Consider the following 467,340-nt stretch of genomic DNA (forward strand, 5'->3'; position numbering starts at 1 on the left):
AAAGAAAGAAAGAAAGAAAGAAAGAAAGAAAGAAAAAGAAAGATGGAAGGAAAGAAAGAGAAAGAAAGATGGAAAGAAAGAAAGTGATGGGGAGAAAAGAAAGAAAGAAAGAAAGATGGAATGAAAGAGGAAGAGAGGGGAAAAGGGAGAGGGGGATGGGGAAAGAAGAAAGAAAGAAGAAAGAAAGAAAGAAAGAAAGAAAGAAAGAAAGAAAGAAAGAAAGAAAGAAAGAAAGAAAGAAAGAAAGAAAGAAAGAAAGAAAGAAAGAAAAAGAAAAGATGGAATGAAAGAGGAAGAGAGGGGAAAAGAAGAGGGGGGTGGGGAAAGAAAGAAAGAAAGAAAGAAAGAAAGAAAGAAAGAAAGAAAGAAAGAAAGAAAGAAAGAAAGAAAGAAAGAAAGAAAGAAAGAAAGAATGGAATGAAAGAGGAAGAGAGGGGAAAAAGAAGAGGGGGGTGGGGAAAGAAAGAAAGAAAGAAAGAAAGAAAGAAAGAAAGAAAGAAAGAAAGAAAGAAAGAAAGAAAGAAAGAAGAAAGAAAGAAAGAAGAAAGAGAAAGAAAGAAAGAAAGAAGAAAGAAAGAAAAAGAAAGAAAGAAAGATGGAAAGAAAGAAAGAAAGTGATGGGGAGAAAGAAAGAAAGAAAGAAAGAAAAAGAAAGATGGAAGGAAAGAAAGAGAAAGAAAGATGGAAAGAAAGAAAGAAAGAAAGAAAGAAAGATGGAATGAAAGAGGAAGAGAGGGGAAAAGGGAGAGGGGGATGGGGAAAGAAAGAAGAAAGAAAGAAAGAAAGAAAGAAAGAAAGAAAGAAAGAAAGAAAGAAAGAAAGAAGAGGAGAAAGGGGAAAAGGGAGAGGGGATGGGAAAAGAAAGAAAGAAAGAAAGAAAGAAGAAAGAAAAGAAAGAAGAAAGAAAGAAAGAAAGAAAAGAAGAAAAGAAAAAAGAAAAGAAAGAAAGAAAGAAAGAAAGAAAGAAAGAAAGAAAGAAAGAAAGAAAGATGGAATGAAAGAGGAAGAGAGGGGAAAAGGGAGAGGGGGATGGAGAAAGAAAGAAAGAAAGAAAGAAAGAAAGAAAGAAAGAAAGAAAGAAAGAAAGAAAGAAAGAAAGAAAGAAAGAAAGAAAGAAAGAAAGAAAGAAAAAGATGGAAGGAAAGAAAGAGAAAGAAAGAAAGAAAGAAAGAAAGAAAGAAAGAAAGAAAGAAAGAAAGAAAGAAAGAAAGAAAGAAAGAAAGAAAGAAAGAAAGAAAGAAAGAAAGAAAGAAAGAAAGAAAGAAAGAAAGAAAAAGAAAGATGGAAGGAAAGAAAGAGAAAGAAAGATGGAAAGAAAGAAAGAAAGTGATGGGGAGAAAGAAAGAAAGAAAGAAAGAAAGAAAGAAAGAAAGAAAGAAAGAAAGAAAGAAAGAAAGAAAGAAAGAAAGAAAGAAAGAAAGAAAGAAAGAAAGAAAGAAAGAAAGAAAGAAAGAGAAAAGATGGAATGAAAGAGGAAGAGAGGGGAAAAAGGAGAGGGGGATGGGGAAAGAAAGAAAGAAAGAAAGAAAGAAAGAAAGAAAGAAAGAAAGTTGAGCGGCTCTCCCTCCCTGTCTGTGATCCAGAGATGTAGGTGAGCTCCGATCACACATCTCACTCGCAGCCTGTTATCTCTCCCTGTAGCAGGCGAGGGGACTCAGGATGGAGATATCTGCTGCTGAATGAGGCGGCTCTCTAATTAGGTAAACAATCCAGCTGTGTGAGGCCCCTATGACTGCGAGGCCTGAGGCCACCGCCTATTTCGCCTAATTAGAGAGCCGCCTCTGAATACTCCTGCCTGCTGTCCTGGCCTGCCGCTGGGGTTCCCCTCCTGCTCCCCTCTCTGTCTCTCCTCCTCCTCTTGTCAGTGTCACAGACAGTGTCTGTCAGTGTCACAGACAGTGTCTGTCAGTGTCACAGACGGAGGAGGAGGAGGAGGAGGAGGATGAGGTCGAATCCACAGTTACTTCTGCTGAATGCTGCCCACTGGGGAGGTAAAGGGGCATGCTTGAAAGTCCTGCCTACAATTGTGGTCAATAAGCTTAACATCAGCCTGTTCTGCAAAGGATTCTGGAGATAAGGCTGTTTTTCCCCATTGGGATATCCAGATATCTAGCCCATGGGATGCTGGTCCGTGCCTATTTACCTCTAGGTTCTGGTGAGTACAAACCCCTTGCGGGTGTGTGGAACACACGGCGGTGAAGTATCTGGTGAACAGTGCACCCATCAAAATACTGCCTGATATACCATCTATACTCATCAGAGACTCTTTATTTATTATTATCTATTATAGTCTAGTATTTTTTACACAAACCAATCTATCAGATATACTTTTGCTGCCTGACAGAAGCGCTGCTTTAATGTTTTTATTTTTGGATTTCATTGTGGAGTTACCCAACTCCCAAGGCCACACTGTTATCCTTATGGTGGTTGACCGGTTCTCAAAGATGTGTCATTGTATTCCACTTAAGAAGTTGCCCACTTCTAAGGAACTGGCTTCCATTTTTGCTCGGGAGATCTTTCGCTTACATGGGCTACCCAAGGTGATTGGATTGGATGGACAGGGGTAGTCAGTTTGTCTCCCGCTTCTAGGGAGCCTTTCGTGCACAGTTGGGAATTCAGCTTGCTTTCTCCTCTGCGTATCACCCGCAGTTTAATGGGGCTGCAGAACGAACCAATCAGTCCTTGGAGCAATTCTTACGTTGCTATATTACTGACCATAATCACAACTGGTCAGACCTATTACTGTGGCCAGAGTTTCCTCACAACAGTGCCTGAAATTCTGCTTCCCGATTGTCCCCGTTTATGGCGAATTATGGTTTCCAACCTTCCATGATGCCTGACTCATTTGTTCCACAGAGTATTCCTGCATTAGAGGAGCATGTCCGTGGTCTTCGTTCCACTTGGGCACAAGTTCAGGAGGCTTTGCAACATGCTAACGATAGGTACTGGCCACAGATGCCTGCCTGTACCTTCCTACCAGGTGGAGGACAGAGTCTGGCTGTCATCTTGCACCCTCTTCGTGTTCCTTCTTTGAAGTTCGCCTTGGTTTATTGGGCCGTATCCTTCGCAGGATTAACCCAGTGGTTTACGCCTTGGACCTTCCTCCTAGTATGCACATCTCAAATGTGTTTCATGTCTCCTTATTGAAACCTTTGGTCTGCAATCACTTTACCACCTCGGTGCCATGTCCTCACCCTATACAGGTTGAGAACCATGAGGAGTATGAAGTACAATCCATTCTTGACCCCCTTAGGTTCCGTGGGCGCATACAGTACCTGGCGCAATGGAAGAGGTATGGTCCGGAGGAACGCTCTTGGATCTCATCCTCGGACGGCATGTCCCTGTCCTCCTCCGTGATTTCCATAGACGCTTTCCCCTCAAGCCAGGTGGTCCTCCAAGGGGATGGGGTCGTTGAGGGGGGGGGGTACTGTCAGGGCTGGGCCCACCTCTTCCTTCTCTGGGCTGGCCACTCAGCTGTCGGCTAATTGCCAGCTCCCATCTCTCTCCACAGTTACCCAGCTGATAGCTCCTAAGGAGTACAGAGCTGCAGTTACCCTTAGCAACCGGGATCCCATATTTTTTGCAGAGGGTGCCGGAGTGTCAAGAAGTGTCCAGCGGGGAGATCAGCACTAGATGGGAAAATGGACTTGCTGCAGTGCGCTACCCAAAGCAGTGGGGAGACACGGGTTAAAACCCAGCTTGCAGCAAGGTCAAGGACTGAAAAGGACATATGGACTCTGTATGCACCTAAGGTAATCCAGGAGAGTACTGGGAGAGATGTACTAGGGGTGACCAAAGCAGTCTGTGTGCCATGTTCCCTAGTGACAGTAACAGGTGCTGCAGAGTTGTCCAGGAAAACCTCAGTGTTGCAGCGGTGGGTTTCCCAGGTCAGGTATGTAAGTGGGTAAGAGGCAACCCACAAAAGCTGATGATGTTGAAAAACTGAATTCTGAAAGTATCATATTTAAGCGTGATGTCAATAATGTGTTTACTCGCCATGGTAGTAATAAGATATCTCCCTTGGCAACCAGAAGCAGAGCCACAGGGTTGTCCATGGAAGTCGCACGGACTCTCCATGCGTTGGAGCCAGAGATTTTCCAGGACAGCACTGAATTTGCTCTGTGGGACCAGACTGGGTCTACACCATGCTGTGAGAGTGTGTGGGAGCAGTCCACTCACCTTATGTGTAACCCAGTTGGTAAAGGGTTATGTCAGCTGGCTAAAGCTGAAAGTACACAGCTGAGTGTGTTGTTAGCACCTTCAGGGCAAGCTGGCCAAAATTGTGTATTGCAGCCTGCCTTGATTGATGACGCATTATCTCAGATTAAAAGCATGTTGTCACCATGTGATGTATATAAAATGGACAAAGGTACTGTTTGTACTGCAGAATCCCAGGTGCCTCCTAGAGCAGGTGATGAGGTGCTGCAGAGCACTCATAATGGAAGCACAATGGATTGGGACAGGTTGGCCAAACAATTACTAGCCATGCTAGACAAGGCTATGTTAAGCAACAAGGGTGTAGACACAACAACTGCTATGTCAGACAAGGGGATCGCAGAACAGCTGGTGGTTGAGGGTGCATTGGTCCCTGCAAAGGTTACTTCGCTCCAGTCGGAAGGACCAGTTAAGGGCGCATGCATAGCAGATGTGTCTTTCACAGCCCAACAGCTGAATAGTGTTAAGGTGACAATGTAATAATGTTGATTTGCAGAGGCTCATTGTTATTGAGTTAGAGGGGATGAGTGTGAGACATACATCTGACAGCGCGCCGGGGGGAGCATCAGGCTGTGATGGGTACCTCCAATGAGGTGGAGGCCCCTTTAAATGTCTCAGCCTCTCAAGCTGCAGTGAATGAGCCCCTCCATGTCTCTGATAAGGGAATAGTCCCTAAAAAGGTGTTACAGATTGATGTAGAGTGCATTGAAATGACAAGTGTGATATTGGAAATAATGGAACTAGTAGAAGTGCATTCCCTGTGCACTTGGGTGTCACCACCACAGTCGGACAAGGTGGTACTGCGTAGTACCAATGGGTGGAGCCAGGTAGTACAAGCTGTGCTGGCTAACATTAATAACCAGTGGAACTAGTTGGTACAGTGCTTTTTAATACCGTGGCATGTGATCTCCCGGTTCCCTGTGAGGGTGCTTCCAGATACTGTTTGGTATGGAAGGTGCTCTGGAGAGCTGATAGAGACATTGGAGGTCTCTCGCCTGATGTGGTGACAGAGAACACTTCTATTAGTGCGGTCCGAGGTGCAGCTGAGAAGGGATTAGTAAATGGCACAGATACTGCCTCACCCACTAGACCTCATAAGAAGGAAGGGCCTGATATGGATGCTGCAGGAGTGGAGATTTTGCCTGTCATCTACAAGGAGGTACAAGTTGAGGTACCCGGAGACACCCTGAAATGCAATACTGATGGTATCAGAAATTGTGACCTTGGAAAGTGTAATCGATTGATTGTACTGGTGACTATGACTTTGAAATGTATAAACCAGTGTGGAATATGGCATTAACTAATGGGGTGTTACCAAGTTCATTTGGGAAAGACAAGTTAAAAATGTCAGAGGTCCCTTTGCATAACAGCCAGAGAGAAAGCATTTCTGCTGTTGTGTATGAGCATGGTATGAGCATGGACAGGCAAACAGCAGCAATCCAGAAAAATGTGAGCTTAGGAGGGCGGCACAGTGGTGTAGTGGGTAGCACTTTTGCCTAGCAGTAAAAAGGCTTGCTGGTTTGAATCCCAACCACAACACTACCTGCCTGGTGTTTGCATGTTCTCCCTGTGTCTGTTGCCTCTGGGTACTCCGGTTTCCTCCCACACTCCAAAGACATGCTGGTAGGTTAATTGGCTTCTTTCCAAAATTGGCCCTAGTATATGAATGTTAGTTGGGGACCTTGGATTGCGGGCCCCTTGAGGGCAGGGACCGATGTGAGTGTGTGATGTATGTGTGGAGCACTGCGTACATTGACAGCGCTATGTGGGTACCTTAAATAAATAATAATATAATAGATGAGCATCTTAATGAGACTCAATGTACAGGGATAGGGATAATTGTATACACGCACCCACATTCACTCATGTAACTATGTAACCCCAAGGATAGAGGGAGAAGGCTGAAGATACAAAAATGTTAAAGTGGATGTAAACCCAATGTCATCCTTTCTAAACTACTGCCTTTCTAAACTATCTATAAGGATTTACATGCCTCCTGCATGTATCTTTACTTGTCAAATGTCTCCCCTCTGTCTGTTATGAGACCCGAAAAACGGCATATTCTGTGGGTGGGTCTGTTGTCTGGAGCTGTGGGTGGAGTTGTGATGTCAGTAGACTCCCCGCCCACCTCTACACTCCCCTTGTCAATATGCAGTTCCCCTGTGTATTTCTTACACTGAACTTATTCTATGATCTCTAACATCCAGTGAAAAGACAGGAAATAACCACATGACTTCAGTATGCCTAATCATGCTGAGGTGTGGAACAGGCAATCCTTGCAGAGCTGCTGAAGAAAGGAGTGGGAGGGAATTAAAAAAATAATGCATGTCTTAGGCTAGTGCACGATATGTAAATCACCTGTCACTCACAGCAAGGGGGAGGATTTGACAAAGTTTTTCTCTGTTTGTCAAGATTTATCTCACTGAACAATAAAAGAGGATTGCTCAGAGCTGGATTAACTTTTTGTGGCAAGACTGGGCTCAAATGATAGGAAATCTTATACTCTACATTATGACATCAAAAGAAAAAAACATTTCGGGTTTACATCCACTTTAAGATTCAGGCTAGGACGTGCCTGGAAACACACCCGAAAAATAGATTGAGCCTTGTACCTGCAATGTTTGGTTAGTACCTGGATGGCAAGGATTTTTTTTTCTGTTTTGTTTATTTTTCCTTTTTAAATAAAACTGGCTGCAAGTCAGATTTTTAAGAAAACCTGCTATTAGGACTACCTTTTTTCCAGGGAAGGTGATCCCAGTTGAGCTAACCCCTGACATATGGTGGATTTGGCTGACATCTTCCTGAACAATTGGAAAAATGGAGGATTTGTTAAAAGCCCTGCTGCATGCCACTACAGCCCAGCAGGAAACCAATCACCAGCAGCAGGAAACCAACCGCCAAGTTACAGAGACCACTGCTGCCCAGCAGGAGGCAAATCGCCAGCTACAGGAAACCAAACACCAAGTCGCAGAGGCCACTGCAGCACAGCAAGAGATGAATCACCAGTTTGCGGAGGCCCTGGTGAAATTACAGAGGGGGTCCGCAGGTCCTTTGCCAATGGTACAGAAAATGGTGCGTGCCAGCTGCTACCTGCATAGGACGACACCTGCAGATGATCTGGAAACTTACCTCGCAACTTTTGAAAGAGTCGCTGTTCAAGAATGGAAAAAAGAGAAATGGGCGGGACTGCTAGCACCCTTTCCAACAGGATAACCCCAAAAGGCCTATTTGACCTGGAACCAGATGCTGCCCAGGACTATGAGATGCTGAAGGCTGAGATACTTGCACGCCTGGGCGTCACCATTGCAGTCCGGGCTCAGCGGGTGCCTCTTTGAGTAAGTGGGACAGCCATGGGGACCCTAAGACTGCAAACCAGCTGTTGGACCAGGTGGAAAGATATACTGCCGCTGAGGACTTGTTGAATCCATCTATGCCCCACCCCATGTCGCTAGGGGTAAAAAAATGCCTGGAGGATCTGGTAAGACAGGGTTCGAGGGCTCGGGGAAAAATTACAAGACTGTTGCTACAGATAATGAGACTAAGGGCTCAGGACCTGGAGACTTGCCAAATAGGTCAGGAAGGTATCTGAGGCTGTTTAGAGGATTAGTTAAAGAACACATAAAATGTTATTGCTGTCATGCGTTAGGTCATATTGATGCTAACTGTTCCCTAAATGATGAACCAATGCAATGTGATAATGCTTATTTGAAAAAACGCATGTCTCTTTTTGCACAGGTGGCATGTACTGCATCATGTCAGGGACACATGGAAAAACAAATGTGTATGATTTAAGTTGATGGAAAGCCAGTCACTGCTCTGCTAGATTCTGGTAGTGTTGTGACATTAGTCAAAGGTGATTTTGTAAATCCTGCAAAGTTACACCCTAGCACGATTGGGGTGATCTGTATACATGGTCACACACGTGACTACAAGACTGCTGTGGTTAACTTGGGGCACTGTGACACACATTCAGTGGGGAGTGGTACTCTCACTACTTCATGAAGCCCTAGTGGGGAGAGATTTGCCACACTTTTGGAGATTATGGGAAAACAAAAGGAGTCAGGAGGACAGAGCTCCCCCTGCTGAGGAAACACTGGAATTCACTCTGGACCATTCTGAATGCAAAATTGAAAGGGAAACTGTTGGTGTGTCCAATGGAGGGGTAGATCGTTTTTCCTTTTTCTGTAATGGCTAGGGAGCAGGAGGAGTTGGAATCCAGCTCCCAGCTTGAGGTTAATGAGCAATGATCTCTGACATGACCCTCGTGACAACTGAGGTACCCATAACTGAAGCCTTGTCAGTGGCCCAACATTAGGACGTTAAAGAGTTTGTGAGTAAGAATAGAGACTTTTTCTCGACCAGGGTTATACAGCATGACATAATTACCGAACCAGCTATGAAGAGAAACCAGGAGTATATAGCTGGCAATCCTTGCCTAAAAACCCCCTGTTCGGTTCGCATCCAGAACATCTGAACAGGCAAAACAATTTTTCGAACACGCGAATACCGTTAAAGTCTATAGGACACGAACATGAAAAATCAAAAGTGCTAATTTTAAAGGTTAATATGCAAGTCATAAAAAGTGTTTGGGGACCTGGGTCCTGCCCCAGGGGACATGTATCAATGCAAAAAAAAGTTTTAAAAATGGCCCTTTTTTCGGGAGCAGTGATTTTAATAATGCTTAAAGTGAAACAATAAAAGTGAAATATTCCTTTAAAAATGTTGTACCTGGGGGGTGTCTATAGTATGTCTGTTCGACTCAAACAGATAGCCCATCCCTACTTGTCACATCCCAAATAAAGAGAAACTTTAGAAATGAGGTGCCCCAGGGTTTTTTTGGGCAAGGAAGGCAAGCCAGAATGACAAGGTGTAATATCGTAAAAAAAAGTATAAATTTATTGAATATAAATATATTTTAAAATTGCACAAGTAAGTACACCTAAAAATAATGCATTTAAACATGGTCGAATAGAACAGCAACTGAATACTGGAACACACTAGCCTCAAAAATGGAGGTTACAGTGAATGTGTGGTCACAGATGATCCCAACATGTTTCGGAGATGGAGGGTGTAAGTAGTCAATTCCTTCTTCAGGGGTTTTTTTTACAGGCTGTTTGTTCTATTCAAAAAAGTGTACATAAAGAAAAACACATAAGTACATATAAGTGCTAGAGAAAATATAAATGTATATGGATACAGCAGGTAAACAGCAAGATATCTATTTATACTTTTTTACGATATTACTCCTTGTCATTGTGGCTTACCTTCCTTGCCCATAAAATCCCTGGGGCACCTCATTTCTATAATTACGGAACCAGGGGTCTGCGTAAATGTAAGGCCCTATAGAATACCCGAGGCTAGGCAAGAAGCAGTTGCAAACAAAATAAACAACATGTTAGAGTTGGACGTGATAGAGGAGTCCCACAGTGACTGGTCAAGTCCCATAGTGTTGGTCCCAAAGCCAGATGGAACTATAAGGTTTTGTTATGATTTCAGCGTGTCCAAATTCAATGCTTACCCAATGCCTCGGGTCAACAAGCTTGTTGACAGAAGTGAACATAACTACTTTGGATCTGACTAAAGGTTATTGGAAGATAAGACTTTTGGTTTGCAAGGATTTATTTTCTGTTTTGTTTGTTTAATTTTCTTCCACCTTTTTAAATAAAACTGGCTACAAGTCAGATTTTTAAGAAAACCTGCCCTTTGGACTACCTTTTTCCTAGGGAAGGTGATCCCCCTTGACCGCCGGCCATGCGCAATTGCGGGCACGAGAGCCAGAACAGGAACGTGTGTGTGTGTAAACACACAAATCCCAGTTCTGTGAGGAGAGGAGAGGAGAGATGGATCGTGAGTTCCTACTAGCTAGAAACAAAAATCTGTCATCTCCTATAGTCAGTCCCATCCCCCTACAGTTAGAACACACCTAGGGAACACAGTTAACCCCTTGATCGCACCCTAGTCTTAACCCCTTCCCTGCCAGTGACATTTACACACTAATCAGTGCATTTTTATAGCACTGATCGCTGTATAATTGTCAATGGTCCCAAAAATGTGTCAAAAGTGTCCGATCTGTCCGCCATAATGTTGCAGTCCCACTAAAAATCGCAGATTGCCGCCATTACTAGTAAAAAAAAATAATAAAAATGCCGTAAATCTTTCCCCTATTTTGTAAACGATATAACTTTTGCGTAAACAAGTCAATATACGCTTATTGCGATTTTTTTTTTTATAATACCAAATAACCGCAACATACAGGGATATACAATGTAATACTGATACATAATCACACAAAGGTTGGACTTGATGGACTTGTGTCTTTTTTCCTTGTCAAAAGAAGTTTATTGAGTATACAATGTTATAAAGATACATAAAGTAAGTTTACAAGGATCTATAAAGTAAGCTCATTGTTTTACAGTAGGGTTTATATAGGTAAATATCATGAAATTTCAAATATTAAACATTGGGTTCACGTAAACCTAAATTAAAGATATATATCATTTCCTTAGTTACTTTTGTAGGTATTTAAATGATTTATACCTACTATACATATTGTTTACAAATAGAGTGTATATAGGTCAAATAAATTCTGATAATGAGCTTTAATCGTAAGGTGGAGAAAAGGAAAGAGAAAGAAGAAAAAGGGTTGAAAGGTAGAGGTATGGTCCACAAGGTTGTCCTGCTCGTCAGTTTATTATTCTTTTTAGTTCTCTTTGAAGCCTTAGAATGGGTGTCTCTGTAAGTCATTTAATCTGTTACCATGGCAACAGGACAGAGTCATTGAAGTTTGACAGGAACTGTTGTTTTATCCAAGGACTTGTGTCTTTTTTCAACCTCACCTACTATGTATGTATATATGTAGAAAAATACATATAGGCCTAAACTGAGGAAAAAATTAGCTTTCTTTTGTTTATAGCGCAAAAAATAAAAAACGCAGAGATGATGACAGTGGGTGCAGCATTGCATGACCGTGCAATTGTCAGTTAAAGCAATGCAGTGCCGTATCGCAAAAAATGGCCTGGTCATTGAGCAGCTTAATCTTCCGGGGGTGAAGTGGTAAAGGTTTATTTAAAAAAAAATCATCTTATACTTACCTCCTCTTCTGGTGTCCACTGCCGATGCTCCTGGCTCCTACTATTCTCCGAGTGCCCCATAGCAATAAGACACACAGAACGGGACTCAGCCTTGCCCCCTCCCCCTTCTCATTGGTTCCCACTGCTGTCTCTCAGCCAATGTGAAGGCAGAGACCTAGGACAGCAGATGCTTCTTCAACCTTTAGAACCACTTTTATCTCCAATTTGTTTGTATAAAAAAGATGAGGTAGTGTTAAGTAAATAGATACTAAAAATGTTCAGCCTTTAACTGCATGCACATTAAAAATGGTACCCAAAATGATCAATCAGTGATTTTAAAATATCTTTACAGCTAATCAGATTAGAGCCAACCATAAATGAGGGACCTACAATCATTGCTTTTATTCCAACTCACACAGTGATACTGAACGTGCGTTTTGGCAATTGTTTACATACATGTGCGCATTTGTCTTTGTATGCGTGTGCATGTTGGGGGTGCGTTTATTTATTTATTTTACTATTTCAACCACTTTTTTTATACTTTCTTTTTTTTTTTTTCATTTAACTTTATTGCTATCAAAAGCATTGGGCAGGTTACAGGTACTCTTTAATGAGACATCGGGGTCTTTTAGACCCTCTAATGTCTCTCCTACCCTATACTCCAGACAAATAGAAAGACACTCATGCCTGCTACTGCAGATGTGAGCTTGAATTAACACCTTGAACTCTGGACAGACCAGGCACATCCCAATAGTTCAAGTAGTAAAATGGTTTATTTAACCCCTTCAGATCCGCGCTATAGCTGAATGACGGCTACAGCGTGGACCTACTTTGCCAGGAGGCCATCAATTTGCACACTTCCCGCGCGCCCCCTGCAGGGCACGCGCGGCCCATGCTGTGATCACTCAGTCAATGAGACTCGGGTGATCACAGATCAGAATAAGGGGTCGATCCCGATCCCTTGCCACGTGATCAGCTGTCAGCCAATGACAGCTGATCACGTGATATAAACAGAAGATCGGTAATCATTTTTTTTTCTCCTCACGCTGACAGCCACCTATCAGTGCTACCTATCAGTGCACTTCAGTACCACCTATCAATGCCCTTCAGTGCCGCCCATCAGTGCCACCCATTAGTGCCACCTCATCAGTGCCCATGAGTGCCACCTATTAGTGCCCATCAGTGCCGCCTTATCAGTGCCCATCAATGCAGTCTATCAGTGCCCATCAGTGCCGCCTCATCAGCGTAAATCAATGAAGGAGAAAAATTACCTGTTTGCAAAATTTACTAACAAAATATAAAATGTTTTTTTATTTTTTTTATATTTCAGTCTTTTTACATTTTTTTAACAAAAAAAAAAGAAAACCCAGGGGTGATTAAATACCACTAAAAGAAAGCTCTATTTGTGGAAAAAAATGATAAAAATGTCATTTGGGTACAGCGTTGTATGACCACACAATTGTCATTCAAAGAGTGACAGCGCTAAAAGCTGAAAATTGGTCTGGGCAGGAGGGGGGTTTAGGTTTTTGCCCAGTAAGCAAGTGGTTAAAAAGTGCAAGAGGTTTTGGGGTTCATTTGCACAAGGATACATGGGCTGTAATGCAGTTTAATACAGGAAAACATACAGTAGGTTATGCTGTAATTTCTTTGCTCTACCACGCATAGCAGTGCAGTAGGGTAAAATACACTACTGAAAGTAAATTGTGTTTTGTACAGAAAAATGTATGATTAAATATTATGTTAACAACTGTAAAGCATAAAGCTGCACTCCAGGTTAAAAAAAGCAAAACAAAAACCTTTTAATTTATTTGCTATGTAAAAAATAATTTATCTCCTAATGATTGGTATGATAAATGGTATGCTGTTGTATTAGGTAAAATGATTTCATTCATCCTGTACACTACTGTGAATTCTGAATTTTCAGCACTGAAACATACAATTCTAGCTCTAGTTCAGTGATGATAGTAGGTTGCACATTGTGTATCTCGTCCATTCACAAAATATTGTGTATTCTTTTTACAGACAAGGTGTTCTGTGAGTGGACAAGGGGAGATTGTGATGTCCATCTGCTTTTCCTCCACCCTCATCCATTCACAGAAAACATTGTTTCCTGTGAAAAAAATGATAAGATGTTTTGTGAATTGACAATGCAGAGAGCGTGAACTGTAGGAGTTTAACCTAATGCAGCAGCATCCACACATTGGGCATCCATTATCATTAGAGATAAATCATTTTTACATAGCAGATTTCTGATAATTTATTTTTCCTGGAGTTCATATTCAAGTGAAATTTTAATGGTTTATGGTCAATTTTAGTTTTTTATTTGAAAAGTCTATAAATTGTTATGTATATGTTTTGGGGAAAAAATATTTAATTTAATACTGTGTGCTTACATGGGTCTCAGTTTGGAAAGCATGCAAGAAAATACAGCTCTACCACTGTAATTGTTATTGCTTCTGCAGATTAAAATCCAAACCTGCCAAGAGAGAATTATTTCTCTTCTGTGACTTGTTACGCCATGTGAGGAGCGGATTTTCTGCACAGGCAATGGCACATTCAATTGCGGACTGTCAGTATTGCATTCCTCTGTACTATAAGGTTCCAGATTGCTAACCTGCCTGTCCTTCCTCAAGAAAACATAGAACTCTCTCCTTTGTATTCTGTATCTGAATGGAGTAGTGGAGGAGCAAAAAGGAAAGCCTGTTTATGCTCTAGGTCCCAGCATGGAACTTACACAAAGCTGGAAACTCTCTCCAAATCCAATGTGAAAATTCTGGGCTAAATTCCGGCACTGTAATGTGTGTGGAAGGGGAAGTAGTCACATGTTTCCCATTCCCTTAAGTGCCAGGCATGTTTCTTTGCCCTTAGCTGAATGGAGATGCCGGCCAATGAAAGTAAAATGAATACTTGCTGCTGAGGAGGGAGGAATTTAAGTAAACATGGGTTGTCCTGTATTGGGAAAATACAGATTCACTTTAAGATGCATAACTTCTTACTGATATTTGCTAATTCTTAAGGGCAGTAACCCAGAGCAACCATGCAGAAGTATATACTGTACTGTACTTTCATTGTAAAGAAGGAAGTCCGGAATTCGCTGCACTTCTTCCACCTTTATGGCATCTTCTTGTAAAATATTACAGACAGTGCGGGGTACAGTAAAAGTTAACTTGTTTGATGCTACAGTTAGTGCTTACTAAGCTAGCCATAAGGGGGTTATGAGTAACTGCTAAATGTATTGCAAAACAAGTTAACTTTTACTGTACCCGACCTGTCTGTAATATTTTACAAGAAGATGCAATAAAGGTGGAAGAAGTGCAGCGATTTCCAGACTTCCTTCTTTCCTGTGTATCTGCAGACGAGCTGTGCTAACATCTTCACCTTGGTACTGCAGTCGGTGGATCACTGATTGCTCACCTGGAGCGGCTTTACTAGTGCTTAACATACTTTTATGCCAGAGGTACTATATGTAGAGAATGACTGTCACATGTAGTCTATTAAGAAAGGACCGTTCATCTAGACTTGTGTTTGACAATGGTGACTGCAACCATGGAAGCATATATTAGATCATTATGCATATCAGTTTAATTATCAGTTTGTTATTTGCTTGAAGCAGCTGTCTGCTAAGTTTTAGACCCACTATCAGTATTTGAAATCATCAAAAGATCCACAAGAGGGTTATATGATCAGATGACCTTTGTAAAATATGTATTCAGATAGTGTGTATAAAAATACTATAAAACAGTGACCATGTGAGCCAGTCTGTGGCTGAAGTTCTAGTTGACTGGCCTATATTGCCAATATTTTATAGATCATCAGGTTGCTACTGGTGGGCAATAGTAATCTAAAATATAGAACATCATCTTAGTATTGCTGTAGTGTAAAACCATTTAAAAAAACAAATATTTATGATAAGATTACGTTCCCAATGGACACATTTGATGCTATTTTTTCTTTAGTTTTTGTACAGTATCTAAGCATTGATATTTCAAGTGGTCTTAAAGAGAATGTAAACCCAACATTTCATATTCCTGAAATGTGTCTGCTGTACCATGTACTTGTATAAAAAAAGTATCCTGTTCTCTTTGTATTGCTTCCTTTGTGTGAAATCCCTGGTGTCTCTGCTAATCCCTCTGTTTTTCTATTAAAAAACTGACCATACTAAGCAGGAGTCAGTTCTTTAGCTGTGCTGGGAACTCAGTGTGCTCTCCTCGAATCATCACTGGAAAAATTAGTGTGCTGTTGCTTCTCCTCCTCCAGCTCTTATGCAGCTGAGAACAAAGAGAATGTGATCACTAAGGCTACTTTCACACTGGGGCAGGCGGGCATCGGCGGTAAAGCGGCACAATTTTTAGCGCCACTTTACCGTCGTTTTAGTAGCGCAAGTCGGCCGCTAGCGGGGCGGTTTGGCGGCACTGCCCCATTGTTTTCAATGGGCAGGGGCATTTTAGGAGCGGTGTATAAACCGCTCCTACAGCGCCGCAAAGGTGCGGCGCGCAGGACTTTTTTTGGCATCCTGTCAGCGCACTGCTCCAGTGTAAAAGCCCTCGAGCTTTTACACTGGAGAGACAGGCGAGGCTCTTTACAGGCGCTATGCAGGTGCTATTTTTAGTGCTGTAGCGCCTGTAAAGTGCCTCAGTGTGAAAGTAGCCTTATAAAAAGGGAACAAAAAGGTATTTATACTGTTTTTTATATCTATACACAAATGTTTGCCTTTCATTTCTATTTTAAACTGAATGGGTTGTTTTACAAGGTGATTGTTTACAATCACTTGAAAGTGGTTGTAAACCTCAGGCATTAAAAGCAAACAAAGCACATCCCTCAGTAGTGTGTACTAGCCTGAAATCCCAAGCACCAAGTCTGGTTCTTCTCTTCTTTTTCTCTCTCTGCCTGAGTCACTGATAGAACCCTAAGCCAACACCTCAGCCTCCCAGGAGAAAACCCACCCTGCAACCTCCAGCACACAGCAGGTGACTCATAGACTCAGCTCTGTGTTTTTTTCTTTGAGCCTGTTAAAAGGGGGGGGGTTGTCCCTTCCTTCAATCAACTATCAGATTACACTGAGCTCTGTGCTCTAGTTCTGCAGTGTGTGTGTGAGATCCTGTGTGTGTGTGTTTTAGATGACTGTAGACAAGAAAGTACTGCAGATAAACAGGCACAACTTATATAGGGGGATTTGTTTGTATCCCCTTTGGCCAGTTACTTCTCTGGGTATACTGTATGTAACAACCACTTTAAACCCTCAGAGTACAATATTCATTGTGTTTCAACAAAGCATCATAGTAGTTTTCTACAGTTTAATAGTCCCATGTTTTTTTTTTTTATTGGCAATGTCTTTGCTTTATAGTATAATGCAGAATTTTGAAAACCTAATTTAAAAAAATATAACATGCATTGCTTAAAAAAAAACAAAAAACATTATAGCTCTACGCACACCATCAGTTTTATGTCAAGTATGCAGGCTATACGTTTGCCAGATTTGCTTTATCGTGTGGGACGAGGCAGGGTTGCCCCGTCTCCTCTTTTTGCTCTAGTTATAGAGCCACTAGTGACGCTGATTCGCTCTAACCTTGATGTTCGAAGCATCGAGGTGGCTGGTTATCACCACAAATTATGGCTCTTTGCAGGACCTGTGGGTGGCTGGTTTGATCTCTAGGATGTATGCCCATTTGACCTCACCTCTGACTTCAGCACCACCAGCCTATGCCTCTCGCTGGGCTGCTGACATTGATGTCCCCCTGGAGCCTGAGGATTGTACGGAGATCTGGCAATCCACTAAGTCATCCACGGTCAATATTTTAGCACAGGAAAGGAATTACAAAGTCTTAACTAGATGGTATCTTGTTACATAGTAGGTGAGGTTGAAAAAAGACACAAAGTCTATCAAGTCCAACCTATGTGTGTGATTATATGTCAGTATTACATTGTATATCCCTGTATGTTGCAGTCGTTCAGGTGCTTATCTAATAGTTTCTTGAAACTATCAATGCCCCCGCTGAGACCACCGCCTGTGGAAGGGAATTCCACATCCTTGTCGCTCTTACAGTAAAGAACCCTCTACGTAGTTTAAGGTTAAACCTCTTTTCTTGTAATTTTAATGAGTGGCCACAAGTCTTGTTAAACTCTCTTCTGCAAAAAAGTTGTATTCCTATTGTGGCGTCACCAGTACGGTATTTGAATATTGAAATCATATCCCCTCTCAAGCGTTTCTTCTCCAGAGAGAATAAGTTCAGTGCTCACAACCATTCCTCATAACTAATATCCTCCAGACCCTTTATTAGCTTTGTTGCCCTTCTTTGTACTCACTCCATTTCCAGTACATCCTTCCTGAGGACTGGTGCCCAGAACTGGACAGGGTACTCCAGGTGCAGCCAGACCAGAGTCTTGTAGAGCGGGAGAATTATCGTTTTATCTCTGGAGTTGATCCCCTTTTTAATGCATGCCAATATTCTGTTTGATTTGTTAGCAGCAGCTTGGCATTGCATGCCATTACTGAGCCTATCATCTACTAGGACCCCCAGGTCCTTTTCCATCCTAGATTCCCCCAGGGGTTCTCCCCCCAGTGTATAGATTGCATTCATATTTTTGCCACCCAAACGCAATATTTTACATTTTTCTACATTGAACCTCATTTGCCATGTAGTTGCCCACCCAATTAATTTGTTCAGATCTTTTTGCAAGGTTTCCACATCCTGCGGAGAAGTTATTGCCCTGCTTAGCTTAGTATCGTCTGCAAATACAGAGATTGAACTGTTTACCCCATCCCCCAGGTCGTTTATGAACAAATTAAATAGGATTGGTCCCAGTACAGAACCCTGGGGGACCCCACCCTCTGAACTCACCCTTGTAGCCAGTTATCAATCCATGTACTCACCCTATGGTCCATGCCAAGGGACCTTATTTTGTACAGTGAACGTTTATGGGGAACTGTGTCAAATGCTTTTGCAAAATCCAGATACACCACGTCTACGGGCCTTCCTTTATCTAGACGGCAACTCACCTTATCATAGAAGGTTAGTAGATTGGTTTGGCAAGAACGATTCTTCACGAATCCATGCTGATTACTGCTAATGATACCGTTCTCATTACTAAAATCTTGTATATAGTCCCTTATCATCCCCTCCAAGATTTTACATACTATTGATGTTAGGCTAACTGGTCTGTAATTCCCAGGGATGTATTGGGCCCTTTTTAAATATTGGGGCTACATTGGCTTTTCTCCAATCAGCTGGTACCATTCCAGTCAGTAGGCTGTCAGTAAAAATTAGGAACAATGGTCTGGCAATTACTTAACTGAGTTCCCTAAGTACCCTCGGGTGCAAGCCATCTGGTCCCGGTGATTTAATAATGTTAAGTTTCTCAAGTCTAATTTTAATTCTGTCCTCTGTTAACCATGGAGGTGCTTCCTGTGATGTGTCATGAGGATAAACACTGCAGTTTTGGTTACTGAAGCCCCCTGATTCCCTTGTGAAGACTGAGAAGAATACATTCAATACCTTCGCCATATCCCCATCCTTTGTAACCAGATGTCCTTCCTCATTCTTTATGGAGCCAATATGGTCTGTCCTCCCTTTTTTACTGTTTACATACTTAAAGAATTTCTTGGGATTCTTTTTGCTCTCCTCCGCTATGTGTCTTTCATGTTCTATCTTAGCCGTCCTTATTGCACCATTACATTTCTTGTTGCATTCTTTATAAAGTCTGAATGCTGATGATGATCCCTCAACCTTGTATTTTTTGAAGGCCTTCTTCTTTGCTTTTAATTGCATTTTTACATTGGGGTTAAGCCATCCAGGACTTTTGTTCGCTCTTTTAAATTTATTACCCAATGGGATGAATTGGCTAATGTTCTTATTTAATATGCTCTTAAAGCAAACCCATTTCTCCTCTGTGTTCTTTGTTCCTAAGATTTTATCCCAATTTATGCATTCTAGCAAGGTTCGTAGTTTAGTGAAGTTGGCTCTTTTAAAATTCAGTGTCTTTGTATTCCCCTTATGTTTCCTATTTGTGTGATTTATACTGAAGCCAATTGACCTGTGATCGCTGTTACCAAAATTTCCCCGTATTTCCACATCCGTGATCAGGTCTGTATTGTTGGTAATCAGTAGATCCAGTAATGCTTTATTTCTAGTTGGTGCGTCTATCATCTGACCCATAAAATTGTCCTACAAGACATTTAGGAACTGGCGAGCCTTGGATGAATGCGCGGTTCCCTCCGCCCATGTCTGGATAATTAAAATTCCCCATTATGATGACACTTCCCATCCTTGCTGCCAATCCAAATTGTGATAGGAGATCTGTCTCCCCTTCCTCCCTCAGGTTAGAGGGCCTATAGCATACTCCCAGTATTATTTTCCCCTTAGCGCCATCCCTTTGGAGCTCTACCCATAAGGATCCCACCTTCTCCCTAGCTCCCTTAGTGATGTCATCTCTCACATTCACTTGTACATTATTCTTGATATATAGGCATAACCCTCTCTATCCTTGCGATAAAGAGTATACCCTTGAATGTTTGCCAGCCAATTATGAGAGCTGTTGAACCAGGTCTCTGAAATTCCCACAAAATCCAAAACCACCTCGTACAACAGTATCTCTAGTTCACCCATCTTGTCCGCCAGGCTCCTGGCATTGGTGAACATGCCACATAGTTTAGACCGGTCGCATATTATCCTCTTATTGGGTGTTCCGAGATTGCAACTAGGACTTGCTACTATACTTACCTTGGGTTTATATGCTTTGGTCAACCTACCACTAATGCCCCCAATACTACCCTCTGGAATATGTTCCGCGCTGACTATCTCTACCTCTGGACCCTCCCCCACATCACCTAGTTTAAAAACCCCTCTAACTTTTTGGCCATCTTCATTCCCAGCTGATCTGCACCCTCCTCATTTAGGTGCAGTCCATCCCTTCTATAGTACCAGTTATCGACTGAGATGTCGGCCCAGTCCTCCAGGAACCCAAACCCCTCTTTACTACACCAGCTCTTCAGCCACTTGTTTACTTCCCTAATCTCCCTCTGCCTTTCTGGTGTGGCTCGATGTACCGGTAGTATTCCTGAGGCTACTACCTTGGAGGTCCTTTTCATCAATTTAGCTCCTAAGTCCCTAAAATCGTTCTTTAGGACACTCCATCTGCCTCTGAATTTGTCATTGGTGCCAACGTGCACCATGACAGCTGGGTCTTCCCCAGCCCCTCCCAGTAATCTGTCCACCAGATCCGTGATGTTCTGAACCCGAGTGCCCGGTAGACAACATACTGTTCAGCGCTTCAGGTCTTTGTTACAGATTGCCCTCTCTGTCCTTCTAAGAATTGAGTCCCCTACCACCAGAATCTGTCTTTCCTTTCCCTTCACTTCCCCCTCACTCTTACTGGAGGAGTTCTTCTCCTGGCAGCTAGGAGCGTCCCTCAGCTCCAGCAGTGCTGGTCCCTGACAATGTCACTCAATGGAGTGTACTTATTGGGATGCTCCAGCCCTGGATTGGCCTCCCTGGCACTTCCCCCTCTACCCTTCCTGACTGCCACCCATCTAATCTTTCCTAGTGCCTGCACCTCTTTGTCTCCACCCACCTCTGTGCTGGCCCCTGCTGACACCTGCCGTGTACGTTCCTGGCTCTCCTTTAGTATGCTGACAGTCGCTTCCCCAGATTCAGAACCTGGGCTTCCAGGGAAACAATGCGCTTACATTTTGCACACCAGTATTCACCCTCGATCGGATGATCAAGGAACGCATACATGCCGCAAGATTACAAAGAGTCGCCTCTCCACTCCCGCCAGGCATCGTACCTATTAAATTTAATGAGGATTGGGGTTTATACCCTTTCCAAATTACCCAACACTAATACTCAAGACAATACACAGGTACTCAACAAGACAATACACAGGTACTCGCAGACCTACGTGCACTCGCAGACCTACGTGCACTCGCAGACCAATCGCAGAACTATGTGCACTCGCAGAACTACGTGCATTTGCAGACCACTTGCAGACCTACGTGCACTCGCAGAACTACGTGCACTCGCAGACCACTCGCAGAACTACATGCACTTGCAGACCACTCGCAGAACTACATGCACTTGCAGAACTACGTGCACTCGCAGACCACTCGCAGAACTACATGCATTCGCAGACCACTCGCAGAACTACGTGCACTCGAAGAACTACGTGCCATTGCAGACCACTTGCAGAACTACGTGCACTCGCAGAACTATGTGCACTCGCAGACCACTCGCAGAACTACATGCACTTGCAGACCACTCGAAGAACTACATGCACTTGCAGAACTACGTGCACCCGCAGAACTACGTGCACTCGCAGACCACTCGCAGAACTACGTGCACTCATAGTATACAGTACACAAGTACTAACGATCCACACACACTACTCAGACAACACTCAGGTACTCACACTACACAGGTACTATGTCCCCTGTTATAACCTTCTGTATTAAACTCTGGTTTTAACTCACCACTTAGACCAGTTCCACTTGGACAGAGTTCCAGCAGACTCACAATGAGTTCTACACAAGGTTATATAGCCTCCATCACCTAACAGTTAAAGACTCCCCTTAATTAGTAGGCTGAAGGAAGCAAAGAAAAAAAAAGCTGTTTAAAAAGTGTCAGAAAAAGGTGTTAAAAAGCTACAAGGAAAAGCCCCAAAAAGAACCTAAAAATGCAACCCAGCAATCACCAGCAGTCAAAAAGCAAGACTTGTTCTATCTCCACTTAAGGTCCCCACTGTTTAGCTTCCAAATAGCAGTCTGGCCAGAATAGTTAAAATTGTGCCCTTTTACCCCCCCCCCCGAATTACTTTAGGGGCTGCTTTGAGGATGGCATGTGCATGCACATTTGGTGGACCTGTCCTGTAACCTCTTTGTTCTGGACTGAAGTAATTTATATGTTATCTGTATTGCTAGATTCTCCAATTCAACCTGACCCATTACTAAACAAACGTTCCCAAGACTTAATCTTTGTGCAATTCAAACTACATGTGCCTACGGTATCCAAGCAAACGATTGCTAGAGCCTGGGAAAAACTTACAATATACGTCCTTGAAATGAAAAATAGGATAACTCAATTCATGATACATAGCAAAACTAAAAAAAAGCTACTTTGCTGGACCCTGTATCAAAGAACCTCAAAATTTGGGGCATGGGCCATGGGTCGATAATTACATGCCATCCAGTTTTGATCAGTCGTTGCTAGAACCCTAATTGTTTTTTGTGGAGCTTCTGTATCTTTATCGGCTGTTGAAGCACCAGATATTGTCGGGCATGGGAGTTACTCTGAACATCCTCTCCTTCCCCTTTTCTAATCTCCTTCCTTTCTTCCCTTTATCTATTTTTTCTCTGAACTTTCACTTTTTGCCATGATTATTCTCTTGCTACAAGAACCATTCTCACCCACTCCAAATAGGGTATTTTGAAGCGCTCAGTGTATTTTACCTTCCCTGTATAACAGGGAACCTACAAGGCCTGCCATTACTGGCCGTCTCATGAAAATATTGATTGCCTGGCCATTTCACTGCATTTCACTTCACCTTCCGACTCCAATACATTCTGAGTCTGGGGAAGTATGCCAAATAGCAAAGTTAAAGAAAAATGAAGCCCTTATTTGAATACATATTTTGGGTCTTCAAATATACTGATGCTAGAGGATGAGCATGACAGACAAAAGTGTTTAGCAATAGACACAAAGGGGGGGCATGTCCAGGATGGCAGAGGGAGCAGACGGGTTTGTCTGAGCTCCCTGAGACCGGATCAATAATCCCTTTTTTACTGGGTGCAGACCCCATAATATTGACCCGCTCAGACCCCTACTGCCTGGGGGACAGGTCCGGATCACTGGGGCAGAGAATCAGCCGGCCGAAATCTAAAAAAAAGGACCGGAGCCGGCCGGCGTGGACTAGGCCGAAGCTGCGGTCTCGCCTAGAAGGCCCTGCCCGCGGCCGGCGCGGTGCCCGTTCAGGTGCCATAAATTACAGCTCCGGCGGGCTCTCCCTGTCCCTCCGCACTCCTGGTGCCCTCTTGGGGGTATGCAAAGGCGTAAAACCCAGCCTAGATCCAGGAAAAAGGCCACAAAACCAGACATCATAGACAAGGCCGCAGCCGGGGCCTCGCCTGGGACTCTTCCCCAGATGGAGCAATAGACACAAAGCCTTTCTGGAAAAGCGGGTCAATCTTTCCTTTAACCACTTGCCAACCAGCCTCCGTCGTTATACGGTGGCAGGTAGGCTCTCCTGCGCGAATCACTGTACCCGTACAGGGCGGCCGCTGGCGGGCGCTCACTCCCGCTGCACACTGCGGGAGCATGCCTGCGGGTCGGGTGGACTTGATGTTTGCCGGCGACCCACGATCGCCTAGTACAGAGGCAGAACAGGAATCTGCATCTTGATCGCCCCCCTAGTTTTAACCCCTTCTCTGTCAGTGTCATTTTTACATTGATCAGTGCATTTTTATAGCACCGATCAATGTAATATTGTAACTGGTCCCCAAAAAGTGTCATTTGGGGTCATATTTGTCCACCGCAATGTCGCAGATCGCTGCCATTACTAGTAAAAACAATAACAAAAATAAAAGTGCCTAAATCTATCCCATAGTTTGTAGATGCAATTACTTTTGCGCAAACCAATCAATATGCGCATATTGCGGTTGTTTTTTTCTACCAAAAATATGTAGAAGAATACATATCAGCCTAAACTGGTGAATAAATGTGTTTTTTTTTTTGGATATTATAGCAAAAAGTAAAAAAAAAAGCTTTTTCAAAATTGTTTGTTTGTTTATAGCGCAAAAAATAAAACGCCACAGAGATCAAATACCACCAAAAGAAAGCTCTATTTATGGGACAAATAGAACGGCAATTTTGTTTGGGTACAGCATCGCACGACCGCGCAATTGTCAGTTAAAGAGATGCAGTGCTGTATCGCAAAAAATGGCCTGTCGTTAAGGGGGCAAATTCTTCCGGGGCTGAAGTGGTTAAAGGGGAACTGTATCTGAGCACCACAACCTAAAATGCTAGTTAATTTGTTTTTAATTTTCATCACAAACTCAACCATCCATCCATGTCCCCATTTTTTTTCTTTTTTTTTTTAAATCGCTTTGAAAAAACTCTACCTAGCATTTCTAGCTGCAGCCATCTTGAGTAAGGTCAGATGATTCATGTAGTATTTACTTCCTGGAATTTTTTTTAAGCTCAGGCATTCAGGCAGGAGGGTGTGCTTACCTGAGAATATTCCTCCTCCAGATGAAAGAAAAAAAAAGTCCATGAGGATTCCTGGGATGTATGACATAATTTTGGCCTAGGCCAGGAAATAACTATAGAAATGTAAAAAAAAGTTCAAAACAAGTAAATATAATATACCTTCTGAACTTTTAAGTATTGCTAGCAGCATAAGGATTAAAATAGCTAATTGATTGAGAGAGTTTAGTTCAGTTTTAAGCTTTTCAAAGCCTTTAACTTATGTAGAAATGTTATTAACACAGTTCTATCCAGAATATGACTTTATGAAGTCCATTATGAAGTCAGAATGCAAACTGTTTACAAAAATATATTTTGTAAAATTACATTTTACTAAATTTCCAACAGTGTTCTAGCTATGTTAGTTCACTAAAGCAATCATTCTTTAGGCTTAGATTAGCTATTAAATAATTTAAGCTACTCTTGCTATTAGGTAATTTTTACTTTCCACAGTCTACAGTCAAAAGGTACTTCTGCCCTAGAAGCATATATTATGACAAATTTCCTTGTGCATAACTGGTGCAGCCCAAACAACAAATAAATACACACAGAACCATTGCTGCCGTGAAGCAAAAGGAGGAGTTTGTCTCATTTGGCAGCCTTTAGAGAAGAACAAGACAAAATTCTCCTCTCTCCATCTCCATACAAGTACATCCATGTGTTCTTTTTTACCCCTGTTTATTTAAGTAGCAATGGCTACATTACAGAAAAATAGGATTTGCCAGGCACATGGGCTGAGGGGGGCTTCAAACCTCAAATTTGGGCAGCAAAAGTTGTTCCTGGTACACCCCTACCAGAATCAGATTCATGGCTTATATAATAGAATAATAGAATTTTGGTCTTTAGGACCTTGAAGGCAAGTAATTGCCAGTAGTATGGAGAACTAGGTTGGCTCATTAAAACCTATTTATATTTTATTTTTTTGGGTAGAACACTTGTAGTTGAATCACCCACTGGCTTCTTGGGCTCTTTAACAAGCAAATCTAGATCCCAAGACCGCTCATGTGCCCTAACCAGGAGCTACTGCACAGAGATCTCCTACTTAAAATGGATCTTTACCCTCCAACACATGATCCCTCCTCACCCCTCCTCCAGTCCTCTGCAGGAATAGGGCTGTTTTTTTATTTGCCCTTTTTTAAAAACAAAATCTGTCCCTACCAACCCTTGTGAGTCAATCGCTTAGATGGATGACATGCTCTCACCTCCCTTTGCCTCCTGGGATATGCACGTCACATTTCCCAGGAGGCATAGACTTTCATTGGGGAAAGAAGAAGGGGACAGGCCTGTCAGCACGTCATCGGGAGGTGTTCCAGCAGCCTATTGATAACATCACAGGAAAACATGGTGCCGCTGGAACGATCGCTTCCAGAAGAGAAGAGGATCTCAGCTGGACAATGCTGGATCTGTTGAGTGGGTGAGTATCTCAACTTAGCAGAATTCACCACCAGGTAAGCAGGGGCTTAAAAAACAGGGGGGGTGGAGAGTAAAAATCTTCTTTAAGCAGCAAAAGAAGTAAAATAAACTGGATTATGATACTGGCCATTATCTACAAAAAAAAGATATGTGGGTGTCAATTTATTAATGATAGCTTTATGGTGGAGTACTCAACTGGTACAAACTGGTTCAAAATGAAAGGATACTGTAAGAAAATGACTGACTTTGACAGTGTATGAATGGTTTATGTGACACCATCTATAATCTGCATGTCTTAGTAGATAAGACCTTTACTGTATTATTATTAACTCTTAAATAAGGTTTTAGAAAATTATTGCAATTATAATTATGCTGACAGGCATGTAACACTTCAAGTCTACCCCTCAAAAACTCTTAACTATAAATCTTTTTTTTTTTTACAGTTTTACATTGCTCAGTCTGCAAGGGTGGGCCATACACAATGCATACATCAAAAACCTCTGGCTGAGTCTCCAGATCCATCTCTGTATTTTGTTACAATGTTGTTGGTGCCTGCTGGGAAAGGAAGACCAAGAGGCAGGGGTTTTGTCAGACTGGCCTTCTGAGCGAATAAGCCATCCTAACAAAGACTTATCTTCTGTTTTCCCTCTCCCAACAGGCATCTGCACGTTTTAGCAGGCTATAGATATGTGCAGGACATTGGATTACAGTTAAGAATTGTCATGTATTCCAACCCCATGTTGTTATTCTTTATTTCAACTAAACATACGTATAATTATTTCACTTGAAAATGTCATGGTATTTTACACATTTCAAATTTAATTTTTTTTTCTTTTAATGACTATTTAAGGTGGTTAAACGCAAGGTATATGTTCATGTTAAGGTAGGAAATTTTACCATTCATCAAAAGTAATGAACTTTGATAATAAGAGGAAGCCTTGATTTTCCTACGTATGTTTTATAGGAGATTATTCTATCCGGTAATATCCATGATCTGACTGGCTTTAGAAGATTCTAGCTTCAGAAAGTATGCAGTCATTATTAAAAATGAGTTTACTAAGTATTTGGTAAGTAACAATTGCAATACCAAAGAACACCTTTAGAAATTCATAATTTTTTTACAATCATATAATTTGAAAATAGTCAATAAAACTTAACATTTACATAACTGATCATCATCAATACTTCACTTTATACATACTGAATGGCCTGAATAAGGTGCCACAAAATGTCTGTCTTCTAGAATACAGTAATATATAGTATACCACAGCCACCAATATAGGTTAAAACATGTTTCTTAATATAAGCATTCAAGGATAAAAGTTCACTTTAAAAGTATTTTTGCATACTATTGACGCTTGTGAGGAAAAAAAATAGAACAAATAGATTGCCGTCGATTTACGCTTTTAGCATGATAACCTCTAAATATATTTTCTTGTTCTGATTTATAATTAATTGGTTAATTCTCAAGTCTTACTTTTGTACATATTATAGTTTTCACCCAGAAATGTAATCCATGTCATATAGATTCATAGTCCAAGAATTTAAAAATATTGCATTCTGTACAGTGGTAATATTTAAAAGTGCATTTTAACTCTGCATCCAATGTTATTTTCTTGCTTATATGTCTTTTAGGTCAATATGTCTTAGCAGCTGTTGCTACCTGCAGCCACAAGATTCAACAACCATGTCTTCATACTGCTTGTAGACCACATTATTGGCAGAGTCTATGTACAGAATACTGATTGGGCTCAGCCTTGTTGGAACACAGCAGGTAGGGGGAGTAGATTCTGGGTCCATCGAATTCATTAGTGTTTGAATTACTGCATGATTTGTAGGTTCTAGATGAGATCTCAATGGAAATTCACAAAGTCCTTCACAATGAAAAGCCTCATACTCCAAAGGTGCGATAATCCAGTCATCCCACCCCATGTCCTTGAAGTTGACATGAAGGGGTTTCTTGCTACATCTTGCTTTTGAATTTTTATTTGGCCTCTTTCTGGCTAAAAAAGGGGCCCTTCTTTTCCTTCTTTGGTTGAATAAATACTCATAGACAGTTTTATCATCCTGGCCAGACCTGGCTTTAATTTCATTGAAGAACAAGTCCCGTTTCTTTGTCCTACCAAAGACAAGAAATATTGCTTTCTCGTTGGTTGGACGACCAGTTCTGTTAAAACCTACAGTCTTTAAGTCAACAGGCTTGCCCTTTTCCAACACCTCTAGTTCAAAACACAGCTGAGCAGAGTTTTTGAAGTTTTTGAAAAGTTTCCAAATGTCAAAAACTTCCCACTTTGATGTATCACTATTACTAAGTGCCCGTGAGTCCAAAAGAGTAGCTGGCCTCTTATTTGCTGGGCAAATGTACAACTTTATCTGGGAAAACTTTCCAGAAAGCTGGAATTTGGCATCTGTGGGTTTCTTTCTTAGAATACGCAATTCTGCACCCAGCAAACCATCTTTTTCGAGCGCATTGATGTCAAAAATGTATTTTTGTCTTCTTGTCACCGCCAGACGCTCATCTTGAAAGAAAAAACAGTTAACAGTAATTATAGGTAGAAAATTCAGAATACTGTAAAAATACAATTTTGAAAAGGTGTTAAATTTGAAGTAGAACGTTAATGCAACAATATGACCAATTTACATGCGGTTTATAAAAATTAAGATGCATCCCTTTACAAAATAATATCTAGGCCTTATTTTATTGAATGATGCCTAAATTACTTGTAGTTCAAATACATGTCTGCTTTCCAGTAATTGCAGAAGAGTATATCCTATCAAATTTCATGGACTAAGTCATAGTTGGAACTTATAATACTGTTTATGAAAATACTTTTAATATTATTTCACCTAGCCTAGACTTCAAGGGATTGATTTACTAAAGCACATAGGATGTTCACATTGCAAGAGGATTTGCCCCAGAGCATGGTGTATCAGATGCAGCTATGCCGAGTTCCATCATCCAATAATGTGCAAGCAAAAAATGCTTGGGTGTTCTTTGAAAATCTAGACATCACCGCATTCACTAAGCACTGGGGCAAATTCCTTTGCAAATTTCAACTTCCCTTGTAACGTGGACAGCTTAGTTGCCTTTAGTAAATAGTCAAAAGTCATTGGAAAAAACAATGCACTAATAGTTTTTAATTCATCTAAGTAACTTGACTGGATATACACACACATACAATGGGTGCCTGCAGGTTTAAGGATGTTTAAAGACGTGAAGGAATGTGACATCAGCCAAAAAACAAGGAGGGTAAGACAGATAGCTAAGATGCCTAGCGCTGAATAGTACAATCGGGAGTCATTAAGGCAGCACAAAGACTAGTGCAATTCAAAAGACTAAACCACCCAAATTTAAGGAAAGCTTCTTCCTAAGAATTCCTTCCTATGAATTCTTATAGGCAAATAAACTGTAGAAAACATCAGTATTGTCTCTTGAGACAACCTGTGACTATACTTGCAATTACACAAGATAGTCAAACAGGTTTTCAATGCACTGCAATAGGGTGTTGTTTTTGACACCCCCATAATACCTTCATGCAACTGTGATGAAGTTGACGAGAGCATTGTGGAATCGCATGCTTGGAACCAATCTGTCTTTTTATTATTGTTTTTATTAAGTTCTGTGATTAAGCTATTTAGCAAATACAAACACATAAAACACATGCAAGCACGAAAAAAGGTTTACTGGGTTTTTCATTATGGAGACAAAGAACAATTCAAGCTATCCCGCAGCCTTTGATGGGCTGCTAAAACAGACATAGTGGATGCCTCATAAACTGGACAGAAGTTCAGTGCATCAAATAATGTTTCCCACTGTCCCAACTTTTTCTTAACTGGTAAGTCCCTTAAACACTGAAAAATGTGTAGGCAAATGTTATTGCGAGCACTTTAATATTTTGCTTAAAGTTTAATAATAATTTCCATCGACAGCCGGCTGTGTCACATGGTCTAGAAAATGAAATTCGTATCTTTATGCGTCCGCCCCATGGTACTAAGTACACTCATTAGCACATGGACAATTTGCCTTTATGGTCATCAGGTTCTGTTATTGGAACATCAATCTACTCTACACTCGAGGCACGGATCTTACGGAATCTGTTTGCTTGTTTTCACTGCTATGATTAAAGGCTTATATAATGGGGAAATTCACATGATTTACTGCCCTGCAGGATCCAAAGTTCTGGGCACTTTATTAGCTACAGGTGTTTATAATATACAATGCTTTGCTGAAAGTACCTCTGCTAGGCCTTTCAGCATACACGGCACAATAGCTTAGTACTTAAAAGGGCACCAAACTACATTTGAGATTTTTAATGGCTTGATTGATTTTACTGACAAATGTTTTATTTGTGTCATGTTGAAATCTGTGTGTTGCAAATATGGCGACTGACAATAAGATATAAATCTAAAATTACTAAGCAATTAAAAACTTCCTGTAGCATTTAAAACTAATCATTATGGTTTAAAAAGAACTTATTACCATTGTCAAAAACCCATATATATATAATTTCCTGCACATGCATGGAGATATAATAACTAATCTGATTTTTAAATAACTTTACTGCAACCTATTGCTTTATATTAGCTAACATTGAATGGCTTAAAGGGAGTTTGTATCAAAGGAAATCACCTTTTTAGGCTCTGATGGAAGAAGTCATTCTTGATTCATAAGCTGCACACTAGTTCAAGGGTAATGACCCAGTGTGAAGAGGTTTAGTTGTACTATGCTAGGCTTAGTATGCGACACAAAAGCCAGGGAGTGGCTACTTCCATCAGAGTGTAATCGCAACAGGTGTTTTTCTTTGTGACCTATTGCTAGTAAAAGTGACAGTCTGTGTAGTCTACTTTGAGAACTAGACAGGAAATGAGCGGTGTCTTATAAAATAGTGCCACCTCAAATATTAAAATACCGAATGAATTCACAGTCTGTTAAATACCCAAAACCACTACTTATCTGCAAAGAAGTCATATTAAAACCCTCATACATTAAACCAACATGTACTTTAGTTGCCTTCCTTCACGAGAAGCAAAAGCCATAATGTAGGTTGCAATTCAGAAACTTCTCTTCCATCTCTTAGAACAATGTTTTGTCTGTTTCTGAAATGATTTTTTGCTGCTAGGGTTGTTACATCAGAAGTGCAGACAAATTGTTTATTTTCATATGGGTGCAGAGAGGATTTCTGTCAAACTATACGGTCACATACAGTTCTCGGCTGAATAACCTTGCAGCTCTTAATTAGAAACAAATAAAATCAACCTATAGACTATATTACTTTGACGCTAGCAATTTTAAAGGTAATCTTTGTCATAGAGATGATGAATGTTTCCCTGCTTAAAAAAACAATGGATACTCCTTTCAAATTCTGCATAATATAACTGATGATCTCTGTATTCCCAGTTTGACAACAAAAAAGGATGCTTCTCAGTGGATGGATGGATGGATGGATGGATGGATGGATAGATAGATAGATAGATAGATAGATAGATAGATAGATAGATAGATAGATAGATAGATAGATAGATAGATAGATACACACAAACAAAAATGCTTAAAAAATTTACATCATGAAAGAGGTTAGAAAAGGCAACATTAACATTGGAATAATAAAAGAATTAGGAAAAAATGTATTAAACAAAACAAAAAAGTAGGAAAGATTTTTGAAAGATTTTTTACAAATCTAAAAAACTTTTTTTCAGAAAGCTTTATCAATTATTCACCTGCAGTATTCTAAAACAATTCTCTTTTTGTATGTTGCAAAGAAAGGAACCGGCCAACCAACCTAACCAAAAGCATTTCATAAGTACATTTGTTTGAATATACTAAACTGTTTAATAAAAAAGTAATATTTCAGTTTAAATTGGTTGCCACAAAAAACACCTCTACACTTTTTCATGAACTTTGATTTTGAGAAGACTGGTATGGTTTGCAACAAATATACTGTCTTTGGCAAACATTTTTAAAAGCACGCATTGGAGCCGATTTATCTTACCTTGACCTTTGTCTATAAAACTGGTGATAGTGTTAGCTAACCCTGCCTCAAGTTTCAGGCTTCCATTCACACCTTTCCTTTCAGCATCAGATAGAGCTCGGTACAGTGATAACATATACTCATGAGGAGTAATAAGGGGGTGCTTAAAAGTGTCTTTTTGTTCTTTCTCTGTAATTGGGTTTGTAGGTTTTTTAGGCTTGAATCCAGCAGAATCTGCATGGACATTGACAATTTTGGTAGAGGCCTTTCCACCAATTAGCAATGGCCTTGTATTCACTATTTTCTCCCCAGGCTGCTTATTCTCAGTGTTGCCATTATTTGTTTCAGGTGTGGGTCTTTTCAAAGTTTCCTTCTTTGCCTCATCATTTTTAGCTAGGAGAACCCTGGTTTGGGCAACTGTACTCTTGCTTCTAGCTTTTGCAGCACCTACTGCGTGGCCAACATTTCCTGACCTAGTTGTGTTGGCCTTCAATAAAGAAGTCTTCTCTTTCCCTCCTGCAATTGGAAGCTCTAGTTTAGGTCCTGGGTGAGTGTGTCCTTGTTCGGAAAGGCCCAACAACAAGGGGACAAGACTCAGGTAGTCCCAAGTCAGATACCAAAGTAGTAAATGGATAAATCTCAGTATTTTCATCTTCTGATTTTCCTTTGAACATCACCGAAGAAAGAAAAAGCAAAGGGTCCACCAAATTGGCATACGGCAACATGAAACAAATAAAAAACCAGTGCTAGCAGGAACAACTTTCTTAGTTTCTTCTTTAAATCTGTTTGCTTAATGTCGTTCTCCAGTCCCATAGTGAAAACTAACATGAATTCAGCTGTAATCTATGTTCTCCGCCGAGCAGCTGTGAAGAACGTGCTCCTGAAAGGTGAAGTTTACCTCCTGCTTTTCTGCTTGAAAACTGTCTGAATACTTGAAGGAGTCTTGTTTAAATCTGAGAGTTTTTTTTCCAAGGAGGAAGAATGGCGTAATGCTGCCTCTGTGTAAAACCCTTTTTTAAAGATTTGAATCCTTTCCAGTGAAAATATTTCACACACAGAGTCTTGCAGGTGCTCTGAAATCTTTTACAAACCTGAACTCAGGAATTGCAACCGGAATTCCAACCAAAACCAATTTAATTACTCTCTGATGTCATCCTGTCTAAACTAATTTAAGTGCGATATATTTCTTGAAGAAAAAAAAAATCTTTAACCTTTCCATTAACATGAGTCAAACTATGTGAAACCATTTCTGTAGGACCAAAACGTCAAATTATGTCATTTAAAGAGGCAAAGGGTCTGCATTAACCTTACATGAACCTAGGGGGAATTACAACATAAACATTACTAATCTTTTTTTGTGTTAATTAGAACATGTATAATACCACTACACTTAATAACTACTTAGTCTCTTAGATACATAGATAACAAGCAGTTATGTTATTACAATTAGTTTTCTTATTTTTTCTTATAACATTTTTTGGCCTGAGAGTTTAAACTATTAAAATAAAAAAAAAGTTAAATTAAATTACATGTTAATGTGGTAATGCCATAGCACTTTCAAAATACTTTATAAAATGTTCTATAAAATTAAGTTACGCAGCACTGAATAAATGAGAATTTAAGAGGAAAAAATGTCTCTGCTTCATATAAAATACAGCCATGCTTTTCCAGATGTTTTTCTTCCCAGAGGTTTTACTCCAGTGTGACATTAAGCAGCAGTGTCCCCTGCAGTCTGTGTGTAAAATATAAATTCTTATTATATTATAGTTATATTATAGTTTTATCTATCTATCTATTGATGGGGACAAGGACTTCTTCCTGACAACCCTGGATGGTGGTTGTGGGGGATCTGTGGTCAGGGGGCTTATCAGAATCTGGAAGACCCCTTTAAGAAGGGGGCCACCAGATCCCAGTCCCCCCATGTGAATGAGTAGGGGTAAATTGTACCCCTATTCATTCACCAAAAAAAAGGTATTAAAAATAAATAAAAACACTGGACAAGTTTTTGACAAGTCCTTTTTTTTTAAAAAATACTAAAAAAACCAATGTCCCCCCATTTTTTTTTAAAAACCTGTCTAGTGTTTTTTATATTTTTGACACTTTTTTTGGTGAAAGAGTAGGGATACAATGTACCCCATACTCATTCGCATAGGGAGAGGGGCTGGGACCTGGGGGCCCCCTTGTTAAAGGAGGCTTCCAGATTCCGATAACCCCCCTGCCCACAGACCCCCACAGCCATTGCCCAGGGTTGTCCGAAAGAGGCCCTTGCCCCCATCAATATGGAGACAAGGTGCTTTGGGGTGAGGGGGCTTCAAAGCACCCACCCCCCATGTTGAGGGCATGTGGTCTGGTATGGTTCAGGAGAGGGGGGCGCTCGCTCATCTAGTATAGATTTTGGGGGGGCCCCATGCCATTTTTTTTTTTTATTCTGGTGTGGCCACTCCCTTTTTTCTTTTTTTTTTATATTGCCAGCCTGCAATTGCAACTGAGTCAATTTAAATGTGATTTGACTATTTTTTTCTTCTTTAGAAATGTCATTTTTGCTGCAGCGTGTTCTGTACATGCTGCAGATGTGCTACTTTACAGGAAGACTAAGGGGACCCCCCAGGCACTATATTTAAAGGAATTTTGTATTTTTATTGTTTCACTTTAAGCATCATTAAAATCACTGCTCCTTTATCCACTTAAGGACTGAGCCTCTTTCTGAGATTTGTTGTTGCAAGTTTTTTTTTGCTAGAAAATTACTTAGAACCCCCAAACATTATACATTTTTTTCTAACACCCTAGAGAATAAAATGGCTGTGGTTGCCATACTTTCTGTCACACCGTATTTGCGCAGCGGTCTTACAAGCACACTTTTTTTGGATAAAATATACTTTTCTGAATTAAAAAATAAGGCAACAGTAAAGTTAGCCCATTTTTTTTATATTGTGAAAGATAATGTTACGCCGAGTAAATTGATACCCAACATGTCACGCTTAAAAATTGCGCCTGCTTGTGGAATTAAGACAAACTTTTACCCTTAAAAATCTTCATAGGCGACGTTTAAAAAATTCTACAGGTTGCATGTTTTGAGTTACAGAGGAGGTCTAGGGCTAGAATTATTGCTCTCGCTCTACCGATTGTGGAAATATCTCACATGTGTGGTTTGAACATCATTTTCATATGCAGGCGCTTCTGCACGTGGGCTAGGCGTTATTTATTTTACCTTTTATTTTTACACTGTTCTTTAAAAAAAATGTGTCACTTTTATTCCTATTACAAGGAATTTAAACATCTCTTGTAATAGAAAAAAAGCATGACAGGACCTCTTAAATATGAGATCTGTGGTCAAAAAGACCTCAGATCTCATATTTACACTGAAACGCAATTAAAAAACATTACAAAAATTGTCATTTGAAAAAAAAAAAAATGTCCCTTTAAGAGCTATGGGTGGAAGTGACATTTTGACGTCGCTTCCACCTTTCAATGGTATGGAGACAGGTGGGGGCAATCTTCCCCTCACTTATCTCCATACCCAGGAAGGACAAGCATCCGATTGCCTCCGCCTCTACCGCCAGCTTCGGTAAGCGGCGGGGGGCACCAGAGCGTGGCAGGAGGGGGGCCCCTCTCCCGCCTCCCATAAAAGTGATCTCGCGGAGAATCCGGACAGCTGGCCGAAGAAGAGGATACCAGGGTTATGGCAGCTAACTGCTGCCATAACAAAGATATCCCTCTTCAAAGTTAGGGCGTATATCGGTGTGCAGCGGTCCGGAAGTGGTTAAAAACAATCATTTTTAAATAAAATGTTTGCATTCAGACATGTCCCCCAGGGCAGTACCTGGGCCCCCATACCCTTTTTATGGCCAATAATTTGCATATAAGCCTTGGGTGACATTCAGGCTGGGTAGGCTGGGTAGAGGGGAAAGCATCAAGGAGTTCAGTCCTGGGCTGGAACATCACAATAAGTATGCTCTGTTGCGTGATGTTGGAGAAACCAGTCAAGAAGGGGCATTGCTGGAGCAGAGTGCCGCCCCTAGCTGCCAGGGGAAAAACTCCTCCAGTGTAAGGGTAAGGCTAATGCCGCATACACAGAATCGGAATTTAGGACCACAAATGTTCGATGTGAGCTTGTTGTCGGAAGTTCCAACCGTGTGTAGGCTCCATCGGACATTTCGTGTCGGAATTTCCGACACAGATGTTTGAGAGCTGGATCTCAAATTTTTCAACAACAAAATCCATTGTCGTAACTTCCGAGCGTCTATAGACAATTCCGACGCATGCTCTAAATCAAGTATGAGATGGAAGCGCTCGGTAATGGAGGTAGCTAGCGTTCGTAATGGAGGTAGCACAAATTTTTTAATCTTTTAACGCAGCGCATTCGCTTCTTCTTTATAATGCTAGAATAAATGAAGTTGTTTTGCTGCTGATATTGACACAGAGTTCTGACCAATGTATTTCTTTATTATTTCTCGTGATCTCCTGAATAATCTATTTATTTTTTCACCAGATCTCCAGGGTAATGTTTCTATTTTTTTTTTATAGTGATCTCCTTTTTTTTTTTTTTTTTATAAAGATCTCCTGATTTATTTTTTTAATGTTATTTTTATAAAGATCTCCAAAATATTTTTTGTCGTTTTGTGTATCAAGTTACCACAACACCATTATTATCTTATATTTTTTAACCTCAAGGAGATTAGTTGGTGTTGGTGTCCCTTGTTAATTTGACATTGTATTTTTGAAATGTACCTGCCTACTCAAACAAACTGTCCTTTTTGAACTAAAACACATAGCCAAGTATTTGTGAAAATAAAATAGACATTTATTAGGGGTCATAACAAAATAAAGAGGAAGGCAACGCTGGATAAACTGTTGAAATTGGCGAAGCCTTTGTACCCCAGGGCAGACATCAATTATTTGACAGGTAAAATTGGTAGCCTGAGGAGTCCATTTAATAGGGAGCACAATACGGTCCAGGACTCCAAGAGATCGGGAGCAGCAGCAGATGACATATATGTCCCGAGGCTGTGGTCTTACAACAGCCTGCGTCTTTTGCCAGACCAGACCAAACCCAGGCCATCACTCTCAACACTTCCCTGCACACTTCCTTCCAGACTGTGGCTGTGGTGTTGGAGTTGTGGCAGGAGGTGGAGGAGGAGTATGGTCCAACTTGCATACATGACTTTTTTTGTGAGTTCGCCCATCACCCCCTTATTTAGGCCTGATAGATGATTTCCTCACAAATGAGGCATTGGCCCACCTCCATTTCCTGCATTTTGCTGGCTGCCATGCAGGCATAGGCCTCTTGAAGATTGGGGGTGGTTCTGAGGGCCGCAGTAGCCTGCCGAATCAAATAAAGCAGTGACTCCTCCATGTTACTCCCCTTCCTGGACCTTTTTGTTGGAAGGCGGAGGGGAGGAACCTGCGATTCGGTCAGGCTACTGGGCATGGCCACCTCCTGGCTGCCACTTTCCACGGCCACTTCCTGGCTGCCATTTTCACCTGCCTCCTCCTGGCTGAGACTTTCCACGGCCTCCTCCTGGCTGAGACTTTCCTGTGTATGAAAATGGGACATAGTTTTAGTTTTTTGGTCATCAATCACACACAATTTTTAGCACATGACTGTTGGAAATTGAATGTTAACAAACAGAAAAGACTATCATTCTGACCCCAGCATTTTTCATTCTTGTCCCAATCATTTTTTGGCTACTACTGTCTATTGATATGTAAACCACTTTGTTAAATCAGAAATTAGTGCTCAATAATAACATCTAGTTAACATCATTCAATTTTGCTCAAGAAATATGTTGAACAATGCTATACCTGGCTCAAGCTGGGCTCCGCCACATCTTCCTGGGTGGAAGGCCCAGGTTGTACTTCTGAAGCCTGATCAGAGGTGGAAGGAAGAGTGGAAGGAAGGGTTGAGAGTGATGGCCTGATTTCAGTCTGGTCTGACAAAAACTGCAGTTTGTCGTAGTACCAGAGCCTGGGTACATAAACGTTATCTGCTGCTGCTCCTGATCTCATGGAATCCTGGACCTTCTTGCGCTCCCTATTATATGTGCTCCTCAGACCACCAATTTTGCACTTCAGATAGGGGATGGTTGCCGTGGGAATCACCGGCTTCATCAATTCCAACAGTTGATCCAGCGCTGCCTTCCTCTTTATTTTATTGATATAAAAAGGGTGTTTCACCTGCCACAGACAGCGCAGCTCCCTGTATTTATCAATGAAGCTAGGGAGGAAGTCATGATCATTGAATCTATCCATTTTTTCTGCAAGACACAACACAAGACAAACCCTAATGTCAGGCTTAAACTCTTCTAATCTTGCCCAATATAGGCCTTAATCTATAAGTAGTATAAGCCATTGATGCCCCAAGTTAAAATTGTACCTTCGTTAGCACGATCAGGGCTTACGCTACTCCGTCCTCCGCTCACAGATCGTACGTACGACGCACGCTCATTACCCTTAATATACACTGCGCATGCATGAAACTCCGCCCGCCCCTGACCTTCTTTATAGTATATTCCCTGCCCCTTCTCTTTCTGCGCAGTGGGAGAGACATGGCGGAGACAGAGCAGGTGCGTGCAGAGGAGAGCAGCAACGATGTGGAAAGCCCGGAGCCACAAACGTCCCATTCCAGGAGATTTAAGGCCTCAAATATGTCCTTTGTAGAGATGGTGGACATCTTGAAGAGGGCCAACTATGACGGGAAATATGGACCATACAGAAACCCAAATGTGAGAAAGGCCAAAATCATGACTAAAGTTGTGAAAAGTCTGCAGAAGAATTTTGGGGTAGGGTGATCCAAGGATCAACTGAGGAAACGATGGTCAGACCTCAAATTGAGGGAGCAGGATCAGTACAGAAGAATTAAGAGAGTGCTGCAAAAAAGTATTTTATCGTGTGTTCATATTATTATTAATTGCATGCTGCTCCATGTGCTTTTCTTTATACTATTGTACAGTTTAAAATGTCAAGTTTCAGGTTTGTGGGCACAGTAATCATTCGTAATAAACATCATTCGTTCGCCCACTAATACGATGTTTTTGGCAAATGCAGGTTAACTACATTTGTTCAGGCCTATTTGTATTAAAAGAAGTTTGTAACTAGAATGAAATGCAAACTTGATTCAGTGTAAGGAGAGGACACTCAGCAGCTGTTTACACATCTGGACGCAGGAGCACTAGTGTGGGACACTGGAACACCCTTTTTTAGGGTGTCCCACACAGGTGCTCCAGTGGATAACTAGAGGTTTCTACATGTGTGATACTTTACCAAAAAAGGTAAGTATTCCAGCTTTAACAAAGGGAAAAATGCATGTCTTCAGCTTGGAACTCTCCCAAAACAGACAATTGTACGACACTTCCAAGCAATCTTTCATATTCATATTTCTTGCCTCAAATACCTGTGTGCTAAGTATACCTTTTTTTAATTCACATAGGGGACAAAAGACTCGGGACATCTGAGGACACCAGGGACCCCCAACCTCCTAAAGAAGGGGAAGTCACCACACCACAACCTGAAGATGTGGAGGGAGGAGAGGTTCATGACGTGGTTGAAATAGTGACCACAACAGGTCAGTGTCTGAGACCACACCTTCAGGTATGACTGCATATTTATAATACATGGTGTGTTTTTTAATTTTTGGTGATGTGGATGTTGTGGAAGAAGAAACTCATTTCACCAGTGCAAGTGCACATGTCCTCATCGGGGAGATCATGGTGTGCAATCATGATTTTGAAAAGATAAAGGAAAACATCAATGATGTTCAACAAAAAATGAAGAACATCACTGATGTTTTACGCAGAATCTAAAACGCACAAAAATTGTACTGTTTTGTCGAGGACTTTTTTATTTTAAATCAAGTTTTAAAGTTTTTTAAAAGCCAAATTCTGAAGATGCACACAGTGTGTCAACATGTGCTATCTGCCATCACGGGATATCAATGTACGCGTTTTGGGGGTGCAACCCCTTCCTCGCAACTCAAGTAGGTGAGAGGAAGGGGTTGCACCCCTGAAATACGTCCCGATCCCCCATGATGGGAGCTAGCACATGTTGACATTAGGCATGGGATCAGGAGGGAAATACACACTCCCAATTTGTGTGTATCTTCAAAATTTGGCTTTTACAGGGGTAACATCACCCCATCTAATGAAGGCAAGATCAACACAGTTTGGACATACTAATGTCTGATATTGGCTTCACTTTTTCAAAGTTGAACTTTGTAAGTTCCGGAGTTGTGTATGTTATGGTTTTAAACATGCCTGTTTAACCAAAAAAAGGATATTTATAATGTCAGCCATTAAAATGTTTTACACCAAAGATGCTGGTTTGTTCAAAAACTCTTTTCTAACGCACATATGAATGTGCACAGAGTAAAATGTTTTCATACTCAACAATGTGTGGTTTCTTCTTTCAATGCTCAATACCAGCTTTTGGAGTAAGTTTGTGTTTACAGTGGCAATGGGGGTTATTTACTAAAGGCAAATCCACTGTGCACTACAAGTGCACTTGTAGTGCACAGTGGATTTGCCTTTAATAAATAACCCCCACAGTGCTCTGAAATTGGCCAATTGCCCAATCAGGCCATTTTAGGGAGTCCAAACAATTAATTCATGGTGCTGAAAAGGATGATTATTTGTATCATTAATGCATTACATACATTAACAACAAAAGCAACGTGTGTGCGTAGCAGACCCACAACATAATAGTTAGCTGAAGAAGAGATTGTCACCTCCTGTATCAAATACAGTTGCAATAAAAAGTATGTGAACCCTTTTGGAATTATATGGATTTCTGCACATATTGGTCGTAAAATGTGATCTGATCTTCATCTAAGTCACAACAATAGACAATCACAGTCTGCTTAAACTAATAACACACAAAGAATTAAATGTTACCATGTTTTTATTGAACACACCATGTAAACATTCACAGTGCAGGTTGTAAAAGTATGTAAACCCTTGGATTTAATAACTGGTTGAACTTCTTTTGGCAGCAATAACTTCAACCAAACGTTTCCTGTAGTTGCCGATCAGACGTGCACAACGGTTAGGAGTAATTCTTGACCATTCTTCTTTACAGAACTGTTTCAGTTCAGCAATATTCTTGGGATGTCTGGTGTGAATCGCTTTCTTGAGGTCATGCCACAGCATCTCAATCGGGTTGAGGTCAGGACTCTGACTGGGCCACTCCAGAAGGCGTATTTTCTTCTGTTTAAGCCATTCTGTTGTTGATTTACTTCTATGCTTTGGGTCGTTGTCCTGTTGCAACACCCATCTTCTGTTGAGCTTCAGCTGGTGGACAGATGGCCTTAAGTTCTCCTGCAAAATGTCTTGATAAACTTGGGAATTGTCAGAGAAGGGTCCTCTCCAGTCACATTCATCCTGTCCCTGGGCGCGTGCGCACTGGATTGGCGCTTCGGCGCGAATGCATGCACATGGCCCGATGGAGCGGCGTGCGCGCGTGCGCGATAGCACACGGATGCGCGCGGTGACTCATGCACACCCACCGTGACACTCTGGTGGGGCTATTTAAATCAGCTCCAGCACCCAGACTGGTTACTGGTTTGTCTTCAGCTCCTGTTGCTTCCTGCTTCCTGTTTCCTGTTGATGCTCACCTGATCTCCTGTTGTGACCCGGACTGCTCTTACCACGCTGCCTCTCTCCTGGATTGACCCCCAGCCTGATTAACGGACTTCCTCTGCTTGATACCAGTGTTTGACCCCCGGCATGATTAACGGACTTCCTCTGCTTGATACCAGTGTTTGACCCCCGGCCTTAGTGCCACCCATTCCCTGTTTCAACCCCTAGGGGACGGGGTGCGCGTAGTGGCAAGGGCGAACCGCTTTCGGCATCTCAGCCTCGGTAAGTACTTATCTGACAGTACAAACCAGCCAGATGTCTGAGGCCGACAGAGCGCGTTCCCCTTTAGAGATCCTGTGCCAGCAGGTCTCAGCCCTCACTGACGCAGTCCAGAAACTACAAGAGGGCTATACCCAAATTGACAGCCACCTTCAGCAACTATACAGTCTGCCTCTACCTGCAGCCACAGCTCCCGCACCTACTAGTGGGGCCTCCGCCCCTCAGCCCACTGCAAGCTCAATGGTAGTTATGGCGCTCCCTGAGCCCAGGGTCCCTACACCTGAGCGTTTCTCAGGGGATCGTAAAAAATACAGAGCCTTCAAGAATGCCTGCTCGCTCTATCTGGCCCTCCAGCCCAGGACTTTTTCTTCTGACACAGTAAAAGTGGGGTTTGTTATCTCTCTTCTAGCTGAGGAGCCATAAGCTTGGGCTCACAGTCTGATGGAACAAAGGAGCCCTGTCTTGAATTCTATTGATACCTTCTTTGAGAGCATGGCTCAACTTTATGACGATCCACAACGCACTGCTACCGCTGAAGCAACCCTGCATGACCTCTCCCAGGGAAAGAGGCCCATAGAGGATTACACAGTGGAATTCCGCAAGTGGGTAGCCGACACAGGTTGGAATGAGTCTGCTTTGAGGTACCAATACCGTCAAGGTCTGTCTGAGGTCTTTAAGGATGAACTGGCTAGGATAGAAACCCCAGCCTCTCTAGAGGAACTAATCCAATCAGCCACCAAGCTGGATAGGCGTTTACGTGAGCAACGCGCAGAACGTTTTCAAAGGGCCAAGACCTAGTTGGACCCCCTTCAGGCCAATGCCTATCCATACTCCACCTCCTACTGCTGCTACCTCCTCGGCTCCTGAAGCCGAGCCCATGCAACTCGGACTGGTCCGTGCTCCCCTGACTCCTGAAGAAAGGCAACGCAGACGCCAATCCAATCTGTGTCTGTACTGTGTCTGTACTGTGGAGGTTCCGGTCATTTCCTCCGTAGCTGTCCAGTGAGGCCTAGTAAGTCATACCCACAAGACACTGTGAATTACCGATCCATGGGTATACCCAAGACTTATGTTTCTCTCCTTATTTCTCTACAGCTACCGGAAGAGGAAACCCGTCTGCCAGCAATAATTGATTCCGGAGCTTGTAGCTGCTTCCTAGACATCTCGCTGGCCCAAAATCTAAATGTCCCTCTTCAGGCAGACTCAACCCTCCATGGTACACTTGGCTGATGGGTCTCTTCCCTGTTCTGGACCCATCACCCGAGAAACGAAGCCCATCCTTACCTCCACCGACTCAGGCCATCAAGAGTTTCTACCTTATCCATTCACCTATCTTTCCTGTAATCTTAGGCCTGCCCTGGCTCCAGGCGCATGAACCTCAAATTAACTGGAAGACCAAGGAAGTATCCTTCTCTCAATACTGCTCCCAGCACTGCTTCACCCCAGCTCCTGGTATTTGCTCAGCCATTTCACCCATGCCTGACAATCTCCAACACGTCCCTTCAGAATATCTTGAGTTCCGGGATGTATTTGACAAACAGAAGGCGGACTGCCTACCGCCTCACTGGCCCTACGATTGCCCCATTGACCTCCTTCCTGGCTCAGAAGTCCCCTTTGGCCGCATTTTTCCACTGTCAGAAACCGAACTGAAGGTCCTGAAAGATTATATTGATGAAAATTTAGAAAAACGCTTCATCCGTCCTTCCTCTTCGCCAGCTGGAGCTGGTATCTTTTTCGTAGAGAAGAAAGATGGGTCCTTAAGGTCGTGTGTGGATTACAGGCAACTAAATAACATAACGGTAAAGAACCGTTACCCACTACCACTCATTCCCGAATTGTTCCAACGATTTCGGTCGGCCCAGATCTTCTCTAAACTGGATCTTCGGGGTGCTTACAATCTCATCAGGATTCGGCCCGGGGATGAGTGGAAGACCGCCTTTAGGTCCAGGTTTGGTCATTATGAGTACCCGGTGATGCCTTTTGGGTTATGCAATTCCCCCGGCCACTTTCCAACATCAGTTAATGACATCTTCCGAGAATACCTTGACGATTTCTTAGTCGTCTACCTAGACGATATCCTCATCTTCTCTGCCACCATCGAGCTTCACCGAGTCCACGTTAAAAAAGTCCTTACCATACTCAGGAATCATAAATTATACCTCAAGGCCGAGAAATGCGAATTCGAGAAGACTGTGGTGCAGTTTCTGGGATTCATCATTTCCACCAATGGGGTCGCAATGGACCCACAAAAGGTCAAGGCAATTCAAGAGTGGCCGGCTCCATCAGATAAAAAAGGGGTACAGCGGTTCATTGGGTTTGCTAACTTCTATAGAAGGTTTATTAGTGGCTTTTCATCCATTGTGGCACCTATCACTCAACTTACCCGTCAACACGACAGTTTCCAATGGTCACAATGGTCACAAGCCTTTACCAAGATCAAAACCTTGTTTGTTTCTGCACAAATCTTACAACATCCTGATCCGGCTTTACCATTTGTGTTAGAAGTGGATGCTTCAGAAATTGCTACAGGAGCCATTCTTTCCCAGAGACATGGGCCCAAGGCCATTCTTCACCCTGTAGCTTTTGCATCCCGGAAACTGAGTCCACCAGAACTCAATTACGATGTAGGTGACAGGGAGCTGTTGGCAATCAAGTTTGCCTTAGAAGAGTGGAGGTATTTGTTGGAAGGGGCGTCTCATCCTGTTATAATCGTCACCGATCATAATAATCTAGAGTATCTCAGGACAGCAAAACGGCTGAGGCCCAGACAAGCCCGCTCGGCCCTCTTCTTCTCTAGATTTAACTTTCATATATCCTACAGACCGGGTTCTAAGAACGGAAAAGCGGATGCGCTCTCTCGGATGTTCTCTGAGACTCCTCAGATCACTGTGCCTAGTACCATCCTCTCTCTGCAAAACTTCCTTGGAGTCACCCAATCTGATCTAATGACTTCCATCAAATCCTCGTCTAGCCGCCTTTCCGCTCCTGAAACATATGCTTTTAGCTGCTCTGGGCCAAAGAGAACATTTTTGTTCCACAGGATGTAAGGCCTCTAGCCCTCAAAACATTCCATGATCACAGATTCGCAGGCCACTTTGGAACAAGGAAGACTATTGAACTGATCTCCCGTTCTTTTTGGTGGCCGGGGTGGAGACGGGATTGTAAAGACTATGTCTCTTCTTGTTTACCTTGCCAATGCAATAAGGGTCTAAACACCAAATCTTGGGGTCTACTCAAACCCTTGCCCATCCCGGAACGACCGTGGGCAGAAGTGTCAATGAACTTTATTGTGGACTTACCTGCTTCGGCCAGGTTTACCACCATCTTGGTCGTAGTTGATCGCCTCTTCAAGATGGCACATTTCCTACCCATGGTGGGCACCCCCTCTGCTTCTGATATAGCTAATATCTTCCTCAAGGAAATAATCAGACTCCATGGTGTGCCCAAGAGCATCGTCTCTGACAGGGGTGTTCAATTTACCTCCAAGTTTTGGAAGGAGCTCTGCAAGACCCTGGAAATTAAAATGTGCCTCTCCTCTGCGTACCATCCTCAGAGCAACGGCCAGACGGAGAGGACAAATCAAACCTTGGAGCAGTACCTCCGATGTTTTTGTTCTGGTTCACAGGATGATTGGGCGACTCTCCTACCATATGCGGAGTTCGCCTATAACAACTCTGTTCACTCCGCAACAAACCAAACACCCTTCCGGGCAAACTTTGGATTCCATCCTCCCTTCCTCCCTAACATCCTCCCTGAAATGTCTGTTCCTGCCGTACAACATCGGATAGGCTCTATTCAATCTAACATCCAAAGGATTCAAGACACTCTACGGAAAGCTCAGGTCAATTATAAGAAACAGTATGACCGAGGAAGGAAGGAAAATCCAATCTTCAAAGTGGGTGAGGAAGTTTGGTTGGCAACCACAAATCTCAGATTACCTCTGCCCTCACGGAAACTGGGGCCAAAGTTCATCGGGCCTTTTAAAATCAAGAGGATGGTCAACCCCGTGGCATTTGAGCTGGCACTACCAACATCTTATAGAATACACCCAGTTTTCCATGCATCCCTGCTTAAGCCTGTGGTGGCCAGCCCTTTCCCTGGGAGGAAGGAACTTCCTCCTCCACCTGTTGAAGTGGATGGGGAGAACGAATTTGAAGTGGAGTCTGTTTTGAGTTGCAGGAAGAGGGGCAGACAGCTCCAATATCTAATTTAGTGGAAGGGGTACCCTCCTGAAGACAATTCCTGGGAGCCTGCTAGGAATCTCCATGCCCCACGTTTAATCCAAGCTTTTCATCGGGAACATCCTGAATTGATGTCTAGTCTGGGCGTCCGGAGTCCGCCCCTTGGGGGGGGCACTGTCAGAGAAAGGTCTTCTCCAGTCACATTCATCCTGTCCCTGGGCGCGTGCTCACTGGATTGGTGCTTTGGCGCATGCGTGCGCGTGGCCCGATGGAGCGGCGAGCACGCGTGCGCGATAGCACACGGGTGCGCGCGGTGACTCATGCACGCCCACCGTGACACTCTGGCGGGGCTATTTAAATCAGCTCCAGCACCCAGACTGGTTGCTGGTTTCTGCAGCTCCTGTTGCTTCCTGCTTCCTGTTTCCTGTTGATGCTCACCTGATCTCCTGTTGTGACCCGGACTGCTCTTACCATGCTGCCTCTCTCCTGGATTGACCCCCGGCCTGATTAACGGACTTCCTCTGCTTGATACCAGTATTTGACCCCCGGCCTGATTAACGGACTTCCTCTGCTTGATACCAGTGTTTGACCCCTGGCCTGATTAACGGACTTTGTCTGCTTGATACCAGTGTTTGACCCCTGGCCTGTTCTAGGGACTTGTCTTGCTTATTGCCTGTGTTTGACCCTCTGCTTGCTTACAGTTTGTCTGCTCCACCCAGCAACGGGACTTCCACCGGTTCCTGGACTCCTGCATCCCCAGACCCGGCTCTGCAGTTTCCCACAAGGGACCCATACCTGCTGGTGGCCCGTGCTCCTTATTGTCACCCATTCCCTCTTTCATCTCCAGGGGACGGGGTGCGCGCAGTGGCAAGGGCGAACTGCTCTCGGCATCTCGGCCTCGGTAAGTACTTATCTGACAGGAATTCATTTTTCCTTCAATGATAGCAATCCGTCCAGGCCCTGATGCAGCAAAGCGGCCCCAAACCATGATGCCCCCACCACCATATTTCACAGTTAGGATGAGGTTTTGATGTTGGTGTGCTGTGCCTCTTTTTCTTCACACAGTGTTGTGTTTGGTTTCATCTATCCATAGAATATTTTGCCAGTACTGCTGTGGAACATCCAGGTGCTCTTGTGCAAACTGTAAACGTGCAGCAATTTTTTTTTTGGACAGCAGTGGCTTCCTCTGTGGTATCCTCCCATGAAATCCATTCTTGTTTAGTGTTTTATGTATCGTAGATTCGCTAACAGGGATGTTAGCATATGCCAGAGACTTTTGTAAGTCTTTAGCTGACACTCTAGGATTCTTCTTCACCTCATTGAGCAGTCTGCGCTGTGCTCTTGCAGTCATCTTTACAGGACGCCCACTCCTAGGGAGAGAAGCAGCCTTGCTGAACTTTCTCCATTTATAGACAATTTGTCTTACCGTGGACTGATGAACAGCAAGACTTTTGGAGATACTTATATAACCCTTTCCAGCTTTATGCAAGTCAACAATTCTTAATTGTAGGTCTTCGGAGAGCTCTTTTGTACGAGGCATCATTCACATCAGGCAATGCTTCTTGTGAAAAGCAAACCCAGAACTGGTGTGTGTTTTTTATAGGGCAGGGCAGCTGTAACCAACGCCTCCAATCTCATCTCATTGATTGTACTCCAGTTGGCTGACATCTCACTCCAATTAGCTCTTGGAGATCTCATTAGTCTAGGGGTTCACATACTGTTTCCACCTGCACTGCGAAGGTTTACATGGTGTGTTCAATAAAAACTTGGTAACATTTAATTCTTTGTGTGTTATCAGTTTAAGCAGCCTGTGATTGTCTATTGTTGTGACTTAGATGAAGATTAGATCACATTTTATGACCAATTTGTGCAGAAATCTATATCATTCCAAAAGGGTTCACATACTTTTTATTGCAACTGTAAATTACATTTGCACTATTGAAGAAAATGTCCAAGAAGAAAAGCCCATTGGAGAACCTATGAGACTGCTAAAAGAAACACAAGCAGTAAATCAAATTAAATATTAGTTCATTAAAAAAAAATTATTAAAAAAAAGTTTTATTGCTGGCATGTCAATGGTCCCCCTACCTGCAAAGTACTCCAAATATTTTTTTCTGACTTTGCAGGCGCTTTGGGGGGGCAAGCCAGGACGGCCAGCTTCAAGTGCCGTTAGGGTTGCTTGATCTGGAAATCCAGCCTCAGGCCCAACTGAGGCCACATAGTTTGTAGCATTTTTATGTAGGAAATTGTGCAAAATGCAGCAGGTAAGCACTATATGGTTGAGTTTATATTCCGCCATGTGTATGGGTGTTAGAAATAGGCAGAACCAGCTGGCTATTGTGCCGAAAGCATTCTCCTCCACTCTTCTGGCTCTGGCCAGCCGGTAGTTAAAAACCCTCTGGTCCGGGGTGAGGGTCCTCTTCGGGAATGGTTTCATCAGATGGTCTCCCAGACCAAAAGCTTCATCAGCGACAAACACAAACGGAAGACCAGCCAGGTTGTCTTCCACAGATGGCAAGCCCAAGCCACCGTTCTGGAGCTGTCTGTAAAACTCCATCTGGGTGATGACTCCACCATGCGACATCCGGCCATTCTTCCCCACGTCCACATACAGGAACTCTTATGTCACCGAGACCACTGCCAACATCACTATACTATTAAACCCCTTGTAATTATAGAAGTATGACCCCGAGTTGGGGGGTGGGACGATGTGGACATGTTTCCCATTGATTGCTCCTCCACAGTTCCTGTGGGGTTAAGGGAAACTGTGGAGTCAAATAAGAGAAAAAAAATTTGTACTTTTGCACATAAACTTTGCAAGCAGATTAGACACAAACATTCTTGGCCAACATCAGTACAACATTTATTTTAAGGAGTATTAAAGACAAAAGTATAAGGTCCACTTATCAGATTCCTCACACCCTCTGATGGGCCATTGTAAACATTTTATGGTGGGGGGGAGATGTTTTGGGCAGGTAACCCTCTCCACTTCATTGAGAGCTGAATGCATGAATAATGTATTTTACTTTGGCCAGGCCCTCCTTACTTACACTATTGGCAGCCCACTGGACAGGTAAGAAGTGTCATAATACAAAAATATGAATACACACTGTACAAATTGAAGCACAATTTTACATTCTGCAATTACCTATCAAGATAATAGGAGAACAAAACTTTAAACAGTACCATTTGAAAGTATTCAGGCAGGCCCTTGCACTACATGCTTTGGTGAATTCATCCATAAATATGAACACAAAAGAGGTAGGTATAGTGTGTATGGGTTTGGCAAGGTCAGCAGATAGAGGATTGGTATCGGTTGACTTAGCAGTTGGGGCAGGAGGGAGGGTTCCAAATGAGTTTGGGCCCTCCCAAAAAAAGCCTCTTGCACTATGCCTGAATTTAAGGACAAAAATAACATTTGGACACATTTTAGGGGGTGTTTATTATTATTATTCAGGATTTATATAGCGCCAACAGTTTACGCAGCACTTTACAATATAAAAGGGTGACAATACAGTTATAATACAATAAAATACAAGAGGATTAAGAGGGCCCTGCTCAGAAGAGCTTACAATCTAATAGTTTAGGGTAAAGCACTACAATGGAGCTGACAAAATACATTGTTAAGTGACTAGGCTAGGTGTGTATGGGCCCAGGATAGCATGCTGGGGAGGTTAGTGAAGGCAGATATGCATGAAGGACAAAAATGGAACTTTAAAAGCATCCAGCATGCATGAGGACAAAGGGGACATTCCCAGCATATTTCAATCATGGTAATAAGGGAATGATGAAATAAATACAACACATTAGCAAACACAAAATACACAGAATGTGATGTTAAAGGAGAAAACTTACCTTCATATAGTCCTTTTGCAGAACCTGAATGATGGCAGAACAGGTGTCTGGAATAATGATTCCCAGAGCCTGGGGGGAGTTGCCTGTCGAGAACTTGATGTCCTGCAGACTTCTCCCCGTCCCCAAGTACCGCAAGGTGGCGATGAGCCGTTGTTCCGGAGTGATGGCTTGCCGCATGCAGGTGTCCTGCTTCGTAATATAGGGGGATAGCAAAGCCAACAGACGGTGAAAAACGGGGTCCGTCATCTGGAGATAATTCCTGAAATCATCAGGATTATTCTCCTGGATCTCACGCAACAAAGGCATGTGCGAGAATTGGTCACACTGGAGCAACCAATTCTTCGTCCCTGAACTCCTCCTCGCCCTGTTCATGGACTGGGTTTGGGTCAATGTAAGAACCCCAACACCAAGCCCCTGCATAGCACAAACTCTATGAAGAGTACGTAACCGCAATATGGCTTCAAAACGGTCGGCTGGTCAGAACGAACTAACAGAACGCACTGAAAATTAGAAAGGCCTGAGAAGAGCGAGCTGAAAATCAGAAAGAACAGACAAGAATGCACTAAAAAACAGATATGAACTGACTACACACACTGAAAAACAGATATGAACCCACAAGCACAAACGGAGGAGCAGTAACGAACTGAAAAGCACGAGGCTGAAAAGCGCGAATCGTCTCTCACCAAACTTCTACTAACACGAGATTAGCAGAATGAGCTCAAAGGGTAGCGCACTGGCTATTGAACTTCCTTTTTATAGTGCCGTCGTACATGTTGTACGTCAGCGCAATCTTGCCGATCGGAATTCCCGACAACGTTTATGGGGCCGTGTGTATGCAAGACAAAAGTAAGATGATAGGTACTTGTGCGCACACCAATATATTAAATATTAAAAAGCCAACAATAAAAAAATATAAAATAACTTCAACAACGTCAAAAATAGAAGAAATAGCAGCCACAAATAATAGTGTTCACACACCTAGAGACAATTGCTAAAAAAGGGGGGTAAATCTGCGGCGCTAATTATAATATGTAAAACCTCCAAACCATACCAAGAGGTTACATAACCAGATCTCCAGGTATCGATAATGTCTAATGCTTGATCTTCCACTAATTTGTGCAATCAAAGGTCACAGAAAAGCCAGTATTGCATCAAAAAATGAAATAACTAAAACAAAAAACTAAAGAAATCACAAAATGGGAATACTTGGTCGCTGTTTATAAATAACCCATACAAATGTACATAAATTGAAGATCCACTGAAATAAATAGTAAAAATTATTTGAAAAAAATTATTGAAAAATTAGAACCACAGACTCCACAGTTAAACAGATCTTCGAACCACTACTCAAATAAATGAATCCAAATTAAAACATATCCTTGTAAACTATCCGAAATTATGATAATTAGTGCAACAATCAAGAAATAGATGAGTGATAGGTGCAAATTCACTGGTGAAACAATAAGTGTAATTTTTGCAGGATAAAAAATCACAATCTGATAATATCAAAACTATAAATAGATAAGACTAAAAGTGTCTAATGAAAAGGTAAACCATAAATAGCAACATATGTGATCTAACAGGGTGTACATGAATAATCCTGCAAAAAGCAATAAATTTAAATAGAGCAATCTCCAAAGCGTCCCATCCAAAAAGGAAACAAATCAATCAATAAAAGTAGCAAGTAAAAATACTGCAACAAATGTGATCACACAAAGTGTAGATGAATAAATAGTAATTAGAGAAGATAAATAAACAGTCTCAGAAAAGTCCCATAAAAAATAAGATCTCCATTGTGACAAATAATTGAAAAAACAAAGTTGTTCCAAAGATATTCAGTGATAGATGTAGTGTGTAATGGTAGCGGTTCCCCCAGCCTCTCACCTCCCGGCTGAACGATCACAGCCTATTTAGCATATGACAGATGCAATAGATAAATGTGACTAAAAGTGTCTAATGAAAAAGTAAACCATAAATAGCAACATAAGTGATCTAGCAGGGTGTACAAGAATAATCCTGCAAAAAGCAATAAATTTAAATAGAGCAGTCTCCAAAGCGTCCCATCCAAAAAGAAAACAAATCAATCAATAGAAGTAGCAGATAAAAGTATACTGCAACAAATGTGATCACACAAAGTGTAGATGTAGATGAATAGATAATAATTAGAGAAGATAGTGGAAAATAAATAAACAGTCTCAAAAAAGTCCCATAAAGGATAAGATCTCCATTGTGACAAATAATTGAAAAAACAAAGTAGTTCCAAAGATATTCAGTGATAGGTGTAGTGTGTAATGGTAGCGGTTCCCCCAGCCTCTCACCTCCCGGCTGAACGATCACAGCCTATTTAGCATATGACAGATGAAACAACGGCTTCCCAGTCTCCTTGTTGCCAGGGGTCTCCAGAATGCTGCTTTCAGGTTCAGCTCAAAGGAAAGGAAAGGGCTCCATAGTGTAGCAAGTAATTTCAATATTTATTTCATCAATATTTCACTTACATAAAGAACTGGATAACACAGAAAAAAACTCTCAGGCTGCTCTCAGCTCAACGATCCCGGCCGTGATCGGAGAGACAAGCTGCAGCCGAAAAAGATCCGCCTCTCTCTTCCCTGACGCGTTGCGTGACTGTCACGTCACTTTCTCAAAGGGTATGAGGGAAGGCGGACACGGATCATTCTTATGGGAGAGAGGTAACCATGACAACCCCTCTGCCACAAGCGTACCGGTGTAACATACGGCGCTCCTTGTGCACATTATAAATAAATTACATGTTATAACTACACAAAACTCTCATTCCTAAATAGGTTTCCATACATAAAAAGTTAGCTTACATAAATAATTAAAAATTATTAATTAAAAGATATTGGTGTATATATATAAATAAAGCATTAATATGAAAAAATAGTGAGGGGAGGAATGGAAAAACTCCCTCTAGTGGTCCATCATAAAATTGCAGATCAAAATGAGATAATAATAACAATGAGAAGATAAAACCGTCAAACTGATTAAAACTTCAAAATTAAAAATTATTGAATGTATAAGGGCCTGCAACACATAAAAGAATCTAGCTCTAAAATACCTCTAAAAAATCACGGACCTAGTTCAGCAATAAATACAGAAGGAATCATAATACATATTATTAAAATAAATGGCCAGAGAAAGGATAATTGTGGAACAACACTTCTAATAATTCGAGATGAAACAATTAAGATCAAATTCAACATTATGACCCAGAGGCGTTAAAGTACGGAGCTCATGTATCCAACGGGATTCTGCCTGACTCAATTTTATCACTTTGTTATCACCCCTCCAATGGGGTTTATATTTCTCAATTCCCCATACTTTAAGTGAGGAGGGGTCCCTATTATGATATTCATCGTAGTGTTTTGACAGGCTATGTTTCGGATAACCTTTCTTTATATTTTGGGTATGTTCTCTCAATCTCTTCCATAATTCTCTTTTTGTTCGTCCTACATATTGGATCTGACAGGGACATTCCAACAAATACACTACTCCCTCCGTTCGGCAAGATATAAATTCTTTGATTTGATATTCTTTATTAGTAACTGTTGATTTGAAGTTACATTTTTTCTTTTTTGCCTCATTTGTGTGTCTGCAGGTGTAGCAGGTCTTGCAGGGATAAAAGCCTTTCCCATCAAAGAAGGAAAATTTTCTCCGCGGGGGAGGGTCTAGTACATTTTTAGCAACCAAGTCCCTCAATGTGGGGGCTCTCCGATACGTGAATCTCGGTTTCTCTGGTAATAGAGTTCCCAGGTGCCTATCTGCTTTCACTATATCCCAATATTTTCTAAAGATTTTTTCTATTTGCTTATGTTGCAAACTATAATCCATCACTAATGGTACACAGTTCATAGGGTCAATTTTTTTACTAGAATCCTCTATGAGTTTACTTCTATCCATAACCTCTACATCTTTAATTTTCTCCTTTATAAAATCAGGGCTATATCCTTTTTGAATAAATCTTTGTCCAATAAATTCGGCTTGTTCAAGAAAAACCTCTTGTTTTGTACAGTTTCTTTTCAGCCTGGTGAACTGGCCTTTAGGTATATTGTTTAGCCAGGGAGCATGATGGCAACTATCTATTGGCAGATAGCTGTTTCTATCAACTTGTTTAAAAAACGTTTGGGTAATAAATCTTCCATCATCTTTTAAAATTTCCAGATCTAAAAATTGTAATTTCTCATCATTGATCTCCCATGATAAATTAATATTTTTATTATTTAAATTCAAGTTAAAACCAAAGTCCATCAAGCTTTCCTTATCACCAGCCCAAATTACGATAATATCATCAATAAATCTTTTAAATAAAAGGAGTTGCTGAGGTCTGTTCTTATATACGGCTTCTTCCTCCCATTCCGCCATGTAAAGATTAGCTACACTGGGTGCATATTTAGCACCCATTGCAATTCCACAGATTTGTTTAAAAAAATCATTTTCATGCCAAAAATAATTGTGATCCAAACTATATTTCAAACACTCCAATAAAAACTTTCTTTGCACCGCTTTTAAATCACTGAATTTCTAGAATAGGGGAATATATTGACTGGTTCCTACAACCATTAGTGAGAAAAACTGAGTCTTTTTTAAGAGATACTAAACATCTACTCCAGTTGCTGGATACTGTCACATTTGGGGACAGACCAGTCTATCTGGCAACAGCAGATGTAGCATCGCTTTATACCATAATCAATCACGAAGAAGCAATACAAGCAACAAAATGGGCCTTGAAGAAATTCAGTGATTTAAAAGCGGTGCAAAGAAAGTTTTTATTGGAGTGTTTGAAATATAGTTTGGATCACAATTATTTTTGGCATGAAAATGATTTTTTTAAACAAATCTGTGGAATTGCAATGGGTGCTAAATATGCACCCAGTGTAGCTAATCTTTACATGGCGGAATGGGAGGAAGAAGCCGTATATAAGAACAGACCTCAGCAACTCCTTTTATTTAAAAGATTTATTGATGATATTATCGTAATTTGGGCTGGTGATAAGGAAAGCTTGATGGACTTTGGTTTTAACTTGAATTTAAATAATAAAAATATTAATTTATCATGGGAGATCAATGATGAGAAATTACAATTTTTAGATCTGGAAATTTTAAAAGATGATGGAAGATTTATTACCCAAACGTTTTTTAAACAAGTTGATAGAAACAGCTATCTGCCAATAGATAGTTGCCATCATGCTCCCTGGCTAAACAATATACCTAAAGGCCAGTTCACCAGGCTGAAAAGAAACTGTACAAAACAAGAGGTTTTTCTTGAACAAGCCGAATTTATTGGACAAAGATTTATTCAAAAAGGATATAGCCCTGATTTTATAAAGGAGAAAATTAAAGATGTAGAGGTTATGGATAGAAGTAAACTCATAGAGGATTCTAGTAAAAAAATTGACCCTATGAACTGTGTACCATTAGTGATGGATTATAGTTTGCAACATAAGCAAATAGAAAAAATCTTTAGAAAATATTGGGATATAGTGAAAGCAGATAGGCACCTGGGAACTCTATTACCAGAGAAACCGAGATTCACGTATCGGAGAGCCCCCACATTGAGGGACTTGGTTGCTAAAAATGTACTAGACCCTCCCCTGCGGAGAAAATTTTCCTTCTTTGATGGGAAAGGCTTTTATCCCTGCAAGACCTGCTACACCTGCAGACACACAAATGAGGCAAAAAAGAAAAAATGTAACTTCAAATCAACAGTTACTAATAAAGAATATCAAATCAAAGAATTTATATCTTGCCGAACGGAGGGAGTAGTGTATTTGTTGGAATGTCCCTGTCAGATCCAATATGTAGGACGAACAAAAAGAGAATTATGGAAGAGATTGAGAGAACATACCCAAAATATAAAGAAAGGTTATCCGAAACATAGCCTGTCAAAACACTACGATGAATATCATAATAGGGACCCCTCCTCACTTAAAGTATGGGGAATTGAGAAATATAAACCCCATTGGAGGGGTGATAACAAAGTGATAAAATTGAGTCAGGCAGAATCCCGTTGGATACATGAGCTCCGTACTTTAACGCCTCTGGGTCATAATGTTGAATTTGATCTTAATTGTTTCATCTCGAATTATTAGAAGTGTTGTTCCACAATTATCCTTTCTCTGGCCATTTATTTTAATAATATGTATTATGATTCCTTCTGTATTTATTGCTGAACTAGGTCCGTGATTTTTTAGAGGTATTTTAGAGCTAGATTCTTTTATGTGTTGCAGGCCCTTATACATTCAATAATTTTTAATTTTGAAGTTTTAATCAGTTTGACGGTTTTATCTTCTCATTGTTATTATTATCTCATTTTGATCTGCAATTTTATGATGGACCACTAGAGGGAGTTTTTCCATTCCTCCCCTCACTATTTTTTCATATTAATGCTTTATTTATATATATACACCAATATCTTTTAATTAATAATTTTTAATTATTTATGTAAGCTAACTTTTTATGTATGGAAACCTATTTAGGAATGAGAGTTTTGTGTAGTTATAACATGTAATTTATTTATAATGTGCACAAGGAGCGCCGTATGTTACACCGGTACGCTTGTGGCAGAGGGGTTGTCATGGTTACCTCTCTCCCATAAGAATGATCCGTGTCCGCCTTCCCTCATACCCTTTGAGAAAGTGACGTGACAGTCACGCAACGCGTCAGGGAAGAGAGAGGCGGATCTTTTTCGGCTGCAGCTTGTCTCTCCGATCACGGCCGGGATCGTTGAGCTGAGAGCAGCCTGAGAGTTTTTTTCTGTGTTATCCAGTTCTTTATGTAAGTGAAATATTGATGAAATAAATATTGAAATTACTTGCTACACTATGGAGCCCTTTCCTTTCCTTTGAGCTGAACCTGAAAGCAGCATTCTGGAGACCCCTGGCAACAAGGAGACTGGGAAGCCGTTGTTTCATCTGTCATATGCTAAATAGGCTGTGATCGTTCAGCCGGGAGGTGAGAGGCTGGGGGAACCGCTACCATTACACACTACACCTATCACTGAATATCTTTGGAACTACTTTGTTTTTTCAATTATTTGTCACAATGGAGATCTTATCCTTTATGGGACTTTTTTGAGACTGTTTATTTATTTTCCACTATCTTCTCTAATTATTATCTATTCATCTACATCTACACTTTGTGTGATCACATTTGTTGCAGTATACTTTTATCTGCTACTTCTATTGATTGATTTGTTTTCTTTTTGGATGGGACGCTTTGGAGACTGCTCTATTTAAATTTATTGCTTTTTGCAGGATTATTCTTGTACACCCTGCTAGATCACTTATGTTGCTATTTATGGTTTACTTTTTCATTAGACACTTTTAGTCACATTTATCTATTGCATCTGTCATATGCTAAATAGGCTGTGATCGTTCAGCCGGGAGGTGAGAGGCTGGGGGAACCGCTACCATTACACACTACATCTATCACTGAATATCTTTGGAACAACTTTGTTTTTTCAATTATTTGTCACAATGGAGATCTTATTTTTTATGGGACTTTTCTGAGACTGTTTATTTATCTTCTCTAATTACTATTTATTCATCTACACTTTGTGTGATCACATTTGTTGCAGTATTTTTACTTGCTACTTTTATTGATTGATTTGTTTCCTTTTTGGATGGGACGCTTTGGAGATTGCTCTATTTAAATTTATTGCTTTTTGCAGGATTATTCATGTACACCCTGTTAGATCACATATGTTGCTATTTATGGTTTACCTTTTCATTAGACACTTTTAGTCTTATCTATTTATAGTTTTGATATTATCAGATTGTGATTTTTTATCCTGCAAAAATTACACTTATTGTTTCACCAGTGAATTTGCACCTATCACTCATCTATTTCTTGATTGTTGCACTAATTATCATAATTTCGGATAGTTTACAAGGATATGTTTTAATTTGGATTCATTTATTTGAGTAGTGGTTCGAAGATCTGTTTAACTGTGGAGTCTGTGGTTCTAATTTTTCAATAATTTTTTTCAAATAATTTTTACTATTTATTTCAGTGGATCTTCAATTTATGTACATTTGTATGGGTTATTTATAAACAGTGACCAAGTATTCCCATTTTGTGATTTCTTTAGTTTTTTGTTTTAGTTATTTCATTTTTTGATGCAATACTGGCTTTTCTGTGACCTTTGATTGCACAAATTAGTGGAAGATCAAGCATTAGACATTATCGATACCTGGAGATCTGGTTATGTAACCTCTTGGTATGGTTTGGAGGTTTTACATATTATAATTAGCGCCGCAGATTTACCCCCCTTTTTTAGCAATTGTATGCAAGACAAGTTTCAGCCAACATCCGTCGGAAAAAAATCCACGGTTTGGTTGGCAGAAATTCCGATCATCTGTACGCGGCATTAGGGTAAGGAAAGACAGATCCTGGTGGGTAGAGGATTCAATTCAGAGAGGGCTATCTGTCACAAAGACTGTAAGCGCCGAACTGTATGTTGTTTACTGGGTGCTCGGGTTCGGCACATTGCAGATCGAGTGGACAGATTACTGAGAGGGGCTGGGGAGGACCCAGCTGTCATGGTACATGTGGGTACCAATGACAAAGTTAGAGGAAGATGGAGAGTCCTAAAAAAATAATTTTAGGATTTAAATTGAAGAGTAGGCCCTCCAAGGTAGTATTCTCAAAAATAGGATTTTTATAACAGTTTACCTGTAAAATCCTTTTCTTGGAGTACATCACAGGACACGGAGCCTCAGTATTCACTGATGGGTTATATAGGCACCACTAAGTGATGGACACTGGCACACCCTAGACAGGAAGTTTAGCCCCCTATATAACCCCTACGAAATACGTGTGTAATACATATCCCCCAAAAAAGAGGGGCGGGAGCTCTGTGTCCTGTGATGTACTCCAAGAAAAGGATTTTACAGGTAACCTGTTATAAAAATCCTATTTTCTTTATCGTACATCACAGGACACAGAGCCTCAGTATTCACTGATAGGATGTCCCAGAGAAATGCCACCTGAGGGGAGGGGACTCAAACAAAGTAGAGAGCAATCAGACTTAAGGACCCTGTACTGCGGCCTGCAGTACACTGCGCCCAAAAGCAATATCCTCATGCCTTTTCACATCCACCTGATAGAATCTGGTGAATGTATGGACTGAAGACCAAGTTGCGGCCTTACAGATCTGAGCCATGGAGGCCTGGTGATGCACTGCCCAAGAAGCACTAACAGCCCTGGTTGAGTGCGCCTTGATTTGAAAAGGTGGAACTTTCCCTTTTAAACCATAAGCTTGAAAAATTATCTGCCAAATCCATTTAGCAATGGTGGATTTCGACGCTGCCTGCCCTATCTTAGGACCTTCAGGCAATACAAACAAAACTTCTGTTTTGCGAACCTGAGCGGTTGCTTCCAAATAGGCTTTGACCGCTCTCACTACATCCAGAGAATGTAGCGACTTTTCTTCCTTAGAACAGGGATCTGGGAAGAATGAAGGCAGAACAATGGTTTAGGTGAAAATTTGAAACCACCTTCGGAAGAAAACTAGGACGAGGACGTAAAACTACTCTATCCTTATGAACGATTAAATATAGCGATTAAATATAGCTCTTTACAAGAAAGAGCCGCCAATTCTGATACCCTTCTTGCAGAAGAAATGGCTACTAGAAAAACTATGTATTTATGTAAAACTATGTATGTATGTTTGTTCAATAAAATTTATATTTTTATATCAATCGTTGTGGTATTGCTCACCTTCAAACAGACACATCATCTCCCTTTAAAATGCCATTACTCTTTGGAGTGAGCTCTGTCTCCCTCTTTATATTTTCCTATTGATGGGTAAGGTCTTCTCGATCCTGGACCATTTCCCTTGGACAGTCGCCTCTTCAGCATGTTAACAGAGACGAGAAAGACAAGCATGGAAGGTACGTGCTCTTGACAGCCCCCCGGTGGCAACTTTAGGCAATGCAACATTACTTAAAGGTGAAAAGACCATAAGAAACTAGAAAAATTCCTTATGAATCTCCCTTACCTTATCCAGCTGCAGGGTTCTGTGGTAACAGACCCAATCTTCACCTCTCAAGGTGGGCTCCATTTTAAAAAACCTTCAAGGACTAGGGCCTCCTTTATAAAAGGGGGATCCTAGCTCTGGGCCTGTAAAAGCACCCCGCCAGGAATATGGCTGAAAAAAACACATACTGGATACAGCTTTCTAAAAATAGAAGCATTACAGACAGCATTACAGACAGAACCTTGTTTCTTCACACACGAGGCCCAGGTACCATTCAATTCGGCCTAGAAAAAGCACTTTGAATGGATCCGGTTGCCCCAGTAAGGAATATTACAGCGGAGCTCAGCACAGCATATCTTTACTCGTGACCAACACCTAAGACACTGGTGGAAAAACTGAGGTACTCCCAGTTAGGGAAGGGGTTATATAGGGGGCTAAACTTCTTGTCTAGGGTGTGCCAGTGTCCATCACCTAGCGGTGCCTCTATAATCCATCAGTGAATACTGAGGCTCTGTGTCCTGTGATGTACGATAAATAAATACTACCAGTACCTCGAGCCACACCAGAGTGGCAGCGGGAGATTAGGGATATAACAAGTGGCTGAGGAGCTGGTGTAGAAAGGAGGAGTTCAGGTTCCTGGAGAACTGGGCTGACTTCCCAGTCGGTTACTGGCTCTTTAGCAGGGACGGACTGCACCTAAATGGGGAGGATGCAGCTTGGCTGGGAAAGAAGATGGCCAAAAAGTTAGAAGGGCTTTTAAACTAGGTGTTGGGGGGAGGGTCCAGATGTAGAGCCAGCATGGAGCAAGGTTCAACAGCTAATATTCGGGGCATTAGCAGTAGGGTGACTACAATACCAATACCCAAAGGTAAGCAAGTTGGTAAAACCAAATTGCAGCCTCATAACAACTAACAAGGGAATAGTGTGCCACAGGACAAAATTACGAGGCTTGAATACCAATACTAGAAGTCTGGCTAATAATATGGGAGAACTGGAGCTGCTAACGTATGAGGAGGATTTCCAATTTGGGTGAATTTCAGAAACTTGATTTGACAGCTCACATGATTGGCTGGCAATCGTTCAGGGGTATTCCCTATCTTGTAGAGATAGGGAGAGTAGGAAATGGGAGGGTGCCTGTATAACAATAATGATGTGCAAGTGAACGAGAGGGATAATGTCACTAATGTAGCTTGGAAGGAGGTGGAATCCTTGTGGGTGGAGCTCCAAAGGGAGGAAAATAATGGGAAAGTGATAGTGGGCAAATGCTATGGGCTCCCTAATCTGAGGAAGGAGGGGGAGGCGGACCTCCTATAACCACTTGTAATGGTGGCAAGGCTGGGAAATGTTATTACGATGGGGGATTTTAATTATCCAGATATAGACTGGGCAGAAGGAACCACGCATTCGTCTAAGGCTCGCCATTTCCTAAATGTCTTGCAGGATATTTTCATGGGTCAGATGGTAAATGCACCAACAAGAGTAAGCGCAGTACCAGACCTACTTATTACAAACAATTTAGACCTGATCGCAGATGTGGAAATATGGGGCAACTTAGGAAACAGCGACCACAGGTCAATTTGTTTCAGTATAAATCACAGAAATAAGAAGAACAAGGGTAATGCAAGTGCACTGAATTTCAAAAGAGCCAACTTCCCTAAACTGCGCTCTTTGCTACATGATATTACTGTAAATGGGATAAATTCCTAGGAACAAAGAACACGAAGGAAAAATGGGCGTGCCTTAAGAGCATACTAAATAAATGTATTGGCCAGTGCATTCCAACGGGAAATACGTTTAAAAGAGCTAAAATGAATCCTGGGTTGCTAAACTCTAACATTAAAATGCATATGAAAGCAAAAGAAAAGGCCTTTAAAAAATACAAGGCTGAGGGGTCATTGTCAGCATTCCAACAATACACACAATGCAATAAGAAATGTAAGAGCACAATTAGGGCAGCTAAAATAGACCATGAAAGGCGCATAGGAAGTAGAAAGTAGGAGGGGAGTAAAAATAAAAAACAAGAAATTCTTTAAATATATAAACAGTAAGAACACAAGGCCAGAACATATTGGCCCCATAAAGGATGAGGAAGGGAATTTAGTTACAAAAGACAGTGAGAAGGAAAAGGTTTTAAATGCATTCTTCTCCTCAGTTTTCACAAAAGAAATATGTAATATTAGTAATACGTCACAGAATGCACCCCCATGGCTAACAGAAGACCAGCTGTCAGTTTACACACAACTGCCCTGCAATACCATCCCCCTAGAAGGAGGGGGCAGGTCCCCCTTCATTCTTTTTTAGAGGACTGGATTTGAGATAGGCAGGTGTAAAAAGACAGTTCATTTACACGCACCTGTCCATAGGGGTGAATGGAGGCTCCAATTAGGTCCACCTGAAGAACTGAGAGGCACACCTGATCGGATCCTTCGTGTGAAAGGGGCCTTAGACAGTAAATTTCAGAGCCAAGGAAAGCTATACCCATAGTTGCCAAGTGTCCTAGATCTGCCAGCACAGTCCCATTTTCTAGACATCTGTCCTGCAGCGGCTTTGTCCTGATGTACTGCATGTCCCAGAATCCAAGCCATGGAAATTGCTGTAGTACTGTAAATCCCTGGGCAATTTAACCACTTGCCGCTGTCGCATTTTGAATGACAATTGTGCGGTCATGCTACACTGTACCCAAATTCAATTTTTATCATTTTCTTTACACAAATAGAGCTTTCTTTTGGTGATAATTAATCACTGCTGGGTTTTTTATTTTTTACTGAAAAAAAAAAAAAAGGACCAAAAGTTTTGAAAAAGTTTGACTTAGTTTCTGTCAGTAAATTTAGTAACCAAGTAATTTTTCTCCTTCACTGAAGTGCGCTGATGAGGCAGCACTGATGGGCACTGATAGGCTGAACTGGTGGGCATTGATGAGGTGGCACTTATGGGCACTGATTAGGTGGCACTAATATGCCGCACTTATGGGCATTGATAGGTGGCACTGATGATCACTTATAGGCGGCACTGATGGGCACTGTTAGGTGGCACTGCTGGGCACTAATAGGTGGCGCTGATGGGCAGCACTGCTGGGCACTGATAGGAGGCACAGATAGGTGGTACTGATGGGCATTGATGGACAGCAGTGATGGGCAGCACTGATAGGTGGCACTGATATCCAGTACTGACTGGCATCATTAATAGGCACTGTTTGGTGGCACTTGTGGGAAGTGGTGGGCGCTGATTGCCGGCACTGGTGGGCACTAATTGCTGGCACTGGTGGGCAATGGTGGGCACTGATTGGTGACACTTTTGGCGCTATAATGTAATCAGAGCACTGATGATCAGTGCGCTGATTACATATTTTGTTGCCCCCTGTGAGGAGATGCTGCTGATCAGCTCTGCTCTCCTCACACTCTCTCAGTGTGAGGCGAGGAGCTCCGATTACCAGCATCTCAATGTTTATGAGTAGACACAGCCGATTATATGGTTAAAGAGCCACGGACATGGCTCTCTACAGAGATAGGGGTCGCGGCGTGGCCACATTGGACACGGACAAGTGAGTGGGTGGCAACTGGTTAAAGAATAATTCCAGGCATAGGCTATATCAGGGGTCCTCAAACTTTTTAAACAGGGGGCCATTTCACTATCCCTCAGACTGTTGGTCCTATAATGTATTCAGAGCACTGATGATCAGTGCCCTGATTACATGTTTTGTTGCCCCCTATGAGGAGATGCTGCTGATCGGCTCTGCTCTCCTCACACTCTCTCAGTGTGAGGCGAGGAGCACCGATTACCAGCATCTCAATGTTTACATGTGACTAGCTGTGAGTAGACACAGCCGATCATATGGTTAAAGAGCCACGGACGCGGCTCTTTACAGAGATAGGGGTCGTGGCGTGGCCGCACTGGACACGGACGCTTGAGTGGGTGGCAACTGGTTAAAGAATAATTCCAGGCATAGGCTATATTAGGGGTCCTCAAACTTTTTAATCAGGGGCCCATTTCACTATCTCTCAGACTGTTGGGGGGCTGGATCAATGCAGCCCAATCAGTGCCCATCAATGCACCCTCTCCAGTGCACATCAATGCATCCACACATGTGCACAGCAATGCAGCCTCCTCAGTGCGCATCAATGCAGCCTCACCCATGCACATCAATGCAGCCTCTCCAGGGCCCATCAATGCAGCTTCTCCAGGGCCCATCAATTCAGCCTTACCTGTGCACATCAATTCAGCCACACCTGTGCACATCAATGCAGCCACACCTGTGCACATCAATGCAGCCACACCTGTGCACATCAATGCAGCCACACCTGTGCACATCAATGCAGCCACACCTGTGCACATCAATGCAGCCACACCTGTGCACATCAATGCAGCCTCTCCAGTGCACATCAATGCAGCCTCAACTGTGCCCATAAATGCAGCCTCTCCAATGACCATCAATGCAGCCACTCCAGTGGACATCAATGCAGCCTCTCCAGTGACTATCAATGCAGCCACACCTGTGCACATCAGTGCATCCACACCTGTGCACAGCAATGCAGCCTCACCTGTGCACATCAATTCAGCCTCCGCAGTGCCCATCAATGCAGCCTCCCCAGTGCCCATCAATGCAGCCTCCCCAGTGCCCATCAATGCAGCCTCCCCAGTGCCCATCAATGCAGCCTCCCCAGTGCCCATCAATGCAGCCACACCTGTGCACATCAATGCAGCCACACCTGTGCACATCAATGCAGCCACACCTGTGCACATCAATGCAGCCTCTCCATTGCCCATTAAGGCAGCCACATCTGTGCACATCAATGCAGCCTCTCCAGTGCCCATCAATGCAGCCACAACTGTGCACATCAAAGCAGCAGAGGAGCCAAGATGGCGGCTGGCCACAAGGAGGGGGAAAACGTCAGCTAGATCCATGGGGCAGGCCAGCTGACCAGCCCCAGACAGCTTCGGGGACAGGATGAAGCTGATGGGTGTGACCCAGAGGGTGGATGCAGCTCAGAGAGCCCAGGTGATGGCAGCAGGCTATGAGTATGCAGCCAGCAGCAGCCGGATTAAGACTGTGGATGTTTGGACCAATGAAACTATGTATATACTATACCTGACTGATGCCCCTTAAGCTGCAGAGAAAGGAACTGGGGAATCTGTCCTCAATTTCTTGTCTCAAAAGTGAGGAATTTGAGGTCTTGCAAGCCCTCTCTATGTTCAGTGGCATGTTCTGGAACAGTAGTTTATGGGTAAGCAAAATAACACGTTGTTGAGGTGATGTTTGCGTGCAACGATGTTAACGGTCGGGACATCGCTGATGCGTGGACTAGCGAGTGGAGAAAGTGGCGTAACTGTAAGCAGACCAGAAGGGTATAGGAATTCCAGGAATATGAGACATTGGTTTGTCTTGAGTACGTAGTTTGCCGTCCAGAAAAAAAGTATAAGTATGGGAGGAGGCAGTAAGCTCTGTGCCTGACAGGAAGTAATTGGACATTCCAGGAGGGAATACTGGGTTTGAGCGCACAGTAGTAAGAGGGCCTTGTATGGAGGATATTCCATGTTTCTTGCATGTCTCTCAAACAGGAAAGGGTTGGACCTACAAGAGGATAGTTTTGGAGGATGGATGAAATATGTTGTACACAATACAACCAGAGTATAGAAGCAAGGGACAGGGTGGAAAAGGACACTTCAAGCCTCACCAAATCTTCTTTTTTTTATCTTTTTATTACGTTTTTATAAAAAGGTACACAAAACATAGTACAATATTACATTACAAGTAGAGCAAAAAGGATGGGACTATAGCGGTGCAATAATCAAACCAAAAAATTATTATGATAAAATCTTCAAAATTTATTAACATATTATCCTAAAAACTCATGTTAAAAAACATAAGCTTAAACACATAAATGTGGTCCGGTACTTTTTAGAGCGGCATAGAGTTGAATCCCAACATATTTCGCCCAATATATTGGGCTTCTGCAGGGGATGCTATCCGCTTGGGGTCTTAGCCTTCCTGTATTCCTGAAAAAACACTTATGCCACGTACACATGATCAGGATTTTGGTCGGAAAAAGGTATGATGACTTTTCCGACGGGATTCCGCTCAAGCTTGTCTTGCATACACACAGTCACACCAAATTCCGAACGTCAAGAACGCGGTGATGTACAACACGTACGACGGCACTAGAAAAAGGAAGTTCAATAGCCAGTGCACCACCCTTTGGGCTCCTTGTGCTAATCTCGTGTTTATCTCGTGTTAGTAGAAGTTTGGTGAGAGACGATTCGCGCTTTTCAGCTTTCGTGCTTTTCAGTCTGTTACTGCTCTTCAGTTTGTGCTTGTGGGTTTGTAACTGGTCTTCAGTGCGTGTAGTCAGTTCGTATCTGCTTTGCAGTGTGTTCTTGTCCGCTCGTTTCTGATTTTCAGCTCACTCTTCACAGGCCTTGCTGTTTTTCAGTGCGTTCTGTTAGTTTGTTCTGACCAGCCGAACGTTTTGAAGCCATGTTGTGGGTACGTGCTCATCGTAGAGTTCGTGCTATGCGGGTGCTTGGTGTTGGAGTTATTGCTTTGACCCAAGCCCAGTCCATGAACAGGGTGGGGAGGAGTTCATAGACCAAGAATTGGTTGCTCCAGATCCAGGAGAATAGTCCTGATGATTTCAGGAATTTTCTCCGGATGACGGACCCCGTTTTTCACCTTCTGTTGGCTTTGCTGTCCCCTTATATTACGAAGCAGGACACCTGCACGCGGCAAGCCATCACTCCGGAGCAGAGGCTCATCGCCACATTGCGATACTTGGCGGCGGGAAGAAGTCTGCAGGACCTCAAGTTCTCGACAGGCATCTCCCCCCAGGCTCTGGGGATCATTATTCCAGAGACCTGCCATCATTCAGGTCCTACAGAAGGACTATATTAGGGTAAGTTTTCTCATTTAACATCACATTCTATGTATTTAATGTATGCTATTTTATTGTATTTATTTCATCATTCCCTAATTACCATGATTGTAATATGCTGTGAATGTCTCCTTTGTCCTCATGCATGCTGGAAGCTTTAATGCTCCTTTTTGTCCTTCATGCATATTTGCCTTCACTAACCTCCCCAGCATGCTATCCTGGGCCCATACACACCTAGCCTAGTCACTTAACAATGTATTTTGTCAGCTCCATTGTAGTGCTTTACCCTAAACACCCCTAAAATGTGTCCAAATGTTATTGTTGTCCTTAAATTCATGCAGAGTGCCAGAGGCTTTTTTTTTAATCCCAAACTCATTTAGAACCCCCCCCCTAAAATTTTTACAATGGGCCATAAGAGGGGGTGAGGAATCTGATAAGTGGACCTTATATTTTTGTCTTTAAAAACTCGTTAAAATAAATGTTATACTGATGTTGGCTAAGAATGTTTGTGTCTAATCTGCTTGCAATGTTATGTGCAAAAGTACTATTTTTTTTTAATGTTTTGACTCCACAGTTTCCTTCAACCCCACAGGGATGGAAGACTGTGGCATTCCACTTTGCCGACCATTGGGACTTTCCCAACTGTGGAGGGGCAATTGATGGGAAGCACGTCTACATCGTCCCACCACCCCATTTGGGGTCATACTATTATAACTATAAGGGGTTTCATAGTATTGTGTTAATGGCGGTGGTGTCAGCGACATACGAGTTTCTCTATGTGGAGGTGGGGAAGAATGGCCGGATAGTGGAGTCTTTGCCCAGACGGAGTTCTACACATGTCTCCAGAGTGGTGGCTTGGGATTGCCACCTGTGGAAGAGAACGTTGAAGGACTCCCATTTGTTTTTATTGCTGATGAAGCATTTGTTCTGGGTGATCACCTGATAAGGCTATTCCCCCAGAGGACCCTCACCCCGGAGAAAAGGGTTTTTAATTACCGGCTGGCCTGAGCCAGAAGAGTTATGGAGAATACCTTTGGGATAATGTAATGGATGTGGGAATGTCTTGATGAAATGTCTATTCCAATATATATAAGCACATGCCTTTCTTTCTTTTATAATACTATGGAACCATCTGTTGAAATATCTTTTGGAACAAGGAGTGAAGGCAGATGGAAAGTGTGTAGGAGTAGGAGTACATTAACTTGACTCTTTGATATAGGATTTGTCTTAGCTTAGAGGCTACATTAAGTCCATTTACATTGTATGAACACAGTTTTAGTCGAGGGTGAGAACACCGTATGGGCCATGGTGGAACAAAAAGAAAAATAAAAAGTCCAAGAAAAATATAACCTGACATATATATCAGCTTCTGCTTATCAACCTTAAAACATATTCAGCAGATATTTGCAAAGCTTATCCCTCCCTTACTGTGGAACTGAACTGCAAGAGTTAATAGAAGAACAGTTAACAGAAGAATCGCATCTACTCCGAAAATACACTCAAAGTTAACACCAATGTTTCAGAAGAAGCAAGGACATAGCTATGACCAGTTGCTACTTCCTCATATGGACGACCCAGCTAAAGCGTGCTTTGTCACAATTAATATATATATCTTATGTTTGTTTTGTGGTTTGCATACGCCAGCCTTATCTGACGTATCTTAATCTTAACGAAATAGTATATAAGTCTCGAAAAGAGGAAATAATAAAAGAAAGTAATTTGACTCTGAACTAAGTGTCAGCGTGAGTTGCTTGAAGCGTGCACGCTTTATATTCAATAATTTGATCAGGGGCAGATATAAAAATACCAGACCTTGGTTCTGGTTCTGATCCAATACAATAATAGCCAGCCGGTTCCGCCTATTTCTAACGGCTATAAATATAGCGGAGAACAAACTTATCCACATCATGTTAGCATGCTGCATCTTGCACAACTTTTTAAAGCGAAATGCTACTAATTACGTAGCCTCAGTTTGGCCTGAGGCCGGACTTCATGAAACAACAATGACGGCCCTGGAAGCTGGCCATCCTGGCTTGCCCCCCCCAAAGCGCCCGTGAAGTGCGTAAAAAAATATGTTGATTATTTTACGGGTAGGGGGGCTATTGCTATGCCAGCAAATTTTTAAAGATTTTCAAAATAAAAAAAAAATGATATGATAAAATCTTGAATTTGATTTACTGCTTGTGTTTCTTTTATCTGTCTCCTAGGTTCTCCTAGTGCACCTGTAGTGCTAAGTGGTTTTTCCATTATTTAAATAACACCTATTGTCACTGTAAACACCAACTTAATACAAAAACTGGTATTGAGCATTGAAAGAAGAAGCCACACATTGTTGAGTATAAAATCTTTTACTCTGTGGACATTTACATGTGCATTGTACAACTTTTTTTGTAAAAAAATAACATCTTGGTTTTTACCTTGAAAATATTTTTTGGTACATAAACAGGCATGTTTCAAAACATAGCATACACAACTCAGGAACCTACAAAGTTCAACATTTGAAAACTGAAGGCAATATCAGACATTATAGTGTCAAAAATGTGTTGATATTGCCTTCATCAGATGGGGTGATGCCACCCCTGTAAAAGCCAAATTTAGAAGATGCACACAAATTGGGAGTCAAACTGGGGATTTCCCTCCTGATCCCATGCCTAATGTCAACATGTGCTATCTCCCATCATGGGCGATCAATTGACGTGTTTTGGGGTGAAACCCCTTCCTCTCACCTACTAGAGTTGCGAGGAAGGGGTTGCACCCACAAAACACATACATTGATATCCCCTGATGGCAGATAGCACATGTTTACACACTGTATGCATCTTCCAAATTTGGCTTTTAAAATGTATTAAAAGGTTATTTAAAGGTTATTTAAATGTTCTTTAAAAAAAAAAAAAGTTGTAATTTTTTTGGGATTTAGATTCTCCCTAGTACATCAATCATGTCCTTCATTCTTTGTTCAATCTCCGTGTTTTTTTCCTTTATGAGGTCTAAATCCTGACAAAACATTATGTCATGGACTAGCCTTTGTGCACTGTAAGTCGTGAAATGAGTAGATTGTTCTTCCACAACATGCACATCACCTAAAAGAAAAAATACACATCATGTATTATAAATATGCAGGCATACATCTATTAACTGAATCTGTGGTCTCAGACACTCACCTGTTGTGGTGACAATTTCCACCACCTCTCCTTCCTCCACATCCTGAGGTTGTGGTGTCCTCTGTTCCCCTTCTTCAGGAGGTGGGGGGGGTTCCTGGAGTCCTCAGACATCCCATGTCTTTTCTCCCCTATGAGAATAAAACAAAAGGTATACTTAGCACACAGATATTTGAGGCCAGAAATAGGAATATTAAACACTGCTTGGAAGTGTGGTACAATTGTCTGTTTGGGCAGAGTTCCAAATTGAAGACATTATTTATTCCCTAACAAAGCTGCAATACTTACCTTTTTTGAACAAGTTTCACACATGGAGACACCCCAAGTATCCACTGGAGTACCTGTGTGGGACACCCTAAAAAGTTTGTTCTTGTGTCCCACACTGGTGCTCCTGAGTCCAGATATGTAAACAGCTGCTGAGTGTCCTCTCCTTACATTACACTGAATCAAGTTTGCAATTCTTTCTAGTTTCAAACACATCTAGACAACAATGTTCTAAACTTCTTTTAATACAAATTAGCATGACCAAATGTAGTTAACCCTGTATCTGCCTAAAACATTGTATTTAGTTGGTGAACGAACAATGTTTCAGGGGGGGATCCAGAGTCTAGTCTCGGGAGGGGCACTGGCAGAAAAAAAGGTGTTGCTTACAGGGCCAGATTAAGAGCAACATGGGCCTGGTGCGAAGGATTTTGGTGGGCCTTTTTATGGAAATAAATAAAATGAAAACACAAAAATTTTTTGTTAAATTTAAATTAAAGAGAGAGAGGGGTGTGAGACAGTGGTTGAGAGGGGGGGGTGATAGCGAGATGGGGGGGTTGAAAGAGAGGGTATGAGAGGGAGGGGGAAAGAGAGAGAGAGGGGGTGAATAAGAGAGAGAGAGAGAGAGAGGGGGTGAGAGAGAGGGGACGAGAGAGAGGGGGTGAGAGGGAGGGTGAGAGCGAGGGGACGAGAGAGGGTGAAAGAGAGAGAGGGTGGTAGGGGGTGAGAGAGAGAACAGGGCGAAAGAGAGGGGATGAGAGAGAGAGGGGGTATGAGGGGTGAAAGAGAGAGGGGGGGTGGGAGTGAGTGGGTGAGTCTGTGGGAGGAACAGCATAGTACATAACACGGGGGGGGGGAATAGCACAGTACATTACATGGTTGGCACAACACATTACATGGTGGATACATGGATACAGCACATTTAATGGTGGGCAAAGCACAGTACATTACATGGTGGGCACAGCACATTGCACGGTTGGCACTGTCCAATACAGCACATTACAAGGTAGGCACAGTTCATTATATGGTGGGCACAGCACATGATATGGTTGGTACTACACAACACAGCACATTGCATGGTGGGCACAACACAGCACATGCACACGGTGGGCACAGGACTTTATGATGGGCACAGCACATGACATGGTGGGCACTGCACATTACAAGTGGGCACTGCAAATTATATGGTGGGCACAGCATATTATATGGTGGGTACTGCACATGGCATGTTGGGCACTTACATAGCACATGACAAGGTGGGCACTGCATGACACCACATGACATGGTGGGCACTGCACGACACAGCACATTACATTGTGAGCACAGCACATTAAATGGTGGACACTGCACATGACATGGTGAGCCCTGCACAGTACATTCCATTGTGGGTACTGCACGGCACATGCCATAGTGGACAATGTACAGCACATTACATGGTGAGTACAGCACATTAGATGGTAGGCACTGCATGGTGCAGCACATGACATGGTGGGTTCTGGCGTGCGTTGTGTACAGGAAGGTGGGTTCTGGCGTGCGTTATGTACAGGAAGGTGGGTTCTGGCGTGCGTTGTGTACAGGAAAGTGGGTTCTGGCGTGCTTTATGTACAGGAAGGTGGGTTCTGGCATGCGTTGTGTACAGGAAGGTGGGTTCTGGCGTGCGTTATGTACAGTAAGGTGGGTTCTGGCGTGCGTTGTGTACAGGAAGGTGGGTTCTGGCGTGCGTTGTGTACAGGAAGGTGGGTTCTGGCGTGCGTTGTGTACAGGAAGGTGGGTTCTGGCGTGCGTTGTGTACAGGAAGGTGGGTTCTGGCGTGCGTTATGTACAGGAAGGTGGGTTCTGGCGTGCGTTATGTACAGGAAGGTGGGTTCTGGCGTGCGTTATGTACAGGAAGGTGGGTTCTGGCGTGCGTTATGTACAGGAAGGTGGGTTCTGGCGTGCCTTATGTACAGGAAGGTGGGTTCTGGCGTGCGTTGTGTACAGGAAGGTGGGTTCTGGTGTGTCTTATGTACAGGAAGGTGGGTTCTGGCGTGCCTTATGTACAAGAAGGTGGGTTCTGGCGTGCCTTATGTACAGGAAGGTGGGTTCTGGCGTGCCTTATGTACAGGAAGGTGAGTTCTGGCGTGCCTTATGTACAGGAAGGTGGGTTCTGGCGTGCCTTATGTACAGGAAGGTGGGTTCTGGCGTGCGTTGTGTACAGGAAGGTGGGTTCTGGCGTGCGTTGTGTACAGGAAGGTGGGTTCTGGCGTGCGTTGTGTACAGGAAGGTGGGTTCTGGCGTGCGTTGTGTACAGGAAGGTGGGTTCTGGCGTGCGTTGTGTACAGGAAGGTGGGTTCTGGCGTGCGTTGTGTACAGGAAGGTGGGTTCTGGCGTGCGTTGTGTACAGGAAGGTGGGTTCTGGCATGCGTTGTGTACAGGAAGGTGGGTTCTGGCGTGCGTTGTGTACAGGAAGGTGGGTTCTGGTGTGCATTGTGTACAGGAAGGTGGGTTCTGGTGTATGTTGTGTACAGGAAGGTGGGTTCTGGTGTATGTTGTGTACAGGAAGGTGGGTTCTGGTGTATGTTATGTACAGGGTTCAAGAGAACACTAGGTACAGAGTCCATTCATCCATGTACATCCCAATACTGCACCTCTCCTCCACTGCTAATAACTTCTGCAATACACACACCTCTCCTCTCCCCTCATCTTCCCATCCCCCAAAGCTTCACCATCCTCCACATGATTACCTTTGTAAAAGAACTTTTCTGTAAACTCCTTTTCAGCTTCTGAATGGCCTGACCAGATAGGAGATAAGGATCGTGGTGCAGAGCAAGGAGGCTGTTGAAGGAGCCGTGGGAGAGCTGCTCTACCCTCACTTTCAATTAATGCAGAAACTGAAAGCTGAAAAAAACCTGCCTTGGTACCTTTTCCCCAGCCAGCAATGTACGAATGCCTCTTCCCATAGACACTGGTTGCTTGACAAAGGGGGCGGGTATTAGTAGTAGTCCCGCCCATACCCGACATCACAGCTCTCGTCTGACAGGTGAAGTCTCTAGTCCACGCTGCACAGTGGACATCCAGATGGCTCGCTCGTCCATCCCATTCCCTGGCTGTGCTGGATGTTATACCAGCAACAGAATGTGTATGCTCCCCTCTCCCTCTCTATAGCAGGCCCCGGAGGGGGGAAGGGGGGGCGGCCAGGCGGGCCCCTTGGGACGCTCGGGCCCCTTACAGGAGTACTGCCTGTAGCGGCCCTGCTGACGTCACTCGTGCTAGATGCCAGGCAGCCCTGGCATTAGCAACGAGTGCAGGGAAGAGGCTCCACCCCCCTCCTCCTCCTGGTATCCTGCTCAGCCGCAGTCAGTGCGAGTCTCTCTCGGTGCCGCTGATCGGTTGATGTGAGAGAGAAACTCGGTCAGAGGCAGCGCCGCAGCGGCACCTCTGACAAATCAATCAACATGTCAGTGGCAGTGCTACTATTTCGGGGGTGGCAATTGCCCTGTTGCCCCCCCCCTGGATCCGCCCCTGCAATGTTTACTGCGAACGATTACTGTGCCCACGAGCCTGAAAGTTGCCATTTTAAACTGTACAACAGTAAAGAAAAGCACATGGCGCAGCATGCAAGTAAAAATAATAGGAACAAACAACAACTACTTACTTTTTAAAAGCACTTTCTTAAACCTTCTGTACTGATACTGCTCCCTCAATTTTAGGTCTGACCATTGCTCCTTGGATCATCACACCCCAAATTTCCAGTGCAGACTTTTCACAACCTTAGTCATGATCTTGGCCTTTCTCACATTTGGGTTTAGCTATGGTCCATACTTCCCATCATAGTCGGCCCTCTTCAAGATGTCCATCATCTCCACCATCTCTACAAAGGCCATATTTGAGGCCTTAAATCTTCTCCTCTGGGATCGGGATGCTTCTGGCTCCAGGCTTTCCTCCTCGTTACTGCCATTTTCCTCCTCGTTACTGCTATTATCACGCACCTGCTGTGTCTCTGCCATGTTCCTCTCCCACTGCGACGAAAGAGATGGGGCGGGAAATATTTTAGAAAGAACATCAGGGGTGGGCGACGCGGGCGGAGTTTTACGCATGCGCAGTGTATATAAAGCTAACACGCATGTGTCGTACCTACGTTCTGTGTGCGTAGGAAGGAGGACTGGAAGCACTGAACGCTCTAACTCAGGTAACATTTTAATTTGGGATATGAGTGGCCTATACTGATTCGAGCTTGAGGCCTATATTGGGATAAGATTAGGAGAGTTTAGCCTGATATTAGTGTTTTTGTCTTGTATTTTGTCTTGCAGCAAATATGAAACAATTCAAAGACCCTGAATTCATGGGCCATTTCATTGACAAATACAGGGATATGCATAGTTTGTGGGAGGTTAAAAACCCCTTATATTGCAATAAACCAGCTAGGAAGGCATCGCTGGAGAAACTGCTGCAATTTGTGAAGATGCAGGTCCCCAACACAGACATTGAGTTTGTGGATAAGAAAATTGGTAGCTTGAGAAGCATATATAGGAAGGAGCTTAATAAGGTCCAGGCTTCCATGAGATCAGGAGCAGCAGCAGAGGATGTGTTTGTACCCAGTCTGTGGTATAACAAGAGGATGCAATTTCTGGAATACCAGATGGAAGTCAGGGAATCACTTTCTACACTTCCATCCACCCTTCCCTCAACCCTTCACTCAACCCCAGCTGAGGCTTCCGAGGACCAACCTGGGCGTTCCATCCTGGAAGAAGTGGAGGAGCCCAGCTGGAGCCAGGTATAGTATTTTTTAACATATTTATTGTCCGAAAATTATTGTTGTTAACCTCCCTGACGGTATGATTATTTCGGATTTTAGGTACTGAAAGCGGTACAATTATTTTGCATGGAAATTTGGCGTTTTATATTGTAGGCCTGTAATTCTTAACAATAACACACTTAAATCTGTCCAAACAAGAGTCTAGTAGATATCTCGGGTATGATGAAGTTTGAAACACAAAAACATAAATTATAATATAATAAATAAATATAAATAATTAAAAAAAATAATAATATAATAATAATAAAATAAATTTCCCCACGATTCACTATCGTTAATTTCTGCAAGTGTTCTAATTTACTATCGCTGTTTTCTAGCTGATCTACCCTGTTTCCACGAAAATAAGACCTAGCGTGATTGTCAGTGATGGCTGCAATATTAGCCCTACCCCCCAAGTAAGCCCTACCCTGTTTCGCTGAAAATAAGCCCTACCCTGATAATAAGACCTACAAGGACTTTAACTAGAGCTTATTTGGGGGGTAGTGCTTATATTGCAGCCATCACCGACAATCACGTTAGGTCTTATTTTTGGGGAAACAGGGTAAAGCCACTTTTGACATAAAGGGACACTTTTTGGTTGCTATGGACAATCTCCAGTTTCCAGGCAGAAAGAACAGTATATATCATATACTGTAAAACTGCATGCAGGGCATGGGCCAAAGCACTGGGGACAAAAGGGATGTGAAATAATTTCATACAGTACTGTAATCTGTAAGATTACAGTACTGTATGTGTTATGATTTTTACGTTTTTTTGAATTTGCCGCCAGGCTCCGCCCCGTGCGTCACGCCGCTCGCAGGGAACGGAGCCTGGCACAGAAAGGCTTCGGAGAAGACACAGCCCACGGACACTGCGGGGGACATGGCAGGATCCTGGGGACAAGGTAAGTAAAGCCGCACCAGGATCCTGCAATGTAATCCCGAGTGTGGTTACCGCTAATGGGACTGAAATTTAACTCCGAGTCGCACTCGGGATTACCGTCAGGGAGGCTACTAGATGCTATTATTGATAACAAATGAATGAGTTAACAATTAATTCTATAACTAGCATTATAAAGAACAAAAGAATGCGCTGCATTAAAAGATCCAATAATTTTCAGCGTGGCATGTGCTAGCTCCCTTATGAACGCTAGTTTTACCAGACCGAGCGCTTCCGTCTCATAAACATGGTCGCATTTTCCGACCAAAAGCTCTCATCGGAGTTTTGCTGGCTGCATTTCCGATCGCGTGTAAGGGGCATTAGAGCAATAGTCACAATTTTTATTCAATAGATGATGAAGTGCTAAATCCACTGCAAAGCCTGCAGGTGGTCACAGGTGGCAGACACGGACCAAGCTGCAACAGATCCTGTGGGCTGCATGTCCATGCAGGGGCAGGGCCACCAATAAAGGCCCAAAAAATAAATAACATGTTCACAAAACAAAACCCCAGTGAGGAATATGAGGACAATACAGGGATATTTAGGCTCAAACATCATGTAAGTAAATAATGAGTAACAAATCATTGTAACCCTAAATGGTGCACTGCGACAGCGCCCGAGACTCTAATGTGCATCATCCACCATTATTGGGGCCCTGGAGGTATCCTCCAACCAACAAGACCTAACTTTCTGGAATTTATGTGCACACCCCCATTAGTATAAGTTGCTCGATAAAGGGGTAAATGTGTATTAATTAACCTCATTCAGAAGGACAATGTGGGAGGGGAGGTTTGCTTCCAGCACATTTTTATTGCCTTACAGCCGTAAAACAACAGGAGACTAATAAGGGTCCTCTTGGCCACTGTCACAGTCAGCTGTTCCACTAATCCAAGCAGACAATAATGTGGTTCAAGAGGTATAGCCATCTGTGTCGTGTGACCAATCACCTCCAATATATCTTGCCAATATTGCACTATAGCCAGACAGGTCCAAAAAATGTGAAAGAAAATCACCAGATTAGTGCAGACAGTGCCAACATGTTAGAGAGAGTGAGGTAACCATCTTGTGGAGTTTGTGCAGGGTAAAAATAGGCTCTATATAAGATTTTAAATTGAAAGAGGAAATATGCACTATAAGTGCATTTGGGTCGCCCTTAAAGGATATTTGTACTGGCCAAAAGTAAGTATTTAATCTCAGAGATTGTTTTATATAAAAGTGCACTACAGTGCCATCTTTATTAAACATGTAGAAATTCAATATATAAAAGATAACAATAGAAAATACAAATATATAAAGTGCAAATACAAACACTGTACATCCAATTGCATACAGAAGATATGACACCCATGTGCCCACAGCCCGCAGCCTATATGTAGAGGATCAAGCGGATAAGGTGTATAGCACGTAACCCGACATGTTTCGGAAATAGGTATGTATTACTCCTTCATCAAGGGATTTACAATTGGGTGCTCAAGTCTATCTGTAAATTTCAAAAAACAAAAAAATAATAGTAAAAAATATCAATATCGTCATAAATTGTATGCGACTGCAATTTTGCGACATATGCGATTTTGTAATTATATAGGAAAAATAATACAAGAAAATCTGATAAGGACTAGTCGTACTTACATCAATTTGATTTATAAAAACAAACAGGAAATGACAGAGAACAGGAAGCAGGCTGGTTTTTGTAGTTCACAGAGAACAAGATGGGCGGCCAGGGATGCAATGCAAAGCGTTGCAGCACTTTCACAAGGGATGGCCGATAGAGATCTGTGTGTTTAAGAATTGGTGTCATAAATGTACAAGGCATATAATTAAACCAATAATATGCTGAAAAGGCCAAATAGTCATTCAGCTATAGTAGAAAATCATGTAAAGTAAGTATTCCAGTGTGTGAAACAAAGTATCTGTTCAAATTACCTTGTGGCTGTTTAGTAATCTCCTGAGACGCAGACCTCCAGGCAGCAGTTCAAGAAACTGACAGAAGCCCAAGGAGTGTCTGTGTCTCAAATAGGACAGCTGATTGGACATCAGCCAATCAGTGTCCACTCCACACAATCAGCTGCATAACAAGCAGCCATGTGTGGAGATCAGGCATCCCCCAGACGTCGAGGCGCGCGGTGTAGCCACGCCCCTAGGGGCGTGATGACGTCACGCGTCTCAACGTCACCGGCAGGTATGCGGTCCCGATGCGAGCAGAGCCCGTACAGGGAGCCGTACGAGAGCTCTTCCACATGCAAAAGGCCTGGGGGACACGCAGACAAGTGCTGCCCCACGGCCATGCATGTGTAGAGCTTACCCGCCGGGTGTCCGTGCGCACGCACACATTACACATCGAGGGAAACTGCGCCATCTTGTGGATGGATTGAAGAGTGAACAAAGAATGTACAGAAAGAAAACACAAAACCAGCCTGCTGTACATAGATGCATCAATGAAGGAACAAAAGAAAAAAAGGGGAGCATAATATGCAGTTAACCAGGGATTACATATAAACAATTGTAGAATAGCAATCAATTCCATGCAGTATTAGTGAAATAAACAGAATATTAAAGTGCTAATCAGTTTAAAACAAATAGTAATCCAGCAACATAGAGAGCCCAGATACATACAATATACAGACATATGGTAGTATAGCGGTGATTTTAAATCAGGGACAGTCTAAATGTATATGGACATAGTGTCCCATGACCGTACCTGTATCTTATCTGGAAATGTCTGGTATGCTGATGATTGATATATAATTAAAAAAAAAAAAAAAATATTGACATTAGATTAGAAGATGGAAGAGAACAGTAAGCTATATTAGGGAATCCCTACAGGTCCAGTTCGCAAACCCCTGATGTAAAACCGGGAAGAAACGGTTTGAAATTAAAGGCCCCGTTGAGGCCAGGTGGATGATTTGCCCGTAGATTATGTATCCATCTCAGTTCGCACTGGAGAAGACGCTAGTTGAAATCTCCTCCCCTCGGACTGAAGTGGATACGATCAAGGGCTAAAAAGTATATTTTGGGAATCGATAAGGGATGGGCCATTGCCATGTGACGACCAATCGGCAAGTCTGGATCGCGTTTGCGTATGGTGCCAAGATGTTCTATAGGTGACTGTTGGGGCACTGGGGACAAAGGGGGCCAGGGTTTGGTCCATTGTTAGTAGGTGCCAGTATTTATTCAAAATGCGCTTTATCTGCTTGTGTTGTGATGAGTATGTCGGGATAATTCTAGTTGTTTCATCTTTACTGGGTTGTTTTTGTGCATTAAGTAAGTCACGACGGGGTTGGTTAAGCGCTCGTTTATACGCTTTTTTTAAACAGGTGTTCGAGTATCCTCTTTCGAGGAGTCTCTTTTTTAAGATATTGGCTTCCATTTTGAATCCAGCATCATCGGAGCAATTGCGATGTGCTCTTAAATACTGGCTATATGGTATGGAGGCTAGAAGGGGCTTGGGATGGAAACTACTTGCGTGAAGCAAGGAATTGCCTGCTGTGGGCTTGCGGTATAGTTCACTCGAAAGATTGCCATCTGATGATCTTTTGATCAGTACATCCAGAAATGTAATTTCATTCGGACTATGGGTCATCGTGAATTTTAGATTGAAGTCGTTCTTGTTAATACAGTCGAGAAATTCATGTAGTAATTTGATTGGCCCATCCCATATCAGGAATATATCGTCTATGTATCGTCGCCATGTTAGGACATGGCACATATACACAGACAACGACTCCTGAACGAGCAGCATTAGACAACCTTGTTGCTTTGCTAGATGAGAACGAAACCAAAATCCCCTGACTCAGGAAAACACCCATGACCCTATTGGGAACATGGATGTCACATCCACTTTCCATACGCATGTATGTACATTGAAAAATAAATCTACTCTATATCCCTCGCCCAGTTCCAACCCTAACGCTGCAGCTTTTCTCAAATTGGTATCGACAGATATCAATAAGATGAAAAACTTTTCACATCCACATTCTAATCTCAGCCGTGATGAACAGTTGGCATTGGAGGCGTTGTCATGTAACCACGACGTTGTCATCAAACCCTCCGACAAGGGTGGCAACGTCGTGGTTATGGACAGTGCACATATTACAAAATCTCGACTGGTATCGTCCCATCTCCAAATCACTACTGGACAAATTCACTCATGATTTTTATACACTTGTTGACACTGCATTTCAATATAATGCAATATCAAAACAACTTTGTGAATTTATTAGGACTAGCCACCCCAAAGAGGCAACTTTTTATGCGCTACCGAAGCTGCATAAACAAAAGAAAAAACCACTGGGCAGACCGATCATCTCAGGCCATGGAAGTATAACAGAAAATCTCAGTCGTGTAGTTGATAACCATCTAAAGCCCCTAGTCACTTGCCTATCATCGTATGTACGTGATACAATTCATTTTTTGCAGATTATTCAGGATATACACATAGAAGAAGGCACCCAATTGGTAGCCATCGATGTGGAATCCTTGTATTGCACTATCCCTCATGCCAAAGGGCTAGTGGCTATACAACACATTCTGCAACAGTACAGTGACTCTGAACCCAAATATACTGAATTTATTATGACCTCTCTTGAATTTATACTCCATCACAACTTCTTTTGCTTTGATGGTTCCCACTACCTCCAGGTGCAGGGCGTGGCAATGGGGACATGTTGTGCCCCATCATACGCCAATCTGTACCTGGGGGAGTGGGAACATTCACTGCTCGTTCAGGAGTCGTTGTCTGTGTATATGTGCCATGTCCTAACATGGCGACGATACATAGACGATATATTCCTGATATGGGATGGGCCAATCGAATTACTACATGAATTTCTCGACTGTATTAACAAGAACGACTTCAATCTAAAATTCACGATGACCCATAGTCCGAATGAAATTACATTTCTGGATGTACTGATTAAAAGATCATCAGATGGCAATCTTTCGAGTGAACTATACCGCAAGCCCACAGCAGGCAATTCCTTGCTTCACGCAAGTAGTTTCCATCCCAAGCCCCTTCTAGCCTCCATACCATATAGCCAGTATTTAAGAGCACGTCGCAATTGCTCCGATGACGCTGGATTCAAAATGGAAGCCAATATCTTAAAAAAGAGACTCCTCGAAAGAGGATACTCGAACACCTGTTTAAAAAAAGCGTATAAACGAGCGCTTAACCAACCCCGTCATGACTTACTTAATGCACAAAAACAACCTAGTAAAGATGAAACAACTAGAATTATCACGACATACTCATCACAACACAAGCAGATAAAGCGCATTTTGAATAAATACTGGCACCTACTAACAATGGACCAAACCCTGGCCCCCTTTGTCCCCAGTGCCCCAACAGTCACCTATAGGAGGCCGCCATCCATAGGAGACAAAGTAGTCAATAGTGAGTATAAAGCCTGTAGAGGCGACCCGTGCAAAACATTGGGAACATATATGTGTGGGGGGTGCCATTATTGCCAATATATGGACAAACGAAAAAACATTATTCTGTCTAATGGCCAGCTGTTCACTCCCAAGCACTACGTTAACTGTAAAACCCCAGCAACAGTATATCTGCATACTTGCGAATGCGGGTGCTATTACGTTGGTAAGACCATAAATGAGTTCTGGAAACGCATTTACCAACATCTTGGCACCATACGCAAACGCGATCCAGACTTGCCGATTGGTCGTCACATGGCAATGGCCCATCCCTTATCGATTCCCAAAATATACTTTTTAGCCCTTGATCGTATCCACTTCAGTCCGAGGGGAGGAGATTTCAACTAGCGTCTTCTCCAGTGCGAACTGAGATGGATACATAATCTACGGGCAAATCATCCACCTGGCCTCAACGGGGCCTTTGATTTCAAACCGTTTCTTCCCGGTTTTACATCAGGGGTTTGCGAACTGGACCTGTAGGGATTCCCTAATATAGCTTACTGTTCTCTTCCATCTTCTAATCTAATATCAATATTTTTTTTTTTTTTTTTTTATTATATATCAATCATCAGCATACCAGACATTTCCAGATAAGATACAGGTACGGTCATGGGACACTATGTCCAAATACATTTAGACTGTCCCTGATTTAAAATCACCGCTATACTACCATATGTCTGTATATTGTATGTACCTGGGCTCTCTATGTTGCTGGATTACTATTTGTTTTAAACTGATTAGCACTTTAATATTCTGTTTATTTCACTAATACTGCATGGAATTGATTGCTATTCTACAATTGTTTATATGTAATCCCTGGTTAACTGCATATTATGCTCCCCTTTTTTTCTTTTGTTCCTTCATTGATGCATCTATGTACAGCAGGCTGGTTTTGTGTTTAATTTCTGTACATTCTTTGTTCACTCTTCAATCCATCCACAAGATGGCGCAGTTTCCCTCGATGTGTAATGTGTGCGTGCGCACGGACACCCGGCGGGTAAGCTCTACACATGCATGGCTGTGGGGCAGCACTTGTCTGCGTGTCCCCCAGGCCTTTTGCATGTGGATGAGCTCTCGTACGGCTCCCTGTGCGGGCTCCGCTCGCATCGGGACCGCATACCCGCCGGTGACGTTGAGACGCGTGACGTCATCACGCCCCTAGGGGCGTGGCTACGCCCCCCTCCTTGACGTCTGGGGGATGCCTGATCTCCACACATGGCTGCTTGTTATGCAGCTGATTGTGTGGAGTGGACACTGATTGGCTGATGTCCAATCAGCTGTCCTATTTGAGACACAGACACTCCTTGGGCTTCTGTCAGTTTCTTGAACTGCTGCCTGGAGGTCTGCGTCTCAGGAGATTACTAAACAGCCACAAGGTAATTTGAACAGATACTTTGTTTCACACACTGGAATACTTACTTTACATGGTTTTCTACTATAGCTGAATGACTATTTGGCCTTTTCAGCATATTATTGGTTTAATTATATGCCTTGTACATTTATGACACCAATTCTTAAACACACAGATCTCTATCGGCCATCCCTTGTGAAAGTGCTGCAACGCCTTGCATTGCATCCCTGGCCGCCCATCTTGTGCTTTGTGAACTACAAAAACCAGCCTGCTTCCAGTTCTGCTGTCAAAACCGCTGTTCTCTGTCATTTCCTGTTTGTTTTTATAAATCAAATTGATGTAAGTACGACTAGTCCTTATCAGATTTTCTTGTATTATTTTTCCTATATAATTACAAAATCGCATATGTCGCAAAATTGCAGTCGCATACAATTTATGACGATATAGATATTTTTTACTATTATTTTTTTGTTTTTTGAAATTTACAGATAGACTTGAGCACCCAATTGTAAATCCCTTGATGAAGGAGTAATACATACCTATTTCCGAAACATGTCGGGTTACGTGCTATACACCTTATCCGCTTGATCCTCTACATATAGGCTGTAGGCACATGGGTGTCATATCTTCTGTATGCAATTAGATGTACAGTGTTTGTATTTGCACTTTATATATTTGTATTTTCTATTGTTATCTTTTATATATTGAATTTCTACATGTTTAATAAAGATGGCACTGTAGTGCACTTTTATATAAAACAATCTCTGAGATTAAATACTTACTTTTGGCCAGTACAAATATCCTTTAAGGGCTACCCAAATGCACTTATAGTGCATATTTCCTCTTTCAGTAAAATTTCCTAGGATATTGGCCCCCCTTGTACACACTTTGCTCTCACTACTTTTTTATCTAAGATTTTAAATTGAATCATTTTGTCTCTAGCTGAAACTAAGTGAGAGAAGGGAAAGTCCCAAATCTCCACCCAATCATCATCATCCAGTCCAGGGATAGCCACGGTTAATTTCTGGTGCAGAGAGGATAGCTTAGGACTGGCAGCTACTATCAGGTAACCATACAACTCAGAGGTGGGCTTTTCCAGACCTGGTGCACGGAATTGCCTCCAAATCAGATTATGAAAGCAATATTTGGTGACCCAAAAATTGGCAACTGAAGGAGTATGAAACAAAGTACCTGAAGTAATAATGAGAGGGTAAATTGAATTTAGATCGTAGAGTATGAAAAGGGAGAAGGCCAGACTTCCCTGCAACATGCTCCAGTGTCTTTTTTGGCCCAGGCCTGGAGGGTCAGGGATAGTATTAAAGTGCAGAAGAGTGGGATTCTGCAATAGAGGGGCATGGGAACAGTAATGATTTGTACCAGTTTACCCTCAGGCCCATGAAGGTGAAGTAGGTATTCAGGACCTGGAGAGCACCCTGCAGGAAAGGACCAGCGTTGTTGAGGAACAGTAATAGATCATTGGTGTAAAGCACCAACCTCTCCTCCAGCCAGCCCACCTGCAGGCCACAAACCTCTGGGGAGACTCTGAGGACTTATGTTATGAGGTCCATCGCTAGAGCGAAGAGGGCTGGGCAGAGGGAGCAGCCCTGCCTGGTACTTCTTTGCAGCTGGAAGAGAGCAGAAACAAGACCATTCAGCCGGATGCTAGCCAGGGGGCCTGAGTACAGTGTTTGTGTCCACTCTATAAAGCGTAATGGAAAGCCCATCCTCCTCTTTACCTTCCACAAATATGTCTACTTCACCGTTTCAAAAGCTTTTGCAATATCTAATGTGGCAATAGGATATTGGAAAACAGTTGACAGATATTAATGTCCATTGACCTGTCAGGCATGAAACCGGTCTGATCAGAATCTACAAGGGACATAATAACTTTATTCAGCCTGGTGGTCAAAAATTTGGCAAGTATCTTCTAGTCACAACTGAGAAGAGCTATGGGTCTGTATGAGGCGCACAACTTGGGGTCCTTGGTGAGCTTAAAGTATTTGTAACACTTACATACACTGCCAGCCCCTCAGTTGCATGCATCGATAATGTACTGTATACGTTTTTGTTAACATTGATGCCTCTAAATACCTTTTGGCATGCATCTTCAGGCCGTTCATGTGACTCTTGGCCACTCTACACCTTCAATCCAGGGCTACAGCAGGAGAGGCTGAGATTTTTCTCTGACGTCAGCCTGGGAGATCAGGTGGCCGCTCAGCCCCTCCTGCTGTAGCACTAGATCGGATGTGTAGAGCGGCCGTGAGTCATGTGACCAGCCTGAAAATGCATGCAAAAAGATATTTAGAGGCATCGTTTTTAACAAAAATGTATACAGTACATTATACAAGTAAGGTGCTGGCAGTGAATTTTTTAAAAGTTAACTTTTCCACTAACAGCAGCAGGAGGAGGGGGCAGAGACAGCTCACACATAAGACACAGGAGTTGACAGGCAGGGAGGGGGAGAACAGAGGAGAGCTGCGGATGACAGAAGCACGTAAACCGACCACAGTGTCAGGGCTTAGCAGCCATGATAAACCATGGTCAGTTTACAGGGGGATGGCAGAAACTGGCAGGATCAGCCAGGTGTTTTACAGCTTCCAGAGGGGCAGGTTAGACAGCACAAGCACTGTGCTGTTTAATCCACTATAACGGAACAGGATCTCTATTTATTTTTTTTAGGGTTACAAACACTTTAAGTATTATATGAGCCTCCTTTATAGAGAGGGGTAGGGAGCCTGAAAGTAAGCAGGTTTTGTATAGGGCTGCCAACCTGGGAGCAAGCAGCTCTACATAAGATTTGTAAATTTCAATTGGAAAGCCATCTGGCCCTGAGGCTTTACCTGTGGGAAAATAGTTAATGGCAAGGGTGACCTCCTCTTGGGTAATGTCTGATACTAGAAAATTCCTTTCAGAGTCTGATAGCCAACCCAATGCCAGGGTATCCAATAGAGGAGCCATGAGGGAGGGGCCAAAATCAGATGACAAGGAGGATGTGTAAAGAGTAGTATAGTAGCGGGTAAACTCAGCCAAAATAGTTTTTCCAGAGGTTACTAGAACTCCATCCGCAGTTTGGATTTCAGGTATAACTGTAAGGGGTTTATCATTGTGGCCTAGCATCACTAACAATTTGCTGTTTTTGTCCCCAAATTCAAAGTATTCCTGTCTATGGGTTTGGATACCAAGCCTGGTAATTTCAGATATATGTAAGTGTAGTTCCTGGCAGGTGGAGGAAAGGTGATCAAAGTTTTCAGTGGTAGGGGAAGAAGTATATCGAGCAGCAGAATCCTCCAGCTTAGTCTGCAGTATGGAAGTGCAGTTTGCTCTGATTTAATGGCACCAATCACAGATATGTAATGACCCCTACTATTGGCCTTAAAAAGCATTCCAAATCACCTCCGGAGAAGCCGACTCCACATTGGTTCCCCAATACTCCAGTAAACTGGGGGGGGGGGGGAATACATTTTTGAGATACCTCATGATTAATCCATTTGGGCTGTAACCTCCAAAGGGCCTTATTACATGACCGCTGCACTCATAGCATCAGTTTCAGAGGACGAAGGTCAGATAATCTCAAGGGGAGGTAACAAACCTCTTGTACCTCACCTAGGAGAACAGGGTTAGCAAAAGCTAAGTCTATTCGAGAGGAGGTCTTAAACGTGGCAGAAAAGCATGAGCGTACCCCGTCCTAAAGGGTGGAGCCACTGCCACACCTCTGTAAGATTAGTGGCCTGTGCCCAAGTCAGAGTTAAAATTAGTAGTAGAAACCGGTCTGTCTAAAGATTGTGACAAAATGGCATTGAAATCGCCCCCATAAATAACAATTTTGCGGGGCAATGCGGAGTCAACTTCTCCAATAGTAGATATAAAGGGTTCATCTGACTAGGAGGTGGCAGATATACATTCACAATAACATATTTCTGGTTCCATAGAGACATTACTAGCATAACAAATTTCCCATTGGGTTCAGTAACAACTTCATCAATGGTACAAGGTACATTCCTACTGATCAGAATAGAAACCCTGCATAAATACAATGAATATGTTGCATGGAACACCTTCTGTATCCATGGCTTCTTCAAAGCCAGAGTTTTGCTGCCTATAAGGTGAGTCTCCTGTAGTAGGACTATGTGAGGGCTGTAGAATTTTAAATAGAGGAACAATAGAGAGTGCTTGTACTTAGAGTTGAGCCCTCTAACATTCCAGGATAAGATGATTAGAAAATCCTTAGTTGCAGCGGCCATAGTGTGACATTAGGGGAATCGCACCACATGTGGTGCTGGACAATAGGAAAGTAAAGTTGCAATGGATAGCAAAACCTGTTTGAGCCATTCTGTACATTGTATGAGCAGTATAAAACGTTAGAGACAAAAGAATCTTCACAATGTGTAAAAGTCCCTCATTCCTCATGAACAAAACTCCCTGCCCTTGCACCAAAAAATGAAAAAAACATATGTAAAACACCCGATCACCCAGAACAAATTGCGAACTCTGACTGTCCAGAGAGGAGTCCGCACAGGGGGAGCGTCTGTGGATGAAAGTCCCATGGGGAGCCCCCAAAATCACTGTGAACTTGCGAAGTAACAATACTAAAAGAGTGAGGTGATCCGCTCCAGGGAAATGTGGCAGGGTGTCAGGTGGAGTATAATGCCGCGTACACACGATCGGACATTCCGACATCAAAACCGTGAATTTATTTCCGACGGATGTTGGCTCAAACTTTTTTTGCATACACATGGTCGCAGAAATGTCAGAAATTCCGATCGCCAGGAACACGGTGACGTACAACACGTACAACGGCACTATAAAAAGGAAGTTCAATACCAAGTGCGCCACCCATTGGGCTCCTTCTGCTAATCTCGTGTTAGTAGAAGTTTGGTGAGAGAAGATTCACGCTTTTCAGCCTCGCGCTTTTCAGTTCGTTACTGTTCTTAAGTTTGTGCTTGTGGGTTCATATCTGTTTTTCAGTGCGTGTTGTCAGTTCGTATCTGTTTTTCAGTGCGTTCTTGTCCGCTCATTTCTGATTTTCAGCTTGCTCTTTTCAGGCCTTTCTGATTTTCAGTGCATTCTGTTAGTTCGTTCTGACCAGCCGACCATTTTCTAGTAATGTTGCAGGTACGTACTCATCATAGAGTTTGTGCTGTGCAGGGGCTTGGCGTTGGGGTTCTTACTTTGACGCAAGCCCAGTCCATGAACGGGGTAGGGACGAAGAATTGGTTGCTTCAGCGTGACCAATTCTCTCACATGCCTTTGTTGCGGGAGATCCAGGAGAATAATCCTGATGATTTCAGGAATGATCTCCGGCTGATGGACCCCGTTTTTCACCATCTGTTGGCTTTGCTGTCCCCCTATATTGTGAAGCAGGAAACCTGCATGCGGCAAGCCATCACTCCGGAACAAAGGCTAGTCGCCACCTTGCAGAAGTCTGCAGGACATCAAGTTCTCGACAGGCATCTCCCCCCAGGCTCTGGGGATTATTCCAGAGACCTGTTCTGCCATCATTCAGGTCCCGCAAAAGGACTATATTAAGGTAAGTTTTCTCCTTTAACATCACATTCTATGTATTTAATGTTTGCTAATGTATTGTATTTCTTTCATCATTCCCTAATTACCATGATTGTAATATGCTGTGAATGTCCCCTTTGTCCTCATGCATGCTGGAAGTTTTTAAAGTTCCTTTTTTGTCCTTCATGCATATTTGCCTTCACTAACCTCCCCAGCATGCTATCCTGGGCCCATACACACCTTGCTTAGTCACTGAACAATGTATTTTGTCAGCTCCATTGTAGTGCTTATTCTAAACACCCCCTAAAATGGGTACAAATGTTATTTTTGTAATTAAATTCATGCAGAGTGCAGGAGGCTTTTTTTTGGGGTCCCAAACTCATTTGGAACCCTCCCTCCCCCCAACCGCTAAGTCAATCAATACCAATCCTCTATCTGATGACTTTGCCAAACCCATACACACTATACCTACCTCTTTTGTGTTCATATTTATGGATGAATTCACCGAAGCCTGTAGTGCAAGGGCCTGCCTGAATACTTTCAAATGGTACTGTTTAAAGTTTTGTTCTCCTATTATCTTGATAGGTAATTGCAGAATGTAAAAATGTGCTTCAATTTGTACAGTGTGTATTTATATTTTTGTATTATGACACTTCTTACCTGCATTACCTGCATTCATCTCTCAGTGAAGTGGAGAGGGTTACCTGTCCAAAACATCTCCCCCCCTAAAATTTTTACAATGGGCCATCAGAGGGTGTGAAGAATCTGATAAGTGGACCTTATACTTTTGTCTTTAAATACTCCTTAAAATAAATGTTATACTGATGTTGTCCAAGAATGTTTGTTTTCAATCTGCTTGCAATGTTATGTGCAAAAGTACTAATTTTTTTTTTCTTGTTTGACTCCACAGTTTCCTTCAACCCCACAGGAATGGCAGACTTTGGCTTCCCAGTTTGCCCAGCAGTGGGACTTACTGCGGAGGGGCAATCAATGGGAAACACGTCCACATCAAACCCACCCCCCCACCCACTCGGGGTCATACTATTATAATACTATTATAATTACAAGGGGTTTAATAGTATTGTGATGTTGGTGGTGGTGTCGGCGACATACGAGTTTTTGTATGTGGACGTGGGAAAGAATGGCCGGATGTCGGAAGGTGGAGTCATCGCCCAGCCGGAGTTTTACAGATGGCTCCAGAATGGCAGCTTGGGCTTGCCACTTGCGGAAGACAACATGGCTGGTCTTTCCTTTGTTTTCGTCGCTGATGAAGCGTTTGGGCTAGGAGAACATCTGATGAAACCATTTCCCATGAAGACCCTCACCCCGGACCAGAGGGTTTTTAACTACTGGCTGGCCAGAGCCAGAAGAGTGGTGGAGAATGCTTTCGGCATAATGGCCAGCCGGTGCCGCCTATTTCTAACACCAATCCACATGGCGGAATATAAACTCAACCATATTGTGCTTGCTTGCTGCATTATGCACAATTATCTACAGAAAAATGCTACGAACTATGTGGCCTCAGTTGGGCCTGAGGCCGGATTTCCTGATCAATCAACCCTGACAGCACTTGAACCTGGCCGTCCTGGCTTGCCCCCCCCAAAGCGCCCGCAAAATCAGACAAAAATATCTGGAGTACTTTGCAGGTAGGGGGGCCATTGATATGCCAGCAAATCTGTGAAACCTTTTTAAAATACATTTTTATTTAAAAAAAAAAAAAAACTTATATTTCATTTGATTTACTGCTTGTGTTTCTTTTAGCTGTCTTCTAGGTTCTACAATGGGCTTTACTTTTTGGCCATTTTCTTTAATAGTGCAAACATAATTTATTTGATACATGAGGTGACAATCTCTTCATCAGCTAACCATGAATTACCGTATTTATCGGCGTATAACATGCACTTTTTTCCCCTTAAAATCAGGGGAAAATCGCGGTTGTGTGTTATACGCCGATCCCCCGCTGACTGCGAGCAGAGGAGCGAGCGCCGCCGACATACATACATAGCCGAGTGTGCTCGGCTAGCTCCGCTCACAGTCACGCCCAGTCCCTCCCTATGATGGATATAACACAGGGACTGGGCGTGACTGTGAGCGGAGCTAGCCGAACCTAGCCGAGTACATTCGGCTATATATGTATATCGGCGGCGCCCGGCTCCGCCCACAGGACTACGAGAGGAGCCCAAAGCATCCGAGAGCCGCAGAGATAAACAGGACCAGCTCTGTGTATCTCGGCGGCGCCATATTTAAAAACTGCAGTGACACTGACAAGTCTTCAGTGTCACTGGGCAAGGCTGCAAATGACAATACAAGGCTGCAGATGACACTACAAGGCTGCAAATGACACTAAAAGGCTGCAAATGACACTAAAAGGCTGCAGATGACACTACAAGGCTGCAGATGACACTACAAGGCTGCAGATGACACGACAAGGCTGCGGATGACTCGACAAGGCTGCGGATGACTCGACAAGGCTGCAAATTACATTACAAGGCTGCAGATGACACTGATAAGGCTGCATTGATGGGCATTTAAATGTAAGTTTTTTCCTTAACATTCCCTCCTAAACTTGGGGTGCGTGTTATATGCCGGAGCGTGTTATACGCCAATAAATACGGTAATTGTTTTGAGTCCCTAAAATGGCATGATTGGGGAAAATTTTAGAGCACCGTGGGGGTTATTTACTAAAGGCAAATCCACTTTGCTCTACAAGTGCACTGAAACTACACTGAAAGTGCACTTGTAGTGTAAAGTGGATTTGCCTTTAGTAAATAACCCCCATTGTCACTGTAAACTCCAACTTACTCCAAACACTGGTATTGAGCATTGAAAGAAGAAGTCACACATTGTTGAGTATAAAACATTTTACTCCAAGCACATTCACATGTGCGTTAGAAAAGGGTTTTTGAACAAACCAGCATCTTTGGTGTATAAAATTTTTATGTTTGTCATTAGAAATATCTTTTTTTGGTTAAACAGGCATGTTTAAAACCATAAAACATACACAACTCAGGGACTTACAAAGTTCAACTTTGATAAAGTGCAGGCCATATCAGACATTAGTATGTCAAAACTGTGTTGATCTTGCCTTCATCAGATGGGGTGATGTCACCCCTGTAAAAGCCAAATTTTGAAGATGCACACAAATCAAATTGGGAGGCAAAATGTGGATTTTCCTACTGATCCCATGCCTAATGTCAGCATGTGCTAGCTCCCATCATGGGGGATCAATGGATGTGTTTCGGGGGTGCAACCCCTTCCTCCCACCTACTTGAGTTGCGAGGAAGGGGTTGCACCCAAAAAACGCGTACATTGATATCCCATGATGGCAGATATTACATGTTGACACACAGTGCATCTTCAAAATTTGGCTTTTATGATGCTTTAAAACTTGCGTTAAAAGAAAAAATTCCAAAACGGTACAATTTTTGTGTGTTTTAGATTCTGCCTAAAACATCAATGATGTTCTTCATTTTTTGTTGAACATCATTGATGTTTTCCTTTATCTTCTCTAAATCACGATTGCACACCATGATCTCCCCAATGAGGACGTGTGCACTTGCGCTGGTGAAATGAGTTTCTTCTTCCACAACATCCACATCACCTAAAATAAAAAAAAACACACCATGTATTATAAATATGCAGGCCTACATCGATTACCTGAAGCTGTGGTCTCAGACACTGACCTGTTGTGGTCACTATTTCGCCCAAATCATGTACCTCGGAATCCACATCCTCAAGTTGTGGTGTGGTGATTTCCCCTTCTTTAGGAGGTTGGGGTCCCTGGTGTCCTTAGATGTCTGGGGTCCTTTCTCCCCTATGTAAATAAAAAAAAGGTATACTTAGCACACAGATATTTGAGGCAAGAAATAGAAATATGAAACATTGCTTGGAAGTGTCGTAAAATTGTCTGTTTTGGCAGAGTTCAAAGCTGAAGACATGAATTTTCCCTTTATTCAAGCTGGAATACTTACCTTTTTTGGTAAAGTTTCCCACATGGAGGCACCCCTAGTATCCACTGGAGCACCTGTGTGGGACACCCTAAAAAGTTTGTTCTGGTGTCCCACACTAGTGCTCCTACATCCAGATGTGTAAACAGCTGCTGAGTGTCCTCTCTTTACACCGAATCAAGTTTGCATTTCATTCTAGTCACAAACACATCTAGACAACAATGTTCTAAACTTATTTTAATACAAATAGTCATGAACAAATGTAGTTAACCTGCATCTGCCAAAAACATCGTATTCGTTCCTATTAATAGGAACACACGACAAAATACTTTTTTGCAGCACTCTCTTGATCCTTCTGTACTGATCGTGCTCCCTCAATTTGAGGTCTGACCATCATTTCCTCAGTTGATCCTTGGATCGTCGTACCACAAAATTCTTCTGCAGACTTTTCACAACTTTAGTCATGATTTTGGCCTTTCATACATTTGGGTTTCTGTACGGTCCATACTTCCCGTCATAGTCGGCCCTCTTCAAGATGCCCACCATCTCCACCATCTCAACAAAGGACATCTTTGAGGCCTTAAATCTTCTGGATCGGGACGTTTGTGGCTCCGGGCTTTCGTTGTTGCTGCTACTCTCATGCACTTGCTCTGTCTCCGCCATGTGCTCTCCCACTGTGCCGAAAGAGAAGGGGGCGGGGAATATACTAGAAAGAAGGTCGGGGCGGGTGGAGTTTCACGCATGCGCAGTGTATATAAAGCGTAACACGCGTGCGTCATGCGTACGATCTGTGAGCGGAGGAAGGAATAGCGGAAGCGCCGATCATGCTAATTAAGGTACAATTTTAACTTGGGGCATCAGTGGCCTATACTACTTATAGATTGAGGCCTATATTGGGCAAGATTAGGAGAGTTTAGCCTGACATTAGGGTTTGTCTTGTGTTGTGTCTTGCAGAGAAAATGGATAGATTTAATGATCATGACTTCCTCCCTAGCTTCATTGATAAATACAGGGAGCTGCGCTGTCTGTGGCAGGTGAAACACCCTTTTTATATCAATAAAATAAAGAGGAAGGCAGCGCTGGATCAACTGTTGGAATTGATGAAGCTGGTGATTCCCACGGCAACCATCCCCTATCTGAAGTGCAAAATTGGTGGTCTGAGGAGCACATATAATAGGGAGCGCAAGAAGGTCCAGGATTCCATGAGATCAGGAGCAGCAGCAGATAACGTTTATGTACCCAGGCTCTGGTACTACGACAAACTGCAGTTTTTGTCAGACCAGACTGAAATCAGGCCATCACTCTCAACCCTTCCTTCCACTCTTCCTTCCACTCTTCCTTCCACCTCTGATCAGGCTTCAGAAGTACAACCTGGGCCTTCCACCCAGGAAGATGTGGAGGAGCCCAGCTTGAGCCAGGTATAGCATTGTTCAACATATTTCTTGAGCAAAGTTGAATGATGTTAACTAGATGTTATTATTGAGCACTAATTTCTGATTTAACAAAGTGGTTTACATATCAATAGACAGTAGTAGCCAAAAAATGATTGGGACAAGAATGAAAAATGCTGGGGTCAGAATGATAGTCTTTTCTGTTTGTTAACATTCAATTTCCAACAGTCATGTGCTAAAAATTGTGTGTGATTGATGACCAAAAAACTAAAACTATGTCCCATTTTCATACACAGGAAAGTCTCAGCCAGGAGGAGGCCGTGGAAAGTCTCAGCCAGGAGGAGGCAGGTGAAAATGGCAGCCAGGAGGTGGCCGTGCCCAGTAGCCTGACCGAATCGCAGGTTCCTCCCCTCCGCCTTCCAACAAAAAGGTCCAGGAAGGGGAGTAACATGGAGGAGTCACTGCTTTATTTGATTCGGCAGGCTACTGCGGCCCTCAGAACCACCCCCAATCTTCAAGAGGCCTATTGGCCTTTCATACATTTGGGTTTCTGTACGGTCCATACTTCCCGTCATAGTCGGCCCTCTTCAAGATGCCCACTATCTCCACCATCTCAACAAAGGACATCTTTGAGGCCTTAAATCTTCTGGATCGGGACGTTTGTGGCTCCGGGCTTTCGTTGTTGCTGCTACTCTCATGCACTTGCTCTGTCTCCGCCATGTGCTCTCCCACTGTGCCGAAAGAGAAGGGGCCGGGGAATATACTAGAAAGAAGGTCGGGGCGGGTGGAGTTTCACGCATGCGCAGTGTATATAAAGCGTAACACGCGTGCGTCATACGTACGATCTGTGAGCGGGGGAAGGAATAGCGGAAGCGCCGATCATGCTAATGAAGGTACAATTTTAACTTGGGGCATCAGTGGCCTAAACTGCTTAGAGATTAAAACCTATATTGGGACAAGATTATGAGAGTTTAGCCTGCCATTTTGTTTTGTGGGGTTTGTTTTGTGTTGTGTCTTGCAGATAAAAGGGATAGATTCAACGATCACAACTTCCTCCCTAGCTTCATTGATAAATATAGAGAGCTGCCATGTCTGTGGCAGGGGAAACACCCATTTTATAATAATAATAAAATAAAGAGGAAAGCAGCGCTGGATCAATTGCTGGAATTGGTGAAGCCGGTGATTCCCACGGCAACCATCCCCTATTTAAAGTGCAAAATTGGTGACCTGAGGAGCACATATAATAGGGAGCGCAAGAAGGTCCAGGATTCCATGAGATCAGGAGCAGCAGCTCCTGGTACCATGACAGACTGCGTTTTTTGTCAGACTAGACTGAAATCAGGCCACCACTCTCAACCCTTCCTTTCATTCTTCCTTCCACTCTTCCTTCCACCTCAGCTGGAGGCTTCCGAAGTCCAACCTGGGCCTTCCACCCAGGAAGAAGTGGAGGAGCCCAGCTTGAGCATTGTTATAGCATTGTTCAACATATTTCTGGTCAAAAAATGAATGATGTTAACTAGATGCTAATATTGATCACTAATTTCTGATTTAACAAAGTGGTTTACATATCAATAGACAATAGTAGCCAAAAATGTTTGGGACAAGAATGAAAAATGCTGGGGTCGGAAGTATTATCTTTTCTATTTGTTAACATTCAATTTGCAAAAGTCATGAGCTCAAAATTGTGTGTGATTGATGACCAAAAAATTAAAACTATGTCCCATTTTCATACACAGGAAAGTCTCAGCCAGGAGGAGGCCGTGGAAAGTGGCAGCCAGGAGGTGGCGGGGGAAAGCAGCAGCCAGAAGGTGGCGGGGGAAAGCAGCAGCCAGAAGGTAGCCAGGGAAAGAGGCAGCCAGGAGGTGGCCATGCCCAGTAGCCTGACCGAATCGCAGGTTCCTCCCCTCCACCTTCCAACAAAAAGGCACAGGAAGGGGAGGAACGTGGAGGAGTCAGCTCTTTCTTTGATTCGGCAGGCTAAGGTGGCCCTCACAACCACCCCCAATCTTCAGGAGGCCTATGCCTGCATGGCGGCAACAAAATGCAGGAAATGGAGGTGGGCCAACGCCTCTTTTGTGAGGAAGTCATCTATCAGGCCCTAAATAAGAGGGTGATGGGCAAACTCACAAAAAAAAGTCACGTATGTGAGTTGGACCATACTCCTCCTCCTCCTCCTGCCACAACTCCAACACCACAGCCACAGTCTTGAAGGAAGCGTGCAAGGAAGTCTTGAGAGTGATGGCCTGGGTTCGGTCTGGTCTGGCAAAAGACGCAGGCTGTTGTAAGACTACAGTCTCAGGACATACATGTCATCTATTGCTGCTCCCGATCTCTCCGAGTCCTGGACCGGATTGTGCTCCCTATTAAATGGACTATTCAGGCTACATATTTTCCCTGTCAAATAATTGATGTCTGCCCTGGGATATAAAGGCTTCGCCAATTTCAACAGTTTATCCATTGTTGCCTTCCTCTTTATTTTGTTATGACCCCTAATAAATGTCTATTTTTTTCACAAATCCTTGGCTACGTGTTTTACTTCAAAAAGGACAGTTTGTTTGCGAGTAGGCAGGTACATTTCAAAAATACAATGTCAAATTAACAAGAGAACACCAACCAATCTCCTTGAGGTTAAAAAACATAAGATAATAATGGTGTTGTGGTAACTTGACACACAAAACGACAAAAAATATTATGGAGAAAAATCAGGAGATCTTGATTAACCACTTCGCTACCCGGCCATTGTCAAATTACGTCCACAGATGGGATCTCCCATCCTGGGTGGACGTCACATGACAGCATGGGCTTCCCGGCTGCCTAGGGGGCGCACGCGCCCGCCGCGTTGCTCGGGACCCGGTGCGTGTGCCCGGCGGCCGCGATGTCCGCCGGGCACCCGCGATTGCCCGTTAACCGGGCCGGACCGTGGATCTGTGTGTGTAAACACACAGATCCATGTCCTGTCAGTTGAGAGGAGACCGATCTGTGTTCCCAGTACAGCGGAACACTGATCGGTCTCCTCCCCTTGTACGTCCCCGCCCCCTACAGTTAGAATCATTCCCTAGGAAACATAAATAACCCCTTGTGTCCCCCTAGTGGTTAACACCTTCCCTGCCTGTCACATTTACTCAGTAATCAATGCAATTTTATAGCATTGATCGCTGTATAAATGGGAATGGTCCCAAAAATGTGTCAAAAGTGTCCAATGTGTCCGCCATAATGTCACAGTCACGAAAAAAAATCGCGATAGCCGCCATTACTAGTAAAAAATAAATAAATAAATAATTTTTTTTAAAAATGCCATAAATCTATCCTGTATTTTGTAGACGCTATAACTTTTGCGCAAACCAATCAATATACGCTTATTGCGATTTTTTTTTACCAAAAATATGTAGAAGAATACATATCGGCTGAAACTGAAGAAAAAATTAGTTTTTTTTAAAAAAATTGGGATATTTATTATAGCAAAAAGTAAAAAATATTGTGTTTTTTTCAAAATTGTCGCTCTTCTTTTGTTTATAGCGCAAAAAATAAAAACCGCAGAGGTGATCAAATACCACCAAAAGAAAGCTCTGTTTGTGGGGAAAAAAGGATGTCAATTTTTTTGGGGTACAACGTCACACGACCGCGCAATTGTCGTTTAAAGTGCGACAGCGCTGAAAACTAAAAATTGGCCTGGGAAGGAAGGGGGGTGAAAATGCCCTGTATTGAACCGGGTTAAAAAAAAAAAAAGAGATCACTATAAAAAGAAACATTATTCTGGAGATCTGGCAAAAAAAAAAATAAAGATTATTCAGGAAATCACGACAAATAATAAAGAAATCAGTTTGTCAGAACTCTGCTGAATATCAGCAGCAAAACAACTTCATTATTCTAGCATTATAAAGAAGAAGAGAATGAGCTGCATTAAAAGATTTAAAAATTTGCAGCGTGACGAATGTGCTATCTCCATTACGAACGCTAGTTTTACCAGACCGAGCGCTTGCGTCTTGTACTTGATTAAGAGCATGCGTGGAATTTGGTGCGTCGGAATTGTCTACACACGCTCGGAATTTTTCACAACAAATTTTCTTGTTGGAAAATTTAAGATCCAGCTCTCAAACATCTGTTGTCGGAAATTCCGACAGCAAAAGTCCGATGGAGCCTACACATGGTCGGAATTTCCGACAACAAGCTCACATCGAACATTTGTTTTCGGAAATCCCGATTGCCTGTACGCGGCATAAGGATGCAGTCTTTTCAAGGGGAAGCAACAGGGAACAACCAAGGAAGGATGGAAACAACCCTTTCCAAATCTTTAATGTGGGAGTGGACATTCCAATCAACAATTCAAGATAAGTGGCATGCCCAATAATAGTTGGTCAAGTCTGGCAGTCCAATAACCACCTTCTGCTTTGGTAGGGTTAGTTGGTTATAGCTGATCCGTGGGTGCTAGCATCGCCATAGGAAAGCTACACATAATTTTCATAGGACTTGAGGAATGTTTTTGGCTATTTGATTGGGATTGTCTGAAGGATATATAATAAGCGGGGTGAAATATTAATTTTAAGAATGGATGCACGTTCAAACCAAGAAAAGGTTGGTTTGTCCCATTTACGCAGTTCATCCGCTATAGATCTTAATATGGGCAGAAAGTTTCTAGAGGAGAGGTCTGAGAGAAGAGAAGGTAATTGAATGCCTAGGTAGGTTATAGTTTGCCATTTAAAAGGGAAAATTGGTCTTGCATTGGGTCACTGTAGGAGTTGGTAAGGTAATGTTGAGGGCGTAGTATTTGTCAAAGTTAACCACTTGCCACCCGCCCACTGTCGGGACAATGGCGGGACGGTGCGGCTCTCGTTCTGGGTGGACGTCATATGACAGCGCACCAGAATGGCCGGGGGCGCACAGCACGGCGATCATGGCTGCAATGTGTTGCTACTACACAGCGCAACCCCAATGTAAATGCGGCTCTTTAACCATGTGATCGGCTATGTCTATTCACAGCCAGTCACATGTAAATACGGAAGTGCTGGTAATTGGCTCTCCTCACCTCGCGCTGATAGAGTGTGTGGCGAGGAGTGCCGATCAGCAGCATCTCCTCACAAGGGAGAACAGGGCAGGTAATCAGGGCAGTGGGCACTGATCATCAGTGCCCTGATTACAGTAAAGAGCCAGAAGTGCCACCAACCAGTGCCCATGAGTGTCACCAATTAATGCCCACGAGTGCCCATCTGTAACACAAATCAATGCCCATTACTGGTGCCAGTCAGTGCTGCCTTTTAATGCCCACCAGTGCCTGCTCATCAGTGCTGCCCATCAATTCCGCCCATTAGTGCCGCCTATCAGTGCTCATCAAAGCGGTATAATAGTGCCTCCTCATCAGTGCCACCTTATCAGTGCACATCAGTGAAGGAGAATTACTTATTTACCAAATTTACTGACAAACTTATTAAATTATTTATTTATTTTCAGAATTTTCGGTCTTTCTTTTTTTTTGTAAAAAATAAAAAAAAAGCAGTGATTAAATACCACCAAACAAAGCTCAGTTTGTGTGAAGAAAATGATAAAAAATGTATTTGGGTATAGTGTTGCATGACCGCGCAATTGTCATTCAAAGTGCGACAGCTCTGAAAGCTGAAAAATGGCCTGGGCAGGAAGGGGGTGAAATTGCCCTATATTGAGGTTGTTAATCCTAAAATTAGATACATATTGGAAGAGTTCAAATTCTCTCAGAAGGTTTGGAAGTGTAGTGTGTGGGTCTGTTAGAAAAAACAGGATGTCGTCTGTGAATGCTGCTAATTTTGTATGAGCGGCCCGCTATTGTCAGGCCTTTAACATTACCATTGTCTCTGAGACAGTGGCAGAACTTTCAGGGTCGCAGCAGTCGCACTTGCCACTGGGACCTGTCATTCTGCTGCTATGGGGGGGGCCAAGATCCAGCATCTCCCCCTGCACCTCTGGCTGTCAGTTTGGGATGCAGTGGAGGGAGTGGGGAGCGGCGATCGGCAGCTCAATGGTGCCTGCGGGATCTCCCTAGGGGATAGTAGTTCTCCTACTGAGTGTATACAGCGGAGAGGGGAGGGGCCTTTGGCCCGAGCATGTATTAGTTTCACTATTCAGTGTACAAGGGAGTCACTATGCTTGTACAGTGTTGCTGATACATGCCCCGGGTGAGAGGCCCCTCCCCTCTGTATACACTCAGGAGGAGAACTACAAGCCCCAGGGGAGATCCCGCTGTCCACGAGCACCATAGAGCTGCCAATCGCCCCCTCCCACCTTCCCCCAGAGATGTGCTGGGGGTTGGAGGTGCACAGAAAACGGAGACCAGCCAGGTACAGGAAAACCTCTGGAAGGGGGGGTAGCTGTCTTGGGACCCTGGTGTAAGGGGGGCTCTGGAGACCCTGATGTAGGGGGGCTCTCTGGGAACCCTGATGTAGGGGGGCTCTCTGGGGACCCTAATGCAAGAGGGGCTCTCTTGGGACCCTGAAGCAAGGGGGGCTCTCTGGGGACCCTGATGCAAGGGGGGGCTCTCTGGGGACCCTGATGTAAGGGGGACTCTCTGGTGACCCTGATGTAAAGGGGAGGCTTTCTCTGGACCCTGATGTAAAGGGGGGCTCTCTGGGGACACTGATGTAAGGAAGAGGCTCTCTGGGGACCCTGATATAAGGTAGGGGCTTTCTGGGAACCCTGATGTAATGAGGGGGCTCTGGGGACCCTGGTGTAAGGTGGAGGATCTTTGGGGACCCTGATGTAAGTAGAGAGGCTCTTTGGGGACCCTGATGTAAGGGGAGCTCTCTGGGGACCCTGATGTAAAGGGAGGCTCTCCGGGGACCCTGATGTAAGGGGAGACTCTCTGGGAACTCTGATGCAATGAGGGGGGTTCTGAGGACCCTGATGTAAGTGGAGGATGTCTGGGGACCGTGATGTAAGGGTGGATTCGCACTCAGATATGCAACGATATATATATATATATATATATATATATATATATATACATACACACATATACATACAGTAGGGACGGAAAGTATTCAGACCCTCTTAAATTTTTCACTCTTTGTTATATTGCAGCCATTTGCTAAAATCATCTAAGTTCATTTTTTTCCTCATAAATGTACACACAGCACCCCATATTGACAGAAAAACACAGAATTGTTGACATTTTTTGCAGATTTCTTAAAAAATAAAAAATAAAATATCACATGGTCCTAAGTATTCAGACCCTTTGCTCAGTATTTAGTAGAAGCATCCTTTTGATTTAATACAGCCATGAGTCTTTTTGGGAAAGATGCAACAAGTTTTTCATACCTGGATTTGGGGATCCTCAGCCATTCCTCCTTGCAGATCCTCTCCAGTTCTATCAGGTTGGTAAACGTTGATGGACAGTCATTTTTAGGTCTCTCCAGAGATGCTCAATTGGGTTTAAGTCAGGACTCTGGCTGGGCCATTCAAGAACAGTCACGGAGTTGTTGTGAAGCCACTCTTTCGTTATTTTAGCTGTGTGCTTAGTGTCATTGTCTTGTTGGAAGGTAAACCTTTGGCCCAGTCTGAGGTCCTGAGCACTCTGGAGAAGGTTATCGTCCAGGATATCCCTGCACTTGGCCGCATTCATCTTTCCCTCGATTGCAACCAGTTGTCCTGTCCCTGCAGCTGAAAACCACCCCCACAGCATGATGCTGCCACCACCATGCTTCACTGTTGGGACTGTATTGGACAGGTGATGAGCAGTGCCTGGTTTTCTCCAAGTATACCGCTTAGAATTAAGGCCAAAAAGTTCTATCTTGGTCTCATCAGACCAGAGAATCTTATTTCTCACCATCTTGCAGTCCTTCAGGCATTTTTTAGCAAACTCCATGCAGATTTTCATGTGTCTTGCACTGAGGAGAGGCTTCCGTCGGTCGATGGTTGACTTTTTACAACTTACTCTCATCTCCCAACTGCATCTCTGGAGCTCAGCCACAGTAATCTTTGGGTTCTTCTTTACCTCTCTCATCAAGGCTCAGTTTGGCCAGACGGCCAGCTCTAGGAAGGGTTCTGGTCATCCCAAATGTCTTCCATTTAAGGATTATGGAGGCCACTGTGCTCTTAGGAACCTTAAGTGCAGCAGAATTTTTTTGTAACCTTGGCCAGATCTGTGCCATGCCACAATTCTGTCTCTGAGCTCTTCAGGCAGTTCCTTTGACCTCATGATTCTCATTTGCTCTGACATGCACTGTGAGCTGTAAGGTCTTATATAGACAGGTGTGTGGCTTTCCTAATCAAGTCCAATCAGTATAATCAAGCACAGCTGGACTCAAATGAAGGTGTAGAACCATCTCAAGGATGATCAGAAGAAATGGACAGCACCTGAGTTAAATATATGAGTGTCACAGCAAAGGGTCAGAATACTTAGGACCATGTGATATTTCAGTTTTTCTTTTTTAATAAATCTGCAAAAATGTCAACAATCCTGTGTTTTTCTGTCAATATGGGGTGCTGTGTCTACATTAATGAGGAAAAAAAATGAACTTAAATGATTTTAGCAAATGGCTGCAATATAACAAAGAGTGAAAAATTTAAGGCGGTCTGAATACTTTCCGTCCCCACTATACCTGTCCAAAAATGTCCAGGAATGGCAATGGCTGCCTGTAAAAAAAGATGGCCAGCTGAATGGTGCTAGGGTGGGCATGCGGTGATGTCACAGTGCCGTTTGGAGCCTTTCCCGAATTGTAACAGAAAGTAGGGGGACCAAGATCGCCGGAACTGAAGGAGAAGAGAATCAAAGCAAGAGGAATTTCTGACTGATCCTGCTCTCAGTGCCCCCACTGTCCTGCACCCGATCATTCTCATGGAAGAGGTCAATGCTATCTTCAGACTACAGCCAGGCTACACAGTCTGTGGGAGGTGGGGTCAATGATGTAAGGGGGGAGTGAATACACCAAGGTAAGAGGGGCAGTTCTTCTTTAATCACTTCCATACCGGGCCTATTCTGGCACTCCTCTCCTACATGTAAAAATCATTTTTTTTTGCTAGAAAATTACTCAGAACTCCCAAACATTATATACGTTTTTTTTTTAGCAGGCACCCTAGGGAATAAAATGGTGGTTGTTGCAACTTTTTATGTCACAAGGTATTTGCGCAACAATTTTTCAAACGCTTTTTTTTGGGAAAAAAAACAGTTTCATGAATTGAAAAATAACAAAACAGTAAAGTTAGCCAAATTTTTTTGTATAATGTGAAAGATGATGTTAGGCCAAGTAAATAGATACCTAACATGTCACACCTTAAAATTGCACACACTGGCACCAAACTTGGGTACTTAAAAATCTCTATAGGCGACACTTTACATTTTTTTACAGGTTACCAGTTTAGAGTTACAGAGGAGGTCTAGTGCTATAATTGTTACTCTTGCTCTAAAGCATGCGGCGATACCTCACATGTGTGATTTGAGCAGCGTTTACATATGCAGGCACGACTTAAGCGTGCGTTCGCTTTTGTGCGGGAGCACACGGGGACAGGTACGCTTTAAAAACTTTTTTATTTATTTTACTTACATTTTTTTATTTTTACACTTTCTCTTTAAATTTTTTTTATCACTTTTATTTCTATTACAAGGAATGTAAACATCCCTTGTAATAGGAATGGTGCGTGTCAGGTCCTCTATAAGACCCCACATCTCTCCTCCAGGCTGGAAAGACTGAGATAAAAAAAAAAAAAACAACAGATCTATTTCCTTTCAGCCGAGATCTGGGGTTTGTTTACTTTTACAGCTTGGACGTGACATCATAACGTCATGCCCAGGCCTCTGATTGTCATAGAGATGACTGGGGACCATCTGGGATCAATCTCTATGATCATCATACGGCGGCGGTGGATTCTTTCTCTGGGTCGCTGATCACACAGGTGAGCCCAAAGAAGCACCGGAGGGTGGCGGGACAGGAGGGGACGTCACCTCCCGCTGCCTGTAAGAATGATCAAGCGGCTGAACTGCACAGAATCTATGGCTGAAAAAAAAAAGATATCTGAATGATGCCTGCTGCTGCAGGCATCATTCAGATATCCCCACTCAAAGTCAATGACGTCATATGACATGATTGGGCTGGAAGTGGTTAAGGTAGGCTCAGTGGGGGAGCTTTACTAAAACGGGTGCACGCAGAATCTGGTGAAGCTATGCATAGTAAACAATCAGCTTCTAACTTCAGCTTGTTCAATTAACCACTTTCCACCTGCCATATAGCAATATGACATTGGCAAAGTGGTTTGGTTATCCTGATCGGACGTCATATGATGGATAACAAGCCGGCGCACCTGTGGGGCGCACAGCATGGTAATTGGAGGTGCTGTGTGTAAGTCTGACACACCGCAACTCCTATCGTGGTATGGAGCCTCTGACAGAGGCTTTTTACCACGTGATCAGCTGTGACCAATCACAGCTGATCATCATGTGAACCAGGAAGTGCCAGTAAATGGCTTTCCTCGATTCACGCTGACAGGGAGAGCCAATCAGTTACTCTCCCTGTTAGAGGGGGGGTCTGCCCTGATAATCAGTCCTTTTTTTGTAGATGAAAGCATATGCAATGGAAATGTTTAATTTTTTTTTTAAATATCCTTTGTCCTGAGGTTTGTGGTACAGTGATTAGGAATATTTTGAGTACAAGGACTGTTATATGTATGCAGTGTATATAGTGACTAGGCACAAGTTCGGTTTAAAAAAAACCTCAGAAGCAGTCCCATGAAGAGGGGGTGTATTGAATGAGGATCAAATGCTTGGCAGCGTGATACCCATCATCAGAAATAAAATGAAGGCTTACCAGAAAGCCAGCGACCCCCCTTATTCAGGGAGGTCACAAAGCGCTTTGTTGGATCTGTGATCCACAGAAAAGATGTCCTGACATCTCTCCCCAGTAGACTCAGAAGATACACACCAGGAACTTCACAGCTGATCAGGGTGTGGTGTTTTAGAAAAGCCACAGAGCCGGAGTATATAGAGCAGTGTTTCTCAACTCCAGTCCTCAAGGCGCCCCAACAGGTCATGTTTTCAGGCTCTCCATTATTTTGCACAAGTGATTTGATCAGTTTCACTGCCTTAGTAATCACCACAGCCATTTCATCTCAGGGAAATCCTGAAAACATGACCTCTTGAGGCGCCTTGAGAACTGGAGTTGAGATTTACTGATATAGAGACACAAAAAGACTCCACATAGTATAATATTGTCTCCTCTTTGCAGTTTATTAGCAGCAGTGCATATACACAGGATAGCAAAAGTTCAAGCTGAGAGCATGTCTCAATCCAAACACTTCCTTAAAACGTCCTTAAAATCCAGACAGCGATCGCATATGTGCAGTAACGTGTACATGTCCATCCCCTTGACGATCATTTAGTCACTAATGACATCATCAGGGGTATGTACACACGCCTCTACCTGCGCTATAAATGCTCCAATTGGCAGACAAGGGAGCACAGCCATTGGTCCAAAAATTTTGCTTAAGTACAATCATTAGTAGACAGGACTCAACCTGTCACAGGTGAAGTGAAAAAGATTGACCTATGCAGTCATTGGTGAAATGATGTGTCCATCATCCTGGATAAACAGATCCTTTGTAAACAGCAATAGAAGAGCACTGGAATACACTGCACCATCTTGTGGAGCAAAATATAACCTCACATGAATGAAATGAAATCAATTATTGCTGTCATTGGTGAAAAGATGTGTCCATCAATCAAGACGAACAGATCCTTTTATAAACAGCAATAGAAGAGGCACTAGGATAGACAGCGCCATCTTGTGGGTCAAAATCAAACCTCATATAAATAAAATTGAATCATTTATGTAGGCTCGCTTCTCTGTAATTCCGAATAAATTCTGACATTTCTCTCCTACATGTAAAAATCATAATTTTTTTGCTAGAAAATCAAATAGAACCACCAAACATTATATATGTTTTTTTAGCAGAGACCCTAGAGAATGCATTGGCGGTCATCTCAACTTTTTATCTCACACAGTATTTGCGCAGCAATTTTTCAAACGCTTTTTTTAGGCAAAAAAGCAGTTTCGTGCTTAAAAAAGAAAACAAAACAGTAAAGTTAGCCCAATTTTTTTACATAATGTGAAAGATGAAGTTACGCCGAGTAAATAGATACCTAACATGTCACGCTTCAAAATTGCACATGCTCGTGGAATGGTGCCAAACTTCGGTACTTAAAAATCCCCATATGTGACTCTTTAAAATTTTTTACTGGTTACATATTTTGAGTTACAGAGGAGGTCTAGGGCTAGAATTATCTCTCTCACTCTAACGTTTGCGGCAACACCTCACTTGTGTGGTTTGAACACCATTTTCATATGTGGGCGGGACTTATGTATGCATTCGCTTCTGCGTGCGAGCACACGGGGACAGGGGCACTTTAAACATTTTTTTATTGTTAATTTTACTTTACATTTTTTAGTTTGACACTTAAAAAAAAAAAAAATTGTCATCACTTTTATTCCTATTATCCCTTGTAATAGGAATATGGCATGATCAGTCATCTTTACAGTGAGATATGGGGTCAATAAGACCCCATATCTCACCTCTAGGCTTGGAAGCCTGAAATAAAAAAAAAATGATCTCAGCTTCCCAGCCGAGGCGGCACCGTTTGTTTGAATGCAGAGGCCGGGCGTGACATCATAACATAGCGCCTGGCCTCCGATGATCATAGAGACTCCAGTGACCATCTGGTCCGCTGGAAATTTCTATGGTAAACATTCGGCTGATCCGGCGGATCCGTTCTCCGACTCACCGATGGCAGTGGTGAGTCGGTAGAAGCACCGGAGGGAGGCGGAAGGGGGGGACGTCCCCTCTCGCCGCCCGTAAGAACGATCAAGCGGCTGGCCAGCTGCTATGATTGTTCTTATGGTGTAGGGAATCGCTGGCTGAAAAAGCCGATATCTGAATTATGCCTGTAGCTGCAGACATCATTCAGATATCCCCGCACAAAGCCCAGGACGTCATATGATGGCCAGCTGTCGGCAAGTGGTTAAACATATAAAAAGTATTCAAAAATTAAAAACAATGCATGTGAAACATACATAAAAATACATACATTTAATAACCTATAAAATTAGCATTTAATATGGGCACACGTACATGCGCAACATCTAAGTTCATGGAGATTTTGGACCCAAAATGGATAGAATAGAATAGTGATGATATTAAGAAAAAATTGAATAAAATAGAAATAAAAATAAATAAAATTGATTCATTCAAAAGGGAACGGGTTGTAATGTGTGGTGGAGGGGACATCTAGGTACAGGGACAACTATTATTAATAAAACAGTTGATGTCCCACTCCACATTCAAACCACGAGGCACACGAGAACCCAATTTATAAATCCAGTTGGTCTCAGCTCTGGAGATATTCCGCTTGCCATTGCTCCCACACCAGGGAGGAACATACTTCTCAAGGGCAACAAAAGTGGTACCCTTGGGATCCCGATTATGTTTCAAAGCATAATGCTTTGAAACATTATGCTTGTCAAAACCCTTTCTGATGTTGGCTATATGTTCCACCAACCTGACATGTGGCATACGAATAGTATGCCCTACATATTCTAAGCCACAAGGGCACCTAATAAGGTAAACAACACACTTGGTTGTACATTAAATGAAGGACTTAATAGAGTAAGAGACTCCTGTACCCACTAAAGTAAATTCAGTAATCTTCCTCCCTCGGTGTGTGTTGATTCTGCAAGCTTGACACTTCCCACAGAGATAGTAACCCTTCAGATCACCAAAAAAGGTGGGTCTGATAGGGGGATTAGGGACATTGATCTCTACCGTATTCCTTAGATTAGTTGCCCCTCTGAAAATTAACCTTGGACGATCCGATGCTAGAGGACCAAGGACACGGTCATTCTTAATGACTGGCCAATGTCTCTTGATAATACTCTTAATTGCCCAATGATGACTCGAATATGTGGTAAAAAAGGCTAGACCAAAATCATCCACATTCTCACCTCGATGGGGGTTGTCGCTTAACAGGTAAAACCAAACAGTAAAGTTACCCCAATTTTTTTCTATAATGTGAAAGATGATGTTACGCCGAGTAAATAGACACCAAACATGTCACACTTTATAATTGCACGCACTCGTGAAATGGCGACAAACTACGGTACCTAAGAATTTCCATAGGTGACGCTTTAAATTTTTTTTACAGTTACCAGGTTAGAGTTACAGAGGAAGTCTAGTGCTAGAATTATTGCTCTCGCTCTGACGATCACGGCGATACCTCACATGTGTGATTTGAACACCGTTTACATAAGCGGGCGCGACTTCCGTATGCGTTTTCTTTGCTGCCCGAGTTCCTGGGGACGGGGGTGCTTTAAAAAAAACATTTTTTTTCTTATTTATTTTTATATTTATAAATTGTGTTTAAAAAAATGTTTTTTGATGACTTATATTGCTGGCACAAGGAATGTAAACATCCCTTGTGACAGTAATAGGTGATGACAGGTACTCTTTATGGAGGAATCGGGGGTCTAAAAGACCCCCGATCCCTCCTTTGCACTTCAAAGTATTCAGATCGCTGAAAACGGCGATTCTGAATACTGTGTATTTTTTTTAAATCGGCGCCATTGGCAGCCGAGGAAACGGGAATTGACGTCATGACGTCTCTTCTGCGTTTACAATTAGAAGGCTGGAATGAAGCCACCCACAGCTTTGGTCACCGGGCCTCCCGATCCAACGGGAGGCCCGTTAAGAGCGGCGGGAGGGGGGACATCCCCTCCTGCTGCTCCAGTATAACAGCCAAGCGGCTTTTAGCCGGATCGGTTGTTATACCCGGAAAGCCAATCTCCCGCTGTAAAAAACGTTACCAGGATGATGCCTGCAGCTGCAGGCATCATCCCGGTATAACCCCACAAAGCCGAGTATGCACATCTGTGTACGCTCGGCGGGAAGGGGTTAAGGCCAAAAAGTTCTATCTTGGTCTCATCAGACCAGAGAATCTTATTTCTCACCATCTTGGAGTCCTTCAGGTGTTTTTTGGGTTCTTCTTTACCTCTCTCACCAAGGCTCTTCTCCCTCGATAGCTCAGTTTGGCAGGACGGAAAGCTCTAGGAAGGGTTCTGGTCGTCCCAAACGTCTTCCATTTAAGGATTAAGGAGGCCACTGTGCTCTTAGGAACCTTAAGTGCAGCAGAATTTTTTTTTGTAACCTTGGCCAGATCTGTGCCTTGCCACAATTCTGTCTGTGAGCTCTTCAGGCAGTTCCTTTGACCTCATGATTCCCATTTGCTCTGACATGCACTGTGAGCTGTAAGGTCTTATATAGACAGGTGTGTGGCTTTCCTAATCAAGTCCAATCAGCATAATCAAACACAGCTGGACTCAAATGAAGGTGTAGGACATCTCAAGGATGATCAGAAGAAATGGACAGCAACTGAGTTAAATATATGAGTGTCACAGCAAAGGGTCTGAATACTTAGGACTAAGGATGAGCTCTGGCGTATTCGCATGCTGAACGTGCCGAGCCCACCAGGAAGTCGGCACGGCACAGCGCTAATCACAATCAGTGAAACATTTCCCGATGTGTGGCTGCAGAGGTCGGGAAATGTCTCCCTACCTGTGACTAGCGTTGCGCCGTGCCGACTTCCTGGCGGGCTCGGCACGTTCAGCATGCGAACACACCGGAGCTCATCATTACTTAGGACCATGTGATAGTTCAGTTTTTCTTTTTTAATAAATCTGCAAAAATATCAACAATTCTGTGTTTTTCTGTCAATATGGGCTGCTGTGTGTACTGTACATTAATGAGGAAAAAAAATGATCTTATGGTCCCTTTCACACTGGGGCGGGAGGTACGTTGGTCGCTATTATTACCGTCATTTTAGCGCCGGTATTCGGACGCTATTGGGGCAGTTTTATCCCCCGCTAGTGGCCGAGAAAGGGTTAAAAACCACCGCAAAGTGCCTCTGCAGAGGCGCTTTGCTGGCGGTATTGCCACCCTGCCCTATTGATTTCAATGGGTAAGAGCGGTGAAAGAGCGGTGTATACACTGCTCCTTCACCGCTCCGAAGATGCTGCTAGCAGGACTTTTTTCCCGTCCTGCTAGTGCACTGCTCCAGTGTGAAAGGCTTTCACACTGACGACACAGCAGCGGCTGTTTCGGGTCTGTTTGCAGGCGCTATTTCTAGCGCAATAGTGCCTGCAAACCGCCCCAGCATGAAAGGGGTCTAAATGATTTTAGCAAATGGCTGCAATATAACAAAGAGTGAAAAATTTAAGGGGATCTGAATACTTTCCGTCCCCACTGTAAGTCCCTTATTAAGGGTTACAACCGTCTCCTTAGATAATTCTTTAGTGCTCAGATTTATTTTACCACTTTCACTTAGGTCCTCCTTCACCCCAAAGAGAACCCTTACCTGGTGGTTGTGGGGATATGCGGGCGAGGGGCTTATCTGAATCTGGAAGCCCCCTTTAACAAGGGGATCCCCAGATCCCGGCCTCCCCTAAGTGAATTGGTAAGGGGTACATTGTACCCCTACCATTTCACAAAATAAAGTGTCAAAAATAGTAAAAAAGACAGGAGACACTTAGGGACAAGTCCTTTATTAAAAGATAAAAAAATAAAAATGTCCTGCGATGTCCATTCATCTTCACACCGCCCGATGAGTGGAAAAAAGAAAATAAACGAATGCAACAGCTCCGCCTCTTCTTGGTGACAGCTCTTATAAAGCTGAGGGCGGGGCCAACCGGAGACGTAAACAGGTGACACTGTCCCCTCAATGCCTCGTGACGTCAGAATGGCCCCGCCCTCAGCTTTATAAGAGCTGTCACCAAGAAGAAGCATCACTCAGCGGGAGACTCCCATGGAGGCGGAGGTGTTGCTTTTTTTTTAGCTCGTCGTCGGCATGATAGAAGATGAATGGACATCGCGGGACATTTTTATTTTTTTATCTTTTAAAGCGGAGTTCCATCCAAAAATCGAACTTCCGCTTTAAGGGAAGGTGACCCCCTGACATTCCCTATTTTTTTTTTGTCTTTTGGGGGGAGCGGAAACCCTCTTTTTAGAGAGTTCCAGCTCCCACTTCCTCCTGGTGCACCCTCGGCCCCCGGAAGGAAGATCACCTCTCCCCACCCACTCTCGGCAATCATATGGGACACGTCATAGGTCCCTGATGATTGCCTGGCCAGTCACAGCACACAGCGTGGCTCGCGCATGGGCAGTGCGTTCCCGGCTGTGAAGCCACAGCCACCGGCCCACAGTGACACTTTTGATTCTTCATGTTAGTGTCCCAAAGACTTTAACGGTGTTCCGGCGGCTTTTGAATTTGCCACTAACACCGCATATTGTTCGGTGTTCGCCGAATGTCCGAACAACCAAAGTTCGGCCCAAACTTATGCTTGGGCCGAACCGTTCGCCCATCCCTACTTATAAGTAATCCCAATAACTAGGGGTGTATCAGATGTTGTTCACTCTGGTCTGTCTAAGGCCTCCCTTTTTAACCTCTTGGGTAACACTGCCCCCAATATCAGTGTTTTTCGTGATTTGGTTGTGAAAGATTTTGAAAATTTAAAAATAAGACCCATACAACCTCAACGTGATATCGTGATATCAGACTTTGTGCAATAGAAAGGATATAGTTGTCTGCCCAGCAGACAAGGGAGGTGCTATTGTGTTCTTGGACAAGGAAGCATACTCACAAGTAGGGATGAGTTTCGAGTTTAAGTCGAACTCATGTTCGACTCGAACATTGGCTGGTCGCCCGTTCGCCGAACAGCGAACAATTTGGGGTGTTCGCGGCAAATTCAAAAGCCGCGGAACACCCTGTAAAAGTCTATGGGAGAAGTCAAAAGCGCTAATTTTAAAGGCTTATTATTTATTGTCATAAAAAGTGTTTGGGGACCTGGGTCCTGCCCCAGGGGACAAGGATCAATGCAAAAAAAAGTTTTAAAAATGGCCGTTTTTTAGGGAGCAGTGATTTTAATAATGCTTAACCACTTGCTTACAGGGCACTTAAACCCCCCTCCTATCCAGACCAATTTTCAGCTTCCAGTGCTCTCACACTTTGAATAACAATTACTCAGTCATGCAACACTGTACCCAAATGATTTTTTGTCCTTTTTTTCATACAAATAGAGCTTTATTTTGGTGGTATTTGATCACCTCTGGGTTTTTTATTTTTTGCGCTATAAATGAAAAAAGAACGAAAATTTTGAAAAAAAAAAAACGAATTTTTCTTAATTTCTGTGATAAAATTTTGCAAATTAGTAATTTTTCTTCATAAATTTTGGCCACAATTTATACTGCTACATATCTTTGGTAAAAATAACCAAAAATTTGTGGAAATTATTTGGTCTGTGTGAAAGTTTTAGAGTCTACAAGCTATGGTGCAAATCATAAAAAAATTATCACATCTGATGTACTGGTGGCCTATCTCATTTCCTGAGACCCTAACAAGCCAGGAAAGTACAAATGCCCCCCAAATAACCCCTTTTTGGAAAGTAGACATTTCAATGTATTTAGTTAGAGGCATGGTGAGTTATTTTTTCCCACAATTCTTTGCAAAATTTAGATTTTTTTTTTCCCCACAAAATTGTCATTGTAATAGCTTATTTCTCTCACATGGCATGTGTATACCACAAATGACACCCCAAAATACATTCTGCTACTCCTCCTGAGTATTACGATACCACATGTGTGTGACTTTTTCACTGCCTGGCCACATACAGAGGCCCAACATGCATGGAGCACCATCAGGTGTTCTAGGAGCATAAATTACACATCATATTTCTCAACCACCTATTACACTTTTGAAGGCCCTGGAGCACCGGGAAAATGGAAACACCCACAAAATGACCCCATTTTGGAAAGCTTACACCCCAACGTATAATCTATGAGGCATAATAAGTCTTTTGAATGGTTTATTTTTTTCCAAAAGTTTTTGGAATATGTGGAAAAAAAATGAAAAAGCATTTTTTTTTTACACAAAGTTGTCCGTTTATAAGATGTTTCCAACACATAACATTTGGATAGCAAAAATGACACCCCAAAATACATTCTGCTACTCCTCCTGAGTATGGCGATACCACATGTGTGAGACTTCTACACAGCCTGGCCACATACAGAGATCCAACATGCAAGGAACACCGTCAGGTGTTCCAGGGACACATAGCATGCACATACCAAGAATTTCACCCCAAAATACATTATGCTGAGCAAAGCGTAAACAAAAGATTACCTGTGGTTGTAGTAACGCAGTTGTACACAGGAGGATAGCACTGGTCCAGGCAGCAGGCAGGGACTTGGTCAGCAGCGGCGAACACAATTGTCCAGGCAGCAGGCAGGGTTACTGTCCATATAAAGTTCAGGGTCAGTGCAGGCAGAGATATTGTCCGCAGTGCCAAAAATATTGGTCCTGGTAGTAGGCAGGTCCATGTGGTGTGGTCAGTGCAACAGGCAGAGGCATGACGGCAGTAAGTCCTACAGGCAGAAGTAGGGCCTCGTTCAGGACAGAATGGGGATAGGGGTAGAGGCTTCTCCCACCCAAATCTCTTTGAAGCCTCCGAGTCTCCAGACCCTAATCTATGATTGAGAAAGCAAAAAAAATTGTTTTCTTCATCCAGAAAAACAATTCTGGAGCCCCTCACATATGTGAGACCCCTGTGTTGAATCCCACTAGTCCAGTATCAGGGTACAAGATCAGTCCAAGAGGCAGGCAAATATCATGGTCAAACTGTCCAAGGTCAATTCCAGATCAGGCAGATGTATGTACAGAATCGTTAGGCAGAAGCATGGTCGAATAACAGTCTAGGCTCAGTTCCAGATCAGGCAGAGGTATGTACAGAATCGTTAGGCAGAAGCGTGGTCAAATAACAAGCCAGGGTCAGTTACAGAGGAGGCAGTGGCATAAGGGGTGTGAGGGTAAATTGCAGGAACGGAGGCTTACGTTTACCATACTTCACTAATAATTTAGTGAAGTATGGTAATGGCGAAAACATTCACCTACGCAGAGGCCTGGTTCAGAAGGACATTGTGCACAATAAAAAGATGTGTCTCTTCTGAATCCTGCTCTGGTACACACCTTACATTTTTTTTGCCGTCGTTGGCCTGTTGGTTTGGGAGGGATTTTATCGGGAAAGTGGCGTTCGGAGAGTCGACTTAGAACATCTGATCGGATATTTTCTGGTGGGCCGTTCGGGAATATAAGGGCAGTGAAAACTTTCTCCTGGTAGCCAAGGAAGCGTTTGGGGTTTTGGGTGGAGTTACGATAAATTACATATGAATTGTAGATGGCCAAATAAAAAAAAAAATAAATTGCGACTTTCTTATGCCAATGGTATGTCCGTCTTGTGGCAAGGTACGGTTCCAGCATGGTCATTCAAGTCGACTCCCCCATAAACAAATTATAATCATAGATGCATTTAGGTTTCTGTATGGGGCCATTTCTTCTGGGGATTTCCATGAAGGTATCATCGTGGATTGAAGACAACATGTACACATCTCTTTTGTCTCTCCACTTCACTGCCAAAATCTCGTTGTTTCGTAGACTTGCCGTTTCTCCTTTTCTCAATTTCTTATTGACCAGACTTTGAGGAAAGCCCCTCCGGTTCTTTTTTACGGTACCACATGCAGGCATCTTCTTCCGATGAAGGTTGTGGAACAGGGGCAGAGATGTGTAGAAGTTGTCTACATACAGGTGGTAGCCTTTCTCCAGTAGGGGGTATGTGAGGTCCCAAACAATTTTCCCGCTTGATCCCAAGTAGTCTGGGCAATTAGGGGGTTGCAGCTGGGTGTCCTTCCCTTCGTACACTTTGAAGGCATACATGTAACCTGTGACTCGGTCACATAATTTGTATACCTTCACCCCATAGCGTGCCCTTTTACTGGGAATATATTGTTTTATTTTAAGCCTGCCACTAAACTTAACAAGGGACTCATCCACACACGTTTTGGTAAGGGGTAAACAGCAGGGGGAATAGTGCAGAAAAATAATTTAAAAGTGGCCGAATTTTGAAAAGTCTGTCATAGTTTGGGTCATTTTGGGGAGGGCACTGGGTATTGTCATTGAATGAAGAAACCTCAATATCATGAGGTATCTGTTTCTGGGCATTACCTTGGAGAATACTGGCATGTGGTGGATGGGGTGGGTTGACCAATAGGACATCAAAGTGTTTTTTTTGTGAGTCCCATATTAAATGTGAGCCTTAAAAATACTTTCAACTCCTCCACCGTTAGGTCTCTCCACTCATAGGGATGGGCATAGTAGGACGTTGGATTATTCAAAATAAATTGCTGTGCATAAAGGTTGCACTGGGCCACAATATTTGACAGCATGTCCTCGGTAAAAATTAAATAAAAAAAAATGTATTCTGGAAAAATTCTCCGTGTCCACCTGGACTCCTGTCTGGGCAGTGAAAGGGGGAATGTTGGCTTCTCCTGAATTAGGAGGAAGCCACAAGGGGTTCTGCAGGGCATAGGGAAGGCTGGCATGGGTCCTTGGCCTTTCTTGCGGTGCTGGTGGATGGGACTGCCGTGCTGGTGGATGGCACTGCGGTGCTGGTAGATGCCACTGCCTCCTCACCAGAACGCCTTAGTTTGGCGGGCTGAATATCTTCCTCCTCTGAGTCACTCAGTGTTCCACTACTGAGGACTGGCTCATAATTTATGTCCGACTCAGAATCGGAGTCGGAAAGGGAATCCGAAAAAGAGAGCTCCCCGTTGCTCTCGTCGGCCTGGGACAGTATTTGGTACGCCTCCTCGGCGGAAAAGCTTCTTTTGGACATGGTTGCTAAGCCTGCACTGATTGGCACTGATGAGCACAGATGGGCACTGAGGTGGCACAGAGGGGCAATGATGAGGTGGAACAGATGTGCACTGATGAGGTGGAACAGATGTGCACTGATGAGGTGGCACTGGTGGGCACTGATGAGGCGGCACAGGTGGGCACTGATGAGGTGGCACAGGTGGGCACTGATGAGGTGGCACAGGTGGGCACTGATTGTGCAGATGGACACTGATCACCGCTGGGCAGACAGGTGGGCACCGATTGGCACAGGTGGGCACTGTACTGATGGTGCACTGTACTGATGGGCACTGTAGCCACTGTAGCCACTGTATAAACGTTATTGAAAACTCACAGATGGATGACAGTTTCTCTCTCTCCTCACACGCTGTCTCTGTGTGAGGAGAGAGAGCCGGCAATTAGAGATGATCTCAAATGTTTACATTTGAGATTATTGCTCATTGGCCATGGCGATCGCGCTGTAAATGGCCACTGTGATTGGCCATTTACAGCGATCTGTGATTGGCTGTGTCCAAGGGACACGGCCAACACAGAATTTCCCCGATGTGCGCTCGTGAGCACGCACGGGGAGCGAGGAAAGGGGAGGCCGTCATATGACGGCCTCCCGGGAATTGACATCCGCACTGTAGCCGTCATTCGGCTACGGACGGATGTCAGGTGGTTAAAGTGAAACAATAAAAGTGTAATATTCCTTTAAATTTCGTACCTGGGGAGTGTCTATAGTATGCCTGTAAAGGGGCGCATGTTTCCCCGTGTTTAGAACAGTCTGACAGCAAAATTACATTTCAAAGGAAAAAAAGTCATTTAAAACTACTTGCGGCTATTAATGAATTGCCGGTCCGACAATACACATAAAAGTTCATTGATAAAAACGGCATGGGAATTCCCCACAGGGGAACCCTGAACCAAAATTTAAAAAAAAATGATGTGGGGGGTCCCCCTAAATTACATACCAGGCCCTTCAGGTCTGGTATGGATATTAAGGGGAACCCCAGACAAAATTTTTTTTTTTAAATGGCGTGGGGTCCCCCTCAAAATCTATACCAGACCCTTATCCGAGCACGCAACCTGGCAGGCCGCAGGAAAAGAGGGGGGATGAGAGAGCGTCCCCCCTCCTGAACCGTACCAGGCCACATGCCGTCAACATTGGGAGGGTGCTTTGGGGTAGCCCCCAAAATACCTTGTCCCCATGTTGATGGGGACAAGGGCCTCATCCCCACAACCCTTGCCCGGTGGTTGTGGGGGTCTGCGGGCGGGGGGCTTATTGGAATCTGGAAGCCCCCTTTAACAAGGGGACCCCCAGATCCCAGCCCTCCCCCCTGTGTGAAATGGTGATAGAAGAGGAGAAGCGTTGTGGGGATGAGGTATTTTCAACATGGGGACAAGGTATTTTGGGGGCTACCCCAAAGCACCCTCCCAATGTTGAGGGCATGTGGCCTGGTACGGTTCAGGAGGGGGACCCCACGCCATTTAAAAAAAAAAATTGTCTGGGGTTCCCCTTAATATCCATACCAGACCTGAAGGGCCTGGTATGTAATTTAGGGGGACCCCCCACATCATTTTTTTTTTTTTAATTTTGGTTCGGGGTTCCCCTGTGGGGAATTCCCATGCCGTTTTTATCAATGAACTTTTCATTAATTCATTAATAGCCGCAAGTAGTTTTAAATGACTTTTTTTCCTTTGAAATGTCATTTTGCTGTCAGACTGTTCTAAACACGGGAAACATGCGCCCCTTTACAGGCATACTATAGACACCCCCAGGTACAAAATTTAAAGGAATATTACACTTTTATTGTTTCACTTTAAGCATTATTAAAATCACTGCTCCCGAAAAAACGTCAGTTTTTAAAACTTTTTTTTGCATTGATCCATGTCCCCTGGGGCAGGACCCAGGTCCCCAAACACTTTTTATGACAATAACTTGCATATAAGCCTTTAAAATTAGCACTTTTGATTATTCATGTTCGTGTCCCATAGACTTTAACGGTGTTCGCGTGTTCAAACAAATTTTTTGCCTGTTCGCAAGTTCTGGTGCGAACCGAACAGGGGGGTGTTTGGCTCATCCCTACTCACAAGACATGACGAGACTCCTATCCGATACCAATACGTACACCTCCCTACCTATGGACCCTAGGTTTAAATTTAAAAAAGAACTTAAATTACTTGTAGGAAAAGGATTCAATATGCAGATTTTAGCTAAAAATGGAGAAGATGCATTTGGTACCTTTGGCCCCTAGGTTACCAACGATCTATTAGTTGCCGAAAATCCATAAAACTTTGGTAAACCCTCCAGGACGACCCATCATCAGTGGTATTGACTTTATTACTTCTCGATTCGGCAAGTATATTGATCATTACTTGAAGCCCCCTCTTTTTTTAAAGACACTAAACATGTAATCAACCTCCTCAATACTGTAAAGTGGAAGCCAACATACTTGCTGGTGACTGCAGATGTTGCGTCTTTGTACACAGCAATCTCACACAAACTGGGGTATGAGGCAGTTCAATGTTTTCTTTCCCGCGTCTCAACTATTCCTGCAGCTAGTCACACAATTACTTTTGCCATGATGGTGCATATTATTTGCAAACTAAAGGAGTGGCCATGGGAGCGAAATTTGCTCCAAGCATGGCCAACCTTTTCATGTCTAAATGGGAAGAGGATACAGTTCTACATAATAGACGCTCAAAGCGAATTGCATTGAAACGATTTATTGACGACGTTGTTTATATGGGATGGTAATCTTCAATCAGTTGATTCTTTTTTGGCCTTTTTGAATAACAATAATAGGGGTATTGCTCTATAGAGATTTATTTCTTGAAAATCTCGATACAACAAAAAGAAATTGTTACCTCTATCTTTTTCAAGCGAAGCAACAGAAACTGATATAGTCTACTAGATTCCTGCCATCATCAATCATGGCTGACGGCAGTACCCAAAGGCTAGTTTTTGCCTTTTAAACACAATTGCACCAACTTAGATGATTATCTGAAGGAGGCATCTGTTCTGAAAACCAGGTTCTTGGCTAAAGGGTATGATGATAAGGTTTTAGACTCCCTTATATTGGAGGTTGGCAATAGGGATCGTTAGCAACTGTTAAGCGATAACCCCCATGGAGGTGAGTATGTGGATGATTTTGGTCTAGCCTTTTTTACCACATATTCGAGTCATCATTGGGCAATTAAGAGGATTATCAAGAGACACTGGCCAGTCATTAAAAATGACCATGTCCTTGGCACTCTAGCATCAGATCACCCAAGGGTCATTTTCAGAGGGGCAACTAACCTAAGGAATACGGTAGCGCCCAATGTCCCTAATCCCCCTATCAGACCCACTTTTTTGGTGATCTGAAGGGTTACTATATCTGTGGGAAGTGTCAAGCTTGCAGAATCAACACACACCGATGGAGGAAGATTACTGAATTTACTATGGTGGGTACAGGAGTCACTTACCCTATTAAGTCTTTCATTTCATGTACAACCAAGTGTGTTGTTTACCTTCTTAGGTGCCCTTGTGGCCTAGAATAGGTAGGGCATACTATTCATATGCTACATGTCAGGTTGGTGGAACATATAGCCAACATCAGAAAGGGTTTTGACAAGCACAATGTTTCAAAGCATTATGATTTGAAACATAATCAGGATCCCAAGGGCACCACTTTTGTTGCCCTTGAGAAGTATGTTCCTCACTGGCGTGGGAACAATGGCAAGCGGAAAATCTCCACAGCTGAGACCAATTGGATTTATAAATTGGGTTCTCATGTGCCTCGTGGTTTGAATGTGGAGTGGGACATCAACTGTTTTCTTAATAACAGTTGATGTCCCCTGCACCACACATTAAAACTTGTTCCCTTTTGAATGAATCAGTTTTATTTTTTTATTTCTATTTTATTCTATTTTTTTCTTAATATCATCACTATTCTATTCTATCCATTTTGGGTCCAATATCTTCATGAACTCAGATGTTGTGCATGTACGTGTGTTCATATTAAATGCTAATTTTATAGGTTATTAAATGTATGTATATTTATGTATGTTTCACATGCATTGTTTTTAATTTTTTAATACTTTTTATATGTTCAATTGGAATTACCGAGAAGCGAGCCTACATGATTCATTCAATTTTATTTATGTGAGATTTGATTTTGACCCACGAGATGGCGATGTCTATCCTAGTGCCTCTTCTATTACTGTTTATAAAAGGATCTGTTCTTCTTGATTGATGGACACATCTTTTCACCAATGACAGCAATAATTGATTTCATTTCATTCATGTGAGGTTATATTTTGCTCCACAAGATGGTGCAGTTTATTCCAGTGCCTCTTCTATTGCTGTCTACAAAGGATCTGTTTATCCAGGATGATGGACACATCATTTCACCAATGACTGCATAGGTCAATCTTTTTCACTTCACCTGTGACAGGTTGAGTCCTGTCTACTAATGATTGTACTTGAGCAAAATTTTTGGACCAATGGCTATGCTCCCTTGTCTGACAATTGGAGCATTTATAGCGCAGGTAGAGGTGTGTGTACATACCCCTGATGATGTAATTAGTCACTAAATGATTGTCAAGGGGATGGACATGTACACACGTTACTGCACATATGTGATTGTTGTCTGGATTTTAAGGAAGTTTTAAAGGAAGTGTTTGAATTGAGACATGCTCTCAGCTTGAACTTTTGCTATCCTGTGTATATGCACTGCTGCTAATAAACTGCAAAGAGGAGACAATGTTATACTATGTGGAGTCTTTTTGTCTCTCTATATCAGTGTATCTCAACTACAGTCCTCATGGCGCCTCAACAGGTCATGTTTTCAGGATTTCCCTGAGATGAAATGGCTGTGGTGATTACCAAGGCAGTGAAACTGATCAAATCACCTGTGCAAAATAATGGAGAGCCTGAAAACATGACCTGTTGGGGCGCCTTGAGGACTGGAGTTGAGAAACACTGCTCTATATACTCCGGCTCTGTGGCTTTTCTAAAACACCACGCCCTGATCAGCTGTGAAGTTCCTGGTATCTTCTGAGGCTACTGGGGAGAGACGTCAGGACATCTTTTCTGTTGATCACGGATCCAACAAAGCGCTTTGTGACCTCCCTGAATAAGGGGGGTCGCTGGCTTTCTGGTAAGCATTCATTTTATTTCTGGTGATGGGTATCACACTGCCAAGCATTTGACCTTCATTTTCAATACACCCCCTCTTCATCGGACTCCTTCTGATGAAAATCAGCTGCATATGAACTTTTCTTTTTGTTTGCACATTATTTGCACTTGTGATATTACATTGCACATATGTTATGATTTATTTCATTTCAAACTGCACTAATTATTGCACAATTGCACTTTATTATACCATTTTTGGATGTATGCACATCACATGGATTGCACTTTTTACCATAGCACTGCACTTTTATTTAAACAAAAAATGTCCGGAAGGCCACCAAGGAGAGGCAGAGCCACTAAAAGAGGGCAAGCAGCCTTTGTGTTTACAGTCAACAGTGCCGGTCGTGGACATGGTGTATCCTCTGCAGGTGGCTGTGACCTTTTTTTATGCCGTTATTGAGCCAGAACATGCAGAAGAGTTGGTGGAGTGGATAACAAAGCCATCCTCACCCTCCTTATCCTCTGTCACCCAGGCTCAAAGTTTGCATTCCAATGCAGCTGCCAAAGCGGCCTATTCCAACGGCTCCTTGTCCACAGTCACTCCTTCCCATAGCCCCACCATCATGCACGGAGGAGTTCCCAGAATTATTCGACCACAGTGTCGGTTATATGCTGCTGGAGGAAGCTCAGCGATTAGAAGGCTCTGGTGTTGGTTTCCAGGTTGAGGAAGCGAGTAACGTGAGCCTAAAGAGAGGGGGTGCCACAGAAGGACAAGAAACTGGCAGTCATGTTTCACAGCAGGGCCCGTTCCTGCACCCAACACGAGAATCTGTGAGGTGTTGTGGCATCACCAACACCTAAGGCCCAATTTCCTGCAGAGTATATAGGGCAGGCCATATAGTATATATAGTGCTGTTGAGAGTATATAGTGCCTGGGGGACACCCACGCCATTTTTAAAAAAAATTTTAGTGCGGGGTTCCCCCTAATATCCATACCAGACCTGAAGGGCCTAGTATGGATTTTGGGGGGGGACATCCACGCTATTTTTATTTTTTTTTGTATTTTTGGTATTTTTATCAATATTGCCGGGATCTGACAATACATTACAGCTGCGAGCAGTTTTAAATTACATTTTTTCCTTTATCATAGAAAAAACACATATGCGAGAGTCAAGGGAACTGCACACCCCAAAAAAAAACTGAAAACATGGAAAGATTCCCCACGGGGCTTTTTAGCAGCAAGAATAGGCAAATATCTATTGTAAAAAATGTATTATTTTATTTTGTGAAAAAGATTCAATTGTACAAAAGATTAAAAACCCTTTCATGACTAAGCCTATTTCTGACATTTGGTGTTTACAAGTTAAAATCCATATTTTTTGCTAGAAAATTACTTAGAACCCCCAAACATTATATATATTTTTTTAGCAGAGAATCCAGAGAATAAAATGGCAATTTTCAGTCCGTTCGCAGGTTCTAGTGCGAACCGATAGTCACTTAGCATAGGCAGTCTTCAAGGGATCCCACATCCATAGAAAAAAAATCAATCAGTTATATCAGCATCAGGTGCTTGATAGCTGCTGATCCAAGACTGATTCATTTTTATGAATGTGAGCCTATCAATGGAGTCTGTCAAGTGGACAGGCGCACTCTACGATCCCTTACAAACCATCCAGCAGCACTGAATGTGCGTTCAGAAAGAACGCTGGATGCAGGACAGGCCAGTAGCTCAATTGCATACTGAGCAACTTCTGGCCAGTAGTCCATCCTCAAGGCCCAGTAACCCAGTGGATGGTCTGTTGGAAAGGTCTCCAAGTCTACTCTTGCCCCTAGATATTCTTGCACCATGTAATGCAAATGCTGGCAATGGTTGCTTGAACCGATCAGACCTTGGCGCTGAGGACTGAAAAATTGTCTAAAAGCATCGGTCAGCCAGCCATCTTCTCCACCGCTCTTCCTCTGACTGAACGAAGCCTCAGCAACACGTTGTCCAGCACCAGGAAATTGTAACCTGCCAGGGTCTGGAAACGCATTGCACAAACCTTTCTTCAAGGCCTCCCGAAGATGTTTCATCCTCTGCTCCCTCTGCGAAGGCAGGATGAGTTCTGCAACCTTACCCTTGTAACGTGGATCAAGAGGGGTTGCCAGTCAGTAATGATCCCTCTCCTTGATACCACAAATCCTAGGGTCCTTTCGCAGGCTTCAGGGAGGCCATGGAGCGTAAGTTTGCAGAGGCATTTGATTCTAAATCTTCTGGGTCACTAAGGATCACATGATCATAACAACCTCCTCCCAGCCACGTACAACTCCTTGGGTTTCTGGGGACTGAAAACCATCCATTGAAGACTGCTGCTGAGTGTTATCCTCCACGTCCATGCTGACACAATCCTCCTCCTCTTTTTCTTCCTGTGTGTTTGGCGGGCCTGCAGGAATACTATGTAGATAAAGAGGGCCTTGAGAGGTAAGGAAGTCCTCCTCTTCCTCCCGCTGTTCTGTCTCAAGTGCCCTGTACATTATTCCATGAGGCGTGTGCTCCAACAGGAAGACAAGAGGGACAGTATCACTGATGCATGCATTGTCGCTGCTCACCATCCTTGTGGCCTCCTCAAATGGTGACAGGACAGTGCATGCATCATTGATCAGTAGCCACTGGCATGGTGAAAAAAAGCCAAGCTCCCCTGACCCTGTCCTGGTGCCATACTCACACAGGCACTCATTGATGGCCCTCTGCTGCGAGTGCAGCCACTGCAGCATTGCCAATGTTGAGTTACACCTGGTGGGCATGTCACAAATGAGGCAATTGGTAGGCAAGCCCACCTTTCCCATTGAACTTAAATTATTAGAATTAAACACATAACACCTTCCTGGTTAAATGTCCAAATAAATGGCCCCTTTATTAATTCAAAGGTTATCCACTTTATAAAATAACCTTTTTTATTTTCAATACTATATATATTATATATATATATATTATATATATATATTATATATATATATATATATATATATATATATATATATAACATATATAAACATATATAACACCAACCAATTAACTGGCTGCTACATCTGAGGTTCCTGAAAGAAGGTAATGAATGCTATCTTACCGGCTGACCACCACCACCACAGCATCCTGGCCCCTAGCCCAGCACAGGGACAAATAATTATCACCTTCTTGCACCATTCAGCTCGGTGACCGATAGCCCATATTTCCACATAGGGAAGGTACCCATACCGAGATAGGAACCAACCCGTACCCCACCATAGATTATAAATATATACATCCATAGATGTATATATACCAACCACCAATTACGACCTTCAGGAACCAGAGACCCCTGCCACCAGTACCTGAAACAACAAAACAGCATAACACAAAACACACATACCATATAACTGCCTAAAGGGAGGGTGGGAGGGAAACAACTGCTTGTGTGTTACCTCTTCTCCTGCACATGCCTGAATGACTGGCTCCGCCCCCCAGCCCCACTAATAGACACAGGACAAGCTGGCTAGCACCGCCCTGTGTCCCCCTTTATATTGCCATTTCCTGCGCCTGATTTCCTGGTGCATCTATCCCCCATTGTCCTCCAGTCATGTGGTCCCTACACTAAGGTTCCCTCTTTTCGGGACTTTCTTGACTGGTGTAAAGCTGATTTGCTAGCTGCCCTACTAACTAACCTTAGCCCACCTTTCCCATTGAACTTAAATTATTAGAATTAAACACATAACACCTTCTTGGTTAAATTGCCAAATAAATTGCCCCTTTATTAATTCCAAGGTTATCCACTTTATAAAATAACCTTTTTTTATTTTCAATATATATATATATATATATATATATATATATATATATATATATATATATATATATATATATATATATAACATACAGTCAGGTCCATAAATATTGGGACAATTCTAATCTTTTTGGCTCTATAAACCACCACAATGGATTTGAAATGAAACGAACAAGAAACGAACAAGATGTGCTTTAACTGCAGACTTTCAGCTTTAATATTAGTATTTACATCCAAATCAGGTGGACGGTGTTGGAATTACAACATTTTGTATATGTGCCTCCCACTTTTTAAGGGACCAAAAGTAATGGGACAATTGGCTGCTCAGCTGTTCCATGGCTAGGTGTGTGTTAGTCCCTCATTATTCCATTTACAGGAGCAGATAAAAGGTCCAGAGTTAATTTCAAGTGTGCTATTTGCATTTGGAATCTGTTGCTGTCAACTCTCAATATGAGATCCAAAGAGTTGTCACTATCAGTGAAGCAAGCCATCATTAGGCTGAAAAAACAAAACAAACCCATCAGAGAGATAGCAAAAACATTAGGTGTGGCCAAATCAACTGTTTGGAAAATCCTTAAACAGGAAGAAAGCACTGGTGAGTTCAGCAACACCAAAAGACCCAGAAGACCACAGAAAACAACTGTGGTGGATGACCGAAGAATTCTTTCCTTGGTGAAGAAAACACCCTTCACAACAGTTGGCCAGATCAAGAACACTCTCCAGGAAAGGGTGTATGTGTGTCAAAGTCAACAATCAAGAGAAGACTTCACCAGAGTGAATACAGAGGGTTCACCACAAGATGTAATCCATTGGTGAGCCTCAAAAACAGGAAGGCTAGATTCGAGTTTGCCAAACAACATCTAAAAAAGCCTTTACAGTTCTGGAACAACATCCTATGGACAGATGAGACCAAGATCAACTTGTACCAGAGTGATGGGAAGAGAATAGTATGGAGAAGGAAAGGAACTGCTCATGATCCAAAGCATACCACCTCATCAGTGAAGCTTGGTGGTGATAGTGTCATGGCGTGGGCATGTATGGCTGCCAATGGAACTGGTTCTCTTGTATTTATTGATGATGTGACTGCTGACAAAAGCATCAGGATTTATTCTGAAGTGTTTCGGGCAATATTATCTGCTCATATTCAGCAAAATGCTTCAGAACTCATTGGACGGCTCTTCACAGTGCAGATGGACAATGACCCGAAGCATACTGCGAAAGCAACCAAAGTTTTTTAAGGGAAAGAAGTGGAATGTTATGCAATGGCCAAGTCAATCATCTGACCTGAATCCGATTGAGCATGCATTTCACTTGCTGAAGACAAAAATGAAAGGGAAAATGCCCCAAGAACAAGCAGGAACTGAAGACAGTTGCAGTAGAGGCCTGGCAGAGCATCACCAGGGATGAAACCCAGCATATCTGACTGACTGTATATAACACCAACCAATTAACTGGCTGCTACATCTGAGGTTCCTAAAAGAAGGTAATGAATGCTATCTCACCGGCTGACCACCACCACCATAGCATCCTGGCCCCTAGCCGCAAGATCTGACCAGCACAGGGACAAATGATTATCACCTTCTTGCACCATTCAGCTCGGTGACCGATAGCCCATATTTCCAGATGGGGAAGGTATCCATACCGAGATAGGTCCCAACCCATACCACACCATATATTATATATATATACACATCCATATATGTATATATGTCAACCACCAATTCTGACCTTCAGGAACCAGAGACCTCTGCCACAGACGCCCACCAGTGACACCTTACGCGTGGGCGACCTACCACAGCCGTAAGGCCCGTTATGGCCCTACCTGGAGCCCCAGAAACCACATATCAATGCCCATTGTGGACAGATGTACCCCCTCACCCCTCAAATAAAGGCCCATGTCACCCTCCATTCGCAGTGGATAACCACCAGTTCCCCCATTACAGACTAGACATGTGCACACTGAAATATTTTGTTTCGGAATTTCGTTTTCTTCCGAAAAATAAATTTAATTCTTTTTTATTTATTTCGTTTTTCGTTAAAAATTGCATTCGTCCGAAAATCCAAATTAAGGTTGAATCTGTCATTGAAAGCTTATGGTGTCTGTCGAATGTTCAAAGAAGATTTGACAGAGCAGCTAAACTGTACGACGCCGTATAGTTTACCTGCTCCATCGAATCTTCTTAGAACTTTCAACAAACACCATTAGCCAAAGTACGTGTGTACTTAGTTCTAGCTATTTTACTGCTCCTCCACTTTGGTTACAATCAGCCAATAACATTCATCATCATCATTAATTTTTATTTATCTTTTCTCCCCTACATCGAATTTTTTCTCCCCTACGTCGAATCTTTTCTATGTCGAATAATCTTGGACTAATAGAGTTAAGGTTAGGCACATTGGACCACAGGTTTGATGGACACAGATTGTTATTGTCATCATCATGTCGAATCTCCTATCTATATCGAACTGTTGTAGCAACGAAAATAAAGCATTTGTTTATGTCGGATCTTTCATTTTTCAGATTCTGCACTATCATTATTGTTTGTTAAAACGATAACAAAAATACCTGAAATTCGGATGAAAATGCATTCGGATGAAAAAGAATGCACATGTCTATTACGGACCACAAACTTAGCCACTGCCTTGTTAGCCAGTATATCCTGGTCTTATTTTTTGCCCATCACAGACCGGGAGCCCTCAGGTCTGCCCTACCAATGATGTCTGACCATACTATCCCCGTGTCCAGGAAGGACGTACGAAGTCGGAGAAAAATTCCCACTTCACATCCCTAATGAGTTCTCCACAAGCCCTGAGGCAAAGGTCATAGCCCCCCACATACCACAAGAGTACATCCAGGGGCAACATCCTTTGGAGCGTATTGCCGAACTGTTTGCAGTACTCTGGGCCACCACATACCCGCTATACCTAACCACCGTACCATGGCCTATGTCCGGGGGGAACCCAACTGTCTCCTCTCTGGCCTCACCAATGCCCCTGTTGCCCCCCAGTGCACCTAAGAATGGCCCTGGATACACATCACACACACCGGGACTGGAAGACAGAAACACAGCAGGAACATAAACACAAAACCAATCACCACACACACTACCCACCATACACAGCACCAGAAACAGCCCACAGAACAAAAAAAAACACAGACACTGGAAGAACCGGAAGGGGCCCACCCCCCTGCCCACTCATCACAGCAGGTGAGGGCGAACCTACAGCCGAACTGATGCAATTCCCAACGCCCTGCAGTTATGATCATTAACCCAATCGTGATGCCTCAGTCGCCGCCCCAATTCTAAATGAATGGGATGAATAGACCTTCACAGAGAACCCCCCACCTTCAGGCATAGTTTGAACACTGCCACAAAATGATACCTGGCCAAAGGCCACCCATCTTCGTGAATAAACAGGGCCCCCCCACCAGGAGACCGTATCCCCAACCACTCCCAAGTACTGTGACCGGGCCGAAGGCCGGCCCAGAAGCCCTCCCCAATACAACCCTGACCCCTTTGACGAAAGGATCCGAACAGGAGCATAACTCACCTTATCCCGAGACGTCAAGGACATCCGAACCACCGCTACTGATTCGGAAGAGCTGACCAATTCACTCACTCTTACCGCCACCACAAAAGTCGCCTGAAACAGCTGAACTTCAAAAGGTATAAAACAAACCCGGGACAACATCCCCATAACACCTCCAACATTCCCAAGACACCGGACGTACTGGAATAAGGCCCGGAGAGCCCCTTCCTGTAATCCCTAAAAGCCTTACTATGAAAGCCTTGGTAACATTCTAAACCCACCAATTTAAACAAATTGCCAAAACAGCCATCTTGTAATTCCAGGACTCAACAGACACCCCTTCTTCACAGTTCCTCCCAAAAATTAAAGAAACGTATTGAGCCTATCGCCACAGCTGGCACAATCACCAATCTCACTCACCAGTAGGGATGAGCCGAACACCCCCCTGTTCGGTTCGCACCAAAACATGCGAACAGGAAAAAAGTTCGTTCGAACACGCGAACACCGTTAAAGTCTATGGGACACGAACATGAATAATCAAAAGTGCTAATTTTAAAGGCTTATATGCAAGTTATTGTCATAAAAAGTGTTTGGGGACCTGGGTCCTGCCCCAGGGGACATGGATCAATGCAAAAAAAAAGTTTTAAAAACGGCCGTTTTTTCAGGAGCAGTGATTTTTAATAAAGCTTAATGTCAAACAATAAAAGTGTAATATCCCTTTAAATTTCGTAGCTGGGGGGTGTCTATAGTATGCCTGTAAAGGGGCGCATGTTTCCTGTGTTTAGAACAGTCTGACAGCAAAATGACATTTGGAAGGAAAAAAGTCATTTAAAACTACTTGCGGCTATTGCATTGCCGGTCCGACAATACACATAGAAGTTCATTGATAAAAACGGCATGGGAATTCCCCACAGGGGAACCCCGAACCAAAATTAAAAAAAAAAAATGACGTGGGGGTCCCCCTAAATTCCATACCAGGCCCTTCAGGTCTGGTATGGATATTAAGGGGAACCCCAGCCAAAATTTAAAAAAAAAATGACATGGGGGTCCCCCTAAATTCCATACCAGACCCTTTAGGTCTGGTACAGATTTTAAGGGGAACCCCGCGCCAAAAAATAAAAAATAAAACGGCGTGGGGTCCCCCCAAAAATCCATACCAGACCCTTATCCGAGCACGCAACTTGGCAGGCCGCAGGAAAAGAGGGGGAGACGAGAGAGCGCCCCCCCTCCTGAACCGTACCAGGCCACATGCCCTCAACATTGGGAGGGTGCTTTGGGGTAGCCCCCCAAAACACCTTGTCCCCATGTTGATGAGGACAAGGGCCTCATCCCCACAACCCTGGCCGTGGTTGTGGGGGTCTGCGGGCGGGGGGGCTTATCGGAATCTGGAAGCCCCCTTTAACAAGGGGACCCCCAGATCCCGCCCCCCCCGTGTGAAATGGTAAGGGGGTACAGAAGTACCCTACCATTTCACTAAAAAACTGTCAAAAATGTTAAAAATGACAAGAGACAGTTTTTGGCAATTCCTTTATTTAAATGCTTCTTCTTTCTTCTATCTTCCTTCATCTTCTTCTTCTGGTTCTTCTGGCTCTTCTGGTTCTTCCTCCGGCGTTCTCGTCCAGCATCTCCTCCGCGGCGTCTTCTATCTTCTTCTCCTCGGGCCGCTCCGCACCCATGGCATGGGGGGAGGCTCCCGCTCTTCTCTTCATCTTCTTCTCTTCTTCATCATCTTCTTTTCTTCTCTTCTTCATTTTCTTCTCCGGGCCGCTCCGCATCCATGCTGGCATGGAGGGAGGCTCCCGCTGTGTGACGGCGTCTCCTCGTCTGACGGTTCTTAAATAATGAAGCACGGTGCCTTGACGGGACTTCCCTGTGACGTCACGGGGAATGCCACAGGGAAGTCCCGTCATGTCCCGTGCGTCAGAGGGGGGCGGTGTCACCGGGTGGCCCCGCCCCCCGTTATTTAGTAACCGTCAGACGAGGAGACGCCGTCACACAGCGGGAGCCTCCCTCCATGCCAGCATGGATGCGGAGCGGCCCGGAGAAGAAGATGAAGAAGAGAAGAAGAGAAGAAGAGAAGAAGTGAAGAAGATGAAGAAGTGAAGAAGATGAAGAAGAAAATGAAGAAGAGGAGAAGAAGAAAGAAGACGCCGCGGGGGAGATGCTGGACGAGAAAGCCGGAGGAAGAACCAGAAGAACCAGAAGAAGAAGAAGATGAAGGAAGATAGAAGAAAGAAGAGGCATTTAAATAAAGGAATTGTCAAAAATTGTCTCTTGTCATTTTTAACATTTTTGACAGTGTTTTAGTGAAATGGTAGGGGTACCCCTTATCATTTCAAACAGGGGGGGAGGCCGGGATCTGGGGGTCCCCTTATTAAAGAGGGATTCCAGATTTTGATAAGCCCCCCGCCCGCAAACCCCCACAACCACCGGCCAGGGTTGTGGGGATGAGGCCCTTGTCCTCATCAACATGGGGAAAAGGTGTTTTGGGGAGCTACCCCAAAGCACCCTTCCAATGTTGAGGGCATGTGGCCTGGTACGGTTCAGGAGGGGGGGCCGAATAAAGCTGAACAATTCTCCAGCACTTTTTTAATGCTCGCCATTAAGTTAAACGCCTGCATTCCCTTATCAAAAGTACGCGTAATAGGGCGATAGCACCGCTACTCCTTTTCCACCGCTTTGCTCACTGGCTTTACTGTATCCAAATTGCATTTCTCGAGCGGCAGCAGCGACAATATCTCCACGTAGTCACCTTCCAAATCTTCCCCCTCACCTCCTACTTTAAGTGAGCACAAAGGGGGGCCCTCGTAGCAAACGTCACATCGAGCTGCGTCTGCCAGATGAACCCCATCTGCCAACCCCCCCAAACCGGAAGCCCCGTCCATACTCACCTGGGAAACCCCAACCGGTGGAGAGGTGCTCACTCCGTACTTACCTGCGGAACCCCCAATGCCGGGGGCGCAGCAACCACCACAAAAATGTACTCTCACCTTGATTAGAACCTTAACCACTATAAGACAGGATTGCAGCAGCAGGGGCACAGGCGCGACGCCCTGCTCACCATATCCCTACCGCCTGCTAACAGAGATGACATTAATTGCTACAGCAACGCCAAGACCGGCGCCGCCACTGGCCCACCCCTAACCGAAATACCCAAGCGGACAGCGGGGGGGAGGATTCACAAACAACAAAGACCAGGAGAAGCAATAGACAAAGAAACAGAAGAGGACTTACCAGGCTGCCCAGGGGAAACCGACCGACCAGCCACCATTCCGGATCCCTGTCGAGGCTCTGCCAGGCCCGTCGCTGCACCAGGCACTTCTGCAGCCGAGGCCATTAGATCTACAACCGAGCGTTGGTCATCCTACCAAGCAGGGGATGCTGTGGAAGCTGAAAGGGGCCGGGTGCCCCGGGGGACGTCATCCACCGGAGCCTGGTGGTCAACGTGGCTCTCCACCGAACTCCGCCCGCATGGGGCCTTCTGCTTGCCAGCAGATGCTGCTCCATTACTGACGCCATCCCATCCTGGCCTCCACTTCTTCCTGGCCCTCGCCAGCTCCATACTGGCTACTGCGCCGCGCAGGGCTGAAGGCTCCGCACTCGCCGCCGACTCCTGCTCCGCTGCTGCACAAGGCTTTTTTGTATAACTCTCCTTTAGGGGGGAGTGGCAGGGGGTATACCTACATCCTTTTGCTAATAGGTGTCCCTCATTCCCATCTCAAAAAGGTATGCAAATATCCATATATCTAGGCAGTGAATCTACAGGCTCCTGTGGAGGCTTAGATGAATACAAATAATTTTTTTAACTGAATGCATTAAATTAGAACTATTTTCAGGTAGCTTTTACAGCTACAGTGCATGAAATGTTTACATACTATTGCAGAGTTTCACATACATTGGTTTCAGGATATGAGTGGTTTTGGTCGCTGGCCATAAAGCTTGCAGCTCTGCAATGACAGAGGAGAGGTGACAGTTATTGCATATATCTTTACTAACTGATGTCACTGTCAAGACGTCATGCTGACTCTAACATACAGCTTTGGGCACTTTGTAATCCCAGTGCAGAGGAGAAGTATTAACGGGAACCTATACTCATACCTCCCAACTTTTTGAGATAGGAACGAGGGACACCTATTAGCAAAAGTTTGTTGCCATAGAGCACGCCCCCTTAAAGGAGAATTATAGAAAGAAAAATGATTAGTTATGCCCACAAATGTTTTTTTTTTTACATTATTATTTCCTTACATTTGCTTTTAAAATTTACAAATGCAACAATTTAGAAACTGAACGAAAGATTTAGTACTGGGAAACACTTTTGATAGATAAGTAGTGCATTTTATATACAACTATATAGATCAGACCAAAATGAGGGACAAATGAGGAGGAAATAGGGACAGAGGGACTTTGTTCCAAATCAGGGACAGTCCCTCGAAATCAGGGACAGATGGGAGCTATGCCTATACCTTTACATTAAAAGTGATGCACGGGTAGGCTTTACTCTGGCCATGGCAAACATAATCTCTGTGCAGTCACTCCTGTCACTGTCAGTGTGCATGCTTTGTTGCATAAAACAGTTCCAGACAGCTATTTTGGCAAAACCCTGTACACTTGCCAGTAATGAACGTGATTTGAGAACACTTAGTAATGGCCAGAAAGTATATCAGATAAAAGCATGCACTAATGGAAGGAGTGCCAGAGCAAAGGATAAGAGTCCAAATTCGTAATATTAGTTCATACTAAAAAAAAAAAACGAATGATTGAAAACGTTGATTGCTCACTCATTTACAGCTGACCAATAACTCTCCTGATTGAGCAATTAGCTTCCCTACACAGATTCACACAGGAAAGCACTATTTTGAGTCCATGCAAGGTTTAACTGAAGCCCTAATGAAAGTAGTTTTTTCTGACCCCAAAATACATTGGATTTTCAGTATAAACTTTTGTTCTGGTGCTCCTTCCATTAGTGCAAGATTTTTTTTCTGTTAACCTGCTGTATACCCACTGTAGCCTTGTCTGTTGTGTGAAAGTCTAAACTGAGCCAGTGAGCTCTCCAAATGTCTTTGTCCCTTCACTATTTTGTATGAACTCATATCAAAGTCCCAGCACCTCGTGGATGATTTTTTCTTCAATAAGTATATCAGACACTGCAAGAGTAAATTGAAATTTAATAAATGTAAGCTATGTGATTAGTCTGCTAGCATATCATTAGCCAACAATGTTGCTTTAATCACAAAGCAAGAATTTAATTTATATTTAATGCATGTATCTCTTGTCATTGGCATTGGGGGTTTTTGTGCAAGCTTTTGGAGTCCCCTAATTTTAAGGGGTGTGATGGACAGACCCCCAGGCCTTTATTCTGACTCGCAAAAACCTAATGTGAATAAGTCACCAGGATCAGATGGCTTACATATGAGTCCTCAAATAACTTAGCCATGTTATAGCCAGATCATTATTCTTAATCTTTAGGAACGGCTTAGTGACTAGACTAGTACCAGCTCATTGGTGAAAAGCTATCGTGGTACCAATAATCAAAAAAAGGGATGATATATATCTGGAAACTACAGACCAGTCAGCCTAATATCAATAGTATGTAAACTATTGGAGGCATAAAAATGGTCATATCCAAGAATTTGCTGATGAAAATAGTATCATTAGTAGTAACCAGCATGGATTTACAGTATTATTATTATACATGATTTATAGTGCGCCAACAGTTTGCCTAGCGCTTTAAAACTTGAGAGTAGACAGTACAAATTAAGTACACTTTAATACAGTAGAAATCAGAGGGCCCCGCTCCTTAGAGCTTACAATCTAAGAGGGAAGGTCAAGAGATACAAGAGGTAATAATTATGGGGGATGTGCTGATGGAGAAAATACGTGTACAGTTGTTAATTGGGGGCCAGATAAGCTTCTCTGAAGAGATGAGTTTTCAGGGATTGTCTGAAAGTGGACAAAGTAGGAGAAAGTTGGACAGATTGGGGTAGAGCATTCCAGAGGATGGGACAGGCTCTGGAGAAGTCCTAAAAGCGAGCATGGGATGAGGTGACAAGGGAGTTTGAGAGCAGGAGGTCTTGGGAGGAGCGAAGAGAACGATTCGGTTGGTATTTTGAGACTAGGTTAGTGATGTAGCTGGGGGACATGTTGTGGATGGCTTTGCAAGTTATTGTTTGCATCTTGAATTTAATTAGTTGGTTAACTGGAAGCCAATGGAGGGATTGGCAGGGGGGTATAGCAGACGCTGAGTAGTTTGTAAGGTGGATGAGCCTTTATCTGAATTATCCGAAATAATGAATGCCGTATCCAAACGAATGGAACGTAATGAATTAATAATAATACATAGCAATAACAATAATAAAAAAATGTTACTATTATTATTTATTATTCATTTGTTCCGTTCCATCTGTTTAGATGCAGCATTTGTTATTTCGGATAATTCGTAACTTCGGATAAATTTGCATGTGTTACGTTCACTAACAGCCAAATTTGAAAGGAAATTACAATACCTATAATTTAATAAATTAGTTACTATTTCAGATTTAGGAATTTTAGGGTTTTTGGATTTTCAAATTTCTAATTTACAAATGTATGACTTTACAAATGTATGAATTTACAAATATACAAATTTTCTAATTGACGAATTTACGAATGTATGAATTTACGAATGTATGAATGTGCGAATGTACGAATTTCCGAATGTACGAATTTATAAATTTCCGAATATACGAATGTGTGGAATTGCGGTCATAACGAATGACCCGAAAATGAAAAAAAAAAAACAAATGAAACGAAAACTAATGAATTTTTTGGCAGTGCACATGTCTATCATTAAGCCTCCAGGACAAGGTCCTTGTAGCCACTATATTTAGATCTATATCTAAGTGAGCTGGTCCATGGTCAGCAAGCAAAATTGGATCTATCGAAGTTGCTCAAACTCTGTCCAGCTCTTTTTGTGGAAGAAAAAAATAATCGATTCTTGGGTATGATGAATGAACTGAAGAAAAAAAATATAGTCTCTGACATTGGGATGTTGTAAACGCCATACATCTACCAGTTGAAGAAGATTTAATTCTGCCTTTTAGTGGCTTTAAATAAGAGAATGATAGATGAGATACACCCCTTGAGACATCTAGGAGTGGATCATATGCAAAATTAAAATCCCCTCCTAAAATCAATACCCCATCCCTATGCTCCAAAATCAGAAGAACCAAAGACCTTAGGAAAAGCAACTGATTCGAGTTAGGAAAACATACATTAACCAAGGTTACCCAAATAGCGCCGATTACGCCCTTAACTATCAAAAATCTACCTTGCTCATCACTAATGTATGTACCTAGTAGGGATGGACCGAGCACCCCCCTGTTCGGTTCGCTTCCAGAACATACGACCAGGCAAAAAAATCGTGCGAATGCTGTTAAAGTCTATGGGACACGAATGTGAAAAATGAAAAGTGCTAATTTTAAAGGTTAATATGCAAGCTATTGTCATAAAAAGTGTTTGGGGACCCAGGTTCTGCCCCAGGAGCCATGTATCAATGCAAACAAAGTTTTAAAAATGTCAGTTTTTTCGGGAGCAGTGATTTTAATAATGCTTAAAGTGAAACAATAAAAGTGAAATATTCCTTTACATTTCGTACCTGGGGGGTGTCTCTAGTATGCCTGTAAAGTAGCGCATGTTTCCCGTGTTTATAACAGTCCGAGAGCAAAATGACATTTCTAAAGGACGAAAAAAGTCATTTAAAAGTATTAGTGCTAGGGCTGGCTATTAATGAATTGTCAGTCCCAACAATACACATAAAAGTCATTGAAAAAAAAAATGCGTGGGGGTCCCCCAAAATTCCATTACCAGGCCCTTCAGGTCTGGTATGGATAATAAGGGGAACTCCGCGCCAAAATTTTTTTAAAAATGGCATGGGGTTCCCCCAAAAATCCACACCAGACCTTTATCCGAGCATGCAACCTGGCAGGCCGCAGGAAAAGAGGGGGGAAGAGCGCCCCCCCTCCTGAACCATACCAGGCCACATGCCCTCAACATGGGGTGGATGTCCCCATGTTGATGGGGACAAGGGTCTCATCCCCACAACCCTTGCACGGTGGTTGTGGGGGTCTTATCGGAATCTGGAAGCCCCCTTTAACAAAGGGGACACCCAGATCCCGGCCCCCCCATGTGAATTGGTAAGGGGTACATTGTACCCCTACCATTTCACAAAAAGAAAGTGTCAGAATGTTAAAAATAAGTCCTTTATTAAAAATAAAAAAATAAAAAAAGAGATTCCATAGATGTAATCCAATAAATCCACGCTCCTACTCCAGCAATGTAATCCAATTCTCGATCTCCAGCGATGGATGATCTCCAGTGACTCCAGCAAGGAACAGGCACAGGATCCTGCCTTCACCGGAGGCACCCAGCCAATGACGCGGCGCCAGCTCTTATGTAGCTGAGGGCGGGGCCACCCATCACGTGACCCCATCTCCCTCTGACAAGAGGAAACGCCGGGGTTTGCCAGTGACATGTACAGGTGACCCCACCCCCCTCTGTGCAATGGGAATCCTGGACCCGGGTCCCCAAACACTTTTTATGACAATAACTTGCATATTAACCTTTAAAATTAGCACTTTAGATTTCTCCCATAGACTTTTAAAGGGTGTTCCGCGGCTTTTCGAATTTGCCGCGAACACCCCAAATTGCTCGCTGTTCGGCGAACGGCCAATGTTCGAGTCAAACTCATGTTCGATTCGAACAGATAGCCCATCCCTAGTACCTAGCGACCATGGAACAGACCTTGCTATAAGAATACTTACTCCCTTAGCTTTAGATATTGGGGATGGGCTATGATATACCACTGGGTAAGCTATTACTCAATTTAGGGATTTTCCCAGCCTGGAAGTGTGTTTCCTGGAGGAAAGCAATCTGACTTCGCATTTTGGTCAAGTCTCTCAGTAGTCTAGACCTTTTTTCGGGGACATTAAGGCCCTTCACATTAAGGGAGGTGAACCTGACCGGAGTGGGCAGTTGTGCCCCAAGCGGGAACGATTTCATGTTTCTTCCTAAAAAAAAAAAAAAAAAAAAAAAAATTAGGGGAGGGGGGAGCGGAGGGGATACAAAAAGGAAGCAGTATATGAGAAAAGGAAGAGAAGAGAAAAAAAAAAAAAAGAAAAAACCGAGCCAAAGCACTTCCTCCTCCGAGGGCATTAATGCTAAATAGTTACCTCTAGGCAGGGCTTTTTTTCAGGGGGAACTTGGTGGAACTCAGTTCCACCACCTCTGGCTCAGACCCTTTGGTCTTTGGTGCCTGCTCACCACATTCACTTGTAAATACAGAAGTCTGGTTTCTGTGTTTACAAGCGACAGCTCTGCACTCTGTATGTAATGCAATCCTGGTATTTAATGCCCCTTTAAGACCCTCCTACTATTTTCGTGAAATTTGACTGAACACACCCACTATATTTGATGTGATTTGGAGGGTGTGTGTAGGGGGAGGGGTTTTGTGGGGCTGTGGTTAAGTTCCAGCACCTATTGTTTGAGAAAAAAAGCCCTGCCTCTAGGCCTATTATAGAAAAACTGGGGGTCCAAAAAATTTCCAAAACTATCCATGGGGAGCTCAAACCAACATAATCCACATAAATATACTCTATAAAGTAATACCAACACAGTAACACAAACGAGGAAAAAAAAAAACAGTAAACCCAGACTTGCTCAGGTAGGGTCCAGCCAATTTGGAATTTGTATTGGATCACACCCTAAAAAACTAAATAGTTCTTGAAGCTGATCCTGTGTGTGAAGTAAAAAAGACCGATTGTCTTTTTTTAACCCTCAGATGGAATGGGTGTCCCCAGGAGTATGTAGCTCCCGAAGCTTTAATCTAAGAGTGGACGCATGCATCCTCTAATTCGTCGTGTATTCCTAGATAAATCCGAGAGGACCATTATCCATACTCCTGCATGTTCAAACTGGCCCAGCTGCCATGCTCGACGCATAATCTCATCCTTTATATTAAAAAAATCAATGCGACAAAGAACATCTTGTGGACCCGACCCCTGGTGACTCCTATACGAAGTGACTATGTGCTCTGTCTATTATAAGCTCAGCTGATGAGGGTTTGCCTAAGATTTTGTTACAAATAGACTGTATTGTTGGTCTCAGTTCTGTGTCGTCAACATTTTTGGGAATACCTCTAAAAATGGATATTGTTCCTCCGGCTATGGTTTTTCAGCTCGTCTACCTGTAAAAAAAATTGAGGTAAACTTTTGCTGAGCTGGTATTCGTTAATACCAGTTCATCCATGTGCATATTCACATTATCTACTGCAGATTCTAGGTTAGTAACCATGGTCTCCACAATATCCAACTGTTCCCGCACTTCAGAAATCTTTCTGTAAGGCCCCTTATAAGCGTAATGCCACTGCTTCCAGATCTCCTCGATTTGGTAATAATGCTAGATCTTGTTTGGTGGGGAGTGAAAGCAATATTGCACTCATCTCTGGATCTTCTGTCCATGGATGACGAATACTCAGTTGAGCTGAATTTAGAGGAGTGGATATTCCTGATTGTATATTGACTATACTCCTGGTCTCATCTAGAGATACTGAGGCAGGGGATTGAGCTGCAGTTGCTATGTGTTCGGGTGCCTCCATTATTGCTGGTGTGGTAGCAGAGGAGGCATTATAGCCAATAGGAGGGGTTGGTAGGATAAATGGCAAGTTCACCGGTCCTCCTGTTCTAACGAAGTTATCCGCCGGTACCAGAATCAGGGAGAAGTTATCTCCACTGTCACCGCTGATGGTTCCTGTTTCCGAGGCTACCATAAGTCCCTGGTTACCCTCTCCCCCTCTGAGCCCTCTGAGTCCTGCTGGACCTCTCTTGAACAGCTATATCTCTCCTGTTGTATACAAAAAAGGCTGCGCTGCCACTAGTAGGTGAGTGCAAAAGTAAATCACTTAGATAACTGCAGCTTGTGCACCCATATATAATGAATAAACAATGAAGAAAAAGTTAAAATTAAAATTAAAATAATAAAACTATCAACATGAATCTCATAAAATAAAACTAAAAAACTGAACATGAGAGGTCAGATTCAAAGCTGGATGGAGCAAGCAAAGTCCATAGAATAAAAAAGTTCATTGATGGGAAAGTCTTTCAAAGGAGGAATACACCAGTCATCCAAGCGATGTGTCCAAGCGATGTGAGACATGCAATATTGTCACCCTGAGGAGCGTGATGACAGGAAAGTTCCTCCACCTCAAAACCAACTGCCCCTTACCAGATCGAATGATCTCTTGTTAGGGAGATCGTGTGAGCGTGTGTCTCCCCCAGCCACAGGGTCTCTGCTGAGAGCGGATCTCAAAAGTGTCACCTCTCAAGGGGTCCTCTAGATGGTGCATAAACGCTCGTTCCCCATGGACTTTTTAAGTTCTCTAAGGGGTGATGGCGATAGAGTCCTGTTATCAGAGGGGTTTCCAGAAATGTTCTCATTTTCCTGGTGATGTTCCATATCAACCATGTCTGCAAGGGGGCATATAGATTTGGCATTCCGGGTATTTCGAGCTATTGCTGAGGAAAGGGTAACTTTTATTTTTGTTTTTCCAGAAGGAGCGGATGAGGAGGTAGAAATAGAGGTGGAGGTAGAAGGAACAGAGGACATATACAGATGAAGGCTATAATTTGGCCTAGACAGTTTGGGCTGTTTAGCTGTTGCTCCTGTAATTTGTTCTGCATGCTTCCTACCCCTATTCATGTCCTTGCAATGTCTTCAGTAAGGCAGAACTTGTTAAATGACTCCCCAAGAAAAAAATTTAAAAACTGACCAAAACTATGAGGTCAGTACTATGACCGGTATGCCCAGTTCTAAGGCCTGAATTGAGCTAGATTAGTCAGGGCTAGTCTAAGCTTAAGCAAAGCTGGGCCAGACTGGATCAAGCTAGGTTGAGCGGTTTAGGCTGAATTGAAATATCTTAACACTGGGGGTGCCAAAACAAAAACACAAAAAAGAAAAAAAAAAAAAGCACTGAAAAAAAAAAAAAAAAATGAGTAGGCTGAGATATAGAATATACTCAAATATTCATATCCCTATATACCTATATAATATATAAATAATATAACATTATAATATACCTATATACTTTTATACCCATAAACCAAAGCAAAAACATAAAATAGCAGTAACAAATGAGTAATGTCAAATAACTAATATCTAATTACTAAAGATTATAGCAATGGCTATGACTATATGGCTGTGACTATAAAAAAAAAAAATTGACAATTGTCCGCAATATCTATCACAATTTATAATTGTTTATAATTGTTCCACTGTGGTTGTAGCTGAAACTGTAGCAAAAAAAAAAAGAAAAACTATTAAAGCAAATTTTTTTGAAAAATTAGGAAAAAAAAAAAATCTGTCCTTGGTAGCGATAGTAATCTCTAAAGCCGGCCATACACGATGCGAATTTCAAACGAAGATCCTTATCGAAAGTAAAATCAACCGTTTTTCATATTGTTGGTGTGGTATGTGCGACACACGATTTTCGTAGGACAGCCCAAATTGACACATCCAACATGTTGGGTTTTTTCAGAAATAAGTCCAAATTTCGGATCGTTAATGGCAGAGTTGGACGATTTTACCTAAGAAACAGAACTGCGCATGATCCCCGGGGAGTTAAACCGGAAAGAAAACATACAGAAAAACACGAACGAATGTTCGACTACAAATATAAATGATATTAATACAGCAAAAACAATAGACCACAGCAAAGTCTAATGAGGTGCCAACAAGTCTGCAAGAAAAGTGAAATAAACACAAATACCTGTGTATGTATAATGGTCCTTTCACACCTCCTTTGACATGGCAGGAAAAAAGATAAAGAAAGCAGGGAATATTGACCTATTGCATATGCTATACACCACATTCACTAAAAAAAAAAATAAAAAAAAAATGCTTCATCCAGAAGGTGCCGACATGTCTCCGAGCAAAGTGTAATAAACACAAAAGTGTGTGTGCATGTGTAATGGACATTTCAAATCATGTACAACATCAAGTGTGGTGAATACAGGTGGTAGCACATCATTCACATAATGATTAAAATAAAGACACTCCACACTAAATTCTAATAAGCACAGATTTATTGTGCCAAACCCAAAACAAGAATGGGATTTCATGCCTGTACTCATATGTATTAACATGTAAAAGTATTTCCTTCATTAAAACATACACTTCTAAATACAAAAATATAACCTCCTCATAGAAAAAACTATGCATTTTGTACAGTAGTAGTGCAATTATGAAAAAGTGAACATTATCACAGTAGGGATGCAGTGTGCTAGTGTCTACAGGTGGACAACAATACCAGACAGCTGCATATAAAGTGTCCATATGTACAATATACAAGACTGCACAGGTGGACCAAAGCATAGCAGGTTTACAACTGCATTCAAATGGAAGGAATTCTTGTTAAGACATTATCACAATAAAGATGCAGTAAACACTCTGTACACATATCCATAAAACACCATAGGTTTACAAAAACTTTTAAAGTATAACAAGAGTCCATATGAACAATATGTATTTATCGTGCTAAACTGTACATATAGTCAAAACATTGCCTACAACTGCTGTGCAATGCTGAAATGTGTACATTTGTACCAGAAGGATACATTGAGCTAGGTTGTACAGATGGACAAGAACAGTGTAGGTTTTCAAGTCCTTTCCAGATAAGTGTCCATTTGTACAATCAGCTGTGTGCTAGATTGTACAGATGGACAACATGATTGCAGGTGTAAAATTACAAGTGAAGTTGGACAAGGGCCTACAATATGTCTCCTTTGCACTAGATGGTACAGATGGACAATAAGTATGTATAACAAAAGCAAAAACGAACCAGGGTATGCATGAAAAACAATCTAAACATATAAACAATTCAAAACGTAGATAATTGCTCAATTATCTCTGAAATTCTGTGTGGAAAAGAATTCAGGGTAGTGCGAACATTCTCAACGTCAGCTTTTAATGTCTTTAAATCTGCAATAATTTGGTTCGCTGATGTACTACTGTCAAATGAGCTGCATGAAGCAGATGATCGAACAGCTATAAAAAAAAAAGCCAAATGATTAACTAAAGGAAATAAAAAAAACTACACAACTAAAGTAGATTAAAAAAATAAAGTTAATTTACCTGAAGTGGACACATGGCTGCTCTCATCACTCCCTTCAACAGGCGTTAGTATGATTACAGTTGTGTCTGTTGCGATGTCAGACTGAGGACTTGTTTGCTCCAAATCCTGATGTGCTATTTCCACCTCTCCATGTTGCTTTTTTAGGCTTCCTATTAAATGCAAAATATATGCCTTTTAGGTGCAGGTAAAGCTGCAATACCATTTTTACATTTGCAAACATGAAACCTTTGTATACTTGTAAAGTCAAGCAAACTACTGCAATGTAGATTCCCAAGCAAAATGGGTGAAAGCAGAAAGGATGCACATGGCATACAGATGGCATATAACACTCAGAAATGATGGAATAAGCATACAAGAAGATCATAAATATATAGTACTTACTTTTGTGGATTATTTTGTTGATCTTTCTAAGCTGATTGTCTTGTCTTAATTTCAGGTCAGACCATCGCTTGACTATTGTATAACAGATGTATCCCATTTTTTCCCTAGATCCATCAACCTACAAAGAACTGCTACGAACCCCTTCACCTTTTCCCCAGAAAATGAGACCACACCAATCTGGATTAAATATTGGCCGTAGCAGCCAATTTCTTTATTAATAATAATAACCAATCAAATAAAATTAACATAACTGTATGAACACCTGAAATAAACCACCCCATCTGTTAAATCAAAAAAGCATCTGTTAAATACTCCCGTTGGTCTTTGCAGGACAAAACCCACCAATCTTGCCACTCGATCCACTCCAGCACTGTGGTACCTTAACTAAAATAGGCCTCCAGCTGACATGCTAGCTCAGAGACAACAAACCAATTGACCGCAGTGCACCCAATAACCAATTCCAGCTAAACCCCTGTTAGCTGGAATACCACCAACGGGCCTCATACTACCGATGGGTGCCGAACTCTTAATCCTTCACCCGCAAAAACCAACACCACGCCGCTCCCTCGACATCCACACACTGTAGACTGCAAACAAATTAATTCATCTTGACACCATACTCACCAAATTCAGGGAGGGAGGGTGGGAAGCTCGCTCCTCCTAACGAACTGAGCTGGGGAGGGATCTCTCCCTCTGCTCAGTTAACTCTGCTCCACCCCTTCCTTACCCCCCCAACCAATACCAGCACCTTTTACATAAAATCTGTTTACCCTGTCATGCCTGCCCTGCGCCTATTGCATTCTATTTCTTTTGCTCTGGGCTTCCTTTCTTAACTGGTCTTTTGTGCGTTCAATGCCATGGCGTTTGCGTAAAACACGTTGCACCTACTCTAATATTGCATCTTTGCGTATGTTCATGTTGCTGTATACTTGCTCACGACAATCATAATCCTTCTTTTGCAGTATATTCACCATGTTAACCATCTCCTCCAAAGTCATGTTGGTGGCTTTCTTCCTTCTCCTTCTGGTGACTGCACTTATTAGCTGACTTGCCTCCACCTCCATAATCTCCCATCTTTGCTCGATCTGTGGCCCTGCACCTGGAGAATCTGCCATGTGCTCTGTCATGATGTCTGCAATTGTGCACTGTATTAAAGAAGAGGCGTGGCTTGTACACGATACATCGCATGTGATTATACGAACGTCCGCGGGTTCATGACGTCACGTAGGAAGGAATATTCTGGGAGTATTCGTTCGGCAGAGGATAAGTCACACATAGATACCTGAGGTAAGTTTGATCTGGGGACTCTACGCTGAATATTTAAGGTGTCTGTGGATGTGTGTGATTTATGTAAGTACTTTTTATTGTATGATTGTAGCAGTCTTGTTATGGTATTCAGGCCTCGATGTTCTATATTACATTTACACACACACACACACTCATACATATATATATATATATATATATATATATATATATATATATATATATATATATATATATATATACACACCTTTTTAATTTATTTTATTTTTTAATTTAAAGGACAATGGCTTTGAAATTTACATCTCCTGATTTCCTACCGCAATTTATTGATAAATACAGAGAATTATCCTGCTTATGGGATGTTAAGTCAAGGGATTATTCCAATCGCTATAAGCGTGATGAAGCTGTAAAAGAACTAAAAGAACTATGTAAAGCGGTTTGTGTAGAACCCACAGAATATTATGTGAAGAACAAGATTGCTAACTTACGCACTGTTTTCAAGAAGGAGTACAAAAAAATACAAGCCTCCAAAAAAATCTGGTGCAGGAGCTCAGGACGTATATGTGCCACGTTTTTGGTACTTCAAAGACCTGATGTTTTTGGCTGATTCAGATGATCCCAGAGAGTCCCATTGTACTCTTCAAGCAAGTGGGGCATCAGACTCCAGTGCATTATCTGAAACATAGGATATGTCCCAAACACAGACACAGGTAGATGTATGTTGTATCATGTTATATACTTTATTTAAACTGCCAATAGAGTAGTGAATAATTAGTACACTACTATACTTTCTTGCATGAATATTGTTAAACTGTAAATCTAAAAAAACACAATATTAAAATCAGCATGCCATCTATATCCAGTAAAGCATTCTTGTTGCACTCATTGTGAAACAAGGGTCAATCCACTGCATTGTTTACAATGGCCATTTAATCTTGTCTTCTTTGTTCCCTTCTTCCACTGTCCCCAATCCATCTCCTGATAGAACAGAGGCTAGGGGACAAGGTGCACATGCTCTGTTTGATGTGTACTGCTATATAAATATTCATTTGTTTTTGGGGGGGATATTGAGTGCATGTGATCAGCACAGGGCTAATTAGCACTGTGGAGACAGAGGGTCAGTGGTCATGTAGCTTCATAGGACAGTCAAAGTAGAATGAGAACTCCTCCTCCAAGCTTTAACCTGACACCAATAGAAGTAACAAGACTGTTACGTACTGCTGATGGAAAAAAAGTATTTAACAGTATATATTTACTAGAACATTTTCATTGCAATTTATTTTGAATGCAGAGTCATGGGTTACCAAATTAACATGTTTTAGATATTACCAGCAATTACTATATAATGAACGATATTATATATAGCTATATACAGTCCTGCCATGCAACTGCCCCCTGCCTACAAAATAATCAGTATAATTTTGTCGATTTTAACGTGCATTGGCAGTTGTTAGTCTAGGCCTTGCAGGAGCTAAATTTTGCAAACCAGTACTGTCATTTCGCCAGTCACCTGGCACAATTGTCCCACTGGTAATGTCTTCCATATCAACTGCAGATGATGGCATGTATGACACTGTTGTACGTCGTAAGAAATTGTGTAGCATACAGCAGCACTCCACAATAATGTCCACTTTGTCCACTGCTACTTTCATAGCCGTGTGGAAGATTCTGAATCTGCTGGCCATAATACCAAACGCATTCTCAGCCACCCGTCTTGCCCTAGACAGGCGATAATTGAATATCTTCTGTTGAGCTGTTAAATTATGTAAGGGATAAGGTTTCAAAAGATGTTCATGCAAAGGCGTCATCCCCAATAAAGACGAAATTTAGTCCTTCCACAGTCTCACTTGAAGATGGAAGTTGCAAAACACCTCCTTTCAATCTGTTCAGAAATTCACTCCGCTGTATTACTCCTCCATCTGAGTTTCTTCCATTTCTACCTATGTCCAGGTATATGAATTCGTATTTTGCTTTGACGATCGCCATTAATATTATGCTAAAGAACCCTTTGTAATTGTAAAAGTAGGATCCTGAATTGGCTGGTGGGGTGATCCCTACATGTTTCCCATCAATTGCACCTCCACAATTAGGAAAATTCCACATATCCTGGAATTCTTTAGCAAGGTCTTTCCATTCCTGGGAATTTATGGGAAACTGTTGGTAAAAAAAACATAAGAATATTTAGCATTGATAGTAATTGATGAATAATTACTGTTTTAATTATTTTCTATAGGATACCCCAAGTCCAGTACAGCAGCCAGGACCATCAGGTCTGAGGACTCAGAGAGGGAAAAAAAAAGGAGGAATGTAGATTATGATACTTCCACTTTACTGAAGGATGCATCATCTATCATGAAACAAAAGGATGATGAATGTGATGCTGTGGGTTGCCTTGTTGCACACAAGTTACGCAGGATGTTCATGCAACAGCGAGACTTGTTTGAACCTCTGCTACATAAAATGAATGGCATTGGTCTGAAGGGACATCTTACAGCAAACACTGATATTATGGGGTATCAGGGATGTGCATCTCACCCACCTGTACCATCTGTCCCAAACTGGCAGATGAGTAATATGTCCCAACAACAAGGAAGCACAAGCTGGGCAATGCACCAAGAACAACATCAAGGTCCTTGGTTTCGTGACCCACAATATACTAATCTGTGACTATAACAATACATTTTCTTTACTGTTCTTTTTGAATTTGAAATGGTCATTGTTAAATAATACTATTGTTAAATAAAAAATATATTCTGTTTCACAACGTCTCTTTTTGGTAATGGTGTACTTCTGGATATAGATTTTCTTGGGATAAATAGCATTTTTGCCAATTTTAGACACATTGCTGAATTTTACATATTTCAACTCTATTTCATATGTAGTCATGTAATAGATATCAGACAGTTCACCATATTTGTTTTCCTTTAAATACTGTGGTTGGAGCACCTTTACTATGGCCTCACACGTCTCCGGTATAATACGACCTAATGATTGGGCAGAAATTCCGGTTGTAAACTTCAGGTCTTCAAAAGACCTGCCTGTAGCCAGGAAACGGAGGGTTGCCATGAGCCTCTCCTCTGTGCTGATAGCCTTCCTCATACAGGAGTCTTGTTTGGTGATATGTGGCCCCACATGCGATAACAGCATCTCGAATGACTCCTGTGTCATCCGTAAATAATTCTGATAATCCTCAGGATTATTTTCCCTCAGGTTTATCAATAGATTTACATGTGAGAATTTCTCATGCTGCAGGAGCCAGTTTTTGTCCACACTCTGCTCTTCCTTCTGTTTCTTCTTTTTTTCTCCTCCTCCAAGGCTATTATTGCAATTACCATGGCTGCCATGTAAGCTTTCTGTTGTACCTCTTGAACAGCATTTTCTCGGAACGAATGAACGTGCGCTGTGAGGAACGACTGCTCTTTTCGTAATTGGCGCGACCCGATTTTGTACAGTAGGGGTGTGGTTAAAAGGTTACAAAACATTACATCACTTCCTCTATTGGCATGAAAACATAGTGTTTTGATGTACAATTTTCGTACCTAATTGATGGTACACTCAAATGCTGTTGTGAGCGCCGCTTTCGTTTATCGCTCGACGGATCATTCAAAATTCACATCGTGTATGGCCTGCATAACAGTTCCACCGTGGCTATTTCAGCTTTCAGCTCAGTTATTACCGGTGAGAGGTTATTGTCTCTCTTATTCAAACTAATTAATCCATCCTCCATGTAGCCGCATATACCTTTATATACCTTTATACCCGCATACTAGGGAGGATGGAGGGTTAGGATGGAGGGTTAGCGCTGAAGAAGACACTCAAAAATAATCACAAAATCGCAGTTGCGCAATTTCACAGTCAGGATAGAGGGTTAGCGCTGAAGAAGACAATCAAAAATAATCACAAAATCGCACAGATTTTTTTCTGTCTCACTGGCAGAATGGAGGGTTTGCGCTGAAGAAGACACTCAAAAATAATCACAAAATCGCACAGTTGCGCAATTTCACAGTCTCACAGGCAGGATGGAGGGTTAGCGCTGAAGAAGACAATCAAAAATAATCACAAAATCGCACAGATTATTTTCTGTCTCACAGGCAGGATGGAGGGTTAGCCCTGAAGAAGACACTCAAATATAATCACAAAATCGCACAGATTTTTTTCTCTCACAGGCAGGATGGAGGGTTAGCGCTTAAGAAGACACTCAAAAATTATCACAAAATCGCACAGTTGCACAATTTCACTGTCTCACAGGCAGTATTTAAACAGTTTTAAACAGTTTCCTTTTTTCCCTTGGGACTTTTAAAAATTATAAGAAGCCTTGCCTTGCCTTGTCCCAATCCCGTTGCCGTTACTGTAATAGGCAGGGGCAACATCAGGTCCAGTCACCGGTGTGTTTCCCGTATGTGTGTGTACCCCGTGTGTCTTGGCGGCTCTCTTTGTGCTCTCCTACATGCCCCAGCGCGATCTAATGTGGTCCTTCAGCAGTCTCTCAGGGGCACATCTTCAACCCCCACATCTACTGTGACTTTTGGTTTCAGATATGAATGAATGAAATTGAAAGGGCCGGATACAGTGTGTAGGGGAGATCAGAGAGACCTCTGGTTAAGAGGAAAGAGGACAGTCAAAACCAACAAAGCAACGGTAAGACTAGTCTCGGATGGCAAATTTCAGAACAGCTGCTCAATCCGATATCCAATGCTCTCCACGCTCTGCATCTCTCCATACTCTATGGCCCATAGCCTGAGATACCACCAAAGATGCGGGTCAGCAGGTTCAATATGACCCTCAAGGCTCCTTAGCTTCTCTCTCTCTCTCTCTCTCTCTCTAGATCTCTCCACCTCTCCGTCCAGGCTCCGATCACAGCACGTTGCCGCTCAGTCTCCCAAGCTCTGGAGTTTTAGGCTGAAGCTAAAGTTTCTGCTCTCAGCAACTCCCAGGGATCCTCTGATATAATTGAGAGAGGGAGACAGGGAGACAGGGGGACCACCATAAGACTTACAAGATTAAGTCATGCTATATTGTGCAGTAACATGCACTGCTAGCCAGCCCAGATGGGAGCGCTGTCTGCCCAGTGCAATGAAGGTGCAGCAATTCCGAAGTGCCTGAAAAGCACCACAACACGAGAGTTTTTAACCCCTTCTTTTGGGTTATAAGTGCCACGTTAGCAGCCAAAAGGCAGTGATTAAACAGTGGTAAAGCGTCGCTAAAACGAGCAGCAATTTACCGCTGAAGCATGGGCAGCCCCAGTGTGAAAGGAGTCTTAATCTGCCAAATTTTATAACAATTTTTGGTCTTTATTTGTTTATATAAAAACCCAGTGGTAATGTAGCGGTACCCCCATGAGGGCTGCTGATTGACTCTATACCCCACTGGCTACCCCGACTCTACAGATCCTCTCTTACCTCTGACACCTTGGGTTCCATTCTGTGCAGTAACATATCCTCAAAACATATATTAAATACCTTCTCACTGAGGCTTCAACACACAGACCAAAATGCAGTATATAAACTTTACATTCAGAAACACAGTATAAAGTCTAGCATATACTCAATGGCTCCCCCTAGGTTGTAATTCAGAGTTCAACTTATGAGTGTAGCAGCAATGCTTAGGAAAAGAGGAAGATAGTGAAAATTCTTTGAACTCCAGATATCTTCAGCTAGCCTGATGTTTAAACTGCAGTATTTGTAATCCACAAAGACAAAGGAAAAGAAATGACTCTAGGGCAGAAGATATGCTGAAGATGGCTTAACTGAGGATATATCACCATCAGCCTAGATTCCTCTTTATATGTGAGTATAATAACAGTACTGACTTTACAGTGCAGGGGAACAGACAAAGCCCCAAAGTCCAGCTGTATGATGCCTGTGGAAAAGTAGATTCACCTCAGTGGAACTACAAGTCTTACCAGCAGTTTGTAGAAAGAACTCACTCAGCAATGCTGTAATCTCTACTGGACTGGGCAGGTCTCTCACCACAATAGACTCCAAAGGCTGTGAGGCTCCATCTGGAATCCCCTCCTGATGTCTCCGTCTGGTGAAGATGGCGCCGCCGCGCTGTGCTGCAACTCCGGATAGACTGAAGTACAGGGGCTTCCAGTTGCTCTGAAGCGCAGGCTGGTCCGGTTGCTAGAATAGCAGGGCTGTACTCCGAGATCCCTCAGAGGCGGGCAATCCGGCTCTCCGCTATATAGGCCGCAGTCTCTCACTCCTGGTCACACGCAGACCTCCTGCTGGCAGGTGTTGAATAACGTCCAGAGAAGCTGAAAATAGGCCGCGCCTGTCCTTTTATCACCGCTCCCAGCAGGCAGTTCTGCGCGCTTTGCATTGTCTGTCCTGTAGTTCAGGGCTGATCCAGCTAATACAGTCACTTCCTTCTCCAAACTACATCTCCCACAATACTTTGCTGCATTCCTTCTCAAGGAATAAGGAAAAATCCTAACAGAGCCCGGCAGCCACTAGAGGGAGCCAAACTCATTTGAAATTACAACAAACTGTTCAACTATAATAACTATAGTAGCAAACCCTTGGCTACAGTAAGTAAACACCACCAAAAGAAAGCTCCATTTGTGTGAAAAAAACAATTTCTTATGGGTACAGTGTTGCAGGACTGAGTAATTGCAAACCTACCAACTTTGTGAGATGGGAATGAAGGACACCTATTAGCAAAAGTATACAGGCAAAGGACACGCCCCCTGTCACACCCTCTTAAAGGAGAATTGTACAAAAGAAATTGCTTGGTTAAACCCACAGGTGCTTTTTTACCACTACTATTCCCGTTAAATTGGCTTGTGGAATTTACAAATGCAGCAATTTAGAAATTGGATGAAAGGTTTAGCACTGGGAAACACATTCTGAAAGATAAAGAGTGCATTTTATATACAACTATATAGATCAGACCAAAATGAGGGACAAATGAGGAGCTATGAGGGACAGAGGGACATTGCTCCAAATCAGGGACAGTTGGGAGCTGAAGTGCGGCAAAAACAAAACTTCCAAAACGTTGATGAACAACAAGTCTCAGAAAGTATTATCAGTATAATAATAGGAGAAAGCCCAGAGAGTTGATGGACAACAAGTCCCAGAAAGCCTTCACCAGTGATGATACAATCCACATTAGGTGACAGTCCCTCCACCTCCGGTCTTATTATCTATTCTCACCTCAGGGCATGGACTCCTGAACTAAAAGGTAGTCATGCAAGCAGATCCTAATATACCAAATGGGTTGAAGTGGATCACAGGTGCCAGACTATAAATGATAAAAGGGAAAAGATCTAAGTGCTCACTGTGTATTAATTAAAAATGTATTTATGTCCGAACACAGACTACTCACATTTCAAATGGTTGGTACAGGCATTAAGCAATCATGTATCAGTCTAATTTCGAAGGGCAGCAGCGGGTGATGTCATATGCAGCTCTCCCCCCGTACGCGTTACGTTCCTGTGAACTTCCTCAGCGGGGCGGGGCTACGGCGTCACCGATCAGTTACTTTATAATAGGCTGCTGTTATGGCAACAGCCAATGCCAAACACAACGGAGCAGGGCCACGACGTAAGCTGTCAGCCTAGTCCAAATGCGCCGCTGTTATGGCAACAGCCGACGCCAAGCAGAGCAACAAATACAGCTCTGCAACCAATAAAATCAGTCCATATAAAAACAATCCATATAAAAAAGCTTTTGGGACCTTAATCTTATCTAAGTTTAGATTATTATATGATCTCTACTCACTGTGTGTTTCTGCACAGTGAAGATAGAGATATATATATATATATATATAATCAAATAAAATCTAAATACAAATGGAACACTGCCCTCATGTGGGTGCTAAAACTATCACACCTATAGAATTGTATATTCAATATTAAATCACCTGATGCTATCCTCCGAAATCCATGACACTCAAGACATTACTAATAAAATCAATAATACAATACAAAATAAAAATATGCTAAAACTATACATTAGAAATTATACATAAAACCTTAAAAAATCAATATAAATATCATCAAAAATATTGTTATAAAATGAATTCAATATAATAAAGAAATATAATGAAAAAATTAAGAGGGGGAATTTATTTGTCAGAGATGAAGCAGTTAAGGTCAAAATCGACATTTAACCCTTCAGGTGTCAAAACCTTAGTCTCTAAAATCCAATAGAATTCTCTTTGATTAATATAGTGGATGTAAATTCCCCCCCTCCAATGTCGGTCCACCCTTTCAATCCCCCAGAATTTCAATCATCTGGGATTCCTATTATGGCAGTGCAGAAAATGTCTAGACACTATGGGTCCTAAGACCCCTCTTAATATTATTCACATGCTCCCCGATCTGAACACCAAGAGCACGTGAGGTGCGGCCTACCCACTGCATGTAGACCACACCAACAGTACCACACGTAATAAGATTCTTAATCATATAAGACTTCTTAGTAGAAAAGGAAGTGAACTCCTTTCCTTTTTAATAATTGAATTTACACTGTTTACACTCTTGACAGTGACCACAGGCATAAAAACCTTTTAGAAACGAAAAAATTCTATTCTCTTTGAAAATAGGAGTATCGATAACCCCTGGGGCTATAATATCCCTCAGTGTGGGAGCCCTTTTATATATAAATAAAGGGCGTGGGGGAAGAACAGCTCCCAGGACCTTATTCTTTCTTAATACCCCCCCCAATGTTTTCCCACTATTTTTTCAAACTGTTTGTGTTGGATATTATAATACAGTATAATTTTGAATTCATATTTAGCTTCCCTTTTTATATTGGAGTCAGAAATAAGGTCAGTCCTATTCAAAAAACCTACCCTTACTATTTCATTCTGAATACTACCCTTACTGTAACCTTTTTGTTGAAATCTATCCGCCAAAATATTAGATTGGGCAAAAAAATCACTACTAGAGGTACAGTTTCGTCTAAGACGAATGAACTGTCCCCTAGGAATGTTACAAAGCGAACTTTTGTGGTGGCAGCTATCCAACGGGATATAGCCGTTTCCAGGGCTTTTTTTCAGGGGGAACTTGGTGGAACTGAGTTCCACCACCTCTGGCTCAGACCCTTTGGTGCCTGCTCACCACATTCACTTGTAAATACAGAAGTCTGGTTTCTGTGTTTACAAGTGACAGCTCTGCACTCTGTATGTAATGCAAGCCTGGAATTGAATGCTCCTTTAAGACCCTCCTGTGACGAAAATGTAAGCATAGGATAGTTTTGCCTTAACAAGATGTGGTGTGATCTGTAGGAGTAGTGTAATTGTAGATGTAGTTTAATTCTGGGTTGTTAAAAATATAGTATTCAATGTCAGTCATGCACATATGTTCTTTCATTAGCATTTGAAAAGGACAGAGATAGTTTTTTCTAGGATCAAAGTGACACCTAGATGCCAATAAAAGTTTCCATTAGAGTGAACAGATTGCCACCATCCTGAGGCTTCAAAGAAAACTGCTAGTCATCTTGGCTACATTGATCTGCAGGGGGGCATTAATAAGGCCCCAGCCAGTCTGCAAGCTTTGATTAATATCAAGAGATCTAAGGAACCTATTTTATCTCTCATAAAAGCTAAAATATTAACGGCAGAGAGATGAAAAAAATTCCTTTTGATCATACACGTGATGGGTTACGTGTACATGTAACTCTGTATGTTTAGCAGGTGTGGAATCCTAGAGAACCACACAAAACCATTATATGGCGCCTGATTGCAGCAGGCAGGCAGTGATTAGTACTGTTGCGATCGGACTGATGCGCTGGTATCGGAAATCCTATCCATGACCCAGCAATCAGCGCCGTTCTGGGCCAATTTGACTCTGGTCATTTCAGAACACAAACGTTCTGTGGGCTGAGACAGGAACACCCCCCAGGGTTGATTGGCCTAGGGCTAGAGTCTAGCCCACATCCATATTTCAATAAATTGGGTAGCCTGAGATATGGACATTGTTCTTCCACAAAGCCAGTTCGAAACTGGGGAGTTCCCACTTGTTCCAGTATGCTTCTACAAGATAGACTTGGGTAAAGTTTATTTCTGTTTTTATCCCTTTTTATTTTCATAGCAAATTGCCAATTGTGTGTCTTTCTGCATTTTTGTATCTTTTTTGGTAAATCCTTTTTCTTTGTATATCTTATATGCACTGCCCACTTTCGGGATATTAATGATAAAATTAATAAGTGACTTCTGTGTACTAAGCTAGGACTCATATCTCTGGAGAGGTTGTTGTGTTTTAGTGCCTAAGTACTCAGTCTAAGTTACGTGCCAATCGGTATGCAATTGCACTGTGTGATGGAAGATTGCATGCAGATTGTAAGCTAATAGATCTGCCAGATGGAGATCTGTGTGTGTGGTGGCTCAGCAGACCAGTCTGCGGACAAACTGTTGGGTGGTGGCAGGCTATCGTTTATTGTGTGTCTGGTGTGTGGGTGTGGGGACAGTGGGAAGAGTGATTAACACCGGGGTTCAAGCTTGCAGGATAGCTGGAGGAACCCTAGAAGTGTATAGTAATTGCTAGACTGCTCCCCAACCCTTAGAGTGCACCAGATTGTATGTAAGATTTGTATCTGCCTGTGTGTGGTCAGCTAGCTGGATTGGAGTGGAGTCTCTCTTTAGTGGTGGCCAAAGGTAGTGCAGGCTGTGAAAGTACCACAGCCAGTCTTACATGTGCAGTATAAGTTCCCCCTTATTCCCTTAGTTCCTCATATCCCCCGGTCACGGAACGCACGACACGGTTAGCTAGTCGCCGTAGGCATGGTAATTCGTGACACCTCCTACTGTTTTCGTGAAATTTGACTGAACACACCCACTATTTGATGTGATTTGGAGGGTGTGTGTAGGGGAGGGGTTTTCTGGGGTCGTGGTTAAGTTCCAGCACCTATTGTTTGAGACAAAAAGCCCTGGCCGTTTCTATCAGAAGGCTTAAAGTGATTACGTGTCTTGAATGAATCCCCATCCTTGAAAATCTCCAAATCAATGAACATAATCTTCTGGGAATCTATGTTCCACGAAAGGGAGATATTAGTCCTATTCATATTGGTATTCAATCTAAGCATAAATGTCTCAAGACCGCACGTGTCTCCCTCCCATATCATGACGAGATTGTCAATATATCGTTTGTAGCATTTCAGTTGATGCGGGGATCTTTAAAAACACTTTCCTCCTCCCATAATGCCATAAATAAATTAGCAACGCTGGAGGCGAATTTCGCCCCCATTGCAACGCCCATAATTTGTAAATAAAAATCCCTACTGTACCAAAAAACGTTTTTCATCACTGGTGAAGGCTTTCTGGGACTTGTTGTCCATCAACTCTCTGGACTTTCTCCTATTTATATACTCATAATACTTTCTGAGACTTGTTGTTCATCAACGTTTTGGAAGTTTTGTTTGCGCTGCACTTTTTCCCTGTTATAATATATGTGAATATGACACAACTATTACTATACCAAGGTGTGCTGGTAAAGTCTTCATTTCTTAAAGTGGTTCGAAAGGTAGAAGGTTTTTTTACCCTAATGCATTCTATTTATATATAATTCTATATAAAATTCTATGCAGTAACCACTTCAGCTCTGGAAGATTTACCCCCCTTCATGACCAGGCTATTTTTTGCAATAGGGCACTGAGTTACTTTAACTGACAATTGCGCGGTCGTGCGATTCTGTACCCAAATAAAATTGTCCTTTTTTTTCCCCACAAATAGAGCTTTCTTTTGATGGTATTTGATCACCCCTGCGGTTTTTGTTTTTTTTTTAGCTATATAATAAAAAAAATGGACAATTTTGAAAAAAAATTAAAAGAAAAAACAATATTTTTTTAAATATTCTCATAAATTTAGGCCAATATGTATTTTGCTACATGTTTTTGATAAGAAAAAAACCCAATACGTGTATATTGATTGTTTTGCGCAAAAGTTATAGCGTCTACAAATTATGGTATATATTTATTTTTTTACTAGTAATGGCGACGATCAGCGACTTATAGCGGGACTGTGATATTGCGGCGGACAAATTGGACACCTAACTGAAACTTGACACTTTTTGGGGACCAGTGACACTAATACAGTGATCAGTGCTAAAAAATATGCACCGTCACTGTACTAATAACACTGGCAGGAAAGGGGTTAACATCAGGGGTGATCAAAGGGTTAAATGTGTTGCCTAGGAGTAATTACTAACTGTGGGCGAGGTGCTTGGCAGAAACACAGGATCAGCACCTCCCCCTCTCACAGAAGGGCGGTCTGCCTTGTTTACATAGGTAGACCGCTGTTCTGCCTTTTTCACCAACGATCGGTCGGGTCCCAACGGACATTGCATCCGCTGATTGGCTCCCGCTGTGTCCAATCACAGCGGGAGTGGGTCCCCAGCGGCACAAGTGTGCGCCCCAGACCCGGAAGTGTCAGTTCATGTGCTAGGTACGTGATCTGGCACAGAACGGCCACCCTGCCGCAGTATATCTACGGTGGGCAGTTGCTAACTGGTTAGGTAAAAAACCTTCTGGATGCAGCTCCCCCTTATACTTACCTGAGCTCCATCTCGATCCAATGATGTGCATGAGAGCAGTGGCTCTCCCGGGTGTCTCTCTCCTCATTGGCTCATACAGCAGTCACGGCTGTCAATCACAGCCAGTGATGATAGTTGCAAATTTTTATGTCACATTATATTTGCGCAACTGTTTATTATATGCAACTTTTCTGGGAAATATAATAAAATCAATTTTAGTGCAAACACACACACACACACACACACACACACACACACAATAGCCATTTTTTTTTTTGTAAAATATAATCACAGAAAATTCTTATCAGATACTTACCATCATTTTCCTTTTTGGGCCTAGCCTCACGTCAGCACACAAAGGGTTAACTCCTCCTCTGGAACCCACAGGACCACCTCTTCCTAGATCAATAAAAACAGTGCCTTCCCCAATGGGTTTGATAACCTAGTCTGCATCAGGCCACTAGGGAGAGAGTCGTTACATGAGCAGGGCCGTAGATTATTTTTTTTCCTGGGGGGCCTTGAGTACCCAGGGGACAATATTTAGCATGCTTGCCACACAGTAAGAAATTGTAGGTGTGGAAAAATTGTGCCAACAGAGAGGGGGGCTTAAAACTTGACACTACTCACTGTGTATACAATAGCATATATCACCGCCCTTGTATTTAAAAAATAATGCTTTAAAGTGGAAGTAAACCGCCCATCTCTGACATGTACCTATAGTAAGGCTTACCTATAGGTAGTGTAAATATCTCCTAAACATGCTCTGTTTAGGAGATATTTACATCTCTGCTGGGTTAGCCCGGCAGAGAAAAAATCTTATACAGTTTGTTAGGTCTTTGTTAGATCAGGTTAGAGCAACCATTGTTTGGGTTAGATCTCACACAGAAGAAGCAATGTTAACAGTTATTTGCTGGGGGGGGCTAACCCGTCATCAGCTCCCTCTTATCAAAAAATTGACCAAACAGTTAGCCATTTTGGAAGCTATTTGTTAGATCCAGTAAGATCAAGTGGTTTTAACCTTAGATCTCACATAATTAGTGATTAATGAGGGGCACATTTTCTGACCAAAATCATTCAGGCTAATAGATATTCGTTAGATCCGGTAAGATCAAGTGGTTTTAGTGTTAGATCTCACATCATTTCAGAGATATTCCACATAAGAATAGAGATATTAGGTGGTACATAAGGACAGGTTGGCCCCCCTTATCAAATTTTCTGGCCAAAAATCATTTAGGCTAATAGATATTTGTTAGATCCGGTAAGATCAAATGGATTTAACATTAGATCTCACATAATTTCAGAAATATTCCACATAAAAATAGAGATATTAGGTGGTATACATGCAATTCTCTGGCAATAACAACATTCAGGTTAGTAGATAATTGTTAGATGAAGTTATTATTGCATTAAACCTAGCATGCACATGGCAGAAATCAGTAATAATCGCAATGTAAGTAGGGATAAAAGCTTGTTGCAGTTTGATCAGTGAGATGTTTTATTTAATCTAAGATAAATACAGAACAGTTCGTTATTTTATATGAGAAGTTAGGCCCCTGTGACAGTAGTTTAAAATTAATAAATTTTGCCATCGCTGCTCTAAATTGTGGGCACAACTGGAACAGGCCCAGACTGACATTCCACTGCCAGGGGCCCTGTGGTGTTATGACCAACTACCGCCTGTGCTGAAGTCACACCCCATAATGGGTACGACACTCCGCATATGCTCCCAGGTCAGCACACAGAACAGACTTTCTTCCCCTGATTCCCCATTGCTCCCTATAATAGAAAACCCACGGTTCCTCCCTGGTCTGGAACCCCAGATGTTTCGGACCCTACGCCAAACAGGTAGGGTCCAGGCATCCCTCTTCCTAACGCGAGGCCAATGGCCTTCCACAGAAGTGCTAATGAGCCCTTCAAACTTTCCATTTGGACAGCGCTACAATTCAGTGGCGTAGCGTGGGTTGTCAGCACCCGGGGCAAGGCAAGTAATTTGCGCCCCCCCCCCCAACATGCGGACTTTTAGCTATCCCTGAGTCCCTTCAAATACAAGTACTACTGGCCTACCTGATTCCTATACTGACCACTACACTGAGAACTACACTGTCCACTACACTGACCACTATACTATACTGTCCACTATACTACATTGACCACTATACTGTCCACTACACTACACTACACTGCCCACTATACTAACCACTATACTACACTACACTGTCCACTATACTACACTATACTGACCACTGTACTACACTATACTACACTGTCCACTGACCACTATACTACACTACACTGTCCACTATACTACACTGTCCACTATACTGACCACTGTACTACACTATACTACACTGTCCACTGACCACTATACTACACTACACTGTCCACTATACTACACTATACTGACCACTGTACTACACTATACTACACTGTCCACTGACCACTATACTATACTACACTGACCACCATACTACACTACACTGACCACCATACTACACTACACTGACCACCACACTACACTACACTGACCACCACACTACACTACACTGACCACTATACTACACTACACTGACCACTATACTACACTACACTGACCACTATACTACACTACACTGACAACCATACTACACTGACCACTATACTACGCTATACTGACCACCATACTACACTACACTGACCACTATACTACGCTATACTGACCACCATACTACACTACACTGACCACTATACTACACTATACTGACCACCATACTACACTACACTGACCACTATACTACACTACACTGACCACTATACTACACTGTCCACTATACTACACTATACTGTCCACTATACTACACTGACCACTATACTACACTACACTGTCCACTATACTACACTATACCGTCCACTATACTACACTGACCACTATACTACACTACACTGACCTCCATACTAAACTACACTATACTAACCACTATACTATACTACACTAACCACTATACTACACTGTCTGTTATACTACACTGTCCACCATACTACACTGTCCACTATACTACATTACACTGACCACCATACTACACTATACTGACCACTATACTATACTGTCCACTACACTACACTGACCACCATACTACACTACACTACACTGACCACTATACTGACCACCATACTACACTAACCATCATACTACACTACACTGACCACTATACTATACTGACCACCATACTACACTACACTGACCACTATACTATACTGACCACTATACTACACTGACCACCATACTACACTACACTGACCACTATACTACACTGTCCACTACACTGACCTCCATACTAAACTACACTATACTAACCACTATACTGACCACTATACTACACTGTCTGTTTTACTACACTGTCCACCATACTACATTATACTGACCACTATACTACACTGTCCACTATACTACATTACACTGACCACCATACTACACTATACTGACCTCCATACTAAACTACACTATACTGACCACTATACTACACTGTCCACTATACTACATTACACTGACCACCATACTACACTATACTGACCTCCATACTAAACTACACTATACTGACCACTATACTACACTGTCCACTATACTGACCACCATACTACACTTCACTGACCACTATACTATACTGACCACTATACTACACTACACTGACCACTATACTGGCCACCATACTACACTACACTGTCCACTATACTACACTGTCCACTATACTGACCACCATACTACACTACACTGTCCACTACACTATACTGACCACTATACTGTCCACTACACTAAACACCATACTAACCACTATACTATACTGACCTCCATACTCAACTACACTATACTGACCACTATGCTAACCACTATACTACACTGTCCACTACACTACACTGACCTCCATACTAAACTACACTATACTATACTGACCACCATACTACACTGTCCACTATACTGACCACCATACTACACTACACTGACCACCATACTACACTGACCAGACCACTATACTACACTACACTGCCCCCCACACTGACCACTACACTAAACTGACCTCCATACTAAACTACACTATCCTGCCTACAGTCTCTCTCTCTCTCTCTCGCCCCCCCGGCCAGTAACAAGACTCTCACTCACCTTCTTATCCTGGCTGCATCGATCCGGAGGAGGAGGAGGAGGAGGAGGAGAGGACAGCGGTGGCTCACATTCCTCTCTCCCCTGCGCTCTGGCTGCAGCCATGTTCAGTGTCCGGCGCCCTGTGATTGGGCGTATGGGGGGTCATGTGCGGAGGCGGGACTTCAGGAGCGATCTAGGACAGGCCAGCCCTACGCCTCACATGACCCCCATACGCCCAATCACAGGGCGCCGGACACTTAACATGGCGGCCGGGCCGGGGACACAGGATCGAGAAATTAGGAGGAGGCAGCCAGTGACACATACTGGCGCCCCCCTTAATTTCGCGCCCGGGGCCACGGCACCCCCTGCACCCCCCACGCTACGCCACTGCTACAATTATGACACTTTCTCAATACTTTGCCTATTCTGCAGGGATTTATTCGTCCCCTGACGACCTTTGAAGCATACTGTTCCGAAGATTTTCAATGCTGAGGGACAGCCAGCTTCTGATCCAGTTTGGAGGGATGTATGTTCTCATTCTTCTTTACAGAAGAAAGCCTCTGAGACAGGAGAATTGTCACAGAGTGCATTTAAACCAAAACAGATCCATGATTATATATATCAAAATAGGCATGGTCTGCAGATATTCCTACGCCTAGAGTTCAAGCTCACATCACCTAATGCAAGAGATACAAGCGAAGAGTCCTTATCTAACTTAAGCTCTATAAATGAAGACTCTTCAGAGAGTTGTTTTGTGGAGTCACAGGGAAAGCAACCAACAGTCTTATGGCAGGTATCTATACCTTATCAGCAATATTTAGAAATTGAGCCCAATACAGTCATCTTTAATAGGGGTAGCTGCAGGAAGAGGCGGAGAATACTTTAAAAAAATGCATGGAGTACTAAAGTTGCAGATGTGTTTTATAAACAACATGGAATTCCTTGTGTGTTTTCTTTTAAGAGAAACAAAGTTCGTATCAGCGATGATCACACTAGAAAATGTATAACTGCAACTGCACAGTGTAAACAGTGCAAAGCAGGAGTTTATGTTTCTGCAGAAGAGGAGCCTGGTGTTGGACACCCGCTAATCCTTCATATTCACGCTCCTGACACAAGATCCATAGTCTATTTAAAGAAAAGTCAATTGAGAGGTGACAAAAGAAGGAAAGTCGGAGATGAGATGCTGAAAACACTATCCTGCAACTGGAGATGAGAAAAAATTAATAAGGAAATTACATTTGGGGAAAAAGAGCCACCCAACATACTGTCTTTAAGAGTTTGTAGAGATGCCAGACAGGAAGCAGTCCACAGGAAGCTTGGTACAGTACACCAAAGTTAAAAGATCCAATTTTGTCTCTTGCAGAAATGAAAAGTATACCAAAATATGCAGGTGACATTCACACTATCTCATATGATAATTTTTTGTGCATTATTGGTCAAAGGAGCAAATATACATTTACAAAAGGTGTTGCTCAAAACACTCTTTCTCAAAAATTGAAGTAGATGCCACTGGGAGTTTGGTTCAGAAACTAAAAAGAGCAAATGATTTGTCAGATCATATATTCTATCTATGAGATTATGATTAACTTTGAAAATACTCAATTAAGTGTTTCCCAAATGTTGAGTGAATGTCAGGATATGCCAACTATACTTTTCTGGTTAGAAAAATGGCACAAAGATGTACATAAATCACCCAAAGAATGGTGTCTGTGACTTCTCATTGGCCCTACTTGGTGCAATTTGCCGAGCCTTGAATGACTGCAGCCTTAACATCTACCTCAAAAAGTGTATATCACTCTTACGTGGCCTTACCACTGAAAAACTAGCATGCTATATTCAGATAGATATTGCCCATCTAATTAAAACAGTTTGCCTCTGGAAATGCTATCCAAAAAAGGCAAAACTGGTTAGGAAATGTTATATTCGGTGCGTTGGACTAATGATTAAGGGTCCTTTCACACGGGACAGATCTGTGATGTTCTGCCCCGTGAACATCCGCTTGCTCAGCGGGGATCACCCTGTTGATCCCCGCTGAGCCGGCGGATGACAGGGGGGTCCCTGCACACTGTGCAGGGACCCCCCTGTCAGATCTCCGCTCTCCCCTATGGGGGGATCGGATGAACACGGACCGTCTGTCCGTGTTCATCCGATTCCCTCTGCAGACGGATAGAAAAATTAAAGTTACGTACCAGTAACGTCTTTTCCTGTAGTCTTTCAGGACAGCCACAATAGAGAGAGATAGTCTCCTCCCCTTCCTCTGGAAACACTGCGCCAGCCCATAAATTCTCTCCTCCCCTGCCGGACCTCAGTTTTTTCAAGAGCACCTCCGGCCAGCTGGGGAGACACAAGAACACATTAATAACATACCATTCAATATCATTATCATATTGCGTTCTGGTCTTTAATAAGACCCCCCCAAGCTTAGGGTGGGTAACTAGGGCTGTCCTGAAAGACTACAGGAAAAGACGTTACCGGTACGTAACTTTAATTTTCCCTTTTCGTCATTCAGGACAGCCACAATAGAGAGGATAATCGAGCACTTACCAATTAGGGTGGGACTACAGCTTGCAGAACTTTTCGCCCAAAAGCCTGCTCACCTGCCGCCACCAAGTCCACTCTGTAATGTCTAACGAAAGTGGAGTAGCTGGACCATGTCGCTGCCTTGCATATTTGCTCTGGCGTTGCTCCAGCCTTCTCTGCCTGGGAAGTTGCCACTGCTCTGGTGGAGTGTGCCTTTATGCCTTTAGGGATCTCCTTCCCTGCTAAAGAATATGCCTGCCCAATAGCTAATCTAAGCCATCTGGCAATCGTGCGTCGGGACGCTCTGAGACCCTTCCTGGCCCCAGAAAACAAAATAAATAGAGAATCAGACTTCCTTATTGTTTTAGTCATCTCTAGGTATTGTAGGATGCACCTCCTTACATCTAGAAAATGAAATTTTAGTTCCCTTTCTCCTGAGGGATTGGGACAAAACGAGGGTAGAAGCTTCTATGAAAGCCTGACGCCACCTTAGGCAAAAAAGCTGGATCAGTCTTAAGGACTATCCTGTCTGGCAAAATAACACAAAAAGGAGGTCTAATTGATAATGCCTCAATTTCGCTGACTCTCCTGGCAGTTGTCACTGCTACTAAAAACTGTTTTTAAGGTAAGCTCCTTTAAGAAGCATTTGTCCAAAGGCTCAAAGGGAATTCCCGTAAGACTCTGTAACACTAGAGATAGGTCCCACCCGGGAAAGGGTGGACCTCGGGTAGGTCTCTGTCTTGACAGTGCCCTAAAGAATCTGACCACCCATGGATTGGTAGCTAGAGACTTCTCCAGATAAGCACTGAGTGCTGAAACCTGACTTTTAGGGTGCCTACAGATAAACCCTTGTCTGCTCCACACTGCAGAAACTCCAACACAGCTACAGGACTCTGCACCGAGAAGGAGCTTTCTATGCACCATTTGTTGAAAAGGAGCCAGACCTTTTTGTAAATCCTACGAGTCTCTTTTTTCCTACTGTTGAGGAGGGTGGAAATTAAGTTCTGTGAAAATCCCTTAGATTTTAATATACCATCCTCAGTAGCCAGGCCGCTAATTTCCACTGCTGCACCTGTGGGCAGAGGACTGGACCCTGCGAAAGAAGATCCTTTCGAGGTGGAAGGAATAGGGGCGGCTCCACTGCTAACTGACTGAGGATTGAAAACCATGCCCTTTTCGGCCAATGTGGAGCTACTAGAATGAGAGAGGTGCTCTCTAGTTGAAACTTCCTCAGAACCGCCGGTAAAAGCACCGGAGGAGGGAAGGCATAGCATGTCCTGAAATGCCAATTCTGAGTTAAAGCGTCCACCCCCAGTGCTCCTTCCCCTGCGTTTAGGGAGAAGAAACAGGGGGTTTTCGCGTTGTCTTTTGAAGCGAAAAGATCCACTTCCGGGGGTCCCCATTTCTCGGATATGAGATTGAAAACCTCCTGGTTGAGGGCCCAATCTCCTTCCCTTAGACTCCTCCGGCTGAGGAAATCTGCGATTACATTCCTCTCCCCTCTCAAAAAAACCGCTGTGAGTGAGAGAGTGTTGGACTCGGCCCAGCTTAGAATGTCCTTTGCTAGGGCCAGCAGACTTCCGCTCCTGGTGCCTCCCTGCTTGTTTATATAGGCCACGGTGGATGAGTTGTCCGACCGTACCTGTATATGGTGGCCCTGGAGTTCCTATTTGAAAAATCTGAGGGCTAGGCCCACTGCCCTCAGCTCTTTCCAGTTGGATGATCTTTTCAGTTCGTCGCCCTTCCACGCGCCCTGCGCTAGAAGGGATCCCAGATGTGCCCCCCAGCCTTTGCCACTTGCGTCCGTGGTTACGATCTGTGGGACTGGGATAAGCCACAGACGTCCCTGTGACAAGTTCACTTCCTTCCTCCACCACCAAAGAGATCTCTTTATTTGATGGGGAACCTGTACTAAGGTGTCTAGATCCCTCTGACTGTGGTCCCATACTCTTAGTACATATGACTGCAGGGGACGAAAATGTACTCCTGCCCACTGCACTGCTGGAAGAGTAGAAGTTAGAAGGCCTAGCGTTGACATTATGGACCTTTTGGACACCAGATGGTTGCACTGGAGGGAGAAAACTGCTCTGTCCAGCTTTAGAATTTTTTCCTTTGGAAGGAAAACTCTCAAAAGCGTAGTGTCCAGCAGGTACCCCAGGTACATAATGCGCTGTGAGGGAATGAGACTGGACTTTTCTAAGTTCAGCAGCCACCCCAAACCTGTTAGTACCCTCTTTGTTAGATCGAGGTCCTTGATCAACTGTTCTGGGGATACTGCAAATAGGAGCAGGTCGTCCAGATAGGCTATAACTGACACCCCCTGGAGTCGCAGGAAGGCCAACGCCTGTGCCAGTACCTTTGTGAATATGCGGGGCGAGGAGGATAGCCCGAAAGGCAGTGCTTGAAACTGTAGATGCAGTACTGTACCCTGCAGGTCTATTGCTAAACGGAGAAACTTTTGGGAGGTTTCTGCGATAGGGACGTGTAAATACGCGTCTCTGAGGCTCAGAGACACCATGAAACAGTTGTGTGGTAACAGGGCCCTGACCGTAAAAATTGACTCCATGCGGAATCTTTTGTAGCAAATTGACCTGTTTAAGGGTTTTAAATTCAGAATCAATCTGAATTTCCCTGAGGGTTTTTTCACCACAAATATGTGGGAATAAAACCCCTCTCCTTCCTGCCCCTTTGGTACTCTGTGAACTACGTTCTGAATCTCCAGTTCTTTCAGGGCGTCTGCCAAAGCTTCGGCCTTTGCTGTGCAGCTGGAAAGCTGCGTAACAAGGAACCTTTGCGGGGGGGGCCTTAAGAATTCCAAGAGATACCCCTTTCTTATGACCCCCAGGATGAATCGATTGGGGGAGATGGTCTCCCACTGTGGAAGGAAGGCCCCCAGTCTTCCTCCCACCATCCCTAGAGAGTCATTGATCTTTACGGGCTTTCTCAGGAGGGCGAAAAATCGCCCCTCCTCTGCCCTTGCCTCTTTGGCCCCAAGTTTTCTTTCCTTGTTTGGGAGATTCCTTGCCTTTTTTCAGACGAAACCCCTTCCTAGTCTGAGCTGGGGCTTTCCGCTTAAGCGGAAAGGACTTCTTTTTGTCCGCTGTACGGTCTAAGACCGTATCTAACCCAGGGCCAAAGCGTAGATCACACAATTTGCCGCACAATTTGACTTTAGAGGCGATGTCACCCGGCCAAGTTTTTAGCCAGAGCGCTCTCCTAGCCAAATTCGCCAGCGCCGCTGATCTGGCCGACACACGGACTGACTCTGCCGAGGCGTCTGCAATGTATGCGATTCCTCGCAGAATCGTGGGAAAAGAGGCTAGGATAGTTTCCTTGGCTGTGCCAGCTTCAATGTGCTCCTGAATCTGGAAAAGCCAATGTTCTAAATTGCGGGCTACCACCGTAACCGCCATTTCAGGCTTTAGGTTACCTACAGTTGAGTCCCACGTCTTTTTTAGAAGCGAGTCTATCCTCTTGTCCATGACATCCGACAAGGCCCCCATATCCTCGAATGCCAGGTCTGTGTGTCTAGAGACCTGAGAGAAGGCGGCGTCCAATTTTGGATTTTTATTCCAAATGGACGCTGGATCCTCTGAAAACGGGAACCTTCTTTTAAGGGAGCTAGAAAAAAAGGGTTTCCTCTCAGGATCCTGCCACTCCTTTTTAATTGTTTCCACCAGAACTTCATGTACTGGAAAAACTTTTCTTTTTTGATCTCCCAAGCCCTTATACATAAGGTCATGTAGAGATAGGGGTTTTTTTATCCTCGTGTATACCGAGGGTTGTATATATTGCCCCTAAGAGATCTTCCACCTCATCCAGGGACAATTTATACCTGGAGATTTTCCTGGACTCCCCGTCCTGGTCTTCCCCTTCTGATTCCTCATGGGAGTCAGACGTGCCACTATCTGGTTGCCTCAGCTCCACCCCGGAAGGGCCTGACATCTCCTCTGCCATAACTATATTAGTAGATCTGGCAGGTGCAGAGCCCTGAGCATGAGGCGGGGTTGTGTCCTGCTGAATGGGTTTAGAGAGAAGCTGAAACGTCTCAAAAAACGTTTTAAAAGATGAAAAGGTGGATGACAGCTCTTTCACAGAAGCTGCCAAACCAGACTGCTGCTCAGATTCCCTTTCCTTAACCAGGGAGTCTATGCACTCTTTACACAAAACCTTGATCCATGCTTCCCCTAAACTGTCTCTACAAGAGGCACACTTCCTTTTAGAGACATGAGTGGACTTTGTTTTTTCTTTAGATTTCTGAAATTACATACAAAAAAAACACATATTACATTCAGCATGTTAAGTGGAAACAACCCTAGGAGTGTACCAGATCCACCTTTAGGGAACCGAGCACACACCCCACCCCCTGACCACCCAGGGGGTCTGCCCCTCCTCTAAGTAAGGAACCATACATGAGGGGGAGCAATCCTTAGATAGAGAGGACCCCTCCCCAGGGAACTCTTACCTTTGGAAGGCTGGAGATAACGTCCGTATGAGTAGCAGCATCTGCCTCAGACATGACTGCAGGTGGTTGCCTGTGTAGAGTCTCACGCTGTCTACACGTGTAGCGACTCACTCCAGCCTGAGCCCGGCCCCCTATCAGCACCGCGACCCGGAACCGGAAGTCGCGGGTCAAAGGGAAAACGTCCCCCCCCCCCCCCCCCGCCGGAAATGACGTCACCCGTCGTCCGGCCCGCTGGTTCCAAATTTTGCGGCCTGTACAGAGTACAGGGAGAGCGGGCTGTCTCCATGCTGCGGCCCTGTGGACGCGATAGGGGTCCCCCGCGACCTGATACCACGCTCGGCAAGGAAGGGGTGGCTTCAGCTGCGGTATGTACCGCTACTTTTTATCCTGGAAGCCCCTGCTTCCCTAGGGATGTTTTTTTAGAAAAAAAGGCCACAATCTCCCTGACTGCACCCGGCCTGGTTCCTATGCACAGTGTCTCCCCACCGGAGGAAACACTAATAACTGAGGTCCGGCAGGGGAGGAGAGAATTTATGGGCTGGCGCAGTGTTTCCAGAGGAAGGGGAGGAGACTATCTCTCTCTATTGTGGCTGTCCTGAATGACGAAATGGGAAAATAGGATTTTCCTCTGTCTACAGAAGAATCGGACCATAGCGGGGACGGATGATATCGGGTGTCAGCGGATGTTCATCTGACACCCGCTATCCCATAGGGATGCATGTATGTCCGTATTTCATCCAAAAACGGATGGATGAAATACGGACATATTGTCCGCATGTGTGAAAGGGGCCTAACTGTGCATCATTTGACATTCTAAAACACCTTTTTCTCAGTACACTTATCCTTTCCATGTGAGAAACAACAGGTGAAATGGCAAAAGGCAAAGTCTCTAAATATGAAACATCAAAGTTATACCTTTGTCATTGCATTGAGACTGGAGATTTAGAAATTATCGATGCCTATGTTGCCAAACAAGATGATAATAAAGAACTCAATGACAAAGAGGAAATCAATTCTCAGCCACTATCAGAGTGGCTAAGTGGCATTGTCCAGGAAGCAGATGAAACAAGTAGACAACAGGGTGACCAACCAAACCCTTATCTGTACTGGCTTTTCTCAGAAACTACTGCATTTGATGAAGTATTTCCCCATCTGGACATCAGTCATGCAACCAGTGTTTAAATCCCGTAATAAAAAAACCTCTTCTGCATCAGTTGAGGGTGATTTTGGCCTTCTGAAGAATGCTATTCTTCAATACAATCAAAAACCACTTCGGGTTGACAAGTTTGTTGTATGCCATTTAACAGCTCTTTCTGGAAGTTTTAAAATAGCAGCTGCTGTACCCATTCCTAAAATAAGCGGTCCCAAAGCTGAATATACGGAAGATTTCATAAATGAGTTTGGACAAAACAAACCTTTGGAAGAAGAACATGAGATTCGTTTACAGTTACTCGTGTTGAAGAACACTAATCAATTTCTAAAAGAACCTACTTCAGAAACCACGCACATGGAGGAGGATGTTTTGGAGCTTATAGAAGAGAACAAGCACATGGAAGAGAATGTCCTAGAGCTTATAAGAGTGCTGGTAGGGAAAAAACAAAAAACCTCATGAAACTGAATGTAATTCTCAAAGAAAAAATTATGTTTCATCACAGATACCAAAGTGCAGGAATTCTGTTGCCCCATTGAATAAACCCTTTAAGAAAAGACAGAAATATTTAACACCATTTCCAAATATAAGGCAAATAAATGACAAACCTTACTCAAGAAAGCCATTAGGCATACTGAGGAATGGAAGTGTTTTGAACACCATTAAATTAAATAATGATATATATAAGCTAAATAACACTTGTCCATTTGATTCTCTGCTGCACGGGTTGTCTTCCATCTACATTGATTACGAGCAGGCCCGGACTGGCCATAGGGCACGCCGGGCATTTTCCCGGTGGGTCGGGGCCACCAGGCTGCATTTCTTAGGGAGATTGTGACATGCCGCAGGTGAATGGGTGGATCGCGTGGCCAGCTGCAGGTGGATGGGTGGATCGCGGGGCCGGCTGTGGGTGGGTGGGCGGATTGCGGGGCCGGTCGCAGGTGGATGGGCCGATTGCGGGGCCGGTCGCAGGTGGATGGGCCGATTGCGGGGCCGGTCGCAGGTGGATGGGCCGATTGCGGGGCCGGTCGCAGGTGGATGGGCCGATTGCGGGGCCGGTCGCAGGTGGATGGGCCGATTGCGGGGCCGGCCACGGGTGGATGGGCCGATTGTGGTGCCAGCCGCAGGTGGACGGGTAGGATGCAGAGCCTGTCGCGGGTGATGTGCTGCATATGCGGGAGGAGTGGAAGGATTCTCACCATTTCCCGCCCACCAAGTCACTCCATAGTAACCTAGGCCACTGCTGAAGCGAAGGTCCCGATTCATGCATGCGCCTCACAGCCTCCGGTCATCTGGCAACCAGGACACCAGAAGAGAAGGAGGGTCAGAGAGGCTGAGGCGTTCCACACCACCATCTTCTGTATATGCAGCTGCAGGATCTCAGACCCGCCTCCTGCACATAAAAGCTGGCTAGGTGCTGCCGCCGCTGGTGTACACCCACCTCTCTTCCCGCCCACTTTTTTTCCTGCTGGTGAAGGGATTTGGATCTGATGCTCCAGGGCCAGAGAGTGCTCCTTTGATAATGGTAATTATGCTATTTTTATCCTCTTATGTGACTGCAGTCTTCTAATCAGCCAGCTCATGGCCAGGCTTTTTTAATCAGTTTGCCCCTGCCGTATGGGCAGTGGCGTAGCGTGGGGGGGGGGCCAGACTGGTTATGGCCCCGGGCGCTGTCCAGAGTGTGCTGCCCTTGATGTCATGTCAGGAGCATGGTGGAGTTCACCGAGTGCAAGATAAGAATAGGCAAGTCCACGGATTAAGGGGTGCAAATTACCTGCCTTGCCCCAGACGCCGACAACCTACACTACGCCCCTGTTTCTGGGCACTCCTCTAATTTTAGTGTTGCATTACTGCTGTCATTTTATGCGCTTTTTCGGCCGCTAGCAGGGCGCTTTTATTCCCCGCTAGTGGCCGAATAAGGGGTTTAAAGCGCCTCTGCCAAAGGTCTTTGCTGGCGCTTTGGTAGCAGTGCCCATTGATTTCAATGGGCAGGGGTGGTGGAGGAGTGGTGTAAACACTGCTCCTGTATTGCCCGAAAGATAACAGAAACTTTGTAGATAGTAGGCAAAACCCTTTTCTTAATTTTGTTAAATATTTGTTGAAAATGGTCCTAATCAAAATGTGTACAGAGAGCTCAATTGTTACTGGAGGTTTACCCATGTGTCAAAATTCCTGGTGGAATTGTTAGCGTAAATGCAGAAGATTAAAGATTACATTGGTAATACTATTCAGTTGTACTTAAAAATGTTCCAAGTGCAGTCAAAATCTCAGTTTGTCAAAATGCAGCATGTGAAAATAATCATGAACGCTGTAGTATATTTTGGCGAATAAACACAAATAATCTGAAACATGGCTTTGCATATGCAATGCAAAGTTCATCTAAGATCATTAACAGACTTTCTTCACCCACCTGTGGCCAACGTACTACAATCATAAGTAGCCCTGGCCCACATCTAATAATTGAGCCACGTGTTGGTTACCTTTAACAAAAACAATTTCTGTCTGAATTTCCTGGTGAGAGAACAATATCTGACATACATTATGGACTAGGAACAGTTATAATGCATGTTCAAGAATGCCACGATGTGTCCTATAGTATGTGTGGGAGGAATATAATGATATGAACTATTCTGTAAAAACTGTTGATCCCAACAAAGTATGTGGACTATCAGAGGTCATTATATATGTTAAAATCTAGGCGATTCTGGCTACATAATACTGGTTATTGTTTCATAACCTAGTCCTAGAGACTTTCCTTAGGGAATAATACCAAAAAACATTCTGTATGCCTATGCCACTTTTGGTCGTTCATATTTCTCCTTCACCCCTGTACTCCCCCATCCTTACCCCATCCCCCCATTTCTCTTACCCCCTCCCCCTCATTCTTTGGAATCTACTCTGTAAGAGCCCCGCAATTACTACTATAGTTGAAAACAAAGTATTCTGTATTCAGTTGAATTGTAACTTTACCTGGTTTGTTAACTGCAGTTTTGTATGGATTTTGTACCTGCACAGTTGGTTATAAGATATGCTTTACCAAATTTTGCCTTTTCTATGATTCTCTACACAATGCAGATACTGACAATTGTTCTTATATATTGATATGTTGGTTCTTTCATGAAAAAAATCATTTTTCTTTTTTTTTTTTAATGTCCATTATGTGTTTTAAATGCTGCTATTAAATAAGTACTTACTGAAAACATCAAACATGAGTCTTGCTCTTTATCAAAACGTAAAAATAACACATAACTTCTTAATGGACTTTCTAAAACATAGAAAACCCAACAGAAGCATTAGATGGGGATGAAGGGAGCTAGGGGACACCCAGCTACAGGCCTATGCCTGCCAATAGGCCCTGCCTGCCTGGATCACCTCGGTATGCTCAATGGCACTCATCACTGGTACACATGAAATGTTCAGTATCTGCTCCGATATAGATATTAGCAGGGCTTTTTTTCTCAAACAATAGGTGCTGGCACTTAACCACGACCCCACAAAACCCCTCCCCCTACAAACACACTCCAAATCAAATCAAATAGTGGGTGTGGTCAGTCAAATTTTACAAACAGTAGGAGGGTCTTAAAGGAGCATTAAATACCAGGATTGCATTACACACAGAGTGCAGAGCTGTCACTTGTAAACACAGAAACCAGACTTCTGTGTTTACAAGTGATTGTGGTGAGCAGGCACCAAAGGGTCTGAGCCAGAGGTGGTGGAACTGAGTTCCACCAAGTTCCCCCTGAAAAAAAGCTCTGGATACTAGAACAGGTATCCGTGCATCCCTGCCAAATATTCCTGTAATTATGGATAATCAAATGTTAAAACCACTTGATCTCACCGGATCTAATGAATATCTATTAGCCTGAATGATTTTTGGCCAGAAAATTGCATGGGGGGGGCTAACCCGTCCTTATTTACCACCTAATATCTCTATTTTTATGTGGAATATCTCTGAAATGATGTGAGATCTAATGTTAAAACCACTTGATCTTACCGGATCTAACGAATATTTATTAGCCTGAATGATTTTTGGCCAGAAAATTTGATAAGGAGGGGGCCAGCCCCCCTCAATAATCAATTATTAAGTCTATAATTATGTGAGATCTAACATTAAAACCACTTGATCTTACCAAAACTAACAAATAGCTTCCAAAATAGCTGTTTGGTCAATTTTTTGATAAGGGGGGCTGATGACGGGTAATCCCCCCCCCCCCAGCAAATAACTATTAATATTGCTTCTTCTGTGTGAGATCTAATGCAAACAATGGTTGATCTAACCTGATCTAACAAAGATCAAACAAACTGCATAAGATTTTTTCAAAAATTGTGATATGGGGGGGCTAACCCGTAAGAGGTGATATTTACTGTACATGCAGCCGGTGACATTACTGGCACATGCGCTCTGAAGGAATGGCCAGGCCACCTGGGCCATTCCTTTAGAGCCCTGTGCCATGACCGGCAGCTCCTACATGCATGCACGGGAGTGACGTCATTGCGGCTCTGGCCAGTCACACAGATGAAGTCCGCAAACCTGTAATGAAGACGGGTGAAGATGGAAGCCCTGTCAGTGGTGACAGCTCGGCACTGGAAGGACTTCGTTTTAAGGCAAGTTTAACATAATGTGCTAGTATGCGATGCATACTAGCACAGTATGACTTTACCTGGCAGGGTACCTGCTGACTGACTTGTGCTGTGATGAATGACAGCAACAGAGATCAGGTGGGTGCTGCGCGTGCACGCCTTATACCCGGAAATGCTGTATCACATACATGTACATGATAGGGCACAGCAGAGCCACCCATCTGCAGTATATATACTGTGGGTGGGCCTTAAAGTGGTTGTATACCCTTTTTTGACATTTTTACCTAGAGGTAAGCCTATAATAATATCTTCTAAACCTGTACGGTTTATACGTATTATATTCACCCTGCATGCAGCCGCTGACATCAGCGGCGCGTGCACAGTGAAGGTCCGGTGAAGGTCCGGCATATCGTACCAGAACTGAGGACTCCTGCACGTATGCGCAGGCTGCACTGGTGAGGTGGCACTGATGGGGCTGCACTGAAAGGCGGTACTGATGGGCACTAATCAGGAGGCACTGGTGGGCACTGATTAACAGTACTGGTGGGTACTGATAGGTGGCACTGGAGGGCACTAAGAGGACAGATGTCCCTCTAACAGAAGCCGGTTAACGTCTTTCTTCTTTTATTCATGCTGACAGCGTGAAGGAAAAAAAGCCAGAAACCGGCTTCTCTTTACTTTCGTGATCAGCTGTCATTGGCTGACAGCTGATCATGTGGTAAAGGGCCTGCTGTGATTGGTCTTTTACCCTGCTCTGTGATCTGCCGAGTCTTGAGGACTCGGCGATCACAGAGCGTGGCACTCATGCGGCGCAAGAACAGAAGGATGTCCATGTACACCCGCGCTGTAGCCATCTTTCGGCTATAGTGCGGGCACAAAGTGGTTAAAATGCCCCCCCAACGACAAGTCTGAACAAGCCCTAACTTTATGACCACCAAATCAAGTTAAGGTTACATACTCAATGTAATATATTTTCATAATCAAATCATATAGTTATTCACAACATTTTGTTTTTGTGCGTGTGCTTCCTACAAGCTGTCTATGGAAATATCCTCTGCTTTAGAACTTTCTTAGAGGAAACAGCTTTGAGTTGAGGATATATAATAGGCTTCTGTCTCCATCTACTGGTAAAAATGGGAATTTCTCTAACTCCAATACTATACTGCAGAATCTGTGCTATTTGCTATGTCACAATTCACTAAAGGTTATCACATGCGTTATCACGGTCATGGTGACCAATTAACGCATGCGATAACGAAAAGGTAAATTCACTATTGCTCATATGCAGTATTTACCATATAGAAAGGCATTAAAGTCAATTAACAGAAGGAAAAAAAATAATAAATGCACACAGCAAATTTCATGATGTGTTCGCAGCAAATGTGAGCGCCCCATAATGCACTGCAAGACCACAGTGCATTGCTATATGATGATTGGCCAAAGCATACACCTGACCTGCATGCTTTGGCCAATCACAGCACACTCTTCAGCGAGAGCCATAATTGACCAAAGGCAGGGTGCCTTTGGCCAATCGTGGCTCAGGGGGACTAAGTCCATGCCCCACACTATATAAGGCTGCATACACAGTATAGTATAGTGTATAGTATAGTATAATGTGTTATAGTGGACAGAGATAGAGAGATTGAGCTAGATTAGGCAGGCAAGTTAGTTAGTTAGTGGCAGTGTATTCGATATATATATATATATATATACACACACACATACATACATACATACATACACACACACACACACACACAGTCAGTCTAGTATATATATATATATATATTATATATACTCTGCATTCAGCGTAGCCTATACATACAGTGTAAACTCTATATTCAGTCAGTACAGGCAGTGTATTTGATATATATATATATATATATATATATATATATATATATATATATATGTAAATTCGCCGTCCCCTCAAAATAACTCAACACACAGCCATTAATGTCTAAACTGCTGGCAACAAAAGTGAGTACATCCCTAAGTGAAAATGTCCAAATTGGGCCCAAACTGTCAATATTTTGTGTGGCCACCATTATTTTACAGCACTGCCTTAACCCTCTTGGACATGGAGTTCACCAGAGCTTCACAGGTTGCCACTGGAGTCCTCTTCAACTCCTCCATGATGACATCACTGAGCTGGGGAATGTTAGAGACCTTGCGCTCCTCCACCCTCCATTTGAGGATGCCCCACAGATGCTCAATAGGGTTTAGGTCTGGAGACATGCTTGGCCAGTCCATCACATTTACCCTTAGCTTCTTTAGCAAGGCGTTTAGTGGTCGTCTTGGAGGTGTGTTTGGGATCCTTATCGTGTTGGAATACTGCCCTGCAGCCCAGTTTCTGATGGGAAGGGATAATGCTCTGCTTCAGTATGTCACAGTACATGTTGGCATTCATGGTTCGCTCAATGAACTGTAGCTCCCCAGTGCTGGCAGCACTCATGCAGCCCCAGACCATGACACTCCCACCACCATGCTTGACTGTAGGCAAGACACCTTTGTCTTTCTATGCCTCACCTGTTTGCCGCCACACATGCTTGACACCATCTGAACCAAATAAGTTTATCTTGGTCTCATCAGAGCACAGGACATGGTTCCAGTAATCCATGTCCTTAGTCTGCTTGTCTTCAGCAAACTGCTTTGCAGGCTTCCTTGTGCATCATCTTTAGAAGAGGCTTCCTTCTGGGACGACAACCATGCAGACCAATTTGATGCAGTGTGCGGCATATAGTGTGAGCACTGACAGGCTGACCCCCCACCCCTTCAACCTCTGCAGCAATGCTGGCAGCACTTATACATCTATTTCCCAAAGAGAACCTCTGGATATGACGCTGAGCACCTGCACTCAACTTCTTTGGTTGTCCATGGACCTGTCCTGTTAAACTGCTGTATGGTCTTGGCCATTGTGTTGCAGCTCAGTTTCAGGGTCTTGGCAATCTTCTTATATCCTAGGTCATCTTTATGTAGAGCAACAATTCTTTTTTTCAGTCCTCAGAGAGTTCTTTGCCATGAGGTGCCATGTTGAACTTCCAGCGACCGATATGAGTGAGTGAGAGCGATAACACCAAACTTAACACACCTGCTCCCCATTCACACCTGAGACCTTGTAACACTAAAGAGTCACATGACCAGGGAGGGAAAATGGCTAATTGGGCCCAATTTGGACTTTTTCACTTAGAGGTGTACTCACTTTTGTTGCCAGCGGTTTAGACATTAATGGCTGTGTGTTGAGGTTTTTTAAGGGGGCAGCAAGTTTACACTGTTAAATAAGCTGTATACTCACTACTTTACATTATAGCAAAGTGTCATTTCTTCAGTGCTGTCATATAATATATAATAAAATATTTACAAAAATGTGAGGGGTGTACTTACTTTTGTGAGATATACACACATATATACACACTCTGCATTCAGCGTAACCTATATACACAGTGCATTCGGTGGTGTACAGTTTCTAATACAGTGCAGGCGGTTTACACAGTATATAATACAGTGTGTACAGTTTCAAATACAATTCAGGTGGTGTACACAGTATATAATACAGTGTAGTGCGGTGTTAAAAAAAAAAAAAAAAAAATACCCATGATGTCCGGAAGACACTCACAGGCCACTAAAAGAGGGCAAGCAGCCTCTGAAATAATATTTAACAGCAGGGACCGTTCCTGCACCCAACAAGAGTAAATGTGAGGGGTTACAGTGTTCTGGCACCACTAACACCTAAGGCCCAATGTTTCTGCCCCTGTTTAACAGGGGCATGTAATTACGATTTTTGAAATAATATTTAACAGCAGTGACTGTTTCGGCGCCCAACAAGACTAACTCTGAGGGGTTACCGTGTTCTGCCACCACCAACACCTAAGGCCCAATTTTTCAGCAGAGTATCTAGTGCAGTCCGTATAGTATATATACTGCAGTTCAGAGTACAGTATATAGTGTAGTATATATAATACAGTGCAGGGTATATAGTGCAGTGTACATTATATATTATAGTGTATTGAAGTGGTTAAGGGGAGTCCTATGACGGAATTAAGAAAAAAACGGCATGGGTTCCTCCCATCCATACCAGGCCCTTTGGGTCTAGTATGGAGTTTGGGGGGACCCCCACGCCATTTAAAAAAAAATTTGGCGTGGCGTTCACCTTAATATCCATACCAGACCCGAAAAGCCTGGTATGGACTGGGGGGGAACCCACACAGTTTTTTTCAATGATTTTTTTATGTATATTGCTGGGATCTGGCAATACATTACAGCCGTGAGCATTTTTAAATGACATTTTTTCCTTTAGAAATGTAATTTTGCTGTGGTGCTTCTCTAAACATGGGGAAAATGCGCTACTTTACAGGCCGACTAAGGGGACCCCCCAGGCACAATATTTAAAGGAATATTTCATTTTTATTGTTTCACTTTAAGCATTCTTAAAATCACTGCTCCTGAAAAAACTGCCATTTTAAAAACTTTTTTGCATTGATACATGTCCCCTGGGGCAGTATCCGCGTCCCCAAACACTTTTTATGGCAATAACTTGCATATAAGCCTTTAAAATTAGCACATTCGATGTTTGGCGCCAAGGGACCTTTAAACGAATTGCAGCTGCACTGGTGCAGCGCTGTTTTGCCTGCAGCTCTGTGACTTAGTAACCTGTGTTCTGTCTGCTGATCTTCTGTACCGACCCGGCTCTGATTGACCTCCCTGCTCTCTCCAATCCCGATTCCGGCTTGCCTGACCTTGTTCAAGACTCCTGTTTGATTATCCGCTGCCAACTTCTGCCTGTTATCTGACCCTGCTTTAGCCTGCCATATTTATCTGCCCGATTACCTGCTTTGACCCGGCCTGTCTGACCCCACTGCTGCCTGCTGCCTTGCTCTGTGTGTTTGCTGTGTCACCCGGCTTTTCTCATCCAGCTCCATTTGTCACTGTTCCTGCATCCACCAGCTCATCAAGTCGCAGACCTGCTACTGTCTCTGCTGTCTTCTGTAGTTCCAGCCATCCCTGGAGGATCACCACCCTGCTACGGTGCCAGCTGCTACAACTCCCACAGGCAGAGAGGTCTCCTCCTACCAGTCGGGCTCTACTACAAGGTACCTAACAGTACAAAACAGCCATGATTGAGCCTGCAGGGGAAACCTCTGCCATGAAGGATATTTGTACGCACCTTGCGGCACTCACACAAGCCATGAAATCTCTACAGGATGGCTATGTCAAGCTGGAAGAAGAGGTCCAGAATCTCACTGGTTCTGGTAATGTAGCCTCTACATCCTCTGCCACACCTGCACAGACTGTCTTCCCTCCTTCAGTTGTGATGCTCCCACCTGAGCCTAGAGTCCCAATTCCTGAAAGGTTCTCAGGGGACCGAACAAAATTCCGCAATGCCTCCCAGCTGTATTTCACCCTTCAACCCTAGAGGCTACAAAAGTAGGATTTGTGATCTCCCTGCTACAAGGAGAACCCCAGACCTGGGCCCACCAATTACTCCAGGGGAACTGTACTCAGACTCATTCTCGGTTATCTTTTTTCAAAGCTATGGCCCAACTTTATGAGGACCCTCAGCAGAGAGCCACGGCTCAGTCTCCTTTGTTTGCACTCCAGCAAGGCCGCAGAGCGGCCGAGGACTATGTCACAGACTTTAGGTGCTGGAGCGTAGACACCCAATGGAATGACGCAGCTCTGCGACACCAGTTCAGCATGGGTCTCTCTGAAGGACTGAAAGATGAGCTCGCTCATGTTGGCATACCCGATACCCTTGAAGCCTTGATCACCTTGGCTTTCCGGATTTGTTGGAAATTGGTTTGGATGAAATGTATTCTATCCTGTACTGCAGGGACTGAAGCTTCAAGAATAGAATCAAGAAGGAAGGAAGGGTGAAAACCGTAATTGGCCCAAAAAGGAGAATGGTTGGTGGCTGTATGTATGGAATTATTGTAAGCAAACTCTGCACATGGGAGAAGAGAAGCCAAGTTGTCTTGAGAGCAAGTGCAAAAACAGCGAAGGTATTGTTCCAAGGTTTGATTTGTCCTCTCCGTCTGGCCATTGCTTTGAGGATAGTATGCCGACGAAAGGCAGACTTCAATTCCTAAGGACTTGCAGAGATCTCTCCAGAACCTACTCCCCTATCTGATATAATGTTATCTGGTACCCCATGGAGCCTAACCACCGTTTTGATGAATATATTCACTGTGTCAATAGCAGATAAAGTGCCAACCATGGGCAGGAAATGTGCCATCTTTGAAAGGTGGTCTACTGCCACCAGAGCCGTCTTTAATATTGATTGGACCCTGGGCAAACATTTTCTTGGGCCCCCCATGCAATTTCACTCTCCACCTGCCTGCACACCATGGACTGCGGAGGTGAGGGGACCCATCGATAGACAGAAAACTCCTAGGAATCCTAGAGCTCCTGGGATCAGTGGCAGTGCTGGGGGGAGGGGAGGGTGTGATCAATGGCAATGCTGATTTTTTACCGTTTACCAATATAAAGAAGAGTTTCAAAACTGGCCACCAATGTAATAGGGGTATACACTGACCATTAATGTAATAGGAGCATTCACAGTAACCACCAATAAAAGGAGGGATTTACACTGACCACTAATGTAAGGGGGACATTCACACTGGCCACTAGTGTGAATGAAAGGATTGTACACTAAGCCCCAATGTAATAAAAAGATTTACACTGACCACCAATGAAACTGAGACATTTCACATTCACATTTGTGCGTGTTGGTGACGCATGCAAAATCGCTTTCCTGACACCACAGAAACGTGCTGCTCTTTAGCTGTGTAGCAGTGCAATTGTTAATGACACCCTGCCTCCTCTGCTCATCTTTGCACCCACCTTCCTTACCTCTATACATCCCCTCCTTGCTCACCTGTGCACTACAAACTGTAATTCCTTCTCTGCCTACCTCTGCACACTACCCCCCCCACCACCACCACCAATTTGCTTACCTTTGCAAAACAGGCTGATGTTAGGCTGAATGACCACAGTTGCAGGCAGGACTTTCAATCATGCCCCTTTATCTCCCCATTCGGCAGCATTTAGCAGAGGTGATGGTGGATGTGACCTCAGGGGGGCATGATATACATATGAATGCTGCTTGTATTTACATATGAATGCCCCTGGTCGGCGGCTATTTACATATGAATGCCTGTGCACAACAATAGGGCAGAGTTGAGCAGCATTATTAGCAGCACTTCACACTGAGATATCGGGACACAGCATGGGACTAAAACTTCAAGGGACAAGGGAATTTAAACCGGGATAGTTGGCAAGAATGAGGTAGCTGCTTTGGGCCCCACAATGACAGGGCCCAGGGCAGCTGCCCCTTTTGCCCTGCCTTAAGGACAGCCTTGACTACCACCAAAATGGTAGTTGGCCCTTCAGAAGGGGGCAAGTCAGTGATGAAATCCATAGAGATTTTCCTCCAGGGCTGTTCTGGAATGGGTAAAGGTCTTAATAGACCCCAGGATTTGGTGTTGGACCCCTTGTTGCATTGGCAAGTAATACATGAATTGAATAGCTCTTACAACCGTGTCTCCATCCTGGCCACCAAAAAGAGCGTTGTATTAGTTCAGCGGTCTTTTGTACTCCAAAATGTCCCGCACGTTTGTGATCGTGAATGGTCTTTAAGACTTGAAGTCTTACTTGCTGAGGAATAAATATTTTATTCTTAAACAGTAACCCATCCTGTTTCTTTAAGGAAGACACCTCTGGTTCCGTACACTGGCTGGACACTTATCTAATGGCAGTTTTTAGGTCAGGTTGAATAAGTAAAAAGTTTTGTGCAGATAGGATGGTACCGGATTCAGTTGCCTGGGGGGCATCTGGAATAATCCGGGAGAGTGCATCCACTTTTCCATTCTTGGAGCCTGGTTGGTATGAGATATGGAAGTTGAAGCTGGAGGAAAATAATGCTCATCGAGCTTGGGGTCTTAGATGTTTTTCTGTCCTGAGGTACTCCAGGTTTTTATGATCCGCGAGGATCATGATGGGTTGTGCAGCACCCTCCAGCAAGTACCTCCACTTTTCTAAAGCAAATTTAGCAGCTCTCGACCACCCACGTCATAATTTCTTTCTGGTGGACTCTTTTCTAATTTCTGATATGCAAAAGCTACAGGGTGGAGAAGGGCCTTATGACCTTGTCTTTGGGACAACGTTGCTCCCGTGGCTGTCTCTGAAGCATCCACGTCCAACACATAGGGCAAGGCTGGGTCTGGGTGCTGCACTACTGGAGCAGAAATGAACAGGCTCTTGAGTTTGTTGAAGGCTTTTTGTGCTTCTTGGGGCAACTGAAACCAACTTTTCCAGCGGGTCAGCGGGGTAATGGGTGAAATGATTGATGAGAACCCCTTCACAAATCTTCGATAGAAATTGGCAAGGCCCACAAATCGCTGGACTCCTTTTTTATCCAAGGGGGCTGGACATTCTAAGATTGCTTTTACTTTCTGTTGGTCCATTGGGGCTCCTGGAAATAATGAGTGCTAGGAACTGGATGACTGTTTTTTCAAAGTCACATTTTTCTGCTTTAACGTAAAGTCCATGCTCTCTGAGAATTGTAAGTACCTTTTTTACATGGGTTCAGTGAAGTTAACTGTGGCAGAAAAAATGAGGATGTCGTCCAGATAGACGATTATGAAGCTGTCAAGGTATTCTCGGAAAATATAATTTACTAGGTGTTGGAAGATGGCAGGGGCGTTGCATAACCTGAACGGCATCAAAAGCCGGGGTCAAACACAGGGAGCAGGCAGGGTAAGCAGAGTCCTTAAAGAAAGCCGAGGTCAAAATACTGGAGAGAGATCAGAGCAGGTCAGAGCACGATTAGTATATGAAAAATTACCATATGAAAAGTGATCCACTCTATGTGATAAAGAAAAAGGGGGGAAAAGGGGGGGAGAGGGGGGGGGGACGGGAGATGGATGTAAGGTAGGTGCTAATTAAAGTGACTTGTGCTCCATGTAACAATATAGTATCAAACACATATAATTAATCTTATTAAAATAAGCCGTGACTTGTGCTTAGTGCAGATTAGGTGATATTTAAACAATCCTTATAAATTTCTTAGCAAATTACAGACATATATGATTAGCTTATTAAAGTGACTTGTGCTCTCTGCAACATTGGTGATTTTAGACAGTCTTTATAAATTTCTTGATGTTTAAAATAGGCAGGTGTATCCAAAACGCATCTGCTACTTGTATTTCTGTAATTTGCTAAGAAATTTATAAGGATTGTTTAAATATCACCTAATCTGCACTAAGCACAAGTCACGGCTTATTTTAATAAGATTAATTATATGTGTTTGATGCTATATTGTTACATGGAGCACAAGTCACTTTAATTAGCATCTACCTTACATCCATCCCCCCCACCCCCTTTTTCCTTATCACATAGAGTGGATTACTTTTCATATGGTAATTTTTCATATACTAATAGTTCACGTGTACTACTGGTCTCAGGTAATTTATCACACTAGAAGATTCTTTTGTGGAGATTGCTTTTGTGGAGGCAGCAGTCCATTACACTATCCAAGCATTTTTTTCTATACATTTTTTCTATTCATCTACTCACCTATTTCTATTTAACCATTCCCGTTGCGTGGATTCACTATTACATTTTTGCAAACTACATACAAACGTTGAAAAATATTTTTTGATAAAAGCAAATTTGCAGATATAGAGAGGTAGGTACATATTGCACTATATCGCAACATTTTTTATGAAGCATTGTTCACTTCTTCAGGAGATAGTCAAATCCTGTATATCTGTGGAGAGACCATGTCATAAAAATCTTAATAAAAATTAGAAAACTATGAGAAAACTACATATAAACCCACATAACAACTAAATGTGGGTTTTGGAAAGCAATATCCACTCCCTATGGTAGATATAGTACACTTACACTTACAACATAAAGATCTAAAAGGATAACAAGATCCAGAGGGTTGTTCACAAACAGGGCAAAGACACAGAGGGACATCCAAGGAGGCCCTCTACCAATAGTTTCAGGTGTGTCAATGTTACTTGGGTCCAGGTACATGCAAGTATTGACTGGAGCAGGGCAAGAGGACGAAAACAATGCAGGAACTCCTTTGGGGTTGGTGCTACACATGTACTTCAGACCTCAGCTCAGCCCCAATCCATACAATTCAGACCTCAGGTCAGCCCCAATTCATATGTAGCAAGGTCCCAGGCCTCCTCTAGTTTAATAAGAACCTTTAGAGCCAAGAACTGCTGACACCCTTCCATACAGAGTGGGTTGTGAGGCATAGTCGGTGTAATGCAAGCTAGATTCATGGGCGCCAGACACTTCTTGAAAGCAAAGAGATTTTATTTCTCTTACTTTGGGAAAGAGGGTTAGGGCCAGGACACCCTTAAGCAGTTGCACTGTTAATTGGCAGACTCCGAGACTTCTACAAGAGGACAGCCATGCAGGGAAAGGCATCCAGCAAGATGCCACATCTGCATGTGTAGTAATACTGTCTCCTATGGCAACAGTCTTTAAAAGTTTCTAACACAAGGTGTAACAGTTCCATCACTTCCAGTACAATCACTTCTTGTAGTTCTTCAACCCACTGAGCTCCCAGTCTCTCTCACACTAGACTAGATGATTCACTGACACTGAATCCCTTGAGCTCTTCCAATCTTCACTTCAGTATCTTCCTCAAGCATCACCCCCGCTTCTCTGCTGGGTCCCTAGCTTGGCACTCCAGATACTTATCAAGTTTAACCCCACTGGCCTGCTTGGTACCTGCCCTGGCTTGACACGCAAGGCTGCTCTGCAAGCGTCCAATGGCTGGGTCCCTGGCTTGACACCTGCTGAAGTTTCCCGATTCTTCACCATCCTCGGTTGGTAAGAATTCTGCTCCGGTACTTGCTTCAGCTATTCACTGTGGTCTCTGGTAACAAGGTGGATGGTCCCTTAGTGGCGACAGCTTTCCCTCTACCTCCGACCAGGACAGGTTCTCCGGCCAGCAAAACCGTCACTTCTGGTTGGACTTCAAGCCACAATCCCAACCCTGCACTGCTCTCTTACTTCTGGATAGGCTCTCAGACAGCCTAGCAGCCAGATGTGCCCGGGATAGGCCCAAACTCTGGCCTAGCAGCCCAGGCAATACTACACATGTCCACCCAGGCAGCCGTCCAGGTGGCACAGGACACTGATCACCTGACTCCACCCAAATATATAAGTTCTCCCAGCAGGCCAAGTAATTCAAGAAAACCCCTGCCCATTGGCTGAGATACCCCATATACTCCCAAACTGTCCTTGCTTTGTCTTATCTAATTCCACCAGGTACCTAGTGACAGAAGAGAGAAGTGCAGCAATTCTAGACTGAGCCAAGGTAACTTCATATGACAGGTAAATTTAGGAGCAACCCTGCCTAAACATCAGTATGCTACACAAACAATTCAGACCTCAGGTCGGCCCCAATCCATACAATTCAGACCTCAGTTCAGTCTAGGGTTGCCACCTTTTCTTCAAGCCAAACCCGAACACTTTTGCGGCGCACGGCAATTTTTTTTGTAGTAGACGCTATAGGATTGTAAAATACCTTGGGTTTCCCAAAGAGAGTAGTAATGAGGTGTGCTACAATCAACAGGGCTGTGGCCAATTTGCATTAATAGTGGGGGGACTTAAAGGGGCATGGTTAAATAAAACAAAAGCATTAGTGCACCCATAAAATATGATTCAACTAATAAAAGAAATGTCAGTTAAAATATGAAAATAGCCTACCTTAAAAGTGGACACTTTCAGCCAGTAGAGCAGTGGACAGTGTCAGTAGGGCAATGGACGGTGTCAGTAGAGCAGTTAATGGTGTCAGTAGAGTAGTGGGCGGTGTCAGTAGAGCAGTGGATGGTGTCAGCAGAGCAGTTAATGGTGTCAGTAGAGTAGTGGGCGGTGTCAGTAGAGCAGAGGATGGTGTCAGTAGGGCATGGGATGGTATCAGTAGGGCAGTGGATGGTGTCAGTAGGGCGGTGGATGGTGTCAGTAGGGCAGTGGATGGTGTCAGTAGGGCGGTGGATGGTGTCAGTAGGGCAGTGGATGGTGTCAGTGGGGCAGAGGATGGTGTCAGTGGGGCAGAGGATGGTGTCAGCAGAGCAGAGGATGGTGTCAGTAGGGCAGTGGATGGTGTCAGTAGGGCAGTGGATGGTAGAGCAGTGGACGGTGTCAGTAGAGCAGTGGATGGTGACAGTAGGGCAGTGAACGGTGTCAGTAGGGCAGTGGATGGTGTCAGTAGGACAGGGGATGGGGGGATAGTGTCAGTAGAGCAGTGGACGGTGTCAGTAGAGCAGTGGACGGTGTCAGTAGAGCAGTGGACGGTGTCAGTAGAGCAGTGGACGGTGTCAGTAGAGCAGTGGACGGTGTCAGTAGAGCAGTGGATGGTGTCAGTAGAGCAGTGGACGGTGTCACGGTGAGAACTGTATATATGGATGGTGTATGGGGGGGTGGAGAACAGTATATATGGATGGTATATGGGGGGTGGAGAACTGTATATATGGAGGGTGTATGGGGGGAACTGTATATATGGGGGGAGGACTATATATTTGGATGGTGTATGGGGGGGCTGTATATATGGGGGACTGTATATATGGATGGTGTATGGGGGGAGAACTGTATATATGAGGGGGAGAACTGTATATATGGATGGTGTATGGGGGGACTATATATGGGGGACTCTATATATGGATGGTGTATGGGGGAACTGTATATGGGGGGAGGACTGTATATATCGATGGTGTATGAGGAGGAGAGAGAGAACTATGTGGATGGGGGGGTGGCAGAACTGTACAGTACCTGACCGCGAGATTGTGTTTCCAGCGCGATGCCATCGCGCTGGTTCTCGGCGACAGGGTACTGTGCATGTCGCGCTGGCTCGCTGATCGGGAAAGAAAAACTTTTTTTTCCTTTCGCGATGAGCGACAGGCATTGCTGACAGCTGTCTGGTATGAATCATAAGGGGGAACGCCGCAGCAAGTTTTAAATAAAAAAACCTGCGTGGGTTCCCCCCCAGGAGCATACCAGGCCCTTAGGTCTGGTATGGATTGTAAGGGGAACCCCCTAGGCCAAAAAATCGGCTTGGGGTCCCCCCAAAATCCATACCAGACCCTTATCCGAGCACGCAGCCCGGCCGGTCAGGAAAGAGGTTGGGGACGAGCGAGCACCCCCCCTCCTGAACCGTACCAGGCCGCATGCCCTCAACATGGGGGTAAGTGCTTTGGGGGAGGGGGGCACCGTGCGGGCCCCCCCAAAGCACCTTGTCCCCATGTTGATGAGGATAAGGGCCTCTTCCCGACAACCCTGGTTGTTGGTTGTCGGGGTCTGCGGGCGGGGGGCTTATCGGAATCCGGGAGCCCCCTTTAATAAGGGGGCCCCCAGATCCCGGCCCCCCACCCTATGTGAATGAGTATGGGGTACATGGTACCCCTACCCATTCACCTAGGGAAAAAGTGTCAATAAAAAAACACTACACAGGTTTTAAAAATAATTTATTAGGCAGCTCCGGGGGTCTTCTTTCGACTTCGGGGGTCTTCTTCCGACTACGGGGGTCTTCTTCCGTCTTCTCCCAGTGTTCAGCTTCTTCTCCCGGGCCCCTCCGCTATCTTCTACCGGCCCCCGCTAGCAAAAGAGCTGGAACAAGATAGCGGGGAGTCCGGCAGAAGATACCAGAGAAGAACCGGACAGAGGCAGCAGACCAGGCCCCCGCTAGCAAAAGAGCTGGAAAAAGATAGCGGAGGGGCCCGGGAGAACAAGCCGAACATCGGGAGAAGACGGAAGAAGACCCTGAAGTCGGAAGAAGACCCCCGGAGCTGCCTAATAAATTACTTTTAAAACCCGAGTAGTGTGTTTTTTTTATTGACACTTTTTTTCCTAGGTGAGTGGGTAGGGGTACCATGTACCCCATACTCATTAACATAGGGTGGGGGGCCGGGATCTGGGGGCCCCACTTATTAAAGGGGTCTCCTGGATTCCAATAAGTCCTCCGCCCGCAGACCCCAACAACCAATGGCCAGGGAATAAGCCCTTGTCCTCATCAACATGGGGACAAGGTGCTTTGGGGTGGGGGGCCCGCAGGGGTTCCCCCTTCTCCAAAGCACTTACCCCCCCATTTTGAGGGCATGCGGCCGGGCTGCGTGCTCAGATAAGGGTCTGGTATGGATTTTGGGGGGGACCCCCACGCCGATTTTTTGGCGTAGGGGGTTCCCCTTACAATCCATACCAGAACTAAGGGCCTGGTATGCTCCTGGGGGGGAACCCACGCTGGTTTTTTCATTTAAAATTTGGCGCGGCGTTCCCCCTCATGATTCATACCAGACAGCTGTCAGCACTGCCTGTCGCTCATCGCGAAAGGAAAAAAAAGTTTTCCTTTACCGATCAGCGAGCCATCTCGGCGCTGGCTCCCGCGAAGGGGCTCGCAGGTGTCAAATATCGCCGATAAAAGCGGCGAGATTGACACAATATCGCGGTCACCTACTGTATGTATAGTGTATGGTGGGGGGAGGGGGGGTGTATGTATGTATAGTGTATGGTGGGGGTGTGTGTATGTATGTATAGTGTATGGTGGGGGTGTGTGTATATGTATGTATAGTGTATGGGGGGAGAGGGTGTATGTATGTATAGTGTATGGGGGTGTGTGTATGTATGTATATTGTATGGGGGGTGATATGTATGTATAGTGTATGGGGGGAGGGGGTGTGTGTATGTATGTATAGTGTGTGGGGGAGGGGGGTGTATGTATGTATAGTGTATGGGGGAGGGGGGCTGTGCATGTATGTATAGTGTATGGGGGGAGGGGGGTGTATGTATAGTGTATGGGGGATGTATGTATAGTGTATGGGGGAGGGTGTGTGTGTATGTATGTATAGTGTATGGTGGGGGGAGGGATGTGTGTGTGTGTGTATGTATAGTGGGGGGAGGGGGTGTGTGTATGTATGTATAGTGTATGGGGGAGCTGGGGGGGTGTGTATGTATGTATGTATAGTGTATGGGGGAGAGGTGTGTGTTTATGTATAATGTATGGGGGAGGAGGGGTGTGTATGTATGTATAGTGTATGGGGGGAGGGGGTGTATGTATAGTGTATGGGGAGTATATGTATGTATAGTGTATGGTGGGAGGAGGGGTGTGTGTATGTATGTATAGTGTATGGGGGGTGTATGTATGTATAGTGTATGGTGGGGGAGGGGGTGTGTATGTATGTATATATGTAGTGTATGGTGGGGGGGGGGGGGGTGTGAATGTATGTATGTATGTATAGTGCATGGTGGGGGGAGGGTGTGTGTGTGTATGTATGTTTAGTGTATGGGGGGAGGGTATGTGTGTATGTATGTATAGTGTATGGGGGGTGTATGTATGTATAGTGTATGGTGGGGGAGGGGGTGAGTATGTATGTATATATGTATGTATAGTGTATGGTGGGGCAGGGGGTGTGTGTATGTATGTATAGTGTATTGTGGGGGGAGGGGTGTGTATGTATGTATAGTGTCTGATTTTTTTAACTGATTGACACAATTTTACATATTATACATACTCTACTTCTTTTACCTCATATGATCTGATTTTTTTTACCCCTTTTTGTGAGGATTTAATGGCATGCTTTCTATACTTGGGCTATTATAGGACTTTTATTCTAATATTAGAATTACCTCAAGTTATTTTAACTGTTTCAATTTTCCTTAGCTTTAATATATTTTGAGTTTAACCTGAATTCTACCACCTTGCATTATAGTATGTATTTTTACATGGCATTCCTGAAGAAATAGAGGATCTACAATCAACTATTACAACACTTTTTCAAGAACTTGTTCCATCCATCCAATTAGAAAGATTGGAAACATATGGAATACACAGAGTTTTAACTGCACGTAAAGAAGATGGGCCCCCTAGAGATACAATTATAAAAAAATACATTTTTTTCCCACAAAAGAACAAATAATGGCAGTTGCAAGAAACAGACTCTTTAATTTTCCAGGACCATAAATACCAAGTCTTACAAGACTTATCTCAACTAACTCTCTTTAAATGCAAAGAAATGAAAGCATATTTGCAAGTCCTTAAATATCACCAAATGATTTATCGCTGGGGATTTCCTTTCTTCCTTGGCTTTGCTTATAAAGGAACTTCATATACATGTAAATCAACAAATGATCTTCTTTCTACACTTAGAGATCTCCGCCTGTCAACATCTTCCACAACAACAGATGGTCCCAAACAATGAATAAATTCAACATCCCTCTCACAGACCCAAGATATTCAAGACTCTCAAGCACCTCAAATAACTCAAGCCCTACTTAGTCCTCATAAAAGGGGTCATTTTGCTTCACCACCTGAAGATGACATTGCAGACCCATATACCATATGGGTGATATTTAAGAATTCAGTCTTATTTCTTCCCCCCCTTTTTATTTTATTTATTTATTTTTGTTATTCATTTTTTTTTAAATTTTTTTTATTTATAATTTTTTTTAACTGTTTGACACAATTTTACATATACATATTCTACTTCTTTCACCTCACATGATCTGATTTTTTAATTTTTAATTTTAACTGTTTGACACAATTTTACATATTATACATATTCTACTTCTTTTACCCTCACATGATCTTATTTTTTTATAATTTATATAGAAAACATTTATTTTTCTTTATAATTTAATTTATAATTTTTTTTTGTTTGTTTCTGTATATCTTTTTTAACTGATTGACATAATATTACATATTATACATATTCTACTTCTTTTACCTTACATGATCTTATTTGATTTTTTGTTTTTTTATAATTTTTTTAAAAATGTTTTAATTAAAAAAAGTATCTTTTTTTATTTTTTTATAAAAAATAAAATATTCTTTATAAGTTATTTTTTTATATATAAACACGTATTTTTTATTTATATATTTTTTAACTGGATTGAAATTTTACATATTATACATATTCTAATTCTTTTACCTCACATAATCTGATTTTTATTTTATTTTTTTTATAATTTAAAAAAAATATTTAGAACTTTTATTTATTTTTTATAAAAAATATTTTTTTCTTTATAATGTCTTTTGTTTTATTTTTTTTATTTTTATATTTTTTATTTTTTCAACTGATTGAAAAAAATTTACATGTACATATTTTGCTTCTTTTACCTCACATGATCTGATTTTTTTAATATATTTCTTTATTAAAAAAATTTTATAATTTTTCTTCATTTTTTATAAAAATATTTTTTCTTTATAATTTCTTTTTTTATATATAAAATGTATTTATTTAATTTTTATGTTCTACTTCTCTTACCTCACATAATCTAATTGTTTATTTTTTATAATTTGTTTTATAATTTTAATAAATTTAATAATTTTACTTTTAATAAAAATATTTCAAAATTTTAATTATTTTTTTATAAAAAAAGTGTTTTCTTTATAATTTCTTTTTTTATAATTTTTTTTACATTTATCATTTTTTTAACTGATTGACATAATTTTACATATTATACATATTCTACTTCTTTTACCTCACATGATCTTATTTGTTTTTTGTTTTTTATAATTTTATTTTTTTTATTAAAAAAAATATCATTTTTATTTATTTATATTCTTTATAATTTATTTTTTAAATTTTTTTATAAAAAATATATTTTTATTTATATTTTTTTAACTGATTGACACAATTTTACATATACATATTCTACTTATTTTACCTCACATGATCTGAATTTTTAAATTTTTTAAATATATTTTTTGTATTAAAAAATGTATAATTTTTATTTATTTTTTATAAAACTAATTTTTTATTTATAATTTATTTTTTTATATATAACACTTATTTTTTTATTTATATTTTTTTAACTGATTGAAACAATTGTACATATTATATATATTCTAATTCTTTTATCTCATAATCCGATTTTTATTTTATTTTTTATAATTTTTATTTTATTTTTTTTATAAAAAAAATATTTATAACTTTTATTTATTTTTTATAAAAAATATTTTTTTCTTTATAATTTCTTTTTTAATTTTTTTTATTTATATATTTTTTTAACTGATTGAAAACATTTTACATGTACAAATTCTGCTTCTTTTACCTCACATGATCTGTTTTTTTTAAATATTTTCTTATAAAAAAATATTTATAACTTTTCTTCTTTTTTTTATAAAAATATTTTTTTCTTTATAATTTCTTTTTTTTATATAAAATGTCTTTTTTTATTTATAATTTTTTAACTGATTACAAATTTACATATTATACATGTTCTACTTCTCTTACCTCACATAATCAAAATTTTTATTTATTTTTTATAATTTTTTTTTATTATTTTAACAAATTTAATAATTTTACTTATAATAAAAAATATTTATAATTTTTAATTATTTTTTATAAAAAAATGTTTTCTTTATAATTTTTTTTTATTAATTTTTTTTAACTGATTGACACAATTTTACATATACATATTTTACTTTTATTACCTTACATGATCTGATTTTTTGTAATTTTTTGACGAAAAAATATTTATAATTTTTATTTATTTTTTATAAAAAAAAATTTTTATAATTTTTTAATAAAAAAAGTATATTTTTAAAAAAAATTATAATTTTTCTTTATTTTTTTTTAAATATTTTTTTCTTTATAATATCTTTTTTTTATAAAAAATTCTGTATATTTTTTTTAACTGATTGACACAGTTTTACATATACATATTTTACTTCTTTTACATCACATGATCTGATTTTTTTAATATTTTATATAAAACATTTATTTTTCTTTATAATTTAATTTATAATTTTTTTTAATAAAAATTTTATGTTCCTGTTATAACTTTTTTAACTGATTGACATAATTTTACATATTATACATATTCTACTTCTTTTACCTCACATGATCTTATTTGTTTTTGATAATTTTTTAATTTTTTTTATAAAAAAAATATAATTTTTATTTATTTTTTATAAAAAATAAAATACTTTTTATAATTTATTTTTTTTAATTTTTTTATATGAATTCATTTTTTATTTATATTTTTTTTAACTGATTGACACAATTTTACATATTATAAATATTCTACTTCTTTTACCTCGCATGATCAAATTTTTTAAATGTATTTATATTTTTTTATAAAAAAATATTTATTATTTATCTTTATTTTTTATAAAAATATTTTTTCTTTATATTTTCTTTTTTATTAATAATTTTTTTAACTGATTATTACATTTTTACATATTATACATATTCTACTTCTCTTACCTCACATAATCTAATTTTTATTTTATTTTTTATAATTTTGTTAATAATTTTAATAAATTTTATAATTTTACTAATGATAAAAAATATTTATAATTTTTATTTTTTTTATAAAAAAAAAATCTGTATAATTTTTTTTAACTAATTGACACAATTTTACATGTACATATTATACTTCTTTTACCTCACATGATCTGTTTTTTTTATAATTTTTTTTTACATTTTTTTTAATTTAAAAAAATTATATTTTTTATTTATTTTTTTTAAATATTTTTTTCTCCACAATTTCTTTTTTTTAGTTTTTAATTTATAATTTTTTATAATGTTTTTTTAACTGATTGACACAATTTTACATATACATATTCTACTTCTTTTACCTCACATGATCTGATTTTTGATTTTTTAATTTTGACTGATTTTGATTTTTTTATAGAAAACATTTATTTTTCTTTATAATTTAATTTATAATTTTAATTTTTTTTGTTTCTGTATATCTTTTTTAACTGATTGACATAATATTACATATTATACATATTCTACTTCTTTTACCTCACATGATCTTATTTGATTTTTGTTTTTTATAATTTTTTTTTTAATTATCATTTTTATTTATTTTTTATAAAAATAAAATATTCTTTAAAATTTCTTTTTTTTATTTTTTTATAAAAAATACATTTTTTATTTATAATTTTTTTAACAGATTAACACAATTTTACATATACATATTCTACTTCCTTCACCTCACATGATCTGATTTTTTAATTTTTTATTTTCACTGATTGACACAATTTTACATATTATACTTCTTTTACCCTCACATGATCTTATTTTTTTATATAATTTTTTTTATATAAAACATTTATTTTTCTTTATAATTTAATTTATAATTTTTTTATAACAACTTTTTTGTTTCTCTATATCTTTTTTAACTGATTGACATAATATTACATATTATACATATTCTACTTCTTTTACCTCACATGATCTTATTTGATTTTTGTTTTTTATAATTTTTTTTTATTTTTTGAATAATAAAATGTATCTTTTATTTTTTTATAAAAAATAAAATATTCTTTATAATTTATTTTTTTATTTTTTTTTATAAAAAATACATTTTTTATTTATAATTTTTTTAACTGAATGACACAATTTTACATATACATATTCTACTTCTTTTACCTCACATGATCTGATTTTTTATTATTTTTAACTGATTGACAACTATTTTACATATTATACATATTCTACTTCTTTTACCTCACATGATGTGATTTTTTAAAAAAATTTTATATATTTTTTATTAAAGAAATTTATAATTTTTATTTATTTTTTATAAAAATATTTTTTTTCTTTATAATTTCTTTTTTATATATAAAATTTATTTTTTTTATATTTTTTTAACTGATTGAAATAATTTTACATATTATACATATTCTAATTCTTTTACCTCACATAATCTGATTTTTTTTCATTAAAGAGTTTTATTAGAAGGTTAATGAAGCTTAACAAACAAAGCCATTTATCAATAGAAATCTGCAATACATGTTCAGTACATCCAATAAACAGTGTATACAGCGGCTACCATCCATATGAGGGTATTGAGCAGAATTTAAGTTATAACCGCCCACTCTTGTACCAGAGATGCAGACAAAGATCCTGAAGGTTAACCCCTTCCCGCCGACCGAACGCACATATGCGTCCTCGGCTTTCCGGGGTTATACCGGGATGATGCCCGCAGCTGCAGGCATCATCCCGGTACCGTTGTTTTTAGCGGGCGATCGGCTACCCGAATATAACAACCGATGCGGCTAAAAGCCGCTTGGCTGTTATACCGGAGGAGCGGGAGGGGACATCCCCCCCCTCCCGCCGCCTCCCGCCGCTGTTACCGGGCCTCCCGTGCGATCGGGAGGCCCGGTGTCCATTCGGGAATCTCCGGCGGCTGGGGGCGGACTGGAACGAAGCTGTGAGCGGCTTCGTTCCAGCCTTCTAATTGTAAACGCGGAAGCGACGTCATGACGTCACTTCCCGTTTACTCGGCTGCCAATGGCGCCGAATTTAAAAAAGTACACAGTATTCAGAATCGCCGTTTTCGGCGATCTGAATACTTTGAAGTGTAAAGGAGGGATGGGGGGTCTTTTAGACCCCCCATCCCTCCATAAAGAGTACCTGTCACCACATATTACTGTCACAAGGGATGTTTACATTGCTTGTGACAGCAATAAAAGTAAAAAAAAAAAAAAAATTTTTAAACACAATTTATAAGAGTACAAAAATAAATAAAATAAATAAATAAATAAATAAAAATTTTTAAAGCGCCCCCGTCCCCGCGAGCTCGCGCAGCGAAGAAAACACATACGGAAGTCGCGTCCGCATATGTAAACGGTGTTCAAACCACACATGTGAGGTATCGCCGCGATCGTCAGAGCGAGAGCAATAATTCTAGCCCTAGACCTCCTCTGTAGCTCAAACCTGGTAACCGTAAAAAAATTTTAAAGCGTCGCCTATGGAAATTCATAGGTACCGTAGTTCGTCGCCATTCCACGAGTGCGTGCAATTATAAAGGGTGACATGTTTGGTATATATTTACTCGGCGTAACATCATCTTTCACATTATACAAAAAAATTGGGGTAACTTTACTGTTTGGATTTTTTAAAATTCATGAAAGTGTCACTTTTCCAAAAATTTGCGTTTAAAACACCGCTGCACAAATACCGTGTGATAAAAAATATTGCAACAATCGCCATTTTATTCTTTAGACTCTCTTCTAAAAAAATATATATAATGTTTGGGGGTTCTAAGTAATTTTCTAGCAAAAAATACGGATTTTAACTTGTAAACACCAAATTTCAAAAATAGGCTTAGTCATGAAAGGGTTAAAACTTTCTGTTACTATTATTGTATAGAAATTTGGATCAGTTAAAACATTTCAAGTGGCATACCTAGCCAACTGTTAGCTTTGAATTTAGTGAAGATAACGTAATTTTGTTGTTCATCAGAACAGAGAATAGAAATAGTGAACAAAAGAAAAAGTGGAGAGTAAGGAGATAGGTAAAGAGAAAAAGGAGCTAAAAGAGTGGGGCCTTCCTGCAGAGGTGGCGTCCCCACCCTCCCGGTCTCCTGCGCGCATATTTGTCGTAAGGGGAACTACGAAGAATTCCCACACCCAAAGACATATTAAATATTCATTATTTGTTCATAAGCCGCGGAAAACTTGAAGATTAGCCATGGGGTCCATGTTTTGTGATATCTTTCTATGCTATCCGTGGATTGGGCTAGCAAGTCTTCCATACGACAGATCTCGGAGATTGTCTGAAGCCACTCCTTGACCAAAGGAGCCTGTGTGCTTTTCCACTGTAGTGGGATCAGTGCCTTAGCGGCATTCAAGAGGTGCTTCGTTAAAGATTTTTTATATCTCTTGTAAGGAAAGTTCGAGATGTACAGTAGGCAGCACGCTGCATCCAGATTAATATTGGTCTCCGTTATCTGTCGTATAATATCCCTTACTTTTGTCCAAAAGGTTTCAAGAATTGGGCACTGCCACCAAATATGTAAGAGAGTGCCTGACTCTCTATTACAGCGCCAGCATCTTTCTGAGGCCTCAGGGAACCATTTCTTGATTTTATGTGGAGTGGCGTACCAGTGAGTCAGGAGTTTATATGCTGTCTCCTGTGTTTTAGTGCTAAAGGAGCATTTATGTGCCAACGTACAAGCCGTCAGCCATTAGTTATCTGTTATATATCTCGCTGTAAGGCACTAGACCATTCTACTCTAAATCTATCATCCGTAGTTGATATAGGGTTTTGGAGCCAGGAGTAGACCACAGAGGTTGTCTTGTAAAAGTCATCTCCTCTGTGGCACACTGTCTCTAATTGAGTCATAGGTCTCTGGAAGTGAGGTAGTTTGGTCTTATCCGTAACGAAGCTATGTATTTGGAAGTATGACCACCTGGAGAGATGAGGAATACCAGCCTCTTCCTTCATCACTGAATAGTCTTTGATTTTGCCATTCCTAATGCAGTCTCCCGCAGTCAGTAATTTTGATATGTCTAGAGCTTGGAAGTTCTTGCCTGTCAGACCCGGAGCAAAATCTGGATTATTTTGGAGCGGAGTCAGTGGGCTCAACTGTGTCGTTAAATCATATTTTTTAACCACCGTCTGGAAGGCCTTCAAGGTAACCCCCGTCAGTGGGTGTTTCTGTATGGACTTGTGTAGTTTTCCCCAGGGAATCAATGGGGAGAACCTGAGTCCGCTCGAGGTCAGTGACTCCTCCAAATGGACCCAGTCTTTTGATTTTCCATGACAGTGCCAATCAATCACCCTGGTAAGGTGAGAAGCTAAAAAGTAGTTGTGGAAGTGGGGTAGGCCCATGCCCCCTCGTTCCTTGGGTCTGGCTAGTAAAGAAAATTTAACTCTAGGCCGTCTATGACCCCAAAGAAAGCGTGTGAGAATGGATTGTAATTGCTTGAAAAAATGTAGTGGGATCCCAACTGGCAATGATCTCAACAAATATAATAGTCACGGGAGGATGACCATTTTAAGGATAGCCGCCCTTCCGAACCAGGAGAAAAATTTAGAGTTCCAACTCTGTAAGTCCGAGGCAATGTCTCTTAGCATTGGTGGAACGTTCTTCTCAAAGGTTTTTGTCAGTCTCGAAGGTATCCATACCCCTAAATATTTGAGTTCACTTGTTACCCAACGGAACGTACAGTTCCCCTGTGTTTTAGCTAGCAGATCTTCTGATAGCGATATATTCATTGCCTCGGACTTAGAGTAGTTGATTTTGAGGTTCGATATGTAGCCATAGTGCGTGAATTCCGCCAGCAAATTTGGGATTGTGATATGTGGTTTAGTTAAAAAAAACAAAAGACCATCCGCGTAGGCGGCTGTCTTGTAGGTTTTGCTGGCCACTTCGAAGCCTGAGATGGATTCATTCTTATTAACTTTTCTAATAAACGGCTCTAGTGAGAGGATAAACAACGGCGACAAGGGACAGCCTTGTCTAGTCCCATTTGAGATTTTAACCTTGTCCGATAATATGCCATTGACCTTTATCCTAGCACAAGGGTTCTGGTAGAGGGCTGTAATCCAAGTCATCATGTGCGTTCCCAGTCCTACATGGCGACATACCTCTAGCATGTAGTCCCAGGAGACCCGATCGAAGGCCTTCTCCGCGTCCGTGGACAGGAGAAGGCCCTCGATGCCCTGTGAATGTGCCGCATGTGTCAAAAGTAATGCCTTTATAATGTTGTCCCTTGCCTCTCTTCCCAGCATGAAGCCTACCTGATCCTGTCCAATTAGGGATGCAAGGAGCGGTTTTAGTCTATTGGCCAGTATCTTAGTTAGTATTTTGAGGTCTAAATTCAGTAACAAAATAGGCCGATAACTTGGGCACTCTGCGGGGTCTTTCCCAGCTTTATGTATTACCGTTATGTGAGCTGTCAAAAAGTCAGTGGGTACCTGTCTGGGTGAGGAGAGGGAATTTAGGGCTCTTGCCAATGGGTTAGACAAGATGTCACTAAAGGTCTTATAGTAGACGGATGTGTAGCCATCCGGCCCCGGGCTCTTTCCAGGTTTAAGTCCCTTAATGGCTCCCTGTATTTCAGTCAGTGTTATTTGTTCTTCCAAAGGAGTCGTCTCTGCGGTCTCTAATCGTGGCAAACCACTCTCAATCAGGTAGTCTTGTATGGCCTGTATTCTATCGGTCAGTATCGCATGGGGTCTGTTTTGTCTTGGTAGGTTGTAAAGTTTTGAGTAGTAGCTATGAAACTGAGACGCTATTGCTTCTGAAGTTACCTCCATGGTTCCCTCCGGTGACCTAATTCCCGCTATCACATTGGTAGCGTATGCCTCTCTCAAGGCTCTAGCCAGAAACCGGCCGGTCTTGTCCCCCGACTCATAGTATATCCTTTTTTTAAAAAATAGGGATCTCTGCATTTTGGTGTGTAATAATTCTTGTAACTTTTCCTGGCTTCTAACAGTTGTGTAGCTGTCTGTATAGCTAAAGATTGTTTGTGTAAGGATTCTAGGGAGTGTATTCTATTAGTTAAGTCTCTCAGTTCTTTTTCCTGTTGTTTCTTGCGTTGTGCCCCAAACCTAATTAGTTCCCCCCTAATCGTGCATTTATGTGCCTCCCAAATCATCATCGGATCCATATCCGGTGTGTTGTTATGGGTAAAAAAGTCAGATATAGCTTCACGTATGCGGGGGAGTAAGTCAGGGTCTGTTAGCAAAGAGGAGTTCAATCTCCAAGTGTTTGCCTTGGGCGGAATGTGCATTAGGTCAACTTCCAGGGAGATAGGCGCACGGTCAGAAATCGTCTGGATGCCAATGTGGGCCTCCTTCACCATCTGCAGGTCCCTCTGGGATATGAATATGTGGTCAATGCGGGAGTATCGATCATGAGGGATCGAGTGAAACGTAAAGTCTCGAGTGTTTGGGTGGAGGAATCTCCATGTGTCTACCAATTGTAGAGAGTTTAGGTGTTTTTTGATTGTTTTGAGAGCCCTGTACCTTATGCAAGACTTTCCAGTGGAAGAGTCTATAATTGGGTTTAATGGGACATTAAAGTCTCCTCCCATGATCAATGTTCCCTCTGCAAAGCCCTTTAGTTCATGTGTGATCTTCTGGCAGAAGGTGACCTGGGACACATTTGGGAAGTACACATTGGCCAGCGTCACAGTCTTGTTTGCATATGTACCTTTAATGAAAATGTATCGGTCCTCTGGGTCTGTCAGTCGGTCAGTAAGGATAAAGGGATTGTCTTTTCTAAGTAGGATGGTCACCCCTTTAGTTTTTGCTAGGTCATTAGTTGCGTGGTATGCCCTATTAAAGTATGCATTGGTAAGTCTGGGAATTTGATTGGTGCGGAAATGGGTTTCCTGTAAAAAAAACAAACTGAGGCCTACCTTTCTTCAGCTCCCTGAGAAGTGAAACCCGTTTCTCCGGGATGTTCAAACCCTTAATATTATGGGAAATCACCATAGGCCCTTCTCCCAATGATGAGTACGCCATTATTGTGAAGTAAGTGTGAGGGCGGCTTGTCAGGCTTATTCTGCGGAGACAAATAAAAGTTATGCACTGTATACGCAACTGGTCAGGAGACCAAGGAGGTGGGGTACAAAAAGATCAGAAGTCTAGAAAAGGGTAGGGTATAGTAGAGAGAATTGAAAGAGGTGTATTCAAGAAAAAGAAGATAGTGAATCCTATTTCAATGGAGGAGTTTTTCAAGTAGATATACTTTAGATGTGAAACAACTTTTCTAAAGCAATTGGGTAGTACACCTGGGTCGGGAAATCTCCGACCCACGTGTACTTTGTGGGTTTGTGGGTGGTTCGCCACCAGGTTGGTGGAGTCACACCTAGTAGTATCGTGAAGAGGAGCAAGTCCTGATCACTAGACTATAGTAATCAATGTGGTCAATATATTAACTCAAAAAAAAGTGACTTGGATAATGTAACCACACAATTCGGAACTAAATGAAAAAGAACGACACAGCCTGTAAAAAATAGGCAAATAAAAAGTAAAGACATAAAAAAACTAATGCCTTGTAGGAGCAACCCTAAATTGACAAAGTAATAAACTCTTTGAGAACCGGTCCATCTTCCTTGGAGTCTGTATGAGGTATCTTGTTTCGGATCCCTCGCCATCTCCCACATCATTACCACATGGAAGTCCCTCGCTTGCTGAGGTCTAGATTAGCGGAACTCTGCTGTTGTCGGTGCTCTTGAGTCAAATCAGCATTTGAAAGCATCGTCCAGCCAGACGTTAGCAACTTGAGAGGGTTTTTTTGCCTCTGCAACAGCTCTGCGACTTATGTGAAGAAAGTCCTTCAGCTACCTTGATGTGGTTGAAATAGGTTTAAGTAAGAAGTAGTCTGTGGTCAACAGGCACCCAAACTGTGGTGTGGGATAGCGAAAGATAAAATACCTTCCTCCAGGGTTGTAATCCTACTGCGTCACTCCGCAACTTGAGAACCGTGAGGCATTTGTCTCCTATTAGGAGTCCCTGAATGTTGGCCGCCTCCACGTCCATGTTTCATTCGCTTAGAGAACTGCTTCTCCGGAGTGGAAGATGGTGTGGAGTGGGGACTTCTTGTGGGTGGTGGGAGAGCAAACTCCTGGTACCAGTCCGGCAATTCCACTCTGTCCAAGCCAAGACCTGCACAAAAGTCCGGTAAAACAGCTGGTGAGCGTAAAATATGTTGCTTTCCGGCCAGTTTCACAACTAATGCAAAAGGGAAGCGCCATGTGTAGCGCAGATCCAGTTCTCTAAGTTTGTCCAGCAGGGGTCGCAGGGCTCTGCGGTTTCGCAGGGTGACTTGGGAAAGGTCTTGGAACAGCATAATGTGTTCACCATTAAATACAATTTGGTCATTTCTGCGGGCCTTTCTCATTTCTTCTTTCAGTGGATAGCTCTGGAGGCAGCAAATAATGTCTCTGGGAGGAGCTGTATCTGGACCCCTTGCTCTAAGAGCTCTGTGTGCTCTCACAAATTCTATGTCCATATCTTCCTGTCTCTCTAAAAGAGAATTGAATACACGCTGTAGCGCCGGTATTATCTGGTCCGGGTCTACCGTCTCAGGGATCAACCTCACCCTTATGTTATTCCTCCTTCTGCGGTTATCAAGGTCCTCTAAATGCCTGTTCATTTCAATGAACTGTTCAGCATGAGAATCCACCACCTTTTCCAATCTATGTATGGCCTTAACCCTGCGCTTGCCTGCGGCCTCCACATGCTCATCTTATCAGACAATGAGAGAAGGTTGGATTTCAGATCTATGATGGCGGCAGAAAATGTGGACTTTATGTCTGCGGCAAATCCGGTCATGTCTGCATATGTGAGGGGCTTGTTGGAACGATTACGTCCCCTACCTGAGTCCTCCTGTGTGGATTAGGAGTCCTCACTGAAGTCCTCCTCATCGTTCGGCGCCCGCGCCATTTTGGGGCCTGTACCGCTGCCTCGTGGAGACGGCTGTGCCTTTAGAAGTTCTGCTATGCTTCTCGCAGCGGCGACAGCTACAGAGTTGTGGCGTGATCTGGAGTGCGGTGTCTGCTGAGTCAGCTTGCCCATCTCCCGGGTCTGTGCTCTCGGGTTGTCCGGCTTTAGGCTGTGTCGTTCCGGGAGCTCCTCTAGCACACGTCCATCTTGGTCGCTCACCAAGCCACGCCCCTCACACAATCTGATTTTTATTTTATTTTTTATCATTTTTATTTATTTTATTTATAAAGAAATATTTATAACTTTTATTTTTTATAAAAAAAAATTCTTTATAATTTCTTTTTTTATTATTTTTTATTATTTATATATTTTAACTGATTGAAACAATTTTACATGTACATATTCTGCTTCTTTTACCTCACATGATCTGATTTATTTTTTTTTAACTGATTGACACAATTTTACATATTATACATATGTATATTATTATAGTATAATATATTATACTTCTTTTACCTCACATGATCTGATTTTTTAATATTTTTTTTTTTAATGTGTAATGTTTCTTTATTTTTCATAAAAATATTTTTTTCTTTATAATTTCTTTTTTTTATAGAAAATTTATTTTTTTATTCATAATTTTTTTAACTGATTATACAATTTTACATATTATACATATATTACTTCTCTTACTTCACATAATCTAATTTTTATTTTATTTTTTACATTTTTTTTATAATTTTAATAAATTTAATCATTTTACTTATAATAAAAAATATTTATAATTTTTATTTATTTTTTATTTAAAAACATCTTTATAATTTCTTTTTTTAACAAAAAAATATTCTGTATATTTTTTTTAACTGACTGACACAATTTTACATATTATACATCTTTTACCTCACATGATCTGATTTTTTTTACCCCTTTCTGTGAGGATTTAACAGCATGCTTTCTATGCTTCTGCTATTATAGGACTTTTATTCTAATATTAGAATTACCTCAAGTTATTTTAACTGTTTCAATTTTCCTTAGCTTTAATATATTTTGAGTTTAACATTAATTCTACCACCTTCCATTATAGTATGCATTTTTACTTGCAATTCCTGAAGAAATAGAGGCTCTACAGTCAGTCAACTATTACAACACTTTTTCAAGAACTTGTTCCATCCATCCAATTAGATAGATTGGAAAGAGATGGAATACACAGAGTTTTAACTGCACGTAAAGAAGATGGGCCCCCTAGAGATATAATTATGAAAAAAATGCATTGTTTTCGCAAAAAAGAACAAATGATGGCAGCTGCAAGAAACAGACTCTTTAACTTTCCAGGGCATGGATACCAAGTCTTACAAGACTTATCTCAACTAACTCTTTAAATGCAAAGAAATGAAAGCACATTTGCAAGTCCTTAAATGTCACCAAATAAATTATCGCTGGGGATTTCCTTTCTCCCTTCGCTTTACTTATAAAGGAACTTCATATATATGTAAATCAACAAATGATCTTCTTTCTACACTTAGAGATCTCCGCCTGTCAACATCTTCCACAACAACAGATGGTCCCAAACAACAAATGAATTCAACATCCCTCTCATAGACCCAAGATATTCAAGACTCCCAAACACCTCAAATAACTCAAGCCCTACTTAGTCCTCATAAAAGGTGTCGCTTTGCTTCACCACCACCTTGAAGAGGACATTGCAGATCCATATACCATATAGGTGATATTTAAGAATTCAGTCTTATTTCTCCCCCTTTTTTATTTTATTTTTTATTCATTATTTTTTTTAATTTTTTTTGTTTATAATTTTTTTTAACTTATTGGCACAATTTTACATATACATATTCTACTTCTTTTACCTCACATGATCTGATTTTTTTTAACTGATTGACACAATTTTACATATTATACTTCTTTTACAAAACATGACCTGATTTTTTTTATTAAAAAAAGTATTGATAATTTATATTTATTTTTTATAAAAATATTTTTTACTTTATAATTTTTTTTTCATTTATAGTTTTTTTAATTGAATGACACAATTTTATATATTATACATGTTCTACTTCTCTTACCTCACATAATCTAATTTTTATTTTATTTTTTATAATTTTTTAAAAATTTTATTTATAAAAAATATAATTTTTATTTATTTTTATAAAAAATCATTTTTTCTTTATATTTTCTTTTTTTTATAATTATTTTTATTTATAATTTTTTTAACTGATTGACACAATTATACATATACATAATCTACTTCTTTTACCTCACATGATCTGATTTTGTTTATATATATTTTTTATTAAAACAATTATTTATAATTTTTATTTATTTTTCATAAAAATATTTTTTTCTTTATAATTTCATTTTTTTTATCTATAATGTGTTTTTTATTGATAATTTTTTTATCTGACCCAATTTTACATATTATACATATTCTACTTCTCTTACCTCACATAATCTAATTTTTATTTTATTTTTATATATTATTTTATAAATCTTCTACTTCTATTACCTCACATGATCTGATTTTTTGTAATTTTTTTTAACTGATTGACACAATTTTTACACAAATTATACACAATGTATACATAATTTACATATTATACATATTTTACTTTTAGCTCACATGATCTGATTTTTGTTATTTTTATAATTCTTTTTATATATTTTTTATAAAAAATGTATAACTATTCATTATTTTTTATAAAAAATTATTTTTTCTTTATAATTTCTTTTTTTTAATTTATATTTTTTTTAACTTATTGAAACTATTTTACATATACATATTCTACTTCTTTTACCTCACATGATCTGATTTTTTTATAATTTTGTTTATAAAAAAATTATATTTTTTATTTATATTTTATAAAAAATATTTTTTTCTTTATAATTTCTTTTTTTTTTTTAATTCTGTATAATTTTTTTAACTAATTGACACAATTTTACATATACACATTCTACTTCTTTTACCTCACATGATCTGATTTTGTTTTAACTGATTGACACAATTTTAAATAATGTACATATTCTACTTTTACCTCACATGATCTGATTTTTTTTTTTAACTGATTGACACAATTTTACATATTATACATATTCTACTTCTTTTACCTCACATGATCTGATTTTTTTATTTTTATAATTCTTTTAATATATTTTTTTTATAAAAAAGAAAAAATATTTATAACTTTAATTTTTTTATAAAAATATTTTTTTCTTTATTTCTTTTTTACTTTTATTATTTTTATTTTTTTAACTGGATTGACACAATACATATTCTACTTCTTTTACTTCACATGATCTGATTTATTTATTTTTTAACTGATTGACACAATTTTACATATTATACATATATTATACTATATTATACATATTCTACTTCTTTTACCTCACATGATCGGTTTTTATTTTATTTCTATTTTTTATAAAAAAATATTTATAATTTTTCTTTATTTTTTAAAAAAAATATTTTTTTCTTTATAATTTCTTTTATTTTTTATTTATATATTTTTTAACTGATTAACACAATTTTAAATATTATACATATTCTATTTATTTTACCTCACATGATCTGATTTTTTGTATTTTTTTTAGCTGATTGACACAATTTTTACATATTATAAATATTTTACTTTTACCTCACATGATCTAATTTTTGTTATTTTTATAATTATTTTTATATATTTTTTATAAAAAAATTATAACCTTTATTTATTTTTTATAAAAAAATATTTTTTCTTCATAATTTCTTTTTTTTTTACAATTTTTTTTAACTGATTGAAACAATTTTACATATACATATTCTACTTCTTTTACCTCACAATATCTGATTTTTTTATAATGTAGAATTTTTATTTTTTATAAAAAATATTTTTTTCTTTATATTTTCTTTTTTTTAATTCTGCAAATTTTTTTTTAACTAATTGACACAATTTTACATAGACACATTCTACTTCTTTTACCTCACATGATCTGATTTTGTTTTAACTGATTGACGCAATTTTAAATAATATACATATTCTAATTCTTTTACCCCACGTGATCTGATTTTTTAATTTCTATAATTCTTTTTATAGATTTTTTTATAAAAAGATAAAATATTTATAACTTTTATTTTTTATAAAAAATATTTTTTCTTTATTTCTTTTTTTTATTTTTTATTTAAAATTTATTTTTAACTGATTGACACAATTTTACATATTATACATATTCTATTCATTTTACCTCACATGATCTAGTTTTTTTATATTTTTTTATATGAAAAAAATCATAATTTTTATTTATTTTTTATAAAAATATTTTTTTCTTTATAATTTTTTTTTATAAAAAAATTCTGTATATTTTTTTTTAATGATTGACAAAATTTTACAAATACATATTCTACTTCTTTTACTTCACATGATTTGATTTTTTTTCATATTTTATTACATTTTTTATAAATAAAAATAATTCATAATTGTTATTTATTTTTTATAAAAAATAATTTTTCTTTATAATTTCTGTTTTTTTTAAATTTATTTATTTATTTTTTAACTGATTAACACAATTTTACATATACATATTCTGCTTCTTTTACCTCGCATGATCTAATTTTTTTTATTTATTAATTTTTTTAACTGATTGACACAATTTTACATATTATACATACTCTACTTCTTTTACCTCACATGATCTGTTTTTTTTTTTATAATTTTTTTTCTTTTATAAAAAAATTATAATTTTTATTTATTTTTTTATAAAAATATTTTTTTCTTTATATTTTATTTTTATTTATAATTTTTTTAACTGATTATCACAATTTTACATATTATACATATTCTACTTCTTTTACCTCACATGATCTGATTTATTTATTTTTATAATTCTTTTTATATAAAAATAAAAATTATTTATAACTTTTATTGCTTTTTTATAAAAAATAATTTTTTCTTTATTATTTATATGTATTTTAATTTTTTTTATTTATTATTTTTTAATTAATTGACACAATACATATACATATTCTACTTCTTTTACCTCACATTATCTGATTTATTCATTTTTTAACTGATTGACACAATTTTACATATTATACATGTATTATACTACATTATACATATTCTACTTCTTTTACCTCACATGATCTGATTTTTTTTATAAAGAAAAAATATTTATAATTTTTATTTATTTTTTTATAAAAAATATTTCTTTATAATTTTTTTTATTAAAAATATATTTTTTTTTATAAAAAAATATTTATCATTTTTCTTAATTTTTTTATAAAAATAATTTTTTCCTTATAATTTCTTATTTTTTATTTTTTTATTTATATTTTTTTAACTGATTGACACAATTTTACATACACATATTCTGCTTCTTTTACCTCGCATGATCTGATTTTTTAATTTTTTTTTTAACTGATTGACATAATTTTACATATACATATTCTGCTTCTTTCACCTCGCATGATCTGATTTTTTTAAACAATTTTAACTGATTGACACAATTTTACATATTATACATATTCTACTTCTTTTACCTCACATGATCTTATTTGTTTTTTTATAATTTTATATAAAAAATATCATTTTTATTTATTTTTATAAAAAATAAAATATTCTTTATAATTTATTTTTTTACATTTTTTTATAAAAAAAAAAATGTATTTATATTTTTTTTAACTGATTGACACAGTTTTACATATACATACTCTACTTCTTTTACCTCACATGATCTGATTTTTTTACCCCTTTCTGTGAGGATTTAATGACATGCTTTTTAATAATACTTTTTTAAATACTATAAATATTGTACGTCTCTTACCTCACATAATCTAATTTTTATTTTATTTTTTATATTTTTTAAATAATTTTAATAAATGTAATAATTTTATTTGTAAAAAAATTTATAAATTTTATTTATTTTTATAAAAATATTTTTTCTTTATAATTTCTTTTTTTATATAATTTTTATTTATATTTTTTTAACTGATTGACGAAATTTTACATATACATATTCTACTTCTATTACCTCACATGATCTGATTTTTTTTTATTTTTATAATTCTTTTTATTTTTTTTTTATAAAAAAATTATAACTTATTTATTTTTTATAAAAAGTTATTTTTTTCTTCATAATTTCTTTTTTTTCATTTACAATTTTTTTAACTGATTGAAACAATTTTACATATACCTATTCTACTTCTTTTACCTCACGTGATCTGATTTTTTAATTTTTTTAATTTTTTTATATATTTTTTTATAAAAAGAAAAAATATTTATAACTTTTATTGATTTTTTATAAAAAACATTTTTTCTTTATTTCTTTTTTTTTATTTTAAATTTTTTTAACTGATTGACACAATACATATACAATTTCTTTTACTTCACATGATCGGATTTATTAATTTTTTTAACTGATTGACACAATTTTACATATTATAGATGTACTATACTATAATATTATACATATTCTACTTCTTTTACCTCACATGATCTGATTTTTTTTATAAAGAAAAATTATTTATAATTTTTATTTATTTTTTTTTATAAAAAATATTTCTTTATAATTTTTTTTATAAAAAAATATTTATCATTTTTCTTATTTTTTTTATAATTTCTTTTTTTTTAATTTTTTTATTTATATTGTTTAACTGATTGACAATTTTACATATACATATTCTGCTTCTTTTACCTCGCATGATCTGATTTTTAAAAATAAAATTTTAACTGATTGACACAATTTTACATATTATACATATTCTACTTCTTTTACCTCGCATGATCTTATTTGTTTTTTATAATTTTTTTATTTAAAAAAATATCATTTTTATTTATTTTTATTAAAAATAAAATATTCTTTATAATTTATTTTTTTACATTTTTTATAAAAAAAAACATTTTTTATTTATAAATTTTTTTAACTGATTTTACTCATACATATTCTACTTCTTTTACCTCACATGATCCGATTTTTTTTAACTGATTGACACAATTTTACACATTATACATACTCTACTTCTTTTACTTCACATGATCTGATTTTTTTACCCCTTTCTGTGAGGATTTAATGGCATGCTTTCCATACTTGTGCTATTATAGGACTTTTATTCTAATATTAGAAATGCCTCAAGTTATTTTAACTGTTTCAATTTTCCTTAGTTTTAATATATTTTGAGTTCTGAATGCTACCACCTTGCATTATAGTATTCATTTTTACGTTCATAAAGAAATAGAGGATCTACAATCAACTATTACAACACTTTTTCAAGAACTTGTTTCATCCATCCTATTAGGAAGATTGGAAACAGTTTGAATACACAGAGCTTTAACTGATTGTAAAGAAGATGGACCCCCTAGAGATATAATTATAAAAAATGCATTGTTTTCGCAAAAAAGAACAAATAATGGCAGCTGCAAGAAACAAAGACTCTAATTTTCCAGGGCCATAAATGCCAAGTCTTACCAGACTTATCTCAACTAACTCTTTAAATGCAAAGAAATGAAAGCACATTTGCAAGTCCTTAAATATCACCAAATAAATTATCGCTGGGGATTTCCTTTCTCCCTTCGCTTCACTTATAAAGGAACTTCATATATATGTAAAATCAACAAATGATCTTCTTTCTACACTTAGAGATCTCCGCCTGTCAACATCTTCCACAAGCTAGCCTACTAGACTTCAGTAGCGCGTGTTTAAGTTTATAGAGCCTATTACAGTTGAATGGGTTAACTCAGAATGTATAGTAACATAATACGAAAGAGACCATATGAAGCTGGGTAACACATTCTCTTATGCCCTTAAAGTGATTGCACATCATGTGTCCAACCCAATAGAGGTTGGGCTGTAGGTCAAAAGGAGTCACAGAGAAGAAAATAAGAAAAAGATGTAAGAGGGAGAGGGCCAAGAGAGAAGAAGAGGGAATGGTGCAGAGGAGGAAAAAAGGGGTAGGAAGGTGGGGGAGAGGTCCCCGGGGTGGGGGGAGTGGAGGCATCTCAGAGTGAAAGCAGCGCAGAATCAAATCTAGAAGGGTGGACGTGGGACAACCAGGGTTGCCATGTCCGAAGGAATTTATCATGTGTATCTGATAGCACAGCTGTCAACTTTTCATTAATCATATCATTTACACGGTTTTTGACTGCTTCGAAGCTGAGAGCCGGAGTTTTCCAGGCTTTTGCTATGGTCAACTTAGTTGCAGTCAAAATATGTGATGCCAATTGGCGTTTCGGTCTTAGTAACTCCGTGATTGGTTTCCCTAGGAGGGCTTCATAGGGGACCCTCTTTATACTAGTATTGAAAAGGTTACGAAGAAGTGCATAGATTCTGATCCACAATCTGCATACCCTGGGACATTTCCACCAGATATGTGCCATTGTTCCTTCCTGGGCACACCCACGGAAGCATAAGGGGGAGTAGGATGGAATAAAGCTTGCAAGTCTAGCCGGAGTGTAATACCACCTATATAGTATTTTGTAAGCATTTTCTAGGAATAGTACATTCCTGGAGCATTTGGACAGAGTAGTAGTCATGACCTGCCAGTCCTCTGGGTCCAATCGTTTCCCCAATTCTGCCTCCCACTGGCATATTCTGCTTCTTTTACCTCACGTGATCAGATTTTTTAATTTATTATTTTTTTTAACTGATTGACACAATTTTACATATTATACATATTCTACTTCTTTTACCTCACATGAGCTGATTTTTCTTTTTTAAATTTTTAAAACATTTTTTTTTTTTTATAAAAAAAATTTATGTTTTATTTATTTTTTATAAAAAATAATTTTTTCTTTATAATATCTTTTTTTTAATTTATATTTTTTTAAACTGATTGACACAATTTTACATATTATTCATATTCTACTTCTTTTACCGCACATGATCTGATTTTTATTTTTATAAATCTTTTTATATTTTTTTTTTTCTAAAAATAAAAATATTTATAACTTTTATTTTTTATAAAAAATATTTTTTTCCTTATAATTACCAGTGTAACCACCACTGTACCAGCCAGTGTACTCACCAGTGTATCCACCACTGGTATCCGCCAGCAGTACCTGCCAGTGATACCCGCCAGCAGTACCCGCCAGTGATACCCGCCAGCAGTACCCGCCAGTGATACCCGCCAGCAGTACCCACCAGTGATATGCGCCAACAGTAGCCACCAGTGATACCTGCCAGCAGTACCCACCAGTACCTGCCAGTGATATCCGCCAGCAGTACCCACCAGAGAAACCTGCCAGTGAAAACCCCCAGCAGTACCTGCCAGTGATACCTGGCAGCAGTATTAACCAGTGATACCCTCCAGCAGTACCCACCAGAGATACCTGCCAGCAGTACCCACAAGAGATACCTGCCAGTGATAACTGCCAGCAGTGCCCGCCAGTGATACCTGACAGCAGTACCAACCAGTGATACTCTCCAGCAGTACCCACCAGAGATACCTGCCAGTGATAACCGCCAGCAGTACCCATCCATGATACCTGCCAGCAGTACCCACCAGTGATACCCACCAGCGGTACCCACCAGCGGTACCCCCACCAGTGATACCTGCCAGCAGTACCCACCAGTAATACCCGCCAGTGGTACCCACCAGTGATACCTGCCTGCAGTACCCACCAGCAGTACCTGCCAGCTATACTCACCCAGGGGGAATGCCAGCAACAGCCACCAGCCTTAACTGCCTGGGGGACAGCAGCAGCCTGCAGGAATCGTGAGGAGGAAGTGAAGATTAAGGTCAGTTTTTAATTAAAATTAAACCGCAATGGGCATATCTGTTCTCTACACTGGTACACTAGCTACACTGGGCTGCCTTCAAACTGATCCGCAGGTGCAGTGCAGTGCACCTGCGGGTTACCTGCATCGAGTCATAGACTTCTGTTACTGCCTGCGGTTTTGGTGTGCTTTCAGAAAGTGCACCATGCCTGCAGGATATAATAGATTTCTACGGCAAAGTGCAAGTAACCCGCAGGAAAGCCACAGGTGCACTGTGCTGCATCCACTGTGCCGGCAAACCACAGCACATCAGTGTGATAGCAGCCTTAGGTCCCTTTCACATGATCGGTCCGATCAGGTCCATCCAACTGTTTTTCAGGCAGAACCAGTCGGACCCTCCATTCCCCTCTATTGAGCAACAGATGTAAATGGACTTGTGCCTGTTTACACCCGCCTACCTCCACTGACAGCATCCTCTGCTCCACGACACCATCCACTACTCCACTGACACCGTCCTCTGCTCCACTGACACCGTCCTCTGCTCCACTGACACCGTCCTCTGCTCCACTGACACCGTCCACTGCTTTATTGACATCATCTTCTGCTCTACTGATACCGTCCACTGCTCAACTGACACCGTCCACTGCTTTATTGACACCATCCACTGCTCAACTGACACCGTCCACTGCTTTATTGACACCATCCACTGCTCCACTGACACCGTCTTCTGCTCTACTGACACCATCCACTGCTCTAGGCTAAGTTTATATTTTTACAGTGGCACCTTTGTAAGGTTTCCTTACTATTTTAGTTAGGGCCAAGCCTTGCTAGTAAATTTATTTTACAAAATAAATAAACCCCAGTGATATTTGATCTCTTTCATGTTGTTCAGGTAGATCGCCATCTCTTGCCTACCCCTGCCCTGTATTCAAGTTCTGTCATTTAACTCAATGATGGCAAGTGTATCCAAAACAACAAAGAAACAAAGTAATGGTGAAGTGTCTCGGAATTTCAGGAAAAAGTTTATAGATCTATACTTCTTTGTGGAAAATGATTCTAAGCTTCTCTGTCTAATATGCAAAGAAACGGTTGCAATTGTGAAGGAATATAATTTTAGAAGACATTATGAAACGAAGCATGCAAAGAATATTGAATCTCTTCAGGGCCAATTGCGAACAGACAAGATAAACTTACTGAAGAAGTCACTGAAATCACAACAGTCTGTATTTAAGAGAGTATCAGATGAAGGCGACAGTGTAGTAAAAGCAAGTTTTGTGATTGCTGAAATTATTGTGAAATTGTCTTTTTCGGACAGAGAATTTGCAAAAGAGTGTATTTTAGCAGTTGTGGAATGCGTGTGCCCTAAGAAGATTGATGCCTTCAAAAAATAAGCCTATCTAGGCAGACAGCCACACGAAGAGTAGAGGAATTAGCTGTAAATGTAGAAGAAACCTTGGTGAAGAAACTAAAGAGGTTCTTAGTTCTCAGCTAGCTTTTTTCTTTTGTGGAGTGAATGACAATTTAGAAGTGTTGGAAGAATTTTTAGCACTGTGTCCACTACGAGGGGAGTCGATATTTTCAATGCAACAAAAGCTATCCTCCAAAAATATCAGCTTAGTATCCAAGATCTTGTAGGCGTGGTGACAGATGGAGCCCCGAGTATGATTGGCAAGAATTCTGGATTTTGTGGCACTTTTAAGAGAAGAATCAAGTTCTCCAACTTTCATCTCTTATCACTGCATCATTCATCAAGAAAATCTGTGTGCTAAATTCCAAGGATTTGACAATATAATGAAAGTTGCCACTTCATCTGGGCAAGGGGTTTAAATCACCAGCAATTCCAACACTTTCTTGAAACTGAATACGATAAAGGTCCCAGCGATGTAAAAGTGCTGCAACGGGTTTTTGAATTGAACATACCATCCAAGAGTTCCTGACAGAAAAGGGCAAACCAGTAACTGAGTTTAACAATACCAAATGGATGGCTGACTTCACCTTTCTTACAGAAATCTCTTCATTTGAACAAACTTAACATAAAGCTTCAATCAAAAAATCAATTAGTTCACACTATGTTTAACCACATCAAGGCTTTTCTAATGAACTTGGAACTGTTCAAAAGTCAACTGGAGAGTCGAAATCTCACTCATTTTAAAACAATGGCACAACAACAGGTCGCAGAGTATGCACCTTTTTATGTTGTTGCAATAAGTCAGCTGCAGAATCAGTTCCAGGACAGATTTCAAGATTTTTATACGCAGGAGAAAAGCGTGATGCTGGTGATCAACCCCTTCTCTGCAGATGTGGCCGCTGCTCCGGAAGATCTTCAGATGGAACTAATTGAACTTCAGGCTAATGCCAAACTTAAAATCAAACACTCTGAACTACCCATCCTGAATTTTTACCAGACGTATTTGTCGAAGGACAACTGTCCAAATTTAAGAAGAAACGCAAGCTTCCCTGTTTGGAAGCACTTACCTTTGTGAGCAACTTTTTTCAAGAATGAAGCATGCAAAATCAAAATTAGAACAAGACTAACGGAATGTCACCTGGAACAGTGTCTCCGCTTAGGAACAACTGAAATAAAACCTGACATAGAGTCCCTTGTAAAAAGCAAATAAAGTCAGAGTTCACTAGTGTTGTCCACTCTTTTTTTGTGTGATTGTGAGTAAACAGTGGGTAAACATCCAATGGGTATTGGTCACACACAAAATGATGATTCTGTTTGTTGTTTAACCACTTCAATACAGAGCACTTATACACTTTCCTGCCCAAGCCAATTTTCAGCTTTCAGCGCTGTTGCAATTTAAATGACAATTGCGCGGTCATGCTACAATGTACCCAAACAAATTTTTTATCATTATGTTCCCACAAATAGAGCTTTCTTTTGGTGGCATTTGATCACCTCTGCGATTTTTATTTTTTGCGCAACAAATAAAAAAAGACCGGAAATTTTGAAAAAAAATGTTTTTTTTGTAAATAGTACATTTGCTTCCTCAATGACGGGCACTGATGGGCACCAATGAGGTGGCACTGATAGGTGGCACTAATAGGTGGGCACGAGATCGGTGTAGCGGTATGTCAGACTGACACACCGCACCACCGATCGCCGCAATGCGCACTCCCATGGGCACGCAGCGGCTGCTTTCCTGCAGGACGTCATATGACGCCCAGTCAGGATAACTGAACCACTGCCCAGCCGTCATTCTGCTATAGGCTGGGTGGGAAGTGGTTAAGATGTTCATTATGCTGTTCAAAATAAAAAGAATTGACATTCAGAACCGTTTCATTTCATTGTGGCCCTCGACCGGTTACCAAGTCACTTAAGTGGCCCTCACTCTTCAAAAGGTTGAGCACCCCTGCTCTAGGGTCTTCAAAAGTGTAATAGGTGGTTGAGAAATGAGATGTGTAATTTATGCTTGTAGAACACCTGAAGCTGCTACTTCAATGTTGGGCCTCTGTACGTGTCCAGGCTATGTAAAGGTCTCACGCATGTGGTATCTTCATATTCAGGGGTAGCAGAATGTATTTTGGGGTGTCATTTTTGCTATGTACATGCTGTGTGTTATAAATATCTTATAAATAGACAACTTTGTGTAAAAAAAATGCATTTTTATTTTTTTTCCACATTTTCCAAAAACTTCTGGAAAAAAATGAACCATTCAAAAGACGCATTATGCTTCAGATTATACATTGGGGTGTTAGCTTTCCAAAATTGAGTCATTTTGTGGGCATTTCCATTGTCCTGGTGCTCCAGGGCCTTCAAAAGTGTGATAGGTTGTCATCAAATGAGATGTGTAATTTCTGCTCCTAGAACGCCTGGAGGTGCTACTTGAATGTTGGGCCTCTGTATGTGGCCAGGCTGTGTAAAAGTCTCACATATGTGGTATTGCTATACTCAGGAGGAGCAGCAGAATGTATTTTGGGGTGTCATTGTAAGTATGCAAGTGCTGTGTGAGAGAACTAACTTGTTATTATGACAATTTTGTGTAAAAAAATTCTTAGTTTTCCCAAGAATTGTGGGAAAAAATGACAGCTTCAAAAAATTCACCATGCTTCTTACTAAATACCTTGGAATGTCTATTTCCCAAAAAGGGGTCATTTGGGGGGTATTTGTACTTTCCTGGCTTGTTAGGGTCTCAAGAAATGAGATGCCATCAGTGCATCAGGTGTGATCAGATGATATAATATAATATATAATATACACTAATTTGGGTTATTTTTACTAAAAATATGTAGCAGTATACATTTTGGCCCAAATGTATGAAGAAAGATTATTTCTTTGCAAAATTTTAAGACAGAAACTAAAAAAAATTGTTTTTTTTTCAAAATGTTCTCTTTTTTGCTTATATTGCAAAAAATAAAAAAACAGTGGTGAATAAATACCACCAAAAGAAAGCTCTGGGAGAACAAAATGATAAACATTTTGTTTGGATACAATGTAGCATGACTGAGTAATTGTCATTCAAAGTGTGAGAGCGCTGAAAGCTGAAAATTGGTCTGGGCAAGAAGGGTATATAAATGCCCTGTATTGAAGTGGTTAAGGCTGACAAACTCATATTTCATCCCTCTGGTCATTCTCTCTCAACAAGATGGGACAATGGGTAAAAAGATGTAAATTAAACATTTTGGGGCGCAACTCTTGCATTTTTCGAAATTTTGAAAATATCACGGGAAGTTAGAAAAAGTATTAAAATGGGCAAATAAGCCCTCCAAAATTATGAAAAAATTAATGATTTGGAAAATGGTCAAGGAAAATGTGTTACAGGGATAGTTCCTGTTTAGGTGACGTCACATTGATGACGTTTTTGACTTTTGGTGGTTTCACTTCTGGTTTGAGAAAATGGGCATTCCCAGATTTTTTATTGACTTTTTATAACTGAAATCAACTCATATTTCATCCCTCTGGTCATTCTTTCTTAAAAAGATGGCACAATGGGTAAAAAGGTGAACATTAAAAATTTCGAGGCGTGCCCCTTGCATTTTTTGAAAAATGTCTCGGGAAGTTAGAAAATGTATTAAAATGGGCAAAAAAGCCCTCCAAAATAATGAGTGAAATGGAAAATGGTCAACCAAGGAGGTGTTAAAGGGCCCATTCCTGTGTTTTGCTGATGTCATTTTGATGACATTTTTGACTTTTAGTGGTTCTACTTCCGGTTTAAAAAAAATTGGCATTTCCAAATTTCTATTGGCTTTTTAAGGCTGACATCAACGCATATTTCATCCCTCTGGTCATTCTTTCCCTTTTCCTTTTGTAATTTCCAATACATAGTTATTGCAGCTGGTGTCTCTCCTGCAAATGGATATCTTTGAATATAGGTCACAGTTGGTCATAGACACCACGGGTGTTTTTGATGGTAGAGAAGACCCTAGTGATGATTTAGCGGGATGTTTCCTCAGATTAAAAAATCTCACTGTTTCTGAGGTACATCTAAGATGGGATATTGCATATTTGGAAGAGTATGTAAAAGTTAATATGGTCCCGAGAAGTTTAAGGTGGGAAGTGAACCCCCAAAAGGAGGATAACGAACTTGCAGAATGGTTCAAATATTTTAATGAAGCAGGTGTGGGGTTCCTGCAATTTTTAATAGCAAAAAAGAAGCGTAGGCTCACTATGCTAGACATTGAGATCAACATCATTAAAGCTAAGCTTACACCATTCAAAGATAATCAGGAATATACTCGTAAATCAGAAGCTTTGAAGACTCTCCTGATTAAGGAGGAGTCGGAACAAAAATTAAAGAAAAGGAGGAAATACAATAGGGATGCCAAGGACTACAGGGATAACCTGGTGTTCAAGTGGCAAGTCCCTGCCTCCACTGATCCCCCCACTACCATGACTTCTAGTAGCATCTCAAGGGCCCAAGTTGGACCCGTGTCCCAAGGTAGTCATGGGAATATTGGGCTGGAGACATCTCAGGTTTATTCCCCTTCCCCCCATTCATGGGGAGGTGCTAGACCTCGGAGACATTCTCAACATATGAGAGGTAGAGGGGGTAGGATGAATTCCTCCTCCCGATCACGTCGTCGGTCCCCCGCACCTTGGAGACGATTGAATGACCATGAAGTACATCATGATTTTGAGAGTAACCAAGGACGTCCTGATTTTCAGCGACAAAAGCCCCGGGGAAACCAGCGTAAAAATGATGAGGTATACGAACAATATGGGGCTAACGTTGGGAATAGATTTTCTCCTTTATATGATGGTATGAACGATAAGGCATTTGATTCCAATAGGGATTATAATCCCTCAGATTCCTCCCACAACCGACACACTGAGGATAACCGTCCTCATCGGGATTTTCAGTGGGCCGGAAGGGGAAGGAACAAAAGAAACGGAGATGCAAGAGAGGGTGCAGAGGGGGGAGGAAGCTTCACCCCAAAAAGGAGGAGGATATAAGTGGTATCATAAATCTAAGCACCAAGGAAATATCCAAGGAAGAACTATCGACCCTTGGTAAGGGTCTGAAGTTCGTACCACCACAGAATCTCAATAAATTCCAAACATTCATTGATGTGCAGAAATACACACGGAAACTAAATATAAAAAGGTATGTTTTAAGTAATCCTGCTAGACAGCTAAGCAGAGAGGCCTCTGTGGTTACACACTCAGGACTAAGAAATGCATCACTTTTCAACCCTCCCAGCACTGGAGCACCGAACGTTACCGTTTTTCGGGATTTGGTGCTGAATGATCTGGCTAACCTAAATGTTAGACCAGTACAAACGCAGCATAATATAAAAGTGGGTTTGGAGGCCTTGATGAATAGAAAGGACATTGTGATACGCCCCGCCGATAAAGGCGGAGCAATAGTTATCATGGATCATGACAACTATAACAACGAAGTTTTGAGAATCCTTTCGGATACGGATACGTATTCCTCTTTACCTTCAGATCCAACCTCTGGTTTTAAGCGGGAACTCAGGGTTTTGATTGAGAAAGGTTATGATTTAGGGATCCTTGATAAAAAGGAGAGGGAATATTTGGTCCCCTTAGCCCCTCGGCTACCGGTAATGTACATATTGCCGAAAATTCATAAGACCTTGACCAATCCACCAGGGAGGCCCATCATCAGTGGTATTGATTCGGTAACTTCACGTGTCGGAAAATACATTGATTTTTTTCCTACAACCACTGGTGGTGGGCACTCCCTCGTATCTTAGGGACACTAAACACGTCCTCAATATATTGAGGGAAGTGGAGTGGAAATCCACATATATGCTGGTGACAGCTGATGTCACATCACTCTACACCTCTATATCCCACAGTCTAGGACACGAGGCTGTACGCCATTTCCTCTATCGAGACTCCAGTATCTCCATCACGCAATGTAATTTCGTGATGGAGCTACTGGACTTCTCGATGGAACATAACCATTTCTGGTATGGTGGTGCGCACTATCTACAAACGAAGGGAGTGGCCATGGGAGCTAAATTTGCTCCCAGTATGGCCAATCTCTTCATGGCCAAGTGGGAGGAGGATGTGGTATTAAAGGACAGCCCTCCCCAGTTGGTTATGTGGAGGAGATTTATCGACGATGTCCTGTTCATTTGGGATGGTGACACCAATTCTGTAACCACCTTTCTGTCCGTACTTAATAATAACGACAGGGGCATATCACTTACCCATGAAGCTAGCTCTACCCAAATCCACTTTTTGGATTTAACCATCACTGTTGTTAATGGTGTTATTACCACCTCAACTCACTTTAAAATAACAGACAGGAATAGTTTTATACCACTTGATTCCTGTCATCACCAGTCTTGGTTATCTGCTGTGCCAAAGGGCCAGTTTCTGCGTTTGAGACGAAATTGTTCAGATGCCAATGAGTTCCATAAGGAGGCCTTGGATTTGAAATCGAGGTTTGTGACTAAAGGCTATGATGCGGCTGTGTTGGATTCTCTGATTGTGGAGATAGGGAGCAGGGAGCGTGAGGAATTATTGCGTGACAAGCCTCCCCAAGTACAAGATAGGGAGGATTTTGGGCTAGCCTTCATTACAACTTATTCAAGCCAACACTGGGCCATTAAAAGAATTATTAGAAAACATTGGTCCGTTATTAAAAATGACCGAATCTTGGGACCCCCTTTTGTCTGAAAAACCGCGAATTCTATTTAAGGGGGCCACCAGTTTTAGACATTTGTTGGCACCAAACATCCTTGTCCCACCCAAACGCCCTACCTTTTTTGGGGACTTAAAAGGATTCTCCCCCTGTAGGAGATGCAATGTCTGCAGCATCAATTCATTACGAGAGAGGAGAATAACAGAATTCACCTCTAGTGGTACTGGTGCCACATACTCCATCAAATCGCTTATCACATGTACAACCAAATGCGTAGTATATCTACTGAGGTGTCCATGTGGGTTGGAGTATGTTGGCCGTACCATTAGGAAATTGAATGTGAGGTTGGCGGAACATATTACCAACATCAAACAGGGTTTCGATAAACACAGTGTCTCTAGGCACTATGATGCCGTACACGATAGGAACCCTAAGGGAACTGTGTTCATCGGCATTGAGAAGTATGTTCCCCATTGGCGGGGTAGCAATGGAAAAAGAACAATCTCTAGATCCGAAACCAATTGGATCTACAGATTGAACTCCCATGCCCCGAATGGGTTAAATATAGAGTGGGATATCAACTGTTACATCAACAATAGTTGAAAGAAATTTCTTTGCTGGTGATTCCCCCCTCTTTAGACTAACAGCTATTAAAACTTCACACAGATGATCCTCTCCTTTCTTCTTTTTTTCCCTTTTTTACCTTTTTTATTGATTGTATTTTTATTTGTATTTTTATCAATATATATTTACTTACTTTGTGATTTTAGATATATTTAGATTATTAAGTGTCCATTTTTGATATACAAATTATGATGTTTGTATTATATTGGAAACATGTTTATATATCGTTCATGGGATGGCTGATGGGGAGCTTAATTCCACCCACATCTATTTTGGCTTCCTTAGCACTCTAATTATTTGCACTTCATTATGTGCCCCATATTGGTGAATTATCTTTATTCCGCCACTAGATGGCAGTGTGCAATACACACTTGTAGTGGGAGCTATCTTATGCCTCTACACATTAAAATTAATCTGGAGTGTGTTTTGCACTTTTCTTTTCCAGCCACTAGATGGCGGTGTACGTTTTTAGTTTTATATACATATATTTCTATATATCAAGGAAGAGTGTATGGGCGATTTGTATTGGCTTAGAATGACCAACAATTAAGTATCATCATCCGCCCCTGTTCCCCCTCAGCCAATAATAGAGTTATGACGCTATGGCGCTTGTATATTTAAAGCGCATGCGCGAGCGTGGCCACGTACCCCTGATGACGTCAGTTGTGACGAAACGGCCGTAGGGTCACAACGCGAGCACGCATCGCGCATGCGCGATTGGATTTTAAACGGCGGCGGAGTTTTTTTGTTTCATTTCTCCCTGCCAGAAGTTTTATTTGTTTTCATGCCTTTTAAATAAACCAGTGAGATTGTCCTACACTATCGGAGCTCTCTCTTTTCCTTTTTGGGGCATTTTTGATTCAATCCCTATTGCATCCGGAGGGAAACACTTGCTACACTCTGCTAGGGGGCCCCCCTTGGCTTCCCATAGGAATATCTGGAGAACATCGGGAAAGCATGGGTGAGGACACCATCTGGATTGGTACATCTCTACAGAGCCTGTTTTGACCCCCCTGAATAAGGGCGGTCGCAGGCTGTCCGGTAAGCCTTCAATTTGTCCTTTGGTGGTGGGCAACAGCTGCGGTGGAATATCGAACCGGATTTTGTGTTGGAGTGTTGTCACGTTTGGGACTTTTGGTTCATTATTTACTGGGACTTTCATTATAATTATTCATTTTCATTTTTCACTTTCATTGTGATCACTAAGCACGAAGGATCAATTAATATATAATTGAAATAAGTTTCTCATCACATGTCGATGTAATTTTAATTATCCACATCAGATTTATATGATATATTTTAAGTTTATTATATATTAATTTTCGTTTTGGATACATATTGGTGCATTTGATCTAATCACACGTATTTAGACACTTAATTGTTGGAGATTAAGTGGTACATGTTTTTTTTCACATTCACTTATAAATATTGGGATCTTGGCTCTTTCGCATATATTATTATATGCGTATTTTTATTAGTCCAGCGCTACACTGTTGTATATATTGTTTAATTTGTGTGCCCTTGTATTGGGGTTATTGTGTTTTAGCGGCAGGATTTACTTCACGTTTTTCATACTTCCTTTTTCACTTTTTAAATAAAACACCGAGCGCAATTTCTCCCCCTTTCCCTTTTCCATTCTTAACCGCTTGCCAACCAGCGCGCACTGATGTACGTCGGCAGAATGGCACTGGTAGGCAAAAGGGCGTACAGGTGCGTCCCCTTTAAGAAGTGGTGTCACGGGCATGCGCATGCGGCCGGCTACGTGGGCGCCAGCCTTGGTCTCCATGACCGCAGGTCCAGTGTACTCGATGTCCGCTGGGTGCCCACGATTGTGTCACGGAGAGGAAAAACGGGGAGGTGCTTTTGTAAACAAACATTTCCCCATTCTGCCTAGTGACAGGACAGTGATCACAGCTCTCTGTCATCGAGAGCTGTGATCACTGTCCTGTGTGTTGAAGTCCACCCCCCTAACAGTTAGAATCACTCCCTAGGACACACTTAACCCCTTCAATGCCAGTGCCATTTACACAGTAATCAATGCATTTTTATAGCATTGATCGCTGTATAAATGACAATGGTCCCAAAATAGTGTCAAAAATGTCCGATGTGTCTGCCATAATGTTACAGTCCTGAAAAAAAAAAAAAAAAAAAAAAAAAAAAATCGCAGATCGCCGCCATTACTAAAATTAAAATAAAAATGTCATAAAACTATCCCCTATTTTGTAGACGCTATAAATTTTGCGCAAACCAATCAATATAGGCTTATTGCGATTTTTTTTACCAAAAATATGTAGAAGAAGAATACATATCAGCCTAAACTGAGGAAAAAAATGTTTTTTATATATTTTTGGGGATATTTATTATAGCAAAAAGTAAAAAAAAATTGCGTTTTTTTTCAAAATTGCCACTCTTTTTTGTTTATAGCGCAAATAAAAACCGCAGAGGCGATCAAATACCACCAAAAGAAAGCTCTATTTGTGGGGAAAAAAAAGGACGTCAATTGTGTTTGGGTACAACGTCGCACACCCGTGCAAGTGAGTTAAAGCGACACAGTGCCGAATCGCAAAAAGTGCTCTGGTCTGGAAGGGGATAAAATTCTCCGAGACTGAAGTGGTAAAAAGATGCCACAATGAGTAAAAAGGCGTAAATTCGAAATTTCTGGCATGCCCCTCATATTTTTGGAAATTTTGAAAAATGTCTTGGGGAGTTAGAAAAGGTATTAAAATGGGCAAAAAAGCCCTCCAAAGTGATGAAACAATGAGTGAAATGGAAAATGGCCAACCAAGAGGTGTTAAAGGGCCCATTCCTGTGTTTTGGTGATGTCATTTTGATGACGTTTTTGACTTTTGGTGGTTTCACTTCGTTTAAAAAAAGGGCATTCCCAAATTTTTATTGGCTTTGAACAGCTTGCCGCCCACCGGCCCTTATATGACGGCCAAGGAGACGTGGCTCTTGTTCTGGGCAGGCGTCATATGACGTCTGTCCATTTAAACAGGGAATGCACGCAATCGTGCGTATCCCTGTTCCTTCGGTGGTGGCGTGTCACGGAGACCGCTCCCCACCCAGGGGGAGAACCGCCATTGGGCATGGCTGTTTACCACGTGATCAGCAGTGAGGAAGTCACGGCCGATCACAGATGGTACCGCCCCACTTTGCATGGCGCATGCACGCGATCGCGCGCATGTCGGTGGCAGCATGTTACAGGGAACACTGCTCGTCACCGACGCTGGTAAACAGCTATTGGCCAGCGGTTGTTTACCACATGATCGGCTGTGATCCTTTCACAGCCGATCACTAAATGTAAACATAGTAGCGGTAATGAGATGTTACTGGGTTCTCCTCACATACCGATCGTGTGCGAGGAGATTGCGGTAATATCTCGTTACAGCTTACAGTGTACACCAACACATACTGATTGCCCCCCAATAAAGAGGACCTGTCACCACCCATCAAAGTACCTGTCACTGTCCATATGAGTATCTGTCACAGTTAATCTGAGTACCCGAGTACCTGTCACAGTCCATCTGAGTACTCGAGTACCTGTCACAGTCCATCTGAGTACCTGTCACAGTTCATGACTACCCAAGTACCTGTCACCACCCAAAGTACCTGTCACAGTCCATATGAGTACCTGTCACAGTTCATGAGTACCCGAGTACTTGTCACAGTCCATCTGAGTACCTGTCACAGTTCATGAGTACCCGAGTACTTGTCACAGTCCATCTGAGTACCCGAGTACCTGTCACAGTCCATCAGAGTACCCGAGTACCTATCACAGTCCATCTGAGTACCCAAGTACCTGTCACAGTCCATCTGAGTACCCAAGTACCTGTCACAGCCCATATGAGTACCTGAGTACCTTGTCACAGTCCATATGAATACCTGTCACAGTTCATATGAGTACCGAGTACCTGTCACCGCCCTTCAGAGTACCCGAATACCAGTCACCAGCCCATCAGAGAACCCGAGTACCTGTCACCAGGCCATCAGAGTACCCCAGTACCTGTCACTAGGCCATCAGAGTACCTGAGTACCTGTCACCAGGCCAGAGTACCCGAGTACCTGTCACCAGGCCATCAGAGTGCCCGAGTACCTGTCACCAGGCCATCAGAGTAACTGAGTACCTGTCACTGGCCCATCAGAGTACCCGAGTGCCTGTCTGCAGCTCATCAAGTTACCGAAGTACCTGTCTCCAGCCCAACAGAGTACCTGAGTACCTATCTGCAGCCCATCAGCGTACCCGAGTACCTATTTGCAGCCCATGCCTCATAGAATATACGTTGGGGTGTTTGCTTTCCAAAATGGGGTCATTTTGTCGGTAATTCCACTTCAATGTTGGGCCTCTGTATGTGGCCAGGCTGTGTAAAAGACTCACACATCTGGTATCGCCATACTCGGGAAGAGTAGCAAAATGTATGTTGGGGTGTAATTTTTGCTATATACATGCTATGTGTTAGAAATATCTTATAAATTGACAACTTTGTGTAAAAAAAAAAAAGCAGTTTCATTTTTTTTTCACATTTTCCAAAAACTTCTGGAAAAAATGAACTGCTCAAAAGACTCATTATGCCTCATAGATTCTACGTTGGGGTGTTTGCTTTCCAAAATGGGGTCATTTTGTGGGCAATTCCATTGCCCTGGTGCTCCAGGGCCTTTAAAGGTGTAATAGGTGGTTTAGAAATGGGATGTGTCATTCAATGTTGGTCCTCTATGTGGCCAGGCTGTGTAAAAGTCTCACACATGTGGTATCACCACTCGGGAAGAGTAGCAGAATGTATTTGGGGTGTAATTTGTTGTATGCATATGCTGTGTGTGAGAAATAACCTGATATGACAATTTTGTAAAAAAAAAAATAAAAAAATAAAAATCTTCATTTTGCAAAGGATTGTGGGAAAAAATTACAACTTAAAAAAACTCACCATGCTACTTAATACCTTGGAATGTCTACTAAAGGGGTCATTTGGGGGGTATTTGTACTTTGCTGACTTGTTAGTGTCTCAAGAAATGAGATACACCTGATGTACTGAAGGCCTGATCAGATGTGATCAGTTTTCAGTGATTGGCACCATAGTTTGTAGACTCTAACTTTCACAAGGACCAAATAAAATACACAAATTTGGGTTATTTTTATCAAAGATATGTAGCAGTATAAATTTTGGCCAAAACTTATGAAGAAAAATTACTAATTAGCAACATTTTATGACAGAAAAAGAAAAAGGCATTTTTTTCACAAAATTTACGGTCTTTTTTATTGATAGCACAAAAAATTTCAGGGCCATGCCCGGAAAATGTGCCAAAATTATCTTTTTGCCCATTTTGACCTGTTGACCAAAATGATGAAAAAAATTAATCATTTGGAAAATGGTCAAGAAAAATGTATTACAGGGATTCTTTCTGTTTTGGTGACGTCACATTGATGAGGTTTTTGACTTTTGGTGGTTTCACTTCCGGTTTGAGAAAATGGGAATTTCCAGATTTTTATTGGCTTTTTAAGGCTGAAATCAACTCATTGGCACATTGGGTAAAAACGCGTAAATTAAAAATTTCAGGGCGCGCCCCTTGCATTTTTAAAAAATTAGAAAAATATCTCGGGAAGTTTGAAAAAGGTATTAAAATGGGCAAAAAAGCCCTCCAAAATGATGAAACAATGAGTGTAATGGAAAACGTTCAACCAAGAAGTGATAGAGGGGCCCCTTCCTGTTTTGGTGACGTCACATTGATGACGTTTTTGACTTTTGGTGTTTTCACTTCCAGTTTGAGAAAATGAGCATTCCCAGATTTTTCTTGGCTTTTTAAGGGTGAAATCAACGGATAGTTCATCGCTCTGGTCATTCTTTTTCAAAATGATTGCACAATGGGTAAAAAGGCGTAAATTAAACATTTCGTGGCGCACCCCTTGCATTTTTCGAAATTTTGAAAAAATGTCTTGGGAAGCTAGGAAAGGTATTAAAATTGGCAAAAAAGCCCTCCAAAATGATGAAAAAAAAGAATGATATGGAAAATGGTCAAGGAAAATGTTACAGGGCCACTTCATGTTTTGATATTGCCACATTGATGATGTTTTTGAATTTTGGTGGTTTCCCTTCCGGTTTGAGAAAATGGTAATTCCCAGGATTTTCTTGGCTTTTTAAGGCTGAAATCAACTCATATTTCATCCTTCTGGTCATTCCGTTTTAAAAAGATGGCACAATGGGTAAAAGGCACAAATTAAAAATTTCTGGGCGCACCCCTTACATTTTTCGAAATTTTGAAAAATGTCTTGGGAAGTTAGAAAAGGAATGGGCAAAAAAGCCCTCCAAAATAATGAAACAGTGAAATGGAAAATTGTCAACCAAGGAGGTGTTAAAAAGGCCCCTTCCTGTTTTGGTGACATCACATTGACAACATTTTTTATTTTTGGTGGTTTCACTTCTAGTTTGAGAAAATGGGCATTCTCTGATTTTATTGGCTTTTTAAGGCTGAAATCAACTCAAATTTCTTCCCCCTTGTAATTCTTTCTTAAAAAGATGGCAGAAAGGGTAAAAAAGGTGTGAATTAAACATTTTGGAGACCCCCTTACACTTTTCAAATTTTGAAAAATGTCTCGGGAAGTTAGAAGAGGTATTAAAATGGGCAAAAAGCCCTCCAAAATACTGAAACAATGAGTGAAATGGAAAATGTTCAACCAAGAGGTGTTAAAGGGCCCTTTCCTGTTTTGATAATGTCACATTGATGACCTTTTATGACTTTTGGTGGTTTTGCTTCCGAGTTGAGAAAATGGGCATTCCCAGAATTTTTTATTGGCTTTTTAAGGCTGACATAAACTCATATTTCACCCCTCTGGTCATTCTTTCTCAACAAGATGGCACAATGGGTAAAAAGGCATAAATTACAAATTTCGGGGAGCAACTTGCATTTTTCGAAATTTTGAACAAATGTCTCGGGAAGTTAGAAAATGTATTAAAATGGGCAAATAAGCCCTCCAAAATGATGAAAAAATTATTGATTTGGAAAATGGTCAAGGAAAATGTGTTACAGGGATACTTCCTGTTTTGTTAACGTCACATCGATGACATTTTTTACTTTTGGCGTTTTCACTTCCGGTTTGAGAAAATGAGCATTTCCAGATTTTTATTGGCTTTTTAAGGCTTAAATTAACTTATATTTCATCCCTCTGGTCATTCTTTTTTAAAAAGATGGCACAATGAGTAAAAAGGTAATTTCGGGGCACTCCCCTTCCATTTTTCAAAATTTTGAATAATGTCTCGGGAAGTTAGAAAAGGTATTAAAATGGGCAAAAAAGCCCTCTAAAATGAAACAATAAGTGAAATGGATAATGATCAACCAAGAGGTGTTAAAGGGTCCATTCCTGTGTTTTGGTGCCATCATATTGATGACGTTTTTGACCTTTGGTGGTTTCACTTCCGGTTTAAAAAAAAAAATGGGCATTTCCAGATTTTTATTGGCTTTTTAAGGTTGAAATCAACTCATATTTCATCCCTCAGATCATTATTTCTCAAAGAGATGGCACAATGGATAAAAAGGCATAAATTAAAAATTTTGAGGTGCGCCCCTTAAGTTTTTTTAAATACGTCTTGGGAAGTTAGAAAAAGGTATTAAAATGGGTAAAGAAGCCCTCTAAAATGATGAAACAATGAGTGAAACGGAAAATGGTCAACCAAGAGATGTTAAAGAGCCCTTTCCTGTTTTGATGATATCACAACGATGACGTTTTGACTTTTGGTGGTTTCACTTCTGGTTAGAGAAAATGGGAATTCCCAGATTTTTATTGGCTTTTTAAGACTGAAATCAACTCCTATTTCATCCCTCTGGTTTTACCCAAAATGGGTAAAAAGTCGTAAATTAAAAATTTCGGGGTGCGCTTATATTTTTCAAAATTTTGAAAAATGTCTTGGGAAGTTAGAAAAGGTATTAAAATGGGCAAAGAAGCCCTCAAAAATGATGAACCAACGAGTGAAATGGAAAATGGTCAACCAAGAGTTGTTAAATCCTGTTTTGATGATGTCACATTGATGACCTTTTATGACTTTTGGTGGTTTCGCTCCCGATTTTTATTGGCTTTTTAAGGCTGAAATCAACTCAAATTTCATCCCCCTTGTCATTCTTTCTTAAAAAGATGTCATAAAGGGTAAAAAAAAAAAGGTGTTAATTAAACATTTCGGGGCGCACTTCTTACACATTTCAAAATTTTCAAAAATGTCTTGGGAAGTTAGAAAAGGTATTAAAATGGGCAAAAAAGTCCTCCAAAATGATGAAAAAATTAATGATTTGGAAAATGTTACAGGTATACTTCCTGTTTTGGTGACGTCACATTGATGACGTTTTTGACTTTTGGTGGTTTCACTTCCGGTTTAAGAAAATGGGCATTCTCAGATTTTTATTGGCTTTTTAAGGCTGACAACTCATATTTCATCCCTCTGGGCATTCTTTCTTAAAAAGATGGCACAATGGGTAAAAAGGCGTAAATTAAACATTTCGGGGTGCGCCCCTTGTATTTTTCAAAATTTTGAAAAATGTCTTGGGAAGTTAGAAAAGGGATTAAAATGGGCAAAAAAGCCCTCCAAAATGATGAAAAAATTAATGATTTGCAATAGGGCTGTCCCGATACAGAGCATTTGCCCAAGTACTTGTACCCAGGCAAATGCTCCGATGCTTCACCTGATACCTGGATATTCAGGTTGATTGGTGCGGAGGGGGAGTTACAAGCACTGATCACCCTGTATAGATTTCAATAAAGCTTGACAGCCGTTTCTCCGCTTCTCTCTCCCCCCTTTCAGCTGCTTTAGTGAAATCTACACATCAGTGATCAGTGCTTCTAACTGCCCCCAAAGCCGCACCGATCACCGCTGACTGTCCTTGTATCCTCCGCCAGTCCTCTGTTCTGCTGCTGTCCCCCTCAATGTCCCCCTCTGTGTCCCCCTCCATTCTGTTCCCCTCCGTTCTCCTCCGTGTCACCCTCTGTTCTCCTCTGCCCCCTCAATCTTTCAAGATGGAGAGCGGAGGTAGAGCCAGTAAATCTGGCTCCTTCCTTTTCTGAATGAACAGTCAGTGATAACTGACTCTGCCCATTCACATAACTTAAACATCGTAACCTGTGTTTACAATGCTTCAGTTTATGAATGGAGAGGAGCCTCTGCCTCTTCTCCATTAATTTTCAGTGCAGCTGAGAAGGGGACTGGGAAACGTGTCCTCAGTCCCTTTCCCTGTCTCAAAGGGGAGATGTCAGGGGTCTGTTAAGACCCCTCATACCTTACCAAAGACCCCAACGGGGCTAAAAATAAAAAAAAAAAGAACTGCAATAAATAAAAAAAAAACAAATTGTAAAAAAATAATAAAAATTAAATAAAAACACACTGACACTGTCCACTCCCCCCCTTAAAAAAAAAAATTGTAAAAAATAATAAAAAAATTGGAAAAAATAAAATTGTAAAAACAAAAAACTACTGACACGTGCCACTGTCACATGACATTAAAAAAAGTATCAGTATCGGCGAGTACTTGAAAAAAAAAAAAAAGTATCAGTACTCAGTCTTAAAAAAGTGGTATCGGGAAAACCCTAATTTGCAAAATGGTCAAGGAAAATGTGTTACAGGGATACTTCCTGTTTTGGTGACGTTACATTGATGACGTTTTTGACTTGGTGGTTTCACTTCTGATTTAAGAAAATGGGAATTCCCAGATTATTATTGGCTTTTTAAGGTTAAAGTCAACTCATATTTCATCCCTCTGGTCATTCTTTCTCAACAAGATGGCACAATGGGTAAAAAAAAGGTGTAAATTAAACATTTTGGGGCGCACCCATCACACTTTTCAATTTTGAAAAATCTCTCGGGAAGTTATTAAAGGTATTAAAATGAGCAAAAAAAAAAGCCCTCCAAAATGATGAAACTGAGTGAAATGGAAAATGGTCAACCAAGGGGTGTTAAAGGTCCCTTTCCCGTTTTGCTGATGTTACATTGATGACGTTTTTGACTTTTGATGGTTTCACTACCGGTTTGAGAAAATTGAAATTCCCAGGATTTGTTTTGGCTTTTTAAGGCTGAAATCAATTCATATTTCATCCCTCTGGGCATTCTTTCTTAAAAAAGATGGCACAATTGGTAAAAAGGAGTAGATTAAAAATTTTGGGGCACTCCCCTTACATTTTTTGAAATTTTGAAAAATGTCTTGGAAAGTTAGAAAGGGTATTAAAATGGGCAAAAAAGCCCTCCAAAATGATGAAACAATGAGTGAAATGGAAAATGGTTAACCAAGAGGTGTTAAAGGGCCCATTCCTGTGTTTTGGTGACGTTTTTTGACTTTTGGTGGTTTCACTTCCGGCTTAAAAAAAAAAAAATGGGCATTCCCAAATTGTTATTGGCTTTTTAAGGCTGACAAACTCATATTTCATGAAATATTTCAGAAATGAAGTGGTCATTTCTCTTTGACATTTGGGCCTTTAAAACTTTTCTACCTCCATTTTATGGACATTTGATACCATTTTGACACATTTCCTGCCTAACTGAACCATTGGCCAAAGGTGTGAAAATTTCAGGTGCCACATTCACCAAATGGGCCAAAAAAATGTCTGCCCATTTTACCTGTTTTGGCTTCCTTTTACCCAAAAATGACAAAAAAGATGAAAAATTACTGGATATCAACCTTAAAAAGCCAAGAAGTTGCTTGGGAAACTGCCATTTCCTGAAACCAGAGTGACCTGAAACCGCAAGTAGTCCTTAAACACCTTTCTCCATTTAGGGGGCATTTGATCCTGTTTAGACACATTTCCTGCCTAACTGAGCCATTGGCCAAAGGTGTGAAAATTTCAGGTGTCGCGCCCACAAAATGGGCAACTTTTTTGGGGCCATTTTATCTGTTTTGGCTTCCTTTTACAAAGAAATAACCAGAAGGATGAAAAATGAATGAATTATAACCTTAAAAGGCCAAGAAATTGTTTGGGAAACGGTCATTTTCTGAACCCGGAAGTCACCTCCTCCATACCAGAAGTGGACTTCTCTCTTTGACATTTTGGCCTTTAAAACATTTTTGCATCAATTTTAGGGACTTTAGATCCCGTTTTGACACATTTCCTCCTTAACTGAGCCATTGGCCAAAGGTGTGAAAATTTCAGGGGCCGTGACCGCAAATTGGGCAAAAAAATGTTTTGCCCATTTTACCCGTTTTGGTTTCCTTTTACCAAGAAATGAGCAGAGGGATAAAAAATGACTGGATTTTGACCTTAAAAAGCCAAGAAACTGCCTAGAAAAACTGCCATTCCCTGAAACCAGAAGCGACCTCCTCAAAACCGGAAGTGGCCCTTAACACCTTTATGCTTGTTGACATTTTGGCCTTTAAAATTTTTTTGCAACCATTTTAGGGACTTTTGATTCCATTTAGACACATTTCCTGCCTAACTGAGCCATTGGGCAAAGGTGTGAAAATTTCAGGGGCTGCGCCCGCAAATTGGGCAAACTTTTTTTGGCCATTTTATCGGTTTTCCTTTTATCAAGAAATGACCAGAGGGATGAAAAATGACTGGATTTCGACCTTAAAAAGCGAAGACACTGTCTAGGAAACTGCCAGTGCCTGAAACCGGAAGTCGGTCGTGTCGCTCTACTTTGGTGATTGAGTAAGCTTGGGTTGGTGCGAACAAAGCAAATATGATGCAATGAATGCCTTTTTTTGCATGAATTAAATATGTACATAAATTGAATTGATGTATATTGAACTATAATGTCTTGCTATTCACTGACATCTTTATGTAGGCATTTCTATTATAGCTGGTTGACTATTAGTGATCTTCAAAAATCCCCATAAGAAGCCAAATTACGGCTAACATGTTGGGATTAGACATTGCATCATAACCATTTATCTAAAGTGATCCCCTATTGTACCTCATACTGGATATGTGAAACAATATTTTTAATATATTTTTAAATATGTACTAATTAAGCTTTGTGAAGTTTTATATTTGAGATTGTCTGTTACATACTTAAAAGGGATGATCTACAATACCACAAAAATGATATGATTTATACTTTCAAACCTCGACACCAATAACAGCCACTGCAAATAAGGTAGGATGTAATTTCTGGTCCGCATGGACTGCTTTTCCTTCTAGTGGTGACGTATTTTCTGCTTCCGGCAGGTTGAATCGAGGCTCGCAATGCAAATTAGTAAAAGGGTGGTCCTGCCCTCTTCCTATAGATAAGGGAAGTGACAGCCAATAGCCAGGCCCCTGACGACGCTCTGAGTGAACAAAATGCATATGGTGGAGCCTGGCTATCACCCATGACATCACAACAGATGCTAACCGTGGCCATTTTGTTGGTTGGAAACAGTTTTGTTCCTACCATTCTGACACTTGTTTTTACCATTGTAAATGTGACTATTCTGGTTACTTTTTAATAAATCTGTGAGCATTTTTTGACATACTACGCCATGAGGTGGTGTTATTTCTCGATTTGACATACATGTGACCTGTGAAGAGATTGTCTCAGAGGGGCTACAGGACCTAATTGGATGTCATTATTGCTGATCAAAGACAAGCCAGGAGTGTTGGGATGCTTATATGACCACCTATAATCTAATGGTCCATATCTTGGGGTAAGAGGCCCGGTGGACTTTTACACTTACGAGTGTTTCATTGACATGACATACATATATACTCTTTGTGTTTTATTATGATTTTAAGCCCTCTGTTATAAACACTCAGATTCTTTTGACTTTGTGCCTCTCAGCTACAACGTCTCCATGTACATGTGTAGGTTAGCCTCCCAGGTCTTTACAAAGCTCAGGCAACATCTCTCTTCCAGTTTAAACCACAGAGAATACACTCATAACTCGTGCAAAGGGAACATAACAGGACTCCACACAGTGTAATGGCATTTATTTAAAAAATGGCATTAAAAGCAGATATGCACTCATTTGAACATAGGAAAAAAATTGCTTTAAGACCAGAAAGCATGGTTGAGGCGTGCATTGCACTGGCAGGATATGACGTCACTGGATAGTCTCGCCCAACGCATTTTGCCAGCCAATCAGGCATCTTCTGAAGATTTCAAACTTCTATAATATCCACATACCCATGGAGACTTTGTAGCTGAGAGGCACCAAGTCAAAAGAATCTGGTGAGTGTTATTACAGAATGGTGGAGGAGACACAAAGTTTACAGCACTTTTCTTGTACATGCACATAATCTGCACCGGAGCACTTTGAATAAAGAGCACTACAAGAAGGAAAATTTTGTCACACCACTTTATTATACAGTATTGGATGGATTTGATGTAGGATTACTGCATATATATTATATATATATATATATATATATATATATATATATATATATTTTTTTTTTTTTGGTTTGGATTATTAAATTATGATTGGTTTTGGCGTCTTATATTATGCACTGTAAGTCACACTGAAGTATTGCTAGACAGGATTTCAGGACAGCGCTGTGATTAAAATAGAAATAAAAATGGATATATCCATTAACATTTCCCACTACATGAAAGTCCAATCTGTTCTTAAAAAAAAAAAAAACCCCAATGGTATAATCCACCCAAGTAGTTGATGAAATGAGCAATTCGATATCAAATGCAAAATTGGGCCAGGGTGTTAAGGTTTGTTTTGACCCTGGTCATGAAAGGGTTAAAAGCCTAAATCTTTAAGTTCATAAAAATTCTATATATGTTCCATTTTAGAATGTCAAAGAATGAATTCAAGATTTCCAAAATGATCCGGAGTGGCCTGGTGACTCTAATCTTCCAAAGGATCCAGATCCAGAAAACTGACTTTCTGGAACACAGCGGCGTATATGTGAAAAATGTGTGAAAATACCCACAGTTGAGGAATATCAATAGTTTAAAGGGAACTAGCCGAGTTGGATCACTACTTCCACCAAGGTCTACAATGCATCACAAATTAAGGATATTAAAATGTTGCCTTGATGTTGAGAATTTGGGATGGTGCTTAACCACTTTTACCCCATTCCTGCCCAGGCCAATTTTCAGCTTTCAGCGCTGTCAGTATTTTGAATGACAATTGCGTGGGCATGCAACACTATACCCCAACTAAATCTTTATCATTTTGTTCACACAACTAGAACTTTATTTTGGTGTTATCTAACCACTTCAGCCCTGAAAGGATTTACCCCCCCCCCCGACCGACAATTGCGTGGTCGTGTGACGATGTACCCAAACAAAATTGACGCCCTTTTTCCCCCACAAATAGAGCTTTCTTTTGGTGGTATTTGATCACCTCTGCGATTTTTATTTTTTGCACTATAAACAAAAAAAGAGTGACAATTTTGAAAAGGACAATATTTTTTTACTTTTTGCTATAATAAATATCCCCAAATAAAAAAAAAAAAAAAAATCGTCAGTTTGAGCCGATATATATTCTACATATTTTGGGTAAAAAAATAAAAATTGCAATAAGCATATATTGATTGGTTTGCGCAAAAGTTATAGTCTACAAAATAGGGGATAGATTTATGGCATTTTTACTAGTAATGGCTTTTTATCGGGACTGCGACATTGCGGCAGACAGATCGGACACTTTTTTGGGATCACTGACATTTATACAGCGATCAAAGCTAAAAATAGCCACCAATTACTGTATAAATGTCACTGGCAGGGAAGGGGTTAACACTATGGGGGCGATCAAGGTGTTAAAATGTGTTCCCTCAGCGTTTTCTAACTGTGGGGGGATGGTATTGCCTGGGGAGGAGACCGATCGGTGTTCCTATATACTAGGAACACACGATCGGTCTCCTCTCCCCTACCAGAACATGATTTGTGCATTCTGAAAAAGCGATCAATCCTGATGTACCGATGGCCTATCTTTTGGAGGCCCCAAAAAATCAGGACAGTACAAATATCCCCCAAAATGACCCATTTTTGGAAGGTAGACAGTCCAAGGTATTTAGTAAGAGGCATGGTGGGTTCTTTGAAGTTGTAAGTTTTTTGGGAAAATTAAGAAATTAAAAAACAATTTGATTTTTTTTTTTAAGATACTGTCATCAGTGCAGTATAGTGTCGGTGATCAGGAACACTGGTGACAGTACTAAAAAAAAAAAAAAAAAAAAATTGAATAAAAAAAGGTTTTTTTTGGTTATTACATTTTCTCTTTTTTTTTTAAAGACACTATGACCAGAGTAACAATGTACTACTTTGGGAAAGTGATCAGTTTTGTTTTTGTTTAACACGCGATTGCTTATAAACAGTGAATTACATTGCTATAAGCAAGCATTTTACTGAATTTAACAGGTTAATTCAATTTTTGTTGTGATTAGCTGTGATTGCCCAGAACTAATCACATGGTACAGATGGGATGTGATTGGCCCTGTCTGTACCACGTGATCACATTGACCAAGTCACAGCTAGCAACACAATTGTACACAATGGATGGCATGAAAGGAAGCCATCCATTGTTTACAACTGTCATCTGATCTGTTGTGATTGGTCACATGGTACCAGTAGCAATCTGGTACACTGATCAGTCAATAACTGTGTCCACTGGACACAGCTGGTGACAGATCGTGCCGCTGCGTAGCCTTTGAGTGGCGCCTTCTGAGAGGACGTCATATGACGTCCACTCTGAATGAGAAAATGTCCATCCCGACCGTTAATCTGGTATAGGCCTGGCGGGAAGGAGTTACGATGACGTCGGTTTGTGCAATGCTCAAACTATGAGTACCACTTAAAACAGGAATTTTTTTGGTTGCTTGTGACACATATTCCTTGATTGTTACCCAAGCCAACTTACTTTTTTGTTTCTGATATTAGGATCTTAAGGAGAGAAGTGTATAGATATTTTACTATTTTTGCTAATAGCTTGTGGGGCCTAAAGTAAGAATACCAGTCCCATCATGTACTGTCCAAAATATATTAAAAAAAAAGTAGTAAAAAAGAATGAATTCCATTTTAATCAATAAAAGATACACATTTAACGTATATTAATAGAACAAACAAAGCATATGGAAAATATAAAATTGAACTAATACAATCTTACATTTCAGTTTAAGAGGTTGATGGTTTGAGATGGAAAATCTTTGTATCCACATTCCTATTACATAGTATTTCTGAACTGACATAAATAGTGCTTTCAACAGGCATTTTACAGTGTAAGGTTTCATAACTGGACACATTTCCAATACAGTAAAACCTTGGATTGCGAGCATAATTCGTTCCAGAAACATGCTTGTAATCCAAAGCACTTGTATATTAAAGCGAATTTTCCGTTAAAAAATAATGGAAACTCAAATGATTCGTTCCACAACCAATTATAGGTCCTTCAGTTTATAGTCCATATAAAAAGATTGTAGCAATGTGATAGGTTGTGTAACCATAAAATGTCTATCCACAAATGGCAGCCTCCACAAGGGGATTAGAAGCAAAATCCAGCAGGAGCTAAAGAGTATAAAAAAAAAAGAGAAGAGAGGAGCCTCTGTACACAGGACGTTTTTACAACCCCACCTGAATGATTTAACTTGACAGATAGTAACCCATGTTTAAAACATCAGTTTTCCCGCTTTTACATGCCGCGTTTTAGCGCGTTTTCAAAATAGCCAAAAATGAAAAACGCCTGTAAACGAAACACGGCTAAATGCAAGTTACCGCATCTAGCACTTGAAATGCCTGTAAACTCAGCTTCTGAACCCATTTTTTGCTTTAAAAAAAGCCTCTAAACTCAACTGCCTAGAAACAACTGTAAATGACCCTGTGCACATGTACTGATAAGATAACAGAGGAGAGTTCAGAAGCAGTTGAAAAAAAAAAAAAAGCCCAACTGCTCCTAAACGTCCATTTATCAGCAGTAGTGTACATGAGGCCTTAGTGTAGCAACATGGTTACATATAATGAAGGTACATTTAGCAACTCACATGGTTGATAATTAAGAGGCAAATCTAAGTGTGCAGGCATCAGGGGTAAAGCTGTCCACATTCTCTGCACCGCCGGCTCTCACCACTGTCAGTCTGCAATCGTGACCGGGAAGACTACCTTGCAGTAGAGCGATCTGAAAGCGAGGCTTGAACTGCTCATGGACCGAAGCGTGGAAGGGATGATGTCGATGGCGGTGAGGAGGATGGTCTATGTGGACAGCTTTACCCCGGATGCCGGCATACTTAGATGTGCCTCTTTTAATCATCAACCATGTGAGTTGCTAAATGTTGTACCTTCATTAACCACTTAAGGACCGAGCCTCTTTTTGAGATTTGTTAACAAGTTAAAAACACAGTTTTTTTGCTAGAAAATTATTTAGAACCCCCAAACATTATACATTTTTTTTCTAACACCCTATAGAATAAAATGGCGGTCGTTGCAATACTTTCTGTCACACCGTATTTGCGCACTTTTTTTGGAAAAAATACACCTTTTTAAATTAAAAAAAATAAGACAGCAGTAAAGTTAGCCCAGTTTTTTTTATATTGTGAAAGATAATGTTACGCCGAGTAAATTGATACCCAACATGTCACGCTTCAAAATTACGCCCACTAGTTGAATGGCGACAAACTTTTACCCCTAAAAATCTTCATAGGCGACGTTTAAAAAAATTCTACAGGTTGCATGTTTTGAGTTACAGATGACATCTAGGGCTAGAATTATTACTCTCGCTCTACCGATAGCGGCAATACCTCACATGTATGGTTTGAATACCATTTTCAGATGTGGGCGCAGCTCACGTATGCGTTCGCCTACACCGAGCTCAGCGGGACGGGGTGCTTTTAAAAAAATTATTTTTTTTCTTATTTATTTTACCTTTTATTTTTACACTGTTCTTTTAAAAAAAAATATGGTGTCACTTTTATTCCTATTACAAGGAATGTAAACATCCCTTGCAATAGAAAAAAAGCATGGCAGGACCTCTTAAATATGAGATCTGGAGTCAAAAAGACCTCAGATCTCATATTTACACTAAAATGCAATAAAAAAAAAAAAAAAAAAAAAAAAAAAAAAAAAAAGTCCCTTTAAGAGCTATGGGCGGAAGTGACGTTTTGACATCGCTTCCGCAATGGTATGGAGATCATACCATTACCAGGCCATCTTCCCCTCACTTATCTCCTTACCCAGCAAGGAAGAGGATCCGATCGCCTCCGCCACTGCCGGCGGCTCCTGTAAACGGCGGTAAACACCAGAGCGCAGCGGGGGGGCCCTCTCCCGCCGCCAATAAAAGTGATCTCGCAGGGAATCCGTTGCAGAAACCACCATTCTCGGAAACCAGACTGCCGGCCGAAGAAAAGGATACCAGGGGTTATGACAGCTAGCTGCTGCCATAACAATGATAGTCCTCTTCAAAGTTAGGATGTATATCGGCGTGCCGGAAGTGGTTACATGTAACCATGTTGCTACACTTAGAGGCGCTTCTCTTCTCTTTTATACACAGTTGTGACATGATGCTGCTTGTATATCAAGACATCGATTGGATATCAATTATTTGTCTACTGGGTGGCTGTAAAACCCACAAACCTACAGTTTTCTTCTTTATTTTTTCATTCTGGCACATTGGAAAATTAAAAAGTATTATAGCCAATGGATATGTAAAACAGCAAACTACGTGATAAAAGGCCCACAAAAAAAAAAAAAAAAAAAAAAAGTATGAGTTCAACAGAGTTGAACTCACACTTTTAGTTAAGGTGAAGGGAAATAGACCCTAGGCCTTAAATCAGCCTTTACTCTGTGTAGCATGCAAAAAGTTCTTTACAAGTTAAAGGGGCTGTAAAGGTTCGTTTTCTTTTGTAAAAATAACAAACATGTTACACTTACCTGCTCTGTGCAAGGATTTTGCACAGAGTAACACCGATTCTCCTCTTCTATGATGCCCCGCCACCACTCCTGGCTCCTCCCATTCATCAGGTGCCCCCATGGAAAGCTGCTTTCCATGGGGGATCCATGTAACCTCGCTCCCAAGTCCCACTGCTGCATCCATTGACACAGGACAGTGGCACTCGGCCCCGCCTCCCGCATCACTGGATTTGATTGACAGCAGCAGAAGCCAATGGCTCCCGCTGCTATCAATTTGTCCAATGAGGAGAGAGACAATGGTGGTGGGTCTTGAAGCAGCTGCAAAGGTTTTTCAGCCTATTGCATAGAATGCATTAAGGGGAAAGACCTTGAGACAGTACAATCACTTTAAGGCTGTAAACAAATAAACTTGCTTTGCAGAGGTGAGGTTATCGAGGAAGGCAACCCTGTGAGGAGGATGAGTTTCAAAGTGCAGTCTCTGAAGAACCAACTTGAGATCCCCAGGTCACTGGGAGACATACAGTGGAAAAAAATGTGAGTAAAACCCTGTACCAAGCCCTTCACTAAGAAAAAAAGAGGAAAGTGGCCTTTAAAAAATAAACCACCAGAAGTGCCTTTTTGCAATTAAAACACTGCATTTGTTTACATTACAAATTCTCATTTGCAAAAGTATGCTTAGACAATTTTCTTTTCTTGCTGAAATCGTAGAAAGTTCAGGTGGTCTTCCGGAGAGGCTGTAGAATGAATTGCACTTACTGATGGAATCTAGTTCTGCTTCTTCTAACAATGATTTGTTAGAGGCATTTATAAAACTTTTATTGCCATCAGCCATGTTGATGTCAATGCAATACTCTTCTAAATCGGTCTGAAATTGACAGTTTCTCCAAATAGTCTGCCATGTGGTACGATCAGAAGTATGTTTTGTATACAGCCTGTGTGTTATTCCAAGGTGTCCTTCATCAGACTGCTAGATAATTGAAGTTTTGTTTTGGGCAACGTCAGCTGCCATATCAGTTAATAAAGTACACTGAATACCAACTTCTGCAGTTAGAGGACTATGTTGTGTTTCTTTATTTTTACATCCAAACAATGGTAAGGTACCACTTCTTTTGTTCTTGGTTTGTACATTTATATTGACCATTATGCCTCTTGATACTCTAAATCTTTTTTTGGGTCTTCCAAACATGTTAGGCGTTGATGTTCTGATACCATTGGCAACCATGAACATATTCTTGGCAGAATTAGGACATGTGTTTGTCAGTGATGAAGAATTCAGAGAATGCCATTGAGTGTAATCATCGGCAGGGAAAGACGACTCATCCAGAACTTTAGCAGTATGAATTGTGCCCTCTTCTTCAGAATGCCCCTCTGTAGTATCATCATCTGGATTGTCACTACTTTCACTTTTAATAGCAACATTGAACTCATCTGTAAGGGAAGATTTATCCAGAAATTCGGCAGCATGAACTGTGCTCATTTGTTCACAATGCCTGTTTGGAATATCATCATCTGGATCATAACCATTTTCACTTTTAATAGTGACATTGGGAATGTGATCATTGGCAGGGGGAAATTTATTCAGAACTTTGGCAGTGTGAAATGTGCTTACTTCTTCTGCACAATGCCTGTTTGGAATAACATCATCTGGATCATCACCAATTTCACTTTTAATCATAACATTGAGAGTGTGATCATCGGCAAAGGGTAAAGATTTATCCAAAACTTTAGTAGTGTGAAATGTGCTTACTTCTGCACAATTCCTCTTTGCAGCAACATCATTCAAATCAATAATTGCACTATTATAAACAATGAAAAACATGTTTGGGATAGCATTTTTCTTTAATAAAATTTTACTGCCAACCTGATGGTACATATCTGAAGAAAAATGTTTGGAACACATTCGATAAGAATCATTTTGCTTCCCTTCTATTATTTTTGAAATGGCCTGATCTAGGTCATTCTCATCAAATTGTCCAGTATTCCTAAGCCATATTCTTATACGGTCTTTGTCCTTGGGAAAAACATGGAACTTCAAATTAGGTTCCTTTCTTCTCCAATGTGAGTGACATGTTGCCACTATACATGAAGGCATATTGATGATCTATTTGTTGGTTTTATTGGCCAAATAGTGTTATCTTGTAATATCCCTTCTATTTATGTTTCTTGTGCTTTTTAAGTTGTGCAATAAAAGGCAGTATGTATTAAAATGAAAAAACTGATCCTTGTAGAAACAGAGATGACACAGATGATAATTTACTTTAAATGCTCTTTGAAGATAATTGCCAAGTATTCTTTGGTCATTTTAACTACGTTTTCTTCAGAAAACTGAACTAAAAGATTTTCCAATGCGGTAGAGTCCTTTTTTCCCCCCAAAGAACTGTTAAAGAAATAATGTAATTAGAAATGTATAACAATGCACATATTTGGGAAATCAGAAGCTGCACGATTAAAGCAAGTTGATACTCACTTTGAGGTCAACTTGGGGAAAGTATTGTCATGTGTGCACTTGAAAAAGCCTCTTTTGTGGGACATGTACACCGCAATGTTTCAGGAAGTAGTCCTCTTCCTTCTTGGCGTCTTTGGTTCACTGACCTGATTATGAAACACAACATTTTTATTTATACAAAAACAATGTCAACTTTTTGTGGAAGACATGTCACATGAGAGAACTTGATATATATTTTGTATCAAACAGCCCCTGCCAGTCCACGGAGGAGTCATAGATAGAGTTTGCCTGCCGCAGGTTCTGGCATGTTACAGGATAAACTGGTGGCAGCGAAACATCTGTAGCAACATACAGGGGTTAAGCACTGGCCACACCTTTCCCCCACCTGGGATGGACAGGGTGGGTGTGTATTGGGGAAAGAATGCATGTGGGCGGTGATAGAACATATCCACAGGTCTGAGTGGACACAACTAGCCATGAAGTTCAATAACTTTGTTAGATTTTGGACTGATTTACCCGTGAGGGAATCTCTTGCTCTTGTTTGCTGCAACACTGATGAATAAACGTGAGCAGGAAGACCTTGAACACACTTTTAGGCTGGGTTCACACTGCTGTGTGGAGCAGCTCACAGCAGGGGTTCAGTGTGTCCCCGTTCACTGTTTCAGGTCTGATTTCGGTCTGAATTTGGACCTGAAATGGACCAGAAGACGCACAGGACTCCTGTGCATTTCGCACCGCAGCCATCCCGGAGCTGTGTGAACCAGCTCCATTGAGAGCTGGTATATGGAATTTGCAAGGTTTGGAAAGATGTACTTTAAAAGGCATGTATATAGATTTAACAAAATGTATTAATATACATATATATCACAATAAATATATAGTGTTAAACATAAAAGTTAGACTATGTGTGGTTCCCCTAATATAAGGACTAGATATAGTTTCCTGTGTGACAATACTGAATATGCGTCCACACGAGGGTATCCTCTTAGTTGGGGTTCCACTTTTCCACTTATAGATTAAAAACAGTCCTGCTCTACATGTTTCGCGACTATAACCATCACTTCTTCAGGAGCTTGAATATTTCCATATAGAAAAATATTTTTAGTAACAATATACCATACAAGACAATTATAAAATTAAAATAAAAACAAATTTCTGCAAAAAATACATGTATGTAAAGAATATATCTGAACTCACTTGCGCCGTAGGTACCAGACAGCAAGACCCCCCCAAAAAAGGAAGCAACCACCAGGGCCTCCAAAGCCAGGAAGTAGCCGCAATTAGCACATATGTCAGGGTGTGAGGACATACAAGGTAACTAAAAAAGTAATAGGAAAAAGGGCAGTACTAAGGTAATCCCTCCCAATACTCACTTATAAAACAGTATACATCTACATACCACCACACCTGGCGCCACTTACCCTAATTATATACTGCCCTTTTTCCTATCACTTTAGTTACCTTGCATGTCCCCACACCCTGACATATGTGCTAATTGCGGCTACTTCCTGGCTTTGGAGGCCCTGGTGGTTGCTCGCTTTCTTGGGGGGGTCTTGCTGTCTGGTACCTTATGCCGTGTACACACAGGCAGACTTTTCAGCATCAAACGTCCGACGGACTTACGAACGAACGGACTTGCCCGCTAAAGTCTGTCGAAAGTCTGTCGAAAGTCTGTGATGACGTACGATGGGACTAGAAAAGGAAGTCAATCTCGCCGCTTTTATCTGCGAGATTGACACCTTGCGAGCCCCGTCGCGGGAGCCAGCGCTTAAGGGGAACACCTAAGCCGAAAAAATGGCGTGGGGGTTCCCCCAAAATCCATACCAGACCCTTATACGAGCACGCAGCCCGGCCGGTCAGGAAAGGGGGTGGGGACGAGCGAGCGCCCCCCTTCTGAACCATACCAGGCCGCATGCCCTCAACATGGGGGGTGGGTGCCCTGCGGCTCCCACACCCCAAAGCACCTTGTAACCATGTTGATGAGGACAAGGGCCTCTTCCTGACAACCCTGGCTGTTGGTTGTCGGAATCTGCGGGCGGGGGGGGGCTTATCAAAATCTGGGAGCTCCTTTAATAAGGGGGCCCCCAGATCCTGGCCCACCCCACCCTATGTGAATGAGTATGGGGTACATCGTACCCCTACCCATTCACCTGGGGGAAAAAAGTGTCAATAAAAAACACACTAGACAGGTTTTTAAAGTAATTTATTAGGCAGCTCCGGGGGTCTCTTCCGACTCCTCCGCTCTCTCCTGCCTCTTCTCCCGCTCTCCTCCGCTATCTTCTGCTAGCGTTGGCCCGGTCTTCTTCGTCGTCTTGTTCCCTCTTCTCTTCTTCCGATGTTGACACAACGCTCTCTCCCGCTGTAATGCCATGTAAGCGGTGCGCTACAACTTATATAGGCATGGGGCGTGGTCAATGGGTGACGTCACCTGGTGACCCCGCCCCTTATGATGTCACAGTCCCAGGGCACTGTGAAAGGCTGGATACGCATGACCAGATTCTGGAGGAGATAGGTGAACAGATGAAGTCATTACAGAGGACTAATAGATCCCCATTATACAAAATCGAGGACCAAGAAAATCGAGGACCAAAACCGAACCCAGCGCAAAAGTCTGCGAATAAGAGGTTTACCAGAGATATAAAGAAGAGTTGCCGGCTGTAATGAGGGGGCTATTTAATCCCATGCTGAGAAAGGAGGCTTCAGAAATATTAAAAATTGACAGAGTTCATAGGGCGATACCGAAGTCAATTTGCCGATATCCCAAGAGACGTGATCGGTTCCATTACGTAGAGGAGAAAATAAAAATAATGGAAAAAGCACGGTATTCAGTTGGAACTTCCGTGTGGAGCTGAAAATATATGCAGATTTATAGGCAGAAACCCTGACAGGCAGGCTTCTTAAACCCCTGACAGAGAAAATGCAGGCATCTGTCTCATACCGTTGGGGTTTGCCAGCGTGTCCTAAAGGGAAAAAAGATAGACACACTACAGTTTGAAGATTCCCTGAGGACTTAGAGGATTTTTGCAACAAGCTGGAAATGACACCTCCCACCCTTCCAGGTTGGGAAGAGAATAAGGAAATATTGGGCTTCCTAAGGAACAAGCAGTGGGACTCTGCTTGAGAGGAGGGGGAAGGGGGAGTAGGATGTGAAAAGGAGGGTAGGTTTTTTTTCTGTCAATGAGACCTAGTCAGATCCCTCAACTCACAACTAATTGACCCTTTTTCTTTCCTACAGGTGGAGAATATTGAGAGGGGTGTGACAAAAATATAAGCGTAGGATAGTTTTGCCTTAACTAGATGTGGTGTGATCTGTAGTAGTGTAATTGTAGATGTAGCTTAATTCTGGGTTATTAGAAATATAGTATTCTATGTCAGTCATGCACATATGTTCTGTCATTAGCATTTGAAAAGGACAGAGATTTTTTCTAGGATCAATGTGACACCTAGATGCCAATAAAAGCTCCCATTACAGTAAACATAGATTGCCAGCTTCCTGAGGCTCAAAGAAATCTGCTAGTCATCTTGGCCACACGGATCTGCAGGGGGCATTCACAAGGCTCCGGACAGTCTGTAAGCTTTGATTAATATCAAGAGATCTAAGGAACCATTTCTCTCATAAAAGCTAAAATATTAACGACAGAGAGATGAAAATAATTCCTTTTGATCGTACACCTGATGGGTTACGTGTACATGTAACTCGGTATGTTTAGCAGGTGTGGAATCCTAGAGAACCACACAAAACCGTTATATGGCGCCTGATTGCGGCAGGCAGGCAGTGATTGGTACTGTTGCGATCGGCATGATGCGCTGGTATCGGAAATCCTATCCATGACCCAGCAATCGGCGCCATTCTGGGCCAATTTGACTCTGGTCATTTCAGAACACAAAACATTTGTGGGCTGAGACAGGAACACCCCCCCAGGGTTGATTGGCCAAGGGCTAAAGTCCAGCCCGCATCCATATTTCAATAAATTGGGTAGCCTGAGATATGGACATGGTTCTTCCACGAAGCCAGTTCGAAACTGGGGAGTTCCCACATGTTCCAGTATGCTTCTACTAACGGATAGATTTTCTTGGTAAAGTTTATTTCTGTTTTTATCCCTTTTTATTTTCATAGCAAATTGCCAATTGGTGTGTCTTTCTGCATTTTTTGTATCTTTTTTGGTAAATCTTTTTTCTTTGTATATCTTATATGCACTGCCCACTTTCGGGATATTAAATGATAAAATTAATAAGTGACTTCTGTGTACTAAGCTAGGACTCATATCTCTGGAGAGGTTGTTGTATTTTAGTGCCTAAGTACTCGGTTTAAGTTACATGCCAATCGGTATGCAATTGCACTGTGTGTTGGCAGATTGCATGCAGATTGTAAGCTAACAGATCTGCCAGACAGAGATCTGTGTGTGTGGTGGCTCAGCAGACCAGTCTGCGGACAAACTGTTGGGTGGTGGCAGGCTATCGTTTATTGTGTGTCTGGTGTGTGGGTGTGGGGACAGTGGGAAGAGTGATTAACACCGGGGTTCAAGCTTGCAGGATAGCTGGAGGAATCCTAGAAGTGAGTAGTAATTGCTAGACTGCTCCCCAACCCTTAGAGTGCACCAGATTGTATGTAAGATTTGTATCTTCCTGTGTGTGGTCAGCTAGCTGGATTGGAGTGGAGTCTCCCTCTAGTGGTGGCCAAAGGTAGTGTAGGCTGTGAAAGTACCGCAGCCAGTCTTACATGCGCAGTAGAAGTTCCCCCTTATTTCCTCATATACCCCGGTCACGGAACGCACGTCGCGGTTAGTTAGTAGCCGTTGGGGTGTGAAGTCGTGACAAGGGGTTCTTACCCTTAAGGATGAAATAAGTAAAAGACAGTATAACAATGTGAAAAAAGAAAAAGGGATAACGGGGCAGCAGGAATATGGGGGGAGGAACTGGGTGGCTGGAGGTTCCAGTGGTGGTGAGGGTCGGGAGCCTGAGGAGTGGTTACCCCCTAGAAAGTATGGACAGAAGGCGATACCTTGGTAGGTACCGCCAATGGTAAAGGTCTGGCCAGACGCTCTGAGGGTACACTATGGCTCCAATAAAAAAACTTAGTGACTTACAATGTTAGAGGCCTCAATACTTCCAGTAAAAGATACAAGTTCTGTCTTTGTACTAAGACGTCTTTCACAATGGAGCAGTGCCGGCGTTAGCGGCAAATCGCCACTAGTTTTAGCGCTTTTAACCCCCCGCTAGCGGCCAAGGAAAGGGTTAAAAGTGCCCGTGTTTCGGCACTTCGGCAGCGCTGCCCATTCATTTCAATGGGCAGGGTGTTTCGGGAGCAGTGTATACACCAATCCTCAATGGCAACAATCTGAGTAAATGGAGAACTATCGCCCCCTTCTCTAAATCTTTAATGGTACTACACAGTAGGGCTGGGCGATTTTCTAAACAAAAAAAAAAAAAAAAAAAAAAACACACCTAGATTCACGATTCGAATCGAGTTTTTCTTTTTTTTTGGACACCGCGCCGCTGAGGAGCTGCGGGCAGGAGTTTTTAGGCGAGGCCGCGGCTTCAGCCTAGTCCGCAGCTGAATAGCTTTGGAGCCCCTGCTGGCTGCGATTTGTAAAAACGCAGACATCATGGGGGTGAGAATAGGGGACAAGGAGTATAAAGTGGCTGCATATGTGGACAATGTACACTCTTATATTTCCAATCTTAGGATAACACTGCCGATTGTGTTGGAGGAGCTGGACCAGTATGGGAAGATCTTAAACTTTAATAAATACAGCTAAGTCAGAGATCTTGAACATAATAACCTCAAAGAAAGAACAGAAGGCAATACAACCTAAATACCCCTTTGCATGGTGTAGAGCTGCATGATTATTCATTAAGAATCAAAATCGCGATCTTTTTCCCTTCCCGATCTTTAAAATAGCATGTCACGATTCTTTCTAACAAGTGCAGTTCTCACAGCTGAAAAAAAAAAAAAAATCCAGGCAGCCTGCCAAGTTTAATCACAAAATGCAAATAAGTAGATACAAAAAGTATCTTTTTTTCTTTTATCAAAGGAAAGAACTCTGGCATGTAAATGAAGAAAGTTTAACCATTTAACCGCTTGCCGACCAGTGCACGCCGACGTCGGCAGAATGGCGCTGGTAGGCAAAAGGGTGTACAGATACGTCCTCTTTAAGAAGCGGTGTCGCGGGTGCGCGCCCGCCGCGGTCTCCGGACTTTATGTCCGCGATCATGTCACAGAGAGGAAGAACTGGGAGACGCTTTTGTAAACAAAGCATTCCCCGTTCTGCCTAGCGACAGGACAAAGATTACAGCTCTCTGTCATCGCAAGCAGTGATCACTGTCTTGTGTGTAAAATCCCAGCCCCCTAACCATTAGAAATCACTCTAGGACATGCTTAACCCCTTCACTGCCCCCTAGTGGTTAACCCTTTCACTGCCAGTGTCATTTACACAGTAATCAATGCATTTTTATAGCATCGACCGCTGTATAAATGACAATGGTCCCAAAATAGTGTCAAAAACGTCCGATGTGTCCGCCATAATGTCGCAGTCCTGATAAAAATCTCAGATCGCCGCCATTACTAATAAAAAAAAAATTAAAAATAAAAATGCCATAAAAAACTCTCCTATTTTGTAGACGCTATAAATTTTGCGCAACTCAATATACGCTTTTTGCGATTTTTTACCAAAAATATGTAGAATACATATCGGCCTAAACTGAGAAAAAAAAAATTTTTTATATATTTTTGGGGGATATTTATTATAGCAAAAAAATACTGTGTTTTTTTTCCAAAATTGTCGCTCTTTTTTGTTTATAGCACAAAAAATAAAAACTGCAGAGGCGATCAAATACCACCAAAAGAAAGCTCTATTTGTGGGAAAAGAAAAGGATGCCAATTTTGTCACACGACCGCGCAATTGTCAGTTAAAGCGACGCAGTGCCGAATTGCAAAAAGTGCTCTGGTCAGGAAGGGAGTAAAATCATCCGGGACAGAAGTTGTTAAAAACCAAACCTTTTCTGACATTTGTTGCTTACAAGTGAAAAAAATTATTTTCTGCTAGAAAATTACTTGGAACACCCAAACATGATTTTTTTTTTTTTAGCAGAGACCCTAGAGAATAAAATGGTGGTTGTTGCAATATTTTATGTCACACCGTATTTGCTTCCTGGTTGCTCGTCCCTTTTATGTGAACTGCAGCTATAAAAACTACCCTTTCTTCGGCCCAGCCCAGAATCTTCTTGGCAAGCTCCAGGAGGGACTCTGATCTGGTTCAACCTTGGCGATTCAGGTACGCCACTGCGGTGACATTGTTGGAGTTTACCTGAACCTCCCTGTTCAGAATACTGCTTTAGAAGGCCTTCAGTGCCTTGCCTATTGCCCTGTGTTCCCTCAGATTGGATGAGGTCTGGGTCACTGTACTGTCCAAGGCCCCTTGGCTTTTCCTAGGTGGGCCCCCCACCCCCAGAGGCCCATGTCTGTTGTAACTTTTACCGGGTTTCATTGGGCCCAAGGTCTGCCTCCTAGCAGGTTGCTAACCACCAGTCCAGAAACACTTTTACCTGAGAAGTGAGGACCACCTTCTTGTCCAAGGATTCTTCCTTCTTGTCCCAGGAAGAAAGAAGGAAGAATTGAGGGTCTCTTCTGTGGTGTACAATACCTGAAGAAGCCCTTCCAGGTCTTCTAGGACAAACAGCTGTCCGCCTACTTTGGTTTTCCCACTTGCTGCACTGGCTAAGTCAGGACCCACTTCCTCCCCAGAACTGAAGTCCGACTTCCCCTGACTCTCCACTTCTCCCCCTTGCTTTTCCTCCTCCTCCCTGAGGGGAGCCCCTGTGAGGAAGGAAGAAAAGCACTTGGTCCCCCTTTGGAATTAAAACTTTCCAGAGAGGAAGGACCTTCTCTAAGGGCCAGTTCCTCAAGGCTTGGGACCTGTGGAGCCACAGATGCAGAGGAGGATTGAATGGTGGCTAGCATCACAGCCTGCATGGAGGTTAAGAAACCCTTCATAGGGCCCGAGGCTTCCTTTCCTGACAATTTATTAACGCATTTGCAGCAGAAAGGTCTGGAATTGGACCTAGGTAGCTTATCCCCACAACATCCACACTTCTTAGGAGGAACTAGTGCTAGTAATAAATATATATTAAATATATTTTCACATACAGGTTGGACTTTATGGACTTGTGTCTTTTTTTCAACCTTACCAACTATGTAACCATGTACTACAACCCCTGGCAAAAATTATGGAATCACCAGTCCCTGAGGATGTTCCTTCAGTTGTTTATTGTTGTAGAAAAAAAGCAGATCACAGACATGGCCAAAAACTAAAGGCATTTCAAATGGCAACTTTCTGGCTTTAAGAAACACTAAAAAAAAAATCAAGAAAAATAATTGTGGTGGCCAGTAACAGTTAGATTTATAGAACAAGCACAGGGAATAAATTATGGAATCACTCAATTCTGAGGAAAAAATTATGGAATCATGAAAAACAAACAAAATAACACTAACACATCACTAGTACTTTGTTACACCACCTCTGGCTTTTATAACTGCTTGCAGTCTCTGAGGCATTGACTTAATGAGTGATAAACAGTACTCTTCATCAATCTGGCTCCAGCCTTCTCTGATTGCTGTTGCCAAATCATCTTTGCAGGTTGGAGCCTTGTCATGGACCATTTTCTTTAACTTCCACCACAGATTTTCAATTGGATTGAGATCTGGACTGTTTGCAGGCCATGGCATTGACCTTATGCGTCTTTCTTCAAGGAATTTTTACAATTTTTGCTCTATGGCAAGATGCATTATCATCTTGATAAATGATTTGATCATCCCCAAACATCCTTTCAATAGATGGGATAAGAAAAGTGTCCAAAATTGCAATGTAAACCTGTGCATTTATTGAAGATTTAATGACAGCCATCTCCCCAGTGCCTTTACCTGACATGCAGCCCCATATCATAATTGACTGTGGAAATTTGCATGTTTTCTTCAGACAGTCGTCTGCATAAATCTCATTGGAACAGCACCAAACAAAAGTTCCAGCATCATCACCTTGCCCAATGCAGATTCGAGATTCATCACTGAATATGACTTTCATCCAATCATCCACAGTCCACGATTGCCTTTCCTTAGCCCATTGTAACCTTGTTTTTTTGTGTTTAGGTGTTAGAGATGGCTTTCTTTTAGCTTTTCTGTATGTAAATCCCATTTCCTTTAGGCGGTTTCTTACAGTTCAGTCACAGATGTTGACTCCAGTTTCCTCCCATTTGTTCCTCATTTGTTTTGTTGTACATTTTCTGTTTTCAAGGCATATTACTTTAAGTTTTCTGTCTTGACACTTTGATGTCTTCCTTGGTCTACCAGTATGCTTGCCTTTAACCACCTTCCCATGTTGTTTGTATTTGGTCCGTGTTTTAGACACTGCCGACATTGAAAAACCAACATCTTGTGCAACACTGCGTGATGATTTACCCTCTTTACCTACATACTAACATGCAGATTTACAGGTGTTAGTGTTTGTAATGAAAATTTACAGGGCGATTCCATAATTTTTTCCTCAGAATTGAGTGATTCCATAATTTATTCCCTGTGCTTGTTCTATAAATCTAACTGTTACTGGACACCACAATTATTTTTCATGATTTCTTTTAGTGTTTCTTAAAGCCAGAAAGTTGCCATTTGAAATGCCTTTAGTTTTTGGCCATGTCTGTGATCTGCTTTTTTTCTACAACAATAAACAACTGAAGGAACATCCTCAGGGACTGGTGATTCCATAATTTTTGCCAGGGGTTGTAGTAGAGGCAAAAGGCAGGAGGCCTCCAAGGATCCACCTGGGGACTCTCTAAAAATGAGAGCGGGGGGGGGGGGGAACCAAACATACATAAGGTCACTCTTACCCTGTTTCCCCGAAAATAAGACCTAGTGTGATTGTCGGTGATGGCTGCAATGTAAGCCCTACCCCCCAAATAAGCCCTAGTTAAAGTCCTTGTAGGTCTTATTTTGAGGGTAGGGCTTATTTTCGGGGGAAACAGGGTAGGGCTTATATTGCAGCCATCACTGACAATCACGCTAGGTCTTATTTTCGGGGAAACAGGGTACCAACCCCCTGAATGCCCAACAAACCCATCTTTAGGGGGAGAGTGGGAGAAGAGAGGAGAGGGAGTGCTAAAAGAACCCTGCGAGGAACCAAGCAAGGGCCAGGTCACATGCAATTACACAAATGGATGTTCTGCATTAAAAAAAGGAGGTAGCCATGGAAGGAGATAGAGTTAATCTAAATATCAGCCCTAGACCCCCAGCAATATTTTACTGACAGTCTCAACGCTTCCCCCTGCCCGAGTGTCTACGGGGTAGGGAGACAATACTCTTCAGGCAGAAAGAAACACCAGACCTCTCGAGCCAAGCAACCCCCCAGTCAATGCAAGGCTCTAGACCAGGGATATGCAATTAGCGGACCTCCAGCTGTTGCAAAACTACAAGTCCCATGAGGCACAACAAGACTGATAGCCACAAGCATGACACCCAGAGGCAGAGGCATGATGGGACTTTTAGTTGTGCAACAGCTAAAGGTCTGCTAATTACAAATCCCCGCTTTAGACAACCCCCCCCCCCCCCCAACTCAGATCGTTTGCTGCCACCACCACGCTGCTCAGGTGTGGTGTCCAGTCAGCCCCTCTATCTCCACATGTTCCAGTGTCCCTATGGCGCCCTTAAGCTCTTCTCAGGTCATCTGCACCTGTAGCCCTGCCCACTTCCTGCCACGTGACTGGAAGGTGAACCCGAGAGAGAAAAAGGCTTGGAGCGCACCAGTCCCTCCTCTTGCCGCTGGCAGAGGAACACACTCCTCTGTTTCTAGAACGCCACTGCCTTTCCAGGGCCACCTGTGAGGGGGAGCTGAATGAATCCAGCCCCAGCTGGTAGTTCAGCCCTCCCTATGCCTGCCTAACAGGGGAACCATCAGACCCTCCCCGGTCATCTGGTTAGGAAAGTATGTCATGTCACTGTGTAGTAAGAAACACAATCAATACTGGAGGATCAAGGGAAAGGTGTTGACTCTCCTCTCTCAGGTCTGCCATCCTGGAAGGTGAGGGAGAAACACTGTTATTCAGTACTGAATGGCACTATTGTATATATTTTTATTGCATGAATGTTGTCGGAACACATGAGTATGAGCAGCAGTACCTATTGTCAGACCCAGAGGAGTAATTGTGCTCTGAATAGTTTAGTTTTAAATATCACTTTAGGGTGTATACATGGGTTGGTAGTGGTTTTGGTAGGTTGCACTGAGGTCTTATTTGTATAGCTTCATATCTGACTCAAAAGGAAAAAATATAATTTAATTATATACACACACACACACAGTGTATCTCACAAAAGTTAGTACATCCCTCACAATTTTGTAAATATATTATTATATCTTTTTATGTGACAACACTGAAGACATTACATTACATTTTGCTACAATGTAAAGTAGTGAGTATACAGCATGCATACAGGAGGTCCCCGACTTACGAACATCCGAGTTGCGAACAACTCCTACTTACGAACGGGGCCCGAATGACGTCACTGCCGGCCGAATCTTCCTCTCCTTGCTTGACTGAGCCGTTCCTCCGTTCCTGGCCTGCCCATCCACAGGCCTGGTAAGGTCCGGTGGCCTGCCAGGCCGCTAAAACTGCCCGTCGTGGCCGCGGCCTAGTGAAGCCTCCAGGATCCCCGGTCTTTCCTGTGCCGCTGCCCCGCCGAGGTGCACTGCGGCCGGCCAGCTGGCCTGCCCGGACTCGGATCACAGACACTGCTGCTGTCTCCATCCATCCATCTCCCTGCTGTGCCATCACACATCAACACATCGGCTCCCCTCTCTCTGGTGTCTCCTGTCCCTGCTGCCATGTAAACTGTAAGAGGGGAGAGCTGTGCTGTGCTGTGCTGTGGAAATCTAACACAGTGCTGGGACTCCTGTTTTGGAGGTGACAGGGTCAAAAAAGAGAACCTGTCACCTCCAATTGCTATCACACAGGGAATTGTTTTCTCCTGTGTAATAGCAATAAAGTTTAAATGAAAAAAAAATTTATAAAAATAAAAAAAAATAAGAAATACAGTAATAATTAAACAAAATAAAAAAGAATTAAAAAAGTAAAGAATAAGAAAAATAATATTAAAAATAAGAAAATTATACAAAAATAAATAAAAGACTGGATTTGCACTGAAAAAAAAAAAAAAAGGGTACTGTTCCGACGTACAAACAAATTCGACTTAAGAACAAACCTACAGTCCCTATCTTGTTCGTAACCCGGGGACCCCCTGTAAGTGTAAATTTGCTGTCCCCTCAAAATAACTCAACACAGCCATTAATGTCTAAACCACTGGCAAAAAAAGTGGAGTACACCCCTGAGTGAAAATGTCCAAATTGGGCCAAAGTGTCAATATCGTGTGGCCGCCATTATTTTTCAGCACTGCCTTAACCCTCTTGGGCTTGGAAGTCACCAGAGCTTCACAGGCTGACACTGGAGTCCTCTTCCACTCCTCCATGAAGACATCACGGGCATGGTGCATATTAGAGACCTTGCGCTCCTCCACCTTTCGTTTGAGGATGCCCCACAGATGCTCAACAGGGTTTAGGTCTGGAGATATGCTTGGCCAGTCCATCACCTTTTATATTAAAAGTCCGTGCTTAGGAGGAAAAAACAGAAGGACTGCAGCCTCCCCTTAATTAATTCCCAGTGGGAGTTAATTGAATCTACATGGAAAAGAGGTTGGGGAAATTGGCGCTGCCCTATTAACAGTGTTTATTGCTTACAAATTAAAAGTGGTGATAATGATTAAATAATCACATTAAAAGTGATCGTGGAATATCTAAGCAAATATCGTACAACTATACGGTCAAGTGACACAAACATGTGTAAGGGAGAAACGTGCTTACGATTTGTCCCCTGGGTAAACTAACCCTTACATGTGTGCAAAGGTAGATCCAGAGAACAAATAATAAGTTAGATTAGAAATAAATAGTTATATATATATATATATATATATATATATATATATATATATATATATATATATATATATATATATATATATATATATATATATATATATATATATATATACCCTCTAAAAATAAACGTACAAATCCTCTGTGTTATATAAATATGTGAGAAGTCTCATGTCTTCCAACAGGTGAAATAATTTTACACTTGCCCATCTTGTAATATAAAATTATACATTTACAACACCCCCCCTTTTATATAATAGTGTAACACCCCCTATTATGGGGCTACCAACATCCGTGAAAAAAATAATAATAAATATTAGTTAAACCATGTCAACAGCATGTGTGATAACTATTGTGCACTGTGTCTAATAGGAAAAACCATACAATTCTAAGACTCTATGTTATCATGTGCTAAACCCCCTCAGGACTCATAAGGTTTTAAATAGAATCTATACAGGCAAAATTTTATGTACGGTTAATTGATTAATAAAGCAGTTCATTTAGACTCCATGGAAGACATATATGTAAAGTCCCTATGGAAAAAAACATGCAAAATCGAATGTCTATTTGTAGAAACAGGAGTTCTATAGAAGCCAAGGATCGGTCAGCATGCAGATATAAATGACAAGGGGTAAGAGATGGTGACTTCCGTGCTCGTACAGGCTGGTGACTCCAAGTGCTCCCCCCCGTGCTCCCCCACTCACCAGAGTCAGTCACCCCCACAGGGGTACTGTGCAGAGGAGTGGGTGTCCTGGGATGGCTGCCCCTTGTAGATGTCCCGTTTAAGCTCCGCTGCTCTGTGGGATCGCTCCAGTGATCCGATTCAGGGGTCCCCACCGAGGAATCCAGGCCTGGGTTCCTTCACAACTCCCCACCTCCGCTCTGCTTAGTCCTCCTCATATCAAGAAACAAACAGGGGGCTTCCGTAGTGAAGTATGTCCAGTTTATTGACACTTTAAAAAAGTTTTTTAAAACAATGACCCAGTACAAACACCGCTGTAAGCAAAGATGGGACCAGGAAGCAGGTCCGAGCATGCGTCCCACCTTGCGTTCCAGTCAGATCTTCCGGGTATGACGTGTGAGTGTGACTCCGTCTTACGCGTTTCGTCAGACGTTCTCAAAGACTGTGTCGACGCTTCACACAAGGATATAGTCCTGCAGGCGCCATAAACCCTCCCCTAATTATGTAAATGTCGCTCGGGGGGTGTGAGTAACGGGGCCGCTGGTCTATATGGCAACCAAAGCAATCATAAAATGAGTTCTAGTACATTGTATACTTATATGCTTTATACAGTTTACATCGATCCGTCATCATAGTCTATTCATGGAGATGGAATGCCTTGTTACCAATGTGCGTTATCCATTTATCTTAATTTCGATTTATCAGACCCAGATTGAATGAGATGTTTGAATTAAGCATACAAGAGAAGATATTAAAAATAATAAAAAATTGATTAAGAAAAAATAAATAATTCTTAATCAATTTATTATTTATTATTTTTAATATCTTCTCTTGTATGCTTAACTCAAACCTCTCATTCAATCTGGGTCTGATAAATCGAAATTAAGATAAATGGATAACGCACATTGGTAACAAGGCATTCCATCTCCATGAATAGACTATGATGACGGATCGATGTAAACTGTATAAAGCATATAAGTATACAATGTACTAGAACTCATTTATGATTGCTTTGGTTGCCATATAGACCAGCGGCCCCGTTACTCACACCCCCCGAGCGACATTTACATAATTAGGGGAGGGTTTATGGAGCCTGCAGGACTATATCCTTGTGTGAAGCGTCGACACCGTCTTTGAGAACGTCTGATGACAAAACGCGTAAGGCGGAGTCACGCTCACACGTCATACCCGGAAGTTCTGGCTGGAACGCAAAGTGGGACGCACGCTCGGACCTGCTTCCTGGTCCCATCCTTGCTTACAGTGGTGTTTGTACTGGGTCATTGTTTTAAAAAACTTTTTTAATGTGTCAATAAACTGGACATACTTCACTACGGAACCCCCCTGTTTGTTTCTTGATATGAGGAGGACTAAGCAGAGCGGAGGTGGGGAGTTGTGAAGGAACCCAGGCCTGGATTCCTCGGTGGGGACCCCTGAATCGGATCACTGGAGCGATCCCACAGAGCAGCGGAGCTTAAACGGGACATCTACAAGGGGCAGCCATCCCAGGACACCCACTTCTCTGCACAGTACCCCTGTGGGGGTGACTGACTCTGGTGAGTGGGGGAGCACGGGGGGGAGCACTTGGAGTCACCAGCCTGTACGAGCACGGAAGTCACCATCTCTTACCCCTTGTCGTTTATAACTGCATGCAGACCGATCCTTGGCTTCTATAGAACTCCTGTTTCTACAAATAGACATTCGATTTTGCATGTTTTTTTCCATAGGGACTTTACATATATGTCTTCCATGGAGTCTAAATGAACTGCTTTATTAATCAATTAACCGTACATAAAATTTTGCCTGTATAGATTCTATTTAAAACCTTATATAAGTCCTGAGGGGGTTTAGCACATGATAACATAGAGTCTTAGAATTTTATGGTTTTTCCTATTAGACACAGTGCACAATAGTTATCACACATGCTGTTGACATGGTTTAACTAATATTTATTATTATATTTTTCACAGATGTTGGTAGCCCCATAATAGGGGGTGTTACACTATTATATAAAAGGGGGGGGTGTTGTAAATGTATAATTTTATATTATAAGATGGGCAAGTGTAAAATTATTTCACCTGTTGGAAAACATGAGACTTATCACATATATATATACATATATACATACACACACACACACACACACACAACTATTTCTTTCTAATCTAACTTATTACTGTATTTATTGGCGTATAACACTCACTTTTTCACCATGAAAATTGGGCGCAAATAGTGCGTGCGTGTTATACGCCAATACTTAAATTTTAGCTGCCTCGGAGGGGACAGGGAGGGGGTCGGGACGAGCGCCGTCAGATTACATACAGTGAGAATCTCCTGTTTACTTGGCGGCCTCTGTAATGGGAAGTCCCGTCTCCTGGGACGCCATTGGACCACTGTTCTGTCTATTATAGGAGATTCTCACTGTATGTAATCTGTCGGCGCTCGTCCCATCCCCTCCCTGTCCCCTCTAGGCTGCAGATGGGCATCGATCAGGCTGCACTGATGGCAATGGCGAGGCTGCTGCATTGATGGCAATGGCGAGGCTGCTGCATTGATGGCAATGGCGAGGCTGCTGCATTGATGGCAATGGCGAGGCTGCTGCATTGATGGCAATGGCGAGGCTGCTGCATTGATGGCAATGGCGAGGCTGCTGCATTGATGGCAATGGCGAGGCTGCTGCATTGATGGCAATGGCGAGGCTGCTGCATTGATGACAATGGCGAGGCTGCTGCATTGATGTGGACTGATGAGGCTTGTGATATTGATCAGGCTGCATTGGTGGCAATGGTGAGGCTGCATATGGGCACTGACCCTTATTTTGCCTCAAAGTTCCTTATTTAAAATGTAAGTTTTTTTCCTGAAACTTCCCTCTTAAAATTAATGTGCGTGTTATACGCCTGTGCGTGTAATACGCCGATAAGTACGGTATTTGTTCTCTGGATCTACCTTTGCACACATGTAAGGGTTCATTTACCCAGGGGACAAATCGTAAGCACATTTCTCCCTTACACATGTTTGTGTCACTTGACCGTATAGTTGTACGATATTTGCTTAGATATTCCACGATCACTTCTAATGTGATTATTTAATCATCACCACTTTTAATTTGTAAGCAATAAACACTGTTAATAGGGCAGCGCCAATTTCCCCAACCTCTTTTCCATATAAGTCCATCACCTTTACCCTCAGCTTAAGGCAATGGTCGTCTTTGATATGTGTTAGGGGTCGTTCTGTTGGAATATTGCCCTGCGGCCCAGTCTCCAAAGGGAGGGGATCATGCTCTTCTTCAGTATGTCACAGTACATATTTGCATTCATGGTTCCCTCAATGAACTGTAGCTCCCCAAGGGCCAGCAGCACTCATGCAGCCCCAGACCATGACACTCCCACCACCATGCTTGACTGCAGGCAAGACACTTTTCTTTGTACCCTTACCTGGTTGCTGCCACACACGCTTGACACCATCTGAATCAAATACGTTTATCTTGGTCTCATCAGACCACAGGACATGGTTCCAGTAATCCATGTCCTTAGTCTGCTTGTCTTCAGCAAACTGTATGCGGGCTCTCTTGTGCATCATCTTTAAAAGAATCTTCTTTGTGGGACTACAGCCATACAGACCAATTTGATACAGTGTGCGGTGTATGGTCTGAGCACTGACAGGCTGACCCCCCCACCCCCCCACCCCTTCAACCTCTGCAGCAATGCTGGCAGCACTCATATATTTATTTTCCCAAAGACAACCTCTGGATAGGACGCTGAGAACATGCACTCAACTTCTTTGGTCGACCATGGCGAGGCCTGTTCCGAGTGGAACCTGTCCTGTTAAACCGCTGTATGGTCTTGGCCACCATGCTGCAGCTCAGTTTCAGGGTCTTGGCAATCTTCTTATAGCCTAGGCCATCTTTATGTAGAGCAACAATTCTTTTTGTCAGATCCTCAGAGTTCTTTGCCATGAGTTGCCATGTTGAACTTCCAGTGACCAGTATGAGAGTGTGAGAGTTATAACACCAAATTTAACACACCTGCTCCCCACTCATATCTGAGACCTTGTAACATTAACGAGTCACATGACACCGGGGAGGGAAAATGGGTAATTGGGCTCAATTTGGACATTTTCACTTAGGGTGTACTCACTTTTGTTGCCAGCGGTTTAGACATTAATGGCTGTGTTTTGAGTTATTTTGAGAGGACTGCTACTAAATGTCTAAGTGACGGTTCACACAGGGGCAGATTCAAAGTCATCTGACTTTGAAGCCGCCCACACACCGCAACCTGCAAACAACTTCTTTAGTAGAAGTCAATGCAAGTCGCTCCTATTATAACGGTTCCATTGTACTGAATGGAGCATGAATTGTCAGGCTGACAGGTCGCCCCTGTGTGAACCAGCAATTAGTGACAGCAGGTGCACATGACTTGTATCAAGCTACCTGCCTATGACAAGGGAGTCCGATTCAACCTCTAATATACAGTATATCTGTTATTTTCAGAGTGGATTAGACATTTTGTTCCCTAACCATATAGCTAGTTATTTATATTTACCACTGCAGATTAATATTTAAGAATAATTTGTTTTTTTAAACTTTACATAATAACTAAATTATACACCACTCTTTTTGAGGTTTTTATCTGATTAATAAAATATCCAACTAATCGATTATGAAAATAATCATTAGTTTCAGCCCTAGAGTTGTTACTCACCATCATCAGGTATGTGCTCAACAGCCTCCCGGGTGAATCAGACACTGATGTTTCAGGGAAGTCCCTCTTTCTTCTGAATGTCATGGGTTTGCAGGCCTGTGTAAGCAAAGAAGATTTTTGGAATGACAACACTGGCACCCTTGGGATAGGGACAAGTTGCGTCATAGGTGATATTATCTCTCATCCTTATAATTCCTTAACCCACCTCATATTCTACTTAAAGTGATTGTATTTTTTTAAAAAAATCAAACACGCAGGTTTACAAACATGTCATACTTACCTCCACTGTGCAGCTTGTCTTGCACAGAGTGGTCCCGATCCTCCTCTTCTGGGGTCCCTCGACGGCTCTCGCATCAGATAACCCCCTAGGAGAAGCGCTCTACCAGGGGGATACCGTGCGCGCTCCCGAGTCCAGCATTTGCGTCCATAGACACGAATGCCAGACTCGGCCCTGGCACCAGCGTCATTGGATTTTATTGACAGCAGCGGGAGCCAATGGCTGCGCTGCTATCAATCTATCCAATCAAGAGCCAGGACCCCCTGCAGAGAGGGACAACGTGTCTCCGCCGAGGAAACGAAGGAGCTCAGGTAAGTAAAACGGGGGGCTGGGGGGCCGGTCATTGCCAGAAATTTTAGTGAAGGTAAATTGGGTATCTGGTGCTCCAGGAGGCAATGCCCTTAGTTTGTAATAATGCACATTTGATTAGTCAGTCTTTAGGTAAAAAACAAAGTTGAACCACGGTAAGGGGGCGATTTAAAAAGAGGCAGCCATCCTCAGAGTGTGTCCAGCAACTCTGCAAAACATATAAAAGAAACAAGGGTTGGGGGGGCTCTCTAAGTGTGGTATTAAAAAAGTATCATTTATTGCAAAAGATTAAAAACACTACAAGATATAAGTGGGAGTTATGCTCATCATAAGTATGTAGTCCTGGCAGTTCTACTGCATCCCACAGGCTCTTCGCACGATCCGAGTAGCTGGGAAAGGTTCTGGTGTGATGTTGTGCTGAATAGCTGTACATTCAGGAAAACCAGGAAGTAGTCAGCTCCAACTGACTGGATGGATATGGATATCTTGTTGTGTTTTTAATCTTGTGCAATAAATTATACTGTTTTAATACTACACTTAGAGAGGCGCCCCCCCCCCCCCCCCCCCCCTTGTTTCTTTTATATGCAACAAATGAACAAGGCACTTCAGGAAAACTCTTTTCTGGGAAATATGGAATTGTATTGACTCATTACCCAAGAAAATCAACCTCTCCATCCAACATCAGTTTTAACTATTTCAAGGATCTCTACAAAGATACTAAGAATACTCCTCAGGACCAGGCTAAATGAACATAACACCAAGGTTAAAATGGAATTAAAGTCTCATTTGAAAAAGCTGCGAGCAGGCTCTTTAGTGCAGGACAGACATGCAATGTCTCTTCTACAGTAAAATAAAGTTACCTGCCTGCTCGCAGTCTTCCTTATAATCTCCAGCTTAGTTTACATTCCGGCACAGATCCTGTGTGCCAGGATGACTACACTCCTGTGCATGCACAGGGGTGAGGTCATCCTGCACCTGTCAACGAAGACGGCCACAGCCTGGCACTCAGAAGTTGTTGGGTAGAAGATGCCAGCACCAGTGAGGGACGTCGAAGGAGGCCTATAAGACTGCCTAGAAGAGCTGGTACAGTGTGACATGGGCACTACCCATCACTGTAAAGAAAATAAAAACTACTTTTCAAAGAAGAACACAAAATTAAACAAGTTCTTCCTTTACATTAACCGCTTTACGACCGCACATATACTGCGGCAGGCACCGAGGTAGAGAGTGCACCCGCGCCTCCCTGGCTGTGCTGCCATTGGCTGCAGCACCAAACAATCAGTAGCCGATTGGTCGCTGGCACCCGACGATTGGCTTAGGACATTACCAAAGAGAGCCCTGTGTAGGTAAACAAAGGGCTCTCTTCTGACAGCAGCAATGTGCTGTTTTTTTCTTCCTGCAAAGCAGGTTGTAAAAATGTGCAGTTTTTTACTTCCTGCTTTGCACACACAGTAACACATGTTGGCCACACATTTAACCCCTTAATCACCCTAGATGTTAACCCCTTCATTGCCAGTGTCATTAGTAGAGTTACAGTGCATATTTTTTTTTAACACTAATCACTGTATTGGTGTCACTGGTTCCCAAAAAAGTGTCAGTTAGGGGTCTGATTTGTCAGGCGCAATATCGCAGTCCCACTATAAGTCGCTGATAGCCACCATTACTAGTAAAAAAAATAAATAAAAATTCCCTAAATATATCCCATAGTTTTAGACGCTATAACATTTACGCAAACCAATCAATTTCACACTTATAATTTTTTTTACCAATAATATGTAGCAGAATACATTTTGGCCTAAATTGATGAAGAAATTTGATTTTTTACATTTTTTTATTGGATGTGTTTTATAGCAGAATGTAAAAAAAAATTTTTTTTTTTTCAAAATTGTTGGTCTTTTTTTTGTTTATACAAAAAAAATAAAAACTACAGAGGTGATTAAATACCACCAAAAGAAAGCTCTATTTGTGGGGGGAAAAAATAACCAGTTACACTTACCGGTAACGGTGTTTCTGCGAAGTCTTCCAGGCCGGCACCCTGAGAGATGACTGGTCCACTTGACAGGAAACACAATCAATCAAGAGGTTAAAGGCCCCCGCCCCTCCCGATGCTCCTCATTTTTGACAAAGTATTGACCCACACCAGTGCACGAGAGTGAAAAACATAACCACCACCACACTCTAAACATTACATCTTTCCTAAATAGAACGGGTGGGAAGTAGGCCTGCCGTCCTGGAAGACTTCCCAGAAACACCATTACCGGTAGGTGTAACTGGTTATTTTCTCAAGTCGTCTTCCAGGATGGCACCCTGAGAGAAGAGCAAGTAGCTCAGGCCTACCTTTAGGGCGGGACCACCGCTTGCAGGACCTTCCTACCAAATGCCAGGTCCTGAGGAGATAGTAACTCCACTCTATAATGCCTCAGGAACGTGTTCCGGCTTGACCATGTAGCGGCTCTACATATCTGCTCCACCGAAGCTCCGGCCCTTTCCGCCCAGGAGGTTGCCAGAGATCGCGTGGAATGCGCTCTAAGATTTCTAGGAGCTGCTTTACCTGACTGCTCATAGGCTAACGAAATGGTATGTTTAATCCATCTAGCTATAGAAGCCTTGGATGCCTGTTGGCCCTTCTTTTGGCCAGAAAAATTAACTAAAAGATGGCTGGACCTTCTGAATTCCTTAACCCTTTCTAGGTAGGATAATAAACAACGTCTGACGTCCAGACAATGAAAAGAAACTTCCCCTTCACTTTTGGGTTTACTACAAAAGGAAGGCAGCACCACTTCTTGAGTCCTATGGAACTTTGATGCTACCTTAGGAAGGTACAGGGGGTCCTGCCTAAGTATAACCCTGTCCTCGAATAAAGAAAAGAATGGTTCTTTAATAGAAAAAGCCTGAACGTCACCTACTCTCCTAGCTGAGGTGATTGCTAGTAAAAAGGCCAATTTAAGGTTCAGGATCCTAAGGGGGATCTGATCTTTCGGTTCAAATGGGGCCTTTGTTAACCCCTCCAGTACTAGTGTAAGGTCCCAAGGAGGACACCTAGACATTTGAACAGGGGACCAACCTCTCCCTGACCAAGAGAAATCTCTTGATCAGGGGGTGTAATGCCAAACGTTTCTCAAGGAAACAGGACAAGGCTGAAACCTGCGCCTTAAGGGTCTTGGTTGCTAAACCTAGATCTGCTCCATCCTGGAGAAATTCTAAGATAGCAGGGATCTCTCTTTGAGAAGTCCCTCTCTCCTGGCACCAGCAAGAGAAAATCGCCTAGGTCTTGGCGTAAATACGCCTTGTGACTGGCCTTCTACTAAGGAGCAGTTTATCCACTACTCTGTCCGACAGTCCCTTCTCCCGCAGGTTCTGCCATTCAAGAGCCAGGCCGTCAGCTTGAAGAAGCTGGGGTCTGGGTGGCGGACTGGACCCTGAAGGAGAAGGTCGCCCCGGACAGGGAGGTGAAGCGGTGGGGCTACGGACCAACCCTGCAGGGTTGGAAACCAGGCTCCCTTGGGCCACCAAGGGGCGATTAGAATCAACTTGTTTTCCGAGAGGAACAGTTTTTGAAGGACCCTCGGAATTAGTCCCAGAGGGGGAAAGGCATAGGCCAGTCGGAAGTCCCAGACCTGCGCCAATGCATCTATCCCCTCTGAGCCTCTCTCTCGAGCAAGGGAAAAGAATCTCTTTACCCTTCTGCTTTTCCTGCGGGCAAAGAGATCTATCTCTGGAACGCCGAATTGCCGACTTACCAGGGAAAAGACCTCTGGATTCAGTTCCCATTCCCCCTGCAGAATCGGCTGCCGACTGAGGTAGTCTGCCTCTACATTTAACGTCCCCTTTATGTGGATTGCGGAGATGGAAGGAATCCAACTTTCCGCCCAGGACAGGATCTCTGCTGATAGGGATAGGAGTGTTGTAGATCTGGTACCCCCGATGGTTCAGAAACGCCACTGCCGTGGCATTGTCTGACAAGACCTGCACCTCCTGGCCCCTGATCCTTCCCTCGAAAGCCTTTAGTGCTTCTCCTATGGCCAACAGCTCTCGAAAGTTGGAGGAGGCCCTTCTTTGTTCTGAATCCCAGGACCCCTGAGCTATTAGATCCACCAGGTGGGCTCACCACCCCCAGGAACTTGCATCTGTAGTTATCCTGAGAGGCTGAAGTTGGCTCCAAAGGAGGCCCCTTTGAAGCCTCTGAGGAAGGAGCCACCAGTGAAGGGAGTTCTTTACTTCGACCGGGATGGCTATCGCTATGTCCAGAGAGTCTCTTTTTCTGTCCCAAGAGGATAGAAGAAAGTGCTGGAGGGGCCTGGAGTGTAGCTGTGCCCAAGGAACTGCTGGGATAGATGCCGTCATTAAACCCAGAACTCTCATGATACCTCTGTAGGATATGGTCCTTGCCTGTAACAGCGACGTGACCGCTGATATGAGGCCCTCTAACTTGCCCTGAGGTAGAACTAACTTTTGCTCTGAGGAGTCCAGCAGGAAACCCAGATACAGCTTTGTCTGAGCAGGAGTCAGCGAGGACTTTTCCCTGCTGACAATCCATCCCAGGGCTTCTAAAGTCTCCATTACTCTGGATAGATCCAGAAGTAGTTGATCCTGACTTAGACTGTAAATCAAAATGTCGTCCAGGTAGGGAATCAATGCCACTCCCTGGAGGTGCAGAAAAGCCACCACCTCTGCCATGACCTTTGTGAAGACTCTCGGACTGGATGCCAGTCCAAAGGGGAGGGCCGTGAACTGCCAGTGTTGCACTCCCTCTGGAGAGGCGATCGCAAATCTCAGGAAGCTTTGATGGCCCTGAAAAATGGGGACATGAAGGTAGGCGTCTTTTAAATCTAAGGTCACCATAAACACTTTTTTGAGGAGATGTCTCCTGAGAGAATAGACACTCTCCATGCGGAATTTTTTGTAGCGAAGAAAAACATTGAGGTTCCTTAGATTTATAATAAGACGATACCTTCCTGAGGGTTTTGGTACCACAAAAATGTGGGAATAAAACCCGACCCTGCTGGTCCACTGGAACAGGTATTATAATCTGACTGGCCAGCTCTCTTATATTCTGAAGGATTCCTACCACTTTGCAAGGATCCCTGGGAAGGCAGGTCAAGAGAAACTTGGGGGGTGGAGGGGAGAGAAACTCCAATCTGTAACCCTCTCTTATGATCCGAAGAACATAGGGGCTTTGGGTGATCCTTTCCCACTGAGAGGCAAAGTGGGAAAGTCTGCCCCCTACCGGAAAGTCATTTGGGGGTTTTGTCAACTGACTTCTGGCTGGAAAAGAGAACGCCAGTCTTTTGTTTGTCTTTTCCTGCGCCCCAACGTCTATTAGTGGAGACTTTTTTCTCGGAGAAGCGATTCTTTGCCTGGGGGCCACGAAAAAAAACGCTTCCTCTCTCTCCTAGGTTTGGTAGGAAATTTTTTTCCCTTTCTCGGTAGATCTGGCTAAAGCCTGATCTAGGCCAGCACCAAAAAGGAGCGTCCCTTCAAAAGGGAGACCACATAGATGGGTCTTGGATGAGCTATCCCCATCCCAGGTTTTAACCCAGAGGGCTCGCCTGGCTGAGTTTAGTAAGGCACCTGTCTTAGCGGTTGTACGCACTGTCTCAACCGCAGCATCTGCTAAATATGCGACAGCATTCCCTATGACCTCCAGAGAATCCAGGACCTCCCTGGATTTGGAGGTTCGGGATACGTGGTCCATTAATTTACAGACCCACGTGTCGGCATTCCTTGCGATGCAAGCTGAGGCCAATGCGGGGCTCATAGCCGCAGCGTTAGCTTCCCAGGCTCTGCGTAAAATGGTTTCAGCCCTGCGATCCATTTGATCCTTTAAATTACCGGTATCTTCGAAGGAAAGATCCGACTGCTTAGAGACCTGTGCTAAGGAGGCGTCTAGCCTAGGAGTTTTGAAAAACTTTTCCTCATTCTCCTCCGAGAAGGGGCATCTACGCTTCCAGGTTTTATATTTTAGAAGCCTTCTTTCTGGTTCTTTCCATTCCCTTAAGATGACTTCCTTAAGGGCGGAATGTACCGGAAGGACCCTGGCCTGAGGTTTAATCAAGCCTCTATACATCCTATCCTGAGCGGACACCTGTGCAGCAGGCTCCTGAATCTCTTCTGAGGCATAAATAGCTTTCAGAAGATCTTCCATGTCGTCGGCAGAAAATATATGTCTGCTAGGCCTGGATTCCTCCCTCCCATCCTCCTCTTGGCTGTCCACCACCCCTTCATCAGAAAACTCCTGATTAGGAACTTCTAAATCACACTCTTCCTCTGAATCGTGGGGGAGTGGATACTTCAGTACATCCGCCCGATACCTCCTAGAGGAAGCAAAGCTCTCCTGGGAAGAGGCATCCTTACTAGAGTGAGCCTCTGAATCCCTAGGCTTAAGGGTGGCCTGAAAAGACTTTAAGATGGACAGCATCTCAGTTTGCATAGTAAGGAATTCCTTCATCATCTGAGAGGTCTCCTTCCCTGTCAACTTCTGTATGCATTTAAAACAGAAGGACTTTGGATGATCTTGGGGTAGCCTGTCATTACAGTTCCCACATCTTTTAGAGCAGGTGGAGGATTTCACAGGACGGCTGGCAACCTCACGGGCAATAGCATCGTCCCCTGAAAAAACACACAGGCATACACTGTGAGAATCGGGAGAAGAGTTGGGGTACCCTCCCCCTCTAAACCTCCGGAGGCCGGTCAGACTCACCCCCTGTGGTCTCTTCCATGGCCGCAGACCCTGCAGGTCTCTCCTTCTCATGTTCCATGCTACTTCCGCCTGGAGGTGCTGCATACAGGAAAGCAGAGGAGACATGGGCGCCTGTTCCCTGTGGCTTTTTATATCCTCTGTATGCTGGCTGCATCGCGCCACCGCCGCCATCTTGCCGAAGACCGGAAGTGGTACTGGACCTGAGGTCACGTCTTGCTGCAGCCTTCCCCCTCCTCTTAGAGGAGGAAGTGATGTCATTCCCTGATCTCCAGGAAAATGGCGCTGAGCGCCAGGACGCTGAGCTACACTCAGCAAAGGAGAAACGCTCTCCATGCAGAGCTTCTTGCGGTGCGTCCCCCGCGAACGGTCGTTCCGGTCGGCGGGCGGACAGACGAACAGATGGACGGGCGGCAGCCCTGGCCAGACCCCAGAACGGGTCCCAAACTCACCCCCTGTGGTCTTGTAGCCATTAGAAGGAAAACCACCAACTCCTGCCACTGCACAACCACCGCACAGGTAAGGAAGGGCAACAGGAAATTTGGCCCCTGAAGTTCTGGGTACACCACCGTACCCAGGGTTCTTCAGCACTCGGGGGGAGGGGGGGCTCTTCTATGGAAAGAAGCACAGTCACCGACCCGGGTCCCGCTTCTGCTGCCTCCCCCCCCCCCCGAGAAACGGATTGGGAAACCCCCCAGGAAGGATGAGAACCATCCGGCCGGACCCAGCGGCTTCCCAGGCATTTGGTCCGGCTCCCAGGGGGAGACCACCAGCCCCAGGCTTTTAGGTCAACAGAAAAATAACAAACGGTTTTGCTGTGGGGAAACACAATCAAAAACTGAGGAGCATCGGGAGGGGCGGGGGCCTTTAACCTCTTGATTGATTGTGTTTCCTGTCAGGTGGACCAGTCATCTCTCAGGGTGCCGTCCTGGAAGACGACTTGAGAAAAGACATACATTTTATTTGGGTACAGGTGGTCACCTAGTTACAAACGGAGGGAGACAACAGGAAGTGAAAGGAAATCTCCCCCTAGGAAGGGAAATTCACTCCTGTAAGAGTTATTATGGGAAAAAGGTACCTCCACTGATGCTTTATCACCAATCCTTGTTTCCACAACAACCCAAAATTTTCAAAATCCAATTGTCATTGGGACAGAAAGTAAGGTGAAATCTTCTGAACGGGGTCGCAGACAGCAAAACAAACATTACAGGGGTGTTAACCCTTCCCTTTGCTGTCCAAAAAGCTTAAAAATAGTTTTTTTGGCAGGAGCTACACTTAAAAAAAAAAAAAATGTACCTATTCCGACTTAAAAACAGATTCAACTTAAGAACAAACCTACAGACCCTATCTTGTTTGTAACCCGGGGACTGCCTGTACAGTGTCCGCGCAATTGTCAGTTAAAGTAACGCTGTGCCATATCGCAAAAAATGGCCTGGTCATGAATGGGGGTAAATCTTCTGGAGCTGAAGTGGTTAAGCACCTGCACCTTTGGCGAATCTAACAGCTTCACATACCTCAGCCTGGAAAATGATCAATCGGGAAGTTTCCAGCCAGTATAAAAAGGCCCTAAACACAAAACTATACAGAACCTTACATGGCATCAGGTGCCACCTCTGGCCTAAAATCTTTGACAGGGTCATCATCCTAATCCTCTTATAGCAGTGAGACATGGGGCCCTGTCACCTGCCGAGACCATCTTCCGCAGTGGGGGATTTGCCCATCCATGCTGTATAAAAGAATGAATCCATGCATGAAGTATTTGGTTGTTTGTTTTCAGTCTGCATGGCAGTATATGGTCATCATTACCAGTAACACTCCAGGACAGCATGTTAGTTATAGGCGAATGAACATGAAATGCAACACCAATAAAACTTTAAAAGGATATCATTGGTCCATAATAAACAAGAACCAAAAGACATATCTGAGGCAAATACTAAAGAAAAGTAACATAACACACTTTTTAAGATGGGAATGAGGGATACCTATTTGCAAAAGGTATGCAGGCATAGGACACCCCCCCCCCTTAAAGGAGAATTACACAAAACATTATTAGTTAAACCCACAAGTGCTTTTTTTTTTTTTTTTTAACCCACGACTATTCCTTTAGTCCCCCGAGTTACGAACGACCTCAAATGCCGGCCACTTGTGCACCACACTGGTCCAGGATACCTCCGGACACATCCCATACTGCAGTAATACATGTACTGCATGGCCAGAGGAGCCCCAGATAACATAACAATCGCCCGGAACATCCTACATCCATGCACAGGCGGATGTTACACTTATGAATGCAGTGGTCTGACCAGAAGTTACACTTACAAATGCAGTGTTGTAACTTACGAACAAACCTACAGTCCCTATTGTGTCCGTAACTCCGGCACTTCCTGTACTGGCTTTTGAAATTTACAAATGCAGCCATTCAGAATCTGGATAAAAGGTTTAGCACTCTGAAACACTTTTTTAAAAATAAATAGTGCATTTCAGATACACCAATATAGAACAAACCAAACTGAGGGGGCAAATAAAGAGGGACAGTTGGGAGCTTTGCACAGGGGCAAGAATCCTGATGTTCTGGAAGACTCCTGAAAACCGTTGTCTAACTCTGGATTTACCAGAGTTTTCTTCCCCCCACAGGGCTTACTATGAGAATTACACATATGGTGGACCCATGTAGATAGGAAACCTAGCTACAGAGAAAGGTTTAGGCCATACCTGAAAAACATGACTACAAAAAAGGCACTTAAAGACTAGCTTAAAGCGGTGTTCCGCACAAAAAAATTAAATACAAAAAAATTAAAAGCCAGCAGCTACACAGACTGCAGCTGCTGGCTTTTAACAATCGGACACTTACCTGTCCTGGAGTCCCGCGATGTCAGCACCGCAGGTGATGTTTCCATCAGCTGTCGGGTGCTGCTATTGCAGGTAAGGGTACCTGGCAGTGTAGCCTTACTGCTTCACGCCGGGAACCCTTCTGCACATGCGCGAGGCCCCGCTCCTCTCTCCTACTGGCCCGGCGACAGGGAGAGGAGGGGGGAGCCCCGCAGTGATGTCACACGCCGCGGCCCAGACTCCCAGAAGTGAGAACAGTCAAAGACAGGTATCCAGTCCCCCCTCCCCCCCAAAAGGTGCCAATTGTGGCACCGGAGGGGGAGAGGAGACAAATGAGTGGAAGTTCCACTTCTGGGTGGTCTAAATCCTAGTGAGGAGTTGGTCGGTAAAGGACATACACAAGACCTTATAGTCTGATTAAAACATAATAGGGTAATACATTTATTTTATTGAGAAACTTATTTGGCTCAGTATTACATTGCATAGCGCAAACTGCATATGGGGGAGAGGTATGTAAAACTCATGATTTCTCATAGTATGCATATACTATAAGAAACCCTATGGGAAATCATGAGGGAAATTATGGGTGCATAAAGAAAGAGTTTTGCCCCATCAGAACATGTTTGCACCAACATACACTATATTGCCAAAAGTATTGGGACGCCTGCCTTTACACGCACATGAACTTTAATGGTATCCCAGTCTTAGTCTGTAGGGTTCAATATTGAGTTGGACCACCCTTTGCAGCTATAACAGCTTCAACTCTTCTAGGAAGGCTGTCCACAAGGTTAAGGAGTGTGTCTATGGGAATGTTTGACTATTCTTCCAGAAGCACATTTGTGAGGTCAGGCACTGATGTGGACGAGAAGGCCTGGCTCGCTGTCTCCACTCAAATTCATCCCAAAGGTATTCTATTGGGTTGAGGTCAGGACTCTGTGCAGGTCAGTCAAGTTCCTCCACCCCAAACTTGCTCATCTATGTCTTTATGGACCTAGATTTGTGCACTGGTGCCCAGTCGCTGTTCCCACAAAGTTGGGAGCCTGAAATTGTCCAAAATGTCTTGGTATGCTGACGCCTTCAGAGTTCCGTTCATTTGAACTATGGGGCCAAGCCCAACCTCTAAAGAACCACCCCACACCATAATCCCCCTTCCACTAAATGATTTGGACCAGTGCACAAAGCAAGGTCCATACAGACATGGATATGTGAGTTTTGGGTGGAGGAACTTGACTGGCCTGCACAGAGTCCTGACCTCAACCTGATAGAACACCTTTGGGATAAATTAGAGCAGAGACTGTGAGCCAAGCCTTCTCATCAAACATTAGTGCCTAACCTCACAAATGCACTTCTGGAAGAACGGTCAAACATTCCCATAGACACATTCCTAAACCTTGTGGACAGCCTTCCAGATTAGTTGAAGGTGTTATAGCTGCAACACTACTACTAATATAGTGTAGGAGATAAAAATTAAAAATGGCTACCAACAGCTAATCATTTCTGAAGTAAGGTAAATGTACTTGAGACCTATGTAGCAAGCATGCAAGAAAATGTGAATTACACAGACTTAGAGGCCCTGAAAACATATTCTGAAGCTGAAATTGTACAAACAACCCCAGTCACTGGCAATAACCTGTGAAACTATTAACTACTAGAACCCCTATAGGTAGCAAGCAGTATAGGGATACATCCTCAATTAGATGTTGAGGCAAGAGTATAAACATACAAGTCACATGCAGACATAGGGGTTGATTTACTAAAGGCAAATAGTCTGTGTACTGTAAGTGCAGCTGCAGCGCTAGATCTGAGGGGAAGCTCTGCTGATGGTCTATCATCCAATCACGTGCAAGCAAAAACGCTGTTTTTATATTTTCCTTGCATGTTCCCCTCAGATCTAGATCAACTGTCCTTGCAGCGCACAGACTATTGGCCTTTAGTAATTCAACCCCATAATGTTATGCCCAATGTTAATGAACATGAGCAGCACCAAATGATTTTTTCACAAAAGGCATTGTGAAGTAAAATATAATGCATTAGGGCTGAAGGGACGGACTTATGCAAAAGGCTGCAGACATACCGTCAGAGTCCGTTTCCAATGCAGTGTATGCATATGGCAAGGATCCCTATGTAATTTGACATAGCCAAGGGGGTATAAATAGGTGGCCTACACAACCCATACCCACTCCAACCATAGGCTTCTGGCTAAATAAGCTTTCACCAAGGCTGAAAACTTACCTGAGCCCGATCTTCCTCCAGCGATGTGAATGAGAGCCTTGGCTCTCCGGGGACTCTCCCTCCTCATGGGCTAAGACAATTACAAATCAATCACAGCCAGTGAGCAAATGAGGAGAGAGGGGAGGGCCAAGCCGAGGCTCTGTGTGTGAATGGACATGCAGAGCCATAGCTTGTAAGCCTGCATTGCAAGCTGCTTGCTGGGGGGGGGGGGTGGTATGTGGCAGGAGGGAGGAGCCAGGAGCGCCGGCAGGGGACCTGAGAACAGGCGGATCAGGGCTGCTCTGTGCAAAAACACTGCACTGAGCAGGTAAGTATGACATGTTTGTTGAAAATTTTGACTAACTGCTTCAATACAGGGCACTTTTACCCCCTTCCTGCCCAGGCCAATTTTCAGTTAGCAGTGCTGTCACACCTTGAATGACTAATGCGCAGTCATGCAACACTGAACCCAAAACACTTTTTATCATTTCAAGGACATAAATTTGTATCTGTACAGCCGCACATTTGTCAGTTAAATTAGTGTAGTGCTGTATCACATAAAAATGGCCTGGTCATGAAGGGGGGGGGTAAACCTTCCAGAGCTGAAATGATTAAACTTTGTTTCACTTTTTAAACATGGCTTCAACTTAATCTCAGGACATTACAGGCAGCCCACCCCCATTTACATGGATCTAAAACTTCTCCTCTGTTCTCCCCCTGAGAACAGAGCTTCTCGGCTTCATAAACAGGCTGCAGAGAAGATAATTTTCCTTTGAGAACTGCAGAGAACGGAACTGAAAGAAAACTTCTCCGTTTAATAAATGTACACCAGAGTGTAACATTTCAGAGCTGCGCAGGACCCCTTCGTCAGGCATACGTGCTGGCAAATATGTACATGACTTGTGATATTTCCAGTCTCCAGCTGGCTTTTGGGGCAGCACCTGCTACTTCTGAGCCTTTCCCAGGAATGTGTGCGATGGCAATATTAAAGTAATAATAAAAACTAGAAAAGGTACAATTTCTGGGGAAATTGTGAAAGTGTTCTTGCCTCTACAACTGGAGTGGGCGGAGTAACTGGGTGGGGTGGAGTGGCTTGAGTAACTGTGAAAAGTGTTAAAAAGCTTAATATTTTAAAAAGTATAAATAGTAGTAAAAAAGTTCCATCATTCGCTGAAAGAGCTGAACATTTTTTTCAAAAGTAATTTTTTTTTTCAAAAATGAATTTTTTTTAATCAAAAATGATTTTTTTTTCTTCAAAAATGATTTTTTTTTTCAAAAGTAATTTTTTTTTTCAAAAGGTAATTTTTTTTTTCAAAAATGAATTTTTTTTATTTCAAAAATAATTTTTTTTTCGAAATTATTATTTTTTTTAAAGTATTTTTTTTTTTCAAAAATAATTTTTTTTTTCAAATATATTTTTTTTTCAAAAATAATTTTTTTTTTAAAAGAAATTTTTTTTTCAAAAATATTTTTTTTTTCAAAAATAATTTTTTTTTTTTCAAAAATTATTTTTTTACTTTTTTCAAAAATTTTTTTTTTTTTTCAAAAATATTTTTTTTTTTACATGGGGCGGTCATAATGTTTTGGCTGATCATGGGGTGGTCATAATGTTTTGGCTGATCATGGGGTTGTCAGCTTTTGTCACTTCCCACTCTAGTTTTGAACATTTCACCATTCATTCCTATGGGACCAATTTCGCCGCAAAAACGTCATTTCGTGGACCATTCGGCAAAACATTCCACAAAGTAATAACACACCAATCGGGAACAATCCGCTCGTTTCGGTATATTATTTGTCTCTGTAGTGTGAAAACTGTGGGAGGGGTCTACAAGCATTATCAAGTCTAGCAGATGAAGTCACATGCATTTGGGGTGTCTCAGCATCTTGTGTTTACAACCACTGTTTCCTAGCAACGCTCATGCCCTGTTTATGCTTCCCAAATACTGCTTCATCAAAACTGCCCCATCAGAATTACCCCATCAAAACTGCCCCATCATATTCCTCTATTATAAATCAGTACATGGTGTGTCTGTCCCCTCCCCCGGGCTCTGTAATCAGCTGAGATGCTCCAGCCACCTCCCCCCCTGTGTATAACAGAAGCTTTGGTAACCATGGCAACAAAACAAACACTAACAGTACACTCTGATTAATGGCTAAAATTTCCTGAAATGACCTCTAAACAAATGGCCGTATTTTAAAAACTATACATCCTACAGCGAAGATCTTTATATTGTGAGAATCACAAGACCCAGACCTAGATTTTGATACATAGTATGTCTCTGAAATATTAAAATTGAAGGCACGGTCGCAGTTTAGAAACTGCCCTTCAAATTTGAAGGGGCTAGAGTGTAGTTTCAATGAATGTCAATGGACGGCGTGAGTTGCAAACAAATGGTCATATTGTGAAAACTATCAGGACTATGGCTTAGCCGTGGACATGTTTAGTGGCAGCAGGGATAGCTGAACGTTTTGATATAAGATTTGTGTAGGTGGGCTTGAAAATGAGGGAGTGGCGGCAGTTTAGAAATCATGTTCTGATTTTCCAGCTTTTGTCATCTCCCACTCTAGTTTCCCCATTCATTCCTATGGGACCAATTTCGCCGCAAAAACGACGATATTTCGTGAACCATTCGGCGAAACGTTCCACAAAGTAATAGCATACCATTCGGGAACAATCCGCACGTTTCGGTATATTACTTGTCTATGTAGTGTAAAAACTGTGGGAGGAGTTAGGGTGGTAAATTTGGCTATAATAATAAGAATAATATATATGTGAGATAACAGTAATTAAGTGTTCTTGCATAGCAAGACCACTTACTGTTATCTCACATATATATTATTCTTATAGCCAAATTTACCACCCTAACTCCTCCCACAGTTTTTACACTACATAGACAAGTAATATACCGAAACGTGCGGATTGTTCCCGAATGGTGTGCTATTACTTTGTGGAACGTTTCGCCGAATGGTTCACGAAATATCGTCATTTTTGCGGCGAAATTGGTCCCATAGGAATGAATGGGGAAACTAGAGTGGGAGATGACAAAAGCTGGAAAATCAGAACATGATTTCTAACCTGCCGCCACTCCCTCATTTTCAAGCCCACCTACACAAATCTTATATCAAAACGTTCAGCTATCCCTGCTGCCACTAAACATGTCCACGGCTAAGCCATAGTCCTGATAGTTTTCACAATATGACCATTTGTTTGCAACTCACGCCGTCCATTGACATTCATTGAAACTACACTCTAGCCCCCTCCAAATTTGAAGGGCAATATCTAAACTGCGACCGTGCCTTCAATTTTAATATTTCAGAGACATACTATACATCAAAATCTAGGTCTGGGTCTTGTGATTCTCACAATATAAAGATCTTCGCTGTAGGATGTATAGTTTTTAAAATACGGCCATTTGTTTAGAGGTCATTTCAGGAAATTTTAGCCATTAATCAGAGTGTACTGTGTTTGTTTTGTTGCCATGGTTACCAAAGCTTCTGTTATACACAGGGGGGAAGGTGGCTGGAGCATCTCAGCTGATTACAGAGCCCGGGGGAGGGGACAGACACACCATGTACTGATTTATAATAGAGGAATATGATGGGGCAGTTTTGATGGGGTAATTCTGATGGGGCAGTTTTGATGAAGCAGTATTTGGGAAGCATAAACAGGGCATGAGCGTTGCTAGGAAACAGTGGTTGTAAACACAAGATGCTGAGACACTCCAAATGCATGTGACTTCATCTGCTAGACTTGATAATGCTTGTAGACTCCTCCCACAGTTTTCACACTACAGAGACAAATAATATACCGAAACGAGCGGATTGTTCCCGATTGGTGTGTTATTACTTTGTGGAATGTTTTGCCGAATGGTCCACGAAATGACGTTTTTGCGGCGAAATTGGTCCCATAGGAATGAATGGCGAAATGTTCAAAACTAGAGTGGGAAGTGACAAAAGCTGACAACCCCATGATCAGCCAAAACATTATGACCACCCCATGATCAGCCAAAACATTATGACCACCCCATGTAAAAAAAAAAATATTTTTGAAAAAAAAAAAAAATTTTTGAAAAAAGTAAAAAAATAATTTTTGAAAAAAAAAAAATCATTTTTGAAAAAAAAAAAAATATATTTTTGAAAAAAAAAAATTATTTTTGAAAAAAAAATTATTTTTGAAAAAAAAATATATTTGAAAAAAAAAATTATTTTTGAAATAAAAAAAAATACCTTTGAAAAAAAAAAATTACTTTTGAAAAAAATGTTCAGCTCTTTCAGCGAATGATGGAACTTTTTTACTACTATTTATACTTTTTAAAATATTAAGCTTTTTAACACTTTTCACAGTTACTCAAGCCACTCCACCCCACCCAGTTACTCCGCCCACTCCAGTTGTAGAGGCAAGAACACTTTCACAATTTCCCCAGAAATTGTACCTTTTCTAGGTGGTCTTGCTATGCAAGAACACTTAATAACAAACAAAACAAGCAGCTTCTGTCGAACGATCATGTTGGAAATCCACCATCGGCTGCAAGCGCTGATCAGTGTTCTGGCGGAGGGGCGATCCCTCTGGAAGAACACAATAGCTCAGGGGGGGGAGAACCACACATCACTTATAGGTTAAGTCATACCAGTGCGTTTTAGCGCAGCTTTAAAACGCAGATCAATGGAAGGACATCTGTAAGACAATCATTTCCAATGTGTCCTATTCACACCATTGCACTAAAATGCATGTCAACGGACAACATTAAAATGTGACCAAAAAGGTTGGAAGTGTACCTGCATTTCAGCGCAAGTCAGTGTGAATTGCCCCTTAGTGCGGCAAACAGTCCACTGGGTTGGGAAAAAAAAGAACAAAAAAAAAAACTTTACGCGTGTACCCAGCTGGCAACAAACAACCCCCTCTGATCACAAAAAAGCAATCCCTTTTGTACTTACCTAAACCTCCACTCCTTCTCTGTTATCTTATGGATGGGCCTTCCTTCTGATACCCACAATCACTGCCTGCATGCACTCCCATAGCTACACAGTGTGATTCTTCTGTAGAATATGTGGCCTCCTAGAACTATGGGTCCTTAGATGGGAGATGACCCCACCCCCACAGCACAGAGGCAGGAGAAAGGAGGGGTGGGGTGACACCATGGGGCGTTGGGTGTCACCGCTTCAAAGGCTGACGGCAGAATAACAGAAACACAGACTTGCAGGGGCCCATTGAGGAGATACTGGGGCTTCTTTGCCGTTTCTAGCATGCACAGGGTGAGAAAAGAGGGTATTCCCCCACAGAGACAGACGACAATACAGCTTCTATGCATTTATCTGCTCTCAGCCACCACAAGGAAATGTGCAACGCTAATGACAAGTTTTACTGACGTCCATATTCTCATTCTATGGGCATTCCACAGCACAACGTATGGATACAACGTTTACCGCACAGCTCACCTCAACATACAGGGACAGCGGCTCCCCGGCAACCTGCACCCCACCATCACATCTACCACGTGACTGAAATACAACCACGCCCACAGGAGCCAACTAAAGGCTCCTCTCCATAGCTCCACCCACCTGGCATAGCGTGGGACGCCACGCCCATCAGGTCAGTGAGCTGAGCGGTGTGACAGGAAAGATGGCGGCGCCCTTGGTGAGAGTGATGAGAAGACCGGTGTCAGGGAGGATGATCAGTACTGCGGGTAATCAGAGATTTGTTCGGGCAGTGGATTACATAGCAGTGTGGCTCTGTAGTCCGCATTATATATGTGACTATAGGATACATAGTATAGACATGAGCATGTGTTATGGTGATATATGGTCAGACTAGGGCGTACATAGCGATACGAGCTTACTTCAGACCTTTAAAGGCCAACTCCGGCCAGTGAGGAAGAATTAAAATTTAAAAACCCTTATCTCTTATTTGACACTCACTATTTTCCCCAATTACACCAACACTGGGGTGCTATTTGCCCCCCCCCCCCGGCACCAAGGACAGGGTGCTATTTCCCCCCCCCCGCACTGACACCAAGGACAGGGCGCTATTTGCCCCCCCCCCCACGCTGACACCAAGGACAGGGCGCTATTTGCTCCCTCCCGATGACACCAAGGACAGGGCGCTATTTGCCCCCCTCCCGCTGACACCAAGGACAGGGAGCTATTTGCCCCCCTCCCGCTGACACCAAGGACAGGGCGCTATTTGCCCCCCTCCCGATGACACCAAGGACAGGGCGCTATTTGCCCCCCTCCCGATGACACCGAGGACAGGGCGCTATTTGCCCCCCTCCCGATGACACCAAGGACAGGGCGCTATTTGCCCCCCTCCCGATGACACCAAGGACAGGGCGCTATTTGCCCCCCCCGCGCGCTGACACCAAGGACAGGGTGCTATTTGCCCCCCCCGCGCGCTGACACCAAGGACAGGGTGCTATTTGCCCCCCCCCCCACGCGCTGACACCAAGGACAGGGTGCTATTTGCCCCCCCCCCACGCGCTGACACCAAGGACAGGGCGCTATTTGCCCCCCCCCGCGCTGACACCAAGGACAGGGCGCTATTTGCCCCCCTCCCGATGACACCAAGGTCAGGGTGCTATTTGCCCCCCCCGCGCGCTGACACCAAGGACAGGGTGCTATTTGCCCCCCCGCGCGCTGACACCAAGGACAGGGTGCTATTTGCCCCCCCGCGCGCTGACACCAAGGACAGGGCGCTATTTGCCCCCCCCCCGCGCTGACACCAAGGACAGGGCGCTATTTGCCCCCCCCCCGCGCTGACACCAAGGACAGGGCGCTATTTGCCCCCCCCCGCGCTGACACCAAGGACAGGGCGCTATTTGCCCCCCCCCCGCGCTGACACCAAGGACAGGGCGCTATTTGCCCCCCCCCGCGCTGACACCAAGGACAGGGCGCTATTTGCCCCCCCCCCGCGCTGACACCAAGGACAGGGCGCTATTTGCCCCCCCCGCGCTGACACCAAGGACAGGGCACTATTTGCCCCCCCCGCGCTGACACCAAGGACAGGGCACTATTTGCCCCCCCCCCGCGCTGACACCAAGGACAGGGCGCTATTTGCCCCCCTCCCGCCGACACCAAGGACAGGGCGCTATTTGCCCCCCTCCCGCCGACACCAAGGGCAGGGCGCTATTTGCCCCCCTCCAGCCGACACCAAGGGCAGGGCGCTATTTGCCCCCCTCCCGCTGACACCAAGGACAGGGCGCTATTTGCCCCCCTCCCGCCGACACCAAGGACAGGGCGCTATTTGCCCCCCTCCCGCCGACACCAAGGACAGGGCGCTATTTGCCCCCCTCCCGCCGACACCAAGGACAGGGCGCTATTTGCCCCCCTCCCGCCGACACCAAGGACAGGGCGCTATTTGCCCCCCTCCCGCCGACACCAAGGACAGGGCGCTATTTGCCCCCCTCCCGCCGACACCAAGGACAGGGCGCTATTTGCCCCCCTCCCGCCGACACCAAGGACAGGGCGCTATTTGCCCCCCTCCCGCCGACACCAAGGACAGGGCGCTATTTGCCCCCCTCCCGCCGACACCAAGGACAGGGCGCTATTTACCCCCCTCCCGCCGACACCAAGGACAGGGTGCTATTTGCCCAATGGGGGGGTTGTATTTTCAAAACATTGTCCCTTGGGCTTCAAACTATATGTCAGGGCAAAAGTTTCCCATGTTTATTCTTTTGATGATCCTGTAAATACAGAAAACACCCCGTTGATCTGCCAGAAATGCCCTTTGCTCTTGATTTCCTCTGGTGGAAAAACCATATGCCTATTTGTGGACTGAAATTGCAAGACTTGGTGTCAGCCCTGCCTAGTTGTCTGTTGTTAAAGTACTGAGTCCCTTCTATTGACCTAATTTTCACAACTGGGGACTAATTGTTTTGTAGTGCAAAATAAAACTGGAGAGGACCACTTGAGGAAACCTAGTAAGTGTGCTCAGGACAGCTCTGAATTTGTGACAATCAATATGCATTCCAGGCATATGCCCCTGAGCACATAGGATGCTAAACATGAGTACCATTTGGTACAGCATTAAGCCCCATCCAGCTACAGCATATGGCAGCATGTGACAGGCTGCAAAAAAAATTAACAAACCCAGTGGTGATTAAATTCTACCAAAAAATGATAAAAAAAATTCATATGGGTACAGTGTTGCACGATCGCTCAATTGTCATTCAAAGTGCGACAGCGCTGAAAGCTGAAAATTAGACTGGGCTGGAAGGGGGTGAAAGTGCCCTGTAGTGAAGTGGTTAAATATAAAATTAAAAGTATTTTGTTATATCTGTTTTAAAGGACATCATGTCTGTATTTAAGACCTGACCTGTGTCCTCTGCACACTTCCTGTGTAATCTCCTAGTTCTTGCACTAGTCATGTACATATGTAAGTAGAGCTGCACGGTTCTAAAAAAAAAAAAATGAGAATCAGGATTTTTTTGTTTAGCTTAAAGATCACGATTTTTGGGTAACATCATTTTCACATTATACAAAAAATTGGGCTAACCTTACTGTTTTTTTTTTTTTTGTTTTTTTTTTTAATTCGTTGTAGTGTATTTTTTCCCCAAAAATTGCGTTTGAAAGACCTCTGCGTAAATACAGTGTGACATAAAATATTGCAACGACCGCCATTTTATTCTCTAGGGTCTCTGCTAAGAAAATATATATGTTTGGGGATCCTAAGTAATTTGCTAGCAGAAAACACTGATTTTAACTTGTAAGCAACAAGTGTCAGAAAAAGGCTAATGCCCTGTACACACGGTCGGACATTTGATCGGACATTCCGACAACAAAATCCATGGATTTTTCCGACGGATGTTGGCTCAAACTTGTCTTGCATACACATGGCCACACAAAGTTATCGGAAAATCTGATTGTTCTGAACGCGGTGACGTAAAACACGTACGTCGGGACTATAAATGGGGCAGTAGCCAATAGCTTTCGTCTCTTAATTTATTCTGAGCATGCGTGGCACTTTGTGCGTCGGATTTGTACACACATGGATTTTGTTGTCGGAAAATTTTATATCCTGCTCTCAAACTTTGTGTGTTGGAAATTCCGATGGAAAATGTTTGATGGAGCCCACACATGGTCGGAATTTCCGACAACAAGGTCCTATCACACATTTTCCGTTGGAAAATCCGACCGTGTATACGGGGCATTAGTCTTTAAGTGATTAAACTGACCTCATTTGCAGACCGAAGTTCATCCCTTTGATCTAAAAGAACTAAATGTTTTTTTTTTTTTTACAGCTGTGAGTGAGCAGAGAACAGCTCTGCACTTGTTACATGAATAAATCGTGAAAATGCCGGATTAAGATCGCCATGGGGGGTTAAATCGAGATCGCAATGCTTTTTTGGGTTTTTTTTTTAACAGTTAATCGTGCAGCTCTAATATGTAGGTGAACACACACTTTAGGGGCACCTGCATACAAAAAAAAACAACCGTGATGCATGTTGCATATTGTTCCCTATGCTGGAGTGAGAACAATAATTCTGGGGCCATTGTTCTTGGTTAACTTTAAACTGATCACCTGTATAAGGTCACCTATGGACAGTTGTAGGTACTGAATTTCTTACCGTTATGGATGCAGCATTTTTAAGACTGCTGGGTGTCTGTTTACTTGGTGCTACTCCATCAGGACACAGAGCCGGTTATTATAGTAACTACTTGGGTTATATGCCACCTATAGGTGAGTGGACACTGGTATATCAATCAGAACAATAAAACACAAAGTCCTCCCCTATATAACCCCTCCTAAGCAGGAAGCACTTCAGTTTTTTGCCAGTGTCTGTAAGGTGGTGGTTACTGATGTGATACGTGTGCTCTTGGAGGTCTGGATGGTTCTATTTAGAATCATGGACTTCATTCGGATCCATTCGAAAGAGCTGTCGGCCAAAATGGATGGTACCCGAGCCTCGTTGGTAGGAGAGAAGATTCCTCGAGGTTTTGCCTGTAATGTAGCCTTAAGGCACTGGACCCTGCGTAATGGAGCCCTGTGCAGTGTTTGTTCTGACCAAGGTGCTTTCCTGCAGGGTGCTATACAGGTCCAGGGGACTGAACCCCACATTAAGGGGGACCTAGTCCCTGAAGGTCTTTTATGACAAAGCTCGCCATGATGGGTGAAGATTGGACTCCTGTTATGTTCAGAGTCCTGCAGCAGGAATGGTAAGTCTGCATGTGTTTGCAGTTCCTCTGTATAAAAATATCTGGTGTTCTCAGTAGCCCCTAGGGGCAGTGTGCTGTTTGAAACATGCTCTGTGTACTTCTTATGAGTATGGGCTGCCATTTCTCCTCTGGTCACTAGAGTGTGCAGGGGCCTATTTCTATATAGGCAGGAAGTGGAGGGGTGGCCATATTGGCCATGTGCTTGGCAGATTTAGCTGGGCCTCTTGAGACATAACAGCAGCCCATGGATACTATTGAAGTGTGAGTACTTACTAGGGGAGAACTGTGTGGCCAGCCAAGTCATGATTATATACTGCATACTTACTGCTTAATTCGGGGGACCTGTGCTACTGTAAGTCAATACATCCCTAGCAGTGCACTTTAAAGTGGGGTGTCTCCAGAATAATGTGCGTTTCACACAACACTAGTATGGGGCCTGGGGCAGTTGAGCAGGTGCATACTTGCAAACTGGGGTAAAAGCTTATGTTGCTAAAAGCTTATGTTGCTAAAACTCATGCTTGCTAAAAGCTTATGTTTGCAGGCACATGGTTGCTAAAAACATGTCTGCATAAGACTCATGTCTGTGTAAGGGACACATTTCGCTTACGCATAGACTAATGTCTGCATGAGACACATGTCGCATAGACTCATGTCTGCATAGGCACATGATACATGTTGCAAAGACTCATGTCTGCATAAGGCACATGACACATGTCTCATAGACTGGTGTCTGCGTAAGGCACATGGCACATAGACTGGTGTCTGCGTATGACACGTGTCGCATATACTCGTGTTTGTGTAAGGCGCATGGACTCATGTCCACATGAGACACATTTTGCATATATATACATGGACACATGATGCATAAACGCATGTTTTGCATAAACACATGCTTACTTGCATAAGCACGTTTGCATAAATGTTGACTAAACACATGCTTGCTTACTAGCATAAATACCTTTGCATGAGCAAATGTGTGCACGAATGCATACTCTATAAGCACATGTATAAATATGTGCTTATTTACTATAAACTGTATAGATAGATTTTTTTTTTTTTTGCATTGTACTGCATACGTAAATGCATGAACAGCAAGAATACTTACTGGTATATACTTGCATGTTTGCATTCCTAGGTGCCTACGTAACAGCATACCTGGGTACCTGCATACTTGCATACCTACGGTGTTGTATAGCGGTGGGCCTATGTTGTCTAGGCCTGCATCCTTGTGGAGATACGTATTAGTTTTTGTCTAATATAGTCACTTTATTATGTACCTGTGAGACTAGCTAAATGACTCCAGAAGCGAGAGGCGGCCAGGGGAGGTAGGTACACCGCCCTTCAGGCAGAGGCGTATCTAAGGTATGGCAGGCATGGCAAGTGCCATGGGCGCCGGGGGGCGGCAAAAAAGCCGCCCCCGCACACAAAAAAAAGTCCCACCCGTCCTCTCGCGGCCCCCACCCGCATAATCTAGTACCCAGCGCCACGGCCGGCCTGCTGGAGCGCGGCGCCGGCACAGCACTTCATTAGCTAGTGAGGAGGAAAGCGACAGGCGCCCCATGATGGCCGATGAGTTGGCTCTGGCCAGAGTGACCGCCCGTAGCCATATGGAAACTGGCGGAGGCGGAGCCTAAAGCTCCACCTACCCTCCTCTGCGCAACTGCTGTCTGCTTCATCTTCTTATCTCACGGGTTTCCCGGGTCTGTGTGACGTGACGCCGGTGAGGGGAACCTGGATGGAGGCTGGAGACCAGGAGGAGAGAGAGACGTCACTAGAGAGAAGAAAAATAATTAGAACCTAACAGGCAGCAGGTACTAGTACAGACAGTAATTGTCACCACAATCTTGATCATCATGTGCATGCAGCATTTGTACAGTGTACCAGTAACTTGTAACCAGTGCCAACTGCAAAGCAAGCAATCAAATACAGTGCTCAAACTATTTGGATTAAATAAATATGCTTAGCCATAGATATCATAAATAAAGTGAAATAAAGTGATTTGTGCAAGTAGTACCTGCTGTTGCACAAATCACTTTATTACACTTTATTTATGATATCAATGGCTAAGCATATTTATTTAATCCATATTGAGCACTATATTTGATTGGCTGCTTGCTTCTGCTTGGGCCTGGCACATGCACAAAATCGCACATGATGATGACTTGGACCCCCACACTGAGCCTGCTCCGGGCGTCAGCGGTAAAGCGGCACTATTTTTAGCACCGCTTTACCATCGTTTTAGCGGGGCAGTTTTAACCCCCCGCTAGCGGTCGAAAAGAGGTTAAATCCGCACGCAAAACACCGCTGCAGCAGTGCTTTGCCGACGGTATGGCAGCGCTGCCCCATTAATTTCAATGGGCAGGAGCTGTGGAGGAGCGGTGTAGGAGTGGTGTATTCACCGCTCCTACAGCGCTGCAAAGAAACTGCTGGCAGGACTTTTTGTGACGTCCTGCCAGCGCAGCGCCCCAGTGTGAAAGCCCTCTGGCTTTCACACTGGGTTTGCAGCTGAGGCTTTTTTCAAGCGCCATGCAGGCGCTATTTTTAGCGCTGTAGCGCCTGAAAAATGCCTCCAGTGTGAAAGGGGTCTTAAAGTCATCATATGCGATTCTGCGTGTGTGCCAAGCAGACAGGGCCGGCGCTACCACTAGGCAGCCTAGGGCACCCGGCCACTGGTGATCCTACTCCCTCTCTACCTCTGTACAGTGTCAGAGGCATTGGCGCAGCATTTTTGGGTGCTGGTGTATGTTCTAATAGGGGAATGGCGCTGTTCACAGACAATATAAATAAAAAAGTGAGATCTAAAAGATGAAAAAAATATATAGAAATATATAAAATGTGTGCACCAAAGTCCACAACAAACTTGGTGAAAAAAATACTACAGCCTATTCCAGTGTATATATCATATGAGATGTGGGTGTGCAGGTCACTAACATTGGTAAAAAGTGAAAATAAACATGAAAAACATAAAAAACATGAGAAATTGATATAAGTGACACTAAAACATATCCACATTTAAAAATCCCACTGACATGCCCAGTGACATAAAAAATAATAAACCAAGTGACATAAAAAATATAAAGCAACTGTAATTCCTGATATTGACTGTAAAAAATCAGAAGATGTGAAATGCAAAAAATATATATGTATATATAATAAATGGATGTGCAACAGTCAAAAAATTTTGATGAACTAATTCATGGATGTGTGCAATCAAAAAACGTGTAAAAAATTTTTTATGTGCACCAAAAAATTTTGTCCAATAAAAAGGCCCCAGATGACGTCTTGATGACGAAACGCGTAAGGCGTGGTCACATGGTACGCACACGTCGCCTCTACGTCTGATTTTGTGTCAGCTTCCGGTTTTGGTAGTTAGGCTGTGGAACGCACGCCGCTACCACGCTACCTTAGCGGCTATTGGCTTCCAGTCAGCCAGTGGAGTACTGTCAGCTCCCTTTTTTTAACTTTTTATTCATTTGCTTAATAAACTCATATTTGTTTTGGATTTACGCTATGAGGATTCCTTTTTTCTCCACATACATGGATTTACTCCGGTGGATACTATCATAAGAAATACAGCGGATTAAGTTGGAAGGAGATCACGGACCCACAGAGAGGGATTTCGGTCGTTCAGTATTCCGGCCACTGGATCTACTTATGCCCTTTACCCCTGCAGGGGTTGGGCTTTCTGGTGAGTGAGGGCACAAGTGGGGGCCTAACAAAAACGGATCACATCAGTACTGAAAACCTGCTGGGGATTACCTGGATACACATACCATCTGTGCACAGGAACCTCCTTTACACTCATTGGACAATTTTTATTGGACAAATTTTTTTGGTGCACATAAAAAATTTTTTACACGTTTTTTGATTGCACACATCCACGAATTAGTTCATCAAAATTTTTTGACTGTTGCACATCCATTTATTAAATATACATATATATTTTTTGCATTTCACATCTTCTGATTTTTACAGTCAATATCAGAGGAATTACAGTTGCTTTATATTTTTTATGTCACTTGGTTTATTATTTTTTATGTCACTGGGCATGTCAGCGGGATTTTTAAATGTGGATATGTTTTAGTGTCACTTATATCAATTTCTCATGTTTTTTTATGTTTTTCATGTTTATTTTCACTTTTTACCAATGTTGGTGACCTGCACACACACATCTCATATGATATATACACTGGAATAGGCTGTAGTATTTTTTTCACCAAGTTTGTTGTGGACTTTGCACACATTTTATATATTTCTATATATTTTTTTCATTTTTCATCTTTTAGATTTCACTTTTTTATTTATATTGTCTGTGAACAGCACCATTCCAATATTAGAACATACTTCAGTACGTGGATTTCACTTTGGTGTTTTCCTTTTGCTTGGGGGGCTGCAATTCCTCGCTGGTATTGATCCTAAGCGCGGAATATTTGATTTTCATTTGGGTGCTGGTGTTACTGAATTTATGGGTGCTGATGTTACTGTATTTATGGGTGCTGGTAAGGCCGCATTTATGGGTGCTGATGTTACTGTACTTTTGGGTGCTGGTGAGGCCGCATTTATGGGTGCTAATGTTAATGCACTTTTGGGTGCTGGTGAGGCCGAATTTTTATGGGTGCTGATGTTACTGCAATTTTGGGTGCTGATAAGGCTGCATTTATGGGTGCTAATGTTACTGCATTTTGGGTGGTGGTAGGGCCGCATTTATAGGTGCTGATACTGCATTTATGGGTGCTGATGTTACTGCATTTATGGGTGCTGGTGAGGCCGCATTTATGGGTGGTGATGTTGTAGTTTTGTTTGCTGTTTTTTTTTTTTTTTTTTTTTTTAAGGTTATCTGAAAGATGGGTTTCAAATGTTTTGACAGGGGCGTAGTTTCAGTGCTTGTCATAGGTGCCATTTTCACTAGATACGCCTCTGCCTTCAGGTCCAGTGATCTGGCAGTGTTCACATCTCCCGTTGGACCAATGGCCTCAGGGGTATCTAAGCTACTGTGACGTCTAATCTCGGATCAAGTCTGGTTAGTACTTGGATGGGAAACTGCCCAGGAATACCAGGGGCTGTAAGTTTTTTTGTTTTTTTTTTTCCCCCCTAAGGCCCCTTTCACACTTATACGACTTCAAAGTCGTGCGATTTTACGGCGGCTATTTTGCCGCGATTTTGCTGTGATTTTACTGCGATTTGGGAGCAGTACTACATTGTAGGACTTTGCCACAACTTTGGCATTAACAAATGAAAACATACAGTAGTTGGTATGAATCATGAGGGGGAACGCCGCGCCAAGTTTTAAATGAAAAAACCAGCGTGGGTTCCCCCCCAGGGGCATACCAGGCCCTTAGGTCTGGTATGGATCGTATGGGGAACCCCCCCTATGCCGAAAAATCCATACCAGACCCTTATCCGAGCACGCAGCCTGGCCGGTCAGGAATGGGGGTGGGGACGCGCGAGCGCCCCCCCCCCCCCTCCTGAACCGTACCAGGCCACATGCCCTCAACATGGGAGTGGGTGCTTTGGGGCAGGGGGGCGCCCTGCAGGCCCCCCCATTCTAAAGCACCTTGTCCCCATGTTGATGAGGACAAGGGCCTCTTCCCGACAACCCTGGCCGTTGGTTGTCGGGGTCTGCGGGCGGCTTATCGGAATCCGGGAGCCCCCTTTAACCGGTTCAATACAGGGCAATTTCACCCCCTTCCTTCCCAGGCCAATTTTTAGTTTTCAGCGCTGTCGCACTTTAAACGTCAATTGCGCGGTCGTGCGACGTTGTACCCAAAAAAAATTGACGTCCTTTCTTCACCACAAATAGAGCTTTTTTTTGGTGGTATTTGATCGCCTCTGCGGTTTTTATTTTTTGCGCTATAAACAAAAGAAGAGCGACAATTTTGAAAAAAACACAATATTTTTTACTTTTTGCTATAATAAATATCCCAATTTTTTTTTTTTTAAAAACACATTTTTTCCTCAGTTTTGGCCGATACGTATTCTTCTACATATTTTTGTTTAAAAAAATCGCAATAAGCGTATATTGATTGGTTTGCGCAAAAGTTATAGCGTCTACAAAATATGGGATAGATTTATGGCATTTTTTAAAAAAAAAATTTTTTTTATTTTTTTAGCGGCGATCGCGATTTTTTTTGGTGACTGCGACATTATGGCGGACACATCGGACACTTTTGACACATTTTTGGGACCAATCACATTTATACAGCGATCAATGCTATAAAATTGCATTGATCACTGTGTAAATGTGACAGGCAGTGAAGGGGTTAACCACTAGGGGGCGGGGAGGGGTTAATGTGTTTCCTAGGGAGTGATTACTAACTGAAGGGGGAGGGGACGCACTAGGGGAGGAGACCGATCAGTGTTCCTCCGTTCTGGGAACACAGATCGCTCTCCTCAGAGCTGACAGGCTGTGGATCTGTGTGTTTACACACACAGATCCACATGCCGGCCCGGTTAACGGGCAATCGCGGGTGCCCGGCGGACATCGCGGCCGCCGGGCACACGCACCGGGTCCCGAGGAACGCGGCGGGCGCGCGCGCTCCCGGCGACGCGCGCGCGCCCCCTAGACGCCCGGGAATCCCAGGACGTCATATGACGTCCACCCAGGATGGGAGATCCCATCTGGGGACGTCATATAACTATGGGCGGGTAGGGAAGTGGTTAATAAGGGGGCCCCCAGATCCCGGCCCCCCACCCTTTGTGAATGAGTATGGGGTACATTGTACCCCTACCCATTCACTTAGGGGAAAAAACACAGTACACAGGTTTTTAAAGTAATTTATTAGGCAGCTCCGGGGTCTTCTTCTGACTTCGGGGGGTTTCTCCGGCGTCTCCTCCCGGTGTCCTGATCTTCTGCCGGCTCCTCCGCTATCTTCTGCAGCTCTTTTGCTAGCGGTGGCCCGGACTTCTACCTTCTGCCTTCTTGTCTTCTTCCCTCTTCTCTTCTTCCGATGTTGACACGACGCTCTCTCTGGCTGGAATGCTCTCTGAGCGCTTCGATGTGACTTATATAGGCGGTGACCCCGCCCCCTTATGCCGTCACAGTCCCGGGGCATGCTGGGACTGTGCTGTCATAAGGGGGCGTGGTCAACATCACCCGATGACCACGCCCCTTATGACGGCACAGTCCCAGCATGCCCCGGGACTGGGACCGCATAAGAGGGCGGGGTTACCGCCTATATAAGTCACATTGGAGCGCTCAGAGAGCATTCCAGCCGGAGAGAGCGTCGTATCAACATCAGAAGAAGAGAAGAGGGAACAAGACAAGAAGGCAGAAGTCCGGGCCACCGCTAGCAAAAGAGCTGCAGAAGATAGCGGAGGAGCCGGCAGAAGATCAGGACACCGGGAGGAGACGCCGGAGAGACCCCCGAAGTCGGAAGAAGACCCCGGAGCTGCCTAATAAATTACTTTAAAAACTTGTGTACTGTGTTTTTTCATTGACACTTTTTTTTCCTAGGTGAATGGGTAGGGGTACAATGTACCCCATACTCATTCACAAAGGGTGGGGGGCCGGGATCTGGGGGCCCCTTATTAAAGGGGGCTCCCGGATTCCGATAAGCCCTCCGCCCGCAGACCCCGACAACCAACGGCCAGGGTTGTTGGGATGAGGCCCTTGTCCTCATCAACATGGGGACAAGGTGCTTTGGGGTGGGGGGGCTGCAGGGTGCCCCCCTGCCCCAAAGCACCCACCTCCCCATGTTGAGGGCATGCGGCCTGGTACGGTTCAGGAGGGGGGGTGCACGCTCGTCCCCACCCCCATTCCTGACCGGCCGGGCTGCATGCTCAGATAAGGGTCTGGTATGGATTTTGGGGGGACCCCCACGCCGATTTTTCGGCGTAGGGGGGTTCCCCATGCAATCCATACCAGACCTAAGGGCCTGGTATGCCCCTGGGGGGGAACCCACGCCGTTTTTTTTTTCATTTAAAACTTGGCACGGCGTTCCCCCTCATGATTCATACCAGACAGCTGTCAGCACTGCCTGTCACTCATCGCGAAATTAAAAAAAGTTTTCCTTTCCCGATCAGCGAGCCGAGCCAGCGCGACATGCACAGTACCCTGTCGCCGAGAAACACAATCTCGCGACAGTCGTGCCAATATGAATGGTAGTCATTGAAAATCATGGAGAATGACTTGTTATACGATTTTGCAGTACAAAATCGTGGGACAAGTCGTATAAGTGTGAAAGGGGCCTGAGTGAAAGAGGCATCTGAGGTTGCAGTGTTTTGAGAATATCTCAGACCACAGGTTTTTAGGGCAGTCGTTGAGGTAGTTTGCTCCTTCTTTAGCCAGCAGAAAACTGATAGGTTAAGTGCACCTCCTAGGACTGTCTGGGTCTGCCACAGAGTCATCAGTCTTTTGCCTTGCATTGGCTCCTGGAGCAGAAGTTATGGGCTCATTATGGTGAGACAATTAAATGGTAGCAGTTCCAAAACCAAATGGGGACATGAGGTCTATCTTAAGATCTCAAGCCGCTTAGCATCCTTCTGTTTCAGATAAGCTAGATCTGTTCAGTGATGACCTCTCTGCAAGAGGTAGATTTCGGGGTCCATAATCATTTGTAAACACACACGTCTTCATGTGGTGGTTTGTTTCCAGGCTCATCAAAGTTTTCTGTAATTGCAGTGTAAGGTCTTTTTTTTTTTTTTTTTTTTTTTTTTATGTGAATCTTCCCTTTTGAGTTGGCCACAGCTCTGGAGGGTTCACATAGCGTCTAGCCCCAGTGCTGGTCCTGCTGAAAACCCTTCAATACACCCTGTTCCAAATTATTATGCAAATTCTATTTCAGTGTCACAAAGATTAAATATTTTGTTTTTCAGTTTAACTCATGGATGGCATTGTGTCTCAGGGCTCTTTTGATCACTGAAAACAATCTCCGACACCTGTCATAATTAGATTAGATTGCCAGGTGAGCCCAATTAAAGGAAAAACTACTAAAGGAGGATGTTACACATTATTAAGCAGGGCATCATTTTCAAGCAATATGAGGAAGAAAAAGGATCTCTCTGCTGCCGAAAAGAGTGAAATAGTTCAATGCCTTGGGTGAGGTATGAAAACATTAGATCTTTCACGAAAACTTATGCGTGATCATTGCACTGTTAAGAGATTTGTGGCTGATTCAGAGCACAGACTGGTTTCGTGCAGCTAAAGGCTCATTGAGGAAGATTTCTGCCAGATCCATGCATCGGATCAAGAGAGCAGCTGCTAAAACACCATTACATAGCAGCAAACAGATATTTGAAGCTGCTGGTGCCTCTGGAGTCCCATGGACATCAAGGTGTAGAGTCCTCCAGAGTCTTGCAACCATGCATACACCTTCCATTCAGCCACCACTAACCAATGCTCACAAGCAGAAACGGCTGCATTGGGCAGAAAAATACATGAAGACTAATTTTCATACAGTCCTGTTCACTGATGAGTGCCGTGCAACCCTGGATGGTCCAGATGGATGGATGGAGTAGTGGATGGTTGCTGGATGGCCACGCTGTTCCAACAAGGCTGCGACGTCAGCAAGGCGGTGGTGGAGTCATGTTTTGGGCCGGACTCATGGGAAGAGAGCTGGTCGACCCCTTTAGGTGTAAAGATGACCTCTGCAAAGTATGTGGAGTTCCTGACTGACCACTTTCTTCCCTGGTACAGAAGGAAGAACTATGCTTTCCATAATAAAATCATCTACATGCATGACAATGCTCCATCTCATGCTGCAAAGAATACCTCTGCATCAATGGCTGCTAAGGGGATAAAAGGAGAGAAAGTCATGGTGTGGCCTCCATCCTCCCCTGACCTCAATCCTATTGAGAACCTTTGGAGCATCCTCAAGCAAAAGATCTGAGGGTGGGAGGCAGTTTACATGCAAACAGCAGCTCTGGGAGGCTATTCTGACATCTTGAAAACAAATTCAAGCAGAAACTGTCCAAAAACTCACAAGTTCAATGGATGCAAGACTTATGAAGCTGCTATCAAATAAGGGGTCCTATGTTAAAATGTAACGTGACCTGTTAAAATGTTTAAAAAGTTAAAATGTTGTTCAAAGTTTGATTGAAATAGCTTTTGATTTCAGTAAATATGCTGCAAACACAACAAATGACAATTTTAAGTTTTTCAACCTATAACATGTTTTTAAACTTACTGTGCGTAATAATTTGAAACAGTATTTTGAAAAATAAAACTGTAATTAGGAGGTTTGTTCAATAAAATTTGAGTTGTACTCTTAATAGTTGATAACATGAGAATTATGCTGACTGTTGTTTACATCAGTTATTTAGGTAAATGAGAAAAATATCATTGGCATAATCATTTGGAACAGGGTGTACTCATTACCTCAATAATCTTTGCTCAGGAAGCAGTCGATTCTAGGGGTCCGTTCGATATATTTCTGCAGGAGGAAGCTGTGTTCATGTTGAAGCACATTCCCTACATACAGTCCTACTCTAGGTCTTGGTAGAGGACCATGCTCTCTGTCTGGAATTTGAAGATCCAAGCCTAGGATTGCTGGAAGGCTCTGTTCCTGGGATGTTGCAGAGCAAAAAATTGGTGGTTGATAGTCTTCCTTTTCAGGAATTTAGAAGATAATAACCACTGATGCCAGTCTCCCCAGTTGAAGGTGGCTACAGTTCAGTGGGCTTGGTCTCCACAGGAGAGAATACTGTCCATCGATATCTTAGAACTTTTGACCAGTACGCCTGGCTCTGGATTATGGGATAAACCAGTTGTAGGTTCGATCCGGAAATGCTTCTGCAGGCATATAATCAACCACCAGGGCGGCACCAAAGGTCATGTGACTCGGAGGTGAACCACATTCTTTCTGGGACAGTACAAGTGCTGTCTCTATCCCCAATACATATTCCAGGGATAGAATAGTGGCAGGGGGAACTCTGCAGGTGAGTCTACTAAATTCAAGTTCTACAACAAGTTGGGACAGGTGTATCCAGGACGAGAGTCACACTGCCAATAGAGGTAGATGTACTGGTAATGCCTTAGGGACTGGTTATCCCTTATTTGACGTTTTCCCCTGTTTCGGCTTCTGCCACATGTTTTGCGAAAAATCTGGGAGGTAATAACACTGATATTAGTGTTGGCCGAATTAGCCCAGGAGGGCTTGGTACACAGACATAGCAAGTCTTGGACAATCCCAATCCAGCAGGACCTAATGGTCTCGAGTCCTGTATCTCAGCATTGTTGATTCCCTGGAAGCCAGCTTTGGGGAAATTCAATTACAGGACTTGAAAATATTTTTTTTTTACCTGGGGGTGGCACCCGCAGAAATATGTGAGTGGGAGATTTTCTTTTTCCTTTCTCCAATCGGTAGGGGAAAGATTGACCTTAAGTACCATTAAGGGTCAGAGTTCGGCCCTATCCAGTTTTTTCCAGACGCCGTTGTTTCTCACTCCTTGATTCATACAGCATGTAACTTGGACAGTGCTGCCTGTCGGGCCACTCTGGTGTCCTCGGGACTTGAATTTGATCTAGACTGCCCTTGCAGAGGCCACTTTTTTAACCAATTGGGAGATTTTGTTAGTCCTTTTATCTTGGAAGGTGGCTTCTTTGGTTGTTGTCACTTCACTAAGTGGACTGTCAGAGTTGGCGGCTCTTTCATGCAAGGAGCCGTTCTTGGTCTCGCATCATAAGGTGATGTTGCGTCTTCATCCATTTTTATTGCCTAAAGTGGTTTCTAGTTTTCACTTGAATCAGGACAGCGTCTTGCCTTTTTTATTTTTCTCCTAATCCGCAGTTGGTAGGAGAGAGCGCTACATACTCTAGAGGGTAGTTCAGGCGCTCATGATCTACTTGAGTTGTCGGCACAGGTCAAGAATCCTGGTTTATGCTGCCAGAAGAGCCCAGGAAGGGCAGGTGGCATCCAGGTCGAATATTTAACAGTGGTTCTGCCAGTTTATCATTTTGATGTCAATGGTTTAAAGGCCAAAATCCCCATTTATTTTTTTTTTTCTGGGGAGAGATTCTCTATCAGGTGTGTGGGAGTATCTTGGGCCATCCATCATCAGGTGTCAGTGGCCCATGTGTGCAAGAACAGGATTTTTACCAGGTGGATGTCAACGTGGAGGATACTGCCTTTGGCATCAGCGTATTACAAAAAGCAGAATAGGTCCTTCTCTGGTGGCAGTTTTTCTATGATGGGGTCTCCCTCCCACAAGGATATTGCTTTGGGACGTCCTGTGTAGTTATTATTATAATAACCGGTTCTGTGTCCTGTGATGTATGATAAAAGAAAATAGGATTTTTTTCATCCTGCTTACCTGTAAAATCCTTTTCTTTGAGTACATCACAGGACACAGAGCCGGTTATTATAATAAGGTCCCTACCCTCTTTTGGGAATGTATTGCTTGCTACAAAACCGAAGTGCTTCCTGTGTAGGAGGGGTTATATAGGGGAGGTCTTCCTGTTTGATTTGATTGATCTACCAGAGTCCACCTATAGGTGGCATATATCCCAAGCAGTTATTATTATAATCGGCTCTGTGATGTACTCAAAGAAAAGGATTTTACTGGTAAACATGGCGAAAAAATCCTATTTTAACAAAAATTGGATAATCTATTACATTTGTGTAACTATATAGTGTATGGGGCGTGGCCGGATGTGATCGAGGAAACACACATTCTTCTGGAGCTCCGTCTATCCTGTTAATATCCAACAATTTAGAGCAAAACTACCCGATTTTGGACACACTACCGGACAGGGGAAGGGGTCCTGGTACTGACGATGCTCTCCCTGGCTTCCAAGAAAGCCCACAAGGTGCAGAGGGAGGGAGGGAGCCGAGGGGGACAAACCTGTCCTGTTTTTTTTTTTTTGTCCTACTATTCAAGCAGCTACTCTCGTTGCAGGACTTGCCCCCCACCTATAGAGTGCAAAGGGCTCACAGGGTCCCCACTGGTGTTAGACCCCTGGGAGCCTTCCCTGGGCCCTTCCTGGTCAGATTCCTGACTACAGGGACCAGGACATGATTTTAGCTCAATCCAGGAAACCTCAAGTATTACGCAATGAGAATACCCGTGTGATGCTGTTCCCTGACTTCTCGGCTGCAACCCAGCAAAAATGTCGCTCCTTTAATGATGTCCGCAAGCGCCTGAGAGAAAAGGAGATTCAATATAGTATGCTCTACCCAAGCAAGATTCGTGTCCTATACAGAGGGGCTGTGAAGTTCTTTGAGAATCCAGTGGAGGCAAGTGAATCGTTGAATAAAGAGCTTCAATGGTGTTGCTGCTTGCTTACTTGACTTGCCTTGGTCTACATGCTGTGATGTTTATGATCGCTGTTACACCTGTTGTGCTCTGATAACCAACTCCATTTTCTTTCAATTCATGGTCCTGCCTGTATAGTTCTTATTTTGGGACTATACCTCCTCAGGCCACTAGATGGAGCCGGCTTTCACTTACAGCTTACTTCATTTCATTGCACTATCCTATTTGCGTGGTGGATGAGGGTGAGGGTGGGTGATCACTTTTGGCTGAAAGGTACAACCAGGATTCCATTCTCCTGGGGTTATATTGCTCACTGCATTTATTTTTTACTATAAGGAACGTAATATAAGCGTGCCACTGGAGGGAGCCATTCCCCTATCTTGCTTTGTATTTTTTATTCATACTTGCACCTATTTTTTTCTATTTCTCCACAATCCTGCCGCAAGGAGCGCTCAGAGGAACTGCAGAACCACCAATGGCACTGCAAAACCTTTGATTGCTGTGGCTGGATCTCACAGCTATTTTTTGTGTTTGGTTCTGGGACTAAGCTACATACCAGAGTGTTTTTCAATTTCATTTAAAATGACAATAAATGTTCAGTAAATGTGTACTTCATACAATACTGCAGCCACTTCTTCTTAATCTACATGTTTCGCTCACATGAGCTTCCTCAGTAGTTTTAGAAAGTACTGCATGAGGTTGAAACTACAAAAGAAACAGATAATTGTAAATATACATATTTCAATTTATTGTGACAAACATGTCAAGGAAAATTACACAACATAGCATTAAACATAAAGATGAACATTTCTTCAAATGGTGAACTGAGAATGTGTGCCTACCAGATGCTTTAAAATCACAAAACTACTTGGGTCAATTGTATAATTTTGGTTCCTTCTGGAGCCTAGGTCAACGGGGCAAATTTGCAACCATAGGGAGAGGATAGTATTCTGACCTGCATAGGGTAGCATGTCAATTTTAGCTAAATAGCCAGTATTGTTAAACGGATGATTTTAGTTTTAACTCAGGGTAAAGAAAATTTACTTTATTCGCAGTACATTTTCAAAATAAAACCAATGAGCTCCTTGATTCTCAGAATGGGAATATGGTTTGCTGCTGGGATATACCATAAAGAAAAACTGCAGATGATACTTGCTGAGGCTTAGAAGAGGCCCAGACACGAACTTGCAGCACTCCTGCTGTAAAAACCTGTTTTCCCAAAAAGAGTCAACCTGCACAATCCTGAAAGATGGGGGGAAAAGAGTATATATGTATCATCCTGTATTGTGATCTCTTTAAAGAAAAGAATTCTTGTCTTCGGAGGGGGTCCCAGATCACCCTGAAGCTGGACATTATAATAGGTTGAGTATCAAAGACAGATCATCTGTAGTTGGTGGTTGGAAAGTGCCCCCTCCCCTCCTAACTGGAGGGAATGGTGATCAGTGGAACCAGTGTACCATCGCATAGACAGGATTTCAGACAGTCAGTTACTTAAAAAGTACTTACAAGCTACAAGTACTAAAAAGCTGTAGTTGAAAACTGAAGGTAGAGAGGGAGAGGAGAGGCGCAAGGTCTCTCACGAATTCTTTCGTTAGTGCAAGGTGGCTGAACGCCACGATTTATCCTCGCCCCGTCCTGGTGGCCTCTGACGTCACCACCAGGGCACGGACATGTTTCTGGCGGTATTGCGCACATCCACACCCCTTGCGGCCGATGTGACGCCACACACTGGCTTGCAGAGGTACAAGTCTCCATGATGGAAAATCCACTGCTCCCAGGTCCGCATAGGGGACGGCCAAATGTTGCTCTGGTCCGCCCCTCAGCATTAGGGGTGTTTCCAAAAAAGGGAAAGGGTGGGAAAAAAAGGAGCTTCATCATAAAAACAGCTTATAGCTGAAAGCATCATTTAAACCTGGAGGTTTGAGAGCTGATAGATTATGAATCCATCGAGCTTCTTGCTGTAAGATGCAAAAGTATTGGTACCTATTGCACTGAAACTGTATCAAAATATCTAAAAACCTACCCTGAATTAACTTTTAGAAGATCCAGGTCACTTAAAGATAGTCTGGTCCACAGCCACCATCAATCTCTAAGTGACGTGGATCTTCTAAAAGTTATTTCAGGGTAGGTTTTTAGATATTTTGATACAGTTTCATCAGCAAGCAATAGGTACCAATACTTTTGCATTATACTACGGACTTGTTTTTGTTGTCCCGAGAAACGGGTAATCATTCTTACCCCCGCCTCGGGTTTTGGGGGTTTCCTACTTCGAGATTGTTGGTGGCTGTGGACCAGACTATCTAAGATGAAACAAAGGATTCCCCTAGGTGGACTTTTCCGGCACTTGCAAAGGCAAACAGGTGGGGTGTGTACAAAGTAAAGGGCATTTGTATATTGATAAAAGGTATAATTTTATTCGTATAGGAAAATACATCGAGTAAAAAGCAAGCAATAAATGTACATAGTAACACAATGAAAACTACATAGTAGCTATGATGAACAAAAAGCAATATATGATGAAAAAGCTCTTCTCAAGCCCGACGCGTTTCGGGGTACTACATATCTGTACGGTCCTTCTTCAGGGGCAAAATTAGGAGAGAAGGTTTCATCTATGCTAATTAGAAAGGGAATGGAAAAGAGAAGGTCAGGTGATTGGTCAAACCTTAGATAATATTATATGGGAGATTGGGATGATCAAATGATCACCTACTTGAAAATGCGATTAATTGCTTGTGAAGGTTTATAAAAACAAACAGGGCACAAAAGGGGGACGGGATATAGCAATACGTATATGTATTATAGCCAGTATGGATCTAAATATATAGATGGTGAGATGTGCAGGGTGGTAGGCTGCAGTCACCGTGGGGAGGTATGACAGTACTCCCGTCCCGCCCAACCCGGGCGCGTGCAAGCCAGAGCGGCGTGCTGAGGTCACAGGAAGGCGTCTCTGGAAGATAAGAAAATATAGAAAGGACCCTAGGAGAGGGTCCAAAAAGTATAGGTAGAGAGGAGGGGGTAATTGCATAGATATGTAAATAGATCAGAATGAAATTAATAATGCTAAAAGTATAGGGCATCGTGTGTTTATAATTACAATGCATAAAATAAGGACTAAGAAAGGACTAATAAAAGGGGGGATCCAAATCGCCCTATATTATAACGGCGGAGTACAACTGTGTATATATATGGGAAACAATCCAACATAGTATATACTAAGAGTAGGTACACAGTTACAAGCCCCAGAGTAAATGTAATATGTATGCATGCTGAAAAAGTATAGAGTAACCAGTGGGAAAGTACTATTGAAAGCATGACCATAGTATATACATAGTAAGTAGTTCAAATGTAGTGTTACAGAGCCTGTTATAATATGTATAAAATAAACAGCAAAGCCCAGAGTCAGAGCAGGCTTAAGGTGAGAAATGTATGGTTAATACAACAGAGTGGAGGAGTAATGAATGTATCTGAGATTGAAGTGCTAAAGTAGAAGGAAAACAAATGATTAAGAAGTCATACCTTAGATGGAGATAAGAGTGTAAAACCGCCACCTCACAGCCAAACATCCAGCAAGTGTAGTGTCCTGCTGGGAAGTGAGAGGGGCTGGTAGATATAGTGCTCAATCAGCTGGCGTCAGAATGAGGCACAGCTGTTTTGTGAGCAGGCGTAGGCAGACACGTGCTGTATTGACCCCCCGAGGCGGGGGTGCGCGGCGCCGCCGTCACGGCGTTTGGAACAGCGTCGCGCACACCCGCCCCACCGGCACGGAAGTACCACTCTGGCGGACTGCGCATGCCCGCCGGAGTGGCAACATGGGGGCAGTGGGCGTAAGATGGAGAACGCCCAGATACCTCCCTAAGCGCCGCCCAAGAAAATCTTGTGGCGGCTTTCCGTGCCGGGCAGCCGCTCTGGCCACCAGCGCCCCGGGGGGGGCGGGGAAAGGGAGATTGTGTCACAGAGGATGGTACAAGAAAAAACATATGAGGAGTCACATACCAAAAAAGGTGGAGTGGCTAGTAGTAAATCATGGATGTTTCTATATCTCCCAACGTGCAAAAACAACCTATACCAAATCAAAATAAATAAGTACTGGCCGAATGAGCAGGGGGCTAAAATATTATTTGAGAAATGGGATTATAAATTGATACCTGGGACAGTGAACATTACCTTATACAGTGGGACACTCATTGACAGCAAAAGAGCTTTTAAACTTTAGGGAGCAAACAAGTACAAATAACAATAGAACATGTATAACGGATATGAGTACATGATGGTTAAAAGGAATGGCGGACATGAATACATCATATACAAAACAGTATAAGGGCCAAAAAAGGGAACAAAACAAGAAGGGAAGGGATTTTTGGACTGATTAGTTATACAAGGGAAAATGACCAGGCTGATTGTGCGTCAAAATACATGGTCCCCTGTGGTACCAACTGAAAACTGTATAGGGAAAAAAAAAAAAAAAAAGGGGGGGGGGGAAAGGGGTGAAGGGAACGGAAAGAGGGGAGGGGGGAGCATGTATATGGCAGACATGCAGCCTGGTGTACACAATAATCAAAGACAGACAATTGCCACAAATCAATGAATTATCAAGATAACATAATTGGAAGTGACCGTGAAAAGTGACCCTACTTCTCCATACCTCCGGAATTGAAGCCTTGTAGGAAGGGTTTAAAACAAACCGCTTCATTGAGGCCTGGGGGTATAGTGGCCTTAAGTAAGTGGATCCATTTGAGTTCTCTTTGGAGTAGGGTTTTATTCCAGTCACCCCCTCTGGGGTTAGGGTGTATGCGGTCCAGAATTAAAAATTTGATGGAGGGAAATTTGCCTCCATGTACCAGTGTTACATGTCGGCCGAGGGGTAAATCGGGGTCAGCTGTTTTCATAGCCACGATGTGCCTGTAGGCTCGTCGCCAAAATTCAAGCTTGGTCTTTCCTATATAGAAGCAGCCGCAGTTGCACTGGAGTAGATAAACCACTCCAGTGGTTCTGCAGTTTGCGAAGTGTTTGGGGAAGAAAGGTTTACCGTTTGGGAGAGTCGGGTTTTTTTGGGTAAGCATGTAGCCACAATAGTGGCATGAGCCACAGGCAAAGGTGCCCCTGTATTTACAGTGGATTGTCGATGGTCTGAACTCACTTTTGGTGATCTGGTCACCAATGGAGGTAGCTCTTTTAAAGGTGAAGTAGGGCTTTTCTGGGACTAGGTGGCCTAGACTGGGGTCTAGGGCCAATAGATGCCAATATTTTTCAATTATTTTTTTGGTTTGGCGATGTTGTTGATGGTATGTTGTAATGATACTAAGCGGGTAAGAATCTTTTTGTTGTTTGGTAGAATGAAGAAGTGTTTGCCTAGGTTTACTATTGGCTTTACGAAAGGCTCTTTTGAGGGACTTATGAGAGTAGCCACGTAGTAGTAGTCTGTCTCGGAGGGCAGCAGCCTCTGTGAGGAAGTTACTGTTGTCTGTACAGTTGCGCTTAATCCTGATGTATTGGGAGTAAGGGATGGAGTCAGTCAGGGGTTTGGGGTGAAAACTAGCAGCATGCAATATGGTATTGCCGGCAGTACTTTTTCTAAACAATTTGGTGGAAAGTTTTCCCTGTCCATCCTTAAAAATCTCAATATCCAGGAAAGTTACATGGGTATTGTCAAAGGACATGGTAAATGTAAGATTAAAATCATTCTTGTTCATCCGAAATATGAACTGCTCGAGTACATCCAAGGGACCCTCCCACACGACAAAAATGTCGTCTATGTATCGATACCACGTTTGAATGTGGTTAGTATATTGAGTGAGGTTCTCATCTGAAAAGAGGGCTTTCTCCCACTCCCCCAGGTACAGGTTAGCGTACGACGGGGCACAACAAGTCCCCATCGCCACTCCCTGCACCTGGAGGTAGTGGGAGCCAAGGAAGGTAAAAACGTTGTGGGTGAGGATGCACTCGAGCAGTTCAATGATGAATTCATTATAACTAGAAACAGAATGCGCTTGTCTCTGAAGTCATGTCTGATTGCTGCCAAACCCAATACATGAGGGATGGAGCTATAAAGAGTCTCCACGTCAATAGTGATGAGTAGAGCTCGATCCGAAATAAAGAGATGGTCCAGGATTTGTAACAAATGGCTAGTGTCCTTCACATAGGATGGTAGAGACACCACGAGGGGTCTAAGGTGTTCGTCAATAAGTTTGCTGGCATTTTCACTAATAGAGCCCACACCGGAGATAATCGGTCTGCCCGGTGGGTCTTTGAGATTCTTGTGCACTTTGGGGAGTGCATAAAACGTAGGGGTTTTGGGAAAATTATTTCTTACAAAGGTCCAGGTAGCCTTACTAATAGTGTGGTTAAGAAAAGCAGAGTCAACCAATGCGTAAAATTCTTTGTTATACTTCTCAACAATGGAGGCCGGCATACGACGATACCAGTCTGCATTGTTGAGAATTTTGCTGCACATCTTAATGTAGTGGTTGTTGTCCAGCACCACAACATTCCCACCCTTATCAGAGGGTTTTATGGTAATAGTATCATTAGCCTTAAGGGAGTTAAGTGCCTCTAGTTCTTTTGGGTTTAGGTTAAGGGGTTCCTGTTGTTTTGTTCTCAGTTTCTCCAGATCATTGTTGACCAATTTGAGAAATGTTGCTGCATTCGGGCATGTGCTCGGTGGTGGGCACAGGTCCAATTTTTTTTCTTTAGTTTGGAGACACTCGGGTGCGGGTAAGCGTCTGGGTCGTCTATTTGTTGAAGGATACGTGAGAGGTCAATCTGATCTATCAGATCTGATGTATCGCTCTCCTCCAATAGTGCAACCAGCTGGTCAAGAGCTCGATTTTCCTGAGGGGTGACAGTAGTTGTGGCATCATGTTTCTGATAAAGTTTCCTAAGGATTAGTTTCCGGATAAAAAGTTGGAGATCCTTGTAAAATTCGAATTTGTCCAGTCTATGGTCTGGGCAAAAATTCAGTCCTTTTTTCAGGATGGAAATTTCGTTGATGGTGAGAGGATGGGAGGATAAATTAATAATGCTTAAATCATCATCCAAATGTGTACAAATGTTGGGAGGAGAATTTATAGTGTTAATTGTGTATAAGTGTTGAGGTTTGGTGGGGGTGGTTTTAAGCCAGCCAACACTAGATCTAAAAAAGAAGAATCATTGCGGCTGGGCTCATGTACATTGCTAGTGTTTTGCGAAGGGAGAGGTGGATGTGCCTGTGCAGAGTGATTGGACAGAGGTCCTTTCGTGGTATTGTCAGGATGTGCAGTGGGAAGGGGGTTAGGCTTCTTTTCTATACTAGATTTTTTAGGCTTCTGATCTGGAGTGGGATCGCCAGAAAGTTGGCGTTTAGTGCCAACGGAAGATTTGGCCTTAGGGGTAATAAGTGGGGGAATATGTGACGAAGATTTATTAGGAGGGGGATTTTGGGATGTGTAGTAATTCCTGGTTGTCCTATTGTTCTGGTTCCATTTATAGGCCTTTCCGGCCTCGAATGCATTTTTATCCCTGTGAAATTTAGAATTTTTTTTTTTTTTTTTTTTAATCAAAATATTTTTGTTAAAGGATTCAAGGTGAATTTTGAGTTTGTTCTCTTTGGTGGAGACTGAGGGATGTGCCTGAAATGTCTTTAAAAGTTCGCAAATCCTAGTAATTTCAATATCCAATACTGAAGATCTTTTTGTATATTCGTCAATGAGTATCTGCATAAGGTTACGTGAGCATGTCTGTAGGGCATTCTCCCATGTGGATCTAAAAGTTGCATCCAGATCCTCCAATGTGGGGAAGATCTGGATGCGGAGACCCAACGGGTTAATGTTGCTCTTCATATATTCTTGAAAAGACCTGATGTGCCAAAAAAATGATGACTTTTTTTCTAAGTTTTTGGCAAGTTTAAAGAATAGGGAGGAAATCTCGGCTTCAGTTCGATCAGTGTCGCCGAATTTGTCTAAGTAATGTTGCATCAAGGTTTCCCAATCCTGACCCAGAAATATATTCTCGAAGTGGGGAATCTCCGTTTCAGATGTCATTGTTTAAGAATGCGCAGTCCGCCGGAGTGGTACTTCCGTGCCGGTGGGGCGGGTGTGCGCGACGCTGTTCCAAACGCCGTGACGTCCGCGCATGCGCGGTTGGGGCGGCGCCGCGCACCCCCGCCTCGGGGGGTCAATACAGCACGTCTCTGCCTACGCCTGCTCACAAAACAGCTGTGCCTCATTCTGACGCCAGCTGATTGAGCACTATATCTACCAGCCCCTCTCACTTCCCAGCAGGACACTACACTTGCTGGATGTTTGGCTGCGAGGTGGCGGTTTTACACTCTTATCTCCATCTAAGGTATGACTTCTTAATCATTTGTTTTCCTTCTACTTTAGCACTTCAATCTCAGATACATTCATTACTCCTCCACTCTGTTGTATTAACCATACATTTCTCACCTTAAGCCTGCTCTGACTCTGGGCTTTGCTGTTTATTTTATACATATTATAACAGGCCCTGTAACACTACATTTGAACTACTTACTATGTATATACTATGGTCATGCTTTCAATAGTACTTTCCCACTGGTTACTCTATACTTTTTCAGCATGAATACATATTACATTTACTCTGGGGCTTGTAACTGTGTACCTACTCTTAGTATATACTATGTTGGATTGTTTCCCATATATATACACAGTTGTACTCCGCCGTTATAATATAGGGCGATTTGGATCCCCCCTTTTATTAGTCCTTTCTTAGTCCTTATTTTATGCATTGTAATTATAAACACACGATGCCCTATACTTTTAACATTATTAATTTCATTCTGATCTATTTACATATCTATGCAATTACCCCCTCCTCTCTACCTATACTTTTTGGACCCTCTCCTAAGGTCCTTTCTATATTTTCTTATCTTCCAGAGACGCCTTCCTGTGACCTCAGCACGCCGCTCTGGCTTGCACGCGCCCGGGTTGGGCGGGACGGGAGTACTGTCATACCTCCCCACGGTGACTGCAGCCTACCACCCTGCACATCTCACCATCTATATATTTAGATCCATACTGGCTATAATACATATACGTATTGCTATATCCCGTCCCCCTTTTGTGCCCTGTTTGTTTTTATAAACCTTCACAAGCAATTAATCGCATTTTCAGGTAGGTGATCATTTGATCATCCCAATCTCCCATATAATATTATCTAAGGTTTGACCAATCACCTGACCTTCTCTTTTCCATTCCCTTTCTAATTAGCATAGATGAAACCTTCTCTCCTAATTTTGCCCCTGAAGAAGGACCGTACAGATATGTAGTACCCCGAAACGCGTCGGGCTTGAGAAGAGCTTTTTCATCATATATTGCTTTTTGTTCATCATAGCTACTATGTAGTTTTCATTGTGTTACTATGTACATTTATTGCTTGCTTTTTACTCGATGTATTTTCCTATACGAATAAAATTATACCTTTTATCAATATACAAATGCCCTTTACTTTGTACACACCCCACCTGTTTGCCTTTGCAAGTGCCGGAAAAGTCCACCTAGGGGGAACCCTTTGTTTTGTATTCATAGATTATTGGACGTGGCACGGCTCCCTCTCCTAAAATAGTTGGTCATCCCCCCCTTTTTTCTGCTCAGACTATCTAAGATGGGAGGTCAGAACAAACGCAAGGGAACCTATCCTTGTAACAAATGCAACTTTGCAAGTACATTCATGAAGCTCAGTAGATCACATTGCCCAATGGACATATTTACAGACCGCGATTTCTGGCCAACTGTCAATCGGTGGGGGTGGTTTACATCATGATATGCGACTGCGGTGCATATTATGTGGAGAAAACAAAGAGGCTATTTTTCCACCATATTCGTGACCAAGGGGTGTGGACGTGCGCGATACCGCCGAAAAGACGTCCGCTCCCTGATGGTGATGTCAGACGCCACCAGGACAGGGATAGGATAAATCGTGGCATTCAGCCACCGTGCACTGACGGAGGATTCGTGAGAGAGAGGGAGAGCTTGAGCCTCTCCTCTCCCTCTCTACCTTCAGTTTTCAACTACAGCTTTTTAGTACGTTTAAGTACTTTGTACGTAACTGTGACTGTCTGAAATCCTGTCTATGCGATGGTGCACTGGGGTCCACTGATCACCTTTCCAACCACCAACTACAGATGATCTGTCTTTTGATACTTACCTATAATGTTGTTGTCCAGCTCCAGGGTGATTTGGAACCCCCGCCCCTTTTCGGTCTTTTTTTCCGTTTATATTGCAAAAAATAAAAACCGCAGAGGCAATCAAATACCATCAAAAGAAATCTCTATTTGTGGGGAAAAAAAGAGCAAATTTGGGTACAGCATTGTATGACAGTGCAATTACCAGTTAAAGCAGCGCAGTGCTAAATTGTAAAAAGTGCTCCAGTCATTGAGCAGCCAAATCCTCCGGGGCTGAACTGGTTAAAGTGGTTGGTTGTAAACCCACAAAAAAAAAAACCCTGCAAGACAAAGGCATAGCATACTAGCTCATTTTGAAATACCTTCGTGTACGGGGACCCCCGCAGCAGTCACCGTACACTGCTCCGGCCGGCGACATCGCTCCCGGAGTTTCTTCCAGGTATTGCGGGCTCCGGCGCTGTGATCTGCCAGAGCCACGATGACGTCACTCCCATGCATGCTGAAGCAACGACACGAACAAGCCATTGCTTCATTGCGCATGTGCTGATGACGTCAGGGGATATCTCCTAAACCGTGCAGGTTTAGAAGATATCTGGGGTAGCTACAGGTAAGCCTTATTATAGGCTTACCTGTAGTAAAAAGTGGATTGTAAGGGTTTACAACCACTTTAAGGCCCAGAATGATTGCTTTAACGTGTGCAAAAGCAGCTCTCATAGAAAAAGAATAATGTATTTTACATTATATTAAGGGAAGATTTTATGGTTAAAGGGGTTGTAAAGGTAAAAATTTTTTCACCTTAATGCATTGGCTCGCGCTGCTGTCAATCACATCCGATGACGCGGCGCGCCGGGGGGCGGGGCCGAGTGATACAGTGAGCGGCTATAGCCGCCGGCTGTATCAGGGGAGCGCACCCGCAAGAACTAACCACCATGCGAGGGAGCTCGCATTAAGGTGGATAGTTCTTGCGGGGAGGAGCTGAAACAGCCCCCGAGGGACCCCAGAAGAGCAGGTTCTGGGCCACTCTGTGCAGAACAAGCTGCACAGTGAAGGTAAGTATGACATGTTAGTTATTTAAAAAAAAAAATAAAATTACCTTTACAACCCTTTTAAATAACAGACATCAGAAATGCCTGAGACTGCTGCTGGTTGCCTCCATCTTGGTTGTGATGTCAGCAGCCCCAGCTGTAACATTCCCTTTGCTCCTCCCTGAGAAGCAACGTGCATAAAAAGTTAGGGAAGTGAGGTACAGAATAGCTGGGCCAGCAAAGAGAATAATTAGACCCTGAAAAGAAGAGAAGGCTATGACATGCTAGGAGTGAGATGGCTGTTCTAGGGAACGAAATATTTAATAGTATGTATTGTCTGTTTCTGTTATATATTGATTCTTGTATTCTTGTGTTCACAGCTGCTCTTTGCCGCCGAGCTGCTCCTCTGGGTCCTCTTCCTAATGAGCAGTTTGAAGGTAAAGACCTGGAATCTCTCAAGAAATATCGCAGCTTTAAACGGTATAAAAGAGTAGCTGAAGCAGAAATGAACAAACCAGTCTGGTGGAAGACATACAGACAGTATCTGCAGCCGACAGATGGTAATGTATTAAAGCAGATGCTCATTTCCAGTTGAACTATGCTGCTGTCACACCTACACTTTTATTAAGGTCCAACTGAACATTCCTGATTTATTAGTGTAATGCAGTCAGGCTGCATATACATTAATAAATATAGGGCTTTTTTTAACAGTAAGTGGTGCAGCAAGAGCTTTATTACCTTGTACTTTATTATATCTTTTCATGTGACAACACCGATGTAAAGTAGTGAGTGTACAGCTTGTATAACCGTATAAATATGCTGTCCCCTCAAATTAACACACAGCCATTATTGTCTAAACCGCTGGCAACAAAAGTGAGTACACCCCTAAGTGAAAATGTCCAAATTGGGCCCAAAGTGTCAATATTTTGTGTGGCCACCATTATTTTCCAGCACTGCCTTAACCCTCTTGGGCATGGAGTTCATCAGAGCTTCACAGGTTGCCACTGGAGTCCTCTGCCACTTCTCCATGACGACATCATGGAGCTGGTGGATATTAGAGACCTTGCGCTCCTCCACCTTCTGTTTGAGGATGCCCCACAGATGCTTAATAGGGTTTAGGTCTGGAGACATGCTTGGCCAGTCCATCAGCTTCTTTAGCAAGGCAGTGGTTGTCTTGGAGGTGTGTTTGGGGTCATTATCATGTTGGAATACTGCCCTGCGGCCCAGTCTCTGAAGGGAGGGGGATCATGCTCTGCTTCAGTATGTCACAGTACATGTTGTCATTAATGGTTCCCTCAATGAACTGTAGCTCCCCAGTGTCGGAAGCACTCATGCAGCCCCAGACCATGACACTTCCACCACCATGCTTGACTGTAGGCAAGACACACTTGTCTTTGTAATCCTCACCTGGTTGCCGCCACACACGCTTGACACCATCTGAACCAAATAAGTTTATCTTGGTCTCAGACCACAGAACATCGTTCCAGTAATCCATGTTCTTGGTCTGCTTGTCTTCAGCAAACTGTTTGCAGGCTTTCTTGTGCATCATCTTTAGAAGAGATTTCCTTCTGGGATGACAGCCATGCAGACCAATTTGATGCAGTGTATTCAACTTCTGCAGCAATGCTGGCAGCACTGGTATGTCTATTTCCCAAAGACAACCTCTGGATATGACGCTGAGCATGTGCACTTCTTTGGTCGGCCAAGGCGAGGCCTGTTCTGAGTGGAACCTGCCCTGTTAAACCTCTGTATGGCCTTGGCCACCGTGCTGCAGCTCAGTTTCAGGGTGTTGCCAATCTTATAGCCTAGGGCCATCTTAATGTAGAGCAACAATTCTTTTTTCTTTATTGTACATCATGGGACACAGAGCCTTAGTTATTAACTTAGTGGGTATATAGGCACCTTCAGGTGATGGACACTGGTATACCCAATACAAGAAGTTCACTCCCTATATAACCCCTCCTCCTTCCAGGAGTACTCAGTTTTTTCGCCAGTGTCTAAGGTGTTGGTCCCGAGTGAAGATGTGCTCTGAAGAACTCCAAGCTGGAGGGATTCCATGCTGGATTTAAACAGCCTCCATAGACCAGATCCATCCAAAGTGCCACTAAGGCCAAGGTGGATGGTACCCGGGCCTTGCATGGAAGAACAAGGTTTTGCCTGTAACATCTCTTTGTAGGGCTGGACCCCAGGATCCAGGACTTTTTTGGTAATGCTACATTACCTAAAGTTTTCCTGAGGGGTGCTATACAGGTCCAAGGCAGTGGACCCCCTATAATAGGGACCAAGTCCTTGAAGGTTTGCTAACGCAGCCTGCCGTGATGGGTGAAGTTTGGATCTGTCTGTTATAGCAGTATCCTGTAGCTAGGAAAAAGTAAGGGAAGAAGCCTAGGAACTGTAAAAAGTCTACCTATACTTTTTTTCTTGCATAAGTAAAATGTCATGCCTAAAGTCTCCACTAGAGGGAGTAAATGCATACCTTAGTACGTTGCTTCTCAGTCAGCTCAGAAGTCCCAGCTAAACGGCACGTGTGTGTGGTCTCAAAAGCCAGGGGGGTTCCTCATCCTGAACATTTTCCCCCTGGGGGAGGGAGGTACAACTGTAGCTTGTATTCCCCCCTTGGGGGGTGCGGCGGCAGCAGCAGCTTTTTTCATTTAGAATTTATTTCTATTCCCCACAGAAGGTTTTTTAAAACTTCCCGCTGCCCAGCCCTCCCTTGCCTCCCCTCTCGCTCAAGGAGCATGTCAGCGAACTAGGGCTGATTAAAAACAGAGGGGGGGGACGTTGATTGACAGAGGGGGCGTGGCTAAGGTGCAGCGCCGTGTGCAGGACGTAAGTACACGAGGAGCACACTGGGCAGGCGCTGGGGACAGAGACAGACGCTCACAGCTGCAGCGGACACACAAGGACACAAGAGCGCTGGGGGCACGTAAGGGATGCAGGCGTTTCCAGTACAGGAAATAACATTGTAACAACTAAAGCTGAATTTTATTAGCGTTGTCTTTAGCTAAACTATTTTGCTCAGGGAGTTGTGCATTTACTTGTTGCCTCTGTTTTTGTGTTCAGCGCTATGGTTCCCAACACCCCAAAGGTACCAAAAATTCTACCCCTAGGAGCTGGGAACTCCAGTCGTGTCTCCACACTGTCATTCTCGCTTGAGATACCAGATATGGCAAGCCAGGGTGAGTCATTGGGACCAATTGGTGGTGCAACTGCTTCTCACATTTCAGCCCCTGTATACGTGACTGAAAATGCGTTTTCCTCCACCCTGCAGGGCCTGGAAGGAAAATTAGCGACTTTAATCGCATCCGCTATCCAAAAGGATAGGAAGCGTGTTAGATCCCCCTCCCCCACCCTAGACCCCTTACCAAGGGAACAGTGGGTAGAGGATGAGGTTTACCCTCAGGTGATCAGGAAGAAAGGCAAACCGATTACTCCTCTGCGGAGGAAACAACGGTAGATGAACCTTTTTCAGCCCCACAATCCGAGAAATTGCTGGTACAATCTCTTAGAGAGATGGTTCGTGCCTCTTTCAAGCTACCTCTAGCAGAGTCAGCTGATAGTTTTGTTTCTTCTTAGGTTCCTTAAAACCTTCACAGCCTTTTTTTCTTGTGTTTCCTGTACATGCTTTATTACAAAAGCTTATTTATACTGAATGGGATCACCCAGATAAACATTTTCTCCCTCCAAAGAGATGCACAGCACTCTATCCCAATGGAGGAGAAATTCACCACAAGATGGAAGGTACCAGAAGTTGATGCGATTTCCAGTGTGAATAATAATCTAACTTGTCCAGCAGACAATGCGCACATGCTTAAAGATCCAACTGATAAAAGATTGGAATTTCTGTTAAAATACTTTTTTTTTTTTTTTTTTTTTTTTTTTTTTTTTTCTTTGACCGGTGCAGTTACTCAGCCTGCAGTTGCGGCAATAGGCATCTGTCAGTCCCTAAGGGACCAGTTTAGACAGGCCCTTAAAGAGGTCCCTGCAAAACAGGCCCGCGATTTGGCCGAACTACCAAGGGCGCTATGTTTTGCCATAGACTCCATGAAAGACTATTCACCAGGCGTCCCGCCTTGCGTTTTGTGCTAGAACACATGCGTAGGACCCTGTGGTTAAAAAAATTGGTCATCCGGAGCACCTTGCAAAAGGCTTCTGGCTAGTTCCCCTTTTCATGAGGATCGACTATTTGGGGAGGATTTGGACAAATACATCCAAACGATTTCTAGTGGCAAGAGTACTCTTTTGCCAGTCAAAAGAAAGTATAAACGTCCTTAATTTAAATGGACTCTTTCCCCTGCGCCAGGGGCATCCGCCTCTAGGCAGTGGCGACGGCCTCCACCGTCAGACTCTAGAGGAAAGCCTCAGGGTTAGGCCCAGGCACAGAAGAAGACCTGGGGCCGGAAATCTGCAAAGCAGAATACTAAAGCCTCATTATGAAGAGGCGCCAGAGTGGGGGGAAGACTTCTTCAATACTCAGAAGTCTGGCAAGAGCGACTTTAATCGCATCCGCTATCCAAAAGGATAGGAAGCATGTTAGATCCCCCTCCCCCACCTCAGACCCCTTATCAAGGGAACAGTGGGTAGAGGATGAGGGGTTACCCTCAGATGATCAGGAAAAAGGGAAAACCGATTACTCCTCTGCGAAGGAAACAACGGTAGATGAACCTTTTTCAGCCTCGCAATCTGTTTCAGGCATTAGACCGATTACTAGCTCAGGGGGTGATCATACAGATCCCCACAGAAGAGCAGGGTTTGGGGTTTAATTCAAACCTCTTTACGGTACCAAAACCGAATGGAGATGTCAGACCCACTCTAGATCTAAAGAATCTAAATCAGTTCCTGAAGATCCGCTCCTTTCGCATGGAGTCGATCAGGTCAGTAGTTTCTATCCTACAAGGAGGAGAATTTCTGGCATCTATCGACATCAGGGATGCATATTTGCATGTCCCTATATTTCCTGCTCACCAAAGGTTTCTGCGATTCAAAGTAGAACAGCAGCACTTTCAGTTTGTAGCCTTGCCCTCAAGCATCAACATTCGTGTTTGGTCAAAGGGTACTCACAAGATATCCGTTCCACTATCATGACAATAGTACACAGTGGGGGTGTGGGGAGATGGGTTCCCACGTCCATAAGTCCACTATATAGGAATACCATTCAAAACGGGTCCAGAGTAATATAGATTGATTGAAAAGTAAAAATATATACAATGGAGCCTTGGCTGTATATGGGGCTTATCCTAGTGTCACCAGGTAGGACAGCAGGTCAGGACTCACGAGAACCGCGAAACAAGGGCATGGAAGATGCAGATCTAAAGGGTAAAAAAGGAGGAAAAATGGATGTGTGTATATATACCATTGGTGAATACACATATGAGTATGCACCCCAAAATCAAAAAAGGGGAGAATTAGTCGCATTTGCTTTACTTTATTTGCGTTTAAAAGAATTTATACTGTATATATTACCATCATACTGTTGTGTCAGGAAGGTCTAACTCACTATGTAAATAGCATTTGTCCCGTCTTTTTGTTTACTAGATTTTTGTTTTCATTATGATCAGTATGACGCTGTACAGATGTCTATCCCATGTCCTTCTAGTCCGAGTACTTTGCAAACCTCTCACCAAAAGTATATAACTAATTTTGTTTTTTTCCGTTAGAAATTTTATTTTTATTTTTTCATTTCTAATTCACATTTGAGCTGGCTGGGCTTAGATTGCTGTTCCTGACTGTCCTCGTTGGATGGCTTGTTGGTACTCCCTGACACGGGGGAGCCTCCGTTTCCTTCTTTTTTTCACGGAGACGGAGGCAACCTTTTTGACAACGCACACGCGCGTGCACCCGATCTTTGGTCCCACGCCTGCACACTAGGCTTTTTTCATCCTTGCCCTGTTGCGCTGCCCTCTCTCCATGTCGGCGGCCTCCGACGTCTGACATCATCGCGCTTGTTTGCGCGGTGACGCCACGCTGGCCGGGGAACCATGAATGGTCGATGCTGCAGTTATCTACACACAGCTGTGTCTCTGTGTGTGTGGTTGGCGCTCTCACTCACTATTAAATTTTTACTCCCCTCTCCTGGGTTTAATTACATCTAGTGTGCACAATTGGACGCCCTCTCACTCCTCCACTCCCACTACATTGACTATTTAACTCAGGTAAGCTCAGTACACTTCTGCTACATAGCTGCGATGAGCTTTGCTCCTGCACCATTGTCAGTGAACTGCCCAGGTAAGGTCTGCTATTCACCTTTTTTACAATAACAAGTATATGGGGATCCTTTTCTTGTGGTATCTCCCATCCACTATTATTTAGTATCTGTATACCCATCTGGCCATAATTTAGTTCTTTTATTACCTTCTCCTGATTTCATTTGAGAGGCGTCTTTTCTCCCCTTTTTGATTCTGGGGTGCATACTCATATGTGTATTCACCGATGGTATATATACATATCCATTTTTCCTCCTTTTTTTCCCTTTAGATCTGCATCTTCCATGCCCTTGTTTGGCGGTTCTCGTGAGTCCTGACCTGCTGTCCTACCTGGTGACCCTAGGATAAGCCCCATATACTGCCAAGGCTCCATTGTATATATTTTTACTTTTCAATCAATCTATATTACTCTGGACTCGTTTTTGAATGGTATTCCTATGTAGTGGACCTATGGACGTGGGAACCCATCTCCCCACACCCCTGCTGTGTACTATTGTCATGATAGTGGAACGGATGTCTTGTGAGTACCCTTTGACCCAACAGGAATGTTGATGCTTTTTTCTGCCCCTCTGAAGTAAAAAAAACTCTGTCCCTTTTTCACTGTATATGCTATTGTTCACATAAATGTGAAATATATTTACTCATATATATGTATGTATATATTTTTGTTTTGTCCTGATAGAAATGCAACAATCTGCTTTACCGAAACCCCTGAAGAAGGAAGTACATATCATAAAAAGAAATTAATCTTTTTGTGTTTTTCTGAAACATGTAGGGTTTATGTTGCAGCTCCAATTTGCCTTTGGTCATTTGGTTTGCCTCAACTTGTGGCTGCTGCAGCATTCTGGCAGTTTTATCTTGACATTACTGTTCCCTTTGCACTAATGTTTTTAGATGTTAGTATGTTTTTGTATACTGAATAAAATTTTCCATTTTTTTAAAAAAAGTTACCTTATTTGTACCTAAAATTCATTGATCCTTGTTAGCCTACTGCCCACAATATCCCCTTTGGGGCATTCTGGTCTTCTTGTTCTCTTCATTCAGGGATGTGGCAGAGACCCCTAGGATCAGCTCTTTAGTGGTTCCTTATTTATTCTTTCAATTCTGACAAGGAAGCTGGTGTTCTTGATTGCTATATCCTCAGCACGGTGGGTTTCGGAATTGGCTGCTCTTTCTTGTAAAGAGCCATACTTGATTATTCATGAGGACAGAGTGGTGTTACGCCCTCGTCCAGATTTTTTGCCAAAAGTAGTCTCAGGTTTTCACCTGAACCAAGATATTGTCCTGCCATTGTTTTTTTCCAAAACCATGTTCCAGGGAAGAAAAGTCACTACATTGTCTTGATGTTTTGAGAGCGGTCAAAGTCTATTTAAAGACTGCTCAGATTGGGAAGACTGATGTCTTATTTCTTCTGCCAGAGGGTCCTAAGAAAGGACAGGCAGCATCGAAATCCACTGTCGCTAAGTGGATTTGGCAAGTTTTATAATTCAGACTAATGATTTAAGGGATAAGATTCCCCCTTTTCAAGTCAAAGCGCACTCTACCAGGTCGGTTAGTGCTTCTTGGGCAGTGCGTCACCAGGCCTCCATGGCTCAGATCTGCAAGGCCGCAACTTGGTCTTCAGTACATACATTCACCAAATTTTTTCAAGTGGATGTAAGGAGGTATGAGGATATCGCCTTCGGGCGCAGTGTGCTGCAGGCAGCAGTATAAGTCCTCAAATCTGGGGGTACCCTGCGGGTTGTCTCTCCCTCCCCCCAAATAACATTTCTATGGGACGTCCCATTAAGTTAATAACTAAGGCTCTGTGTCCCATGATGTACGATAAGGAAAACATGAGTACTGAGGAGAACTGAGTACTCCTGGAAGGAGGAGGGGTTATATAGGGAGTGAACTTCCTGTATTGGGTATACCAGTGTCCATCACCTGAAGGTGCCTATATACCCATTAAGTTAATAACTAAGGCTCTGTGTCCCATGATGTACTCCAAGAAAAGGATTTTACAGGTAAGCTGTTATAAAAACACTATTTTTCCCTTAACGTCTTTCAGGACAGCACTTGAGAGAGTGACTTCTGCCCTTGCCAATAGGAACACCTCTTCCACCAAATTTTAAAAGGGGGCTCCTTTCCACATTGCCAGTTTTTGTGTTTCCTCCAGAGGGAACACTTCGTAGGGAAGTCAGGGCTCTTAGGTGCTGTCCTGAAAGCCCAGGTTTCTCCAAGCGTCTTTCAGGACAGCCCATGAGACCTTGGGCTCCTCCTACCAGGACAGGAAACACGTCACCCCAACCAGATAAAAGGGCGGTCCTCCAGGCCCATGTCAGTTATTTGTGTTTCCTCCGGACGGGGGGGTAACATGTTCCTGGAACCTGCTTCCATAGGCCTTATAAGCAGGGGCTTTGTATGGCTATTTTCTGGGGCATATCTCTTACCTTTTCCTCTGCCAGAAGCAGCACACCGCTGGGGAGGTTGGCTGTGCTGCTGTTCCCTGTTCTCAGTGCCTGGAGAGGGCCAGGACCGGTGTGAGGTCGGGCCCCCTAGCGCAGTGCATTGCACTATAGCTCAGCTGAGCATTAGTTGTCCTTCCCTGCCAACAGCATGGCTGATCTGAACAGGGAATGGAGGAAGCCGCAGCGCTCGAGGGGGCGGAGCTATTGCGCTCCAAGCTGGCCCACAGGAAGTGCCTGGAGAGGGTTACTTCCGGGGCATATGACGTCATCATCGGGCGCCGGAGACGAGGTTCCAGTCTCTATAAACGGCGCAAACAGAGAACGCTGGCTGCTAGTGTTTCTTGGTGTAAAGCAGCCAGGGTGTGGACGACCAAGAGGGGCAGAATGGATCCTCCTGCAGTACCTGCACAGGCAGCGGATGTGGTTCCCAACACCAGCACCTCACAGGTAAGCCTGGGGTGTTCTGTCACCACCTTGCTATCCCTGTGAGTGTTCCCTCCCCCCACTGTAGTAGTTGGGTGTAAGGGGACACATTTCCTCCCTCCTGCACGTGGTGTTACAGAGCGATTGGGTGGCTTTAATTACATTGTGGGTCATTTATTTTGTCTTGCAGACCAAGACTCAGGACAAGGCCTTACTACTTCTACATGCTTACTTCTGTTAGGGATGAGCTTGCGTCCACCTTCAGTTCTTTTAGAACGCTTATTGACAAGCTCCAGCAGAGAGTCTGTCTTCACTGAAGGCGTCAGTCAGCACTCCGCAGCGGGCAGAGAGTGAGGACTCTGAGGCTGAGGTCAGATCTACCCGTTCTTCTCTGAAAGAATCAGGGTCAGATACAGAGCCCAGGGATAGAGAATCCACTCGAGGCTCAAGATTTAAGTTATCTGTTGAGGATGTAGATGACTTATTAAAGGCTATCTATACTACCCTTGAATTAAAAGAGGAAGAGGTTCAGTTATCCAAACATGATCTTATGTATAAAGGATTGCATAAGAGAAAATCTAGAGTTTTTCCAGTTCATAGTTCTTTGGTTGATACTATTAAACTGGAATGGGATAATCCTGAGAGAAAACCATTCTTCTCTAGTAACCTAAAAAGGAGGTTTCCTTTTGATGAGGACACTGCACAGCCTTGGAATAAGAATCCCAAGTTAGACGCATCTCTTTCAAAGGTTTAAAAAAACTCGGACCTAGCGTTCGATGATATGGGCACACTTAAGGATCCGATGGACAAGAGGGGGGATATCCTTCTCCACAGAGCCTGGGACTCAGCGGTTGGAAACCTGAAACCAGCTCTGGCTTCCACTTGTGTGGCCAGAAATCTGGAGGTTTGGTTGACTCAGAATCAGTCACATCTGTCAGCAGGTACCTCCAGAGAGCAAATTTTAAAGTCTTTTCCTCTCCTATTTCAGGCAGTAGGTTTTTTTGGCAGATTCTTCCGTTCAGTCGGTAAGAATGTCGGCCAGGACTTCGGCTCTAGTGAACTCGGCCAGGAGAAGTCTTTGGCTTAAGACCTGGTCAGGGGACTCGCCCTCCAAGTTGCGCCTTTGTGGCCTTCCTTTAACTGGCGATCATTTATTTGGCCCAGGTCTATAGGAGGCACTGGAGCGCACGGCTGATAAGAAAAAAGCGTTTCCAGAGAAAAAGAGAGTTCCGACAGCCAGAAAATTTTTTCGTGGCCAAAGCAGGCAACAGAGTCCTAGATTCAAAACCAAAAGATATATACTGCGCTATCCCTTAAAGTGTTCAGTAAACAAAAACCAAAAAACCTGTGTCTGTGAAAGACTCAAAAAAGTGTTAGTGCTGCTGCAACCCTAAATGTGAGACAACCTCCATTACAAAATACTATACAAAGAAAGGCTGCGCTGCTGTGAATAAGTGAGTGTGGTCAAAAACCATTTAAATGACCATAACATATACATACACAAATTACCATAAATACGTGACATATAGGATTACTTCTTTTGTATATGTGCAATCAGACATCAAATATGTTGAACAAGGTCCATACAAAAACGTTCCTTTTTTTTTTTTTTTTTTTTTTTTTTTTTTTTTTAAATGTCTTTCACCAGTAAAAGAATGAAAAGGCATCAATAATATTGATATAAAACACCACTCTTCTGTTGATGTGAAGCATGCACTGTTGTCACCCTGGAGAATGTGATAATAGGGAAATTCCTCCACCAAACAAAACGATCTGCCCCTTACCAGATATTTAGATCTCTTGTTTAAGGAGATCGTATATGCAGGTGGCTGTGTCCCCCAGCCATAGGGTCTTTATCAAAAATAAGGCTCCTAGGGTCTCTACTCAGGGGGTCCGCTGGATGTTAAGCTGGCACTCAAATCCCAAGAATGAAAGAAAAAGCTCCATAGCGTAATACTAACATTTATTGGTAAAAAAATCATACAAAAATGCACTTACAATGTTGTAGAATTAAAATCGCGTGTGTACACAAACAATGCCGGCCGGCTCACAGCTGCTGCCCGTCGCTTCCGGGATCAGCGGTGAATGGTGGTGACGTCAGCACGTCGCTCCTCCCTACGCCGTTTCGACAAACTTGGAAGACGACAAGTTTGTCGAAACGGCGTAGGGAGGAGCGACGTGTATGGCGTAGAGAGGAACGTTTTTGTATGGACCTTGTTCAACATATTTGATGTCTGATTGCACATATACAAAAGAAGTAATCCTATATGTCACGTATTTATGGTAATTTGTGTATGTATATGTTATGGTCATTTAAATGGTTTTTGACCACACTCACTTATTCACAGCAGCGCAGCCTTTCTTTGTATAACAGAGTCCTAGAGAAAAGGACAGCAGGCCGAAAAAGCATTGGACTGGGCACAAAGGCAGAGGAAAAGGGGGAGTGCTGTTTAACCCTCCTCAACAGCCCGCCAAGCCACAGTGACTTGTGTTCCCAGGTGGGAGGGAGATTGAGGGCCTTCATCCCACAGTGGGCAGCAGTCACTCTGAGCCCCTTCATCCTGGACCTAGTGACCAACGGGCTGGAGTTTGTTCACCAACCACCAGAACGTTTGTTAGTCACATTTCCTCCTCAAGATCAGGAGAAAGCGAGGGCTCTGGGTCTCCAGATCGGAGACTTATTAGATCAAAAAGTCCTGATTCCTGTTCCTCAGTTGGAGCAGGTGATTCTATTCCCATGTATTTATGGTCAGAAAGCCGGCAGGAAAGTTTCGACTTATCCTGAATCTCCGGACCTTAAACAAGTCCATCAGATACAAGCATTTCCGTATGGAGACGGTTTTTACAATCAAAAACCTACTATACCCAAACTGCTTTATGGCCACGTTGGACTTAAGGGATGCCTATCTTCACATCCCTATCCATCCAGCCTTCCAAAAGTTTTTGAGATTGGCAGTGAAGACTGGTATGGGGACCCGACATTTTCAATTTCAAGCCCTCCCTTTCGGTCTTTCCTCAGCCCCGCGCATCTTTACGAAGGTGTTGGGGGAAGCGCTGGCTCCGCTAAGGTTAAAGGCGATAACTGTTGTCCCTTACTTGGACGACCTCCTGATAGTGGCAAAATCATACCAAAGGCTGTTGGAGGATCTCCAGGCTGTACAGGACTTCTTACAGTCCCTAGGCTGGCTGATAAACAAAGAAAAATCGTCCTTGATTCCGGCCCAGAAAGTAACTTATCTGGGTTATGATTTTTGCTCAATGAACCAAAGAGCTTTTCTTCCTCAGGAGAAGATTACCAAGGTGTTCCAGACTATGTCAGCATTGCAGACCAACCTGTCTCTCTGAGACAGGTGTCAAGGGCAGTGGGTCTTATGACCTCATGTTTTCCCGCAGTACCATGGGCGAGACTCCGTCAGCGTCCGTTACAAATGTTTCTTTTAAGAAACTGGGACGGGGGACGTAAGGTCCCTGGAGTCAAGGATCCGGCTTCCCGACAGGATAAAAAGAAGCCTGTAGTGGTGGAGAGCTGGAGGTCTCCCATGGTCCTTTCCCATTCCCCGAAGGATTACCACAGATGCGAGTTCCTGGGGATGGGGGGCCCACCTCAGCAGTGCAGTAGCACAGGGAGAGTGGTCCCCAAAGGAGGCAAGGGCCTCATCCAATCAAAGAGAGCTGCTTGCAATCCAGAGAGCCCTACAGTCTTTTCAGATGGAGATCAGGGGTCACAACCTCCAAATTCTGTCGGACAATATTTCGACAATCGCGTATATCAACAAGCAGGGAGGCACGAGAAGCCGGAGGCTTCAGTCCATTGCCCAGGAGATCCTTTCATGGGCAGAGGGGAATCTAGCTTCTATTTCTGCTGTACACCTGAAGGGGGCAAACCATTGCCTGGCAGATTATCTCAGCCGTTACAGGATAGACCGAGACAACTGGTCCCTTCATCCCGAATGCAGTCCCTTCATCCCGTAGCGGATTTGTTCGCAAACCGAAACAACCACAAGACGGAGATATTCTTTTCCATGAACCCAGCAGACCAAGCCTTGGGGATCGATGCTCTGTCAAACCCGTGGCCTACAGGCCTATGTTATGCCTTCCCGCCAATCAGACTTATTCCAGAAGTCCTCCGAAAGTTTCTGCTGGAAGAGACAGATCTGATTCTAATTGCCCCATTTTGGCCCAAGAGGCCATGGTTTTCCCTGCTACAGTCTCTGGTTTCAGAGCCTCCGCGGAGTCTTCCGAAAAGGGAAGACCTATTATTGCAGGGTCCAGTATCACACCCTCAGGTGGTTTCCTTAAACTTGACGGCCTGATATCTGAAGAAAAGATACTGAGTGCCCAAGGGTTCTCTGACAAAGTAGTCAGGACTCTCGTTAATTGCAGGAAGCCGGTTACTAGAGCCATATATTCCAAAGGTTTAACTCATGGTTATCTGAAAATGAAAGATTAACTCATGATATTCCGTCTATTTTGGAATTTTTCCAAGAGGGTGTCGACAAAGGTCTTTCTGTTAGTACCTTAAAGGTACAGGCGGCAGCTATTAGTGTGTTCCTCCAGTTTTCTCTCCTGGAAAATCCCACTATAGCCAGATTTTTCAAATCTATCTCTAGGGCCAGACCAGTAGTGGTGAGAAGTTGTCCAACGTGGGACCTGTCCCTAGTACTTCAAACTCTGGTAGAATTTCCGTTTGAGCCTCTGGGAAGTATGTCAGTTAAGGTACTTACATTAAAAACTGTGTTCCTTATAGCTGTTACCTCAGCTCGTAGGGTAAGTGAGTTGCAGGCCCTATCAGTAAGGGAGCCCTTCCTCACGATTTTTGAGGATCGAGTTGTTTTGCTAACCGATCCAGGTTTTTTGCCCAAGGTGGCAAGTACATTCCACCGATCTCAGGACATTGTATTGCCAACCTTTTGTAGTTCGCCACAGGGCGAATTAGAAAGAAAATTTAGTTTTCTAGATGTAAGAAGGATTCTCTTAGTCTATCTTGAGGTCACCAAGACCTTTAGGAAAACTGATGCCTTATTTGTCCTCTTTTCTGGAGTTCACAAGGGGAATAGTGCATCTAAAGCCACATTGGCTAGATGGATAAAGCAGGCCATCTTGGAAGCTTACAAAATTAGGGAGGTTCCTACACCTTTTGTTACTGCGCACTCAACTAGAGCCTTGTCTACGTCTTGGGCTGAGAGGGCTGGTGCCTCACCGGATCAAATTTGCAGGGCTGCCACTTGGTCCAGTTACTCGACCTTCATTAAACATTATCGTCTGGATCTCCTATCAGCTCAGGAGCAGGCGTTTGGTCGTAAGGTCCTTCAGGCAGTTGTCCCTCCCTAGACTGGTAAGTTCTGGCTCATCGTCTCATGGGCTGTCCTGGAAGACGCTTGGAGAGTTAGACTTACCGGTAACTCCTTTTCTGAGAGTCTTCCAGGACAGCCGGATTCCCACCCGGTATTGTCTGAAGTTATGTGTATTATGCATATGTTTTGCAGGGTCCTACGGTTCTTGAGAAGACTGACATGGGCCTGGAGGACCGCCCTTTTATCTGGTGGGGGTGACATGTTTCCTGTCCTGGTAGGAGGAGCCCAAGGTCTCATGGGCTGTCCTGGAAGACTCTCAGAAAAGGCGTTACCGGTAAGTCTAACTCAGCTTTTCCTGCTCCACCAATGTTTTTTTACATACCTCATGAGAGCTGTTCCTCTTATTCCACAGCTATTGTCAGGTGCTGCTGGCTGGGCTACTTCTCCCTCTCCATTTGGGCTCAGGGTGAGTCAGGACTGCTGTGGGCGTCGCTCCTAGGAGGAGCCAAGGCACAGGCGGTTACCGTTCTTTTTGGTTTTTTTCCTCGGTCCGCCGCCTGTTGCCTATGACGCCGCCGCCATCTTGGGGATGGCATGCTGTGCTCCATCCGCCGGAAGTGAGGCATCCGGAGAAGATGGCGCTCACAGAGCAGGCGTGCGGCGCCATTTCCGCCGGAAATCGCAGGGGGAGAGGGGAGGAATGGTGCTGGTTCCGGTCCAGCGCAGTGGCGCTATTGGAGTCTGGAACCGGCATACAGCCACACACAGCAATGCAGAGCTCCTCGATGGAACCGATGGCGGCAGCGAGTGGGACAGGCACCAGCAAAGCCCAGGTAAGGGGCCCTATACTGTCCTCCTTTTACTGTGGGGTCTCTCCCCCCCAGCCCCCCCCCCGTGGCAGGGGCCTGTCTGGGCACATGAGGCGCCTTTGGTTCTCACTTGTGCACCTGTGGTGAGCCTCCTTGTAAAAAGGACAGGTTGTCTCACTGGGATGGTTTCTTCTTTCCTTGTTTTGTCTCATGGCAGGCCAAGAGCTCTGATCCAGTGGCAAAAAGGAAATGCCCTTCATGTAAGGCAAAACTACCTGAAGGATGGAAGAAGACTTTGTCAAACCTGTATTGATTCACTAGTGAAAGAAGCTTCTTCCGCTTGCAACGATTTGATTGCATCTGTTAAGAACTTGATGCGACTATGCAATCATAGGGCTCACTATTAGTCCTGATGGTGGAGACTGAGGCATCTCTTACCCAAGAGTGTCATTCCCCCTCCCAGTCTAGAGAAGAATCAGGGGAGGAGGAAGGAGAAAATGTACCTTCAAAATATAAGTTGTCTTTAGAACAGGTAGATGGCCTGTTAAAAGCAATCTACACCACACTGGGTCTGGAAGAGGAAAGAAAGGAGTTATCTCTGCATGACAAAATGTATGCAGGGCTCAGCAAACAAAAAAATCGCAACTTCCCAGTACACTCAGTTATTTCTGAGGCTATTAAAGAGTGGACAGAGCCATAGAGAAAACAAATCTTTCCTAAAGTCTTAAAAAGGCATTTTCCTTTTGATGAGGACCCAGCAGCGGTTTGGAACAAAAGTTCCAAACCTAGATGCAGCTTTCTCCCAAGTCTCGAGATCAACAGATTTGGCATTTGAGGACATGGGGGTATTAAGAAAAAAGAGGGACTCCCATCATGTCACACGGAGCATGGTGGTCCCATCCCTATAAATTGGAACAAGGAAGGTAACCCCCTCAAATGGGACTTTGACAGACCACCCACTCAATAATGAATAAAATATCTTTTAATAATATAGAATAAAAAACATAAAATCTACATATGACAAGAATGCACAATATGTATCACATGGAAAACAAAAACTATACACATAAACATCATACAGTGTAAATGCCCTAATGCCCGACGTGTTTCCGGGATGAAATGTTCAGATACCTTCCTCAGGGGCTGAGGGTTTGAAAAGTTTTTTTACATATATATATTGATTCCAGTGTAATGATTCCATGTATAGGCAGGCACTGGAGATAATAAGGTCCGTTCTAGTATTGCATGGCTGTCAGATTGTGAGTATTGGGCAGATTTTTATGTGCATGGTGTCTGCAATATCCTGTAATCTATGCCAATGTGATTCCTATAGCAGTATGGACAAACAGTCACTGGAGCCTGGAATATCAGCTGAATGACCAAAGGATAAATATCCAAATGTCCCTGGAACAGTGTATCTTGCGAGTGTCTCTGTCTGGTGTGTGGCCTGCTGTCACTTAATCCGTGCCTGGGGGTATTAAGAGATCCCATGGATAAGAGGATGGATCAGCTACTTAAAAGGGCTTGGCAATCCATCATGAGAAATCTTAAACCTACAATGGCGACTACTGTCTTTTCTCCAGGAGTATGGAGATTTGGTTGAATCAACTTAAGGCCCATATTTTGGCAGACTCGCCAAAACAAGAAATTTTGGATTCCTTCTCGACCCTGTCAGCCACTGTAGCCTTTATTTCTGATGCCTCAGCGGAATCAATCAAAATGACAGCAAGATCTGCAGCCCTAGCTAACTCGGCCAGAAGGGCTCTGTGGTTGAAAACTTGGCCGGGGGACGCGGCATCTAAAAACAAGCTGTGTGGGATACCGTTCCCGGGGGACATGCTTTTTGGTCCTGACTTAAATACAGTTCTAGATAGCACAGCTGATAAAAAGAAGTCTTTCCCTATCAAAAAGAAAATACAGCCAGTTAAGCGTTTTTTTTTTTTCATTCCCAAAGGGCTCAAAAGGGTTTGGTACCAAACCCCAGGAGAAAAGAAAAAATTGGACAATGAAATGTCCTTTTCCATCCTCCTGCGGCCTCCGGTAAAACGCAATGACTTGTACTTTCCATTGGGGGGAAGGCTTCAAAGTTTCCTTCCCCTTTGGGCCTGCATGACAAAGTCAATATATTTTGGACATGCTGTCCCAAGGTTACATAATAGAGTTTTCGGATCGCCCTCCAGTAAGATACTTTGTGACAAACCTACCAAGGGATCTAACAAAGGCCCTGGCTATGAAGAACCTTTTAAGGGATCTGAGGCACCAGAGGGTCGTGATACCAGTATCTCCAAAGGAAACAGGGTCAGGGATTCTATTCACACATATTTCTGATAAGAAAACCATCCTGAAACGTCTGTCTAATTCTCAACCTGAAACCATTAAACAAGTCAGTCCTATACAAAAAGTTTTGTATGGACTCAATCTTCACGGTCAAAAATATGCTGACTTTTTCTGGGATACTTGATAAATTTGGTAGAACAAAAGATTTTTCTCCTAGAAGAGAAAAAGATCAAGGTTCAGAGGGTAGTAACGACACTTCAAACGAATTGGCAGATTTCAGTTTGAAAGGTTATGTCGGCTTTGGGAACAATAACCTCTTCTATGCCAGCCATCCAATGGGCAAGGCTGCATTTCAGGCCTCTAGAGGTTCCTTCTGAGAACATGGAACCACAGGACAAAGAGTCTAGATACGACGATAAAGATCCCCACCAGAGTCAAACGTTCACTTTGGTGGTGGAAAAGTCATGTAGTACTACAAAGAGGTCTTCTTTGGTCCTTTCTGACCGAAAAAGTGGTCACAACAGACGCCAGTATGCGGAGATGGGGGGGCCCACGTGGGTGAGGATTTGGCACAGGGAACATGGTCCCAGGTCGAGGCCGAAAAATCCTCAAATTGGAGAGCACTAAAAGCGGTCGCCCTAGCATTAGCTGTCTTCTCTCTAAACCTCCTAGGTTGCCATGTCCAGATTTTGTCGGACAATGCCACTACCGTAGCCTACCTTAACGAACAGGAAGGCACAAGAAGCAGAGCTCTTCACTTGCTGTCAGTAGAGATTCTGAAGTGGGCGGAAAACCACTTACTATCTCTTTCCACAGTCCATCTCAAGGGCACGTTAAACTAAGTAGCGGATTATCTGAACCGACAGAAGGTTCAGGAAGCAGAGTGGAGCCTGAACGCAGAGGTGTTTGCATTGATCACTAGAACTTGGGGCCTTCCACAAGTAGACCTGTTTGCTTCAAGGCAAAACACGCAGCTCCTACAATTTTTCTCCCTTCGGAGAGACGACGGCTCCCAGGGGATAGACGCTCTGGCACATCCGTGGAATTTTCGCCTGCGGGTATGCTTTTCCTCCTTTCCAGTTGATTCCACTGGTGTTGAGGAAAATGCAAAAGGAGAGAGTATCAGTAATCTTGATTACTCCATTTTGGCCAAAGAGCTTGTTTTTCCACGGTTCTACAGTTGGCAATCAAACCATGTTGGCATCTTCCGCTCAGTCAGGATTTGTTGATTCAGGGGCCAGTACATCATCCAGATGTAGCCAGGTTAAAGCTCACTGCCTGGTATCTGAAGAGCAATTGTTGAGAAGCAAAGGCTTTTCAAAACAGTTAATAACACGTTTATTTCCAGTAGGAAAAAAGGTAACTTGAGCTATTTACACCAAGGTATGGAAAGTCTGTGTTTCTTTCTGTCATTCAGAACATAGGGATGTTAAAGACATAGTCTCAGTATTGGAGTTTTTGCAAAAAGGTGCAGACAAAGGTCTTGCAGTCAGCACTCTTAAAGTGCAAGTGACCGCATTAGGAGTTTATCTGGAGAGATCCTTCTCTTTAGAAACTCTGATCATGAGATTTTTCAAGGCACTTTCCAGGTCAAGACCGGTCCCAGTGAAGCATTTTCCAAATTGGGATCTCTCTGTGGTTCTGCAAGCTCTTGCAAAAGAACCATTTGAGCCATTACAGGCCATATCTCTAAAGAACTTAACTTTGAAAACTATTTTTCTTGTCGCAATTACTTCAGCAAGAAGGATTAGCGAACTGCACGCCGGATCAGTAAAAGAGCACTTTTTGTCAATTTTTTCAGATAGGATTGTCCTTAACCACTTCAGCCCCGGAAGGTTTTACCCCCTTCCTGACCAGAGCACTTTTTACAATTCGGCACTGCGTCGCTTTAACTGCTAATTGCGCGGTCATGCAATGCTGTACCCAAACGAAATTTGCGTCCTTTTCTTCCCACAAATAGAGCTTTCTTTTGATAGTATTTGATCACCTCTGCCGTTTTTATTTTTTGCGCTATACACGGAAAAAGACCGAAAATTTTGAAAAAAAATGATATTTTCTACTTTTTGTTCTAAAAAAAATCCAATAAACTCAATTTTAGTCATACATTTAGGCCAAAATGTATTCGGCCACATGTCTTTGGTAAAAAAAATGTCAATAAGTGTATATTTATTGGTTTGCGCAAAAGTTATAGCGTCTACAAACTAGGGTACATTTTCTGGAATTTACACAGCCTTTAATTTATGACTGCCTATGTCGTTTCTTGAGGTGCTAAAATGGCAGGGCAGTACAAAACCCCCACAAATGACCCCATTTTGGAAAGTAGACACCCCAAGGAATTTGCTGAGAGGCATGTTGAGCCCATTGAATATTCATTTTTTTTGTCCCAAGTGATTGAACAATGACAAAAAAAAAAAAAAAAAAATTACAAAAAGTTGTCACTAAATGATATATTGCTCACACAGGCCATGGGCATATGTGGAATTGCACCCCAAAATACATTTAGCTGCTTCTCCTGAGTATGGGGATACCACATGTGTGAGACTTTTTGGGAGCCTAGCCGCGTACGGGGCCCCGAAAACCAATCACTGCCTTCAGGATTTCTAAGGGCGTACATTTTTGATTTTACTCCTCACTACCTATCACAGTTTTGAAGGCCATAAAATGCCCAGATGACATAAAACCCCCCCAAATGACCCCATTTTGGAAAGTAGACACCCCAAGCTATTTGCTTTGAGGCATGTTGAGTCCATGGAATGTTTTATATTTTGACACAAGTTGCGGGAAAGTGACAAATTTTTTTTTTTTTTTTTGCACAAAGTTGTCACTAAATGATATATTGCTCACACAGGCCATGGGCATATGTGGAATTGCACCCCAAAATACATTTAGCTGCTTCTCCTGAGTATGGGGATACCACATGTGTGGGACTTTTTGGGAGCCTAGCCGCGTACGGGACCCCGAAAACCAATCACTGCCTTCAGGATTTCTAAGGGCGTACATTTTTGATTTTACTCCTCACTGCCTATCACAGTTTCGGAGGCCATGGAATGCCCAGGTGGCACAAACCCCCCCCCAAATGACCCCATTTTGGAAAGTAGACACCCCAAGCTATTTGCTGAGAGGCATGGTGAGTATTTTGCAGCTCTCATTTGTTTTTGAAAATAAAGAAAGACTAGAAAAAAAATTTTTTTTTTTCTTTTTTCAATTTTCAAAACTTTGTGACAAAAAGTGAGGTCTGCAAAATACTCACTATACCTCTCATCAAATAGCTTGGGGTGTCTACTTTCCAAAATGGGGTCATTTGGGGGGTTTTTTTGCCACCTGGGCATTCCATGGCCTCCGAAACTGTGATAGGCAGTGAAGAGTGAAATCAAAAATTTACGGCCTTAGAAAGCCTGAAGGCGGTGCTTGGTTTTCGGGGTCCCGTACGCGGCTAGGCTCCCAAAAAGTCCCACACATGTGGTATCCCCATACTCAGGAGAAGCAGCAGAATGTATTTTGGGGTGTAATTTCACATATTCCCATGGCATGTTTGAGCAATATATCATTTAGTGACAACTTTGTGCAAAAAAAAATAAAAAAAATAAAAAATTGTCTCTTTCCCGCAACTTGTGTCACAATATAAATTATTCCATGGACTCAACATGACTCTCAGCAAATAGCTTGGGGTGTCTACTTTCCAAAATGGGGTCATTTGGGGGGGTTTTGAACTGTCCTGGCATTTTATGTACAACATTTAGAAGCTTATGTCACACATCACCCACACTTCTAACCACTTGAAGACAAAGCCCTTTCTGACACTTATTGTTTACATAAAAAAATAATTTTTTTTTGCAAGAAAATTACTTTGAACCCCCAAACATTATATATTTTTTTTAAAGCAAATGCCCTACAGATTAAAATGGTGGGTGTTTCATTTTTTTTTTTCACACAGTATTTGCGCAGCGATTTTTCAAACGCATTTTTTGGGGAAAAAACACATTTTTTTACATTTTAATGCACTAAAACACACTATATTGCCCAAATGTTTGATGAAATAAAAAAGATGATCTTAGGCCGAGTACATGGATACCAAACATGACATGCTTTAAAATTGCGCACAAACGTGCAGTGGCGACAAACTAAATACATTTTTAAAAGCCTTTAAAAGCCTTTACAGGTTACTACTTTAGATTTACAGAGGAGGTCTACTGCTAAACTTACTGCCCTCGATCTGACCTTCGCGGCGATACCTCACATGCATGGTGCAATTGCTGTTTACATTTGACGCCAGACCGACGCTTGCGTTCGCCTTAGCGCGAGAGCAGGGGGGACAGGGGTGCTTTTTTTTTTTTTTTTTTTTTTTTTTTTTTTTTTTCTTTATTATTATTATTTTTTTATCTTATTTTTAAACTGTTCCTTTCATTTTTTTTTTTTTTTTTAATCATTTTTATTGTTATCTCAGGGAATGTAAATATCCCCTATCATAGCAATAGGTAGTGACAGGTACTCTTTTTTGCAAAAATTGGGGTCTATTAGACCCTAGATTTCTCCTCTGCCCTCAAAGCATCTGACCACACCAAGATCGATGTGATAAAATGCTTTCCCAATTTCCCAATGGCGCTGTTTACATCCGGCGAAATCTAAGTCATAAAATGCTCGTAGCTTCCGGTTTCTTAGGCCATAGAGATGTTTGGAGCCACTCTGGTCTCTGATCAGCTCTATGGTCAGCTGGCTGAATCACCGGCTGCATTTTCAGGTTCCCTGTTGAGACAGGAGAGCCAGAGAAAAACACGGAAGACGTTGGGGGGGGGGGAGGGGCATTCCCTCCCACTGCTTGTAAAAGCAGTCTAGAGGCTAATTAGCCGCTAGGATTGCTTTTACATGAAAGCCGACCGCTGGCTGAAAAGAATGATACCAAGATGATACCTAAACCTGCAGGCATCATTCTGGTATAACCACTCAAAGTCGTGAATGGCGTACCTGAAGACAAAAAAATGGTTAACAATAAAGCACAGTAAACGGTAAGGTATAAAAAATTGCATACCTGAAAAGCAAACATGATAAAACATAATAACAATAAAACATCGCAGAATAGAATACAGTAAAAAAGAACAGAACAATAGAGAGAGAGAATAGAGAGAGAAAGAACAATAAAACGACAACTATTTTTTTTTTATTTTATATTTTTGTATGTGTTTTTTTTTTTTTTTTTTTTTTTTTTTTTTTTTTTTTTACACTTTTTTTTGTAACTAACTTTTATAACTGTAACCGGTTCCAGGTTCGGGTCTCTCAAAATGCGATGGCATCTTGGGAGACCCTGTGAAAGTGTGCCTAGTCTGTGCAATGCTGTACCCTACGCTAATACTCAACTAGTGCATGGTAGCGTTCAAAATATTCACCAATGCAAAGACCAGGATTGTCAGGACAGGAGGGACAATAATAGCGGGTGTCACGTCTATATCCGCGCTTGCTGCAGACACAACATCTTTTTTGGGGGGGTTCGTTGGGTAGGGGTACTCGGGAGGACATAAAGAAAATGCCTCTCATGCAGCCGACTGCATTTGGTTGGGGATGTGAATGGGGGAAGTACGGGCGCTGCAGAAGCGGTGGGTTCCCAATTAGGATTGGCGAATGCAGCAGGAAGGGCACTATGGGCACGACGGGCCTGTGTTTGTCTTTTTGGTGGCAGCGGGACACTACTTGTGCTTGCCACCTCACCAGCTTGAACTGCACTTATGGGACTCGCCACGTCACCAAGTGTTACTGCAGTGCTGGTTTGACTACGACCGGGGTGTACTAGGCCGCTGGTGCTTGCCAGTTCACCAAAACGCTACCAAAAAAACTGTTAGCGATCGCAAGGATCAGGCCTGACTCTGCGAACGCTGCAGTTATGCGTTTAGTGTTTTGTAAGTGTCAGTGATCGATCGATACTGCACTTGGGTGGGCTGGGCTGGGCCGGGCGGAGGGGCAAAACGCAGGTGCTAGCAGGTATCTGGGCTGATCCAGCTAACACTGCGTTTGTGGGAACCCTAAACTGCTGGGGACGCTAGTATAGATCTGATCGGATCAGATATTGATCAGATACTATACCACTAAGGGAGGCGTATGCTGCGTGCGTGGGTGTTAGCGGTACTGGCGCTAACCTGACGCTGCCTGGGGCTGGTGCTTGCCAGTTCACCAAAACGCTACCAGAAAAACTGTTAGCGATCGCAGGAATCAGGCCTGACTATGCGAACGCTGCAGTTATGCGTTTAGTGTTTTGTAAGTGACAGTGATCGATCGATACTGCACTTGGGTGGGCCGGGCAGAGGGGCAAAACGCAGGTGCTAGCGGGTATCTGGGCTGATCCCGCTAACACTGCGTTTTCGGGAACCCTAAACTGCTGGGGACGCTAGTATAGATCTGATCGGATCAGATATTGATCCGTACAGATACTATACCACTAAGGGAGGCGTATGCTGCGTGCGTGGGTGTTAGCGGTACTGGCGCTAATCTGACGCTGCCTGGGGCGACGCATATCACCGCCAGGCGATCAGGGGGCTAAACCTTTATTCGGTAATAAACGGCGGGTGCCCTGACACTATAAAAAATAAACGAACTAACCAGCGTCACCCGTAACAGTTATACGGTGATCAGTGGTGAAAGGGTTAACTAGGGGGCAATCAAGGGGTTAAAACCTTTATTAGATAGTATATGGGGGTCCCTGTCACTATAAAACGCTGACGGCGAACCTAAATATTTACGTCTCTAACTAGCGTCACCAGCGACACTAATACAGCGATCAGAAAAATGATCGCTTAGTGACACTGGTGACAGGGGGTGATCAAGGGGTTAAAACTTTATTATTCACTGCCCTAACACTGTAACTGTCACAAACTGACACTATGCAGTAATCAGAAAAAAAAAAAAAAAAATACTGCTAATGTCAGTTTGTGACAGGGTGGGGGGGTGATTGGGGGGGGATCGGGGGGCGATCGGGGGTGTAAGGTATGCCTGGCATGTTCTACTGTGTGTGTTTGTGTTGTGTGCACTTACATGTCTTCTCTCCTCGGCGCTGGACGGAAACTGCCAGACCGAGGAGAGATGACATCACATCCTCTGCCTGTGTGAAACTACACACAGGCAGAGGAGGATTCCCATTGGCTGGGAGCGATCGCGAGGGGGGGGCCATGATCGGATGGTCTCCCCCTCGCCTCCCGACGCTCCCAGTCAGATGCCGACCGCCGATGGCACCGGGGGGGGTCCGATCGGACCCCCCGCCCGCGGGAGGCAGATCACGTACAGGTACGTGATTCTGCCTGCCCGTGCCATTCTGCCGACGTATATATACGTTAGGCGGTCGGCAAGTGGTTAAAGTAGATCCAGGGTTTTTGCCAAAAGTGGCAAGTTTCCTACAGGTCTCAGGAGATTATTCTCCCAACCTTTTGTTCTAACTCTTCGGGGAAAAAAGGAAGAGCAGTTTCACAACTTAGACGTGAGACGTACCCTATTGCATTATTTGTAAGTAACGGGAGGTTTTAGATCTTCAGATTCATTATTCATTCTTTTTTCTGGAAACACAAAAGGCCACCAAGCATCAAAGAAATAATTGGCTAGATGGCTTAAGACAGCTATTTCTGTAGCCTATTTTCAGATGGGTCTATCTTCCCCGCTGGGAATTAGGGCTCATTCAACAAGGGCCCAGGCCACTACACTGATCAAATTTGTAATGCGGCTACGTGGTCAAGTTACTTAACGTTTGTCTGTCATTACAGACTGGATCTCCTGTCAGCAGGGGATCAGGCTTTTGGCAGAAAAGTTCTGCAGGCTGTGATCCCTCCCTAGGGGTGGGGTAAGTCTCTATTATCTTTTCAAGTGCTGTCCTGAAAGATGTTAAGGGAAAATTCATGTTAGACTTACCGGTAACTTGTTTTCCAAGAGTCTTTCAGGATAGCAGCATCCCGCCCTATTGTATTTATTTTTATAAGACTCTTGGAAAACAAGTTACCGGTAAGTCTAACTTGAATTTTCAGATCCTCCGAGTTCTTTGCCATGAGGTGCCATGTTGAACTTTCAGTGACCAGTATGAGAGAGTGAGAACGATAACACCAAATTTCACACCTGCTTCCCATTCACACCTGAGACCTTGTAACACTAATGAGCCACATGACACCGGGGAGAGAAAATGGCTAAATGGGCCCAATTTGGACTTTTTCACTTAGGGGTGTGCTCACTTTTGTTGCCAGCAACTTAGACATTAATAGCTGTCGAGCTATTTTGAGGGGACAGCAAATTTACACTGTTATAAAAGCTGTACACTCACTACTTTACATTGTAGCAAAGTGTCATTTCTTCAGTGTTGTCACATGAAAAGATATAATAAAATATTTACAAAAATGTGAGGGGGGCGGTCGGTTGGTTGTGTGTGTGTGTGTGTGTATTAAATAAATAATACGGGTGGTTATGGATTCCCTCTATTTATTCCATATATATGTATTAACTTGTCTATTCCTGTAGTTAGCTAGTCTGGCAAAGCTCTGATAATGTTAAAGGTGATGGTACAATAACAAGGTTAGCTATTAAATAAACACACTTCTTAATAAAACATTATTTATTTCCCAATAAAATAGGAACGCTAACATATAAACACTACAGTAAAATATTACAGAGCATAAAAAACAAAAGAACATAAATGATACGTTATGTAAGGTCTTCCTCGGTGGTCATTATCCTTCAGCTGGGCTCGATGGCAAGAGAGCCATCAGGCAAGAGAGACTCTCCATTCAATGAGCACTTTATACTGCATTCAGACCCCACCTATATACAACACCCATCTATCCTTCTATCCAATGGAAAAGAGATAAGAGGCAGTCCTAATATCTGTCCATCCTCCAGGAAGCATGCTGTAGCATCACTAGGGGCATTGTTTGTCCATGAATCACTGCCATCTGACCTGGGTCAGATCTCCAGTGACAGCTATTCTTTCCAATTTAATAATCTTTAATCACTTCATTAAAGTATACAACTTTACCAAATACCAGGTTTTAAATATACCACATTTATAAAAAGACATACATATTAAGAGTAAGGGACGTAGAGAAGAGACTAAAAAGGTAACCAAAAACAAACACAAAAAGAAAGGTCAAAGATAAAACCCCTCTCCTATATCTATCTTTTCTCTTTATCTCTTCCCCCCCCTCTTACCCACCCCCCCTCCTACCCCAGATCCCCCCCCCCTATCTTATCCAGACTCCTTGCCTCTCCTTCCCATATTAGCTTCTGTGATTGTAAGGTCACATCCCCAAGTATCTCCTTACATTGGGTATCCCATTTCTTCTAACCAAGGTCTCCAGAGTTTTTTAAATTCCCTCAGGTGCCTTCTCTTCGTATATATTGTCTTTTCCTTCCACATTGTTTCAGATACAGTTTTAATCCACTCATCCTTCGAGGGGAGGGTTCTTACCTGCCATCTCTGTGCTATTAACTTCCTTGCTTGGAAGAGACATCTCCGGACTACTTTTGTTTTAAAATTTTCTCTGCCTGTATTCTCTCCTACTCCCAGGATACATAATTTCGGGTCCATTTTAAGTTCTAGGGAAAAGATCTTATTTAAGGTCTTCAATATCTCAGACCAATAACGGAATAATTTAGGACATTTCCATATCATATGCATCAAGTCTCCCACATTCTGGCATCTGGGGCATTTAGCATCCGTCCTCCGTCCAAATTCAAATAGCCTTTTAGGGGTATAATATGTCCTATGAAGTAGCATTAAATGTGAGATCTTCTGAGCAGGTGAGACTGACACCTGATGTCCTCCCACCAGTATCTCCCTCCACTGCTCATCTGAAACTATACCCAGGTCCCCCTCCCACCTGCTTCTACATTTAAGTTTTTCCGGGGTCTCTATGCTACTTTTACATATATGTGGGTAGATTTCCCGCTGTAGCCACCCTGATCCCCCAGTCTTTGAAGTATGGGAGAGTTATTCCAGGACGGTCCCTGCCCCCCAAACTGTGTATCTAGAGCGTGTTTAGTTTGTAAAAAATTATAGGACGAATGATCCGGTATATCAAATTCTTCCTTCAGTGACAGAAATGTTTTTAAGGTATTCTGATTATATAACTGGGCTAGTCTGCTTATTCCTTTTTTTTCCCACACTTTTATCTTCCCTGTTGTTTGTAGTTCTTGTAAATTCTTATTGTTCCACAGGGGGGGGCGCACTTAGTCATACCACCCATTCCCTTCATGGCCTTAATAGTGTTCCAGACTCTTATTATTAGTTTAACCGTAGGGATTCTATGTACAAAAGAGTTCGCTTCCAGTGCCTCTATCACTGTCCCATGGTGAGCTCCCATAGTCAGCAGTCCCTCATTATTATATCCCTTGAGGACCAAGCTCCTCCCTAAATGCTGTAGTTGAGCTGCTAAGAAGTAGCTTAGAGGGTGGGGTACTGCTAAACCCCCTTCTCGCGAAGGAGTAAGGTTTGTAGGCTTATCCTAGGGGACCCCCCCTTCCATATGAGGTCTCTTAGTAATGAATCAATTTTGTTAAACCATTTCCTACTTATCCATATTGGCGAATTATGCATCACATACAGTAATTGGGGGAGCCACAGCATTTTAATCAGATTACACCTCCCCGCTGTTGATAATGGTAGGCCCTTCCATATTTCAGTCTTACTTTTAAATTTCATCAACAAGCGGACTAAGTTATTATTTAAGTAGTTATCTGGGTTCTTCGTTATTTTAATACCTAAATATTTTGTTGTCTCTGCTATTTCCATCTGGATGCTACTTAAAGGGGTACCCTCTCTAATAGGATCTATTGGTAGTAATACTGATTTCTCCCAGTTTATGGACAGACCCGAGATTTTTCCAAAGCTCGAGAAAATATCCATCACTTGTCTCAGGGATCCCTCTATATCACCCAAAAATATGAGGACATCATCTGCATACAAAGCGATCCTCTCTTCTCTACCTTTCCTTCAAAACCCTTCCATTATTCTATTTTGCCTTACTGTTATAGCTAATGGCTCCATAGCTAATGCAAAGATCATGGGAGATAAAGGGCATCCCTGCCTTGAGCCTCTCTCCAGCTGAAACCCGGTCGAATAATCATTATTAATTCTTACTTTTGCATGTGGGTCATTATAGAGTACTTTAACCCAATTAATGAAAGAAGGGCCAAAACCAAACTCCTTTAATACCCGCCAGATGTATTCCCATTCTTTGCTGTCAAATGCTTTTACCACATCTAACAGCATAACTGCCCTGGAGCCCATATTCTCTACGGGGGATCTGTAAATTCAGAAATACTCTCCTGATATTCATACTAGTTGTTCTATGAGGGATAAATCCCGTCTGGTCTGGGTGAACTACTTTATGAATTACTTTCTTTATTCTGGCAGCTAGGACTTTTGCTAAAATCTTAACATATGAGCAGAGTAGCGAAATAGGTCTATAGGACCCAGGTTCCAAGGGGTCTTTCCCCTCTTTGTGTAACACAATAATTGTGGCTTCAGTCATTGAAGTAGGTAGTTTCCCCTTTTCTTTCGCCCAATTAAATACCTTAAGAAGTTCCTGGAGTAGTACTTCCCCATACTGTTTATAAATCTCGACTGGGAGGCCATCGGGACCAGGGGATTTATGATTGGCCATTTCTGTTACCGCCATTTTAATCTCCTCCAATGTAATCGGACTCTCCAACTCCTCTTTGTCTGTCCCCTCGAGTAGCGGTATGTCAATGTTATTGAAAAAATTATCCATTTCCTCTCCTCCCATGATCCCACCAGATTTATACAGACCCTTATAATATTCTTTAAACGTCTCAGTAATTACCTCTATCTGAGATGAGATCTCACCTCTCGAGGTCCTGATAGCTGGGACCATGGATGGGGGGGGAACTGGTCTTAACAATGTGAGCCAATATCTTCCCTACTTTTTCCCCTTCCCCGTACATAATTTGTTTCTGGAACATCCTTTTATTTTCTACCTTCCTAATTATTATATCTTTATATCTTTGTTGTTCTCCCACACTCTTTGTTTTTCAGGGGAAGGTTCTTTCATGTATTCCCTCTCTGCTTCAACTAGCTCCTTTCTGAACCTATCCTCCCAATCCCGTGATACTTTTTTAATATTTGACACTTTCTGTATGAGTGAACCCCTTAAATATGCCTTCAATGCATCCCACATCACCCCCCTCGATGTAGTATCTGCGTTAAATGTTATAAATTCCTTCAACTCACCCACTATTACTTCCTGACCCTCTATTATTTCCAGCCAGGCTGGATTCATCTTCCAAACCCTGCATGATTTCTTATATCCTGGCTTTACCGAGATTATCAATAGAGAATGGTCCGATACCCCTCTGGGTTGGTAAACTACATCATTTATTACTTGTGATGCTAGCTCATTACCTAATACAAGGTCTATCCTTGATAATGTAGCACAGGAGCTCGAATAGCATGAAAACTGTAATGCCCTCGGGTTCCGTGCTCTCCATATATCAGACAACTCTGCTTCTTGTAAGAATTAGCTCATCCGGGTTTCCTGTATCCCTTGACTTTGTTTACCTGGAGGGTGCCTATCTACTTTCTTATGTATAACAACGTTGAAATCCCCAACTACTATAACTGGTAACTCAGGCTTGTCTATTATGAATTCCAATAGGCTGTACAAAACATCCAGTTTAAAGGGAGGGGGAATATATATATTAGCCAGTACATATTCCAGATTCTCTGTTACACAATGCAAGAACACATACCGCCCTTCTGATTTGTACTGTCTGCAAGAGAACGCTACCCCACTACCAATTAAAACCGATACCCCCCTAGAATAGGAGGTATGCATGGAGTGAAACTGATGCTGATATCTCCTCTTCCTCACGTTAATTTTAGTATCTTTTGTTAGGTGTGTCTCCTGCAGACAGGCAATTCCAACTTTAAATGTGTCCAAAACAGCAAATACTACTGCTCTTTTGGCAGGGGAACCCAACCCCCAGACATTCCACGACCCGATGTTCAAAACCATAGATTATTATTTATGGTCGACAGACCTTATAAGAGGGAGGATATTAATGCCTACTAATGTCAAAAAGAAAAAGAGATACATACAGATATCAGGATCTAAAAAGAAAAAAAGAAACCCCTTGAGCTAAGAAATACCATTTCCCCTTGTGCTTCCCAAAATACTAAAGTACTTATCCCTATTGATAAAAAGAGGTTTCCCCCTTTTAACCAGATATTTTAAATTAATAACTTCAATCCCTTGAATTTTACTCATATACTAGTGTAATTATAACTATTTTTGAATTTACTTGTGCGCCATGTGTTACCCTGCAAGGGAATATACAATATAGTGTGCAAAAACATCTCCTTACAGTCCTGTGAATCAACCATTTCCTTATTCTGTACCTTCTCACTTCTATAACCTTTACCCACCCACGCCCACCTCAAACCCCCCCCCCCCCCCACACCATTCTAGGTTCCCCTTGAAGGCTTTTTTAATGACCGTCTCATACCCCTCCACCATTACCAAACTTATTCCCCCTACCCCCATACCTTCATTCCCCCCCACTCTCCGCCCATCCCTCCCTCCCTACATTCAAATACAAACTCATTCCTAGTTCAGACCAACCATGTGCATCCCCCCCCCCCACTCTATACAAAATATATCAATTTTATTTTACATTCATTCCCCATCTATATGAATCCTCTCTAATTAGACCCCTATTTATTTCGGTGACAACTGATCTTTCTTTTCCTCCAACCATGCCCGCGCCCTCTCTGGAGACTCAAAAATCTGACTTCTTCCAAGTGCATTTACCCGGAGCCTAGCGGGGTAAAGGAGAGCATATGTAACGTCAAACATTTGGAGACTACGCTTAATTCCTAGAAATTCTGCTCTACGCTTCTGCAATTCGGGCGAGAAATCGGGATACATTGATATCCTAGCTCCATCAAAGGATAAGTTCCCTCTCTCCCTGGTCCTTCGAAGAAGGGTCACCTTATCCTTATAATTTAGACATTTCAACAGCAAGACTCTTGGAGGGCTTCCCTGAGGGGGGGGTCTGAACGGAACTCTATGTGCTCTTTCAATAGAGAATTGCTGTGAGAATGTCTCTCTTCCAAAAGTTTCAATCAGCCATTTTTCCAAAAAACCCATTGGATCCGATCCCTCACTCTTCTCAGGCAACCCTACTATCCTCACATTATCTCTACGAAGTCTGTTTTCCATTTCGTCAAATTTTCCCATGAGTCTATTTATCTGTTCTTTCTGGGCCTTAACCTCTTGTTTCATTGGGTGTAGGTCATCCTCTATCAAACTTATTCTCCCTTCCATTTCTGTCACTCTTTCTGCAGTTTTCTTAAGATCGCAACGTACAAGGGATAATTCTTCTTTGATATCTTTCATTTGATCTGACATTTCACCCAAAGACTGTTTACAAGCGTTAATTGCTGAAAGGATTTCTTTAAGGGATGGCTCTCCTTCTGTTGTATGAACCTACGCACTGGTGGGACATGGACCTCCACACATAGATGAGGAACCGACTCTGAGTATACAGAAGTGCTTTGACCAACTTCAAAACATTGGGTTGAGCTCTGCGGCGGACACTGTGGCTAAGCGCCTTCCTTGGTAATTTGACAAACCAAGCGCGGAACTTTTTGAACTCTGTGATATACCGTACATCCTCACGGACAGATCCGGAAACAACAGCTCATGTCAGCACTAGATGAACTCACCGCATGATCGCTCCCCCATACCAAGTCAGCGCGACTATTAACATCCTCCATGGGCTCTGCTATTCATCTGCTGAAGACGTCAAACGGTGAGCTATGTAGTGCTCCAACATACAGGAGGCACATTATCTACCGCTATCTACCGTTTGTTTCCTTGCTGAATGTATAAACTTGCCCTCTGACTATTGCCATATAGCTGGTAACATGGGGATATCCCACTCATTACTCTACTCTGTAATTGAGTTTGTTTTCCTCACCACCAATATCCGGACGGATATATTTTTCAATCACTAGCACCCGCACTTTATCTAGTGAAGACCGAAGTGACAACAATCAATTTGCCCATAACCCTATCTAGGGAGTATATGATTTTTAGATTAGACCCGGGTCTCCTATATAATTCTACATGTGTGCAAGTGCATGAGTGATTGAAGTATGTGGAAGAAATCGGTGGCCACCAATCCAATGTAGGACCTTTTGTCCTATTTTTAATTTATGGTTTTTGGTTTTTGGATAGATGTACTGTTTTAATTGGGATTATCAATAAAGATATTTAGGAAAATACCCGCATGTTCTTGAGTGGACTGTCTTTTGGAGGTTTCTTTCCTCCCTTTCTGTCTTTGCATGTTGCCTTTCAACTATGTGTGTGTATATTTGTGTGTGTGTGTGTATATATATCTCGTGATTTAGGTTTTGTGTCATACTGTATGCAATGTATAAGTGTTGTTTTTTGTCTTCTTTTTTAATAAAGAACTGCCCGCACAGCAACATTCTCATTGCAAATTTGCTATACTGTATGTAAAGCAGGAGGTTAAAGCTGAGTTTGACCCAAAAGTGGAACTTCCACTTATCTGCTCCCCCCCTCATCCGGTGCAACATTTGCCACTTTTTAGGGGGGAGAGGGGAACGGGTACCTGTTTTTGACAGGTACCCTTCCCCACTTCTGGGAGACTGCGGCGCCGTCCCTTGAAATTTTGCACCCTTCCCCGTCGCGCCAGTTAGAAAGCGCAGCACACTTCACATGCGCAGTATGGCTTCACTGCCGGTTTCCCTTACCAGGAATGGTGGCAGCACCCGGGAGCCGATCCGAAGATCGGCTGGGGTGCCGACATTGCAGGTAAGTGTCCATATATTAAAAGTCAGCAGCTACAGTATTTGTATTTATGACTTTTAATGTTTTTTTTTTTTTTGCCCAGGCGGAACACCACTTTAAAGAGAGCAGTTCAGGAGTTTATTACCAGCACTTACACTTGTTTTGTGTTTTTTTTTTTTTTTTTCACCAGATGGAGTGCCAGAGAAGGTGGACATCGGGCTACCCTATTTGACACCCTCTTTAACAGAATTAAAGAAGGCCCGGAAGAAGATATGGAAGGACAATCAAAGTAACACAGAATTAGAAAGAGCTGCACGTCACCGTACATGTATGTTATGTGGTTTGCATAGTTTATGGTTTTAGCTATGTATGTTGCCATAGATTTTTTTCCTTAGCCGAGTCCTCCTTTTAATGCATAGTTTTGGACAGAGTGTTTAGCTATCATTTCTGTTCTGTTTTTTTTTTTTTTTGTCCATGTCCCTATTCCAATGTCTGTACTTCTTCCTATGCCACTGGATCATAATGTGGTGAGAAATATACCTAATTGAGACAGATAGCCATAAAAATGAAGGGTCTGAACTGTTTTCACTCTAAAACTGAAAAAAAAATGGCTTTCTACTTCAAATCTGTAAAAGAGGAACTGAACTCTGGAAGCAATGCCCCAAAAAGTCAGGCAGAGGGCAAATGACTAGCCCCCAGTGTTGCCGGTGGTGTCCCAACAGCTCTTTCTCCTATTAATAAATTAGAATACTTTGTTCTGTACTATTTGTGTGGTGGTGGTCATTTGGGTTGAAGTAGGGCATGTAAGCGCCTCTAGCAAGGAGGACCGTGAGCAGCACAGTAGTGACATCACCAAATCTCACTCCAAATCTTCTGAGCGTATCAGTCAGAGACAGCAGTATATGAGATCTCATACTACAAACATACAGCTATGAGGTTGTATGTACAACTGTGCCTAGGTACACTCGCATATTGGGAAGATATTTTTTTTTTTTAGAAATATTTTGAGAAAAAAGGCATTTCTTTTTCATACATCATGGGACACAGAGTCGGGCTAATATTCATTACCTGCTGGGTTATACTTCATAATTAGGTGAAGGGACGCTGGTAGACCAAAGGTATTCAGACAGGAAGTGATCCCCTATATAACCCCTCCCATACAGGAAGAGCCCTATTAAAGGGTTTCCCTTCTGAAGTATTTTAATTACACCCAAGTACTCTTTGTTTGCAGGCATTGAATGTCTTCCAAAAAAGAGGAGCGGGACTAACACCACAGGGAAGGGCACACCTACCTCATCAGTAGTTCCTGATGAACCTAGTCGTATAGTTAGTGTTGTATCCCCTGAAAGACCAGAGGCTCCCGGGCAATCTGAGCCGCTGCGCCTATCTGGTATTGTGCCCACAGTCAACGCTGCTGCTTCACCCTTTATCACTAAGAATGAACTGTCCTCAGCCCTAGCCGTGTTAGAGCACAGGATTTGCCAGCATGATTGCCTCCATCCCACAGGGTGGCAGGAAGCGTGACAGATCCCCCTCCCCGGAGTCTCCTCATCTGGAACAGGAATGGGTTGAGGATGTGGAAGAGCTTAAAGCTCAGGATTCGGTGGAGAGCCCAGCAGATGAGTCTGCTTCCGAGCAATCTGGACAAGAAGATATCAATGTCTGCCTCTCAGTGACAGAGGTTTTTGATCCTGGCTCTGACCGAAATGGTTTATTCTGCCTTTAAGTTTCCTCTTGCAGAGGTGACTGAACCCCCCTGGTCCTCTTTGGGATCTCTGAGACCTTTTCAGGTCGCACAGACTTTCACGCTACACCCCCTTTTGGAACAGGCGGTGTATGCTGTTTAGGAACTTCCTGACAGGACTTTTTTGCCTCCTAAAAGAATGAAAAGTTTGTTAAAAAATGGAGCATGCCAGCCATAGATGGAGCAATCTCTTCCTTTAAACAAGAAAGACCCTATTGACAGGAAATTGGAATTATTATTAAAAGCTTCCTTTTCATTGGCCAGTTCAGCTATTCAGCCAGCTGTTGCAGCAATTGGTATTTGCCAGTCTGTAAAGGATCAGGTCAAACGGCCTGATAGGCCTAACCAGGAGGATGATCTGCCTGAAAGTAAGACCGATATTCCACGAGTGCTGTGTTTTGCTGTTGATGCTTTAAAGGATTCAATACAGCAGGTTTCTCGTCTGGCTCTTGTCTGTACATATGCACAGACTTTTATGGCTTAAGAACTGGTCAGCCGAGCTTTCTTGCAAAAAGTTATTGGCTGGTTTCTCGTTTTTATTGGGGAACGTTTATTCGGTGATCACTTGGACAAATATATCCAAAAGATTTCCGGAGGGAAGAGTTCTCTACTTCCTGTGAAGAAAAGCACCAAACGTCCCTCGTTTTAAAAACCCAGGGACTGCTTCCTCAAATGTTTCAACCTCAGGGCGGTTCTGCCGCCAACAGGGCGCTAGGGCCAGGGGCAAGCTGCAAGGCCAGGGCCAGAAAAGGCCCCGGGTCCAAAATTCTTCTAAAACCAGCACCAAGCCCTCCTTTTGAGGGGACGCCCCCACTCCATCAGGTGGGGGGAAGGCTGCAGCACTTTGCGGACATTTGGAAAACAATTCTGGACGAGTGGGTCACCTCAATTATATCTCGCAGTTACAAGCTGGCGTTACGAGGGGTGCCCCCTCAGAGGTTTCTAAGATACAGCGTTCCCTTGGCTCCTCCAAAAAGAAACTTATTGCTTCAGGCACTACATCATCTAGTGCATCAAGGAGTGATTGTAAAGGTGTTCACAAAGGTCCTAGCACCAGTACTGGGTCGCTTAAGGGCCCAAGGGATCCTGGTGCTCGGGTATCTGGACAACCTCTTGCTCAGAGATCACTCAGTACAGGCTCTAGAACAGAGCATAATATACACAGTGAGGTATTTGAAAAGCTTAGGCTGGATCATAAATATCAAAGTCAGCCTTGAGAACAGTCTAAGATATTTAGGTCTGATTCTAAACACAGTCCAAGCAAGAGTATTCTTGCCACCCGTAAGGATCTGTGCCCCGAAAGATCAGGTGCGTCAGATAAGAGGCACCAGACAACCCTCCATTCGGCTCTGTATGAGCCTTTTAGGGAGGATGGTATCTTCCTTCGATGCAGTGCCCTATGCCCAGTTCCATTCCTGGCCTTTACAACAGGACATCTTGTTGGCTTGGAACAGAGGAAGAAAAGCCCTGGATTTTCCAATGTGCTTATCTCCTCAGGCATGCTTAAGAAGCCTAAAATGGTGATTACAGGATCAGAACCTGCAAAAGGGAAAATCCTTTCTCCCGGTAACTTGGAGAGTACTGACTACAGATGCCAGTCTCTCAGGTTGGGGAGTCAAACTAGACGGGCTCACAGTTCAGGGGAAATGGTCAGAGACAGAGCAGACCCTGCCCATCAACGTCCTAGAATTACGGGCAGTACGTTTGGCCCTACAGTCCTGGACGGTGGAGCTTTAGGATTGCGCCATCAGGGTTCAGTCCGACAATGCCACTGCAGTGACATATATAAACCACCAAGGCGGTACCAGGAGTCATTCAGCTCTGAAGGAGGTGAACTACATACTAGCCTGGGAAGAGGCACATATGCCAATTATATCGGCAGTCCATATCCCAGGAGTAGAGAACTGGAAGGCAGATTATCTCAGCCGCCAGCAGATCTGCCCGGAGGAATGGTCCCTACACCCAGAGGTGTTCCAGGAAATTTGTCAACGTTGGGGATGGCCAGAGGTCGACCTACTGGCATCCAGGTTCAACAACAAGCTACAGCAGTTTGTGTCTCGAACAAGAGATCCTCTGGCAATTGAGGCAGATTCTCTCTCTGATAGTTCCATGGAGCCAGTACTGCCTGGTTTATGCTTTCCCTCCGATCCCTCTCCTTCCACATTTGTTTTGCAGAATTCGGAGAGGGGATTCCAGTCATTCTGGTTGCACCAGGCTTGGCTCAGAAGGCCCTGGTTCCCGGAGATTGTGAGACTGGCAATAGACGGGCCAGGGACGCTTCCATGTCACCCCGATCTACTGTCTCAAGGTCCCATATTCCACCCCAATTTACAGTCTCTAAATTTGATGGCATGGCTATTGAAGCCAGGGTGTTAAAGGACCGTGGCATCTCGGGACCAGTGGTGTCTAGCCTTCCTGATGGCTATCACCTCGGCTAGAAGGGTGTCGGAGTTGGTGGCCCTTCCATGCAGGAAACCGTATTTGATCCTTTACCATGAGAGTCGTTTTATGACCTCTTCCATCCTCTTTGCCCAAGGTGGTGTTGGCTTTTCATTTAAATCAGAACATTATTTTGCCTTCTTTTTTTCTCTCAGCCTCATTCGGCGGAAGAGAGACGACTGCATTCTTTGGACATTGTCCGGGCAGTCAAGATTTATTTGTCTAGATCTGCGGAGATCCGAGGATCAGACCTTTTTTTTGTTTGTTTTTGTTTTACCAAAAGGACTTAAGGGGCAGGCAGCTTCCATTGCCAATTGGGTCCATCAATTGGTCATTCAGGCCTACGGTCTGAAACATAAAGCTCCTCCCTTTAGGATGCAAGCTCATTCTACCAGGGGTGTAGGAACCTCCTGGGCTTTTCGCCATCAGGTATCTGTGGCTCAGATTTGTAAGGCTGCTACCTGGTCTTCAGTGCATACGTTCACAAAATTTTATCAAGCGGATGTTCGAGTGGCCGAGGATTCTGCTTTCGGCCGCAGTGTACTGTGGGCTGCCATATAAGCAGGGTGTCTTCCTCCCCTCAAGGCTATTGGTCTGGGACGTCCTAGCAGGTAATGAATATTAGCCTGACTCTGTGTCTCATGATGTATGAAAAAGAAAATAGGATTTCTTTCTCAAACATCACGGGACACAGAGCCTCAGTAATAACTGATGGGTTATATAGGTATCACTAGGTGATTGGACACTGGTCACACCCTAAACAGGAAGTTCAATCCCCTATATAATCCCTTCCCTTGCAGGGATACCTCAGTTTTTACACCAGTGTCTTAGATGATGGACGTGTAAAGATGTCCTGTGCTGAGCTCCAAAGGGAATATCCTATACTGGGGCAAGCCAGGCGAACCGGATCCATTTCAAGGTCTCTTTTCTAGGCCGAATTGAATGGTACCTGGGCCTCGTGTCCGAAGAAACAAGGTTTTACCTGTAACGCTTCTCTTTTTAGAGAGCTGGACCCCGCATATCAGAAAATGGTTTTCTATCCTTATTTCTGGCTGGGTGCTTTACAGGCCAGAACTGTGGATCCCCCTATTCGTAGGGGGCCCCAGTCTCTGAAGGTTTTTTCAAACGGAGCCCACCGTGAGAGGTGAAGATTGGGTCTGTATAACAGAACCCTGCGGCTGGATAAGGTAAGGGAGATTCCACAGAATTTTTTAATTCTAGTGGGTTTTCTCCTTTAAGGTAAATGCATGCTATGCCTATTGTCGCCACCGGGGGGCTGCCAAGAGCACATACCTTCTCATGCTGATGTCTGTCTCAGTGTTTCCACACTGCACAAGCTCCTCCGGCCGGCTCAGGTAGGATGGGATGGGGGGCTCTCCTTAGGGATATATCCCCCCGGACTAGGGGGAGGCCGCGGGTGGTCTATAAAGGCGGTTGTACACCGCACTTTTGCCGCCGCCGCCGCCATTGCCATGTGCAGGCCCCATTACTACCGGCCTCTCTCCTTCCTATCCCCTCCCCCAGCCTCCCCTCCATGCTGTTCCGGAGGGTCAGCTTGTGCTGGAAGTGCGCGTTTTTCGAAAAACGAAGGATGGGGGGCGGTAGAGGGGGGGGCGGGGCATCAGCACAGCGAGACGAGTAGCTCAGGGGAAAGGGTGATTCTGTGAATGCACTGTAGACTCCAAGGGTGAGTGTAAAGAGCACAGCTGCGCTCAAATCCCTGAGTGAAAGTCTGGTAGCGTGCTCCGACGCCCACATTGCAGGCTATTAAAGACACAGATTACAGGTGCACTAAGCCTTTGGAGGGACACAGAGCTGACAGTCGCATGTAAGTTGGGACACAGGCATTCTCCTAGGCAACATTTACTAAGGGAACACCAGACTGGGCATTTGGTAGCAAGGCTTTTGCCAGACTACATCGCTCAGCAGTCAGTGTTCATTTTGTGATACCTCCACCTTGTTGCTTTGCACTATGGGTAGAAGTGCCCAAATACCCCAAGAACCAGAGACTCTAGGGGATCTCATTCAGGTTCTGAGGACCCCGTTTCTGCAGCATCCTCCCCCCCTGAGGGGCCAGGGACGGCTAGCCAGGGAGAGCCGTTGGGGTCAGGGGCTACACCTGCTTTTGGCACTTCAGCCCCTGTATACATTACACAGGAGGTTTTTTCCTCAACCATTAATGGATTAGAGGAAGGATTAATGGCCGTGATTACATCTTCACTCAGTGGAAGAAAACGCACTAGGCCTTCCTCTGTTCCCCAAGACCCTCAGGCAGAGGAGCTCTGGGATAAAAGAGAGGAATCCCTTTCAGAGGATCGGGATGGGACGGATGATTCCTTCTCTGAGGAATCAAGTGGAGAAGGGCTCTCTTCGCTTCTCAGCCTGAGAAAGTCTTGGTACAGATCCTTGCTGGATTAGTCCACTCCACATTTAAAGTATCCGTATCTGAATCAGTTAAAGAACCCTCTGTTTCTTTGGGGTCACTGAAGCCTCCTCAAACAACACAAGCTTTTCCTGTTTATAATGTACTCGAAAAAGCTTATTTTTTCTGAGTGGGATCACCCAGATAAATGCTTTTTTCCGCCTGGAAAAGTTTTCAACACTTTATCCTAGGGAAGAAATGTTTATAAAGATGTGGGGGATACCGGCCGTTGATGCCGCCATTTCCTCTGTAGTCTGACTTGTCCTGTAGACAATGCTCAGAGGCTCAGGGATGCTGTGGATAAAAGGTGGAATCCCTATTGAAGGATATTTTCTCCTTAGCAGGTTCAGTAGTTCAACCTGCAGTGGCAGCGATCGGAGTCTGTCAATACTTAAGAGACCATGTTAAGCAGGTCATCAAAGTTTTATTTGAACAGCAGGCCCAGGGGTTGGCTAACCTTCCAGAGGCCTTATGTTTTTGCTGTTTACACCATTAGAGATTCTATCAGGCAAAACCTCTCATCTTTAACTTGAGTTGATGCTTATGCGTAGAATCTTATGGTTGAAAAATGGTCAGCTGAAGCACCATGTAAGAAACTTCTGGCTGGATTTTCATTTCATGGTGCAAGGTTGTTTAGAGAACACTTGGATAATTACATTCAAAGGTTCTCTAGTGGGAGAGCACTCTCTTACCTGTTAAGAAGAGGAGAAAGCGTCCCTCTTTCAAACGGACTCTTTTCCCCAGTGCCAGGGGCATCAGCCTCTAGGCAGTCGCGACGGTCTTCTCCGTCTGGGTCAGGAAACAAGAGTCAAACCCCAGAGACAAAGAAGTCCTGGGGGAAGAAGCCTGCTAGACAGGACTCTAAGGCCTCTTTATGAAGGGGCGCCCCTGCTCGCTCGAGTGGGGTGAAGACTGCTACAGTTCTCAAAAGCTCTGGCAGGAGGATTTCAGGACAGATGGGTAATCTCCACAGTAACCTTAGGTTACAAACTGGAGTTCCAAGAGTTTCCCTCTCATCGTTTCCTCAGATCAAGTGTCCCCAGAGATCCAGAGAAGAAGCAGTCGCTCCTTCTAGCGTTGGAGCGACTTTTGTCGCAAGAGGTCATTATGATGGTTCCCGCGAAGGATCAAGGATTGGATTTTATTCCAACCTTTTTGCGGTCCTTCCGCATGGAATCAATTCGGACAGTAGTCTCCATCCTGCAGGGAGGAGAATTTGCTGGCATCGATAGACATCAGAGATGCATATCTGCAAGTGCCCATTTTTCCTGCTCATTAGAAGTTTCTGCACTTCAAGATAGGAGGGCGTCATTTCCTGTTTGTGGCTCTGCCTTTTGGGATAGCCACTGCACCTCGAGGGTTCACTAAGATCTTGGCTCCTCCTCGGGCCAGATTAAGGGCTCAGGGTATAGCTGTCATAGCATGCCTAGTTGAACGGGAACTTGAGGACCACAGCCAAGTATCTGGAACACCTAGGTTGGATCCTCAACCTAGAAAGATCTTTCCTAAAACCAGTAAGAAAACTGGAGTATTTGGGTTTGATCATAGATACAAGCCAGGAAGTAGGTATTTTTTACCTCAGGCAAGGATCACTGCCTTAAGGGAGCTGATTCTGGTAGACAGGACCAAGAAGGGTCCTTCTGTCCGCCTTTATATAAGGCTGCTGGGAAAGAGGGTAGCCTCGTTCGAAGCAGTTCCCTATGCTCAGTTTCAGTCAGGACTGTTGCAACACAGTATCCTGTCGGCCTGGAACAAGAAGGTTCAGGCATTAGATTTTCCAATGCACTCGTCTCATGCAGTGCGTCAGTGCCTCAATTGGTGGTTAATACCCGAAAGCTTGCAGAAAGGGGAGATCCGTTTTACCGGTCACCTGGACGGTGGTAACAACGGATGCCAGTCTTTCGGGTTGGGAAGCAGTTCTGGAACAGTCTGCGGTAAAGGGGTATGGTTCAAGACCGAGAGGTCTCTACCCATCAATATTCTGGTGATCCGTGCGGCATATCTAGCCCTAAAGGCCTGAACTCTCAGGCTACAGGGTTGCCCAGTCAGGATCCAGTCCGACAATGCCACAGCAGTGGCTTATATCAAATTTGTGGCAGGGACAAAAGATCCCTTTGCATACGGGACAGATGCGGTGGTGATTCCGTGGCATCAGTTCTCACTGGTTTATGCATTCCCGCATATTCTGCCACTGCCACGATTCCTTCGCAGGATCAGGCAGGAAGGTTGATACTTCTGGTAGCCCCCGCTTGGCCCAGGAGGACTTGGTATGCAGAAATAGTAAGGATGACGGTGGGTTCCCCGTGGACCCTACCGTCACGCCCAGACCTGTTATCTCAGGGTCCAGCATTCCAGCCTGCCTTACAAACGTTAAAATTGACGGTTTGGCTATTGAAACCCAGGTTCTGAAGAGTCATGGGATTTCAGGTCCTGTGATATCTACCTTGATCAATGCAAGGAAGCCAGCTTCCAGAGTAATTTATCATAGAATCTGGAAAGCTTATGTATCCTGGTGTGAATCCAGGGGTTGGCATCTCAGAAAATATGTGATTGGTAGAAGTCTTGATTTTCTACATTTGGGATTAGAGATGAAGCTGGCCTTGAGTACCATCAGGGGCCAGGTCTCGGCCTTATCAGTAGTATTGTCAACGGCCACTTGCTTCGCATTCTTTGGTCCGAAACTTTATGCAGGGGGTGACGCGTCTTAATCCTCCTGTTAAGGCGCCCCTAAACCCCTGGGACTTGAACTTGGTTCTGTCTTTTTTACAGAAACAGCCCTCTGAACCAATACGTCAGATTCCTTTGGTCTTGCTGACAAGGAAGTTAATTTTTCTGGTAGCCATCTCTTCTGCTAGAAGAGTATCAGAATTAGCAGCTCTTTCCTGTAAAGAGCCTTATTTGATTATGCACAAGGATAGAGTGGTATTGCGCCCTCATCCTAGTTTTTTGCCGAAGGTGGTTTCAGATTTTCATCTAAACCAAGACATTGTTCTTCCTTTCCTTTTTTCCAGATCCCTGTTCTTTGGAAGAGAGGTCACTACATTCTTTGGATGTAGTAAGAGCAGTCAAGACCTATCTGCAAGCAACTGCTCAAATTCGCAAGACGGATGTTTTGTTCGTGCTGCCAGAGGGTCCCAATAGAGGACAGGCAGCGTCAAAATTTACCATTTCTAAATTGATTCGACAGTTGATTATTCAAGCTTACGGGTTGAAACAGAAGATTACTCCATTTCAGATCAGGGCACATTCCGCAAGAGCTATTGGTGCTTCTTGAGCAGTGCATCACTGGGCCTCTATGGCTCAAATCTGCAAGACCGCAACCTGGTCTTCAATTTATACATTCACCAGATTTTATCAGGTGGATGTGAGAAGGCATGAGGATATCGCCTTTGGGCGTAGTGTGCTGCAGGCAGCGGTACAAGGTCCTCAGGTCTGATTGCACCCTACTTCTTTCGATGGACATCACGGGACACAGAGGTCCCGCCCCTCTTCTAATACACTTATATTGCTTGGCTACAAAACTGAGGTATCTCTGCAAGGGGAGGGATTATATAGGGGGTTGAACTTTCTGTTTAGGGTGTGACCAGTGTCCAATCACCTAGTGATACCTATATAACCCATCAGTAATTAATGAGGCTCTGTGTCCCGTGATGTCCATTGAAAGAAAAGGATTTTACAGGTAAGCTGTTATAAAAAATCCTATTTTTTACGTCATACTTACCTGTAAAATCCTTTTCTTTGAGTACATCATGGGATGCAGAGATCCCTCCCCTCTTTTTTGAGGATTCAGTGCTTTCTATAAAACTGAAGTGCTTCCTGTATGAGAGGGGTTATATAGGGGATCACTTCCTGTCTGAAGACATTTGGTCTACTAGTTTCCAATCACGTAATGATGAAGTATAACCCAGTAGGTAATGAATATTAGCCTGACTCTGTGTCCCATGATGTACTCAAAGAAAAGGATTTTACAGGTAAGTATGACGTAAAAATCCTATTTTTTTTCAGGATACCACTTAGGCACAGGTAACATTTCTAAATGTTCCCATTAATGTACCACATCTTCACTTTTTGAATGTAGTTCCAATTTAAAGGTTTAGTCCACTCACTATACCAATATTATGATAATTGGTAGATGCTGACTGTTCAGTCAGAAACTGGCCATAGTCTCTAAAATGGACAATTGGCCCCCGTTCACACTGAATACGGCTTTGAAATCGCGCTACTTCAGCACGATTGCAAAGCCGCAGGACTGTGCGATTCATCTGCGACTTGCCGACATCTGTGCTATTTCATGTACACATGTCAATGCAAGTCGTACATGAAATTGCAAAAAATATAGTGCAGGAACTTTTTTTAAAATTGCGCTCCTTCAATTCACATTAATTAAGACAATGCAATAGAAATACATTAGATGTAACTTTAGGTGCGATTTGTAAATCGCATGTCACACCTGAAGTCGAACTGGTGTGAACAAGGGCTTAACGTTGAATAGAAGGTGTGAGATCTGGATTATAATAACCAAGGCAGGTGGGTGGCATTGAGAACTTGCATAAATAGAACTCACTACGAGGTGTCAAAATGCATACATATGAAAGCATTGATTGATTTAAACCTCTGACATTTCATTGAAACCGAAACATAGAGCTTTGAATGACTATCCCTTTTATGATGCTGAAGCTAACATTCAATATATAACTTTTACAAAAACATAAAGGAACGAGTTTCCATAATCCCACTGTATTTGTTCCACCAATAGTGCACATACCCCTGGACGAAGTTCGAGCAGAATGGGAGCAAACCTGTGGCCCACATCACATCCAGAGAGTGGCTGAACATTATGGAGTATATAAAGATCTCTTTGGAGAAGCCACCTTTGTTCCTAGAGTTGCTCTTCGTGTCCAATATAATGCAGAACATGACACAGTTATGCCTGTCTATTATGGAAATGTGGTGACTCCATCTGAGGTAAGTGTCTCACTATTAATGTTTTTAGTTCTGGGGGCTAACATAATACTAGTTGTGCTGATAACCTTTATTTGTTGCTTCAGGCCGCAGTGGCTCCAGAGGTGACATTTGACGCACAGGAAGACTCTTTGTGGACACTTCTTTTTACAAATCCAGGTTTGTTTAACACTATAGATAAAAGCCTGTTATATATTTTGTTGGGTGACCAGTAAAGAAGAACTCCTGTCTGTCTGCCTCTGATACTTAATGGAAAACAGTGCTGCGCTTTAATTCTCTCCACTCTTTGTGTTATGTATTTAGATGGCCACCTGAGGGATACAGGCTCAGAATATGTGCACTGGCTGGTGTAAGTACTCTTGCCATATGCTGTAAGGTAATGAAGCTATTATTCTGTGCTTGGCTCTCCCCCATTTGTGAATTAATGACTGTTTCTTTCAGGGGAAACATTCCTGGGAACCAAGTCCTTTCTGGAGAGGAGATTTGTCACTACTTTCCTACATTCCCTGCTAATGGCACTGGTTACCATAGATACATATTCATCTTGTTTAAGCAAGAAGAACGCATTGATTATACAGAGGAGATGCGACCAAACCCATGGTAAGTCTGGAGTGTTGAGGAAAGTAAAGAAGAGAGACTTGTCTGTAGGGGGGGGTGAGGAAATCTACTCTGTGCTGTACAGCCTTTGTGTTGAATAAGAAGTGTATAACTTCTAGTTTAACACTAAAAAGGCTAAATAGTAGGATGGAAGACTGTCTTGCAATGCATTAATCATTTATCAACGACAAGAAGTATTGGTGGGATGGAGAAGAGGAGGAGAAAGAATGGTAGAGGAAAGAGAATGGGGGGTGGGAGGGAGTGATGTTAACGTTGGGTTACAGAATACCTATACGTGCATCTCTCCACCCACAGCTGGTTAATCCATGCCCTGTACAACCTAGCAATACCCCTGAACATCAGTCATAAAGTGAGACCCTCGAGAAGCTGATGTTGGATGCTTGTAGTTTACTGTATGTGGGTAGCATAACTACTGCCTGACATTAATAAGGTGTTTGGTTTAATTCTAATGAGATCACTGCATGGGTTTTTGCAGGTTTCCTCCTACAGTCCAAGATATGTTGTCAAGTAAATTGTTTCAGGATCGTGACAATTTTTTTGTTTACAAAAGTAGAATTTGCGTGTTTTAAAGCAATGCAGGCTCTGCTCTACAAATGTAAAAAAAGTCAGATTTTTATTGCCAGGTTTTTATTTCCCATCCCTACACTTTCTGTCAAGACAGACAGTGATGGAAAATCTCTCGAACAGGGACAAAAACAAATTTCTAGTGGTGTGAGGTTATAATTTTTGGCTATATTTTTGTTGTTGTCTGTGATTTTATCTCCCTGTGACAACTACACGATTTGTACATGGACAAAAAGCGTAGTCGCAGTCAGAAAAACAAACCTGGCAGAAATGTTAGTCGAACTATAGCCCCCATTTAAAAATATGTACTGCAGCACTTAAAGTGGTTGTAAACCTCAGACATGAAATGTGAACAAAGCATATATACCGTGTACTTTATCGACATATATACAGTGTTCTCTCAAAAGTGCACTAGGTGTTGTCTCTGTCTGCTGCCCCGTTCCTCTGCTATCAGCCTAAATCACTTCTGAGTTTTCCTGACACCAAGAGAAATATGGGACATGCAGCAGATTGACAGCCTCAACTCTTTTTCTTTTGTGCTGTGTGTGTGTGTGTGTGTGTGTGTGTGTGTGTGTGTGTGTGTGTGGGGGGGGGGGGGGGGCTGCCCGCTAATCAGGTCTCCAAGCTCTCCTCACTGAGCTCTGCAGAGTGAAACTTCAGCTCTTTGCATCCCTTTTTTTCTGGCAGCTCAGACCAGCTTTAAAATTCAGCATTTCGAAAAGATGTAGAGAGGACAGTAGACAATAGGTACAACTTATGTAGGAGGATTTGTTTTTTTATCTCTGTGTATCACCTGAGACCAGTCACTTCACTGGGTATATGTAAAGGTTTACAACCACTTTAATTATAAATGTATCTGTACAAAACCCCACAAATACCTGGTGCAATTTCCTGTAATGGTGTGGCAACAATGCTGCACGGCTCCAGAATTTGAGAGTTGCCTCTATGTAATTTGTGTGCGAGAAAGGGGGCAAGAGGGGCAACTGCTATGGGTGCAGTTTTTTTGTGTGGGGGGAGGGAAATTGCATGTCTGCCCTGTCTTTCTCTATACTGATTTTATTATGTACCCTACAGAGGAGGAGTCCTTTGCTGCTGCTGCTGCTGCTGCTGCTGCTGCTTAGTGTGATCTCACATCGGGTTCATTACTGCTACCATTGGCCGCTTGCTAAATGGGCACTTCTAGGCATGCTGCCTGTTCTCTGTATTGGCCTTGCTCCAGCATAGCTTTGTGTTTCAGCCATGACATCAGGCAACAGTGGCTTGAACAGGGAAAATGACCTTTACAAGTAGGGTGCTGTGTGACCACAAAATGATTCATTTTGTTGATTCATAAGCAGAGCATACCCAGCTGTAGGGTAGGCAGAGATGTTGAGATCTACCTGGACAACATAGAAGAGATCAAGATCACTGGAGTGCAGCACAGCACCCGATTTTTGTTTTTGTTTTTTAACTAGCAAGCCCCTAATTGAAAGCAAAGATGGCATGAAGAAAACTTTGAAATATATACTAAAACAAATGTCATTAAAAAAATCTAAACTTGGCTTACCTTAAAAGGTAGCTGTAGGAGAAACACAACATTTACTTTCACAATTTTTTCATATCTCGGGAAGATGGTCACCTGCAAAAGACTGAGGCTGGAGTTAATCATGAAGGCAGAAAAATTGGTCATGCAGGTTGACTTGTTTGACTAGTTTTAGGCTGGCCTCAGTGCTAGAAGTAGGTTGGGCAATTTTCAGGGATAAGTAGTAGGTTTGGCAGTGTCTAGGGGTCAATAGTAGGTTTGACCATGTACAGAAGTCAGTAGGATATCTGATAATGTACAGAGGTCAATAGAATGTATTGCAGCATATAGGGGTTATTAGGGTGTAGGGCAGCATATAGAGGTCAGTAGTATGAAGAGCAGGGAACAGTAGGACAGGGGTCAGAAGGGGTAAAAGGAATTGGGAGTCAGGAGGGCACACTAAGAGGGTGGTCAGGAGGACAAAGAAGCCCTGTCTGGTGTGCTGATCCCCGCTTGCCCTCCTTTTTGATCCATCCCACATGTCATCCATAAGCCCCTCGGATGGACTTTAACTCTTTCCACTGCAACCCAATACTAAAAAAAAATGGCTGGCGTTGGGGTGTAACTATTTTAATCTGTAGAGGGGGAAGAAAGAATTATACATTCACCTTGCCTCCAACTAATACTGAACTCTTTTCCCAGTCACAGTCTGAAGCTGAGGACTTTTAAGACCTTGGATTTCTATAGGAAATATGAGCAGAAGATAACTCCTGGAGGCCTGGCTTTCTTCCAGTGCAAATGGGATGAAAGTGTTACCCAAGTGTTTCATCAGTTATTAAGTAAGTAGAGCATATAAGCCATAACATGACACTGCTGACCATAGGTACTACTGTTTCTCTATTGTGTGCTCACATCCTTGTGCTACTGTTTTTCTAGTAGCATTCTTCATGACTGTTTCCTTTCCTGTACTCCTAATCCTAATTTGTACCTTAATGATTAAAGTGATTCTGATAATGGGTTTTCAAGTTCAAGCATAACTCCACTTTTGTTGAGAAAAAAACATTCCCCTCTGGGAAATATATTGTACATTGCAAGGAGTTTAGCAAACTTTGTTGCAGATTCCTACCTTTTGTTATTCTGAAGAATTTGCTGTTTGTTCCTCTGTGACCCTGTCCTGAGTGAGTCTAATGGGAGTGGTTTCAGAATTATCAACCAGCTACTGCAGCTATAGAGCTCTGAGGAAACTGCCGGGTCTGCATCCCTTGAGCCTGGATTAACACTATAGTGATGCGGGAACAGCGCGATTCCAGCGCCGGTTCCCTCGTCGCATCTCTCCCGCAGGCAGTTCACACTGCCCTCTGCCAACCGCTGCGGGTGTTAATACAATGTTAATGACATCCCCATATCAGTTCACAGATCGCAGTGCAAACTGTGGATTCGGACAAGAATCAGATCGCATAGGTGTGAACACCCATGCGATCCGATTCCGGGGGGGGGGGGGGGGTCCCTGCACTTTTTTTTTTATTTATGCGCACCCAGTGCGAGTTTAGCCATACAACTGTGTGGCTGAACTCGCATTGCACAGACATCGCATGTGACCGGCACAGCAGTGCGGGTGCGAATCACATGCAATATCTGTGTTCGCTACAGTGTGAACCCAGGCTTAGGCCTGATTTTCCTTTTGGGAGTATCTTACCAAAAATTGCATTTTTGTTGCAGAGGATGCCAAAAATCTAACATGTATCTTAGTGTAGACTTCTAGGAAAATCAGTGAGCCAATCAGGATATTATGTTTCTGTGTACAGAACACCTCCAGGTAGCCATATTGCATTTTAATTTTACCGAACATTACTGCGGCTGCAGATTGAAAAGGAAAGGTAATCTTTCATAACATTCAATTACGATTTGACTTGTGTCGCAATTGTATATGCTAAATTTTTTTATAATTTTTTTTTATATCTGCTATTTCAGTTCTTGGCAATAAGAGTAGTGTGGATTCTGAAAAAAGCAAACCTACTTACCTAGATGGCTGCAGCACTGATCTGAGCTGTTCCCTGCCGACTCTACACTGAGAACTGAGCAATCATAGACCGCTGATCATTCTCAGGTCCACTCTGAGCAGAGAGCGATGACTTCCAGTCACTCTTCTGTGCTCTGCCTCTCCAGAGCTCACCTAGGGCTGTGGAAAGGGCGGGAATGACTGGCTCAGGGGTGCACTGAGAGGCTGAGCCAGCTGGCTGCCAGGTATCTGGGTGGATCCTGACATTGTTGGTGAACCCTGCACAGCCTCAACCAGCTCTGTGACATCAGCAGACAGCGTACTTTAATGTATAGGGAAGAAAAAATCCTGCAAGTTGCACATCGCTGCAAGTCCTATGTGAGACCTTAGTCATGGGGATCCCTTGCTGCTCAGGCCAGTTATAGATTTAGGTGGTTGCCACTTTTTTGTACAATTGGACGATTTGAGTGCAGGGACGCAGGGGATGTCTTTGTTGCCATTGTGGTTTCACTGGGCGTCACGTGCATCCCTTCTGCCTTTTAAAGAGGGGTGGGCTCTCTTCAGTCATACCTGCCCTTAAGCTATCTATTCTTATATGTGCTCCTACTATGGAGGCTCTGGAAATTTTAGAGTTAGGACCACAGTGTGCACAGGGGTCACTTGGCGTGGGCACTGTGGTTTATGCATATATTTGCAAATGTGTGCAAACAAAACCCTCTGTTTTTAACGTAAGCTGTTGGGGCCAATTTGATTGTTTTGTAGGCTGGTTGGTAATTTTGCTGGGAAATCTTTTGTTTGTGATGAGCATTGCCCTCCCATGTGCAAGGGCCAGATATAGTTTAGGGTGGTTGCCACTTTTTTGTACAGTAACTCCCAGCTCTGCTGATCTCCCGCTCGGTAGTAGGCCCCAGCTCTGCTGATCCCCGACTCAGTAGTAGGCTCCAGCTCTTCTGATCCACCGCTCATTAATAGGCCCCATCTCTGCTGATCCCCCGCTCGGTAGTAGGCCCCATCTCTGCTGATCCCCCACTCGGTAGTAAGCCCCAGCTCTGCTGATCCCCCACTCAGTAGTAGGCCCAGCTCTGCTGATCCCCCCTCAGTAGTAGGCCCCAGCTCTGCTGATCCCATGCCGCTTAGTCCTCTCTCTGGTCCATGCTCACCTTCTGCTATAGCGTTCCCATGTTACACACCATGTGTGCCGTCTACTAGTTTGCTCACCTTCCTGCTGCTCCTCTTTGCACACCAGGTGGGACGTCTGCACCAGACGCTTCCAGAATCTATACACGTGAACCAGAAGGGACTGCTGATGGAGTCTTTCCAGTTCCTTTTTTGGTTTCCCAGTGCATCCTGGAATATCTCATACCTTCAACATCTCCAAAGCGAAGCTCACGCTGAATAAAAGCCTCTCAAACACTGCAGGTGCTGTTCACGAGCTTTGTCATAGACTTCTATGGAGGCTTTAAAGATGCTTTGATGCTCCAAGAAAGCGACATGGAGTATACTTTTTGAAGAAAAGCAAACACAACATGTAAACAGGACTGTAAGCTTACCATTTTTTTTTAACAGGTGCTTTGATTGTCATTCAGAGTTCTTTAAAAAAGCATGTCCAATGCCACACTTTGAAGTAAGTGTAAACGAGCCCTCACAATGAACTTTACATTTTAATTATGTAAACTTTCATTTTTTCCATTAGATATGAAGGAACCTATCTTCGAACACCAGTTCCCACCAAGATATCATCCGCCACAGAAAAAATTTCCTCACGGTCAGCCTCTCAGATACTTGGACAGATACCGGAACTCGAATGAACCCACCTATGGAATTTATTGATACACAAATGGTTCTCAGGGAATAACTTTTTTGTAATACCGTGCACAATAACTCATAAAATGATGGCTGTTCTGCATGTTCCATGATTCTGTTATTTTAATGATTGTCTAAAGCTGGGGTTAGCAACCTTTTTCCACTTAAGGACTGGATGTAATGTATGTAAATGCATGGAGGGACGTATTCACCTGCTAATAAATGAAGATAATAATCCTAACATAGTAATAATAACCGTACAGGTTTACCTCACTTTAGGGTGCTTCACTAATACAATAGCCAGTTAACCCTGAGGGAGCATGTGGCTGGGGATTCAGATTTTACTGCCCCCTCCCCCATCCTGGCACCCAAAGGTGGCTGATGCCAACCAGCATGGTCTGGAGATGGGGTTCCTGTCCCCAGGCGTGATGGGGTCCCTCATAGGGTCCCCCCCATTACAGTGTCCTCTGTTCCCATTAACATCACTCCCATAGTGTCCTCTGCCCCCTCCCCCCAATAGCAGGTTTCCTGTGCCCCCCAAAGCAGTGTCCTCTGTCCCTGCACCCCCCCCCCCCCACTGTAGTGTCCTTTGCACCCCACCCCACGGACACAAAAACGCACTCTGTGTAGGTAGAACTCTACTACCTTATACGGGTTTAGAGCACAGCAGAGAGCGGCTGGTATCACAGGGCTGGATGGGGGCAAGAACTGGAAATTAGCAGATAAAAATGCAGTACATTTTACAAAATTCCTACTGAATATAAAAGCTTAACCTGTATTGAGTTAATAAAGAACAAATATTTGTAATTTTTACGTTTATGCCTTTTTGCAAAATGGTGAAAACTGAACTTACGTAAACATTTAAATAACCATATTTCTCTAACAATCTGAAGGTTTTCATTGTTCTCTCACAGCTTTCAGAGTTTGCTAAAGACCCCCCAAACCATATATTTCCTGAAAGCATAGGACCCGTGGATTAAAACGAAGGTGCTATTGATATTTAAGACCCCACGATATTTGCGTAAATGTTTATGAAACTATATTTGCTAAATGATTTCTAAAAAAAATTTTTTTTTTTAATTTTCGGTCGTTTTTTTTATTTGTTTAGCAGAAAATAAAAATCCCAGAGGTGATCAAATACCACCAAAAGAAAGCTCTATTTGTGGGAACAAAATGATAAAAACTTAGTTTGGGTACAGTGTAGCATGACCGTGCAATTGTCATTCAAAGTGCGACAGCGCTGAAAGCTGAAAATTGGTCTGGGCAGGAAGGTATATAAGTGCCCTGTATTGAAGTGGCTAAGCTTTTAGCATTTAGTAAGACTTTAGCAGGAATTTTGTAAAATTTGCTTTGTTTATATCTGCTAAACATTTTTTTTTTCTGTTACAAAACTTTGTAAATAAGCACGTTTTCTCCTTCACTGATGGGGCTGCACTGACGGGCACTGATAAGGCGGCACTAATGGGCACCGATGAGGGGGCGCTGATGATGGGCACTGATAGGCGGCACTGATATGCAGCACTGATGAGTACACATAGGTGGCACTGATGTACAGTAATGGATGGTACTGAAGGGCATCACTAATTGGCAGTGGTGGGCATCCCTGGTGGTCCAGTGTGGGCATCCTCGGAGGGGGGAGGGGGTTGGTGATTGGACACGGCTGATCACGTGGTAAAGAGTCTCCATCAGAGACTTTTTACCTAGATCGTTGTTGCCGTGTGTCTGACTGACAGACCACAACAACTATCTCCGTGATGGCGCGCAGCAGCTTGATATCCTGGCGACATCATATGAAGTCTGGTCAAGATATCGCAACCACTTTGCCGCTGTCATTTTGCTATATGGCGGGAGGCAGGTGGTTAACCTGTACTGAGTTAATAAATAACACATTTGTAAATTTAAAATTGCGCCTTTTTTAGAAATGGTGAAAATCTGACGTACGCACAAATTACTTTAAAAATCTTGAGGTTTTCCTTTTTCACCTACAGCTTTCAGAATTTGTAAAAGACCCCTCAAAAAAAGGAAGGTGCTACTGATTTTCAAGGCATCGCGATATTTGTGCCAATGTTTATCAAAACAATATTTTTGCTAAAAATACACTAAACTCATTAATGGAGGATTCATACATGGCAAAATGTACAAAATTCCTGTAGATTTCCTAGTAAATATAAAAGTAAAACTGTATTGGGCTAATAAATATTTATACATTTTAAATTGCACCTTTTTGTGAAATAGTGAAAACTGAAGGTACGCAAAACTGTAAAAAAACAATTTACTCTAAAAATCCGGAGGTTACCATTTTTCTCTTACAGCTTTCAGAATTTGAGAAGACCCCTCAAACTAGACTAGATTTTCTGAAAGCACGTGACCTGTAAAATAAATAGAAAGTGCTACTGATTATTTGGGGCCCCGCAATAATTGCGCAAATGTTTATCATATCGTTATGATTTGGATTCAGAACAAAAGTTCCGATATTATTATATCTACCCCCGATCAGATTGTTGAATACAAAAGCATGCATGCTTCAAGTAAACACACTGAGACTGCTTAGTTCAGAGTCAAATTACTTTCTGTTTAATATTTTCGCTTCTCAAGACTTTTATACAATTCCATTAAAGATTGAGGTACGTCAACAAGACTGGCGCATACAAACCACAACTATAAAAATAAAAATATATGACAAAATTTTGGCTTTCAGCTGATGCACATTTGCAGAAGTGAATAATTGTTTTTGCAGCATTCTCTTGCTCTTGCTTCATTGTGTTATGCTGTTATATTCTGAATGTGTTCTGGGAGACACAAACTTTTTGATTAACTCTTTGCATTCAGTCCAGTTCCTAAGCAAGCTTTGAGCTTTGCAGAATATCTGTAAATGCCTTAAGGCTTAATAAGCATAAAAGCTGAGTTTATATATGTTAGGTATATAAAGCAGGTATTGGAATAGACAGTTCACCATGATCACATCCATTACAGCTATTTTCACAAAAAATACACTAAAACCAATAATAGTGCACAAAAACACAACATAATTTACAAAATCCCTGCTAAATTGCTACTAAAGCCTAATTAACATGTGGCATACTAAAGTGTAAGCCCATGGAGGGCCAGGTTTACTCGCACAGGGATGCACAGGTGTTCCGTGCATCCCTGTACAGGCAGTCCCATTTATGTCAATTGGGATGCAATGGCTGCACAGGCATAGCTGCTGTTCCCAATCTGACATCCATGTGGGTACATGACCCCGGACGCAGACAGTGCGAGCTCAGGGACATGCATACACACATACATGGATGTAAAATTGGGAGCAACGGCTCTGTTCGTGCAGTTGCTACATCCCAAATTACATCAATGGGACTGCCTGCACAGAGATACATGAAAAACCTGTGCATCCCGGTAAAGGTACGCTGTGTAAGCCCTGTGTGAACAAGGCCTTAGGCCCCTTTCACACAAGCAGACTGATCGGGTCTGCCTGTCCGTTTTTCAGGCGGGCCCAATCTAACCACCCATTGTTCTCTAGTGAAGAAACCCATTGTTCTCTATGGAGAGGCTGATGTAAATGGATATGTGTCCGTTTACACCTGCCTGCATCCGATCCAGTCCAGTCCGCTAAAAACAGACGGATGGGGATTCCATACCCCATACATCTAGCAGATCGGATCAGATGGTATCCGATGGAAATGGACAGGCGGTCTATTTTCATCTGACCTCCCCTTAGAACAGCGGGCTGTGTCCACTCTGCATCAGCGGGGAGGACACGGAACTGTCATCCGTCTGCTCAGCAGGGATCAGCAGACAGATCCCCTGCTGAGCAGGTGGATCTGCTTGACAGAGTCTGCTCCATGTGAAAGGAGTCTTACCAGGAGCGGCCGGTACATTAGGGGTGCTGGGGCACCGCCCCCCTGCAGGGTGCCAGACATACGTTTTTTATGAGGTTTCTTTTTCTTTTCTAGCCACATGATTAGAGCTTGAGGCTCTAATTGGCTTGAAAAAGGCTGGGCTCGGGGCGTAGAGCATTGCACCCTGAACTCACCCAATTAATATTCTCTATTGTCTTTCGGCATCTCCTCCCAGGCCAATCAGGACAGGAAGCGCACCGGAGAAGCCAAGGAAGCCGTGGGAGGGTGAGTGCACAGGGGAGGGGGGGTCCATCACCGTGGAGGAGGGGGGGGGGGCGGGCGGACCTTTGTCACCCCCCAAAAAAGTCACTAGGACTGTTCTTTTCTTTCTCGAACATCACGGGACACAGAGCCTCAGTAATTACTGATGGGTTATATAAGTATCACTGGTGATTGGACACTGGCACACCCTATCAGGAAGTTCAACCCCCTATATAATCCCTCCCCCTTGCAGGGATACCTCAGTTTTTACGCCAGTGTCTTAGGTGATGGACGTGTAAAGATGTCCTGTGCTGAGCTCCAAAGGGAATATCCTAAGATCCTATACTGGGGCAAGCCAGGCGAACCGGATCCATTCAAAGTGTCTTTTCATGGCCGAATTGAATGGTACCCGGGCCTCGTGTCCGAAGAAACAAAGTTTTACCTGTAATGCTTCTCTTTTTAGAGAGCTGGACCCCACAGATCAGAAAATGGCTTTAAACTTCCTAATTTCTGGCGAGGTGCTTTACAGTCCCAGAACTGTTGGATCCCCCTATTCGTAGGGGGCCCCAGTCTCTGACGGTTTTTTCAAACGGAGCCCACCGTGAGAGGTGAAGATTGGGTCTGTGTAAACAGCACCCTGCAGCTGAATAAGGTAAGAGGAGATTGCACAGAATTTTTGAGTTCTAGTGGCTTTTCTCCTTTAAGGTAAATGCATGCTATGCCTATTGTGACCACCGGGGGCTGCCAAGAGCACAAACCTGCACATGCTGACTGTTTGTCTCAGTGTTTTTTCATCGCTGTCTATGTCCCAGCGTCTCAAGCCGGCTGCATGGTAAGATGGAAGGGGGGATTTCTCATGTTTGCATGTTCCCCCCCAGGCTAGAGAGGGGCCACAGGGGTCTAGAAAGTGGTTATACCACCCGGGCTCTGTGGCCTAATGGCCACCATCTCTGAAGATAGCCGTTCAGGCAGATCTTGTTACCAGCCTCCCTCATCCCCCCCCACCCCCAGCCTTTCTCCAGAAGCATGACAGGAGAGTCGGGCAGCGCGGGAAGCACTCGTTTTTTTCAAAACTCGAGGGGGGGGGGCGGTAGAGGAGGGGGCGGGACGTCAGCACAGGTGCTTAGACTCCCACTCAGGCCAGCTGCAGGCTATTAAAGGCACTCTGTACAGGTGCACACAGCCTTCTGAGAGACACAGAGCTGACGGTCGCATGTAAGGTGGGACACAGGCATTCTCCTAGGCAGCATTTACTAAAGTAACACCAGACTGAGCATTGGGTAGCAAGGCTTTTAGCCAGACTACATCGCTCAGCGGGCAGTGTTCATTTGTATACCTCACACCTTGTTGCTTTGCACTATGGGTAGAAGAGGTTCAAGCACCCCAGGAACCAGAGACACTAGGGGATCTCGTTCAGGTTCTGAGGGCCCCCTGTCGGCAGCATCCTCCCCCCCCAAAGATGGGCCAGGGACGGCTAGCCAGGGAGAGCCATCGGGGTCAGGGGCTACACCTGCTTCTGGCACTTCAGCCCCTGTATATATTACACAAGAGGTTTTTTCCTCAACCATTAATGGTCTAGAGGAAAGATTAATGGCCGTGATTACGTCTTCACTCAGTGGAAGAAAACGCACTAGGCTTTCCTCTGTTCCCCAAGACCCTCAGACAGAGGAGCTCTGGGATAAAGGAGACGAATCCCTTTCAGAGGATCGGGATGGGACGGATGATTCCTCTTCGGAGGAATCAGGTGGAGAGGGACTCTCTGCGACTTCCCAAGAGGAGAAAGTCTTAGTGCAGATCCTTACTGGATTGGTCCGCTCCACATTTAAGTTGCCCATACCTGAAACTGCTAAAGAATCCTCTTCTGCTTTGGGGTCACTGAAACCTTTCTCAAGCAGCACATGCTTTTCCTGTTCATACTTTACTTGAAAAGCTCATTTATTCTGAGTGGGATCACCCAGACAAACGTTTTTTTCCGCCGAGAAAGTTTTCAACACTTTATCCGATGGAAGAAAAGTTTATTAAAATGTGGGGAATACCGGCTATTGATGCCGCCATTTCCTCCGTAAATAATAGCCTGACTTGTCCTGTAGACAATGCTCAGATTCTCAGGGATCCTGTAGATAAAAGGATGGAATCCCTATTGAAGGATGTTTTCTCCTTAGCAGGATCAGTGGCCCAACCTGCAGTAGCAGCGATTGGAGTCTGTCAATACTTAAGAGACCATGTTAAGCAGGTCATCAAAGTATTACCTGAACAGCAGGCCCAGGGGTTTGCTAACCTTCCAGCGGCCTTATGCTTTGTGGTTGACGCCATTAGAGATTCTATCGTGCAAACCTCCCGTCTTTCACTGGGGTTGGTGCATATACGTAGAATCCTATGGTTGAAAAATTGGTCAGCCGAAGCACCATGTAAGAAGCTACTGGCTGGGTTTCCATTTCGTGGTGCAAGGTTGTTTGGAGAGGACTTGGATAACTATATCAAGAGAATCTCTTGTGGGAAAAGCACTCTTACCTGTCAAGAAGAAGAGTAAGCGTCCCTCTTTCAAACGGACTCTTTCCCCAGCGCCGGGGGCTTCAGCCTCCAGGCAGTCTCGACGGCCGCCTCCATCGGGGTCCAGAGACAAGAGTCAACCCCAGGGACAAAAGAAGTCCTGGGGAAAGAAGCCTACTAGGCAAAACACTAAGACCTCTGCATGAGGGGGCGCCCCCGCTCACTCGAGTGGGGGGAAGACTGCAACAGTTCTCAGAGCTCTGGCAGGAGGACTTCCAGGACAGATGGGTAATCTCCATGGTAACCTTAGGGTACAAGCTGGAGTTTCAGGAATTCCCCTCTCCTCGGTTCCTCAGATCAAGTGTTCCCAGAGACCCAGAGAAAAAGCAGTCGCTCCTTCTAGCGTTAGAGCGACTTTTGTCGCAGGAGGTCATTATGATAGCTCCCGCAAAGGACCAGGGATTGGGCTTCTATTCCAACCTTTTTACGGTCCAAAAGCCAAATGGGGATGTCAGGCCCATTCTGGACTTAAGGGATCTGAACCGATTCCTAAGGATTCAATCCTTCCGCATGGAATCAATTCGAACAGTAGTTCCCACCCTGCAGGGAGGAGAATTTCTGGCATCAATAGACATCAGAGATGCGTATCTGCATGTGCCCATTTTTCCTGCTCATCAGAAGTTTCTGCACTTCGAGGTAGGAGGGCGCCATTTCCAGTTTGTGGCTCTGCCTTTCGGGATAGCCACTGCACCTCGAGTGTTCACAAAGATCTTGGTTCCTCCTCTGGCCAGATTAAGGGCTCAGGGTATAGCTGTCATAGCATACCTAGACGACCTGCTCTTGATAGACCGGTCGGTAGCCTCTTTGAATGGAAACTTGAGGACCACAGTCAGGTATCTAGAACACCTGGGTTGGATCCTCAACTTAGAAAGTCTTTCCTAAAACCAGTAAGAAGACTGGAGTATTTAGGTCTGATTATAGATACAGGCCAGGAGAAAATATTTCTACCCCAGGCAAAGATCACTGCTTTGAGAGAGCTGATTCTGACTGTAAGGACCAAGAAGGGTCCCTCAGTCCGCCTTTGTATGAGGCTACTAGGGAAGATGGTGTCTTCATTCGAAGCAGTTCCCTATGCTCAGTTTCACTCAAGAATGCTGCAACACAGTATTCTGTCGACCTGGAACAGGAAAGTTCAGGCATTAGACTTTCCGATGCACCTGTCGCAGGCGGTGCGTCAGAGCCTCAATTGGTGGCTCATACCCGAAAACCTGCAGAAGGGGAAATCCTTTTTACCGGTTACCTGGACGGTGGTAACAACAGATGGGGAGCAGTTCTGGAACAGGCTGCGGTCCAAGGGGTATGGTCCAAGACAGAGAGGACCTTACCCATCAACATTCTGGAGATCTGGGCGATACATCTAGCTCTAAAGGCCTGGACTATCAGGCTACAGGGTTGTCCGGTCAGGATCCAGTCCGACAATGCCACAGCAGTGGCTTATGTCAATCATCAGGGAGGCACCCGGAGCCGAGCTGCTCAAAAAGAGGTGAACCAGATCTTAGTCTGGGCAGAGATGCATGTGCCATGCATATCGGCAGTTTTCATCCCGGGAATAGAGAATTGGCAGGCGGACTATCTAAGTCGCCAGCAGTTACTTCCAGGGGAATGGTCTCTGCATTCCGACGTCTTTTGGGCCTTATGCCAAAGATGGGGGGTTCCAGATGTAGATCTCTTTGCATCCCGATTCAACAAAAAGATAGACAGATTTGTGGCAAGGACAAAAGATCCTCTTGCATGCGGGACGGATGCGTTGGTGATTCCGTAGCATCGGTTCTCACTGATTTACGCATTCCCGCCTATTCTGCTACTACCACGACTCCTTCGCAGGATCAGGCAGGAAAGGAAGTCGGTACTTCTGGTGGCCCCCGCTTGGCCCAGAAGGACTTGGTATGCAGAAATAGTAAGGATGACAGTAGGTTCCCCGTGGACACTACCGGTACGCCCAGACCTGTTATCTCAAGGTCCAGTGTTCCATCCTGCCTTACAAATGCTAAATTTGACGGTTTGGCTATTGAGACCCACGTTCTGAAGAGTCGTGGGCTGTCAGGTCCTGTCATATCTACCTTGATTAATGCAAGGAAGCCAGCTTCCAGGATGATTTATCATAGAGTCTGGAAAGCTTATATAAACTGGTGTGAATCCAGAGGTTGGCATCCCAGGAAATATGTCATAGGTAGAATTCTTGATTTTCTACAATTAGGATTAGAGATGAAGCTGGCCTTGAGTACCATCAAGGGCCAGGTCTCTGCTTTATCAGTATTATTTCAGCGGCCACTTGCTTCGCATTCTTTGGTCCGAAACTTTATGCAGGGGGTGATGCGTCTTAATCCTCCGGTTAAAGCGCCCCTAAACCCCTGGGACTTGAACTTGGTCCTGGCTGTGTTACAGAAACAGCCTTTTGAACCAATAAGTCAGATCCCTTTGGTCTTGTTGACAAGGAAATACATTTTTCTGGTGGCCATCTCTTCTGCTAGAAGAGTATCAGAATTAGCAGCCCTTTCCTGTAAGGAGCCTTATTTGATTATACACAAGGATAGAGTGGTACTACGCCCTCATCCTAGTTTTTTACCGAAGGTGGTTTCTGATTTTCATTTAAACCAAGACATTGTTCTACCTTCCTTTTTTCCAGATCCCTGTTCTCCGGAAGAGAGATCTCTACATTCGTTGGATGTAGTAAGAGCAGTTAAGGCCTATCTAGGGGCAACTGCTCAGATCCGCAGGATGGATGTTTTGTTTGTGCTGCCAGAGGGTCCCAATAGAGGACAGGCAGCGTCAAAAGCTACCATTTCTAAATGGATTCGACAGTTGATCATTCAAGCTTACGGTTTGAAACAGAAGATTCCTCCGTTTCAGATCAGGGCACATTCCACAAGGGCTATTGGTGCTTCTTGGGCAGTGCATCACCAGGCCTCTATGGCTCAAATCTGCAAGGCCGCAACCTGGTCTTCAGTTCATACATTCACCAGATTCTATCAGGTGGATGTGAAAAGGCATGAGGATATCGCCTTTGGGCGTAGTGTGCTGCAGGCAGCGGTACAGGGTCCTCAGGTCTGATTGCACCCTACTTGGTCGTGGTTCCCCCCCCTCAGGTAGCATTGCTCTGGGACATCCCATCAGTAATTACTGAGGCTCTGTGTCCCGTGATGTTCGAGAAAGAAAATAGGATTTTTTAAAACGGCTTACCTGTAAAATCCTTTTCTTTCGAAGGACATCACGGGACACAGAGGTCCCGCCCCTTTTTTAATACACTATATTGCTTGGCTACAAAACTGAGGTATCCCTGCAAGGGGGAGGCATTATATAGGGGGTTGAACTTCCTGATAGGGTGTGCCAGTGTCCAATCACCAGTGATACCTATATAACCCATCAGTAATTACTGAGGCTCTGTGTCCCATGATGTCCTTCGAAAGAAAAGGATTTTACAGGTAAGCTGTTTTAAAAAATCCTATTTTTATTTATTTTTTTATTTTACAGTTATTTTTTATATGTATATTTTTGCTAACAGTGGACATATAGGAGAGATCTATTGTGATCGCTGAATATGCCCATTGTACTACACGGGGGGGCTGGTAAACAAGTTTCCCAAGCCCCAACTTCACCCACACCCGCACTGCTCCCCCCGTGCTTTTAGCATGACAGATCACTGGAGCACAGTGCGGCCAGCAGCTGCAAGCGGCGGGAGGGAAGGAGAGGTGCCGCTCTGAGCAGGGATGGTGCGGGGGCAGTACAGTGGGTGATATGACTGGTGGGGGGACACATCTGGATCCCCCCAAGCCCCATGCAGCACCTGAAGCTGGCAGAGAAGGGATGCCGGCTTATGATGGTAGCTGCGGGGGGTCAGTTCATGTGGAGGGGGTAATTAGTGCTGGGGGGGAAGAAAGAGTGAGGGAAGTAGTTTTAGGTAGAAGGGAGCGGTGGGAGGTGGAGAGGCAGACTGAACAATTCTGATATAAGTTTATGGTCATTGAAGTGACCATAAGCTTATAGGAGAGGGAGAAATGAGGTCCGTACGGACCTGGCCACCTGCAGGCACTTCTGTAGGTTCGTATGGACCTGGCAATGAAAGGGTTAAAGCTGAAACAGTATATATAGCTTACAACATTTCTGAGATGTTTAAAGTGGAGTTCCAGCCTCAAAAATGTTTTATTTAAAAGTCAGCAGTATTTTGTAGCTGCTTACTTTTAAATTTATTTTGTTTTAGGCGCCGCCATTGCAACTAAGTCTTCAGGCTTCACAGCCAGTTTCCTACTACGCAAGCGCGAGTCACGCTGTGCTTTCTGAATGGCCCCCATAGTCATCTGGAACACACACACGGGTCCCAGAAGGCAGCAGGGGGACAGAGGAGGGGCCAATGCAGATGGAGAAATAACGTACCTCACGGCAGCAAGGTTAGGATGAAAGTACTCCAGAAAAGGTAAAAAAAACAAATAGAAAAAAAATTATACAATATAAGATAAAATGAGGGGTGGTCTTTTGTTTGGGACCTAGTTGTTTTTTTGGCTGGAACGCCGCTTTAAGTTGCCAAGACATCACTATCGGCTCCCCATCCTTTTCATCAATGTCTGGAAGCCAGAAGGATGGACCCTTGATGTGTCGTCCATTATTTGTCCCATATCTATTCATGGCTTACAGAACTACATTTCCTGAGCTATTTTCTAGGACAGCTTACAAGACAGAGGGAGAGGCTTCTCCCACCTAGCACAGGAAATGCATGAACCACATTCTAAAAAGCACCCTGACCATCAGTATATGTGTTTCGTCTAGCCAGACAGGGCCACAGATCTATGTTTGGTGTGCTAGGGGGAAGGGGCCTCCCGTCCTACAGCATTCCCTTAACAGGAAGGAGCCCCTTAGTGGGGGCTCTCTCGGGCAATCCTGAAGGTCAGCCTTAGAGAAAATAGGGGACTCTCCTTCCCTGTATTGTCCTCAGAGGATCTTTGTGTGGGGTAAGAAATCGCCTGCCAGTGGAGGATGAAGGGAGCTCGTGTCCCATTTGCAGGGTACTGTGGGGTGCCCACTGGCTCTGTGGGACAGTGGGCAATGGCTGATCTGATTACATCACTTCCGGTACGGGCAGAAGTGACGTTGGCGTATGGAAGGGCCCTGCCTGCTATTTTGGTGGTGGGAAAATACTGGCTTGGATGCCGGGAGCTCACAAACATGCCCTTTACAGCCTGTTAACTCCAACATAAAAATGCATATAAAAGCAAAGAAGAAGGCCTTCAAAAAAATACAAGGCTGAGGGATCATCATCAGCATTCCAACTTTACAAAGAATGCAACAAGAAATGTAAGGGTGCAATCAGGGTGAGTAGGATAGAAACACAAAAGGCACATAGCAGAGGAGAGTAAAAAAAAATCCCAAGAATTTCTTTAAGTACATAAATAGTAAGAAAGGGAGGTCAGATCATATTGGTCCCATAAAGAATGATGAAGGGAATCTGGTTATGAAGGATGGAGAGATGGCAAAGGTATTGAATTTATTATTCTCAGTCTTCACGAGGGAATCGGGGGGGGTTCAGTAACCAAAAGTGCAATGTTTATCCTCATGGCTACCAGAGGACAGAATTAGAAATAGACTTGATAAACTTAAAGCGGAGTTCCACCCTAAAGTGGAACTTCCGCTCATCGGATTCCTCCCCCCCTCCGGTGTCACAATTGGCACCTTTCAGGGGGGAGGGGGGTGCAGGTACCTGTATAATACAGGTATCTGCACCCACTTCCGGGTATAGCTAGCCGCAGAGTCCCCGCCCACCCCCGTTGTGTTGTGGGAAATACACAGTTCCCAAAACACAACGGGGACCAGTGTAGACGCGCAGCGCGATTCGCGCATGCGCAGTAGGGAACCGGGCAGTGAAGCCGCAACGCTTCACTTCCCGATTCCCTCAGTGAGAATGGCGGCGGCAGCACCCGAGGATCGAGGGACGGTTCGGCCTCGGGTGCCGACATCGCTGGACCCCGGGACAGGTGAGTGTCCTTATTTTAAAAGTCAGCAGCTGCAGTATTTGCAGCTGCTGACATCTAAAAAAAAAATTTTAGCGAAACTCCGCTTTAACATTAATAAGTCACCAGGACCAAATGGCTTACACCAGAGGGCCCTTAAGGGACTCATTCAGATAATTGCCAGACCATTGTTTCTAATTTTTACGAACAGTCTCCTGACTGGAATGATACCAGCTGATTGGAGAAAAACCAATGTAGCACAATATTTAAAAAAGGGCCAAGATACATCCATGGGAATTACAGACCAGTTAGCCTAACATCAATTTTATGCAAGCTCTTGGAGGGGATGATGAGGGACTATATGCAAGATTTTAGCAATGACAACTGTATCATTAGCAGGCATGGATTGATGAAGAATCTTTCTTGCCAAACCAATCTATTAACCTTCTTTGAGGAGGTGAGCTGCCATCTGGATAAAGGAAGGCCCGCAGACGTGGTGTAGCTGTATTTTGCAAAAGCATTCAATACAGTTCCCCATAAATGTTTACTGTACAAAGTATTGTCAGTTGGCATGGACCATAGGGTGAGTACATGGATTGAAAACAGGCTACAGGGGCGAGTTCAGAGGGTAGTGATAAATGGGGAGTACTCAGAATGGTCAGGGGTGGAAAGTGGGGTCCCCCAGGGTTCTGTCCTGGGACCAATCCTATTTAATGTATTCATAAACAACCTGGAGGATGGGATAAACAGTTCAATCTCTGTATTTGCAGACAATACTAAGCTAAGCAGGGCAATAACTTATCTGCAGGATGTGGAGACCTTGCAAGAAGATCTGAACAAATGTAAAATAATGCATTTGGGTGGCAAAAATATGAATGCAATCTACTCACTGGGGGGAGAACCTCTGGGGGGAATCTAGGATTGAAAAAAAAAAACAATATTTTTACTTTTTGCTATAATAAATATCCCCAAAACTTTTCTTAAAAAAACAAAGTGTGGGTAAAGCTGCTTTTTTATTCCAGCAACGTCTCCTATTTCCTATCACATGGTGGTATTACTGAAATAAAGAAGCAGCAGAGGAGTATTACGCTATGGTGAACCTTTTTATTCTGGGGAACATCTGAATGGTATCCAATCTGGCCACTCGTTTGAACCCGTAATTGGGGAGACTTGTGCTGCATGCTGACCACCCCCGCAAGATTTGCTGGGACATCGTTCTCCCTGAATCTCCCCTGGATAAAGGCCCTGGCCGGGTAATAGGTTGCAGGCTTACAGAGCTTGCCTTAGGGTAAGCGTGCATTCTGTGTGGTGTTATCACTGTGGTTGCGGTGGAGGATTTATTCAATCAGTTTTTAAGAAGCTTTACCCACACTTTGGTTACGGACTCTGAGCACAATCAATATACTTAGAAGGACGTTTTTCTTCCTTTTTCATAAACTCATCACAAATATGAACCTTAAAGCAATATTGTAACCAACACAGTTTATATTGAAGCACTGTTGTTTATTATCACTGGTATAATTTTAGTATAGCATTTTTTAGCGCTGCTAAAACTCTTCCATCTATTTATGTGCGTATCCCACCTCTAGCAGCTGCTCTTAGTTTTACAGTTTTTTTACTTTCAATAGTTTTTTTCTCTTCACAACACTCTTTTCTTCAGAAAAAAACATTTTTCTGCTCAACATATTTGGTTTATAGCGCGGTATTTTCTACATATTTAACTTTTTTTGGGACCATTGGCATTTATATAACGATCAGTGCTATAAAAATGCACTGATTACTGTGTAAATTTCAGTGGCAGGGAAGGGGTTAACACTAGGGAGTGATCAAGGGGTTAATTGTGTGTTCCCTCAGTGTGTTCTAACTGTATGGGGATAGGATTGACTAGGAGAGGAGACGTATCGTTTTTCCTACTTAGAAGGAACAAACGATATGGCTCCTCTTCCCTGACAGCACAAGGATGTGTGTGTTTACACACACACACACACATATCCCCATGATGGCGCTCGTGCACGCGATCGCACCTGCCGGCCATGAGCATCGGGCCACCCACCATGTAGCGTGCGCGTACGCCCTCTGGTGGCCAAAAAAGGGAAGGACGTACCCGTATGGGATTTCGCCCAGGGGAGCCATTCTGCCGCAGTATATCTACGTGAGCCAGTCGAGAACCAGTTAAAAAAGGGGATTAACTCCAGAGATAAAACGATAATTCTCCCACTCTACAAGACTCTGGTCTGGCTGCACCTGGAGTCTTTGTTTCCTACTTTGTAGGACAAAGGCCGATAAGAAAAAGAAAGTAAAGGGGACACAGAAGTGCCTAAGAAAAAACTTTGCCACGAGTGTTTGAATAACCTAGTGAAGAAAGAGGCAGGCATGAAAGAAATGACACACCTGCCAATCATTCAGATCACTTTTACAAGAATTTTCTTTGCAAAGCTACCTCCCTAGTACCTCTTCTCCTTAGAAAGGAGAAAAATAAGTAAAATGCAAAGCTTTTTATTTCCATCAGATGAGAATGAAGAATTGCTTAAGGTAATTTATGACAGCTTGGGCCTGGAGGAAAAGGAAACCAAGAAACTGTCGCTTCATGATCAGCTATGTGCAGGGTTACAGGCTAAACAATCCAAACTGTTCCCAGTACATTAAGCTTTGAGAGAAACCATTCTCCAGGAATGGAAAAAAACAAAGAGGAGGGTTTTCCTCCCAAATAAGGTTTCCTTTTAAGAAAAAGGATGCCAACTTGTGGAATAAATGCCCCAAGCTGGATGCTTAGCTATCTAAAGTTTCAAAGAAATAAGAATTGTCTTTTAAGGATGCCGACTCGCTCAAGGATCCCATGGATGGGAAGGTTGAAGGTTACTTAACTAATTCGTATCCGGGCCAATTCTGACACTTCGCTCCTTCATGTAAAAATCTACTTTTTTTCTTTTTTTTGCTAGAAACTTACTTAGAACCCCTAAACATTATATATATATATATATATATATATATATATATATATACCCAGTGTGGGGACGGAAAGTATTCAGACCCCCTTAAATTTCTCACTCTTTGTTATACTGCAGCCATTTGCTAAAATCATTTAAGTTCATTTTTTTCCTCATTAACCACTTCAGCCCTGGAAGGATTTACCCCCTTCCTGACCAAAGCACTTTTTACAATTTGGCACTGCGTCACTTTAACTGCTAATTGCTCGGTCATGCAATGCTGTACCCAAATTAAATTTGCGTCCTTTTGTTCCCACAAATAGAGCTTTCTTTTGATGGTATTTGATCACCTCTGCGGTTTTTATTTTTTGCGCTATAAACGGAAAAAGACCGAAAATTTTGAAAAAAATACGATATTTTCTACTTTTTGTTATAAAAAAAAATCCAGTAAACTCAATTTTAGTCATACATTTAATCCAAAATGTATTCAGCCACATGTCTTTGGTAAAAAAATGTCAATAAGCATATATTTATTGGTTTGCGCAAAAGTTATAGCGTCTACAAACTAGGGTACATTTTCTGGAATTTACACAGCTTTTAGTTTGACTGCCTATCTCATTTCTTGAGGTGCTAAAATGGCAGGTCAGTACAAACCCCCCCCCCCAAATGACCCCATTTTGGAAAGTAGACACCCCAAGGAAATTGCTGAGAGGCATGTTGAGCCCATTGAATATTATTTTTTTTTGTCCCAAGTGATTGAATAATGACAAAAAAAAAAAAAAAATTACAAAAAGTTGTCACTAAATAATATATTGCTCACACAGGCCATGGGCATATGTGGAATTGCACCCCAAAATACATTTATCTGCTTCTCCTGAGTACGGGGATACCACATGTGTGGAACTTTTTGGGAGCCTAGCCGTGTACAGGGCCCCGAAACCCAAGCACCGCCTTCAGGATTTCTAAGGGCGTAAATTTTTGATTTCGCTCCTCACTACCTATCACAGTTTTGAAGCCCATAAAATGCCAGGACAGTTCAACCCCTCCCCCCCCCCCCCAAATGACCCCATTTTGGAAAGTAGACACACCAAGCTATTTGCTGAGAGGCATGTTGAGTCCATGGAATATTTTATATTTTGCCACAAGTTGCGAGAAAATGACAAACTTTTTTTTTTTTTTTATTGCACAAAGTTGTCACTAAATGATATAATGCTCAAACATGCCATGGGCATATGTGGAATTACACCCCAAAATACATTCTGCTGCTTCTCCTGAGTATGGGGATACCACATGTGCGGGACTTTTTGGCAGCCTAGCTGCGTACGGGGCCCTGAAAACCAATCACCTCCTTCAGGATTTCTATAGGCGTAAATGTTTGATTTCACTCCTCACTACCTATCACAGTTTCGAAGGCCATAAAATACCAAGATGGCACAAAATTCCCCCAAATGACCCCATTTTGGAAAGTAGACACCCCAAGCTATTTGCTGAGAGGCATGGTGAGTATTTTGCAGCTCTCATTTGTTTTTGTAAAAGGAAGAAAGAAAAGAAAAATGTATTTTTTTTTTTCTTTTTTCAATTTTCAAAACTTTGTGACAAAAAGCGAGGTCTGCAAAATACTCACCATACCTCTCAGCAAATAGCTTGGGGTGTCTACTTTCCAAAATGGGGTCATTTGGGGGGGGGGGGTTGTGCCATCTGGGAATTCCATAGCCTCCGAAACTGTGATAGGCAGTGAGGAGTGAAATCAAAAATTTATACCCTTAGAAACCCTGAAGGTGGTGCTTGGATTTTGGGGTCCCATATGTGGCTAGGCTCCCAAAAAGTCTAGCCCCGTACTCAGGAGAAGCAACAGAATGTATTTTGGGGTGTAATTTCACATATTCCAATGGCATGTTTGAGCAATATATCATTTAGTGAAATCTTTGTGCAAAAAAAAAAAATGTCTTTTTCCCGCAACTTGTGTCACAATATAAAATATTCCATGGACTCGACATGCCTCTCAAAAAATAGCTTGGGGTGTCTACTTTCCAAAATGGGGTCATTTGGGGGGGGTTTTAAACTGTCCTAGAATTTTATGCACAACATTTAGAAGCTTATGTTACACATCACCCACTCTTCTTACTACTTGAAGACAAAGCCCTTTCTGACACTATTTGTTTACATGAAAAAATAATTTTTTTTTTGCAAGAAAATTACTTTGAACCCCCAAACATTATATAATTTTTTTAAAGCAAAGGCCCTACAGATTAAAATGGTGGGTTTCATTTTTTTTTTCACACAGTATTTGCACAGCGATTTTTCAAACACATTTTTGGGGGAAAAAACACACCTTTTTACATTTTAATGCACTAAAACACACTATATTGCCCAAATGTTTGATGAAATAAAAAATATGATCTTAGGCCGAGTGCATGGATACCAAACATGACATGCTTTAAAACTGCGCACAAACGTGCAGTGGCGACAAATTACATACATTTTTAAAAGCCTTTAAAAGCCTTTACAGGTTACCACTTTAGATTTACAGAGGAGGTCTACTGCTAAAATTACTGCCCTCGATCTGACCTTCGTGGTGATACCTCACATGCATGGTGCAATTGCTGTTTACATTTGACGCTAGACCAACGCTTGCGTTCGCGTTTGCGCGAGAGCAGGGGGGGGACAGGGGTGCCTTTTTTTTTTTTTTTTTTTTGCTTTTTAATCTTATTTTTAAACTGTTCCTTTCATTTTTTTTTATCATTTTTATTGTTATGTCAGGGAATGTAAATATCCCCTATGACAGCAATAGGTAGTGACAGGTACTCTTTTTTTGAAAAAAATGGGGTTTATTAGACCCTAGATCTCTCCTCTGCCCTCAAAGCATCTGACCACACCAAGATCAGTGTGATAAAATGTTTTCCCAATTTCCCAATGGCGCTGTTTACATCTGGCGAAATCTAAGTCATGAAATGCTCGTAGCTTCTGGTTTCTTAGGCCATAGAGATGATTGGAGCCATTCTGGTCTCTGATCAGCTCTATGGTCAGCTGGCCAAATCACCGACTGCATTCTCAGGTTCCCTGTTGGGACAGGAGAGCCAGAGAAAAACATGGAAGAAGATGGGAGGGGGGGACATTCCCTCCCACTGCTTGTAAAAGCAGTCTAGAGGCTAATTGGCCACTAGGATTGCTTTTACATGAAAGCCGACCGCTGGCTGAAAAGAATGATACCAAGATGATACCTAAACCTGCAGGCATCATTCTGGTATAACCACTTAAAGTCCAGCAACATACCAGTACGTTGCTGGCCCTTGTTGGGCATATATTGTAATCTTTTTTTTCATGCAGCCTGTGGGCTGAACGAAAAAAAGAGATTGATTGGTGGGTATGTCCACCATTAGAATATCTCCCTTCATCCATCCACTTCTAATGATGGGCATACATGCACCATTTATATATGCCGAAACATGGGGGCATCTGCCCCAAAAGTTAGGAGCAAATCGTTCCTCCGCCCCTGCTGCTCCCATGCTTCGGCATATATCACCTCCGATAGCGCTGGAGTCACGGCTTTATGTATCGGAGCAAACGCTGTTGCTGTCAAGATAAATAAATCTGCGCTGCAGCTGAATGGCATACCTGTAGACAAAAAAAATGGTTAACAATAAAACACAGTAAACAGTAAAGTATAAAAAATTGCATACCTGAAACGCAAACATGAAACATAATAACAATAAAACATTGCAGAATAGAATACAGTAAAAAAGAGCAGAACAATAGAGAGAGAGAGAACAATAAAACGACAACTACTTTTGTTTTTTTTATTCTATATATTTTTTTGTGTTTTTTTTTTTTTTTTGTTTTTTTACACTTTTTTTGTAACTGTAACTTTTATAACTGTAACCGGTTCCAGGTTCGGGTCTCTCAAAATGCGATGGCATCTTGGGAGACCCTTTGAAAGTGTGCCTAGTCTGTGCATTGCTGTACCCTACGCTAATACTCAACTAGTGTATGGTAGCGTTCAAAACATTCACAATGCAAAGACCAGGATTGTCAGGACAGGAGGGACAATAATAGCGGGTGTCACGCCTATATCCGTGCTTGCTGCAGACACGACGTCTTTTTTGGGGGGGTTCGTTGGGTAGGGGTACTCGGGAGGACATAAGGAAAATTCCTCTAATGCAGCTGACTGCATTTGGTTGGGGATGTGAATGGGGGAAGTACGGGTGCTGCAGAAGTGGTGGGTTCCCAATTAGGATTGGCGAATGCAGCAGAAAGGGCGCTATGGGCACGACAGGCCTGTGTTTGTCTTCTTCTTGGTGACAGCGGGACACTACTTGTGCCTGCCACCTCACCAGCTTGAACTGCACTTATGGGACTCGCCACGTCACCAAGTGTTACTGCAGTGCTGGTTTGACTATGACCGGGGTGTACTAGGCTGCTGGTGCATGCCAGTTCACCAAAACGCTACCAAAAAAACTGTTAGCGATCGCAGGGATCAGGCATGACTCTGCGAACGCTGCAGTTATGTGTTTAGTGTTTTGTAAGTGACAGTGATCGATCGATGCACTTGGGTGGGCTGGGCTAGGCGGAGGGGCAAAACGCAGGTGCTAGCAGGTATCTGGGCTGATCCTGCTAACACTGCGTTTTTGGGAACCCTAAACTGCTGGGGACGCTAGTATAGATCTGATCGGATCAGATATTGGTCCGTTCAGATACTATACCACTAAGGGAGGTTACGGTGCGTGCGTGCGTGGGTGTTAGCGCTACTGGCACTAACCTGATGCTGCCTGGGGCTGGTGCTTACCAGTTCACCAAAACGCTACCAAAAAAACTGTTAGCGATCGCAGGGATCAGGCCTGACTCTGCAAATGCTGCAGTTATGTGTTTAGTGTTGGGCTGGGCCGGGCGGAGGGGCAAAACGCAGGTGCTAGCAGGTATCTGGGCTGATCCCACTAACACTGCGTTTTTGGGAACCCTAAACTGCTGGGGACGCTAGTATAGATCTGATCGGATCAGATATTGATCCGTTCAGATACTATACCACTAAGGGAAGTGTATGCTGCGTGCGTATGTGTGTGCAGTACTGGCGCTAACCTGACGCTGCCTGGGGCGACGCAGACCCTATCTGACCCTAAAACCTAACTTATATCACCGCCGGGCGATCAGGGACCTAAACCTTTATTAGGTAATAAATGGCAGGGGCCCTGACACTATAAAAAAATAAACTAACTAACCAGCATCACCCGTAACAGTTATACGGTGATCACTGGTGAAAGGGTTAACTAGGGGGCAATCAAGGGGTTAAAACCTTTATTAGGTAGTATATGGTGGTCCCTGACGCTATAAAACGCTGACGGCGAACCTATATATTTACCTTCCTAACTAGCGTCACCAGTGACACTAATACAGCAATCAGAAAAACGATCGCTTAGTGACACTGGCGACGGGGGGTGATCAAGGGGTTAAAACTTTATTGGGGGGGTTAGGGGGGTACCCTAGACCTAAAGGGGGGCTAACACTAACTGCCCTACCACTTTTAACTGTCACAAACTGACACCAATGCAGTAATCAGAAAAAAAAAAAACTGCTATTGGTGTCACTGTGACGGGGGGGGGTGATCGGGGGGTGTAAAGTGTGCCTGGTGTGTTTTACTGTAAGTGTATGTGTTGTGCACTTACTCAGATGTCTTCTCTCCTCGGCGCCGGAACGGAAAATACCGAGCCGAGGAGAGATGACATCACTTCCTCTGCCGCTGTTTACTATACAGCAGCAGAGAAAGATTCTCATTCGTTGGGAACGATCGCGAGGGGGTGGCCACGAATGAGTGGTCTCCCCCTCAGCCTGGATCGCTCCCCTAACAAAGCCGACCGCCTCGGGCACCAGGTGAGAGAGGTAAAGAAGAACACAAAGATCACTGTGGCTAAGCTCCAGAGATGCAGTCGGGAGATGGGAAAAAGTTGTAGAAAGTCAACCATCACTGCAGCCCTCCACTAGTTGGGGCTTTATGGCAGAGTGGCCCGACGGAAGCCTCTCCTCAGTGCAAGACACATGAAAGCCCGCATGGAGTTTGCTAAAAAAACACCTGAAGGACTCCAAGATGGTGAGAAATAAGATTCTCTGGTCTGATGAGACCAAGATAGAACTTTTTGGCCTTAATTCTAAGCGGTATGTGTAGAGAAAACCAGGCACTGCTCATCACCTGTCCAATACAGTCCCAACAGTGAAGCATAGTGGTGGCAGCATCATGCTGTGGGGGTGTTTTTCAGCTGCAGGGACAGGACGACTGGTTGTAATCGAGGGAAAGATGAATGTGGCCAAGTACAGGGATATCCTGGATGAAAACCTTCTCCAGAGTGCTCAGGACCTCAGACTGGGCCGAAGGTTTACCTTCTAACAAGACAATGACCCTAAGCACACAGCTAAAATAACGAAGGAGTGGCTTCACAACAACTCTGTGACTGTTCTTGAATGGCCCAGCTAGAGTCCTGACTTAAACCCAATTGAGCATCTCTGGAGAGACCTAAAAAATGGCTGTCCACCAACGTTTACCATCCAACCTGACAGAACTGGAGGATATGCGAGGAGGAATGGCAGAGGATCCCCAAATCCAGGTGTGAAAAACTTGTTGCATCTTTCCCAAAAAGACTCATGGCTGTATTAGATCAAAAGGGTGCTTCTACTAAATACTGAGCAAAGGGTCTGAATACTTAGGAGCATGTGATTAAATTGGCAGCGCTATATAAGTGAAATAAATAAATAAATAAATGTGATATTTCAGCTTTTCTTTTTTAATAAAACTGCAAAAATGTCAACAGTTCTGTGTTTTTCTGTCAATATGGGGTGCTGTGTGTATATTAATGAGAAAAAAAAGTGAAATTAAATGATTTTAGCAAATGGCTGCAATATAACAAAGAGTGAAAAATTTAAGGGGGTCTGAATACTTTCTGTCCCCACTGTGTGTATATGTATGTGTATATATATATATATATATATATATATATATATATACATTTCTTAGCAGATGCCCTATAGAATAAAATGATGGGTGGCAATTTTTTGTCACAGTAATTGCGCAGCAGTTTTTCAAATGCAATTTTTTGGAGAAAAAATACACTTTAATTAATTAAAAAAACAAAACATTTACACCAATTTTTTTTGTATAATGTGAAAGATGATGTTAAGCCGAGTAAATGGATACCTAACATGTCATGCTTTAATGCTTTAAAAACTGCCCGTGAAATGGCGGCAATCTATGATTCTTAAATTTCTCCATAGGCATCACTTCAACCCCCTTTACAGGTTACCAGTTTAGAGTTACACAGGAGGTATGGTGCTAGAATTTTTGCTCTCACTGGAAGATTCCTGGAAAGTGAGTTAACAGGTAATAACTGTTTTCCCATGATTCTTGAGAAATGTAGTCAGAGCTGTGGGTGGTGACTGGGCAGTTTTTTGCATTTATTTAACAGCTGACATAGCCACCCAGTGTTGTCATTTACTCACCAATATTGAAGAATATTGTAACATTTGTATATGTTGTCCATCAAGAGTTAAGGACATGCATGGGCAGGACAAACCATGGATCTGCTCATAGGTGGCACTAGTGATGTAACCAGTTCCTGAAAAAACTATATACAAATGAGTTCACAAGACAGGTTTGGAATTCAGTAGAGATTGATCATATGAACCAGAAGATAGATGCTGCAAGCCCCGTGGATCTCATCTTTCAAAATTATTCAAAAACCGAAAATCAGACTGAGTTTCAGCCTTAACTACTTGCTGGTAGATACCTGAACAGGCCACAGCAGTGTAAAAATAGCGCCGCTTTACCGCTGACGCCCGGGGTGGCTCAGTGTGAAAGGGGTCTTACTTTATAAAAAAACAATAAGGCTAACTTTACAGCCTGAAACGTATTGGGTTCAGATGGTGTCAAGCTTGTGTGGCAACCAGGTGAGGAGTTCAAAGACAAGTGTGTCTTGCCTACAGTCAAGCATTATGGTGGGAGTGTCATGGTCTGGGGCTACATGAGTGCTGACAGCACTGAGGAGCTACAGTTCATTGAGGGAACCATGAATGCCAACATTTAGGGCGGTACAGTGGTGTAGTGGATAGCACTTTCACCTAGTTGTAAGAAGGGTCGCTGGTTCAAATCCCAACCACAACGCTACCTGCCTGGAGTTTGCATGTTCTCCCTGTACCTGCGTGGGTTTCCTCCCACACTCCAAAGACATGCTGGTAGGTTAATTGGATCATGTCTAAATTGTCCCTAGTATGTATTAATATGAGTTAGGGACCTTAGATTGTAAGCTCCTTGAGGGCAGGGACTGGTGTGAATGTACAATGTATATGTAAAGCGCTGTGTAAATTGATGGCGCTATATAAGTACCTTAAATAAATAAAAAATAAATAAATAAATGTACTGTGACATACTGAAGCAGAGCATGAGCCCCCTCCCTTCAGAGACTGGCCTGCAGGGCAGTATTCCATCATGATAACGGCCCCAAACATACCTCCAAAATGACCACTGCGTTGCTAAAGGTGTTGGACTGGTCAAGCATGTCTCCAGACCTAAACCCTATTGAGCATTTGTGGGGCATCCTCAAATGAAAGGTGGAGGAGCGCAAGGTCTCTAACATCCACCAGCTCGTTGTGGAAGAGGACTCCAGTGGCAACCTGTGAAGCTCTGGTAAACTCCATGCCCAAGAGGGTTAAGGCAGTGCTAGAAAAGAATGGTGGCTACACAAAATATTGACACTTTGTGCCCAATTTTCACTTAGGGGTGTACTCACTTTTGTTGCCAGAGGTTTAGACATTAATAGTTGTATGTTGAATTATTTTGAGGGGACAGCAAATTTACAGTTATACAAGCTGTACACTCACTACTTTACATTGTAGCAAAGTGTAATTTCTTCAGTGTTGTCACATGAAAAGATCTAATAAACTATTTACAAAAATTTGAGTGGTGTACTCACCTTTGTGAGATACTGTAGATATATTTGTTAGTTGCAAAAGAAAAAAACTGTATCTTGCTTGTCACTATTCTTCATAAACTTCAATAGGTACAAGAAAGAGGCTCAGCTACACAGGAGAATGTAAACTTTTGTAGCTACTTAAGCAGAATTCCAAAAGAATAACTATAAAAGAATGAATAGCTAATTTAAAAGTTAAAACCAGTTTTGCTGCAATATTCACTTTTACTCCATAGATTTTCCCCTGCAGTGCTTTTTCTGCCGCTAGGTGTCCCCAGTCTGATAGCCACATCTTTCTTTTCCTTATCCACTTCCCCTGAGCCCAGGTCAACTGGACCCATACCAGCCTGTGACTGGACGGTGAAAGAAGTATTAGCACAGTGATGCGCTCATCTCTCACTCTGCTTTCTCCTCTTTAATATGATTCTTGTCAGTACATGATCTAATTGGCTCCTTGTGCTGCTTCTTTTGCTCACACTCTAGCCTTACTTTACGAGCACTGCAAGAGGATGCTACCAAGTCAAATTTACAGTAGGTACACGCACTGCTTGCATCTAAACAAATACAATAAGGCTAAGTTCACAAAATTTTAATGCTGACACTCACGCAAATCAACGCCTCTTGGACTCGACATGTAGCTTCATGCCACACAGCAATGCGAAGCAATGCAAACACTATGTGTTTTCCAAATGTGATTATCTCTGTCCACTGTCCATGTTATCCATCGTAGGCTACAGCAAAAATGCGCCCCAAATGCCTGTTTCTAATTCCAGTGTGTACAGGGTCTAAATGATTATAAATTTGTATTCATTTGTATCTTTTATATCTGCTTAGGGTCCAGCTTTAAACTATTTTGACAGTTCTAATGAAAGCCTAGAGTCCAGCTTTAAACCATTTTGAGAGTGTTAAGGAAATCTGCATTAAGGCCTGATTCACACCTATGCAGGTTGCAGCCAACAGGTGGTGTTGTTAGTGTTTTTGGCGCAGAAGTGCAGACGCTGGGACAGCATGGTGGCAGTGTGGGAACTGCAGACCGGACCTCCCCCCCACCCCACATGACCAAGATAGGCAGCGGGTGACCCGGGGACCGAGAGCAGTGGCAGACCAGGGAAGCGGCGAGACTGAAGGTACTGACTGAAAAGCCCTGCAAGTGACAGATTACAGGGACGTCTGAGCAGAGTGACACAAAGAGACACAGCTACTAGAAAAGACTGACTGACTGTGCGTAGTGGGGACGCCTGTGTATTGTTGGGGGACTGAGTACAACAACTGAGTATTGTTGAGTACTGTTAAGTACCTGTGTGCTGTGAGTGCCTGTGTATTGTTGGGGGACTGAGTATTGTGGAATAACTCAGTACTGTTGGGGGACTGAGTATTGTTGGGGGACTGCGTGTTGTTAAGTACTGTTGAGTACCAGTGTATTGGGGGACTGAGTATTGTTGAGGAGTAGGACTTCCCAGGTAGTATTCTCAGAAATATTACTGGGATCTCGAGCCACACCAGAGAGGCAGCGGAAGATCAGGGAAATTAACAAGTGGCTGAATTTCACACTGACCTCAGTGCTTCTTCAAACCAGATACAAATACTGGGTGTATGCTATAGGCCCCCTAACCAGAGGGAGGAGGGGGAGGTGGACCTTCTATCACAGTTTGGAATGGCGGCAAAGTTGGGAAATGTTACTATAATGGTGGACTTTAATTATCCAAATATAGACTGGGCGGAAGAAAACGCGCATTCACCTAAGGCTCGCCATTTCCTAAATGTCTTGCAGGACAATTTCATGGGTCAGATGGTGAATGCACCAACAAGAAATAATTCGTTACTAGACCTACTGATTACTAACAACACAGACCTGATGTAGAAATACAGGGCAACTTAGGAAACAGCGACCACAGGTCAATTAGTTTCAGTATAAATCACAGAAATAGGAAGCACAAGAGTAATACAAAGACAATAAATTTCAAAAGAGCCAACTTTCCTAAAGGTGCTCTCTGCTAGATGATATTAACCACTTGACGACCAACCACTGTATATATACGATGGCAGGTAGGCTCGATTGCGCAAACCGCCATACCCGTGGATGTCCGTGCATGTGACACTGCGCTCGAACACTGCACGCCACGGGAGCGCGCACCACGGGTCCCGCGGACTCTATGTCAGCCAGTGACCTGTGATCGTAGTACACAGAAGCAGAATGGGGATCTGCCTATGTAAATAAGGCGGATCCCGTTCTGACAGGGGACATGGAGATTTGCTGTTCCCAGTGATCGGGAACAGGGATCTCTGTGGTTGAAATAGAGTAAAATATGTGGCGCTAATCCATCCCTACGTACCAAAATACCGGAAGTGCTCAACAATGCTGTGCCACTCTATATGAAATACAATCTTCCTATTGTAAGTGCAAGTATGTAACAGCAACTTAAAACAAATAACAAAAACTGGGGGTAGCCACGGATTGCTGCCACACTGTAGCGTATAACTTTTTACTTCCAAGTGCGAAGTGCATTTATGTGAATATTTGATTTGTTTTAATGTGCCTACCATTGAGCTTAGAAATATGTTTGTCAGGCCCTTATAACTGGATGATTAGGTATTGTCTATGATACAAACAGTTTTTTCCTTTTCCTTAGGGTATATGTATTGTGATTGATGTTAGTTGTTGAACCACCACTAGATGGCGAAGGTGGTATATTAGGTGCATGATATATGGAGGTTTACTTTAATCTTTAATTTTAATTTTTGCTTTTTATTTTACTCCATCCCACCTTTTATACTTACCCCGATGAATTATGTTATTCTAATTGATTACATATGAAGTACTCATCTCCATGAACTGCCAATACCATCCACCGAGCGTGCTTAATATGCACGGAGGATCAAATCCAATGTTTGTTTAGCCGTTGCCATGACAGCGGCGCTGATTTAAGCTGGCTAACAGGCACCGGACTCCTCATCCCTTTGAGAAAGTCACGTGGTGTGACGCAACACATCAGGGTAGGAGGAGCCAGGTGCCGACACTTCCCGGGTACGGCCGAACCCGGAAGCCTATGCGTTCCACTGCTTAGTTTTAACTTGAATGTAAGTTACTACGTTTATACAATAAATTATATTTTAAAAATAATACACTATGGAAGCTACTCTTTTCTTCCTTATTACCATTCTGGGATCGTTGTGAGTGGCGGGGATTAACACAGAGTTCCAGACCCACGGACACCCTCCTGGGAAGGTGAATCGCTGCAGGAAAGCCATCCTCTCCACTAAAGCACCATCCATCCGCTTGATTCGGCCCATTGGGGGCCGCCACTGGAGGCGAGAGGCTGGGGGAAACTATTGGTGTGTGCACCAGAATTGAAGTGGAAGAATCCAGCACAAGTCACTTGTATTTGCACTTTATAAATAGACTTTTTCGTGTGGACATTAGGAATCATACATGTTTTTTTTGTACTTGAGCATTCTTGGGTTGTATTTGCTGTCACAGATTATGTTATTTAGGATAATTTTGCACACTGTGTCATTTTTCATCACTTACATCATTAATCGCTACAGGAGCTTCACTTTGCACGGAGCACTTTATTATTGTGTATATCTTTTAAGCACTTGCTAATTATGTGATGTTTGAGTCATCGGGTGGTAATTTTAACATATATGCACTTCGCACTTGGAAGTAAAAAGTTATACGCTACAGTGTGGTAGCAATCCGTGGCTACCCCCGGTTTTTGTTATTTGTTTTAAGTTGCTGTTACATACTTGCACTTACAATAGGAAGATTGTATTTCATAGAATTGCTGAGCACTTCCGGTATTTTGGTACGTAGGGATGGATTAGCGCCACATATTTTACTCTATTTCAATTACCTATCCATTGGGGTGTGTGAGTGCACTCTTCTATGTTGGCAGCTTTTCCATCTGGTACTAATTTTATTTTAAAAATTGTAAAGTTTAGGTTGGAGTTTCTTTAGGTGAGGTTGTGGTTTTGCGCATTAGTCCCTGCATTTTTATTTAGGGATCTCTGTGGTGTTCCAGTGAGCCCAGCCCCCACACAGAACACACCCAGGGAACACAGTTAACCCCTTGATCGCCCCTAGTGTTAACCCCTTCACTAACAATGTCAATTATACATTGATCAGTGCATTTTTTTTTTTATCACTGATCAATGTAATAATGTCACTGGTCCCCAAAAAGTGTCACTTAGGGTCAGATTAGTCAGCCACAATGTCGCAGTCCTGCTAAAAATAGCAGATCGCCGTCATTACCAGTAAAAACATAAAAAATAAAATAAAGAGGAAACTCAAACTGCGCTAGGGTAAAGCAAAAAAAATAAAAATAAAAACCATTCAATATTAACAAATGGATAAACAAGTGAAAAACAGCAGCAATTCTCCTGTATAACATAAGCACAGTGCACAAAAATTAAAACAAAAAACAAAAAAAAACGTAGAATCGCGCTATATATGAAATAATATTGTGTACTCATACACTGACCAATCGTAAGAGCGGTCATATACCTGGTGAATAAATATCAATAAGAATGTGCTAAAAAGATTGTAAACAATTGAATATAATATGACCCCACCTAATCATGTGGAAATAATGTTCCAAAAGTCCTAATGATAGTATCATAAACAAAAATTAAGTGAAACCACAGTGAGTGTCCGAAAAAGCCTGAATGGCATTGTCCCTCATGATAAAAGTCCTACCCTAAGTGCCACTTTTGCAAATGATAAAAAGCTTGTGAGGAAATCCACCACCGGTAAGTGAGGGGTTACTGCTTACCAGAAGCCCACGATCCCCCACTACAGAGGATCATGGGAAGCCTGTATAGAAAAACCTTGCAGAACACATTGATGGGTCAGCTGTTGCCAATAAAGTAGGGGATGATACTGCGATCTCCAAAGCTCCTCAGCGAGACTTCATAATAAAATTCTCCTCACACCATTTGTGGATCAAAGATGGATATGCATAATGGAGAAAGAAATAAACGCTCCATAGTTTAAAATCTTCTATTTATTAATAATTGAACAGTAATGCACTTACATAAAAAGCAGAGTAGCAAGCCTTGTGTCTGGTGCGCCGGCTGGTGGCACTCAGACAGAACCTGTCCTGCCGGAGCGATCAGTAACAACCCGAGGTGACGTCAGCGCGTCGCTCCGCCCTAAGCGGTGTTTCGTAATAGGTTACGTCATCCAGGGTCACGGGTGGCACGCTGCGTCACCTCCCTAAATACCCTGGAAACCCCACCAAGCCTCGCTTTGAATCTAGCCAGTCAATGGACAGGCGCATCAGCATTCAATAGGCTGATAGCGTCTATACTCTAAAGGCTACCTATAGCGGGCCGGAGATGGGGTCCATGGTGGATATTGTGCTTAATGAAAACAAAAAACAGATGCATAACTCCGGTAAAAGTACTCTCGCTGGCTGAACCAAAGGGTAGGGATATAGAGAGATACTAAAAAAAGTTAAAAATATAAAAACAATTGCTTTATACAGGTTCAGAATGCATAGCGTTACCCAACCTAGGCGGAAACAGGCTGAAAGTTCTTGGCGGTGTCACCATACCCACAGTATCATGCGCCACGAGGTGGTCAAGGTTGGTATTGCATCTAATTGAAAAAAGAAACAAAAACGAGAAAAGAAAAAGGAAAAAAGAAAAAAGGGGATTCACTTGGCCTTGAACACTGAAAGCAAAAATGTTCCCAAAATAGGCTCTTAGGCCGTAAAAATCATAGACGGCTCCTCATTAAAACGAATGAACTGTAGAAATTAAAAATAAAAATAGAATTTAGAATCTGAAGGGACGTCCAGATAAGCAAGAACCCAAACCTGCAAGGCCTGGTTAGGGTTCCCAAAACCAAATATGCATTCCGAGTATTAACACATCCCTCCTGTAAATAAACTATCCTTATAGTCCTATGTCCAACGGCCATAATGGCCACAGGTAATTATATGTAAAACATTAAACAAGAAGGTACAAACTGAAGAGTGTGGGATGAGACCAGATCAAATATTTTCAACTTATTATGGGGTCTCCATCAAGAATTATTGATGAAGGCGTTCACATCCGTGTCGACGTTCAGGCCGAAGGGGGTATAGGTCCTGAGTCTGTGGATCCAAGCCATCTCCTGTTTTGAGATTTCTCTGACCAACAGACTGTCCCTCCAATGGGGTCTATATTTGTCAATTCCTACAAACAGGGTGTTTGATGGATCCCTATCGTGTATTTGATCATAGTGCCTAATAATGGGTTCCACATCAAAAGACCGCGACGTGCTAGTTGATGTAAACGTGCAGATCTTTTTCTCTTTGCACTTGTTAAGAGAAAGAACCTGACAATTCCTGCACTTGTAGTAACCCTTAAAATTAAAAAAAAAATCTATTGTTATTTGGGGGGTCTTGGTCACTCGCGGCAATTCTGCTGGCTAGAGAGGATGCCCCTTTAAAAACAATCCGAGGTCTATCAGGCAGAATCGCACCAAGTACTTGGTCACTAGTTAGCATGTGCCAATGTTTTTGAATCAATCTTTTGACACTACGGTGCTGCACCGAAAAGGTAGTAATAAACAGTGCAACAAAAGGGTCCATCTCTCCATTGGGTGGTTAATCCGACAAGAGTGATGACCTATCCTTATTGCATGCTATTTGGATAGCCTGGGACAGGAAATTCTGATCATATCCTTTCTCCACAAATCTACTCTTAAGTGTGGCCGCCTGATCTTCAAAAGTACCAAATTCAGTACAGTTACGTCTGAGTTGCGTGAACTGGCCCAGAGGAACTGCTCTTAGCCAAGGTTCGTAGTGGCAGCTATCAAGCGAAATATAAGAGTTCCTGTCAGTTGACTTAAAATATGTGGATGTCACAAATCTATCATCACAAGTCTTAATTTTCAAATTAAGAAAATTAATTTCTTCCAAGCTTGCTTCAAGCTTGAATTTGATCCCCCTAGTATTATCATTCAAGCCCACTATGAATTCAAGAAGATCCGATCCACTACCATCCCATAGGAGTAGGACGTCGTCGATATATCTAGCTCAAAGAACCACTGGCATTACCCTGATGGGATTGGAAATCATGTAACGTTTAATATTCAGTTTACGGACGTACTTATGTACGTCCATGTATGTCTGAAATTTGCTCGTGTTTCTGGGGGGAGCAAACTTCAGACCCTTGTCAAGCAGCTTCTTCTCAGGGTCCGTCAGTGTCTGCTTACTCAAGGTAAAAATCCCAGTTCCTAAATCCTTTTTCTTTTTAATTGATTGGATCCGCCTCCCCCCTCTGACTCCTCTCTTCGTTCCACGGGTCTTTTTATGCCCCGTGTGTCCCTGTGAAAACCCCGATTCTGATTGTCTCTATTGGCGGGGGGCCGGGATATTGGATTGATCTCTGCATATTATACTCATGGTCATAATTGCCCGACTCATATGTACCAAAGTTTCTCTCGGGTCCACTATAACCATAGCCCCCGTATCTAATCTGGGACGACCGGGGGTCTGCTGCCCAGATAAAGGTAAAAACCGATTCTGGAGAGTTACCTGATATGAGTTACCCCCATTGTAATTACCCCCACCATAGTGGCCCTGATCACCGTAGTGAGGACCATGATTGTAATTAGGTGGGCCAGGTCTACCTGGTGGGTTGTCTCACGTTCGTGGGGAAGGTTCCCACGTTTGTGGGTATACATTCCGTTGTTGGTAATCCTAATTGAAACGTCTGGTATACCCATTGGGTCCTCAAAGAGGGGTAATTTCCTGGGATCGGAAAGGTCCATCCTTTGGACCCCTAGGTTTGTTTCTAACTTTCTTAGGCCTAGTGTCCCTCCTTGGTGTATAATGGGGGTCACTTCTATTTGGGGGAGGGGCAGAATTATTCAAGGGATTCCCTAACGGGGGTCCCTGAAATTGTGTGTCCATACTGTTCCCTTCCTCAATCTCAGAGGCAAGCTTTTTTTGCCAGGTAAAGACTAGACTCGACTGATAGTCTTGTTTGTCCCTAATATATTTTTTCCTCTTTTTGACCTTTTGGTCTTTGTCCTCTTTTTCTAAAGTTTTCAGCAGGTTCTTAGAACACTCTTTATACTCTTCACTATTAATTGAGGGAGCCAATTTCTCTTTAATGTTCTTAATCTCCTGATCCAGCTGGGTAAGCTTTTCACTCTTCCTTTGAACTCAAACTGCGCTAGGGTAAAGCAAGAAAAATAAAAATAAAAAACATTCAATATTAACAAATGGATAAACACGTGAAAAACAGCAGCAATTCTCCTGTATAACATAAACACAGTGCACAAAAATAAAAAAATTAAAAAATTAGAATCACGCTATATATGAAATAATATTGTGTACTCATACACTGACCAATCTTAAGAACGGTCATATACCTGGTGAATAAATATCAATAAGAATGTTCTAAAAAGATTGTAAACAATTGAATATAATATGACCCCACCTAATCACGTGGAAATAATGCTCCAAAAGTTCTAATGATGGTATCATAAACAAAAATTAAGTGAAACCACAGTGAGTGTCCGAAAAAGCCTGAATGGCATTGTCCCTCGTCATAAAAGTCCAACCATAAGTGCCACTTTTGCAAGTGATAAAAAGCTTGTGAGGAAATCCACTGCCGGTAAGTGAGGGGTTACTGCTTACCAGAAGCCCACGATCCCCCACTACAGGGGATCATGGGAAGCCTGTATAGAAAAACCTTGCAGAACACATTGATGGGTCAGCTGTTGCCAATAAAGTAGGGATGATACTGCGATCTCCAAAGCTCTTCAGCGAGACTTCATAATAAAAATTTTCCTCACACCATTTGTGGATCAAAGATGGATATGCATAATGGACAAAGAAAAAAACGCTCCATAGTGTAAAATCTTCTATTTATTAATAATAAAACAGTAATGCACTTACATAAAAAGCAGAGTAGCAAGCTTTGTGTCTGGTGCGCCAGTCGGTAGCACTCAGACAAAACCTGTCCTGCTGGAGCGATCAGTAGCAACCCGAGGTGACGTCAGCGCGTAGCTCCGCCCTACGTGGAGTTTCAAGCTAGAGGGGGTCCATGGTGGATATTGTGCTTAATAAAAACAAAAAACGGATGCATAACTCTGGTAAAATACTCTCACTGGCCGAACCAAAGGGTAAGGATACAGAGAGATACTAAAAAAGTTAAAAATATGAAAACAGTTGCTTTATACAGGTTCAAAATGCATAGTGTCACCCAACCTAGGCGGAAACAGGCTGAACGTTCTTGGTGTCACCATACCCACAGTATCATGCGCCACGAGGTGGTCAAGGTTGGTATTGCATCCAATTGAAAAAAGAAACAAAAACGAGAAAAGAAAAAGGAAAACAGAAAAAAGGGGATTCACTTTGCCTTGAACATTGAGAGCAAAAATGTTCCCAAAATATCCTCTTAGGCCGTAAAAATCATTGACGGCTCCTCATTGAAACTAATGAACTGTAGAATTTTAAAATAAAAATAGAATTTAGAATCTGAAGGGACGTCCAGATAAGCAAGAACCCAAACCTGCAAGGCCTGGTTAGGGTTCCCAAAACCAAATATGCATTCCGAGTATTAACACATCCCTCCTGTAAATAAACTACCCTTATAGTCCTATGTCCAACGGCCATAATGGCCACAGGTAATTATATGTAAAACATTAAACAAGAAGTTAAAAACTGAAGAGTGTGGGATGAGACCAAATCAAATATTTTCAACTTATTATGGGGTCTTCATCAAGAATTATTAATGAAGGCGTTCACATCCGTGTCGACGTTCAGGCCGAAGGGGGTATAGGTCCTGATTCTGTGGATCCAAGCCATCTCCTGTTTTGAGATTTCTCGGACCAATAGACTGCCCCTCCAATGGGGTCTATATTTCTCAGTTCCTACAAACAGGGTGTTTGATGGATCCCTATCGTGTATTTGATCATAGTGCCTAGAGACTGGGTGTTTATCATACCCTCCTCTGATTTTACCAATATGTTCATTTAATCGCACCCGAAGTGCCCTTTTAGTTCTCCCTACATACTGTAGCCCACACAGGCACTGTATGAGGTAGACCACACCCTCAGATGTGCATGTAATAAAGGGTTCCACATCAAAAGACCGCGACGTGCTAGTTGATGTAAACATGCAGATCTTTTTCTCTTTGCACTTGTTAAGAGAACAAACCTGACAATTCCTGCACTTGTAGTAACCCTTAAGATTTTGAAAAAAAAACATCTATTGTTATTTGGGGGGTCTTGGTCACTCGGGGCAATTCTGCTGGCTAGAGAGGATGCCCCTTTAAAAACAATCCGAGGTCTATCTGGCAGAATCGCACCAAGTACTTGGTCACTGGTTAGCACGTGCCATGTTTTTGAATCAATCTTTTGACACTACAGTGCTGCACCGAAAAGGTAGTAATAAACGGTGCAACAAAAGGGTCCACCTCTCCATTGGGTGGTTTATCCGACAAGAGTGATGACCTATCCTTATTGTGTGCTATTTGGATAGCCTGGGACAGGAAATTCTGATCATATCCTTTCTCCACAAATCTACTCTTAAGTGTGGCCGCCTGATCTTCAAAAGTACCAATCTCAGTACAGTTACGTCTGAGTCGCGTGAACTGGCCCAGAGGAACTGCTCTTAGCCAAGGTTCGTAGTGGCAGCTATCAAGCGAAATATAAGAGTTCCTGTCAGTTGACTTAAATTATGTGGATGTCACAAATCTATCATCACAAATCTTAATTTTCAAATCAAGAAAATTAATTTCTTCCAAGCTTGCTTCAAACTTGAATTTGACCCCCTAGTATTATCATTCAAGCCCACCATGAATTCAAGAAGATCCGATCCACTACCATCCCATAGGAGGAGGACGTCGTCGATATATTTAACCCAAAGAACCACTTCCGGTCTTCTGGGAGCATCGACGACGTCCTCCTCCCACTTGGCCATAAAGAGGTTGGCCAAGCTGGGGGCATACTTAGCCCCCATGGCCACCCCTCTATCTTGTCGGTAGAACTGGTGTTCAAACCAAAAATAATTATGGCTTGCAGCATATTGTAGCAATTCCATAATAAAATCTATCTGAAGTGGAACGAGGACAGAATCTCTCTCCAAAAAGAGCCTAACCGCCTCAAAGCCCAGATGATGGGGTATGATGGTGTAGAGAGAAGTTACATCCACGGTAACCATCCAGAGTCCTCTCTTGGGTGTTATGTTGGCCAATAGATTGATTACCTGCTTAGTATCTTTATTATAAGATGGAATTTTTTGGACCAAAGGTTGTAAGTTATGGTCAATATACTTGCCCACCCGGGATGTGACGGAATCGATGCCACTCACTATTGGTCGTCCCGGGGGGCAAGTCTGGTTTTTATGTATCTTAGGGAGATAATATATGACCGGTCATTCGGTACCAAAAACAATCTCTCCTTTTCACTCAAGATACCCCTCCGAAAACCTCTGTCAACAATGGTTTGGAGTTCCCTCTTATATTTCAAGATTGGATCCCTACTCAGAACGGTATAGGTATCACAATCGTCCACAATGCGATGCATCTCTTTTAAATAATCACATTGGTCCAAAATGACAATCCCTCCACCCTTATCAGCTGGTCTAATCACTAGGGATTTATTCTTACAAAGTGAATCTAAACCAGCCTCCAGATCCCTCTGCATCCTAACCCTTCTGATCCTCATCTGATCTAAGTCTCGTAGGACTACATCCCTGAAGACCCTAATGGAGGGTGCCAAGGAACCTGGTGGGTTAAAGAGGGATGCATTAGAAAGTTCAGAGTGTTGATACTCTGATCTGGTGACATTACCCTCCCTATTCAGTTTACGGACGTACTTATGTATGTCCATGTATGTCTGAAATTTGCTCATGTTTCTGGGGGGGAGCAAACTTCAGACCCTTGTCAAGCAGCTTCTTCTCAGGGTCCGTCAGTGTCTGCTTACTCAAGTTAAAAATCCCAGTTCCTAAATCCTTTTTTTTTTAATTGATTGGATCCGCCTCCCCCCTCTGAGTCCTCTCTTCGTTCCATGGGTCTTTTTATGCCCTGTGTGTCCCTGTGAAAACCCCGATTCTGATTGTCTTTATTGGCAGGGGGGCCGGGATATTGGATTGATCTCTGCATATTATACTCATGGTCATAATTGCCCAACTCATATGTACCAAAGTTTCTCTCGGGTCCACTATAACCATAGCCTCCCGTATCTAATCTGGGACGACCGGGGGTCTGCTGCCCAGATAAACGTAAAAAACGATTCTGGAGAGGGACCTGATATGAGTTACCCCCATTGTAATTACTCTCTAGCCAGCAGAATTGCCCCGAGTGTCCAAGACCCCCCAAATAACAATAGATGTTTTTTTCAAAATCTTAAGGGCTACTACAAGTGCAGGAATTGTCAGGTTTGTTCTCTTAACAAGTGCAAAGAGAAAAAGATCTGCATGTTTACATCAACTAGCACGTCGCGGTCTTTTGATGTGGAACCCTTTATTACATGCACATCTGAGGGTGTGGTCTACCTCATACATTGCCCGTGTGGGCTACAGTATGTAGGGAGGACTAAAAGGACACTTCGGGTGTGATTAAATGAACATATTGGTAACATCAGAAGAGGGAATGATACTGGAGGGGCAGTCTGTTGGTCCGAGAAATCTCAAAACAGGAGATGGCTTGGATCCACAGACTCAGGACCTATACCCCCTTTGGCCTGAACGTCGACATGGATGTGAACGCCTTCATCAATAATTCTTGATGGAGACCCCATAATAAGTTGAAAATATTTGATCTGGTCTCATCCCACACTCTTCAGTTTTTACCTTCTTGTTTAATGTTTTACATACAGTTACCTGTGGCCATTATGGCCGTTGGACATAGGACTATAAGGATAGTTTATTTACAGGAGGGATGTGTTAATACTCAGAATGCATATTTGGTTTTGGGAACCCTAACCAGGCCTTGCAGGTTTGGGTTCTTGCTTATCTGGACGTCCCTTCAGATTCTAAATTCTATTTTTATTTTTAAATTCTACAGTTCATTCATTTTAATGAGGAGCCGTCTATGATTTTTACGGCCTAAGAGCCTATTTTGGGAACATTTTTGCTCTCAGTGTTCAAGGCCAAGTGAATCCCCTTTTTTCTTTTTTCCTTTTTCTTTTCTCATTTTTGTTTCTTTTCAATTGGATGCTATACCAACCTTGACCACCTCATGGCGCATGATACTGTGGGTATGGGGACACCAAAAATATAGTTTTATTGGATAAATCCAAATAAGCTAAAAGTGATCACAAACGAATAAAATTGGTAATGTGGGAAGCTGGAAGACGCCTACGCGTTTCGACTACACAGTCTTCAACAAGGGCATTATCCAATAAACCTATATTTTTTGACCTACACCATGTGGAGTGCCTTTTTTTCTTCCTCCATGGCACTATTTCGGATTGTTCCTGTTTGACCATCCCATTGAGATACTGAAGGGTGTGCATGACAGTGGCTCAACTCCTGTTCAAGACGGCTACTCTTCGCTGGCGACCGTGACCCACCAGATAACATCCGTTTGGACATCTCGGGAGACCATCCCCTATGCTTTATCGAGGCACTGCTATACGGCAGGTGCGTCCTACGGATCTGGTAAGGGTACCCAACTTCTTTTCATTTGAAGATTTACGTGCTCTATCACCTGTGGTCGCCTTACCTTTTGAGTGTCTACCCACCCCCCCAGGGTTCATGGTACCCCACTCTCATGGTACTCCACTTACCTCATAATTTATGGACTGTGGTCTCCTGCTGTCTCATATTTCACTACAGTTTACCCTACCAATCACATTGTTTGCTCCATTATGCATATCCATCTTTGATCCACAAATGGTGTGAGGAGAATTTTATTATGAAGTCTCGCTGAGGAGCTTTGGAGATCGCAGTATCATCCCTACTTTATTTGCAACAGCTGACCCATCAATGTGTTCTGCAAGGTTTTTCTATACAGGCTTCCCATGATCCTCTGTAGTGGGGGATCGTGGGCTTCTGGTAAGCAGTAACCCCTCACTTACCGGTGGTGGATTTCCTCACAAGCTTTTTATCATTTGCAAAAGTAGCACTTATGGTTGGACTTTTATCACGAGGAACAATGCCATTCAGGCTTTTTTGGACACTCACTGTGGTTTCACCTAATTTTTATTTATGATACTATCATTAGGACTTTTGGAGCATTATTTCCACATGATTAGGTGGGGTCATATTATATTCAATTGTTTACAATCTTTTCAGCACATTTTTATTGATATTTATTCACCAGGTATATGACCGCTCTTATGATTGGTCAGTGTATGAGTACACAATATTATCTCATATATAGCGTGATTCTAAGTTTTTTTTTTGGCCTAAACTGATGAATACATTTTGTTTTTTTGTTTTTTGTTTTTTTGGATATGTATTATAGCAGAAACCACATGAAAGGACAGAATACTGGACAACCGACCACCCATCCTTGGTAATCAACAGCTATCCCATCTTAATTCTGTAGACCCCAATGACACACACACAACAGGCAGCTTTCATGTGTAAAGTGAGTCAGTGGAAGTTTTAATTAAAACTTGGCTCAAACGAAAAAGTCTAAAACTCTAAAGAGAAAGAAGTGTAAGATAAGGCACGTACATTCTTTAAAAACAAGCTTTTAAAATGGAGGGGAGATTACAAAATGGAGTTGCAGTTGATCATATGCTCTATTACAATCCCCTCTTAACCACTTGCCGACCGGGCCATAGCCGAAAGACGGCAACAGCGTGGTCGGCTAGTTCTGGGTGGACGTCCATGGACGTCCTCCCAGAATACTGCTCTCGCGCGCCCCCTGGGGCGCGCACCCGAGAACTTCCGTGACCGCCGGGTCCGGAGGACCCGGCGCATCACGGATCACGGTAAACGGCCGCTGATCGCGGCCGTTTACCATGTGATCGCTCCGTCAAATGACGGAGCGATCACATGTCAACAGACCGGCGTCATGTCATGACGCCGGTTCCTCCCTCCCCTCTGTGTACCGATCGGTACAGTGTGAGGGGAGAGGGGGAGGGATCGGATGGCAGCACCGCTGTGGGCTGCATGTGTAGTGCCCACAGCGGTGCTCAGTGACAATTGCAGTCACATCCATCCCTCCATGCTCAGCCATCCCTGCATAATACCCTACAATACTCTGCATAATACCCTGCAATACTCTGCATAATACCCCGCAATACTCTGCATAATACCCCGCAATACTCTGCATAATACCCCGCAATACTCTGCATAATACCCCGCAATACTCTGCATAATACCCTGCAATACTCTGCATAATACCCCGCAATACTCTGCATAATACCCCGCAATACTCTGCATAATACCCTGCAATACTCTGCATAATACCCCGCAATACTCTGCATAATACCCCGCAATACTCTGCATAATACCCCGCAATACTCTGCAATATACCCGGCACTACTCTGCAATATACCCGGCACTACTCTGCAATATACCCGGCACTACTCTGCAATATACCCAGCAATATACCCTGCACTACTCTGCAATATACACAGCAATACTCTGCAATATACCCGGCACTACTCTGCAATATACCCAGCAATATACCCTGCAATATACCCTGCACTACTCCGCAATACTCTGCAATATACCCTGCACTACCCCGCAATACTCTGCAATATACCCGGCACTACTCTGCAATATACCCAGCAATACTCTGCAATATACCCCGCAATACTCTGCAATATACCCCGCAATATACCCTGCACTACTCCGTAATACTCTGCAATACCCCGCAATACTCCGCAATTTTTAACCACTTCCCGCCTTCCATCATATGACGTCCTTGACTTTGAGCGGGGATATCTGAATGATGGGTGCAGCTACAGGCATCATTCAGATATCAGCTTTTTTAGCCGGCGATTTCCTACACCATAAGAATGATCATAGCGGCTGTTCCACTGCTTGATCGTTCTTACGAGAGGCGAGAGGGGACGCCCCCCCTTCCTGCCACCCTCCGGTGCTTCTACCGACTCACCGCTACGATCGAAGCCAAGATCGTTTTTTTTTTTTTTTTATTTCAGGCACAGCCTAGAGGTGAGATGTGAGGTCTTATTGACCCCATATCTCACTGCAAAGAGGACCTGTCATGCCATATTCCTATTACATGGGATGTTTACATTCCTTGTAATAGAAATAAAAGTGATCAAAAATTTTTTTGGGGGGGAAAAAGTGTCAAACTAAAATAAATAAAGTAAAATAAACAATAAAAAAAAAAAAAAAAAAAATTTTAAAGCGCCCATTTCCGTGTGCTCGCATGCAGAAGCGAACACATACGTAAGTCCCGCCCACATATGAAAACGGTGTTCAAACCACACATGTGAGGTATCACTGCGAACGTTGGAGCGAGAGCAATAATTTTGGCCCTAGACCTCCTCTGTAACTCAAAACATGTAACCAGTAAAAAATTTTAAAGCGTCACCTATGGAGACTTTTAAGTAGTGACGTTTGGCACCATTCCACGAGAGTGTGCAATTTTGAAGGGTGACATGTTAGGTATCTATTTACTCGGCGTAACTTCATCTTTCACATTATGCAAAAACATTGGGCTAACTTTACTGTTTTGTTTTTTTTTAAAGCACAAAACTGTTTTTTTCCCAAAAAAACGCGTTCTAAAAATTGCTGCGCAAATACCGTGCGAGATAAAAAGTTGCAAAAGATTGCAAAAGTTGCAGGGTCTTTGCTTAAAAAAATATATATATAATGTTTTGGGGTTCTATGTAATTTTCTAGCAAATAAATTATTATTTTTACATGTAGGAGAGAAATATAAGAATTGGCCTGGGTGCTCCAGAACGCCTGGAGGTGCTCCGTGCATGTTGGGCCTCTGTATGTGGCCACGCTGTGTAAAAGTCTCACACATGTGGTATCGCCGTACTCGGGAGTAATAGCAGAATGTGTTTTGGGGTGTAATTTGTGGTATGCATATGCGGTGTGTGAGAAATAACCTTCTAATATGACAATTTTGTGAAAAAAAAAAAAGAAAAAAAAAAATCTTGATTTTGCAAAGAATTGTGGGAAAAGATGACAATTTCAAAAAAACTCAACATGCATCTTTCTAAATACCTTGGAATGTCTTCTTTCCAAGTAGGGGTCATTTGGGGGGTATTTGTACTTTTCTGGCATGTTAGGGTCTCAAGAATTTAGATAGGCCGTCTGTACTTCAGGTGTGATCAATTTTCAGATATTCGCACCATAGCTTTTGGACTCTCTAACATTCACAAAGACCAAATAATATACACCAAGTTGTACTTATTTTTACCAAAGATATGTAGCAGTATAAATTTTGGCCAAAATTTACGAAGAAAAATTACTAATTTGCTAAATTTTATAACAGAAACAAAGAAAAATTCATTTTTTTACCAAATTTTCAGTCTTTTTTCTTTTATAGCGCAAAAAATAAAAAACCCAACGGTGATTAAATACCACCAAAAGAAGGCTCTATTTGTGTGAAAAAAAGGACAAAAATTTCATAGGGCTAAAGTGTTGTATGACTGAGTACTTGTCATTCAAAGTGTGAGAGCACCCAAAGCTGAAAATTGGTCTGGTTAGGAAGGGGGTTTAAGTGCCCAGTGGTCAAGTGGTTAAAGTGGATGTAAACCCGAATTTTTTTTTCTTTTATGTCATAATATAGAGTATAAGATTTCCTATCATTTGAGCCCAGTCTTGCCACAAAGAGTTAATCCATCTCTGAGCAATCCTCTTTTATTGTTCAGTGAGATAAATCTTGACAAACAGAGAAAAATTTGTCAAATACTCCCCCTAGCTGTGGGCGACAGGTGATTTACATATCTTGTGCACTAGCCTAACATGCATTATTTTTTAATTCCCTCCCCCGATCCTTTCTTCTGCTGCTCTGCCAGGATTGGATGTTCCACACCTCAGCATGATTTGGCATGCTGAAGTCATGTAGTTACTTTCCTGTCTTTTCACTGGATGTTAGAGATCATAGCAGAAGTTCAGTGTAAGAAATACACAGGAGAAAAATGCATGTTGACAAGGGGAGTGTAGAGGTGGGCGGGGAGTGTACTGACATCACGACTCCACCCACTGAGCTCCAGACAACAGACCCACAGAATGTGCAGTTTTTCAGCTCTCATAACAGACAGAGGGAAGACATTTGACAGGTAAAGATACATGCAGGAGGCATGTATATCCTTATAGATAACCCCTATGGCAGTAGTTTAGAAAGAATGACATTGGGTCTACATCCACTTTAAGTCATAAAAAAGTCTTACTTTACTATAGAGTTTCTACTGTAACAAAGACTGAGGTAAGCTTTACTTTCAGCACCTGGGTCAGGGATTCTAGTAGCTCTAGTAATTAAACACATAATTTTACCTTAATCTCACCATCTCATCAACAGCATAAGACTCCTTCAGCCAATGGACTCCAGACACCAACTAATTACTCGCCACGGTGTCACCCACCTGGAAAGGGTGTGTAGGTTCCTGTGACAAAAAAGGAGAGGACGAGCAACATTTCTTTCTAACATAAGTGGCTGTCTGGCCCATGGGGTGAGCAATGGCCTACCCATTAGGACTTCAAAAGGAGAGTATCCTGTTTTCTTAGAAGGTGTCATTCTTACCTCAGCTAGAACTGCTGGGTGGACCTTCTTCCAATTGGTATACGTACCTCCAGGGGCCTTCCTGATCTTATCCTTAATGGGTCTGTTCATCCTTTCCACTATACCTGAACTTTGAGGGTGATAAGGTATGTGAAACTTCCAGTCAATTTTGAGCATTTTTACTAGATCTTGGCAGACTTTGGCCACAAATGCAGGGCCATTGTCTGAGTTGATCTGAAGCGGGCATCCCCATCTGGGAACGATTTCCTGTGTAAGAATTCTCTCTACTGTTTGTGCATCTTCCTTTCTTGTGACAAACATTTCTACCTTGAGAACATGTCCACTATTACAAGTAGGTATTCTTGTCTCTTACCTAACTTAGGCACGTGTGAAATCAATTTGTAAATGAGTGAATGGTGTGGATGGATAGATTAGGTGTTCATGTTTTGCCTTGTGAGGGTTCCTGGAATTATTCCGGATGCATGTGATGCATCTGGTAACATATGCCTTAACTAAGGAGGGAAGACCAGGGATGTAAAAATCCTTGTCTAATAATTCACATGTGACCTGCCAGCCTCTGTGTCCTACACCATGGTATTGTGCAATGAATAAAGGAGCACTTAATACAGGAATATGTGGTCTCCCCTCATGGCAGACAAGCTCAGATTCTGAGCTTTTCTGCACACCTACTGCATTCCATTGTTGGATGTCTTTGTATGTAGCATATGTTTGGAGATGATGCAATGTTTGATCTAGGAGTGGGATTTCAGGTGAGAGCAATGGCATTTGAATGTCTGCTGGCTGTGTGGATGCTTCCTCTCTTGCTGCTTTGTCAGCTAAAGCATTTTCCTTGGCTATGTCATCTTGCTGACCTGCAGGGGCATTGCTAGGGGGTGGCTATTGGGGCTATAGCCCCGAATCTGGGGCCCATAGCCCCGAGTCTCTCCTCCGACATCTCTCTCCGCCCACTCCACATCAGCGCTCTTTCAGCCTGGCCTCTTCAATCTGGCAGCGAGCAGCAGAGAGATGACATCATCTCTCACTGCCTGCCACACATCAGCGCTCTTCCTCCCTCACAGCACAGTGGAGTGGAGGTCACATGCTTCCTGTCATTGTGGAGCTCCACTTTGCAGCCAGACCCCCTTGCTTCAATGTCGGAGGTGCAGCGGGGAGCAGCTACATGACATCATCTCTCACTGCCCGCCCCGCATTACTGCTCTCCTGCTCTCACTAAATGGACCAGTGCTGTCAGCCTACCACCAATGCAGCATCAATGCACATTTGGTGGCACTGGCTGGCATGACAAATGACAATCCACATCAGTTGGCAAATGACAACCCACATCTGGTGTCCGGGGATGTGGCAAGTGACAATCTGCAAATGGTGGACAGAGATGTGGCAATCTGCAAATGGTGCCAGGAGATGTGGCAAGTGACAATCTGCAAATGGTGGCAGGTGACGTGGCAAGTGACAATCTGCAAATGGTGGCAAGAGATGTGGCAAGTGAAAATCTGCAAATGGTGGCAGGAGACATGGTAAGTGACAATCTGCAAATGGTGGTAGGAGATGTGGCAAGAGGCAATCTGCTTACCACTAGTCTCCCCCCCCCCCCAGTGACCGCTGCTATGGGCTCTAGCCCCAGATCTTTTGCGGACCTAGCAACGCTCCTGCTGACCTGTATATGCCTTACAGTGGAATATAGCAATGGATTTTGGTAGTTGTATGGCTTCTAATAGGCTTGTGACAAATGTGGAATGTGAGATGAATTTTCCATCTGCTGCCTGGTATCCTCTTCTTTTCTATATAACTCCAAAATCGTGCGCAACACCGAATGCGTACTTGGAGTCAGTGTAAATGTTTACATCCTGTCCTTCAAAAAGCTGACAAGCTCTGGTAAGGGCTATAAGTTCTGCAGCTTGTGCTGATTGGAATGGGACAGGGTTTGCTTACCCTGCATGATATGTGTTATCATTTGGTCTTGAACAAGACCCATCCACAAAGACATTCATTGCTCCAGGGAGAGCAGTTAAAGACATGTCTGGTCTGGGGATGTGTCTTGGTGGATGAGGTCCATGCATTCATGTTGAGGCGCTACCTCATCTTCCTCATCTTTCAAGCCTATCAAGGCATTCAGGATTGGAGCTGGGCCAGAAGTGGGAGAGGCATATTTTATCTCAAGTTTTGGGTTAGAAAGTAAAATTACTTCATAACCGCTCAGCCTTTGGGCTGACATGTGCTGGGTATGGATATTCTTTAGTAGAATGGATACATTGTGAGTGGTGTGTAGTGTGGTGTCATGTCCTAGAGTGAATGATATAGCCATTTCCACCACCATCGCACAGGATGCCAGAGCTCTGAGACACGCCGGCATGCCCTGTACTGGCATAGGCACAACCCTTGAAAAAAATGTAATAGGGCGGAGTTTGCCCCCATGCTCCTGTGCTAGGACCCCCACCAGTGTTTTACAGTTGTCCCTGGCAAACAAGTGAAACATCTTTCCATATTCAGGTAATCCAAGTCCAGGAGCTGTGACCATTGCAGTTTTAAGATACACAAAAGCATTGTGCATTTCATCATTCCATTTCACACAATCTGGCATGTCAGTACCTGTGGCTTGCCTCAGGAGATTATCGTAGTAGGAACAATCAGGTATCCATTGGCAGCAGTAACCAATCATACCAAGAAAGGATAGCATGTCCTTCTTAGTGAGTGGGAGGGGCAGACCCATGAGAGCCACAGCTCTCTCGTGACTGATTTTCCTTTCTCCTTTGGAAAGTGCAAAACCAAGGTATTCAACAGTCTCCTGACACCATTGTAGCTTTTTCTTAGAAACTTTGTGACCATTATCTGCTAACCAATGTAACAGATCTAAACCATCCTTCTTGCATGCAACCTGGCTTGGACTACGCAACAACAGATCATCAACATATTGAAGCAGAACGGAACCAGGAAGGGGTGTCCAGGACCGCGGAGTTGCCTGGAGGACCATTTAGTAGACTACAGGGGAATCTACATAACCCTGGGGCATTCAATACCAGGTCATCTGGCGGCTTTTAAAACAAAAAGCAAGGATTGGCTGTGTCTCCTCATCCACAGGGATGCTAAAAAATGCACTTGTTAAATCAATCACAGAAAAATACTCTGCATCGGATGGTATGGAGGTAAGGAGTGATGGCACATCAGGCACTATAGGCGCAATGGGCACCACCAGGTTATTTACAGCTCGAAGGTCTTAAACAAACCTTTAACTGCCATCCGGCTTTTTAACTGGGTTGATGGGTGTGTTGTAGGGGGATACAACTTCTTTTAGAATGCCCTTCTTTAAGAAGCGTTCTACCATAGGGGCAATGCCTTCCTTTTTTTTCTTTTGACAATGGATACTGTTTGTGATAAATGGGTTGTGCCCATTCTTTGAGGGTAGCCTTGTATGGGGTATGGGGTACAGGAGATGAGCCCTACATCTAGATGCTCTCTGACCATATTTTGTCAGAATTACTAGGGAGTCCTGTGTCTGTCTCTTGCACTTCAATATTCAACATTATGGGCCATATGGGGATTTTTTTAGAATGAGCAATCACACTTCCCTGATTGGTTATCTCCATTCTAATCCCCAACTTACCTAGTAAGTCTCTCCCCAAAAGATTGACAGGGCAGTTTGGTATCATCCTGAAACTGTGATGCAACAACACTGATCCGCTTTCTACGATTACTACTGGGAGGGGAGGGGTTTTGAACGTTTTGGTGAGTATCCCATTAATTCCAATTGAAAGGTCAGCATTCGTTGTCTCTCCTCTGTAGTAGTCTGCGGCTGCTGACAGTCTGGAGCGAAGCCGTGAACGGCTTCATTACAGCCTTCCAATTGTAAACGAGGAAGCGACATCATGACGTCACTTCCCGTTTACTCGGCTGCCAATGGTGCCAGTTTTTAAAAAATATACAGTATTCAGAATCACCATTTTCGGCGATCTGAATACTGTGAAGTGCAAAGGAGGGATCGGGGGTCTTTTAGACCCCCGATCCCTCCATAAAGAGTACCTGTCACCACCTATTACTGTCACAAGGGATGTTTACATTCCTTGTGACAGCAATAAAAGTGATCAAAATTTAAAAAAAAAAAAAACACAATTTCTAAATCTAAAAATAAATAAAATAAATAAGAAAAATTTTTTTTTTAAAGCGCCCCGTCCCCGCGAGCTCACGCAGCAAAGAAAACGCATATGGAAGTCGCGCCCGCATATGTAAACGGTGTTCAAATCACACATGTGAGGTATCGCCTCGATCGTCAGAGCGAGAGCAATAATTCTAGAACTAGACCTCCTCTGCAACTCTAATCTGGTAACCGTAAAAAAAATTTAAAGCGTCGCCTATGGAGATTTTTAGGTACCGTAGTTTGTCGCTATTCCACGAATGCGTGCAATTATAAGCGTGACATGTTTGGTATCTATTTACTCGGCGTAATATCATCTTTCACATTATACAAAAAAATTGGGCTAACTTTACTGTTTGGCTTTTTAAAATTCATGAAAGTGTCCCTTTTCGCAAAAAGTTGCGTTTAAAACACTGCTGCACAAATACCGTGTGATAAAAAATATTGCAACGATATTATTCTCTAGATTCTCTGCTAAAAATATATATATAATGTTTGGGGGCTCTAAGTAATTTTCTAGCAAAAAATACGGATTTTAACTTTTAAACACCAAATGTCAAAAATAGGCTTAGTCATGAAAGGGTTAAGTATTGCATGAGCTTTCTCTAATGTCTTCTGATAAAGTTTCTTTTTCTGCTTTTTAGTAAGTGTGGTTCTATGTCCCCCTGAAGCTCCCTGCTCTCTAGTTTCTGTGTCAGAATCCTCTGAAACATCAGAACCCATTTGACTGACAGTCACTATGGGACATTCTGACCTATCTTCCTGTTGTTGCTGAACTTGCAGAACTTGTTGTTGCTGCTGAACCGGGGCAGGGGCTTGTTGCTGCTGAACTGGAGCTGGGGCTGGAGCCCGTCTCTGGCTGACAGCATGATGACCAGCTAACGGATCTATATCTTCTTTTGTGAGACTGGGATAGATTTTGTTAATGTATGGTGGAGGGTTAAATGGAAGGAGGGGGGCAGTTGGATCTGGTCTCTGCTTATCTGCCTCTTTCCTGTGTTTACTCTCATAATCCTCCTTCCTTAAACATTTTTTGGGTTTCTTTTGTTTCTTATTATCCCTCTGGAACCAATACGGGGCATATTTTAACCAGTTCTCCCTTCCCTGCCTCATATAAGTCATGTCCCATTGTGGGTCCCCGGAGTACCAGAGAAATGCCTTTTTATCTCCTAGACATAATCCTTTTACCATATCCATATGGAACCTATCATTATCACCATCCCAGAGGAAAGGATCGGAGCTATGCATAGTTTCAGTCCACCCTGATAGATTGGACATCCAGGGGACTATGAACTGATAATCCATACCACAAACCCTAGCTACATAATCTCTACATGTTTCCCCAGGGTTGGGAGGAGGGGGAAGAACTTCTTTACCATATATTTGACCCATATTGACAGCCTTACCTTACAGTCGTCTGATCCACACAACAAATTATCTTATACGTCTAAGCGACAGAAAGAATAAGCAGAAAAGTTTTAGGTCGCGGTGGATTTACCTCATAGACTATTCTCCTTCCCAAAAGGAGAAAACAGTACTGTTTAAATATTTGTGTCCTCCCAAAGGACTTTCTTAGGTCTGCCAAAGACCTTTTTCAATATTTGTGTCCTCCCTGTCAGGAAAGACGTCTGCAAAGTGCTACTGTTGTTTCCAGGCACATACCTGTGCGCAGGCGCCAACCAAGAATGTCCAGAATGACTGTGGGCGCTTCTGCTGATGCGCGTGCGCGAACGGGACCGTGTGTTGGCGTGCGCGCACCTGTTACCAGAACTGGCGCCAGTCGGTCTATTTAAACGGAGCTTCAACACTGGCTGGTTGCTGCTTGGTCTACAGCGTTACCTGAATCCTGATTCCTGTCTGTTTGACTTCTGCTACCGATTCGGCTTGTTCCCTACTACCGCTGCCTGCTTCCTGCCCTGACCCCTTGGCTTTCCACGGACTATTCTCTGTCTCCAGTTCCTGTTACCTAGCACCTGTGGCCGAACCTGCTTGTGACCCGACTACGCCTCTGCCTGCTGTCTATGCCTGATTTGCCCGTCTGTTGCCAAGACCTGCCTGTGACCCGACTACGCTTCTGACTGCCACTTCTGCCTGATCTGCCTGTCTGCTGCCTACCCGATTCGTCTGACCCTGCTTCTGGCTGTCAAGCCTGCTGCAAGCTCCTGCTTCCAGTGGTGCATCTCTACCCATCTCCTGCCAAGTCTGCCAGCCATCTGCCACCTCTCCTGCCTGCTACCTGCTGTGTTCTGGCTTCCTGCTGCAAGTTCCTGGCTTCCGCTGATACAGACTTCTGGACTGATCATAGGCACTCTTACCCCACCGTGCTCCTGAGTCTGCTGTCCCACTATCAGCGGCTCTTGAGCCGGAGCTGTACGAGAGGCCTTCCTCTACACGTCAGGCTTACCTACCAGGTACGTGACAGTACCAAGCAGCCATGACTGAGCCTGCAGGAGGAACCTCTCTCGTATCTGGAGTCTGCCAGAGCATCGCAGGCTTGACACAAGCAATCAAGACCCTGCAGGAAAAGTTTGTTCAGCTTGAAGAACATGTGCAGGTCCTGCCTCTTCCTGCCATTCCTGTGGCAGCATCTTCTGAAATTGTGTCAACCTGGACAGTGTCCAGTACTGATTCATCTACAGTGATGACATCCCCCAAGCCACAAGTGCCTTGTCCCGAACGGTTCTCCAGTGACCGGTCCAGGTTTAGAGCATTCCGCAATGCCTGCCAGCTCTATTTTTCACTTCAACCACGGACTTTCTCTGCTGAGACTACCAAAGTGGGGTTCATCATATCTCTGCTCCAGGGTGAACCCCAAACCTGGGCTTATCGTCTGTTGGAAGTAAGGGATGCACAACTTGATACCATGTCCTCCTTCTTCCAGGCTATGTCCCGATTGCATGAGGACCCTCAACGAACTGCTACTGCCGAGTCTTCTCTCCATGCACTCCAGAAAGGCCGCCGAGCGGTCGAGGACTATGTTACGGACTTCAGATGCTGGAGTGCAGACACAGGTTGGAACAACACTGCATTGCGGCATCAGTTCCGCCTGGGATTGGCAGAGGACGTGAAGGATGAGTTAGCTCGTGTGGGGGTGCCGAGTTCACTAGAGGACTTAATTTCTGTATCCATTCAGATTGACCGTCGTCTCCGAGAGCGCAGGCAAGCAAGGTCTACTGGTCCATCCCAACCTGTAGGGATGATACCTAAAGTTCCAGTTCGGGCCCAGCCAACACCTGTTAAGTTACCTTCACCCAAACCGACAACAGCAACGTCCACACGACTTGGCCTGATCCGCCGTCACTCTCCTTTGAAGAACGATCACGACGCTGTCAGGGCAATCTCTGCCTCTACTGTGGAGGGGCCGGCCATTATTTACGTAATTGCCCAACTAAAGGATGTAGATGTCTCACCGCTTCTTCAGTTACCCAGTCAGTCCTGCCAGCAACTTCTGCTCAACTGGCGCTTCCCATCACCTTCCAGCTTCTAGGCAGAAGCGTATCTACAACAGCTATTGTGGACTCCGGGGCCTGCAGTTGCTTCATCGACTTGGCATTCGCAGGTCAGCAACATATTCCTCTTCTACCCAAGGAGCAAGGACTTACTGTATTTCTGGCCGATGGCTCCTGTGTTAAATCTGGACTGGTGACTAAGGAGACTCCTCCATTGTTAACTTTGACTCCTACTAATCACAAGGAACTTTTACGTTTAGATGCAATTTCCTCACCCCTGTATCCTGTCATTCTGGGCCTACCATGGCTGCAGGCCCATAACCCACTGATTGATTGGAGCTCTGGCAGCATCAAGTACCAGTCATCCTACTGTCAGGAGCACTGTCTATCTGAGCTCAACATGTCACCCACTGCGCTACTTTGTATGGACATTGATACTGAACTTTACCAAAGGGTGCCCGAGGCCTATCATGAATATCTGCACGTTTTCAGTAAGCGGGGGGCAGACACCCTACCTCCACACAGAGCCTACGATTGCCCCATCGAACTCCTGTCAGGGGCTGCAATTCCATTTGGTCGGATCTTCCCTCTGTCCGAAAAGGAACTAGGTGCTCTGAAGGAGTACTTTGCTGAGAGTCTTCAAAAGGGGTTCATCCGCCCCTCTACTTCACCCGCTGGGGCGGGAATATTCATTGTGGAGAAAAAGGACCATTCTCTACGGCCGTGCGTAGATTATCGCAAACTAAATAAGATCACGGTGAAGAACCGTTATCCCCTTCCTCTGGTTCCAGAACTTTTCCAAAGACTTCGCTCTGCTTCTATCTTCACCAAACTAAACTTGAGGGGAGCCTACAACCTTATCCGCATACGGAAGGGAGATGAGTGGAAGACTGCCTTTCGCACCCGTTTTGGCCATTACAAGTACCTCGTCATGCCATTTGGTCTGTGTAATGCGCCAGCTACGTTTCAGCACTTCATTAACGACGTCTTTAAGGACTACCTAGACATCTTTGTTATCGTTTACTTAGACGACATACTTGTGTTCTCCACTTCTCTTGCAAGTCATCGCGAACGTGTCAAGAACACTTCTCTATGCCAAGCCAGAGAAGTTTGAGTTTGAGCAGCGAAGTATCCAGTTCTTGGGATTAATCATCTCCACCGGTGGGATTGAGATGGTTCCCCAGAAAGTCTCAGCAATCCTGACCTGGCCAGCCCCCCACTGATAAGAAAGGAATCCAACGATTCGTGGGGTTTGCTAATTTTTACCGCAGATTCATCAAGAACTTTTCGGCTATCATCACACCCATCACACAACTTACCAGGCAGGGTGTCCGTTTCCACTGGTCCCCCGAAGCCCAGGTTGCCTTCGAGACTCTTAAAAGACTGTTTACGTCTGCCCCCCTCCTAAGCCATCCAGATCCAGCGCTTTCCTACATTCTGGAGGTAGACGCTTCCGAGAGTGCTGTCGGAGGGGTTCTGTCCCAGCGTCAAGGTCTAAAGAATCTGATTCACCCTGTAGCCTTTTTCTCTCGGAAGCTCACCCCTGCTGAGAAAAACTACGATGTCGGCGATCGTGAACTTCTTGCCATAAAAGCCGCCCTCGAGGAATGGAGGTATTTTCTAGAAGGGGCAGCACACCCAATACTGATATATACAGATCACAAGAACCTTGAGTATTTACGGACTGCTAAACGGCTGAATCCTCGCCAGGCCCATTGGGCACTTTTCTTCCCAAGGTTCCTGTTTCATATAACCTACAGACCTGGGTCTAAGAATGTCAAGCCTGATGCACTGTCGCGCATGTTCGAAGATCCTAAGGACTTGCCAGTGTCAGACACCATTCTGCCAGCAGGAGACTTCCTACTACTACAGACTGACTTGGTGTCTCAGCTAAAACAAGCTTCCACAGTTACCCCTGCTCCCACAAGGGATACCCTTCAGGCAAGGGAGGGTCTTCTTTGGAAGGGGGACAGAGTTTTTGTTCCGGAAGGAGTTCGGTTGCCGGTGTTGGGATTTTGCCATGATCATCCCTTAGCGGGGCATTGCAGGATTCGCAAGACAATGGAGCTGGTGCAACGCACTTTCTGGTGGCCTAATCTGGAAAAAGACTGTAAAAGCTATGTAGGTGCATGCACAACCTGTATCCGGAGTAAGAGCACCCGAAACAGGGCATGGGGCTTGCTCAGACCTCTGCCTGTGCCCGACAGGCCGTGGTCCATGATTTTGATGGACTTTATAGTGAAATTACCACCTTCTGAAGATTGTATGGCCATCTTTGTTATTGTGGATCACCTGTCCAAGATGGCCCACTTCTTACCCTTAAGGGGTACACCATCTGCTGCAGAGACGGCTCGAGTGTTCATAAGGGAAGTTGTGAGACTCCATGGGGTACCTGTTGATATCGTATCTGACCGAGGGGTCCAATTTACATCCAGGTTCTGGAAATCACTCTGCGAGACTCTGGAGATCAAACTCTCTATGTCATCCGCATACCACCCACAGTCTAACGGACAGACCAAACGGACTAACCAAACTTTGGAGCAATATATCCGTTGCTTCACATCTTTTGTCCAAGATGACTGGGTGTCTCTCCTACCATTAGCCGAGTTTGCTTATAATAACTCCTGTCATTCAGCCACTAAACAGTCTCCGTTCTTCGCAAACTATGGCTTCCATCCCACCTTCTTGCCTGACCTTGTCTCCGAGCCCTCAGTTCCAGCCGTCCAGAGTACAGTAGACTTCTTCAGTCGTAACAATAAGATGTTGCAAGAAGCCGTAACCAAAGCGCAGGAAGATAATAAGAAAGCTTTCGACAGAAGGAGGAGGGGAGAACTGATCCTGCAGCCTGGTGATCAGGTGTGGTTAGCCACAACCAATCTGAGGTTGGCTTGCCCGTCAAAGAAGCTTGCCCCAAAGTTTTTGGGACCGTTCCCTGTAAAGAGGAAAATTAACAACGTTTCCTATGAGCTATGTTTACCCCATTCCTATAGGATACATCCAGTGTTCCATGTATCTTTACTAAAACCCACAGTGCCGGATCCCTTTCCTAATCGGGGGACTAGACCGCCTGAACCAGTGATCGTTAATGGGGACGAGGAGTTCGAGGTGGAAGCAATTGTAGACTGCAGGAGGAGAAGGGGTCATCTGCAATATCTGATTAAGTGGAAGGGCTATGGGCCAGAGGAAAGCTCCTGGGAACCTGAACAGGATGTGCACGCTATGGACTTTGTCCGCACCTTTCTTCCACAGTCACCCCCAGAAGAGGAACCAATTGAGCATCCGGAGGCTCCCTGTAAGGGGGGGGCAGTGTCAGGGAAGACGTCTGCAAAGTACTACTGTTGTTTCCAGGCACATACCTGTGCACAGGCGCCAACCAAGAATGTCCAGAATGACTGTGGGCGCTTCTGCTGATGTGCATGTGCGAACGGGACCGCGCATTGGCACGCACCTGTTACCAGAACTGGCACCAGTCGATCTATTTAAACGGAGCTTCAGCACTGGCTGGTTGCTGCTTGGTCTACAGCGTTACCTGAATCCTGATTCCTTGCTTGTGACCCGACTACGCCTCTGCCTGCTGTCTATGTCTGATTTGCCCGTCTGTTGCCAAGACCTGCCTTTGACCCGACTACGCTTCTGCCTGCCACTTCTGCCTGATCTGCCTGTCTGCTGCCTACCCGATTCATCTGACCCTGCTTCTGGCTGTCCAGCCTGCTGCAAGCTTCTGCGTCCAGTGGTGCATCTCTACCCATCTTCTGCCAAGTCTGCCAGCCATCTGCCACCTCTCCTGCCTGCTACCTGCTGTGTTCCGGCTTCCTGCTGCAAGTTCCTGGCTTCCGCTGATACAGACTTCTGGACTGATCATAGGCACTCTTACCCCACCGTGCTCCTGAGTCTGCTGTCCCACTATCAGGGGCTCTCGAGCCAGAGGTGTACGAGAGGCCTTCCTCTACACGTCAGGCACACCTACCAGGTACGTGACACTCCCAAAGGACTTTCTTAGGTCTGCCGAAGACCTTTTTCTATATTAGTCTATGTAGGCATGGTCCGTCTCCTTTCTATACAATTTAAACGGGACTAAAGCTTTGAAATAGGAAGAAGTTCTGGACACCCGCACTCCAAAAATTGCCTTTTATTCAAAAAGCACGATCAAAAATACATGCCACAGCAGAACGAACAGAAGAGCTGACGTGTTTCACACTATCAAACAGTGCTTGCGTCAGCTCTTCTGTCCGTTCTGTTGTGGCATGTATTTTTGATCCTGTTTTTTGAATAAAAGGCTGTCCAGAACTTCTTCCTATTTCATTGCTATATGCATTGCCAGCACCGGTGGCTTCTAAACTGGAGGAGAGGTTTTACTTTTCACTTTTGGCTGACCTACCTGGAGCGGTGATATTCCCTTCCCTATCTTGATTCCAGGACTAAAGCTTTATCAGAGCCGCGGCAAGGAAATAATTTGTCAGATAAGACAAAAATTCACTTACCGTGGATTGATTGCTTTAACTGGGATGAGCCCCCATCTGAAAGGATATATTACTGGACAGCTGACCACCCATCGTTGGTAATCCACAGCGACCCCATCAGAATTCTGGAGACCCCAATGACACACACACACAACAGGCAGCTTTCGTGTGTAAAGTGAGTCTAAAATCTTTATTAAGGATTGATAGCAATATATTCAAGTAACACCACAGAAGGGGAGGGGTAAACTCGCTCCTAACTTTCTAAGGGTTAAACAGGCTTCTACAGAGAGATTTTTCCATCACTAGTTTGGGTAGCTGAAAGGAATTTACAAAGATAGCTTTTCTGCATAGACTGCCTAGAATCGGCCTAAACACAATGAGTCATACAGTGGACGTTTTAATTAAACCTTGGCTCAAACAAAAAAGTCTAAAACGAGAAAGAAGTGTAAGATAAGGCACGTACATTCTTTAAAAACAAGCTTTTAAAATGGAGGGGAGATTACAAAATGGAGTTGAAGTTGATCATATGCTCTATTACACCGCAGAGCTGATCAAATACCACCAAAAGAAAGCTCTATTTGTGAGAAAAAAAGGACATCAATTTTGTCGCACGACCACATAATTTTCTGTTAAAGCACTGCAGTGCCGTATCGCAAAAAATGGTCTGGTCATTAAGGGGGGTAAATCCTTCCGGGGCTGAAGTGGTTAAACGGGATAAAATCCTAGGATCAAAGAACAAGGAGGAAAAAAGGGGGTGCTTTAAGAGAGTACTAAATAAAGGTATTGGCCAGTGCATTCCAATGGGAAATAAATTTAAAAGAGCTAAAAAAATCCTGGGTGGCTCAACTCCAACGTAAAAATGCATATAAAAACAAAAGAAAAGGCCTTCAAAAAATACAAGGCTGAGGAGTCATCGTCAGTATTTCAACTTTACAAAGAATGCAATAAGAATTGTAAGGGTGCAATCAGGGCGGCCAAGATGGAACAAAAAAGGCTTATAGCGGAGGTGAGTAAAACAAATCCCAAGAAATTCTTTAAGTACAGTAAAACCTTGGTTTGAGAGTAACTTGGTTTGAGAGCATTTTGCAAGACAAGCAACATTTTTAAATAAACTTTGACATACAAGCGATGTCTTGATATACAAGTAGCGTCATGTCACAACTGTGTATAAATGAGAAGAGAGGCACCACTGTGTGTAGCAATATGGTTACATTTAATTAGGGTACAGCATTTAGCAACTCACATGGTTGATGATTAAAACAGGCACATCTAAGTATGCAGTCATCCGGTTAAAGTTGTCCACATAGACCATCTTCCGCACTACAGTCGGTAAGGAAGTAGGACAGAAGCAATAGATACGTTTGGAAACATGGATGGAGGACAGTAAGGTAAGTGTCTGTAAATTTTATGGAAAGCTTTGATATTTTTTCAAAAAAAGTACATGAATGCTATATTGGTACAAAGGGGAGCTGGAATTTAGGGAAAAAAAAAGGTAAACTTAGCTTTTAACCTCCCTGGCGGTATGATTATTTCATATTTTTGATGCAAATTATTTTGCATGGAAATTTGGCGTTTTATATTGTAGGCCTGTAATTCTTAGGAATAACTCACCTAAATCTGTCCAAACCAGAGTCTAGTAGACATCTCGGGTATGATAAAGTTTGAAACACGAAATCATAAATTATAATATAATAAACTATAAATATAAATAAACTATAAATAATTATACCAAATAATAATATAATAGTAATAAAAATTATTCAATAATGTAATCAAATCAAAAACACTGAAATTTGCTCAGTTGCAGAATTGTCGCTGTCATTACTTTTCAGTGTTTGATGACGGATCTCCCCACAAATCACTATCGCTAAATTCTGCGAGTGATTCTAATTTATTATCGCTGTTTACTTGCTGGTCTAAAACCACTTTTGATGTAAAGGGACGGTTTTGGTTGCTATGGACAATCTCCAGTTTCCAGACAGAAAGAACAGTTTATAAAACTGCATGCAGGGCAGTGACACAGGAAGGAGTTGATCAGCTGACCTCATTAGCACACACATCATCCACCCACCCCTCTCCCAGCTGCATGTCTTTTAAATGAAAAGCAATCAATCAGTGATCACCCTTCTCACTAAATACTCAATATACAATCAGATTGCATAGTGTATGGCCATCTTTTTACAAGTACATAGAAGGAAGTGGACAGAAACACTCAGCTGTCAAGCCCCGTTCACATCTCTGCATAGCAGGAACTCGCATTCCCACATGTGTTTTTTTTTTTTTTTTAGCGAGAGGGGAGGCGGTTTGGAGCATTTTCACTAATCACACATAGGGCAGCCAATCCACCTGAACGCCCTACACACAGCAATCACCCCAAAGAAGCTTCAGAACTTTTTTTTAGAGTGGAGCTTGGTGCATTTTTTACTGCGATTTTTGGTGCAGTGTATTTGTGAAATGCAAGGAAACGCACATTGTTCTTGTGTTACCGCACCAATTTCAATTTCAGGCCCCATTCACATGCATAGGGGAACCTGCTTATTTCAATTGGCTGTGCTATATGTGGCTTATGGGACATTTTGGCCTTTTGTGGGTTGCATGTTTTTTACTGTGTGTTTTGCAGCATTTGCCCATTTTTTCACATAGCAAAATGTGTGTTTGCTTCTGTGTTTGGTTTGCCGTTAACAATTAATGACACTGAAAGCTAGGGATGAGCTTCGTGTTCGAGTCGAACCCATGTTCGACTCGAACATCGGCTGTTCGATCGTTCGTCGAATTGCGAACGATATGGGCCGTTCACGCCAAATTCGTGTGGCGCGTCACGGCCCATAATTCACTGCGGCATCGCAGTGAATTGCTTGCTGATGACTGGCCAAGCATGCACTATGACCCGCATGCTTGGCCAATCACAGCGCCGCCTTAACAGAGAGCCGTAATTGGCCAAAGCCAAGGAGGCTTTGGCCAATTATGGCTCAGGGAATTTAGTACACGCCCCACACTATATAAGGCCACCTGCACGGCGGCCCTGTGCAGTGTGTTACGGTGTGCTGAGAAATAGAGAGAGAGAGAGACAGTGTCATTTCATTTGAGTTAGCTAGATTAGGCAGGACAGTCAGTCAGTTAGCTGCACTTAAAGTGTATTGTCTATATATATGCATCCCAGGTGTTGCATATATATATATATATATACACTGTATTCAGTTTAGCTAGATCCGTTCCTGTTATCTTCTAGACTATTTACATTTAGTGCAGTGCGTCCTGCTCACAGTGTTCAGCTAGATCCGTTCCTGTTATCTTTTTACTGACAGGCAGGCTTGTCTTGTTACAGTATTTTGAAGAAAATTACTGGTGTTCTTTTGATCCTATTAGTACCACAGTCAGGCAGCTAGACTATTTACATTTAGTGCAGTGCGTCCTGCTCACAGTGTTCAGCTAGATCCGTTCCTGTTATCTTCTTACTGACAGGCAGGCTTGTCTTGTTACAGTATTTTGAAGAAAATTACTGGTGTTCTTTTGATCCTATTAGTACCACAGTCAGGCAGCTAGACTATTTACATTTAGTGCAGAGCGTCCTGCTCACAGTGTTCTGCTAAACCTACAAGTTAGTGGGGTGCGTCCTGCTCACAGTGTTCAGCTAGATCCGTTTCTGTTATCTTCTTACTGACAGGCAGGCTTGTCTTGTTACAGTAAATACAGCTACCTGAAGAAAATTGCTTGTGTTCTTTTGATCCTATTAGTACCACAGTCAGGCAGCTAGACTATTTACAGTTAGTGCAGTGCGTCCTGCTCACAGTGTTCTGCTAAACCTACAAGTTAGTGGGGTGCGTCCTGCTCACAGTGTTCAGCTAAACCTACAAGTTAGTGGGGTGCGTCCACCTCACAGTGTTCAGCTAAACCTACAAGCTAGTGGGGTGCGTCCTGCTCACAGTGTTCAGCTAGATCCGTTTCTGTTATCTTCTTACTGACAGGCAGGCTTGTCTTGTTACAGTAAATACAGCTACCTGAAGAAAATTGCTTGTGTTCTTTTGATCCTATTAGTACCACAGTCAGGCAGCTAGACTATTTACAGTTAGTGCAGTGCGTCCTGCTCACAGTGTTCTGCTAAACCTACAAGTTAGTGGGGTGCGTCCTGCTCACAGTGTTCAGCTAAACCTACAAGTTAGTGGGGTGCGTCCACCTCACAGTGTTCAGCTAAACCTACAAGCTAGTGGGGTGCGTCCTGCTCACAGTGTTCAGCTAGATCCGTTTCTGTTATCTTCTTACTGACAGGCAGGCTTGTCTTGTTACAGTAAATACAGCTACCTGAAGAAAATTGCTGGTGTTCTTTTGATCCTATTAGTACCACAGTCAGGCAGCTAGACTATTTACAGTTAGTGCAGTGCGTCCTGCTCACAGTGTTCTGCTAAACCTACAAGTTAGTGGGGTGCGTCCTGCTCACAGTGTTCAGCTAAACCTACAAGTTAGTGGGGTGCGTCCACCTCACAGTGTTCAGCTAAACCTACAGGCTAGTGGGGTGCGTCCTGCTCACAGTGTTCAGCTAGATCCGTTTCTGTTATCTTCTTACTGACAGGCAGGCTTGTCTTGTTACAGTAAATACAGCTACCTGAAGAAAATTGCTGGTGTTCTTTTGATCCTATTAGTACCACAGTCAGGCAGCTAGACTATTTACAGTTAGTGCAGTGCGTCCTGCTCACAGTGTTCAGCTAAACCTACAAGTTAGTGGGGTGCGTCCACCTCACAGTGTTCAGCTAAAGCTACCTGTAGAAGGTTGGTGGTGTTCTCATACTACAGGCAGGCAGTTGATTTTGCTAGCTGCAGTATCAGTACATATATATATATATATATATATATATCCCAGCTTAGTGCAGCTACAGGCCATTAGTATGTCTGGAAGGCCAAGAAGGAGAGGCAGACAGTCACAAGCCAATAAGAGAGGGCAAGCAGGCTCTGTGTCTAGTGCTGGTCGTGGAGACGGTGCATCCTCATCAGCACGTGGCCATGGGACACGCTTGGCCTTTTTTTCGGCAGCTGGCCATGTTGAGCCGCAACATGCGGAAGACTTGGTCGAGTGGATGACCAAGCCGTCCTCATCCTCCTTATCCTCTCTCACCCATGCCCAGGGTACTTTGTCTGGCAAAGCAGCGGCCTCTTCCCTCGGCTCAATGTCATCAGTGACTCCTTCCCTAGCCCCACCATGTCCTCCTGAGGAGTCCCTCGAACTGTTTGACCACAGTGTTGGGTACATGCTCCAGGAGGATGCCCAGCATTTGGAAGGCTCTGATGATGATACTGAGCTCGATGAAGGCAGTAACATGAGCACGGACAGAGGGGGTGCCCAAGAAGGACAGCAATCTGGCAGTCATGCTCCCCCTGCTGCAGCATACTGCCAGGTTTGCTCCAGTGATGAGGAGGGAGGGGATGATGAGGTCACTGACTCAACGTGGGTGCCTGATAGGAGAGAGGAGGAGGAGGAGGAGGCGGCACATCACCAACGAGGCAGGATGCCCTCCAGGGGCCAGCCTAAGGGCAGCACATTGACTGCATCACACCCCAAAGCTCCACATGTGCAGGGCGCTGCAGTCTCTGCGCGTTATTCAAAAAGTTCTTTGGTGTGGGCCTTTTTTGAGACGAGTGCATCAGATCGCACCGCTGCTATTTGCAACATATGTCTCAAGCGTATCTCGCGTGGCCAAAACATCTCCCGCTTGGGTACCACATGCTTGACCAGACATATGTTGACCTGCCATGCAGTTCGTTGGCAAGCGTATCTAAAAGACCCACACCAAAGAACAAAGAGGACCTCTACTTGCTCCTTATCAGCTGAGATTTCCAACCCCACTAGACCTTCAGTCCTCTCTGAGACCTGCACTGAGAGGAATGAAGGTGTAGAATTAGGTGTGTCACAGCCAAGTACTTGTGGGCAATCTGATTTTGGTACACCGACGTCAGATTGTACCAGGCAAATTTCCCTGCCCCAGCTGCTGCACCGCCGAAAGAAGTTTGCTCCCAGCCATCCACATGCCCAGCGGTTGAATGCTAGCTTGGCAAAATTGCTAGCACTTCAACTGCTGCCTTTTCAGTTGGTAGACTCTTCCCCCTTCCATGAGTTTGTGGAATGTGCGGTTCCTCAGTGGCAGGTACCCAAACGCCACTTTTTCTCACGGAAGGTGATTCCGGCTCTCTACCAGCATGTGGAAGGCAATGTCCATGCCTCGCTGGACAGGGCGGTCAGCGGTAAGGTGCATATTACCGCTGACTCATGGTCCAGCAGGCATGGACAGGGACGTTACCTAAGTTTCACGGCGCATTGGGTGACTCTGCTGGCAGCTGGGAAGGATGCAGGACAAGGTGCAGTAGTGTTGGAGGTTGTTCCGCCACCACGCCTCCAAAATGCTAATGATTGTGACACACCTCTCTCCTCCACCCCCTCCTCTTCTTCTTCCTCGGAACCAGCGGTGCTCCGTAGTCGTTCAAGGGGCTTCGCAAGTACGCAGGCCAAAAGATGCCATGCGGTGCTTGAGCTGGTGTGCTTGGGGGACAGGAGCCACACTGGGGCAGAGGTTCTGTCAGCTCTGCAGGGGCAGGTTCAGAGGTGGTTGACGCCACGCCAACTTAAGGCAGGAATGGTGGTTTGCGACAATGGCACCAACCTCCTCTCTGCCCTCCGACAGGGACAAATGACCCATGTGCCCTGTTTGGCTCACGTCCTTAACTTGGTGGTGCAGCGGTTCTTGGGTAGGTACCTGGGCTTACAGGATGTCCTGAGGCAGGCCAGGAAAGTCTGTGTGCTTTTCCGCCGGTCATATAATGCCAGTGCTCGGCTGACGGACCTCCAAAAGGAGTTTAACCTGCCCAAGAACCGCCTAATCTGTGACATGCCCACCAGGTGGAACTCAACGTTGGCCATGCTGCAGCGGCTGCACACGCAGCAGAGGGCCATCAATGAGTACCTGTGCGACTATGGCACCAGGACAGGGTCAGGGGAGCTTGTTTATTTTTTCCCCACGCCAGTGGGCCATGATCAGGGATGCATGCACTGTCCTGTCACCATTTGAGGAGGCCACGAGGATGGTGAGCAGTGACAGTGCATGCATCAGTGACACTGTCTCCCTTGTCCACCTGTTGGAGCACACGCTGCGTGGAATAATGGACAGGGCACTTGAGGCAGAACAGAGGCAGGAAGAGGAGGACTTCCTTAGCTCTCAAGGCCCCCTTTATCCAGACAGTGTTCCTGCGTGCCCGCCGATCACACAGGAAGAGGACGAGGAGGAGGAGGAGGAGGAGGAGGAGGAAGATTGTGTCAGTATGGAGGTGGAGCCTGGCACTCAGCATCAGCAGCAGTCTTTAAGGGATCAGTCCTAAGAAACACATGGACTTGTACGTGGCTGGGAGGAGGTGGCTGCGGACCATGTCATCCTTAGTGACCCAGAGGACTCCGGACCGAATGCCTCAGCAAACCTACGCTGCATGGCCTCCCTGATCCTGCAAAGCCTGCGTAAGGATCCTCGTATTCGTGGTATCAAGGAGAAGGACCAATACTGGCTGGCAACCCTCCTTGATCCACGTTACAAGGGTAAGGTTGCGGACCTTATCTTGCCATCGCAGAGGGAGCAGAGGATGAAACATCTTCGGGAGGCCTTGCAGAAAGGTCTGTGCAACGCGTTCCCAGAGACTGGGAGGTTACAAACTCCTGTTTCTGGACAACGTGTTGCTGAGGCTTCGGTCAGTCAAAGAAGGAGCGGTGGAGAAGGTGGCCGTCTGACCGATGCGTTCAGACAATTTTTTGGTCCGCAGCCCCAAGGTATGATCGGTTCCAGCAACCATCGCCAGCGTCTGTTTTACATGGTGCAGGAATACCTAGGGGCAAGATCAGACTTGGACACCTTTCCAACCGAAAATCCTCTGGGTTACTGGGTCTTGAGGATGGATCACTGGCCAGAGCTTGCACAGTATGCAATTGAGCTACTGGCCTGTCCTGCATCCAGCGTTCTTTCGGAACGCACATTCAGTGCTGCTGGAGGCGTGGTAACCGATCACAGGGTGCGTCTGTCCACTGACTCGGTCGATCGACTGACCTTCATAAAAATGAATCAGTCTTGGATCACCACCAGCTACCAAGCACCTGATGCTGATGTAACCAAATAATTTTTTTTGAAATCTCAGATCCCTTCAAAGACTGCCTATGCTGATGCTGAGTGACTATCCCTGAGTAATTATCCTCTTCCTCCTCAATCATCACGCTGATAGCTTGTAAGAACATTTTTGGTTCTGGGCGCCACCACCAGTGCCTAAGGCACAATTTTTCAGCCCCTGTTTAACAGGGGCGTATAATTACAATTTTTGATGTAATACTTTGCAGCAGGGCTCGTTCCTGCATTCCAACTAGAGTGTCTGTGAGGGGTTGCAGTGTTGTGGCACCAGCACCAGTGCCTAAGGCCCATTTTTTCTGCCCCTGTTTAACAGGGGCGTGTAATTACAATTTTTGATGCAATACTTTGCAGCAGGGCTCGTTCCTGCGTTCCAACTAGAGTGTCTGTGAGGGGTTGCAGTGTTGTGGCACCAGCACCAGTGCCTAAGGCCCATTTTTTCTGCCCCTGTTTAACAGGGGCGTGTAATTACAATTTTTGATGCAATACTTTGCAGCAGCTCGTTCCTGCGTTCCAACTAGAGTGTCTGTGAGGGGTTGCAGTGTTGTGGCACCAGCACCAGTGCCTAAGGCCCATTTTTTCTGCCCCTGTTTAACAGGGGCGTGTAATTACAATTTTTGATGCAATACTTTGCAGCAGGGCTCGTTCCTGCGTTCCAACTAGAGTGTCTGTGAGGGGTTGCAGTGTTGTGGCACCAGCACCAGTGCCTAAGGCCCAATTTTTCAGCCCTTGTTTAACAGGGGCGTGTAATTACAATTTTTGATGCAATACTTTGCAGCAGGGCTCGTTCCTGCGTTCCAACTAGAGTGTCTGTGAGGGGTTGCAGTGTTGTGGCACCAGCACCAGTGCCTAAGGCCTAATTTTTCAGCTCCTGTTCAACAGGGGCATGTAATTACAATTCTTGATCTAATATTTCACAGCAGGGCCCTGTGAGGGCTTACAGTGTTGTGGCCACAGCAACACCTAAGGCCCAAATTTCTGCTGAGTATATAGGGCAGGACCCTACTTTCAAACAACTAACTTACAAACGACTCCTACTTGCAAACGGAAGGAGACAACAGGAAGTGAGACGAAATCTACCCCTAGGAAGGGAAATTCTCTCCTGTAAGAGTTAATATGGGAAAAACATTTCTCCTTTCCACTGATGCTTTCCAATCCATTGGGACAAAAAGTGAGGTGAAATCTTCTGAAGAGGAGGAAAGACAGCAAAACAAATGTCACAGGGGTGATAACCCTTCCCTATGTTTTCCAAAAAGCTTAAAAAAGATTTTTTGGCTGGAGCTAAACACGTTAAAAATGTACCCGTTCAAAATTACAAAGAGATTCTACTTAACAACAAACCTACAGTCCCTGTCTTGTTTGCACCGCCTGTATACTGCTGTTCAGAGTATATAGGGCCTGGTGGCCCCACACCTTTCCTTATTTTAATTTGGGTGTGGGGTTCCCCTTAATATACATACAAGACCCAAAGGGCCTGGTAATGGACTGGGGGGTACCCATGCCGTTTGTCTCACTGATTTTCATCCATATTGCCAGGACCCGACATTACATTAAACCCGCAAGCAGTTTTAAATGAGATTTTTTCCTTTAAAAATGACATTTGGTGCAGGGACTGTTCTAAACACGGGAAACACTTTAAGCATCATTAAAATCACTGCTCCCGAAAAAACGGCCGTTTTTAAAAGTTTTTTTTTGCATTGATATATGTCCCCTGGGGTAGGACCCGGGTCCCCAAACCCTTTTTAGGACAATACCATGCAAATTAGTTTTTAAAATGAGCACTTTTGATTTCGAACGTTCGAGTCCCATAGACGTCAATGGGGATCTAACGTTCGTGCGAACTTTCGGTCCGTTCGCAGGTTCTGGTGCGAACCGAACCGGGGGTGTTCGGCTCATCCCTACTGAAAGCACAACTAGTAATTTTAGGTGTATAAGTATGGCCATACACTATACATTATCTTATTGTAAAATCTTTTTGGTGCAGTGCATTTGTGAAATGCAAGGAAACGCACATTGTTCTTGTGTTACCGCACCAATTTCAATTTCAGGCCCCATTCACATCTAGCATAGTGGCAGCGAATGTTTTGTTGCTCATTTTTCCTTTGACACGCATAGGGGCAACCTGCTTATTTCAATTGGCTGTGCTATATGTGGCTTATGGGACATTTTGGCCTTTTGTGGGTTGCATGTTTTTTACTGTGTTTTGCAGCATTTGCCCATTTTTTCACATAGCAAAATGTGTGTTTGCTTCTGTGTTTGGTTTGCCGTTAACAATTCATGACACTGAAAGCACAACTAATAATTTTAGGTGTATAAGTATGGCCATACACTATACATTATCTTATTGTAAAATCTCCTTTAGATCTGCCATCAAATGTGTAGTGCAAGGGCCTGCCTGATTGGCTATAGAGTGATTGGCTAGATAGGTGTTTTCTGCTATTATATACATTTGGTAAATCTAAAGGAGATTGTACAATCAGATTGTATAGCGTATGGCCGTCTTTATACACCTAAAATTACTAGTTGCGCTTTCAGTGCCATTAATTGTTAAGAGAACACCAAACAAAGAAGCAAACACACATTTTGCCATGTAAAAAACAAGTGGCAAACGCTGCAAAACGCACAGTAAAAAACACCATTGAAATCAACGGGCTGCCCTATGCGTGTCACAGGAAAAACAAGCCACAAAATGTTCACTCCCACTATGCTAGATGTGAATGGGGCCTGAAAGTGAAATTGGTGCATTAACACAAGAACAATGAGGCTTCATTCACATCTGTGCATTTCCTTGAATTTCGGAAATGCGCTGCACCAAAAATCGCAGTAAAAAATGCATCAAGCTCCATTTAAAAAAAAAAAAAGTTCTGAAGCTTCTTTGGGGCGATTGCTGTGTGTAGGGCAGCCCATTCAGGTGGATTGGCTGCCCTATGTGTGATGAGTGAAAATGCTCCAAACCGCCTCCCCACCTCACTAAAAATAAAAAAAACGCATGTGGGAATGCGAGTTCCTGCTATGCAGAGATGTGAATGGGGCTTGACAGCTGAGTGTTTCTGTCCACTCCCTTCTATGTACTTGTATAAAGATGGCCATACATTATGCAATCTGATTGTATATTGTGTATTTAGTGAGACAGGTGTTCACTGATTGATTGCATTTCATTTAAAAAACGTGCACCTGGGAATGGGAGGGTGGATGATGCAGGGTGTGTGCTAATGAGGTCAGCTGGTCAACTCCTTCCTGTGTCATGACCTACAGTCTGTAAGGAAGTAAGAGAGAAACAATAGATATGTTTGGAAACATGAATGGAGGACAGTAAGGTAAGTGTCTGTAAATTTTATGCAAAAAAAGTACATGAATGCTATTTTGGTACATAGGGGGGCTGGAATTTTGTAAAAAAAATAAATAAATAAAAAAGGTGAACAAATGTGAAATTAGCATTAAAGGAACTCAAGAGATAGCTAGACCATTGTTGCTCATTTTTATGGATAGTTTACTGACTGGAATGGTACCAGCTGATTGGAGAAAAGCCAACGTGGCACCAATAAAAAGCCAACAAGAAAAGCCAGCGTGGCACCTGGGAACTACAGGCCAGTTAGCCTAACATCAATAGTCTGCAAGCTATTGGAGAGGAGCATACAGGACTATATACAAGATTTCAGTAATGAAATCGGTATCATTAGCAATGAGATGAGCTTTGAGTTTGAGTCGAACTCATGTTCGACTTGAACACCGGCTGTTCGCCAGTTCGCTGACCAGCGAACAATTTGGGGTGTTTGCGGCAAATTCGAAAGCCGCGGAACACCCTTTAAGAGTCTATGGGAGAAATCAAAAGGGCTAATTTTAAAGGCTTATATGCAAGTTATTGTCATAAAAAAGTGTTTGGGGACCTGGGTCCTGCCCCAGGGGACATGGATCAATGCAAAAAAAAGTTTTAAAAATGGCCGTTTTTTCAGGAGCAGTGATTTTAAAAATGCTTAAAGTGAAACAATAAAAGTGTAATATTCCTTTATATTTCTTACCTGGGGGGTGTCTATAGTATGCCTGTAAAGGGGCGCATGTTTCCCGTGTTTAGAACAGTCTGAAAGCAAAATGACATTTCAAAGGAAAAAAAGTCATTTAAAACTACTCGCGGCTATTAATTAATTGCCGGTCCGACAATACACATAAAAGTTCATTGATAAAAACGGCATGGGAATTCCCCACAGGGGAACCCCGAACCAAAATTTAAAAAAAAATTACGTGGGGGTCCCCCCAAATTCCATACCAGGCCCTTCAGGTCTGGTATGGATATTAAGGGGAACTCCGGCCAAAATAAAAAAAATGGCATGGGGTCCCCCCAAAAATCCATACCAGACCTTTATCCGAGCACGCAACCTGGCAGGCCACAGGAAAAGAGGGGGGACGAGAGAGCGCCCCCCTTCTCCTGAACCGTACCAGGCCACATGCCCTCAACATTGGGAGGGTGCTTTGGGGTAGCCCCCCAAAACACCTTGTCCCCATGTTGATGGGGACAAGGGCCTCATCCCCACAACCCTTGCCCGGTGGTTGTGGGGGTCTGCGGGCGGGGGGCTTATCGGAATCTGGAAGCCCCCTTTAACAAGGGGACCCCCAGATCCTGGCCCTCCCCCCTGTGTGAAATGGTAAGGGGGTACAAAAGTGTCAAAAATGTTAAAAATGACAAGAGACAGTTTTTGACAATTCCTTTATTTAAATGCTTCTTCTTTATTCTATCTTCTTCCGGGAGCTGCGATGCCCTCTGTGCTCTCTCCCTCTCCCCCTCGACACTCAAGGGGTGGTCTTGGGGGGGTGGGCGGGCGTCCACAGCGCATTGGCGTCACGCACCGTGGCTCCGTCTGTGACGTCAATGTTGGGGCGCTTATTTTCTATCTGCCGACAGCATGGGTTTGGCGGTATGCCATGGGCTTGACTTAACCCATTGCTTGTTGTGGGAGTTTGCTCAGCTCTGCCGTCTGTGTGTAATACGGAATGTCGGTGTACAGCCCGGGCCAGCGACACATCAGCTGTAACCCCTGCCATTACTGCAATATCTCCACCATATGTATGGGCATTGTCTTGTGTACATGGAGGATGCAATGTACAGGGGGAGTCGGTAACTATGTACAGGGGGGGTAACTATGGGGGGGAGTAACTATGTACAGGGGGAGACGGGTAATATGTACATAGGGGCTAACTATAGGGCGGGGGTAACTATGTACAGTGGGAGGGGGTAATAATGTACAGGGGGGAACTATGTACAGGGGGAGGGGGGTAATATGTACGGGGGGTAACTATGGGGAGGGGGGTAACTAACTGATGTAAGGAAGGACTGGGGCTCCACTGGGGACACTGATGTAAGGAAGGACTGGGGCTCTGCTGGGGACACTGATGTAAGGAAGGACTGGGGCTCCACTGGGGCTACTGATGTAAGGAAAGACTGGGGCTCCACTGGGGACACTGATGTAAGGAAGGACTGGGGCTCCGCTGAGGACACTGATGTAAGGACTGGGGCTGGGGACGCTGATGTAAGGACTGGGGACACTGGTGTAAGGAAGGACTGGGGCTCCGCTGGGGACACTGATGACACTTCCAGCTGTGGGCATCACGCTGGTATAGCCACTTGAAGGCTAGCGATGTACAGGAACGTCGCTGGTCCAGAAGTGGATATGCTAACAATTCACATATTATTGAATTCTAATGCCCCGTACACACGGTCAGATTTTCCGACGGAATATGTTCGATATGAGCTTGTTGTCAGAAATTCCGACCGTGTGTAGGCTCCATCGGACATTTTCCATCGGAATTTCTGACACACAAAATTTGAAATCTGGATCTCAAATTTTCCGACAACAAAATCCGTTGTCCTAAATTCCGATTGTGTGTACACAATTCCGATGCACAAAGTTCCACGCATGCTCGGAATCAAGCAGAAGAGCTGCACTGGCTATTGAACTTAATTTTTCTCGGCTCGTCGTACGTGTTGTACATCACCACGTTCTTGACGTTTGGAATTTCCGACAAGATTTGTGTGACCGTGTGTATGCAGGACAAGTTTGAGCTAACATCCGTCGGAAAAAATCCATGGATTTTGTTGTCGGAATGTCCGATCGAGTGTACAGGGTATAACACTTTTTTTGTGTGGGTCAATAAACCACGTTCTTTGGATCATTTGCTTAATATATAAATACTTCTTACACAATGCTTGTTAATGAAGTGGCAGTAAGAGTTTGGCAATTCTGTTGGCAACTATTTAGCAGGGGATTCTGCTCACTTTGCAAAAATGTTCTCTTTTCTTGCAGTGTCGTAGGATGGGTAGTGAAGGGAAATCACCCCTGGGACACAGACATTTGTAAGAAATATATATATTCCTTCTAGGATATAAGGTGACTCTACAACATTTGCATGTAATATATTATACTGGAGTCACAGAATGACTATTATTATCACCAAATCCCAGAAACAGATCCCCATAACAATATATGAATAAACATTTTCAAAATGTATTAAAGCATTTAGAACTACACATTAAAAACATAGAAAGCAAACCAGAACCTGATAAAGTTCTTACCATTTTCTACCCTAACCAATACTAGAAAGAAAAAAGTTAAGTCTTAAGACTGCCATGGATTGCTAAAATTTTGGTTGATTCCTGCTAAATTGGAGGATTTTTGAGCAGTGCGTGAGCCCAGTGAGCATCACACAGCTCAACAAAAAGTTGACTTTAAATTCAACTGAGCTAGGTTCAAAATTATCATGCAAACACTGACTGAATGGTAAATACCATGCCCCTGATGACGTAATTTCTGACAAAACATATTGGGAGGAGCCGGAAGCCGTGACATAAATGCGCATGCATGCTTTACCATCAAGGATTTTGAGAGTTGTAGTATGAAATGCTGTCTATCAAGAACCTATGTGAGTTTTTTAACATGTTTCAATAAATAATTTTATCCAGTTTTACACTATTCGGAGCATTTTTTTCTAATGTCTTTATATGCTGTGGGAGTCAGAGCTAGTCTATGGATGGAGACCCTGCCATGCACTATAAGTGCTGTCTTACTACTCTATTGAGGGTCACATCCTTTTTGGAAAGCCTATGTAGTGTGGCTGGTGGAGCACACAAGGTGCACATTTGGTGTATAGAGATTTTGTGGCACTAATATGGCATAATCTCACAATCCATCAGGAATTCACTGGGGACTGGTGTTTCCTATTAAGAACACATGCTGGTAACATGAGATCATGGACTCTTATGGTTTTTTAGCTTTAAGATTGTTTTGATTCACTTATCATTCATAACTAAGTGATGCACTTTATATTTAGCCATCTGATAACATATAGTGTATCCTATATTTTGTACTGTCTGTTGTTTCACTATATACACTACATTGTCAAAAGTATTCGGACACCTGCCTTTACATGCACATGAACTTTAATCACATCCCTAGTCCGTAGAGTTCAATATTGAGTTGGCCCACCCTTTGCAGCTAAAACAGCTTCAACTTTTCTGGGAAGGCTGTCCACAAGGTTTAGGAGTGTGTTTATGGGAATGTTTGACCATTCTTCCAGAAGCGCGTTTGTGAGGTCAGGCACTGATGTTGGATGAGAAGGTCTGGCTCGCAGTCACCAGACATTATGGTGTGGGTTTGTTTTTCAGGGGTTGGGCTTGGTTCTTTTGTTCCAGTGAAGGGAACTCTTAAGGCATCGGCATACCAAGGCATTTTGGACAATTTCATTCTCCCAACTTTGTGGGAACAGTTTGGGGACAGCCCCTTCCTGTTCCAACATGACTGTGCACTAGTGCACAAAGCACGGTCCATAAAGACATGGATGAGCGAGTTTGGGGTGGAGGAACTTAACTGGCCTACACAGAGTCCTGACCTTAACCATGTAGAACACCTTTGGAATGAATTAGAGTGGAGACTGCAAGCCGGGCCTTCTCATCCAACATCAGTGCCTGACCTCACAAATGTGCTTCTAGAAGAATGGTCAAACATTCAAATAAACATACTCTTAAAACTTGTAGACAGCCTTCCCAGAAGAGTTGAAGCTGTTATAGCTGCAAAGGGTGGGCCAACTCAATACTGGACCCTACAGACTAAGGGATGCCATTAAAGTTCATGTGCGTGTAAAGGCAGGAGGCCCAATACTTTTGACAATATAGTGTATGTTAATTTTTTCCTTTAGCACAGTGTTTCTATTTTTTTATTTTCTGTAAAAGACTGACTGCATCCTATCCATTGTAGTCACTGTTCAGCAGCACCACCCTTGGCTGTACGAATATAATAGCCAGCAGTCCAGATACCTCCAACCACGCCCTTAACATGGATGGGGGAATTGACTCATTTTCTCCAGTTCAGCTCATGGTCTGTGCATGTTATGATTAATATCATTACACAGATTGGGAGGACCCCTTTGATAGTCCTTTTACTCCCTTTTTTCAAGTTGCCTAATCAGTGTCTTTTGTCCCTGGGAGTATAGAGCCCGGATATCTTTATCGTACATCACGGGACACAGAGGCTCATAGTAATTACTAAGTGGGTTATATCTCACCTTCAGGTGCTGGACACTGGTGTAATCACTTAGACAGGAAGTTTCCTCCCTATATAACCCCTCCCCTACAGGGAGTACCTCAGTTTTTTCGCCAGTGTCTAAGGTGTTGGTCACGGTTAATGAGTGCTCCTAGATGGCCTGAACAGGGTCAGGGAGCTGTCGGATCCATTCAAAGAGCCAAAACAAAAGCTAAAGAGGATGGTACCCGACGCCTCGATACCGAAGAACGAGGTTTTGCCTGTAATGCTTCTCTTAGGAGAGCTGAGCCCTGAGATCCAGCACCTTGGTCACATTGCTATACCACAGGTTTGCTCTGGCAGGGCGCTATACATGGCCCAAGGCAGTGGACCCTACGTACGAGGGGACCCCGTCCTTGAAGGTCTGGCATGACACCAACCTACTGTGATGGGTGAAGATTGGGTCGCTGTGATATTCCAGCAGTACCCTGCAGCGAGGAATGGTGAGTTTGCAGTGTCTCTATTAAGAGAGTGATCTGACTGTCTGTTTCTCGGTGGCACTGGGAGCAGTGTGCTGTTCTATCATGCTTGTACTCTGGCTCAGGCAAGCTGCTGTTTTTTTTTCCCCAGCCACTAGAGGGTGCAGATTTGCTCCTAGTCTATTGTTATTTTAGGCAGGAAGAAGAAGGGCAGCCATTACCATGTGCTGACAGGTCGGATGGCCTTGGAGACAGAACAGCTGGCCATGAGTGTCAGCTTGGGAACAGGTACAGACAAGTCATGATTACATGCTGCATATTTTCTGCCTATTCATGGGGCATGTACAAGCTGTAAGTAGTAGATACACCCCTGGATGATTAGCAGTTCACTTTAAAAGGTAATTTTCTGCTTGTGGACATGAACAGCATAATATACGTGCTTGCAGTTTTGAAATGCATGTTGTTATATTACATGTTTGAAAGGTTTGAGCATAGTGCGTATGTGCTTGGTATCCTACAGGTATAAATATAGGACCAACTGCAGTTGTGCAGGTGCTTGCTTGCTAAAATCGCACAGTTGCTAAATACACACAGATGCTGATATGCTTAGTTGCTAAAATCGCACAGTTGCTAGTACGCACAGATACTGATATGTACAGTTGCTGAAATCGCACAGTTGCTAACATACACAGATGCTGAATTGCACAGTCACTAAGGTCGCACAGGATCGCTTAAAGATGCATGGTTATATTTGTATAGATATGCTTCATTGTTTTCTTTTCTCCTAGTCGCATGGGCACGCAGAAAGGCTTGATCGCATAAAGATGCTTGATCATCAGGCTAGAAAACCTCCACAGGATCCTCATGCAGGTGCTTGCTTACAAGCTAGCCAAATGCACAACTGCAGGGATGCACAGTTGCTGGTGCGCATTGTTGCTAACGCACAGTTAAATCGAATGATTGCGGAAATGCACGTTGGCGGAGGAAATCTTCCTCTTTCCTAGTCCACATGTTTGAATAAAATACATGAGTTTGGAATGTACATCATGTAGTTTTACATAGTCGCATGAGGAAGCTGGGTCACATTAAAGTGCTTGTTTGCACAGACATGCCTAAAATCGCATAAAAATGCTGGATTGCATAAAGATCCTTGATCACACAAGCGTCCTTGGTCACAAGGGTACTTGTCCGTACAGTAGTGCTTATAATGCATAAAGTGTTTGATCATACAAAAAATGCAGAATCACATAAGGATGCATGATCGCCTAAAGTTGCATGATCGCCTAGATTGGCATGGTTGCATAACAAGGCATATTAATTTAAGTTTTCCTTAAATATACAGGATTCCTTATGTTCACATAGGAATACGTGTCTGCATGGGTACATGTTGTGTAATGTTGCATAACACATTCATAAAGCGCATGCTTGTTTGCAAGATGCCTGTTCCATAGCACACGTGTTATATGTATGAGTGTATACAGCGCACACTTTTCTTGTTCTTGCCTAAAACATATTTGTATGAATTTATGCTTCCATGAACGCATGCTTCCATAGAGGCATATGGCGTCAATACTTGACCTCATACATATAAGGGCCGTTTGCATATGTTTGCATGGGCTACAGAGGTTGTCTGCGCTTCGCAGGGGAACAGCACCTCTTCCGGTTGGTGGTCTGGCCCTTCGGGTTAGCCACCGTGCCCGGGGTAATGGCCCAGTGTATAACAGTAATGGCATACCGAGGCAATCTGCTGCTGATATGATCAGTCAGTAGCATGGCTGGACCTAGGTGGTTAAGTATCTGGAACTCCTGGGTTGGGATCCCAGTCTAAAGGTACTTTCTTACGGTCCGTAAGGAGCTTGGAGGGTTTGGGACTCCAAAAAGGGGTCAAGGCAAGGAAGAGTTTCTTACATTTACCTTTGCTAAGGTGCTAGGGAAGATGGCTTCATTCAAAGCGGTTCCCTATGCTCAGTTTCATTCAAAGCTGCTATAAACATTATTTTGTCTGCCTGGAACATGTGGATCCTAACCTAGGCATTATCCACAGGGTCTGGTCCCAGGGATACGCCGGAACCTCAGCAAGATGGCAGAAAGGAAGATCCTTCATGCCGATTACCTGGGAGGTGGTGGCTACGAAGGCTGGCCTCTAGGGATGGAGACCAGTCCTGAAGGAGACCACTGCCCAGGGGAAGTGGTCAAGCTCAGAGAGCCTTGACTGTCAACATTCTAGAGCTTCCGATGGCACGTCTGGCTTAATGGCCTGGGCGTTTAGATTACAGGATTGTTCTGTCAAGGTACAATCCGACAATGCCACATCAGTAATTTACTTCAGTTACCAAGGAGGCACTAGAAGTCACGCAGCCAGAAGGAAGGCCATGCTCTGGTTTGGGCAGAGGAGCTTGTACCTTTTGCCTGTCGACAATCTTCATATCGTGAAATGGAGAATTGACAGGTGGCCCTCTGAAGCCGTCAACAATTGTTCCTGGGAGAATGGCCTCTGCACCCTGACTTTTTTTTCTTCCCAGATAAGAATTTTAGGCGTCCAGGTTCAACAAGAACTTGGACAGCTTTGTGTCAAGGGCTAGGGATCCACTCACATATGGGACAGATGCGTTAGTGACCCCGTGGAATCAGTTTTTCACTGATTTATATTGTTCTCCCCGCAGCTTCTACGCAGGATCAAAGTGGAAGGGAAACCGGTAATACTATTAGCCCGGCATGGCCCAGAAGATCCTGGTATGCAGGCATTGTAAGGTTGGCAGTAGGGGAACTGTGGACTCTTCCACCTAGTCCAGACTTGCTTTCTCAAAGAACCAGTATTCCATCTGGCCTTTACAATTGCTAAATTTAACAGTCTGTCTATTAAAGCCCACATGTTAAAGAATTGGGGCTTTCATTTTCAGTGGTAACTGCCCTGATTAATGCAAGAAAGCGGGCCTCTAGGACCATTTATTATAGGGTCTGGATGGCTTATGTTTCCTGATGTGAAACCAAAAGATGGCATCCCTGGAGGTATGTCATAGGTAGAATTCTTGCCTTCCTACAGTTGGGGGTAAAAATGAAGCTAGCCTTGAATACCATCAAGGGTCAGATCTCGGCCTTTGTCATTGTTTTTCAAAGGCCGCTTGCTTCGCATTCTTTGATCCGGGCCTTTTATACAAGGGACAACATGTATAAATCCTCCAGTTAGGTTGCACTTGTGCCGTAGGGTTGAGTCTAGTTTTGTCCGCATATAAGGACAGCTCCTTGGGCCGATGCATCATATTCCTTTTGATTCTCCTAACAGGGGAATAGGTGTTCTCCGTTGCGGTAGCCTCCGCAAGAGCTTCAGTGTTGGCAGCTTTCTTTTGTATAGTGCCATACTTAATTATTCTTAAGGATAGGGTGATGTTAAATCCTCACCCAGCCTTTTTCCTTTTTGCCTAAAAGGATCTAGCTGTCATTTGAATCAACACGTTTCTTGCCTTCCTTTTTACCAGAACCTTGTTCTGCTGAAGGAAAGTGATTAATTCCTCTCAATATAGTGAGAGCGGTTAAAGGTATATCTGAATGTTTCAAGAAATGTTGTACCAACATTCTACAAAAAAAGCATACATTGTATTATAAAGCGCAATAGCATATAAAGTGCAAAAAAAAGATAAATCATTCAACAGTGAAAAGTTCATTAAATGGCTAGAGTTTAACCACTTCAATACAGGGCATTTATACACTCTTCCTGCCCAGACCAATTTTTAGCTTTCAGTGCTCACACTTTGAATGCCAATTATTCAGTCATGCAACACTGTACCAAAACAAAATTTTTTATAGATTTTTTTCATACAAATAGAGCTTTCTTTTGGTGGTATTTAATCACCACTGGGTTTTGTATTTTTTGCGACATAAGTGAAAAAAAAAAAGCGAAAATTTTGAAAAAAAACAAAACACTTTTTTTTAGTTTCTGTGATTAAAAAAAGTCATTTTTTTGTTCATAAATTTGGGCCAAAATTTTGTACTGCTACATCTCTTTAGTAAAAATAACCCAAATTAGTGGATATTATTTAGTTTCTGTGAAAGTTATAGAGTCTATGGTGCAAATCATTGAAAATTGATCACACCTGATGCACTGACGGCCTATCTAATTTCTTGAGGCTCTGAAATGTCAGGAAAGTACAAATACTCCCCAAATTACCCCTTTTTGAAAAGTAGGCAGTCAAAGGTATTAAGGGGCATGGTGAGTTTTTTTGAAGTTGTAATTTTTTTCCCACAATTCTTGGGAAAATGAAGATTTTTTTTTTTTTTTTTTTTTTTTTTTTTTTCACATAATTGTCATAATAACAAGTTATTTCTCACACACAGCATATGCATACTTTCAATTACACCACAAAATACCGTATAAGTCGAGATTTGCAGCCCTTTTTTTTTTGGGCTGAAAGTGCCCCCCTTGACTTATACTCGAGTCATCGCCATCTGCCTACATGATCAGTGTGTCATGCAGGCAGACGGCGGCCAGCGTGTGCTACATACCATTCGGCAGCCTCTCACTGTTCCTCCTCGTCTGTGATAGGCAGAAAACTCCATTTCCCAGCAGCCTATCACGGACATTCTCTCATCCTCAAAATAGAGTTCCATATAATCAAAACAAGTCAAATGACATGATATTAAACCCTGTGATAAAAAAATATATATAAAGAGTCCGAAACTCAAAAGTAACAATTGATGAAGAAAAGAGTGCCACTGAAAAGGTGAATGTGCAACAAATCTCCAACTGCTATACAGGTACGGCTTCAAGATCCTATAATGGGGGAACTGGCGCTGTTCAAACAAGTGTACAATAAATATTAAATAACTATTAAATGGTGTGTAATGGAAAGAATTAAGGTAAAAAATATAAAAATGGATAAAAAATATTAAAAAATAAATGAGTAAATAGAAAAACCATATATAAGTGAGAATATGCCAAAATATTACACTGTACTATAAAGTGCAAAGTGCTAGAAAATATGTGACCTGACACATATCAATGAGATATAATCCACAAAAAATTCCTTAACAGTGATATAAAACACCAAATAACATGTTGCAAAAAATCATCTAAAACCATTCTAAACCACTGTGAAGAAGTGTCCAAAACACCAAAAATAGTAAGACTGGTGTGCAAAGTGATGGTAAAAAAATTATATATTTAAAAATCCAGTGTCCTAAAAAAACAAAGTCTGAAAAAGCTTGTAATATATCAGTCCAATAAAAAGAATCTTGATGTGACAATGTAGCAAGTGCTCCCCGTCTTCCACTGCACCCCCAATCGTGCCCTCACTTACCAGAGCACCCAACCCCTGCAGGGGTAATAGGCGTGTAGGTTAGAATCCAGCAATGGTGTTCCTTGGCGATAATCCTCAGCACGGCTGCCGTCATTCCCTTTTCCAATGTGCCAGTGGCATCCTCAGTGAAGCTGTTGGTTAGAAGCAGTCCTTGACATCAATGTTTTCACCCAAAATTCACGTAACTTTCATCCAAGTTTCACACGTTTCCAAATGAATCATACAGCATGTGAGAGTTGTGTGATCCAGGTAACATTGTGTTTGCACTTTTCTTGTCTAAATCCACCTTTCCAGAGGTTTCTATTAGTAATCAAGTATGAAGAAGTCGATATGACGAAACAGGTCGGAGGCGGGGCTGTACGGCAACCTAGCATCTGCACATGAAGTGTGACGTTCTGGGCTTTGTATCTGGTTGGCTGAGACTAGTCACACTTCATGTGCAGATGCTAGGTTGCCGTACAGCCCCACCTCCGACGTGTTTCGTCATATCGATTTCTTCATATGATTGCAATCCTATGAAGAAGTCGATATGACGAAACATGTCGGAGGCGGGGCTGTACGGCAACCTAGCATCTGCGCATGAAGTGTGACATTCTGGGCTTTGTATCTGGTTGGCTGAGACTACCTTGTAGCGCTGAGGATCCATCGAGGAGAGGGGTGAGAAGCCTTTTACAGCATCCCGGGTCCGCCGTGACCATTAGTATACTGCCATTTTTCACTGCACGGAATATCTTACTCTTGCGTTTATATATCTGGTTTAATGTGAGTATAATGAGAGAAGACTTTGCATGGTGTATCCAATAAATGTTTTTAAGCAGTATTGCGCTATTGGAGGCATTTTCTCTTTTACATGATATTATCACCTTATCTGATGAAAAGCCTAGCTCGTTAAGGAAGTCCTTCTGTCCTGAGTCCAACGTGCTCCAGCTCGTGTCACCCCTTACATAAAGCTTATGTGCCGTGCATGAGAATGAAGCAAATAAATATCTGGTGAGTGCGGTTTCACTAGGGGGATCCACAGTCACAACCAGTGTGGTGAAGGGGTACCTGTATAGCAGTTGGAGATTTGTTGCACATTCACCTTTTCAGTGGCACTCTTTTTTTTTTTTTTTTTTTTTTTTTTTTTTTTTCCCATCAATTGCTCACAGCCTGAATTTCATCAATTGTTACTTTTGAGTTTCGGACTCTATATACTTTTTTATCACAGGGTTTAATATCATGTCATTTGACTTGTTTTGATTATATGGAACTCTATTTTGTTTGTTTTATACAGTCACCTAGATGGTTTCTCATTTTATAGAGGAATTTTGATGTAATGTTGACATTTTGATCACGTGTTTTTTTCACAAATTAATCACTATTATTTAGGTTTAAGATTCATTTGAGTGTGTGTGTGTGTGTGTATATGTATGTGTGTATGTATATGTATATATATATATATATGTATATGTGTGTGTGTGTATATATATATATATATATATATATATATATATATATATATATATTATATAATATATATATATATATATATATATATCGCCACTATTTCATTTTATTTATTTTGGAATATTGATTTCTTTTTTAAGTTGGCAGCTGCCGTTATTACTTACACATAAGCGCAGTGGAGGGTCCTCAAGTTTCTTTGCGCAACACTTGATCACTTTTTATAATATTCTCTCATCCTCGTCCATGGTATGAGGACGAGAGAATGTCCGTGATAGGCTGACTGCTGGGAAATAGAGTTTTCTGCCCATCACGGACGAGGAGGAGGCGCGGCTTTTGAACAGTGAATGGCGGCCGAATAGTAATAGCACATGCTAATCGGTGGATGCAGAGCGGCACACTGAGGCATGCACAGGACACAGGTAGGATGCACACATACACAGGACACATATACACAGGACACATGCACACATACACAGGACACATGCACACATACACAGGACACATGCACACATACACAGGGGCACATGCACAGGACACACATTCTGCTACTCCTCCTGAGTATGGTGATACCACATGTGTTAGACTTTTACACAGCCTGGCCACATACAGAGGCCCAACATGCAGGGAGAACCATCAGGCGTTTTAGGAGCATAAATTACACCTCTAATTTCCTAATGACCTATTACACTTAGATCCTATTACACTTAGATCCTTAGCCCTGGATCACCAAGACAATGGAATTACCCACAAAATAGAAAACAAACACCCCAACGTAGGTACTCGGGTACTCTGACTCTTCTGTCAAGGTACAATCTGACAATACCACATCAGTAATTTACTTCAGTTACCAAGGAGGCACTAGAAGTCATGCAGCCAGAAGGAAGGCCATGTTCTGGTTTGGCCGGAGGAGCTGGTACCTTTTTGCCTGTCGACAATCTTCATATCGTGAAATGGAGAATTGACAGTCGGCCCTCTGGAGCCGTCAACATTGCCCACAGATGGGCTGTGACGGGTACTCAGATGGACTGTGACAGGTACTTTGATGGGTAGTGACAGGTACTTTGGCTGGTGACAGGCCCTCTTTATTAGGGGGGCAATCAGTGTGGTTGGTGTACACTGTAAGCAGTAAAGAGAAGTTACCCCAATGTCCTCCTCACACACAATCAGTGTGTGAGGAGGGGAAACCGGTAACATCTCGTTACCACGGTTTGACAGCCAATTTCATTGACTCTTTACCACGATCGGAGTTGGGCTGTGTCAGGGTGGCAAGCCTCGTCCCCGATTGCCGCTCTGTGCGCGCCGTCCACGTAAACAGTACATGTGATCGGCTGTGATTGGACACAGCCGGTCACGTGGTAAAGAGACATTTTTTATTGGCTCTTTAAACGGATCTGGGATGGGTTGTGGAGGAACGTATCACATCCCCAGCTGACCGCTACTTCCCCCACTTGTACCTGCTTTGGATACAGTGACTGAGCAACCAAACAACCAACAAAACCGACACTCGAGTCACATCCCTCCCCAGTGGCCAAGGGGCGGGTGAACGAACGGCATTTGTTGGATGTTTGCATTTTTACTACTTTTTATTTATATTTCTTTGGACTTTGGATTTTATATTATTATTTTTTAAATAAATACTTTTGGGACTATATTATTCTATGGAAGCCTTTTTCTTTCCCTGATATGAGGGTTAATTGCAACATGATCATCGGAGCCATCTGAAGCATCACAGCAGCAGCAGTCTTTCGTGCAGTATTACAGGCCTGATACCCCTGTAGGGGTTTCGACATCTGGTGAGTGAGCAATCTGAGGGGGATCACAGAAGTCACCATTCTACCCTGTACACACCAAGTCACTCTGGGGAAAACATCAAGTCTGATTGCCGCATGAAATGCATGAGACTATTATATATCTGTGTAATAGCTACAACATATGAACTATACTAATATTGAGACATATAGATACTGCTATGATACTGTGTATGGAATTCTTTTCCCTATTGGAATTAACAGAAGTGGATCCATGCATGTTTCATGCGTTTTCTGTTATACACAATATGCCTTTATTTTGTACAAAGTGCTGAATGTATTTTGTGGTGGGAAAAAGTATATTGCTCTACCAGGATCCTATGATATTTTGGCATATACAAAGTTTTTTCTGACTACCCATACAGTAGCATCCATATAGGATGCATGCGATTATATACTGATCCACACATATGCACTTTAGCTATTTTATTGCAACCCTTCAGCACTTTTTTTCCATCTACTTACGGCATTTTTTCACTCATATTAGTTTGAAACCTTGTGATATATATATAATAAAAAAATTACGTTTATATAACGTTCCCTGTACAGGCTGAGCCAAACAGGTCTCTCGGGTAGCGCCGTTTTTCCCTATTATCTCCTAATACTTTGATTTCTGCAGGACACCCCTAGGGAGTGTCTTTGTTCAAGGGAGGCAGCAACCTGTATATATTTGGCCTATATATCTGTCCTAAGCGCGATTCTTTCAACTTTATCTATACTGGGATGGGTTGCGTCCGAGGGATGGGAGATCCCATCTGCGAACGTCATATGGCTATAGCCCGGTATTGAAGTGGTTAATGAAAAAAGATCCCACGTGAGATATTGTTAGAATATCAGAATTTATGAATGGTTGAGTTCTTGTGATAATTGAATTATATATATAAATATATATATAAATGTATATATATCTTCTATGTTGGGAAAAGGTGAAGTTACATAGGTTTTTATACTCATGAAAGTTTATGCTGGTATAGGCTTAGTATGCATTTCTTGGGAGAGATTCATCTCACATATGGATACAATTTAGTGTAGACCATTTCACCTCCCCCATCGTAAGAGATAAGATTACAGTCTTTCCAAAGACACAAAGTTTCAGTATGTTAAGAATATAAGCTGTTTCTTTACATTACTATATTTCTTGATTAGGATATTAATAAGAACATTGCATTTTACATATATGTAGGATTTTATATGTTTAAAGGAAATGTATATATTGTAAGTTAAATGATTCTTAAACGATAGCTTTTCTCACATAGTTCATAGCCCCACCCTTAGGAATGTTGGAAGGAGTAATTCAAATTTCCCGGTCTTTTCTATGGGACTATAACGAACCTTTTTTAAGCCAGCCTCTATGGAAAAAGGTGGGGGTTAATGGAAGGAGGACAGACAGGTTGTGGGGAAAGATTTACTTACACTGCAGCTCTCCATCAAGACACACACACACACACACACACACAGATCTCAAGATATACACACAGACATATCTGATTTAAACTTTATTTTAAGAATAATCTATTTTTGTATTCTACATTTTGACATTGTTTTTGTAACATTTTGCTAATTGATCATTAAATCAATTTTGGAGGTTTTACACGAGAACTTAACAGATTTTTCTTGGAACTTTTCTCATCAATATGAATTATTGAAATATAGTTATTAATACAGTAAATAACTCAATTTCTACAGATATAGAGCCTGGATCAAATGCTTGACCGCGTGATACCCATCACCACAGTGAAGAAAAAGGCTTACCGGAAAGCCAGCGACCACCCTTATTCAAGGGGGTCACAAAGCACTTGTTGGATCAATAATCACATAGAAGGATGTCCAAATGTCCTGAGCGTCTCCCACCAGAAGCCTCCACATACACTAGGTGGTCAGACCAGAACAGATATCCACACTATCAGGAGGTGCAGACATGCAAAGAAGCAAAGACTCCAATAGTGCAGTATTGTTTGTTTATGTCTCGTATTTCTGTGGCTGGATTGGCAGGTAGATGCAGATAGTTGCAGCACCTCAGCCTGCGCAAAGCAATAATAAGCTGAAGCTGCTGCAGCTTTCTCCAGATGTTCACATGTACTGGCACATAGAGAAACGTACCTGCCGTTAGGGACAGGCGATGCAAGCTGTTAGGGCGATCATCTGTCCCTAACCATGGGTGATCGCTCCATGTGCAATTACATCGAACAACTGCGGACAATGCTTTGTACAGGCTAAATGACCACAACTATCTGCATCCACCTATGAATCCAGCTTGGTGTAAGAAGGATCAGGAAGGAATTTTTTCCCCTGCTGTAGCAAATTGGAGCATACTCTGCTGGGGTTTTTTGCCTTCCTCTGGATCAACTGAGGGTATAAAATTGGGTATATTGGATTGTGCGATATTTTTATTTTATTTATTTTAAGGTTGAACTGGATGGACTTGTGTCTTTTTTCAACCTGACTAACTATGTAAGTCTGGTTGCTAGACGCGTGTTGGCGCACAGGCGCACGCACACAGTAATGTGTGCACCAAGAATACAGTGTACTGGCATCTGCACAGATGCGCGCGACCTCAACCAGGAACACGTGCATGCACATGTGCGCGCACACTGGCGCCAACCAGACTATTTAAACAGTGCAATGACACTCGCACGTTGCTGAGTGGTCTTTCAGCCTGTTTTACCTGTGTTTAATCTGTTCCAGTGTTCCTGTGTTTGACCCAGCTTGTACCTGAACCTTCTCTTGGACTTCTGCCTGCCTTCCTGATTCCCCGGCTTGTGTTTGACCTTGTTCCTGCTTCATGATTCTGCACCTCGCTGCCCGACTGTGTACCGAATCCGGCCTGTATCCTGGCTCTGCTTCTGCCTCACGTTCCAGTACCTGCTCTGCTCGGCTGTTGATGACCTCCTGGCTTATGTTTCGACCACGCTTCCGCCTGCTGATCCAGCAACACGGAATTCCAGTTCTCGGTGCCTATCCGGTGATCCGCAACCATTGGGTTCCTGTCAAAGTCCAACCTGAGCCACCTGCTAAACCGACCCTCATGTCACTCTGCGTCTTTCACTCCCTGTCATCTCTACCAGGGGTGTTAGACAAGAGGTGCAAGAGAAGCCCTCTCTACAGCTCAGTCTCCACTAGGTACGTGACACTTGGTTTTTGCCACAGCTGGCACTAAAATCCTGTGTGATTGAGGCCTTACACTTAATATAAGTAAAAAAGGCGCAATCCAAAATACCTCATATAACATTGCCTATGTACACAGGGGCAGGATCCATACAAATATATATATATATATATATATATATATATATATATAATCATATACCATATATATGGGTGGAAAGGAGAGTGTCATTCAAGGCAGCCGCCAAAAAGGACCAAAAGCCAAGTCCAATGTGCTAGAAGAAAAACAAGGAGAAGGGGCGCCACTGAATATGTATCAAGATAAATTTATTATTAAAAACAATAACTACTCACATGTAGTACTGAAGTGTAGATTTCAGATACATCTCACACAGGAGAAGGAGCGGAGGACTACAGGTGGCAGCAAGTCCGGATACACTAACATCACATCAAATGGGTTGAAGATGAGTTGTAGTAAGCCAATATGGTAGTCCAGTGGCACACCAAGTAAAAGAAAGCAGGGGAGCCGTCAGAGGTGGGGTGGGTTCCGGAGGGAGGGAGATGGGGGCGTCCAAGCTGGTCTGTTCCTGTGTAGCGGTATTCCACAGGGCCTCGCCTGGCGTCCGTGATGGTAATGGAACATGGCCGTGTAATCGGAGCCAAAGCGAGGCTTGGATCGCAAAACACAGTGGCGCCGAGCTGTGACGTCACTCCTGTGTGACGCGTTTCTGAGTTATCGATGGAGGAGATAGCGGCACTCCTTTGTCAAGCATAGGGGAGTGATGTTAGACAGTGACATTATATGGTCAATCAGGGGGTGGGGCCAGGAGAAAAACTTTAGACTCACATAGGCAAAAAATATTCAGATAAAACAGAACACCATAAGAACATGGAATACGGAAAACATGGGGAAAAAATTGAATAAAAACCCCCAAAAACACTAACTAATCTAAATGCATGATTATATAAGTCGATGGATTACAACAATAAAAAAAAAGAGGAAAGAGGGGATATAAATCCATATGCAATTAAATCAGACTCAAAAAATGCATTAGCCATAGAGATAAATATATATAAGTGTCAAATTGACGATGTTGGATGAGAAGGCTCATGTAAAGTGTACATATATTTTTAATACGATGTTGAAATTTTATGTTGATGTTGAACTAAAATGTAATAATTTTGGAATAGGTTAATAATAGTAGTTTAATAATAATAAAACTAAAACATAATAATGAAAATAAAGATGAATATGTATAAAAAAAGCATATTATAGGGGACAAGATGTAGATATATGGTCCAAAATAAAGACCTTAACATATACAGATGCATGAACACACGCGCATATATATAAAAATAATAATGTAAAAAATGTCTGATCTGTAAAAGCTTATAAAACAGTGGAAATTTCTATACTCTCGTTGAGGCCACCAGGCGAAAGAACATCGAGAGTATAGATCCAAAAAGTCTCCCTGGCACAAATTTTTTTGAAAAGTTCTGCTGCAGTGAAACATTTGGGAATTTGTTCAATAACCCAAACTCGGAGGCCCATGGTGGATTTTTTATGAAATTCAGCATAATGTCGCGGGACACTGTGCATGTCCTTCCCGCCCTCTATAAGTCGGCAGTGTTGTCCGAATCGCTGTCTCAAAGGGCAGATCGTTCGGCCCACATAGATGAGACCGCAGGGGCAGGTAAGGGCATACACCACAAAATCAGAGGAGCAATTATAAAATTGGTCCAACTGATAAGTTTTGCCCTTGGAATAAAAAGATTTTTGTCCATGTGTGATATAGGGACAGGTTTTACACAGTGCCTTTTTACATTGGAACATGCCCACTAGGGGTATAAGGGTGGTGGAATGGTCTGTGGAATGACTGGATGATAAAGTAGATAATTTACTAGGAGCAATTTTATTTTTGAGATTTGGAGCTTTGCGATATGTGACTCTGGGTTAAGTAGGGATAATGGTATTCAGAAGAGGATATCCCAGTGTTTACTCATTATTTTTTCCATCTTCCTATATTGAAAATGGAAGGTGGTGATAAATCGCGTGAAGTGGTCAATCTCACTCTTTTTGGTTCTCGCAGGTTTACCTTTAGAGTAGAAGGTGCATGCTTCATCCACCAGATCATTAGGATATAGTTTATCTGCAAATTTCTTTTTCAATGGGATGCTAGATAGAGCATAATCAGTATCCCGGGTGCAGTTCTGTCTCAAGCGACAGCACTGCCCTTTCGGTATGTTTTTAATCCACTTGGGATAATGGCAACTATGAAAATGCAGATAGGAATTGCCAGCCGTCGGTTTGGTGTAATTTGGGGCAATAATGTTTCCATCTGTATGACTTAGTTCTAAATCTAGAAAAGTCAAACTAGTGGAATCAAAAGCATGAGTAAAAGCCAGTCCATATGGGTTACAATTACAGTGTTCTACAAATAAAGTAATCAGGTCAACAGGCCATCCCAAATCACGATAATATTGTCGATGTATCGCCCAAAAAATACAATGTTGGCTAAAAAGGAATTGTTATACCATATGTAATTCTTCTCCCAATAGCCCATGGCCAAATTTGCATATGAAGGAGCAAAGTTAGCTCCCATGGCGGTTCCCTGTAGCTGTAGAAAGAAATCGCCATTGAAATCAAAATAATTGTGGCGCAAACAAATCAGTGGCCTCCAAAATGAATGTAGCCTGCCTGGAATTTAACATCGAATTCTGAGCGAGGAAAAATTCCAGTGCTTGTAAGCCAAATTGGTGTGGGATTGAAGTATATAGGGACGTGACGTCTAGAGAGAGCCACGTATAGGTAGATTCCCACCTATAAGGTGCCAAAAGCTCCAAGAGGTGCGGACCATCTCTAATAAAAGATTGTAGTTGCTGGACTATGGGCTGTAGATACAAATCAATGTATTGGCTAAGACCGGTACTTACACTGTCCATAGCAGCCACAATGGGCCTGCCGGGAGGGGATGTTAGATTTTTATGGACTTTTGGCAAATGGTAGAAATAAGGCACCTGATAAAAGTTTTTAAGGAAAAAGGAAGCTTCCATTTTGGTAATGACTCCACTGGTAAGGGCAGATTGAACCACATGACTGGCCTCAAGGGCAAATTCATTGGTGGGATCTTTAGGCAATTTAGTATACGTGGTCTTATCAGAAAGTAGTCTATAAGCCTCTGCAATATAGTCGTCCCTATTTTGGACGACTATACCCCCTCCTTTATCGGCCGATTTGATAACAATATCGGTGGCATAAATCAAAGAGTCTAATGCTCTTGTTTCTGCAACAGTGAGGTTGTGAATATGAACAGGGATAGTGGAGGAGGACTGGCAGAGTTTCACAGAATCGGCATAGACAACTCTGTAGAAACTCTTAAGATAGGGTCCCTTGGACTGAGCAGGGTAAAACACAGATTTTGGTTTTAAAGATGAATGTGCTATGGGAGGAGAGGTGGCCAGATGCTGTGTGAGCAGCATGAGCATGTTGTCTTCCTCTGTATGAGACTCCAACATATCTATGATGTCACCATCATAGTCAAAGACATCTGGGAAAGAATTGAATAAGGCACTGGAAGATGGATCTACATTATCTGCAGTGGGTTTGTGAGATTTGGCTTGAAAATATCTCTTAAGGGTAAGGTTACGAATGTACCTATTGAGATCTTTAAACAAAAGAAAAGGGTTAGGTTTATTTGATGGGGGCAAAATTAAGTCCTCTGCTAAGCAGACTGATGTCTGCAGTAGAGAGTTTTCGAGAGGATAAATTAAAAATCTTTATAGTTTCCGGAACTTCAGTTGGTAGATTTCTGGAAGTGGAAGTAGGGTTAATGGATAAAGGGGAAAGGGAAGGAGACGTATGCAGGGGAAAGGAAGAATGAATGGTCAAAACAAGAGAAGTGTCCTGAAGGCCAGATGCAGACAAATGCATGGTACTAGAAGGACCATCAATGTTTATTGGTTGGGTATCCATAGTCTCAACATTGGCCCCCTCCGGCATGGACATGCGGGATGGGTCAATGGAAGTACTGGACCCAACGCCATAAGATGTAGCTACAGGCATAGTTTCAGAAACGAAGATAGATGCAGACTCAGAAGCCAGAGTAGCAGCACTGATGCTTTTACCAGTGTAAGGGGGTCTATTGTAAAATCTATTCAGATCAGCCAATAGATGCGAAGTTTTTGAGTTAGGAGTTTTTTTAAAAGGTGATTTGTGAACTTTGGCACAGGGCTGGGAACATTGACTGTTCCTAAGTGGAATGGACAAACTCATGAGAGGAGGGGGACGAGGTGGTATCAAGGAATGGGAAGGTAACTGAGAGTACCTCTGTGTAGGTTCCTTGGATGGAGGGCAAGATGATTGAGGGTAAGAATGTGAAGAGCGTATGGTCTTAATGTCATCAGTAGGTGGCCTATTTTTGAGTTTCCAATTAAAAACACGATCAGAGTTAAAATCATCTAAGTCCCTTTTAAATTTGCCTATCTTAGTCTTAATCACCAAATCTTCATCAGATTTAGTGTTTTTCTTGAGTATCATAAGCCAAGATAAAGGGACAGTGATTTTCTGATCAATGATGCCTTTAGCTAAGGTAGTGGCCTCTAATCTAAGGCCTTACACTTACCCTTCCTAACATTCACAATCTGGCTGAAAACTCTTCTGCATCCAACATACTTCAGGTTCCGACGGATGGTTGGTTCCTTCTGCATACCTTGGATCTTTTTCCATCATTCCCTTCATCAATACGGAGTCCTGTAGTAACTTAAGGGCCAGCAGAGGGAATGACTGCATGGAAAGTGAGGCAAACATTTAAATTTCCAAAAAGTGTCAGATACTGCTTTGTAGCCATGGCAAAAATTATACCCCATGCGGGTTTGGCAGTACCGTTGCCAAAATATGATTTATTCAAGTGATTGGGGCTGCGGCACAATGGCCTTCCAACCGTGTGTAATGCTTGCACTTGTGGTGCAGCATCTACAGAGTTAAAACAGGCATGGAGGAGGTGACATATCGCCTCCCCACCTGTCAAAACATCTGTAAAAAACATGGATCGCTTTTCAGACGTGCGGTAATGTTCGCTTTACATCTAACTGTAGCCAGATCTAGAATACTACTGAAAACATGAGAGGGTCGTCAGCTTGCAATAGGTAAATATACAGTATGCAAACAAACCAACAAAGAAAATAATGCAGCACCTCCAAATATATGATATTACAAACTTAAAGCATGTGCTTCAACACAGCACTCATAATCTGCAAAAAGCATCCACAATATTTAAAAATAATAAAAAATAAATCAGTGAGAATAAAGTCCAATGCAAAAGAGTCCAAAAAATGTGATAAATATCATCGCAAAGAGTGTTTTCCACCAGGTAATGAAAATCCTCTCCACCACGCATGAGCAACAGATCTAAAGTGCACTCAACGTCATTAAAGCTGCCCGAGGAAAGCAGCAACATGCGGGTTTGTGTCAACAGGATCCTTCATACATGGTCAACCAGATCCATTCTCACAATGGGGACACCCCACATTATTGCTTCTCACCACTAGGGACAGTCAGAAGGTTTGCTTGATGTGTCTGGGGAAAAAAAAGGATCCCCTGAAGACGTGCATTCACATGAAACGCGGTGGGATAGGAGCTACTGACTTCTCCCTGCCACTTCGATGCTTGGAACTGGCTGTTCTTTTTGTAAGTGCACTGTTTTATTTGCCATGACAGTCATTTTACTGGCATATGGATGAAGCTCTTTACTTTTTTATGTAGAATGTATATATTTTTTTTTAGAAATATACTATACATATGTGGTCACTTGCTTGTGGCTCCATGTGCTTTTTTTTTTTTTTTTTTTTTTTTTTTTTTTTTTTTTAGATTTGGACAGAGTGCAGAGAGATTAGAAACCCTGTCAGGTTTTATTTCTGTCCGTGTACCCCGTTACCCCGAGGTTCACCTATGCGTCCTGTCCTATTTTTATCACCAAAAGTAAAAGTAAATCCTACATTTTAATTTGACTTCAGCACACTAATCGAGGGGAAATCTTCAAATGGGGACACTATTCCTGGAAACCCTGGTGACAACTTTGGAGGGATTCCACTCATATTTTGTTTTGGCTATGGGACAGGAAATGAAGCGGAATCTCTCCAATAGGACACAGATGGCAAAAAAAAGTGTATGCCCTAAAGCATTGATCTCTAAGTCCAGTTGGATGAAGAGGACAACTGCCCTGACTTTTTTTTTTTTTTTTTAATTCTTTATTTCTTGACAGGAAAACAAAAATAAATCAATAGTTACAGTTGCATAATGCTACTATTGCAGTCAAATTTCAAATCGGAACATAATCTTTAAATCTTAGAACGTAATCCTGTTATTTTTATACATAACAATATCAATCCCCCTTTACAACCTCCTATTCTAGAACAGGCAACAGAAGACCCAGGGAAAAAAAATAAAACATTTAACAAAAAAAGGGAACCCCCACCCCCCTCCCCCCCACAGTGGCCCCCCCGTCCAACGGGATTTGGGATCTTGTAGCATTTTAACATTCTAACTTAGCCTACTCCTCTAGTTCCTCTCCAATCAGCCTTTTCCCCTCTTCTGTTTGCAAGAATAACTCCCAGGGAGCCCATATTTGGGAAATGCATTCCCTTTTATCCAAAGGCATAGGTATTAGATTTTCCATACTCCCAGTTCTTCTTACTTTATTAAGCCACATATAAATCTGAGGTGCTCCTGTCTCCTTCCAGCACATGGTGATGCAGCTTTTAGCTGCGTTCACCAGATGACATATCAACGAGTTCTTGTTTCTCTCCATTGGGATTTGTGAACATTGTAATAGGAAAAAGGCCGGGTCCTCAGGGATTTGATATTCAGTAAATAGTTGAGTGATTCTCTGAACTTCTTGCCAAAACTGTCTAATTACTGGACATGTCCAGAAAATATGGGCTATAGTACCTCTCTTGACAGCCCTTGTCTGACGTCTCTGGGGAAAATGTGTTCATTAGTGATGGGGTATAATACCAACGCATTAATAATTTATAATTCAGCTCCTGTATCTTAGTACATCTAGATTTAAAGGTTAAATGTATTATTTTCTGCTAAAGTCCTCTGGTGGTGCTGTCAACAGAGCATATATCTTGGAAATAATATGGGAAAGGGGCTCCTTCTCACAGTACCTCTCAAATTTTGTGCGTGGTTGTCCATACCCTTTGGTCGGTCCCAATGTTTCAAAACAATGTCTAATCTGTGGTGCCTGCCAGAAAGGAATTTCATATTGTCCTCCCGGTTGCATTAGCAGTTCTATTGTTGGCCAGTTATTAGACCTCAAGAAATGTGAGGCTTGAAAGCATCTTTTCTCTTTCAGTTTTCCAAATGCCCCTGGCTCAAGGCCAGGTGGAAAATCTGACTTTCTTTATTAGAGATTTTTATCCACGGCTGACAGATGACGGCTACTGGATCATGGGATGAGTTAAGCTATCCAATGTACTTTGGGTGATGGGATACGTGCATGGTACAGAAGCACTGCCATCTTGGGACTGTTTTGACCTGTACTACTGTGATTGACAAATTTCATCACTTCCAGTTTTAGAGCTTTAGAGTCATTTCCTGGCAGTTTGATTAAAGTGGTTGTAAACCTTTGCTTTTTTTTTTAAATAAAAGCAACAAATATGCCTATACTTACCTGCTCTGTGCAATCGTTTTGCACAGAGCAGCCTCGATCCTCTTCTTCTGGGGTCCACCGCTGGCACTTCAGGCCCCTCCTCTTCATTGGGTGCCCCCACAGAGAGCCGCTTTCTGTGGGGGCACCCGTGCAGGCTCGCTTCCGAGTTCCACTGCTGCATTCATTGAGACAGACAGCAGGACATGGCCTCGCCCCCCCGCTCCCATGTCACAGGGAGCATGCACATGCTCCCACTGCTATCAATCTGTCCAATGAGGAGAGACAGTGGCTGGAGGTGCTGGGCTTGTGCACATCGCTGGATCGGGCTCAGGTAAGAAAAAGATGTTTGGGGGGAGCTGCAGCACAGAAGGTTTATCACCCTAATGCATAGAATGCATTAAGGTGAAAAATCTTGAGGCTTTGGAACCACTTTAACTGCATTGGAGCGCAGGGTAGGCATTGGATGCCGACTAGTACCCATAATGAGGACCTGTCACTGCTCACAGCTATCACATAGGGGGCTTGTTACCCCCAGTGGGATGGCAATGAAGTTAATTGAATAGAAAATAAAATGTAAAAGTGTAAAAAAAAAACATTTTTTATAAAACAAAAGTAATACATTTTTTTTTTCTGCACCCCCCCCCCCTTCCCCCACGCATACAGGCAAATGCAAATGCATGTAGGTCCTGTATGTGTGTAAACAGTGATTACACCACACCTGTGAGGAATAGCCATAAATGTCAAAGTGAGAGCAATCATTCTAGGGCCATAATTCATGGCTAAAGTAGAACTTTTTTTTTTTTTTTTTTTTTTTTTTTCATTTTGGAAGGAGCAAGAGTGGGTTATAAACCCCTGTCAGATTTTTTTTTTTTCTCACCTTCTGTGTCCCATTGTCAAGATTTACCTTCACTTCCTTTCCCATCCAAACAGGAAGTGAGAGCAAATCCCTGCAAATTAAGGGAATTATTTGGGGATCCCCAGTTCATCAAAACTAGTGCACCCATTGGAAGATTTCCCCTCTATTACTTTTCTGGGGACAACCCAAAATTTGTGATTTTTCTTTTACTTTCACCTTCAATATTAATGGTAAACCAGACAAATCGAGAGGGTGAATCTCCTTAACAGGGGCATATACAGCAATAAAAAACACAAAACCTCTGCGCTTAGGACAGAAAAAGGGGGGCAAGATATGGAAACAAGAGGGAGGAGGAAAAAGACCAAGGGGGTGGGGAGGGGGGAGGGGGAAAGGGGGAGGAAGAAAAAGAAAAAAGAAAGAAAGGTATGCTGCCACCTTTAGTTAAGCCCTCAAAGAGGACTAACATATATATAAAATTTAAAATAGAGGTATGGCGCTTCCTTATAAAGTGTGTACTTGATATTAATGTGACCGATATGAACTATACCATACACAAACAGTGATAAGTGATCATATAAGTGCCCCCATAACTGGTAAAATATATATGTGATACGAAACGTGAAGAAGACCCTAATTGGGTACCATACACCTATATGCCCAGGTAATTTCCAAAAAGTACCACTAGGTGTGGCTGCTGATACACTATGCAGCTAATATGATGATTCCAACATATATATATATATATGCAAAAAATATAAAAAATAATATAATATACCAGTGCAATCAAATCCAAAAAATTGTTATGTACCCAAATGGTCTGCAAAATGTGTAATAGCCTATATGGATAGAAAAAATGTTCTGTCACAAGTAATGCATCCCAAACTGCAAATAGCAGAAAATTATATGTATATAAATATACAAAAAGGTTGTATACCAGTGCAATCAAATCCAAAAAATATGTATCCAAATGATCTACACAATGTGTCTCAACATAATTGAATAAAGAAAGAATAATAAAAAATAAAAAACACAAAAAACTGTCACACGTGAACGTCCCAGATTGCAATTAGCAGATGAAAAAAAAAAAAAAAAAAGTTCCAAGAGCTTGGTGACTGTGGTGCCCTTATAGATGAAAGATCCGTGACTTCTGTGCTCCCCCTTTTGGCTCCCCACTCACCGACTCCCACTGCCCCTGCAGGGGTAACAGACACTTCCGGCTCGGTGTGTGCACTGAGGTGTGCTGTGCAGGATTTCTTTGGGGATCCCTGTCTTGGACGTGATATAAGGAGGTGGTACAAAGAGGCTATTTGGAAACGCCTGGGAGAGAGGACATCCTATCTCAGTGACCACGGGATATCGGCCAAGAGGACGGGATTGGAATCCTGAAGTGTCTGTTACCCCTGCAGGGGCAGTGGGAGTCGGTGAGTGGGGAGCCAAAAGGGGGAGCACAGAAGTCACGGATCTTTCATCTATAAGGGCACCACAGTCACCAAGCTCTTGGAACTTTTTTTTTTTTTTTTTTTCATCTGCTAATTGCAATCTGGGACGTTCACGTGTGACAGTTTTTTGTGTTTTTTTATTTTTTATTATTCTTTCTTTATTCAATTATGTTGAGACACATTGTGTAGATCATTTGGATACATATTTTTTGGATTTGATTGCACTGGTATACAACCTTTTTGTATATTTATATACATATAATTTTCTGCTATTTGCAGTTTGGGATGCATTACTTGTGACAGAACATTTTTTCTATCCATATAGGCTATTACACATTTTGCAGACCATTTGGGTACATAACAATTTTTTGGATTTGATTGCACTGGTATATTATATTATTTTTTATATTTTTTGCATATATATATATGTTGGAATCATCATATTAGCTGCATAGTGTATCAGCAGCCACACCTAGTGGTACTTTTTGGAAATTACCTGGGCATATAGGTGTATGGTACCCAATTAGGGTCTTCTTCACGTTTCGTATCACATATATATTTTACCAGTTATGGGGGCACTTATATGATCACTTATCACTGTTTGTGTATGGTATAGTTCATATCGGTCACATTAATATCAAATATACAGCAATAAAACCTGATGTTTAAATCCCTCTCCCCTCTATCCAAAATGAAAAAAAAGCTTTGCCTTTAGTTATACTTTAACTCTATATTTTTGGTCTAACTATACATTTTAAAGCGTCGCCTGTGAATTTTGGGTATTTTATCATGTCGCCATTTCACAGATGCAAGCAATCTTGACGGGTTTGATATTTATGTACTAAACACATCATCTTTTATATATTTTTTTTGTTTGTTTCAATAGTTTTTATTGGTATTTGAAGATAAACAATAAGCTTGGAATGTAACTGTTACACGGTATGGTGGAATGATAGCACAACAATTAATATACCGAAAGTACAAGGTTAGGACAAAGATATTTCATACAAGGAGATTCGTAAGTTGGTAAATATGCAACTGATTTAAACAACTTAAGTGGCGTAGAGAAAGATGGAGGACTAGTTCTCCCCAGACACCCCAATGGGTGCGCACTGTGTCTAGGGGAACTCGGCCTTCCCATCGTGAAAACATTAAAGATATACATACTAAAATGTAAAGAGATTCATTAATTTGCGTACCAAGATTTCCAAGACGACCATTGAAGGAGGGAGGTTTTTAGCCTCTCTGAGCAGGACACCATCATCTGTTCATAAGAACAGTGTAAATGCATTAAGTCTATCACTTCTGTTGGGGAAGGAGGTAGGGTTTTTTTCCATCTTCTCGTGATTGTTTGTCTTGCTGCTAGGAGTATGTGGGTAATTGTATGGTGTAGTTTAGGATAGTAGGAGTTCTATGCCTAGGGATAGTATTGCTAGTGCTGGGTTCAGAGGGACCTGTTGATGAGTAATATCAGATATAATGGTAAATACAGCGGTCCAGTATGATGAGAGTATAGGGCTAGTCCAGAGGATGTGTAGTATGCCCCCTTTCAGACCACAGTTTCTCCAACATTTATTGGATAGTTGGGGGCTGTATCTCAAGATTTTGTCTGGGGTCTGGTACCATCTTAGTGTTATTTTTATGGTTAGTTCCCATAATGTTCAGCAACAGGTAGCCTTCTGTGTGGTTTTGCACGCTTTAGTATACTGGTATGTCTTGAAGGACTGCCCTAAATCATCTTCCCATTGTTTATAGGGGGAAGATTTAGTGAAGGTGCATTTCTGTTGGAAAATGTTATAAAATATTGTGATTCCTTTTTGGATTGGGGTAGAGGATGTTAGAAAGGACCACGCCGAAGCTTGGATGGTTTGGTGGTTGTAGGAGATTTTTAGAAGGCAGTGTCGTATTTGCATGTATTGATATATGTCGCTTTGAGGGAGATTGAACTCTTTTTGAAGAAAGGGAAAGGTTTTGAGAGAGTTTCCAATGTACAGGTTGTAAAGGTGTTTTATCCCTTTATTGATCCAGGCTGTGAGGGATATTTGGGCTATGAGAGGAGCCAGTGCTGATAGAGGGGTTTTAGGGTAATGTTCGTTGGGTGTGTTCGAGCAGTTGTTTCCAAGTCTTGAGTGTTACTGTTATAGTTTGAGGAAGGATGGGATTCGTGCTCCTAGTTGAGCACTGAATAACCATGACGTTAGTGGGTAATGAGGCCTGTGTGTTGATTCTATTGATCTCCATATTGTTGCCAGGGAGGGTAAAAACCATTCTTTTAGTTGTGTCAATATTGACACCGAGTAATAGTCGTGGAAGTCGATATAACCTACTCCCCCACTAAGTCTATGTTTGATTAATTTGGAGTGTGAGCATCTGGATCTCTTCCCATTGCAAACAAATCTCAACAGTAGGGACTGTAGGGATTTAAAGTAGTTAACGGGAATCCGGATTAGAAGTGTTCTAAAGAAAGGACTTGAGGGAGTTGCATCATTTTGAATGCAGCTAGGCCACCCATCCATGAAAATTCGCATTTGGCCATATTGTGGAGATCATGTTGTAATTTAGTGCGGAGGAGAAGGTAATTATGTTGAAAGAGCGATTTTGTGGATCTTATGAGTTGTATGCCTAGATAGGATATACTTGTATCTGCCCATGTGTATGGAAATTGTTGTTGCAGGAGGTTCCTCATGACAGCGTCAATTCCCAGATTGAGGATGTGTGATTTGGTTTCATTTGCTTTGTAATAGGAGACTTTACTGAACCACGTGAGGATTTTTTGGACTTCTATAAGGATATTAGTTAGCATTAATATCCCCACATCAGCAAATTGACTGATTTTGTGTTTGTGTGTTGTGATGTTAATACCTGTTATTTTGTTGTTGGACCTAATATGTTCAGCTAAATGTTCCATCACTAAGTTACAAAATTAAGGGGGATAATGGGCATCCTTGCCTCGTGCCGTTTGTGATTTAGAATGGGGTAGAAAGAAGGTTGGACATGTATACTCGTGCTGAGGGTTTAGTGTAAAGGGCTAGTATGGCTTTGAAAATGTAACCTTCAAATCCAAATTTCTTTAGGACTAGGGAGAGGTAGTTCCAATGGACTCTTTTAAATGCCTTTTCTGCATCTGAAGATAGAAGTAGAGAAGGTGTTCCAGTCGTGTTTGCATGATGGAGGACATTGATTAATCTCCTTGTGGCGTCTGGGGCCTTTAGTGATGCCAGTTTGGTCCTTGTGGATTAAAGAGGGAAGAATATCTATCAGTCTGTTAGCTATTTTTTCGGAGTATATCTTAAGGTCAAGATTCAATAGGGATATGGGGCGGAAATTGTGGGGGGATGTGAGCTCCTTGTCAGAAACCATGAACCAGACTGAGACAGACGTACAGTAAAATCACACTTGTTTATTAATAAAAATAAAAAGGTAAATAGAGTAACCGTAGTCAAAGCGTAGCTAGAGTCCAGTAACCGGATCGGGTAGTCAGCCAAGCCAGAGTTCAGTAACCAGATCGGGTAATATGCCAGGCCAGAAGTCAGGGATCCAAGTAGAGGAACAGCAAGCAGGAAAAGGAGCCAGAAGGGATGTCAGCAAAGCCAGTCTTTAAACAGGAACACAGGAGATGGTTTCTTTTGATGTGACCAAGGCGAAGGCAGGAATGAAGTGAGCTGGAGATCTATAAGTAGGCGGGACTGACGAGCAGGTCCACAACAGCTGGTTAACTGTGGAGAGAGATGAGAGCTGGCAATTAGCCGACAGCTGAGTGGCCAGCTCAGAGAAGGAAGGGCTGAGCCAGCTCTGACAGTACCCCCCTCCTCAACGACCCCTCCACCTCCCCCTCGGAGGACCACCGGGCTTGAGGGGAAAACATCTATGGAAATCACAGAGGAGGGCAGGAGCATGTACGTCTGAGGATGAGACCCAGGAGCGTTCCTCCAGACTGTACCCCTTCCAATACACCAGGTATTGTATGCGCCCACGGAACCTACGGGAGTCAACAATGGATACTACCCCATACTCCTCATGGTTCTCAACCTGTATAGGGTGAGGACGTGACACCCAGTTGGTAAAGCGGTTGCAGACCAACGGTTTCAATAAGACATGAAACACATTTGAGATGCGCAGACTAAGAGGAAGGTCCAACGCGTAAGCCACTAGGTTAATCCTGTGACGGATATGGAAAGGCCCAATAAACCAAGGTGCGAACTTTATTGAGGGAACATGAAGTCAGAGGTTGTGAGATGACAGCCATCCTGGTAGGAAGGCGCAGGCAGGCGTCTACGGTCAGCATGGAGTCTGTACCTATCATTAGCATGAGGCAAGGCCTCCTGGACTTGTGCTCAAGTGGAAGGAAGACCACGGGGATGCTCTTCTAGCGCAGGAATACTCTGCGGAACAAACAAGTCAAGCAACATGGAAGGTTGGAAACCATAATTCGCCATAAACGGAGACAATCGGGAAGCAGAATTCAAGGCACTGTTGTGAGCAAACTCTGACCATGGAAATAGGTCTGACCAGTTGTTGTGATGGTCAGAAATATAGCAACGTAGGAATTGCTCCAAGGACTGATTGGCTCGTTCTGCAGCCCCATTAGACTGCGGGTGATATGCAGAGGAGAAAGCAAGCTGAATTCCCAGCTGTGCACAAAAGGCTCGCCAGAACCGGGACACAAACTGACTACCCCTTTCTGAGACAATCACCTTGGGTAGCCCATGTAAGCGAAAGATCTCCCAAGCAAAAATGGAAGCCAGTTCCTTAGAAGTGGGCAACTTCTTAACTGGAATACAATGACACATCTTTGAGAACCGGTCAACCACCATAAGGATAACTGTGTTGCCTTGGGAGTTGGGCAACTCCACAATGAAATCCATAGACAGGTGGGTCCAGGGCCTCACTCCATTGGGTATGGGTTGTAGGAGGCCCACTGGAAGGTGTCGTGGAGTCTTACTCTGAGCACACATGGAACAGGCAGCTACGAAGGCAGTTACGTAGACTAGGCCACCAGAATTGTTAGGAAATGGCCCAAACCGGGGCGTGTCCGGATGTGAAAGGCAGCAGACATGTGAGAAGAGAGCTCCGGCTATTCTCAACCCCATCCGTGCATCTAATTGACAGAAGAAAGCCATTCTACCTGCCCGATTGTTCCTCCACATGCCCTGCTGCAATCTGAGCCAATATTGTGCCAAATCAGCCCGCCGGGGAGAAGCTGGTCCTACAGGCCCGCGGCCGCCGCCATCTTTCCGGCCTACATCCTGCTGGCCTGACAGTGAGGTAAGGGACTCCCCTCACCATCCAGCCTGCCCCTCCGAGTGCCTGGCAGGGTCCGGTGGTCTGTGGGGCCACCGGGATCACCTGTAGAGGCCGCGGCCTGGTCCGGCCTAGTACAGCCTGCTGCCCACCGGACTTTCCTATGGCGCCGGCCGGCGGAGGAGCGCCGCGGTCGGCCTGAACGGAACCCCGAGCCGCGGACACTCCTGCCCTCAGCTGCACCACTATCCTCCACCTCCCTGCTGAGAATTGCTAGGCTGTCATTGATATCCCCCAGATGATGACACGTGATCCCTGTGTCGAAAGACACGTAGGGGAGGGGCCAGGATGGAGAGACTGACACGGACTTTACACCAGCGCTGTCCCAGCACAGCATACCGCACCAAAGATCCAGTGATTTTGCATAGAAAGCCGTTATAGTATGGTGCACTGACGCACCAGTGCCATGTGAGTACCCCGGTGTGGGGAGCGTTTTCTTTTAATAAAAGTATTTTGGTTATATTGCACTATATAGTTTCCTTTTCATTTTTTATGTATGGAGCCACATTGTTTCCAGCTGGAGGAGTGCAGCAGACACTGAGACTGAGCCCAAGGGTGGCTCCAAAGCGTATTTGGACTCAGGGTAGAAGCTGAGTCACACGCTCTGAGGTGAGCACATTAGCTTAAGGGGGTCACGAAGGAGCACCGGAGCATGTTTTGCAGCACTCAGAATATCTTTGGCATGATGTTGGATTGTTGTCACAGCTGAACACCACCTGCACGCATTGTTTTATTATCACTGCTGGACATTATTTGCACGCACTATTTGGAGTGCCAAAGAGAACATTTTTTCATTTAAACAAGCAGGATACTTTATATTGAGCACTAAGCACTTTTTAGGTTGATTAAGACACTATGTATGGTGTAACAAGCACTATTAAGCACTAATTTATGGTGTAACAAGCACTTGTTTTTTCACACCTTGTTTATTTATTCAACATTCATATTATTTGTATTTAATATTATCGCACTAGTAAGCACAGAGTTGGTTATTATTAATTTTTGTTTTTGGGGTCACCCAAGCGCAGCGCATAACTTGTAAGTTTTCTCCAATCAAGTTTGGGGATTGAAACTGCCCTAGCGACAGTTGGGGAAAAGTCAGGCGGTAGGGAGTTATATTTAGTTTTAGTTGTAATTGATTACCCAGATTTCTTACATTTGTTTTCTTTGCTGGACTATGTTTTTCTCCTTCCTTCTTTTCCCGTCAGAATACCTGGATACTTGCATCGTCTGGACTGCATCTCCCCCTGGCCTTGAGGCGGGACACTGCCGGGCACAGACCTTTCTAGCTCCTGAGGTGGTAAATTTTCTCTATTTTAAATGGGTACAGACCTGAAGTTGATCTCTTGGAATATCAGAGGTCTGAATGACAAAGTGAAAAGATCTCTGTTGTTTAAATTTCTATAGTATCATAAACCTCATATTTTGTTTCTGCAAGAAACTCACCTCATGGGCAGCAAGATCCTGGCTCTTAAAAGGGCATGGGTCAGACAGGGGTTTCATGCCACATACTTCTCCTATGCGAGGGGGGTGACCATTCTGCTGAGCAAGTCCCTACCTTGCTTGGTGGAACAGGTCTTCCTTGACCCTGGGGGGCGCTATGTTATTTTGATTCTTGAAATGTATGCTCAACGCTGGGCAATGGTTAATGTGTATATCCCGCCTTCATTTGATCCCACCGTCCTATATACCATTTTCATGAAACTCGCTCCCCTTCAGGTCTACAAAATTATAGAAGGGGGGACTTTAATGCCATTTTAGATCACATCATGGACACCTCTAACCCCTTTCGATCTGCCCACCCTGATCTGGTGCTATGGGCAGATACTCTTGGTCTTCAAGAGCTTTGGGGGTGGAGGCATGCGGAGGACAGGACTTATTCACATACTGTACCTCGGCTACACATAAATCGGGATCACGTATAGATTTGTTGTTTGGGTCTGCTTCAACTCTGTCACATGTCGGGGCGGTCTTCTACCTCCCGGCAGGCCTTTCCGATCATTCCCCATTGGAGTTATGCCTGTCTCTTGGCACCTCTCGCGAGCCGGGATGCTGAAAGCTGGCTTCACATTGGATAGACAATCCTCAAATCCAGGAAATAGTGGGACCCAAGCTTACAGAATATTGGGCTGTCAATGAGGGTTCGACCTCCCTTGATATGGTTTGGGAGGCAGGCAAGGCTCACGCTCGAGAGGAATATGTCTCCTCTATAAAGACAGTGAGATCCGGTTTTGTAGCACAAACCACTCAATTGGAGCAGGATGAAAAAGTGGTAATTGGGCTCTTCACGGCACATCCATCACCTGAAAACTATTCCTCCCTAGATAAAGGCGAGGAGGGCCTTGAGGCTCCATTACACCTCGTTGGTACAGTCTGACACGAGGAAGTTTGTCACCAAACTTTGAGTCAGGGGACAAGAACGGAAAATTATTGGCCAACCTGGTAGCAGAACCCTCACTCCAAACAGTAATTCCTAGAATCCAGACTTGCAAGGGAGATCAAATTTACAGACCCTGAGGGCATACTGAATGAATTTCATACCTTTTAATAGGAACTTATATGATGACCCAAATCCCACCCCCAATGAGGCTATACTAGATGTGTTGGGGGGAACTACCTTGCCTACTCTCTCTGATGAGGACAGGAATAATCTAGATAAGCCACTAACACGCCAGGAGATAGGGGGTGCAATCTACTCCCTGCCCAACAACAAATCCCCGGGTCCTGATGGACTACCCGGGGAATGGTACAAGACACACGCGGCTTTACTGGCCCCCAGGCTCACTCAACTTTTTGCAGAGTGCCTGGAGGCCGAAGGGTTGCCAGACAGTATGTATCAGGCACACATTGTATTGCTACCCAAACCGGGAAAGGACCCCCTCTGCTGCTCAGACCTATCTCCCTATTGAATTATGACCTTAAGATACTCACTAAAGTACTCGCCAATAGGATTATGCAGGTGCTACCATGCCTTGTCAACATAGACCAGACCGGTTTTATGCCTGGCAAGTCCACAGACATAAATCTTAGATGAGTCTTCACCCATCTCCAGCTTCCGGCTGAAGAGAATGCCTCTCGGGTCTTGGTGTCTCTCGACATAGAGAAGGCACTTAACACAGTCAAATGGTCATACATGATGCAGGTTCTCGAGGGTTTCGGCTTTGGCCCAATCTTCCAGAAAGGGATCAGTCTACTCTACAAATCCCCCACGGCCAATATTAAACTAAATGGTAAGCTTTTGCCCTCCTTCCCAATTAAGAGGGGGAAAAGGCAGTGGTGCCCTTTTTCCCCTGCACTGTTCGCCCTGGCGATGGAGCCTCTGGCGGAGACCCTGCGGAGATCAGAGGAGGTGTCAGGGATCCGGGTCGGATCAATAGTTGAGAAATTAGCTCTATATGCAGATGACTTAATCCTCTTTCTGCAAGATCCCCGCCCCTCACTTTCAGCGGCGCTCCAGATTCTGGACCGCTTTGCTACTCTTTCTGGCCTCCGCACCAACTGGAGCAAGTCACTCATTCTTCCCATAGATCCAGGGGCGAAACAGCAGAGTAACTCTAACTTACCTCTACAATGAGCAAACTCCATCAGATACTTAGGGATCAATATCTCTCCCAATACCCAGGATTTCAGTAAGCTCAATCTGTCCCCGGTACTGCAATGGTGTAAGTCTAAATTAAAGGCCAGGTCAAATCCCCCACTAACACTTATAGGGAAAATTAATTTAAAATGAAAATGCTCCCGGTTCTACTATATACACTAAGGCACTCCCCAGTCTGGATACCTAAAACACTCTTCCAACAACTAGATTCCCTAATGGCTTCCTTTCTGTGGCAATCACATCCGGCCAGATTTAGCAGGAAAATTCTACGCAGGCCTTGGACACAGGGGGGACTTGCTTGCTTGCCCTGACTTTCACACATATTATTTGGCAGCAATGCTCACCCATGCCCACAATTGGCTGATCTCAGATGATACCAGCGCATCAGTAGTCCTTGAGGCAGCACATCTGGGATCTTATGAGGCTCTTCGCAACGCACTCTACAGGGGGATAGGGGGTTCACTGATAACCCTAACACAAGCTATGAGGGCGGTTGTCAGGGCTTGGCACACAGTGGTAGTTAAACCTAACCTGGTAAAAGGCATATGGTCCCCTGAGACACCACTTTGGTGTAATCCCAGGCTGAAGGAACTTCATTCTTTGCAGGACCCCGGCCTGTGGGCTGGCAAGGGCATCAAATACCTGCATATATATGCAATGTTTTGGGGTTGTTCACCTTTGACAGACTGAAGCACAAATTCCAACTCCCAAATTCTTTCTTTTTCAGGTTCCTGCAGCTCCGCCACGCCTTTGGCTCACAATTCGGATCGGTTCAGCTCCGGGATCAGCATGACGATCTCGAAACTCTGCTAAATGATATTAATCTCCGTAAGTCACTCATCTCAAATATACCAAGTTCTGCTGCCATCTGTTCAGGTCGAATTAGATGGGCTGCGGGACTGGTGGTGGGTGGAGGTGCAGGAGCTGGACAGTGAAGACTGGGAGGACATGTGGGATTACCCATTACAACCACTAGTTGCAACTAGGGACAAGCTAATACAATTCAAAATCCTGCACAGAATATACTACACACCCCAACGCCTTCATCGCATATACCCAGCCTCATCGGCAGCTTGCTGGAGATGCTCTGGTGTCCCTGCTGGCTTCCTACATATATTTTGGGATTACCCACAGGTTCATTAATTTTGGAAAGAAGTAACTCAATTTGTCCACAGATTGACTACTATACCAATACCTCTGACAATTCGTGTCTGTCTCCTGGGGAACAGTTGGCGTTAGGTAAAGCAACCCGCACCCTAATAGGTATTCTATTATTTTATGCCAGGAAAGCCATAGTACTAAAGTGGAAATCAGCCAACCCCCCTACTGTGTTATCATGGAAAACATTGATTAACAAAGATATCCCCCTATACAAAGCAACATATTTATCCCGAGGATGCCCCCAAAAATTTGAAAAAGTCTGGCACTTGTGGACAGACTCAGAGTCCACGACGGATGACCAACCTGTTGGAAACTGCCCTGACAAGATGCCCTGGGTACCTACCTGGCCCTGTTGAATTTTGGGGTCTGCCCCTGGGCAGGGGGGTGGTGCAGTCAGTCCAGAGGTTTGAGTGATTTCACTCGACCCTAGCTGTCCTTACAACATCTGGCTCTGACGGATAAGAGGAATGAGAGGTCCTGCAAGAACAGATATACCCTATTAACATCCTACCATGTTGAAACTGGGTACTAGATAAGTTGTTAGTAAATTTTAACTGTAGTTAGAATTGTTTAGTCTTGAGATGCATTGTGAGTTGTACACTGTTATGCACATGGCTATGTCCACCAATTGGTCGGGGTATGCTCCAATGGTCCTGTTTTGTACCTCCCAGAGTAAAAAAAAATTTTCAATAAAAAGAATTTACAAAAAAAAAGGAAATGGCCCAAACAAGTTGATTCTTACCAGGGTGGCCAGCTGCCTTGGGAAAATGGTAAGTCTGGAGCACGGCAGTATGGTGATACTCTGGGACAAAGCAGCGGTCACAAGGTTTCTCAGGAGGAGCATTGACCTGAGTAGCAAGAATTTCGTCACCCAAAGGAGAAGTAAGACTGGTGCAAACTGTAGGAATTGGAACCGACTCCAACTTGGAAGTGGAGGAAAATTGTCGTGACAAGGCATCAGCCCTTACATTCTTGGTACCGGGTAAGAATGAGACAATGTAATTGAAACTTGACAAGAAAAGAGCCCATCGCGCCCTTCTGGAGAGAGGCATTTAGCCTCAGACAAGAATGTGAGATTCTTATGGTCAGTAACTGGCACAGAACCGGCACAGTGGTACCTTCGAGGAGATGTCTCCATTCTTTCAGGGCTAAAATGATTGCCAACAGCTCTCTGTCACCAATCTCTTAATTGCACTTGGCAGGTGACAATCTCTTGGAAAAGTAGCCACAAGGATGCATAGCACTCTGAGGTAGGACGTTGAGACAGAAGGGTGCCAACACCAGTCTCTGAAGCAACCTCAAGGATAAAAGGCAAAGTAGGATCAGGATGCGCCAACACAGGAGCAGAAACAAAGGCAGCCTTGAGACTTTCAAAGGCCTTAATGGACTCCGGAGACCAACTCTGTGGGTTACTGTTCTTTCTGGTCATATCGGTCATGGGCTTGACTAAAGATGAGAAGTTATGAATAAACTTCCAATAATAGTTGGCCAAACCCAGGAAACGCTGCAGAGGACGTAACCCACAGGTCGAGGCCACTGTAAGACTGCCGAAAGTTTCTCTGGGTCCATCGAAAAACCAGCAGTGGAAATGACATAGCCCAGGAATTTAACCTATTCCCAATGGAACTCACACTTCTCCAGCTTACAATAGAGATTGTACTCTCTTAATTTCTGAAGCACACGACAGACATCTGTGTGGTGGCTCTCCAGGGACTTGGAAAATATAAGAATATCATTGAGATAAACCACCACACATAACTGCAACAAATCTCAGAGGACATCGTTAATAAATTCCTGGAGAACTGCCAGGGCATTACAAAGGCCAAAAGGCATTACGAGATACTCATAATGGCCTGTTCTGGTATTAAACAGTTTTCCACTCGTCGCCCCCCTCAGATCAAGCTTAGTGAAAACCGTTGCTCCCCGGAGGCGGTCAAATAACTCTGTAATCAACGGGATCGGGTAGGTATTCTTAATCGTGAAATGATCGTGAAATGATTGAGACCCCTATAATCAATACAAGGTCTCAGTTCACCGCTCCTCTTCTTCACAAAGAAGAAAGCAGCACCAGCAGGAGATGAGGATTTGTGGATGAAAGCCCGAGAAAGTGCATGTGCAACATACTCCTCCATGGCTTTATCCTCCAAGACCGACAAAGGGTAAACCCGGCCACGAGTGGGAGTGGCACCAGGTTGAGGTCAATTGCTCAATCATACGGCCGGTGTGGAGGCAAACTACCGGCTTGATCTTTGTCAAAGACATCTCTAAAATCACGGTACTCCTCTGGCAGGGAGGAGAGTGAAGAGGTACACAGGACCTTGGCTACCTTCCGGAAGCATGTTTCACTGCATTGTAGTGACCAGGAGAGAACCTCAGCATGGAGCCAATCAAAAGAGGGGTTGTACCTCTGTAACCAAGGATAACCAATAACCAGTGGAAACTTAGGAGAGGAAAGCACTTGGAATTGGATTATCTCAGGGTGAAGAGCCCCTACGGCCATGGACAGCGGAACAGTCTCATGAGTCACATGGGCAGGCTGTAGAGGTCTCCCGTCAAGAGCCTCAATGGCAAGTGGAGTGTCACGCAGCTGCAGTGGAATCGAGTGCTTTGATACAAAGGGTGCTTTTGTACTCTGTTTGATGGACATGAGGCACTTGGCAGCAGAAGCGGAGCATGTGGGAACGTCAAATACCTTTTAAAGGAGGCCACAAACTCAGGGTAACTCAAGACAACAGGTTTTTGCATCTCCCATAGAGGGTTAGCCCAGGCCAAGGCTCTCTCAGAAAGCAAAGATATCACAAACCCTACTTTGCTTCTGTTCGTGGGAAACGCTTGGGGCAGCATCTCAAAGTATATCTAAACTTGGTTGAGAAACCCTCTGCATTGAACTGAATCGCCCCCAAATCACTGGGAAGCGGGGTGGAACCAGACATACCACTTATAGAGGCAATACTCAAGGCAGGTGCCTGCACAGAGATTGGCGCAGCAGCAGGGACAGCCTGCAACTCAGGTTGTACCAGAGCAGCCACAGTGGGGGATTGACAGGTGAGCCGTGCGACTCAGGAGCGTTTGTAATGCAAACTGATCAATGCGGTGATCTTGCTCATCCAATCTGGAAAAAATATTACCAACAAGTGGATTGACTGTATCTTCTGAATTCATGGCCTTTGCCTACTGTCAGAAACCATGAACCAGACTGAGACAGAAGTACAGTAAAATCACAATTGTTTATTAATAAAAATAAAAAGGTAAATAGAGTAAGCGTAGTCAAAGCATAGCCAGAGTCCAGTAACCGGATTGGGTAATCAGCCAAGCCAGAGTTCAGTAACCAGATTGGGTAATCAGCAGGCCAGAAGTCAGGGATCCAAGTAGAAGAACAGCAAGCAGGATAAGGAGCCAGAAGGGATGTCAGCAAAGCCAGTCTTTAAACAGAATGCAGAAGATGGTTTCTTGTGATGTGACCAAGGTGAAGGCAGGAATGAAGTGAGCTGGAGATCTATAAGTAGGCGGGACTGACGAGCAGATCCACAACAGCTGGTTAACTGTGGAGAGAGATAAGAGCTGGCAATTAGCTGACAGCTGAGCAGCCAGCTCAGAAGGAAGGGCTGAGCCAGCCCTGACACTCCTTCCCTGGTTTTGGCAGGGTTACCACAAGTGCAGATAACATTTAATTTGGAAAAGAAGAGGAGGAGGCAGCGTGATTGTACAGCTCACATAGAAGGGTTAATATTGATTGAAATGTTTTGAAGTATTCCCCGGTAAACCCATTGGGGGCCTGGGGATTTGGAGTTCGGTCATTTTTCAATCGTTTTTTTAATTTCGTCCATTGAGAATGGTGTGTTTAGATATGAAATTTGGTCGGGCGATAATGAGGGAAGAATAATGTGGTTGAGGAAGCATTGAATTTCTTCCTGAAAAGGTTGGTGTGTGCTTTTGTCAGCATTGATATTGTACAGGTTGCTGTAGTAGCAGCTGAATGCATCGGCTATTGCTTGAGGGTTTAGTAGTTTGTCGTGGGTAGTTGGGTGATACAGATATGCTACTTTGGATTTTAGGCGGTGTCCTTTAATGCAGGTGGCCATTGCCTTCCCTACTTTGTTACTTGTTACATATAATTATAGCTTTTAGTTTGTGCTGCTTTATTTCAAAGCTTTCAAGTAACAAAGAGCAAAGTTCATGGCGTAACTTGAATATTTGGGTTTGCAGGGATGGAGAGGGATGTGATTTTGTTTTGAAGATCTGCGACTGCAATAGATACCGTCAGTTCTTCTAAACGCTGCATCTTCCTTTTCTTACGTTTTGAACCTAGTTGCATAAAGAATCCTCTAATGTAGGATTTGTGGGCGTTCCACAGGACCGCTGGGTCTAATACAGACCACTAAGTCTGTATTTGTAGTGAAGAATTCTTCTAGTTTTTTTGATAGGTGCTCAGTATTAGTTGGATTTTGAAGGAGAAAGTTGTTCACACGCCACACGTAGGATTGTGGTTTTGATGGTTTATTTACAATTTTAATGTTTACAGGAGCGTGGTATGACCAGGTGATGGTGTGGATTTGAGAGGCATGAATATTTTGCAGTAGCCATTTGTCAGTAAGGAATAGGTCTATGCAAGAGTATGTGTTGTGATGCGGGGACAGATACGTGTAGTCCCTTTCATCCACGTGACAACACCTCCATACATCATATAATCGCATGGCTGCACAGGTTGTTGGATGGTAGATAGTCTCCATTTTGAATCTTTCGTATTCTATAAACTTGTTTAGGTAAGTTAGGTCTATCACGGGGCCCCATGAACCGGTTTTCTTCTACATAAGAAAGAGAGGGGAGTATACCCCCTGAAACTCTTTGCCTTTCGGGACAGGCACCGCGGCTTCCTTATACTATCAGTGAATCCACGTTTCTTCTGACCATGGAAGCAGGGTGGAAATAAATCTGGGGGGAGGAGTACTGATGAAGGCCCATGTGTGGCTATGGAGACCGTCTTGCTGGTCCAGTATTCTGAGACGAAGGCCACCCAGACATGCTGGAAGAGAAGCAGATGCACTGCCACCCGATCCGCCTGGGTGGGCCCAATCTCAAAATGACTTAGCCGGCTCTTGTCCACTGGACGCCTGGCTTTTAGCAGACTTTTGGAAGGATGTCTGACCTCTGCTTCAATTCCTTCTGAAATCAAGGCTGGGCCTGCAAGAGCCTGCTTCCCTTGAATGCTCAGTACTGCGTTTTTATGAGCTGAGGCTTCTTTTGACCAAACAGACGCCTATCCTGGGGCAGGAAACCCGATTTCCCACCCGTGGCTCAGGCTATGGCACTATCCAGCCTGTCACCAAACAATGAGGGCCCCTCAAAGGGGATCCTACATTAGGCCTGCTTAGATGCTGGATCAGCGAGCCAAGGGCACAACCATAGGGCCCGCTTAGCCATGACCGAGGATAGCACAGTCTGGGCCAACAGGTGGATGAGATCAATAGAAGCTTCCCACAGGAAGGCCACTGCCGGTTTCAATCCCTGGACTGCCGAGCCCCTGGCCAGATCTTCTGAAACACCCTTGAGCCCAGAGTCTACATTTTTTGTCTAGGCTCCATAGCTTTGGACGTAGCCGCGAGGGCCAAGGTGGGTTTGCAAGCCATCCCGGCTAGCCCCTAAATTCTCTTGAGGTCTTGGTCTATTCTCCTCTCAAGCCCATCCTTGAAGGATACAGTGTCCTCTAAAGGAAGTGTGAAATGTTTGGCCATCCGCATCAATGCTGCATCTACAAGAGGTGCATTTTCCAGGTATTTCACTTCCTCTGCCATGAAGGAGTAAAACCTGGAGGTTTTGCTTGACATAGAAGTCTTCTCGTCTATCTTACTCCACTCCTTGTCAATGATATCCTTCAATTCGGAAAGGAGCGGGAAGATGGAACGTTTCTTTCCTCAGGTTCCAAAGAACTTTCTTTGCTTAGCTGGAGGAGTGGAAGGATCTTCCCACTTAAGGGCCTCTTTGACTGCCTTAATTAGTGGGGAGACGAGGGTGAAGCCGAAGCCACCAACAAAAATCATCTCCCTTCAATCCACTATCTGAAGAGCTGGGGGAGGCATTATAAGGCTGGAATGGGCCCGGATCTTCCTGGGCATCGTCAGCCAGGGAGCCAGATAGTGGTGGACTGGCTCTGCGTGTGAGTTGTATCCCACTCCTTTAGGGATTGCTGCACCACACGCTTAACTAGAGACTCCATTTGTTGATTTTGCATCTCTTTTTCCCGACCGCCTGGGCATAACATGAATCACACAGTGACTTGCCCTCCAAGACTCATGACTCACATCTCCAGCAGGCTCTGCGATCAGAGCGGCTGTCACGGTGATGGGTGTGGTGACTGGAGGAGGAATGGGAACATCTCCTTTGGAAGAGGAATAGGAACATCTCCTCTGCTGGTGGGTCCTAGACGGAGAGTCACGGCTGACCTGTATGAGGAAGGTTGGCGTTGCGGCCTGGCAAGGTCCCTGTCGTTTTGGACAGTAAACTGACGGTCTGCCCTGGAAGGGCTAAAGAAGAAGAAAATAAAAACAGGACTTTAGGGGAT

The 467,340-nt window shown here is 43.0% G+C and overlaps 2 protein-coding genes across 6 annotated transcripts; one reads left to right on the plus strand and one right to left on the minus strand.

The window, feature by feature from the left end:
* Positions 1-26,968: 26,968 nt before the first annotated feature.
* On the minus strand, positions 26,969-276,597 carry GDF5 (growth differentiation factor 5). 4 transcript variants are annotated; one of them, XR_012236914.1, is made up of 4 exons: positions 276,501-276,597; positions 258,742-258,837; positions 240,413-240,537; positions 28,337-28,449 (listed from the first exon to the last, which is right to left on the minus strand). XR_012236914.1 is itself a non-coding variant. In XM_073608230.1 (2 exons), the coding sequence occupies exons 1-2, from the start codon at positions 32,549-32,551 to the stop codon at positions 27,590-27,592; spliced, it is 1,491 nt and encodes a 496-aa protein (XP_073464331.1). In that variant the 5' UTR covers positions 32,552-32,894; the 3' UTR covers positions 26,969-27,589. The 4 variants fall into 4 exon arrangements, 1 of the variants encoding a protein (XP_073464331.1); XR_012236915.1 differs by lacking the exon at positions 240,413-240,537 and having other exon boundaries at positions 28,323-28,449; XR_012236916.1 differs by lacking the exons at positions 240,413-240,537; positions 276,501-276,597 and adding an exon at positions 276,000-276,458 and having other exon boundaries at positions 28,323-28,449.
* Positions 276,172-356,979, plus strand: MRPL38 (mitochondrial ribosomal protein L38). 2 transcript variants are annotated; one of them, XM_073608233.1, is made up of 9 exons: positions 276,172-276,317; positions 305,945-306,124; positions 339,005-339,142; positions 350,176-350,384; positions 350,468-350,540; positions 350,685-350,730; positions 350,823-350,981; positions 353,767-353,903; positions 356,757-356,979. In XM_073608233.1, the coding sequence occupies exons 2-9, from the start codon at positions 306,070-306,072 to the stop codon at positions 356,891-356,893; spliced, it is 954 nt and encodes a 317-aa protein (XP_073464334.1). In that variant the 5' UTR covers positions 276,172-276,317; positions 305,945-306,069; the 3' UTR covers positions 356,894-356,979. The 2 variants fall into 2 exon arrangements, with proteins under 2 accessions (XP_073464334.1, XP_073464333.1); XM_073608232.1 differs by lacking the exon at positions 276,172-276,317 and adding an exon at positions 276,599-276,748.
* Positions 356,980-467,340: the final 110,361 nt, after the last annotated feature.

This window comes from Aquarana catesbeiana, linkage group LG12 (assembly GCF_042186555.1).
Source record: "Aquarana catesbeiana isolate 2022-GZ linkage group LG12, ASM4218655v1, whole genome shotgun sequence".
In the NCBI taxonomy this organism is placed as follows: Eukaryota; Metazoa; Chordata; class Amphibia; order Anura; family Ranidae; genus Aquarana; species Aquarana catesbeiana.

Bases quoted from the DNA above. Each gene is read 5' to 3' on its own strand.
- GDF5 (XM_073608230.1), bottom strand. From the start codon at position 32,551: ATGAAAATACTGAGATTTATCCATTTACTACTTTGGTATCTGACTTGG. The intron at 28,450-31,920 runs GTAAGATAAATC...TTTTCTTTCAAG, and splicing joins TTTTATAGACAAAGGTCAAG to ATGAGCGTCTGGCGGTGACA.
- MRPL38 (XM_073608232.1), top strand. From the start codon at position 276,685: ATGGCGGCGCCCTTGGTGAGAGTGATGAGAAGACCGGTGTCAGGGAGG. The intron at 339,143-350,175 runs GTATGTTATGTG...TTCCACCAATAG, and splicing joins AGCTGCACGTCACCGTACAT to TGCACATACCCCTGGACGAA. The intron at 350,385-350,467 runs GTAAGTGTCTCA...TTGTTGCTTCAG, and splicing joins ATGTGGTGACTCCATCTGAG to GCCGCAGTGGCTCCAGAGGT.